Source organism: Symphodus melops, assembly GCF_947650265.1.
Source record: "Symphodus melops genome assembly, chromosome: 16".
NCBI classification, from domain to species: domain Eukaryota; kingdom Metazoa; phylum Chordata; class Actinopteri; order Labriformes; family Labridae; genus Symphodus; species Symphodus melops.
The window spans coordinates 5,955,271-6,493,395 of NC_136706.1; the positions used below are offsets into that span (position 1 = coordinate 5,955,271).

Sequence of the window (538,125 nt, forward strand, 5' to 3'; positions counted from 1 at the left end):
AGTACCACTTTAAATGTTCATATTTTATTTCTATCATCAAATGAGACTCGTGTGTGTCTTGTTAAATATATACAGTGGAGATGATTGTATTACTGAGCAGTCACAGAAACTGGAGACGTTTAAGTTCAGAGGTACAACAGCCTCGAAAGTTACTCGTTTTTTAATTTTATTTTAATAAATGATCTGGCTCCAGCACTTCTTCAGTCCTTGGAGAGAAAACAAGCCGTATTTTTTGAGGGGTTGACCAAAGATGTGAAGATGTAAGGCACTTTTTGACTTTTGCTTTCCATTTAAACATTCCTCTTTATAAAACTTGTATTATTTTATTCATGGTAATGTTATTTTCACTTCATGTAAATAAGTTCAATAAAACAGATTGTGCATTATGTGTGTTTTCTTTATCTTTAAGAAGTATTATCCAAATTAAAAGTATAGAAGATTCATGATATTCCTGACATTAGATTGTCAATTATTGGATGTTTCCATTTCGCCTGAACTAAGATCAGTTGATTTTCCAAGCCCAGCTCACTATTCTGATAAATGCAATACTTTTCTGCTCATTTAATCTAGTTTGCTGAGTGGTTCGTTTTAATTTCAGCAGGTTTCTATGACAAAATGTAGTTTTTTATCTCCCATTAGTCTTTGCCCATCAATTAAAACAAATGCAACAAGAGCAGTTATTTGAATTGACTATGACAATACCATTAACTACATTAGGCCTCCATGCAAAAGTCTTGTTTGTCAAAACTTTACAAATCAGTATAACACAGAATCTCAAAATAATTTGTCTTTTTCTCTGCACCTTTTTTTTGTCATAAATAACAATCAGGTGCTAATACACATTTACAGTAGCCAATATAAAGACTTATAGAAATTAAAATCAACTAATAAATATGGGAAATTATGATGGTTTCAGCGTGTTCCAATTAATCCTGATTTTATTTTCATAATTATTTGAAAAAAATAGGCTATGATCAGGACAAACACCATTTAGAAGTGTAAACCACCAGCTGGCGCTGTCCAACAAAATTTATATTTCATTCATTATGTTTTTTATGAAAAAAATGTTATAGCCAATGTTTACCAATCATAAACTTATAATTACAATAAAAAAAGATAAACAACGTTTAGCATAAAACGTTTAGCCCTCCCCCCCACCCCCAAACAGAAAATTAAAGGCCACTATAGGCCTTTTTCTTAAAATAATTATCTTCGAATATGCCTGGTGAAGTAACGCACTGAGTCTTTGAATAAACAACATTTCCGATTCCTCAGTTGGCACCTGAAGGCAGCACCACCAGGCCCACTGCCGCGGTCTCACTAGGGAGTTTTTCCGGGTCTGTTAAACTGATTCTGCGCCACACGTCGGCTCGGGACAGGTGTCCGTCCTAATGGTCTCCGCTATAGAGAGCATTTGTTTAATTTACCACCATTAAGAAAGAAGCACTATGACAGACGAGTGGAGCTACAGACTCTGCTGCAGCAGCCCGTCTCCAGCCTCCAACAATAAGGGCAAGTACAGCGAAGAGACACATCGTATCCTCTCATGATATCTTCTTTCCGGCGGCTTGGGGGAGGTTCTGTGTGTTCTTTACGAGGGCGTCGGCGTTTGAATGACTTTGTGTATGGTTTGCTGTTGCAGTTTTCTGATCTCACTGTATCGGACATAACCGCAACAACAATAACAAGAGCTGCAGCGACGTCCCAAGGAGGAGCATCCCCCCCCCCCCCCTGCTGTTTATTACAGGCCAGGACGACACACAAGCCTGGGACTCACTCGACACGGAGACGGACAAGAGCAAACATGTTCGAGGCGAGAGGAATCCCCTATGTGCTGCTAGACATAGTCTGCCTGGTTCTAGGTATGTCTTTAATTTCCACTGACTGCTGTGAGCTGTTTGTTAGTCCTGTTTGTATCGGTATAAGCCGATTTGTTACTTGATATATAATCCTGCTGTTCAGATATTTAACAGTGTGCCATCACGTGAAGGGAGAGGTGAATGTCCACGAGCCCCCCGAGAGTGAAGTTAACCATCTCTGACACACTTTTATTTGGACCTCTTGGTGCTAACACTCATCAAACAATGTGCCAAGTCTCATTTCCTTTTTTAAAGTTCTCCTGTAGTATTTTCTTCCTTATTACAACTGATAATAATGTCTCTGTCTCTTTTCAATGTTAATTAGCAGGCTACTACATTTCTCAATTATCCAGTTATCATGTAATAATGCACGGCGTGCTTTATAACAGTGATTGTATACTGAATTTAATGTTATTGACCCATTATAATCATTACAGAGCTGCCAATGTCCTATATTACTGTTTTTGCTTTATTTGCATCTTCTGGCATTGCACGAGTTTTAAAACAAGTGTAGGCGTCTTTATATTTAAATATTTGTACCGTTTTGCAGTGTTGAATGTTAAGGTTTTCAGTTTTGCGGAGACAATGACTGTGACTTTGGTGCTTTCCAAATATGAATGACTGACACTTCCACGATGACTCTTGGCATCTCTTCAAAGTCCGTGACAAGATGTACACATTTTCTTGTTCCTGTTACTGCTTGTTGCTGTTCAGGAGGCCCTCGAGACATGTTTTTAACATAGTCGTTCTCTGCCAGGAGGCACTTACAGGAGAACACTGTTAGAAGCAGCATGACTGCAGATCAGAGGCCTGATGCAAAGGCAAACTTCATTATTGTGCTAATGAAACAGACTATTAGATTATAAGCAGGCATCCTGTCTTGAGGTTATCTGAAACAGTGGTGCATGGCTGCATATGACCCGAAGTGCACATACATGAAATGATAGGCTCAGATTGATAATACAGAGACGTTACAGGGGCATCATAAAGTGCAGAAAGAATGGCTGTTCATCCCTGCTTCTTTAGTTGTATCACTTATATTTAGAGGCTTCTGGTCTTAAGAAAGGATGGAATGGAAATAGAAAAGACACAGTTCAGTTCGTGACACAGTTCAAGAGATGACAACAAGTTGAAATATAATTAGGCTGCTTGCTGAAGTTGTAAAGTGACTTGGGGCCTGTGTGTGTTTGTGTCCCGTCATTCTGGCATTTCCAGCTGTTGAAGTCAGTCAGCGTCGGATGGTACAGCTGATGGCAGCAGCAGCTGCAGATATGGCACACAGAACACGACCACGAGACAGAATGAACAAGTCGATTGAAAAGAAGATGTGGGGTGAAGGCTCGTGCGACGTCAAAGCTTTCAAACTCAAAAACACTCCATCTTTCTGCTCGGATGGAAGAGCATGTTTTTCTTTTTGTCCGCCTATACAAAGAGCTAAAACAACAAGAAGTGACAGCAGCATTACAGTCAGACTTTGAACTGTCAACTTGTGTTAAGATAATCTTTATGGTATTGTATCTGGAGGGAGTGGCTTCATCCATGTCACCTCTTACTCTGATGTGACTGTGAGTCAGGGCTGGAAGCCTCAGATATCCTCCCTGCTCAAAAATGTCTAAAAATAACATTAATGTTGCCACTGTTGATTTCCTTTTACGTCACGTTATGTAAAATGTTGGGCTTGGTAATGCACATTATCTGAAGCTCATGTCTAAGGATATGACTGGCTTTCATTTATATTTTTCATTGAGTGAGACCAACTTTGACAATGAGTTGATCTGCTAAATAACGTGTTCCACTGACTTCAAGTGTTGTCTCAAAACTGCTAAAAATGTTGACTGTAAATACAGAATACTGAGCTATGAAGGTCTTTTCTTTGCAATAGAGGAGAAATGAAAAGAAAAAAACACCAGCGTTGATCCTGAAACCAGCACTACATCATCAGAGACTCCTTATCCAAAGTCCCTCCTTATCTTGACCAAACAATTCAAACATCATTGTCGATTCTTTCTGTAGAAGCCAAACCGAGTTAGTTTTATCTTCATGAACAAGTTGATACCTCAAAAACACTAAAATTATAACGAAACTATCTGGAGAGATGAACAAAACTCTACAAGTTTTAAAACCAGGTGAAACTGTTCTTCTTCTGTTGTTGTCGTTTTGTTTATGTTTGATCCTGATTAGTCTAAAGAACGTATTTTTTAGCTTTTTATAACTAAAACAGCCTCACTTTGATTACAAATAAAAGTGGAGGGAAAACATGTAGTCTTTTAAACGCAGTGTGTGATCTAACACCCTGCTGTGGCTGACCAATCAGAGCCATTCAGCTCTGCAGGGGCTGCATGCCCTGCAGCCAAACGTCCCGGCACCTTTAGTGCGCACTCACACTACAGTTGTCCTGTATGGTGATTAAGCTGGATCGTCCCCCCTCCTCTTTCCCCCTGCTGGCCTGCGCTCACAACGACTGCTCCAGGACTAAACGGGCCTGAGCACGCTTACCTCTTGTCCATAACATCGTAAAAACAACACGTGTCTTTACTTTAGAAAAAAAAAGTAAAGTCTTTTTAGAAGTGAAGAACTGTCAGGAGAAAAACATAATGAACAGTGAATTCATCCGGTGAAAACTAAAAGACTTGTCTATGAAGTTGATTTGTTTTATTTTTTATAGTTGTAAAAAACAAAAAACAAAAAAACCTGATTTTAAAACTCAACAACTGCAACAGAAAATAGAGCCAGATTAAACTGTGTTATTCTCCTGTTGGAGATGATATCTTTAAGGTCATAAATTCATCAATAATCAGAAATCATGTTCAGCAGGAACTCATGATGGGGCTGAGTGTTTTGGATCAATACAGTGTTGATGTTGGTCTTTTTATTTGGGGAAATATTTATAAGCTTGAAAAATATCAAATAAAGCCAGACTTTTCCTTAAACATCTCCACAGGTGGAGGTCTTGTTTTCTGTCACAGAGATTTGATTGGGCACGTTTTCATATTTTAAAATCTGAAAGATGACAGATTGTAAGACCTTCAGTAGCACTTTCTTTGGACACTCTCTCTCTCTCTCTGCCATTGATTCTCTTTTAACCTTTTGACCCTTTTCCTCCTGATCTCTCCTTCCACAGGAGGTCTGCCTCTGGCGGCCTTTAACCTGGGTAAGATCCGCCCTTATCAGAGGGGCTTTTTCTGTAACGACGAAAGCATCAAGTACCCTTTCCACTCCAGCACAGTCACCTCCACAGTGCTCTACACTGTGGGCTTCACCCTACCCATTAGCTGCGTAAGTAGGAATCGATCCAGGCAGGTCCGGCAACATTAACCAGAGCTCTCCATGGCAACTTGATGACTTGTTTACAGCTGCAGGTTTAGCTAACAACACTCCGAGGTGTGCCCGAGCCTCAGCCTTGATATAATTGTTGGTTAACTGGCACACCTGGCAGCTATTATTATTATTATTATTTTTAGCTATACTTGTTTTTAATTTGCAATGACTAGTCAGCTGAAATGTCAGCTGGAAGGAAAGTACCAAAAAAAAAAATGCATAATGAAGTGTATGTTCAAAAAGCTTCACTTCCTGTTTGGTAATAGCTATTTAAATGAATCAATAGATGTTCTATAGCAGTGCTTCTCGATTTATCGACCATCAACTCCTTCATGAACAATGTCACCCAACTATCTGATAGTTTTCACTCAATCAGATTTGATATGATGAAAAAGTGTGCTACAACGCTTGATAGAACCAAGAAAGTGTACAAAACTCTCGTACTTCTTTGTGCTCCTGAAGCTCAGTCGGAGGCTTTTGCTCACCAACATCAGGTCTTACATACAGGTTGGTATCAACAGTTGAATTAAGGCCAAGGAAGATGTCCACTTAAAATGATATTATGATAATATTCTCATCAGTTTAGTTTTTTCACCTCTGCTGCTCATGAATGCAGCACATGTGCAGGCTGCGTCCGTCCGTTCCTTAAAATAGCTGGAATGCTCTCTTGGATCAGAGCAATTTTTGGGGGGAAATTGAAAGAGGCCGGAAAGTGCTTCTGCTGGTGTCTGTGTTTACTTATGTGTCCTCGGTCTCTTTTTTTTTTGCTTGGGTTGGTGTCGCTGGTTTATCTCTTTCAACTCTGTCCTTTATCTTTCATGCATCACACACTCAGCTTGGAACAGTTATTTTTTCCACCTCTAAAAGGAGATGAAAAATAAAGATGAAGTGTTACCGTGTCAGAGCAGGTAGTGTGAGACAATGTGTGTATCAGAAGTGTAATCACCACTGTTGACAGCTTCAGCATGCTGAGGGTTTGTCTGTGAGAAAATCCAACTGAAGGAACTGAAGCCAGTGTACAGTCACTGCTGTATGTGTCACACCTGAAGTGAGAGTCAAGAGGTTTCACCTTTCAGAAGGACTCAATAACCTGCATGCGAGTGTCATTTATGTGCACTTTTGCTTTTTTTTTCTTCGATTAACATCCACTCTTTATTAGCATTAACTGTCTTCTAACCATTAATATTTGCACTCCGTTTTTCCTTAAAGTTTGGTAAAGGTCGCCGCTGCCTCCATCGCTGCCATCAGAGGATGCAACATGGCCGCTGTCTCCTGTTTTGCACAGACAGGAACACAGTGTTGCATCATGGGTAGACATGATCTTGTAACCTGTATTTTTTGTCTTTTCTCTCTCACTGCTTTTCTGCCAGTTGGACTCCCCTTTATAATACTCACTACACTGCACAATCCTTACCGTCGAGGCTTTTTCTGTAATGATGATTCAATCAAGTACCCGTATAAAGAAGATACCATTTCCCCTCAGTTGTTAGGAGGTGTTATGATTCCAGTCACAATACTCACTGTAAGTGCACCTGTTTTGTTTGCTGCTAACTTTTATTTGTTCTACTTCTCCTATAAGACTTATTTACAAAGTGTTTATTATAAAACACTTCTCTTTTAATCCATGCTTACTTTCTTTTTCTGTATCAATGATGTCTCTCTGTTTGCTAAAGCTTTTGAGAGAAGTTAGCTCTCATCCAGTTTGTTAACAGCATGTTGTCAAGTCTGTATAGAAACTAAAAACTAAAATGGTTTATACAATACTGAAAGGTGACTTAAGGCAGACCTTTATTTTGAAATTTGCCTGCCCTAGTTTCGTCTCCAGGTGCTGCTGAGAGTTATTAGTAATACAGCAGATGTGAAACTGTCCACATGCAGCTCAGCAGCAAACTCGATCAGTTGAAAGCTGAGTGGTTTTAAAATCAGTGATAGCACTTAAAGAGTCCTGTGTAAGGATGTCCAAAGTTACGATACTTCAGTTCTTTACGATATTAAGTTTTTAAAACAATTCAACATATTTTTTCAATTTAAGCAGCGTGCAGGAGATTGCCTGAAATGTTTCTGGTAACTGTAAACTACAAATGATCTATGAACGGCAGCTTAGGACTTCTATTTTTGTTGCCATGGTATTGAAACAGGTATTGACGTTGCGTTCTACTCTATTATCATGTCCTTAAAGATTCTTCTAATGTGAGTCGTGACAACCCTGATCCAGTAGAAAACAGAATATCCTCTGAAGAAAATGACAGGTTGAGTTGTGACCAAGCAGCTCTTAAAGAAACACACACCTTTAAACAGAAGCGTTATCTCCTATTAAAATCTTTCAAAGATAACACATGCTTGTATCTATACCACAACAAAAAAACAGCAAGAGGAACGTACGAGTCATATTTCTGACGGGTCACAATTAGCATGAACACAGACATTCGCCTCAAAAGTATTACTAGTGTTCCTACATCAAACCATATTATAAATTCTTTTTTAGGTGGACATCATCCTGTGCCTATGATACCTTAAACATCATGTACTACCTCTGGAGGGTTTATGGGAAAGTATTTGAAAAAAAAAATCTATTATGTTCTTGTGAGCATTGGCTTAGTAGATCAAAACTACTCTCAATAACCGAGTAGATGTTAGCGTAGCATCAAGACTTAAACAAGTGGAAACAGTTAGCATGGAACAGTCTGGTAGACAAATCCCTCTAACATCATCTCTGAATCAAAGCAGTATAAGCTCTGAAGGAAATCAGACTTCCTCTGCTCTTTATGTACAAACATTCGTTAGCCTAGCTAAGAGGCTAGCACACCGAGTTGTTTCCCCCATGTTTCAGTCTTTATGCTAAGCTAGGATATCTAGCTGTCTTATTAGTAGTTGTTGGGCACAAAAATGAGAGTGGTATTGGTTTTCCAATCAAGGTCTTTAAAATGAAGCAGATAAGTGTTCATCCCTAAAAGCCTTAGAGTGAAATTAGTTAATTATGTTAACGCAGAAATTGAAGAATTATTTCAGGTTTTGATTGGGTGATATTTAACCAGTAACTTGTTTGTTTTTATATTTGAGTGTACAAACCTCTAACTCTCTGTCCTGTCCTTCTCCTCACAGATGGTCATTGGCGAGTGCCTTTTAGTTTACCTAAAGCGCATCAAATCCAAGTCCTCTTTCGGCAGTTATTTGTCCTCTGTTTACAAAGCCGTCGGTACCTTCCTGTTCGGGGCTGCAATGAGCCAGTCCCTGACAGACATAGCCAAGTATTCGATTGGCCGGCTCAGACCGCACTTCCTGGACGTGTGCAAACCTGATTGGAAAAAGATCAACTGTTCATCAGGGGCTTACATTGAAGACTTCACCTGCTCAGGAGACGCAACCATGGCCAACGAGGGCAGGTGGGTGGTAATGTTATAATTTGGACAAAGTGTGGAGTAAAAGCTCGATCACTTCTGGCTGTGAGATGGAACATTTTCTTTTTTACTGCTGAGATCTCGTTGCCAAAACTGATTGCAATTAATTTCAAAATACAAATAAAGGACTGGTCAAAGGTGTAAACGTCATCTGATGCTGCACATGATAAATAAAATAAAAAAATAATTGGTTGATGATTACAGATGTTTGGTGCTAAAAGTGGCTCTACATTTAATAACGGGGCTCTCTCAGTTCTGATTTGATCATTTAACACTTCAAGTGTGACAGGGAAAGGGTTCGAGTCCTGTGCTTTCATTAGTTTTGTGACATTCTCCCTGTGTGAGTATGACACTTAATGTGTCATGAGAGGACTTCTGAATGATTTTGTGAAGCAGTTAAAACACAAGCTCCAAGCTCAAGACATGTGGTGCAACATTTACGTTTGTATGAAGAGTCAGCACAGGGAGGACGTTAGCAGCACACGACAGCAGAGCTTTAGTAATACAGCAGGAATGTAAAGCTTGTTTTGATTAAGGTCTGAGTGCGTTATCGGCTCGCAGCAGAGGGAAGTATAGTGGGAGGAGAGGATATCCTCTTCTCACTCTGGTGTAGAGACATGCAGCAGGGAATAGCTGTAATTATAGAAGCTCGAGGCCTAAATAGTGACGTCAGCTGAGCCCATTTGATCACAGCTTTGTGTGCTATAAGGAGCTTCATATCAACTCTATTCAGCTGAAAAAAAGGTCAAATAGGTTTTCATTCTTTGAGGTTAGAGTCTCTGTATATGAGTCTAAAAGCTGGGTGTAAAGCCCCGCGCGCCCCCCGCCCCCCCATCCTCTGGTTTATCTACTGATAATCTACCAGGGTGGGTGTGGTGCATGGTTCTTGATACTTCCTGAAACCGAGCAACCACTCTGCATTCTGAAGCAGAATTATGAGGCAGACATACGATAAACTTCAACACAATCCCTTTTACGATGTCTTTCTAAAATCTTAACAAAATAAAAGTCTTCATTTTAGAAATATTGTTCATTGTATTCTGTTTAAGTTTCTCAACAGGAGGACTTTTCCCTTAATAATAGCTTGTTTTATACCTCATGTTCAATGACTGGATATGAAGGGAAGATATGAGAATAAAAATAAGATATGAATGAGGTCCCATGAAATCATTTGTCAGTAAACCCTGGTCCGGATTCTTTTCCTGATGCATGCACGCAGGCTTTTAAGATGAATATCAGGACTTCTTCCTGTGCAGCGTGCGTAGTCAGTGATGGAGTTAATGCGCTCAGACGGAGAGGAAAGGGCAGATGGAGGTGGCCTGAGCAGGATCGTCTTTCTGTAACATGATTCCTCCATGACTAAGTGAGTCCCTCTGTGAGAGAGGAGGAGGCCTACTGTCAGAGCAGGTTGTTAGCATCGAAGAGAGACGACCCTGATGTGGCGTCAGTCCACGAGAGTCAGATAAACTGTCCATCCATTTGATGTGTTTATGTTCAACCACACACAATTATTCAAGTGATCCCACAGAGCTGTTACTGTACTCCAGTTCAAACTGTAGGTGCTGAAATCATTAATGGTACTTAACTTAAATGACTTTAACTATTTTGAAAAAAAAGACCCAAATGTGGACTGTATATTTGTCCAAATGGAACTGAAAACTTCCTAGGTAATAGTTTGTTTACCATTGAAAAAAAGTTCATAATTATTATTCATCAAAAAACTATCAAACATGAGTCTCAAGAAAACATTATAACATGGAGACCTGAATCCTTGATACTCATTTGTAGAGGAAAACAACTCAGGTAAAAGGACATGAGAACACGTTTGACCAAGAAGAGGGACAGAAACTTCGTGATGTTTTTTTAATAAGTTGGTGACGCTTTGCAGGAGTTGTAGCATGTTTTCGTCTTCAGTGTGCCAGTCTGCTGTCCAACACACCTACGTCATGAGATGAAAATAAGGAGCAAGTTTGAGAGGCAAAATTTAAAAAAAACAAAAAAACAATGTTGACTCTTGCAAAAACCCCTGAGTTAAATAACCAGAAAAGTTAATAAAAAAAAGCTTTTCAATAAATGTTTTCAAAATCAAGAATTTGTTAGATAGATAACTAAAATATGAGCTTTGTGGTCACAGTGAGTCTTGGAGCAGGGATTTGAATGTGGACATGGGTCAGTGTCGTCTTAAATATTTGTGGGGAGGGAGTTTCAGAGGGAGAGGGGTGTGTGTGTGTGTGTATGTGTGTGTGTGTGTGTGTGTGCGTGTGTGTTCATGGTTACTGTTGTTGACATGGATCAGACAACAGTATTAAACACAGCTCTGTTATTATAAACAGGAAGTAACCATGGCAGGAGGTTATTTGTATCGGGGGATTCAGTTGACGAGATGACCTCATAGAATCTGAGAGTTTTGTTTGTTTGCTGCCTTTTCATTTCATCTCATTCTCACTCAAAGTGTTGAGCCATGCTTTGTCTTTCTGTTGCAGGCTTTCCTTCTACTCCGGACACTCGTCTTTCTCCATGTACTGCATGCTGTTTCTGGCTGTAAGTATTTTATCCAGGTTTATATCAATCTGGGTTTTATGGTATCATTGTTTAAAAAAAAAAAAACATATTGCAAAGAGGACAAGTTGTAAAATGATTCACCCTCGTCTCGTTTGAACCCACAGCATTTACAGTTTGAGTTTGTGCTTTAAGCCGTTAATTGGTTAATTTGTGAAGCTCTGCTTGTTAGCTAATTCTGTAACTCCTGGACAGCACATGCTTTAACAAACAGTGCTGGCTCCATCCTTTTATTTCATGGACAGATACACACACACACACACACACACACACACACCAACAAGCTGCAAAAGGGAAACAAACCAAAAATAAAAAAGAACAACGACTCGAGCTCAGCATTGAAAGAGATAAGAGTGGAGACAGCTAGTCCTATCTGTCTGTGGCTGCTTTTTGAATAAACAGACAGGAACTGAGTACGAGTCCTGTCGGTTACTCGGGCAAAATGTCTCCCGCTCTGAATAAAACATTACATACTTTTTTGCATGTTAGCTTAGCATAAAGGCATGAACACAAACAAATGCACAGAAATAAACATTTTGAAAGGTCAATAATCAATGTCTTTTATCTCAGAAGTTTGTACAAAACCCAAAGTGTGAAAAGAAAGCTTCTGGCATAAAAGAGAGTGTTCTTTGGACATAAGAATTCATGCTAAGCTATGTGAGTGATTTAGACCTTTCCATCTAACTGTAACAAAAAAAATGTAAAAGAGAAATGTAACTTTAATTACATGGGTATGATCTGTATCTCTGTTCTATATAGAGACTTGTTGATCAAAGCCCAGCCCTGATACACTTAATAGGCAGCTGATTCATTTCATACCAGCTGATAGAAATAGACCCAGGGACAAAGTCCTGGCACCAACAGAAAGCTCTCCACATGGAGGAAAAGAAACAGCTGCAAACATGGAAACCTTTGCCTAGAAAACACTGCCATTATAGAAAGCACTAAAGAAACATGAATCGTGACAAAGCAGCAGAGCTCGTTTGTCCTTAACTCTTAGAAATCATCGACACGCCCTGTTTATAGAATACAAACACAATGTTGTTTCATGACGCACGATAAACTTCAGCTGAGAAGTGGTGTGATATTAAAGTAGAGATTTTGTCACAGAGAATAAACAGCTCTTGTTGTACCGTACTGACGACTTCTTTCAGATTGTCTCAGTCACGTACACAAAGTGAAATGACTGTCTAAGGATCAAGTTAATTGCAGAGCTCTAAAAAAGCTGACGTTTGTTTTGTCTTGAATGTTTTCCGACAGGATAGATTTGTTTTCTGGTTTTGGTGGCGATGTAAATTCACTGAGTCATCTTCAGCTCAAACACAGGATAACCAAACCTATGTTGACACTCCCTCTGCGCGCTATGATCGCCTGTGTGGCAAATTTACATTTAGCATGACTCTAAACTTGCCCTGCCCTCTGCCCAGCTCTACCTGCAGGCTCGACTCCAAGTGGAATGGGCGAGGCTGCTCAGACCCACGGTACAGTTTTTCCTCATCGCTGCCACCGTTTACACCGGTTTGTCGAGGGTGTCAGATTATAAACATCACTGGAGTGACGTGCTGGTCGGACTCCTGCAGGGTGCCCTCATGGCGCTCCTGGTGGTAAGTGAAATACTACTTTTCTTTTAACATTTTGGAATCAGCCGAATCAGCAATTCATGATTTTCATGGGGCATCAAATCAAGGATTTTTATTCATTTCATTTTTATCTTATATGAAGTTGTTGGTTTCATTCTGACCTGAATCTGCAGTTTTTCTTCCTGTTTGAGGAGTTACCTGAGAAGACTAATGAGGCTTTGATATCTTACATTAAACAGGACTTGAACCACTAAATGGTTAGCTTAGCATGACAACAAAACTGAACAGGTGGATAATTAGTTATATTCATCCATGTTTGAAGCCAGGTAAAGAAAATTCATGAGTCTTAAAACCCTTTTTTCAGACAGGCGTAGAAGCTACAGACAGTTCCCAGCATGCCTTGTGTACAGTTTTTCTCTTTTCATTTTGCAGGTCTTCTTTGTGTCAGACTTCTTCAAGCCTCAAGCAGCCCCCCGTGAAGAAGCAGACATCCCACACACGACCCTGCAGGAGACTCCAACAAATGGAAACCACTTTGAGAGTCCAAACTGAGCCAAAGGAGGACCAAAGTCAGCTCTGTCCAAACGCACATCATGGATCCCAGCTCACGCAAATTTTCATACAGACACTTCCTGCATGGATTGATAGCATATTTAATTCTGACTTCAAAGACGCTTGTGGATGAATGTGCACACTAAAAGAGGACCCTCAGTCCTGTTAAGATTTTAAGACTTTTCATTTTTAGGAAACTTGCTTCGTCCACCAATTCTCCATCTGAAGGGAAAATGTTGAGAATGCCCATCAAAGACTTGTATATATGCTTTAAGAGACAGAGGAGGACGCAGGTTTGGGGCTGGAGATTCTGTGAGGACAGGAAGCAACAACTTATTCATGTATGCGTCTACTGAGCTGGTAGGAAGACTAACCTGCACGCACCCACTAAAGGGTCTGACCACTGCTGGGAGAGGGAGAGGGGAGGGTGGGAAACCTGTGATTGTAAACTCGCTTTGTGCTTTTTCCTGACCTGGAGCCAGTCTGCTCAGCACTTCTTATTCAGGGTGAGCTTTTAGGTCCAGCACCTCTAGAGACAGTGTCATAACTTTGCTGCCTTAAGGTCCAGTGTTAATTAAAAGGGCCAATTTAAGAGATCAACGTTAGCTTCTGAAGGCTAGGAAGTGCTCGAGGCTAAAGCTAATCGCTGACTCCAGGTCACCGCTGCTGACGCCTTTTTTCTCCGACCGTGTAACCTCTTCGTAGTCGAGAATGACGCTCCACTCTGATCATGTTTGAAGAGTCTTTTCTTGTCAGTCTAAGTCCTGTGTTGCCTTTGCTGGACTGCTACTGCTGCTGTCAGCTGTGTATGGAAGAACTAATATAGACATCGAGTGAACACAACATGTGCTTTTTTAATATCTGTATGTCAATACAAATCACCGTACAGACTTTTATTGAGAAAAAAACAAAAAACAAAAAAAACAACCTTACAAATATGTACAAATGTGTAAAAGAAAAAGGAAAAAAAGCCATTTTACTCATTACCATGAACTTAAATGAAGGAGAAGTGTTTAAAGCATGCTGTCTTAAATTAAAGTCGGCCCTGTTTTGTTTTACTTTGACTTTATTTCTGAATGATGTCTTGTGATGAACCATTCTACTTGTGTAAGCAGAAATAAAAAGCATGAATGACGCATTCACCTTCTTTATCTCACCAAGCTCGTCGGAAGTGGTTGTGATGACAGAACTGATCGACCTGGAAGACGAATAAATTATCTTTCAAACTAATTTAACCAACGTACAAAGACCGATCCTGATGGCGGACCAAAGGACGAGGAGGCGGGGCTTCGATGGACCATAACTAAAACGATGCAAATAAAACAACGTTCACCACGAGGTATCGAGTTCCCCTCGAGAGAAAGCTGGTACGTCTTCACAGGTAGAGACTGGCAGCAAAAACAATGTCTCTCTTGATCTTCGTTATTCCTGCAAAGAAAGAAGTGGAAACTTGATCAATGTTTAGTGAATCAAAAGGTGAAATCCAAACACATTTGTTTCAATTTTGTTTGCGATTTCAAACAACGTCATAACCAATCATGTTAAGTATCAGTGCAGCATGTGGTTGGGACCTGGAGTGGGTTTATGGTTTGCTTATACATCAGCATAAAGACTGTCAAAATCGTACTTTTATCGCCCTCTGTTGCTCCCATAGGAGACGCTGGGACGCTTCAGTTCGTCTACAATGATGTGGAATTTAAAACAATGAAATTATTTGAGCTCTAAATGCGTCATGCTGTTTGTTACCTTCAGCAAACTTGTTCTCCAGCTCAGTGTTTCCGATGGCCTTGGCTGCTGAACACATCTGTCTGAGCACCTCCTCCAGACGCCGCATGCAGCGGATGATGCTCCCTGCGAGCATTAAACAAAAAAACGTTTTCAGCTATAAAACAGAATGGAGATCAAAGTGAGCTTCTTAAGTTATTAATGTGGCTTTAGAACCTCAGCAGACATCCTTCACCACACACACTGCATTATAAACAAGTGTCTCATCAGGTACTGATGATGTGGAACCTGCAGACTGTGTTCAAGTGCTTCACTTACAGTTCATTGTTTGTGTGATTGTAGCCCAGTGAGACCGTCAGTCAGTACACATAAACACATACCGTCAGTGACTTATTCAGATTTTCTTCATCAGTGATGTCATCAAACTCTCCTCGACACTTTCAGGAAGTCGTGTAATATAAATCACCCGAGTTTTAACAATTCTCTTGTCGCTCTTTTCACACTTTTGATCTTCCACTCCCTCTTAAAGTTTCTCCACTCTGCACTGATCGTTCATAGTTCACCGCTGAGATCGTGAGTGGGAGGCGGAGATAAAGGCCGTGATGAGAGCTCATGGACTCTGGATCAAATCAAAAGACTTCAATAAATCAGTGAAGGAGCCTCTCACTTCTTCATTTAGAAAGAGTCTTTAGGTGAAAACAAAAAAAGCTGAATGTATCTGAAGTTATAAAGGAACAGATTTACATCGATCCATTTTTCACTGTCGTAGTTGGACGAGCTGAAGCGAGTTTAGATGAGTTTTAGAAGTAAAGAATCATTTAAAACTTTTCTCAATCAAAGCCTTAAACATAACTTCAATTTCCGAGAAATATTTGCAAAACAAAACAATGACAATCAGTGGTTTAAGAGAAGTAGTTTGTTCGTATGTTTGATGTATTTATGTGGAGAATAACGATCAGATTAATGGCAGACAGAGAGGAGACAGATCGAATATCCGTATCATCACATTTCACGTGTCTGATATCTGACAGACTGCAGATCAGGAAAGATGGTTGAACACTTTCCATCTCGCTCTGCCTGAACTGTAAGAACGGTCTCCATGACGACATGGAACTGCTCCTTCTTCATGATCAAAAGCACAGTTCTTACACTTCAGTTTAAAAGATTTATTTTGAAAACCTGACAACTGTTGCTGCTTCCTGTTTGTATGTGAAGCCTGCATTAAGTTCCAATTCATTTTTTTTAACTATTGTTAGCTTCGTGTGGCTTTAAGACAAAAACAATATTTGATTGAAGGAGCATCGATATTGTCACAGAGAAGAAGTGGATCTCTAACTGAAGTAGAATAAAGGAGAAGAAATCTAAATGTTTGGAGATATATCATCAAAAGGTACTTTGGAGGGTGAATCTCTGTTCAGGGTTTTTCTAGATATTCAGCCGGCACACTTTTTTTATTCAATGTAAATGTGAATATTCACCTTCGAAAACGTCCGTCATCTTGCAGATTTGAGCGAACGTGGCTCCGTTGGCCCAGGCGAACACCACATCCATCAGGTGAGGCTTGAACTGCTTTAGATAAGTCTCCTCGTCCACCTCCAGCTTGGCGTCTGCGGAAACTTTGGCTATTCTCTTGGCACACTCCTAAAAGCAACAGGAACAACAGGCCGCATTGACTTCACCTCCAGATTCAAACCGTACTTTGATTTTGTTTCACGTCGACTCACCTGCATCTGTCTCAGGGGAGCGGCCAGTTGTTCCGTCAGTTTGGGCATCTCGCTGGCCTGCAGAGGAAATGATGTTGAAAAACTACAAAAATTTTCTTACATGAGTCAGCTAAAGGCATGTTTAAAGAACAGATCTCATCTCAAACTGTCACATCATTCACTAAACAATGTTTTAACTCGGATTTTCTTGTCGCCTTTTAAAAACCTTGAAGATCCAACCTGGCCTGTTTTGAAATGTTATTAAAGATCATTAATGTCGGTGGTTCAGAAGACGCACCCAGGCTGGGGGGTTTATCATCATCCCAAGCTGAACTAGCAGCAGGTGAATTTAAATGACAGCACACACGCACATCCTGTCGTGGTGTACCATGTGTGTTAACAGCTGCTCGTGGATGCCCGTCTCTGACCGAGCGTTTGACTAAGACACTACAGAGAGGCAAAGGCAACGGGGAAGAACTGAGCTGAAGCTGAGCCAAAGTAAAGGTTGATTTAAACCAGCCGACGCTGGCTTGACTCATTGAGAGAACAGGCTTCATTAGGCAAGAAAAAACACACATCCCCCTCAGGTTTCTGTTTGGTTTGAAACGCAGGGGAAGAGTTGACGGATGAGGCCGGAGCGGAGATGTGTGGGAACGGCGCTGGGCTCTTTATCTCAAGTGTTCACGAGGGGGAAAGAGGCTTAAAACTGTGTGTTTGTGTGGGCCATGACGGTGTGTTTGTTCGCTCGTACGTTCTCCTGGAAGACGAAGCAGGACAGCAGGGCGGTGGCTTGTTCCGCCGTCAGGTCGTTGAACAGGCCGTTGAAAATCATCTCGGTCAGAAGGAGCTCGTCACCGCTGAGGACATTCACACACACAGTCAGAGGACATTAGGACAGAACTATCACAACACGTCTGTTTGTTCCTGGTTAAACTGTATAAAACATGCAGAAATGCATCATGGGTAAATTGACAAGGACAAAGCATTTTCAGACCCATGAGACAACACATAGAGTTAAATATTTGTTCAAATGTGCTTTTAATCAACTTCATTTTTTTCCCCACTCTTTTTGAGGAGGGTGAAACATCCCAGCATGCACTCTGTCCTGCCGCACCTGCTAATCTCACAGGCGACGCGTCCTTTCATCTCGATGACATCAGAGGGAGTGGCGAAGCCGAGGCGGCGAAGGACTCTCTTCCTGCACTTCAGCTTGTCCATCTGCAAAACCGTCCGAGCCTTCTTCAGCTCCCGCTTGGCTGTTCGAACATCTGCAGCGATCTAAACTCACACACACACACACACACACACACACACACACACACACACACACACACACACACACACACACACACACACACACACACACACACACACACACACACACACACACACACACACACACACACACACACACACACACACACACACACACACACACACACACACACACACACACACACACACACACACACACACACACACACACACACACACACACACACACACACACACACACACACACACACACACACACACACACACACACACACACACACACACACACACACACACACACACACACACACACACGCACGCACACGCACACACAAACAGCCATTGTTTTACCAATACGTAATTCAGGACTTTCGGCATTTTCTGGAAAACACCTTTAACTCATGGAGTGCGCAGTGCTAACCTCCAGCTGATCCATTTTTAAACACGGACATATTATTGAACACTTTATCTGAAAACAAACGCTCTTCAGCCTGCTCATCTGTCCTCAGTGATTTAACCTTCAGCCCGATCATTACAACACACCTCGGAGCCAGAGAAGCAAAAACATGCACACAAAGATTTCACAACTGAGGCGCAGAACTCAAAATACTCAAGTTAAATGTTGGACAAATTGAAGTCCAATTTGTCTGAACTCCTTAGGGAGGTGTGTGTGTGTGTGTGTGTGTGTGTGTGTGTGTGTGTGTGTGTGTGTGTGCGTGTGTGTGTGCGTGTGTGTGTGTGTGCGTGTGTTTAACTGTTCAGATGTTTGTTCAGACAAACTGTGAAGAAGAGGAAATGAAAGGGATCCAATCAAGAGAAAGTTTATCAGCCATGAGTGAGTTTCTCTAAGGTGTAAAATAAATGTGGGTGTGGTGTCAGCGCTGTAAAAGGTTGAACTGGAGGTCAGATTCAAGACTGGGAACAAGGATTAGCTGCAGAGGACTAGAACGGGATTAAGATGGAAGATGGTTAATCTCTCCTTCTGCTAATGAAACAGGAGGTTATCCTGAGGTCAGCGTTCATTTCACAACACACACACGAGAGCACGGAGGGATGGAAAGGTTCATGCAAATGGTCAGACGTGGTCGGCTTTAGATTTGAATAGATTTAAAGTAATTTCTTTTTCTTCATACAAATAACTTTCTTAAACAAAGAAAATGTGGACGAGACGTTTGTGCAAAAGGTAAAATGTTAGTTTCTCTAAAGGTAGAGCACAATCCAGAAAATGAGTCGCACTGGTTTTCGAAGACATGGTCTCTTTGGAAATGTTGTGTCTTTGTCGCCTTCCTGCAAACTCCACAGCGTGCAGTTTGTGTGCAGCAGTGTGGGACCGGCTGTTTTCTCCACGTTGGGTTCATGATCCTTCTATTAGCCCACTTTGGAGATAAAAACAGGTCCAGTAGGTGAACTAAAGGATGGTTCTCCTCCTCCTGTGGTTAAGTGTTGACAATTAGCACGTGTGCTAAAACACTCATCACACCTTTTTGTGCATGTTAAATAAGAATCCATCTATAATGCAGTTATTAGCTTACTTTGTTTTATGATCATGCATTTACTATTTGTAGAATATTTGGAGGCTTCCTGTGTGTTTGAGCTGGAAGGGGAAAGATGTTTGGCTCTTTTATCGCACGGGTTTAGCTGCTACCTCGCGATAAATTAAAAAAAAAAAAAAAAAAGCGGACAGACGGGAAGTTAAGTCCATGTGTGCTATATTTAAAAAACGCAGAGCTGGACATGTTACCGAAGCGAAAGAGAAATCCCGCTCGCTCTCTGTGATCTGATGTTGTTTGACCTATAACTTAGGGTGAGGCTCTTTTAACGTCCCTGCTTTCTTCCTGTGATTGTCTCGAGCAGAATCTACGGCCAAAGCCAACATGGCTGTCAAGAACTGACAAAGGAAGGTCACGATTTGTGACCGGACCGAATGTTAGCCAGTGTAAATAAGAAGGAAAGATATGGTGGTTCATTACTCAGCGGGCGCTAAACACAGATAGAATCTGTTTTGAAACAAGCAGCTTTCAAAAACAGAGTTTGACATTTGGCTGCCGTCTAACTGAAGAGACGCTGCAGTGATTCTCACCAGAGCTTTCTTCTCACAGAGAGAATACACAGACTCTAGGTTGGGGTCGCTGTGCAGGGGGTGCGAGTACATGCGGTGCTCGAAGGCCTCCACTTTCTGAATCACTTTCTTCAGGGCCGGGTCTTTGATGCCCATGTCGTCGATGGGGTCGAGCAGAGGAACGCCATCTGGGAAACGTTTCTGCACCTCCTGCAGACAAAATGTTCAGGGGGAGGGGGGGAAGACAGAGAGAGATACATCATTGGAAACAATTCACTCGTAGTTGTAGAGATTTCTGCTCAGTTCCATATGTTTCCATATAATGGTGACAAGATGGCTGCATGTTGTACCTGTATAGATTTAAGCATGAGCTGCCTGTTGTCAAAGGGCCTCAGGTCTTTGGGGATGTAAAGGCGAACTGAGCTGATGGAAGTAAGGAGGTGGAGCATGACGGGGACCACCTGCAGAGAAATAAACAAGAGTTATAGTGTGTGTGTGTGTGTGTGTGTGTGTGTGTGTGTGTGTGTGTGTGTGTGTGTGTGTGTGTGTGTGTGTGTGTGTGTGTGTGTGTGTGTGTGTTATAAGCTAAAAAGAACTGTGTTTTATTGCAGCCACCTGCATCTCTCCAGTCTCCCCCGGAGCTGCAGGTTTAGCCGCCTCTGTCGCGGCATCTTGCACACTCTCTTTACTGCAGTGGACCAAAACCTCCACCACGTAGAGCGGCTCCGACTCGGTGCTGGTCTACAAGAGGAGACGCACATTAAATGGCAGCAGAGTGCGAATGACGTCACACGCATGCGGCAGTGTGACACAACACTTACTTTGACGTTGGACTTCTTGCAGAAGTTTACAACAACTCCCCAGCCGAAGTCAGCGTCCTCATTTTTTACCTGCAGGAAGAAAAAAAACAGAATGAAAAGATGAAAAAAAAAAAAAAACTTTTGATAGATAATAAACAGTTTGTGTATAAAAGTCTACCTTGACAAGGCGCCCAGGCTGCAGGAACGGTAAGCAGTATTTGGGTTTATGGGTAAACTCTTGAATCTCTTTTCCCAGTTTGGCTAACTGCTGTCTGATTTTAAAGTAAGTGACCACGCCCTCCTCGTTGGGAATCTCAATGGAGTGATACTGCTCCTCGTACTTCTTGATTTCTGCAAAGGAAAATCCGCCCCGTCATTAAAGCGAACACTTGAACAGGAGATTTTTCTCTCGTTTTAAATCTTATTCCGCATTTCTTAAAAGCTTTTTTGCACAGTGAGCAACAAAGTTATCTTACAGCTTTTCATTCTTGAGAGTTGAGCCAAGGTTTGTATTTTTCTTACATTGTAATTGAGTCCACCTCTCAAAAACTGGATCTCGATGGTTTGCCTGTCTAAAGTCTGTATTTCCCCCATTCTTTTCCAAAATGACTAAAAACTGTCTTCAGTATTTGTTGGACTACATTTTAAAAATTAACTAACACTACCCTAACCAGCTAAATGTTGATTGTTTACTACAACTTCTTGTAGTTGGTCCAAGAGATAAGGAACCACCTTAACAAGTGACAGAGTTTGTCCAGACTGTCGACGAATCAGCTTTCACTTCTGTTGAATTTCTGCAGAACAGACCAAATGTCCAATCACCTCCAAGAAGATAAATGTGCTACTTTAATTCTTTCGTTTTGGATTTTTTTTTAATAAAGTACAATTCAGCCTCCTGGAAGCTTTCTCGTAAATCTGATCTATTATTATTTGCCACAGCACAAATCCTGCTCATCCTGCTTTGCTGTTCAAATCTGTAAAAGTGCTTACTCTCCACCACGCCAGGCAAAGCTCTGTAGTGTTGAAACTGGTAGAAGGATTTCTCCAGCATGTACTCTGGGTTGATCTCCTCCACTCGCAGCAGGTTGAGCACCATGTTGTAGGTCAGGTGGAAGGCACTGTTCAAAGGGTCAGCTGAGCCCTGCGCAGACAGATTCAAAACAAAACACCCATAAATAACGCTTCACTGCCAATAAGACACAGCTGTGGTTATGAGGTCTTTTGGTCATGTTGTAAGCATTTTGCCGTGATTGCCAAGAAAGCTGTGAAGGTTTAAATTAATGCTGCCTGAAGTCACTTCTCCCTAAATAAACACTGAGGAGGATTTTGCAATCACAACTCCACAACCACAGATATGTTGGGCGGCTTTCAGAGACTCCCTGTGAGTTAAATCCCACGACGGAGCCAACAAACACTTTTAAGTTAAAACGACCTTGCTGGAAAGCTACGCCGCTACATCATGATAGCACGAATAAATCAATCAAATCAAAGAAAACAAGACCACAAGACTCAGGCTTCATTGTGACTGTGTGTTATCGAGTTTTTAATGGAGAAATAAAAAAGAAATAAAAAATGGCCCGACGATCCTCAGGGAGGAAAACTTGAAAGTGACTTCAGATAATTTCCACTCAGCCGCTCCAACAAATTCTCAGTAAGACAGCAGGGAAATGAGTTTCATTGACGGGAGAGTGCGACTAATCTTCAGACATAAGTGCGTGTGGAAGGCGCTGAAGTGGCCTACGAAGTTGTGATGGAGACGAGCTGTTGAATTTGGAAGAGTGTCTTGAAGGGCTTTCACGCTCGCAGAAACCTCCTGAAAATGTCCCGACGTTACCCGGAGGAGCTCAACGTGTCAACGCAAACAGACTTCACCCGGAGTTTCTTTTGCCAGACACCAAGTTTTTTTCTTTTTTCCACAACAAGTCTTAGTGAGCTGATTCATCTCGAGCCAATGGGAGGAGGGGGGGTGACGTTTCTATACTGCGACTGCTGTACGGTGCATAGAGTGTCTGCATGTAGCCGCTACCAACTCTGTGCAGGTAATTAAAAGTTCCTTTGCATGTCACTCTTTTGTTGGTGTTGGGATTCTCTTGAACTAAACATTGCATTTATATAAAAGGCAAATGCTCATTATAGCTTTGTCAGTGGTTTTTTTTTTTTAATGTCACGTAAAAACCTCAGGAGACTCCGCCCCCTCCCGTCTGACGGGGATGGTCTCCTGCTGTGTAATGTGAATATGTGAAGCAGTGCTCCTGTCTCAGGATTGTACATGTGGAAGAAAAAAAAAAAAAACCAGCTTCGCTGTAACATTTACTGTACCTTCAGCAGCTGTTTGCCAATAGCAGGACTCATCTTCTCATCCACCATGAAGATAACGATGCCCCTGTCGTCCATTCCTCTCCTCCCAGCTCGCCCAGACATCTGGATGTACTCACCTGATGTGATCTGCAACACATAAAGAGACACGTGTGTTAATGAATGCTGAGCTTGTAGGACATATGAAATATGGAGTTTAAGAGAAGGGAGACATGCTTTGTGATGATCTACTTTACGTGTTCCAAGTATCTGCTTCAGTGACATTAAAGTCTACAGGATGACGGAGACGAAGCCGTTAAGTACAACTCTCCGAGGACGATTCTCTGAGCTGCACATGGCTCTGATAAAAACTCCACATACCTACTGGTCTTTGTGCAATAAAAGCGCTGAAAAGACGGATAAAAACATCCCCGTGTTGAAATGATGGGATCCTAATTGAAGGCATGCGAGGGGATCAGCTCTTGATTTGAAACACAGCGCAGTGCAGGAATGAGTCGTGTGTTGCTGCCTGCGTGGAGCTTTGGCATCGTCACCGGCACCAGATGTTCTTGATGAGCCTCTTGGAGGGCATTTTCCCCCTTCTCTCTCTCTCTCTCTCTTGGTGTAAGTGTGTAGTTCATGTGAAGGGTGCCTCCAAGTGACAGCAGCTCTGCACACAGACCCCCCCCCCCTCCCGAACAATACGTGGCTGTTTATGTGGCGATGTGAGCTACACCACTTGAAGACCTTATAAAGGCGTCAGAGTGACGCGCTGTGTGACAAACCCCACACTGCACACGGGGAGGGGGGGTGATGTTGTTTAGAGAGGTAGTGCAGTTTACAGAGAGTTTGACCATTTCATTGGCTGCTCCGTAGAGGCGCAATAACAAGGACATTATCCTCATCAAAGTCTGTAATTCTGCACTCAGGGATAAGTATCAGCTCTCCTGTCAAGGCAGAGAAAGTCATCCATTTGCTCATCCTGCACTTTTTCTGCGCTCATCTTTTTTTCTTTTCTCACGTTTGTCCGAAGCCAAACACGATGTACTTGTTAGGGTTTTGCATGCAGCATAAGATTAGGAGGAACACATTTCCTGAGAGAATTGTCTCCCTACATGATATCTTCACTGATTTATTAGATGAAGCTAATTAAGTGCATGTGTGTGTGTATGTGTATGTGTGTGTGTGTGTGTGTGTGTGTGTGTGTGTGTGCTCTCTTACAAAGCGGTGACTCTTGCCATCATATTTGCGTGCGCTGGTGAAGAGCACAGTGCGAGCCGGCATGTTGATGCCCATGGCGAACGTCTCTGTGGCAAACAGGGCCTGAAATCAGGATAAAAAAAACCTCTCAGACAAACTCAATGCAATCCAGTTTACAGAAAGAAAAAAAAACATGACTGTGGTTTATGATTCCAACTCAATAGTATGTAACAGTTTGTTTTGTAATTTGAGAGTTTTAGTTGTGGAAGTTTAAATGTGACTTGGGGGGGTCAAACCTTGAGCAGGCCCTCAGAGAAAAGAATCTCGATGGTCTCCTTCAGGATCGGCAGCAGACCTCCATGATGGATTCCTATCCCTCTCTTCAACAGCGGCAGCACGTGCTCCACCTGAGGAAGCATCAAGGGACAGATGACTTACACAAGACTGTTCACGTAGTAAGAGCAGCAGAGACACAGGAACAGACGGGGGGGGTGGGGGGGGGGGCAGCATTGGACCCTTGTAGTGGAAAGCTTCGGTGTACTTTGGCCGTGTTATTACTCGTGCTGTAGCGGTCTAACCACTAACAACTTTTACCTCCACGCGGCTGGTTTTCATCATGTGGCTCAGAACTCAGAGGGGTAGAATAACAGCAGCTCTGTGTTTGAACCCGTGTTGACATTATTGTGAGCAGCTATTTACGTGAGAGAAGTTTCACTGTCGCTTCGGATTGGATGATGTCCCTGAAGGAAACTGCTGAGATTTTACCAGGTGACAGCACAGGGTTCAAAAACAGAAACAATGTGGAGGATGAAATCAAAGTCGAGACAAACTGGGAGGAAACGGGAACTCTTGCTCACCTGAGGGAGCTTCTTGTCGTCGTCTGACAGACAGTCCACGGCGTTGTTGAACACTTCCTCCACCAGACGTTTCTCGTCATCTGGAACAAACAGAGAGCTTCTTTTAGCTCGCTTCACTTGGTCGGGTGAAGCGTCGCGTTTGAAAAACGTACTTCCTCGTGGCTCGTGTGGTCAGACTTTTGCTTGTAAGAAAACAAACCCCGAGGATTGAGCAATGCTGCGATAGTGATTTTTGAGCCACGCGTTTCATCTCTGTCGTGTGTAAACATGTGGAGGTTCGTGTTCACTTCTTCTAAACATTGACAAATACTCCTCAAGATAAGCTGACGGCTTTTTAAAGCCACAACTAGAGGATGTGGTTTGATAACCAACAAAAATCCCTGCATGGAAGGACATTTTACCAACTTGTATTATTGCGTTGGGTTATAAATTAATACACTGATTGTGACAACACTCGTGTCTTATTATTGTAACGTTCAAATGATAAGTGTTTGCTGTGGCGGGCTCTTTGTCCATGTGGACACTGAGTCCCTTCTTGGTATGTTCCTGTTTAGTCAGAATCTTATTTTCATGGTCTCTTGACATCAGTGTCAACGGGAACGTTTTGAATGGAACGAGGCGATGCCGCAGATGAACACAATGTGGAGAGGTGACAAGTCGTTTATTAAATCCCACTGTGGGAAAACTGCGCACGCAATCGAGCCGGAAGTCTTCAGACGAGTCCTGAGGTTTGGAGAATCGTAAAGCTCAAAACAAAACCTGCCGCTTGTTTCGGAGCTGTAACAACTGATGAACTAAACAACGTGTGGATTGATGCAGAAACGGTGTCTTGGTTTTTTTTGTTTTTTGTTTTATTTTTATTGACTTCCTGCATCAAGCCATGTTGCCTGTCTTCTTCTGTTATTTGGTCCGTTTTGCCTCCATGTTCAGCTCTTAGTAAACCTTTCATGTTTAATGTGACGAGAGCAGAAAACAGTTTGTGAGTTTGATCACAATAGTGTAAAGGTCTGTTGTCTCAATGGTTCCCTTCATTAACTGTCGTATCAGCAATAAGTGAGCCTTATTGGTCCACCTGTAGTTAATAAAGATTGCATCATTCTAAATTTGTTCGTTTATTGTTTGGCCTCTGATCATTATAAAAGGAGTCTAAAGTTCAGGATACCTCGGAAGCATCACTTTCCCCTCCAAACTTTATGTGAACTGAATTTTCTGACAGTGACAAAAACACTAAAATGATGCTGTACAGCCAAAAACAACAACACATGCTGCTTTCACAACAACACAAACGGGATCTGTGTCCGTTTAGAGTTGATTCTGAAAGTGCAGCTCGTCACCCGGTCAGTTGGTTTAAGATTCGGCAGCAGCAGGTCCCCTGACTTCAACCCTGCTCGGCATAGCACGCACGCTGCCAAGAAAGTATGCGTCAGAGGCAGAGAGGGGCGCCGACATTAAAAAACAGATTTACAAGAAAAAAAAAGAAAATGCATGAAAGAAAGAAAAAAGAGAGAAACCAGGAGCTACAGCAAGCGACTCCATTCTAACCCAGATCCACACCAAGTGAGGAAACTCTGCAGCACCAATAAGCAGCCGACAAACAACGTTACAACAATCAGAACGGGAGGTGATTGGAGTTTCTTGTTGTGCTGACGATTAAAAGCTGCATCCTTTTGTTTCTCTGTTCTCGGTCTTCTTGCGATTTTTTTGAACACAGTTTTTGTCTCGTCCGTCGTCTTCTCACCTCTTTCATTTCCTGTCTGAGAAAGCAAATAACGCCTCGACTGCCATGATCCCACCTGCTGATGCTCACGATGTTACTGCAATTTATTTTCCAGAGTAACGCCTCACGATTCATCTGTACATCCACAGTGGAGAGGATGTGCGTCTGAGACGTAGAAACACCTGAACTGTAGCTGTCACCAGTCAAATAGTATTTAATCAGAGTGTAGTTTTTCACCAGCAGGGGGCGCTATATGGACTGAAGGAAGTGTTATCAACCTCCAGAGTATCACGTGGTGATGAACAATGCTCAGTAACTTTTTCAGTTGAGCTTGATCTTTCTATCTTCCCTGATAAGTGCCTTCGAGGGATCAACAAAATAAATACTTATCTTTATCTACAGATAGAATTGATCGAAAATTCAAGATATCACATTTTTCTCTCCCCAATCTCAACATCGGCACCAAAACTCTCACATCGGTCGGCCCTAGAATATTCTCACTGATGAGCATTTTCCTCACAGTTTTATTCAATCTCAGTAAATCATTCGTGACAATCGGACATCTTCTGAGAAAGTCTGTTCAACAGAAACCTCATGAAACTGTCGGAAATGAGAAAGTACTTTTGGCTGAGTTTTTCCGTTCGTTAATGAAGGAATTGGCAGCGCTGTCAAAAGAAAGGCCTTCAGTGTTGGAAGAGCAGAGCATTAAAACAAACCTCATTTATGAGAATGTCACAATGCAGCAAAAACAAACCGAGAAGAGGGAGGAAAATGTTTCCCAAGTACGACTCCATGTTTTTTTGTTGGTTTTTTTTCACTGACAAAGCCTGAAGCAAGGTGGACACGAGCCAACCTCAATCTACTGCTGGACCGTCTCCCATCCTGCAGAGATTTGTCCCCGTGAAGCAACTTCACTCATTCATTGAAGCAAACAGCACGACCAGCTGCGCAGCAACAATAAACCTTTTTTTTTTTCTTCGTTGCACTCGCTATGAAAAGGGAGGATTTATTCGGCACAACTTGCCAACTATTTAACATTTCGGCGAGCGGTTTCGCTTGCTTAATTTTATACTCCCTCCTGAAATCTCTCAGTGTTTTTCTCAGAAATGTCTGTGTGTGGCATTTCACTGTGCAACACGATCGCCACACCGACACTATCTAACTTCAAAATGTGCGTTTTTGTTTCAGCTGCTGTTCGAGTGACTTTAGATCGAAAAGAAAAACGTACACAGTCCCGTCAGTTAGTTCAGGATGAACTCACATCACGGAACAGTCTGGAACTTTAGATCACAGAATGAAAGATGTTACAGCCCTAATTTTACAATTCGTTGATCAGACGCTTGTATGCAAAGTGATGAATGTCAGAGAGTCAGTGCAACACAAGCAAGGGGCGAGAGAGGAGGAAACAACGTCGGTGCGTGCACACAGGCAAAGCACTTTTATAAGAAGACATGTATTCTGTTCATGTATTGTTATTAAACTGACAGTCAGAGGACACCAACACGTCCTTTTAATATAAACACACATTTCAAGATGATTTCAGTCAAATCCACGAGGTGATTTCTTCCTTAAACACAAAACGATTATTATCTTTCTCAGTCTAATCTTCAAATCATGGCTCTTGGCTTCATGAAAAAAACAAAAACAAACGGAAAGGATAAAGTGACCTCGTGATTAAAAAAAGAACACACACACACCTTCAGGATCGAGGGCCGGACACCAGCACACAACCAGAGCGGTTTAATATACCTGCTAACTCTGAACACACACACGCACGTAGAACAAAATAACCCTCACCTCTGTTAAAGTCCAGTTTGGCCACCTGCAGAGCGTACGCCTCACACTCTTTCTTACTGAAGCTGAAAATGATGACGGGCTGGAAGTTCCTCTCCATGATCATCTTTACTATCTTAAACACACTGGAGGGCCCTGCAGGTATCACACACATATGAATAAACACAAACATGAACAATGGTGGCAATCACTGAGTTTATTGACACACGTCAACGCCTTACAAAAATAACCACACACCTTTAGTGCCTCCTTTGCGTCCTCTCGGGTCCCACTTTCCCCCTCCGCTGCTGCCCCCAGAATCCCCTGCGTCTCTCAGCACCTGCATGGCTGTATTGAAATTGTCTTCTCGGAAGTCTCCCTGAAGAAAGGACGAGATGATTTATAGACGACGGGTCTGATCCGACTTTGATTTAGACAAGGATGAATTTATTTAAAGGATTTATAAGCCAGCTCCTTTAAATAACTCAAGACCAGCGCAGTAAATGGAGACTTACGTTCTCATCAACTACTAGGTGGAGTCCATCGCCCCCTGCTGGAAAGATGTAGTGTTGCAGTGGAGTAGGACGGTAGTCTGTGTAAACGACATGGCAAGGCTGCAGCAGAGACAAGACAAACAAATATTTTACAATCATGTTCAAAAGTTCCTTTCATAAAGACAAACAAACTTCCTGTCTTCATTATATATTTAGCGGAAGAGACGGAGAAGCACGGTGATCCTTTCGATCCATGCCGACACTACCCACCTGCTTATGCAAGTGGACAATCCACTCAGCAAACTGTCTGGCGTTGGGGATGGTGGCTGAGAGGAAAACGTAATGCACGTTGTCAGGAAGAAGAATGATGGTCTCCTCCCACACCACGCCACGCTCTGGAGTACGCACAAAGCAAGTAGAATTTAAGATTAGATTAAATGCACACTATGGAGAGGAAATTCTGGAAATCTTAAATTAATATTTAAACAACTTGAGGGTTTTCTAAAGCAGAGCAAATGTCTCAAACCACGTTTAATAACACATACATACATATACACACACACACACACACACACGTTGTTATATTTATGCACACACCTGCATCTCTCATGTAATGGATCTCGTCAAAAACAACCCACGCCACTTCCCTCATGATTTCCGAGCCTCGGTACAGCATGCTCCTCAGGATCTGAGGGGGAGAAGCAATTCATCAAGTCAGACGAGGCACACAAACCACCTCCCAAAAGAAAAAAAAAAAAAAGTCCAGACTCCGTTTGGATATCTATTATTTTTCTTTCCTGTGTCTCACCTCAGTTGTCATGACGAGGCAGGAGGCAGTGGGGTTAATGGTGACATCGCCCGTCATCAGTCCCACATCCTGGAACTCCTCATACATCTCTCTGTACTTCTGGTTGGAGAGCGCCTTGATGGGGCTGGTGAAGATCACTCTCTGCTTCTCTCGGAGGGCTAGAGCAATGGCATACCTACAAGAAGAGGATGTCAACTAGTTTAAAACACAGATCTGAGAATAGTTTACAAAATACAAACATTTAATGCAAATATTTTAAGAAATACTTTGACAGGAAAATTCAGAGGGAAAAAAAGATGTGCTGTAGTTTGCATGTCATGGTAACCTTTCAGGACTTTAATGCTGATGGTAATAAATCCATTATGAACACAAGCATGTCCACAACCACAGTAAACAAATATTCCTATATATCTTGAATGGTTTGTGTCTCCACTCACTCAGCACAGACAGTCTTGCCAGCAGAGGTGTGTGCGGACACGAGCACAGACTCGTTGTTGTCGATGCATAAGATGGCCTCACGTTGAAATGGGTCAAGAACAAAGGGATATTCCTGCAAGACAAATCAAGGCAGAAGAAAATGTGAGGTGCTGTTCCCGTTCTCAGGAACCACCTCCACAACTCAAAACACAAAGTCACTTCTCATTCAGTAAAACAGAACACTGTAGGTGTGGAATAATGGAAGGTTTTATCTTCTAAGACAGCATACACCGATTCATACGAATTTAAGAAAATGTTACCTTAACAGTAGATTGAAAATGCTGGCTAATTCACTTCCCAACATAAAAACAGATAGTGTATTTGTACAACATTCTACATCGACAAACTGCATGTCTGTGCCAACAAGTGTTTGAACTCAAAACAGTAGTATACCTTGGCTGCCTTCCCCACTCGAGCTTTCAGTGGTTTGTAATCATCGCCAGCAGGAAGAGCGACCTGTGTGGAAAAAGACAGAATTGTAACGATCAAAGTTTGACAATTAAAGTCAGAAAGATAATAAGACTGTTGGCACACAAAAGGAAAACTATCTGCATCTCACGCTGTAGTGTTTGCTACAGGAAGATAAAAGGCTGTGTGATGTGTGAGACCAGGTTACAAACATCCCATGAGAAGAGCACCAGTAGAGATTAATTTAAAACAAAAACAAAAAAACAGCCTTGTGCAAAATGCTTAACTTACCTCATGTGAGCATCCTTCCACAGTCTCAACTTGCTCCACCTTCACTTGGGGCATAAACTCTGCAAGACTTTAGGCAAAACAAAATATCCATTATTCATAAAGCAACTTTTTTTTTAAAATAAGTTTGCAACATATCTGGGCAGCACTTCATAAAAATAAACAAAAACAACATAGCTGACCATTATATTTGTTTTCTAATATTTGTTGCACTGCTGTACAAACACATTGCATCCACTGTAGTGGTGGAGGAAGTATTGTGTCCCCACTTGAATACTGAATTTCAACCGGGATCAAAAAGAAAGATCTATCTATCTATCTATCTAATATAATTAGCACAACGTTAGTAAATCTGTAAGTAGCAAGTCACTACTAATTCTCTTCTAATGTGGTAGGTACATTAGTTTACATAAAATAGAAACAGAGTCTATAAGAACACCTGATCACCCTGCACAAGTCAACTCTTACTTCAGGTCATTAGCAGTGACCGCCTCATGTCGAGGTTTCTTCCCAAACACCACCTCCTCTCCCCCGTCACTGTCCGCCTCCCTCTTGACCCCTGCAGATGGACCAACATCCTTCTCATTGCCGTTTTTACCTACAGCTTTCCTGGAAATGAGCACACACACACACACACACACACACACACACACACACACACACACACACACACACACACACACACACACACACACACACACACACACACACACACACACACACACACACACACACACACACACACACACACACACACACACACACACACACACACACAGAGAGAGAGAGAGAGAGAGAGAAGTGGTTAGCATAGAGTGTACCGGTATCATTCAGAGAGCGCCGGTTTGCTAGCTAGCTCGACACCTTTCTGACGTCAATAAATTAAATGTTACACAGCTACAACAAACAAAACCACCTAAATTACTTTAAATAATATATGCCAGCAGGTATGTATTATATCAAACTTTTGCTAACTAGCTTGCTAACTAGCAAGTTGTTTCGTTTACTGGCACGAGCACACATGGATGTTACGTTCACGTAACCAGGGCAACAGCAGTTTGAGAATTGAAAACCCACCCAACTAAAACGTGCATAAAGCCACAACTTACCCTATATCTGGTGTTAATGACGCAGGTATCGTTTTAGTTGTGGTCGTTTGTTGTTCTTCGTCAAACACGCTGAACAACCCGTCACCGAAGGAGTCTGCCATGATTATTTAGGGGCTACAACTCCCACAATACAACACGAGGTTCGCTACGCCGTAATACTTCCGGTAAGGGTGCTCGCGTTGTCCAAAAAAGTGTGTGAACCTAGTCCGGTATGATCGCAAGCAGAAACACCAGCTGGCCCTATTTCCTACGCTGTGCACAGTACCATCACTAGTGAAGTGCTTTGCCGATGAAATTCACATAAGAGAGGAGCCACAGACGAGCAGATATCTGGTGACATTATGGGGGGGAAGAAGAAGAAATCAGCGGCGCAGACAGCAACCCCAGGAGCCCCGGCTGGTGCCTCTTCACCGGACACCAGCGTGGCGGAAGATCCGAAAAAACAGCCAGCCAGCAACAAACCGAGCAAACCAGCAAAAGAAAACAAGCCCAAAGGTTGTACGTTTTGATTGAATGATTAAGGAACTATTCAGACACATAACAATTACAGTGTGACGCTGTCTTTATAGGTATATAGGTGTCATATATTTGAATGGGTGAATGCCAAGAATCCTTGTCTTGAATATGGGTTTTCTTTAAGGATGTCACCTATCAAAACGAGTGGGCATATTTTACTGCAAACCCTGAATCAAGAGCCTCAAGCTTTATTTTATGTCACATATCAACTATGACACTGTCAAGTTCAACTCTTCTCTAGTTTGATTTCCTGACACTGTGAAGCTGAGTGTTTTCACCTTCAGATGTTCACACATCGGTGACGTCATACTAAACTCATCATACATTTGAAGACATCCCTCATCACATGAGATGAACATTAAATATTGCTTCCTAACTGACCCTTTTTTCCCCCTTCCTTCCCTTAGGTCCAAAGACGTACAGTCTAGCCAACACTTCGCAGGTTGACACAAGTGGAGTGTCAGACAAATCTATACTTAAAGTAAGTCTTTGCTTTAATAGCTTGTCTCACTACATGCCATGTAGTTGTTGCAGCTGTGAGCTGTTGTTGACTTGCCGCTTGCAACGTTTCATGCTGAAATAAACGTGATTTGACTTTGTCACACAGGTTGCTATCCAAGCTGACCTGGAGAAGAAGATCATCAAACTGATCAATGACTTCAGAGAGGAGAATGGAGACAAAGGGCCAATATCAGGCAGACTAACGAGCAAAAAGTTGCTGGTGAATACAAAATCGTCCCTGACTTTTCCATTAATAATACACATGAAACATGAGTTTCCATGACTCAAGGTTGCATTCAGATGACGGATGTCTTGTGCGTGCCTGCAGGATCTGTACACAGCTCTGCAGAGGTTCAACTTCAAGAGAGAACACATTGAAGAGGCGATGAAGAGTAGTGTGCTGTACGGAGGGGATCTCCACTCTGCTCTCGACTGGCTCTGCCTGAACCTCAAAGACGGTAACAAAAACATCAGCATGCATTCATACAGTGTGACATTCTCATAAAGCTCTCGAGGACACTGGACACTGTCAAAACTGTGACTCCTCAAATGTATTCCACGTGAAACAGAGGAGCTGCCTGAGGGTTTTAGCCAGCAGATGCAGGAGGAGAATCAGAAGAGCAGGCCCAAGTACCAGCCTCCGGCTCAACAGAAACCTGCAGCACAAAGCCCCATAGCACCCATCAACACCCGCAAAGAGACAACCAAGGTATGTGTGTTCATGTAAACGTCAGGTGGCGAGAGAGTTGTACATTTTTTGCACTCCATTAAACCTAGTAAGTGTGTTCTTTCTCAGACCACAGAAAAGGATGAAGCTGCCAGTATGAAGGACTGGATTTTAAGATATGCAGAGCAGAGCAGTGATGAAGAAGAGGAGGAGGTGGAAGAAGTGGGAGGGAGGAAGGCTGCACGCAATCCTGAATTGGATGAGAAGTTTGATCCAGTGAGTACGCCCACATTTGATGGAAACGGAGAGATTTTTACACACTGATAAAATGGATCCATAAGCAACATTCACTTCATTTCTTAAGTCTTATAATGACGTAGCGGTCGGCTCTTTCATTTTCTTTTCATGTAGAACGACAGGTATTTGATCCTTACTGCTCAGCTGTATGACAGCAAAGAAATGGCAGCTGCTTCAAAGACAAAAAGCGACAAGCAGGGCCAGAGGATGGCACAGGACAGAATCCGCATCATACAGCAAGGTAAGTGTTCTCTCACGACCAGATGTAGACATTCAGAAACTCATCAAGGCTCGATCTTTTTCATACAAATGTATTTTCTCATTGTAGAAATGAAGCAAATGGAGTCCCACCCCATGTTCAATCCAGCATTAAAAGTGGTAGACGTGCCGCAAAAGGAGAAAAAAACACCTCGTGTGAGTGAAGACAAAGAGGATCTGAGCTTCAGCCTGTTTGAACAAGCTGAGAAGGCGCCTCCTGCAGAGAAAGGTTCGTCTGACAGACATTATTCAGTCAGAGTTAAAGTCATTCATTCGAGTGTTTAAACCAAAACATGCTTTAAGTTATTTTCAAGATTTATTATAATAATGATGGTTTATTATAGTACCTTTTTAAGTAGTAATGCTACAATAGCACTGTCATACATGCTGTATATGTCATCCACTTGTGATGAAACGTAGCGGATTGCACATGTTTTTCTTATTTTCCCCTTTGCAGTTGTGAAAAAGAATGAACCAAAAGACATTCGTAACTTCGACTACACGGCTCGCAGCTGGACTGGAAAGTCACCCAAACAGTTTCTCATTGACTGGGTCCGAAAAAACCTGCCCAAGAGTCCAGCACCAACTTTTCACAAGGTCGCTGCTGGTAGATACTGGAGGAGCAAGTGAGTGTGTTTGTGTGTTTCTCTGCTCTTTTCTTTTTCTGTTTAAAAAGACTAACTGTAAATTCACATCCATGCTGCACACTCCAGGAGTCAGGGGTCCCTTTAATGTACTTTTACCAGATTTTTTTTTTTGTTGTTGTTGTTTTTTTACAACAACACTTAGCAACTTTAGCATTTAGCAGTTAAGAAAAAGCTTTAACCGGGCCTAAACTTTAAGCTATACTTTGACTTTCACAACCAGACACTCATCTGTTTTATTTTCCTGCACTTTGTGATTTAGATTCTGCAAAGGAAGATTATTATTATCATTTGTTTTTTTTCTTATTTTCTCCTTCATCCTCTTATTATTGTAATCATGATTTATATTTTTCTGTCATTGTTTTGCATTCTTCTGTCTCTCTTTATTCTTAAGATTTAAACCCTGTTGTAATGTTGACTTGTGATTATATTTCGGACATATTTGACGCCTCTGTGTCCATCAGGGTGCGAGTTCAGAGGCCAGATGATGTTCTTGAAGTCTGTCCAACAATCCTGACTGAGGACAGCATGCAGGCGCAACACCTAGCAGCCACTCTGGCCCTCTACACTCTGGTTAAAGGACAGGTAATAATACATGTGCTTTTCAGCTTGACTGCACATTTACATTCTCTGATAATTCTTTCACACATGTTTCTCCATTTTCACCTCTCAGTCGGTGCACCAGCTCCTCCCCCCCACCTACAGAGACGTGTGGCTCGAGTGGAGAGACAGCGAGCAGCAGCAGCAGGAAGAGAGCCGCACTGCCGCCAACAAACCCCGAGACCAGTTCATCTCCCGACTTCTGACCAGACTCAAACAGCAGCAGAACCAGAACCAAAGGCAGGGGTCCGGATCCACTGACCAGCAGGGGCAGGGCAGTGCCACGGATGAAGAGCCTGAAGAGTCCTGGGAAAACCTGGCTGGTCTTGACATGGGGGAAGGAGGAGATGAACTGGAAGACAAGAGTGAGAAAAGAGGAGGGAGGAGGGAAGGAGCACTTGAGGCCTCTAAAGAGCTCTTGAAGAAGCTGAAGAAGTCCTCGCTGGCTCAAAAACTGCAGGTAAATACACTTAAGTTCAGTCAAACCTAGCATGATAAAGATGATTTTTTTTATTAAAGATAAAAACTTCACCAAAGGAATTCAGTTTTTTTTTTTCCTTTTTAAGGCAGAGAGAGAAAAGCTTCCAGTCTTCCAACACCGGCTCCGGGTCCTGGAGGCTCTGCAGCGCCACCCTGTGGTGGTAGTGGCAGGTGAGACGGGCAGTGGGAAGAGCACTCAGATTCCTCAGTTCCTCCTGGAGGAGCTGTTACTAGGAGGCAAAGAGGCGAAACCGTGCAACATTGTTGTGACACAGCCACGCAGGATCTCTGCCATGAGCCTGGCCTGCAGAGTCAGCCAGGAGCTGGGCTGCGAGGACGGACCGGGATCGAAGGTGAAAGCACAGAGAATCTTTCAGTTTAATATGGATATGCTTTTCATTTCTGTATCAATGATCATGTAGGCTGAGATTATGTGTTAATCCTCATGTTTTGTGATTCAATCTTGTCTTCAGTCTTCGCCGTGTGGATACCAGATTCGTATGGAGAATCAGTCTGGGGAGTGGACCCGCCTGCTGTACTGTACAACTGGAGTTCTGCTTAGGAAACTACAGCATGACAGACACCTCAGCTCCTTCACACACATCATAGTAGATGAGGTACCTTCTCTGTTCTGCATCCAACACAGGAGCTGCAGATTCTAAATGTACTGAAACCCTGTGTGATTCATAATGTATGACGACAGATGTACCTTTTTTTATTTTTAGATCTAATAATCCACACACACTGTTTTTTAATCAATTGCTATCTTTGATATTTAACTTCCATCATCTTCCCTGACATTCGAACCTTCGTCTCGTTCAGGTCCATGAGCGCAGCGTGCAGTCAGACTTTCTGTTGACCATCCTAAAAGATGTTGTTATGAGGCGATCCGACCTGCAGCTGATCCTTATGAGCGCGACAGTCGACTGTGACAAGTTCTCCAACTACTTCAACCGCTGCCCCGTGATCAACATCCCTGGCCGGACTTTCCCAGTAGATGTAAGAGAATCTACTCGTAAAGCAAATCTCCAACTGAACTACATCCGTTTGGAATAAAAACCGAAAATGTTCATGACTGGGGCGAAGCAGGAGAATCAGCTGCTGTGGTTTTGATTTTAGGTGTCGCACTTAGAGGACATCGTGGAGGAGATTGGCTACGTCCTGGAAAAAGACTCGGAGTACAGCCAGAAAATTCTGGAAGATGAAGAGGAGGTCAGCGTGGCCTTCACACAAAAAGGTGGAAAGACATTACAGCACCAGGTAAGCTTAATTTTCTGCATTGTGAATATGTGGTGAGTTTGTTTTTTTTCACGTGTCTGTATGTAACACACTTCTTTTTTGCTCCAGGAGGTTATCGTGAGAGACTCTTCTTCAGGCTGGGACCTGGGTCCAGATCTGGACCACTTCAGCAGCAGAACTCGGCATGTGCTGCAGCACATGAACCCCAACAAGATCAACATGGACTTACTGGTGGACCTCATCCACTACCTAGGTAAAAAAAAAAAGAAAGACAACGATCTACAGTACGTTTAGGTCTCGTTGTGAGTGTGCATTACATTTCTACTTTTCTCTTTTTCCGACAGAGAAATCCCCACAATTTGTGAAATTGGAAGGAGCCGTCCTTGTGTTTCTCCCGGGTCTGGCCCACATTCAGCAGCTCTTTGACCTGCTCACTTCAGACAAGAGGTTCAAGGACAAAAACAGGTGACTTACACAAACACACGTAATTAAATGTAAGACAATGCATGCCCCCTGAAAACAGGACTTAATGGTGAGATGCAGAAACTTATCATTTGTTTTTGTTACTCGTCCTCTCTCAGGTACAGAATTGTTGCTCTCCACTCGACTCTGTCTTCGAAGGACCAGTCTGCTGCCTTTACAGTGCCACCTGCTGGGGTCAGAAAGGTACTTCACAGAAAGTGGTGTTCTATGCATAGAAAAATGAGAACAGAAAACAGTCATGGTTGATGATTCAATACATGGAACCATTTTAAAGCTGAATAAAATGATCTTATAATTCATCTATTTCTTTTGCCTGTGTCATGAAGCGAATAAGATTTTGATTACCTACTCAAAAAAAATGCGATCGGACAAATAATTGGTTTTGTATCGTTCAATCTCCTTTTAGATCGTCTTGTCGACCAACATTGCTGAGACAGGTGTGACTATTCCTGACGTTGTGTTCGTCATCGACACTGGAAAGACAAAAGAAAACAAGTAAGGGATCACAAATGTTCCCAGGAGTCTCTTGCATTTCATACTGTTGTTAATTTATCACCAAGTTCACTTAAAGATCTTGTTGGTGACGTAAGCCCTCAAATGTATTCAATTGTCTGAACAGAAATAGCACAACAGTGCTAAACGCTAACATCAGCATGCTTCATGCTAACTTGATTTTCGTGTTAAATTATTGATCTCGATCGGTGGGTTAAAATGACAACATTTTTTGGACAACCTGCACTTCCGACCTGATGGTGGCGCTACATAACACCTAACTATGTCTGAAAAAAATTATTCCATCCTCATGGTGGCGCTACAATAAGAGTGTGAGGGCGATCATGAACAACTCTAGCAAGTTTCACAGCCATCTATCCAGTAGTTGTTGATGTCATTAGTCAAGACGATTTATTGCTCATGTGCTGTTCAGGTACCACGAGAGCAGCCAGATGAGTTCTCTGGTGGAGACTTTTGTTTCCAAAGCCAGCGCCCTCCAGAGGCAGGGCAGAGCGGGACGAGTGAGAAACGGCTTCTGCTTCAGACTTTACCCAAAATACAGGTAAAGAGAGTATTGATAGGCATCTGAAGATTAAACAAACGAACGCATTATTTCTGGTTTGGTTCAATCTGATCTGTTCAGCTCGTGATTAACCTCGTGTCTTCAGGTTTAATGCTTTCATGGATTACTCCATCCCAGAGATACTGAGGGTCCCTCTGGAGGAACTCTGTCTTCATATTATGGTATTCAAACTAGACACACTCATGCAGAGTAAAGATTTACACGACAGCATTACTAAAGCCTCTGTTAAAGGTTTGATGCAGCCTCCCACCCTGATCATCTCCCCTCACCTCGTGTAGAAATGTCAGTATGGATCCCCAGAGGACTTCCTGAGCCGGGCTCTGGATCCTCCTCTGCCTCAGTCTGTCAGCAACGCCGTCAACCTGCTGAGGAAGATCGGAGCGTGTCACCCCAACGATCACACCCTCACTCCTCTGGGACACCACCTGGCCAGTCTACCTGTAAATGTGAAGATCGGCAAGATGCTCATCTATGGCGCCATCCTCGGCTGCCTGGAACCCATAGTGAGTCTCAACATTCTCAAAACAAACACTTTGACTGCAACTCTCAGAAACTGTGTGAGAATGTTTCCTGGGCTAATAGGTGCGTCACTTTCCATGAATATTAATAAGACATTTGTCACAGGCAACCATTGCTGCAGCCATCAATGAGAAGTCTCCTTTCTCCACGCCGATGAACAGGAAGGACGAAGCCAACCTGGCCAAAGCTGCTCTGGCTGTCGCAAACTCGGATCACCTGACGATATACAATGCATATCTAGGGTAAAGGCTTTCATCACAGATTTTGTTTTTTGATAAAGGTGCATATGTATAATTTTTTAGGAGCCCAAATCTGGATTTAAAATATTGCATTGGTCACAGGACCAACTCCGGTCCTGACAGTATTTTTTTTAATTTTTTTTTATTTTATTATTCCCTCTATTGATCCCTGACGAGAAATGAAGTGCTTTCTCTCTGGTGTACAGAGTTAGTGCGTGCCATTCTCCATTCTCTCCCCTCATATTTCCGATCTCTCCATCCAGCTGACCAATCAAATAAAGGCCTAAAAGACTGTCTTTAAAACTAATTATGATTCCTAATAGCCCAGTGTCTAATGCCCCTTTCTTTTCTTTCTTCCTGTTAGGTGGAAGAACTCACAAGTTGACAGAACAGAAATGTCCTACTGTAGGAAACACTTCCTCAACCGTACAGCTCTCATTACAATAGAGGTAACACGAGATTCTGCTTAAAAAAATGTTCTCTTCCACTGACCCTTTGTGTTTGACATGACAACAAACGCTCTTTTCTCCAGGATGTGAAGCACGAGCTGATGAGGATGATGGAGCAGGTGGGTTTCTGCTCATCTCGCTCCTCCTCCTCCTCTCGCTCCAAGCCACTGGCTTCCAAGTTGTCAAGGCCGCAGATCTCCGTGCTGAACGCAGTGCTGACGGCAGGGCTGTACGACAGCGTGGGCCGGGTCTTATGCACCCCCTCCGTGGACGTTCTGGAGCGTGTGGTCTGTACGGTGGAGACACCGCAGGGGAAAGCTCAGGTCCACCCCTCGTCAGTGAACCGCAACCTGCAGACCCACGGCTGGCTTCTGTACCAGGAGAAGGTAAGGGGGAAGAATCTGTGTTTACCTGCTTCTCTCTTCGTCACGTGTCCGGAAAAAAAAAAATGTTTTTTTCCTACAGGTGAAGTACACTAAGATCTACCTGCGGGACACCACCCTGATTCCTCCTTTTTCCTTGCTGCTGTTTGGAGGCGACATCGACATTCAGCACAGAGAGAGGCTCATCACACTCGACGGATGGATTCACTTTCAGGTTAGAAGCAACAGAAGTTGTGTTCTCGCAAGCTAAACTTTGTAGTCCCACCAGAGTAATTCGATGTTCTTTTCTAATTTGATCTATGTGGTTGACCCTCAAAGGCTCCCGTACGAATCGGCGTCATCTTCAAACAACTGAGACAGCTAATGGACACTTTGCTGAAAAAGAAGCTGGAGAACCCCAGGATGAATCTGGAAGGTAAACTGAAGCTTTGTAATCCAAAGAAAAAGAGTTTACTTCAGAGTAGAGCAGGCTGCATCAAATAAAAAATACAAAATTTGAAAATAGTTGTGCTTCAAATCTAGAATAATCTGGTTGAACAAATTGAAGGATCTTCATTTGCTGTCTACAGAGGACCAGTGTCCGGCTACCAGTGGATTCCAAATGTCAAATGAAAAGTGAAATTTAAATAAAGTAGTTATAATACCACAAATCTTCCATAAATTGTTAGTCATTATGACCAAAGGAAATGATTAACCCTTTACACTCATGTCTACATTGTCAAGCCTTAAGACCCATTGGTCTGTAGCTAACTGATGCAATACTTAAGTATTCCTTAATTACACTTAACATAAACAAGTCTGCATACATAAATCAAAAGGGAAAATAGTTAAACCTATTCTGTTTCCATCTGTTTTAGGTGAAAGGACCATCCAGCTGATCCTGGATCTGATCCAATCAGAGCACTGAGTGTGATATAGGATCTTTTTTTTTCCCTCACTCAATCCTCAGACCTCTGCGTCCTGTAGTCCTGAGGACTGAAGTGCTTCTTCTTCTCTTGCTCTGATTTGCAGGATGGACATCCTCAGCAGACTGAGGTGAACTGATCGTTATCAGGAACTCTTACTCACATCGAGGAGGACTGTATCATATGTAATGCTAAAAGTACATGCTGAAATCTGAGAGGCGAAAACACAAAGAGAAAACTATGCAGGTGAAAGTGAATAAAAGTGCATACATTTTTATCGTAACATGTCGTTGTGCTGTGGTTATTATAGTCACATCCATCGAGAAATGTTGCAAAGTTTTTCACACATGCACAAAACTAGACTCTTGTTTAAGGTTGAACCACAGTGTGAATTATCTGAACTATGTCCTGCCGGCCCCTTGAGTAGAATTATCCACGCAAAGTCACAGTAAATATTCCCTCATGATGTGTTCACACTTCCGAAAATATTTAGGAAAATAAATCGAGAGTGAGCAGGAGGGGGGGATGCCTCTTTCATCATAGCACCTGTGCATTCGGCTGGACAGAAGGTTCTTTTCCTCCCATTCAATAATTCTGTGAATACGTCCCTACACTTACATTTAACGTTAGCGTTAATACAAAGGGGAAAACATTCATGATGGTGTCAGACTGTTGCTTCGCAACCTCAGATATCCAATGTGCCCTTTTCACATCTCACATTCTGAGACTTCCTTTGTTCACACGATGGTTGACGTGTGAATAGACAAGAACTCAGGGATCTTACGGGCAGGCTGACCTGAAATCATGAAATGTTCAGGAGTTTAAGTATTATGTAGTAAGAAATCTGACCTGAAATCCACATTTAGTACGCCCTCTATAACTTCTCAAACGTCTGTGAGTTCTAGCAGATGCCAGATGAGGTCAAGTCTCCCATTAAAATGATTTTATGTTTGACATTTGGTCTGTTAGGAAGGATCAAAGAAATAAGAAGAGAACGAGAAAATAGAGAAACAGTCGATGTATTAGTACAAAACCAACACCAGGTCAGCTGCACAGTTAAATGTTGTTTAATCCCTCTTCCCTCCTGAAGTTTCAACATTTTCAGAAATGTCTACACATTATTATGCTCTTAACATAGATACAGCAAAATCAAAGTGCAATGTTTAACAGTAGTTCTAAAGTCCAAAAAAAAAAAAAAGCTATTTAATGACCTCAAGGTCGACCTCGAGCACAGAGTCGTTCTTACAACAGATAACAATGGCACATTTCAAAATGTACAACATGTTGCAGGGTGCACGGTCAATGACAACAAACACGACTTTCACAGAACGAGTTGTGCATCTTCTCATTAGACCACAACTTTCCTGTGAGCTGACACGATTCTCTCACATTTCAGAGGAAATGACAGCTTGTATGCAGACACAGCATTTTATGTTCAACATGTGGATTCAAGGTACAAAAAAAAAAAAGAGTTGCTTTATAAAGCATACACAACAGGAAATCCATTCAGAAGCACGGATGTAGAAGAATAGGCCTCACAGAATATAAATACAGATAGGTGGGTTATAAATCTGGATATGAAAAAAATAACTGTTTTAGATATCTTCAGTAATTAAAGATGAACCATGAAGTGTTGGTAGAGAAATGTCAAAGTTGAAGAAGTGTACAGATTCTGTGGTATATGTTCATAACTCTAAAGACAAACTGTCCTCAGAGGAAAATGTGCTCCCTGCATCACAGTTTGAAGATAAAATGCTCTGGGGAAGTTCTGGTGGGGGGTCCGCGACAGTGAGACCGTAACACTCCTGGTGGCTTTTTAGATCCAAACAGTGTTCCAGAGACATATTTGTTTCCTTTTGAATCAAGTGTGTGCATGTAGTTCAGAAACTAAAGAATACAATTGTTTGACTTCGCCAGCTTTCAAATGTCACTACCGAATCTATGAAAGTGCTCCTTTAACTTGTTAGAACTTTTATTTTCTTATTTGCCTTTTTCACAGAATGTCACTTACATTGAAATACTGAGCTCCAGTCCTGATTGCATCATGTTTTGATTTAAAAAAATAAAACACAAGAACCTTCCGTTTCTAAAACTATTCTGCTATTCTTGATGTTGGGGGGGGGGGGGGGGGGGGGGGGGGGGGGGGGAAGGAAACAGCCTCACATTAAATGAAGAAGGCAAGCAATAATGACACTCATTTCCATCTGGTATCTTTACAGGAAATCACAAATGAGGAAGTGATGAGACGTGTGTCCTTTATGTTTTTTTTTTGGTCTCTTTTAGGGCTGCTATGATCTCTGTACTGTCTGTTTGTTGCTTGTGATGTTTTAAACCCTGTTTGTGAAGCACTTTGTGGCCCCTGCCTGTGAAAAGTGCTATATAAATAAATTTTACTTACTTACTTACTTAAAACAAAGCTCAAACACTGCACAGGGACTACAATAACTCCACCAGCTGATGTGTGTGTGCGTGTGTGTGTGTGTGTTAGTACTGGATGACACTGTACCCTTCGTCCTGCACTGAGGAGTAGATATTATCTGAAATCAAAGGAAACGATTGATTTAATGGTTTATGAAAAGCAGAAGTGTGCATCAGTTATGGAGTTGATGATAAAAACCGCAAGCTCTGATCGCCACACTAACAACACTAAATATAAACACACACATAAGTAAAACACTAAAACACACCTCGATTGCTGTTTGCTGGATCAGGTAATGGCCCCCGCCTGCAATTCAAAGAACAAGAACACACCAACAGTGCAGCCAGTTAGAGGCAAAATATGTACCGAACACATGGCTGACAGTTTGAATGACAGGTGGATAAACAGGCAGGTGACTGCTTCTACTGGAGTCCCTCTCTTTTTTTTTTTTTACCTGATGATTGGTGGAGGCAATCGAGGCGGCGGAGCTCCGACTGGGGTTCTCTGACTGCTGTAGAAATTCTCATACATAACTGGAGCTGTTTAAACAGAAGACAAGATGCGTTCAAGTTATGTTGTGTGTGTGTGTTATAATGACCTTGCTCTGGTTGATAGTTAATGTTGTTAATGATTATCCCTGGATTCCTACTTGGTGGTTTGTCACCGGTCCGCCTGAGGTTTACAAAGTGTTCAATATCTTCCTGGACATCACACTGTTCCAGTGACTTCCTCACTTCCTCATACAGCTATGTACACACAAAGTTGAAAAAAAGTAAGAGAGTAAAATCAAGGTCAAAGTTTAATATAGCCATGTCTTTATAGGTATGCTGTTCTTAGTTAGCAGATGACTACAATCCTGAATGTTATCTTTGTTCACGTGAACAAGTACATCTCTACTCTTACATCGAGCAGAAACTGAGAAACACCATCCTTCATGGAAAGACTATCGCCCAGCTCATGAATGTACGCTCAACAGTTGGCTCGACTATCTGTTTTTGGTTTCCCCTGACTGCATCACAATCAGGTTTTCTTTTTCATGCTGAATACACACAAACACTATGTTAACCAGTGAGCAGCAAACTGTTTCCAAATGCTATATGAGAAGGTACAGTTAAAAAAAAAAAAAAACACCCACTGAGAGGTAAATAAGAACGGCATGTGAACAGAAAATAAGCTGAAAGGCAGAAATAGTCTACATAGAGCAGTCTTTAACTTTTAAACAATCTCGTACCAAACAAAGCAGGGACGGTCTTTAGTGTTCTGGCAAACCGCTACAACATGCCCACTTGTTAGTCAAAGGCGCCAACACCAAATTATGAAAATGCATGCAAAACTCCTATCGTGACTACAATCAAAACGCATGACTTATAAAAAAGACTAGCCCCTGTTCAGTTGTTACCCATAAGGAAATGAGCTAAGGAAGCCACAAATGTTCTTTGTATCAGGCTGTAAACCTGTTTATTAGTGCTGTAAAAAGTGGGCACTAGTTTCCCTGTACGTCCTTTGTTTATAGAAGAATACGGATTAAAGCAGCTTTATATTACTGCAGACGTAGGCCCTTACCTCATCACTGGACACACACTGCAGGGAAAGATGGTTGAGGTGAGTCCACACCGTGTTCCTAAGGAAGTTAATGCGCTCCATAGCCTGTTTTTCAAACAACTTTAGAGAAGGGGGGGGGAATTAGATGTGTGTTGGTTTGGAACTTTTAGAGCGTTAGGTGTCTGCTAAAGTCTTACCTCACAGGCCTTGATGTGTTCCTTCAACCAATCATCTCTGACCTTTCCCAGTGTCGTCACATTCTGGTGGTATAATCTGTCTAACAGTCGAGATAGATCAGTTTAAAAGAGTCGTAATTGATCATAAATCACACTGTGTGCTACTAACCAGGCCAGTCTCAGGCGCTACATAGTAGTTTTGTTCATAGCCACGCACACATCTCTATCAGACTCTACTCATGTACTGCTGCGGTCAAACTTTACATGTTTTAAAGGATGCTTATGCTCATGTCGTTAGTTTAGCTGGCCTTTGGTTTTAAATCAAAGTACTGGAAGATTTCAACTTCGATCAGATGATAGCACTTTGTTATTTTAGGTATCTTTTCTGTAAATGTGTGTGTTCTTTTAAATTGCAATTCATCTAACTGCTCTTAACCTTTTATCGGGCAAGTGTGAATGCAGACACAGTCCAGTTTAAGGCCACGGCTCAAAATGAAACAAACAGGGCAGGGCATTGTAAAGATGTATATGACAGGTTGTATTTTAGAAAAAAGTACCTGCTTCTTCTGCATTCAGTTTTGCTTGTTGAGCTTTTGAGAAGAGCTGAAAGATGATGAAGAAGAAAAGATTAGCACTAAATCAAGAAACGACAACTTAAAAGATCAGATTATTATTTCTAAACTGTTATCTCTGTGTATGTAAATTTAAGGTGATTACTAGTAACGCAATTCGAACACTGCCTTTTATTTGTCAAGAGAGGCCATAAAGCATATTGAAATCAACACTTCCGATACAGTGTTATTTTTAGGGGTAAAAGGTCTGGGGTTCAAATCCTCTGGAAGAAAGTGTTTTTTTGGACAAATGTCTGAAATGCAACTTTCGAGAACAACTGACAAATTTGTACTCAAGTATGGACAGAAATGAGCTCGTGACCTCTTTGCATAACCAAAGGTCGTGATCCATGCTTTTATTCAAACTATAAATCGTGCTCCTCTGTTCTTATTTCACCTTCTCTATCTGCTTTGTGTTGTTGGTGTTGGTGTTTCGGTTCACATTCTGATCTGCTTCTTCTTTATCTCGACACTTCTGCTCGTACGTCTTCTTTGTCTGAGGATAAAGTCAGGACAAAATTAATTCCCTTCAAATCCTTTGTACACAGCATGACACGCACTTCTTCTTTTATAAAAACATTATCATGCTACTAAATGTTGCCCTGTTGGTTTACTTCACAGACTGGCCAACTGAACTTCCCCCCACCAAAGAGGAAGAGCAGAGAAGGTATAAGCATGTTCACTGTTTTCACATCACAACTGAAACCCCTCTGACATGCTTCACTTTAGAATCTGTCGGATTGACTTAACTGAACTACTCCTGGTTTCCTCTAATCATAAGTCGAGCGTGACAACCATTTTAAAAACAGCTTGGCTAGCTTGTTTACTTCCGCACGTTTCCAAAGGCTAACCAGCTCAGCTTCCTGAAACTACTGATTATTCTATTAAGAGTCCATAATGATTAACTCTGAATGTCAGACCTGTTTTTACTTTGTACTCACGTCCATTGTCTTCTTGAACTGAGAGGACTTCTGTTTGTGGAAACCATCCATCTGCTGTTCAATCTGGAATCACATGCGTATGAGTATTTAGTCAGAAACCAAACACTTGTTCCAAAGAGGCTTCTACAGAGCAGCATCAAAGTGCTGACAACCTTCTTCCTGGCTTCTTTCTGCTTTTCTCTGAAGTCCTCCAGTTTCTTGGCCTCGTCCCTCATGCTCTGAGCGAGCTGAAGGTGTGACAGACTCACGTGTTCAGTCTCTGCAAGGGGTTAAAAACGTGGTTTATTGTCTGAGCTACACAGAAGAATAAACAGTTCAATGACAAGTCAACATTGCAGGCGCTTACGTAATTTGAAGACATCCAGGGATCTTTTTAATGTGCTAGAAAAGAAAAGAAATGAAGATTACAAACTCTCCGTTAGATGAGCACACTACTCAAACTTCAAAACATCCATGAGACCTTTATATTTCCACAACACCACATAAAGAGGATATGAAGGTTTGACAGTGACGTTTTTGACCACTAAGGAGCGATGTTCTTATAAGCGGGACGAGGCAGCGGTTAAGTGCAAACATTGTCTGCTGGCATGTAAGAATTTCAAACATTTTTAATGCACCAAACATTGTTGTTACAAGAGAAGTCAGGTTTCCCAGGGGTCATGCAGTCCACTTCAAACCTTCTTAATCCAACATAAAATCCCATATTTACCAGTTTAAACTTTGATTTTGTCTGGTAAAACCATAAAAAACATCACATAAAGATTAGTTGTGAGGCTGTAAACACTGAGGGTTTCAGTACCAATATAGACTAAACAAAAAAATCAAAAAAAAATCAAAAAGCAAGAGCAAGTCAAAAGTGTATTTTCTCAAGACGTATCTTCGTTTGAGTTTATGTGTGTGTATCTAAAGTGAGATTTGAATTGTTTTAACAAAGACTTTTTTTTCTTTTACTCTTTTAGTCAGGACATTCTTTTAATGAAATGTGTCATCTCAATGAGGATTCTCCTGGTTTGGTACATTTAAAAAATAAATGAATAAGAATCAATGGCCAAAAATTAAAAATACAATACCTATTATTAAAACTTTACATTTTTGATACTTTCAAAAGTAGTATCAAATATTGTTTGAATGTTACTGGAATCATCTCAAAGTGAATGATTTTGTTGATATCCATAAGAAAGTCACTACTCTTCTCTGTGCCCCTCCCCCGTTCGTCTTCCTTCCTCTTCCCAGATATTCAACCGCTTTTAACAGAAGCAGCAGCAGCGTGTGTAACCACGGACACAATGAGAACTCGTCTTGCTGATGCAGACACACTATGTCTACACTGGTACATAAAACCTGACGGACTACAAGATCAGCATGAAGCAACTGTAGAAAAGAGAATAATGCAATCTTTATTTCTGCTTTCAAACTGTTACACGTTTTCTGATGCTTGATGACGAGACTGTGGTTGTCGCTTGACCTCTCTTTTTGTGTTGCAGTCGTCATGTCACTTCTTTTTCTTTCTTTCTTTTTTTTTGGGGGGGGGGAGGGGGGCTTATTTCCTTTTTATTGGTTACTATAGTTTAAGAGAGACAGGAAATGTTAGGAGGGGAGAGTGGTGGATGACATGCAGTAAAGGGCCGAGGGTAGATTCGTACCCATGCTGCTGCTGCGACACAGACTTAAGGGGTTGAGGTCAAGGGCCCCATCAGGTCACTGTTGCAAAGACAGACTCTACGAAGAAAAAAGTCTCAGCACAGAGGTCACTTACTTCATCTCATTGTGTCCACACACCTTCTTAGACAAACCCAGGAGGTCTTTAGCGTACTTCTCTTCAATTGACGCCCTGCAGGAAACAAAAAGAGTCTGTGATGCAGAGATCATACAAAGGAAGCCTTTAGCTTCAATGCTGCAATTTCATTTACATATACGGACACGGGTTAGTCATCACTATCACTTTTAGAAATGTCATAAACTCTAAATAACAAAGACAGCGTTACATCTATTCAAACAGACTGCTGGTATGAACTGCCTGTGCGTGGATAAAGTATATGACATCACTGTCCTTTACAAAGCCACAGTAAAAAAAACATGAATACATAATGAGCAAGTGATAACTAAAATGTATGCAACAATAATATAGAACAGTAATAGAAAAAGACTTAATGTATAAAACTGGTTATTTGTCAAATATCAAACGGGTTCACACACTATGAGCGTTATAGAAGAGTTCATTCATGTCATGGATTTTCAATATCTACAACTTTTGGCATCACCCATACTGTACCAACATCATGATGAATGCCAACAAAGTAATCGTAGAAGCCATATTCGTACATACACTTTTATTGTCCAAACCCTTTGTGTTTTTGATTGATCTTATTGGTTGAGACTTCCCACTCCCATCTGCTCTGATTGGTGGAACCTTGAGCTCGTTTTTCATTTGTTTTTGTTTTTTTTTTGATAACTTTTTGTTTCGGTTTTAATAATTTCTCGTCTCTCTAATGAGTTGTTTATTGTTACAGCTGTTTTGTAATCTGTATGTCTTTCTGGTTGCAAAACAAATCAACCTACAGGTGCAAATAATACCCAGAACCTTAACCTGAACCTAACCCTGAACCTAAACCTGAACCTAAACCTGAACCTAAACCTGTCCTGATTGCTGAAAAATTCTGTACATTCATAAAAAAAATATATATAAAAAAACGTTCAAAGTTTAATGTGTTTAGAACTACATTACTGAATTTTTGAATGGATAATTGCACTATATATAAACTGCTAGCAGATGAGGGATGAGGAATGAGGGAATTTAAATAATTTCCCAAACTAATGACATCGAGTTGGGATTCTGGTCTGCACTGATCAACCATGAGCACTTATCCAGTAGCAAGAAGATCAGAAAAGCGTTTTAAACCCATTTACCATTTATCGATTATCAGTGAAGCTACATTGCCAGTAAAAATCTAGACACCATGTGCGTGGAACATGACAAGACACTGACGCCATTCTTGTTACACTGAACTCACTTTCTCTTCAATGCATTGTGTCTTTAGATTCAGGAAGTAAACAGGGCCATTACAGATACTCAGCTGACACTGTGCAGTTTAAAGAAAAAACACAACAAGGCTATAGTACAAGTATATGTGTGCTGCTTGCTGCATATTTATAAATCCATTTGAACACCACTGACCAAAAAAAATCTAGTAAATGCCTATATTCTTATTTTAATGGGTATAAATGCAGTAGCATGTCCAAAGCATTTACAATTCCTCCGTATTTCAATGATCTTTATATATTGTTTTTTTAGGGTTTTTTTTAACCACATGAAAAGTCGAGCATGAGTCCAGACTGTAGATTTGTAAATGTTGTTGCGATATTCTGGAATCTCTAACAAGAGGATACTTTCACTTGTGTTATCTCCTCATTCGCTAAGCAGAAATAAGGCTTCTTGTGTGTGTGCAGTGTTTCCTTAATGATGTAACATGGCAACAAACATTCCTTAAAGTTGCTTGAACAATTGTTCAACATGCTGTAAAAGCCTTTTCTCACTCAGGTGTTGCCTGACACAATTCCAGCTCAAATTTCAAATCTTCAAAGGATCAAAACGAACTTCAAACAAAGACCAAAAGTATCTGCAGTGTGAAGTAGGTCAATGTGCAAAACCCAGCAGCACGTTCTGTGAGCTGCTGCTGTCATGATTTGCTTTAGTATAGTTTCTTGTTTTAGTTCTCATTCTTCCCTGGGGTTGCTTGTTTCCCATGTGTTTCTTTATCTCTATGTTGTCTAGTTTAGCCTTTAGTGTGTCTCTAACATGACAGTTCAGAGCATCTATCGGCACAAAACCAGCCTGAACAATTCTGTCCGACTTTGTATTACCACACCGGCCATCTGCACAACTTTGTGTATTACTGAACAAACTTAACAAAGACACCAAATAAAAACTGAAGATCCTCTTTACACTTGTTTTACTAGAGATGTAGCGATTGGGGACAATCAGGGCCGTTTGTTTCATGACTTGTTTTGGTGTAAGACTCGCACAATGACACATTTTTTTCTCTGAAGTCTGAAAACAAGTCAGAGTTTGTTCAACAGGTGACTTCATCTGCCAGATAGAAATATTTTCTTCTGAAGTTGTTGACAGTTATTTGTATATATAAAATCATATTAAAGAATTAGCAACTTTACATTTTCAATTTCAAGTTTTAGTTCAAACACCACCTGGTCATATGTCTCAGTTTTATAATACTGCAACAGTGCACCTTTTATTAATATCTAACTTGAGGTTGTTTTATCATACTTTATTTTGTTATAATTGCACACTTGTGTTGGCAGTGTATATTTCAAGAGAGAGAGACAGACGGACGGACGGACGGACGGACGGACGGACGGACAGACAGACAGACAGACAGACAGACAGACAGACAGACAGACAGATAACTAATCTAATGAGGAAGGAGGAAATCAAAACATTTGTTTTTCTATTATAGAGTCTATCCAAATGAGGCTGCTACGGTACTGTCACACTGTCAGCATTTTCATTTCAATGAATTGCTGTAATTCTTCTATCATGCAACAATAGTGTGCAGTAATAAATGTACCAGAAGATTGCATTATAAAGGTAGAGCAACTCTTTCAGAACCGAATACAAGTCTATAAATGTATCTATAATTTATCTATATATGTTCTAATGAAGCTACAAATGCTAAACATATTGTACTTTAAAACGTTTTAAAAGAATTTCTTTGAGCCTTTAAAGTTGCTGAGAGTGTTTCCTGGCTTTCAGGACTGTCGGTACATATTTAGATACGACACATTTTAAGACGATTTCGTGAACGACTTCCTCCTGACATAGAAGCGTTGAACCCTTTTGCTTTCCTTAATTGCTCCACATCAACTGACATTCCACTCCTCTCCCTATGTGCAACGTCCTCGAATAATGACTCTACAAAGTCTCCATCACTTTTCTACATTTTCTGTCCTTATCTGACTTTTGATCCCTTACTTTGTCAGTCACTGAAAAAAAAACAAAAAAACAACGAACTGTCTTGGATAACACCTTTTCTAAATACTGCTGCACGAGTATAGTTCACTGTGATTGTGATCAAAACCAAGACAGCCACAGGAGCCTGGAACTGAACTTTAGCACCCTGTTTGTATCTCTAGCCGAAAGCTGTCTTTCTGCCTAGTTAATGTACGATAAAAACTAACTGACAATTACAAGCTGGTGTACAGTCTCGACGACCTGGACCAGATCAGAAGTTACACACATGTATGTTCAAATTCAAGATAAAACCCATAGTTGGTCCTTGGTATTACCTCGCTTTCATGAAATCCTCCACCTCTTTGCACGTCCTCTTGCCATCATTGAGATACTGAATGATCACATCATAGCCCCCGGTGCTGGTCAGGTCAGAGTTCTGTCAATAAGATGGACAACATTTGAATTGTGTATCTTCTATGGATTAAACATGTGACATATTTGGAGATACTCAGTTAGATTCAATGCTCTGTCAATGTAGAGCTCTTCTATGATACAAACTGCATCATTTTAGGACAGGCACCTCATAGACATACTAATTGTTACACCTCTACATAGCCTCCTAACTAACACCCAGTCCTTCACTGCAGGGTGAGCATGTTTGTGTTTGAACTCGTCCTAATCTGGATTCACACATAAATTGATCAAACTCTGCTCTACACTCAGACATAATCATAGCCTTTAACATTAGTATCGTAAACACACAGTAAATTGATGTTTTGCTCATAACTTCTCTACAATTAAGGTAAGCTGAGGAGAGTAATAGCATGTAATCAACCCAACTGTGTAGATGTTCAAATCAGTAGATGGGTGACTTTCTATCTCTTAAAATAGATATGAATGTATGACAAATCAGATTTGACTCTATTGGGAGTTAATTCATTCTATAAAAATAGTTGTGTTATGAATTAAAAACTACTGAAATTGGCTTACTTGAAATTTTTTGATTATCCCATATTATATGCTACTTTACAATACAAAACTTAATTCCGTTGGGGGTACTTTTACTTCACTTTTTTAGTTACTTATTATATAGTTTTTAGGCTAATTCTGATTTAATACCAAAAACGTATGATTAATTTATGACTACGATGCAGCAAACTGCAACTTTTACATCCCTGAACATGTCATTTAACTTACAACTAACTACAGTAAGTAGATTATATACCTGTTTTACTTTTACTATTTGTCGTGAGTATGATAATATGATAGTATAATGTAACCGAGGATCCTTTAACGCGGATATCCTTTATTATAGGCGAATGTGATATTAGCACTTTGAATAGTTTTACAACCCACAAAGACAGATGGAGCATAGTCAAAGAAAAGAAAGTGAAATGGAGATTTTGCAGAAAATATCATACATTAGATAGAATTTGCGACGCAGCATAACATTATTCTGCGATTAAGCGTTAACCTAATTTTTTAAAAATAAATCTAAAACCACACCAGTACACACTTACCCAGAAGAAATCCTTAAAATGAAGGTTTTTCATAGTTGTGTGAACAGGCTGAGGGACTGTGGTGTGTGCTCACAGGTCAGACAGCTGACTGACAGAGACAATTCAACTCTGCTTGATAAAAAGGACTGAGCACGTGGGGAGTTCACGTCAACCGTGCAGCTCACGTTCAGTTTGAGCGTGCTGCCCCCTAGTGGTCGATAGATGTATGCACATGGTTAAGAGCAACAGGCAGGTATTAGAGTTAAACTTGTTGGGAAACAGTCAGGAAAATTGATATCTCTTTTGAGCTAACGGCGCAAACACTACCATGAAGAAAAAGATGGATTGACAAAGTGACCAACAGCATGCTGCTGACTCACTGTTATTTATTTTATGTGTCAGGAGGACGCTGTTCCAGGTCTACCACTTTGTCTAAGGGGGTCGCCAAGATCAACACAAAACCAAAGTTCCTCACAAAAAAAGAGCCCCCCTTTTTTAACTTAATATATCAAGCAATTTGTAGTAACGATAATTTATGGAACAGATCTAATTACAAATTTTTAAAAAAAAAACGCTGGTAAAAAAATTAACAATTAGCAATTTCGCATGATTTACCTCAGGTTTCAGATTGATCGAGATATAATATCAATTTTGCCTTTGTATTAAAATGCAGAAAATGACATAATTCTTCCCATTTTATCCTGCAAAGGAGCCCTTGACTCCACTCTAATTTAGCCCCCCATAATTTTGTCTTGCATGACGCCCCTGGAGTTGAGTGTTATTCTCTGTGAAGTAATCAGTATTCAGATTACAGTATTCATTTATGAGAGGCAGGATGCCTTGACTACCACATTTAAAATGTACTCAATTCCATGCCCCGCATTAAAAATGTTCTTATGCATCTGTAGGCCTGTTAAACATCACAGAAATGTCTCATTTTAAAATACATATACATACATGAATAGGCTCCATCATTAATGGTATGTGCCTGTGAGGAAGGAAACAGTAAAGTTAACATAAATCCTTTAAATCATAAACAAGATTGTGGAAAAATGAAAAAGAATGTATTATTTTAACAAGAAAGCAGAACGTATCCATTGTGAATATTACATATATCATCAATAATGTGTTGATTTGTTTAGTAGGCCAGTTTGAAATCAGGACAACAACAACAACAAAATGTGGACACGCATCACTTTAATTTAACGTTACGTAATTTCCTCAATTCTGTAATTATATAATACTACATTATGTGTGTCAATGACTTGACATCATACAGTATGTCACAGTAATAATGAGGGAAGTGGGAAGAGTTGAATAGCAGGTTTCGACAGTCAGGTGATCGGGAATGATGGTTCATTGTAGGTCAGGTGAAGTAACAAGGTCTGAAATGACTGGAGAAAAATAAACAATGAGAAAAATGTAAGTTTTTTTATTTTGAACTAACCCCAATATTTATAGAGAAAGCTGTATGATTAATAACAAATTGGGAATATAATGTAATACCAAGAAGTTCCCATCACAAAAAAATCGCAGAAAAAAAACGGAGAAAAATGTATTCCAAATGTTACACAATTATACACCCAAAGACACATATTCATTCAAACCCAAGACAATGAGCTGGTGATTGAGACATTATCTTTAAAAGATAGAGTTTTAATTTTTCTTTCAGGAGGACGGGTCTCTAGAGTTCAGAATCATCGTTTTTTTTCCCAGAAAAAGGAAAATGCTGCAGTCAGCTTGCATCAGAATTCTTATGTTTCTTAGAGACAACTGTGGTTCACTCATGGCCTCAATCTGAGGTCAACAGTGTTGAAGAGAAAACACAAAAGTTTACTTTGTGAGTTTAAACACTTATGTCAAGAAACCTTATGATTTTCTCTGAAATGATCAGCCTGGCACAACTGAGGCAAATAGGTAATATTTACAGTTTATGATGCTACATTACAAAACAAAATTAGCATGCAAAGTAATCCAGAGAGACAGAGACACTGTTGAGGTAAATTATGCATGTTATGTTAATGTTATTTACAATTTCCCTCAAACATGTCTGCATTACTAACTGTGTCGCAATAGTGACGCAGGAGAATGTGCACAAATACACTGAATTCAAACGGTATTTATAAACATTTGGCCCTTCGATAGCGACGGGTGTGCATCAGAGGATTGTTTAAGACAGACAAACAGACAAACCGGTGAAACCAACACGTCTTACATGTAAAGTGTTGGAGACTATCAGAGTTAATGCTTAATAATTAGTATGTTCTTTCCCCCAAAGGCATGGAAACCTTTGTTGACCTGCTCCTCTTCCAAACATCGGAAAGAGGCATGAGGTCACATCCTCCTTTTATGTAAGATAATTTCACAACATCAGAAGAACAACAACACACAGATGTGTTGACAAACAGGTAAAGCACATGACTGAACTGCGCAGGTATACTGTAGCTCTGATAAGCCTGTTCAGAGTACAATTACAGTGAATAAGCCCTCTGCCTCTCAGTCTCTCTCTCTCTCCGTAGTGCGTCAGCATGTGGCAATAAAAGTCAAGCACAGAAGACTCACTGATTTATAACATCTGTTATCAGCGAAGAGGCCCCAGTTCTCTGCAGCCTTGTGACCTTTATTTGCAATTTAGATTAACTAGATTTTTCTTGAAATATTACATTTTGATAAATTTAATTCTTCAAGTGTACACCTCTTTCCACTCCAACATGGAATTTAAAGCTTCAGTTTAATCTCTACGTAAGATAGATTTTATATTAAAAACGCTGTTGTAATTGTATACAAACAGAGAGCAATAATAATGTATTTAGCTGTGAGTGTAGTTGGGGCCTGTTGCAACATTTTGTTAGTCTACGTGTTGTTAGAAGTTTAACTGAAGAGATATTTCCCCCTTTCAGCATTGCACATGGTTTCATTTAAGATTGTTGACGGCTGACGCACATTAAAACCCCAACTGACGTACTATCATACATTTTTTCTTCGTATTAAGGCGTTTTTTTACAGCTAATTGGATGCAGCGCAAGAGTCGCAGACAAATTTCCCCAAGAAGTCAAAGAGTGTAACATATCATATCATAACATACTGTGCTGAATTGATTTTTGTATGTTGCTATTATAATATAATGTGAAATATGTTGTATTATACCATTTCATGTTGTATGGTATCATGTCCTATCGTTTCCTATGAAATTGTGTTGTGTCCTATCAAATCACATCATGTCGTTTTGTGCTGTATTGTACCATTTCATGTTGTGTCGTATTGTATTCTATCATTTCCAGTTTTGTCATATTGCATCACATCATGTTGTATCATGTCATTTCGTATCATATGCTGTTGTATTGTATAATTTCCTGTTGTGTATCGTGACGTATTGTATGGTGTCATGAAAAGGAGTAAAAAAAACTAATGTTTTGTTATTGTCATACAAACGTATTATATTCAGTGTATTTGGTTGTTGCAAATTCATGAATACATTAATTTTCCTTCCTTTATCCCTTCTTACAATATTTAACAGCTGAACTGCTCCTCATATGTGTATCATGATAAGATCTTCACCTCGTCATCCTGCTTTCAATGTGTGTCCTAGTATATTATTTCTCTCTATTTTTGTTATAAAGTTACAATTATCAAATTACCTATAAAATCTAATCTAATGTATGACCCACTTACGTTATATTACTTCATAAATTAAAGGAAAGCAAAAGTTGGAGAAAAGTTCAGCCTCATTATCTTATCCTTTTGATTGGACTGTCAAAGTCTAGATCAGGGAATCATTGGTTTAGGAACTACTTGTCTTAAACTTTTCGGCATATGTTGAAATTGCACTGCATGAGCATTGATAAAGAAATATTGCAATACAACTCAGAAAACATATTTTTCTGAATAAGTAATTCAACCTTTGATGCTTTTGGCACATTTCCAGTTACACTTCAGTACATTAAACATCACTTTAAATTAAATACTTTTAACAGGATTATTTGGTACTTATAAATAGTCTGAATTTCCCTACAGTTCTTTTAGGTTTTAATAACTAGGTCATGCTTATGTTTTGGTATCCCTCTTCTTGTTAATATGTCATATAGTTCCTGTATTCAATTTCCTGTAATCCCCCAAACTTTTTGTAAGTGTGTCACTCTTCTCTGATGCACAATGAATCAGTTTTCTTACATCAAACAAACAGTCCAGACTGTGTCTTTCAGATCACCTGTCTGTTATTTTCTCTGAACTTCCTTGTGTCTGCAGATGGAAAGAGATAGCAGCAGGCAAGCTGAGACATGTTAGTGATGCATGTGCTGAGCACAATATTCAGACCCGGGCCCTTTTCTGGAAAACTTTGAATGAACCAAAAGGCTAAATATAAGTCTATTACAGCACTTTAATTCAGTTTCTGTTGGTTACGGTCACGGCCCTGCTGTGTCTGATGTAATTAGACACCGTGTTGCTTAAAGAAATGCCACTCTGATGACAAATAAACTCTGTCTACAAATGTTGTTCTTGAATTGCCTAAGGTTTTCCATACTGTATATCACATGTGATATAACATGTTTTTATACAAACACTTCCCTCTGATCACATGCCATGCTGGCTATTTAGCATTTTACGTGTTTATATAATCTTTAAAATGATGTTAGTGTTACATGGCCTACATTCAGAAAACAACCCAAATGTCCGAATATCTTATCACAATCGGTCCATTAGGACACAAAATCAGCCACTGATGCTTCTGTGAACTGTTGTTGTCTGTTCCAAGTCTTACACTGACACAAACAGTAAAACTTTATGGGATTATATAAGTGTGAGGTAAAAACTCCTCTCTACTCAGTGTGGTCTGTCATGCTTAAATGTTACTTCACATGACACACTGTAGTTGGGTTAGTGTTTGTTTGTAACTTCCTGCCAAGTTAATTGTGACCTAATTAAAAAAAATCTATATATTTTGAATGAAGAGAATCTGATATATTAGTTTGGAAATTTTCTTTTTGTATTTTTCAAAGCCATACCTGTAGGTTACAGGCAGGCTTTGTTTCGTAATTCCAGTGAACATGAGTGAATAATGCAGCAGATACAACAGAATGAGAAAAAATATATATGTGTCAGGGATTAAAACAATGATGTCAAAAATGCATGTCGAAGCAAAGACAAATCATGTCATACACATCTTTTAACAATGCTACAGGACCCAATCTGAGAGCAGACTGCAAGAAGCAGTTTAAGTCATCTCACAGATCCTTTTTTTTTTTTTTTTTTTACAGAATCCTGGACTAAATTACTGGGTCAAACGAGCTGTTTGAAATGTCAACTACCTGAGTTGAGTGAGGTCTGATCAAACACTTGATTTTAGACAAAATAACTATAATATAATGATTTTATATTTTCATGTATAGTTGGATATATGAGGCTCCATAAACCTAAAATGTAATGTCTTCACATGACCCCTTTTACTGTCCTTAAACTGCTCCTATTTGCATGTATAATTTCATTACAGTGCAAACACAAACTCTTTGGCACAAACAGTAATGGTGTGTATAGTTGTGTACAGCAATCCTACTTGTTGTGTTTTACCAATTGTAAAGTACGTAGGGTCACGTTTTACATAACGCACCTGATTAAAAGAGCCTGAAAACAATTCTGTGAACAGACGTCTACCTCAGTGTGGGAGGAACTTGGCTGTAGCCTTCGGGGATTCCTCAGTCATGAAGTTACGTCACACTGCAGTATTTAAGCTGGCACTGCTATCAATAGGTCAAACCTGTTGCCTCTTGTCAAACAACAACTACAGAGCTTTTACAGCGCCAAGGGGAGGAAAAGCTGAACCTTTAAATGTTTTTCTTGCTTTTGAGAAGCATTGTTGTCACAGAAATGGCTAGCCATGGTGAGTATTTAGGGACATTTTATTTTATCTGGCATGTTTTTGTACAAGCTTCCTAAATGTATACTTGTGTGATTACATGGATACTCAGTTTGTCTCTCTTTCGCCCACAGACTTTGCCGAAACTCTTGATACCTGTGCACATGAGCTACGTCGAATTGGAGACATACTAGACTGGAAATACAAGCTGCTGGAGATTCTAATCAAGAACTACAAGACTGTCACAAAAATCTAACAGGACTTGACAGTACTTGAAGAGGAATTTTGGCAAAACTGAATGGCAATGAGAGCCAAAGCAGAAGAGTCTTGGATACTGACTCATTACTGGCAAAATGTGCTGCTCTTAAGGTGGATGTATGCATGTGGAAACCCCTGGATGGACATGTTGGATGTGAACTGTCCATGGTCAGCTTATTTAAAGCTGCCAAGAAAGCCAGATGTGTGGGATGTTTTTGATCAACCAATTGGGACCCATTGGTGACAAAAGTGGAACATCTGAATGGAAGTCATGCTAAGAGGTGCTGACTGTCACATGTGCTCTATACATACTAATGTATTCACTGTATATACAGACATATGAATGTTATCCTCTCTGAATTAATGTATGTGAACTGAAGAACGGTAGAGTTAAGACTCTTTCTTTCTATCTTTGGAAGAATTTCACGAATGGTTAATAAATAACTGCAATTCTTTCAATCCAGTATCTGTTTCATAATTTTGGAAATATGTTAAAATCTTTTAACAGCTAAATCAGGGTAGCTTAAGACATAACCATGTTGACTGATGTTAAAATGTCATGGGTTAGCTTAGTTTAACGAAGCATAAAGCTAATACAGGGAAGCAAATGAAGTCATTTTTACACTTTTGTACAGATTAAACTACTGATGTTAGGATAATTGGGTTTGATTTAAGAGTTTAATGCTGAAAGCAGTTAGCAGGTTAGCTTAGCATAAAAGCTTGAAACAGGGACAAAGCAAGACCCTTTAAACCTCTGCAGAGATTAAACAGGTGGTTATACAGTTTAGTTAGAGCTTCTTCAACCTTTGAATAGAGCCAGCTGATTTAAGTCTTTGTGCTAGGCTAGGCTAAGCTAACGAGCTGCTTGCTCTATCTGCATTTTTACTTGAACCTGAACTTCAACTTTGTTGTCCCTGTAGGGAAGATTTGTCTTGCAGTCAGGTTATGACAAACACAAAGAAAAAGGAGACAATAAACGTGGTGTGAAAATACAAAGTAAACAACATGTGACAGTGGAAAACATTTGCTAAAATTAAACCTATATAGGCCTACTCCAGGAGTAAAATTGAAAAACTGATCATGAGCTGGCTCAATGACCATCATAAGATCCATGAGTTTAAACAGTTTGTTGGCTATTGTTCTCATTTCAGACCTCACCTTTGCAGAATCTAAAATCAAATGGTCTTTTACATTTTTAATACCAAGGATCAAAGGAGAACAACAAAAGTGTGCAGACATTAGAGTTGAGCCAAATTCAGGCAGGAAGGTGATCAAACAAATGAATAATCTGTCCATCAACAATTTCTTTTTTCACATGGCCATGCCAGTAATATAACTCATAAATTCACATTTTTGTGTTTAAAAGGAAGTTCAAGTGAAGGGTAAGAAAGGCTGTTGCAAGCTATGAATTATTTAATCAATAATTTAATCAACCTTGGTTATCATTTAAGGCTTCTTCGTTGTCATAGCACTGTTAAAATGAGGGTGTGCGGGACAAATTATCAGAGAGCTTTTCCTTCACTTTCAGACAAATACCAATATATTCTGACATTTAACAAATGTAATAGGTTCAAGTCAGTCAAAAAATGATCAGTTCTGATTCTCATCACATGCCCTGCTTACTTCCCAAAGTTCAAACTGTTATTTTTTTTATTGGTTGCCCATCTTTCCAACAAATATTTTCTTAAGTGCAGCCATCATAACTTTCAGATCCCAGAAGCAATGTACTTGTATTTGTGTTAATCTTAACTAAAAGATATACAGGACTAATCACCTGGGGGGGATTTTTATGATATTATATGGCATATGGGACTATTTAATGATTTCATTAGAAGAAAAAGAAAAAAAAAAAACACGATACAGATGCAGCAAATTCTGAAAATGATATACTAAATAAAAACAGGAGCAAAACAGTGCTAAATTCAGGCACTTAAAGGATCCTTACTTTATTTTGTGTGGTAATACAAAAGCATACAGAATTATAGAGGATAGAGAAGATCCCTTTCTTTAAATTCCTTTAGATCGTACACATAAAATGACTAATAATTACATACAAGCCTTTTCTCTGTAGCTACATCCACAAGTACCTGGCCCTCCACCAATAGCATGCATGGTGTTTCTCTGCTGTAAACATCTCAACACTTCTTCATTCCCATTGGTATTTTGTAGGCAGAAAATAGAGACAGAACTATAAGTATGCCATGAAACCATAGATAATGTAACTTCATACAAAGATCACACTCATCAGACCAGAAAGACAATTACAATCCTGATTTTATATCCAATAGATTGCATGGTGTAGAACAGTTTCAGTCTTTAACAGAGGATTAATCTGGGGCACAAGTAACCCTCCAATAGTCTGTGTAGATGGATCAATAAAACGTATGAGATTGGGATAAACATCTTGTTTTGACATGACACACAAAGGGTGACAAATATTGCAAAAGGTAAACTTAAGGCGCTAATTCACTCATTTTTCACAAAACGTTGTCTCCCTTGTCTCGAATGATTCATTTAGCTTTCATAAGGGTGAAATCTTCAACAAAAAAGTAGTTCCAAATGAAAACATTGACAGAAAGTGTATGGGTTAATCACAGAAACTCCAGGGAGCGATGTGGCTTCAGATATTTTTCTTTTACAGCTGATGAGCCTCGAAAAATAAAACATCTCTCTGACACAAAGCTAAATGAAATCCAAACCACCTGCAAGGCTACGATTAGTATTGTCTTTTTTAAATTTGGGTTACTAGACACTTTTCTGAACTGAAACTAGCACAAGTGGCTAACATTTCTCAGCTGATCTTAAGAAGAACCATCTTAACAGCGATCTAAATCAAAAAGTTTTTAACAGCTGCTGCTTTTCCTGTATCTTTCCATAAGAACTCAACCATAAAAATACAAGTAGACGCTTTTTTTAAATATATATCCAGAGGAATGATTTTAAGATAAAGCTCAATAGCTGTAGACAAAATAAATGAGGTCTTTTTTTTTCCTTAACCATGTATGCTAAATATGATCTACGACCTATCTACACGGCTACTGACTGTGCAAAATAGTTGATAAATGGCATCTACTCCAAGCATCGACAAGCAACATAAATACAAATGGAAGACTGGTCTTAGTCCATAAATAGCAGTGGACCCTTTGCAGAAAATAAATGTGACTTTTCTTTTTTTCAGACTAAAGGTTTATTGTCTTCATTTGGTGAAAGAGATAGAAAAGCCCAAATTACCCAGCAAACAAAGTTGTGCATTCTGTCTTTCCTCCTCAAAATGTCATGAGGAAAAAAGACAGACTCTAGCCACCATCAGGTAATCTATTCTTACAGTAACACCATGTTTGCAGTCCCAATACACATGGGAATGAAAAGGTGAAAGCAGAGTACAAAGAGGCATCGTTAGCAATGTGATTCGCTATCGTGTAACCTTGCATAAGCGTGAGAGGACAGTATGGAGACCAACATGGGGATCTGGCCTGATCTTGTAGTGATGAAGAGATGTTTCCTTATAGTTGAAGAGAAACTTGGCCCCAGTCAGAAATCTTCATATCCACCATGACTGCTGCTGAAACCAGCTTTGTTCTTATATGTTGTGCACAGTAACAGAAGACCATCTGTTTATATGTATACCGATGCCAGTGGCAGGTTTTTCCCCTTATGATAGATGTCAGTCTTTTTTCTTTTTCTTTTCTTTTCTTTTTTTTTTTTAAATCAAGAGATCGCTCCAACCAGCCGAATGTTACTTGGTGAAACCCACCACCGATCAGATTGCACTGGGTTAATATGGACTACCACCAAAATATGTCATCCAGAATAGATGTACAAACAGGCTCCCCATCCAAAAATAGATTGTCTCATTAGAGTGAAGTCTGCATCATTAAGTGAAGTCCTTCAACCGATTAAATAACACAGACCATAGCCAGATCTTTCAGTCCAATAAATGACATGTTTTCATTTAGTAAACGCAGCCACAACGGCCCACATAAGTTCGTTAGCGTTGGGCTTGGCGCTTTCCTTCTCAGGCTCCAGCTCCAGCAGAGTGTGGACTCTCTTCATACCCAGGTCGTACTGTTCGTCTTGGAGGGGGGCGAAGGCGTTCTCGAGTACGTCGGATGAGTGAGCCAGAAGAATCAGGGCCAGAATGCGTTTGTCCATGCGGTTGGGATCGTTGACCCATTTCTCCAAGACCGAGTCCTGGACTTTCTTGACGAGGCGCTAGTGAAATTCACATCAACAAATATGTTTTGTATACATTGAACATATCTTAAGAAGTAGAATAAAAACAACTTGCATCGGCAGATAATTAGTACAGCATCGCATTAAAAAAAAGCTTAGCTCCATTCTCAGATAAAATATCTTCTCATATCCTCTTCTGTGTTTGGCTGACTTAAGAGCCATTAACATGTAACTTAATACGATAATCGATGTTCTAAAGCTAGCAAGCTCTTTTTCTATCTGCCAAACTCATACTGATAATAAACGCTTACACCACTGAATATTTATTTGGAGGTTCATTCAACTAACTGAGCTGCAGAGAGATTTGCAGAATAATGTGGGGAAAGGTGTTTGACTGTTTTGATTTGATATTTTGTGATGTTTTCTGTATGATCAGCTCTGAGATGCAGATAAAGACTTTCAACACTATGGATGCTTCTTTGCTTATCTTGTCTTATTTATTTGCTACGTGCAATGTTTCGAGCTCGATTGAGCTCACCTGAAGAAGAGCCGAGAAGCCGCAGGAAACGTTGTGTTCAGTACACATAGCAAATAAATAAGCATCTGGCAGCCATATTGTTGCGAGTCTCTATCTGAATCTCGATAGTATTATTTCGACTCAGCACCGATCTAGTGATGTGAGTGACGGTTTGATTTTTTTGTGGATGTATGATAAGCTCCCCAGCTAAATAATTTTTAAAAAACTCTCTTGCAGCTCTATGCATCCACTGTGGAAGTAAGAAACTATAAACAATATTTTTACCTCATTTTGGAGTTTGTTAGCTGTAAACCTGTCCTGTCAGAATTTGTTGTCGCCATTACTGTGCAAGTCCAGGTCAAGCTCACAGACAGTTAAAGCTGAGGCTGTGACCCTCATTCTCAATGCTCATGTTTGAAAACTTTAGATAATATTATTGGTTATACAGAACTTTGTTTTAGGTACAGTAGGCTGAGCCGATTTTTTACTCTTACTTATAAAGCAGAAAATGTCCGCTCCTTACCTGTTTAATGGTACTGTTGGTGAGTGGATGTGTTGTCATGTCAAAGAGCAGGAAGTTTTGTTTCTCTGTGGTGAGGACGCCTTTCTCAACCAGGTTTTTCGCCAGACGTTCTCTTACATTTCTCAGCTGGTAATGTAGTTTCAGGGGATTCCAGGTCTCTCCTGAGGGCAACATGAGATCCTTTTTAGGCCATTATCCACACTAACCGAAACAAAGTCTTAATCCTTTTAATGTGTATCCAATCAAAAGTGTGTTGCCACTTACACCCATACAGTGTGACAGAATGACACAGGAATTTGTGCAGATTAGGTTATCAGATGTTGATCAAGAGTAAAGGCAAGACAGACTATCAAAAGGAAAATGTGTCACTTCCTAGTCCAACAGATCAAACAATGCATCGTTAAGTAAGCAAACTCTTAAGAGCTTATCTCACCACTCAGCAGCTCTATCCAGCTCTGCACAGTCTCTGGAGGCTGGGTTTCTTTTACATGCTTCAAGGCCTCATCCAGTAGCACATCTCCTGTCGGGGCATCCGACTTGCAGATCACCTGGGCAAACACAAATAGGGACATGTTTGAACATCAGCATGCGTCTAGCTTACACCTAATACACATCCTGTTTGCACAGGACTTACTACACATGCTATAAAGCAAAACGCTAAGGGTGAGAAAACCAGCCGTGTGACATGCTTTTTCTTACAGAGACAAGACTAAAGGGTGTCAAAGGTCTTGAATCATTTTAAAACCTTACCTTAAACATTTGGTACCTGGCTAACCAAGTTGATGAACCAATAGTCATATCACACATAAAATCTAAAAACTGGCAGGAAGTAGTTCTGAGGTATGAAACACATCATACAGTGTACATTTTTCAAGATTACAACTTAAAGCTTTGTCAACACATTGACGATGAAGTAACGTTCCACACTTGGGCACTCCGAACCTCTGAGGAACAAAAGGTAATTTGGTGTTGGATTAATAATAATCATAATAAATTAGTTTTATATAGCGCTTTTCCAAATACTCAAAGAGGCACAAATAAATTATGTATTTAAAAAAAAAACTCCAACTGAAAAAATTCATGCAAAATGACGTAATTAGAAGAACATTTTTAAGCTTGAATTTACCCAGATGGATAAATACTTATGATCCGTTTGTGTAACATGGTATAAGGTCACAACTCTTAGTTGCTGTTCACATCTAAAATTTGAATTGAATAATTTAATAGGGACAAATGGACAATGCTATTTTATATAGTTTCAATACAAAGCATGAAACTAATGTGTTGCATAGAGAGTAGCGTTTTTCGTAGTCTGTAGAGCTACTGCTACTTTCCAACTTGTGTCCTTAGTGTTCTTGGGTAAACAGACAGTCTATAGGTTGGGAGCCGCTTCAGGTCCCCTCACACCAAGTCTGGAAATTGGTCTGGTAGCTGGAGAAGTGCCACTTCCTGAGCACTGCAGATGCCCTTGAGCAAGGCACACAAGCCCAAAGAGTGCGAGGGGCGATTAATTCTCCATTAATGCATGTGCATCGTATGTTTCTGAATAAAGCATCAATTATTTTTGTTGTAATTATGTTTAACACTATATGAGGAGGCATTCAAATATATGTACAGGAGCATCACGCATGTAAACACAGCTTTTTCTGCATGTGAACACTGATCAGCACTCACCTTCCTAGATAGCAGGCTTTTTCTCCTCACACCACAGGCCTCCAGCTGCAGCCTCCCTCTGAGGGCCAGTTCGACCAGCATGCAGCCTCGAAGGCCGGAAGAAATACAGTCGTTCCAGAAAGACGTGTAGCCCTGAGGAGGAAGGAACAATCAAGGTGCAGCGTTTGTTAGCTTAGCTGACGTGTTGATATTCATGTTTTCAGACATGGCTGGAGTTGTGTCGCTGCCTTAAAAAAAAAAAAAAAAAAAAACTGCTCAGGTAACGAGACAGCTACGAGAGCCACGTAGAAAGTAAATACAATAATTAGCTTAACTTGGGATCATTGCTCGTTTGGCGATTTACAAACAACAACAAAATGCAGCTTATGTGTAATATGTTAGCACGGTGTTTTGGTGACATGTCTACAAACAACTAATAAGCGTAACCTTAACTTCAAATTATGCTTTCAGTAGCTGTTTAAACGGATAATGTCGATACTTTACTTCAGTTGGTAACACTAAACTTGACGTTTTCAAACACGGCTGTTGAAGCGACGTTAACATCTTAACAAATGTTGAATACACCGAGTAAGATTACAGATTTTAAAAAACAAAAACAGTCCTCACCTCTCGGTCCTTGAGGCCCAGCAGCAACACTTCCTCCATCAGTGTGAGCCTCGTTTCCTTCGAGTCCCCCTTGTCGTCGTCGTCATCCTCCCCGCGGCGCACCTCGTCTTCCTCCCCGTCGGACTCCCTCTCCTTGTCGGCGGCGGCGGCGCTGCGAATGGCCTCGGTCCTCCGCTGAACGAGGCCCGAGGATCTGTGCGTGATCCCGGACATGGCTGGTGTCGCGAAACGATCAAATGCTTGGAAGAGCGCCTACCTCGACCAGCCAGAGAGCTGCGCAGCATGCAACCTGGATTTCTAAAGGTGAGAAAAGTGAAATGGTTGACCCGATCGGATAAGAGAGACGGTCGTTTTTCCGTTAAACTCGGCTCAGGATTCCTGCTCCGACTCTACCCACTTCCTGATCCAACATGGTGGCAGTGACGTCGATTGTGGTTTGACCGGAACGTTGAACGCATCACGCCTGTTGCATTCAGGGTCATTAGAAATACATCAAAGTTCAACACACACACGAAGGCGTATGCTAAAATAAATTTGTTCAACTTAGACCTTTACCCATTTTTCAGATGGTTTAACAATTCATAGACCCATGAAATAATATGACTACTTTCAATAAAGCAAGATATTTACAAAATGGGAATACTGATCGATAAATAAAAAAACCCCTCTAAAATACAGTTGTTGAGCATGTTATAAACTAAGAATAAATAAATGAATATTTCACCAAAGCTACAAAAAAAGACCATTTTGCAGCTACCGAGGTGCCCATAAGCAAGAGCCTTTGATAACTACATCTATAAATGGGGTTCACGGGGCTTCTTCTTGCAATTCAACAATACCCCCCTTGTTGCCCTCCACCATGAATTTACTCTCCTTTGGACTTTTATAATGAATATCAACATCAGTCCTTTAGTGTTATACCACAGCCACTTTAATAAATTACAATGTAAAAGAATTAGTCAGATACATATTCAGAGACTAAAAGATATACATTATCACTAGTAGTTCTTATTCAGACAAACCATATTCTAAATACACAGTGTAATTGAGGTTGCTGGGCACAAGGTGGCAGACTGCATTCAGGAAACATGACTTATCTGATGATCCTTTTTCTCTCCTCTTCTGTATAGGAAAACAGACGCTCATTCGAAACATGAATGTAGTCTCCTTGTCATTTGTAGAGCATGTATTGCAACAACTGAAAGGTATTTTTTTTTTCCAGAGACAGACTTACATCAAATATTAGCTCTTTAATGCTGACATAACTTTACATTACAACTGCGTTAATTCTGACTTTGTCATATAACTAGATTTTACTGTCATCCGTATAGCTCAGGCATCTCTTTGCAGCTTCTTAATGTCACTTATTAAAGGAGCACTTTGTTACTGGCATACGTCCATTGTTGTTGATGATGATGTCCGAAATGTCCTCCACTTGACCTCACTCCACTTCCATCTCATTCACTGCAGTCCTCTCCTCATGTCAGTCAACTTGTTTTATCAGAAGGACTGCTCAGGACGCAAAGGATTCAGGGATTATTTAGTCTGTAGTTCCTGAAGGCTGAACAGTAGGAAGATCAACTATAACAGATGATGTGTGATCATATATTTCCATCAAAGCATTAGCTAAGCAAGCATTCTCTCAAACAACAATATGTCATGCCATTCCACACAATACTATAAACGCAATACTGCTCAAAAGAGCTACACGTTAGATACGACCTACACATTCCAGGAGTCATTTGACAGCCTGTCCTCACAGCTCAGTGTTGTTCATGATCCTGCTATTGAAGATATGTTTGAGTGTTGCTGCTGTGAGCACTGCTCCTGCACTCAATCTATGAAGAGGAGTCCCCCTACTGTACTCTGGAGACGTAGCCATCCTTGTATGGTCTGTTGCATCAGGGGAGCCGCCAGCTGTAAAACATTGACAGAGAAGAAATCTGTGAAGGGGCGCTCCAGTATTTCACCTGCTAGTAACAGAACAACAATGTTCAGAAAGTAACAAAAGTAAAAAGTATTGTGGATGGATGGATGGCTTGATAGATTTATGGGTGGATGACTGGCTACCATTTGGTTTCTTTAAGCTAATTTGAACATTACTTCACATTTTATTTCTTTCCAGAAGTATTTAAATACATTCTTTATTTATGATTAACTTTCAAATGTAACTGTCTATACGAAGCAGAAAAGACTAATATTCCCCTCTAAAATGAGGCAGCGTCGACATAGGAGCTTCAAATCAAATACTATATTGCTTATATTATTATATTATATTAAACCACTGTTGAGCAAAGACATGTATTACTTCTCCATTAACGCAGCATTTTATAATTAAATTAAGTCTTTATTTTCAGCACACAATCATCTCTTTTTTGTTCTTCCCTAATAAACTCGACCAAGAAAGTCAGAACACCTCACAAACCGCCTGCAAAGTTACAAACACGGTCTCTTCCACTGACGTTAAGGAGCCCATAAGTGTGGCCCTAAAAATTCCTTGAGGAGATGATTCCACAGACGGTCGGAAATATGCTCTGTGTAAACAACTATCTCTGCGACCATCACAGCCGAGAGATGGTTGTCCCACTCCCTGACCATCTAAGTAGAATACTTGCACACAGTCCAAGATGACAAGATGTATAAGCGTCAGAGCGTGTTGGGCCTGGAATAGTCAAATAAATCTCCTCATGCTACAGTCAGTGTACAGTGAGATGGACAGGGAGATTTCATTTTTCAATACTCATTTCATCAGACTAAACAACAAAATAAACATTTATAGATTCAAATGTAATGTCTATTAAATGCATAACAATAAGCAGAAATTAAAATCCCATCCATTAATATGTCCCAATTATTTTAAATGTAATAATTATACTGGATGTCAATGTTTCATGATGGATCGGCTCATTGTTTGTCGCCCCCACTGACACTATTAATAAACCTTAGGGTCCCTGTGAAGCCCAGCAGAGATCTATGGTTTCAAATGGTCCAAACTAAACATCTGTATTTTTCACTTTCTACATTTTTGCTCACTGATCCTGCAGCTCTGGTCCTGACAAGATGCCTAAATCACTCCCCAGAGCTTTGTATGAGGCCACACTCAGGCCCATATTGGAGCCATTTCCTGTCTCTGGAGTGGGCAAGGAGTTGACCCTCTGTGCCCCCGTCTATATAAATGCTCATGAACACACTCGCATACACACATGCGCACACTCTTTAAAAGACAACACCCCCACTGAGAGAACTATGAGAGTCACTTACCATTGCACTGCTGTAAGTGAAATACAGAATCGTTCAATTGGCTGCTACAGAACATGTCACTGGAGAATAATAGCTGAGAAAATATAATTATGTTTAATAGCTTGTGATATTCCAAAGCCCCAATGGATACCAGAAGGTTGAGAAAAAGCAGAATCTCAATTTTGGGATCACATGAAGATTGCTCGAAATATGAATATCCTATCAGTTTTCTTGCAGCTTGTTAGAATACTGAGAAATAAGATCGGCCAAACTCTATGTGAATAATTGGAGAATCAAAGGTCACATCTGCAAAATTTTCCTCAGCTGATATTATTTCTCAGTTTTAAATGAGTGTGAAACAGAAGCTTGGTGCAATTCATGCTGCAAATATGATAGCAGCACGCCCCAAGGACATGCCAGCTTGGAGGCCAGGTGGGCCTAATAAGGCTGTTCCTTACAGTTAAGAACAAAAATCACAAGGTGAACAAAAAAAGCCAATTGATGCCCATTTACACATCTGCGCCAACGCTGAACAATTACGGGAAGTGCTGTGACTTCGCCCTATTCACAGTGACATGAATAATAAACACAACAATGAGGCAATACATCGACAACATCATATAATGTGATAGAGCAAAGGGTGATTTTACTTGATTTCACTTCACAGCACAGACATGAATACACGTATTGAAAGTTTCCTATCTGGGACAAAGATCAGTCAATGGGCTGAGGAAGTTGTTTATCACGTGCGTTTGGCTGAATGAAGTCATTGTCTCAGAATCAGCCACAAACAGAAATCACAACACTGGAGAGATGAACTTGAACTTGCTGGAAAAATCTTGTTAAAATCTGTTATTATTGCTCTAAATGTGGCTTGATTCAATTGCAGTTTGATTGGCTACACTTTTTTAAAGTGGCTATAATCAATGTCAGTATCAAATGAAAGTAGGGGAATATGTTACCCTGGGATCTTAATGAACTGTACAGACATTTATCACTGCAATCCACAACCCTTTAAAGTGAGTACTAACTCATTGTTTGGCTGGCTGGCTTGCAACTTTTGGTTCAGTCTCTCTGCTTTTATTGTATTTAAGCCCTACAATGTACAGTTCTTTCTCATTGTTTCTCATTGTGTCCAAAATTACACACTACTTATGTTGTACATGTGGGATTTTCTATTTTGTAGCGCTGTCTGAATTATGAGTGAGAATGACTAAACCTAGTGGACTTGTAGTGTTAAAAGTAGTATGTGCTACACTACATGGTCACAAACAGAGCAGTATCAACATGCATTGAGTGCAAAGAAAATTATGGACAGAGAAGAGAAGCAGGCTCAGGGTGCAACTGCAGTGATGTCATTATACTGGAAGCGCCCAGATAGATTGCGAGTAAAGTCCACCAGTATTTTTTGTTGATGTGCTGCTGAGCTCACTCACTACAATAAAAGCCTCTTTATAGAGAATCGTATAGAGTTTCAGATACAGTGACCATAAAAATACCTGCTTAGCATCAAACGACTGACGTGCACAGATGGCGACTTGCTTGCAAACACGATGAAGCGTTAAGTAGCTACAGAGCCAGATTTTCACCCAGAGGTAGACAAAAAAAGAGCTGAAAGACAATGAACCTTGGACTTCATGGCCACCAGTTTGACACAAACATGTCTCCAATTGAATAAACTGCTGCCCCATATTACCTTCAACCTGATTATAAGACATTGTTGAATACAAAACTTGTTTCCGCTGCAAGCTAAAAATGGATGTGACACTTCCATGCCCTGTAGAAGAACCTTTATGGTGAATACTGGTTAGGCAATTTTTCCTTATTGTTACTCTTTTCTCTTAAAGGCCATGACTAAATGGAAGCATTTTAAGTATATTATGAGGATAGAACATCTACCGTAAAAAAGAATTTACCAGCATTTAGTACCCGTTTTTCAACTTTTTAAGGGCAAAGTAATTTCTTATTGATTTATAAGTAAGCTTTGTAAGTTGTTCCTCAGATATCAGTTATACATGCACCTGTCTGGCTCATCAAAAAAGACTGTGTTTGTAAGGCTAGATATGTGACCTTGGAGCCCTTCTTTTGTATGATAAGAAAACTAAACATCGTTCTGTAACCAACAAAATTAAAATGCTGTTTTTCTATTGAGCCTCCAGATTTCTTGTTTTTGGTTTTGATCCTCCCTTTCCTCTGTTCTCCCTGCTAGACTTCTACAGGAAGCCTTTAACAATGAGACCCCTCCAGAGGTTCTCAAACCCAGCTGTACAAAACACACATACACACAGAGACACACATTTGACCTTGTGTGTCATTTCACGTACACACAGAACTTCATTACACACGAGAGAAAGTCAACATGCAGCCGTCCATTAACATGAACATTAAATAAAACCTCCCTTTGTTAGTGTGATAGAAACTAAAGAGTTGACAGCAGACCAACATTGTTCAGTCCGGAGATTTCTGATTAGCGTGTAGAGACCCGGAACAGCTGATGAACCTGCAGCTGACCTTAGAGTGAACATGAAGTTTATTTTCTCAGGAGAAGTGATGAAGTACTCAAGACACCCCTGTCCAAGTCCAGGCAAAGGAGACACTGATGTTGATTTATGCAAGTACTGTTAATTTGAGGTACTTGAACTTTATTTTTGTGTTTCCAATTATCGCTACTTTATGCCTTTAATCCACCATACGTTTGTGGGAATAATATATTTTCTTACTCGATTAGCTTATTTGAAAGGTGTATCTACATTTCATATAATGGATTTCGCCTTCTCCAAGGTCATTTGCAGGTTTATTTTATCTACAGGTTGACACTGCAATAACAAAAAGTGTATTTTATGTAAACGCTATCAAGGGAAATGCATTTCCCCATAAAAAAAAGAATCTTTTGATTGTTTAAGTTTTGTTACCTCTGTACTCTCAAAAGACCTAAAATGCTGGACTTTTTACACATAATGAAATATTTTTTAACATTATGTTCTACATTTTAATTCTTTTAAAATGCTATATACTTATTGAAGCATTGAAAACAATGTAAAACTACCTCAAGTCAGGAAAATAACCACATTATACCTCGATTAGCCAATTCCAGCTAATAATTCTGACCAGATGACTCCGCTGTTCCCAATTTATGGTCAAAGGCCAACCACAAAACACGGCATTTGTGGTCGAAAAAGTCAAGTGAAAAGTGAACATGATGAGGAGGCACAGAGACCTTAAGGTCTTAATCATCGCGTGGTAACTGAAGGGGAGGCAGAGTGTGGACGGGTCAAACACACATGATATTCCCGCTGAGTAGCACAGCTTCTACATGAGGAGGTTTGACCCTCTGAGGACCTGAACTGGAGCTTGTGTGCCCTCTTAATTCATATTCACAGCAGGAGACATGTCACCAAAACTAAATCTGTCACAAATTAACTTCCTCACAGTTATGACAAGAGGATTCATAAACAAAAGGTGAAAGACCCCCCAGGCAAACTGTAACTTTTCTTCCAGCTGCATCGGAATCTCTTGTTCGTTGTTTTTCATCGCTGCATATGTTGAAGTGTGTTAGGAATATTTTTTTGATAGTGTTCAGGTTTACCACCTGTGGAGGCCAATTTAAAAACATTTCTTCCTTTTGCTTTCACTTGGATACACTGTCTGAGTTTCCAAAGAAAAATGTAATAAGAGCATGCCTTTTTACAATTTAAACAGTCGTCATATCAACAGAGAGACCATTACAGGGAAAAAACATGAACTGCTACGACTCTACTTAATATTTGTGAAGAATGTTTCTTTGTGATTAATTTTTGGTTGTCTCTGAAATATGAATAAACCATTTTTGGAAGGGAAGCAAATTCAGGCTGTGGAGGATCTTTGTAAAGCCATTGTCTATTACTTGAAAAGACAATGACTTAAGTCCAGTTTTTTAATACTGTAGTTCAGAAAACTGAACCATCCATAGCCTTTTCCTTTCGTGAACTTAACTTATGGAGTCAAGTTTGGCAGTCCATGCACACCCTATGTCAACCATCCTGACATGTCAGATGTCATGCCAAGAATTGACTGCCCTCTGAGCAGAATATGATATCCTCCAATCACAATGGCTGTGTGATATGCCAAGAATGTGATGTCACATGCTGCAAACAACTGTGCGTGTGTGTGCACATGTCTTAGCTACATTCTTATTGATGTACTCTGGAGGACGCCTGTTCATTGGGACAGAAGAGAAAGTCATTAATGCAGTCCATTCCTCAATGACTGATTCTCATGGTACCAAAGGTTGCATGCTGTAACTTTTAGAAACGAAAATTGGTTTTAAACTGCCTGCAGGGAGTGACTTGAGCTCAGTTTTGGCAATTCATTATTAAAACAATCCTTCTATACTGAGCAAAGTCCCAACCAATATCCTTTAAACTGACACAAGGGTCCGGGGACAAACTTTGACAGAAGTCACATTCCAGTCATTGTTGGGCGGCCACAGTCATACAACCGTTTTGTCACAGACGTAACGGCTTCCTCCAACTTTTGACTCTATTTCCACAACAATGTTGCTCGTTCCAGTAAGGGGATGCAGGACATATGAATAAATATCTTGAGCTTTGTGTGCTTCTACTCAAGTATAGCTGTGCTTCAAGCTTAATGCTAATTTTAGCATGCTATCATCATGACAATGAAGATATCGACAGACAGATGTGAAATATAGAATAATTTCACTGTTTCCCTCTTTGATTTTTGTCATGTCATACAACCATAAAAAAAACAACTTTGAGCTAAATGCTCATTTTAGCATGCTAACATGGAACAAGCCTTTGCTGAAGTTGTGTTTAGCTTGAAGCCATCAGACTGTAGCATCTTCAAAGATATGGCTGGTGGGAATGTATATTTTAAAAGTTTATGGAAAAAGAATTTAAAAAGTGTTTATAGAAAGCCACGAGGCGTCATCAGGGTACCATACATGTTTCCATCAAGTTCATGCCAATCCATCCATGTTGAGCCATTTCACAACTTCATGGGGAATAATCAGGGTATAATAAGGATATCCTCTGAAAACAGTGATTGCTGTTACAAAATAACTTGCCAGGCCATCCAGCAATTTTGAGATTTACTTCATTCCAATTTGAAGAAATAGGGGTCTGACTGATCGACAGAAAAAAAGCAGATTGAGTGCCCTGCAATGTTTCAAATAAACAGTTTTATATCTCAAGTCCGCTGGCTTTGCCTTCTACTCTTTTGCAGCGTAATGCAATGTCGCCATTGGCAGGCATTTGACAATGATTTAACTTTAATTCTTAAAACGAACATCTGCATGCAATAACATCTAACAACTCATGTTGATGATGTTGATCTCCAACACTCACTGTTCTGGCTTCTCAAATTGGACTATAAACAAAGGCAATACAAGTCTTGGCTGGAGAGAAAAGTTCGCCAGAACGTCTTACCACGGTCAGACTAAAGCTTCTATGCAAATTAGACAAACTATGCAAATATGTGTGCCAAATACATAATACTGCATGTCAAAGAATTTCAGGGTAATGCTTGAAGCATTAAAAAAGTGAAAGGAGAACAAGGATTCCCCACTGTTATAATAGAGGGCAGAAGTGTCTGGTGTGCCTGTGGGAGACAGAGAGGCAGTGACCATCCTGTAACCTACACTCTGACTTGGTGTTGACAAAGTCAAAGGGTCGAGACCCTCTGAAGAGTGAAGGGAAGATCCAGGTCCTGTCAGCAACATAGAGGAAGAGGGAGCACTAGTGAGGAGGAGTCTGAAGAGACGACTAATTGCTGCCCACATGTGTCAGCTTCTTGTCTTTTGCCTGCCTTGAGGGATTTAAGGATGTCTTTGAAGATAATGGGCTGATTTCTATGCACATGTTCCGGAGTAGACATATCACTGGCGTGAATTTGGGATTTGGCACAAAAGTACCTAGTTCAAATTTAAACTGGCATTTTTTATCTTTAAATCATTCGACTTCTGACATCTTGAAATAACACTTCACAAAGATATTTCATAGAAAGCTTTTGTATGGATAAATACGTGAGAAAAAACATTACCCATTTATTTGTAACAGTTAGCACAAAAGTACCCAAAAGTGACGATCGCAAAAAGTAGCTATTTAATTGTTCAGAAGACCTGCGCTGTGGTACAGTTTTTAGAATTTACAATTTAATGATTAGAGACAAGCCTCGCCTACACAGGAAATAAAACGCAGACACACTTATCACATTGGTTTCCATCTGCTTATTATTATGAGGCATTTCCTGTTTGTTGATGACTCCAAACACTTGTCATAGTCACATCAAGTCTCAAAGAACAACCATAAGAAAAGAAAGAGAACAGAGGAAAACGAGTGTGGGCCATATGAAAGTTAAACTCTAGATATTTCTATTTGCCTTCTTGTTCTGGTCAATGTTCGAGTTCAAAACAAAGTCAGAAGCTATTCTCATCAAACAGAAATCACTGAGGATGGATCTGCTTTCTCTCACGCTGAGCTGACAGACGATTTTCTTTTTTCCTGAAGTTCAACCCTGGTGGGATCGTTAAGTCACGCTGGCAGCCACCCATGCTGCTATCACATCAAAAGCAGCATAACCATGAGAAACAAGTCTTATCTTAAACATTTGCTGCCTTTGCTGTGACTATGAGGTGAAAAAACAGAGGCCAAATTCAGGATACACTATAGAGGCAACATGCCCTTACATAGCAATGATATGCTTTCTTTGTCCTGTAATAAATAATGTTACTGACTGAAGAGACAAATATAGAGAGCAGAGTTGACATCTGTACTCTCTGGTTGTCTAAACTGGTGATCAGAATCAGAACCAGCTTTATTGGCAAAACATGCAAGGGAGTTGTTATTTATAGGCTTCATTACACTAATAAATTGTAGGAAAAAAAGTAATTATAATTTGGTTCTTGAAGGTGTAAAAGTCAGTCTTATTATTTGTAGTCTGTGAAAACTGTTCTGAGCACAGTGGTTATTGAGAAGCTTTGCCAAGTCTGGGAAAATAACTCCTGAAGTTGTTATCAGGGTGATAACAGCTTTAGCCCAGAGAGTCGAGATTTATAGCAGAAAACTCAGTTACACACGGGCATTGAGGATCAGAAAGCACCTGGACATGCTAGGATGGTACGTTTAGCTTAATGTTTTTGCTGAAAATAGAAAATGTTATATATATATATTCTGTCAATATTTATGAGTTAAAAATAGTTTCAAATTTCCAGGTATACGATCAACAGACATTACCATACAAAGTACATGTTTATTGCTAGCAGTCATCCACCTTTACGCACAAGCACTATCCTCTTTGTATACATTACAGATTCCTGAGATGCTAACTGTTAAAAGCTTTCACTAGGGGAAGGGTTGTTGTTGAGCAAAGATAGTCTCCTGCTTAGCTTTTGACATGACTCAATGACTGACTCAGTCTGCAACAAATATTGTCTTTGACCAAAGCTAATTTCCTTCACTTAAAGGGATTTACTAGGCCTGGCATACACGGTGCGTCTTCATTACATCCACCACAAAAAGCAACTCAGAAAGGCTTCAATGATTGGAGAATACATAGATAATGTTCAAAAACAGCATTTGCTATATTGATAGACAATGCTCTGACTCATTACCCTGAAAGCCTTGTATGCTCCAAATGCTCTGTTTGTGTCTGGATACATATGAGATTTAAAGTGGACAGAAGAAGAAAAACGCATTAGGATAGACCACCATGATAAATAGAGGAATATAGTATGTCAGCATGATGGAGGAAACTGTGTAGAGGTAAAAGAAAAGAAAATATGAAAACACAGAGAGCCACTTGAACACTCTCTATACATTGTTCACACTAAGAAAAATAAACATGTGAGTGGGCTGGGGTGTGTCAGAGGATGAAGAATGGGGGGAGAGGGAGATAGGTGGGGTTGGGGTATGTTGTAGGGAGGAAGTACATGGAAACTAATCAGGGTCTTCCTGAGTCTCAGTCTGAGATATCTGCAGGGTTGAAGACAGGAAAGACTCCTGTAAACTGTCTCATTCACTGGGAGTTCCTGAGATCCCTGTCTACATATGCACGTCTTCCTGTTCGTTTAAAGTGTTTCACATGTCGTCTTTATGTTTGTGTAATGATATTATGTGGACGACTACAACAGGATATATTGTATGGTATTGTACAGTAAGTAGCGCTTTCTGCATGCTAGATGATAAAATGATCTTCATGTTTGTACTACCTTGTATATACACGCTCATAATATTTACACACTGAAATGGAGAAGCTTACTGTTGGCTTGTTTCTCAGTGATTGAAGAAATGGATACACATGCAGGTGTGTTTGTGTTTAAGTGTGTGGGTGCAGTGGACATACCCTGGCAACAACTGTTTCCATGTAACGAATATGGTAGAAAATTGCAGGGCAAAGAACTACGAGTATTTAAAAAAAAAAAAAAAAGTCAGAAAATTGAATTCTAACAAAGAAAACAAAAAGCGGACATCATACAAGACACTAGGTGTCACTGTGCTGTATGCACATGTATTTAAGGATCTAAAGGTTTTTTTTTCTTCTTCATTGGTTTCAAGCGTTTGTCACGGTTGTAGCCACAAGTGTTAAGACCAGTGGGTTTGATGATGATGACTGTAGCTAAAAAATCAGTTGAGGTAAACTGAATACTGTTGTTTTATACATGTTGTGAAAAGTTTCGTAAACATTCTTTAAGAAATCTTTAACAGCAAGTGTCCAACAAACAAATATAGTGTTAACAACCTGCAATGGAGTCAATAATATTACACTTTCAAAAGAGACTAATTCCTTCACCTCACTGGCTGAGATTGGTCGACCAAACACGGAATTTTGACACAGGAGAATATTGTTCATTTCCTTTTTCCGACCAATAATGTATTTTATCTTAAAAAACACTGTTAGTCCAAAACAAAACACAGAGGTTTAATATTTTTAGCGAGGATGCAAAAGGCCCGCTAACCCTATCATCAATCTAACCAAAATCATTATCTTTCCATAAACACTACCAAAATGTTTTGCACTAACCAAAACGAAACCACAATATCAAACAGATTTGTTGTGGATATGCACAGTATCTGTAGCAATGCTTGAAGGCACAGACAAGCAAAGTCGTCCAAAGTGTAGTACTCAGATCTAAAAACACATTCATGTATGCATGATTTATGGTGTTGCTTAATGTTACCTAATTATTTGTATTGTATTGTATTTGAGTTCCTATCCCAAAGCGGCACATACAGTGATGACATTACTACGAGCACACATCCAAACAATGGTGTTCTGCAAAAAAAAAGATGATGCAGAAAAGAATTCAAGCAGAAATGGAAATTAAGAAATATTGAAATAAACATTGGTCACAGCTAAAACAATTTAACTCATCAGCATTTTTTTTAGAATTAAGATCAAAGTAGTTGAAGAAATAATTGCATTCACAAACATCTGAAGGGTTCTCTTGGATGTATGGAACTTTTTTCTCTGGCTGACAGCATGTTGAAATTGAAGCTTTTGTAAAGTTCTTCTAAAATGTCAAATCACTGATAATGAATCTATGAATTTAGTGGAAAGACAGGACAGTGGATAGAGTCAGAAACTGGACAGAGAGTGACATGCAGTAAAGGAGCCACATGTGTTTCGCTCACGTCAAGAACCAGCCTCTGTACAGGGGACTCACAAACTAACCAGGGCACTGAAGCCCCTTGATAGCTATCTCAATAAATAAAAAAAACAACAGCTCGTGAAACATCTTAGTGCTCAGTTATGTGATGACTGCAAAGGGCAGTAGAAATACAGTCCAGGGTATCACTTTTAAGTGCAGGTAATGTGCTGTTTTTTTCATTGTTGCAAACGCTTACACCAGCCCTGACGGTATTCAGGGAGCTCTGGCCTCCCAGGACATTTTTTTGTGCCCACCCTTCCTCTAATAATCTCACAATAATCTTACTGGGATTTTTCACCAGCTGTGGGTCCATGGAATTGGCACCACTACTCCCACTTTTTGTAACTCCCTCTGTCTTAAAGCAATTTAAGTCACCAGGGGCTGAATTATTGGACCTGAATGGTTTGATTATCCAGCTACTGCTCAAAGAAAAGCAGCTAAACCAAACCTCCCCTCACACTTGCTGCTTTCATATGAAAAAAAATTCTCCTACAATAGTAATTGCCAAAAGTCTATTTTCATCCATGACTATACTAACACAGCCCTGATGCAATAAGGTCTTAAATATTACTACAAAACATCTCAGTTTACACTGGGTGATTAATAGTAACTTATGTGCATAATCAGCTGTTCTAAACTGAATATTGCACGATTTAACTATTTTGGTCTAATTGTTTAATGCCTGACAGACACTGGCATCATCGCTGCTGTTATTTTTACTGCTCAGATTTTCCCATGAACCGCCAGACCAAGCCCCCTCTAACATTGCACATAAGGTCCTGTGCATGAGTGAACTCCTTACAACGCTCCCTCCCGCCTTCCTCCTCCCTCTCATCCTCCCTCTTCCACCTCCCTGTTTCTGTCTGTCCCGCTCCGCTCAGCAGAGTCTGCTGCACGCAATGGAACAGATCTGAACTCGGGCGGTGTATAGTCACTTTGAAACGGGACCTTAGACAGCTATAACTGTGGATGCTGCTCTGAACAGGAAATGCCTTGTGGACTCTCGTTTGCCATTTAGCGATTGTACTTCTCTGGGGAGCTCTTGTTTATCCTAAAAGCTAACAGGGAACGAAACAAGTCTGAGGCTATACACAGGACATCCATCGCGCATCAGGATGCTGGGTATAAGGCAGCATTTCACTTTGACAGCAGTGGCCGTTGTTGGTGAGTAATAACTTATGAGAATTGTGTTTATTTGAGGTTATTTTACCATAAAAAAAAGGCATGACAGGCGAGCAAGCGGCCAATTTATACCGCGTCAAGGTCTCCAGCGCGTCTTTGCGCACACGCATGGCAGCAGTTTAGGACTAAATGCATCAATTAGGTGTGTCACTCACGTTGCCTGCACGCCCATTAAGTGGTGGTGGCACCAGTGTCCTTGTAAACTGTCCCTAAATATTTTCCGTCTCCCTATTGCCCAGATGTTATTTATTCTGACAGAGGGAAACCGTGGAGCTCTTAATTGTTTCTACTGCAGGAGCGTGGTTAGAAGCATGGCATTGCCTCTTAAAACAGACATATTACAGGCAGTTACATTTCTGTAACTATGACTTGACAGCTGTATGAGGCTCTAATTGGATCTTGTATGAGAGAGATTACACACCAGTTCCAAAGAAAACCTACAGTATAGTTATTGCTGCTTCTAAGGAAACATTTCTGCAGTGTTATGCTATCTAATTTTGTCATGTTTCTGTTGAAATCTTGGAAAAGCACGAGTCACATCCTGATTCAAAACAAACCATTGAGGGTTTTCATCTGTGATAATTCGATTTTAATTTTAAGAGGTTTAATGCGAAACGAATAGCGTCTTTTCACCAGCTATATAAAAGGCAGTAACATTTTATTTTAGTAATGGATATGTGTTAGTATTCTGCAGTCCCATTGGTGAGGCTCAGTTTTAGCTCCAAAGCAGCAGTGCTGAATTAACTTCTGAGTCATGAACAAGTAGTTCAAACATGGTGGGAAGTACCGGTACAGTTGGGTGAAAGAAACACAGGAGACCAAGCAAAAGAGCAGAGTAAACAGGGCAAGTCTCTCTAATTCTCAGATTTCTACGCTTACATGTGACGCAGGCTTGTGATGGTCATTAGAGAATTGAGTTAGAAATGGAGATCAACTTGTGTGTGTGTGTGTGTGTGTGTGTGTGTGTGTGTGTGTGTTTGTGTTACTTGCTGGGTCCAGCACACCCCAATTTTGATTCCTCCAATCAGATCTCTCCTCTCTTCTGCTGATTGTTTGTAAAGGACCTTAAACTAGTTTTGTCTCCTCCTGCAGACTCAGACCATGGCATGTAATGTAGCCTGAGTTGTTGCTGACTGTGACCTCAGCTGGGTTACACAGGGGTAGAAGCTATCTGTTTTGAGACCATACTGGGAGATCCCATGTTGTGCTTTGGGAGCCGGCCCTGTCCGCCTTGGAGGCCCACATGTGGTTATTGTAGTGGCAGCATTTAATCTGGCTAAATTCCTTACGGAGATGGTTCTACAGGTGGTTTGAGTTTGGTACTGCGGAGGAGAAGGGGCATCTGGCTTCAATCAGCATGTGTCGGACCATAGTGACCTAGTCTACTAAGGACTTGAACAGCATGAACACTTAGACTCACTTAAAGAGAACTTCAACTAATAATTACTTTCAGTGTTGGTCAACTAATTTGTGATTAATTGATTAATTGATTTCTTACATCGATCTACGATCTATAAAAAAACACTTAGTGTGTTGATCAGTCAAATATAGTTGAAGACAAGATGTTCACTCAATGAACTTCACTTATGAAGCAGGTTTATGAAGCCCTTTAACTGCCATATTGGAAATGCTGTCTCCAAACAACTTTCAGTCCTATAGTAACAGGCAAAGAGCTGGAGCTGAGGGAGGCCTTAAGACTCCTGACAAACAGCTGCAAGGCTCCCACCCATTAACCAGTCCAGCCTTGGCCCTTAATATTAATAATGCCTATCTTCCATAAAATCACAATAAATGAGTTGCACAAAGTCCTAAAATCAATATTGGTCTCATTCTCAAAAAAAAAAAAAAAAAAAAGAGCTTCAATAATGAAAGTAATATCCAACAAAATTACCACTGAATTGGATAGCCTTTGTTGATTATGTTTGGAAATATGGATTCCACAGTATTTGACTGAGGACTGGGATGCTTTTTCCCCCCTGCATTTTGTCACATCTGACATTTAGGAATTTGTCTTTTTTTCCCACTTTTTCATAAGCTGAAGCAGATGACCAAAGCAGATGGTTAATTTGCTAAAAGCGATGAGGTCAAGGGGTGTACGTCTTTAGACATTCAAGCTCGGAAGGAATTCATGAGCATGAGAACAGGACTTCTCCCTCATTAGTAATATCGCTTGTCTTTGTCTTACTCTACTATCTCAGCTATCTTTGATTTGAATTAGCTCACTCCCTGAGTCACCGCAATTAGCACTGATTGGATTTCAGCCCTCTCCGGGAAGAGACACAACAGTTTAAATGCGATGTTTAAGAAATAAAGTTTGATCAGATTAGCTTAGCATTTTTAATGTTGCAACTTTAGCCTTTTTTTAAATGACGTTCAACTAGACTCCTGCGGTTTATCCCCATAACATCACAATGAGTTTTCCTAACTGCTTAGCTTTGTCATATTAGCTCTATCTTTCCTAACAAGGGTGTGTGCTGCTGTTAGCTATATCGTATTCATCCAGAGATTACAGATAGCATGGCAGTAGACTTTTAAAGGCCTTTTCCCACATAACCTCCTGACAATATTGAGATATTGTGTTCATTGTCATGAACAACGTCATCAACCTTGCCTATTGTCGTACCTGCTGTGTTCAAACATTCGCTCATCTGGAATTTACGTGGAATTTTCTTCGGGAACATGCAGGAAAAGTCTGTGTCAGTGTGAGCTCACATGAGCAAACATCCTGTTTTTGTGCCAAAAAGTGCGGTGTCAGTGCTAAAATAGAGGAGGGGGATGTGTGGGGGCACCTTGACGAGAAATGAAAAACCTTCCAGGGAGTTTGACTGTTTAAAGGCTAAAAACAAATACCATCACTAGTACAACAGTTTGCGCTTACAGGCAGTAAATCTTGAAATTTTCAGCCTTCTCTTTCTAATGTATCAGGAAGTATGAGGTAAAAAGCTGAAAGTAACATTACATCAGCTTTGTGATGTAATGTGACCTTGCTAGTTCTGTGACATACTAAAAAGTATGTGTGAGTGCGTCTTCACATTTTTATCGAAGAACTAGGATTTTTTTTTTTTTTTTTTACCTCTGGGTTGACCTACATGTGAGAGACGTCACAGTGGGGCTGCTACACACTGCTATGTAGAGCAGAGCATTTTTGTGCCTTGTTCAAGGGCACCTTGGCAATACTCAGGAACCAGAATAACCTCTGTTCTTTTGTCTGCAATGAGACTTGAACCATCAACCTTCCGATTACCAGGTCCTTACTGACTGAGGTAGTTGTGGGAGTGTAAGAGAGTAAAAATGTATGGTGACTGTGAGGTGATGTGGATATTTAAATAATCAATTATAATTTTCAGAAACTAGAGTTGAGTCATTTTCTCTACAGTGTGGTCATGTTGTCCTTTAGAAATCAAGTGTTCACCTGCATTACAGCATCAAGACCAGTACTTTTACTTTTACTTTTATATAACTAGACAAACGTGTCATTTCTCTTTCTCTAAAAATCTTTCCATCACTTTATGTTCAGTAGTATTTCTGATGTGATGGAGCTGCACGTCTTCACACCTCTAACAAATGAGGACGTCTGTTCATGAACTCACACTTACCTCATAGTTAACATCTCAAGTCCTGACTGTGTGAAAGTCTGTGACTGTGATAAACTGAGGTTCAGAGTTTTCAGAGCTCTCTAACCTCACCTCTTTTACATGTCACATGATCAGATAAAGTGCTTGAAAAAAATAATTACAATGTCATTCTAAAACATTGTGCGTATTTGTATATCTAGAGAAGCAAGGTCCTTGTTCACAAATAAAAAGCCTTCGGCTCAATTTAGCCCCTAAACGCTCCAGTAAGTACAGACTGTAACACAAAGCGGTTACACAGAAATGTCTAACTGTGATCTCTCAGCTTAGATTAACATCCACAAATAGTTAATATAAGTGAATTAATTGAGAGCTGCAGTGGGCACAGTTCTCTGCATTCAAAAGTTTTGTTAAAACTTACACTTTAAGTGTGTCACCTTCAGGGAAGCCGAAATGCTGTCAACCACAATGTGATTGGTTTATCCAACAGTTTTCAAAGTCTTGACAGTTTCTGATTTAGTCTATATCGCTTACATGGATCTTGATGGTGAAAAACCCAAACTTGTAGAGTTTGAGTTAGAGCATTTGATGATATTGTCTTCTTGAATTGTGACACCACCACAGCACCCATTGTGCAGGAAATGAAACTGTGTGGTTGCCCAATAATTAGAAGCCTCTGTGTTAACATCCACTGGCACTTGCTTGTGGAAAACAAGCAGTAATGATTAAAGACAACATGGTTACATTCAGAGAAGTTTAAACTGGATTGAAAATGCATGTTATTGAAAGAAGAAAAAGGCTATTACTAACTAGTGGTTTGGTTGTACAGCTTTTGGCATAAACATTCCCATGGTCATATTTATGAAATATGAGCAAGAAGTTTCTGCATTTCTTATTTGATGGTAAACTAAATATATTTTGGTGTTCAATTGATTGTCAGACAAAAACATCTGCACTTAAGTGTTTCCTTTTTGGTTAAAGACATTGTTTATGGCAATTATAACTGTCAATTTATATCACAAAAGAGATGAATCATTGTATGAAATATATTGCTTGATGGTTGGTCCAACATTTAGAATCCAATCAAAAGATATAAATACGTTTAGCTAAATGTATGAGTAATTATGTACAGGACTTGTTCACAAAGAGAGAGTGAATTTTACTTGGGGAAAATCAACATTTCATTTTAAAATAGTAACTTGACGTTCAATGTGGGAAAAACTTTTACAAGGGCAGTATCACATGGAGCTCTGTCAGATGTGCAGCTCAGTTGCATGTAGAGGTGACTGATGCTCACCAGGCCGGATGTTTTTTTGTTCGGATGATACACAAAACAGAAGTGTCTATATTTCCGTAAAGAAGTGTGCAAGTCAAATGAAGATTCAAAGATTTGGACCCCAGCCTGTGAAACCACAAAGGCCACCCACATACTTGGTTTCATACTCTGCTGCTTCAAACCACTGCAGATGTGTAGCTGATTCTGCTGCCTCTGCAAAATGTGGCAACTATGGCATTCATGGTATCATTTCTAAATGGAAGTATGTTCAAGGTCACGTATAACTGTCATATTTGATATCAACAGCCATGACTTAAGAGCCACTAGTAACATTATCAGTGTGGTGTTCCTATTTTCTTAAAAAACACACAATTATTGTATGTATTTGAAACTCTGAACCCCTTGTCCACTAAATGCCCCAACTCCTAAAACTAGTAGAGATAAATGTCTGTATTTATTGATTGTACAATATGCTGGGAAAGTTAAAAAAATCAAGCCATTTTAACAAAGCTCTTTGTCTGCAGAAAGTTATCAGCGGAGTGTTGTAGTCAAGACCACACTAACCAAGAACAAGACATACCGCAGACCAAGACAATGTCTAACCTTAACCCAAACCCAAGACGTTTAGAGATCGAGGCTGAGTCAAGACCAAAGCAGGGAGAGACCGAGACAAGACCCAGACTATATATATCACTGAAATACTTATGTGTGGAAGGGGTGTCACTTACTTGGACTGTAAAGTGTTGTGGTCATAATGTGGGATAACAATGAAATGATTAACTAATTAGGAAAGGGTCATTTTCCTTCTTATCACAGTAATGACATGGAAAAGAAGCCTTTCAGTGGTGGTCATGTCCGCCCAGTCTGAGACCAAGATAAGACTGAGTAAAAGTGCTTTCGATTTCAAGTGAGACCTTCAAACTCTGTTCTCGAGACAAGTCTGGGGCCACAATACTAAGAGGAACCTGCCGAGAAAAAGCAGGAAAAGGGCTTTCAGAATAGACATGTCTGCTGGTCAGTCCACCAGTTTGGTTTGGGCAGAAATTATCTCTACAATGCTACTTTTATAACAATCAGATTTTCAAGAGGCGTTCTCAGCCTTTAGGCGATCAATTCCACTAACTTTATTTTCTCCAGATATTTTGTCTGCTATCCTTAATTTGACATGTCTGGTTTTACAAAAAAAAAGTCAATTGGAAGAATTTCCGTGAAAGTTTAAACAGTCGTGTACTCCCCAAAGGACTTCTACTTTCTTTGTTGATTTCATGTTTTTTTTTAATCTTTAGGAACACCATTTGTTTCCCATCTACAGTTTTCCATGCAGGTTGGATGAGTTGGTATGAATGACAGCCATTCGTGGGGCCCCCTCATGACAAATTGTAATAAGTTTGATGATCATCGGATTTTTGATGCCAACAGGAAATGCCAATAAAACTAACAACAAGTACTTTAGGTGTGGTGCTAAATATCTAACATTCGACTGCTAATTTACTTAATGGTGACCTATATGCCTTTATAGTATGCCTGCATGTTAGCGCTGTTCTTGTGGATGTTTGCATGCTGATAAAGGCATGTAGCTTAAAACTCCACTGCCTCTCACAAAACTTACTAATGTTTTGTTTGTACAGTTTGTTTATCGTTACAAACGTCTACAGTCAATAAAGACAAATATATGAATGACTGTCAGCAGCACACACTGGGGTTGGGCTTTACCACAGCACTGAGTCATCGCTGAATCATTGCGGGTCTGTCTGTGCCATAGCTGCAGACAGAGACAGCAAGAGAAAAATAAAGACACTCTAGGTTGCCAAGGTGATGCGTGTGCCAAACCCTCGCTCTTCTTTGAACGTGAAGTTCACAAGTCTTATGATTTGGGCAGTAACGTGGAACTTAACTTTTCCCGCTCTCGGTGATGAAAACAGAAGGAATATGTTGCTCTTTTTGGGTAATGAAGGGAGATGGTTAACTTCTCCTCGGCAATGAACTGACCAAAATTATCTCTGAAGTGTTTGAAAAGCCTAATCTTTCTATAAGTGGCCCCCTAAGCTTAAAAATAAACACTGAAGTTAGATATGTGACTAACTCAGGCAGAGTAATCCCGAAACGACACCCAACAACATACACACTTTGTTAAGAAACTGATATCTGTCATAAAGAGCCCCAAATAAACAGGACACCCGTGAAGGTGGGACATCACATGTTGTGTCAGCTTACACAGGTCTTAACCCCCAGAAGAGGTCAAACCCCACACAGACGCACACATTGAACACATAAAAGCATTCTGCACGTTTCAATTGTCACTACTTCTTTTCCTTTTGTGTGGTACAATTTCAAAAGCATGCTCTTAACCTCCTTAAGCCCTAAATGAAATGTTGCCATATAAATATTGAAGACATTCTTTCATTATTTTAAGAAGGGTAACATTGATAAATAAACCAGTTAGAAGTACATGTTTCCCTGAAATAAATCAAAGCACCGTTAGCGTAAAACATTAGCGCATACATTGTGTTGTACAAGTTCCACCACTTTTATCACACATGAGCTTTCAATTTTTCTACGTATGAAAAAAAAAAGATGATAACCTATTCATGAAAGTAAATATCTTTACTTTCACGCTACTGTTTAGTATATTGACAAGTTGTGTGACAATGTATGTTTTGTCATGTTACCTCTGGCACTGCACAGTTGGGGGGGCAAAGAGGAGGGAGGCCACAGGGCAGGCAGGGAGGCAAAGGGGAAAGTGCAAAAGCGGAGGATGTCGAGAGTAAAAGGCTGCTGGCAAGACAAGAAGGAGGTTAGATGTGGAGTATTTTCATAGCATTTGTCATGGGGCGAAAATGCATTATCTCAAGTTGGAGCAAAAACAAGGAGAAGAGTGAAAATGTAGAGATCAAAGTAAAAGAGGCAACCACTGCTTCTGTTTTTCAAACTAAGAAGAGTTTTAGTCACTGTTAATGAATGAAAGGCATGACAGGCTGTCATGCAGGTGATCCAAAGGTTTCATGAGTGTATCTGGTACATTTGACATTTAATTAAAACTTTAATAGAATGTGGCACTGGTTTACAATGATCGGAATACTATTTCCCCATGTGGATTCTGATGATTCAGACTTTTGCTAAATTGGTCTACTGAATGGGTTCCTTGTCTTTTCTCTTGGGGTTTTTTTTTTTTTTTTTTGGTTGAAAGTAAGTCAGAATAAAATGCTGACCAGAACTGAAAGGGTCCAATGCCTCCTTTTTCCCCCCTTCGTCCAGACCAAAAGAACTAAACTTCAGGAGTCAAAAACCACCCAATATGCAAGTGAACTACTTTGTAAAGTGAAAGGAAGAATTGTCATCACTGTAGTGTTTATAGGCTGATGATTTTTTTCAGCCATATTATAAACATAATTACCTAACTTTCATGACTGATACTGTTAAGTCAACCCTCAGTTTCCACATGTTTGTATTTAACTTTGCTCATTTCCGTTTTCTCAAACTTGGCGTTACTGTCTGTTCATTTCAGAAAAATGAACTCATTCAAACTTTGTCACATTAAAGACAGACGGGCAGAAAGACAGATAACTAACAGCTGTATTTTCCCAAATAGTGATATCTAGGTCAACTGTTTATGCTGCATTTGTCAAAATGATTAATGTAATATTTAATAAAGTGCTCAAAGCCTGTGGTTTGCACACACTTGAAGGTTAAAAAGGGCAGGTTAAGACAGCAATGACAGCAATTTACTTCATTATTCATAGTTCTTGAAACCATTCTACAATGCTTTCTGCAAATTGAAAACACCTTGTTTCTACTAAAACTGAAAAAAGTGTCAAATTTTGCCTGGTTAAATATCTGGGGGTTAAAATTCTTCGCAACTCAAGCATCGAACGAACTACAAGTGGACTATAGAAAAGCCTATAAACAACATGCAACCTTCTCTTTATTCACAAATGCTGCGTGCAAATACAGACTCAATGGCAATGTATGTATCGATTGGGCAATCCTATTAAACTGGCAGTAAATTGATGACACCTTAACAAATACATATACTGTAAGCAGACATGTGCAAAAAGTGGATAAAAGAAAGACTTGGCTGGAAGTCTTTCATGGAAAAACTTAGCTTATGGCTAGCTTAACTGGAAGCCCCACAAAATTGCTGTTGCTTCCAAAGGCTATATTGTCATCAGGAAATAGCCAATGGGTTCGAGTTTGGATTGTCTGCAAAGTGAATGTTTGACCTGGGGTTAAGAAGTGAAGACCAAACTCCGATCTTCATCTTAAAACTTTTTCATGATGAATATCCCCAGGTCATGCCACTTCCTGCTTGAATGCTGTACACTGTATTTTGAAGGAAAATAAGGTCAGTCCAGTGCATTGTAGTGTTAGCACAACTAGTGTTGGCTTTTTTTATGATGCGTTCTTGTTTTGGGTGTAGTTTGTCATACAGTTCAGTTTCCTTGTATTATATGATTTAGACCTGACTAGAGTCATTTCTTTGTTTATGCCAGTGTGTGCCAATAAAACACCCATCTGGCCTCAAGAAACACTTTAAAAAACACACTTGCACACACAAACACTTATACTCCTTTGGGGCTCCACTACCTGCTAAGTGATGATAGGCTTAGATCCTATGTACTTCTCCATGGGTGTGGGTGTGAGTTTGTGTGTTTGCTGCCAGAGTAATGCTGCATCTGTGCACCAGGCCTGCCCCCCTCCCTCCACTTCTCTTGTATCTCTCCCAGGCCAACAGCAGGCCAGAGCTATCCATCAAACTGGCATCATACAGGGAGCAGTCTGGAGCCTGGAGCAACATGTTCACATTAACCTCTCAGACAAGAGGCCAACACCAGCGGCCATGCTGGTCATGACACTCTTCTCCCCGAGAAAAGTTTCCTGGGTTTCCAAACGTTCCACTTTAATGTCAGTCAGACTTACCGGAAGAGACAGAGCTATAGATTGAAGCCTGTGTCATCAGAAAATCAATATTACATGACTCATGTTTGAAATTGCAGCAAAGTAATTGATCGTAAAATCCCTTCTTGTACGAAAACATTTATGAAAACATCCACAATACTTTTCTATTAGCCTGGTGTTTTGTATTGACCAAGTATATATTGGATGGTTTATTTATGTGGGATTACGGGGCATGCTAATATCTATTTAGTCAGATGAAACTGAATTTAAAAAAGTAGGAAAAGTGCCCTCAAAGCCAGTCAAATGTTATCCTCAACCTGCTGTTACCCTAAGCTGGATTTCTCTCTCTCTCTCTCTCTCTCTCTCTCTCTCTCTCTCTCTCTCTCTCTCTCTCTCTCTCTCTCTCTCTCTCTTTTGATCTAGAAAGTTGAGATAAAATATGTGCTATGCAGGTTAAATGCTAAATCATTTTAGTCTTTTGTGTATTTAAGATTTGTATTTATGCCAGTTTGTCTTACTCGTTTAAGAAATTCCTAGTGGGGTTGTTTCCACTATGTGGTGTTTTACTTTTCTGTGTTTGAGTAGCCTTGAAATAACAGCAAAGTAACAGAAATGAAGGAGGAGTTGTGACCTCACACATCTGTGTGTTTGACAGAGGGGGTTGGGGAGTGTAGTGTGATATCCACACAAATGTGGATATTTTTGTAGTATGTTTTTTTTTACATCTTCGTTTTGCTTTACAGCTGATTTTTCTCTGTTTTAACCCTAGATGATGATGTTTAGGCTTCAAAATCAAAGACCAGTGATATTTTGAATGTCAAAAACTTGAAATCCACAATACCGTATATGTCTTGATGTTGATGTATGCTTTATTCACAGTAGGATGTTAACACTCTGCCCAGTCTGCGATGTACTTCAAAGCACGTAATCATTTCTATGGTAGGCTTTCCTTTTGTTCATTTAGTAAATGATGTATAACAGCCCAGAACATACAATTACATTCATCTTATGATATGATCTACATTAAACAATAATTTCAGCCAAAGGGCTTAAGAAAGATAGCTTCGGCATTTCTGCTCTCCGTGTTTCTTTGGGAAACACATACAGTAAGGCCAATAACAAAGAGATTACACTTAAAAATATTCTTTATTTTTAAAGAGTTGTTTGGGAGTATTGTGTTCATAAACTGTGCTGCTGTTCATAAAAACAAGAAAAAAAACTCCATGTTCTGTTCAGCTCAACTGCAAGTCTCCTCTTCCTTGAAGTAAGAAATACTTTTAGACACTTTTAGACCTTTACCTGAAGTCTGAACAACCGTAAAAAAAAAAAAAAAAGTAAACAGAACATGAAATAGATGGATTAGCCTTTTTTTTACCCCCAGTTTAGTTAACAAAACCAAATAATCCTGTTCTGCTTACCTCAATATTATTACTGGGGTGCTGTGTATTTTACACTCTTGTGCTACTGGTCACTCAGTGTTCAACTGAACTTCTCTATTTCAACCCAATACTGCAAAAATAACTCACTTCATTACATTAGAGTTTGTAGTAAAGCAAACAGAACACCCTGGACCTCTTAGAAGTGTAGCTTTCTGGCACTAGTTAGCCTATATGTAAACACCTAGCCTGACAAATGAAAAACTAAACCTATAGATTATGAAAGATATCAAAAGAAAAAGAGCTACTGGTAGTTGTATTTTTAAAACTTCAGAGTCTACTAGTCCTAAAGCTTAAGCTATGTTAACATGTCCTAGAACTGTCTCCATAAACACATGATTATGGTATCAATCTTCACAGCTCCCAGTTGGAAAGACAGACTGCTTATGAAAAGTGATTCTTTCAAGATTGCCTTTATCATTATTAAAACAAGCAGTTAGCTTAAAACTACCACTAAGCTAATTCTCAAATTTATTCGACAAATTAATTGAATCGATCCACCTAAACAGCATGCTTTAGCTGAAAGCACTCCACCGTTCATGTATTTATCTTCCACTAGGCTAATTAAAATTTAAGTGACATAAGAAGTACGGATCGATGAATGTTCTGTTAAGTGGGAGTATGGCTAAGAGCCTCACTTGATTATTTGAAACACACACCAATTATTAGTCACACAAAGACTTTGTAAAACTATAATTAGAATATAAGAGTATGTTGTTTGCCACACACAGGATCTATTTTAATTACACAAAGGGTTATGATCAGGTAGTTGTCAGACATGTATACAGAAGTGACAATGTCCTTTTTCTGTGTTCATTGGATTCTCTTTTTTTAGCTCAGTTTCTCTCAAAGTGTCTATTTGCTTTCTCTGATTTTTCAAAATAAACCTGCAGTGATGTCTTAGGACTCTTTGATGAGCAGAGAAATGAAGTTTGAGTATTTTTCTCCCACTGTTAGCTTCATAGCATGAGGCATAGTATGATTATTATTGCATCTTGCTTATTGAATCTGGAGAAGGTCATTCTCTGACCCTTGGGGGTGTGTGTGTATTTTTAGTTCCTCCAGAGGTGTTTGATCTATTCCAGAAGCCCCCTCCTCCCAGCTGCTCCCTGTATGTTAAAACTGTTGTGATCAGCAGATATGACAGTCGTAGTACGTGTGTGTGGCTATGGTTAGGAGAGCGTCAACCACCCCTGCTGTATACAGAGGGGGTTTGGATGGGATGAAAGCTTTGACAACCGTCGGGGGGGATGATGTCATGCGTGGGTCTCAGCTTGTAGGCAGACATGTTTTCTGCACCAGTGAAAAAAGGCCAAACTCCAGAGGATACATCTGGAGGTTTCACGGAGAGGAATCTGACACCGTTGAGCCGTCATGTTCAATCAATGAATGAAAGGAAGCATGAGGAGAGGAGAGAGAGATGCTGGAATAGGCGATGCGAAAGACGAAGATGAATGGGGGGGAATGTAAAGGGATTGATGATGTTTCTGAGAGGGGGAGAATAAATTAGTGAATGGATGGAGCACAGGAAGCACATTGAATAGTGAGCATGTTTAAAGGAAATAGTTTCAGCAGTTGCATTTCATCAACTGTTTGATAGACAGCCAAAAAACTCCTGAACCTTCATTTGCATTTCCAAATAAAGACTGACTCCTCTGAAACCTTGACTTCCACTATTCTCTGATTGAAGAAGTCCTTCCAAATATGGTGATCCCCATCCACTGGTGGTTTTGGTCTGAACATTGTCTGTCTGACATTGACAATCTGCTACTGTTTGGTTTAGATTCCACCCCTTGGTACTCGGGGTCTGGATTTTTAGCATGGGAAGTGTTCTGGTTTCCATGTGTAGGACATTTGTAGCTGTGTTGACCAATAAAGCATCAGCAGGCTTTGGTGTAATCAGAAAAAAAACAGTCTGTGGACAATAAAAGCAGGAGGAAGGCAATCCAGGCTAAAGGCATAACTACGGTAATACAAAACATTGCTATTCGAGTAAAAACTGTTAAACATCAGATTCCCTGACCTGAAATTAATCTGGGATGATCAATCCAGACTTTATTCAACTAACAAACATTTTAAATGTTGTTTAAATTGGAAAATGAAGTCTTGACTGACACTATCACTAGAATTCTAAAGAATTTGGTCTCTTGTGTTCCTCTCTGCAAATAAAAATACAAACGCGCCTACATTCATGACCTCTGGTGTCTGCTGCACGCCCACATGCTGCACATTATTTTGCCAAGAAATAGGCAGGCACTGAGCAGACGGCCAAATAAGAAAATTAAGTCAATGGAGCTAAAACCTTTCAGCCTTTTTTAAGATCAGCTCGTGACTGACCATTCCTAAAGTAATTAGAGAGAGAAAATGAAAAAGAAGAAGAAGAAGAATATTGGAGCAAGAAAATTGACACAGATGAAGTTAAAAGTGCAGAGGGCGAAATGCAGTTTGTTGCAGTTTATAACTCTTCCCCGCCTGCGGTCATGTTAGCATATTACGCTCTTTCAAAAAGAAAGAAACCTTTCATTTGAAAGTTCAAACATCAGTAAACCAATTCTTTCTTTTTACTCCAACTGATGTTCATTAACATCTTTTTATGAACTACTACCCATGCTTTGTATAATATTCAAGAATTTGTTTTTACCATCTGTCTTGGATCAGCTTCACACATGCTACAACTTCTAAAGGTTGAGTTTCAGGTACTTGAGGACTTTGTTGCCCACAGGTGCTGATTTGTGTTAAGCTTTAAAGCCGATTATAGCTGGTTAAGTATGTTACAGATGAGCAGGTGCCAGTTGGGTGTGTTGTTACTTTTGCTGAACGAGGCTTTGAAGCCTACAGGTGCTGACTTGGGGTCATTTTTATAGCTGGTCTGATGTCTTACAGGCTAACAGGTGCTGATCTGTGCTGCTTTCTGGTCTGCCTGTATCAAACAGATCTGACTTTTGCTACTTGGTTTTGATGTCTCACAAAATGGTTAAATACAGAAATTGAGTCGTTTTGGTTTTGATAGCTTTAGCGCAGTGTTTTATTGCGGTTTAGTGTGGCTGACAGACTGCCAGGGTCAATCAGGTCCACATGGTGCTTTACCAAACACAGACTCAGTGGTTGGTCATTGCAGTCTCATGGTGGCTGGGATATTCAAGACAAATTAAATTAGACATTTCTGGAAAGCAAACATTTGATTTTTACTTGCGTGACAATTACAAATACACTGTTCTATCTGCAGTTCAACCGTTTTTGTTGAAACGAGAGCCATAGCCATAATTTCACTGCAGATGTTAGCATAGTAAGATGCTCAAAACTACAATGCTTAAATGCTGAAATATAGATTGATTGATCATGGTTTTTGACTTATTACACTAATATTTTAATTTGGATCAAAGTGGTGACTTTGAGCAACTGGCTAAAAACTGGTGTATACTCCCTCTGCTCCATATGTGCAATGAAGTACTATATGAACCCCTCTAGACAGTGATGGACAGATTTATATGCCAGTACCTCAGAGGCTCATGAGGCCGTTTCCATCCGCAAAGGATGAAGTCCAGTTATTGGTTTTCCAGGGCAGATGTTAGCCCAGCTCATGGAAATAGGCCCTTACATAACTCTCTGGTTTTGATTTGAGCAGAACAGAATCAGGAGACATCAAATAAAGCAAAAAGACATTTGTATACAAAAACCTGTGTCAGCTAACACAGCTCAGGCCGGCGTGACTCTGAAATGTACTTGAGCTCAGGCTGTGATAAATGGAAAAGGTCTGGTTGGCCCGGGGCCATCTTAAATCAGCTAAATTAGCTGTGTGAGTGTGTGTGTGTGTGTGAGTGTGTTTGTATGTGTACTTTTGGATTTAAGGGGATGTGTATAATCAGGTTAATAGGAACAGGAAATGGAGATTCTCTGAGAGATGGAGAGGGGTAACAGAGGAAGTAGAGAAATGAGCTAGGGAGAAACAGGGGAGATAATATTTCTTGGCTGGGATTCCACTGTATGACTCTGCAGGTCTGCTTCTCTCTCCCTCGCTGTTTCTCTGTGTATCTCTCTCTACCCGAGGGGAACGTAAAGACCTTAATCTTATGTGTGATCAACTTCTAAACACAGCAGAATGATGACTGGCAGCAGTATGTTTTCACAAGTCCTGTGTTTATAAGATTGCAGTGAGAGGGGCTGCTAACAGACCTAATTGGATGTAATTCATGCATCTCATCCACTCTGAGTGGTCCACACATATGTTCACTGATCCCTGTTTGTACTGTAACATTCACAAGAAACTACCCCACATGTTCAACAATGGACAAAGTTTGTGTGGTGATGGAGTCTGGACTGAGCCACCTAAATAATTACAGACTCTAAATTTTTCAAGTTGTCATTTATACAATTCAAGAGAGATATCATTTGGAGAATGTGCAAACATTGTACAGTATGTTGTGATACGTTACGGTACGGCTCTTTATTTCACAGAATGACACGTACGAATCGTTACATTATATGCCATGTTAAGTTACGCTAAGTTAAATACCATCAGGCTACTTCCTGTTTCTGTACAGTCCACTCTATCGTCCCCATAGGGAAATTTGTTTCTGACATGAGTGCTGCATATAAGCAATCTCCAGAGTACAAAGCCAAATAAATACACAGCAAGAAAGATTATAAAAACCAACACCAATAAACAGACAGACAGACAGACAGACAGACAGACAGACAGACAGACAGACAGACAGACAGACAGACAGACAGACAGACAGACAGATTCTTTGACACTCCAACAGTAGCGTGGCTATGAAGTAACATCACTTTGGCAATACAATCCAGACTCCATATGGTAGTTGTCTTTTGTGTTGGGTCAAAGCAGACATATCAGCTACAAAGCATGATCATGAAAGCACAAATAGCTGCTTTTTATTTGTCTCTCCATGTATGTGGTCTGTGTCTGCACGTTCTTTTTTTTTTTTAAATAACTGTTGGACTTTGACTCCTCTGCACTCCCTCACAAGTCAGGGAATTGAATAAATTATATGGGAAGAATTCCCTGCTTCAGTAGATATAAAGAGTGTCATTGTATTAGCAGCACAATGAGACATGGATGGATTTATATAGAGCCTCTGTGATATATACTCAGCTCAGTGACAGACAGGCGCAGACTGCGCACAGTGCAGAGAAGAAGTCATTGTCCTGCTGGTCAGACTGAACTCTGACCAAAGTGCTTCACAGTGATGTCTGAAATTCCTCCAGTGATCTCCAAAATCACTGTGTGTGTGTGTGTGTGTGTGTGTGTGTGTGTGTGTGTGTGTGTGTGTGTGTGTGTGTGTGTGTGTGTGTGTGTGCGCGTGTGCGTGTGCGTGTGCCTGTGTGTCTGATATAGGTCACACAGTTTATGTTGTATCTGCCTCTTCCATCTTTATATACAGTATATAAATAATTTTTGGTTTCATTAGAATCATAGAAATATTATGGGGATAATATTTTGATAACTTGCGTTCTGTGAAATTATATTTTGGATATTGTATTTATTTGTTTCAATGTGATAATCTTTTATTTCCTGTAGTTTCCTTTATACATGAGGTGGAGTATAACATTTCATCTGACAGTTATTATACAATATTATTCAGATTGATGAATAATATTTCACCTTGTTGACAGTATGTCAAAGATTATGTGATGTTACTGTAAAAGTTACCCATACATGATTATTTGTATTGTTAAAATGTCCCAAGAAATGATAGAAGAAATAATCATCAAAATGTCAATGTTTATTTGATTAAATTCTGGTTTTGTTTTGATATTTATCACAATTTATTGAAAATGTTTTTTAATGGAAACCTCCTGATTATTATTACACATTTTAAAAAGCCTGTTATTTCATGATTTGATTATTGAATAAAGTAATGCATCGGAGAAGTAAACAGTTCTGCATGACCTTTTCTTTCCCTCTGTCCCTGCAGTGCTGCTGGCCTGTGCGTTGTCCTTCAACGTGGACCAGAAAAATGGTTTGTCGTTCGACGGTCCTTTGGAGGACATGTTTGGTTACACTGTCCAGCAGTTTGAGAACAGCGAGGGGAAATGGTGAGTGCTGTTGTATGTATGGCTGTCCTTACAGTTACCGTCTTTCACCACCTCTTCTCCTCAGATGTTCTTTGAAATGACTTTTTCAGACATCTATCTTATGGTGGCAACTTAACATGATAACAGAATACAACTCCAGAGTCACTTTGCTCCAAGCAAAGCCCTGCATTCAGGTTCATGTTGCAAATTGTGAATATCTTTTGGTTTTCAGCTATTTCTTTAGTTTAAGTTTCTCCACCTTTGCACATCTGTGTACATGTGTGAATTTATGCTTGCGCATTTCTTATCTATTTAAGCATTTGCAAATTGTTTTGCAACAATAAGAGCTCCATAAAGTTGTCTAAAGAAGTATTAATTGCTTAAAAAAGGAGAGTCCCAATAAAGAACACTTCGATTGAACACACTCAAAAACCCAACCATTAGCTGTTGTTGGTTTAATTTAATTAAAATCCACAACATCAACAGGCAAGAAGCTCTAATTCACCTGTAAAACTGTGAAGGAGAGCACAGCAGCTGCTCCTGTAATGAGGATCTTTACAACTCATGCTGTTAACTGTAAACTGCCCACCAGAGTATCCGTACACCCAGCCAGTAAACACACTGAGCCCAAGCATCTGCGACTGTCTGGGAGCCGAATTGTAAAATCTTGTTAAAAGCTAGAAGTGCGGTTAATAGCATGTGTACCATAGTCTTTTTCTACATCTCTCCTTCAGTTTCTCCAGTTCTAATTTCATTTTCCTTCGACCTGTTGTGATAACACAGCTGATACCTTCTCACCCATCCGTACCTGGTGCAGTAATTCTCTTATCAAGCTCATATGAGATCAGTTACAATAACTCACTCAATGCTAATGAGTGGAGCCAGCTGTTACCCAACTTTTAAAATGTTCCCTGAAAACACTTCAGCTCTGTTACATCACCTAATAGCACGATTTTTTCTGAGTTCAGAGAAAGCCAACGAGATTGGAGTGATAAGAGCCAGATTAAAGAAGTTAAACCTGAGAAAAGACACGAGCAGAACAGAGCAGGAAGAGAACAGAGGAGGAACATCAGATATCAGAGGAATGAGAACAGATAAAAGAACTAAGACAGAACATAAAAATGTTGAAGGAGAGTGATGGAGGACTTTCAAGAAATTAAGGAGTATAATAAAATTATGATATGTAGCTCTGAGAATGAGAATACTTTGGGGGGGGGGGGGGGGATCAGGATATGGTGTAAAAAAGCAAGTTGCTCTAACGGAGCGGTGACTGATGAGTTACAGATGTCTCCTCCTGACCTCCGCCCTTTAGCTCCTCAGTGCACCTCAGCAGCGATGAAAGTTGGATGAAGTGCATGGAGAAAATGTGGTACCTTTGGCAGAGAGGGATCAGAAGTTAATCTTTTGCCTGCCCATACTTTTGACCTTGTCTTTCAAGACTGCTGACATACATATCGGAGAAATTGCTACTTGTTGTTGACATGGCTAACTACGCTGCACAAAATATCCCTCTATAAACAAATGTTTGCTGGTTACTTTAGAAATGATGAGATGTATTGATGTTACTTACACAATTGCTTGGATTCTGGAAAATGCAGTTTTTACCGCTGAGCTCAAATTCCACTTCCTGCCATTAAGCTCCTCCCCTTGTTCAATTTCTGTCCAGTTGGTGGCAGTAATGCACCTCAATGCTGTTTGCCAACCAAGTACTCTTGAACAAAGAAAACAATACAATAGGATATGATACAGTGCAGTACGATTCCCTACCATACCATACAATATAGTACCCATGATACAGAGATTCTGTTATAATTGATATTTAGCGAAACAATAACCATATATTACATGATAAACTGATTACTCCCACTCCCCTTTTTTAAATTCTTAATTAATTTGTAATTCTACACATGATGAAACCAAAAAACTATTTGATTTGCTAAAATTGATTTAAACACCATTTACCTGGTAATGGTGTTTAAAAGCATCGACTCCCCAATCAAATAAAGCCTGTCAGGGTGTTATAGCTTGGATGAGGAAATTTCCAATATGAATCAACTAATATAATATCTTGAGTTTACATTTTGGTGGTGATGCTAACAGTGAGGCTAAAACAAGCCAGAAACCATTTACATTAAAAAGCCTTTGTTAAATGCTTTAATCATCTCTAGTCAAATGTAGATCTATTAAAAGAACAATTTACTTAAAAGCATTATAAACCAATTAATAATGTAGTATGGTTTCCCACAGGCAGGAGAGTGTGGGCCGAGCAGAGAGTGTGTTGCTGTTGTTGTTCCACTCAGTGTCTCACTTCAGATGACCAGGGCCCATTAGAGCGCAGGAATGTTAATAAGCCCGAGTGTTTGCAGGAAGCAGATGACTGACTGTTTTTAGCTTCAGTGTACTGATGCAGTGACATGATGTTATTACTCACACACATGGATATGGATAGAGAGAGCACCGACTACAGAAACACACACACTGAAGTTCTGCAACATCTGCAACATGTTACTGTATGTAATAATAAGGAGATGATGATTGAGGTTTTTTTTTCATTGTGAGCTATTTCCTTGTTTACATTTTAACAATTGTTTAAAGGTGATAAAAAAGTAATACTGGCCACAGACTCACAAGCCTATTATAAAAAACCATAACAGATTTATTAACCAATCAGAACCTTCGGTTTATGTGTGGTTCAACTTCATTAGTATAATTTAGGCCAATTTAAATTGTCGGGGAATTTAACTTAGCTTCTTACTTGCCAATGATTAATGCTGTTTTGTGGTTGTTGGCAGAAATTATAACCGACTAATCCGGCCTGTTCTTTGTTAATTCAGGGTTCTGATTGGCTCGCCGCTGTCGGGCCAGCCAGCTAAAAGGACAGGAGATGTGTACAAGTGTCCTGTGGGGACCGGCGACAACAAATGTGTCAAACTGGATCTACCAAGTAAGAATAATGTGTTGTGTGTGAATTTTGTGTGAACCTTGTGTTTTCTGTCACTGTTACAATACTCATTTATTGCTTTTGGTGAAATCCATGTTTTTCCTGAAATAGTTGATTTTTTCTCTGATTTACATTATTATTATAGTAAATCTATTGGGTTTTAGATTGACTAACAAAAAAGACAATCAATGATGTGCTCTTTGTCTTCTTTGAGTGATTAAGAACAGTTCAGGACAAGTGAGAGACATTAAAGAGCAATACTATGTGGGGATATGATGGCAAACTTGTGTAATTGGGGAGTATGCGTGCGTTTTTGTGTTTGGGGCAGTGATTAGGCTTGATACATTAATAATAGAGAAAGTTCAAATGTAAGTTAATGCATAAAAAAATCATCTTCGCCAAATTATTATTGTTTTGTAATTGTGTCTTAGTTGCCTCCAGACCCTGAAGGGAAGAGACCGGCTAATAGGGTCACCTCCTGCCAACCTCTGATCCATCTTGAACAACTCTAAGACCTAATATTTGTTTTTAAATATTTATTTACATTTATCGTCTCTCATCTTTGTCTTCTTGATATGACTAGAATTTTTTTTACTAACTACACAAATCGTTTGTCAATATTACACCAGGATGAAAAAATCCATGGTGTAGCCCTCATACACACTCTTTTGTTGATGTTTCTGTGTGTTTAGTCCTCCTGTTTATCTGATAGGGCCTCTTAGGAAGGAAGTCAGCCCCATCTGAATGAAGAACAATACATAAACAAAGTTTTAATGTTTCATCCTTCCAATTATATCGTAATTAAAGTGATAAAAACAATTTAGCTCCCGGTCAGCATTGTGCTCAGCCTGTGTTGTGTTTTTCTGTGTTTCGACACATGACTATGAGAACCAGTGAAACCCACTCTCAGCTTAGGGATTTAGACCCTTCAACACAGCTGTTCACACCTCAGAATTACCAAGAAGCGGGAGTCATAGTTCGCCTGCTGTGGGTAAATTATTGCCTTTACAGTAAGTGCTGATAATTTTCAGACAGGGCTGGAAACGATACTCCCCCCTTTACCAGGGGAGAGTAATGTATTTGTTTTTATCTTGAATGAGTTCGACAGGCAAAAAGCTTAATCTCACAAACTGAAGTTTAGTCTGGAAAACATCCACTGGGAATCGATTGAAGCTGGCAGTTGGAGCCAGACCACTCAGCGAACAACCGGGAGTGGTTTACATGAAGATAACATTAAAGGGCTCGTTTTCAAATGTCAAAGTGAAGAAACTTCATGACTTAGTTTTTTTTTTAAATATTTTTTTAAATGATGGTTCTTGAGCCCCACAATAGGTCAAGGAACAACATTCAAGGATAGCCCACCAGTAAGAATTTGTTTTGATAGTTTCATGAAACAAAGTAGGCTATATTTGTTCACATAGCCTCTTTTTTCTGACAACCAGAATCAGAAGAATCATAATCAGGTATGCATATTGACATGAGGAATTTGGCTTAAAGTATGAAACGATATATTTCAAACCCAAAAAAACACATTTGATAACTAGCATTTCATGAAACAGCTAACATAATCATAAAAACATATCCTGGCTAACATTACAGTTAGCCTAAAAGTGTCTGAATGCGAACATTACGTTAAGTGTTGTGAAATACGATTTAACATTGTAAAATCAACTTATTTGATAGCTTCTTTAAATCAGATATTGTTAGCATTGAGCCACTCGTAGTTTGTTTTGCTAAAATTACGCTTAACTTGAAAGCGGCTTGATGCTAACATTTCCTTTTGGTGCTGTGAAGATGTGATAGGAAAGGCATAATAAACAACATAATTTGGTCAGAAAAATACATTGTAATTGATAAATCATGAGGGCAACCACGATACCCTCTTGCTTAACATTATTGTTTGCTAATTACAGGCATGGGAGTATGGTTAATGGGTCTGTCAGTCACATTAGTCCGATGCCTACAGATTTCTCTCTGCCCACTGACGGCACCCATCAGTCATACTGCCAGACATGTCTCCACTCTAGTTTCACACTGCTCAAGCCAAAGAAAGAATCTGCCAAACCATAATGAGTAAGATATGTTTGTGTGGTTATGTTGTAATTTTTAATCACTGTTCTGTCAAACCAGTTAAATTGGAAGGTGGTTATGCCACACTGGAAAGAGTCCCAAAAACCATGATTAGTGTTGATATCTGCAGAATAGACAAGTTTATGTTCTGTTTGGAAAACTGAATCAAAATGACAAACATAATATGTTTCTAACACATTATAATGATGTATATTTGAGCAGAATATCTATTTCATTTTTCAAAAGGTCATTTCAAACCAATACGTGTGATTTGTTCTGATAGTTATCGGTCGTTCACAGTTCACTGAGGACAAAGTGTTTATTATCCTCTGCAGCTCCTCAAAAATGTTCTCAGATCCACGTGAACACATCATGAGGCGTTAGATCTCAGTTCATCTCTCCTCATTTTGATAAGAAATGTTGACTTAAAAACCTACAGTATAAATAAAACAACAAGAAACACCACATATTAAGGTTTCTATGATTAGAGTCAATAAGTAGGTATTCTCCTTTTTTCTTCTAATAACATTTCTATGTGTTAATAAGAGTATAAAATTATTCTTCACATCAAAGACATACTTACTTCTGGATCAATACATTGTTAACATTTCTCATAATCAACTTTATTTTAAGCCTTTATTTAGAAATAGGACAGTGGGTAGAGTCGGAAATCAGGGTCAGAGAGAGTTGGAAACAGGTTGGATTCGAACCTGGGCCACCTGCTCAGTCTCTGTACCTCACTTTATATTGATTAACCAAGACTTTGTTGCTTTGTTGAGAAAGAAAGCAAGCTTTACTATGCTACACTATGCACTTCTCAATGATTTACTTGATGATTTTACTTTATTTACAGTTTTGTTAGCAGATACTATAATCAATACTTTCGATAAAAAGGCATATTCATGCATAATACTTTTGAAAGCTTCCCATTTTTATATTAGCCAGTTTACTTACAGGTTCGTTACAAAAAAACGTAATGTAAAATACTACAGAAAAGTTTTGCTTCTGTGTTTCCTCTTCTGAATGCATGGGCTATGAGGAAAAAGCAAAATGTTTTATTTAACCAGATGAGGAAGAGAATAAAACTGAAGTTATTAAATGTCATCACATCACAATCACTAACCACTGACAGTTCTGGTGCACGTCTGGTTGAAGGGGAGTGCCAGAGCCATAACTTGCTTTTAATGAGAATCAGAAATGGTTAAATTTCAATGTGCCCCCTCGAGGAAAGTAAAGAGCACAATTCAAAATTGAAATGACATGTGAATGAGTTTGTGAGAAATATGTGGGTCCCCTGGCAAGAAAAGTAGAGCAGATCCAAAACATTCCCGAAGTTGAAGCAACACATTGCTAATTTTAGCCACATGTTGTGATTGCTTAATGTTTTGTGTCCGCTCTGTCTTCCTCTCTGCAACTAGGATGTTCATCAACACAACATTTTGATGCTTTGTATGTTTTATTGATTGCCAAATGTACACAAATAGTAACAATCTGTTAAACTCAAGAAACCGTTCTGTAAGTTGTCATTAAATCTTTATGGGACAGAAGTAAGGAAGGAGGGAGAGGGGCTGTTGTCTTATGGGAAAATACAGACAAGGAATTTGTCCAGCTGTTCTTCCTCTGTGCTGCTCTCTTTGTTGTCTCACTCTATTTATTCATTCTTATTATCCTAAGAAAACACAACAATTCCCAACTTGAATGAAGTCAAGGAGAACATGACCATGGGAACCACACTGGTGACCAATCCCAATGGAGGATTTCTGGTAAGTGGGAAGTTGCTCTATATGAAAGTACTCTATATTTCCCATATCAAACACAAAAGGAGACATTTGCATACTTTTCTAAGAGGAACTGGGCATAAATATACTGTCACTAGACCTTTGCAGTGTGTGAAGAGTGGGCTTGACCCTCCATGTGTCCCACTGGAGTTCCATGTCCTGGGAATGTAACACGATACATTGTATCAACTGTATGAATGCAATGAAATGTATGAAAAAGATGGAGAAACCTATCAGGTTGTATGGCTATGAGCTCCTGTAAAATGTTGTTTTAACACCATTTTACATTAACGATCGTGTAAATCATCTTAGAAATAATAGACTTGATGATTGGCACAAGTACAGTTTGACCGTGAGGATAAATCTCGGAAAGCTGTTAATGTAACTGCACTTTCCTGTAGCCACAGTGATTACATTTTGTTTGTTCATTTCCCTTTTAAAAAACCCAGGCAGCTCAGTCGACGACTGAAAAGTAATATTCACCTTGTGAATTCAAACATTTTCTCTTCCGCTATTTTCATTGACTTTTGGATCTGTGGCAAGTTCCTTTTTTCTGTGATAAATTTATTGTTGTACCATTTGATGTTGAAAATAAACTTGGGTGTTGTTCATAATAGTGACTATTTTGTATCAGCTCTCTCTAAATGTAAGGAATGTAATGAGTTTGTGGAGCTTGCATAAAATACAAAGCTATACAACTGAAAGATTCAAACATGTTTTCCAGTTTTCCAGATATTATAGATAATTTGAAAGCCTTTCATCATTCCAAGCTGAATTTCCTAGATTCCCTCTCTCTCTCTCCCTTTTTTTCTGGAGAAGGATGGTCAGAAAGGATCTGCTGTGGCTTTCATTAATATCTGCTTTATCCCAGTTGGAGTAGTTCTTTCCTTTCAGTAGCTCTGAACCTCCTCTTACCCATGATGTCATTCTGGTGGAAAGCTAGTTGTAGCCTTTCTGTTTGCCTCTTTCTTTAGAAACTTGTACCAGTCTATTTACATGTGTTTGTTGTGTGCGTGTCTTGTCTCCTTAGGCCTGTGGTCCTCAGTATGGCTACATGTGCGGACAGCAGCAGTACATCTCCGGAGTCTGTGCGAATGTCAGCTCTTCCTTCCAGATCCTCAACTCTGTGGCTCCAGCGGTGCAAGGTACGCAGCCTGACAACACAAAACACAGGATGTGACGGCATCTACACAAATTGCCTGTCAGGATAAGAGATCATAATCTACTCCTCTCAGTAGAGCCACCCAAGATATTGACATCAAACACACCCTCCCTCAGTTAAGAAGGAGATTAGAGCATTCTTCTTAATGTAAACTTGTCTGCGACCCTCATTCCTCGCTGGCCCAGCCCAGCCCAGCCCTTCAGCTGTGTTGTATGCCCAAGTTAGGAGACAGTTTACTGGTCGCTCTGTTTCCCAGGACAGCCTAAAAAAAAGTAGAGTAAACAGACTGCAGTCATTATCTATTCAGCTTCGGTTCCTTTAGGATAACTTGCTCTGCCATTCATTAAACAAACAAAGAACACATCAGCATGTTAATTGTGCTACGATAATCTGTTAAAATTACATGGAAAATTAAATATCTCACTCTGTTAATGACTTCCAATTTTTTGTTTTTTACTTTAAAAGGACAGAAATTTAGTGTGTTTTCTTTTATAACTGTATGGATACAAGGACATGTCTATCATTTTGAGTAGCTTGGCTCATTACACTGCAGGTAACATTACCTAGCTTACGACTGCTCAGCTAATGGCAACTCCTCCTGCGGTCCTGTTTAGGCTAAAGAGTGTTGGAGAAACATAGATTTCTTTCTTTTTTTTATTTTTTTTTTTTTTACATGAAATAACTTTATTTGTGTTTTTCTTTCCAGTTGTAAAAATCTAAACAAGCAAAAAAAATGCTATAGGCTATCTTTTAGTGAAAGAAGTTGATTTTTTGGAGGCTTAAAATAACTCACCAGTATGCTTCACTGCATTTTAGGTTTAATCGGAAGCGTTTCGAATACTGGTATCAGTATCCAGAAAAACAGAACTATTTGATTAATTTAAAAGTAATTAGTTTTAAAGTAAATCAATAAGAGCTGACAGATTATAAGAAATTGTGCAGCCTATAGGTTTTTTTTGCAGTCAAGACGCATGCTTTAAGGTGTGAATTTACAAAATCAACAGTATAAGGGAAAACTCGGTCAACCTTCTCTTAAGACATGGACATCCAAATAAATATTTTAGAAAAAGCACTTTTCAGCATACCTGTAACTGCATGCAGGAAAATTAAATGTCAAACATATACCATGTTGTCATGCCTTACTTTGTTGCAGAGTGTGGGAAGGAGCTGGACATTGTGATTGTTCTGGATGGATCTAACAGTATCTTCCCCTGGCCTAGTATCACCGATTTTCTGCTTCGTTTCATCGAAAAAATTGAGATCGGGCCAAATCTCTCTCAGGTCAGTGGCATAAATGACTGTAAAGATTCTTTGTTTAAATTCTTTATACATGAAGTTTATTTCTTTCTAGAAATAACTAATAAACTAACATTCTATATTGGGTTATATAAGATTTGACTGAGAACAAGGATGAATGGTGTCATTCAGTGGCTGCCAACTGAATTGTTCATATCATTTTTATTTAATGCCATTGTGCCAGCCTGGAGAAATACTGTTAGATGTCTTTCTTAAAGCAACGTTTTATGAGGTGTATCCGTTTCAGTCTTTAAAGTAATTTTAGCCTTTGCCTTAGTGAGTTTTACCTTGAGTTTATTTCTGTCCACATGTCTTGGATCGCTCCTTCAGTTGGTGGTTAGTTTTTATTATGGTTACATCGATCTGGCGTGGTGCTTGTGGAGTTTTCCAGAGGGAAACACTGGAAAGTTTTCTTACAGTAGAGCCACGTGGTTGTAAAGTCACATCTTCCATGGCTGCTTTAGTCCTCTGCCTTCTGTATAAAGAACATTGTGTCACTTCAACCCCAACAAACCCAACCACATCCTCAGCAGACCGTCTAGGAGGAGACACAGAGAACAGAAGAACCTAATAGGAGAGAAAAGGAAAAATACATGTAATGTTGGATAACATTTACAAGACAAATGTGTGTTTGTGTGACTTCTAGGTAAGCATTGTGTCTTATGGTGAGAATGTGACTCACCGTGTCAACCTGAACCAGTTTGGAAACACTCCAGATCTGCTGGAATTTGTTCAACAACTTCCTCAGCAGACCGGCTTCAAGACCATGACCTTCCAGGCCATTGAAACAGCCAGGTAATTACATTGATTTCTTCTATTGTGTGACATGATCACCATCATGATGTGGCTCTCTCTTATTCAGAGTTTTGGGTCAAAATTCTGAGTAAGATGAATTAAGATGAATAATCATAGTACATTATTCATGCTAGTGTCATCAAAGTGAAGGAATAAGCTGGATTTAAGGCCAGGTTTTTATGACTGAATTTTTCTTGCTAACAGGACAGAGGCCTTCACGCCGGAGCGTGGTGCACGTCCTGGGGTAAAGAAAGTCATGGTGGTTGTGACTGACGGAGATGCACATGATTCTCATGAACTCGACAGGGTCATGAAAGACTGTGAGGATGATGGCATCGAGAGGTTTGGCATTGCTGTGAGTGCAAACTACAATTTGATTGTTTTTATAATTTTTTTAGGATATTGCTTCTTTTTTTTGCTTTGAGAGAAAGCTTATGTTTTTTTATTTAAAACTAATGCTAGCCACAAACAAATATGAACACATTATTCATGAAGATGTTTTTCTACTGTCCGTGGTGACTGTACTTTTTAGAAATATTAAATTAGTCATCCAGTAAATCCACTGGAGTTTGATATAGTAGTAACACAATTAAAAACTTCAGTGAAATTAAATCAATAGGATGTTTACTGAACAGCTGTTAAAAGAGTGATCATTTTCTCAGGTTTTGGGAGACTACAATCGTCAGAACAAGAGTTCACAAGAAGTGCAGAAGTTCATCAAACAGATTGAGTCCATCTCCAGTAAACCGCTGCAGGACCACTTCTTCAACGTGTCCGATGAGGTGGCACTGTTGACTATTGTGGATGCTCTGGGAAGCAGAATTTTCGCCTTGGAAGGTATCCCTGAAAGAACACTTTTATGCCTGCTGCAGTTTTAAAGTTTAACCTCACTAAATGCTCATAACGCAAAAGAAATAGTAGCTTATACACTTTCTACAGAGAGTTACATATGAAGATTGATGCCAACATATTGTCTGCCCTGTCAAAATAAAAGGGGGGTAAGGCCAATTGCCTGTTAACACATTTAGCAAAAACATGTTTATGTTATTGCCTTTTCTGTTGTTAAGACTCTTTTTAAATCCTCATGTCTGTGCTTGTAAAATAAACCTTGTGCAAGACCTGATTAGCTTAGTTGAGCATAATGGCAGGAAATGGGGAAACAGCTAGCTGGCAGCACAAACCATCTGTTAACTGGTTTTATTTGAACACCTCAGTTTGTTTTTGTACAGATAAGCAATAAGAAATGCTTTAAAGGGGTCGCCGGTGGCGCAGCGGCAGTGCGCGCAACCCCACGTATTGAGGCTCAGTCCTCGCGCGCGGGCGGCCCGGGTTCGCGTCCGGCCTGTGGCCCATCTCCCGCATGTCTCTCCCCACTCTCTCCCCCCTTTCCGACTCTATCCACCTTCCTCCCTCTTTCAATAAAGGCAAAAAGGCCCAAAACAAATCTTTAAAAAAAAAAAAAAAAAAAAATGCTTTAAAAAAAGAGCTTTAGAAGTGTTAGTAAATGTAGTTTAATACATTTAGACAAAGACATACTAACAGTTCCCCTGCTACTGCTTTATGCTATGCTAAGCTAACAAGCCGCTACAGTAGCTTCATATTTACTGTACACATTCATGTATGTTTTTTTTTTTTAATTGAACCAAAAGGTTAATTAAGGTCTATTTACCAAAAAGTCACACTATTTATTTATGTAAAGACAGAAAAGATGTGTAACTGGAATTGCGACATTTTCAATAACTTTGATTTTGTAGGCCTACTATTAATGTGTATACAAAAATATACAAATTAATCTTTACCTTTCTTAGCTACAACTGGAAATTTCACCTCTTCCTTTGAGATGGAGATGTCCCAAGCTGGATTTAGTGCACATTCAACCAAAGTAAGTATGGCTTATATTAAGTTATATAAACACATTGATATTGAGGACATCTCATTACTTCAAAGTAAAAGTTCTTGACTTACTGTTAAATCATTAAACCAGAAAAAGTTGAGATGAGTCTCTCATATCTTTAGATCACATCAAGCTTCACATGTCTGTAGGCATTTAGCTAAACAGAAATAGTTTATTCCTTGTACTCGAATGAAAATGTTTACTCTGCTAATAAACTCATCTAGACACAATTCTACAATTTTATCTGTGGTGCATCATCAACCCGTTGGTGATTCACCTCGGTCAGCAGACATTTTCAGACACAGACTCTCTCTGTCCCCTTGGCTGCAGACTTCAGACTGAGCGTGTCTAGTCTGATTGCATGAGAGTGTGCACAGACAGACAGATAGAGAGCCAAAGCCAAACAAGATGCAACAGACAGCGACGCACGTTGAATCAGATGCTTGTTCACTGGGGTAAAAACAACATTCTTGCTTTTGCCCCTTGTGTTCATTCATTAGGTATTTCCTATATCTATTTTAAAACAAACAGGCGCCCCTCTCTTCCTGCTCCTGAGTCACGTTTATCACCTCTTCCATCACTGTGTACACTGTCTCTAGGGCTGCAGTGGCTCATTCAACTTTATAAAACCAGACATAAATAAAGAAGACTTCTTTTTATTGTGGAGGGTCACAGTGGAAGGTTAAGAGCCTGTTGATGCACCTCATTGAGAGTAATTAGACTCAGACTGTCCTGTGACCCCTCCTGTTAGATAACTCTGTTTCCTCCCAGATCAAAAGAGAATGATATATCTATTTTTGTGTCTATATTTGTTGTGTTGTGAAACTGAAACTAACATTTCTCAGTTTTCTCTAAGTCAACAAAGAATTGAAAAATGTCACAATTGTTTTATAACTTGAAAGAGGTTTAAAATAAAGATATGCACATATTACTCTATTTTCACAACAAAGCCCATGAACTATTTACATTTTACTTTGATTGGTTTATGAAATTGATTTAGATTAGCTTTCAGTGTAAATGATTAATTGAAAAAATGTTTCAGTACTAATAGTACTATTTAAAATAAATACGTACATATACTTCAGCACTACACGTACAGTAAATTCAACCTACTGCTTTACTCAGTGTTTGCATTTTTCTGTTTTATACCTCGTCTCCACTTTACGTGAAAGGAAAAATGTTGGACCTTTTTACCTTTTTTTGAGAGCTCGATCAAGTTTTAAACACAAATTTATTTCCAACCTCTGAAATATATTGTCTACAGTTGAATCCAAACAAAAGGAAACACATTATTTAAAGTGATCTTCACTTGAAAAATCCAAAAAATCCAAACTGTTTGGATCAATGATGTGAATCACCAGTAAAAACCTTTAACAATATTAATAATTATGGGTCTTAAGTACATTTTGCTAATAATAACTTGAGTAAAAGAAACTTCTTCCAACACCATCACGAACTAATAATAAAGAAATGAATCGGGTAATATAACTAATCTTATCCAACATCCATGTTGTCACATGTAGGATGGAGTGTTGCTGGGAGCAGTGGGAGCGTATGACTGGAACGGGACAGTGGTGATGCAGACTGCTGATAAAACAATCGTCCCGGGGAACTTAGATTTCTACGACCCAGAGACTGAGGCGGGGTATGAAGGACTCGCTGGATACCTCGGTGAGTTGACTCCTCACATCTTAAAGTTCCCCACTCAGCCTTTTTTTTATTAATTAAGTGACGGGATCCTGTGTAGAGGATGGATGTAGTATATAGACAGGATGCATATTACAGTACATTTGAAGTGGATATACAGATCCTGGTCCCTTTTATACAGAGGTTTTCGGGAGATTTCTTTGAAGATATGGGGCAGCATTTACGTTGCTTTTGGACAATAAAACAAGAAAATTGTACGTCATTATTTTTATTTATTATTTATTTATTTATGTTGGCCAATAAATGTGCACTGAGGTATTTAACATCTGAAATACAGCTTTTTGAGCATTTTCTTTAAGTTTTCCACAGCTTTAATCGCTAATACAAAAATGCATGTGTTGGTGAGATTGGATTGGAAGGCAGATTTTATATTTACATTTACAACTTATCTGAGCCGAGTGTGTGTTTGTGTTAAATTAAAAGGGATCATTTTGATCTTTCAAGAGATTTATTGACATTCTACAGCTGCAGAATAAATATTGAGTCTCTTGGATGGAAGAGTAAGTCATGTACATGTCTGACTCTGACAGCAGATGCCTCTCTGTCTCTTTCCCTCTGTCACATAAATAATAAATGTAGCTTCTTCTCTCCGTCTTGCTGCCTTTTATGGCCTGTCGAGCAACCGCAGCATCTTAATATGAAGTTATTTAATCAACATGTCATAAGTAAGAGGACTGGTAGGTCCAGGCTTGCGTAACGTAAACTCAGCTGTTGGCACATGCTCGTACATAAAGGTCTTACTGCAGAGAAAGCCTATTTGTGTGTGTGTGTGTGTGTGTGTGTGTGTGTGTGTGTGTGTGTGTGTGTGTGTGTGCACACTTGTGCGTTTTCCTGTAGCAGTGTTTTATAGTTTCCTTGACACAGTGAGATGTAAACAAGAGCATTCAAAAATATCCTATGGAAAGTGTCAGAGTGTGTTTTTCTCATGGCATTGGTATGTGCATATATTGTGTGACACATTCCTGATTATGTTTTGCTTCTGTATGTATTGAATCCAGTATGTTTTCACTGCAGGCTACGATGTCCAGTCAGCCTCCACCCCTGATGGAGTGCTCTACATCTCAGGGGCACCTCGGTACAACCACACAGGCCGCGTTGTGATCTACCGTCTGAATAAAAACAACAATGTTGTCGTCTCACAGATACTGAAAGGAGAACAGGTGGGACTCTTTGGTTTGTGTTTTGGGAAGTTTACTTGCAACAGTCCCTTGTACTTGAGGATAGATCCTAGAACACTTAGCTTAGCTTCGTCAAGAGAAAGGCTTAGTATCTCTAAAATGACGTTGCTCAAAATGTGTTCATGGAGGTCAGAAGCAGATGAGTAAAAATGAATTGCTTACAGGATTAACAGTCATGTGATTTCTGGTTCCTCTGCGCAGATTGGGTCCTACTTCGGCAGTGTTCTGCAGACTGTTGATGTGGATGGAGACTCCTACACAGATCTCCTTTTGGTTGGCGCTCCAATGTTCATGGGCAAAGAAAGAGATGAGCAGGGTCAAGTCTACGTCTTCAAACTCAACCAGGTAAGGAAGACTGAAAATCATGTTGGTCTTTAAAAGAGACAGCCTTTAGAAGTTTTCTCACAGAAGTTCTCACACAAGTTGCAATCTCCTTTGTTTCTCTCTCTCTTTTTTTTTTTTGCATGCTTCTGCTCCAGGTCGGCCAGTTTGAACATGAGTTCACTTTGAAGCCTGTCAATCAGTCCTGTTGTACCGCCCGTTCAGCAAGCTGCTCGAATAAAAACGAGCCATGCGGCGCCCGGTTTGGTACAGCCATCGCAGCCGTAACAGATCTCAACCTTGACGGGTTCAATGATGTGGCCATCGGGGCACCCTTTGAGAACGACCACCGCGGGGCCGTCTACATCTACCACGGAGACAAGACGTCACTGAAAGAGAAATACGTACAGGTGAGCCAAGTTCTCGTGCCACCTTATTTGGGTCAATATGACTGGACCCAAGTAAAATGCTAATTCCTCCACATCTATTTCATTGTGCTCTTTTGGTTCTGTATTTTTTCTCCAGCGCATCGCTGCAGGAGGTGATGGAGAAAAGGTGAAATTCTTCGGTCAGTCCATACACGGAGTCATGGATCTTAATGGAGATGGCATCACGGATGTTACCATTGGAGGTCTGGGCGGTGCTTCACTATTCTGGTGAGACATGGACCACCCGACCTCCTAAAAATTCACTCATAAAGTATACTTTCTGATTCAACATCATAAGCAGCAGTGACCGTATCCTGCCGACATGATCCTACATGTCCCTGTCGCATTGTGTTTTGTCGGGTTTAGACAGCTGTTTAAGTCCCATTGGGCGTGTAGGCTTGAGACCAACAGCTTCCTAATGATCTTTCTGTTTAAACCTTTGGCTCTGTACCTCACTGTTGGATACCGGCCTACAGGCTTCAACCCACAAAGTTTCTAAACATCAGCCCACAGAATGATTTAACTTCCCAGGCAGGCCTTCTCCCACAGTTTCTACTGGCAGAGGCTCAGCTAAGCTGTGTGAAAACTCCAACTCCCAAGTGGCTTAAAGTTTAAACAGGATTTGGCAGCAGGCGGCTGTTCTTCCTGCAGAACTGGCTGTGTTTTAGAAAGCCCAACAGTTGACTAAAAGAAGTTAAGGCCAAGTTATGCGCTTTAGATGCATCCCATATTTTGTTCAAAACTCAAAGTCACATATTGCATAAATGTGCAACTGGCTTGTTTTTGTCTTTTTTTCACCAGGTCCAGAGATGTTGCAGAGCTCCATGCCAACATGACCTTTGACCCTGTTAAAATCAACCTGCAGCAGGTGCAGTATCAGTGCGACCCTGGACAACCCAAATCTGTGTGTGTGAAAACTGAGGTGTGTTTCATGTACAGCATCAAATCTGAGCAAGGCTCAACATCTGCTGCAGGTGAGCAAGTCCTCATCCAACATGAAGCTTTCCCCCCCCTGCCTGTAGTGTTGTTTATTTTAAACTACATGTTTTCTTATCTGATGTGTCAGAAATCCGTTATGATCTGACTGTGGATGCTCTGCGTGCAAAAGCTCGGGCTTCATTTATCAACACGGACGATAAAAGCGATCGAAGGATCACGAGGAGATTCACCATCAAAGACAGAGAGAGAAAATGTGTGCAAGAAACCTTCAAGATGTCGGCAAGTACTCTGATCTTTATGACATTCACATAGGGTTAGTTATGCTTTCTTACTTGTGACAATTCAACCCAAAAGTACATTTTTAACCACATATCCACAAGGCACAGTATCGAAATTATCTTTGAAATCTGTGACCTTCATTCATGAACGTCAGGACTTGTTGGGGGTGTAAACATTGTCTGGAGTCGGAGAGGAGACAGGACAAAGCTGTGAGCAGTGTTCTGCAGAGCAGGAACACATCGTTTCTAACATGAAACAGACCCGTTCTGATCAAAGCATGCCGAGTTCAGCCCAGTGCTGCTCGCTGTGATAAATTATCTGCAGACACTCTGAGATTTAGAGAGAAAAAGGAAAATGCATAAAGAGAATGAGAATGAATTAGGTGTTTGGTGAATTTGACAAAAATGACATTTGAGGACAAGGGATATTACTACAAGTGGCCAAACGAGCATGTAACAGGCTGTTCATCAAATGTAAAACATTAAAGCTACACTCTCTGCTTTAGCGAATGAAGAGGTTTCCCCCAGCGAAGTGACATTTAAAGACATGTGTACGATGATTCCCAGTTTACTACAGCATGCAGCAATGGATTTTTCTGATTAGCTGCCTCTGGGTGAGAGCTGAAGGGGAACTAATCAGTGAAAACAGCTGCTGTTGCTGTGCATGAATACCTGCTCTGTTCTAAATAATGCACCAGTTGGGGCAAAAACTTCCCATAAAAGGCCGGCGCAGAGGTTTTGAAAGGTCAGATACATTCATATGGGACACAGAACCCCCAACCCCCCCCCCCCCCCCCCCCCCCCAACTGTATTACCTGGCTACAAGGTGGACCAAGTATGAAGAAACCTGAACAGCAGCTGTATGAACTAAAAGCAGATGTGCAGAATTCTTAGTGTGTGCTGCAACAATGTAGTCTAGCATGTCTGCATTGTAGAATCATAATGCACTAAAGATGCAGCATGTGTTCCTCAACTCTTTCTATAGTTTAATCAACATTCGGCAAAGGTTCAAGAGAGACTTACATGTATGCCTTTCCACTCCCTTCTGTCAGTTTTAGTTTTTTTAGTTTCACTTACCAAAAGGCCTCGCAAACTCACACAGTTTTTTTTTTTTTTTTTTTCAATTATTGCTGATCTGACGATTTTAGCAAGTAAGCAGTTTGACTCCAGTGGGTGACGACAGTTCTCTGTTGTTCCACCAGTATACTTGTACTGTATCGATACGCAACGTGCAAAACGCTTTGGCAGTAGCTGTGTCCCAGTTCAGCCCTTGAAACCTGACTGCAACGGCAAGCAGTACAAACTTTACAGTCATTTCTCTGTGAGGTTATCATAGGATCATTTCGCTTTAGTGATAGATGTGATCATTTCTCAGAAGATCCTGATTGCTCAGAATGCGTTGCTTCCACAGCACGAATGATAAGACGCAAACAAAACAAGGCAATCAAAAATGGTCTGGCCACGCCCACATGTCCCTTAGCACTTTTAGAGTGTTGCTCGATTTTCCATCATTTTAATTATTCTCCGTCCTTTGTTCTCCACCCTCATCTTTTACTGTCGACCTGTTTTGTTTTTTGTTTTTTTTCCTGGACAGACCCGGCTGGACTTCCGAGACCCTCTCATGGTGTCTTTGCAGTTTGGACTCGCTGATGAAGACCAAGGCCCCGTCCTGGATGAAAACCTCCCCAGGTCCATCAATAAGACAGTGAGAAGACTTACTTCTATACGCCTTTAATAGTCTCTTTCAGCGCTTAACTGCCAAAAAACAATAATCAAACTGGGAAGATTTGAGGTTTTCTGGCTCCAGACCTGCTTCTGTTCCAGCACATTAGCATCTGCAACAGCTGACTGCCATCCTTCAGAGTTTCCTAAAAGGCTGCGTCCGTGTTTCAACACTGACAGAATTCCCACACTCCCTCATGCATAGTTGTTCTAACAAGAGGCTGTCCAGATAATTGTTTCAATGAGTGATGTGACCAGATAAAGAGGTGAAATGCGACATGAGAATTAATCTTCAACTCGTAACACAAAGAATGCAATAAAAGCCCGAGCGTGTGAAAACACACACATGACAAACAACGCCACCTCCTGCTACTTTCAAACCCAGGATCATACGTGATGTGTTTATGAGCGTCCACACGGGCGTGAGGAAGCGTTGTGACCACTTCTCCTGTTTTTGTTATTGAAAGGAAGAGAAGGACACACACACACACACACACACACACACACACACACACACACACAGAGAAAGAAAAGGGAAGTCATCGAGCGGAAGCTGCAGTTTTTCTTCTGACATTGTGCTGCACATGATATTCTAGTCTCTTTCTTGGGAGAGTTTATAAACACTGTCGATCTAAACGGTCCGGTGGGAGAGCCTTGAGAATGGGAACGAATACGACTATGACCCGAAGACACTCCAGGGGGGGAAAGGGAACGGAAATTAAGGTCGCCTGAAAGCACCCTTTAGAACTGCAAGTGGTAACAAACAAATAAACTGCAGCAGCATATTTAGATTCTCATTGCACTGATTATTTCTCTAAAGGGCCTTCAGTAGTTCAGAAAAATGACCTGAAATAGTTTCGACGTACCCTACAATATTCTGCTGAGAGCAACAGCGTCAGGCTTTCTATTCTCTCCACAAACAAGATTTAAAACAACTTTCTCCTTAACTGTTAAAATCTTTTAAATTCTTTAACATGTTTTTATCTTGAAAAAAATCTTTCAAAATCTCAAAAGTCTTTTTTTTTAAGATGTTAAACATTTTAATCTGTCATTTTAGATCTTAAAAGATCATTATCAGTCTTTTTCAAACATCGACTAACCAACTTTGGTGTCTTTCTTTGACATCCTTGCAAACTTTCTCCCAAATTCACGATTTCATTGATTGAACAGATTGAAGAAAGTTATTGGCCGATTTATCGATATTGGATTTTCTTCCCCCCTAATATTGGCCAGTCAGGGCCTACTGTGACGATGCTCCACACTACTTTAGTGGAGACGATGCAAGGCAGTCGATGAGGGCATGCACTGTACAAACTAGTTTGTATGCCCTTAATTGTGCTCCTCACAAAACTCACAAAAAGACATAAGGGTAATAAAAGAGAAATGTTCCCTCCTCAAATATTCATGGAGAAGTCAATCGAAGTTTGAATCCATTTTTATCTGGGGAGGAATTTCACTTCTCTCTTCCTCTCTTGCAGATTCCTTTAGTGGACTGTGGCAGTGATCAGAAGTGCATTGCTGACCTCTCTCTCAAAGCTGAGCCAAGTGTTAAAAGGTTAGTCGGCATTTACTCACATTTCACACACTTCAATAACTGTGTGGGCATATGTTGCATATTGTCGTAACACAGACTCTGTTGTAGCTGTTTTATTCCAAAGATGTTTATGGCGTTTTAGTTACTGTATGTTAGGTTCACACAAGCTGCAGCACTGAGCAGCAAAGCTTTCAAATGAATGTCTGACCCCTTGTGGGGGGAAAGTGTACGTGCATGTTAATCTAGCGTGCTGGCGCGTTCCCTTTTCTCCTGCAGGATGATGATCAAAACGATCAAAGACAGAGTTGAAGTGAACGTCAACGTTAGAAACAGCAAAGACAATGCGTACAACACTAAAGTGACCCTCAGCTTCTCACCAAACATTAATTATGTCAAAGTGGAGGTGAGACCTCGAGAACTCCTCTGTCTCTATCTTTGTATTCGGGATAGATAGAAGTGATGTGTGATGATATTTGTTTTATTTTGTTTTATCAGCCAGACATGACTTGCTCTTTGAATAACACCAAAGTGGAGTGTGCTGTTGGATACCCCTTTTTGGGGAGCAATGTAGAGGTGAGTTTCAGCATCTTCTACTTTGTACACTGTATTTGTTTCCTGTTATTAATGCTCAGTAAAGATGCAATTTCATGTTATATTCACAGGAACATTTTAAAGTCAAATTCGAGGTCAATCTCAAGCATGTTCAGGCAGTGATTCAGATCAATGTGACGGCGACAAGGTGAGTGAATATTAGCACAATCTTTTGTCTTTTTTTTTTTTTTACAGCTTAAAGCTGTTTTCCTCACTTTCTCATTATTTCCCACAGTGACAGTGAAGAGCTGGATTCGACTCTACATGACAACACAGTGCTAATCTCCATCCCTGTCAAGTATGAACCTGGACTCATTTTCTCAGTGTGAGTAGCTGAGGAGGGTACTTTTTCGACATTGCATCATAAAAGTTGATTCAATATTCAAACAACATCACTGTCATAGCAAGAAATTCAGACGCCGGCATTACCCAAATATCAACCTTACAGTAGACAGTTTGAGATTAGCCTATCATGTGCTAATACCAGCTACAATAGTCTGGTAACTTACAGTCAGTCTGTCTTCAGTTTGTTTTTCAGTTTCAAACTAGAAGTCTTCAGCCTTTACGAATGTTGAGTCGAGTGACACCATTTGAACTTCTCTGACTCTAAGATGTTTTCTTTCTAAAGCTACAAAAAACTTTCAAAATGACTCTCTGATTGAGATCTGTAAAATCTAATCTGTTTTTTTGTTTAACGCATCGTCTAGTCGGCCTGTGGATCATCACATTGTAGTCAAAGACGGGGAGCAGTACCCCACAAAAATCAATGAAACGGAGATGATTGGAGAGGAGGTCAACCTCAGCTACACGGTAACATTTTCTGACAGAAATCACGTGATGATTTATTAATACAGACATACAGTTTAAAGCTGTATGCACATAAGTTATGCTTGAAGTTTCACTCCCCATCTCAAATACTCTTCAGGTGCACAAGTCAGGCGAAATGGAAACTCCGCCCCTCTACCTGACAGTGATGTTTCCTCATCTATCGCCTCATCAGAACCACTTACTGTACCTAACAAACGTTCATGCCAGCCCACAGGTATGGTACACACACACACAAACACACATATACACACACACACACACACACACACACACACACACACACACAGACCCATCTGCATACCTTCTTCTCTCCCTCTCCAGTTGATATGCGATGCAGATAACTGGATCAACCCTTTGAGGATTCCCCCGGCTGTTATAAAACCTGACCCAAAGAAAGAAACCCTCGGTGTTTATATATTGGTAAGCAATGAGGGATATATTTGCATTGTTTCATGAATTTAATTTTTTTTTCTTTTTTAAATGTCACTTTAACAGAGTTATATGTATAGATACATACACTGGGGGTATTTAGACAGCATAGAAACTGTTATGTAAAAACAAAGACTAATGATACAATTGCATTTAGAATTGATTTTTTGTTCGCCTTATGCCACAACATAAATGACCTACAGTTCTGAATCAGCAGCTCAACACACAAAAAGTTTATTTTTAGCATTGTCATGTAAGATCAGCTTTTGTGTCATCAGTCATGAAAAATGTGTGCATGTTTTCTCCCATCTAACTCTGTGTGTGTGTGTGTGTGTGTGTGTGTGTGTGTGTGTGTGTGTGTGTGTGTGTGTGTGTGTGTTCATTTTCACTACAGAGCTGTGAAAGCCACTTTTGTGCATCATTTAGCTGCCTTATCCCCAAGGCTACATATGGACAGGTCAACGTCACCTTCCGAGTGTGGAAGCCTACATTCATCAAAGTAGGTTTTATTAGATTTTTCCATAGATGGGAATATATTGAAGAATTAAATAACTGGGAGGAAAATGGAAAACAAACAGAAAACAAAGTTGAAGTTGTTTCCTCTTACAGGGCGAGTTTTCCGGTCTGTATATGTTTGTGAACGCCACGTTAAGAGCCAGAGATGAAAGCCTGTTTGAACTAAGTAGCAGCGACAGGAGCAGAAGTGTAAGTCTGAAAGTTTGGGTGGTTTTATCGTCTTTTTTTTAATATAAAATGTGTCTGTGTATGTTTACATTCATCCCATGTCTTTGTTTGCTTATTAGGTGAAGATCCAGGTCACGAAGGAGGCTTCAGGAGGAATCCCTATATGGATCATCATCCTCAGCATTTTGATAGGACTGCTGATCTTAGCACTTGTCATCTTTGCCCTCTGGAAGGTAAAATGTCCTAATGCAGAGTATTTTAGATCTTTGAATACCTTGTCACCATTTATAATGGTTTTTTTCAATGAAGTACTTGGATTGAAAACGAAACGCAGATAAAGATAAAAAAAAAAAAAATACAGTAACCTGCTATAAAAAAACAACAAACACATAAAAAAAAAAAATCCAATTATAATATAACGTTTTTATCAGCTGGAATCAGGGGTGATGGTTTGTGGATTTATTTTACTTTTTGAATTAGTAATCTTCCTGTGTCAAACCTGGATGCTAAGGTCTGCTTTTCTTTTTGAGAGTGGTATCAATCTTTATGTTTTCAGGTGCTTGCAACAAATGTGAAACTATTGTTTCATTGTGGATTTACGTGTGTTTATCTTGTTTAGAACTATTGTAGAGTACAAGACAAACTTCACTTGAGGTACACAAAGTGTTAAGCACCACGTCCTAGTATCGCGTGATAACATTGACATTGTAACAGAAGTGCAAAATCCTGCAGTTCGTCGAATGTACGCTTGAGGCTGGCTCAAGGAACACCAGAAGTTGCATACACATGACTGGCAAAAAGAGCTGTTTTTACAGCATAAATAAACATGTTTACAGGCTGGTACATAAATATAAATATGTTATATGAATATATAAATATGAACATATGTTATTGTCATCCTTGGCACACACTGTACTGAATGACTTATTCTAAACAAGCTCTGTTTTGCTTTTGAAAATGATAAGTGTTACCCACAGTCATGTTAACTGTTTGGAGAGTTAGTTTTGTAACTAAGCGTTTTTGCTTCTATAGATGGGCTTCTTCAAGAGAAAATCCAGGGACTACTCGAAGGAGGACATGATGGACTAAAGTTTCAAGCAGCAAGCAGATCTCTGACCGACTGTTTCCACAGCTAACAGTTCGCACAACAGACAGCCGGACGAATGGAAGAACCGCCAAAAGTGCGACACTGACATCTTGGAAAGTACAGACACTGTTCACTGTTTCCAATAAAGGCTCGGGTCAAATAATGTTTGCAAATACTTTAAACCCTACACATTGTTCTGTGACTAGCATCAGGCTACAACACAGGGGCTTTAAAGGAGGTGTCAAAGAAAGAGAGACAGTCTCTCTTAATTGTACAAAATGTTACTTTATACAGAATTTTTGCAAATACTATTTGTTCTAGGAATGCTTCTTTCTTGCAGGTGTACAGTAGAAATAACATCAGTTCCCTCTGTTTAGGAAGATGAATAAACCGTTACTTAGCAGGCATCTGTTGGTAGAGTACAGCAGACCAAAAATCTTCAGAGCTACAACATCTGCACTCAAGCTTTAGAGGAAAGAAAAGAACTCAGGTTTTTCAGAGTATGGCCCAAGCAACCTCAAACACTTTCTTTGTCTTTACAGCAACCGTGTAAAATGTCCTAATCCCTCGTGCAACACACAACATGTGGACTTGAAATGTGTTGAAGCAGTCTGTTTGATAGCGTAGACTCTCGTTTTATGTGCTGATTAGTTTTACAGAACACTGAACCTTTTAGCATTTTATACCATTTTAGTTTTTGTTTTGGTGTTTTTGCTGAATTTTAACAATGTAACATGGGACATCCTGGCTCTCTTCATGTTGACTAAAGACACTGACCTGAGATGTATTTAAAGGTGCAGTCTGTATGCTTTTTTTCTCCACAGTTTCAAAATAATATAACAATCAACAAACAAACTTGGATGTTAAATGTTTATAATCAGGTCTGGTTAAAGAACGCTGCGCCCTCAAAATCCCAAACTTTGATTGTACTGTAAATATTAGTAAATGCTCAATAATGTAAAGCTTTAAAAAATGTACATAATTGTATTTTGCTATTTTCCTGTAATTTAAAAGATGTTGTCCACGGTTTGTTTTTGTGTGATCAATGGTTGCAGAAGATGATTTTGCTCAGGTGCTACGAGTATCATGAATGATGACATTAACATTAGATGCATAAAAAATATCTGGCCCATCTCACAATTTCATGTCTGATAAAAATATGTAAATGTTGTTATATTTTAAAGAGAGAATTGCAATTATACGTGAAGATAAGGGTTTGTATCCACTACTTTAGTTTGTTTTCATTGAAAGTTAACGTTTCAAACCTGATGAATGACTGCTTTCCATCTTTTACATGATTTAGATAAGATTTTCTGTAGAATATTTTGAATCAAATTGTTAATTAGGGTAAAGGAGGTACAACTTCTTCCATTGTAGAAAAGAGTGTCACCATTCACCAGCAGTTGCCATATACAGAATGATATATTGGTATGTGATTTGTTAGACAAGCTACAAAATGTAACACAAAAACGTAGCAAACTGAACTCTCTCAAAGCTCAATGTTAACACCTACAAGGAGATTCTTCTATGTTTCTGTCTCTATCTTGTTAAAGAAGTTGCACAGCGACACACTATGTTAAAAGAGATTATGTTGTATATTGAGGAGAGTGTGTCTCTGCCCCAAAAAGCTCAGAGACAAGAAGAGGCCACTTTTGATTCTTAGAAAAAACACCCCTTAGCTCTCGCTCTCCACTGTTGACAAGAAGCACATGTAATAGATTGTATGTACAGAATGTGTGTGTCTTTTAAGATTGGGCTACATCAGTCTTATGCACCAAGGTGGAGTCATGGGTCTCACTTTGCTCACCTAAGGTGGTCTTTGGATTTTACCATCTGCTGTTCCCTTTTGAGCATGGGTAAAAAGTACAAAGTGAGATATTTGAGCTCTATCCCAGCCTTCTACACTGCTGTGAAGTCTTCAATGTAATGCACTGGTTTGTCAGACTGTATGCGTCCACATCAGCACAGAGATTAATTGAATCCTAAGTACAAAAATAAAAACTTTTTACAAATGTTATGTTATTCTCCTTTTGTTTGTCACATCATTGAATATAAACAGATTTGCTAACCCTAGTTTTTTAGGGGGGTGGATGGGCGGATAGATGGATATGACATTTGCTTGTCAATGTGAATTTAAAACATTTTTAGAAACAGAATCAGCGTTAAGGAATTGAACTCCTGTCTATGGTTATACAAAGGTATAACATTAAATATCACAATAAACAGATGATAAGCAAAGACTAATCTGTAAAAGACTAAATAAGTGCAGTGGTATGGAGTGCAAAAAAGATGCATAAGTAAACGTAATAAGACATTTACATTGAAGGCGTGCAAAGATTAATAATTTAATCAAATAATGTGTTTTGAGAATATCTTTGAAACTTGGAAAGGATTTATGAATATTTAGACTCGTAATAATTGAGTAGACTACAGTTTTGTACTCATTTGAGTATTTTTAGGACATATGGAGTATTATTTGTTTGTTCAGCCGTAAACTCCTTTTATTTAATAATGCTATAATTAATTTTATTATTTGAATAATGACTGTGACACCACTTTAAAAAAAAAAAAAAACTCGATATAAGAGTATATTACTTATTGCTGTAGTCGAGAGTCCTGCGAGGCAAAAATTAGGGTACTAATTGCTCCCTAACCCCTTGAGGTGATTTCATGTAGGAGTGCGCCGCCTAGCGGTCACCCCGCGACACTCAGCGATAAGTGACACTCTGGGAGGGGAAGCAGAACAAACTGTAAGCTGCTGGCGGATCCATCTTGCTCGAAAAAGAAGCGAGGGTAGAAGCTTTCCCCCCCACTTTAGTGTCTTAAAAGACTGCGCTGTTCCCCATAAATCGCGGTGGGGAGCCCGAGGAGGGGCTGTGTCTCTGTTTGTAGGATGTCCCGACATGAGGGTGAGTTGATAAACAGCTCCACACAGCACCTATGTTTGCAGGCTACATTACCTGAGCGGCTAGCTTCTCAAGCTAAGCTCTGCTAAGTGCTTATTCGATTCAAGGGTGGGGGGTGGAGGGGTGCATGCAGCGTTTTTCGCGGCTTGTTTTTTTTTGGAGGGGGGTTGCCATCAAACATACATATTAATTGGCTGCTACTGATGTGTAATTTTATTCGCAATATCATCTTATTTGAGTCAAACGGTTGTAACTTTCGTGAAGCCCGTCTGCAATGATACGGCAACATTGCGGAGCTTAGCAGTTAGCCGTTGCTAGGTGCTGCGTTGCCTTTCGTTAGCTTGGCTAGCGAGAAGGCTAATGTATGCTAACATAAGGGAGTCGCTAGTGTCCGTTAATGTTGCTCATAGCGGTGACCACAACCGTATTATCAGAACAGTATAATATCCTCTAACACAGCTATTATAACCACCGACTATTACGGTCGGTTACTGGTTAGTTAGTAAAGAATCAGAAGCTTTAATGTAAGGGCCATTACTGTCCCGTCTGGTCATATAACCTCCTAATGTTGTTAGCGAATGCACTGTCATCAAGAAGAAGAAGGAGACAGAAAGTGTGTGAGGCCTTTCACCATTAAACCAGTCACCAAGTTTGATAGCTTTCAGGCTACTTAGCAAACAAGCCATGGGGGGTAAAGTTTCAATGCTAACCAGATGGGACTGTACATTTGGTTCATTTCAAGCCCTGATGAAGCAGGCCACACATAAGGTTATCTTGTTTAACTGCATGATAAAGTTGCTGTGATGTTAGTGTAAACGCATCTAAGTCGGATATTGCTAACATGAAGTTATTAGCTTTACATTTTTTAAAAGTAGGGTTACATAGGGTTTTGTGTTTAAGTCCCTTCTAGTTAAAGAATTCTTTGAGACTCGTTGTTTAAGTTAGTTGTATGTCCACACGAGGAAGGCACTAGTTTAATATTCTTCTCAGGTGATTCTCTTACCTGTGTGTTTACTGTCACCAACCTTTAATCAGCCCATAAGATAAGATAATACTTTATTGATCCCCAGTGGGGACATTCAGGCATTTCAGCAGCAATACAGAAATCAAAAAAGTGAAATGCCAAATAAAATAGTAACATAAATACAATCTGAAAAATAATAGAAGAAGCTGTATACAGCTATACATTATACATAATGGGGGGGGGGGGGGGTGAACTCAACAGGACAGTGAAGAAATGTGTAGTGTATGGCAGGTTAAAGTGACAGTGAGTCAACCAGAGCTGATAACTACGGTTAATTAAAGTCACATTTTGAGTAGATTTTCTCTCTGTGTTTGATGCTTTGTATTCTAAGACGTCAGATTACTCTGTGCAGAGGAATTCTCCTCCCATACTCGTTTGCCAAGGAAGGTGTTCTTTTCGCTTTTAAAAGGAGATGTCAGCAGGCAGGAGTTTTATTGTTTCTAATGATGAAATTGCTCATAGATTTAAAAAAAAAAAAAAATACTAAACAGTAAGCCTGAACAGTTCTTGCATAAATAGATCTCCCTGTAATGATGTAGTAAAAAGTAGAAAAGCAGAGAGTTACAGAAATATTTCGTATGATTGCTTCTTATAGGATTAGCATGTTAGGATGGAATACAAATAAAGTCTCTTTCTTGTGACTATTTTGCTTCATGTTGACTAGAAATAATATTATTTGAGAATGTTTACACAGGGCTGTAAAGAGCGAGCGCCTGTAATACTTTTCATATCTTCTGATTTTAGTAGCATACCTCTGAGTTGCCTCTTTGAGACCTTGCTTGTGAAATTGGCTGGAATGTCAGAGTTCTTCATTGTTGGCACTTGTGGGTTGGTGCCTCTCCAAAACGCATGCTCTTGTCCAGGAGACTGGCCGACAGAAAGACTTTGCAGAGAGCTCAGCAGATGCAGCCATAAGGAATCTGTAGCGTAAGGTCCACCTTTTTCACTCGACTGTCTCTCTTCTTGTTTTGTTTGCTCCCGCAGGTGTGAGCTGTGACGCGTGTTTAAAAGGGAACTTTCGAGGACGACGGTTCAAGTGTTTAATCTGCTACGACTACGACCTGTGCGCATCGTGCTACGAGAGCGGAGCCACGACAACGAGACACACGACAGAGCACCCCATGCAGTGTATATTAACCAGGGTAGACTATGGTGAGGACCCGCTCATAAACAAAGACCCAGTGTTGTGATGCATTTGGGTCATACATGAAGTAATCATGCCTGTGTCATATATGGATCTAATCAAATAGAGACGACCGTCCTTTCTGGATTCAGGAAAAATACACAGATAAAGCTTCTAACTAAAGTGATCATAACATTAAGATCCATGTTTTCAATGATGAGTGGTGTCAATCATTTAGTGATTTGGTTCTATGACAACGTTCTATGAGTTAATAACTTAAGCCCTTTCTGACGGTAACAAATACTGTTTATTTTTTTTTCCTTGCAGACTTGTATTATGGAGGAGACACTTTTTCAGTAGAGCAACCCCAGTCATTCACATGTCCTTACTGTGGCAAAATGGGCTACACGGAGACGTCCCTACAGGAGCACGTCACCTCAGAACATGCAGAGACTTCAACAGAGGTGGTGAGTGGACACGTTGAGGCGATGACGCCGCTGCGCACTGAAAAGCATTATTTTGTGTGACGTCGTGTGACACACTCGGATGACTTTTGCAAACACGTTGTCTGGAAAAAAAATGCTTCAAGACATGGCTTGCTTTAACAGATCACAACCCTAAAGTAATGGTTTAGTCATCATCAGCGTTTCAATAGTATCACTGTGTTAAAGCAGCTCCTGCAGACGTGTTTACACCTGACATCCAACCACTGATTTTATTTTAGAATCTTTAGAATTGCATTTCTTTGTTTCCTTGTCCGCCAGCATCTCTTCATTCAGACAGCTATTACTATTGAGTGCTGCACTTCACGCCGCTTAAATGACTTCCCAGGGTGTACACACAGATTTATAGATTACTTCGTTCTCACAGCAGGATTTTTTTACGAGCGTTGTCCACTGCTAAACTGAGAAAACAAGGCCGAGAGTCAGGCTGCTGCTGACACCTGCCTGCCCACAAGGCCGGCAGGTTAACTGCCAAACAATGGCAGCGTCACCAGCAGTGATTGAAGGGACTCAGCCTGAGCCGATTAGTGATATATCAACTCTTGGTGACTATCTACGCCAAGTGATACCAAGTCCTGGTTGTACAGGAAGAGGCTTTAATGCATAGGATTTGCCATTCTCTCTTACTATCTACCAACCAACAAAAACATTTCCTCCAGTAAACACAAATATTCATTTGAATAATTCCCAACTTCTGTTAATATGAACCGCCTTTATACAGTATGTGAATTCATAATGTTGAAATAAGGTCCGCCTCCTATTTTCAACTATATCTGTTGAAATGTTGATTTGTTCTTAAGAGGCACTTTTTGTATTTTTGCTTCGTTTGATGGGAAAAAGTTCTCATTCGACCTTTAAAACGGCTCATTAGTATCAGTAGTATTAATCCTTGATTCACTAAATTGTCATTTGACAGCTGAGAACAATCCCTCACAGTTTAGTTTAAGCAGGATGAAATGCTGCATCTGTTTCCTTTACTTGATTGATAAACATCGGGTCCATTAATGCGCGTTTGCAGCAGCAGGATGGAGAATGTCTGAGGACTCGAAATAAAGTACAGCAGCCGTTTTCATTGTAACCGTACATCAACATGTCAGCCAAGTTCAACAGTGTGGCTCATTCATGGGATTTGTTTTAGTATTTCTTTTAGACAACAATGGACCTCTATGGCAAAGAAGAATGAGACGTGTCAGGGAGGAGCTACACAGACACTACTTGTTAACGGCATCAGTTAGTTGTTGGTGAAGGAAAAACTAGAATTCTTGTCTCAGTCGATTGTTTAATCAAAGCTGACCTGTCCAGCTTACATGTCAGGTGTTGCTGGTTTTAAAAGGGTCTGATGAACCTCGGATGTTTTTATTTTTAATTTATTTATCTAGCATAGCTTCTTTCCAATGTGCCATTGTTACGATGCTGCAGAAGGTAAAATGCTATCATTGGTGTATCCATGTTCTTAAACACAAATCTCTCATTTCAGATCTGTCCAATATGTGCGGCCTTGCCAGGAGGCGACCCCAACCACGTCACAGACGACTTCACAGCTCACCTCACACTTGAACATAGAGCGCCAAGAGATTTAATATCCTTTCTTTGTCTACTCTTACTCCATGAACATGTGCCACTTGTTCATTTGTTTAACAAATATGTACAACACTTCACTGCATTCAGCCTTAACTGCGCCTGTTTACGATGAGTCCAGCAGTGTTCGACATGTACGCAGGATGTTCCATCCCGGTAGAGGGCTCGGCGGTCCTCGAGCACGGCGGACAAATATGCACTTTACTAGCGGCTCCACAGGAGGACTTTCATCCTCCTCATCACAGAGCTCCACCTACACCCCCAGTAACAGAGAAGCAATGGACCCCATTGCAGGTGAGACTCACGAGCAGACTGCTGTGCTCTGCAGATTGTATCACAGCAGCTCCGGAAAGTGCTGTTGCTCAAAACAAATTTTATACCCTACAAAATCTTTCATTATATGACAGCTAACCAATCCACAAATCAGTATTAACTTTAGGATACGTGTTGCCTTTCAATCACCCCCTATCCTCACATGCTCCACCTCTGCCCCGCTGGATCCGTTTGTGGAACTGATTGGGTTTGTGGAAAACTACAAGATCACGGGGGAATAATGAGAAAAAAAACGGACAAACATCACGTTGCTTTGTTTCTCTGGGGATGATTAGTTGTTTGTTCGGGGCCGTTTTTTGCGCTTTATTTTGAAATTGACTGGGCGCTCTATGCATTTCTTGCGTCTGACTTCCTGTTCATGTTGGGGTTTTTTTCCCTTCCACATTGACCCGTGCCTGCAGTGTGTTTAAAACGGTGCAAAGGTTTCGCTGGTGGCACGCTGCAGAAATGGACACAATGATTGACTGGAGTGGAAGCGAACTGCGATGTAGTGCGCGGCGTTGACGGACCGCAGTGTGTGGAAATTGGGGGCGACGCTCTGGTTGAATGTGTCTCTGATATTAGACTGTTTTAGCAGGCTCATAAACAGAAAAACAAAAACAGTAAATTACCATATCAAAAGGGCCCTCTGGGAAATATTTCTTTTTTCACATGACCAAAAAGTTTCATTTCAGTCGGATGAAAAAGTGTCAACCCACTGGGGCTTTTTTCCCCGCTAAATGCCAAAACACAAAAGCATACAAAGTTGTAAACAAAAAATCCTCAAACTGTTTTAAGTACATCACAACTTGCAGAAGTTTGGGATCTGGCGTTTATGTTAGTGATCGTCCTGACCACCGTAGTGTCGACTCTCTTTCTCCACCAGCAGAGCTCAAACAGCAGAGCCTCTTTTTGAAAAAATACAAAGCAGTATAAAGTGTAAACCAAACCAGACATGCCTAGTTGAAGGTTTGACTATCCTTCACATCTTCTTGAATGTATCTTTCTACTCGTTTGTCCTTTTGAAATCACCAGTTATTCATAAACAGCTGACAGCGAGTCCTGTTTTTTTTTGTCCTCTGCAGAGTTGTTGTCTCAGCTGTCAGGTGTGCGGCGTGCGGCGGGGGGCCAGATAAACTCATCGGGGCCTTCAGCCTCTCAACTCCAGCAGCTCCAGATGCAGCTGCAGTTGGAGCGCCAGCAGGCCCAGGCAGCACGACAGCAAGTGGAGACGGGTCGGCACGCCACGCGACGCAGCAACAACCCGGGCAACTCTGGCGCCACCATCCCTCCACCAAACACGGCAACCGCCAACACTGCCACTGTGGGTGAAAGCAACCCCTCGTCCTCGTCCCACAGCTCCCAGTTCCTATTAGCACGGTGAGTGTGGCCCTTGGTGAAAGTACTGGTGGTGATGTTGACTTGAAAATATTTGCATTTCTATCATCAATTAATCTTTATTATTTGTATAGTGTCAATTCATAACAAGTATTATCTCAATACACTTTTCAAAAAGCAGGTAGAAGACATCTTATTGCTATAATGCATTGTTTAAAGGGGACATATTATGAAAAATCTACTAATAGATAGATAGATAGATAGATAGATAGATAGATAGATACTTTATTGATCCCGAGGGAAATTCAAGGTTTTAAAACATTTATTTGGGTAACCTGAGTGAATATTGACCCACAAAATTTGAAATAAATCCATCCAGTCCTTTGTTTGTGGTCTGCATAAGTCTTAACACACAAGAGAAAAATGCTCCGTTTCAAATTTTCATTTGTCACATCACAAGTTGGATTCTGGGAAGAAAATCCCCTCCCCTCCCCTGGTATATCCGCCCATGGACTCCATCCCAGCCTAGAGCAAAACATTTGTGCCATTTTTATTGTGTTCTACAGAGGAGTGATGTTCTACTAATGCTCATTGCATTTAAAGAGACACACACCAAAACGGAGCTTTTGGTTCAAATATAACATGATTCATGTTATATTTGAACCAAAGCACAGCACAGATGTTTTATTTAGTGAACGGGGGACTGTTTGAAAAGGTGAAAAGGGGGGATGATATGTCCTCTTTAAGTTGATCTGCACTGGTGTTGTTTGATGGTTAATTCCTCCCACACCAAGTTTTCTGAGACAAACGTTCATACGGCAATCACCTTTAGTTGAATCAGTCTCATTCTAAAGTATAAGCTGAGCAGTTTTCTATAATGATGGTATTTTAAAACAAACCACACTTTAAGACCAAACCAACGTAGTTGTTAGTTCAGCTCTCAGTTCATCCCTTCTCGCAGCCTGAAGGCCAGAGGTTCAAGCTTGTTCACTCGAGCAGGAGATGTGGATAAACCCAGCAGATGGACTGACGTTATCCTAGTCACCATGTTTCTCAGAATAACTCTGACATGAGGAAGTCTATCAGCAGACTTGTCCTTTTGTGCCTTCACATATTTTCAGACGTGAGCTCATCTTTAGTTACTGAAATACGGTCTGGAAGCTGTTAGCCGAGCTAAAAGGAGAACTAAGGGGACAAAAAAAAGTACTTCTGGATAGTTGTTCCTCACTATTAACTGAAGTTGAAGTAATTAAAGGCTCATGTTCCCCGATGTTATTGTTGTGTTATTACTATGGCTGTGACGGTACATCGACATGATCAACATGAAGTAGTTTTAAATTCAGTGTTCATTGTTCCGCGCAGGTTAAACGAACCTAAGATGTCTGAAGCGGAGCGTCAGTTTCTAGAAGGAGAGCGCGCGGACCGCAGCCTGTTCGTGCAGGAGCTGCTCCTGTCCACGCTGATGCACGAGGAGAGTTCTTCCTCCGACGAGGAGGAGCGCCGAGACTTCGCCGACTTCGGAGCGATGGGCTGCGTGGAAATCATGCCTTTAGATGTTGCGCTGGAGAACCTCCAGCTCCGAGAGAGAAGCTCTACGGGGAAGGAGCCTCCGCCGCCTCCTCTTTGATGTCCGAGCATCAAGCAGACTGTGTCCTCTCTGCTGCAACTGTCAGTGATGGGCAGCAAACAGCAGCAGTCCTCCCTGGCCTCCTCCCTCTCCTCCCTCTATTTTCTGAGTTTGTTTTTGGTGATTGTAATTTCAGGCCTGTCACCATTTTTGTTACATTGTAAACAAAAATAAATGAGAGCAAGTGGGCTAAATGTGCGAGTGCGCTAAAGCAACTGAGTGAGCGAGCGAGAGAAGAGAAATCTATAAATATATATAAAATATATATGAAGTTGATAATCAATCCACATAACTTTTCTTTTCTTTATCAGGTTAATGTTACAGGCAGCTGTGGCACACCTTTGCTTCCTGTGACATGCAAACGGCTCTCCATATAAATACTCCACGTTCAAAAAGTCAAAGGGGGCCGAGGCTCCTCTCATGAAGCTGCTGTGTGTGTTCATGATTATTACTAAATAAAAAGTGCTTGGATGGGTGACCATTACTACTGCATGCAGTTATTTGCAGCGTGCATGACTTTTAATGACCTTGTCATTAAAACTTAAAAGAGAAAAAAAAAAATGATCCAAAGCTTTCAACTATTTTTAAAAATGGTTATTTCAAACATGTTCAAGTCTTGCAAAAATTGAGTTCCTCAGAAAAAGAAAAAAAACTGACGTGCAGAATTGAACTCTAACAATATACGTATGTTAGTTTTTCTTTAAGAGATGAGAGAAACAATTGGATTCAGCTGTAGCTTCTGAAGAAATGCTGCAGCGTGTGTTTGTGCGTGTGGGTGTGCGAGTGTGTGCGTCTCAGCTCCAGAATGCCTTTCATGCATCTGATAAAAACTAGGAAGAGAAGAAAAGAGTTTGCCTCTGGTTTCTTTTCCTCAATGTTAATGTTTAGTGATCAGCTGTTTAGGCAGCGTACTCTTCATAAATGATAGATAATCGCTCTACTACAGTTTGTCTGTTGGTGTTTAACACTCGTCTGTGGTGTCACACCACGTGCTTTAGATGGCTTGTTTGATTTTATTTTTGTTCTTTCTGGGTAACAGGAGCTTGAGACCTTCCATGCTGCGGTTTTGTTTTCCTCTGTTTGTTTTATGAGAAGGTTTTTTCTCTTTTTCTGCTAAGGTTAGCACTTTCTATTTATTCATGTTTTTTTTTCTTTCTGATTCTTTCGAGCCTTTAATCTGAATAATGCCACCTTCATGCCTATACTTTTACCCTCTATGTAAATTACAATGAGATGTATATGGAATTTGTGCGTTACCTTTCATAATGGTTCTAAGACATGGGCAAACACTTTTTTTTAAATCTGTACATTTAGAATACAATAAATATAAACTGCGCACAGCTTTTGATGAAACCAAGAGACCATCACACCTTTGCATCTCGTGTTGTTTGTGTTGAGCTGCAATGATTTCTTTTGGCCCCTGAACTTCAAATCTTTAAACTCCGTTAAGCATTTGGAAATTTAGTATTTTAACGCACTAAAATGTAGCTGTGAGTTGATATAAGGGCGATGTTTTGTCAACAACAACATACACCAGTGATAGGCAGCTTTAAAAAAACAATATGCCTCATAAATGAATATACTGCAACATGTCCCACACTGCCAGAACTAAAACTTCATTTGAGTTATGAGCGCTCTCATTAAGGTTTACAGAATGCTAACACACGTGGAGAAGAAAGTGAATGAGTTAAGCTGATAACTTTAATCCAGTTACCTAAAGATACTTAAATAACGCACATTTAAAATAAAAAGTATGAAAACGATGAACAAAGGGGGACAAAATCTCTCCTATCAATGAGCACTTCTCTCTTTCCATTTAGTATTTTTTGAGGACTGGATTGTCAACCGTGTTTGAGAAAAAAATCAATGGATCTTTTGTTTATTCTTCCTGCAGTAGACAGTAAAGCCCCTCTCAGAGGGCCTTAGGGGACCCCCGTCCCACCCACCCGCTACATAAGATGTGAGACCAATCAACATGATGGACTTCAGGCAACTGTCCCTGCGCCATGTGTTGAGTGTGAAAGTCCTACCACAAGCTGGGACACATTGAGGTAGGTTACACACTGTTGAAGATTGAAGAAAATGCCTTTTTCAGCCTCTTAAGTGTGTCTGTGTGGATTTATAACACCGTAGCGATACATTTTCATTTCAAGCACAATATCATTTTGCTTGAGAACAGTTCACACTCGGCTTGTCCTTGTGAGTGAGTGTGAGAGGTCATTTAGGGCAGCTGTCGGTGTCACTCCCCTGTAGTTATTGTTAGAAACAAATGGAGCCTGCGGGATACCTTTCATGACACATGTTGCTTCTTTTTTTTAAGAGCCCAACACCAAAAGCAATAACAGGGATTGAGTGGCACTCAAACTTTAGAAAAGAAAGAGTGTCCAAAAACTAACTAGCTATCAGGTCAATGAAGACGGATTCTCCTTAAAGGACTCATTAATTAGGGGGTTTATGATTTTTGTGCATTAATCTGAAGAAAGGATTTAGGCTTGTTGAGGTGGCACTATTTGGAGGTAATTTAATAAAGGCCATAACTCATGTCAACTTATAAATTCTGTATTCAATTGAATGACAGTCTAATCTTTAGAGAAGACTAATTATGATTGGATGAACATTGACAATAACATATGTACTTAAAGCCCCTGTGATGAGTTTTTAGCGGATTATAATAGAATCTGAGATTATTGCAGATGCCTTTTTCCGAGCTACAGAAACAAATGAAACCATTATGGGGTAGATGTCAGATGAAACAAATTGCAGCATGCTGAAGAAACAGCTTATGTTTACATTTTTCATAGAAAATATTCACAGTGAGTGATGTATTTCACTTCAGAAAAAGTTTTTTTTTTTTTCTCAATAAGCCACTATTCACAGGACAGGATTCCCAAAACATTATGACATACGCTTTGTCCACAGGGGGGCGCCAAAATCAACACAAACTAGAAGTTCCTCACAGGCGCTTCAGACTATTGTATGCAAAGCAAATTGCACCTGCAACGTGCATCTTTCTCAGCAAGGATTTGTGAGGGCACAGAACATATTGTAAGACATACCACCTTTATTAAATGCACAGTATCACAAGGAACATTTCCATTAATTGTGGATAAGCTACTCACATGATGCACAAAGCATTGAATTGATTGATAGAACTGGCTGATTAAAGCAGGATTGAATCTGCCAGAATAGCACGCACACACACGCACACACACACACACACACACACACACACACACACTCTTGCATACGGAGGTATGTGCACACACGCCATCCCACAAACTCACACTCTTGTCATTTTATTCCCACAGTAAGTAAAATTTGCTATCCGCACAGTAATGAAAACTGTAATCGTTTTTTTCTTTTCTTTGACCACATATGTACAAAAAAATCCTCGACCCGCCCACCCCTCCAGATAGATTACATTCAAGAAAGGTCCCGACCCTGCTAGATTACATTCAAAATAATATACTATTCATGATGCAAAGTCACAGTTATTCATCTGAAAGAGGATCAAAGTAGGCTACAGTCAGTCAGAGGTTTGAGTGGCGGTGGAATTGCCAAGAGGCGACCTTAGACCTCATCAGCTTGGAGAGATCCTGATGTTTTGAATCAGATCCAGAGTTTATGATCCTCCTGTGGACAGTCAACAACTCAAACAGCCTCTGTGTAAATCTCCCCATCACAGTGGAGAGGAAAAAAGAGATCTATTTTCTTCTTCTTCTTTTTTTTTTAAAACATTGTTCAAACGAAGTCCTCTTCAAATCCAAAGTTGCAAAAAAAGGATCGTTTTCTCACTGGTATTATGAACGAGCACAAAGAAATAATACAATGTAGCACAAATTAAATTGTATTTACATTTAGTATGTATTGCCAGTGGCCCATAACACTTCTTCAAGACATGTCACAAAGTTTTTGACATGATATCTGCTTCAAACAGATTATACTATTCAACATCGCCTACTATTGATATAGACACATTTCAGAACTGTACAGAATGAACAGCAATTTATATACAGCCGACGTGTAACTATTATACAGAACTAACTGTAAGAAAAAACACAAAGGGACATTTTTTGGACTCGCTTCAGTCATGGCCAAGGTGTGTTTGTCTTTGTTTTTAAGTGCAGGTGAGGTTGAGGCAAACAGCAGCTGCTCAGGTTGTGCATTTGGGGATTAAACAGCAGTTCCTGTGTCTTAAAAAACCTTTGTCCTATTGATGTATGTTTTATTGTGTACATTCTGAAAGGGTACAAAATGTTTAGAAATTGCTCCAGGAGATTGATTCATCAAGCAGCCACAATCAAACTGTTAATGCTATAATGTATTCCTTTTGGGCTAACACTAAAAACGTTTGTTTTTGACACATACAAACTCAGTGTGTTGATATACAGTAAGTGTCAACAAAGGGAAGTCTCGTTCTGAAATCTCCAAGTCAGGAATCAACATATTACATGGAGGGGATATTCAAATGAAATCTAAGTTAGCCTGCCAAAGCTGCAACCTCTAGTGATGATACATTTGACGAACGCAGAAGTGCAGAAACATGCAGTTCCTCAAGTGCCCACTTAAGGCTGACTGCATAAGACACTAGATACACTTTCTCCCCTGAAGAGTAAATTTCTTTATTGGTAAGAACTGTGCAGGACATGGCTTAGTTGACTTACAAGGGGGGGTATTTAAAAGGACTTTTAAAGTTCTCCCTAATCTCCAGATATTTGTTGCTAGTTTGATCCAAAGTTAGATTGAGCAAGCATTTCCTACATGGCCGGTTTTAAAACTCTTCTTCAAAAACAAATTGGTGACATCACTGAGACTATGATTATATTTTATACAGTCCATGGCTAAAACAAGCATTTCGTGGACTTCAGTGGCTTGCATGCAATTGCCCCAAAGTATTACATTACAGCCTCTACAGCTGAAGTTTGACAGTGAGTGGAAACAATCTACTAGAACAATTCTGAAATATCTTGAACCTACTTTAATTACACTCCTAAACATATAAAAAAGGGCTTGGATTAAGAAAAAAAAAACAAACAAACAGGAATTCCCCTTTAAATTACGCTACAAAGTACACTTAACATAAGTAATTGTCTTAGCAAAGTGCCTTACTGCTTTATGCATCCATGGAAATACATGACCGTGAATAAGGAATGGCTGCTGCTTTTGTTTATAAAACACGTTTTTGATCTCCACACTTTGCTTTAACTGATTTTCCCTTTTGAAACTCTTGGTAACAGGTATATCAAAGTTCATTTCAAATATGAACTAACAAGCAATCAGCCTGTACAAATGTGCTTTACAGATTCCAGAAATAACGAAGCTGTTTTTCAGTCACCACCCGGGGATCGCTCAGAGAGATGAAGCACTGTAAGTAACCATTATGTTATAAAGATGTAAACAAAACCACATTACCTACAGATATGGGCCACCGAACAACAACGATGAGTTAAATGGCATTGCTGGTGAATGAAAAGTAAAAAAAAATTAAAAATTAAAAAAAAAAAAACAATGAAACTGTGCTGATGTTTTTTTTTTTTTTTTGGGAGGATTATTCACAGCCCATCAAGTCCTCATTCTCTGTGCTTTAGATGCATCAAATGGAAAAATTTGAGAACTTAAAAAATGTTTCAACACCAATGACATTGAGTTATTAGTTCAAAACCGACACTTAGAAAAAGGAAACAAATTACAATATGATTTCAAAAACCAAATAAACAGCATAGAATATGTTTGCCCTTGTGTTTTACAACCTCAACATTGATTTCACATTAGGACGTCCTTCAGTGGACTAGAGTAGGTTATATATAACAAACACAGGCTTTATGTCATCTATACGGGCTTCACACAGTTTTTGTTAACATAACTGTATAATGATATATATGTAGGTTTGAAAATGAAAAAAAAAAGCGAACATCCACTAATCAAAACCAATAGCTTGGTATGACAACAAATTCAATATTTATACATTTTACAAATATTAAAATATTCTGAAATATAAAAGAAAAATTCTCAATGAATATCTTCCTGCAGATTCTTTTGCTCTGTGCTGAAAGAAGTGAAAGCTCTATCTACAAAGAGGTGTCAATACAAAGTCCGTTATGTAGACACATTTTTTTCCCTTTTTTGTTCCCAGCAAATATGAAAAAAAGGATTATTAATACCAAGAATGTACCAGGTAATAATGATGCTGCTAATCAGGTTTCATTTGTTTTTTTTTTCTGCCTCGAACATGTACGAGTGTTGATTGTTTGGATAACGTTACATAATCCTGTATGCATTTTGGTTTCCATTAATGAAACATGCCTTGTTTATGTCTGCAAATTAAGAAAATAAAATAAATCAAAGTAAAATCACAAAAAATTAAGGCTTTTTTCAATGTTATGAGGACAAGGACGATAGCATTTACAGGAACATTTACAGCCAGGTTCTGTACACACACACACACACACACACACAGGCACTCACAATCCCACAGCTTTTAACTTTCCTCTCCAGCCCAGACAATGCACACAAGAACTCATCCACACACAGTTGCACGCAGAGTACATACAGGAACACAGATGCATCAGCCCAGTATGTCCAGGTAGACTGGGGAGGCCTTTGCGAGGCTCTGCAGCATGCTGTGGATCTCCTTGATGTTGAGCCTCATGTAGGGCTCCCTCTGCCAGCAGCCCAGCATCAGGTCATACACCTCTTTAGGACAGGTGCGGGGCCGCTGCAGCACCCGCCCCTGTGTGATGCACTCGATCACCTGAAGGATACAGGGTGACAAAATACAGTTAGATGTAATAAAATATATTGTTCATAAATTGAACCACTGAATTTGTTCAGATAGACAAAGTAAAAAATAAAATTATTTACCTTCCCATTCCAGCCCCTCTTCTCTGTCTGTTTTTATTCAGATGTCTGCTTTTTCAATTATGGCATCATTTGTTATGACATGGGACCATTATCTAAACTTTGCTGCACTTTCATTGCATTCGAAAGGGGATGTTTTACTTTATGATCAAGCTCCTTGTATTTAAGCAAAAAATTACAAAAATATGAAAATATTTACTTACACATTATGAAAATGTGTATTTAATGTTAGATTATATAACAGTATAATTGAAATTAAAATAATTCCTATTGAAGCATCAGTTGCTTGGGAATTGTAGTTTTTACTACCTGCCAAACTAAAAAAAACCCAGAATACGACAAGTCCCACAGCTAAGATTGATATGTGATTAGTAAATTTTATTTTAATAATCAGTACAATATGAACAAAGTAAACAGAAGAGATCAGCATTTACAATTCAAGTAGCCTTTATACTCGAGCTTTGTTTGGGACTGACTTGAATTTGAATCCATTTTAAAAGGAAACATATTGACCTGATTCTTTTGATTTATTTGTTTGTTTTTATGATAAATATTAGTTACGCTGCAAAACACTAAATTAGTATAAAACTCTTTTTATTGGTAACAAACAAATGCATTAATTATAATTCACGTCTTCAAATCAATGTGCATTTGTGTTTGTGTATTTTCCTAAATTGATTTGGACCGATATTTGAAGTGGTCTGAGAGTTGCGTTGAGAGATCCAGCAATGTGACTGCGGCCTGAGTGAGACACTGACCTCATTGTTGGAGAGCTGGTACCAGGGCTGCTTTCCGTAGGTGAAAATCTCCCACAGCACCACCCCAAGACTCCACACATCACTCTCTGTGGTGAACCGCCGGTACATGATGCTCTCTGGAGGCATCCAGCGGATGGGCAGCATCGTGTGACCACCCACCTGCATAGAGAAAGAGAGAGAAAATAGAGGGAGAGATTCCATCACAAAACAACCTCACAAGACCTGCTGAGGAGATTAAAGCTGCTGAAGAGACTGGAAATGTTGCTTTTTGGGCTTTTATGCCTTTATAGATATTCATTGATAAAGGACAGTGGATATATTGGGAAACAGGGATGAGAGAGGAGGGAATTACATGCAATGGTAGCCATTCGTTTAGGGGTTGTGTGATGTAACTGTAACTGTAGACTGCTATCGGGCGCCCCACCATATATATTTTAAACAGAGATTTTTGTTTCCCAGAACATATTCTATTGGCTTTGTCGTTTCCCATGTGGATGATATTTATTGCAATATTGTGAAATCTCCAACAAATACTCAAGATCTCTACACAACCTCTCTCACAGAACGCTAGCAATTAGTGAGATTGATTTAAAAAAAATAGCATGTACAACTAATTTACTGACAAACTCTTGACATTCCCATAAACCTATAATCAGTTCTTTGTGCTAATTGGCAAGGTTAGTAAATTACAAGGCAAAACAAGGCATAAAACGTTCACGTTTATCATCAGCATGTTAGCTTTGTTCATGTGAGCTTGTTAGCATGCTGACAGTAGTGTTAAACAGAAACTAGGCTTAGCCTATAGAGCAGCTCACTGTAGACTCTTGGCTGTGTTGCTGTCCATGTTTATTAGCACCTACATTTGCCAAAACTGCTACATTGTTGACCAAACCACTCTCTCAAAAAAATGTCACGGACGACTGAACGTAACATTCACAGAGAGAATGAAATAACATTATTAGACTGAATAAAGAAGCTAACTGCCTTAAACTGGCCGCTGAGTGTTTCTTTCAGAGAGAAGTTAAGCTAGGTCACTCAGGATTTCCAGAAACAGCCAGTTATTGCCTTTTAACCTTTTATCCAATCACAGTCTTCCTGTCTTCTTCCATAAGTTATTTACCGTCTACTAAATACATTTCCCCCCTCTTCCAGTCAACGCTTTTATCCAATCATCATTACTGTACTTCAGGCCTCACCTCAGCTACATGAACTCACTAACACCATCATTCAATTATTATAAAACGTGCGATATATGAGCCAGTGTCGGGTTTTATACTAAATGTGGCATCCTGAAATGCTCAAACAATGAAACAGAGTACTGTGATGGACCCTGACAGCACTATTTTTCATAAAAGATCAGCAAAAGGAAAAGAAAGAATTGTTGAAACATGTAAACCGGCTTTCTTACAGCAGCAGAACTGTTTAATGTTTATTTACAATCAACAATGCCTCACAAATAAAGCTGTTATAGTTCTTGCTTTATTCCCTTCTAAAACTAATCAAAAGAAAGTGTGCATCATAGATGAGAAAGCCTTATACTTTCAGCTGTGCTCATGTTTCCTCTTTGTATTCGATAACATTTTTGATATGAGGAGATGGTGACAGGCTCTCTTTATATCGATCTTATCTGATGCAGACATGCATTTCAGACATACTGTTTATATTTCTGACTGCGCTTCAGACAGCAGAGAGTGCTGTTGAGTTCAAACTGGGATCTGGGACACAAACAATGAGCCAAAAAATACATCTATCCATTTCACAAATAACTGATGTTTTAAAGGGCGTGTATTGTCGGGAAAAAAATCATTGAGTTAAATCATAAACTGAAACTCCTTATTTTAATAAGACGCCATTCATGAAAGAAAGTATTAACTCCTTGCCAAAAGGAGAAGAAAATAACTCAATGCATTTCTGCACTGTTGGCCTTTTCTAAGATGGAAATAGTTATTTTATGCAGATTATAGAATTAGCATTTAAATGGTGTTAAAATAGATAAAACTCCCTTGGTTAAAACTGCAATTTCTGTAGCTACATAGTTATTTCAAGCCAAAACCGGAATAAAATTCTAATTACCGTACATATTTGAGACTGTGTCAAATATAGACTTGTGTGTGTGTGTGTGTGTGTGTGTGTGTGTGTGTGTGTGTGTGAGTGTGTTTGTGGCTGTGTACACCTATGTGTGTAAGAAACTGGGGGCAAGAGGAGGTAAGCAATAATCAAAAAGACTCACTCTGTAGTAGTCTGTGCTGTAAACGTCTCTGGACATGCCAAAGTCTCCTATCTTGACCAACAGGTTTTCCCCGACGAGGCAGTTCCTTGTTGCCAAGTCTCTGTGGACAAAGTGCTGGGAGGCCAGGTAGACCATGCCAGCAGCAATCTGTTGGGCAATGTGCAGCATCTGGGACTGGGTGAGCTCCACCAGGATACTGTGTTGACCGTCTGCCATTAGCACTGCATCAGGACCGTGAGACCTGCACACAGGAACATTTCATCAGAGCTTCAATCAATAGATCACCGATCAGAATATTTCATTCATGGAAATGGGGAACAACTAAATGTACCTGCTGATTGTGTTGGGCAATAGCACAGTGTTCTATCATTTTTTGCAGTGCAGTAAGTTTAATGAAAATGTAATGAATATATGTTTTAGAACCAAAACAAAGAAAACATTTCTGCAACTTCACTGACAATTTATTTTAATTCATTTGAATACAGAAATGTCTCCCCAGACATTGTTCTCAGATAAATTAGATTGAGATTTTATTTACTTACTTACTCTTTTCTGTTTTATACTAAGATACATGTTTTGGGCTCATCAAAAGACAACATAATATGATTTTTCCCCACATAATACGTTTTACATATAGACACACTACTACAATAAATAGATGTAGAATATCGGTGTCGTAGAATATTTCACTATCATCGAACGAACAGACTTTAGGGTGGTTGAATCTTACTCTACATGTGCAAATATTTGAGAAGTCAAAATAATCGTACCTTAGGAACTTGTTTAGGTCCCCATGTTTCATATATTCAAACACCATGATGAGTGGGTCGCTCTCCACGCAGACTCCATAGAAAGTGACAATGTGATCGTGTTGCAGGTTTGTGAGAAGCTCGGCCTCTCTGTAGAAGTCTGCTCGGCCGCTCTCGTTAGCCTCTTTAAGAGTCTGAAGAAAGACAAAAGGTAATGTAGCCACAGTGAGAGCCATTATCATTTAGCCTTTATTTAACCAGGAAAAGTCTCATTGAGTTTAAGAATCTCTTTTACAAGAGTGTCCTTGTCAAGACAGGCAGCTGCACAATTTACTGTGTTTCATACATAAAACACTTTACAACGACAGCAACATTCATCACAATTTGTCATAATTCCTCAACAACAAGAAATCAAAAAAGGGGCAATATGGGTTAATTAAAACATATAGTATACAGCCAGCTATGCCTGCCTCCAGATCAGTAAGATGACCTTTAAAAACAGCAACAATTATAATCATGTACATGTAGAGGTGCATTCTAAATGACAAGGGGGAACAGCTTCCTGGTCTGTACCTTGACTGCCACATGGAGCTTCTCCTGGTCTGGTACCAGGTTGTAGCACTCAGCCAGAAACACTTTCCCGAAGGCTCCCTCTCCCAGCTCCCGCTTCAGTACGATATTGTGTCTCTTGATGTGCTGGACAACTTTGATACACAGAAAGACAATTAAGTATCAAGGCCATGTGTGCATCTGGCTTTTTGTTGTTGCAAAATGGCAGAGGAGGGATTTTAAGATTTTCTGTAAATTACATTTAAAGCTCCTAGAGACTTTGCTACAACTAAAGAAATTGTTTATCATCAATCTGCTTGATTGGGAAATTCATGTCTATTAAACGACCTTAAAATGGTCTGAGATTTTTTTTTAATTTAATTAGCTGTAATTCACCACAAATTAAGAATTCTCAAATGTTACAAAAACTCAAGTGTGAGGGAAAAACATTCTGGTTGATCTGAGTTTAGACCTCCATAAATAACCTGTGTTTCTTAGCATGTACATTTAATGCTCAGTTTTCTCCAAGAACAGGAGTCACATCACAAAGCAGGAAAGATGCTGACAATAAATACGGCGTCCAGCGGTGACCCCTGCATGGATTTATCAGAAAAGCTCCAGGTTACATGTCATTCGTCGAGCGAAGCGGTAACTCACACGTGTCGGATTTCAGCATGCTGCCCGAGTTACGGAAGTATTGCGGGTTCTCGATGACAGGAATCTTTGTCATCCCGATGATCACTGCGTCTGGACCCATCTCCGAGGACGACGGGGTGTTGTTGCCATTGGAGACGTGATGAAGAGGGCTAGCGGAGTCATCATCATTACTGATGACCGAGGAGGAGCCTAGGGAGCAGCAGAGGAGAGGAGAGAGAAAGGAGACGGAGGGACGACACAGGGAAGAGGGAGGTCGAAGGGAAAGAAGAATTCTGTTTTTTTAATTACTGTAGCCATTCTATCAGGGATAGAGTTGAAGTGTGCTTTGGGTCAACAGTAACACTTTATTTAAAATATTTAAGCGGCCATAACAAATATATGATTGAAGAATTTACCTCTGATAAAATTAAGTATGTTTCATATAATTTCTAACAGGACTCCCCGAGAAAGAGTTTAAGCCTTGATAACATAATAAGCAAAGTCTTCATAATCTAAAATGATTTTAAACATACACGCCACGCTCTCTGCCGGCATGTGTTTGGTTGGTCTGGCAGCCAATAAGCAGTCAGGAATGACATCAGTTAAGTGTATGCATGTGAGTTCATAAGGCCTCATCTGACTGAAATGGCTCCCACTCTAAAATATTTCTCCTCTCTCTCTCCCATGCCTCCACCAGCTGGTTTTGTTTTGTTTGCACTTCACTTCTCTACACAACACTATTCATACATACATTGTATTCATGACTGATCTATCAGAAGTGCATAGTTATGATTTTTTTTTAAAGGTTGAGTCCCTAGCATGTCTACAAATCTCCGAATTATGAGAAAAATCAATCCTTTGCCTGCTCCACCTTTCAGAAAATGTGTGCTCAAACAGACCGTTTGAAGATTTTTTCTTCATGACATCACAAAGGGCATTAGCCCCTCCCACAGGTGGGTGACCCTCCCACAGCTAGGTGTTTGTTCTGTTCTCTCAGTCCACCTTTCAACTATAAACAATAGAGCATGGTGCAAGAAAGTCCAAGCCACTCAAGCTGTTCTAAAGGGGCGTGTTCGGGTATTTTGCATTTAAAGCTATAGACACAGGAACAGCCTGTGCTGAGCAGTTTTTTCTTAAAATGTTGCACAATACTTCACAGAAAATAATTCACCATCATTTACCTTTTAATCCAAACTTGGAGTTTCTTCCGTATTTCAGTATGATCACCATCAGAACGCAGCCGGTCAAGACAACACCTATGATTCCCATAACCACGTAAACCTGGATAATCAAAAACACATAGAACGGTGTTTGAAACATGCGACCTTCGAAAAAGTTCACCTCGAGTTAGAGTACAAGTCAAAAACCAAAACACTGTACATTTACAACAAAGGAATAAGGAGGATCACTTACTGCAACGCTGTCATCCATCGGAGGGAGTGGTGAGTCTGAAACAAAAAAATTTATTCTTCTCTCAACATGTAAAGAATTCATGTTTAAGTGCATACTAGTAGTTGGATGCAATTTGTATTTTTATTGATGCATGCAGTAGTTTGACATTACTTTAGAGATTCAGATGTCAATAGAAAATACTTATGGCCAATAAATAGTATAGCTAGCGGTATAAAGTCGTTTTAACCAGCTCAATTTTAACCAACTGAAAGCTAAAGTAAGTGATGTTGTTTATTGGAAAGTTTGACTACTATATGCTAAATTATTAAATTCCATTGTCTGGCTTCCTTCATATCAATATTTCTTTCATTTGCAATATAGCTTGACTTTATCATCCAGTAGATCTACTAGAGTCTGTGACTGCTCTCAATGATCCCATGACTGCTGTACATATCTTACTCTCTTACTTAACTTAGAGACTTTAACTTGAATGTATTCCTTTATATGCAGCTTATTTAAATCTCACAATCAGGTACTTAATATTTTTTTAATACACTTACAGAACAGTGATGAATACGAGGGTTGGGCTAACCCTAACCCTTTTTCTTGTGTTTCACATGTGATGATCTTTTGGAATCTTTTTTTGGAGCAACCTGGCACATGTATCTCCTTTGGGATTATTCTATTCTATTTCAACTTATCTTATGCTAGTGTTTTGTTTCAAAGGAAAAGTCCTGAGTAATCTCTGTGAGTTTAAACACCTACCAGTCGTGTCTGAGCAGGAGCGGGATGCATTCACAGGCCATAGGAGGAAAAAAAGGTTGTAAAATGTAATAATTCTGATAAAAACCTGTTTTATCAAGCATTTAGGCATAACAATTGTTATTTTAATAAAGCTAAGCTCATTACTTACAGTAATAGAAGTGGTCTTCTGCTTTAAAGGGGAAAAAAACATGGGCATGTTAGTATTTACTTCAAAATATATCTTTAGAAAAAAAACAAGACAATGAGAGCTTGATACCTGTATGGTCGATGTCAGGCGGGTTGATGAACTGCGCGGTCACCTTCTTCTCGTCGCGGCCATACTTATTCTTGGCCACGAGCCTGTACACCCCGTTGTGGATGTGGGTGGGGTTGACCAGCTGTAGGCAGCCATGGTACTCACTCTCGGTAAAGAGGTGGATCATGGTGCGGATGAAGTCCTGCTCGAGGAGGGCCTCATTCTCGTGGTACCACTGCAGGTCAGGCTTGGGGTTCCCAGTCACGCTGAAGGGGATGCACCAGTGGTGGTCTCGCTCGGGCGGCTGCAGCTCCTGGATGATGGGGGCAACTGACACGGAGGCAACAGGAGAGGAAGAGTAATAACGGGATGACAGGAAGTCAACACCAAAAAAAAGGCAGCCGGAAAAAGCTACACTCAAGGGGTAAGAGAGAAGGGCGTGTCCTGGGGTGTGTGTCCACACTTCTAAAGTTAGTTTAAGGTATTATTTAGGTTCAATGTTTCTATGAATGCTTTTTTTTTTAATTGAACAACAACACAAAAGGGGCAACATACAGTATATGCCAATCTTCTATACTCAATACTTGATGGATTAAAAAGAAAATGCATTTTCAAAAGCCTGCAACTAAAAAAAAAACAACAACTACCCACAGCAGAAATTTTTTTGAATCGAAATGCCACTAAAGTGACCCTCAGCCTGTTGTGGCACAGCCCAATAAATTAGTTTTAACCAAAGTCTGATAAAGACAGTCAATTTTGATCTACAAATTTACGATCAAAAGAAAGGCCCAAGCCACCCCAGGCCGCCCCCCCTGGACTCACCCCTGGTTAGAGAAGAGAAGCAGTTTGGGGCTGACGAGGAGGACAGACTGATCACAAAACATTTGATCACTGACTTTAGGAAACATGAAATGTGGTTGTAAACAAGCAGAGGAGTGAAGTGAGGCATGAGGAGCTTCACAGGAGGAAGAGTTATGGACAGGAAACATGGAGAGTCAATAAGATTTGCCAAGAGACAGTAATGATAACAAAGTAACAAGCCTTGCGCTTCCACTCGAGGAAAAGAAAAACAAAGTCGAGAGGACGGCGTTTTAAGCGATTATCAGAGGAAATAAACCGGGGGATGTAATTAGAAACATGTATCCTATATAGTTGTTCAACATTTACAGTCGACGATAAGAGAAAAGTAAGAGTTTCTTACAGAGAATATTGAGCTGCAGCGTAGCCTCGGTCAGACCAACCATGTTCTCGGCGCTGCATACGATCACCCTGCCATTATCATCAGAAGACAGGTCTGACAGAGTGATTCTGCTCTCCATATCCGACGACTCGATCTGTAAACAACATTATTATTTGCCTTTGTGTGTATGTGTGTGTGTGTGTGTGTGTGTGCAGTCTGTGAGAAGCTGGTCTTTATGTAACAAGTTAGCTACATGCAACATCCTGCTGACTACACAGTTTCATGCTGCTTTAAGCGTATCACTGTACCTTTACTTGGAGAAGAATTTTGGACTTTTAAATCCACTACACCACGCTAACTCAGAAAAATAAAACAAAATACAATCAATCATACGAGGGTGTATTTTGGGGCTTCATATGGCAGGACAGTGGACAGAGAGGGAAGTCAAGGAGAGAGTGATAAAACATATGCAGCAAAAGAAGCCACAGGTTGGATTCGAACCCAGGCTGCCGGCTTAGAAGTTCGTAACCTCTGTTCATGAGGCGAAAGAACTAACCACTCAGTAACCACCGGTGTCCCAGGAAGCAATTTTTTTTTATAGATTACATTAAATTTGATTGACTATTCAGAGAAAGGTAATCAGTGGTATATTCAGTAAAAAGAGCTCAATTTTACTTTGAAATCAAATAAAAGTGTTTAGGTGATATATACCATTCCGGGTAATGAATTATAGGTAATTCGTATGTATATTTGGATGTTTTTTCCCATTAGTACTTTTTCTTGAGAACATTAAAGAATAATCTTTTAATCGCCCTGACATATCGCATCTGTTTCCAAAACCATCTCACTGAATCGGAGCCTAATCGGAGCATGCATGCATACATGATTGTAAATTTACGTCTCAGAAAGTAAAAAAACCCAGCCTTGCTGAAAGATAAATCGCAGCTGGTAAACCATCTTAAAATGTCTGTCATTATCATCATCATCATCATCATCATCATCGTCGTTATCATCATCAATCATTTCAAAAACCATCATGAAACTACATCTTAAAACTACATCGGAACTCTGCAGATCGGTTGGAGTTTGGTAGTTTGTTCCACTAGCGAGGGGCGACAGAGGAGAGGAGTCTAGTTAGACACTTGTTGTGAAGGATGGATCTTATGGCTTTCATTGGCAGAGCGTAGTGGGTGGGAGGGAGTGTAGACCTGGATTATATAGATTAGGTAAAAAGGAGTTATTGTTGTCACTGTTTCATAAGCGAGCAGCAGAATTTTAATATTGATATGAGCAGGAACTGGGAGCCAGAGTAAGGAGATGAAAAATGGAGTCACATGTGCTCTTTTAGATAAGTTGAAGACCAATCATGCTGCTGTCAGGAGCAGGACCAGGAGCTGTGTAGCATGTTCTGACACTATAAGGCCTGATCTTTATGTTGTTGTACAGGGCAAATCGACCTGACTGGGCATTTAAGGTCACTTGAACCTTAAATGATAGCTGGACACCAATCGTCACACCCTCGTTCTGGGCACACTCTGAGGGCATGAGTTTGGTTGGACCAAGCTGGATGTTGATCTGTGGTTACATAGAGGGACTTGCTGGGATGTCAAGTAGCTCAGTCGTTGAAAGGGAGCAACAGTTAAAACCATGACAGCTCATTTTGACAACAGGATATGCCTACATTACAACAGGACGAGTAGCCTACCTTTAAATAAGAAAACAGGCTCAAGAACACAGTTTAGCATTGCCCAAGTCACAAAGGCATGTTCAAATATTTCCCAAATCATTTATTCCTCTTGTGTTAAATAAGTGACAGACACTGTTGACTCAGTAGCTTAAGACATTTTTAAACAAAAGGCATCACATTTTCAAAGATTACTTAGGATTTCCTGCTTTTGAAACGTAAACAGTTATAATATAACATTAATTCAGATTTGGGGAACCTGTACGAAAGGTCTAAACCGGACGATGTGTGGTGGACGGGCTCACCTCGTGCTGTGTAGAGAGCATGTCGAGGTTCCACAGGATCTCAGGGGGAGGCGAGCCTGAGGCGCTGCAAACAGCTTCCACGTTACTCCCCTGCATCAAATTCACGGTCCTCGGGGTGACCTCTACTCTGGGAATCTCTGCGAAACACGAGAAATCGGACGAAGTGAACATCTGAGCAGAACTGTACATCGATTTGTTTTTTCCTGTCTACAGGAAGCGATCCAAATCAAAATCAATTAAAACCATCAATATCTGAAGCAACGCTGTTGCTTATTATAACATGGTTTCACGTTACCACAGAAGGGTGGGTTGAGGGCGGCGAAGGCTTGTGTCACTCCTCTGTCGTCCGTGCATCTCAGATCTGGAGTGTCGCTTTCCTCTAGGAGCCGCAGTTTGATCCACAAGTTCTCACAAACACAGTCCAGAGGGTTTCCGTACAGGAGGAGCCTGCAAAATAAAAATAAAAATCACCAGAGAAAAATATATTTTTTTTGTCTTTGGTAGCAACAATCTTACATTTTTTTGTGCAAAACTTACGGTAAAGATGTGTTAAAGTTTTGAAATGTTCTCCACGAAAGCGTGGATAGGTTATTGTCTCTGAGATTTCTAAAAGCAAAAAGAGAAAAGACAATTTAAACGTTTATGAAAAACAGCCACTCATGAATGAAATAACTCGTAAGGGGGGTCTTAAAAAATGCATCTTACACATATTGGAGTCTTGTATTGTTGAAAAAAGCATCTGACGTTATAGATGACAACCTCGTATTCGTCACTGTTCTGTTGGAGGATAACGTGGACTAATCAGGTAATCTGCTACTTTAAAAAAAACACTGCGATTCCATGAAAAACACTCAAACATTGGTCACGATACTTACAGGTTTCTGAGGTTAATGTAGTGCCTCAGACTGTTGTCATCGATGTCAAACAGTCTGTTTTGATTTGCGATGTAGCTGTGAAGGAAATATGATGGACAAGTTAGGAAACACTTGCACAACATTCATTTCAAATTTCAAATTTCGAAGCCACTGATAGAACAGACTTGTTGAAAAACAAGTGTTTGAGACGCATTTTGTGTTTTCTATTCATCGGACATCAAACTATCAAGCTGCACTGGCCTTACCAGGCACCTCCAACAATTAGAAACATGTTCATTTGACAAAGGTTCCCAGCTCCTGAAATGTGGTGGGGTTTTTTTCTAATAAATTGGTAATGCCTGGAAAGGGTAGCTTGCTGGATTTTTTTCTTTCCAGAGAGTTTTATTCTAAAATATGAATCTATGCTCAACGTAACCTCGCACCATGACATGTAAACTCAGCATAACTTTGACATCAACTTCTGTCTCATCTAAAATATAGACGCTCATGTGAGAGCTATTGTGTTCTGTATGGTTGCTGATATTGACCATATTAAATGCATTTCTTAAGACACCTCAGAAAATCCTTTCAAATCGACCTGTTTTAAAGGCCATATAGATGCCACTACATTTAATTCACAACATATCTGAAAATGTATTACAGGTAGGAGATATTCAGCACTCAGGATATATATGAAATTATGAAACTCAGAGAAAACACATCAAAACTTGAAATATTTTGGCTGCTACATTACAATGTTTCCAAGGGATGAGCAGAATTTTAGTAAATCTTTGAAGTATACTTGTTGCTTTATCATTTCCAGATGTATCATAGAACGGCCAGTTTTCAATTGAAGAAAGATTATCTAAGATCAGTACAGTAAATTGCCTAAGTAAATACATCTCAGGAGAGATAGACTAATCCGATTGAGTTGTTGTCTGGTGTGTTTTATCCATTTAAAATGACTGAAAGATATTTGAAATGTTGAGGATGGGCACTTGTCTTAGTTTACATGTGGATTGTAGTTTTAGCAACACAAAGCTAGGAGTTAAAGCATCTTTAAGGGTGGACATAGTCAGTACTGCTGGAGTTATCCCTGAGGAACTAAAAAAAGATAATGGTTTTCTTATGTATAGGTGCATTTTTAGGAAGCTTACAGCCCAAAAGTCTTCATTGAAGTTGTCTGTTATTGTGATATTGTGTTTTTAATAGGAAGCCGCAGCAATGCTTGAATAAATTGCAAGATAATTCGGTTAAGATAAAAAAAACAAAAAACAGTACAACTACAATCCTGATGGGTATGTGACACCCAGCTACAGCCTGTCTGCCTCTGAAAACTCACCCACTAGTCTCCTTTCCATGCTCATGTGGGTGCCATGCAGTTGTATGTATACATTGTGCAGTGTTGTAGCAGGTATACACCGACACACACAAGCCTACACACTGACGCAGATACGTCTGCATACACAACTTTACCGTGCAGTGTGATTTCATTTGTAACCTGATTTTTTTTTATATAATTGTTTTTGTGTGTGTGTGAGAGACTCCACACCGACGCCCTGACGAGGAAGACGCCGAATTAACACCTTCGAGGCTGCGCACGGCCTCAACATTTTTACTCCATCCCCACTACACCTCTGGAGCTGTTTTTGTAAAGGAAACACCGACTAATCCAAATCAACCTGACGCTCACTCTCCCCACCATTACGCACACACACGCGCGCGCACAGTTAGTGGCACATACACAGACACACGCGCGCACAACCAGCTTCCATGATTCGGCGAAGCCAAAATCAGAATCAAATTGTACATTTGTGCGTTTGACATTTGGCGCACAACACGGATCTTTGCCAATGTAAAATCCGCACGCGGGAATAAAAAGAGGCCTGGCGTTATAGACAATTCTGTCAGCTACATGTTAGTATCACCTTTATTATTAGAATAATCCCAGCCATTGGGTATTATTGTGACACAATATCTTCTTGCATAGCATCCTAATAAGTTCCTACGCTGTCATTTTTTTCATACACTTACATCTCCGTGATGTTTTCCATGTCATCTAACGTGAGCACGGGGAAATCCTCGAGCCCCGGCACGGAATCAATACAAACAATCCTTGAGATGCTGCAAGTGCATGATGCGGGGCAAGCATCACTAAATCTCCACATCAGCCCCGTGAAAAAAAACAAAAACAATCCGAGACGAGCCATGCCATATTCCCCCGCGCTGGAGTCCATCGCAGGTCCACTGAAATCCAACCAAAACAGTCTCAATCTCAATGCTCAAATTGGATTATTGGTCAGATTTCCTCCCCTCTCTGAATGTAAATCTTGCCAAGTTAATCCGCAGAAGGAGGGGGGGAAAGACGGCAAGGAATGCGCAGAGCCCACGGTTTTAATATCAAGATGCCATGGACTGGCCTTCCCGTCTCCGCAGAGCTGCTATCACACTACTGCATATCGATGTCGTGAAGCAAAGGTGTCAAGTGCTTCGTCCTGCTGCTGCTGCTGTCTCCCTCCTCTTCCTCGGCCACAAACGCCCCTGCCTTGTACAAAAAAACCAGAAACAAATACAGGCTCTTCCAGATGTTTAAAGATCAAAAGCAAAGGGCCCACCACCACGAGCGGGTTCTCTCCTCAGTGTGGTGATGGGGAGGAAAATAAGAGAGAGCGCACAGTGGAGTAAAGGATGCGTGGTGATGCTGCTGCGTGTGTAGGGAGGAAGGCTACCTGCATGCGTCTATCGATTAAAGCCGAGGACGAGCGCATGTCCCCCTCACACAGCCAGCACTTAGATCAGGTTTATGAGCGACTTAGAGACATATCGATGACAAGTTGTATTTAAAGGACATTATTAAGAATCCTGCATGAAATCCTAAAACAATACTGCAGGTGTGTTAAGATTCACGATCTGCAAGTTGAGTCAAATGATGTTTGCGGCTAGAAAAAAACAACTGCATTTCAAACTCTTGTGTTGCAAGCATTGGGGTGATAGCATTTGGCGTTTTTTTCTTCCTCTCCATCCACACGAGCACTGTTGTTGTACGGCTGGCCATTAGGCCTATAGTGTGACGTACGGTTGACGCACAAGACCGGGTGCATCTATGAAAAATAATTACCTATACTATGTCTGTGAGCTTCAAATGGGTGGCAGTCCAATCACTGATCAGTGGAGGCTATAGGAGCAAAACAAAAACAAAAAAAAACAGCGGAAAAAGGAACATTTCAACATTTTTTAATTATTCTTCCTGTTGGAAAACATTTGATTATAAAATAACTAACTTATGCACACACACACACACACACACACACACACACACACACACGCACACACACACACACACACACACAGGTAACACTTGCAAAAATAAGTTTAAGTAGGCCTATAGAATCTGACCTGCACTTACATTTACCGTAATTGGGAATTTAATACAACATGTTGTTTTTGCCCCTTTATGCTTCATAACAAGAAAACAATGTCATAGTGCATTTTTTTAATCCTTATCCAGGAAATGTATTTCAACAAGGTGCACATTTCCTCAAAAGGGTCAAATAAATCCTGTTTACCAGCAGATTCCTAAATTTCAGCCATAATGAGAAGGCACACTCGGCTAGGACACATGATCTATGACACAGCCTGGATGGTTAGTGTCGCTATGGTGACTTGCTTTTTACAAATAGCGCTGACAATGTCAAGTGTCGCTATGGTTGCAGATGAAAATATGTACGCAGTCTTCTCTTTTTTATGAGAAACATCAAGAACTGAATTATATCTGTCTCCATGGTAACCACAGAGTATAGCAGAGGGAAGAGAGCTCTTTATTTTGATCCTCGACTATATCTGAAGGAGCATGACAACACTACGAGAAAACGGGGGTGTTTAAAATAGATGGTGTGTGGACATAATCCTGGATCCTGATTTATAACAAATGGGCGTAAAGGTAGTTGATACTTTTTTATTTTAGCATAAAAGTAAATCTAGTTGCCCTGGATGAAGAGGATGTACATCTTTCTGCATAACTGAGCTTGCATATAGTTTCCATAACACTGATAGGAATAATTACAGGTTTAGGCATCAGATCATATAAAATCTTCATAAATTGTGCTAATTCTTTCACAACATTTTGAAAATAATTGAAAATTTAATTTAAGACAGTTGCCAGTATATCAGATTTCATAATCATGTTGCATTTGCTTAAAGCCTACATGCTGTTCTCTTAGTTTGGAGGAGAAGTTGGAATAACAAAAAAAAAAGAAAAGTAGAAGTAATATAAGCTTTGGCTAAGCTAATAAGGAACTTAATATGACTATATAAAACTATAATATAGGACTATGAGCTCTTCCTCCTCTTTTACACTTAAACGTACATTTCTGCATCATCCAACTCAGTCACTCCAACACGATGCTCCCTCCTCCTCCTAAACCAGCTGGTGGCAGACTTGTCTTGAACCTTGCAAGCAGTGATGCAACTGAGGCTCAGCCCTATGATTTACATGCCCTACTATCTGCTGTCTCTTTGCCTATGGATTAGAACAAGTGTGCACAGTTAAACTCATTTTATCTGAGTGAATGTAATCAATAGTTCGTTCTAGAGGAGACAACTACAATCTGATGTATTTATTGCATTTAAAGCTGAGATCATGTACAGTGTTAGATGTTGTTCTCACTGATCAGCTATTTGATGATTTGGATAGTTGATTTCTTACATTTTCAGTCACCACATACACATTTTTTTAATCACTGACTTTCAGAATCACTGTTTCCATCATCATAAAGACAAGTATGAAAAATCAATTTCAACCTTTGCTACAGTGCATGGTCTTTTTGTGAAGAATCCACCCCTGAATTTCCTTCTTTACCTCCTTTGCTGTGAAGATAGATACTTTATTTCAGAAAAAGCACCAAAACTGCTTTGAAAACAGCAACATGTATAGATAGTTGTAAAAGTCAATGTTTTCATTCTGCAGAAATTCTGGAATTTCTTAATTAACAGCTATAATGTTTGTGGATAAATATACCGGCTGCTTATATGATAGGGGAAAATTCCTCCTTGATATCCTTAATATTAAAATAGATCATTGATGTGGAGCTGCAACTCAGGGTTACTTTTGTTGCAAATTGTTTTCTCAGAAAATTCAGTGTCATGACACTGCAAGTTTGAGGACTAACCATAGAGTCTATGGCATAGACTAAAAATAACCAACAAGTCTAGAAATACACGCTTATCCCCTCCAGGGAGGCTGATCAAAAAGGATAAAATACACATACTTAGATTTGGGTTACATAATTTGGTTTCGTTATTTTTTACTTGAAAATGTTCTTGAAACCATGACAATAAACTTACCTAAAAGTCAAACAGATGTATCCCCACTGCCCAATTCCGCTGTGGTTCGTGGTGGGCGTGTCGGTCGGAAGGGGCGGGGTCGTCGCCAAAGAGGAACAGCTACCTGCCAGCCTTTACTCGGGTTGCAAAAAACCCCAAGCATCTCAGAGAGCGTTTGATAAATTGTTCTGCGCGTCCCCTCCGAGTGCATAATTTGCGTTTAGTCTCAGCTCCGCCCGCCTGTGTTAACTCGGTACGTGTAAGAAACACACACAGTCTGAGATGTCGACGAATCATGCTCAACCTCAGTGTCTTCCTTACATGCTGAAGCCCTGTGCACGTTTCTGGGCGAGGGATCAGTAGACGACCGCAGTAAGCGCTGCTTTTCTGCAGGTTTGTTTTTCCAAAAACTCTCATTTCTGCATGATCCTGAAGTATAAACGTTGTATCATTTAGCCTGTTTGCCCTTATCCGTTTATATAATTACAATCCTACCGCTGACATTACGTGAACAGCTGTTTTTCCTCTTCGCTGTTTTCACGTTATTTTCTTGCATGTGAATATTTTACAGTCGCAACGTGTTCGGTGTGTCTGCTGGACACACCTCACAAACACCACACACTGTGTTAGTGACTTGCTTTGCACAGCTCAGTAATGTCAATTCAAGCTAGCTGATGTGTGGTTTGAGTCGAGCAGGCTGACAGGCCCGGTGACAAACACCTTTTCTTTTTAACGTGAGAGGATATGCGCAGTTTTCTTTCTACCTTGTTATCAGGTATCCGTTTTAGATTCAACGTGAGATTTATTCAGTGAACCAGGCGTCGTATCAACAATTTAAATGCGCAGTAATAGCTGTCTCTGTGAATGCTTATGTATGCGCACCTTCAGCATTATTGTGTTTTTTTTTCCTACAAAAAATAAGTAGAATCATCCATGGGCTAATACTCTCTAAAATGCATTAGACGTAAACATGTTTGCTACTTATTCCTTATTAACAAACATCTATATCTTTGCAAGACCTGAGCTCAGGGATGATGCTTGCAGAAGTCCAAACTGTTTTAGCAGTATGCAACTGGTTTTAGTGGGCGGTGCTGGATGTGTGTGGGTGGATGCATACAGGGGAGCTGCTGAAGACTGGTTACACACTAAGGAGTTTTAGTACATGCTGGACTCTGACTGTACTACCTGGATGCTGCTACAGGCAGTCTTTTACTGTGTGTGTGTTTTGTTTTTATTAGCTGCCACAATTAAAGGTGAAATGACAGAATTATTGCTGAACAGAAATCTCACATGCACTAGTCAACTGAGTATTTCTATCTTTCAGGGTGTTGGCTGGATTTTTTTTTGTTTTTATTAAGATGGCATATTCGATTTGTTTTCATCATTTTCTTCCATATTACAGCAGAATAATTGGTTAGATGTGATGTCAAGACAATGGTTGACAGATTAGCCAGTAGTAGATCACATTTTAAGGCTCAGCCATAATCCAAATGTAGTGTTTAATATTTGTGTCCGTGCATTTGTTAAATGAAGTGAGGCTGATTGTGCAACCCCCCCCCCCCCCCCCTTCTTCTTTTAGCAGATCCAGGGAGAGGAGCCTGTTTGCATTCCTCTGCAGGTGCAAAACAATGGAGGTGAAAATCGATCAAGAAGAAGACATCACATTCAGCAACACTGACACGAATGGTAACACATTATTAGAAATACAAATGGACCGCAATGTAAACTGCATGAATTTATGTATTTATTGTGAAATTAACAGTCTGCGCAGTGTACAGCCACGCCACAGTGTTACAGTGGGAATATATACCTGCTAATATTTCACTCAAGGGAAGACTAAAAGGGAAAAAAAAGGGATCATTTCTGGCTGGTTCGACGTAGCATGTGGACATGTCAGATGGTTGAGGGACTCTCGTGTCCAAGATACTGCTGTTCAGGGGGCCCGAGCAGATATGCCCTTATCTTAATCCAGGAAGGGTACATGGTGGTGCTGGTCTAATTCCAGGAAACATTTGGCTGCTGAACTAAATCAGCTACCACCACGTTTTTTTCTTTTTTTTAAATTATTATTATTAAATGTCTGTCCCTGTTTAACTCTGTCGTTGTTATGGTTTTAAATGATGATTTCATTCAAAATATTGGTGAGATAAAAAAAAAACTCACACAAAGTATATTTTAACAATCGTAAATCTGTGTGAAAATAAATACATCATGTAATCATTTTATGTGAGCAGGCTGCACAAACGTTTTGATATTTGTCGTCGAAGAACAGTTTCAATGGAATTCTGCAGGAAACGACTCACCTGTGACCTTTTCCTGCATTCATACCACGTGTTGGATTATTACATATTAAATGTCATTGTTAAACTGCAAAGGATGGAAGCCTTAACTTACTGTTTCAAAAAGAATTATTAACATATCATTTTTGATACTTACCGGTAATCATGATTAAAGGATGGCCGTGATATAGATTTATGCCCCAGTTGGAAGATGTTGAATTGTGCAGACTGGAGTAACAGGAGTCGTAAAGGGGCGTGTGTTGTAACTTATGGAAGCGTTGTACAGAGTTCTTGCCAGGCTCAGGTTTGACCTCAGGTGTCTTCCTCTCAGGTAAACGGCCAGCTGAAGACATGGACGAGGAACAGGCCTTCAAACGCTCTCGCAACACAGACGAGATGGTGGAGCTGCGTGTGCTGCTTCAGAGCAAAGTAAAAAAAACAAAAAAAAAACTTAACACCAAATGTGTTAATAACCAGACACAATTATCTCTAAGAAAAATCCTCTTTGTGCTACAGAATGCTGGTGCTGTTATCGGAAAGGGAGGAAAGAACATAAAAGCTCTTCGCACAGACGTAAGTAAACGGATTAAAATGCTGTTTCAAGTTCAGAAAGGACTGTTGTGATGTTTAACAGTAAGTAGATTATCACTCAGACGCTAAGATTTCTCGCCAGAAAGGTTTTGACATTAGAATGGAAATATACTGTACAGTACATCAAAGATCCTTTTTGTATAACAGATGAAGTTGTCTCATGTGGACAGATGAGGGAGAGCGTGCTAGGTGTGTTTGACTTTTCAGTTTCAGCCTGGTTCCAGTTTGACGTTGAAGTGACGACAGACTGGATTTAATCTCTTGTTTTTTCCAGCCGTGCTCCACGCTGTTTTGGTACCTCTGTTTGTCCAGGTCACACTTCTTGTTCTTCTCCACTCAGCAGAGTGTCATCCATTTCACTTTTCGGTCACAGTTTAGCGTGTATTCAATTAAAAATGTATTCCTTCTCCCCCTCTTCCCTTCTTTTGTACTTATGTTTTCTTTTTATTTTTGGCCACCTTCCTCCGTTCCCCATGTACTGGATCGACTTGCCTCTCCTGCGTTGGCCCAACCTCTACCCGCCCCTGAACGCCCGCCCGCCCCGCCCCGCTGCCCACCTGACACTCCCGGTTGGCCCCGCCCATAAACCGCGCCCCTCCTTAAATGGGCACCTAACTTGACATCTTGTGATTGAATGCCCCCGCCCAATGCCAACCTCCTCCACCACAACCACCACCACCAACACAACCACCACCACCTCCACCTCGGCCCATGCAGTACAATGCGAGTGTATCTGTCCCAGACAGCAGTGGCCCAGAGCGGTATGTCCCACCAGTTATTGCCCTACTGCCTGATTAGAACAGTGAAACTCATGTCTTTGATAACCTGCCTTCTGTTTCATTTGAACATTTTTTATACATCTATGACAGTGAACTCCCCCCCCCCCCCCTCCCCCCACTCCCCCACCCCCCACACACCCCCGTCCTCCATCTGTTAGAGACATGTTTTGTTCCCCTTGATTTTTATGTCCATTTAAAGCATCTCCATTGAGTCGGAGTTGTTGTCTCTTATAGTTTATTTTCACCGAGTACAACACCTGCACCTGACACTTTAGATCTGGATCAGGTACATGAAATCATGTTGGACATGTTAGATGCACGTTTTGCCTGTGTTTTTAAACACACTCCTTTCTTTACAGTTAGGTCCAGGTTTTTTTTTTTTGTTGGTTTTTTTTAACTAACCATCTGAGTGTTCTCGATGGAGATCTTTAGTTAGCTTAGTGAGTGGAGGCTCAGTTCACAGATAGCAAAGTCTCTTCAGGAGTGATAGTCCCCTGATTTTATACAGGAAACCATCATTGGATTATTAGGTTTTTTTTTTACAATTGAAGCTGCTTTCATGTAAGCATTCCTGAAACCTTCCAGACTCACTTCTTTAACATTTATCCCTCTCAGTGCAACGTTTACCACAGGGAGGGGTGGGGTGTGTCTCGCCATGATGTAAATGACAGTTTCATGCCTTAATGTCAATGCTACATGTAATTGGAGTTATTTACACTATCAACAAGATTTACTCACGTCTCCGGCTGCGGCGATCACACATCAGTTCACTTCGACTTCAAACTTTTATTTTTATCCGAGGCTTTTGGAAGGAGCTGCTTAAGTTACCTGATTTGGTTGCTTTTTGAGAACAGCAGATCTTTGTTTTGTCTTAGCTTCGAGAACATCAGACACTCAAGGTGTTGTTAACCTGCCGTAGACTTAGAATCCAGCTAGCAGCAGCTGCAGCTCAGCTCTTGCTGTCCTCACCTACATTCAGAGTCCAACAAAGAGTGTTGAAAAAAAAGAGATCTTTAACTTGAAACTGCTCGGTTCCATGTTTTTAAGTACGTTTAATCACCAAAACATGTTCACAGTGGAGTGTAGGAGACCTTCCTGGATGATTGCACTTATTGATAACTGATTATTTTAAGAATCCTTGAAGTGAGTCAATTCTGGGTCTTTGTCTGACTGGAATTAGAATCATCAACTTTAGTTAACTTGAAGGAGGTAGACATCTTTTTTTCCTCACTCTGTCCTCTTTGGCTCTGTTGGTCCATCTCCCTGCACCTTCCTCCTGCCTCTTCCTCCCCACACCGTTTTCAGCATCACTGTCCATGATGTCTGACAGAGCGCTGGCTCCCTCCTCAGTCTGCCACTCATTGATGTCGTCTCTTTATTTAATTGTGCTGCATCCCTTCTTTTGAATTTCTCTCAGGCCACATCCGATCAGAGCCGCCTGCTAAACCTTTCATAACTGTCCCCCCCCCCCCCCCCCCCCACCCAATCTCACCTCCGACCCCTCCACCTCCTGCTCCTGTCCTGTGCCACAAAGTAGTTGGTAACCACTCACATCCCCCCCCCCCCCCCCCCCCCGACACAACCCCTCTGCTCTGTTACTCCTCTCTCTTCTCGCCCCACCTCGTCTCCTCCTCCTCACCTCAGCCCCAAAGCGCTCCCCACCCCCTCCCCCTCCCCACCCCCTCCCTATCTTCCCTAAACCTCAGGTCACAATGGAAAGGTGTGCTGGAGGCCCGGTTGTTGTGTTTGAGTTTTCTTACGTCCCTCTTCCCCAGCTTGCTGGTGGTGGGATGGGAAGGTCTCTCTCTCTCTCTCTCTTTGTCACACCCCCTTCCCCAAGTCTGTGTGGCCCCGCCTCACGTTAATCTCAACCTTTAAAGCTGTCCATCCTCCAAAGACTCTCCCTTTAAAAAAAAAAGATGAAAAAAAGGACTTTAGACTGAGTGCATGCATGACTTTGTTGTTCAGAGAATTATAATCTGGAATTAGTAGAAGTTTTTTTTCCCCCCGTTTTCCGTAAAAAAATCTCGGGAAGTGTTTTCTGGACTTCTTCAAACATTTGTTAGCAGGTTTTTGCATTTTGGTTCAAATGATTGTCCGTGTTGTAATATCATGCTTCCTCTTTGCAAAAAAATGGTTTCCAACAGGATCCTGAGTGTGAACGCTAGCATTGACACAATTGGAGAGATTCTGCTGAAAATCATTCCAACGTTAGAGGAGGTAAGGCCCCGATGTTACATGAAACAGACGCGTACATTTACACTGGTAAACGTTTGATTCAAGTTTGGAAATATGGAGGTTGATGAAACCATGCTATCATATATTAGATGAAGTGTTCAACTCCAAAAAACTTCTCTGTTTAATCAACAATGAGACGGGCTCCAGGCTCTACTGGTCTTACTTCTGATGCTTTGTGTTTCTGTAGTACCAGCATTACAGTGGAATAGATTTTGACAGTGAGCTTCGTCTGCTGATCCATCAGAGTTTGGCAGGGGGCATCATTGGGGTCAAAGGCGCAAAGATAAAGGAGCTGAGAGAGGTAGGGAAGTCACTTCTTTTTTTCTTTTTTTTGTCCATCGGCTAACTCTGCTGCTAACACTAGAAAAAGACTGCCTGGATTTTGAGGTTTTAAGGTGTTCATGTTTTGATGCCGCAGAACACCCAGACTACCATCAAGCTGTTCCAGGAGTGCTGTCCTCACTCCACTGACAGAGTGGTGTTGGTGGGAGGAAAACCAGAGCGTGTCGTTGAATGTATCAAAGTTATCCTTGAGCTGGTGTCAGAGGTGAGTTTACCTCCTCAGTCTTGAGAACGTTTTTCCAGCTTTACTTCTGTCTGTAAATCTCCTCTGTTGTGTTCAACAGGCTCCCATCAAAGGTCGAACCCAGCCTTATGACCCTAATTTCTACGATGAGACGTACGATTACGGCGGTTTCACCATGTTATTCGAGGAGAGAGGCAGACGACCCATGGCGGGCTTCCCCATCCGCGTGCGAGGGGGCTTTGAGCGCATGCCCCCCGTCCGAGGCAACAGACCCATGCTTCCCTCCAGGAGGGACTACGACGACATCAGCCCGCGTCGTGGTCCTCCACCGCCACTGAGCAGGGGCGGGCGAGGAGGCAGCCGTGCACGTAACCTGCCTCTGCCCCCGCCACCGCCGCCAAGAGGAGGGTGAGGAGGGGTCCTAATTGCAGAGGATTTTTTTTTTTCACAACACCTTCAAACCTGTTATCTCTGATGTCTTTAGGGCATTCATAATATGCATTTATGACACCGTAAAAATCCAGTTTGTTTGACAAGTTCGGCCGTCCCGGGCTCTTTTTCCCTGGCATGGTGTGAAAAGTTGGGCTTCGGTACGGGACGGTTACTCACGCACAGAAGCTTTAGTCCTACAAGGGGGCGCCCTGGGCTTATATCTGACCTGCTCCTTTTCTGAACGGCCAAGAACTCTCTCTCTACCCAAATTCTAAATGGTCTGCCATCCTAAAAAAGAAAGGCATCAAAAGCCAAATAATAAACCTACAGTTTAGAAGTTAATCTGAAACAATCGACACAACAGCCAAAAAGGACCAAACCCCCATAACATTACAACGATGTTTTAAAATTTTTCAAAAAAAAAAAAAAAATCATAATTAATTTTAATAACCTAAACCAGAGCTCACGTGAAATCTATCTTTTCTCCCTGTCTGTCTTTGATTGCAGGGGCGACCGCTTCTCACACGGCAGCTATCACAGCAGCCTGGACGACAGACCGAGGTGAACGCGGGGCAGCAGCGTCACTAGATGAGTTCATTTCAAAAGCACAGCAGCAGATAAGGCTGAAAGTTATGTCAGGGCAGAATGTCTCCCAGCAGCTGAGGCCCCGGTCTGATCACAGGTGGTCAGTAGAGTGTTCACGTCTTTCAGCACTCAGAGCTGAGTGTGTGAATAGAGCAGACGTCTCTTGTTCTCTGCACAGTACAGGGGGGGGGGGACAACAGAAGCACAATGGAGTTTATGCTCCTAGTGTCAGGTTTATATAAGAAAAGATGGAAGAGCAACCGAAACACAAAGGTCAACATTTTGATTACAAAAATACACAAGATTGATGCACTGTATAGAAATGAGCCGCAGCTCGATAATAAAAGTGGACTTTGTAAAACTTAAAAAGTAGTGTTGCTTGTTTTGAGAGTTATTGCACTCAGAGATTTTGCACATCTATTCATGCACTATTATTGTTTCTGGTCATATTACTGTGAGGTAGTTAACTGTCAAGTAGGTGAGTATAGAAGCTATGTTAATACGTGTGTTTTTGCTCTGTAGTGACAGAAGAGGCAGAGGAGGAGACCGTTATGACAGCATGGTGAGTGTCGTCTGTGTACTGCTGCTGCATGTCTGGAGCTTCCTGCTCATGCATCCATGGTGTTTATTTATTTTTATTTTACAGGGACAATGCATATTTAAAAAAAACAAAACATTCCTGTAAATATACCAGAGTTAGCCAAAAAGCTAATGTTGTGGATTATTTGTCATGATTGGACTTCCTTGTGTCTGAGTGTACTACAAGCATGAAGACATGAACACTGTGCTGCTTTCTCACTGTGTACGCACACTGATCTAGGGCCTGTTGTTGCCTGGCAACAGTTGTCTCCTTGGTTACCACAGTGCAGCTGAGTACGTAGTCCAGAGTTCCACCCGGCTAGCAAATGAACTTGAGCTGAAACCAAAGCAAGTCCTGAACAGGTTCCCCTCAGGTCTGAGCTGCAAGGGAAAACAAAACGACTGAGAAGAGAAAAACCAATGAGTCATTCATTAATATTTAAGGAATAACGTGTTGTGCTAAAGAACAAAGGCCCAGACTTATTAACTCAATGCAAATGAATTTTCAGCCGTTGGAGCCTTAAAAGTTCTTAAATGAAAGTATGACCAGAAGATATGTTTCAGGAAAGGATTAGCTCATTGCTTTTCTTCTCCTCAAAAGTAGAATCTAAGAAGTGTTAAAATCAAAACATAGCTCTGTTTCACCGAGATGCCGGAAAGATTCCTCTGAGAGTTCCCACTATATTTCTAAATAGCTTCATGCAGTTGCTTCACCTTTGTCGGCTCAGTTTCATCCTACAAATCCTCACCTCCCCCCACGTCCGAAAGGTGCTCTATTGGATTGAGATCTAGTTACATGGGATGCCATTCTATTACTCTGAACTCAGGCGTGTTGGCTGAAGCAGCTTTTAAAGGAAGAGAGAGAGAGAGAGAGAGAGAGAGAGAGATTTCTGTTGGAAGTAGCCGTCAGAAGACATGGATGCATTTGAACAGACTGTAGCATGTTGATGATGCTAAATGTTTAGAGACTAAATGTATCACTTTAACTAATCGCCAGCTTGACCCATAGACACATTACAAGACTTACACAGAGATTCTTGTTTTGAAAACCAAATTCTGATCCTTGTAGTGTGAGCATGACAAAGCAGAAATGTATTTGGGTCAAACCAAAAAATCAGCTACTTTCATGGTCTCTAAAACACTAAACACTGGCATTATTCCTTTTTTTGAGTTTTACGAGATATAACAGAGACGGGAAATATGGGGAGGAGAGAGCAGGTTAGACGCATCAAAGGAGCAAGGTAGGGAGTTGAACCTGCGGCTGATTGGTCGAGGACTGTAAGCCTCTGTATGTTGCGTCTGCTCTACCAACACAGCTAAACAAGCTGCTAAAAGTGCGTTATGTAATGTTTCTTGGTCTGTTCCTTTTCTATTAAATGCACGATTTGAAACTAAACTCACACTGTTAGGATGTCCTCGGAGTTCTTCAGGTAGTGTTCTGTGGCCTGCAGGCCTCAGATCTCAAACCAATAATGTCCTTTTCAGGTCGAATGGAATGAGATATTTGAAGCATGAATGTCACTGAAGTATGTGCAGGGAATGCTTAACGCCGCGGAGTCAGCACAGACTCGCATCCTTGTGGAACATTTCCAGCATCATGCTGAATCCATGCCTCAGAAAAGGATCCAGTACCCACCAGGATGTTTGGGTTATGTGTTAGAGTAGTGTGTGGTCTGTTATCATGTCACTCATATCGTTTTTTTTTTTTTTTTCTTCAATCTGTCCTGACATTCAGAGTGGAGGCGGATATGGTGAGTGTTGATGTTTATTGAATCAAGCTCACATTTACAGTTTTGACTGTTTGATTGTAATTGTACATTTTATTCTTGTTTTACACTCTGTTATTGAGAGACGTGCTGCTCTCTCACACACAAACACACACACACACACACACACACACACACAATGCATACAAACACTGTACACCCTGCTACCTGAGGGAGCGCCTGAGCTGTTACGGGGTCCGATGGTTCAAGGGTACCTCAGCGGTGCTCAGGAAGCAGCCTGGCGCCTCTCCAGCTCCAGATTTGAGTCTGCACCGGGACTTGAACGTTCAGCCCTGAGGTTCCCAAACAAAGTCCCTACAGACTGCCACCCCACTTTAAGTCACTCCACTCAGCAATGATTTTCATTACTGCAGGCTTTGTTATTGGTTTTCAGGTCCAAGGTTAGATCCTACACTCATACAGTGTCCTTGTAATCAGGCACCCTTATACAAGCCGATGCAGTTCAACAGCTCTGCCACACAACGTCGTTCTCTGTCAAGGTCATTCTGTTCAGTTTCAGTTTAAATTGACGGAGAAGCTTGTTTAGAACTTCTTTTTTTTATTTTTTTAACTGCGGCCGTAGTTGGAGGTGATTTTGTTCTGGACTTCAAATGTTGTCCTCTCCAGTCACATTGCATAACATTGAAGAGCTGTTCTAAATGAAGTATATTCTCTAAATCACCTTATCAGGAAAAGAAAATGATCAATTTAATAGCAACGATAAATATTCACTCTACGCAGAGGGACTTTCTGGTTAATGTTTGGATTTCAGGGCTGAACTGTTGGATCATTATTGCACATTCACACACATTACAGTCTCGCCAAATCCTTTTGTTTGCCCTTTAAGTTGCTATAAAATCTGCGGACAGTGAATTCATATTTGCTCCAAGAAAACGTTTAAACGGTTCATTTGCAATAAGTGCTCAAAGCCATTTTGAAAAACAGAGTTCACACTTTATATTCTGTGACGTCAAACTTGTTTCTCTTCTTGGGGTGGAACTGGTTTTTTTTCCTATCTCACATTCTGCTCTTTTTGTCCTTGTGGTGTGTTTTCACTTTTCGCTCTCTTGCTTCCTTTCCAATGATTCTCTCAAAGACAACAATTCTTCCTGGGAGCACTTTCAGTCCGGTGAGTGGCAATAGATTGTAAGAGTCCAGTGTCTTGTTTCCTAACCTAAAGGGATTGTTTCATCTTGCTTGCTGCTTGTGTTACAGACAAACTCACCTTAAATGCTCCTTTTCACCTTTTGTTGTAGGCGGACGAGGTTCGTACAGTGATATTGGAGGCCCAGTCATCACAACCCAAGTCACCATCCCAAAAGATGTAAGTGTGCCACCAAATCTTGCAGAAAAGTCACAAAAGTGGTTAAATCTTTCAGAAAAAAAACATGTCAGAAGAAGAAATGTCACCCTCACATGGATGTCCAGTTGACCTGTGTGTGTGTTTGCGTGTGTTTGTTCTGCAGCTTGCTGGCTCCATCATCGGTAAGGGCGGCCAGAGGATCAAGCAGATCCGCCACGAGTCCGGTGCATCCATCAAGATTGATGAACCACTAGAGGGCTCTGAGGACCGCATCATCACCATCACAGGAACACAGGACCAGATCCAGAATGCCCAGTACCTGCTGCAGAACAGGCACGTGCTCCAGTGATTCCCTCCTCTCATTGTGCAGTGTTCTCCCCTCTTTCGCCTGCATGGACCTTTGGTTTTTTTTTAAATATATTTTCTTCTTAAATGTAAGTAAAGTCTCTCAGCCCATTTGTCTCACAGCAAGGTGAAACATTTGCAGACTTCATTTATAAAAGATGTAAATGATTTAATCAAATCATGATTTTGCTGTTTATGACAATAAATATTAGATGCAGCCCTAAAATACATTTATCTGCAAACATTCAGCCAGTCTCATGTTCAAATTGTGCTCATTATGCCAGAACATGCGTGTGTTTTTTCCTGTCCACCAGTATTTCATCTTTAAAAGCTTTTCACTGCACTCTTCCTCTCAGCCCCCATCACTAAATGGCTCAGCCCGTCTCAGCAGTCGTATTGCTTTTCGCAGACAATATTTATCCTCAGCCTTGACCTTGGCTTTTTTTTTTTTGTAAGATAACTCACAGTTGTGCTCCACATGAAAAATGTCTCCCAGCATTATCAGCTCCTGACCCATGTCATGGTCCTGTTGAAATAAGTACTCTTCATGTTTTGAAACGTCCCTTACCTTTCTATCTGTCTCTTATTTCAGTGTGAGGCAGTACTCTGGTCGCTTCTTCTGAGGACATGGAAGTAGTGGAGAAGATTGAAGCCATGCTGCCAAACTGTTTGCTCCTTCTAATCAGAGCCTACATTCCTCCGCTTTGGGTCCATGTGCCCCCTCCCCAACATATCAAAAAAAAAAAAAAAAAAAAAGTACATCTATAAAGAGCAATTTTCATTCTGAAGGAGTTTTTAAAGAAAGGTGTTAAGCTGCCAAAATTCGGAACGAGGATTCAACTTCCTGTTTCTGTGCTGGTGAACTTATTTTTGCGTACCGAGTTTACTCGTCGGTGTGATAACTTTTTGTGTCGTGAGCCCCGACCTTTATCTACAGTATTTCAGTACAGCATGCAGAATGTAATCGTTTTGTAAGGAACTCTGTGATTTTACCTTTTTAAAAAAAAAAAAAAAAAAAAAACAATTCTTGTAGTTAAAGCACACTCTTCAAGATAGAGCTCTGAAGGAACTCTGAAGATACCTGCTCTCTGAGTGGTTAAAGTATGGAACGTGCAAAAGGCTAAGCTTGCATTTTTTTTCTTGCTACTACAAGATAATTTAGCTTATTGTCTTGTGATAACTGCTTAGTTTACCTTGTTTAAAAAGAATAGAAGAATGGTTAATTTCTTGAGATTTTCTAATGAGAAACAGAGATTGTCATTTGGAGGAAGTTCTTTAACTGGATAAAGCTTTATTTAAAAGCAGGATATTGGGTGAATGCTTTTCATGTTGACGTATTCAGAATCAGCATATCTTCAAACAGCATTATGAGTTTGATTATCTAAAGATAAGCAGTTAATTATATCTATCTAATCAAAGTGTCTTTTTCTAGGTTAACAACGCATCACTGAAAAAACTATTGCTGCAATGTGTTGCTTCTTTATCGTTCAGTGAAAGGCGTGTTGTTGTTTTTTTATGATGACAGAGTAAACGTCTCCATAAAACAAAAGGGCCGTGTCCAGGATTTCTCAAAAGAAAAAAAACAAATCTTTTCTTGAGACCAAAAGTAAAAAATCCTCTGATTTTCTTAGGTCTGATTTATTTTACTAACAAGATACTTAACAGAGGATCAGACAGGTTTCTTTTAATTAACTTGTGACCTCAAGAAAAGAAAGTTGAGATAAAAAAAAAAATCACCAAATTACTTTAGTTATCTTGTGATCAGGAGTTGATCATTTCTTTATCTCTAAAATAAAAATGAAGACATTTTTTTTTATATGCGCTCATGGAGTCATTTATCTCATTTCAATACGTGAGTCAATATTCAATGACGTGTCTTCTTAAGGTGAAAGTCATTTTGTTGGAAAAACTAAACCATGTGATTTATGGCATAACAAAAATAAAATCGCAAGCCAGACTGTTCTCAGCTTTTGTATTAAATAACACATTTAAGTGATGTTAGCGTCTACTTGACAACCAACATCCCTTTTCAACTTTTTTTAATTTTTTTTTTGCAAGAAGGGCTTCAATGGAGTAGTTTGACATTTTGGGGCAATATGGAAAGGCCTTTGAAGGTCACTGCCACTCCTTTATTTTTGAAAGAGAGAAAAGGTGTAATCTTCTTGTTTGGTTAGGTAACCAACTCCTCACCAGAAATGTAATAAACCTATTTCCAAAAACAGTATTCTTTTGTTTTAAGTTTGAGTAAATGTGCCATTAGTAAGCTAAATTACAATGTGAGGGTGCTTTGTTTTTCATTGAAACACAAAGAGTTGTATAAAGTGTATGTGTATATTTAAATAGAAACAGTCATTTCATGAGTGCCCAGAATACATGAGAGAACATGTTCATCTTCTTTATTTGTAATGCTGTTTCATTTATTCTCTTTCACTCATTCTGGTGGACGAGCTGGAATGAAACTTTCTCATCAGATTTGTTGATTGACTAGACAGTTTGTAACATTTTCCTCTAGAAAAGGCTGTCATTTCAAGATGCAGCTTTGGGAGTCCATGAGTGAGATTTCCTCTCTGTTCATATTTGTATCTCAGTGTCTGATATCTGTACTTACCTGCAGGTGTTGACTAAATAAAGTCTTTGTTCTCAATGTGTATGCTCTACTTGATCTCTTCAAATGAACAACAACTTGTATGTCCAGTTGACGTTTTTTGGTTTCCAGTTCCAACGAACGTGAAATGTTTAAGCCTGTCGCTCCAAATGTCCCCATGCATCCGTAGTTTAACAGGCCAACACCGGAAATTTATTCCCATAATGTAATAGTGAAAGCCCACACGGTTTCCCATCAGAGCCCAGCTCTGAGTCACATGGTTCACTGCTGCCTTTCACCCAGGATACACAGACGGAGCAACACAACAGGACGCAGAGCAAGACAACACCAAGCTTCTCCTTCAAGCAAAGACTTAATTAGAAACTGGTGAAGAGCATTTATTTTGCGCCCGGCACTGACTTTTTGCACAGTTGTGTTGCAATTTGAAGCGCTATGAAGTAAAACTCCGCCATATTCGGCTCACCACGCCCGGAGCGGCGCTATCAGGGATTCAAAACTCGCTTTCAACCCTCTGAAAGTTGTTGCACAAACTTAATTTCCCCATTCACAAGAGGAGGAACAAGGTAGGCCTAATACAAAAGCCGACGGGGGTTCACGTCTTTACTTCCTTAAAAATGTACATTTGATAAACCTTGTTTCCAGAGAGTGCTGTGTTGGCGTACGCAGAGGGGGTTAATCCACGTTTATTGATTTAAGGATACTCGGGACTCTTTCTTCGTTCCTGTATAACCAACATTATGAATGTGTGTGCGTCTCTGAAGGGGAAGTGTTACCCAGGAGCAATGACGCTGAGCTCCGTGGGGGCTTGCTGCCTCAGCCCGGAGGCCAAAGAGGCTCGCAGGATCAACGATGAGATTGAGAGGCAGCTCCGCCGGGACAAGAGAGACTCCCGACGGGAATACAAGCTCCTACTGCTCGGTGAGGGCCGGAAAAAAAACCCACACTCTTTCTTTTGATTTCCCCCTTGTTGTCTTTTCTATTGTTTCCTGTCTTTCTTCTAAAGTCCAATGCTGTGAAAGACAGGCGAGTTATATCTTTTAAAGAGGGAAAGAAGCTGCAATCCTAATTGCCAAAGTAAGTTTTCATAACGCATAAAGGTGCGTCACAAATAATGAAAATCAAATCAGTGTCAAACTATGTAAAAAAAAATCACTTAAAACTAAAGACAGAAGGGTTTATGATTATTTGTAGCCTATGAAAATATGTATGCAAATATTCACACATTCTCACACACACACACACACATACTTTATTATATCAACATAAACATAAGCTACATTTATACAAACACGCCTACAAAAGATAGACTCATGTGTTAACAAATACAGACATTCATTATAGATCAAGTGCAAAGTTGTACTATAAAAGTAGTCATAATGTTAAAGTTCACTTTCAGAGTAAAACTCATTTTATATTTTTCAGTTCTGTTCACACATCAACATGTTAAAAGGATTATTCGCTGGGGTTTTTTGTTGTTGAGGATTAGCACATTGGAATACTAAGCTATATAATGTAGTATATAGATTTATAAGACAATCATTACTGTTTGTTTATATAACACCAACCTGTAAAGTGACCATAGATGTTAAGTCAACGTTGATGAGTTTTAAATATCAGATGTTTCTCTTTCTTATAGTGGAGAAGAATAAAAGTTAGTGAAGTACCTCTAGTGTGTAAATAAGTTCAGGTCATGTGCCAGCAGTAACTGTGAGTATCTGTCGTGTTGACATTTACTAAAGCGACTCATTAAATATCTTATGGAAGAATCCATATTTACTTTGGCCTTAAAGTGTGAGAGGATGTGTTGCTGGTGATACACAGTGACGTTCACAAAGCATGCAGCAAGAGGTACGGATGGCAAACGCAGTGATGCAACAGAATCCAAACACTCGTTACAAAATGCCATGAAATCAACATCCTGATTTAGTAAACTCATTTAATAATAATCAGCAGGATTTATATCAGGTATCTAATGGTACAATACCCATAATGCATAATCAAACATCAGTTTATAAAATAAAATCAATTATATACATCTTTCAATCAATAGTACAAGATCTATTCTTATCCTTTTACTTAGTAACATTACATAAACAACCTTTTAAAAGTATTAAACTACAGCTATAACTACAACATCTTAGTCAAGGCAAAGTAATCATTCTCCCTCAAATCTCCACAATAATATTAGATTATAAGTACTGATGCTTTGAATTTACTTAATCACTCACAAAATACATTTGGGGGTGAGATGATAAACGAAGAAACGAGGAAGGGAAATACGCCGCTCTGTTATACAAAGACTGCAGCTTCACATCTTTCCATTTCTGTGGCGTCGGTATTTTTTACCTCAGCCTGCCTCTGTCTTCCTGTCCTCTTCTCACAAACGTTCTCTCTCTTGTCCCTCGTGTGAGTGAGTGACTTTTGGGGAGGCCGTGCATGCAACTTGATCTGCACCCCCCCCCCCCAATATCTCTCTGCAGTAGCCTCGCTCTGTTTTTCTCTTTTCTCCCCTGTAACTTTAGGCAGCAGAAGTGGTCGTATTTGATGAGGATGCAGTAGTTTAAAGGTGTACTGCGGTTAGGTATGATAGGTCTTGAGAGTTAGCATGGCGAACCTGGGACGCCAGAGCCAGCTGTCAGCCTTGTCGAGGTGTAAGGGTCGTGACTTGAAGAAATACTAGTGAAGGGAGGGATTGGCGATGGCACACATCGAGCTCCTGTATACGGAGCCTGGATCTGTTGAAGTTGGCAAAGCTGTTTGGGTTATGGTGGCCACTGAGGGCCATGTGGTATGTTTGGTATGTTATCAGTAGGACAAACACATTGGTATGAGGTCGCAGTGTGTGCGTGTGTCTGTCTCTTAAATGACCTGATTTTAACTCAACAGATAAGATGTTAATCAGGAAATCATAGTTTCACAAAGTGCTGCTGACACATTAACAGGTCATATTCCAGTGATACTGTTAACATGATTAATATAATGTAATGTAACGTTTCTCTAATGAATACTTTTGATAGTTTAAAGGAAGGCTATGCAACATTTCATCCATCCATAGAGAAGAAATCGAGTATATGCTATGTAAATGTCTCTCTGAGTCATAACTCTCAACACTGAGTGAGAAGTGTGAGTCCCGCCAGCTGTACTGTTGTCAGAGCTGTGTTTACATCATGTCTATATGGACGGGACGGCCTTGCATATAAAGCCAAGTCAAGGACTAGAGAAAAGAAGAACAATCTACTCATCACTTATTTGGATGTCACGTGAGATTAAACTCACTCTGTGCCAGCGTGAAGCTATGAGTTACCAAAGTGTGCTAACATCAGCCTGCTAACAAGGCAAGACCACAGCCAATGGCAGCTCGAGGAAAAGAAAACCTTTGTCCGCCACTTGCTCTAAACGGCGCGTGGTGATGCGGCGCTCTCGTTGATAACTCCTTCGTGTGAACGCGAGTGGACGGGGGGTGTCGCTGCAGGAGAGAGGAGGAGTCGCCAAACAGCCGTTTGTTTTGGTTTCATGTCGGTGCTCAAGGGCGACAGCCACTGGATCAAAAAGTCACACACTCTTCCCACTATTTTCCAGTTAGAAACTTTACTACGGATAGCACCCTGCGGACTGAAACATTTCATACTCTTACACTGTTGTACTGCTTGTTTTAAGCACTCAGTGCATTAGAAGTGAATCACAGCTCCTTTCTACAGATAAATAGATTTTCAAATCCTTGATTGAATTGTTTGTCAAAGTACTCGCAGACTGTGCTGATGCGTTTGTGGTTGAATAGCCACATTAAATGTGCGTTTTTAGAGAGAGAGCGAAGCAATACACAATACAGCTCACCTATTGAAAATAGACACATTCTACCAGCGCGGGTTGGAAAATATTACTACATTATAACCAACTGTGTAAGAAAGATTGGGGTTATTTACTTAATGTGTTGCACCACAAAGTCAAACTACTCCAGATAAAATCTGTCAAACATGACTGTAAAGAAGGAATATCAGCTTCCTGTGCTTCGAGGATCCAAATAAACCCATGTGCAAAAATATTCCACACGGTTTTAAAGTATACATTTGTTATTAGTTTAGTTTTAGTTGATTAGTTAATTATTTCGTGGACAATCCCCTTTTACATTAAAAGGAGCAGCTTTAGCCTTTGCGGCTAATTTCCAGCTGTAGTCCCCGGCCAGTTATGAATCAGCAACCTGAAGTGCAGAATTAAAGAGTATTGACACATTAGAGGCTGTACATTTTTCTCCATAGTTTCATCAGTTACCTTGCATCATATGTTGCTAACAAATCGTATGTGCAGGGCTGTGTCATCTTTGGAGCTCACATTTGATTAGTGTAACTTGATACAGGGCGCATTAGTCATTGAAGGTGTAGCACAGTCACGTTGGTTGGGGTTATTGTGCTCTGAAGAAAAAATGAATGACTCATGCTAAATGTGTAACTGCCCTTTCAGGTTCAAAAGTCGGATGTGAAGCTTCAGCGCTCTCCAGTAAGGCCACATATGCTGTGAAGCATGTTTCCTTTAGATCGTTCAGAGTAGCGCTGTCAAGGCTTGAAATGTATATACTCTGTGTTTATTTACACACACACACAAAAAAAACATGTCGCCAACAAATGCTGGTGTTCTGACCTTGTCAGCTAAGCGGAAAACTCCTCAACTTCATGTGGTTGAGATCTTTAAAGGTACAGGCAGTCCCTGGTGAGTTGACAAAATAGTGTTTGTAAAACCTGTCTCGAAGAATAAACACAAGTCCCATCAGGCCCAGAAGAGGAAAAAATCCAGACCCGGGTCATAAAAGTAGTCCACGATTACATAATAGTGAGGAGCTCGTCACAAACACTACGACTGCACTTGTATCTTTTGTTTCTTTTGGAAAGAAAAGATACATTATGGTATACACAAATGTGCCAGGATTATTCTATTGTGTCTGTGTGTGTGTGTGTGTGTGTGTGTGTGTGTGTGTGTGTCTAGGAACTGGTGAAAGCGGGAAGAGCACTTTCATAAAGCAGATGAGGATCATCCACGGCCGCGGATACTCTGACGAGGACAAGAGAGGCTTCACCAGGCTGGTCTACCAGAACATCTTCACCGCCATGCAGGCCATGATCCAGGCCATGAACACGCTACAGATCCTCTACAAGAACGAAAGCAACAAGGTAGACTGTGACTGAGGCGTCTCTGTCCTTTCTTCTACTTCCTTACAGATTGAGAAATAGCATTAGCACACACTGTTTCAAAGGCGCATGAGCGATTGTTACTGTCTCAGACTGTGATACGACCTGGGGTGTGTGTGTTCATGGTGAAGCACTTCTGGTCATTTGCAACAGTGTTTAGTTTTGCAATCCTGCTGTCACAGAGCTAAGTCTATTTAGGGAAAGGTCACGTGATATACACGACAGGCATGTTAAGACAGGAACTACTGAGCCTCAGTCTGAAGACTAAAAATTCCCCTTTGCAGGAATCTGTCCCCGTCATACGGATGTGAAACTTTATTATTCACTGTAATTTGCTGGCAAACATAAATTAAAGGGCTTATTTTTACAAGTTCCAGATAAGGAAGAGATAGAAAGCTTGCTTCCTGAAATCACCTTCGAGCTGTGAACGTTGTCTAAGTGGCCGTCATGGACCACTGGCACCATTAACCAATCAGGACATGGGTTACTTTTTTTTCTTTCTCTGACTCTTAAGTGAGGTGATTAGCTTGCAGTATGACAAAAGTTGATCACTTATCTTGTAGATACAAGCACTTGAATGCAGAGTGCCTGTAGATCAAACAAGTTTCCGTTATTACTCTATTTTGTTGAATACTCACATCTGATTGGTTAGTTACTAGAAACAGGAAGTGATTAACATATTTTGTCATCAATTTTTTTCATCTCATCTCCAAAGAACTAGTAGCCGCTGTTTGACCCTGTTGGTGTTTCTTGGTACTTCTATAACTTCCAGTGTACATCATGTGTTGAAACTGGAGTGTAATGAAACATTACCATAACTGACCTGCTCCTGAATATTGTCATTTCAGCAATCCAAGATGGTACCACATTCAATAAACACCTGAATCATTACTCTTTCAAATGGCATCCTGTAGTTATAGTTATCATACATTGATCACTGTCTGTAATCGCCTTGACATTTCTCCTTCTTATCCTTAAAGGGCTAGCTCGCTTTACCCTGCTGAGCTGTACCTTCAGTCTTTAAGTAAGATTGCTGAATGTTTCTGTCAATAAAGGTTATATTTCTTATGGATTAATGGAGCTAACGTTAGCATAAGTCTGTAGCTACAGCTGATAAATAAAGGCCAACAATAGGTATAATTTCAAATTCAACTCAAGTTTAAAAAAAGGAATCCAGTATTTGTCTACTTCGGAAGTCAAGGAATCATTTTGTCAACGTTTATGAAAGGGAATCTTCAGTCATGTAAATGAACATTTGATGCTTGAGAAGAAAAACTTCCCAGGTTCAACAACGTTAATAAAGAGTGGGCGGGGCTTAGCAAGCAGGTTGTTATGGTACATGCTGAATATGTTTGCTGACTAACAGGTTTTAGGGAAAGCTTTTAGTGAATTGCTCTGATTGTGTGTTTTGATTTATCTCAGTAAGTGAGAGAGTTTAAAAACGGTTAATAAAAAAATAAAAACCTGGGCTGGCACAGCAGCCTCGACGGATCCCTTTCAATACTTGAGAGTGGGTGCATCATGAGAGTGCTGAAGCAGGAGCCATGAGATCGATTTTAAAAGATGCACCGAAACGCAAAGGCACTTGAGGGAATGGCTTCCCCCGGAAATGTCATAAGATGTATCTAAAAATACAACATTTCTCAGGTTGTTTTGAACACACATCCAGTTTATGGCTGCCGTTTTAGTCTGACAGAACACCATAAAAAAGAGGCAAAGGTTAATAACTTCTTCTATTATGTTTACAGATACCATAGATCAGATAGTGTTGGTTCCATTCGAGTTTAGGGTGGTGTAATAAACTGGTCCGACCTATTTAAAGTGTGTAAACAGCATTGAATAGCAGCTCCTGGATATTTGTATCAAGGCAGGGTCACTATCTACTTTTGTATTACTTCAGCAGGTTGAGATACCATCAGAACATCAAGAACTGATGCCCATCAAGTCACTCAGTTTTACAGTCTGCAAAAGCAATCCAACTGATTATTAATACATGAGCAGACTCATAATCAGAGCAGAGAATAATCGTTCACCTTGAAAGGCAGGGTGGGTCATTTGCTCCAGATACACTTTTTAAGATTTTGTTTGAAATTGTCTTTAGGTCCTGACAGAAATTAATAACTCATGTGCTCTGAAAAAGAAACAAAGAAAATCCATCATCTGTAGCTGTAAAAACATTGAACAATGTCTGCCATGAGGTACCAATTTGATGATCCAATCACGTTCATCAAATCACCCTCCATCAGTCTCCCTGCTTGTTCTCTACCTCATCCATGCACAAGTCCACACTCAAAGCATGAGCTGACGTCCAGCTTCTTGACCAATGGCGCTTGTTTATGTAAGTGAGGTTTGTGGCTTTTGAGGGAGCACTGGGTGCAGATGGATCACTGAGGGAATGCTACTTTCAAAATCATGCTAGTTTTCGAAAATGCCCAACCCTGCCATTAAATGATCATATAGAAGGTAAATCTTGTGTGCTGTTATTAAAGAATATTCTGGCTGAAAGATTCGCTTTGTGGAAGAGTGTCGGTATAAGCCAATATTGAGCAAGTGAACAGACGTGTCAGTCACATGTCAGTAACCGATGTGCCAGATCCTTATGCTGGCATCAATTGCTAATTTAGAGAACAGGTTTTTTTTATTGGGCAGGTGAAATTCCTTGCTGAACAAACTCCGATTTGTGTTCTTTGTCAAACATAAAAGAAAATGGTGGCATTGTGGGAGTCTGACATCAAAGTCATAAAACCTAGTGACGTCGTCCCGTCCCTTCTGTCTAACATCTGTAACGCTTCAGTGACAGAACACGTCATTGGGTCCATCTTAAATCTCCCTTTTTTTTATGCCTTTCTGAAAGAGTTGGAGTCAAAGACATTTATTTCAACGTTTTGTTCTGTTTGGCTGTTTTTCAGGCTAACGCCAGAATTGTCAGTGACATTCATGTGGAGAAAGTCACAAAGTTAACCAACCCTTATGTGGATGCCATCAAGAGCCTGTGGAGTGATCCGGGGATTCAGGAATGTTACAATCGGAAGAGGGAATACCAGCTCTCCGACTCGACCAAATAGTGAGTGTAAACAGAAACTCGTCTCACGTTGCCAAATAGTTTCCACTGTTTCATCTGCCTTTTGTCTGTTTAATGCACTCAGAAGGTTCAGGTTCAGTGAACATCCCATTTAAGGCTGTTGACGAATGGCTCAAAGCAAAGAAACAAAGCATTCGATCTTCACTACAAAATTAATAATTTTGAATTCGTATAATCAGAAACATTTGTATTTCCAGTATTTCTACATCTCTCTATCCTCCAGGGTTTTCTTTTCGTTTTCTGACCTCTGTGTCGTCCCTCCTTGTTGACAGCTACCTGAACAACTTGGACCGAATTGCCGAGCCTAATTATCTGCCAACTCAGCAGGATGTCCTGAGGGTCAGAGTGCCCACGACGGGTATTTTAGAGTACCCCTTTGACATGGAGACTGTGGTGTTCAGGTGAGTGTTTGATGATGCTGTTAGACTTTATGTTGTTGTAGTTTTACTGCAGCAGACATCATAAACAGTCCTGGAGCTCTTAGGAGTATTGGTGGCCAACACCGATAAAATCAGATATCAGAGACGGGTTTTTTTGTCAGTATGTAGACTTACTGTTTATCACACCATATTTTATGGTAATTCAAGACTTAAAGAGCTACAGGAACCTTTCCTTAAGTACCGAGAACCATTTTTAGTTCTTTGAAGATAAGTCACTGAACCTTTTTAGTTTATTGAAGAGAATTAACTGAAGCTTTTTTTAGTTCCTTAAAGAGAAGACTCTGAACCTTTTTTGTGTGATCATAGTTCTGGAGCATCATCTGTACTGACTAAAGAGGATAACCATGTGTTTAGTCCTCTTTAGTGTTATGCCCTTTTCTGTTTCTAATGATCATTTCTCTCGTTATATTGTTGTTGTTTTTTTTAATGCTTACACTTGTGTCTGTAGGATGGTGGATGTGGGTGGCCAGCGTTCAGAGAGGAGGAAGTGGATTCACTGTTTTGAAAAAGTCACCTCCATCATGTTTCTGGTGGCGCTCAGCGAGTACGATCAGGTCCTTGTTGAGTCTGAAAATGAGGTAAACGACAGGATGCTGCCTGCAAAATAATCTCGAACAATTAATCACTCGTTTCTTCCTGTATTTATGAGTCTGTGCATGGGAGAGAAATGGGCTTACTTGGGGATAAATGAAACAATGACAGGAGAGAACCAAAGGGACATTGCTTCTGTTTTCTAAGGCCAAACCTGTTAGGTGGAAATGATGACCTACATTTCTGTCCAGCCTAGCACTAGTCTGTGGTCGCTCTTTTTTTTTTTTCTTCTCTCTCTCTCTCTCTCTATGTGTTCACAATGATAAACCTCGACTTCCCCTTGCTGCAGTATGAGCCTTGCTTAACCTGCAGGGGGAGCTCTTGAGTCACTCTCTTCAGCAGCCAAAGTGCACCTCTCAGCAAGGATTACTTGATGAGATTACAGCCAATTGAATTTTTCTCAAACAGACATTCACTGCTGCTGTCAAATGCTATGTCTGAGTTCACAAGGCTGCTCATGCTAAGATGTTTGTGTGTTTTTTTCCAAGAACCGCATGGAGGAAAGCATGGCCTTGTTCCGTACAATCATCAACTACGAGTGGTTCAAATACTCCTCAGTCATATTGTTCCTGAACAAGATCGATTTGCTGGAAGAGAAAATCATGCACTCACATTTGGTCGACTACTTCCCGGAGTATGATGGTAAGAGGAAATGGATCTGGCATGCATCTCAGCTCTCTTCTGTTTAGGGTTGACAAGAAAATAAGAGAAGTTTAATTCAACTTCTGTCTCTTTGAAGACACAAGAAATCTTTGTACACACCAAAGGGAAACAAAATAATAAACCACAAATAACTCTACCTCAATCTTGAAGATAATAGATGCATAAGAAATGAATCAGAGCCTTTCTTTATTCATTAAACTCTGTGTTTCCTGCTAAAGCCCAGCACTGCTCCTGGTTGAAACTGTTCTTATCTCTGTGGTCTCCCACATTTTTTAAAACCAGTGAAGAGTTGGAAGTTGTCACAGGTGGAGCCAATGTTCTCTCTGAGTGTTTCTGTTACACTTTAAACAATACAATATTTTCTGTTGTGGCTCCAAGCACCCGTACCGTAAATCCTCGTATAAACCCACATCATATTTCAAGCGGTGGCTGGCTTGACTGGCGTTTTGCAAAAGATGACCCACCGGACTGCAGTCTCATTACCTTGTAAATGACAAGATCCGGTCTCAGAATATGAAAAAAAACAGGCCTTTTTTCGTTATTTGAAAAAGAACATGAAACAGAAAAACGCCTGACATTTTAATTTGAATATTTCAAACAAAATTTAAATAAGCACTCGTTTTTTGTTTTTTAATGACCAAAAGACACACTGACCACCCAGCTGCCACCTTTGTTAATGTTAGCAGTAAAAGCTCAATATGTGTAATGCTAACACGTGGCCTTCAAATAACAGACCCATGATGTCAAACAGATCCATAAATGTAGCTAAGTGTACCCATCACAAGCTACTGGCCATACTTGCACTATTCTGTTAACAACCACACTTGTATATTTCAACATGTTGTGTGTGGGGGTTGTATGTAATGGCCCAACACAGAATAGTCCAGGGTTTTGGATTGGTAGTTGGGATATTTAATGATATTCAAACAAAACTGAAAAAACTTAGGAGTGATTCTGTGTGTATCCCAAGTATAGCTACAGTAAATGCCTTCGACTGAACTAGTGCATCCCACAGATGTCTGCTTTTATTTAAACGGTAAAAAGCCACAATAAGTATTTTTATTGTTCCACACTGTCACTCTGTAAAATGTGGAAAAGCACAAAGGAGGGAATTCTCATCCAAAGCACTGTAAATCAAGTAAGGCTGTATCAAACGTGTGCTTTATTTCTTTTGAAACTATTTTTGAATTTGTGTGCGAAAGTCTCTGTTCTTCCATCAAAAGTCTCATCTAAATCTTCTGCAAGCATTTTATACTACAGCGCCGGGCTGCCTTATATATTTTTAAGCTTTTATGTGCCCACAAAAATCACTATACTGACTTTAATGTGCTGTTTATTTGCCCTCTTCCTGCCAGGTCCGCAGCAGGATGTGAAAGCAGGGCAAGATTTCATCTTAAATATGTTTGTGAGTCTCAATCCCAACGAGAAAAAAATCATCTACTCCCACTTCACCTGCGCCACAGACACGGACAACATTCGATTTGTCTTCTGCGCGGTGAAGGACCACATCTTGCAGGGCAACCTAGAAGATTACAACCTTGTTTAAGACGGCGGTTGTTGCTGCTGTAATTCAATCGTGTGTGTGTGTGTGTGTGTACAGCTGGCAGCCAGGAGAGCCCTGCAGTGATTCAGTTTGCCTCACACTGCCGCTGAACACTGAAATCCTAAACAGGAAATTGAGAAGCTACAGAGCTTGTCGCCAAATGACTTTACTACTGGTGTATTTCAAATTTTCCTGTTAGGCTCTTTGGAAATGGATGTCTCTGGCTATAATGAAGTGTGTCCTGACAATTAAAGTGCTGCCTTAGTGAGGAATCTATTATAGCGAGTGCTCGGAAATTTATGGAGCTCTTTGTGAACGTTTTGGAGCAGTAACAGTATAAATGCACATGGATGGAAGGAGAGGGGGTGAAAGTATTTCACTGGTGTTGAATGGCTCTGTAAACTTTAAATGTACGACGTCTCTTCTTGAGGGAATCTGTGGAGGTGAAAGTAGACTAACTGCAATGCAGCAGCTCAAATCATTGACGGGTTTTTTTTTTGTTTTTTTTTTCAAAGTTAAGACAGACTACCTAAATGTAGTTTGTGCCTTTAACTTATAAACCAGTCAAGATTAACACTAATGACATCGATTTTGATTTGCACACTGTACTCTTCTTTTCATTTGTACACAAAGCTACGTTCTCTGTGCTTGTACTTCTCTTAACTTGGGTATCATATTTCCATAACCTCATTCTAAGTCTATCCAGACTTTGTACACTGGTCCATGATGGCATTAATCATTGCATTATTCACTTTCACTGAGCACAACAGTAATGAATTGTTACGTAATTGAACACACATTTCAAAGGGAATCCTACTGTTTCTGCTACTTAAGCATTCCTTTTTACTTTGTAGAATAAATTGTTCTTCGATTCAGGGTCTGTTTTTGTATATATTTTTTTTTGGAATTGCTTTTGATCTTGAAGGATTATTTAATTCGGTGCGTGTTGTAAATATCACATGGTACAGAAAGAGTTTGTTCACCTTCCACTTGCATCGAGGTCAGTGATGAAAGGCTAACTGCTGAAGAGAGAAACTCGTGTGTTAAATAATCTCTGAGGTACTTAATGCATTCATGTTCTTAATTCACGCACTGTTAAAGGGAATGAAAAGCTAATGAGAGCACATCCATGGTACTAATGTTTACACAACCCCTCTCTCCTAATTACAGCCTAATATAAACTGTTTAATTTATACACTGTCACTGAGCTTTCTTTATGCAGCTTTAGTGTTTGAATGTTATTGTATTAATAAACAGACATTTTGCTGTTGGGTTGTTTTTTCTTGTCATTATTTGTGTTTAGGTATCCGCTCCTGTACGTTGTTTGTTCAGCATTTTATCTTCTTGGCTGCTCCTTCGGCTCATCTGGAGCCGTGTTGGACCTGAAATCCTCCTCTGTGATGCATCCATCTGGCTGCAGCCTGCAGCAGCACTTCTGTTAGAGGTCCATTTCTATTTAGTGTTGCACACAGGGATATATAGTGTGGCAAAGAAATGTTATTTTTGGAGGGGGACAGACACTGAAAGTAATGTGGCAGCAGCACACAGCAAAAGTAATGAGTGGAGATGAATACAGTGGTGAGGAGGCCGCTGGCAGATGATCTTCACTCCATCAATTTAGAGCTAAATCTCCAAATGGAAACATTTTTTTGGGGGGGGAAACGTGCACTAGTTTGAGGCCAATTTAGAATATTTAAACAAACAAACCTTTACTTGCAGGCCTACATTGTTCATGGACTTTGAATAACAATTTCATGATAACAATTTAGATTGATTTTCAGAAAAATACTTCTATTAAAAATGTTCAGTATAGTTTCCTACATTCATTATGACAAACTGTCCTTCATAAAATAAAATGCACTCAGAAGGTTTAGAAAGGAATAAATTATTCAAATGTAATAAGCATGGACTTTTACATCATAGTTTATTATTAGTAATACATTGAAACTGTTAACACAAACCTGTAACTATCTGGAAGTCACGTAATTGACTCTTTGGGGTTCCCCAGCTCTATGGAAGTGCCATTGGCATAGAGAATTAGTGCAGTGCCCCTTTGATCACTATTGTCTTCCTGCACTCTGCCTCATTGTAGGGAAAGAGGTTCAAATTCAGAGGCTGCACACATGAACTCACATAAACTTATTGTCTCAGAGCCTGCTTGTCTGCAAGCCTCCACTTGTACAGCAGGAATGTAAAATTGCACCTAAGCTGGACTGCTGCCAACCCACCTGTTCTGGGACAGGAGTAACTCGTTTGCATGTCCGAGAACAATCTGTAGCAACTCATTTCACTCATCTGTCAGCTGTGGTGTAGTAAATATAAAGCAGGTTGTAAACGCGTAGAAAAATGGCTGAGTGCTGCCTGTCTGCTGAAGAAGCTGAGAGATGGAGGATCCACAAAGAGATAGAGAGGCAGCTTAAACGTGATGAAGAAGATTCTAAAGTTGAGCTGAAGCTGCTGCTATTAGGTAAGTACTATTAGTTCAACAATTAGTTTATCAGCATGTTCACTTACAGCAACTGAAAATGTTTTGGAGAAAAAAAAACTTAAATCAAACCAACAAATCAACATTAAATATATTTTAACAAGAATGTATTAACTTAAGTTTTCAAAATTTAACATGGAAAGTCAATTGCAGTGTGTTGTCACATATTTCAAGGCCACAGTTTAGGCTTATGTTTTATACTGGAGGTTTATTTTTTTGGATGAAAGTGCTTCTGAATTTACTTAGTACGACCTTAATATATTTAGACATTTTCCTCATAACCAAGAGCGTAATACTAAAAATATGGATGTCTAACATTTTTTGGATAACTTTTCAATATTACACAAATGTATTTATTTTATCCAAAACTATGATTGTGAAACTTCTTTTAGTGCCAGAAAAAACAAAAAACAAAAAAAAAAACAGGTGTAACCACAAAGTCTTTAGGATGTATCCCCTGGAAACTATGATTGGCTACAACATGTCATTAATATAGCCATTAGATGTTGAAGCATTCTCTTCTGACTCCAGTTATTAACTCCCTGTTAAGTCTTTATAATGTATCCTACGGTTCCCAGGAGTGTTTTATGCAAAATGTTTTCACGTTGTTGAGATTTCGCTTAAAACCAAAATTATTAACCTCATGATAGCGCCAAAGCTAAAGTCAAGGTTATACAGATTCATCCTCTGGATGACAACATTGTCTTTACTGTATTCTATTTCACTCCTTCCAATAGTTGTTAAAAAAAAGTTCACACTAATCGAAAAAAAGGGAATCTTATTCTCGTGCTAATAGAAAACTCAGACAGACAGACAGACAGACAGACAGACAGACAGACAGACAGACAGACAGACAGACAGACAGACAGACAGACAGACAGACAGATAGATAGATAGATAGATAGATAGATAGATAGATAGATAGATGATAGGTCGATATTGAAGGTCCGAACACGTTTTGAATGCTATCCAACCAATCAGTGCATAGACTTTTAACAATAGCAAAAAAAGGCATCTTCAGTGAGTGGACCGTCATTTTTCAAAATGTTTTGGATATCTTTCGTTCTTAAACTGCAGAGAAAAAATGGACGGAGAAATGACTGTTCAATTAAGAAATATTATTCTGTCGGTATAAAGAATCAAAATTAAAGCACTCATAATGAATTTATGAAAACCTTAAAATTGAATAGCACTGTGCTGTGCTCTTTGAGTCAGCAGTTGTTGATCCTTTTGAAGTAGTAACTAGTTACTCTTTGCATTCCTCAAATATTTGATGACGCCCTGATGACCCAGTTCTATTGTAAATAGTACATGTTGTTCTTATTCAGTTAAACTAGACTGCATTTTAACGAGACTAAACAAGTATATTGAGGCTTTGTGTGCTGTTGCTTGTAAGACATTCGGGTATTGAAAAATAATGACTCATTGTAAATATACAATACAACAAAAAAAGGTGCAAAAAAGTCCTTAGGGGACAGGAAGCGGATCACTGTTTCAAAGATGGACACAAAACCTCTGTTTGGCCCAATATATAAATGTATATGTTCATATATCGATAGAGCTAAGGTTACATTAAAAAAAGGAACCCGGAAAAAAAATTCAATGAAACCTGTTTGCCTACAATTCATTTATGAATTATTTTTCATAATATTTCTGGCATTGCTTAGATGTTACCACAGTGCTCTCTTAGGTTTTGCAGAGTGTATAAAACACAATCATGTGATACGGAACGAGACTCTTGTGGCTAAGATAAAGAAAATGGGTTTACATGTGGATTTTTTAAAATCTAGCAATTGCATTTTGTTGTGCACCACACAGTATGGTATGGAGAGCTTTTGACTTCTTTGCATACCAGGCAGGAGTAAGTATAAATCAGGTGAAAGCATACTTCTAAGATATTCGGGTGTGTAAAAGTGCTGTAGAGTTTACAACACACTGACAGAGTCTCGAAGTAGGCATTATGGCAGGATGTACTATTTACTCATTAGAATTAACGATGGCAATTGAAATGATTATTACAGTTTCAAAATGTGTAGTAGGTCAGGAGAGACAGCAGGATGGGCTGCGTCTACCACCAGTTAGGGCCTACAGTACATTGATAACATGACATAGAAGCTGAAATGCTTTTTTTCAAGAAGCACTTTTTTTCAAGAAGCATTTCAGTGTCCAGGGACAGGCAAACACATTAACAGATTTGCTGTACTCATTCTGTTTGAATTCCCCACTGTATTTTTTTATAATAATTTATTATTATGATTGAATTTGTTTGATTGCAAGTCTTGCGACACATCGAAACAGCTTGTGGAGATACAGTCTAACCTGGCGTTGGTGAGCTCTCCCCCAAATTCCTTCCTGTTTTTCCCCTTCCTCTTTCATATGTGGGTACGATGGGCAGTGAGAGCTAGCACAAAGGGAGTGGATCAAGGCTAACTGTCTATCCTTCAAATGCAATGCTGTTTGGGTTGCGGTGGCAACTAAGGGCCATGTGGTAGGCTATGTAACATCAGTACAGCATAAGGGCATTATTAAGATGAGCTGTTTCTTCACTGAGTGCTTATACTTTTATAAGGGCACAGGTATCTTGTTTTGATTTCAAGTTTTTCTATTTCTCATGCATTGGTCTCATTCATTTGATTTCCCTAGGTATTGGTGAAAGTGGGAAGAGCACTTTCATCAAACAGATGAGGATCATCCATGGCAGTGGATACAGTGAAAATGACAAGAAGGTTTTCACTCGGCTGGTGTTTCAAAACATCTTCACGGCCATTCAAGCTCTGATCAATGGCATGGAAACTCTACAGATCCAATATGTTGATGAAAAGAACACTGTAAGATCCTGTTCAAATTTATAAAAGACTACACTAATGTCTTATGTAGAATTTGATCTAATTGACTCACTGCAAAGAGAGTAGAGTCATTGTCGCCCTTAATTTGCCACTTGGAAATGATTACAGCGTTTGACCTTCCCACCTGGAAAAGGTCAGAGTGAATATAGCAATATTACTCTGCTCTGAGCTACAATGTTAAAAAAAATCCTTTTGCAAACTACATTTACTCTATCTGTGTTTTGTTGGTGTCCAAAAAATCTGAATGAAGTACTGCTACTGCAGTTCTCACCTGGCTGATGGTCTATTAATAGGTCAGGCAAAGATTGAAAGTTTGTGTTAAAAAAAAGTCCTCTGTGTTTCAGAGCCATGCAAAGAAACTGAGCCAAGTACAGGCTGACCAGGTGTCCAAGATGGAAGCTTGGCAGGCAGATGCCATTAAGAGAGTGTGGAATGACCATGGTGTTCAAAGGTGCTACGACTGCAGGAGGGAATTCCAGTTATCTGACTCTGCCAAATAGTAAGTCTTTTATTTGTATTTCATCGCTTTGGATAAAGCTAAATGGTCTTTCAGGAAAACAAATAATGTGCTCTATTGTGCACTTGTAATTTAAATGAGAGATAACATATGTACAATCCCTGAATGACATTTAATTGTATCCAACCATGTTTTCATGTGAAGATATTAAACTTGTTGTATTGTTGTTCACTTTTTAGTTACCTGAGTGACTTGGACAGAATCACAGTCCCATTTTACATACCCACGCTGCAGGACATCTTGAGGGTCAGGGTCCCCACCACAGGCATCATAGAGTACCCTTTTAAACTTGAAAAATGTACTTTCAGGTAGGGTATTTTATTTTATCATGCCCCTGTAAAAGTGTTGGAAAAAAAATCCACAGAGCAATTTGGTTTTGGTGAACTATTTTAATGTAAAGGAGGAATGTGCAACATTTCGCACATTGACGCATCAGAAATCAAGTATGTCCTCTGTAAATGTCTCTCTGAGTCTTCTCTGATAGTCTCCGATAAATGCTGTTTTAGTCAAGGACTAGAGATAAGAAAAACAATCTACTCTCTCTAAGAGTTCTGGATAACGTCCTGTGTCAATTTACGTGCAATGTGAAGATACAAGCTAACTAAAGAGCGCTAACATTAGCCTGCTAACCCAACACAATGCAGGCCACAGGCAATTGCAGCCTGAGCTAAGGACAATTTTTTTTGATTTTAGCATTCATAAGCTAACAGTCAGCATTAAGTAAATAAACGTTTTCTCAAACCTCTGAACTTTGTGTTTTACTTCCATCATTGTTCATGTTTGTCTAGGATGGTGGATGTGGGTGGTCAGCGTTCAGAGAGGAGGAAATGGATCCACTGTTTCGAGGATGTCACCTCTATCATATTTTTGGCTGCCGTGAGCGAGTACGATCAAGTCCTCTCTGAGAGTCCGAAAGACGTAAGGTCAAATGCTTTGGATATTTTAAGGCCTTGATGTTAATTGTTCTCAACAGTTTTTTTCTTCTCCCAACTTTTTAAACAACTTTTATTTCTGTACGTTAGTCACCGGTTTAAAACTATTCTCACCTCATTCTTCAGAATCGGCTGATGGAGAGTCTCGCCTTGTTCAAGACCATCATCTCTCACCAGTGGTTTCAAGAGTCCTCCATCATCCTTTTCCTGAACAAGACTGACTTACTGGAGGAGAAAATCAAACAGTCTCATTTGGCAACCTACTTCCCAGCATTTAAGGGTAAAACATGCCACCTCATTTTGCTTTTCAAGAGTGCATTCACAACTGTGTTGAAAATTATTCCAATACAGTGCACCATACTTTGTCTTCGTTTTAAATTAAAGCTGTTAGCCCTCTGATTCTGACAACTTTTTTACTCCACAGGACCTCAGGGTGATGCCCAATCTGCGAAGAAATTCATCCATCAAATGTATAAGGAGAAGCACAGGGAGCACATTCAGGCCCTCTACACCCACTTCACCTGTGCCACAGACACAGAGAACATCAAGGTGGTGTTCAAAGCTGTCAAAAGCACAGTTTTTGCAAAACTTATTGAGGACATAAACCTTGCATAAGGAGGAGGTTCTATGACAAAGACAGTTTGAGAAAGGTGGTCAAACATGTTTGAACATTGTCACTGATTTTTTCGCTGCTGTTGATTTGAATGCATTTATTTAAAAGGAAAATTTCAATATAACATAGTTTCCATACAGAGCATGAAACTGATGCATAAAGAATATATAGCTATTACTGATTTCCAACTCGTGTCCCTAGTTGGGCCTTTGGGTAAACAAACAGAGTAAAAATGTACAACATTCGATCTCATAAATCAAAGATAAATTACATCATAAAGATTGCTGCTCATTCAATCAAAACCATCAAATAGAGAGGGTTGCTGGTGGTGCAGTGGTTAGCACGCGCGTCCCCATGTATGGAGGCTACAGTCCTCAACGCAGGTGGCCCAGGCTCAACTCTGGCCCGTGGCCTCCCTCCCCCACGTCACTCCCACCCTGCCTCTCCCTGATCTCTGTCTCTGTCTCCTATCTCTAAAAAAAACCAACCATCAAATAGTGGCGATCAGACAGCAGAGTCAGGCACATGTATCTTAGCACTTTAAAACTTTTACTGTGGAAACAAAGAAGACACATTACTTGAATTCCTTTACTGGTGGCAGACGATCTGATCATAGTATCAAACTGGTTTGACAAAGTCCTCATAAACAAAGAATGTTATCCACCTCACCTTACAACTCTGGAAGGATGGGAACAACTGAGCCTCAGTTCATATTTATGCAAAACAAATGTGTATGGGTTACAGCAACCATGGAGTCTATGTAATGTGTATGTTTTTTTCATGTATTTTAAAATGTAGATATCAATATATTATATGTGTTTCATATACATTATATACATGTTTCAGACAAAATGGATTCTACGTTTTTCCTTGTCTTTTGTCACATTTGATGTAACTTAAAAGTATTTTCTTTTGAAGAAACGTTGGTTTCTGTACAGCAATACAAGATTTATCTCATCGCTCTTTACAACACAGCTACATGGCACTGATTAACCAAAGTCTGTTTGCAGGTGTGGCCACACTGATAGGCAACCTTTGAAACAAACAGTGGTCAAAAAATATGCAAAGGTCTGTCAGGCTGTTCTCGGTGTTTCTGTGTAACTGTGGGGACTGCTTGGGGTAAGTGAAAAGAGTCATCCAGCGAGGTTAAACCTGTGTGGGGCCTGTTTCTACACAGAAGGAGAAGACAATCTAGATACTATTGATTTGATCTGCTTTGCGGCTGTAGTTTAATAGTATAAGGGTTGAAAAGTTCAGCTGTAGTGCAGAAAATAAAGGACACATCTGAAGTTGCTTTAGTGGCATGGTAAGCTTCCGATATTTGCTTTGGATCAGTTGTCATTTTCTTACCAGCATGTGGTGAACCAGTTTACCAATTTTATCAGCACATGTAGCTGACAATATTCTCCTTTACTGCTGTTTTTTACCCTGAGGGCTACAAGAAAATCATGTAGCTGCACAGCTCGGCTCACAAATCTACTATCAGGCATTAAGGTAGCAGTCCCACACTCCTTGTTGGTAGTAATAACACAAAACCACCTACACATACACACACAGTTTATCCCTTCTAGGTGACAGTAATAATAATATCACACAAACGCACCCCCCTTATAGCCTTATTCAGCTGCCTGAGGAAGCTGCTTTGCACAGAGCTGTTAGAGCAGGTGATCGCCCATATTTGGTAACAGCCCTGATCATGTGACCACAAAATGGTGGAAGCTGTGAGCTGTTTGTAAGCTGAGCATCTCCATCGAGAGGGCTGGAAGCAGGAAATAGGCAGAGATCCTGGAAGTACATCCATGATCTGAGACGACAACCAGCACAGAGAATCCCGAGCTCCAGCAGTGCGGTGAGTAGATCGATGCTTTTTTTATTCTGTGGAGATTAGAAGAAATGTAAGAGAGGGATATGATCTTGTTTTGTTCCCCCCCCCCTCACAGCCTGCAGACAGGAAGCGAGGAAGAGGGAGGGGTTGCTGTCATCAGCACTGGGTTGTGGATGTTGATGGAGAATGCACAAAAACAGCTGATGCTCATTCTGTTTTGATGTAGGAACATGTGTCATTCCTTATTCTTTTATTTGCGTGGATTTGTAAGTGTCTGTGGGCACTTGATGCTCATATTTCTGTGTATTTTTAAAATGACAGTCATCAAATCTGTGAAGGAATCATCTTTTTTTCGTTTACTACATTTTCCCCATTCTAGGCAGAGAGTGCAGACGTGGAACGAGGACGTTTCCTTTTTCATGCGAGTGAGCACACGTGACTCACTGTGAATTTGCATCTCTGCCCCAATCTGTGCTCAGGCAAGCGTGCACTCATTCGCTTTGAATCAGCACTAGAGAAGAAGGACGATGGGGAGGGGGAGCTTGTCATGATGTAACAAGCACACCCCCCCCTCCTCCTCTCTCCTCCCCCTTTCTCGCTCAACCAGCACTCAGCATCACCCCCCCTCTCCTCCAGTTTGAATGGAAGGATTACTCACAGAGGAAGGACGACCTTTAACCTCCAAATTGTTCTCATTTCTCTCATCCCTCCTCCTTTCCCCACCTTCTCTCTTTTTGTCTTCACTTCCTGTGTTTTTAGATTACTCAGGAATTACCTCTAAATATAGATATAGTGGATGTATTGATCTTTTGAAATCAATACATAATGCTGGTGTGCACATAGCTTTGTGGTTTTACAAATAAAGTTCATCCAATACTGGAATTTCAAGGTCCATGCTGATATTATCAGGATGTAAAACTCAGCTAATCAGACTCAGATATGTCAGCTGAATACAGTGCACTTTGAAAAACTGTGACCGAGATTGATACTAAATTGGACGATGAACTTGTCAGTGCTCTCCGCTGTACAAACATGAATAATGTTGCCGCTGCATTGAAAAGACTTCAGTCATACTTTGGCATCTTGTACACGTACACGTCTGATTTAGGTGTAACCTCAACTCACCTTAGAGGCGGGACAAACCGGAACAATGAGGAAATACAGGCTCTCCAGAGAAGAGAAGCCAGCAGATGAGTGTTACATTATCCTGTGAGGAACTCTTTCCAAAAAAAAAAACAAAAAAAAAAACAGAACAAGAACAAGAACTTTTTTTTTCGAACTAAAGGGTTCGCGTTAAAAAGTGGCCAACAAATGATGTGTTGATGAAAAGTGCTTGATGCTGTTCAAGACAACATTGCTGCCACAGAAGTGCAAAGACAAGAGGAAACAACCTTATTGACCAATCTGTTTTTGTCTTCATCCATTGTCATTAATGGAGAAGGTAAAAAGAGTGTTGTCTTAAATTACATCTGGAAAACTGCAATAAAAAAAAACCAAACATGTTATTATCATGCGCTGAAAATGTGACTTCAGTAAGTAAGTTTAGTAAGTTTTTGAATAAAAAGACATGTTACTGAAACATTGTCAAACGGCAAGGGATTCATCTAAAAAGAACGAGAAAAAAAAGGAAATCTGTGTGATGACAGCCCCGCCCTGTCCTCTGTGTGCAGGTCTAATCAACAAATGTAGTTCAGTTTAAGCAGGAAAAAGAGTTAACTGTTCATTGTTACCTGCTCTGCCTGAATCACCAGTTGTGATTTGACTGCTGTATGGGTGCGTCCATGAGGATTAACACTACATAGGAGGCAAATCCAAGCTAGAAAACTGCCTCAGCAGTGTTCTTACAGACATCAACTATACAACACTCACTATACAGTATAAAACCATAATTACTCTTTACCTGGTCCTCAGCAACGAGGGCTTTGACTGAGTGTTATTGGAATATTACTGGTGGCCTGTGGTGGACTTCCTATGCTCCATAAGGAGGGAAAGGCTAAGGGGTGCTGCACTCTTGAATTGCGATGCTGGAGAACTTAACGGTTTAAAATTTTGTCAAGAATTAAAAACCATCCAACTGATCCTCCTCAGATTGATTTAGTTGTTTACGATTTACAGACTATGTGCAGTGCATAAATCAAGATATTATCTGGGTTTGTCGTAGTAAAATGAGAGCCAATTTAAAAAATGTAATCTCCTCACAGGTCCTCCAGCGGATGGACCTGGCATCAGAGAGCAAAATGAACTCTGAGGGGGGCGAAGGCAGACCAGGTGAGCATGGGTCAACTGAAGCTCTGAGACTTCATCAGCTGTTCAAAGAAAGACGTTTTTGATTTGTTCTTTTCTTCTCAGTCCCTCCTACCTCTCTACCCCTGCAAGGAGGTGCCAGTCAAAGAAAAAAGCTATCAGCTCCTTGCATCAGCCTGTCACTGGACCAAAGCGAGGATGACTTGGGGGAGACGCCAGACGATCTCGACATTAATGTGGATGACCTCGACACGCCAGATGAAGGGGATTACCTGGACTACACCGACCATGAAATGGACTGGGAAGGTGGGCCATTGAGTGTGTCACAAATCATCATCACACTTTAGGACAATTTTTAAACACAGGACATTTCCCTGGAGGAAAAGCACTGTGTAAATAAAAAAAATTACCCAACTCCATTCACCCTCTTCCACTAGGGTACTGGCCTTGTGTATAATGGCTCTTTTTACAAGGTCATGGCCAACTGCAACACCGTAATGTAAAAACGTTGATAGTTTTTTGACAGTATTTGTTTTTTCTTTATAACAGACCCTAACACAGCCAATAGGAGTGGAACAAGTGAGCCTTATGATCCGATCCCAACATATAGCGCGGAAGAGGAACGTCAGGATGGCAAACTTTGGAGGACAGTCGTCATTGGAGAGCAGGAGCACCGCATCAACATGAAGATCATTGAGCCCTACATGAGAGTCATCTCCCATGGAGGTGACTATGTTGAATATTACTTGTGTTTACAAAAGCTTTGTCTAAAAAACCCAAATGACCTAAAGGTCATTATCCCTGGAGTATCATATCACAATCACCCACTGTTTTTGAGCTAGCTTTGCAGCTAACGAGGCCTCAGGTGTTGATGATGATGTCTCATTTTTCAAATGCCTCCTTTTATCTTGGAGGACAGAAAACAGAAATGAGGAAATAAAGCTGTTAGATGAAACCACAAATGGGTTTTTATATAATCCTCAAGCTGTCAGAGAGTAAACTTTTCACAAACTTAAAACAGTGGAATTTTGAAAATCTTGTTATTCCTGTATGTTTCTTGAAAGTGGATGTGCTCGCTAACACATCGCTCATTGATTCTTAACAGTATAATGCGTTGCTTTAAAAGGAAGCTGTTTTTTGAGGTTTAATCAAATGGCTTGAGTTTGATAATAATGTTTATGGTTACAAGTACGGTATATATTTGGTTGACGTCAAAACCAGACTTTGTATTACATCAAAACCTAATGATGAATTAATATCAAAAGCAGACACTAACTTGACATTTAAATAAGAAGGTAAATTATGTCTAAAAGAAACCATGGATAATAATCAAATACTGATATTGGAGTGACATCGTAACTTAACATTGAATTTTAAGTCTTTAAAGGATGGTGGTTCGTAGATTAGTTTGTTGGCCCTTTTTAAAGAAGGTCTTTGATTTGGTCTAAGTCAAACTATGTTGGTTTCACAGCTAGCAGGCCCCATCCCCCTCTGTAGAACCCTCCTAAGCCTAAATAAAATGGGCTGATCCTTCCATATAACCACTATAGGCGGAAAATGGAGCCCTTATTACAAGCAGAATATTTTCTTTGCATAGACTTTTGACTTAAGTGAAACCTAGCTTTCCAACGGAAACATAGATGTCTGTCACTGAAAAGCCAATATCACCATCTTCGTCATTTAGACAAAAGACCCTCCATCGAAGTGTCACCAAATCTGGTAATGAATGGGTTGGAATAAAAGGAAATTACATTATTCTGACTAGTTTGAGGAGACAGGGTAGAGAGAGACAAACGGACAAAAGACACCCAGATTGGCTGATACAACGAACAAAGAGGAGAAAAATAAGAGCAATCAAGTCGTGAAAACTATGCTAATAAAGGTCATGAATCAAGGTAAAGTGAACTCTTACTTATTTTGTTCTGTGTTTTTATCAAGGTTACTATGGTAACGGAGTGAATGCCATCATAGTGTTTGCTGCCTGTTTCCTGCCAGACAGTGACAGAGAGGAATACCATGAAATAATGGAGAATCTCTTCCTGTGAGTATTACAATGCATTGACTTCCAAACTTTAAAACAAATATTCTACTATTTTAATCATTATTTTCCCTTCACTGTAAGTCAGGAATTTATTCACTTATGCAACTGCAACTGCATCACTATAACATAGTGACATGAAAAGGAATTATAACACAGCCAGACTTGTTAGTATCTATGTTGGAATGACTCCACATATTCCTTGTGGTCCCAAACAAGACTGAGTATGGAGCCGGCCTAGCAGCTCCAAGAGGCTTTACAAAGGATAGAGTCCAGTCTTTCTTAGTTGCTTACAATTAGATCATTCACATTCAAGGTTTTTACAAGTATTTCAAACTTTTTCTGGGGGAACATTTTTATTGCTATCCCTTGCTAACTATTTAATAAAAGCATTTGACTTACTTATGGTCTGGGGTGCTGGTCTAATTAAATCAGTTGAGAAGGTTGTTCATAGGCAAAGCCCCTCATCGTGATGACCGGTTTGGCTGATGGCCTAAAACCATTTGGTACATGTCAGCCACACTTTCTCTCCCCCACATATTCTGTCTCTCTTCAGCTGTCCTATCTACTGAAGGAACTAAAATAATGTTACTTGTGGTATGAAGAGAAAGAAGCAATGACTTGATTTTGCATGTTTAGTCTTCTCTTCACACACCTGGAAAATTCAAATCAGCCCAAGTTAAAATGTAGTTCTATTTAGTAGGAAGCATGAGAAGAGCAGAAGTAAGATGGCGACCTCAGCTGCTAATTATCAGCATCAGTGTGAGCATGTTAGCATGCTAACATTTGCACATGCTTTTTGATTTCAAACAAAAATATCAAACAAAAATGGTGAATTTTTGATTAACACATAAAGATATTAACAAATGTTTTAAACCAGCTATATGACATATATATATTCACATATGGAAAACTCTCTGAGTAATGTGATAGATGTGATTGTCTAGTTTGTTTGTGAGATCAACCATGAAGATATCTTTATTGTTGTGCTGGCACAGTCGCATTTCATGCTTGGACATCCCACAGGCTGTTCTGTGAAAGATATTGAGTAAGCCGGCACATCTGAGAGTTTTGGATAGAAATGAAAGGAGGTACGCCAGGGTGTCTGCAGTTTCTGATGCCAAGTGGCTCGAGGTCTGAATCCTCGTGAAAAGGAGTTAACTTTAGCCGGTGGTTAACGACATGCATGCTTGATGTTAGTGGGAGAAGATCACCACAGTCACGAAACAGAGTGGATCTTCATTGTTGATTTCTGGAGAATGACATTGACTCAGGAGAAAAGGAGACTTATACTGAGCTCAAAGTCATTGAAGTTAGAGGAGTTATTGAGAAAAACCAGAAGGACTTTGTTAGCCAAGGATATTCATCTTTATTTTCAAAGCATCCGACAAAGTTCCCTGCTGTGCGAGAAGACGGAGCGAATTTGGGGTGTTGTGAAGAGAAAAGAAAAAGAGATACGTTTTTCTGGTGTAATTCAAAGTATTGGATTTCAGAATAGAAGTGTTTTGATTGAGCTGCTGAGGTGAATGCACAGGAAGAGGAAAAGAACAAGCAAAAAAGTTTTTCCATGAAGCAACATTCTCACCAGTTTCTTGTCACTAACATCAAATGATTGAGTTTTTTAAAAATACTGCAAGAATTTCAAATACAGAACAACACAGCATATCTCGATACGTTTCTGACTGTTATTGGCTGTCAGATTAAAGAAACATGGCTCTGCAATTCTTACTTGCCCATTTCACTATTTTAGAATCAGAGGACTTTTCTGGTTTTTTTCCATTGTCATTTAGAGTTAAGCAGATCTGACAATAAGTCTTTCAGTGTCCACTTAAGAGTTCACTTCATTGAAGTCTTTCACTGTCCATTTAGTTCTTGAAAGGTTTAGAGCCTACTATTGTAAATACATTACTGTCAAGATATTCTCCAAGTTTTTCTATAAAGTAGCCAGTGATTTTGTTTGGTTATTTTTTCCATTTGGTATAGGCAGCTGTGGCTCAGTTGGTAGTCGGTCGTCTCTCAACTGGAAAGTCGAGGGTTCGATCCCCAGCTCCTGCATCAACATGTGCAATGTGTCTTTGGACGAGACACTTTCCCCAGAATTGCTCCTACTGCGTCGTATGGGTTTGAATAGGACTAGTTACTTCTGCTGGTCACTAAAAGCAGCCACGGCAATTACAGTGTGAAAGAGTAAGTGTGACATGCAGTGTGAAAAAAAGACTAGAAAAGCGCTACACAAGCTCAAGTCCATTATGACTTACTGTATTCAGAATGAAAGTCCTTTTTGAACAGATGATAAAATAAAAAATCATTAAACTTTTGTCCATGTTTAAACGTTTAAACAACTATGGGATGAATTCTGATTATATTGTTGTACAGAAGTTGATGTTCACAGGAAAATGAATCCTAATGACTTCAGAGATATCTTCCTTTTGTTTTAGCATCTCTATGAGAGTGCCATTTTGGTTTTTGAAATGAAATGTCTGAACAATTATTGGCTAGACCCAAATACAAATTCTATCCAAGACAGTAGTCAAGGTCTTCATATTCAACTTTTGTGTATTGATGAACATTTTTTTGTGTTTTCTTACTTCAGATATGTGATCAGCACACTGGAGCTGATGGTGGCTGAGGACTACATGATCGTGTACTTGAATGGAGCCACACCTCACAGAAGAATGCCCGGCCTTGGCTGGCTGAAGAAATGCTATCAGATGATTGACAGAAGGTCTTTTTCCTCTTAATCAGTTCATATTTTGTGGTATCTTTAAAAAAAGTAATATCTCTCCTGAATGAAAAGTACAAATAAGACTAGCCAAGGACACAATCCCACCTAACATTTGACATTTTGCGTTGTCTCTAGGCTCCGGAAGAATTTGAAATCCTTCATTATTCTCCATCCGTCGTGGTTTATCAGGACCGTTCTAGCTATTACCAAGCCCTTCATCAGGTAAAAAACCCCCCTGAATATCTTTAAGGATTTTGGCTGTCCTTGGGTTTTTAAATGTTCATGCCCTTCATGCCAACTTTTGTTTTTGTTGTCCAACACTGCAATGTCTTTTCATTTTTGCACACAACTTACTCACTGAAGAGCACAATGTGTCAAGTGTAAATTACTAAATGCTAGCCTAAGATTTTAAACACAGAAAACATTATAGGCTACTTCTGAACATCACCACACTTGCCTTGTCTTTGTAACAATCTGAGCATGCTGTGTTAGCATTTAGTTTACTGCACTTCTGTTATGAAGTGCAGCCTCAGAAATGCTAGCATGGCTGTAAAATACTTTGAAAGAGAACAGACAATAATTTTGTTTCTCGGATGCCAAGCCAGTTACTTCCCAACATCTTCTTTATGTGCCTGTCATTGCACTGGTATTTGATTTTATGTGTGCATGTCCATGTTGCTCTTGTCACAGCGCCAAGTTCAGCAGTAAAATAAAGTATGTGACCAGTCTGGATGAGCTGCAGGAACTCATCCCCATGGAAAGCATCCAGATCCCAGAATGTATCATTAGGTGAGTCCCTCCAGGCCTCAAAACAATGCACCAACCCCAGCTCTACTAAGCATGAACTATCTCTTTACATATTCATCTTGTCGTTTGAACTCTCACCTTTAGACTTGACAAGCAACTGAAGGAAGCCGCAGAGAACTCAAAGTAAGTACCGACTCTCCTGCCTCTCCTCTCTTTACTTTCCTTTGCAGAGCCAGTTGCCCCTGCCTCAGTTTTATCCTTGGCTGGAGCACTCATTTATCAGATGGCTCACTTTCACATCACAGAGACTCTTCTGTTGGAAGAGGACCAATTGGATCTGACTAAGGCTGCAATTAAAGGACGGAGACTGAAAAAAAAAGTTGCTAAGATGCTAAATGCATTGTTTTATCTCATTTATCATTACTGTAAAATAAATGAGCCTGTCCTTATTTCACAGTGATTGATTACACTGTTAATAAATGCATGAACTGTAGAATCCATTATAATCTCTTGCTGACAAATTCGTCGTTCCCACTGCGGTCATTTTCCTTTAATTGAGACACAGCCCAAAGACGACGTGTGTTGAGTTATAAGTGGTAGAAATGCAGAAAATATTTCTTGATGGATAAGCAACCACTTAGAAAACGCATAGTGAAAATCTTGAGGAATTATGGGTCCAATATAAAAACGAAAAACATAAAGAGAAAATAAACATTTGCCATCTCTAGACAAAGGCTAATGTTAGCATCCAGCGAGCCTTTAGTTTAACCATTACATGGGAAGTTACTGAAAGGTAATGCAATCTTTTTATTGTGTGGTGGAAGATATGACCAGAAAGCAGTATTTATCAACCACAATATTGCTAGGAAGTAGTAAAAAGCTAACTTCAGCTGTTGTTTTATAGTAGCTAAAATCCAATGTGTTGTTTAGCAAAAGGAATGTTTGGTGCACTTTTCTTTTCCTATCTTACAACAATTTAGTTTTGAAAGGTTATAACAGCACTTCCTGTAATTTAGAAAAGTGACTGTCTGCAAACATTAGCATTTGTCTGACATTTGGTAACAGGTGATTAAAAAGTTGTTTTAGTTGAAATTTGGTCTAGTATATTTCCACTTTATTACTTTTGATAGACTGAGTGTCTGGAGCGAAAAGGTCTAAAAAAAAAAAAAAAAAAGGCAGCTGTGTGATTGTCAGTTGTGCATTGAATCACAAGTTATATGTCTTTAAATTCACCAAATAGCCTGTCATAAAAATGTAACATTTCACCCTGTCCCTCGTTTTCTACTTTAATTCAAGAATGAATAGTTTTCTGCTGGGACCGGAGCCAGCGGCAGCAGCAGCAGCAGCAGCAGCAGCGGGCAGAACAGAGTAAGTCCTCGCAGACATCTAAATTCACACACAGAAGAGTAATGGCCCGGTGTCAGCAGTCTGTCACCCGTACATAAACATACCCATCTTTAATGTCTCTGTTTTGTTCTGTTTGGTCTTCTTAGCAGGCAAAACACAGCCGGTGCCAGCAGCTCTTAAACCCAAGACTCCAAAATGGATGGGTCACCTCAATGTTCAAAAGTCACTGTTGTATTTTACGGGTGAAGTTTGAAGGCCTGTTCAGATGTAGCGTGTGTGTTTGTGTGTGTGTGTGTGTTTCAGGGGTTGCCAATAAGTCACTGGAGTTAAATATGAAATTTACAATCTTACACTCAGAGGTAGATCTCATTCTTTAAGGCTGCTGTAGCATCTTTACCTTAAACTTACAATCCAGAGAACTATACAGTCGTGTGATGCTTGGCAGCACGTCCAGGGTAGCATCACTGTTCACGGTAGGGTAGGAAATGCAATTACACACCAGACAGTGCACTGCGCAAAATCCATTTGTAGAGTCGATAGTGTTTGTAGTTGTGTGCATGAGAAGCAGTGAAGCAATAATATCATCCTTTACTGGTTACACGCTCTCAGTATTTCAGATAAATAAGCAACTTGTGTGTCAGCAACTTCCAATAAAAGCACAAGGTTTTTGCCAAAAAGAAAAAGGAAACCTTGTGCCATAAATGACCAAGTATTGCAGTTAGGCAATCACAACCTCTGTCTTAGTGAGTACTTGTTCTAAAGCTGAGAAATAATCTTACAAATAGAAATGTTTCACTTTATAGAGTCTATGAAACCAAGAAGTAACAGGTTAAATATCAAGTTATAAGTGCAATCTGAGAGCACGTCTTTAAGCTCTGCAAAGACAGTACGTGTGTGTGTTTACAGCCCGTCAAATACATGAGCATAATCTTCAGCTTCTCTTGGACCGTCATGATGAAACCTCAGAAGAACATCAAAAAGGGATATCTGTAAAGCACAATATCTTCAGTGTGTGTGAGTGAGCGTCTCGACACGCATGTGTGCATCAGTGCATGTCCTCTCATAGATAACAGGCTGTCCTCTCACACTCAAGTCTTCTTTCGTGTATAAAGGATGTTCAGACAACTGATGGATCACTGTCTAGTAATTTAATAAACATGGACTGAAGTCTGAGTTTTGTTTTCAGTCATTTCAATCATGTCAAATGAGCCAGTTTCACTCTGATTGCTGTGCTGCTAAATTAGAAATCATGAATCAGTCTTCTAGTGCTTTCTTTTTTTCAGACTTTATTTGAACAGAACACCTTTGAAAATGAAAAGTCAAAGTGAGGAAGACACATGGGAATGTAGGAACGCAAAAGAAATACAATGTTGAATCAACCTTACAATGCAAATCTGACAAAACAATTAAAAAGATGGATATGATTCATGACATTTTCAAAACTAGGTTATACTAATTCAAATTATTTGTATATATATATAAAGATAAATGCAGGGAGCCAACATACTTAAAAACAAGACTAGAAATGAACCTTAATATTTAAAAAAGCTCTCGAGATTATTTCACACTGAGCTGCACTTTTCATTTTGTGAATGGATAGCAGTTGTAAAATGCTACTCTGTATAAATAGCTTCTCGTGTCTCATTTCAACTCATATTCAGAGGAGGATATAATGGGTCTGTCCCTCCTGGGCAGGAGGACATGAAGGGCACAGGATAAAGATTTTTTAAAAATCTTCACCGGAACGCGTAGCTCTCATCATCGTACTCCAACTCATCCTCGTTGTCCTCTCCCAGCTGTCCGTACCGGAACTTTCTGTACACGGTGCCATCCTGACCCATGTAAACAATGTCCTCATCCTCGTCATCGTCATCATCATCCTTAGCCCCTGAGCGACGTTCGTTGATGTCAACCAGCTGAGCCTCTTGGAAGCGGCCTCCGGAGGAGCTGGCGCCACGGTTGCTGTGAGAAGTAGAAGAGGAAGAGCTGTAGCCGCCATGTCTGCTGCCTCCGTATCCCCCGCCGGAGCCCAGCTTCTCGTAGCCGCGGGGAGTGATGTCCGGGGGTGCTCTCTTGGAGCGGGAGTGTCTGATGAGGAACACTACGGCTACTAGTCCAAGCACCAACAGGATGCAGGCGAGGATGAAAAGGGCCAGGTTGCCTCGAGCCTCCTCTTCCTCCTCGTTTCTGAAGGCCAGGTTGGTGCTGAGGACACATTCGCCTTGAAATCCCACACAGACGGGGAGTCAAAAGACACATTTAATGTTGTCATATTTAATCTCTTCAAAATCACATCGGTATCAATTCAAAGTCTAAAATGTGAATCAAGATTCTCAAATGTTGTCTGGGAGGAAAGGTGACCCTGTCGCTTTTCAAAATCATACACTTTACCCAACAACAACTTTCACAGTTGTAATTTCAATTATTCACTTAATTCTGTCTGAGTTTTGTTTTCTAAAGTCCAGATCAGAGAAGAAAGGAGCAGATAAATAAAAAATGCTAACTGGAGTCACCTTCACTCATTACAATGCACTCTCAGTAATAAGCTTCGCAAGCTTCAGAAAGTCCTTTTCAGCCTTTGTTTTATCCCCCAGGGTTTTGCCTCCCAGGCTAAGGCTCTTATTATCCTAATGCCCGTTTGTTGGTGCCGTTTGCTTTTTTAGAGGAATATTTTGTTTATTTTGTTTGTCTAAACTAGATACCATTCTTCTCCAAACATAAAAGATAAAATCCTGGACCAATAACCGATAGAACACTGTTCACTTCACTACAGATTCGCACAAACGTTATAAATCCCACAGTGTCTGTTCTCTTAAGAACACTCAACTTGATTTAAAGCACCTAAGAGTTAATCTCTAAATTATTAAACATTCCCGATTTAATAAGCCACAGTTCAAATATGAAATTTAGGAATTATTTAATAAGTGTTCAAACTACATCAGGACTGTGTCAGTCAGCTCTGATTAACAGTCACCTTCAATTCCCCAACAGTACAGTAAAAAAAAAAAAAAACAGTGAGAAGAGTGCAGCGAAAACTAGGGGCCGACCGATGTGGGATTTTTGGAGCCGATATCAATATTAGGGCGAGAAATAAAGCCATACAGATACATTGGCCGATATCTTTCTACCTTAGTAACTGCGCATGTACAGTACGTGCATAACTGCTTGACACTGTGCAGAGTGATGATGCTTGTTGTTATCATATATCGCCCTCTGCTGGTGAAAGACAGCTGCCAGTGTAACACAATGAGACTCTAATGATGTGCTATTTGACTGGTGAATATCTGGCAATATCTGCGATAAAATGAGCCGATATGCTATGCACATATCAGCCAATATTATCGAAAGACCAATCAATCGGTCAGACTCTAATCCCTTCAGACAGGAATCTCTGTTTTAGAAAATGTAGCATTTTGTTCTTTGGAGGTTCATGACCAGCATGATGACAACACAGCACAGCTAATAATCTAATCTACATGTGGCGTCATCATCATTTGTTATCACATTCAATATGTCTGTAGCTTTGGGGCCGAAACTAGTCTCTGGGCTTTAGGAATAAAATTCACAGTATCTGAACATAATCAACTTCAGCTTAATTTCTTTTTTCAAACACCATCAACACAGAAATGTTAAAAAAAACAAAAACAAAAAAAAACTGTCAAGGCATTATGGTCATTTCTGACTTGTTGTTTTGCATCATTGGTGACTTCTTTTAAAGACTTGCTTATATATTTTCTTTTGAACTCTTTAGCTTATTTTATATTGAATCTTTTGCTTTCATTTTTTTTTTTAACTTTTATATCCCTTTTCTCTTATTTATTTTATTACTTTTCCTGCTTTGATATCTCCTTATTTCTTTTGTGTATTTTTGATGCTTTTATTTCTTCCTGCTTCACTTCACTGTCTTAGATGGCTCTTTGTTGCTTAACCTTTTTTTCTCTGTTTTTATCTCTGCTGCACTTTTTGTTCTTTTGGTCTAAATTCCTATTGAGTGTAGCTCATATTGCCTTGCTTTTGTTTCACACTGAGTATAGTCATTTTTTTCATAGACTGTAAATATTAATGGTCAAAGCCTGGGTGTCTGTACGCTGCTGCAGGGGGTTGATGGAGTCCCATCAATGGTGGCCACCATACTGAAAATGCTGTCCCACCCCTTAAAGTGTGTCATCAACGGCCCACAGCCTACCTCGAGTCTCAGTGCAGTTACAACAGTCCTGCTGCTGTGTCGAGGCCGCCTCCGCCTCCTCCTCCTCATGGCGGCAACACAGCAGACAGCGACCTCCAGCTTCTAAGATGGCCTGAGGAGGACACATGGTGCAGTTGGCTGAACCAGGACCCCGACACTCCAGACAGGAATTGTCACACTCTTCACACGCGTGGCCTGAACCCTGATGAGGGGTAGGAGAGAGGACATCACACACAGACACACAGCTACAGCATGAACTCTACATCAAAGCTTCAAAGAAAACTTTCATTACCAAAAGGGCTGAATATAACTAATGCACTGCCTTTCAGCTTAACCAATTAATATGCATCTACCTGCCAGACACTTTCCATCTGTAGCCTCACAGCATGAGCCAGGAGATTTATTTTGAATCATGACACAGTCATAATTTTCACTCTGCTGTTTGAAATTTCTCGTGGTGCAGTAATAAGTCAGCCTGAGTTGCATTATTTGACACCCGGGGCCAAAACATTAGTTAATGATTATTTTTGTGGAGCAAGGACAGGCTTAGGATTTTTTTTTTCCTCTAATGAAAAGTGAATATTTGTGAAATTAAAACTTGATTTAAATATTGAATGGTTACCTTTATAATAGGATACTGGCCTACATCGCACATGGATTCACACATGCCATCAGAGAGCAGAAATCCAGGGGAGCACGAGTCACAGGATCGAGAATCTTTTCCTGCAGATACAAGACAACTCAAAGGGTAAGTCTGGAAATCATCTGGTCTATTATTTCTGTTGATCGAAAAAAAACAACAACCAATAAATGTATTACATAAAGAGGTAGAGCTTGATCTTCAAGCCGATATAGACACTCATCAAAGACAAAACCATGCTTGGAGGGATTTAGATGGTTTTCATTATGGTTGCTTTTCAAAGTATAGATATTCACTTGTTTTAACAATGTGGCTCTCTGGGGTATTAGCATAGTTTTATTAGGGAAATGTAGATGTGAGGCCACTTAGATAAGGTCTATTGTTATTCCAGGTCATAAATGTACCATGCTGTCCAATCTTCAGCGGGTTTGTAAATGATTCCTCTTTAGATTTAATAATCCATCCAAAAGTATCCCACATCTGTCAGACGTCAGAAAAAGGGTTTTCTGTGTTTCCAAAGTTGGATATTGACCGTGTTCCAGTGTTTTCTACACTATACTGAACATTAGCACTTGGATTTATTTCATAACTCCGTCATGAAGCTGTAGAAATTAAATGGAAAGGAAACCAAGACTGAAAATGGTCCCAAACAAATACACATTTCTGCTTCAGTAATTTTTTTATATTCCAAGTTCTTTAAGGAAAATGATAAGCAACGTAAAATAAACAAAAGTATGTTCTTCGTCTTGAGTGAGAACCTCACACTTCTTGATTTCATTTACAAGAATTTATTGGCACAAACAAGACTGAGAAATATTGACAGACTTGTGGCGAAACTTTGGATTAAATAAAAGTTAAATAGTTCACATTATTCATTTCAGAATGGGTAACTAAATGCTTCTTTGTTGGGTTTGCAGTATTCTGCATGAACCTGCACTGCACAGTCTATAAGATGAATGCAGTCGATACGCGGCACAGTCCGAGCAGTTCAGCGCTTTCACATCTGCAGTCCGTGGAGACAACAGAAGCATCAATAGCTCATCACCTACAACGGTGTGTGTGTTTGTATGTGTGTGTGTGTGTATTCCCACAGAATCAAATTAGTGCTGAGTGGACGCTCCTACCTGAGCATGCTCTGCAGCTGGCGTGGCAGTGCTCGCAGGTCCTGTGCACGACGTCGTGGAAGTATCCCTGAGGGCACGAGGGGAGGCAACGGCCTTCTATCCGTAAGTAGATGAGACCCAGAGCGCAGCTCAGGCAGCTGTCCTCCCCGCCCCCAATACACTCACCACAGCTCGGGTCACACTTCTCACACATCCCAGAGTCCGCGTTTCCATAGTGACTGGTGGGAAAATTATGATGGATAAGATTCAATTAAAGAAGATGAGAGCTTTGTTTGTCCTCAAAGGAAATTCCTCTCCGCTGCCACTCAGTCACAAACAGCTGTAATCATCTCAAACTACAATGAAGGAGAGAAAACAGCCACAACAAAACACTCGAAGGCTCTACTGAGGACATGACACAAACTCTGGATAATAACGTCAAAGTGAGAATCTCTTTTTTTTTGTTTTCATGCTCCATTGCGGGTCTTAAAAATATTAAGGGTTGCAGGTCAACAATAAAAAAAAAAGTCTTTGTGTCCCTTGTTTGAATATTTTACTGCAAATCAATTTAACAGGACATTAATTTAACTCTCACTGCCTTCCCTTATAAAATCAAGTCTAATTAGCATTTTACAGGCTGCATGCGTGGCTATTTAAATCTCAGGCTAAATTAGCTTGATCTCCAAATTGCAGCCCTGTCCAGTTAACTAAAGGAAAGCAATGGTTTAGAGTCCACACTGACATTATGAGACTGAGCCCATCTTTTATTAATGATAACACTGTGTGACCACATTTAATGTGATAGATGAGCAGCACAGCTGGGCAGTGAGCAGGCTGAGCTACCTGTGCTGGCAGGTCTCCACGCACTCTTTGCCCTCTCTGAATAGGTGGAGTTTGCAGGCCAGGCACTCATAGCTATTTCCCCCAACACACATCCGACAGGAAGCGTGACATGGTTCACATTTCTGGCCCAGCTCGTCCTCATAGTAGCCGGTGGGGCATGCGTCCACACAGGTGCCATCTGTAGCGACAAACACACAGGAAGATCACACAAACAAACAAGTCACAGATGCTCGGAGAGTTTGGAGATATCACAAGGCCTGCAAACCCGACTCACTGAGCAGGAGATGTCTCTGGTTGCAGCTCAGGCAGTGAGTTTTGCCAGGACCTGAGCACCTGTGGCAATATTTGTGACACGGATGGCAGTCCCCATGCCGGTCTGCGTACTCGTGAGGTGAGCATTTGTTGGCTAACGGCACACAATGGCTGTGGCCCTCGAGTCTGTGGTCGTCTCTGCAGCTGGTGCAAGAGCCGGAGTGGGGACCGGAACAGGTGAGGCAGGAAGCGTCACATTCTAGAAAGAAAAAGTTCACTAAATCAAATTAAGGATGAGACACATAACAGGAGGAACAAAATCTATTAGTCTTGACTTTCTATTTGTCTGATAATTGCACCAAATCTCTGGAGCACACTTTCATAAATGCCAGAGAAGTTTGAAAGGGTTTTGACATATAGTCTTTCTTCTGTGAAGGTAAAGCTGAGCGAGAGGAGAAAATTAACTTATGCAAAACAACTGGGGAGGGGGCCTTCAGCCGGGACTCAGCCTCTGCACATGAAGTGCAAGCGTCTGCATGTATGTGAATAATTCATTCACTTGAATGTAGTCAGAAAATGAACGTGTTTGTTTTCCCCCCCATTGTGTCCTTTCTGTGTTTGTACAAACAACTTCTCTATCCTGTGTTGAGCTAAGATGAAAAATAAACAAATCCCCCACTGTCCATTTTGCAGTACACCACTCTTCTTCCTTTCATATATGTTACTGCTGGCAGCTCCTGTATGTAGCAATAAAAGTGGGCATCGCCTACAATGTTTTCTTGGGAGAAACACAGCACCCTTTGTGATTTTTGAATAACAGAAAAAAAAAAATGGAGCAGTGTGTTTTTCCTCCAGGGAACCATCTTTGGCATCACTGCTCTGTTTTTCAAGGTTTGACAGCTGCCTGTTAACCGTCTGAAAAGCGTTGCTATTTTAGTCAGAGCCAACGTCAGGAAACACGCTCAGGCAAAGGAGAGGAATATAACTGAGGAAAATCATTGAGGGCGTTCTACAGGACAAAAATGTTACATAAGAGAGGAGAAAACAAAGTTTGTGGAGAAGTGGCGGATCTTTTACTTTATTGTATCCAAAATGCAAGACTTCTGAAGGTACAATCAAAAAGAAATCATATAATATTATCAATATTTTTATTTTTTTTATTTTTTTGGTTTTGAGTTAGTTTGAATTTTTCTGCTCTTAATAAGCCTGGAATAGCAGAGCTGGGAACACTTACATAAATGAAGTGAAATGTTAATTGTGGGCATTAACTTCAGATGCTTTTATTGTGAAATGAGGCTTGATCTACTGTTCTTGAAGGAACTTCTGGAGAGCTCTTGGAGCGACCACTTCGGTGATATATATATTTTTATACAAAGTTTCTATTATTTGTTCATTTTCAGTTAAGACGTGCATTTTGACTTCTAGTCACCTCTGAAGAACTCTGGAGAAATATGTAAAAAAAGCAGATGTTTCTCTTGTTTTGAATGATAGAGGTTAACACAAATGTTTATAACTAACCAAATTAACTGACTAACGAGCAAAGTTAACAGCTTTGCTAATGGATGAAATTTAGATATTTTTAAAATAACTGTTCCTACCTTTACTTACAAGATGACACCTTTAAAACAGGCAGATAAGCTGTTGCATTTGTTGTCTGTTTTACCTCTACATTCTGCAGTTAAAGCGTCTCGGTAGGTGTGGGCGGGGCAAGTGGCCAGACACGCCCCATTGTACAGAGTCACCTCCGGGTCCACACACTCATCACAGTCGTTGCTGTTTGGGCCGTCACACAAAGCACAGTCGGAGTGGCAACGCAAACACTCCCCTCGCTCTTTGTCCTCGAAGAACCTCTCGGGACAGTCGAGCACACACAGGCCCTCGTGGAGAAAATGATACTCCTCGCAGCCTGAAGAAAGAAGAACAGCCTTTAGCACATGGTGGCCTGGCGTAAAAAACAAACAAACAAACAAAAAAAAACAGCACATCATAAAAAATAAAATTAAAAATGTTTTGTATTTTTTTGGGTTAGGATTGATGTTGTGTTTGTTCTAAGAAGAGTTGTTGGGTTTTGTGAATTTCGTTGTTTAATTGAAAAATAACATTTGTCGTCCAAATCTTTGATTTTTGAATCAGAATCAGCTTTTTGGCCAGCTATGTGCACACAAAGACTGTCTGACTGACAACTGACAACAGTGCAGTGGTGAGGAGTGTGTTTGATACTTTAATAAACTGGTTAATTTTCTGCAAAGTTGTTGAAGGTCACCAAAGAACTACAGTAACCAGTTCAAGGATGTATAAACAGATGCAGATGCAGATATTTGGTTTTATTTCATAGAACTGGAAAAGTCTGAGCAAGTAGATCAAGAATCTACTACAATGTGTTTATTGGCAGATTGTCAGTACAAATTTCATGACAATTAAATCAAATAATTGTTATGGTACACTGCAAAAACTCACATTTCAGCAAGTGAATGTCTTATTAGACTGTATGAAATGTGCAGTTTGTGTGTTTTGCGAAACAAATAAGTGAAATTAAATATTACAAGTAAAAAAATATCTCATTACACTTTCACCTGAGAAGTCCAGAAAACTCTCACTCTCTACATGTCAGCATTTATCCAGGAATCAGCTGATGGTCGTATCATACAAGAATTGGTAGCTTAACGTCGGTAATGTTATCATACTTTCTGCTTTACCTGTGCACTGTCCGAGCGAGTTGCACTCCTCACAGGCGGCGGGGCAGTGATTGCACTCCCCGTCCCGGACGGTGTGCGCTGGAGGACACTCGTCGACACACTGATGCTTGTGGAGGAGGAAGGGTTCTTCACAGCCGAGGCAGTGGGTGGCGTTCTTCTCACAGGACGCACAGCCTGCCGCACAGCTACGACAAACTTGGCCTGCAGGGTAACCCCTGAGAGACACACACGCACAGTTACAAGATGGTGCACATTGCAGTTAATATGCATGTGTACTTAATCCTTGCACTGATGCCTTAAGGTCTAGTCAAATAGCCTTAATTGAAAATGTTATCTCTTTTACACGACTTGTGATGTAATTAGATTCTTAACAACAAAACAAGTTTTCATTATATTATATATTTAGTTTGACTAGATATTTTTTTTTTTTACTTTGTGATAATAAAAAAAATCACATATGCTCCCACGGTTTTGTGAACTGCTGCGGGGGTAAACAAGAGGCCTGGCATTTGGCTCTGCTTCATTCTACAGAGGACAGCCGATAATTAATCCAGACAATCATGTTGCCCTTAAGTATTGTTACAAAAAAGCTGCTTAATACTTGATAGCAAAAAAAATAACAATAATACCCTAATCGCCATGTTATAAGCTATAATAGTTATAATGGTAATCTGGGGGCTAATGGAGCGTCAAAGATTGGAGCTTCGATGATATTTTGTCAATGTCAAAAATGCAACAATTTAATGCCACATAAACATCAGGTAGGACACTTAAAAGTGAGGGCCAGCAGATACATCTCTAAATAATTTATTTCAGGATAGCCAGAGTTCATACTAAATCACCTGACTGGATGATCAACAAATGTGATTTTAACATTTAATTCTCACATCACATTCAATTCTCACCGTACTTCTAAACTAATAATAATAATTTTCCATATAGACTTGGGGCAAACCCATGTACCAGTCGGAAAAAAAGAAGCTAAATATTCTTAAAAACAAAAACAAAAAAACCCCCAAAGTGTCAGGATTGACCTCTGACCTGGCACACTGCTGGACACACTGTCCATCCTGCAGAAATAGCTGAGCTTTCCGTGTGCTCTGACAGCGGCTGCAGTGTTGAGAGTCCACACACAGCATACAGCCTTCAGGGCATGCCTCACACACACCGCTCAGCCGACTGGCAAAGAACCCCCCTGGGCACTTTGACACACATGTTTGCTGTGTGGTCAGAAACTGCCCTGGAGGAGTAAGAAAGAGTCGACATTAACGCAGCAAAATGGCTGAATATGCTTTAGCGTAACCTAGAACATTTGAAACTGATTTTGCAGGTCTAACAGCAGAGAAACATGCTATCTTAATGTCTGACTGACCTTTTAGACATCTTGTACACTGGTTCGTCTCTCCTCCAGAGCAGGACTCACAGGTTGGGTGACAGTCCTCACACTCTCCATCATCTGGTAAAAATAACAGGAAGACATGCTTCTTATAACAACTAAACAACTAAAAAGTGCCTTTTCCTAATCCAGGACCTTTATAGTAGGGATAAATATACTGGCTGACAGACAACACAAAAATATTCTATGCTGGATATTCCTATAATATTTTAAAATTCAGGAATAAAACTATATTTTTTTAATGTCGCTAAAAGTCAAATATATAAATGCGGTTTTAAAAACTAGAAAGATGCTATATGAATAATTCATTGCTTATTTGTAGATGTTTTAAAATGCTAAGTTGTTATTTGTGCTGTGAAAATATTACATTTGAGTGCAGATGTTTGAGTCACGCTACCCGTTTCCTTCCACTTCCTGTCCTTTTTACTCAGCTGAGCTAATCGCCTCTTGGATGTAGCTTTATAATTAGCATGCAGACATGTTTTAAATCTACGCTCTGACTCAGATTATAAAAGCAAAAAAGTGTTTCCAAAAATGTCTGTAATTGTCCAACCGCTACAGCTAGGAGACAATAAGCTAAGCTACAGATAAACTCTAAAAAATGGAGTAAACTACTAGCCAGGCTAGGTTACATATTTTCACCATCTCTACCTAGAAATCCTCAATTGGTGTTTCTGATTTTCTTATGAATAAGATCAAATGTGCTTATAACTGTGCGTAAGTTGCGCTGGTAAGCTGGCAGGCACAACGTTTTTATGAACATACTCATCTCAACAGGAAAGTGTATTTTGTCTTTCAACTTCTTCCAAAACCAATTGAAAATAAGTACTTGTGCCCATCCTTTACAATCTAACTAATAAGGAAATAGTGACAAAGCCAAATTGTTACCTGCTACTTTTTTGCTCGTCCAAATTTCAAGACTTAAATTTCAGGTTTTCTAGTTTCTTTTATTTAAAGTTTAAGAACAACTTCTGTCTCTTCATTTCCTACTTTGTGTTAACCTTTGTACTTTTCTCTGGGTTATTTTAGTTCCTATAATTAAGATGTCTTGCCTCACACTAATTACCATATGTTGTCTCAAGGTCTATCCAGCTAATTCTTAGGGGGAACTAAATGTTCAGCATATACAATCAATTATTTCAAAGTCTGTATCTGGCTGACGTTCAGGAGTTCTGTCTGTTTTGAGTACTTAAGTTGGTACAGGGTTCAGGGACAGTGGCACACAGACCAATTACCCTGCAAGATTTCTTTTCCACCCCTGTGAAAGTGCCCAAATCCCTGATTCATTATGGGCCGACAGATGGATTAGTGGAATATTTAAGAATTAGCCTCACCGCTCCGAAAGGTCTTACTGGGACAGACCTCGTGTTCGGACACACACTCTCCGTTTTCCAGAGTCCTCCCCTCCTCACAAGACAGACAGTCACCGTCCTCCGGGCCACTGCATGTCACACAGTCCGAGTGACACTCCTCACAGTCATTGGTGTCTTCGTCGCCATAGAAACCATCAGGACAAACTGAAACACACTGCCCCTCTGGAAAGAAATAGAAAGTTTCCTCGTTATCTAATGACAATCTATATTTTATGGAACCCACTTAGCAATACCTTTTTCTTTATTTAGAGGGGAACTCCAGTGAATTAACACATTAAAGTCTAACAGCATTTGAGAGAAGGTTAGATAATGCTTGCACTGACTTAAGAAAAAACCTTATATGAAGAAAAGAAGTTTGCTCTTTTGAGGACAACAGCTTGAGGCTACAAACCCTTCTGCTAGTGAGGCAAACACTCTGACCTATGTGTCTGGATTCAAGTTTTATTGCGGCTCATACTGTATGAAGGCACCAGGCAACACTGAAAAACGTGTTTAGTAATTTTTCTGCTGCCTTAATTTTGATCAATTCAACTAAATTTCATAGAGTCATTTTGTATTTTTTTCCCCCCCATTCATCTGACAGCTGTAGTGAAGATTATTTGACTGCCCATGGGACCCCGGACATCCACAGGTGACTTAGGACTTGATCAAGATGTAACTTCTTAAAACACACTTTTATAAATCCTGTATTGTAGAAAAAAAGGAACTTCCTTGGTAGGGACTGTTTTGGGAACCACATTTTGTTTTGCTAGCCGGTGAACCTCTACCTTGACTTTTGTCACTCAGGAGGGCTAATATTTGTAACACAATGTCTGTGCTCATCTTATAAAACACACGAGCAGCGTATTATACTTCTAATGAACGAGCATGCACAGAAATTAAAATGAGCTTCACCTGCTGAAACATTGAAATGCTAGTCACACAATAAACATCAGTTCTAAAAAAAACTATAATATAGTATCTATATTAACACAGTACGCACCTAGCCTTTATACATTTGGATCAATGTTGATAACTCATGCAAGGTTTTCGTACTATGTTTGGATACTACACACTTGTGTTTTGGAGAAATCATTATTGCTTAAATCAACCTCATTTATCTGGAATATTTAGTTTTACTATGACTCAAGACTTTCATAATGAAATGTTTTTAAAACATTAGCACAGATGACTCAAAACATTAGCTCCAACTAAACAACTACAACAGTAAGCTGTCACACATTCATTTCTTTTCTTCTCATCAGTGCATTTTACTGTATGTGTATTTTGTGACATTTTCAATAAACGACTACAAATGCAGAATGAAGCAGTGTTAAACAGCAGAAGTAATACTTTCACTCAAATAAAGTATTTTAAAACTTATTCCAACACTCTAAGAACTCCCCCTGTCTTCTTGCCTTGACCAGGTGGGGCAGTTTTACCTGATAAGAAGAGGTCGGTCTCACACCAGTAGCACTCGTGTTCATCGCAGCTCACACAGTTTTCGTCACATGGAACACAGATCATCTCCTCTTCCACGCTGTACGTCTTGGCCGGGCAGTTTTTGTAGCAGCCGTCCTGAAAGCTGATAACAAAGGCTGCAGTCTATACCTACACTTTCCCCCCTCCCTCTCATGCACATAAATCCACTCTCACAGCAAAAAAAAAAAGGCCCTTTTCTTTCTGGCATGGCACTGAACTGAAAGGAAACAAGGTGTGATCACACATGGCGACAGCGCGGCACACAGCCTTACTTGTAAAAGCCCTCAGTGCAGGACAAGCAATGCCTGGGGTTATCTGTTGGAAGCAGACAAAAAGCTCAGCTCTCCTTTTTACTCACAGACTACCAGGAAAAACTGCTGGAAATGGTTGGAAACACACTGGGTGGAGGGCTCTGGCTGCTTGTAGAAGCTTTTATTTTCGCTTGCCCAGCTTTGACTTACACAGGACACACTTCTTGCAGCCCTCCTCACAGGCCATGCAGTCATCATAATCTGGATCCTCCACTTCCCCTTGAAAGAAAAAAATGAAAATAGACAGAAAAGAAGACAAAGAACAAGGTGAGAAAGCAGTGGACAGTTTTAAAAATGCTCATCAGGGTCATCCTGTCATATCAGAAATTAGAAGAATAAAAGCTCATAAATAACACTGTGACCTTGTTTACCTTCTCCACACTCCAGCTTGGCGCACACTCCATCAGAGACGTAGTAGGAGGGCTTACACTTGAGGCAGCGGTTGGGGCTCGTGCAGAGGCGACAGTGGTCCGAGCATGGCTCACAGCTCTTCTTCTTTGTATGGTAGAAGGCCTCCGGACAGGCGTCTACACAAAGGCCTTCATACAGGTAACGCTCCAACCTAAACTTATCTGGAGGAAAGAGCAGCGAATCTCAGTCTGAGGAATTGTGACACTGAACTTCAGCTCAACCTGCACTTGAACAGCTCTCTGACATTGGATGTCCTAGTTTTTCCTGGCCTGGTTGATCTGCATTTTCTGTTGTCAGTCTAAAGAGCACAGAGTAAAGCACACAATATGAAGCTTTTTAGATTAGCTGAAAAATAATAAACAATTTGGAACATCTTTTTTTTAATATTGGTTCAGTTTTCAAATATTCTGTTTTTGTGTTTAACATGCATCAACTGATCGTTTGTAAAGGGAAAAGGTCACCTGTATTGACTCGGCATTTTATCTGACCTTCACTCAGCATAGCAGCATCTCTCAGCTCATTTTTTTGTTTTTTCAATCTCCTGAATAAAGTAATATTGGCGCCTTTTTATGTTTTTTTTTTTTTAATCAGACTTTCTTTTTTGCAATGAGGCTTTTTTCATACAGAAAGGGGAATGTTTTTACCTAAATGGCATCATTAAAAATGAGTCATTACGTCAGCTGAAAGCCACACACAGAGTGAAGCAATAAAACAAAAAGTTTTGCTGAGACCAGGTGGTAACTGTGCTGCCTTAATTACAAAAGATCTCACACACAAACCCTCTTATCTCTATTTAAAGTCTGCGTGTACCACTTTGACATCACTGTTATTAATATTAACAGAAGTTAAATCAGTCTGACGCTTCATCAACATCTGTGAAGACGGTCTCGAGCCTTGAAACACGGGTGAGAGCTGTTTTTTGCCCTCACATGCTCCATTCAAAGAGGAAGCAATGTTTTAATCAGTGAAACCTATTTTAAAACACTTACGTCAAAATAAACCATGAAAAAGTTTCCCCTCCCCTCCTGGCTCAACATCGGTCTGAGAGCTCAGAGGTGCAGACGGTTTTCCTTCACATTCAGACGCCAAACAAGAGCAAACTCTACCTTTGTGTCTGCCACTGAATATCATAAAGGCAACATGCTTGGTGACTTGGACCTTGAGACGGAGTAGATGGTGGGAGCTATTGGAGCTGTAAGCGTATGCAATCCATTTTTCAGTGAATCAGGCCCTTAGTGTTTTAAAATGAAAAAACTACTTGTTTAACCACTATGGGTAACTAGAGTTGGAAATATTAAACATTTGATACAGTGAAGTTCAGCACCAACCGTAGTCAAGCTACGACATTTTAAAGTCACTGCGATGATTGTTTATCCTGTCTGGTGAGTTTTTTTCTCTCACTTTATTTCACCACTATCATATATGTAATACAATTTAAGTTCGTTTTTTAAAAGAGCGCGGAGAGCGTGAAGGACGTTGCTTCATCTTGTTTCCCAAGTAGCAAATGATGAACATGATCAAATAAATGTCCTTCACACTGACAGACAAACACAGTAAATAAACAGGCAAACACAGCGTCAAGCTCTCGTTAAGTCCTCACCAGTGTCACAGCTGGTACAGTTGGCTGGCCCCGCCTCCACACAGGTAGCACAGGTGTGGTCACACAGGTGACATTGGCCACCTGACAAGTATTTGCCCCTTTCACATTCCAGCAGGCAGCGGCCTTCATCTAAAGCCCTGCAGCCGACAACGACAACATCACAAACACCCGTTTTTCAGCTGCAGCTCCGCAAAACCAACACATATGAATGATTTCTATGCTAATGAGCCGAACTCGTTTACGTCCCAGCGTGGAGCATATGGCAGAGTTAAACAGATGACGCTGAGCATGTTGACACAGGGGGGAAGAGAGGAGGGAGAGGCCTGTGAATGGCTGGTTAAGCAGGCAGGCCATATGGGAATGCTATTTAGATGCATATACATCTATATACAAAGAGAGAGAATGTATGCATGTATGCATGCAGGTATATACTTTTATACATCACGGGAGGAAGGGGGGGGGGGTCTCAGTCCTCACTTCACCTTGATCTTAATTTGAGAATTTCAACATTTTAAAAGTAAAGAATATCCTGGCTTTAAGGACACACAGAGTTCATTTATATCCAACACTCCCACATCCAACCCAACTTTAAACTACATTCAAAGGTCTGTTTTCTTTTAACGCAGAGAGGTTTTTTAGGCGGCGACGTATTCATTTCAACCCCACCGACCTTGCATCTAAAAGGTCGACACCATCTCACCGTGAAGCAGCGCAGCTGATGCAGTCTTCCCTCCGTGGCCCTGTGCACTTTAGACACGTTGCATCACACGCATGGCACTCCCCGTCAGCGCCTTGGTACTCTCCTGATAGACACGCAGCAAGAACACGATGCTGACTGAGAAATAAATAACCATCTGAGGCGGAGAGGTGGGCTTAACGTCCATTGCCAAACATGACTCAGAATGTAGATAAGACATATCGCTTTCCAAATATATACATGAAAGAGCTCTTGTGCTCTCATTAAACACCAGCAGATGTTATTAACGCATCATTTTTAGCTCGCTTTAGCAAAATATTTTGTATCTGGTAAGTCAAATGATAAAAGGAGAAAGAACTAAATGTGTTAAAAATGAAATCTGTGTATCTGGCAGAAGTGAGCCAACATGTAATGGAGGAAGAGGATGGTTGACTGACCGTCTGTGCACTCAGTGTTAACAACACACACTCCCTCCTGCAGGCTGTGACCGCTGGAACAGCTGCTGCAGTTCCCCCGGCTCGGCCCCTCACAGGTGAGACAGCTGGCGTCACACCTGAGGAGGAGGGCACACAGACTGAGTGCACACGCTCACACATGCTGACCACAAATAACACATACACACAGGAAAAGAAAAAAAAAACAAAAAAAAAAAAGAAGAAAAAAAAACAACTACAAACACAAGCATGAAACGAAGCACAAACAGACACACGTACAGAAGGCAAACACCAGAATGTGGCCTGCTATCAGCAGATAAACAAACCACCCACACCTGAACACACACCAGTGAGCTCACCTCCTACATGTCCTGTGCCCATCAGCTATCTCTGGGTTCTGCTCGGTGGCGAAGAAGCCAGCGCTGCAGGCGGACACGCACCTCCACTCCTCCATCAGGTAGCCCTCTGCGCAACGGTCGCACGCTCTTACACCGGCACCTGAAAGGAGTATGGCTTTATGAGGACAAAGGACATTTAAAAAGTCCTGCTTCATGTCATGTTTTTAACGGTCACTTCAAGTTTTCATACATTTCATTGGCTCTCACCTGCACAGGTGGCGCAGGCCTTATGACATGGTTCGCATGTGCCTTCCTGTCTGTTGTGGTAAAATCCCACTGCGCAGCTCAGCTGGCACCGATTCCCCTGCAGACTGGAAAGAGGGTGGAGAGAGCATGTGGCACCATGACACAAACACACACACACACACATCCAATCACATGACACTGTCATTATGAGTCACTGCAAGCGCAAGTTTCCAACCCACAACACACCACCACAAGTACTTGTTGAACTGAGTCAGTGAACTTCGTACTCAACACTATGGTAAATGTTTCTATTTAAAATGCCGTCAGAAAGGGAAGTTAAACACACTTTCGTCAAGTTAAACATCTAATGCTAATATTGCTGTAGAGGACAGGAGCTCAAACAATCAGTATTCAGAGCGAGAATAGGAGCAATGTTTACCGAGCAGTTAATTCAAGCATCATCTGAGAGTTTGTTTCACCTTGTGTCTGGTTTGCATTCTGTGCAGATGCTGTACGAGGTGCACTTCAAGCAGTTTTCGCTGCACTTTCTGCACATATTTGCATCTGTGGGGAAATCAAACAATAAACAGTGAATACACATCAGAGCGATTAATCAATCTTACTCACACAGCCCTCAACTGCAGTTACATCAACTGACTATTCATTAGCAGACTCATGTGCAGCTGTTTTCAAACAGTGAGCCATGGATACCGAAAGGTTCAGTCACTGGCTTTGTTTGCTACAAATGCAAAGAGTGTGACGAAAACAATCCATAAAGAGAGAGTTGAATTTGTTGCCATGAAACTCCTGATGACTGATGAATTCCTGATTTTTCAACGTGATACGGATACTTCAAACAGCCAATCACTCTGCAGAAATAGCCACAACAGCCCAGGAAGACACCTCAGGTTTTTATTGTTTAATGGATTTACTGCACCAGAACTGTGTTAATCTACATGCAGACTTTTTTTTTGCCACACTGCCCAGCTCTTTGTTTAAGGCCTAAAAACTAACCGTGGTCCAAGTAGAAGTTGTCCCCACAGATGGCCGTGCAGATGTTGGTCCCCTCTGTCAGGTGATGCCCAGCCTGACAGGACGTGCACTGATCACTGCGACTCCCAGTGCAGCTCTCACAGGAGGAGAAGCACCTCTTACAACGCCTCCGGTCGCCCCAGAATCCCCTGGGACACTCAGACACGCACATCCTATTACACAGACACGGACCGCAGCACACAGAGGACACGAGGTGTTACTCTCTAAATGAGGGGGGAGTAGAGGACGTGACATTCCTGGTTCACTTTAACCTATTCTTTGTTTATTTTTTGCTGCAGATATGTCTCACATTTTAGCAACAAAAGAGCTGTGTTGTGGTTGATTTTAATATATGGACAAATACATGCCACATATCCTGAAGAAACCATTTCTACACACTGTACACGTCATTCTGGATGCTCTAGCTGTACTCCATGTAAACATGCTAACCTTGTGGTGTTCTTGAACTTTAGAAAAAAGTGTAAACACGTGACACACTGCTGCGGGCTGGGCCCCTCACAGCCGTCGTCACTGCATTCTGGGTCGCAGGGTCCTGTAAGGGCAAACACTCACATGGTCACTGCACCATCACAGAGAGTTTGTTCAGATTGATGATATCGCTGTTTATTTACACAAAAAGACTCCTCCTGAATTCACATCTGCTGTAAATCCGCATTAGAGTGCATTTAGCTGCCGTGTGAGAGGTCTAAGTTTGAAGAAGTGGCAGCTTAATACCAGCTGAGCTCATGACTCACCGCTGTATTCCTCAGTGAGGTCACTATCCATCGGCATCTCAGCCGATCTGGCTCGCTCACGATGCATGGGGTACGGATGCTCTGCGGTGCCATAAATCACCAGCGACCACTCCTTTAATGTCCCTTTGAAACATGAGAGAAACAGAAAGAGATCAGGATAAAAGGGCTGTCCCTGTGTTTTCCGAATGCCATTGATCAACTTAAATGTATGTTTCAGAACACTGAGCTGTTACAAAGAGGAAGGGCAGACCCAGTTGAGTGCTGCGTCTCTTCAGAGAGGGAGTATCCTGGACTTTTAGAGTCCACTCCCCGGCCGCCTGCTCCCCCCAGGAGTGAGTCGTCATGAACGCCCAGTTCTGAAATCCCTCAATGGAGTCATCAAGAGGTCTAAACAGAGACATAACCACACTGTGAGTCTGCTATGACTAATGTTAAAGCTAACTGTAACCAAAATGAGGGTTTATCAGAGGTGGAGGAAGTACTGAGATGTCTTTTTAAGAAACAGTTACAGCTCAAAGTTGGACAAATACACAAGTTCTGCCTTCAAAGTTTTCCTTGTGTAAAATCAGAGTGCTACTATCAGCACAATCTACTTGTTTGTACTTATTCCATTGGTAACTTCCAGTGTTATGAGCAGGAATCATTGTAAGTCCACTCTTTATCTTGTCCATTTGGAGGCAGCACATCAAGACGTAAACACAGTATTAATTCATTAACATTTTAGAAAGCTGAAACAATGATCATCACAGCAAACAAAATCTAGTTAACCCACACAAGAGATATACAGGTAGACATGTAGGCATTCATTTTAAGAAACCTGTCGGTCTATAACACAAATGTAATTTCAATTTTCGCTCAGATTTCTTCTTTATTTTGCTGTTCGGAAACTCTTATCTGCAGAAATATCAACAGTTCATGGTTAGACACTCAGCTGTGTTGACCAGCTACAAGCTAGCTGTTACCAGGAAGTACAAATCTATTAAGCTTAGCTCTTATCCTGAAAAAAATCATTTTGGTGTTGCTGAAAACAAAAATGATTACAGTAGCTATAATAAACAATAACAGTGAAATGCACAGAAATGCACCAAAGAAGAGTTTAATTAAAAAGACAGAACATTAAATTCAGTCTTTTACTTTACACAGATACATCTGTTGCTAAACAAACATTGATGAGCAGCTGTAAGGTAAACACTAAAAAACTTTTTAACTTTCTACTGATGAGAATTAAATTGCCGCATCGTCATAATTCAGAGTTTCTCTGGAAGCTAACTTGTGGTGTAATTTTATCATTGCAGAGTTAGCTGAAAGTTACACTGAGTTAAGCAGAAAGTCATTTTGCCAGAAAACTTGCCCAGATAGCACTTCCCTTATTCCCTGTGATTTTCTAGCACTGTTTGCCAAAATACAGTTATTCCCCAAACATCACAAAGAGCCAAACGGAAGAAAAAAAAATAACTCTGTTGGACAAAATTCTGTGCTCTGAATAAAAGTGATTACTGTATGCACAAAAAATGAGGGGGAACCATCGTGGGGATTTTAGTTTCCACACATTCAGTCTGTGATTTAACATGTCTCTTTAGTTACCTGTTAGCTAGCAGCTGTGACACGGTGCCAGAAGGTGAGGTGAGCGTAATGGAAAGGTCACCACGACGCCTGTGATTGATGGTAACACGGATGACAACATGCTCCACATAAATCACATGACGCTGGAGCTCGCCAGAGCAACCCGTAGTCTCATACACAGACTTCAGCACAGAGCCGGGATGGATTGTTCTGATATGAGAGAGAGAGAGAATAAAGAGATAGAAGTGAGCAGCAGAGATCAAAGATGGAAGCAGAAGAAAAGGAGAGAGTAACAAGGAAAGGAGCAGTGAAGAAAATGCCACCGATTAAACTGTGCGAGAATCAGCGTGAGAGAAATTCGGGTAAGGAGTGAGACAGAAATAGATAAAGTGTGATGAAAGGCGGAGGAATCAAGGGAAGCCCTGACTCAAAGTGCAGATATCTGGCGGTGCCGGTGGTGTGATACCTGCGTGACTGGGCGGGAGCCTCCTCCACACACTCGTGCTGCGAGGGGACTTGTTTCCAACGCTCGGCCTCCTTCACCATGCTCTCGGCGTCCAGCAAGCCAAAGCCATAGAAGTGGCTCACTGATATACACAAACACACACGTACACAGCGCATTAGCCGGGGCATAAAAGGCTGTGTAGCTTATAAAAGACATTGCACACTCCTGGGACTTTGTAGGCGTTTATTACTGTTCTGCTCCCAGTGTCTCATTAGTTCACATGCTCGCTGTTTGATAGTTTCCCTAAAAAGAGCTGAGAGAACATTTACCAAAATATGCTTATCAAGCTGAACTCATCTTCTTTATCATAACTTTTTGGAGTTGCATCAAAAGATACCATGTAATTATTCATTTTCTCCCCAAACTATTAGCCGGTAGTGAAATAAAAAAGCTGGCAAGAACTGACAATTGGCAGGAGTCCAATGGGAATACCTTTATATCCGGCTCCATTAACGTGCCAGTCAGGAGCAGCAAGATGATGAGCTTTTGATGTCCTGACAATAATGTGCTGCACATCCCTCCAGGTTAGCGAGGGGCTGCGAAAAGGTCAAACAGATAAAAAACATCATACTCTCATCTCCAGCTCGTATCCGTTAATGGTGCCTGCATGTATGGATTCAGTGCGTTGGAGAAACACTCACTTGGCCTCCAAGGTGAGAGCGATGACTCCTGCAGCCACGGAGGAAGAGAGAGAGGTCGCTGATTTAGCCCGGCTGCAGCTCTGATGTGGGCCCAACGTTACCTGGCAAGACCCCAGATGTGTATTAAGGAGTACTCAACTGTAGTGGCAGATCAATGAAGATACTGAACTCGTAGTGTATTTGAATAATTATACGATTTTTTTTACGTTTCAACACAGTCAGGTTATTTAATCAATACCTCGTTTCTCAACATGTATTCCACAAACACAAAATATCAGCCAAAAATATTGATTTCAATTTACAAAACGTCATATTTAATGATCTCAATTATCCGCTCTTATTTAGTGCGCAGTGAACCAGTTAGACTTCAGCGCTCCGTCTTTTCCACCATATTGTGTGTACACTGAGGAACTGACTTTTATCATTGATTTCTAAATCAAGATTTCTAATAAAAAACATCCAATTCCTTTAACAAGCTCCAAAAAGAAATAATCAAAAAAGCAAATTAAACATTTGTTACAAGTTGATCTGAAGTGAGATCACCAATCGAGATTGATAATTATTATAGTAATTAGAATCATGAATCAAGCTAAAAGATTTTGAACTGTAAGAAACGGCAGCATTTCACTGGCTACGCATGATCGTATTGTTGGCCTTTTGTCAGCTGTGTTACAAAAGAGATGGCGAAAAAAACAAAAGACCAGCAGAAAACCCCTCAGTAAGCCTGAGGCCAGAGGAGCAGCTCTCAGACTTCCCTGTGTTTGCTCTAATGAGCCACCCACTCTGCTCACCCGTGACTCCTGCAAATTACATAAAGAGAGAATCACTATTTCAGCCATATTCTACCCTGTGACTCCAAACCAGAGAATTAATTTAAGCTAAAATTCCATTCAAACTCATGAAGTGTATATAAGTGTAAATATAACATGCAGGTGTTACTTTTTCACTCAAACTGTTTTCAAAAAAGATTTTCACTTTCAGCGAATGTAATTATGTTCTGGATAATTACCGTGTTCCTTCCCTGCTATGTTGCCAAGCAAAAAACACAACTGCCGCCAATCAAACAACAAAAACACAACGTAGAAGTATACCTCCATAGGAGAATATCTCTGGTGACTTTGCTTATGATTTGGCCATATTGTCTATGTTGGCATGCTAAAGTAGGCCTCCTGAGTCTTTGAGGGTGTTTACAAAGGTTTCTACTATATAATCAGGGAAGCTGTAACCCTAGCTCCTGCAACAGCTTTAGTACAATGAATTTATTATAGGATCTAAAAAAACCCCAACTAAAACCCTATTATATAGCATCTAATCAAGCGGCAACCTGAACTATTTGAGGCCAATGCAAAAGTGTTTAAAACTGCAGTTCCTCAAATGTCCACAAGAGGCTGGCTCAAAACGCAAAAAAAAAAAAATCCCATAAGGCTCTATATTAAAACATTACTCATAAGCATTAACAACATGTTTACAGCCTGAAGCAAATAACACAGTTTCTATTTTATAGAAACCCTTAACTTTTATATTACCCTATTTCAAGTATGGCAATACTTAAAACTTGTGAATAATTAGGAGTGTTACTGTACCACTTTGTCTCTCTTGTAGATACTATGTCCGTGTTAACTGTTGGTCACTGCATAGGAGTCAGAATTGTTTTTGATGTTCCCCAAGAGGTGTTACGGTGGACAGTAGTGATAAGAAGAGGTTTTGGTGATGGCTCTCACTGGAGATCAACAAGTCTGATTAATAAAGCTGACCACAAATGGAATGTAATTGAAAACACAAGAGTAAACTAGCTTTTTTTACAAGCTAAAGAATTAGCCACAGGCCGTAGCTGTTAACCTTAAATCACATAAGGTTTGCAGAGGTGCAGATGGCCTCATGGTTAGGTCACTTCCCATGTACACTCTGGCAGCCTGGGTTATAATCCAACCTGTGGCTCTTTCTTCTGTATGTCAGTCTGAACTGTACACTATCCATTGTCCTATCAAACAACTAAAACATCCATCCAGCACCACCTTCTCTTTTAAATAGGGTGACTTTTGGCTCCAGAAACCGATATGGACGCAGCCAATAGCCAAACTCAAGGTTTCAAATACACACTTAAGAAATATGTGGGTGACGTCACAGTGACCATATTGACATAGTCTTTGCTCCATCTTGCCAATTTCATCTTTGTCTATGTCTCGTGACTTTACCAGTTAAAATTCTACCAAGTTCAAAGGGAGTACGTCTTGATTGACAGATGTCTCAGACCATCAAGCTCAACTCCAGACGTTTTTGCTTGCGTGCCCTCCACTGCAACCCGCTAGCATCCCCTTCATTTCTCAAACTGTGTGCTTTTTGGCTTTCAGCAGGAAAGATGTTATAATCATTCCCCGGAGTATAACCAAAGTTGCAGATGTTTTCATAAAAATGAAGTGATTTGCAGATTTGCAGTTAAAATAATTGTATTATCTAAAAGAGAGAATAAACATTTTTGCAAATACATCAGCAATGCACCAAGCACCTCAGAGAAAGGCTTATGTGTTTTGAGACTTGAAGGCAACAAAACTAATATCAAAACACGCAACCTAACTCTTTTATTTTATAATCTGTTTAGCTCTGCAGCAAAAAGCAAAGGGAGCTTCACCAACATTTTGACATTTTTCAGAGATGAAAGACCTGCCTACTTATTTGTAGGTTTTTATTTCTTTATTTTTCTTTGTGTATGTTTTCCTGTTTTTACTTTTTGCATTTGTAAAGCACCTCACAACAAATTGTTTTAATAGTGCTATATATAAAAAGACTTGCTTACTTAATTACTTACAGTAAAAAAAAGGTTTTATGTGACAATCTTGTCAACTTGTCTGTTTTAAAAAACAAACTCAAATTGCAAGAATTATATATTTGTTTGTTTTTTCTACAGATTTTACATTACTTTTTGATTCATATGCATAGATATATCATTGACTATAAGTAATATGGACATCCTTCAGCTCATCTCCAGGTACAAAAATTAAGCCACAAAGCCCAGGAACTAATATATTTAGATGGCGACTTCTATTGGAGCCAGGACATGCTTTAAACGGATCTGGCAAGTGGAGCCATGAAATCCATGTCCCGCCTCTTCCACTATAACCAGAGCTAAGATCAAACACATTGATAAAACGTCAAAGATCCCTCAGGTCGTTACAGTCCACAGACAAAAGGATTCTTGTGTCTGTTTTAAGCGGACCCTTAAAGTAATTGGAAATGTCACTCTTGTGTACAGTAGTTCTCCATTAAGTTTCTCTCACTGTTCCCCCTCTACTCTGCTATTTGGGTGAATTTTGAATAATATTTTTTCTTCATTTAATCTGGATAAACTTTTTTTTTTTTTTTTTTTAAAGAATGACATCAAAAGAATTAAAATGTAAAGCACGTAACTGCTTGTTTTCATCCATACTGCACAGACTCCCCTCAGGAAATAACAGCCTTTGTTTTACTTTAGGTAATGGAATATCTCTTATTTGTCTCACACTCTCGACTCACCATATCCTTCGTCTCTGCTCCACTGTAAGCTGTTGCCAGTATGGAGGAGCACCGCTCCAGGTAATCTGGCCGTCTTCCAAGGGGAGTGCTGCTGCTGATAGAGATGGTGTAGATGCTGCTGCTGTAGCCGTCACAGGAGCAGTGGTCACCTCTTCTGCCTCCGTTTCCTGAGGCCCAGACAAAGACAGAGCCCCTCCCTTGCCGGCCCTAAGATTAATTATGAAAGCAGACAGAGTTGATCAATTTATTTATGGTAATTATTTATAAAGGAGAAAAATACAAGCCTTTGAAATGAATAAACAGCTGCAGGTAAGACAGAGATAAGCAGCATCCCATGTGTCTTATTCTCTCACACAGAAACAATTTCTCTCACATTTTTTATGCCATTTTGTAGAGCAAGAAGAGTCAGAGGCCCAGGTCCTTCTAAAGTGGCCCCCCCGTCATGTGGCCCCCAGCTAGCTAAGTATATATCAATGTACTGTGGTCTGAAGCTTAAGGATTGGGCCTCCACAATGTCTGTCACATCTCCATCCAGCATGCGGATGCCTATAGTTTAGGGGGGGAAGAAGAGTGAAAAACAAAACAGGAATTTAAAATCCCTGAGATTTTGTCCTCCAGAAGTCTTTCTCTTCAGTTTCTTGTTGTCTCAAGGACTCACCGCCTATGCGTGCATGGAAAGACACTCCAACCGTGCACCAAGAGTTATTTGCAGCTGCCGCAACCGTCCCTGCACACTGTGTCCCATGGCTTTCAGAGAAAGGAGGAGAACATCAGAACGCGAGGTTAGATACATATTCATGAGGAGAAGACAGGCTATTTCCGTTACATCAAACCAGTGAAAAACAGAATTCAGACCGGATAATCTGCATATCCATACATGCATATAATTGCTGGAAAAAAAGAAAAGTATGCATTAATTAAAGTTAGGGAAATGGGAAAAAAACAGGTGCCACGGAGATAAACGAAGTACTCACTAGTTGAGTGCATTATTGGAATAATCAGGAGAAGGATCCTGATCGTGTCCATTCACATCATAGCTGGCAAAAGGATCCTGAAACAGATTGAAACAAGTAGCACATAGTTCAAAACAATCAAAAGGTGGTCATTTTCATTTTACATCAGGCTTACAGTGTGAAGTTAAATGCTTATAAAGGCAGGAATATTTTCTAAAGTATAATACAACACTATCAAATGCCACATATGGTTAACCTTAATATCAGTTTGGCTAATTAGATACCATCAGCAGAAGCTGGATTGTAAGCAAACACTGACAATTACTTAGGCAAGACATGTAATTATTTTATATAACGGTGCAACACTATCAAAAGTTATTGTAAGCAGCCATTTCCTAGCTAACAGTTTTATTAGATTAGAATCGTTGGCTAAATGCTAACAATAGTTTTTGTCTGGCTGAGGTTTACAAGTTATAAATTATTTTTATTTTTGGGCTTATATGTTGGGCGTTCAACTATTAGTTTAACAAGAAAAGATACAATAAGAACAATGATTACATTTCAATGGCCAAACTTTCATCCTGCAAACAGAGCATTTCAACAATATTAGCGTTTGAGCTTCCCACCCTCAGTCTGATGTCAGAGGGAAATGGCCGCTGTGTGAGTATGATGAATAAGACACCAGTAGCTATCTGTCTCTGTTTCATCAGACAAATCACAAAGAACATTATTCACCAGTCCACAAGACAGTTAAGTGAATCAGACGTTTAATGTCCATTCTAATACTCTTGGCCGGCCTTTCAGAACCTTTTGGCCCAAAAGCTCTGCCTGCAATATCTATCTCAGCACTGCGCTCTTACTCTAAGAGCTCTGCCAAATTGCTTATGATTAATGTCCCCTTCCAAAGAACAGCATCCCATCCCAGGGCACTTACATAATTTGGCTTCAGATCCGGATGCTCTCTCTCAATGCCATCATCTAGGACAGACACCACCACACCCTTCCCAGTGTACCCCCTCCTCCAGGCCCTTGCAATGTTCATATCAGACTGGCATCCTTTGGATTCATCACTGCAGTGCTGTGGAGCAAATTGTGGGACAACAAATTTAGCCTTATGGAATACTTAAAATAAGAATAATTATATTTTAGGGTCTATTTTAGGCTCTGTATTTCTGGGTTTATGTGTCTCAAAATGTAGCTTAGTACGGGCAAAAAAATCAGCTTACAATATACCACAGACTGTTCCACACTGAGTCATTGTGGTGTTGTGTCTGTGTGAGGCTGGATCCAAGATGATCAACAGGAAGGTGTTGGGTCTTAATGTCACCAGAATAGATGTCACTGACCATTGGTTTCCTTTTTTCTCTTCTGAGGACCATCTGCTGTTGGAGCCATTCCACCTTGAAAGGGGACATACAGAGTACTTGTAGGCTACAGATATAAAAGTGTAACACGTTAAGATTTAGGTAAAGATCTGACAGTATGCTTAGACTAACACTTAAGTACACATTTAATTTTTGAAATTTGAAAAATTGAAATTTGAAATTTGGTACAGACATTCATGGCCCCAGAGAGTAAATCCTCAAGACAACCTGCATGCTCCTCAACTCTTGGGAGTGGTGGGCAGCGGCACACAGCTCTCTTCAATGTTTGAATTTGGACTGCAGTACCGATTTTAAACACTAGTTGTCAGAGTCACATACAGTACAGTACTGTATTACTCCTTTCATTAAGTGTCATGACCATGTTAAATTGTCAGTTAAGCTGGGGAATCTGCTTTCTTTTACTTCACTCAATATTTGTAAAACAAGAGAGTGATTTACTTGAATTTGTGATTACTTATGTCACAATTGTGCAACCAGCTTCACGAGCACAGCGTGCATCTATTTAACAATGAAAACTTAAAGTGGAAACTTTACCATTTAGCAATTCTATGAGCAACATCTGCTCCATGAATTAATTTATAAAGGAGGTCTCAGACTCAATTTCTAGTCTGAAAAAGATTTGTCACTGATTGTTAAATGCATTATTCTGCAGTTAAATATATTGGTCAGGGTGGGGCAAAAAGTAATTTGAAAATGTGACTTCAGTCTGTTTGGCCTTGTTGAACCAGAAAGTTAGCCTGTGAAATGTAATAGCTTAAAATGACCCAGACAGCAAGTACTATGGGTCATTTTCATGTGCCAAACAGCTTCTACCAACTCATCAGATTCATTTTTCTGTCCTGTTTTTCAGGAGGCTTTGTTCCAACTGCAGAAGCCAGACTCTTGAGTAGACAGAGCTCCAAAACCTACAGGGAGGTGATCGGGCACTACTACCACTTGACACCTGATGTCCCTGACACCCATCCACATCCATCAGACTGTGCCATCACCAACCAAAACCACCACTTTCTACATTCACACAGCGCCTGCTGTGAGAAGTAACACTGGGCGCTTCTCTCTGACTTCTCTACAGCTTAAGGATTTGGGTGAGGCCATAATGTGAGGAGATCGGTCTGTATATGAGCCCAGTGTATGTACATGAATGTCAATGAGCTGCATTTGTGTCTGGGGCTAGAGAGGTGACATGATGCTGATGAATAATCCAGCAGTCTTCCACTTCTCCTCATATCCCATTACTATACCTTGGTCTCCTTGGCGATGCTAAGAGTCACCTCATTGTTGGACACAGCAGACCGTGCTGCTGTCTCATGGTGGCAAAATTTGTAGAAACTCGTCAGGTCTCCAATCTGTTGAAACGGACATCAAAACCTCTAAATTAATTTGTTTTCAGGTGTGTTGCTCATCCCGCTCGGTCTCTGTAATAAACAGCTGTTAAATTTTTAAACTGGCTTGGGTGTCTTTCATTAAGGCGGCTACCTTACACCCGTGATAGTTTTGCAGGCGATGGCAACCTGAGCCACAAGACTCCACACTGCTGCTCATGTGTGTGCATGTCTAAGCCCATGACGTAATCCTTTTTTTTTTATAAATGAGAAGAGGAACTCTGAGTGATTTACGTTTAATAAAACAAACCACAAGTGGACTTTTTTTTGTCACAACAATAAATTATGCTTCTAATTTAATCCTTGATGGCCTGGTGCTGACATTTTCTTTTGACCATAGCAAGATTTTCATGTTAAAAGGTAATTTTTCTTGTTCATAACATCGAGAAACATGGACTGGAGACCTGAAACTTCATTACAGCACTCTTCTCATGGGAGCACTGTTGCATTTTATTGTCCTGAGCTACATAACTTGGCCTGTTTTATTTATTTACTTTATTATTTATCGATATTTGCTTTTATTTGGTCATTCTGTGGGTGTATAGACATCTCTGATTGGTCAAATTGATTTCTTTTTTATACATTTCCATCTTGCACATGATTACTAGAGAATTATTTGCAGCCCTTATTAAATACGCAATTAAGTGTTGGATCTTGGTTCTGGGAGGTTTTACTGTTTGGATAATTAATATTATATGGTCTGTGTTAGAATAATGAAACGGAGGGAAAAGCTGAGAGAAGAAAATTAGATTTTTTGGCAGCTTTGTCTCATTTTTTCACCCAAGACCATTCAGACAGGATTGTAATGTAGATGAGCAGCTGCAGATTCCTATAATATAGATAGATAGATAGATAGATACTTTATTGATCCCGAGGGAAATTCAAGTATATATATATATATATATATATATATATATATATATATATATATATATATATAAACTTATATAATATATATAATATAAAAACTTCCCTAGGTCTGAACAGAACAGTAAAAATGTTAAACCAATCTGCTGGCTACCTTATTTTGCAGAGTGGCGTTATAGATCTATTGCAACGTCTATGGCCTTTTTAGAGTGCTGATACATCTACTGTCTGCAGGTAGAACAACTTTTTGACTGGCAACTATGATTGGGGTTTTCTTAAAAGCTAACATAATACTGCAAACAAAAGCATTACATAAAAAATAATTCCATTTATTTAAATCATGGATTTTGCAATATTGGGCTACTTTTGAATGAGTCTGGTGTCAAACGATCTGAGGCCTACCTGTCCAATAGTTACTAGATTTTGTCTGGAATTTTTGCCAGTAATTGTTCTGAATGTAACGTTGTTCAATGGGATGACTGCTGACACACAGGACACATGTGATTCTAAACTAGGAAACGTTTAGCCCCACAACAGATGGATCAAGACAAACTATCAAGCATGCGCGAAACGCAATCCTTTTAACAGTCACTTGACAAAAACCTACCTGTCCCATATTAGTAAATCCATGTTTCGCTGCTATTTTATTCACAGAGTCGTGGTCAGCTCTTATTTTAATCGCCCAGTCGTTGCTGTAAATTGTTGCGTGACAAAACTGAAGCTGAGTCCACATCCACAGCGCGTAAAAACGCACCATTACTGCACAGATAAAGACGCTTCTTTTTAATTGGATGGCTCCCAGGTGTTCCTTCAGTCTGATCTCCTGCGAGAAGTGTCTGTCATAGCGGAAAATTAGATGTTCTGCAGAAGCGGAAGCGTCTTTGGCGACTGAAGTTGTCAAGACTTGACTCTTCCACGGGGAACAAATCAGCTATCAGATTACTGCTTCAACATGGGAGCCAGAGATCACCTGTGGACGGCTCTGTGAAAGGATCCAAACTGTGGTTACAGCCTAAAATGCCCTCCTCCCCCTTTCAAACGTCTTCTCTGTAACGCAATTTCAATAAAAGACATCATCTTTCTTCATTATTATCTTCTCAGTTTGAAAAAGAGCAAAGTGGTGCAGAAATAGAAACCCAAGAAGAAAAAAAGGTGAAGAGACATTAAGTGGAATATATGGGCCTACTTTTAGGCTTCAGGCACTGGAGCTAAGCTGACCTTACACATATAAGGTAGCCTAAGCCTGCTACTTAAAAAAAAAAAAAAAAAAAAAAGGAACTTGTTTTGTGTTTGCTTGTTATGCAGCTTTGTTTGTTATTTAACTTACATTGATTCAAACTTAAAGATCGACTGTCCCAGTCTATGTGAGAAAATACTTTATTGTGAGTGAGCAAAACTGGCAAACCTCCTGCAAAACCCAGCTCCACCTCAGCGGGCCTCAGCCCGGGGTGAAACATCCATGCACTGATCTATAATCTTTCACTTGAACCTTTGCTTGCAGAGAAAAAAAATAATACTAGATTAGATTCATGTAAACTGTTTTGTTGATCATTCTGCAGCATTTTTATTGATTTGGAATAAATAACCCTGCTTGTTCTCATAAATTTAAATAGTTTTTTTGACTCGTCGATTTTAGGGTTCCTCTACCAAGAGGGATGAGTACACTGTTTGCATGATGGAGTCTGATTCATGGGAGTCAAGTCTTATCCAAAACCCAAAGAATGTTTAAAGCATTCAGGGAGTCAATAATGTTTGCCCAGAAGTGATACGTTTTAAATTCTGTTTTTGGCCAAATGCCTTCCCCCCCTGGCACCACAGCAGTCTCTGCATTTTGAAGGGATATCATCGCATTTAAAAAAAATACACTGTGTTAACTGGGTCAATCTGAGGCAAACCGAAAACAATCCTACATAGCGAATACAAGAGGACCATCAAAATATTCCTGTTTTTAATCTCACAGTTCCAGACAGATGGAAAAAAACTACAACCATATGAGTGGTGTTAAATTGTAGAACATGTATGTATTGAATCACAATGTACTGTAGATCTGAGTGTGGTTGACATTTGCTGTATATTCTGGTAATATTTTTTTAGAAATACAAAATACAGTTTTTAAAATGAACTCTTCAAATGTGCTTATTATTCTTTTAACACTGACTAGCTGAGATACTTCACTCAACTCTTCCCTCTGTACACTATGAGCAATAGACGGTTAGCTTAGCTTAGCACAAGAACTGGAAACTGGAATATAAACGTTCAGCACTCTGTTCAAAAGGTACAAAAAGAAATTCACCTACCAGCACCTGTAAAGCTCATTAATGAACACAGACATGGACCAGTATCTTCTGAGACTCTCGGCTGTTTGCAAACATGCTGTGTAAAGAATGGACAGTGAAATACATCACCTCAAGTGAAGCCAAAAGATTTAGAGCTCCTACTGCTCACTGGCTGCAACAAAAGCCATAGATTCACCCTCCTCAATGTTAACAGATGGGATATTGGTAAAACTTTTTATTTTCTTAAATCAACTTTAAATTTTGTATTCAAATCATCATCTGTTTTATTGTTTGTTTTTATTTTTCTGTAAGGTGGCCTTGAGTGTCATGAAAGGACCCTTCAATACAATTTATTATTATTGTCTTTTTTTTCCTGAGAAGTTTCTTGTTTACTTGATTTTTAGAACTGTATAAAAATGCCATAATTTACAATCTCTGTAAATGAATGTGGCATCAGCAGCGACATGTGCACTGGATGAGCAAAGTACAGCAGAAACAGCAAGGAAAAAAACTACGAAAAACTAACCACAAGAGTCAAAGATGGAAATTATGCTTTCAAGGGCATTCTTAAAAATCTTTTTTCCAGCAGGTTAAAAAAGTTAAATGTGATTTCATGGTTTTTCTTTTTCATTTTAAATTCATAAATTGGATGCTTTATGGACTATGTTCTTTTACCAAGGATGTCTCTGCTAATAATAATCAAAAGCAGTCCTTCTGAAAAAGGATCCAATTAAGAATTGGTACAAAACCAAAATATTTTTCAAAGAATATTTGTAAAACGTAGATTCAACATCTGTGTTGAGACCACGTTTTGGCAGTGACAACACCCTGAGATACTTAATGTTAAGATCTCCCCTTACTTTTGATAAATGCAATCCTTCCTTTCCATTGATGTGGTTCATAGTATACTTTATATACTTTGACTTTACTTTACCACATTAGTGTCCCCAAGCGCAACATGAGAGATAGCAATATAATATCCACCGACACTGATCTTCAGGGAGGGTAATTCCAATTAATGCCACAACATAAGTCATATAATTATGTCCCGTGAGACCTGTTATGTGTGTTGCAGGTAAATGAGGTTCATAATGTGATATATAATGCATGTTGTTCGAGGATCCCGTACTAATTAAGAGGGGTTGTTGGCAGCAGCCTCTTGTTGCTGATTTGATGCCTTGGGAAATAAAAGTCAAAAGCTGATTATTAAGGCAGCACTAGGTCTCATGTCAGACTCTCAAAACCGATAAAGCAGATTCAAATAATCATTGGAAGGTGTCATAAGATACCCATAGTTCAGATGGTTTTAGGAAAGATGATCTTCCTGCACACTGTAAGCGCATGTAAACATGCACATATATTTTACATAATCACATCATTATTATTATTATTACACAGTATTTAAAGTAATTACTAAATGATGCTTTCAGTTTTTTCTTAGAATTATCTGTAGCGGTTGACAAAGTGCAGAACACTTGAACTTTGTCATTTTGCTTTTCTTGTATATTTCTTTTCTTTTTCCTCTTGACATGCACCAATCCCACGACCACCTGACAAACGCATTCTCCCAATTTGGTTGTTGTTTTTTTGAAACTGCTAGATTGCTGTTCACTCTCTCTGCTTCGACTGCTTTGCCTCCGCTGCACCCGCCAACCCCACCTTCCCAACATCTAGCTCCAACAAGGGTGTTGTGTTTGTTTGTTTACAGTCGCTTCTTAAAGTCTCTGCTGAGGTAATATATAATATCTCTTCAAAGTGAGCTTTATGTGCTTTCAGGCAGATTAGGCTACATTGGATATAGGCTAGCTTCTCCACCCACTCAACCTTTCAATGGTTCTATACGTTTTTTAATGTCTTCACGTTTATTTAAACATTACGTGATGTCTCCAAAATATAAGTTATATCAGGTGATGTCAAACGTGTTTCATTACTATGCACTTCTGAGTTGTAACAATTATATCCAAGCATCAACTCTCACTGGCAATTTAATTCCATTTTCCAAAGATTGTAATATGAACCCTGATCTGAAAGAGAGAACTCTCTGGATCAGAAAAGAAAAAGCCTAAAAATGTCAAAAAAAACTCTTAATTAGAAGAATGAATGTTCAAACCCTCCACCAAAATCAAACTTCCAGGATGTTTTACTTATGCTGCATGTGTCATGATCACATACTAGGTCATGATGGTTTCCAAATAAGCAAAAGAAGAAAATGTTTCTCTGAGCTAATTGGTAACCCATCTGTCAGAAGATACTGTTAGTTAAAGTCATGTTCAGTATATACATTGTGTCCTTGGATTGTAAATGACAAAGAACAGGTTCATGATGCAATGTGAACTCAGAGTCTTTATCATCTACTTGACTATGGAGAAGAAAACAAACCAGCAGAACAAAACAAAGGGAACGCACCTCTCGGCGAAGCAGTCACAGGACTTTGAAGTTATCTAACATGTCTTCAGAGAGACTGACTTTGATGTTCAGAGGACTCTTCTCACACAGTGACACATTCCCCTGAAAATAATTGTCAAGCGTGTTCCTCCGTACATATACTGCCCCGCAGGCAGCACAGACATGAACTCTTGTTTGTTCTTTGTTCAGAAAGTCTTCTCACTATTTTATGAACTCTTATGGTTCTGTGTCATGAGTTCTGCTGCATGACATGCAGGGGTAAGGAAATTACATTTTGCAGTTCTGCATACTTTCATACAAAACATTTTTGCATCTGTTGACATTGACTGTGTTTAGTTTGTGGATTCTAGGGTGTCAAAAGACAGACAATAACTTTTCCTACAAAATAAAATGCAGATTTTTCTAAAAGTAATGCTGCTCGATAATCACTTAGATAGATAGATAGATAGATAGATAGATAGATAGATAGATAGATAGATAGATACTTTATTGATCCCGAGGGAAATTCAAGGCATCCAGTAGCAGTATACAGACAGGCAGGACACAAGACATTAGTTACAATACACACCCACTGTCCCCCCTCCCCTCTGTATACAAATCCCCCAAACAGATTTAGCAGCCCCTATGTGACTAAGAATAAACATAATTATATGTTAAACCTGTGCAGTTAGCATTAGCAGTTAGACTTAAAACTAATATAGCATAATGTACATAACCTGTGAGGAGAGAAAAACATGTGTTGGTTAAAAGAGACCTGTAAACAGTTAAAGAGCCTTAGAAACAAAGTGCTGACCTTTAGAAACTAGTTACATGTGCATGTACAGAGGTGTTTGAGCTTATGCCAGAGGTGTGAGTACAGTCGTTAAACAGTCAATGCAGGAATGTAAATTGGTTCACCAACTTAAAGGAGCAGTGATTTGCATTAAGTGTCCAAGACAATATGGTGAAACCAGGAGTGGTTAGGGTAATTATCGTTAAGTACCCAACTATTGAGGGGCAGATTAGCATTAAGTGTTGGGGACAATAGAGTGAAACTTGACCTAATTAGGGTGATCATGTCAACCCTTACAGATGTAGCATAACACAACAGTAGGATGAAACCAGACATGATTAGGGTGATTATCTTTAAAGTGACCAGTGCTCAGTAAAGTGACTATCAATATGCATTACAGTGTCCAACTGGGGGCTGACTCTGAGGTCAGCAGTGCAGGTGAGGAGTGAGAAAAAAGTGAAAAAAGATTCCAGGGATCACCGTGCGCTTCTTCCCTGCCGTGACAGTGAAGTGTTATACAGTCTTATTGCCAGGGGGACGAAAGAGTTCTTGAGTCTGTCCGTGGAGCACGACTGTGACAGCAGTCTTTCGCTGAACATGCCCCGCTGCCCGGTGAAGGTGCTGTGCAGAGGGTGGTGTGTGTTGTCCATGATGGAGAGCATTTTGTCCAGAGACCTCCTCTCTACCACTTATGGGTCATGTGTGTTGGTGACTGTGTCTGCAGAGACCCGGTGTCTGTATTTTGATGTTTTGCGTTGCTTTGGTTCACTCAGGACTTTTCTGGGCTTGGAAGCGTGTATGTATGTATTTCTTACATTCGATGACAGCGGGCAGGTGAGTGGATACAAATCAGCAATTGAACGCAAGAAGTGATTGACGCAGACGTAGCAGCAAAGAAGTGAAAATATCATCACAGTGAGGCGAAACACCAAGCCGATAAAGCCCATTCCAAACGACGGTACACCTTTACTTGGCTTTCACCGCAGAGTTGGCCGGCTTTCTGTTGGACGGGTACACTGGTGGTTAGCTTGTGCTCAGCTGCTAAATGATCAGCCTTTCTATTACAACTAATGTAAAAGTTCCATTCTCGGGCAGCATGCAGTGTAGCTACAACCTGCACCCTTAAGTCCTGTAGTGGGTGTGTGCTTCTGGTGGAGATGATCCCAGGAGGAGGCGCCCAGTTTGAAAACTGTATGGACATTTCTACTGACTCTTTAAAGGTGTGACAGCCTTAGTATTCAGAGCCCTGGATTTGTAGAAGTGAGACATGGATTAGGTGAGTGACTAGATTACAGTTCTTGTACATTTTTGTCACAATTTTGGTTTGTACTGTAGGACCAGTCTCTTTTTCCCTGGACATAATGTTTGGAAATGTCATTTTAAATGTACACATTTGTTCTTCCGTTTTTTTTTTTTTTTCGGCGTTCAATAAAGAAACAAAAATACTTGGTATGATTATCTTGCATCAGATCAGAGATGGAGCACACTGAACCACTACACTTTAATAAATTGTCTCTAAATGTAGAGTGTATTGAGATTTTGACAATTTCACACCATAATGACTTCTTGGAAGATTTTAAATCAAAAGGAAAAAAGAAAACTTTAAACTAAAAAAGAAAAACATGAGAGTAGGCAGACAGACAAACAAAAAGAAGGGGGGGGGCAGGGTCTGAACAATGATGGACTGATTTGAACAGAAAACAGGTGCATACACGGCGAGTGGAGGAATAGTCAGAGAACATCTGGTTAAGAGGCAAAGAAGGTGACCTTGAGAAGTGTGATTTTCACTGAAAGGAGGAACCATCTTGATCTTTTTAGCCAGAAGTTTCCCTGTTCAGACGAAAAAGAGCATTGGTTCTCAACAATTGGGTCCAGGGACCCCTATGTTGGGGTGCCTGCGATCTCAGGAGGGGTATGAGACTCTGTCTGCAACAAGGTTGTCAAAACTTACACATATTAAGTCAAATGGTGATGATACAAAGGTCTTCTGTTCAAGTGGGCATATTCTGATTTTATCAATGAAAACTATTCTTGTTTATGTTAACTTTTGAAAGCAATGTATAATTTTTTTCATGTAGAGCTGAGCTGAGCTTTTCTTAGATACAAAGAAAAAGGAAAAAAGGTTGGCAATCCCTGAGCTATAACAGAGACTCTTCAATCACACATGGTAATGACTTAAAGTTCACTCTGCTTAGCCGATACACTGGACAATGAGACCATAAAACTTATTCGGAAAGTTTTTATAAAAATCGATGAAAATCTGACTGAGGAGTGTTTGATGACATTTGGAGAATGTAAACTATATTAAGTGTGGGACCTTTGATTACCCAGAGCAAGCTATCTGCCAAATTAACAGGGATGCTTTTGTCAATTTTTGCACAATAATATTAGGAATTCAGACTGTAAATAACCTTGGGTTAAGCCAACACAAGAACTTCAAGAACTCTTCGTAATGAAAGAGAATAATTGAATCTTTTGTTCTGTCAATTGCAAGGTAAATTTAAATTCAGTGGTCATGATAAAAAGGAAACAGCCTGGATGGGATATGGGATGGGTTCTTGCATCGTTTGTGGCAAAAGTGTTGGCAGCCACACAAGGTCAACTGGCTGACCTTATTCAAATTAATTACAGCAGGGGGACAAAATTAGCACCTGCCACCTGCCAAATATGGTTACATTTTGGCTTTGGTGTTTAAAAATGTCAGCTCAACTGCCTGCATGGCAGACGTGTCTTTTTTTCTGTTTAAAGATAGTGTTTATAAGAAGCAACTTTAGAGCACAAACTGTCAGGGACGTGGGATGCATGTTAGATTTCATAACCCTATACAGTTAGGATCACAGATTCTTGGTTTGGAGTTCACTAGTGTTCAATTACAGACAAACAGATGGAGTCAGGGATAGGCTTTTTTCAGTGGTATGCCACAGTAGCAGTTGAGGAATATCTATATTTCAGGAAATAAAGTATGTGCATTTTTTTCAAGCAGAGCTAATATCTGTCTGAAAATGTCGTGGCTCAAGCTTCAAGACATCCAAATCATAGCTCCAAGCAGACAACCAGATGAATGCTGAATGACATGCATGTTCGTCCGTATGCAAGGTGCAGAATCCGGGAAGCATCTTTCAGCCTTTAGATGAACAAGGCGCTGTTTGAGTTTGTGCTCTGCCCTCATTGATGCCGCTCATAAATCATATCGAAATCTCATAGCAAAAATCGTTACAAGTGAAGGAATGATCACACAGAGAAAACTTCTTTGAGCTCAGCTCGTATGTTGATGCTCCTTCAAAGCCCTGAACGACACATATACTGGAAGTTCTTCAGAACATCCTCCAGTATCTCTGCTTCAGATTTGGCCCTTGTCAAATATCACCCCACTTTTAAAAAAAAAAAAATCAGTGTACTTTGAAGTTTTGCAAAGAGTCAAAGTGTCAAATTCTAATCAAAACTCATGCAGTTTATTGATAGATTACCCACACTGTATTTTTTCCCATCCTTACCCAGCCTGCCAAAAGATCTGCTCTAAAAGGAAACATTTTTCTTTCCATATATTCTGTTTTGATCTGGTGGGGAACTCTGGAGTCACAGGTTTACACTGTTTCTGTGTCCTTCTGAGCCCAGCCGCCACATATTTACATTTCATTGCCCATTTTTGCGTCAGTGACAGCTGTGGCAGGGGAGAATTTAGCTCATATTTTATTGAAGCAATCTGCAGCTATCGAGGTTGACTCAGAAACTTGGCAGGTCGTCGAGAAACGGGTACTTTTTAATTCATTATTTATCATGTCCCTATGACACACACACACACACACACACACACACACACACACACACACACACACACACACACAAGCTCGCACAGTGTTTCATTGCTACTAGTATACTGTGCGTGTGTCTTATTCCACATAACTATAGCGAGCCAAGCCAGAGGATTTGCCCAGGCATTGTGTCTTTGTGTGTGTGTGTGTGTGTGTGTGTGTGTTTGAGTGTGTGTGGGCACATGTGGGTGAATTTTTAATTTGAATCCCCTGGTCCACATTCCATCCATATTTTCCTTTTATTTGGTCACTAATGAGGCTCCTTTTTCAGTTCAAAGAAAAGAAAATGCTTTCAAGTATCACTGCAACTTTGGGGCTTGTTTATCAGCTGCATCATTATTAACTCATTGGGAAAAGACGCAGTTGATGTTGCATCATTTATTGCATTAGCCTTCAAATAATGCTATTTCGCTGCTGGACTCGTCTCCTGCACCTCTGTGCTTCTCGTACTGATTGACTGTGAAATGACCTCTTTAGTTGTAATGTGGTAAAGTGAAACATAATATCTGTGTAGCGGCCTAAGCTCAATGACTCATGCAGTATTAGCTTTGCTGCTTCCTCTCAGCATGCAGAAGCAGTTGTAGTTGTTTTCACATGCCCATTATGCATGCTTGTTGATGCCTCAAGACATGTTTTTTTTTTTTTTTTTTCATCTTCATTTTCAGCCCAGCTTCGACTGATGTTGCGCTGAATTGCGTGAGCCAACTTTGACCCCTTGATGTTCCTTTGAAGAGGCCCCCAGTATAGGCTTGCTCTCTCTCTGTCTCTGCAGGGCCAGGGTACCTTGCTACATAATGACCAGCCTGTACTGCAGCTTCTATCCCTGATGTGTCAGTGTGACACTGTTTTGCTTTCTATGTAATGATTTTCTCCCTCTTTTTTTTTTTTTTCTCGGGCCAGCATTCTTGATTTGCACTGCAGTATTGCTGACAAAATAGTTACCTACCTCAACCTAGTCTCCCCCCCTACACACACACACACACAGACACACACACACACACACACACACAAACACACACACACGCACACACATCTCCTCACACATTTCATTTCTCTTTATGGATTCAAAGCCAGTCTTCTCTGGCTCCTTTGTTCGCCACTCCAGGCTGGGCTCAGATCCTCTCTGCTCTCTGTAAACCCGCTCTGCTCTGTCATCAGGATTACAGGCTGTGCTGTAGCAGATTAATGACTGACAACTCTACACTCCTCTCAGCATTGCAAGGCACACACAGAGCTACCAGGAGGAAGCGTGTGCCTGGTTGTGAGGGAGAGAGGAACAACTGCGGGGGAGATAATTCATTGTGTTGGTCTGTGAACAATATGTTAGCTGTGAGGTTGTGAGACGGTGAGTGTGCGTAAATGTCTTGCTTCTTTTGAAGCTTTGGTACGTGCAGTGAAAGTGTTTAACAATCTAAACTTCAGGAGGGAAAGATAATTTCCCCATGATGTAAAAATAGATAAAACATAATTTTTCTTTCTTCTATGCCAGTATCTGGGTCAACAATTACAGAAACAATGTTTCTACATTTACTAATAAAACTTACATACAGTCTATTTAAGACTTTATAATCCAAAAATTACTTGGAATTCATTTGTCCTGACCAAAGAACAGGGCCTACAAGCTTGCAAGTAAGCATTGCATTTTCGCTAACCCACTTCATTTTCATGCTGCCCAGTGAGACAGAATTGATTGATTTTGCCACATGACTTCATAATGCAACAAGCTAGCGGTAACGAAAGCGTGAGTTACAGCGTTTCCCCCTCAAACCAGCGCTGGTGGTTACGTCTTGTGCACTTGCTTATTTTTCAGGGGCTTATGTTCTGTTTACAGAATAGTTCCCAAGTTTTACAGCCTACTGCAGTGGCTCTATGATTCTGAGTGTCATCAACACAACACAGAACTTCAGCTAACAAACAGGATAGCATTCGATGCTTGCTAACCTTTAAAGGTGTCCTCTCTGTTCAGCTGGACTTTAAAAATCTACCCTGATGTTCAACATTAAAAACTTCTATTTCACTGTTGTTATAGCAAAAGAACCCTTTTGTTTGTAATAGGGGTTTTCCCCTAATGCCATACTTATTTAATGCAGTACTCAATACAAAAAGAAGAATGGAAGATTTTTTAAACTCGCAATTTTAGATTTAGACCAAACAGGATTCATAAAACATCACCAAATTAAATGAATTAAATCGGATGCACTTTTCAAGTGATTCACCAGATAAAAGAGGATGAAACTGCAGCAGTCGTGCTGGCTTTAGATGAAGCTTTAGAAAAAGCTTTTGACTTCGTCAATTGGTCATTTCTGTATATGACTCTGCACACATTTGAATTTCATTATAACTTTATACAGACATTTCAAGCACTTTATAACAAACCCCGACAGCAAGAACAAAAATAAATGGCTCTCTTTCAACAGCCCTGCGATCAGCAGAGGTCTAGAGAGCTAAAATATTCTACTCAAGCAAAAGTAATCTTATTTTAATAGAATGTTACGTAAATACAGGTAAAAATACGACTTCAGAAATGTAGTCATGTAAAAGTACAAACGTAGCTCAAGTTTAAATATAGACGTAAAAAACATGTTGCCCCTGTGGGAACAATAAAGGGATTTCTTCTTTTTACAATAATTGTCTGTAATAAATATATTCTGTTTATATATATTCCTTAAATCAACTCATGTAAACCAAATGAACGTGTATTCCAGCTGAAAGTATAAAAAACATTTTGATAAAGGAGGTAGTTCAACATTTCACACATAAATGAAGCAGATATACAGTCTCTTTAAATACAATGTGTGAGAAGTGCCAAGTGCCCTGTTGTCGGCGTCGTGTTTACATGGACCATGCGAATAAAGTTATTTTAGTCAGACTAGAAAAAAGAACAATAGCATACTCACTGCTTATTCAGATATTACGCAATTGTGTTTAGATCACACTCATTCTGTGTCAATTTATGTTCATTGAAAAGTTAAGAGTTAACTCTAAGTTGTGCCAAACTTTCTGTCCAAGACAAACTTCCCCAAGGGGACAATAAAATGTATTCAATTCAGCAACTGAACTGTTAAAAACCAACAGGTGAAATGGCTTTAAATCTTTAGAATTGTATAAATATCTTGATTTTCCCCCCCCCCTTTAAACCATCAGAGGAAAAGAGGAATTCATGTAAGGTCGCCGCGACCTCTCGCATCATCCCTCCTGTCAGGCGTGTGGGAGGCAGTCGGGATTCGTGTGAGGTCACCGCATAAAAATAAGAGATGGAGGAACAAGGTCTACATAGGACTGATAGCAGTCTGTGCTTATAGGTGATACATTACCACAGCTGTGACTCCTTGATACCTCCAGAGAACTGACCACTCATCTATCTGTGGTGATTGCATTTTCAGAAAGTCACCAGGGACCATTGTGGGATGGAAGCTGTCGTCTGATCTACCAGTGATCTTGTGGTCCACTGCAGTGAGAGACACCAGTCAAGAGGTTCTTGATTTTAAATACAACTGATTTCCTCCTAATGAAAAATCAAATGCTGCCTATTTATCTTATTTATTTAAAACAGTATCATTATGGTTGTGTTAATGTGTTTAGGTCCTGTTCAAACAACAATGAATTTTGTTTGCTTTTGTTGCTTTTTGGCTGAAATCTTTTACACAACAACAGCTTTTTTTTTTTTTTTTTTGGCCAGAAAACACAACATTTTGAAAACTGGTCCCTTTTTAAACAGCACAATCCCCTTTGTTGTAAAACCACCTGGCAAGATGCATTTTCTCTGAAAACTGAGACTTATGGTCCCAGTCCATAGCCATGCACGGATAGGTGAACATCAACAATAATGGTAGACTCTCGAGTTCTGTTTGGACTGCACACTCTTTTGAATTTTCATTTCATTCGTTGATTTTTCTTTAACCCTATCTAGACTATTTACTTGCCTCTACCATGGCTATGAATTCTTTTATTTACCAAATGGGGTGTAGAACTTGACTAGAACCTAGCTAGTTTCCTCCTCTGCTGATGTGTTTTCTCATGTTAACATGTCCAGGCTCTTGTAGTTATGTGATGTAAGCCCAGCTAGAGAAAGAATGGTATACTTGTTGGATTCCATCCTTCTAGAGATACATTTCCCCTTAACAAAAAAAAACAAAAAAAAAAACAGCAGCTGTTTGAGGCAATTGTGGAACCTGGCAGAAGTTGTGCAAATTCCAACAAGCAGGCAAACAAACTGAGAGCTATCAGTTTCTGAAGTTTGGCATTAATTAGGTCATGATCCCGTACCACCTTGGAGCCTCATAGAAGCAACTTATGTGTGTCATGAATTACTGAGTAGCAATATTTGGGGCTTCTCTTGCAACCATCAAACAGCTGAGGCTAAATTTCCTGAGACTTTCCCTTGAGTGTCTAGGAAAGTAGGCTGCCTGAGCTGCCATCTGAAGACTTATAAATGTCCCTTCTTTTTATGTGTATGTGATATCTTAGATATCTATGTCACGTCTGTCTTTCTAGAACGCCACAATCACATATATGCACAAGGCTTGGGACTAATAAAATGGCTCCTGTGTTATTGGTATTGGGCAATTGGTCACAACAGTTGTTGGTCTTCAGTATGAATAGGTCAAAGGGATGTATTATTTTGTTCTATTTTTTACAAGTACCAATCCAAACAAAATGTTAGGGATGACTTTGAGACACATTCAGTCAAAACTATCAGCAAGGACACTGTTTGCGTCTCTGAAAGCCTTAGGTTCAAAGGAAACAAACTTCTGGACGTATTAAACAATTTAAAAGCTGCAATTATCCAAAGATCCTTAATAACTACAAATTTGTGTAGCGGAACTTTTTTGTTTTTCATTTCTGTTTCTGTCTGACCTGTTTACTGATAGGACAGAGAAGTAAGCCAGGAGTATCCAAGCAGCTAACTCCCTGAAGCAGCTGACTCCTTGATACCTGATATCAACCGTTTTTAATGTGTAAATCTAGCTGTTGTCTGGGTTATTGACTGTCTGAATGTTCTTTTTGCTGTTTTATAAATCTATATTTGTCAAATTTCCATTAAAGATGGATTCTATTTTATTCTCAATAAGAACTCAACCTTTAGGTTTGGATCACTTGGACTAACTCACTTATTAATAATAAACAATTTTGCAATAACTTTTCTTAAACCAGGTCACATCATTCCAAACAATCTATTATTGTAATGAATACAACCATCAGTTACAGGACATTGTTTTCTACAGAACGATTGCCTGATATTCATCTTCTTGGTTTATTATGCTGATTATATTCTTTATTCCATCCTTTGTAAGATTATCAATACAGGACTTCCACATTTATGTATGTTGTTGTGATCGTGACCATCGTAAGTTCAAGATTTATTCTCACTTCAGCTAAGTTTAGATCTCCTCCAACTACTCAAGTCGTTATGAAGCTCTTTAGTTTTAAATGCTACCGACAAAGTTACAACTTTACACTTGACTGTCTGCTTGTTTGTGCTCAGCAGGTAGTGTACAGTGGGTTTATATAACAGCTATTGAGGGATAAGACAATGCTTTGAGAGTAGTGAGAGTGGGGAAAAAAACAAATATTGAGCAAATCTCAGATGAGGGGTCATAACTTTCTGTAGGTTCATTACAACAAGCAACAACTATTTTATTGCCCCTTAGAGTTAGGCATCTGAATACTCTCAAGAATGACCTCAAGTATGTTGAACCCAGATAAAAACAAACACAAGCAGCTGTGGTAAAATACTTTTATAGAGCAGTAATCCATATCTGAAATATAGCATCCAAGCAGAATAGCCCTGACATGTACAGAGCTCAATTCACTCATCTCCATTTATATATGCATCTTATGTAAATATGTTCATTTGTGTTTGTGTGGGTGCTGTATGTGCATGTAGACATGTGTAATACTTTTTTTAAATTTTTTTTTATCAATTACAGTTTCATAAAAGTTTTAAATACAGGTCATGATTATTCTTTTTAAATGTCTCTGGATATAAAAGCTGGTGTTCTGACCCTCATTAGTCCATTAATGAAGATGAATACTTCCTCTCTGTCTTTTCTCTCTTTCCCTATAAACTTAATTCCTTTCATATTTCATAAATATTCTCCATCTCTCTTCTGTATTGCCTCTTGTACTGTGCCCCTTGCCCCCTTCCACTGGCTATATATTCTCTTTATATCTCCTAATTGCTTCCTAGCTGTGACTCATGTGTGGACTGAACTTTTGCTTTTATTTGACTTCAGCACTTTTACTTCCCTGCACAAGTATCAAACTTATAAGTGCTGAAGAGGCTGATTTTAAGAGCAGTAACAACATGTGTTCCCCCGTCAACCATTCCCATCAACTCCACCAACAACAGCTACAATCTTCACCTTTGTTACTCTCCTCCTACCTCACTTTTAGGTTTGCATTTTAATTCCCCACTTCACTCCACGCTTGTGTTTTTAATCACATCTCCATGGTTTTGTCTTTTTTAAAAGAAGGTTAAGCAGTGCATTAGAGTATCAAAGTGTCTTTTGCTCCATTTTGTAGTTCTCAGAGGAACCAGAAACATTTCTTCCTGTTCTTCTTGGTGGTGGCAGGGGGTCGCACTGGCTGAGGAGAGTCTTGTTGGTTGGGCGTAGGGGGCTGGGGAGTGGGGGGCTGTGGGATGCCCTCAGGAGGGTCGCCAACCTTCCATGTGCGGACCACCTGCCCCTCCTGCAGACGGAAGTCGTGCTCTACACTAGAAGGAGAGAGAGAGAGAGAGAGAGAGAGAGAGAGAGACAATGCAGGAAAGTGTAAGTTAATGTGTCGAATCTGCAGTTGGTCCTGGGGGAGGAAAACAATACTGAAATAAATACTTATTTCTCACTATTTTTTAAATGCTGAAAAGAACATTGGTTATCCTATAGAGTTTCACCTATAGCCCCATCCTTACAGTTTGACTCAGGGCTCGAGCTATTTGATCCATAAGTGGGCTATGTTTGGAAAAATGTTCAACAAAAACAGCTTTCCTTGCTGATCGTGATGTTGCACTAGGATAGAAAGAAAAAATAACGTTACTTATATACTCATCCAGAAGTTACAGAGGAGCATTATTTTGATTTGTGTTACTGGTCAACGAGAAGATAAAATTTCAATATTCATGCTCTGAGTCCTTTTAGAAAAATGTTGGCTTTTAACTGCTAAATGCTAAAATAGGTTTGAATGTGTTTCCTCTGACAGTTCTTATTTTACTGCTTGTCCTTAATAAAGTCTATTATTTGTATTGCACTATAGTATCTGATTTTGCAGAGCATCATCATTTCCGTATATATTCATTGTAATGCAACGGCTACAATTCTGGCATCAACTTTGTATTTTACTTAAAGCAATGCTCATTTCATGTGTATCAAATAAATAATTTACATAAAAATAATCAAATGAGAATAAAAAGGTTATGAACTAATATCTGGAATGTTTATTGTGCACTAAGCAGCTAAGATGCATTTGTTCTTTAGAAAACTGTGAATCTGCAGCCAAAGGAAAGGTGTTGGAACTGTGAAAGTGAACCTGAAATAGTCCAAGGCCAGACAGCTAAAAAAACTAAAACTTTCTATAAAGCTCCAAAAAAAAGCATAAATGAGCTGCAGATTCACTTAACTGTCTTTAAGTTTGTCACATTCCACCCATTCAATCTTAGCCACTTAAAAATAACAGACATACAGTTGAAGCTCAGTTCATGACACAAGAAAGACGTCCGCTAAAAAAGCATCAAAGAGAAGCAGTGGAGACTTCTGCATCTGCTACTTGGTTTTAGGAAGCTGTTGCTAAAGTGAATCATGAGCTGAAACGCTGAGTATCACAGAAATGTTGCCGCACCGGGAGGGATCCCAGGACTGCAGTTCACACACATCAAATGAAAAAGTCAGCAAGGTGCCTCATCAGTGACATGACAGCACGGCTTGAGGGCCTCACTGCCGAAATGAGACATGAACCTTCTTGCACCTCTGCAGCAGCTATCGGTAAGGGTAAGCAATAATAAATGTATGATTCTGCAATAAAGGAAAAAAAAGAAAAACAATATTTGCTTTTTTCAGCAGTTACATGTTGGGTAATCTTTCCCCCAGTAAACTGAATCACTTTTTTTCTTTTTTGTATTCTTCTCACTTTGCTGCTATTCTTGCTTATTATGCAGTGGCCTAGTTAGCTGGTGTTTCTCATCACAGCACAGAAGCTGGAAATAAAGAGGACTCCCTCGCTTGAGGAGACGAGGAAGCGAGGAGGTCTGAACTCAGCAGGAGCAGGGCCTGTTGTTTCACACTCATATCCATCTGGCTTCAAAACTCCCACTCCCACGGTCACTCAACCACTTCACTCAAAACAAATGAAACATCAAACTCCAGACGGGAGCACAGTGCAGGCAACAAGTGCGGACAGAGTAAACAGTTAAAAAGGGAGTGGGAACAAAGAGCAGTGGAGTGGATTTCTTCCCTCTGCAATATTTACAGCAGGTAGGGAAAAAAAGACACTGTATCTAAACCTCTATGTGGTGGCTGAGTCTGCTGACAGCTTAAAACAAAACTCAGAGACCTGTAAGACGAGGGGCAAGTCGGTAGCAAAGCAAGATAAGGGATCTGTCTCGGGGATAACAATACAATGTTATCGTAATAGTTTAGTCCTACCCTTTCTGGATTCTGATTGGTCGCTGAGGGAGAATTGACATGAATGGGAGGGATGTGTTCCTAAAGCTCGCGGCAACAAAAGAGTTGACGCTGAGATATAACGCTGAAAACGCTGGACTTGAAAAAAAGGGCACAAGGCCTGATTGTTATGGTAGCTACATTTGATTTTAATGTCATGATAGAGTTTTTGTGCCTGCTTTCTGCAGGTCCCTTTGGGTCATAGAGGCTGAGCACTGCTGTTGACCTGCTTGATTCTTATTTTAGCAATTATAACCGGAGATATACTTACTCTACTATATATGTGATCTTGTTATTTTTCTTGTTGCATGTATGTCTTCTGATCTGTCCGTTTGTCTCTCCTTCTTTCCCACATTTGGTATAACCAGTAAAGTGAGTCTGGTTCTGCTGCAGGTCTCTGCCTGTTAACAGGATGGGTTTTCCTTTCCACTTTGAGAAATTGCTTGCTTTTTGTGGATTCATTCTGAAGACTTGCTCACAAAGACAACGGGTTTGGACCATCTTCATTTGGAAAGTTTCATGAGAAAGCTTTTATGATAACTTGATGCTGATTATCAAAGCAAATATATTGCCTGACTTTCTTCCCTACTTCTTCTTCCACCTCTGCTCATAGCAAATGTGTTAATCCAAATTAATACATTGACATTTACTATATTTTCCAGATGACATCAAATTAAATCAAATATATTTATATTGTTTGATATTTAATGCTCGAATGGTAGTAGTGTAACAGAAAAATATTGCCTCGCAAAAACGAAGTTTGTCTGTCTGTCTCTGCCGTTCTACCTCCTTGAAATAAACAGAGTAAATAAAGTGTTCCATCCCCGTCCCAATCCACAGCCTTCCTGTTTGTGCCATCACACAGCTCAGTTCCCCAGTGACTCGAGCTTTGCGTCCGCCGTGTTCCCTCTTTGTGAAAATGAATAGCCTCAGTCCACAGCTCTGCGTGATGAAGGCAACATCGGCGCTATAGGGAGCTGTCCACCCTCAACCTTAATTATCTGCACGCTGAGCCCACAAACTGTGGCAGGCAGGAAGCTGTGAACCTAACACAGCTCTCTCTGCTTGTACTCCTCTGTCCTCATGCTCACATCGATGCCTTTTTTGGCAACAGGGAGCGCCCATCCTCAGGTGTGTTTTATAGACAATGCAGGCGATATAGTAAGTCAAAGGGTCAGAACTGTGATTTGTGCCGTATAGGTGTCTGAGATGGATTGTTGGAGAGGGGGATTGACCTGAGCCTGAGGACGGCCCTTTCAGACTCGTTCTAGTGTAACTGAAGTTGAAAGAAATGTGTTTTCGCAGTAGTTAAACAGTTATGGCTTTGTGTGCACATCATATTCTGTAAGATAAATCACATGGCCTTGGAAAACTTCCAAGATCCCCCTGCAGGTAAATAATGTGTTTTGCTGCGTGCTTTTTCACTTGGATGTTTTGACCTTCACTGTGCAGACTGAGGTGTGCACAGTTTCAGACATTCATTTATTCCCTCTCGACACATTCTTCTTAAACCAGTTTTAGGCACATATTTGACAAGCATCATTTTGAAGCATTACAACTGGAACGGAGGCCAATCATCGCGCAATGTGCAACTTATCAGCATAGAGTCGCATGCCGCTGTGACCAGTAACATAGACTGCGAATGCTGACATACAGTATAGCGAGGAGAAGACGACAGCACTTTAAGCTCGACTGATTTTATTGTCAACGCTCGACCACACTCGGCCTTTCTCAAGGCAAGTGCTATGCAAGTGTCAGATACATAAATACAACCCTGGTGGTAAACCACTGTGAGTGACATCATCAACAAGTTACAAGGGCACACATGAGTTCACAATCATGCTTGTCTGACTTCATTCATTACTCAGTATTATGTATAGCCCAGTTAACCATTTTCAAGACCCATCTGAACGTTATGTGAGAAATGTTAAACCCTCAAATGATCCTATGATACATCAGGAAAAGTATTGTACAACAAATGCTAATTCCCCCAGCAAGTTATACTATCATGCATTACAATGGGGAAAACACCATAACGACAGCACTGATTTAATTAAAAGCAGGGGGAAAAATGTTTTTTTCATTTTACAAATAAATCCACTTAAAAGTCCTTTAAATACAAATCCCTTGATAGTGCGTATGTGAACTATTTAGTGTAATACCTCTGTCTCTGAGGATTTAAAGATAAGTTTAGAAAATACGTCTATGGTACATTGGTTAACATTTATTGTTAACACTAAACCACACAAGATCATGGTTTACCTTTATGGCCATCAATAAAAACGTCAGATGTTTCAATTTAAACTTAAAGGTTTCAAAGAAATGGGCCGCATGCTGCATTAAATTTGCCATTCCAGAAGAAGTTTTGCACTTTTCATTGATAAAAGTTGGGCACTGGTAACCTAGTGGTCAGTGTGCCCGCACCATGAACAGAGGTTAAGTAAGTCCTCCAAGCAGGCGGCCCAGGCTCGGATCTGACTTTTGGCTCCTTTGGGTTTTGAAAAAATAAAGCCAATGCAGAAGTGCAAGTTCTTGCAATTCGTTGAATGTCTGTTTGAGGTTGGATCCAGGAGCCCTGGAAGTTACATACACACCAAAGACAAAAAAATCCAGTTTTAACATCATAAATTCATGTGTTTAGCGCCTGGTACAAAAAAAAGCTAAATGCAGTCTGATTAGTTATCATCATCATGGGCACAAACTGTACAGGGAATACATTTTCCAAAACGCCTCCATTATGAGGCTTAAAACCCGCCTCAGCTCCGGCTCTCAGGCTGTCTTTAAGTTGACTGAAAATTAGGCTGAAACAGCACTTCTAACTTGGCGGCAGCTGCCCATGAGCCTCCAGAGCCCCCTGCACTAACAGATGGGTGACGTCACTCAGGGCTTCACGTTATAATAATTAGATGTCCCTCCCTGATTTCTGATTCTAACTACTGTCTTATCTAAACAATAAAAGCATTAAAGCTCCCAAATAAACCTTTAAAGGAAAAAGGAGATAAAAATGTAGCCAAAGTGCCTCACGTAAAAACTTTCAGAAAATGTTGACATTACGGCAAACACAGAGAATGGATGTTTCAATTATAAAGGAGACATTTTGTTTTGAGAAGTTACACTATGAAATACAAATAATTAGCATATTCATTTAATGCATATCTTACAATGACGGGTATGAATGTGTGATCTGAAGGACATTTCAATTTTCTTTGGATGAAACAGATCAAACACAAAGTATTACACTTGGCAAAGTGTTGTGATATATATGAAAACAAGTCCAGATGGGATCGCACTTGTCTTTTTTGTATCTCATTATACATCCATGTCTCCATGTCTTTGTTTAAAAGAGTTTCATCAGGGGATCAAAGTGACTCCAAAGACAACCAAACATCAGCTTGAAAAGTTGATACATCCCGCTGTAAAGCGTGCATCAGTACACTATCTATTCCCACTGTGTGACCTTACTTTGTTCATGTTTTTCCATCCTTAGAGATTTACTCTTTAAATCTCTCTTTTTTTTTTTTAATCATTCAGTTTGGGAGAAAGCGACCTTGCCCAAGCACACCAACCCAGTGCTTCTCCTGAGGGGATTTTATCAGCAGATTTGTAGTTACAAAGGTTATTCAAGGTTACTCACGACCGTCGTTGAAAACAATTAGAGAATATTGACAACGGTATCTGAGATGTCTAGCAAATTAGCCCTTTGTTTCATTTACTGCAGTCAGATGAGCACACTCGCAGTACAGTGTGCTCGGTGTGCTGTAAAATAGGACATTAAGTGCCGTCAGATTGGATACAGGATAAAAAATTTGAAAAGCAAAGAGTGCTCTAAGACAGTGTGTTAAAATAATAAGAGAATAGAGGTTGAGCAAGGCTTTGTCTCTCTTTCAGCCCTCCATCTATAAAACATTCATACAACAGCAACAGCGGGAGATCATCATTTCTCCTCCATCTTCCCTCCCCTCCACTTTCAATGAGCGGTGGAGGAGAGACTACAGCAGAAATATAGCCGTGCAAAGGCAATCAACTCAAAATATCTTTGCAATTTTCTCCCCTATAGGCTGAACATCCCGAGAAAAAAATCTGAACATTTCATTTCAGCAGGAATTACAGGAGCAGACAATCTCTGCAGAGAGCGGTTTTCATCTCTGATGAGGATACCACACACATATGCACATCTGTGACAAACATACATTTCCACAAGTAAATAGGAATATAAGCTCAATGCCCCTAAATTCCCTCACAACATCTACACGTCCTTACAGACAACGACCTTTAACTACTAAAGAGAACAGGTTGTCCCCTGAGGTGTTACCCTCTCCTGGGACTGGGATTCAGAGATGCTCCCACCAGCTGTTCGGCTGTCACACAGTATCGAAAACTGTGGTTTGACTTAAAGGATCCCTCTTAAAAATCTGCACCAACACAACTTTGGACTGGCATTTGACATTTGTGTTTCCTTTAAAAATAATTTTGGGCGTTGTTCAGATGAATCCTTATTATATCACAGGCTTTAAGGTCAATTAACAACTGTAACCTCATGGAAATGGAAAGAACTGGTTCGGAGACAATTCCATTTCCAGCAGGCTAATGTGTTCACAGTAACCATAATTGTATATTACAGAAGATAGATATGTGTTACGATACTAACATGCTAACAACCACGGGGCTAGCACAATGTTTAGCAGGTAAAACGTGCATTATACCAACTTTTTACTACACCATATGGGAAATTTAGCAATAAACGAAGTGAGCACAATTGTGGGAAGTATTATTTTTCCCAAGATATTTTGGAAAAATGTTTGCCGATCAGATAAGATGGCTGAAGAGAGACAATTGGGGAAGACTGGGGGAACCCACAGTGGCTGTGACGAAGACTGCAGCCTCTGTACATGGCGTGCACAACCTAACTCCGAGGCCATCTGGCGCTCCATCTTGAGGAAGCCTTTGAAACCATTGGCTGTCATCTGATTGTGATAAAGTCAGTGGGGGTGGCAGCCAACTTTCTGGGGGGCTCTCGGTGTAGCCACTGATTAGCGTTGAGGACATCAGGCTGAGGCTTGGTTTTAGTTGCCATCCATGTAGCCACCCTGCTGGCATGGTTAAAAAACTTCCAATGAGACAATCACACCAAGTTTTTAGATGACATCTGATATCTAAAAATTAGTTAATTAAATTAGTATCCCAGGATGACAGGCTTAAAAAACAAATTTGAGCTACAGATAATTAAGTTGTGATGATGAGAAATTGTCTTACATCTAAAGATAATGAGATAATTAAGGTGTGATCTCAAGCTCGACTCGCAGTCAGCTTGTACTATTTTGTTTTCGTCAGCTTCACTTTATTGACAGCTGGTGGAGGCATCTGTTGCCTGACTTTGACTGACAGAAGGTCGGCACTGTCGAGTAACCACAGAGCAATTAGAGCAGTTTTTTAATTTTTATTTGTTTTGAGAAACAGGAAGAAATGAGTAATCTTACATTTCCACACCTCCATTCACCAAGCTTACACAGGCCTGGAGAAAATCCCATCAAGGAAATAAAAGCTTCACTAACAAGATGGTAGACTCAGGCAAGAAGTGATGGAAAACGATGTCTGCAAAAAAAAAAAAAAAAAGCCAGAGAGCGATGAGGCAAAGTATTATTTCAGTTTGTATGGCTGGGAGGAGACTGTGTGACAGAGCAAGAAAAGAAAGACACTGACGCTGTAAACATGACTAAGACCTCAGGGACACATCATCATATGATTTATGCTAGCCACGGAGGGGCCGACTATGCAATATAATTTATGCTAATCATAGGATGCTGAAAGCTTAAATGCACATCGCCTGCAGTCAGATCCCATTACATAAAAACATCTCTCAGTCCATGATGGAACAATATATGGTATTGAAACTATGCGCACTAGCTTATGGTACAAATATTTTCAAGGTCAATGCATTTGGCTTGAGAACTAAGTGCTGAAGTGCTTGGCATCCTTTCAAAGTAAACAAAGGAAAAACCTGTAGTGGATGAATTTAAATAAGCTAACCTTGTGCAGCTTTAATGTTACAGTCTCCTCCACCATCCATATCCTACTGCTTGCATCTTTCCATTGTTCGGTAATGAATGCCAAATATTTATACTTTCATAGCAATTACCCATGTCATTTTACTAATGTGACCTTATTAGCCACCTCTGGCACTTTCAGCGGTGCTTTGTTCTTCCAGAAAAACGACGGCACAGCTATTCCCAGCGCGAGATAGGGGGTAGACTTTCACCTTGTTTGTACTCCTTTTCATGTGCATGAATAAATAAAAACAATGTTTGCTTATTAAAGAGACCAGATGAAGAATCTGGCAGGTTTTAAGATCAGAAAAAAATCCCTGCGCATCAAGCACCTTCTTAAATATAGAGCAAGTGAGGTTAGGCTTGATTACAGAGGAGGCATGAGCGAAGGATGAGGAAGTAAAAGCAGATGTAAGGCCAGGAGCTTACAGTCCCATCAGAGTTAGTCTGTGTCATTTTTAGACCTGACCCTCTGATGTGGTGTAGCTCTCAGTGCTTTGTTTTCTCTGTGAAGCCCATTGTGTTCAGCGAATAAGCCGAACAAGGTGTATAAATGAGACAGGCTCACTTACAAGAAACCAGCATACAAGAGCGAGACTAGTACTGTAGTCCTCGTACCATATCTGCTCTGTGGAGGGAAGAAAGCTGTTTGCTGTGAATTCCCTGTCACTACTTCAGTTCTGCTTTACTACAGGATTCACATTGTGTTTCCTGGCTAGGATAATAATTATCATTAAAGGCCCAATGTCATTTTTAGGTGTAGTTGTTTTGCACAAGTGCCAGTCACTTGTAATGGTGTCAGTCAGCTGAGGAATTTTGAATAGGTCTGAACGAGCCCCCTTTAAATGACAGTGTGACAAAAATACTTCACTTATTTGACATTTTATTTATTTATTTGATCATTAAAAGGCAGGATTGGTCATTTTGTCCAGATATATTTTTTAAAGGTGTTTGTTAAGGTTGTCTTTAGGTTCTAAAAGACATTAATAACTCTCTGAAAAAGGAATGACAAAAATCTGTCATCTGTAGCAGTTGTAAGCCTGTAAAAACCTCAACTAATGTCTGCTGTGAGATACCAAGTTCATGAACCAATCACCCTGTCTCCCTGCTTGTTCTCTACTCCCTGCATGCGCTCAAGCTGAGGTCTGCTTCTTGACCAATGGCGCTTGTGAATGTAAGTGAGGGGCGTGGCTTTTGAAGGTGCACAGTGTTCTCAGTGTTTGTTTATAACAATTATAGAAAGAACTATTTCAATAATGGACAGAAAATCAACAACAACATTGTGTGGCCTTCTGCCTGCATGCAGACAGACAGAAGGTCAGCTTGATGGTTACTAATTACAGTGTGTGTGCAGACGGAGCACAGAGGGAATGCTTCTTTCAAAATCATGCTAGTAGCCAAAATCATTCCTTATTTTATGTAAGGATATGAGATATTAATTCTGGGACTATCGTGTGTGAAACTAATCAAAGACCATTTTACTTTACCCAGGTTTGAAAAGCAGTGCAGGAGTGCCTGCGAGCACATTGTTACTTTTCTCTGCAGCAGATACGTGTGGGACATGGTTTCTGTTGATGAGAGAGAGGGCTACATGTGAAAGACAGAGGCTTAGCTTTAATCAGGTAAGGGATGCATGTCCATCTTTCAATCATTGATCTCATCCACAGTGAGTGCCACTGCTACTGATTCGAAAGTAATGAGAACTGAAGAACAGACAAATCCACGTAGGAATGAAAGGAGCTGCTGTGCTGGCTGTTCGTCATACATGTAATCTATATTGTCTTAAACAACTGATTGTTTCTGTTGAGAATCATAACAGCGAGTGTAGTGTACTGCTCTCTCTCAATAAAAGTCAATGGAGCTCATCGACCAGCTATCTCCTATCCAGATATCAACACATCAAATAAAAAATGATCTGTCCAGATCATCTAAAAAAGCCAACATTTTCTTACAGAGAAGTCAAAGGGCAAGTGTTCTGAAATACTGATATATTGATTGTCACCATCCAAAGCAAAAAATAAACAGGATATAATAACTGTTGGGTAGTGAGAGCAGCAAGCTTTACTTACGCGTGTCATTTGATAAATAAATGGTTTGAAGCTAAACAAAAAGCCGCCTCAGTATCATAAAAGTAACATGGAAAGAGCCTGAGCAAATGTATAGAAAACAGAGTGTGGAGGTGGGAGCACTATTTTTAATCCTGAAATTACCAGGCCCAGCTAGAATTTTAATCCTGGCATCACATAGTTTGATGTATAATAATAGCTGGTAATAATAATGTAAAGTGCACTTTCAATAAGATAACAACCAAACACCTTTAATCACCATTTTGAAATCCCCCCCCCCCCCATAACCACTTTAAGTTTAAGCAAACACAGATCAGCTGGGTGCTTATAACTTAACAAAGACATGTATAGTTATTCTTGATAATAGGCATTAAAATTGACACTTGGAAGTAAATGGAACAACTTTAAGCAAATAGTCTCCAATTATGGAGTCATGGGCCCTGACGAGCAGCTCGGTTGACATTTGTGAGAATTCTCTTAACATTAAGCTGTAAATTACATGACCAGGTCTCATGTTTGTTTGATGAATATGATGCCAAATACAGCAGCATGTTGGTTTAGCTTTGCAAATGAAAAAACAAGTTATTAAAAAAAAAGAGCCAAATGTTTGGTCGACATGGATGTAAAATAGGACATTTCTACACTTGTATTGTTTTATTGATTAAAAATAATTTATTTAAAAACAACCCATGCTTGTTGATGTTAAATGATGTGGTAGGCAGGTTTTTAATACATTTAGGCTACACCATTGGCCAGCTAATAAATTGATGCGGACAGACTTATAGTTCATGTAACAGACATGAGAGTGATATTGATCTCAGAAAAAACACGAACCAGTAATTTTGCAGGATAAAAACTGCTGAAATCCACAAAAACCTTTGTGCAGCAGTGTGAAACTGTAGAGCTCGGAGAGGTTTCTAGCCCGCTGAGCAGGAAAGTCTGAGCTAGCATGGTTACCCTTCCTTATTATTCTAGGCTATGATCTGCTGAACATGTCACTGCAATTCAGTTGATGTGTATGACTGAGCATAAGCAGTTTTATGCCGTTAAACTCAAGTCAGTGTAGATTTGTGGCGATAATAGCTGAGTTCTGGCATTTTGGACATTGGACCAACATTTCTTGTTTTGCCTCCTGTGTCTGTTTTGGTCTAAATTTACTGCAACATATGTGATGTGGTGTGCTCACTAAGTCTGGGCTAACATTCAAACTAGGATTTTTCTTTTAACAACCTCCCATAATGTGTTTTTATCCAAAACTCGAGAACAAAAGTACTGCAGATTTAACCTGTTGCCCATTTTTGTTTTCCTCAAAAGTTACCCAGATATCACCCTGATAAATGGACTGTAGTAAGTCGGCTAAGGTGAATTAAAAAGAAAAATTTCATGGCTGGTTACACACAGCACACTGAGGTATTGAGTGATAGCTGCTGATGGATGAGTGGCTACAGGAGAGGGTGGCAGGTTGCCATCTTGAAAAACAAAAATAACAACGAGCAGTTAAGATCCATCCATCTTTATCTGTGTTGCACCCATTCATAAATATACACCAGCCTGAGCTCTGCACTCTAAAGCCCTGTCTGTGAGTCCATGAGGGCTTGAGATGATATAAAAATGAGTAATGGGACAACTATAATGACCTCGCCTGTGCCTGGAAACAAGACGTGCCATTAAACAAAAATAAGCCCACCTCTTGTATGTATTTGGATTTCTTTCATTACAGTGTTTATGTATTTTTTACAAACGATCACAAGTCAGTGAATTATCGTGAATATTAGTACTTGAAGAATATTTGACTAAAAAACAAACAAACATAGCTTCAAGATTATCTAACTACTCGTTGACACATTTGACAGATAATGTTGGAATTAATTTGATTGGATCGTTAGCTTTGACAAAGCTGTATTATTGGATGAAAAATTAGTGAAAGCCCTGAGTGCAGGATGACGCATCAGATATGAAATATTGGGGGGGGGGGGGGGGGGGAGTTATTGTAACGTAGCCCATGAACTCTGGGTAAGTCACAGAGAATGTCTGCATTTTTTGAAATGTACACATCAGAGCCCTCACGCTCTGGAAGAGTTCACAGTCCACTCACACTGACCAGGAATGTGCCAAAAAGAAGTGTGGACACCAAGGTTTTTGCCAATATCACACCAAGGATTTCTCATAGTTTACTCTGTGTGAAAGGGTTGTGTTTTTCGTTTCACCTAGCATTTGGTGGTGGGATGGAAAAGCATGAGTTTCTAGGGGTTATGATGATTTAATATCAGCGTAAGCGGTTTGTTTGTTTGTGTATAGATGAAGAAAATAAGGAGCAGATTAACATCATTTTAGTAATGTTTTTAAAGAAAGAATAAAGTATTTCAATAACATTGGAACTGCATTTAGTTATTCACTTATCCTTTGTTTGGTTTTTACGTTTTAGAGATGCATAAACGGAGAAAGATTATCAGAAACAGAAACCTAATAAACATCAAGGGTGTGACAAAATCGAATGACAGATTTGTTTGAGGAAATTCCTTTTGAGCATTTGCCCACTGTTATGCTGGAGCAAGGCAGATTTTTGGCAACCCTGAACAACGAAATCCTCCCAACGATCTATAAAGCATTACAGCGAATGATTTAAAAAACACTATTCATAGAAATAGTTACTGTTGCCAACACAATTAAAAGTCAGTTTCCATTAAAACAATTTTTAGAATATACTTGGTCAAAAATAGGATTCACATTCAAAATTTTTTAGCTCATACATCGATGACTTTTAATATTAACACGAGTGTGGTGCCAGAGCTTGAGGGAGCTAATTTTGCTGTGAGTGTGATTGTAGTGTCATTTGTATTTATATGACACATCATCCACATTGCGCAATGCTTCCCAGTTCCACATGCCACTCCTGATCTTCCTCTCTCCTCCCTGTTCCAAAGATGTGGCATATTGGTGATGGGCACCATCTGGCCCTCGCTGTTGGCACAAGTTTGGGCTCTGTGATTATTGCCAAACGGCGTGAACAAGGGTCCTCAATCTCCCTTCTTCTTTTCTTGTGTCTCTCGCAGTCCGTCTGTTTCACATACCCAGCACCTACATCTGTCATTTCTTCACACAAACAAACATGTAAGTGGATAGATACACACTGGTAGGGACAGTTTCACATCTTCCTTGAATAAGCTGAGACAAATGCGATTTTTCACGTGTATGCACAGCAACACAAACAAACAAACAAATGGAAGAAATAATACTTTTCAGTTCTGTTTTCTTGTTTCCTTACTGTGAAAATCTCTTTCCCTGCTGGCTCAACATTACCTCTGTGTAGTTCAATATGAATGAGAGTGATGCCTACAGTGTATTTTCTCCGTCTCCCCTGTGAGCTGCCTGTTGCTCTTTGGCTCAGCCCTGAAGTAAAGATGGATTACTGCAGAAGAACTGCCTGCCCTGCCCTTTACACATTTCACACACACACCAGTTCTCCATTATCAGCCTCATCCACGGGGAAGTAGTGCGCATGTGCACACGCACTCACGCACACACACAGGTCTGAAGGCTCTGACAGGGTTGTTAGCAAAAGGTCAGACTCAAGAATCTGACAAATCTTTCTTCAGAGAAACCAAAACCTCTCATATCCAGTTAAACTGAATCTACAGTACACCAGCTATTATTTTTGTTGTTCCATCTTTTTTTTCAATGGCATCTCAGTGTTCCCCTCTCTATCTGCTTTTATTCAAAGATCAATGTCCAGGTAGTAAAACTGTTGTGTTTGGATCAATTCCCTGTCAGATATGGACAACCTTAGCCATTTAAAATATCCGCAAGATGCAAAGCCAAACTCTGCAGTCAGAAGATGTTGCTGGTGTTGCTTAGCTGAAGGGACTTAACCTCAGGGCTCGATCGGTGCATTATTGATTGATTGGTAAGCCAGCTAGTTTCCGATTAGTGATTAGGACAGCTGCCTTTTTTTTCTCCTTAAAGCACACCCAACATTTCTCCCCCATGAAATCTGTTCATTTTCTTTCTGTTCTGCGTCTTCTTATGATACTTTACATAGACTAAGGTTATGAAGGCTTTTCTTGTCTTTTTATCACTACGTTTGCTTTATTGTCCTGTGTAGGGCAGGTCATTTAAAGAAATGGGAGCAAATGAAAGACAGTTTGAGTGAAACCTAAAGACACCTGGATTACACCGTGAAGAAATGTGTTTGCTTCGGAGCAAAACACTGATACATAATGCAGCAGTTATGTTATTTGACAGACACTCATACATGACAGTATGACTCGCTCCATAAAACTGAAATATCCGAAAAACTCATGTTTCCACTGACAAGACAGTTCAGAACTAGATATATATTGTGAAGTGCAAAAACATTCAATATTAGCTTCATATCTATGGAAACTGGGATGTGTGATTTGGTTTTTCAATGTTGCTTTCAAAATTCATATTGTGTCACTGCACAAAAAACCTTTTCCTTTCTGACATTGTTACATATCCTCTGCTCGGTTTCTTCTTTCTGACACTTTGACTTTGTTGCTTCTTCAAACAAAGATGCACTTTCCCGTTCCCCCTATCTCTTAAAGTCTATTTTTTTCCTGGGAATTCATTTTATATTCTATTCAGTCAGGTCTTTTCACTCCCTGTTATGATAATAGCAGAGGACTGTCAATGTTTAATGAACAGCTGGGGGCTGAATACAGGTTCAGAAATATCTTTGTGACCGTGAACATGAGAAGTTCATCCATAATTTGCTCACACATCACTGTGTGTTCAGAGAAGCTCAGCTAAATGTGCGCACACTGGGGCTCAGGTTTATTTTGGACAAGTTTCTGCTCATTTGCTCTCTCTATGTATAGTGCGGATTTTGGTTTCCCGGAATAAACTGTACAGAAACACCTCCGGTTCTGCTTCTTTCGACTGTGGAAAGCAAAGCAAAGCTGTAAGTCTCCGCCTGGGCAATCTTTCCCACTCACCTCCTCTCTGATGCTGCTCTCCTCTCACCCCTCTCCCCTGCTGTGAGTTTGCACCACTTCTCCTCATCCCCATTTAGGTGTGAAATGTATTTATATTCAATTCGCAGAAAAAAGGGGAAATGTAGGGAGAGAGGGGAGGAAGTGACACAAGCAATCTACTGGAAAAGGCGCCTCTTTCTGATGTCGGCAGAGCACCATGTTCCTCTGGATAAAAACCAGGACAATAAGAAGCTGTCAGCAGCTATGGGCCAGTGTTGGACGCGTGTGGAGAGTATTTCAATTGGACTGCTATGCTCCTTCTGGGCCACATGAGAAAGTGAATCAAAGCCAGTGAAAGGAAACGTGAGCCCAAGCTGAGAAGTAGCACTCTGGAGACTAAAGCACATTATAGAAGGCAGGAGGACATGAATGAGGCCTCCATGCACCACAGCCCACAGCGCCTAACACTGCATGACTGGCAACAAAGACACATACAGTACCCTATTCTTTCTGTCATCTCACCTAAAAAGGTTTTAATGGCCTGGCAACATCAATTATTAGAACTCACGATGTCCACCACTTTAAAACATTACCTGCTTTTGGTGCCTCAAGTCTCTGAAAGTAGTATGGGAGGCAGAAGCCTCCAAGACCCACCTACTATACCATGATGTCATTTTGGGTGCAAATAATTAATAATATGCTGCTATAGGCTTAGACTTGAGATCAGAGATTTGATGTATCAATCACCTGTCTTCCTCCTCCATTTCTATCTACAAATGTACATTCAATGATTGCCTGTCACAGACTATATATCTGTGTCCCAGTTTTTGTGCACCCATGTCTCGTTGGTTTCTGTGGATCTTTTTAGCAGATTGTCTGCTGCTTGGCCCTTCTGGCCATGGCAGACGGCGGTTCACCAATGATCTGTTTCTGTTTGAGGTTTCTGCCGCTTTCAAAAAAGTTTCTGCTGCCAAGTGCTTGGTCAGTCAGTCATACTAAAAACAGTCATGAGATACCTTTTATGGGAATGTTTTTCCAATAAAAAAAAAATACAATAAATGAGAGATTGACTTATTGAAAGATTTGTTCTTTAAGATAAGAATTCCATTAACTCTGCAGCACAAAAAATGGGTTTATGTTATTTCTCCACAAGCTAGTGGGGCTACATATTCCAGCCTGCTTAACAATCCAAGACATCCACTACTGTTCCATCATAGGGGACAAACGTGTCTGGCAGTCATCCTTCTACAGCACCGAGCCAAAGGAGCCATGTCTCCAGGTCTCTTTTAACACTATTATTACTTTTTAAAATCTTTTAAAGCCGCTGTGATGAATTTTTAATTCAGATGAATATTTCACTGCACACCAGGGTTAGGCAAAGAGAGAGGAAGAGGTACGAGTCATTGAGGGATACACGGCAAGAGAGAAAATAAAAAGTTGGAGCTATTGATATGCATGAAGAGTCATCCAAAATGTCCCTCCCCTGTGCCTGGACTCTCTTTTTCTCCACCAACTGACTCTCTAGTCTATCGCAATCGCAGGACAGCGTGCAAGTTTCCAGCCCTGTCATGCATTGTCGTGTCAGTGGAGATGTGCGTCAGGAAGCGCTGATTCATGATGGGTGTGTGGTGATGAGTTGTTACTGTAGGCGCTGTCACAAAATGTTCGTCTCAAAGCCCTCTTAATGGATCCGTCTGCAGACTTCGTCCTACGAGTCTCAGTCGAGTAATCCACCGCCCTACCACCACAATCACCACGCATGGCATGCATATGCATATCACAGATGTGAAGAGGCATTCATTGACAAACAGGAAACTTTAAAGAGGCAGCACAGGCTGTAAATGAGAGTGAGAACAATGCGAGTGTGAATCGAGGCCGCAATACAGATTGACTGGCATCCCCGGCAGGAAAGAGAGACTGCTTCCTCAGCAAGCTTCTTTTTTTTTCTCAATTATCTGCTGCTCAGTGAAGGCGATGACGGATTGTGTTTGGGAAAAAAAGAAACTCTTAGTGGACCCATAGTTTAGCTGAAAAACGTGCGGTCCAAAGAGTCATTAATCCATCTCCCATCAAGCTCCTCAAGTGAAGTGAAATGCGTGATCGAGCAATAGACAAAGCCGAAGCGAAGATAAAACACCACAGTGCAGATCTGATTAGGCTGCCGTCTTCCCACACTCCACAGGGATTAAGCACAAGGCCTCCTTGTTAGACCTTTTTACTTTTTACCATACATCCCGTTTGTCATTAGCAAAAAGAATCTCAACTTCACACAGTAATTAACTGTCTTACAGTCAAACAAGCACATCCCAGAATCAACATGCAGTTAACATACCACTGCTGTACATGCATCATGCATTTTTTTTTTTTTTTGTAGCGTCAAAGCCTTTAAAAGCTAAATTAAGCGCTCACATATGCATCCTGGTTGAGAAGAAAATGTTCACAATGTAAGATATTTTAGCCATTGTAGTATTTTGTCATATGTTCTTTTGTAGGAAACTGTTTTGGCCACCTGGGGGCAGCACTCAAAACGGACACCAGCTAGCATGAGACAGCTACATATCTCAATTCCCCTGGCAAGAAATTATCTTCTTTTTTTTAATTCCTCCTTGGTTGAACATAATCACCATGTTGGAGAGCTAATGGGCATGCATGAAATTTGGTCAAAAAAAAAAAAAAAAGATGATGAATTTAGCCAGATAGCTCCATAGCGCCCCCTGGAATTTTGAAATTTCAAACTTTCAGCCCCTTTGACATCTTTAATTGCCAATTTACAAATACAATTCAAACAATCACTCCTTTTAGCTCTGTTTTGGTGTCCATCAAGATCTTCAGGAAATATGTCTCTTATGTTTTGTCAGTCGACTGAGTTGGTTCTTCGTAAATGCAACTGTAGAATTGAGTAAATTAAACAGAAGTTTTCATAAAAAAATGTTTTTTACGAGTCGTTTACGAATGTAAACTACTTTTTACTTGTGTCTGTAGCTGCACCAGGTTTACCATGAAGTTATCCATCATTCCCAGAGGATATATACTCTATCAGTGTCTGACAATGGCCAACGGGTCCTTAAGTTGCCAAAGCAGGCTAAAAGTGTTGAACTAAGGGGAAACTATAATCTGATCAAAACATCTATGTGCTGTTGTAGTGATTTCTTTCACATATCAGAAACATCTATTTTCATAATAATATAATTGGTTATGTCAGCTTTGAAATAAAATTGTAATGTTATATCAACTCCATTCTCTTTTTTTCAATGGTTTTTTGCCCCCCATTTGGAAATCATTAACTTTTTTTCCGTTCCTGTTTAAGCTGTCAGCCAGATTGATAGCGTAGTAGTTTGCTGAGCTCTGCTTTCCTTTGAGGGCTAAGACTTCTTCAAGAGGCTTTTTTTTAATTGATGGAATCTGTCCTGACAGATATCATGGCTTTTCCATCACTCACCCCTTTCCAGGCTTCTCTTTGTGTGTATTCATTTTTTCCCCCTCCTTCAACACCTTTTTCTCTATTGCTGCCAATTTCTCATTTTAGACTCGGCTCAACTTGAGCCGCCAAGAAAAGAAAATCTCCTCCCTTTTCAAAGCGGGAAAATCCTCTTGTCGCACATGAAAGAAGCATGTCGCTCTGACAGGTCGATTGAGTGATAAGTGCTCGTCCAACCTTGAGAGGTAGACCGGAGAAGTAGAGCATAATATTAAGTGTTTTATTACAGTACAGCCACTTAAAGAAATAAACATGCAGTAATGATATAGTTAAATATTCCAAAACTGTCGCTTTCTGTCACAGTAATTTTAAATTTAAATGAGGATTCACTGTGTCTTCCTGAGCTGTAACCCTCACTGAAATATTAAGTCTTTCAAGATGAAGCCGTGATTACATTTCGAATGAATCATTTTCTTTATGGGCTTCTGCTCCCTCTCTTGTTATATTTCAAAACCTCAGATCTCTTCTCACAGATCTTTTTCTCTCTAATCCTCAACCGTCTTCCTTTTCCTCCTCAGCCACTGTCTCTCTTCTTCTCGATTGAAGAGGTTTGCATACACAGTTTAAATATTTTTACCGTTGGTGACTAGATTAAGATAATAGTTTGACGGGATCTTTCTGTGGTGTTCAGTAATTCGACCTCAGCAGTAATATCATTTGTTTCATGATGAGGTTCATGTTGGGGCTGTGTTTTAGCTGCAGGAGACACCTTATTAGTGCTACGCAGTGGTAAATAATAAATGAGTGAGTAGGTGAGTACGCACAATCAAATCACTGAAAGCAATCCGTCGACGGCACAACAACACAGGCGCACAAACATTTCACAGCTCCAGTCCACAATTAAAATGATTGATGATGAAAGTTGGCCTCTTAATTGATTCATGCTTTCTCAGATTTATGACACTGTTTGACAAACATTACCACTCAGAGGTGTTTACACAAAGGTTTTAATAATCAGAGTTCTACCTTAACCCATTTTTCAATTTGTGTCACGTTTGACACAAAACCTTCTGAGACCATCAACAAGATCAATAATTATCTTACAAAAATGCTGCTCCAACCTAGTGATTGTAACAGCCCAGAGTGGATTGTGTTATACTTGAATTTGATTCTTGTTATCACACTGGCTACTTGTATTTGTTGATTCACACAAGAAGGTCATTTTGCTCATATTGATCACATTGTATTCTTATTCTGTTGTAATGTCTGAATGAAAATATGTGTAGTTATTGTCCGCCAGCACCCCGTAATCATTTTTGTAGTTAATGGTTGAAAATATTATTCAAATGTGATTTTATTTTGCTAATTTAACTACAGATAAATATAAAAAATTCACAAAACCTATACATTCAAATACATTAAATCCAGACAAAATCTGTATTGTATAGCTGTAATGGGACGTATCTTGGTTTGGCGCCTGCCATGACAGAGCCGCTATAATGGCCCATAACCGATTTTTTTTGGAAGTAAAGGATTTGAGTGAAAAGAAATCACAATTACTATATGAGGAATTTGTACATAACTGAGGTTTATTATATATGTAACGTATTGGTTAGAATTAATAATTAAATATATTGATAAGATTTGTGTTTAAAAAGAGTCCCACTGCTATTATAGCCAGAACTATCATGAACTATACGAACTTAAATGATTTATAAAAGTTTTTTGTTTTTTTTATTCTATGCAAGGTTCTCAAAACGCCTTAATAAGAAAACATTTAATAAAAGCCAGCATGCATTTGAACAGGGAAGCACACTTCTCATTTTCCACCACACATTTTTTTAGACTATTAACCCTAATAGATTATTTTGCAATTTTAACAAATATGAGGAAGAGACAGGGATTTCAATTTCATAAGAATCCACATTTTTCATTTTGCCTTCCTTCACCCTCCTGTAATGTGTGAAATCCTGTTTGTTAATTAACTGATTTCAATTCAAATCTCAGAGCAAAATGATTTTCAGTAACTCTGAGAGTGTGTGTTTGTGTATGTGTGTAAGTGTGTGTGTGTGTACACGTGTATTTGACACTGAGTGCGTCTGTGTGTAAGTGTAGGTATTTGATAATCTTTGCATCTGTGTGTATTTGAGAAAGATGAGTGTAAAAAATTTGATTAGAGGAGGGTGGAAGGTGGAAACACGGTTGCACAACTTAAGTCTGTGTTTTTGTATGCATCATTAAATCTGTGAGAGTCTGCATGACAGTGTGTGTCATAAGTCTATACAAATCTCTCATAACTGCTGCTCATGCATCAAACCTGCAGCAGTGTTTGTGCACTACGTGGCCACACACATCGTGCTGCATCCGGCTGTGCTGTCAAACTGAGCAGAACGACAAATCCTACCAAGCCGTAAAACTTAACTCCCTCCCAAAAGTGATGTGATTCAAAATGACAGCATGATGCACATAACTGTGCACCAAGACACGCACTGCTCCCAGTGCTAACATGTAAAACAAATGACAAATATATAGATATTCACACATCCATACCTGTAGATGATGCAGGCGCAGTCTCTGCAGGTCCCACAGTTCTCAATGTCCTGTCCGGTTCTGTATAAATGTCTTCTGTGGAAAAGCATATAGATGACATATCAGGGGTAAAAGAGTGATTTTTATGTATGTGTGTGCTTGTGGGAGACATATTCAGCTTATGGTTGGACCAAATTTTCACATCCCTGCAAATAAAGCAATCTCTTCTCTGAAATCACCACTGATCATTTTTTAATGAACGATACCCCCTTCAAATGGGCTCCGGCGGTTACGTAAAACATGAGTCACTACATCACTCCAGGCATAAAATAATGCTTATGAGGTAAAAGTCAAGTCTGCATGCATTATATTTGGCCCTGTCACTGAATTCTTGTACAGGAACACACAAGATATAGCACCTCTGAGACAGGAGGCGATACATGTTCAAATGACTGGCGTTAGCATTAGCCTTAACAGTATGATTGGGATTATGCTGCTCAGATATCAGTCAAGCCTTTCCATGGATTTATAGACACACATCTACCCATGTCTATCTGTTCCAATTTTGGTGTGATAAGGCGGGAGAAATTACTAAGCAGCTTACAATGTAGGAAGCAGATTAATTAAAGACTTGACAAAAATGGTAAAGGATTTACTGAGAGGCATCTGAAACCACCAACATGATGACAGCCAATGCTGATTCTTATCTGTGCCTGCACATGCATGAGTGAAAAGAGCGGCTGCAAAATGGGTGAAAGCAGGCTCCTAAAGTGCTCCCTGTTGTCTGTCATGACATGAATTCTTCAGCATATCGAGAGTTGGGACTGAGTTACATGACTGACAAGAGACTTTTAAAAATGGCGACAGACGCTGGCCCTGCCTTCTGTCTCCAATGTCAATCTGGTGTTTCATTTTCAGATTTAGCCACTTTTGTTTCTATTGCCTTCTCATGCACCAAAATTGACTTTTTGTTCTGTCCACACAGCTTTGTTGCCAAAGTGTTTACAATTGGGATTTGCTATAAATAGGGGAGCTACATGATAACAAAGCTCAGACACAACAGCCATCTTTCTTTAATATTCACAACACATGATGCAGAAAGGTTATTACAGCTGCTGTGGATATTCCCCTTTGTGAAGAATAATGAGCCTAGGACAACCAACCTGTGTCGTTCATTCCAGAAGAAGAAAGAACAACTTTTAGTACAAAGGTAAATTCACGTTTTCATGTGTGGAGATTCTCTCTTAAGAACTTAAATGTTTATGAATAAAACAGTGGCCACTTACTCTAGACATTAACATTCACTTTAAGGTCTCTGCTTATCTACCTGTCTTGCTTGTGGCTCTGTTGTTGTTGTTTTTTTCAGAAACTGGTTTAACATTGAAACACAGGAAGGTTTATTTTAAATGTACATCCAGGATTGCAAGCCAATCATGTGCAAAACCATCCAGGAACACTTAACAATACTCTGAAACAGGACAGAACATCTCTGAAAACTCATCATGGCAGCTGTAAAGTGATCTTTTATTATTTTGCAAAAACAGAGGTAATCTTTTCAACTATTCAACTCCTTCACAGTAGTTTTACAGCTCTCTGCATAGACAAACTCACTTTGTCTATTGGCTGGCCTTCATTATACCGTTTACTGATAATCCTATACCAATACAGCATGCTTCCATGCAACTGAATATGTATTGTATTATGACTCCTCCAGGTCTTATTGGGCTTTAACCATAGTTGATTCATATAGATAGTGAAGTGGTTTGGCAAAACCTTACCTTTTCATTCTAAAACATGTATACTGTGGAAAAATAAAATATTTTCTCACCCGTCCCTTTCGGCTTCCTTCTTCTCAAGGTCTTGAATGACATCTAGCAAAACCTTAATGGTATTCTGGCTGGTCTCCAGGACCCCCTCCAGACTGTGGAGTTGGTTCTGCAGGCTACGAATATCATGTAGGGGTCCATTGGGACCTAAGAGCTTTTCTGTCACCCTTGCTGGGTCCAGTTTACACCTGGCCCCAGCCACCAACCCTCCCAGAATTTCCTGGACCTGTCTTAGTGTGTCAGCTTGGGTGGCAGTCAGGGGTCCAGCTGTAGGTCGCTCCCCAGAAGCAGAGCAGCGCCCAGCCCCAGAGCAACCCTGCTGGTTTGGAGGGAGAGGGTGTTGACTGTTGGGGGTGTGGGGCCGGGCATTGGCTCCTGAGCAGAGCATTTTATGTAGTGCCCCAAGCTGAGCCTGGGCTGAGCTGAGACAGCTGGGCTTAAAACAGGCCTTGGCAGGAGAGGAAGAGGAGGAGGAGGAGGACTGCTTCTCTGCCTTCATCACAGCAACTGGCGGAGTTTGAGCTCTGTGCTTCAAAGAGCTGGCTCTCTGACAGAGTTTGGGCGAGTCTGTACATTTTCTATCTTCCTTTTTCTCCTTATCCTCTTCTTTATCTTTCTTGCTAGCCTTGTTGTCTGCCCTGAGCATGGGTGTACGGATTGCAGGACCTGGTGTATCGTTTCCCTTTTTGCGTGGTGTGTAAGGTGGAGGTGGTGGAGGAGGAGGTGGAAGTCGAATGCCCCTCTTATCCTGAGCGTTAAAGGAGGCCTGAGAGGGGGGGGTGTATGGTGGCGCAGCACGAAATGTGGAGGAATACAGAGGAACAGCTTTAGTTGGTGTTGCACATTGTTGTGCAAGTGGAAGAGTGGACACATATGTTTTCACAAGAGGAGGCGGAGAAGTGCAAGATTTTAATTTAGGGACTGGGGAGGAGTAGGGGGTTATTCCTGTGTTGGCAGCAGACGTATTTTGCAAAGCTTTACATGGGATATTGCAGTGAGATACAGTCTGTATGAGTGTAGCATAAGTAGGTGCAGTAGAATTTAACTGAGGGGCATTGGGGCCGACTGGATGTGTGGAGGAATAATATGATATGGAGGTGCAAGACATAGCAGTTTGAGTTACAAATGTACTGGGTGTTGGGTTTAAAGAAGGTGTCATGTTGGTTGCATTGTTTGGTGGTTGATATGTCATGTTTGGGGCAGTTGTTTTATTACTGGCAGGGTCAAAGGCGGTCACATTGGGGGTTAGTGTTTGGGTTGGGTTCAAACAAATTTGGGGAGGTAATGATTCTACATTTGGTATCGGGGAGGTACAATTTGGGCTGGGATGTAGTGTTGCAGTTATAGAAGGAGTGGCACAGACCATAGCTGTGCTTGGGGTTGTTGGTGGTGACACAACAGTATAATAGGGAATTGGAGGTTGGATAACGGTGGTTGCAGGAGTCGAGCAAGGGATGGGTAAATCTATTAGTGGGGGAGGGGTGGTGCAAGCTGGCTTAGATGGAGAGGAGCAAATTGGCTTAACGCAATGTTCAGGGCTCTGTGTGGTTGCATTTGTATTTGGAGGGGAGGTAGAGTAAGGCACAGTAGTTATTTGGGTTGTGGGAGGGTCTTGAGTTGCTGTTGGGATTGCAGGAGTTTCAGATTGGTCTTGCATTGAGCAGGGCGATACTGTCAGAGGTGGGGAAGCACAGGGACTGCAAGTTTGTGTCTGGGTAGTGCAAGATTGATGAATTGGGGAAAGATGACAGGGTGAGTCAGTTTGTTTCTGAGTCGTGCACTGTTCAGTGTTTGGAGGTAGGGTTGAGCAAGAATCAGTGACTTGATTTTGAGTTGTTGTGCATTGTTTGTCATTCAGCAGTGAAGACTTTTGTTTACTCTCAGTCTGACTTTGAGTCAAGCAATACTTTGAATTAAGAGATGGGGAAGTGCTCTCAGTTTGAACTTGGGTGGTACAGAGTTTGGTATTTGAGGGTTTGGGGGATGGACCGGGGCTTTCAGTCTGAGTGAGGGTGGTGCAGAAGTTTACTTCCTTTCCAGGATCACTTGTTGTCCTATTCAGCCGCTTTCTTCGCCTAATTGCTGAAGGAGTGCTGCTTCCCTGGCGCTTGGGACCATCACGACAGGTCACAGTGGAACAGTGGCATGGCTCAGTGTTATGTAGGACTGACGGTGGACAGCTGTGCCTCGAATTTTTTACTAAACTGACAGCTGACTTCATATCTGTCCTGCAAGATTTAGACCGCCGTTCCACAACTATTCCATCCTCTGTAACAGAAGGACCATTCATATCCTTTGACCCTGGCAAAGACACATGGTTGTGCGTAAGGTACTCATCTTGAGAGTCATGTTCATCATCACCATCCACGCCCACTGAGTCCCCAAGACTGTGACTACGTCTGTGTGTGGAAGAGATTGACTGGTTTTTTGTCAGGCATGGGGAGGTCTGGATGGCTGTGCTGGTGCTCGTACTGGGCTTGCGTGTCATAGGCAAGGTTAGGGAGTTACTCTGAGGTGGTGCCCAGCATCGACGCGTAGGACCTGGTGTCAATGGATGAGGAGGAGCCCTGGCTAAGAAGGCTGCCACCACCTCTATGGTACTTGCCATATCCCCACGTACAGCTCCCACCACAGAAGTTTGGCCAGGTAGACTATCAGTCCTTGGCCCATCCCTGTCTGCCCATGGTGTCGGGGCCCTGCTGCTGTGTTTGCGAAGAGGATGCGGGCTGTCACAATCTGTGGCAACCCTCTGATGGCTATTGTTTTCTCCTGTTCCACTGTTGCCACTGCTGCTGCTGCCATCCTCCAGGTCTTTAAAGCGGACCTGGTGGGTGCGGTTGCGACGCCGCTTTAGGCGGCTTTCAATGTCTGGGGAGTCTCTATTAAGCAACACAGAACGCACAGTCATTGTCCCGGGCAACTTGTCTGCCAAAGTGCTCTTGCCGTTGGATTGGCCTGTGAGCACGTGGTTTGGCTCTTTGCTCACCATTGCTCTTGTTGCTCTTGCTCCCCCAACATCCACAGGCTCTGCAGGCAGTTTGATGTTGTAAAGGCTTAGTTGTGTCAGTGCATCAACAAAGACAGTGATCTCCTTTCACTAGATATCCATTATAAATCTTCAATTGCGTGACTGAGTCCCAGTTTCATCACAGGACATATGTTGCCGTTTCTTGTGTGCAGCTGCTCAGGTTTTTTCAAATTTAGACACCAAGGACTTCCTTGTAACTAAGACTGTCCTCAAGAAAGGTTGTGATACCAGATTCACAGTTCAAAGTGTAGTAGTATTAAGCACAGCCATTAAAAATTAAGAATAGATCATGGCAATAAATGCTTACCCAAAGAACTTTATGGTTCTCTTTTTACTCATACTTTCATAGAAAAATAAATATGTGCAGCATCAGATATTCTTTTAAACAACCATGTGAAAAATGTCCATAATGTCCATGTCTTTTACTTCTTATTCCATTTTCTCTTTAAATTTCCATGGAGAGAAACTCTTGTTGAGGCTGGAGATGTTTCCAACAAATACGCATGGAGGAAGGTCATACAGTCTGTCCATCCTTTCTGTGTCCATCACTTTGGCTCTTCTACTTGGTGGTCCGTCCCTCTACTCCTACTTTGTCCCCTGAGCATTCAGTATATTGGAAGGCCAAAGAATGGGACAGTCTTGCAAACTTACACATAATGGCCTATATGTTCCACCATTTTTTGTTGTTCCTTTCTCTTGGTTTAATCACTTTCTTCGTTTCTTTCGCTTATCAATGACTCACTCTCTCAAGGCTGAAGACAGCTTGAGCTCCTAAAGAGAGTAGGAAAAGAGAAAAAAGGAAAGCAGTAAGAGACTGTAATTTTTTCACATTATTGCATTTGGATTGAAACACAATGCGTTTTTTTCTCAAGGATAATGAAAAAGATATGTCATTTTAAAAAATGCATGACAGTGAGGTCACCAAAGAATGGGGGGGAAAAGATGTCAATTTTAAAAAAAGTGATGAAAGGATGTAGTTGGCAGAAGAGAAACAGTATATCATCAACGATGAAAATATAGTCACACATCACAAGTGAAAGAGATTGTAATTAAGGCTTTTTCATGTCAGCTGAATGTACTTGTATTTGATATTCCATTCCCCGATTCCTTTTGTTAATTTAATATATTGTGTATGTTTGCACAATTAAAAGTCGCAGCAGCAGTACTGGTGTGATTTAGTATTTTTTTACTGCCTATCGGGGCATAATATGACTGTGTCTTAAAGATTTTCTTTTTTTCTTCATGTATAACAGTCTTTGGCCCTTTTATCAGTCCTTGATAATCTGCCACAGTGACATTCTTTCTGATTCATCTGGTCACTGTGTGACAATCTGTCTGTCTCACTGTGTTTAGTAGTACATTCTCGTCAGTCTGATTCTGCTGCCTATTTTTGACGATCTATGGCCTTGATACATGTATATATTTATCACTTCCATTTTCTGTCTGGGCCACTGGCAGTCAAGCGTGGTGCTGGCGTTTGTCGTACACGATCTATGGATCTGTGCCTTGTTATCTCTTTGTGATTGCCCCTGACACTGACAGGCCCTTGCTAATTTTGTGCGCGAGTGTGACTGGCCGTTACTCCGTTCTCATCTCTGTTGTGGGAGGGATAATTAGTGACTCCTTCACAGCTCCCAGGTTATTTAGGGAGAGAGATACCCGAGGGGCTGCCACTTTTATTTATGTCCTCTGTTTTCCTCTCTTTCTTTCTCCGGCGCTGAAGAGGAGGATCTTTGTCACAACCACACCCCCGCTGTCAAGACCTTTAAAAACATGGTTATTAGCTTAAATTATGATTAAAGTTACACTAGACATGGGCCTCGAGGGGAAATATCAAGCAAGCATCCTTGGATATATAAATGGATTTAGAAACAAACCACAAGATTCCTATTCATGTTATTTTCTCATCACGGCAGCGTATACAGATGAGCTACTTAATTCATGCAGAAGACACAACCACTTTGGGTTAAAGTACTCTAGGAAGCCTGAATCCTGTACCATAGAGGCTTAAATAACAAAGACGATAATCTATTTATGAAATATTACAGGCCTTACAGCATTAATAGAGATGCTCTGACAAAATTGTTTGCCTTCCTGATTAACTTGAAAACAGCCTTTTAAAAAGCTGCGCCGATACTTTGGGGGTTTGTGTGCACAATTACAGAAAACATCTTTTTTATATCATCACATTGGTGCATCAAAAGCCAATATGATACTGGTATATAGAAATACTTCTACCTGTATACGACTTTTTTTCATGATTCTTCCTGGATTAAATCATATTTCCATCCCCAGTTTATTTCCTTAAATCCCATATGTACTCCATCTTTTTACCTATTCTTTATGAAAAGCACTTTACATTTAATATTCATCCCGATAGATCCTCCCAGAGTTGTAGCCAACCTTCGCAGGTCTACTATCCTTTCTACTCCAACAGGGATGTCATCCTCCTCTATTCTACCTTCTCTAGTTTGAATTTCCCCATTGTCACTCGTATGTCTCTTTCTCGCTTAAACAACACAATCTTTCCCTCTGCCTCATTCGGTCCCACACCACCACAGTTAGTCCCTCTCGATCTGCAAACTACCCCCGGGTCAAAATTTACACTGACACTTTAATGAATCCAGACCCTCTTAATACTTCATGGGCTCACTCCTGCCGCTGAGGCCAGCTCTTTTCCACATGTGACATTTTCATGTTGAGCTTTATTGGCAGACAAGAGATAAATCACCAGGCAGGAGGACGAAGGTGTGCAACGGCATAATGCCAGCAAGGGTCATAACTCTTTGCGGTTATTATTTAAGATTTACTACAGCCTTCTTGTGTGCTGCCTACCTCTCGGGGAAGGCTTTGCTGTGAATATCCTCTTTTCTGTGTGTGTGGTTTAATACCTATGCATATGTGTGCATGGGATGATAACGCTAAGGTCAAATCTGATCTCACTGTGCTGAGCCGTGCTGACTAGGAGAAAGATATCTGATGCAAATTTCAAAACAAAAGAGGCAGAGATTCTGTTTGCATGGATCTAATAATATTCAGTCTTTCAGGGATGCTAAGAATTGCATCCATGCCAATAACACACCTTTGGGGCTCACAGTGCTGAAGAGGTGGAAGGTGCTGTGGATTGAATTGTTATGTAAAGGCATGTCAGATCGGATTGTCTCGGCACGCTTGAATTTGTCAGACAGGACGGAGATGAAGAGGAGGCAGAGAGAGAGAGAGGAAGAGGAAGGAGAGGAGGTAGACACGCACGGTTATATTTAGAGATGCTATGAGACACATAACAAACCGAGAGGAGTAGGAATGTGAATAAGTAGGAGGAAGAGGATGGAGGTGGGGGGGCAACAGGGAGAAAAAGCAGGAGGGAACAACCCCTGGCAGCAAAGGAAATGTCATGGTTAGGGTTCAGTGAAGTGGTAAATCAGGAGCATCAGCGTGTCAGGGCATTTAAGGAGGAACTGGAGAGGAACTAAGAAAAGATATATGATCAGTTATTGGCCCTGAGAGCAAAAAAAGGTAGGTTAGGAGCTATACCTGTGCTCCGTCAGGGGAATTTACAACACAGTCACCTTACAGAATCAATGCAAAGTGCAAGAGAGTGTTTTGCAATTGAAAAAAAAAGATTTCTCCTTTTGAGGCGCCTGTAGAGAAATATTTTATAAGGTAACCGAAGCATTGCAAGCAACAATAAAGGAAGTTTCATTTTAATAAAGGTAATAAAATCGTCTGGCTGAAGCAAATATCACATGTAGCTCCATGAGGAAAAATTTGGGCTTAAATATTTGAACATAAACAGCATACAAATTGTCTGAAGGAAGTAAAGGCATAAGGGAAGTAAAGCAAGTTGTATTAAGAGGTTATAAAAAAAAAGATCCCTCATCTCTGACACGCGTAGCGGAAATAAAGTGTAACTGTCTAATGAAATTCTAAACCTGGTCCTGCTCAGCAAAATTAAATTACACAAACAAACGCAAATCAAATCATGATCCTTAATTCGTTATACATCCAAGGCAACACAATGAATTCAACCATTGTTATTCCTGACAGACTCTTGTGCAATAGCAGCAAGATGTAAATGCCTGTTTGTTTGTTTATGACTGTGAACTGGCATCCAATTTGGCCGGTTACAGTCAGCCGTCACAACGAGCCATATTTCACCGGGCACTGTCGCTGCAGCACAAATATCAAATAATCAGTATCTAGACACTGAACGCTTGGAAGCTTCCAGAATCTTTTTTACATTTTTTTTTTATCAAAACAAAGTAATGGTCTAACTGTTAAACAGCATGGCGGCAATGGGAGTGGCGGTGCCATAAGATGTATAGGACTAATAAAATCAATTAGCTCTTCTTTTTCTTTTTTTTTTACAAGGAAGTCAACTTATGCTGTTTGCAAGTGATAGCCATTATGATTAGTGGTCAGCCATTATTTTAGTTTTTCTCTAGCATTTGCAGCAAGCAAAGTTGCTTTTTCATGTTTTCAACTTAACACCTGATAACACATCTGTCCCTGCTTTCTGCTGCTGTAACTTTTTTATGAAACATTAGAAAGACAGCAACAGCGAGCACTAGCTGGTGATCACAGATCATAGAAAAGTCAGAATCTTTACCTTTGTAGTGTGTAGACACCAAAACAGAGCTAAAAGAAGGTTAAAGCTTTAATTTGTCCAACTGACAGACACTTAAGTTCAATCAAGTGATACTAATAGGTGCCTATTTACACAGTTAGTGTAAAAGGACAATGTTTGCTGGCAAGTTTGCCATAAAAGCTTAAAGGTCCCAATACTTTAAAGCTTTTTTCTGCTGTCCCCCAGTAACCAAAACATTATTGCAGGTTTAAAAATGTTCCAGGCAGTTAAATGTGATTGTTTTAGCTGAATGATTTATTTCTCTTATCATTAAATGTTGTAAAAGTGAGCAGCTTGGAAAACTGAACCAACATTGGTGCAGTCCAGTCAGACATCTACAAGGATCTTCCAAATCAACACATTTTTAACAGAACGTAACTTTTCCAGTTACGTCACGTCTGTGATGCTCAGGACTATTCTTTTGCAAGACAGATCTTTATCATTTAAACCTTGCTAAATGCTCTTATTCCTGTAGCTGTACAGCATGCACATATTTAAGGGTTAACATCCATTGCGATGTCACACAAACATACCCGAATGTCAGCTATCAGTGTCACTGGGCAGCTCGTTCCTAAAGAGGCCAATGCGGCCACCCTGCTTGTGCCAGTTTCCTTGAAGCATGACTGGATTATTTCTAACTTTCAGAGTTTGAGTGCCAGAAATGATTTGTTCCATCTGTCCTCTTTTGACCAAAATCCTCTGCCTAATATGAAATCCCTATATTTAGGCCAATGGATTGTGATAAGCATACTCTGCCAACTGTGAGCAAATTTGGGGATGTTTGAAAGAGAGCCAGAGTAAACATTGCTTTTCTTTTCTTGCACGCCTTCTGCAGCCTAATTGTCTGGTTTCTCTGGCTGGTTAGTTCTTTTATGCTCAATCTTTTGTGTCTCTCTATTTCACAGTGCTACAGGATTCAGAGAGGTTGAATAATCCAAAATGTCCCCGGGTTAAATATAAGAAGAAAAATAAAACAGGTGGCTTGACTGGCATGTTCAGTACACATTTGCAGACTACTTTAAGGTACATATAGAGCAGTGTCCCTTGGGGCGCCTCTCTGCTGGGCAGACGCACTACAACGTCCCTGTCCAAACTAATGTCCAAAGAGTACATCAGTGTTACCTATAAAGCCAGTCCGCTGTCAGTCCACGCAAACGCACAGCCAGCTGACAGACATTCTCAGCATAAAAGTAAAAGACTGCTAAAGTTTAACAGAAGTAGGCTACATTAACTGATGTTGGGTAAAAGGAAGTGGAGGAGACAGATTTATAAGCGATGCGAGAAAAAAGGATTAAATGGTAGATAGAAAAGAGGAAGCAGGGAGGTGGGGATAGCTGACCCCTTAAAAGACACGTTGATGAGATAAGATAAAAGGGAAATATACTGTAGCGAGGAGCAGAGGGAGTGAGAGAACGAGGGGAAAAGAGTCGAGCAACGGCGGGCAGGATTAACAGCGCAGCATTTCTTCACACAGCAAAAATGTGTGTGCGAATGTGCACCTGTGCCCATGTGCATGCATGTGGATTTAACGCCGTGCATGCATGCGTGACAGTGCATGTGAAATCACATTTGTATTACATGTGAATGAGATGATTACGATGACATAAGTTGACTGAGATAAGAGAAGTTGTGTTTTTACTGAAAAAAAAATCTAATTTTTTAACGTGTAATCGTCATGTTAAAGCCTGTGAGTTTTACTGAAATGCAGTTATAAAATAACCCACAATTCTTAAGATTGAAACGCTCATGCAGCAGGAACAGAATGCATTTAATCTTTCTGCGATACAGATCCATACAAATGGAATTCCCTCACTCAGTGCCGCCTCCTCCTTCTCAAACTTTCTGTGTACACTCTACCCCTCCCACACACACACACACACACACACACACACACACACAGATGCACACAGTCCAGATCATGACAAATATGCAATGAAAGCATGCTGCTCGAATCTGCAAAGCTACATCACCGACACACCAATCTAAGCTCCTCACTCTTTAAAGCTTCTCATAAAGCTGCACAATCTCGGAAAATAACTCCCACACCTGCGGTAAAGCAAATCCCAGCATCCAAATACACACACACACACACACATGCATGGCGCACACACAAGCACACGCATGCACGCACACGTACACACATACACACAAGTTGACCCCATTTCTGTCGATTTCACACTCACACAAACACACCGCCATTGTAAGAATAGTGCACACACGCTCACGCACACACAAAACAAACATCAGCCAAACACAAACAAAATGCATGCACGTGTGTGCAAACATGCAAGGACACACACTCTCTTTCTTTTCCTTTCACATTGAAGCAGAAATTAAAGAGACGAAACAAAACACCGAGCAAAACAGACACTTCACTGATGTTTTCAAATCTGTCCTCAGCTCAGATCTTTCTTACTTTGTTACTGTTTTGGTAATGCTGATAGGCAGGAGCCTGATGAAGAGATTGCTGTACTATCTTTCATCGGCAAACAAAACTGAGTCACACGTACCACATCTCCCCCTCTTCCCGTTTCCCCTCTGTGCTGTGTCTTCCTCCCACAAACGCTTGCTCCTCTTCTCCGCTATTCCTTCACGTCTCTTCAGCCCATTCTTCCATCCCTCTGGCGTTTATGTTTGCTTTTTTATTTCCACCTCTCTTGTCACTGCAGCTCTATACTGTTTCCTTTCCTCTTTTCAGAGTCCATCTGCTCCCTCCTCTGATTTTTTCTGGTTTTGTTTTTCCTCTTTGGTAGAGTGTTCCTCTAGCTCACCCTCCTCTTCTTCTGTAGATTCATGCCTTTCACGTGGGAACCTTTTTATCCATCTCTCAGCTGCTCGGAGCTCCACTGTGTGTGCCTACCTAGCTGTCTGAGCGTTTGGGTGGAAGTGAGCGGACAGGAGGGGGAGCAAGAAGACAAGAGTGAGCAAACAGGCAGTTATCCTCTCAGATGTTCCTCTCAGTTCTCCACGTCTCCTTCCGCTTCCATCTCTCCCCCTTTCTCGCTGCGTCTCTCCATCGTGACCCCCCTCTCAGTGTCGCCATGCAAGCCCCCTGTATCCTTGCAAGCAAAGGGAGGGAGGGGGATGGAGAGTAGGAGGCAGAGGGAGGAGGAGCTTAGAGAGTCGGTCTAATTAAAAAGCAGAGTATGTACAGCTGCAGAGGGCAAAGAGGGAGACAGAGAGAGGAGGAGAGGGGAGGAGAGAGGGGAGCAAAGTGATCCAGGGGGCGGAATACGGGGATGCAGTCAGTAGGGGGCGGAAATGAGGGGCATGAGGTGGAAAGGGGGGGGGGAGTGGGGGATTTGTTGGTAGTGTGAGGTGGGTAAAAGAAGGGAAAGAGCTGACAGGACACCCCGGTCAGCTGGAGAGGAATGCAGAAAGGTCATGCATACAGAGAGGGAGGAGGGGAGGAAGACGCAGAGAGAGAAAAGAGGGAGAAAGAGATGGGAACAGACAGGTAGAATTATTCTACAGATATCTCCCGTATGAGCTGGGGCAGAGCCGGGGAACCGTGACCAGCAGGATAATAGAGACACATGGACAATGGGCCTGTGAAGCAGGAGGCAGATCCACAGTCAGCGAAGGTTAAACCACTTCAGTGTTGTCAGGATGCTTTGAATTAACATGCGTAAGTGTTTGCTGTTGTGCATGCAAATATTAAAGGGCAAAACACCAATTCATATTAGATTACTTTTTTTTCTATGGTTCTATGGGGAGCACAGGTTTTTTTCCAAGCTGGTTGACTAGAACAAATTGATTTGTTTTCGTTTCTTTTACTGATACCTCGGCCCCATCATTACAGCTCTGGATGTAGCCACCTGAGGCTGCAGGAGTAGAAACCACTACATATAGCACAGATACTGAGATAAAGGCGACACCTAAATGCCTCTCGGGATGAGATATCTCATCTGATTTTATCAGCTCGGATCACTTATCTTGTCCCATCTCCTCGCTTCCGATCAGACTTACATTAACGTCCCAGTGAATTTTATTTTTCCATTTTTGTTCTGCTTTTACACTTTTAGAGCCCATTTCTGGGAATCCTCATTTGAATAGATTTCAAATACAATTTCATGGAAAGTGCACAATGTACTTCAATAGAATCTACAGTAATAGAAGATGAATGGACACGCCATCTGCTGCAATATCAAGACATAATAGGACATAATGAGATATGCATATGGAATACACAGAGTGTACGTATGAATATAAAGATAAGCCTTTTTGGTATAAAACAATCCAATACAGTACATGAAATAATTAGCATATATATTTCATACACACATTTAACATGCAAATGTATTATTTCTGCATTCCATTGATTATTTTTACATATCATGCCAGCCAGCTTGACACTTCATAATAAACTCTCCCTATAGCTTTTAATACAAAGTTGACTTAGCGGTTATGTTGCGTCAAAACTGCTGGAAAAGCAACCGTTTGATTTTCAATACAAACTTGAAAGGCAATGGTCTGACGTCAACGTTGTGTTCAGAACTTGTTTGCACGGCCTCCGTAAACTAGGATTACGTTTGTGTCTAGATATCATGGCCAGTAAAACATGGGCAGATTAATAGAAGCAAACAAGCTACACACATCACGAAGCTCACCTTTAAAGGGTTCTTTGAGAACTGACGCTTTCGAGCTAACGAGCTAAAGCGGATTTTGTGAGTTGCCATCCTTGACATGCATAAACCTACATGTGACTCAACACAGCTGAAACTCAGAATCTAATTAAGAGATACATTATATAGCACATTATCATAAAGCCCAGTCAACATAAACATATGCACAGTTACAATGGCTATACACAGAGAACCATAAATATGAATATGTCAGTAACTAACTAATGTGCCTACACAGAGCAAACTGTGATATCAGTGTGAATACATATATACCATGACATATAGCAATTATTATAAGATACGTTTTTGATTTTTCCACACATTTTCTTCTTTTTTCCCCTTGTTCTTGTGTTTGGATCCAGCTTCCAGTACAGATTTTTCAATGTAAAACATAAATCTATAACATGATGCTAATAATGAAATCAATATCTGCAACTTATCAAGGTACCTGAAGAAAAATTGGATTGGGATCTAAACCTGCCGCAGACATATGTACAGTGTAGCATCGGTCACAGTATTTGGTAATCAGGGTCATATGCTGCACTGAGAGCACTGTTTCATATGCTGGCAGCAACATAGACGTCTGTGAAAGCTGAAAGATGAGTGATGTTAAAATCAGAGCATGTTTGGGGCTGTAGGAGACTGTCCGCATGGCAAAGCAGCAGATGGAGCAGTGGAGGATAATGAAAAGAAGCAATGATTATGAGCCTTCCAAACAGACGGAGTTATTCAGCTACAGACGGAGGACCTTGAGTTAAACCACAAAGACTTTCCTGCTGGCAGTGCTTATAGGTGGTGTTTAGTTTACTGTCCATTATTTTTGACGACGTTTGAAGCTCTCCACCATCTCTGCTGTTCGGCGGGTGATTAAAGTGGAGTTGTTGGAGGGTTAGGACATCTTAGGGGATTTTAAAAGAAATTCTTTTTAGAAGTTTTAGAAATCTTCAGGCACAGACAGAAGCTGTCTGCGAACTGCTTTAGAAGATGAAACACAAACGAGGATGTTAATAGGCCACAATAGACAGATTCTGTTGTTTTGTTGCATCTTCTAGGCAAAATATAAAAGAATATTCTTCTGCACTGATATCATTTTTATTATGATGTATCTTACTAATATCACATTGCATTAACTGCAAATTGCAAAAACAAATATTGGTGATGATTTTAGTCATAATCCTCTAAAGGCAAAGAAGTGTCTGGACTAAAGGTAAATAAGCCCAACTGATTATCTAAAAAATGTAATGTTGCATATCTGAAAAAAGGGATTATTTTTCTGCTGAGGATGACTAGTAATAACTTCTGTGACTTTGGATTCAGCTCCATTATCAGGTCAAATTTTAGTTGTTGTGGTGTCTTGGGTTTTTAATCAACTGGGTCTGGCGAAGAGAAGAACATTAACCCAGATCTCAAATGTTACCAACCTGCTGAACTAATATACCAAGCATAATAACTGAAAGCCTACCTGAATAAACTAAGCAACCGAGTTAGTCCTGCAACCTGAAGCCATGTCATGTTGACATTCTTGTGTTGGCACCTAAAAGCATTTGTGTGTCTGAGGTGTGTGTGCTCAACAGGTGATTAGGTGTGGAATGGGCCACCTCTAAACACTTATTGTCTTTACCAGGTGAGACCTTATCAGCCTACATTTTTTAATGGCGCTCTACCAGTCAGATTTGAGACGTTAGCTTTAAGCAGTGTTTGACAAGTAAACCATGATGTATCAATTGCTCGAACCATTGAGGCAGTGTTTTTTGATAAACTGAAAGTTATCATCACAGTTTATCAAACACCTACACCTGGCCATTTGACTTTCAACGCACAAGATAATATCTGTTGGCTGTCATTCAGGCCCATGATTCAAGTTTTAACTTTATATTTAGAATATTGTTCTTATGTGGCGTTGTGTAATAAGTTTGTATTCATAATACCCTCCACATATTTGCTCTAAAGTGGAAATCATTATGCTAGAACAACAAACTCTATAGAAAATAACTTTTGTCTTGGAACCAATAAAATGTCCAAAAATGCCAAACGGATGGTATTTGACGACTTGGGAATGAACGTGTGGATGTTCACATATACTGGAGTACTGGAGACCGAATGGTTAGTCCTGTTGAGATCTCAGTGTGTGTGGGTGGGTGTGTGTGTGTTTGTGATGTAGCAAGTGCACATGCTCCTTGTCAGCCCGGTTTAAATCAGCTACACTTTGGCTGCCCCATTAAAAAAGTCTGGACATGCCACTGGCTGTGAACTCTTACTCCTGTTATCCATGCTAATCAAAAACATTTCAAACCAAACTGTCGTACTGATATTTTGAACATCTTTCCTCTCTGTGTCTCTCCCTGACTTTTTCTCCATCTTTGTTTTGTTCACATAAATCAGTTACCCTAAGGGTCAGCCCAGAAATTGCAATTATTGTATATCAAAATCATCCAAACCCCAGTGCATGCAGCTGATCAGATTGTTTTCGCCGAGCTCAGAGCCACCAAAGAACACTGGTACTTTCTCTGGCGCTCATTAATCAGACTCCGAGTCTGAACAGCTATAAAAAGTTGAATTTTAAGCAGAGCTTTAAACTACACTCAGATCAAGTCATCAATCACAGTCTCATACAACGTTGCAGCATATGGGGATACGCCTAATGGCGATATCTAACTGTGGCCATTACCTGAACAGGTTTTTATTATTTTCTGTATCAGTTTCAAACATGATGGATGAACGAGGAGGACAGTCATTTGCTGAACCTGACCTGAGTACAGCTGGCGTCTCCATCTTTGATCTGAAGCGGGCGCAGGACATTGTCAAAGACTTTTAAGTCCCTTTGATGGATGAGGGAACTTTTCCTGCTTTGTTTCTGGGCCGGTTAATGGCTTTCTGCATCTGTCCTCTTGTCTTGAAACAAGACGGGAGGTCAGAAAGGAAATGCTGCAACGACAACATAATAAATAGCAGAGACGATAGACTGGGTGAGTAGAGGTGTTTAAGCTGCACCAACAATTAAAAGCAGTATTCCTCATATTTGCTCTTTTAAGTTATTCCAAGAAACCGTTTTTAATAGTAATAAGCTGTTGAAGTCTAACAGACCAGGAGTTTCAATTTTTGATAATTATAGATGGAATATAGCTTTAGGACAAAATACTTTTAACTCTCTCCACCAGGTGGCGATGTTGTTCTTAATGTGTCAGTAGCAAACATTTTAATTAACCCTTCAAATAATTTCTGAGTAGAATTTTCTAGTGTGCGTGTGTGTGTGTGTGTGTGTGTGTGTGTGTGTGTGTGTGTGTGTGTGTGTGTGTGTGTGTGTGTGTAGGTTTGTGTGCGCATGTGTGTGTCTCCAAGAACGAAATCCAGCGGTCTGCGCGTCTTATAGGAACATCTCAGAAATAAATGAATCATTGGCTGCAGGGCTCATTGGACTCAAATACAAAGAGATATATCTGAAACTAATTCTTGATCTAATTCATTAAAATGAAAGGTTAAAATATACACATGTTCTCCTGCATTTATGTGTATATGTAATAAAAATAATGCAGATAAAGTGATTATTCAGAAACACTGAACAGCCTGATCGCTGATCTTTTTTATGTGATGTTTTTAAGGCAAACATCAAAGATACTCTCCTGCCAATGCAGTTAATCAAAGATGAAAAAGAAGTGCTTTGAAATAAATTCTCTGGATTTTGGAAAGAACTATAAGGTTAGATTATTTATCCTGAAATATAAAGGGTGCAAAAATGTACATTTTGGCTTAGAAGACACACCAAATGCTCATTTTAAAAAAAGGATATTTTAACATCATTGGACCAGAAAGTTAAAAAATTATTTTGTATTATGAATACATTTTTTGAGCTTTGAAAAATGTGATATTCATGATGATCAAATTGCTCATAATGTCTTATTTGGATGCAGAATTCTTTGTGAAGAAGACTTTGGAAAACAGCCTCAGAGAGTCAAGTGAATGATGAAACACTGGACAGAAAACGCGTCCGTGTTCTGAGTTAGAAAATCAAATATTTAGCTGTCAGTAAAGGTAATGTAGGAAGTTCAGAAACTGAAACACAAGATGCAAAGATAGAATATTACTCTAAGTCAATAAAAACATGTTTTATAATATTTATGCCTCTTACATACTTTGTATGTGTTAAATGTTTTCATCTTTACAGCCTTGTATATTTTAATCATCCGACTTTATTAAACAGAAAATGTTAACTGAAAATGTATTTTAGGTAATGTTAGTCTTCAAGTTAACTTAAGTATCATCCTAAACTGTCCAATGCGATGTGTATTTTGTTTTTATTCATACTTATATTTTCAGTTTGATGGTGTATACGAATGTAACATCTAAACTACATTAGAGGTGCCATCATTGATATTTAATATGAATGTGTCTGATAACAAGTACAAATAAATAACTTCATCAAAGAGCTGAACTCTGGCATGTCGCCAAGACTTGACCAGAATGTAAAGACTACTGTACACTGCCTCTAGTGGACAATTGGACAATAACCTCATCAGAATATTTGACAAAAACACTGCACATTATTATTATCATTATTGATACATTCTTAGAACGAAAGCTAGATAGAGAAAAGATCAATAAGACTTATCAGATGTGTTTGTAGAGCTAAATGATGGTACAAAAACATATTCATTAACATCAAGCAGTTGATCAACTAAAGCATGCTGTAAAAGCTTATAAGTGCCTCATTTTCTAATAAACATGTTTACGATGCTACAATTAAAACAGACTAGTCCCCTCGACACACAATCATACAAATAAGCCTTTCATTAAATGACACTTTCTTACATAACCATCTTAACTGTTTTTCATCACAGACATCTAAACACAAAGGTTACAGCTTGGTTATTAGGGCACACACGCATTCTGCCACCTCAGAGTACCTGGTTATCGTTGGGACTTTTCCCTGCTTAGCCCTGGCTCGTTTTGTTTACCTCTTGGCTCCTGACACGTGGGGAAGGGAGGGAGGAGAGGAGGCGAGGAGGGAGGGGGAGGAGAGGAGAGGAGGCGGATTAGCACAGCGTCAGTGCCCGTTGTCCCTTTTAGACCACAACAAACACCAGATTGATAGGGAGAAAAGCGCAGAGGGAAGAAACCCATTTGAACCTGCTTGTCCTCCGCGCTCAGTGTCAGCATCTCCCCCCCTCTCTCTCTCTCTCTTCATCCTTCACCCGGCGATCAGGCATGTCTCTGTCCGGCTCGCAGACACCAGAGGACGGACTCTATGGTGAGTGAGGGGATGGTGGGGCAAGGACAAGGCCGTTTGTTTATCTGCCTTTGCAGCAATGACGTAGAAGAAATTAGTGCACGTGTTCCTATCACAACAGCTAACACATAACATACAAGCTGCTCTATATGTGCACACAGTGTTATTTTTCTTTCGATCTCTGAATGCAGATGTAAACACAGTAGGTAAACAATGTAGGCAGAGAGTCCATTCATTAGCTCAGCAGCATACCTCCAGGTCTGATGTGCAGATATCTAACAGAGCAGACATAATGCCAACAGCATGTCAGGCTGGGAGCAGGTGTAAGAGAAACACAGGGAATGAATAAGGCAGTGCCAGTTTTATAATTGGCATTGTTGTTGCCACTGACACTGTCATTGTATAAACGGATTCCCTGACTCACCTGTTTGTATCTCTGTAAGCCAATTACGCTGCAGAGATTTCCTGACGCTTATAGCTCCACTGTGCTGGATGAACATTGTTTGGCACGTATAGGATGCTCGGTAAGAAGAACATGTGGAGCAATGTTATGGCAGGACACGATGGGACTGTACATAAAGTACAGGGGGTTTAAGCTCATGATGTCAAGAGGTTAGTATTTACAGCCTTGCTGATAGGCTACTGGTTTTTTAGGCTGCTGGTGCACATTTTGGAGTAAAAAAAACCAAAACCTTCAATCATAAACAATCCATATCTTTACAAATTGTTCAAAGATACTCTCTAAATAACCTGAGCACTGTTTGGGTTTTTGAGCTTTCTTATTAATCTTTCTCTATTAGGCTATAATCTGAGATATGAGGAGCAATTAAACAGCCAACGACTGGTCAGTCAGCTGACATATCTAACTAATGTATTGCTCTATCACCAGAGAATGTCATCAGTATTTGTTTGGCAAGCGCTGATATCAAGTTCCATATCACAATGAAAAAAATTCACAGCTCTGCAATGTTACCAACTCATACAGTTGCTCCTAGTTTTTGACTCCATTTTGATGGTTACCAAATGAGCAGGTATTTTCACTAGTTTCCATCAATCAGTAGAACAAACATTGTGTGTCATTACCTCTTCAGTCAGGTGCCATTGAGTGACTGAGAAAAGAAAAAGGGCTAACCTCAAGCAACAAAACACCTTGTGGAAAACACAACAGGAGTCTGCCCTTTTAGTTTATTTTGTGTATATTTTAAGGAACCGTCCAGTTATCTGCTCCCTTTTTTTTTGTCTTTACAGTTGAAGTTGCAAGCCACACGCATCGTGTTTTAGGCTGTTTCCATTGTACAAAACATCAGGATTTCAGTTCAATAAAATGTAAAATCCTTTTGCAAATTGTTAATTTTTTCAAAATGCTCTCACTGAAGTTCTTTATAATGCAAGTAAAAAATCTAATAATAATGTTTGCTGGTCATTGACTTTTACTTAGATTGTTGTCATCTTTGTTTGACCAGACGAAGATGACCTTTGTGGTTAATAAAGATAATGAAATGCCGTTTTTTTGGACCTAACTCATGCTGTAGCTATTGTTTTTTTTGTGGCACTGGATCTGGCATAGAAACATTTAGTCACCTCGAACCTGCTTTTTCAAAACAATGAGCCTACCCTGCCTTTAGCGGAAAAAAAGACACATCCACCCCCTCTACAATCCCTAAACAGACACTATTAGCAAATCAAAAATGATTCTGTCGCGCTGCAGCTCATTGAGTCTTTTAAGCATCCAGCGCTTGTCCACATTACATAAAGCTGATTTGGCAGTGGCACAGATGAATGTGTACAGAATTGCACCATAGACACTGATTTAGTGCTGCAGAATGGCGACAGATAGATAAATCAGGCAACAAGGCAGTTGTTATGTCATAACTCTGCTCTGTAGAAAAATAAATAGGGCAATGGCACAGTCCCCCCCCTACTCCAGCTCTGTGCCCGCTCATGTCTCCTCTGCTGCTGCTTGTGTGATTACAGTGTTGTAAAGTGACGATTAGAGCGATCACATCATACTTCGGTTGGCAGATGAGGTGTTGATATTTTGTAAAATGTATCACAGGAGTGAATACATGACGAGAGAAACAAGAAGAAAGAAGGGAGGGAGGAGGGTGAATGGCTAATCTCTAACAGAAATAAGATCTTATGTAAGCAAGCATGCTGTCAGGCCGAGTTATCCCTGCCCTACTGTTTGGCTACTGTGTGTGTGCATGCCAAACACACCAGAGTGCATGTGTGTATGTCAGTGTGTAAATCTCTTCCTGACCATGTACCCAGTGAACCTGCGTGTCCACTCATTTATGTGCTGTGTGTTTGTTACTCATTGATTGAGAGGCACAGACTCATTCATGTGTTTCAGTGTGTGTGTGTGTGTGTGTGCGTGCGTGTTCACTGCTAGCCGGATGTCCGTTCTCCATTCATTACCTCTTGGAATATCAAATGTTATGTTGCTTACGTCACCATATGTCGACAACAGCACACACGCACACATTCAGAGGGAAAGAACTGTTCTGATTTTTTGCAATTGGACAGGATTTATTGTGAGAGCTGAGTGAAACTCTCTCTCTTGTATGTGTGAAATCATTCTTGTTGTCCCTATTTTTGTGATAAATAACAGAACAGGATTAGTGGGTTTGTTTTTTTGTTTGTTTTTTTTCAGAAAAGTAACATGGTGGACAAATTAGCTACAAATAGGAACAAAGAAAACTTCAAGCCAGTCGGCATAATAACAAAAGTCCCAATTATTAAGATAATAGAAAAAAATGGAACAACAAAACTGTTTCTGTAAAAACTGAACCACGTTTAAAAACGGTTTGTAGTGCAATCAAATATGAGAGAAAAATACAGGTATAGATGTGTATAATTCAAAGCTTTTTTTTCTTTCAATTTGAAGCATTTAGTAGCATTTTTCAAATGAATATGATGTTCAAGATTTTCTATTGGTGATCAGTTAAGTGTTGAAAGGATTCAGTATTTCTCTGATCCCCTTTAATTAACACAAATTACAACCTTGACCATAAAAGTCAGACATTACAGCATTTTAACACCCACTGTAAGTATGACAAAGAAGAAAATTATCACTGTTTGAAAATGGCAAATTTCTAGTGACAGAGCTGCTAATGGGTAAAGTGTTGTTTTTTTTTAAACTAACAGAAAAGTGACTCGGTGTAAAGCTCAATATTAAGGCCACATAGTTCACTTTCCTCATCACATCTCTTTTCTGCTTATCTACATACAGTTTGTATATGAAGCCCTGCTGTTTTCTGCCTCCTTGCTGACTGCCTGAGCATCATCACAGACTCCATGTTTTGTTTGATCATCAGGCTCCTGGGTCGAGTTGGAGGAGCTGATAGCAGCTGTGAGCCGCAGGGAGAGTCTGACAGGGTCGCAGGAGAGCATCTCCTCCGCCCTGCAGGGGGAGCTGGAGAGGATCCTTCTGGAGGCACAACTTGAGTGTGAGAGGAGTAGGGACAGGTAGGGGTGCTGAGTTATGTTTTCTTTTTTTTATTGCTTTCTTTTGTATGGGCTTTTGGGGGGTCTTGAGCTGCACAGCAGGGTGTAAAAAAACATGCACAGTAATGAATCTCCTCCTGTGCAGAGTGCCATTTTCCTTGTTTTACAAAATATGTGTACCAATCTGTTTGTTTAAACAGAAATATATCTATTTTAATTGCAGTCCGTTCAAATCTTGACAGTAAACTCACTTTGTAAATGTGTCTTCCACAGTCCTCCACAAGCTGTGACTCCACAGTCAACTGGTTCCCCGAGAGCAACTAGTGAGCAGGACAGCGACTATGTCCCCATACAGGTATTTGATTTTTCAACAGGTGCTATTGAATATCTTTCGATAACATAATCTTAATTATGCTGGTAAAAGACCAGAGTGCAGGTTTATTGTCAGTTTATTTACTACATCAGCCTACTTTCCAGAGGCTTCTGTGTTAATGTCAGAGAAATGTCTGCCTGCAGAGACATGAAGCACACATGTAACAAACTACCTGTTCCACACAAATCAAAAAATATTACTGATATCACATTAATGATTTTTAACCAACGTATTTCATTAACTCAAGATTTTAAAAAAGACTTTGTATTTTAGAAATCATTTTTAATTCATTTAAAAAGAAACCCAGCGACCAACCTCTAGTCTTCAAGTGGTGTCTGAGACTTCCTCAAAAGATTTACAAGCCTAATGTTCAATGTATCAGTCACATCCATGAGCGTGATGTTGCACATGTTAACGTCACTGTGTCTCTCGCCCTGCGTTTTCCTCCCACATCAACTCTTCTTGCATTTTGCGTTTTGCTCTTGCATATCATGTCACCCCTTGTGCTCGTTGCAGGAGGAAGTTGAGCGGCGGGGAGATACTGACTGGGTGTGGGATTGGTCCAGTAGACCTGAAAATATGCCACCAAAGTAAGACCAGCTGCATGTCTTTAAAAGTGATTTATGTTTGAAGTGATGTTCAACTAAATTTCCCATGTTTCAGAGCATGTCTTATTACTTTCAAAGATGTGTAGTAGTTTTAAATAAACTATTTTTTGCCCAGAGCTAAAAAAGAAGATAGCTACCACCCCCTTCTCTTTACAAAAGTAATAATGCTAGAGGCTGAAGGCAATTAGCTTAGCATAAAGATTTAAACAAAGGGAAACAGATTATTGTGCACTAAATTAAGTAAACTTCTGGCTAAAAGCGCCTCTAAAAACGAATTTCACATTTAATTTATTTTGTTTAATCGGTTCATCACTAAACAGTGAGTCATGTTTTCATTGTGAAGTTGCCCAAACAACCAGAAGCAACATTGGCGTTTTTGTGTGATGAAAAAGTGACTACATGAGTTGCTCCAAAAACAAACGTTTTCAAATTTAACTAAAGAAACATTCTATGTTATTCTTTTGGCACCAGTTGAAAGGTAAAGCACACTTTAAAGTTTGAGTTTTTAAGTCTTTTCAGTTCGACTCTGACAGCAAGTTATAAATGCTGTCTTAAATTCAGTTTACGTATTCCCTCTTTGAGTGTTCAGAAACACATGAATCACCCTTGTTTTATTTACTCTCTACCACACTTGACATTTCATCTTTTGCTAAACAATAACTCAGTTTGACAGGTAGTAGCTCTTAATGGCCTCAGACCGTCATCACTACCTGTCTTATATTCTCATTCTTCTCTCTTGTGTTCTCATTATTTCTGTTTATCTTTTTATTCTTTCTTTCTTCTTTCCTATCTGTATGTCTTATCTCCTGCACTCGCTTTCCCCCCCTCTCTGTTTGTCTGCAGAGAGTTTGTGTTTCAGCACCCAAAGCAGCAGAGCTCCCTCAGCGTTAGGAAGACAGAGGTGATGAAGAGGGGCCTCTTCTCCTCTGATGTTCTCCTCTTACTCGGCCCCTCACTGCTGGCTTCACACCTGCTTACACTTGGAGTCGGGTGAGACACAGTCCTTTTTTCACCCATTCATGTTTAATGCATTGTACTGTCGTATCATTTCCTAGATGACCTTGGTTTGGCATCACCACCCAGCCATTCCTCCATGTTTGCCCAGAGATCACCCATCCCAAACAGACCAAGAACATAAAAGGGATGTCTGTAGAGCAGACAGGAAACATAGAAGCTTTATAGCAAGGTCAATTAGAACTCATTGTTTTAGTAAAATAGAGTCACTTTATGAATGACCTCATTACATGGGCCGAGCAGGAAAACTATTCCAGAGTCAGCCGGTAAAACAATACTTTGCTATTCAGTGGGCTGTATCCTGTAAGAAACGCCAGTCTGCTCTTCAGGTCTTATTAATTCACCACGACGCTTATATGGTACAGTGCAAAAATGTGCTGGATGTGCCACAGCTTCATTTCACAGGAACTCAATGGCTGACAAGAAGTAGTAAAATACTTAATAGTAAATGGGCTGCCAATGACCAAGACTTTTTTTAAAGTGCTGTACATGTAAAATCCTATACAATGCCCTTAGAGCAGTATTAGAAGATATACAGTAAAAGTGCCCTGAGAGTGGTGTTAGAAAGTGTGCTACAAAAAATTCCCTCAGAGCAGCCAATTCATGTTACATGTACTATAACCTGTATAGCCACACATGCACTGCAGTTCACCTTAGCTTTGGATGTAGCTTTCACTGTGGCATGATAGCTAGTTATGTTGATATGCTAACAATTGCTGATTACAATAAATTGGCATTGCTGACTTTTCTTTTTCTTTTTCAGGATCTACATAGGAAAACGATTGGCGGCTTCAACAACTAGTACGCTGTGACTTCTACTATGGCACAATGCACCCATTCAGGCCTGGTCTGACCAGTTAGGTCAGAGTCCGTCCTCTCCACAGCAATAATTTTCCTCCATACTTCTTCTCCGGGGCAATCTTAGGTCCCCGCCTATCTGTCCCTCTTTCTCTGTGTTCATCTGTCAGTCTGTGCTTGTTGTAGGGTCTGGGGAGCGGATGGACGCCGACCAATGAGTCAAACTGAGGTCACTTTCACTCTCCCGGAGAGTAACACTGATCTCAACCAGCCAAAGTGAAATCAAAGAGGAGAGATTGCTCAGATATGAGAGAAAGGGAAGAGAGAGAGTTTCACTCAGCTCTCACAATAAATCCTTTTAATAGGAGAAGATAAAAACGGTTCGTTGGGAACAGTGTGTTCGGCAAAATGAAGAAAATAATATGTGGTAGCCTTTTTGCCCCAACCTTTGAAAAAGCAAAATGTCTGTCATTTGTCAAAAGTAATGACCCTCTGTACGAATGAGCTGCTAAAAGTGGTACTCGGGGGGTTTTTGTTCTGCCTTGATGGAGAATCTAATGTAGAGTTTTAGTTGGCTGAGTGAATGTAGAAACGGCTCTGGTTGTGGTTTTTGTCCCATAAAGCGATTAAATATTTGACCTCCAACAAAGACAATCACGATCCCATTAAACTTCACCCCTGAAAAACTTAATATGCCTCTTGGGTCTTTTATTTTCAGCCAGCATTTGTCCTACACATGCTCATCTCGTTTAGTAAATTCAGGAGAAGTGAAACATTTCCAGCCAGCAAAGCACAAAGATTTGCTGGAGTAGGCTTGGACCTGTAACTTTCACTATTTTTTGTAAGTTGTATTTTTAGGCTTTGGGTTCAGGTTGCCTGGATATTATTTGTAGGTATTTGTATAAAACAACAAGGAAAGACAACCCAACTGCCTGCAAATGAACCAAAGCATCTGCTTAAAATGTAATCCCTTTTCCATCTGAGGTAAATCACTGAAAATCACTGCACTGATTTGTCTTGATAAGCACTAAAGTGTAGTTGATATGTGATTTATTTTTTTTAACCACACAATGACTCTTGCAGAAATGCTATGACATCACACCAGCTTGTTTCTTTCCATCGGCCTGTGTCATACCTTACCTCATACCGGTCTTTTCTCTTCTTTTAAACAAGCTACTCTGACCATTCAACAATTTGAGGTTTTATTGCTTTCCCGTAAACCTGAGAGCAGTTTCCTCTGAATATCTCATGAAAATAGCTGGCTTTGATTGTGAACGGGGAGACTGAGAAGCACAGTGATGGCTTTGCTGTGTTGCCTTGAATGTAAAAGCGCCCATTTGTTGTCCAACCTGACCAAGCCCAATGTGTTTATCAGCCATTAGCGGAGTGTTTGATGTGAGGGGTCCTGCTGAGCTCATTAAGCTACTTGTAGACGCACCGAGCTGACGATGCAACAACAAGAGCACAAAAGCACCTGGTTCCCATTCACAGACATACTCACCAAACACTCCCCCGTGCACACAAACAATATATGCCTAGTTACTAGTGCATGTTTTGGCATCACTTTAACACAACAAAGAACACAAGGAAATACTTTGTCAGGAATGATTACATGTGCTCACCAGATCATTATTAGGGAATTAATGTAATTTATCACCGTGGCTTACAAATCTTCTTTCAGCTCTAAATTTGATCTATTGTATAAACTGGATTAATGTAATGTTTTATGCAGTTTCAGATTTTTATTTTGCTGACATTAATTTTATGTCTTGACACAATACAGAAAGAAAACAAAGACCCTAAGAAGAAGCTAGACTTTGAATAGATTTTTTGGCCGCTACCTGTGACCATGGCAACTGTACACAAAGCGTAAAACTTGAGGTTTGTTTACTATAACCACACAAATACTTTTCCATCCAAAACAAAGCGAAAGGAACTGAATCCAGATAATCGGGATGTACTGTTTGCTTGTTTTAGAACTTATCCACTTGTTTCCCACACTGACTGTGTCGTTGTGTTCTCACATCACATTGCTTTGGTGAGAACATAACCAAGTGAAATTATCGGAAAAGATGTGAAAATAGACCAGCATGATCCTTTAAGCTTTGAATGTTAGCATGTGGATTGTCCCTGATTCAGCCTCCCCTAGAACCATTCATCCTCAGCTGGGGGCCAACAGGCAGTCACAGCTGCTACAGGCTGTTGTAAATCATCATGTTCTTACACGGTTATATCCCTTGTTTGTTGTAACCTCTGTGATTTTTCCTAGCAGGGGACTGTGTTAAGATCCGTTTACCCTGTAATGTCCTGTTAAATAAAAAAGGGACATTTAGTACAGTGAACAATCACCCTTTAAAGTCATGTGTGATCGTTGAATCACTGAAAATGAGTCTGAGAATTTCGTGTTGCGAAAAAAAAAAAAAATTCTCTCGTCATACTTTGTCTCCTGTATCTTTTGGGGGTGGAGGAGACAGAAGCTGAGACACAATGTGGAAGAAATCTGTTCATTTCCTGGGCTAAACTATAGAGATCAGACATCTGTCTCTCTGTGAAAAGCATTATCTTCCCGCTCCTATACTACAAGGCAGGAAATATAGAGTCCAGTTTCAAAGGATTTGAATGCAACAAAGAAATTCAGTTGAATTGGCACCAAATCTGTGTCTCAACATTCATACAAGGTCACTTATTCGAAGCCTCCATCTCAAGAAACTTCACTTTACCACATGTGGCTCACTTCCCCCTCATGAACCGCTTATTATAAGGAATTGTAGATTTTAATTCTACATAACTGAATGACGCACTCCCTCTCGAATATCAGACAAACCCACAGCTTACCAAACCAGCACACTCCTACGCAAGTTTTTCATCCTAGTCTGTGGGTTTTAATAGTTAGGCTCATGCACAATAAGTATATTCATCTTTTACATTTGAAATGTGGTTCAATAAGCACAGTTTGAAGAGAGAGGATGCCATGTCTTCTAAAGTGTGATCTGAAATTCTGATTAATTCCAGCCCGAAACACTGTCTGACAAAGTTATTCATATTTTTGTAACTCTCGGCCACCCTTTACAATATGACTTTGTAGAACAGATGACCCTGTGTGCTCTCCTACTATGCGCTGTTTCCCACCGTATGGCAGACCTTTCCAGCCCAGACACGCTTGCTCTCAATGTGCCAGAACTATGAAGGATTAATGAGAGCACCTGGAGTAAGACTCAATGGAGAACAATGGTGTGCTGTTCGCTCTGTAAACAAGCTGCTCAGTCGTGTAGGTGTATTTTGTCCTCACATCCTGAAGGAGTTCTTTTATGATGTTTTGTCATAAAGTAGTTTTTCTGAACATGATGAGAGGAGTAAAAATAGGTTTGTTTTCTTTTACTCAAAAGTGCATTCACTTACAACAGAGGAGAAAGAAAAAAAGTAAAGCGGCTTGTATGCTTCATTAGAACTGCTCGTCAGATAAACGAATAGTTTAGATTCCCACTCCAGCTAAACACACAGACCTTTCATACTCGGTCTTGCTGTGTCCAAAAGCTATTGCGGCTTTCCAAATCTGACAATCCAACATTAGCACCCACTTCACTGAAGGAACCTAGAGATTAAAATGTACATTTCTTTCTTTCTTTTCCCATGTTCTTTTAAGAACTATTTCCGTAGCTTTTGATATGAAAAACCATGGCTATCTCAACGCTATGGTGTTTGCAGCCCTTCCAAATTCAAGTCAACGCTCACAAAAGATATGAACATACAGTCTGAAAACAGGTCATACATAGTCCTTTCTCGTCTAACCTGTCCTCGAAGAGTCTATTGCCATGCTAGGAGGATGGATTTTGTCACATTAACGCTCAAAGTTAATGCTTTTACCAATAATTATTATTTGAGCATTTCAGCAAATGTGTTTTCTTAAAGGTCACATATTATAGTCCTATTTAAAAAGTTTAAATAAGTCTCTAAGCTCCGTAAAACATTTCTGTAAAGTTTCTAGCTCAAAATCCACTCTGAGCCTACATTTTATCATGCCTATTGAGCCCTTTATTCAGCCCTGCTTAGAACAGGCTGTTTCTGGGCCAATAGCTTTAAATGCAAGCAAGCTCCTCTGGAAGGTTTCGCTTTCTTGCACCATGGCCAATTGCGTTAAGGTAAAAAGGCAGACTCAAAGGGCAGAACAAACACCTATCTGTGGGAGTGTCACCCACCTGGGGGAGGGGTTACTGCCCGTTGTGGTATTATGAAGGGAAGACCTCCAAACAGCCTCTATGAGCACACATTTTTCTTAAAAGAGAAGCAGGCAAAATACAGAGGATGTACTTTGCTACTAATTGCGTGGTTAGTAGAAACATCTGTGTTGGAAAAATATGGTAAAGTGCATTTTGCATAATATCAGACCTTTGAAACAACTTCCCTGTTCCTCTGGTAACATCTTGAAGAGACGATGGCCAATAATACAAAACCATTTCTCCCAAAGGGCTGTTGGTGAAAAAATGTACCTGTGTATGTGGTTTAGGATGGGTCCAGAACACGTTGGTTACGTCCCAAATAGCAGCATGTACCATCAGGAATAAGTTGGTGACAATGGGTGATAGAGATATGAAGGGTAAAATGCTTTGAATCCCTACAAGACTAGAAAGGTGCAGTAGAAATGCATTGGTAGTGGTAATCCATTTACCATTGACCGCTGTTGTCACAATTTAAATCTTTGCCAAATACTGGCACAAGACCAAAAGTTACAGATCATCAAAGTTACCAAAATTCCTCCTTTGGGGAACACATGTCTGTAACATTATAGTAGTGAATCCATCCAAAGGTTCGCAACACTTTTACACAAAACCTCATTCTCATGCATCAGAAGGTCATTAGGGCTGATCCTCTGGGATACATTTCAAGGCAATCTAAAGTTATTGAACGATTTCATTCAGATGTAAAGAAGTGTTCTAACAATACAATCTCTAGAGCTGTGTAGCTTATGTGGCTAAAGAAGGAAAAGGCCCAAAGAATTGATGGAGGTAGAATTTGAGGTGTTAGTATGGGAGACAAATGGATCTGCGCCGTCGACTTGGTGTCAAGTATCTACAGAGAAAATTTACAGCTTTCCCCATCGAGAGTGTAGGAGTAGCTGAGACACGTACTGAGACAGAGTGTGTGAGCATGAACCTATCCAGCTGGTGTGAGAGACTGAAGGAGCAGCTGGATAGTCTGAGAGTGAACTCAGAGTTTACACATGGCAAAACCATCAAACGCAACTTCCATCAGCGGCTTTGTAGGGGCCGTCATGAAGTATAGGCTTGCAAAATACCGGGAAAATCAGTGAGACGCTGAAAACACATTGTTTTTGAAACATTATGTTCCTCGACTGAACTAAGGCGATTCTGAGAAGATCTTTGTGCACCTATCATCAATCTTTCAGCATGATAGCAATGTTTTTCCAAGTGTTCAGGTTTATGTTACAGTGTCATCACATTGATTGAAAGTAAACATAATAAATGTCTGGCCTAATAACAAGAGGTGAACCCCTCCCACACACACACACACACACACACACACACACACACTCAGCAACCTCATCCCAATGCCTTTAGCCTACTGATTTCTAACCTGCTTACGACTAAAGAGCATTGCCAACTTCAACATAGCCATGCATGTACATGTAAGCTCCAGGAATAGACAATGCTGATACGATCTAGTCTACCTTTAATGGCCCCCACATCTCAACTGTGAACGTAGATGGCAAGAGCAGCACACACTCTGATGTCCACCCTCCTCGATGCTAGCGCTTTTACCATCTGTGATACCTACCCACATAACTTGTTTGGGATCTTTCATTAAAAAAGGCACACACAAGCTATCAAACAAAAACACAACTAGTCCTTCTAAATTACAGACAAGGCAATAAGAGAATAGTCTGTGATAGATGTGAGAAAAAGGACAGGGAAGGCAGAGCCAGGGTGAGAGGCTTGTTTAGGCTACAGCTCACCCCCGCTATGTTAGGCTTTATTATAATAATAGATGTTACGCTGGGATGTGAAGCATAATAAACATTGTATTGTCTATGTTTCCTGCAATCTTCAGAAGTAAGATAGAATCTAGCTTTCAATCTCTACACAACACAGACTAATAGTTCAGACAAATAATGACTTTATACATCCTGTTTTCTTTCAAAACCTCAAGGCAAAACACTTAATTTCTACAATTGTAATGAGCAGTGTCTGATTTCTGAAAGAATTCTATTCCATCTCGCTCAGAATAATCTTTTGATGAATTTTGGATCTCTAATATTTGAGGTTTAAATTGAACTCATGACCTCCATACAGATTTTGATCTCAAAAAGAAAAAACTAAAAGATCCAACGTGACACACCAATTTGTCTCTGAATTTTTCAGTCTGAACGAGCTTCAGGATGTGGGTTTGTTTCATAAACCTCTACTTTAAGTTCAGAGTCACAGTCTGTCTAATTTCCAAAATTCAGGCAATTTAATGCTATAATTTGAGGTTTGGAGTTTGGCCCCTTCATGAGACAGAGTAGAGGATTTTGATAAATACTGCAGAGTTAATGAGGTGTTGGATGAGACCCCTTTTGCTGACTGGCTGCTGTTACATAACTTCATCAGGTGAGACAGTGCATAGCTTGTAGGACGTTGCATCCCATGGTGTAATGAGCACTTCAGCACACAGCGCAGGACTGAGGAGACTTATGGTCACCACCGGCTGTGGTTTACCATGTTGTAAAAGTCTGTGTTCATTCCTCGAACACAAGAAGACTGAAGCAAGTCGCTATGAAAGACGTTTTTGTGAAGAACTTTTATGTGGTGAATGTGATAATGTAATTCATTTGTCATAAAAAAAACTGTTTCCTCATACAGTCAATATTTAGAAATCTTTTTCGGTAGCACCAGAAAATGTCCCACTGAAGAGAAAAATTGTACTAGTGTATTCCATTAATATGTCCAGAAGACAAAAAGAGCCATGCATGAATATTATCAAAACATGTTTTCTCAAAATCACAAAATCATTTATATGCTATTTCGAAAAAATTGCGCATTGATTCTTTGATTAAACTAGGCCTAGTATGATTAGAAAAAGGTTGTTTTGCTTGTTACCTATTTTGTCTATTGGAAAGCAGGTTTGACGCATCCGCATGCAAAGATGGCATATGTATGTATTAGAGCCTGGGATATATTCCGTTGTGCTTTATTATTTTCACAACCCACAAAAAGTGGATAAACATATTTTGGGTCCGGTGAAACATGGGCATTTGTTTCAGGTCAGTGAATGTGTTTGAAACACAGAGCTGGTGGTGTGCTCAAGCTAACAAGTGCTCAAGGTAACAAATCATTTACTAGATGTGGTGGGACTTGTCGTGGTGTAACCTGGTAACTGCCCTGGATTTATAACAGAAAAACAGATGATGAACTGACATGTGACATTTAAAAAATATATATTACTCATGATTCTACTTTCTCCCTCTCTTTTTATTTTAGCTTGAGAAAGAAAAGTAAATCGAAATAATCCATCCTGTCGGTCAAAATATTTGTTGCTAAAATATCTGTACTGCTTGGATTACAGTTAAACATCTTCTGTCTTGCTGATTATCTACCACATGTTGTATCATTCACCTTTAATCACTACTGTTTTAGCCCATTTTTGTGTTGTTTCCTTTGTGGTTCAATGGTTTTAAAAAGAGGCTAATTGTCAGACCTCCCTGATGAGTACAAAAAGCCCTTCTCGTAATGCTTATTTGCATGAAACCACCGCTTCAGGTCATTGGTAACAGTACATTTTTGTTCTATTTGTGGTTACAGCAATGCTATAATCATTTGTGTCTGCTGGCAACTAAACGTGGAGAGAAGCAAAGTTACGAGTGAATATCAGAGTCTCTGGATACGGTCTCATTGGTATCACAATCAAAAATAGTCAGGGGATGGTGTCAGACACACTTGGGGTTTGGTTTTATCTCCCAGCCAGAGGCAGCCATCACTGTCTGACCTCATCAACCGCACCATGATGTGACTCAAGCCCAGATCCTGCAGCAGACTTTATGTGGTTTGTTGAGCTCTGTACCACAGCTGCGGACCATGAATGGAGGTCTGTGGAGGGTTTTTTTTGTAATCCAGAACCCATATGCATGTAAAGACTCATTCTGAAAAACCAATCAGAGGGAAGATAAAACTCTGGGTGTCCTGTTGGAGCCCTGATCACTACACAACAACAGACTTGAGCAGGGTTATACAGGCTAACCTGAGGTAGAAGTATGGAAACTGTGACTCATTTGCCTCGTCTTGTTGCCATAGATGCATGTTTATCCTTTTAAGTAAGACCATCAACTCAGAGCCACAGAGACTCTTCTTTTAATAAACTAACCAAGGATTCAAAGGTCTTTACTGCAGAATCAGTATTTTTGATTTCAATGGTGGTCATTCACTCACAGAATAAGGCTCAGTGTGCTTCAATAATGAGGCACAACGGGCAGAGAAAAAAGGAAAAACAAACATCATTAAGACCTGAGCCTTCCGTCTCATCTCCACCAAATGTGCCGAGTCGCCTGGTGCCAGACATGCTGACGACCTAGAGGCCGTTTGAGCTGGCATTCTGTCTGAAGCTCTACTTGACTTGTTAAGTTGCAAGCTCAGGAGCGCTCATTTCCTGAATTTGACCGGAGGGAGGGGGGGGAGAGTAAGGGCATTAGAAAAGGTGTCATACATTATCCCTGGAAGGAGAGTAAATAAAAAAAACACCCTGTTTTTCAGAGTACGTGTGGAAAAAAACCCCACCAAGTCTGCCTGCTGGAGGCCGGAAACACTTTTTTCTTTCAGAAATTCAAGTCAAGCTTGAAGGCATGAGTCGAAAATAATCAGGGTTTAAGTTGAGTTGAAACATGATTTTAAACATGGTTCAGACGCTGATTGTGTACTGTAAAGTTGTGTTGGAGCGTTTGGGAGTTAGTAGCAGCATAAAAGAGCCAATGCAAAGACTTCTCCCAGGTCACTCCTTCTCTGTATGGGGCCGTCTGAGGAAGGTTTTAAAAGCAGGTTCTGGCCCTCATGCTCCTCCCTTAGAAAGATTCCTGCAGTCCTCACATTCACAGTCTATGTTCACACACACACACTTAGACACAAGTGCACCGACAGCAGCTTCCCTTAGGTTTATCATGACAGCCTTGTCTAACTTTTAATTGAAAAAGAAAGGCAGGAACACGAACGCACCACTCACGGCAGGGGCTGACATACGGGAAACTGCCATTGTGTCACAGACTAACAAGTCACTGAGGTGAAAGTGCTGATCTGGGATCAGTTGGAAGGACAAAATGGGTCTTTGGACATCCTTTATTCTGGCCTTGCAGCTGCTATTAAAACTTTGCTTACACGTGGAAGCCCAGGCATTGGGTAAGTGTTACTTTGAGTGTTTTAATTAGCTCTTAATATGAATCATTTATATGTTATGGAACATTTAAAAAACTGTGTCTCATTGAGGTTGCAACAGCTGTGTTTGAAAAAAAAAATCGAGATGAAATTTTGAGGCACAAAAGAAAGAACGATGTCTTTGATTCTATTGGAATGGTGTATTTTTCTGACTATCTGGCTGTGATGTAATCCTCCGTTTTTATTATGTGTCAAAAAAGATTTAATGCCTCCACCACCGGGTATTTCAACACACCATGTATGAGTTCAATGCATAATGGATAAAGCAGAGACTGTGAAAGAGAATATCATATGCGAACCCAAAGAACACAGAGGATTAGACATGGTGTGTGATATTCACTGAGGTACGAGTAAAATGCTAAATATCCCCGCCAGTTGTAAAAGAGATGAGGCGGTTAAACCCGGGAAGACAAAGACAATTAATAAAGTTGACAAGTCGAGTCTAAAACCACAATCTCTCCCTCACCCTCCTTTTCAAATCTCTCCAGCCATATCTGCTTGATTACTCCAGCTCAGAGGGTTCAGCTTTCTGGCTCAAATGAATTTAAACAAAGTCTCAGCTGGGTCACACACATGGGAATAATCAGAGATGATCTGGGCCCAAGATTGAACTTCAAGTTACACAGATTCTCTTCTTTCTCTCTGACAGTCACACACACACAAACTTGTTCAAGGTTATACACAATCCGGAGCTGCAGAACACTTGCAGAAGTATTGATGTTTTCATTTTATCAGCATCTTACAGCCAGTGATGGATGGCATAGCATTCATGCACCCATTAATCCCTGCAATCTTTTGGCACTATACTCCTGATGTTATGTATAAAACAAGTCCAGATTAATGGGGTTCATCATCTATCATTTCTTTGCAAATGGCTCATTGTTTGCATGACTGTGTTGAAGGGGGGGAGACCAGTTTAAAGCTGCGGTAAGTAAGATTTTAGTAGCACAAAACAGCCATTAGACTTCTGCAATGGGTTATTGATCAACATTAATGTCTCAAGGATGACTTCCCCGGGAGTTGAGATTACTGGAATTTGAATTTCCCTTGGCAAAAAGTGGACTCCCGACACTTTAATCGATAGTTTTGTATTAACAATGTATCATAAATGTGAAAATGTGAAAGAAGTCATCTGTATTGACATTCCTAAAGAGAATTATTTCCTGAACCTGCATCTCGCCTCAGCTTTATGGAGTTTTATAGCAAGTGTTAAGTCATTCTTTAGCTATCAGAGTCTCAACCTTACTGTTTTGGTTATCTTTCAAAACTCCAGTTGCAATATTGTAAATGTGTGTGTGTCCTTTTATAACCTCAACAGCTGAGTATATGTAATATTCTGATTCTAATGTGGTCAAAGAAATGTAGCCTAAGTATATTTCTGTATACTGCCAACACTGCATTGACACACGAGTGTCCTTAAAACGGGCAGCACAGGTTCAAATCCAACATGTGGCTCCTTTCCTGCTTGTCATTCACAACTGATTTCCGACTGTATCTAGTGCCCTGTCTTTGAATAAAGGCATAAAAAAAGCCAACAAAAATAAATCTTGAGAAAAATTACCTCACACAGCAACAGTTGGCTAGCTTGCCTAGCTCTGCACTCTCTGCTAGCATCACAGTGTTGCTGTTTGAAATCAAAGCTACTATCGGTCTCAATTAAAAAAACTATGATGTTGAGGCTAAGAATAATGAAATTGTTGAATTATTTCAGAAAAAATCTGGAGTAATAAATTAAAGTGAGTGCATTAACTTGGATGGTGGAAGATACCCAATACAAGCTTAACACAGTAACTTGTTATAATATCAGGGAATCTCTAGCCTAGCTAAAAAAGTAAATAAGCACACTATTAAGAATGCTGAAATATAGTTTGCTCTCTGCTTTCCTTAGGCAGGTTACTCATGGTTATTGCAAAACTGTGCTTTCAGAGCTTTACGTTCATTACATGCTGATGTTGATGATGTTATTCCTCCATCATTACTGACGGCTGACTGGGCACCTCTAACCATAACACTGCAATACATCACAGCTTTCAACAAATGAGAAGAATGTGTTAGCAGTAAAACAAACACTGCTGTGACTTCTACTCTTTATAGCGATTTGAAACTGATGTATTTGTTTGCTGGTGTTAAGGAGAGGACAAGACATTGGATTACTTCATGGCTTTCAGTTGAACTAGTTTTATGAAGCTTGAAATTTGAGGTTAATCAAGGGGTGAAATGAGGCACTTTCTCAGGATCTCTGGTGTAAGACGACCCTTACCCCCTCTGAGCCCTCTGTCGAGAAGATTTATGAACAGCAGCAGGACTGTGTGCTTAAGTGCAAGTGTTCATCTTTGTGTGCGAGTGTGTGAAAGCATAAAGCATCTCTTGCTGTGTGTACATTTTTGAACTTTTGTCAAATTATTCGACCAAAATGTCTCATAAACATACAGTCTCTGTAAGACTCACCAAGAGATCGTGGCATTTTTGTCATCAGAGATTTTGATGACACAGTGGGAAAAAGCCTTTTCACTGGCTTAGTCATATTTAACTGCACACATTTTCAAATCCCCCATGTTATCCTAAAATACAACATGTGCCGGACAAAAAAGATGAGGGACCTGTCGCCAGAAGGGAGACATAAAAGTAAGGAAAGGGGGGGGGGGAGATCTCATCTGGGGATCAAGCTTCACAATCTTGGCTGACAACGGCCAATTTCTGCAAGCATTTGGGAGCAATTTTGCTCCCTCACGACAGTGGACCTCGCTGACTGCTTCCAGGCTACTTGTGCATTCATGATGTGAGCAGATGGCAGACTAGAGATTCCCTGCACATCCTCTCGAAGCCTTTCCAGCTCCCAAGTCACTTTATTAAAAAAGAGAATCTAACCACAAGTAGTGTACGGTGTCTCTCTGGCATATCACTCCCACTAAGCAGCCTGCCAGTAGTTATGTCTAAATTCTGCCTGCAAGAACAAAATGTGGGGGAATATTCAAGCATTATCATCTAAAGAGCTTCACGATGGCGCCTTCAAAAGAAATACAAAAGTATTCAATGTACATCTACTACGTTTGCTTCATTATCCACATTGTGGGGATTTTTTTTAAACAAAATCTCTCTGCCAAGTTTTGTGCTGCAAGAGCGACAAACACTGGGTCAACATTGTCATCTTGTACTTGTTAACTCAGCATGTGTTTACTTTGGGATTGAAGCACATGGCTCCAGGTTGTACATATCCAACTCTCACCATCCATTGCTCATTTGCTGTACAATTTCTCACTTTCCCAAATCTATCAACAGTCTATGATCTGCTCACCTCGCCCGATTGCCTGCCAGACCTGCTGCAGGGGGGTCTGGCAGAGCAAGGCGTGAACGAGGCTTTCATCCTCGCCTCCTTCAAGTTGCAGCCCAAGACCGGAACCACTGTGTTTGGTCTGTACAACCCCAGGGACAACAGCAAGTACTTTGAGTTCACCGTGATGGGGAAGCTGAACAGAGGTAGGAGAACATGAAAGAGACTCTGGTGCAGTTTAAAGCTGCCCTGATCAATATTTCTTTAATAACGTTTGATTAAAAGACTGGGCTTAAAAACGGGGTCAACAAGCATTAGCATCCAAAGAATTACCCCAAGTCTCTGCTGTTCCCCTTAATTAAATGGGAAATTTTTAGTGTCTTTTATCTCATTGTTTTTAATTTCACAGCCTTCAAATTTAAAGCCTTTATTCTCTCTCACCACTTTCATAAACTTTAACAACACGCAGCTGTTTAAAGCTTTCCAGCGACTTACGACTTACTTTTCAAATACCGTGAAGGCAAACACCTTTTAATTGAACACATAAACATCTCGACGTCTAACCCTCTCTATAATGGCTTCTGGGTTTTGCTTTCTTCTTTTATTAATCATTTCCAATCATTTTGTTTTAATTTCCTGTTTTGTGAGCCAGTCAACTCCTCTTAGTGTTAACTACCTAGTCAAATGAGTTCAACATGTTCTGAATTCTGCACACAGGCTTTATGGCTTTGTAATAAGGACAGGTTGCGGAAAAGCTGAGTCAATTTCCAGGGCTTTAAACACTGCATTTCATATGTTATCTTTATTGTATATAGTTGAATGTGTCCGGACATTACCATTTAGATTAAAGCCCCACTGCACTGAAGATTCGCCAGTTAGGCAGACTCTTAGTCTTATTGTAATTTAGATGAATAAACCTTTTACAGTAAACACTTCCTCTAAATCATCTCTCCTCTGTTGTCTTGCCTTTGCTACCATCTCTTTCTCCTTCCTTTCTCTGTCCTCTCAAAGCTGTGTTACGCTACCTGCGGAGTGACAAGAGGATGAGCTCAGTAACCTTTAACAACCTGGTGCTGGCAGACGGCCAACAGCACCGACTGTTGTTCCACCTGAAGGGGCTTCAGCAGCAAGGGCCGGGCGGGGTGGAGCTGCATCTGGACTGCAGGCTGGTGGAGACAGTCAGGGATCTCCCAGCTGCCTTCCAGGGTTTACCAGCAGGTTATGGTACTGTGGAGTTGAAGATCATGCAGGCCAGAGAGCAGGTAAACCAACTTCTGAAAGTCTATGTACAATCAACCAAACTCATGGCAAGATGACATTGTTCACTGTACTTTTAATATATGTTTTTTGCTGTATGCAAGAGACACAGTTGAATATTTTGCTATACAGCCGACAGCTACAGCTGTTCAAAGATGCTCCAGTGTCTCATTTTCAAAAGAGTCTAATTTGCAAAAGAATTAATCAAATTCTTAATGCATTCTTGTAATTATTTGTCCATTCTCTTCCCATGAGGCCTTTGGTTGAGTCAGTCAGCCAATCACAGACTATGTCCCGATTCTGATTTGAGGCTGTGTCAGCGTTCATCTCAAAAAAGTCAGTGATTTGTTTGTCATTGTCGTTGAGTGAGATCGTGATCCCTCGAGTCTTTCATCAAACTTCTCTTCTTGCACAGAACCCAAATTATGAGTAGAGCGTTGTAAACAATATACATTGATAAAGATCCTCCTTTGAACACAGGGTGTGTCCTTTTCACAGATATCAGGGTAATGTGGACTTTAAACTTGTGTAATGTTGTGCCTTTTGACAGCTTTGTGGCTTAATGAGGAATTCAGTATAGGGAATACTTCCCAATATGTTTTCTTTCAAGCCAGAGTATATACGTTGCCTTCTTTAAAAGGTGCACTCTGTAGATTTGGTAGTGAAATTGGTAAGTTGGGGAAGTGAAATTTTCTGAGCCAAATAAAGAAACTTTATTGAAAGAAACAAAATGACCCTGGAACACTGTTTGGAGCTAAACAGCTACCAGGAGAATTACGGTTTCACTGTTGCAGACCCCCCATCATAAGTTCTCACACAGTTTTTTATCTTCAAACAGTTTTCTGGGGACCAAATTTTCCTTGCCATAGTGCACCATTAAAGAATAAAAAGAATGAAAAGTTGGTATTTTTGCTCGCAACAACCCCCAAAACACCTTCAGGGATTAAATAATGAATGTTTGCTGTCTTAATAATGGATACGGACGTTTTCAACTAGCTTCGTCATCTATTTGTTTCCATTCTAACAGGAGAGTTTAGACGAGCTCAAGCTGGTGGTCGGGGACTCATTTGAGAATGTTGCTTCGATACAAGACTGCCATTTCCAACAAAGAGACTCCGTCCAGAGTCTGGGTAAGAGACCTTCCGTGGAAGTAAACACCCACAGAGATAGACAAATGTTTCCAAGGAAAACAATCCTGGAAGTGAGAAAACAACAGTTAGTGTTTGCCAAAGTGACCTGAGAGCAGGCTCAGAGAATCCCCCACCTCTGCTTCAGTCATACAAAATAATGGTTCCTTTCTCTTAGGGGTCAACACGAAGCAGCTGTCCAATCAAATGCTGGAGTTAACAAAGGTGATAAACGAGCTGAAAGACGTCCTCATTCAGCAGGTAACTCCCCCTAACGGTACCTCTGAGGCCACTTAATCCCTGTTCCTTCCCTTTCTAACCTCCCTGACAGCTTTCATGACTGCAAATAAACTTGTTCATGTTTGACTTCTTTCAGGTCAAAGAGACCTCCTTTCTCAGAAACACCATATCAGAGTGCCAGGCCTGCGGTGAGATCATGTCCATGAACAGTCACGCCATGCAACAGAAAATGTGGTGACTTATGGCGAGTTAATGAAAAAGAAAAATGTTTTATTTAGATGCCGTTTCTTCTGTTATTTCAAGGTCTGGGTGGCACTGAGGTGGTGAAACCAAGGTGTGCCCCAGGTGTGTGCTTCCGTGATGATATGTGTACAGAGACAACGGATGGTGTGGAGTGTGGGCCGTGTCCTGATGGGTACACTGGCGATGGTTTCAACTGTGATGATGTGGACGAGGTAAGGCTTGTCGTTTGTGTTGTGTGCATTTGTTATTCTTTACCTCTTTTTTAAAGATCCACATGAGTGGGGACGTTTTTTGTGCTATTCTAGGGCTCAAAGTTTGATGGTGACAAATATTGGTAGGCTTAAGCTGGCTTGGTTGGCTTTTATAGCTAAAACTGATTTATCATCATCTTGTACTCATTAGGCAAAGCAGCATGTTAATATTCTGGATTTGGATCCAAATGAAAAAGTTTAAACTAACAGCTTGTTAAATCCACCCGAGCCTCCTCCTGTGTAAACAGAGAGGATTGCCTCAAGGGGGTCCTTAAGCTGCAGCAGGCACCTTGCATGCATTTGGCTTACAAACATGTGGTAAAGAGGTGTGTCTCTTATTTTCTCTTTTAAAGCAGGATATAGATGTTGATCAAAACGAGTTTTGTTGTGGGTCCATCAGCCAACTATTGTCTATTCGTCAATATGAAGTTAAAAAGTCGATCTACACAATGTAATTGGAGGTTGCATAATGTGCAAATATGTTTACTCCCCATGAGATAAGTCTGGGCCTCAGGCTGTTTCTCTCTTGAGAAGAAAGTTTGTTATAATCCCATACAGAAATTCTGCCAGTGTGTAGTCAAACCAGTGAACTGGGACTGTCGCTCATATTGTATTTGAATACAGTTGACAGGAAATAAGATGCGGAAGAGAAGGAATAACGTGGAAATTCTTTCAGGCCAAGAATCACATTGACTGTGATCTTTATGTCATAATTTAAAAGTGGATGAAACAATATTCATATATTTTGTCAATGACTGATTGGCCAAGTCTAATGTCCTCTAAGGGCCAGTTCTGGACCAAGCTGCTGATTTAAATGGTGTGGTATTCAGTTTGTATCTTTAAGGACATTAAGAATACTGAATACAAATATATATTCAATAAATTTGTAATTAAGGACAGTTCGGGCTGTTTGAACCAGTTTTTTTTCAGCTTGGAATAGTGATTTTGAGTGATTTGAAGGAGTTCAATAAACTACAAGATTTCACAAGCCTTTTTTTTATTGAACATAAAATCTTGTGATGAAGAAATAATAAAGACTCAGCGGCTCGTTGGTACTTCACAGAATCTAAAAAACACAACAGGGTTTAAGAATGTGAGCTAAAAGCAGAGGTGAAGTTAAAATGGTTGATGAGGTCGTTATAATGACAGAAGTACAAAGATGTGTGTTTGAGCGTCTCTTCCCGTTCGCTGTGACCCCTCTTAACCACTAACCCCTTCAGCGTTTTCTCTTTTGCATGAGTAAAAATGTCATCAGGCCTGAAGAGCCTTAACAGAGACCATGTGCTCTTTTCTGCAGTGCCAGTTTAACCCCTGCTTCCCTGGAGTAAAGTGTGTAAACACTGCCCCGGGGTACCGCTGTGACGTCTGTCCGCTGGGCTACACTGGACTGGCAGTTGAAGGTGTCGGCATTTTGTTCGCCCAGACCAACAAACAGGTGAGTGGATTAAAAAAAACATTAAACAATCCCCGCTTTCAAAAGATGGTGAAATTTTTTAATTGATGAGAAAGATCTACATTATATTATGTAATAAGGGGCAAATTGTAGGAAAGTTATTTTTCCAGTAAGTTTACATTTGTATGAGATATAGGTAGTAAAAAATTATCCCTATACTTTTTTCTTACCTAGTGCAGTGTAACTTTCAATATCTTGTGCCATAAAAGGATCATAATAATAATGATATACAGTGGTCTGCAACAAGTGACATGTAAGATAATTATATAATGATACATCATGGGGTTTCATTATAGAGGAATGCCTCGAAAAAAAAAAGTGCAGGATTAATGTCTTTATCCTCCTCAGTTTGGTGTCAGTTTCATCTGGTCACGTTTGTTAGCCTTTTTTCTCCACTGTCTGAAGTTATCTCGCCATCGACTTCTGAATTAACTTCCGTTTACTTCATCTCCATTCATGTCTTCAGCACCATGTGAGGAATCATGAAGTAGTTGTGAAGTGGTTGTCAAATCTTGATAATAAACTCCAGCGATTCCATAACAACAACACAAGCCAGGAGGACAATGTATAAATATATTATGGAAATGTTGTGCCACCCCTATGTATAATGTAATATAACTTGTGCTCCACTGCAGCGTTTAAGTTCTGTAGCTGATAATGTAAGAGTGAGCTTCAGACCACTTTAAACCCAGCGGTTTTCCCCTCTAAAGAGTCACTAATAAAAACTGAGTCATGCCAATGCCAATCTATCCATCCATCCACCCATTTGTCTTTCTTTGAACATTTTAAAATAAATCATGTAAGAGGTCTGTCATGAGAAGGGAGTGTTGGACAGATTCACAAATGTTAAATAAGTCTGGCATTCCTGAGTGTATTTCAGATCATCAAAGCCTTTTTCTCAGTAGCTGTAGACACAGCGTGACATAACAGTAGGCTTTAGAAAATAGGTAGCTCGCTCCAACATCAGATTCATGCAGCTTGTATTTGAACTTAATACATGGATGTTTCGCCTATGAGTTAGAAGTCAAACACAGCCATCCAGCTCCTTTTATACTAATGTTTCACGTCAGGGAAAGCCATTGTGGTTGTATAACAAAATGCCTCAACAGCAATAAAATCCATTCAAGATTAGATAAACCCTTGTGATTTGTCAAACCCAAATCAGGTCTGAATAAAATCAGTTTGAAGAGGAGGGGAAGGAAATGGATGAGAAAATATCATGTTTGTTTTTAAAGGGCAATGTTTAGGAGCCCCATGTTAAGTCTTTGTTGTATATTTCAATTTAATCATGGTATTTAAGTGTCTTAGTGTCTAAGTGAAAGTTATCAGTAATAGATACATTGCATATAATGTGTAGTTGAGCCACAAATGCTTGGAATCTGTACTTTTATTATGACTAATAAGTCTTTTTTTTTTTTTCTACATAAAATATGTTTACATTGAAATTAACTAAGGAAACTTAAAATTATGAAGATCAAATATTTCATGTTTACATTTATCATGTTGCCAAATGCAGGTCTGTGACGACGTCGATGAATGCAAAGCACCCAACAACGGAGGCTGCACTGCAAACTCCATCTGTCACAACTCTGTGGTAAGACTGCAATTAAACCCGAAGAATTCTGAAAACTACAAAGGGCACGTGTAGGACAATTATTTTATTTATGTGGCTTACAAATCACTGCCCAAAGAAGAACCAGGTGTATTCATTCCTGCACAGGGCTCTTACAACTGCGGCAGCTGTAAGACAGGGTTCACAGGAGATCAGACAAAGGGCTGCAAGCCAGAGATCAGCTGTGGGAACAGCCTGACCAACCCGTGTGATATCAACGCACTGTGTGCTGTAGAGAGGGATGGATCCATCACTTGTCAGGTACTTTTTAAACTCACATTCATATATCTACAACCTGCATCAAAGAATCACCAAATAGTCAAAACTCTGTAAAGTTTCTAATATTCTGAAGAGTGACTTTTGTCTTGTCAGTGTGGAATCGGCTGGGCAGGTAACGGATACCTGTGTGGAAAAGATACTGACATTGATGGATACCCGGATGAGAAATTAAAGTGTAAAGATGCAAGCTGTAAAAAGGTAACAAACATGCACAATGTCTGCAAACACAACTCTGCTGTTACAACTCTGCTGTTTTTTTTACATCATTTAACGGCAGCATCTCTTCACAGGATAACTGCATCTTTGTTCCGAACTCTGGTCAAGAAGACGCCGACAGGGACGGTAAAGGAGACGCATGTGATGAAGACGCAGATGGTGATGGTATACTGAACGAGCAGGTTGGTGTAAATGTTTATATATGTTTTGCATTTCTTTATCATCATTTATGTTGCAACCAAAACATTTTTTAGAGCTTTATGAAGCTATTAAAAATGACATCAGAATTTCAAGCTGTAATTGTAATAGAAAAATAGATACTTTGTTAATCCCGAGGGAAATTCAACATCTCCTTTTGGAAAGTATTCATTCTTGATAAGCAGGGTTTTTTTTATTATTATTTATGCTCTCTATTGTAGTTTTGACAACAACAAAACAGAGGTAAACAAAAGGATGACAACATTTAACATGAAAGAATTATCAAGATTACTTCTAGATATTGGTAAAGTAGGCATAGTTTAAAGAAGCAATATGTAACTGTGACAGCATTTAAAATTGGTACTGCCATCCAAATTTAAATCATTTAAGAGACCTGTCTCTTCCCACCCCCTCACGTGTGCGTAGGTTTCCATGTTGTAGAAACAAAAGCTTCAGTGTTAGCAAGCTCTGCATCGGTCTTGAAACCTTTTTGCGCCAGTTCGTATTGGAGATAAAGTCGTATGTAGGCTGTTTCGGGTTAAATTGATAAAAAAAAAATTTGACCACTCGACCGAAGCAGTGCATATCCCAAATTTAACCTACAAGGAGGCCCAAAGGCTGGCGGTACAATCATTGTGAACATTAATCCCACTTAGCTAATTTACTTGAAACTCGTTTATGGTGTTAAATAAATTGCACCCAATTTGACTGTTCTCAGAGTGTTTTCCTTCAGTCTGGTCTAAATTGAAATTAGTGTTTAAGTGAATATGAAATAAGTATCTATGGAAGATCCCTCGTGACAACACTGAAGGCAGCTATTGCATCTGGAAATTCTCAAGATACACACCAGTATCTCTAAAACAACCCAATGTACTAGAGTACAACTCTGTTTTTTTAGCTGTACAAAAGAACATAGGTCATGAATATACACCAAATCTCAGTTTAAATAACAACTTGTTGGTTTAATTCACTGATTTTAATATGCAATAATAATTATTGAGCTTTTGATGTGCCGATTAGCTTAACTTTATTTTAGAACAAAGCAATGCTAAGTCCCCTCTTTTCAGACTTTGTTCTAAGCTACACTAACTGGCTGCTGGCTCCCGCTTCATATTTGCTCTTTAGACAGGAGGGTCATTGAACTTCTCATTCGACTCCCCTTCAAATGTTTAACTATCCCCTTGGAAAATCTATTTATCCTCAAAACAGTTCTCTCTATTGATTGTCATCTAATGGTTTAAGCGTTATGCTTGCAATGACACTTGCATAGATAACCCGGAAAAAGCTTGTTCTCAGGCACAAATACACTCAGAGATATTCATTGTGTGAATGAGGCTCTTTTTTGTTTTGTTCTCTGTGTGACTCAGGACAACTGCTGGTTGAAGCCCAACGTGGATCAGAGGAACAGTGACAAGGACAGCCACGGCGACGCCTGTGATAACTGTCGCATGGTGGAGAACCCTGACCAGAGAGACACCGACAGTGACGGCAAAGGGGACGCCTGCGATGACGACATGGATGGAGACGGTATGGGGAGAAATTACATCATTAACACTGACGTTAGTGCTTATATAACCAGCATCACTGAAGGCATTCAATGCTAAGATTTATTAGTCTTTTCTCTCTTACATTCATTGAATAACACATGAAAAACACTCATGCAGTCATAGTTTATAGTACATTACACATCTCTGTAATCATGTTGTAGCCATATATTACAGAGTAGTAATATGGAGGCTTTTAAGAGCCAGCTGAGGCATGAGTAACTGCACTGCAGAAAATAAAGAAATAAGTTGAGGCCGACAGCAGTCTGACCTCAGAGTGAACACAAGCTTTGATCATCCAGCAGCATGATTACACCTCAAAAAGCCCCACAGGAGAGAAGATAGCTTTTCCTTATCGCTGCCGCTTGACCTTTAAGCATTTGTGGTTGTGCTGCTGCTGCTGCTGCTGCTGCTGCTGCTGCTGCCTCCATGTGATGAATGGAAAAAAGCATGTGAACACAAACTGGTCATCACTGAATAGGAAGTACAACAGTGCAACCAAGTGGTGAATTCACAAATAACAGATCAGGTAATTATTCATTGGCTCAAAGTAAGGTCTTGATTTATTCAAGCTTGCCTCAAACACGCTTGAGTCAGTGTGAGTGGTTTTTCAAGAAAAAAAAAAAAAGTCATATTTCACTGCTGAAAGTGTCAGTCTGGGCCCTAAATAACACGAACAGTCTGCTCCTGCTGATTGGCGAGCAGGCCTCAAGAACTTTCTGGACAACTGCCAGAGAGTCAAAAACAGAGACCAGCTGGACCGGGATGGAGATGGAGTGGGAGACGCCTGTGATAGCTGCCCTGACATCCCCAACCCAAACCAGGTCAGTCCGAGCCAGAGAGACTGTGTTGAGAATTAATTTAGCACATTTCCTCAAGGACTGAGTACGTCAGTCTACAGTTGACCATGAAAAAATGTAATTTTTCCTTTGATTTTCGAAACATTTTAGTGAACTCTGTGCTGTCGTTTCAGTCCGATATTGACAATGACCTGGTCGGAGACTCTTGTGACACAAATCAAGACAGGTAAAAATGAGCCATTTTTTAACAATTACCTCAGACTACTGTGACTATGGCATTTATTCACGATGCGTAATCGTTTCACTTCCCCTGTAGTGATGGTGACGGTCACCAGGATACCAAGGATAACTGCCCACACGTAATCAATAGCTCCCAGTTGGACACAGACAAAGACGGAATGGGTGACGAGTGTGACGATGATGATGACAACGATGGGATCCCCGATACCCTGCCACCAGGACCAGACAACTGCAGACTTGTACCAAACGCAGACCAGACTGATGATAACAGTGAGTATTAGTGTCAGCTAAAAAAACATCAACAATGTTTAGATTTAATTTTTCTCTCTAAAAAACCAGTTCAGTGAGTTTAAATAAATTCATTATTTTATGTACCTGACCATATTCTCCCTGCATAGTTTCTGACTGACCTTTACACACAATCCAAAGCCAAGTGTGGCATGTAGTGCTACTTTCTACCACAGTAGAAATCATATTAATTGTTTTGTATTTATTTATTTAATTTTTTATCAGGAAAAAGGAACAGACCTTGCCTCCAAAAATTGTGATTATATACACGCACACAAAAGTTTATATATTTTTTTGGAGCTAAAAATAAACCAGAACATTTTGACCTTTCGGCTGTTGTAACATGTAGTGTCTATTTGACTTCCTTATTTCCTTCCTTTAAGTAATCCCACTGATAAGACAGATGCAGATCTACATGTCGCATTATTGTGGAATGGCAAAAACGTCAAACAAACATGGATTCAGATCAGAAACTCCAGTACAATCCATCAAAATGCAACAAACAGCTGTGTTCCTCAGTTAAAAGAGCCCCTTAAGAAAGGGTTTGTTTTTCTTTTACACTCTGGCAGCACACTTGGGATGATTTGTATTCAGACATTGCAGCTCTGCAGCTTCTCAAAAAGACACATCAATTTCCTTTGGAGGTTTGCCTTTATGACATTTTTGTTAAAGCCAGTTTCAAATCTCCAAGTTGTGACGAGGCAGAAAACACATTGCTTTAAAAAGAATGAAAGGAATGATCGCTTTGCATACTGATGCAACACACTTGTAGTAATGATATGAAACCCACTGCCTTAAAGGTTATCTTATTCTAAATCTGAAGTCTCTGTTGTGTTTCAGATGATGGAGTTGGAGATGTGTGCGAGTCTGACTTTGACCAGGACAAGGTGATTGACAGGATTGACAACTGTCCTGAGAATGCTGAGGTGACCTTGACTGACTTCAGGGCCTACCAGACAGTTGTGCTCGACCCTGAGGGAGACGCACAAATTGACCCCAACTGGGTTGTTTTGAACCAGGTACGAATATTCACCATATTGTCATGTTAAAGCAGTAATAGCCGACATAACAATGGATCAAGTGGCACCATAAATTGAGAAAATAATCATTTTCAGTGATAAAACTGATCGTCTGAATCTGTAGGCTTGACTTAATAGAGCTTTAAATTGAGTTTCTGCTCAATGTTTAGTTGCCATGACAGAACAACATCTGTTTGATGTGCTATTTTTATGTAATATCTATGTATGTGCTATTTTCAAATAAACGTTCTCAACTTAATTTAGCATCTACTTGAAAGCAGAAACAAGTAAAAAAAAAAAAAAGTTTTAATATTTAAAACAAATTCAGGCATCAAGGGGTTAACCTAAAAGCTCTACAACGATGAAATGTACAAAGTAGCTAAAGGCTCAAATATTTCCCTCAGGATTTGGTGGAGACCAAATACAGGGATTAAATAAGAACACACTTTCAACTTCATTTTGCCAGTTCATTTTAAAAATAATGCCAAAGTAAAAGTGATATTGCTCAAGATGTGTAAAGCCAATGTTTGCTAGCAGGCCAATAATGGTATCAAAACACTCCACATCTCATTAGCTGCTTTATATCTTTCTCAAACAGGGAATGGAAATTGTTCAGACCATGAATAGTGACCCAGGACTTGCTGTAGGTAAGTCATAAAACCCGGGTTAATTGTCAGCCACTACAAAAAGTTCCCCAAAAAGAGTCTGAACATAATATGCTAGTAAACATTTCACACTTCCTGTTGTCAGGTTACACTGCTTTCAGCGGCGTGGACTTCGAGGGCACATTTCACGTAAATACAGTCACGGATGACGACTATGCCGGTTTCATCTTTGGCTACCAGGACTCCTCATCCTTCTACGTGGTGATGTGGAAGCAGACTGAACAGACTTACTGGCAGGCGACACCGTTCAGAGCGGTGGCGGAGCCTGGCATCCAGCTTAAGGTGAAGAAATAAGTCATGTCATAAATACCCAGCAGCAGATGCCTACACATCCTATTTTTATTTTTTTTTTATCTGTTAACGTATTTCTATAATTCTGCCTTTCTGCTGTCCATCCGCTTTCACATCCTGCATCCCTCACTTCTCCCTGTCTGTGTTCATCAGGCTGTTAAGTCTAGATCAGGACCAGGGGAGCACTTGAGGAACTCTCTGTGGCACACAGGCGACACCAACGATCAGGTGCGTCTGCTGTGGAAAGACCCCAGAAATGTAGGCTGGAAGGACAAGGTGTCCTACAGATGGTACCTGCAGCACCGCCCACAGGTTGGATACATCAGGTACGACAAAACATTTAGATTGTTTTTACACTTGTCCCTGAAAGACATTTTGGGATCAAGACTTATTCACTTTCTACCATAGCTTAGCTCAAAGACTGGCAACAGCTGCCCACAGCTGGCAATGAAGGTAAAACCAATAACGTGAAAAACTAAAAATAATTTATCAGGCATCATGGTTAATATTATGTTTCCAGTCATTCCCTTAATCAGTTTTGTTGCCAAGTGAGCTAATTTTGACAGAGCTGCTAGTTGTTATATCCAATTTCCTCTCATTATGCTATGCTACACTAAATGGCTACCTGTACATTTTTAACTAAAATGAGTCTCAATCGCCTCATCTCAGTTTCTACTGTAACTAAGTAATAAGTGCTCTTTCCAAAATGTCACAAGTGGAACAAAAACATAGGTGACATTAATATTAAATCTTCCCTTCTTGTGTTTTGTTCAGGGCACGGTTTTACGAGGGAACTGAACTAGTGGCTGACTCTGGAGTGATAATTGACACCACCATGAGAGGAGGACGACTCGGTGTGTTCTGTTTCTCCCAAGAAAACATCATCTGGTCTAATTTGAAGTACCGCTGCAATGGTAAGAAAGGCTTTGATCTGAATCCCACTATCACAACTTCTAATCACACAAGCGGACATTTGGCTCATCTTATTGCTGTTTTAAATACACATTTAACTCTTCATGACTTATATCTGAAGAGTAAAAAAAAAAACTGACATTTGATCAATCACAATAACAAGATTTCAACAAGAATGACGTTTCCTCTTCCTTTTGTAGAATCTGATTCATCCAATCTTGTTTTTCTTCCACAGACACAATCCCAGAGGACTTCCAGGAGTTCAGTAATTAGGGCTCCGTCAGCTCAATCAAATGGAGACAAGATGATGACACCAGATCTGAAAAGAATGCTGTGTGTGGTTGCATAAGTGTATGCGTGTGAGTGTGAATGCCTGTTTGTGAGTCTGTTTATCTTTGTATTGATGTGTACAGATTCTGTGCATATATGACCACAATGTGTCTATTATAATGTCTGTGTCATTTCTCGAAACAACACGAAGAGCAACTGACACAAGTGATAACATAATACAACATGACATATGGTTAGTAATGGACTTGTAATGCTAATTTTGTGACTTTCATTCTGCAGAGTTTTATCACACAAGGCACCTACCTAGTCAAAGACTTTTTTTTTTCAGTAACCCAATTAAAAGCAAAAACTCCAACATATTGAGGATTTTTGCTTAATTCTTGCAAAATATTTTCACCGAGTTGTAAATAAACTGTATAGCAACGATAATTGCTCATTTGATGATACAAACTGGACTGAAAAAAAGCACTCCTCTCAGTCATGCATAACAGTCAAGACTGTCTCTATACATCCAGACAGTGTCAGTTTTAGACACTGGCGTTGAGCTCTGACCTCTCCGGACTTATTTTACCTCTGATTATTGTTGAAACAGTCAACTAAAATTCATACGAACTGATTCTATTAACAGACTGTTAATTTTTATGTCACCCAGAGGTGAAAGCGCTGATCACGCTTCAGTTTCAGCGCGACATCACTTCTGAATACAGCAGCCTGCCAGTCCAGCCCCACCACTTTGAGTTTTGACCCCCTGACAATGACTCTTAAGTTAATCATCTACAGTGTAGATGATTAACTTAAGAGTCATGGTATCCTTGTTTTTCCTTTCTCCATATTTTGTCCTTTAACTATTGATCGTTTCATATCAGTGTAGTCCTGAACCAGGTCAAAATAAAGGGCTTTACAATAAAGTGGAATTCATGATACAGATTATTTTTCCTCTCAAATGTTTACGTTCTGATGTGATCATTACATAATCCAGTGACTGCTTGAATACTCAAATATCCCTCCTTTGCTGAGAAATTGGCACATATTCCTTTCACTCATAGGCTGCCCTAGAGCAAAATGGTACTGTTCTGCCTGAGCAGGAAATATTTTCCTAATAAGCACATTCCTCTACCAGATTAGCTGAGATGAATACAGAGACGTTGGTCTTTGCTCTGGGCATGCTCCTCCGGAAATAAGACAATGAAGGGTGTTTTTTTTGGGGGGTGGGGGGGTTTAAGAAGCGGCTATGTGACATCACGTAGAGGGCTTCATACCTGGATGTTTGATAAAGTGCGCATGCCTTTTTTCACTTGAAAGAGTTCTCATTGATCCCCAACAAAGTGAGGTAAGACAAACAAAAACCCCTCTTCAATATTGATTCTGTAAGAAGTTGAAGGATGCACTTCTAAATGCAAAGACAGAAGGTTTACTACACCGAGAAGTGTTTTTGTATTAGTCAAACATATCATGATGTAACTGCTAGCCTCTATACTAACATTCTGTATCAGCTTATTAATGAATGAAACAGTCTAAAATGTTACAAAATCTTAGCTTTAACAAGTTCTTACAAATGTGTCCTTGCCTCTGCTTTTGTCTAAAGGAAAGGCGCTTAGTCATTCCTTGTACATTCAATCTGTTTTATATTTTTTATATATTTTAAGCCTTGAACCCAGTGTTTGCCTGGGTTTTGTAACGCTTGACTTGCACAGAGGCAGACAATTATCGTCAACAATGTGAGACTAACGAAACTCCCAGGGGCCTCCTTAAAATGCTCAAAGTAAACAAAACAACAATCGAATGATCCAGATTTTCTAAGCCATAACAACATGACTGTTTAAAGATAACAGCATACCGTTTTGAAGTAGCTCTAAACACATGCATAGTTAGATAACAGTTTATATAAGAGGTTATTTATTGTTCTTTATTTGTTCATACCTTCAATCCCCAAAAGTTTCTGCAGAGTTGAGTTCAGTCTCTTTTATTCCAGTTGATTGTTAAGAAGTATTGTAGCACAGAGGAAACAAGGCTAGCGACAGATCTGGGAGATCAAGAGGTGCAGTGTTCACTGAACAACATAAACACAGCCAGGCTTTCATGCAGAGAAACTGGGGCTGGGGATGTTGACGATAACAGTGGGACGCTCTTTGGGAAGTCTGCTTTGATCGCTGCTACAAAAAAATGTATAAAAATAAAGACAGAAATAGAAAATGATGAGGCAAACTGACGTTCGGGTTTGGATTTTAAGTTGCTCTCTGATGGAATTGTTTTCCCCTCAGGGAGCAAAGGGAATCAGGTTCACCAATTTTATTTGTGAGCATTGAGGCGACAACTTGTCTGTAATTTAAGAGTAGCGAGGGAAAACTGGAAAACAATATATCAGGGTCTAAAGAGTACACAGAAAAGTCAGTCTGTCTCTTCATACCTCCTCTCAATCAATCAATTCTAAAGCTCTTATTTACCATACAGCCCCAAGAAATTCTACCTCAGTCAAATATAGTTTATTTGAAATGTTATTTTACAAGTATGCAACAAAACAATGATGATCATGATTAAAATGAATAACAGTAGTTATATTAATTATGATCATTCAGAGCACTGTGTTAGATTTAGTTAGCATTTTGTAATTCACATTATGGGAGTAATCTGCTAACAAGTTACAGCATAGTTTACGTTTTAGTAAATAGTGTGAGAGGAATTTTACATAATTTAACTGGGGTTCAGACTTTCTGATTGATTAAGGAATAATACCCCTTGTGCCTTTGATTATAAATGTTTTAAAATGCACAACATTGAATAATTCTTTCCATTTTCTTCCAACAAGGACCTACTCTTACTTGATGTGGCACACTTGTACACAGAGAGGGACTAACAGGCGGAGCACTTCATAGACTATCAGTTGACATCGACATAACATGACTAAATTGCGCTAACAGCAGTCTGTTCATCTCTCAAATTCAGTATACATCTGTGTTGGTTTGTTTATACATTGTTGCGTCACTTTTGCTCATCTGGAAATAGGCTCCAGACACCCAAGCATATAAATTCAGCGTGACTGCATGGTACTGGACATCGCATTAAAGGCCCCTATGGTTCCCCAAAGCTTCCCAAAGAGCTGCTCCAAAACGCCACAGGATACGCAAGGCTGATGCCATGCATTTACATTACATGCATAGTCAAAAGTAATTTTAATTACTGTTAGTTTAATCAGGGCTTTACTCATCTATAACCATAAACAAGCCTACTTAAACAATACAGGTGTTTTTGTACATTAATAATATGACTAACCAAGGCAAAATGCAAATCAAAATAAAACATGAGAATGGGGGTTCCAAGTGTCCATAAACATGTTTGACATTATGGGTCGCACATTAACCCGACCAGCATTTTTGCTCACATGACGACCCAAGCCAAAGGTATGTAGAAATTATTCCACACTGACTTATTTAGTTGTCTGTTGACTACTCATATTTTGCTTAATTTGTTGACAACAACTGACCAATTCTGAAGACAGTATGGACAACAACAACCAGCCTTCACATGATGAAAGTCCAGTCCGCTCCTTTTGCTTCAGAGCTGTTGGGCTTTTTACTGGAGACATGAGACTCTTCAGAGAATGGGTGAAAAGTAAGGGGTTTTTTTTCATCTTCTTCTTAGTAACATGTCCATTGTAATTTAATTCATTCAAATGTATTAGTGATTTTGTAGATAATTCACTGTCAGTCTACAGTTAACATTGACAGCCTATCAAAATAAATTCCTTTTCTATATACTGCAGGACAGATTTTGATTATTCAACTGATGGACTGGATTTTCCGAGGGGTGGCCCAGGTCATGTTTGTGAACAACCCTCTCAGTGGGGTCCTCATCACATCCAGCCTTTTCCTGCAGAACCCCTGGTGGGCTCTGAATGGTCTGCTTGGCACCCTTATCTCCACTGTATCTGCAATGTTGCTTGGACAAAACAGGTCTGACAGCGTCTCCTTATACTTATTTGACTTCATCAAAGAAAATGAAAACATTTTCCTCCTACTACAAGCCATTATCGCTTCCACTTGTATTCCCTGGGGCTTCACTTTCTTTAGCTTTCCAACTGTGCAATTTTCAGTTTGCCTTTCTTATAATTGTGTTTTGCACTCATGTTGACTACATCTGTCACACTCGCATCAGGGAAGCCATATCAGCCGGTTTGCATGGCTACAATGGAACATTGGTCGGCATGCTGATGGCTGTTTTCTCCGCCAAAGAAAGCTGGTACTGGTGGCTGTTACTGCCAAATATGTTTATGTCCATGTTGTGGTGAGTGTTTGCATGATTTTCATCTAATTGATAAAATGACATTCACTTAGTAAGAGGCAAAATCAACAGCATGTAGCAATTCACACGTTAAATACCATTATTGCTCCATTTTGTTTGTCTTTACTTTTTATCAGAAAATGACAAACAAAAAAAGAATATTGTGCAGAGCGCAGAGCTCCAACTTTGGAGAAATCCAAAGGTTGAGTGGTATGCTAAATCAAGACTGGATGATGGATTCAGCAAAAAGTGAATACAAGTAAACAGTGGAGATATAGCTCCACCCTTCCCTTAATCTGGACAAGAATCAACCTGGGCAGGGTCTCAATGTCCACATGTAATGGTCTGCCACTCCGTCCAATCAGTATTACATTTCCTCTTCCTGTTTACAGCCCGGTGGTCTCCAGTGCTTTATCCTCAGTAGCCAGCAAATGGGACCTCCCAATATTCACCCTTCCCTTTAATATATTGGTGTGTCTACACATTGCAGCAACAGGAGCCAAACACCCCTTCTTCCCAGAGGTACAATGCAGCCCTGCTATACGCTTTAGTTTGTCGTATCAAATGAAGCTCACTTCACTGCAATTTCAGGTGGATTTCCAGCCAAATCACCTTCCTCATGACTCCATCCAAAGCCTCAATGTCTCTCAGGTAGAACAGGAATCTATTTGGAAATCTTAATCTAAATTATTTTGCCAGCTATATTGCTTCCTCCATAAATACAGTGCACACATTTTTTTAAACTTAAGTCAAATGAAGGCTTTCTATTTGCAGCTCTTTCTGTCAGTGCCAGTTGGTGTTGGCCAGGTGTACGGCTGCGACAGTCCTTGGACAGGAGGGCTCATCCTTCTAGCCCTGCTGCTTTCCTCACCAACTATCTGTTTCCATGCCATTTTGGGCTCAGCTGCTGGCATCCTGTCTGGTACAGAGACTCTCTCATTTGCATAGAGATGTGCATAATCTCTGCTGTGGCTTGAGTGACAATGTTGGCTCTTTAAATAGAACCATGGCATTGTTGTGAATCACCCATCTCAATTTTCTTTATTACATAGTGCTGTATAGCCAGCATATGTTCACCCCATTATTATTATTTTTTTCAAATTAGACATTTGTGCTTTTGTCTCCTTGTAAATCACAAATTCAAATCCTGAGCGCTTCTCTCATGTGTGATACAGGACTTGCTCTGGCAGCTCCCCATAAGGACATTTACTCAGGCTTGTGGGGATATAACAGTGCTCTATCCTGCATCGCCATTGGAGGTGTATTCTATGTCTTAACATGGCAAACCCATCTCCTCGCTGTAATTTGTGGTGAGATTTGCAAACATTATGAACACTATCCTGCTGTACTTGAAATATTTTTGTTTAAACTAAAAATATATATGTTTCTTCCAAGCTCTTTTCTGTGCATTCATGACAGCTGCGATCTCAAACCTGATGTCCATGGTATGTCAGAAACTTTTCTCCAGACTTAAACTCCAAAAACATCTTCTGAGCACCCAGATGTGCCTCATATCTTGTGTCACACTCTCCTCTCCTCTGACGTCCCCTTTCAGCTCGCATTACCGGCCTGCACGTGGCCTTTCTGCCTGTCAACTCTCATCTTCCTCCTCATTTCCTCTGAGATCCAAGCCATCTGCAGACTGCCTCTGTCTGTGGTCTCCTACCCTGAGGAAAATCGCCGCTACCAGAGACAATTAAAGGCCTCGGAGAAAACGCAGCACGGTCAGCCGAGCAGCAGCCAAAAAGAGGCTCAGCAGAGGGAGAGCAGAGGGTCAAATATCCACTTGGTGGGGCTGCAGTGAGTGAATCTATGTCTTGCCATAAAGCTGCTCCTAGTCCTTTGTGGCAGTGACATTTTTGGAAATTAAGGAATAATATGGGGATATACAATTATGCTGTTTCCTCTCTTATATAATCATTGTTATATAAAATGGCTGGTATTGCATAAAACAAATAGAAAATATTTTTTATGCAATATAGCTTGTCATACCAGCAGAGGGCAGCACTATCCAAGAAAAGATAGAGTCACTGTTGTATCATAGAAATCTATTAATACTGAGGAAAAAAATGGAGCATTTTTGAATGCAGGGATACGCTTATGTAAACTATCATTGTAAGCAATAATATAAATCATTGTGCATGTTGTCTTGTGATGTAACAGGACTAACTGGAGCTTTAGTGGTTACTGTGAGATTCAGCAGATTAGTTCATCAGTACAGACAATGAGCCTTAGAGGAGATTTCATAAAGTGCTCCCCAAGCAAAAACACCCACTTCTCTGCCAGGCAAAACCCATCAATGCCTTCTGTGCACAAATCTGTCCTATTGTTTCCTTGTTTAAATATCTCCATTTTTACTTCTTGCTGTGCCTCTTCCTCAGTTTGTAACCACACTTATTTGCCTCTTTCTTTATCAGTCTCAACTTTATTTGGGCAATTAATTTTTTCTTCAGCAAGAACATTCTGAACTCTGTGAAAAAAAAGCTACTTGGACATTAGCTGATAAAAAAGAAGAAAAAAAAGATAAACAACCCTGTCTGGGTCTGTCTGCATTTATATGAACATTTATAAAATAGTGTGTCATTATTGCCATCTGCCTGTCTGGTTATCTGGAGCACAGAGGCACAAGGCTGCAGTCTAGCCAGTGCTACACATAACAGTCACACTCCCAGACATGTGTGGGTGCTGCAGTACATCGGGGGAGAAGGTGCGAGACGAGGGTTGGGGAAGAATTTGAAAATGAGACAACTCGTTTTCTTGCCTGGTGATAAAATATGACTTGTTATGACAGATTTTTGAAGTGTAATGTTCTTTTTTGTCTTACAAATCAACCCCCAAAAATCCAAATCATTTTGACTTAATAGTCTAAAAGGCACAACAGATGAAATGCTCCTCAATTCTCTATTATTGTTTGCTCTTATCAAATCTAACCTGCAGGTAAAAGTGACCTTACACAGTGGGTTTATCTGTGGCCTTTTACGAAACATTGATTCATTCGTTGACCTTTGAAGGACAGGATGAGTGCTGGTAGTGGGACGGTGTGAGCTGAGGTTGTGTCACTTCCCCTGTGTCAGTGCCGTGTGCTCGCAGCAGTGCGATTCACCTTCCCAAGTCCATTACAGGAGGTGCCCACTGTTCCCACAAAACATAGCAGGGTAGAAAGAGGGATGGGGCTGAACCATTAAGGGACAAAGCCTTACCACACATTCACATAAACCTGCATGCATGCAGAAAAAAAAATACTATTTATCGACTTCTGTGTCTGTCAGTGAACAATAGCAAATCCTATGTTACAGTATTTGCAGGGGTATTTTATAACAGCTGACAAATGTGTTCCATATCAAGACGAAGAAGATACCAGCAGCACTAACAATGGTGAAAAGTGAACTGTAATCAGAATGATCCAATGGAGTACACGTTGATATAGGTCATTTATCATAACAAGAACAGAGAGTTGTAGATTTGACACAGTATCATTACATAAAAGGATATTGTTGGCATATCATTTCTGTTACATATTCCTAAATATGTTTGATCCATTTTGCATAAGTGTGACAAATTTTGGCCGACAGCATCAATGGGTTTTCAGAAAAGATCTAAGGCATTAGGCATACATATGTTCACAAAGGACCATGTTATGTAAGATTCCCTGACTGGTTTGTCAGAGAATCTTACATAACAAAGATAGTATGGAGCCTAATGTGTTGCAAATTCATGAATGCAAAGTGTTTATAGTGATGGAGTGACCTGGACACCTCCCTCCAACAATCACAGATGCATATCAAAGAGATGCATTTTAATTCAAATTATCAGACCAACAGACATATCCTCCACCTTTAACAGCACTGTGAAAGACAAGAACGTATATTTTATATAAGAAGCAACGCTTTCTCACTCTACATGCTTACGGCACTCATATAGACAGACAGTCAAATGAAACTCAGGCAAGCTTTAAGCTTCCCTTAAATTTCCTGGCGTTAATGGAGTGGTGAAAAAAGCTTCTTTGGGGATTTATTTTAGATTCTGCAGGGGAGGTTGCAAACAATGAAAAACAGCAGATAGATATATAACATAGTTATAGCTAATGTGCTCACTTTGCTACAACCTTATTTATCACACGTCAATGTTGAATTGCACATTTTTCTAATATTGTGCAAGCCTAAAGAAAATGTCCAAACATGATGGTAAATCAGATTGCATGCATACTCTTACTCTGCATACTGTTACACAGCTTTAGGTATCTGTATATTCGTTTACATGCTTTTAAAAGTACTACTTTATAAACCTGACCTATAGTGATCATACTTAGGTCTGCTTAATGTACATATAATGTGTCACAATTTTCTGTAACTCCTATTTGTACCACTCTGTTCAATGACAATAAAGTTGACCCTAAATGACGTTACTGGAGTTTGTTTCTGCATTTGTTAGAGAAATTGAAATGTACATTCTGCTTTCTAAACCTTAACGCAGGGTTTCACAAGATTGACTACATTCTGTTAATTATAATGATGTGGATTTGTTTAGTGTTTATTCATTTCATTTACAGCTTAAATAGATAGCTAAAGTTTAGAGATTGAAACTGCAGATATGTGTTACAGTTCCTACAGCACAAGAGGAACAAAATGTCAACGTTATGGCACTCGAGGAAAGGTCAGAGCATCTGTCTCCCAAACACTGCAGTAAATGCCATTCATCTGTATCTCAGGGTTTATATATGAACATTACAGGAACATCCAGAGCCAACTACATTTACCAGTTTATCACAGCCACATTAAAAGGAACTTCAAAATCAACAGCACAATTCATTAGAAATAATTCACCCCAATCTCCATCGTAAAAAAGGTACACTGTGAAATTGAAGCCAGAGAAAAAAAATCAGAAAACAGATTGTTCGCAACCAAACTAAGGGACATTTTGTCTCTCCTTCAGCTCCTATTATGAACTCTGTCAAAAACTTTACTTACTTGTGTCAGGTGAAGGTCACTGTCAGCAGCCTCCTCTTGCCTGTTCTCTAGATCTTTGAGCTGAAAAACACACATACAAAGTGGACTAGTGGTTTTTTTTGCATTGTAAAATTTGAGTTTTGATGATGTAAAAGTACTCGTTGGTAGTCATGCTAAGCTAATATTAACACAGGCCTCTCAGCCAGCTTGATGCTACTACAAGAGTGGCTATTTTGACATTAGCACATGCATGCGTGTGTGTGCGTGTATTACTTTAGAAGTCACAGGGTTGCCCTGTGAGAAACTCCATGTAACTTTAAATCAACAAGATGACAACTAAGATAAGGACTCAAAAAACAGTCGGCACCACTGCACCTTCTAAGGCAGCCTGTTGACGTTGCAGGCATGTGTTATGTTAGGGTGTTGATGGAGGAGGACCCAAGTGCAGAAAAAAATAAAGATTTATTTCAACAAAAAGCCAAAAGAACAAACTTACTTAAATAATAAATCCAAAATGTCTGAAAGAGCCACGAGGAGAAAAACAAAGTATTCCACGGGAGTAGGGCGACAACTGACAAGCAACAACAGCAAACTTCAAACTACAAAAGGCACAATACGAAACAATGAACGGACACAGAAGGTATGAAACACTGAGACGAAATAGACATGGGGTAATCAGACACAGGTGAGACTAATATGACAGGTGAGGACAATCAGGGTAATCAAGACAGGAGGGAGACACAGAGGGGCAGGAAACAAGACAAGACTGAAGACAAGAACTACAACTTGAAGGTTTCTGAATGAGCGCTGTTTTCCCACTCGACGTGTGTGCATTTTACATTCTGCATTCTTTGTGTGTATGATGCATGCGTGTGTATGAGGCAATGTGTGTTTGTGTATGATGCATGTGTATGTGTGCGTGTCTGTGATTTAATGTGAATGATGCAGTGTGTGCATATGATGAAGTGTGTGTGTATGTTTCTGTGATTGATACATGTGTTTATGATGCAGTGTGTGTTTGTGTATGATGCAGTGTGTATGTTTGTGTATGATGCATTGTGTATATGTTTGTGTATGATGCATGTGTTTATGATGCAGTGTGTGTTTGTGTATGATGCAGTGTGTATGTTTGTGTATGATGCATTGTGTATATGTTTGTGTATGATGCATGTGTTTATGATGCAGTGTGTGTTTGTGTGTATGATGCATTGTGTATGATGCATGTCTGTATGATGCACATGTAGGTGTATGTGTGTATGTGTGTGTGTATGATGCGTGTGTATGATGTTTGTGTTTGTATGATGTGTGTATATGTACGTTTGTGTGTGTAAGATGCATGTTTATGATGCGTGTGTGTGTGTGTTTGTATGATGCATTGGTGTGTGTGTGTATGATTCAGTGTGCGGTTTGAAAGGTTTTTTTTAACAAAGGGACTGTCACCATGGACATCGGGTCAGGATGCCATTTTCCAACAATGAGACAGGACAGCAACGCATCAAAGACACGTATACGGCCGAATGACGCTGTCCCATCAATTACGTAATTTAAGACGTCCCCTTTGATAAGTTCCATCCTCTTTGATACGTCAAAAAACATGTCAAACCAAGGTTATAAGGGGAGGTGGTTTCTGCCAGTAAAGTCACTTCATCACTATCTCATGAAGAAGTGAGTCAGTGCTCTGTGACCCTGGATCCTCAGGTCCTCGGTGGAGGCAGGAACACCACCCCTCCAGTGCCTGTAACACCGGAGACTAACTTGCGCTCTGGGGGATATAGGAGAGCCAGGTGTGGAGAGACGACACACAATTTGGAGAGCGGTGTGGTGATATTGGTTGTGTGTGCGTGTGTGTTTTTTTTATGATTATGATTTTGTTTCTTCATGCATGTTTAGATTGCTTGGTTTTGTTATTTTAGCTTGGACTGGGGATACTGGTAGTTATGTTTTTCGATTAATTCAGAAGTCCTACAGACTCCTAGGCCATCCTCAGAAGTCCTGACTCGTACACCACAGAGGCCCTGCTGACTCCTGCATCTTCGTCAGAGGTTCCAGTCTTGCGTCCTCATCAAAGACTGATGACGCTGACCTTATACTGAATAAATATTGCTGTTCCTAGAATAAGTCTTGAAATTGGTTTCTTTTGCCAATGAATGTTGACATTAGTTATGGGGACGAATCTTGTGAATAAGAATCAATGCATAAAAATAGATGTTCACAAGTTCAAGTAGCAATTCTCCTTATAAATAGTAGTCCTTAGCTGGGTAAAATAAAACAGCAGAAATAGAAGAGGCAATGAATAAGGTATCATCATTTAAACTTAGGCTACTTACAATGCATTTTACCATACTGCATTAAGCAGACCAAAAGGGAACTTTTCCTATGTGTTTCATTACATAAGCCTACAGCTTACAATTAATATTTGATTACCAAAAATGAATAAACACATTTTTTAGTCTTACAGCTTAAGAGGGCACAAAAAAAACAAAGATTTCACAGATTTTAGTTTCATATCTAAGCAAAAGAACGAACAACAACACAAAAACATTAAATGCAACAAGTAAGCCGTACACCTTCCCACCCCCTGACAGCTTGCTCCTTTAATTAGAGTTATCATCTCTGAGACTGACAGCTAACTTTGTCTGTGTTTCTGTGAGAGAGACACAGCTTGGATGTGTGAAAATCTTGTCCATACAGAGTCAGACTGTTCCCGTGGGCAGGAAGAATGAGCGCTGTGTAAGAGCCTGCTCTGATTCACCCTCTCCTGCTCAATCTGTGAATAGTATGTAAGAGCTGCGATCTGGCGCATGACGCTCCCGGCTCGCCATGTTTCAAACCAAATATGTCTGTTGTTTCCTGTAGGACGAAAGGAGAATCCACAGGAAACTCCATCCCTCATTGGTTGTACAAAGAAGCACAGCAGAGGAAGCGTTTCCATGTATGTGCTCCCTGTGACACTGGTTTCCGCACGGCTCCACTGCCAGCTACACAGTCCTTGCTGTGGAGGAATCTGGTACTATGATCTGGAAATAGATATAGTGACTATCTTTCAATGGGAGCAAAAGCAGCATTTGAATGGATGACTTGCTTAGGTTTTTTTTCTTTTTTTAAATGTGACCTTCGTGTGGTGATCATTTTTACATCCACAGGAATATGTGGGTTTGTTGGCTATTCCTAGATGTTTCATGAGCTCCAAACAAGCACTCATAAATGTGACCCTGTTACTTCCCTTTGATATCTTATGGGTGAGGAATTGCACTATTAGGTGGAGGAAGGGTTCAGAAAAGATGGAGGTTTCTCTTTCTGATACCAAAGATTATCGGATTATTTTGTCTATAATTATTTTGACTATTTAACCTTTCACTGTCTTCTCTTTTCCTGCCTGTTTCATTGTATATCTAGAAATAGAGCCGGGCTGTTGTATGCCTCCGCAAGCCAGTGAAGCTGCAGCTGCATTGCAGTAAATGAATGAATCAAAATGTGAAAAGAAAATGTTTCCTATGTATTGGTGATATTTCACACTCAGGAAGATAAGACTGACATGACCATCACCAACATCGTTTACAATTAGACTTGAGTTGAAGGGGACATTTGTTCCCATTGTTAAGGGGTGTTTCAGATCGTTTTTGTGCTCAGTGAAGTTGAAATCAGAGCATTGTAAGAAATATTGTCATTTTTTTATTTGATCAGATAAGATATATTGGGAAATTGAGTTGAAACATACAAGGTAAATGATTGGATTATGGCCAAAAACATCTTTTGGGAAATCATGGACCTTTGAAAGAAAATCAGATCCTTCAGTCCAAGTGGATGTTGAAGCCAAATTTAATGTTCCATTAAATTTTTATGACTCCTTATAAAGAAGTTGACTTATCCTCATGTTTTTGCACATATCTGAAAAATGTCACAGGGAATATGCACATCATCGTGTTTATAGAGCACAACAATGTAACAGGCAAAGTATGTTACATAACTGCTATTAGTGCAGTAATTTAAGATTAGAACAACAGCAGACAGGCTTTGATTATTCTTCATTACATGTGCAGTCATTTATCAGTAATGAGTCAAAAACAGAGATTATCTGATACATTCAGCTGAAAGGCAGATCATTAGTTCAGCGTTTTGCCCTTTTGTTTGATTAGGCTCTGGAGAAAGAGTTGAATCCCTTCCATTTTTAACTTGAAAACAGAGCTAATGATAAAGGGTAAGGGTCTTTATTTCTTCACAGTACACAAATAAATCTGTTATTACTTTGCTCCATGCTGTAATAGTTGTTGTACAGTCAGTGTTAGGAACTGAGAATTACTGTCAAAAATGTTTGATTCCTGTTCTGGCAGTCGGTATCCTTCGCTGAGCGCTTTTTAGGTGATATCACAAATCTTCACCAGAGAAAAAAAATCATTTAACACTTCCCTAACAACACATGAATTCTGTTTTAGCACATTCACTTACATAACTCAAGAGCAAGTTGCCCTCTCCTTCACACAGATGTTTGCTGTTGAATATTAAGTGGCTCATTTGCATTGCCTTGCAATTACCATCGGTGGCACAATGTAAAATTCCTATGCAGAGATGCAGGGGTGGATGCTTTTAAATGAACACCTGCACAGACTAATGGAGTTGAGAATCATTAAAATAAATACTGCATCTGCAAAGCCTGGTGGCCTTGGCTGTGAAAAATCCATTATCAGAACAATTTAGATCCAAGGTAATTTCAGCTTCAGGAGATAAACAGCGACACATTTAGAGTGCAGGTCAATGGCCGCTTAGTAGGTTAGAATTTGTCCTACTTTCTTTTTATAGTCTTTTCCATTTCAAAGATAACATTTTCTTCACAACCACTAGTTACTTTTCGAGAGAATGGGTTGATGTTTTATTCAGTGGTGAAAATAATAAATCAACTCAGGTAAAAACAAAAAAACACACAGAAAGCCCCTGAAGGAGGATTTTATCTGGAAATGAAACAGACACAAATAAATATTGATGCTTATGACCTCCAGAAGAACACAAGACAATCAGCGATCCTATATGTATATGTTTTAAATAATGATGAAACATACAGTATTGTGGCGGCTGTGTGGCTCAGTGGGTAGAGTCATTGTCTCTCAACTGGAAGATCGAGGGTTCGATCCACTGATCCTGCAAGCAACATGTCCGATGTGTCCTTGGGCAAGACACTTAACCCTGAATTGCTACCCCTGCTCTGTCAGGGTGTATGCAGTTCTTGCTCCTGTGGTCGAACGCTTGGTGCGTTAATTATCCCCACGGGGACAAATAGAGTTTAAAAAAAATAAATTGTTACGATATTATTCGGGGTGCCCAACCCTTTTAGTTGTGATTCCTTACAGGCAAAATGTTCCATACTAGACTTATAATGATTCATATTTCATTTCTTGTATTTGTAATATTTGTAGGCTGTTCGGCAAGAGTCTGTTTTCTGTTTGAGGTGTCTGCCTCTTAAATGTTGCTTAGTGCTGTGGGGTCTTTGTAATAATAATAACAAAGAGCAGGGTCCAATCCTGCTCTTTGTGTCTTGAGATAACATGTTGTTGTGCCTAAACAAACACATTTGATTTATAGACTGATTGATTAATTGATTGTTTGATTGGTTGAACAGTTACCAGGGATAGTTTGCACTAAAAGGAGGTTGAGCTTTAAAGATATGAAGTACATTACGACTGACGGGATGAAGAGAAAAAGGATATGCTGTCACCTTTGCTAATTCTATCTTTAGATGCATTCAACTGTACGACTGTGTTATGTACACAGTTATTTATCATTTAAGTCTTCATTGCTTCTTCACATCTCCCAGATTTCATTGGCACTTGGGTACCACTGTTGAATCACTGCTGAAAATAGCTCTCCTCAAGTGAACTTGTGAATACATTAAATAAAAAGAGGTCGTTCAAGTCCAGGCATCCTCTCGTCCACAGCAGAGATATTTAGCCATGTTTAAATGGACAGACAGTCACTTAAGGACATGGGCTCCATCACCTCTCAAGTGTCTGTCTGAGGTTGTCTGGGCAGCCAGCTGAATCTTTTTTTTTCCCCATGTCTGGTTGTTCTGTTCTGTTCTGTCTGTCTGTGAAGATAGAAAAAAAAACCGGTGTCGTGACTGTCTGCTTGGCTCTGCCTGGCTCTGCCTTCAAGAACTCCGGAAATCTGCCCCGAGATGGAGAAGAAGGATGCAACATCCGCGTGATCATAGCCGGAGCACCAATGGCCTCTCGCGGAGAAGAAGTGAGGGCACCGGTATCCCCTGCCGCGCGTGAGGAAATGGGCGGGCCCGGGGAAAGCTCTGTCACGCTGCGTGGGTGGGTGAGCGGATAGTAGAGGAGCTGCAGCGGCGGTATATAAGAGAGAGCCGAGGAGAGCTCAGGCAAGACGGACGAAGAGCCCGACGCAATAAAGCAAAGAGATTTCAGCACCAGCGCGACTGGACAGCGACACTCAGCCCATATCAAAACAACAAACTTGAACTTGAAGCAGCAAAAATGGTTCTCATCTGGACTCAATTCGGTGTGAAGCACAAAAATGTCAATGTCAAGTGCAAAGTGCGAGTTATGCACCGAGGTGACAGCTCGGGATCTTCTTCATCAGCGGTAAGTAAAAGTTTTATTTCATCTTTCAACCTGATGTATTCTTTTAAAAAAAATATGCAGCTCGAATAGTCAATGAAATGAGATTGAATTTATTTCCAGAAAAGGGTTTTATACAACTAAATACAAATACATGTTTGTTCTTTAATTAAACTGGCAGACTTGAAGTCGTACTTATTTCCGCAATTATTCATTATTGACTGATTTCTCCAGCCTTGTATTCATTCATATGCAAGAAACGAGTTCAGCCAATCGCTGCAGAGAATCTCAGTCCTTGGGGGACGTCTTTTTCCCCCCCTCTCACGATTCCCCGACACACCACTTCAGCCCCTCACGTTGTGCTCAGCATCAGCTTATAAAATGCAATGCATGAATTTGCAGCAGCACATAGTTGGGTGTTTTCCCATCGTGTCCCTGCTGGAGGGCTGAATTTGTGCATAATAATAGCTGAGCAGCAATGTGTGAAAAGGATGCCCAGCATATGAACCATGCATTAAATGTTCATGCTTAAGGGGATTTATTCATTTACATGATTGTAAGTTATTAAGTAAGTCATTTTGCAGCATTTTTCACTGATGATGTTTTTACAACTGGCTGATGTTAAACTGTCTGACATTTGAAACAAAAAAAAAAGATTTTGTTATGAAAGCACACATGAAAAGCAAACTGTTCTAATTCCTGATTGTTCTTTCCTCCAACAGGAAGGCACCCGGTCAGAGCAGGACACGCCCTGCCTGTCAATAAAGCCAACAGGCAAAGACTTCTACAAAGTCCTGGGCGTCTCCCCTGATTCCAACGAAGATGAGATCAAGAAGGCCTACAGGAAGATGGCCCTCAAGTTCCACCCCGACAAAAACAGTGACGCCGACGCAGAGGACAAGTTCAAAGAGATTGCAGAGGCCTATGAGATCCTCACTGACCCCAAGAAGAGAAGCATCTATGACCAGTTTGGAGAAGAAGGTGAGAAACTGTTCAGTTAAAGAAGTTAAACAGCTCAAATAGTTGCTGCCAGAAGGATAATTACTGCAAAGGCTGGTACATTAACTATTCATGTCTTCATCAAGGCAAAATAACGAATAACATGCAGAGGGAGGATCAAGACTTAAACACTTTCACTGCAATTAAATCAGCTATGTTTGGCATAAACAGCTGTGAGGCTGATGAATTATTCAGGGGGCAATGAAAGAGTTTTCCTCAAAACTCCTTACACTGATTTTAATTCCACTTTCTAGAAAGAGTGGAATAAAGCAGTTTTTAAAGATGTTGGCTTAACTTGTTTTGTTTCTCTTTGTCTTTAGGCCTTAAAAACAAGATGTCAATGTCAGGTCAAGGCAACGTTTTCCGCAATAACTTCCATGGTGACCCCCATGCCACCTTCTCCTCCTTCTTCCACGGCTCCGACCACTTCGACATCTTCTTCAGCCCAGATGGTGAAGGCGAGGATGAGCTCTTCAACCCATTCAGGCGCTTCACCTTCACTCATGTAGGCGGGTCCGCCGGCTGTGACGGTGGGCTAAGAAGAGGCCAGCGGCGGCTGCAGGGAAAAGAGGTGGTCCATGACCTGCTGGTGACCCTGGAGGAGGTGATGCAGGGCTGCACCAAGCATGTGAAGATCACCCGGCGCCGCCTCAACCCAGACGGGCGTAGCATGAGGTCTGAGGATAAGGTGCTGAATGTGGTGGTGAAGAAAGGCTGGAAGGCGGGGACCAAGATCACATTCCCCAGGGAGGGAGACGAGACGCCAAACAGCACCCCAGCAGATATCACCTTCATCCTCAGGGACGAGGAGCACACACAGTACAAGAGGGAGGGCTCCAACATCGTCTTCACCGCAAAGATCACCCTCAAAGAGGTGAGTTTGATTCATTGACATTAAGATTAAGGGTCAATTGGATTTAAGCCACAGAGCCTCAACAACATGAATGATTTATCTCGAAACATGGAGCAGCTCTATAAGTAGAAATACTATGTCATTTATCAGCTGCTAACACCTACACACACAAAGGCTTGAATCCATCCACCACTTCCAAGCCCTTACATAACTGCGGAATGATGCATTCTCTGTAATAAAAAGAAAGAAAGAAAGACATCAATACAACATAACCAGAAACTCCAAAGAAAGGCACATATCAGGGAGGGTTTCTATCTTTGAGTGCAGTCTTAGGACAGATTGCAGTCTTCAGTTTGGGGTATTGGAGCCCATAGTTTTCCATTGGTTGACAGACCCCCTCTAACAGAACAGCAGCAGCCTGCCAACACCTCGGTTACCTCATCAGCCCCTGCAGAGGGCGATGGAGCAGGAGCTAAATTTAGCCTCAGCTCCGACTGCCCCCACGAATCACACTTCACTCTCCCTCTCAACCACTATATGTGCTGCAGACTCCTCTGCCTTAACAAGACAGGCAGAGAGGCCGTGTTTTTTTGGCTCACTATGTCGCTGGCTCTCACTTCAACCAAACCCACACACAGATTAGCAGGGCAGCAGTCACAGAGGTTGGCATTTCAAAGAGCTCCTCCATCTTCCTGTGGCTCTTTTCAGTCATTGAAGCACTTAACTCCCACACACAAGCAGAAAATATGCCAACGATTATAACATCTGTAACACCGGTTTGTTACACAATACAGAAAAAGGGTTGTGCTTTTTTAAAGACAGACGCTCCATATTTAGCATTTATGTAACTTGACACCTGGCATATAATTGATTTTTTTGTATTGTTCCAAGTGTGCTCTTGCCCAGTCAGACCACTCAGGAGGCATTATGAAACCACTTCTAAATATAACACGTCTGCAGAACTAAATTTCTCCTCCTTTCTCTCCCCAGGCTCTCTGCGGCTGCACAGTTAACGTCCCAACAATCGACAACCGAATGATGCCTCTTCCATGCAGCGATGTGATCAAACCCGGTGCGGTACGGCGGCTCAGGGGCGAAGGTCTGCCCCTGCCAAAAAGCCCTTCCCAGCGGGGCGACTTGGTGGTGGAATTCCAAGTGCTCTTTCCTGACAGGATCCCACCACAGTCCCGTGAGATCATCAAGCACAGCCTAGGCCAGTGCTAACCCGCTTTAATGCAGCTTCACCAGGCGTGTAGGTTGTTATTAATTCACAAACAAAGCCTTGCCCAAGGTGCTAAAATCACAACCACTCACAACCTCTTATTGTGTTTGGATAAGGCAGGCAGCGCTTTAGTGAGTTGTAGTTTATAAAGGTGGTGGCTCTCTGCAGGCACGGTGCACAACTACTACGATGCCGAATGAGAGGAGAGAGGTCAGAACAATGAATGGGGTCTTTGGTATCTGAGGGCATCCATTGACTCTACAGCCTTTCACTTGAATGAAAAGCTTACAAGTACTGTTACACTTGCAACCCTATAGCAGGATATCAGTGTGCTATTCAAGTCTGTATAGACTTCCTTAAACCTGAACGGTATAAAAAAAAAAAATGTGAAAAAAAAATAATTTTATTATATATAGTTATATGGTGTTCATATGACTGATCTTTTGCATTGATTTATTACAATAGCAAAATGTACTTGTGTGCAAAGACCTACTTTGTGTACAAAATGCAAACAAATTGTCTCTAAGAGAGATTCATCTGTCAAATGTTCTATTGAATTATTTGAAATGTTTGTTTATACTCTGCAGCATTGATGTACTATGATTACTACCTGATAGAGACATGTTTGAAAGCATGGAAATAAAGAAAAAATGCCATTTAACTTTGGATCTTCACTGTTTATTTCAAGCAGAAACATTAATATTTTTCAAAAATAATAAATAAGTGGACTGAGAGTTAAACAAAGAAAACTCCCAGTTCACTTATGGGATGTCTAAAAAGGATCGGGCCAAGAAAGGAACCTTGTGGAACTCTTTGACTAACTTTGAAGTTTATATAGGATTCTTACATGTTAAGAATAAGTCCTATATAAACTTGACAAATGACAAACTGATTGTCATTTGATAAATAGGATATAAACCAGCTCAGTTGTGTTCCTTTCATGCTAGCTTAGTGCTGCGCTCTTTGTGCAAACCTTACAATTCGACCACAAAAGTTATTCACAAACTGTATAGGTGGAATACAAAAGTAAAGTCCTCAAATAAGTATGTAAGTAGTGTTTCACCAGCAAAGAAAGACAGACAACAAATAACTACATACAACTTTGTAGATGTACCACAAAACTCAAACTATATAAGTGGACTCACAAGTCATCTGGAAATACAAAAACCATATATATATGAACTATTGTCCTATACAAAGAATATTCAAAAGTCCTCCGCCAGCTATATTAGTGGAATACAAACGTTCATAAAACCGTATCGACGGACTAGAAATGAACTTGCAGACATTGGAGTTCACCAAAAACAAATCTAAATTCAGAGCATGAAATCATCACTGCAGACAGACGCAGTGATGCAGAATTCTGCCCACTTACTGCCATCTCGCGGTCATTGCATGCGGGGACTTTTTTTTTTACACGTAATGAGACGCACCTGTGGATCTGTAAAGGATGTGGCTGCCTTTCAAAGTCGTCTCACGTCAAGCCTTTGCTTCGCAAACACTGACAGCCTGCAATGATGACAACGAGCGTGTTAAAAGACGTCACACTCATCCGAAGACTGTTTACATTGGAGAAGCAGACTGGCATGTTGATTCTAGATGGGGGAGAAAATAGGCTACTGTCAAACACATAGGCCTAGTCCACATTGATTGACACAGCAGCCCACCTGTGCATTCAGACAACGCGGAATCTCAATTGAGATTCGCAATTCTCCAAAAAGCCTTTTTTTTATGTTGTCCATGGGATGAAATGTCGCAGATAAGTCAGTCAACAACAACAGATCTGCCTGAGGGTTACCCTGTGACAAACCTAACTTTAGTGGTCCTTTTGCTCATACCCTGTGTGGTCATTTTGCTGCTACTGAATTGCCTGTTTCTGGGCTACAAGTTTCTGATCCTGTCTAAGAAGAAGAGCAGATATATGCGAGAGGATGCAGAGGAGATGCTTTTACAGTCCACTCTGCAAAGAGCCAGAAGACTGTCCGATTCGGGTTTCCCCCCGCTGCACGACGGGAGGAGGGCGTATGTGTCTCAATCGGAGCCGGTCTTGCCACATCCTGTCACCTCTTCCCGGGCTTCTTCCAGGGAGAGGGCCAGCAGGGTGGACCACAGGATCCGGCTTCTGAGGCCAGACGGTGCCACCGGTTCAGGGTCCCTGAGGGCGCTGAGCACCATCCGAGCCACTTCCTCCGCATCTGGGTTCACCCCGAGACTGGACTTGGCCTCCGGATCACGGACTTGCAGTGTCAGTAAAGCGGGCTGGTCCAAAAGCGCTCCAGTGTTGCCGCAGTCCAGCGATTCAGAGGCTGAGACCAGAATGAACCTAGTTCCGCCAAACTCTCCAACGGTGAGTTATCATGTAACTCAAGTTACATGTGAAGTTTGTGCTAGATCATATCCACATAAATTACTCTGCAGGCTTACCAATGGATTGTAACAAAGACAAAACTTTCGGCCAGTGATATTACAAGAAAAGTCCTTGTAGCCTCCTTATACAACAGCATGGCTGGATGAACTTGCTTGGGGGTCCAAGGGCAAACTTGGTTCTGCTGGCCCCTGATACTATTCCTCAGCTGTTTGTAATGGGTTGAAAATAGCTCAACATTTCTGCTTCTACTGATTAAACCAGCTCTTGACCAGGAAACAACTGGTTGAAACTTGTAATTGTCATGCTCTACCATGTCACAAACCTTTACCTTCCTGGGGGGTCTTTGGAGGGCTTTGGTCCTGGGGCAGCGGTCCCAATTCTCACCTATTGAGCTGAATAGTTAACAGAAGTGAAAGTGTTGTATTTTTTACATGTAAAAGGAAGAATATGGTATTCAATCATGTCTTCACCTCCATATAAACAAAGGTGGTTCTCAAAATAGAAATATTGTACTTGAAGAGATATTAATACTTCAAATCATCTCGGCTTACGACACACTCTGTGATCTGTTGCAGAAGCTCTCCTCCCTGTTTTGGTCTCCAGAGACCATATGTCTGTCAGTGTGTTAAAAAAGCCTTTTTGAAGAGTACACTTATGTGTTTGATGCTAATCTGTCTGTTTCCATGTGTTGGCTGTCATTGCTTTTAATGTGTACTCAGCCTTTTTTTTTTTAAATAAATCGAGAAATCCTTGCTTTCTATATTGGCCTACACAGAATATTCAGTGAGTCACTGCCAAATTGTCAGATTTGACTTCAGAAGTAAGAACAAAAGAATGTCAACCTAAGTCTGTTTGAATATGAGGTCTTAATGCTTTCATTTGTTCGCTGCAGGAGACAACACATGGAGGTCATGTTCGCCGCAGCAGTACTTATGACAGGCTGACAGGTGTGAGCCCAGGTGTTGCGGTTCATGTGTTTGACAAAGTGGACATGGAGTCAGAGTTCATCAATGTGCCTTTAGAGACGTCCTGTCTGAACACATCTGCAGTGGGTCCTGGACTGGACAGCGATTTTGGTGCCAGTGCAGGTACGCTTCAGTCTGTATCAGCTGCTCTGTAATCAATGCGGTCATCATTAATGAATGATGTTACTGCCACAGCAAACCGGTGCAGTGATGGAGCTTGTACATCAGTGTTGTTCATTCACACAGATTAACGCCACTGAAGAGCTAGAAGGTAGTTCAGCCAGTTCATAGCTTTGATATCTGTATTTTATAGATAAATACATGACTGCTTCAAGTTCAGAATTAATAAAGCTTTACCTTGTATTTTAAATGTAAAAAAAAACAAACAAGCAACAGATTTAGTGTTAGTTTGTGGTTAACAATGTGAGTCCTAGACTTCAGTTTATTATAGTCACTAACAGCTCATGTGTACTCAATGTATAACTCCGGATTAGATGTATTTTAATGTTGAATGAGGCTACTAATTGTACACATGGAAACATGTCCACTGAAGTTTGGAGCTTCAGAATAATCAGAAATGCTGATCTAAGTGTTCATACAGGGAGTCAAAAAAATCAGAATCCGGTTTTATTGCAAAGTACATTTACACATACAACGAATTTGTCTTCGATGTTGTCTGTGACATAAATACATTTTTGCAGTAGTAATAAACCAGATTATTATTTTTTAGGATTGAATGAAATGTCTCAGGGGGATCTTTCTAAAAAGTCATCAGTTTTCTGCGGATTTCTTTCCAGGAGTGTCTCTACGGATTCTGTCTGCAGACAGCGACGGCCTGTCTAACGGGGTTCTGACTTCAGCCTTGGAGTGGGATTATTACGACCCTTGCTACGTCAAACAGAATCATCTACCCAAACACAAACACCACAGACCTGCGGTGCACACTAAACAGTACTGGGTGTGAGTCGTCGCAGCTGTCGCTAGTTTTAATGTTTATTTTATATCTTATTTATTCAATTTAAATAACTTGTTTTATTCTATTGGAAGTTAATTTATGACTTGATCACTTATTTATGATCACTGACTTGACACAAACTTTTGTTCTTATTAAGAAAACACTGGCTTTGTTAAACTAAGTTAAATATGTGCAATGAATCCTCACTTTAGTTATTGTGTTATATTTAATATTCACTTTATCACTCCTGTTAGTCACAGTTATACAAACAGGTTATGAGTCATTCCTTGATTTCATGAACACACATTCATTCATTTCATTCACGAGACTTCACTGATATTTTTTGAAAGGTTTTGAATCACGTTCAACAATAAAGACTTATTGAAAGTTTAAAAGTGCTTGTTCATACTAACTTCATCCACTTTTTTCAACGTATTTCAAAGTATTTGCATGGTTGAATATAAAGACGCCTCCAGAGCCTTAACGATTCAGCCATGCGCCATTCTTCACCAGCAGGGGGCTCTGTGTGGTCGGTGCCAGTTTTCTGAGTCTTTGCTGTAGACTTGTATAAAGGGACTGCAGTTACCCATGCTTTTTACACACAGTGGGATAATAAATACAAAACCAGCAGTAAGCACTACTACTTTGGGATGGTATATTTGAGATGCATTTGGCGCCATTGTTGTATACCCTTCAAAGACAGTATCTTGACGGCAGTCCACACATTTGTTTCATACTTTATTCTCTGTAAGGAGATATCTGTACATTAAAGACCAAGTGCCACTGAGTTCCTTTTACATTTCATAGAAAGTTTGACTGACGCTGCACTATGCAAACATGAAAACAACCGCACCAAAATAGATTTACTTTACTCAAAGCTGGAGAGGAAACCCAACACAATCTGCTTGAGCTTAGCATCCGACGCCTCTGAGATTTTGCCATCAGCCCTGTAATGAAGAAGAAGTTGTTGAAAGCACATACAAACAGAATATGAGTTACAATGCACAGTCTAACTGCTGCTGCTCAGAGGCTTTTTAGACTGGAGGTGGGACTGATCTGATCTTATGTGGGTATTAGGTCCGATATTGAAGTAATAGGGCTACATCACTGATCAGGTAATATGGTTTGGCACTTAAAACATGGTCAGCTCGCACAGTCTCACTTTGAAGACGTTCAGACTGGACAGTAAGAAATGTCCAATTATCGTCTCCATGACAACGTTGAGACAAGATGGAACTGCTCCTTTTATATGATTTAAATGTGTATGTCAAGCCAGCATAATGTAATGCTGGGTTTACTTTTAATAACATTAGTTATGATATAAAAACATCGGTAAATGTATCAGAATTGGATCGAGACTGAAAAAAAAGTGCGCTGGTGCGTCTCTATTTTAGACTCACCTAATGGCTTGCAGCAGGTCTTGGTGCTGGCTCAGGACGTGCTGCAGGAACGCCTTCTCGAACTTTGTGATCTTGCTTGGCTCCATTTTGTCCAGGTGGCCCCTCACACCAGCGTAAATAACTGTTACCTGTTCCTCAATGGCCATGGGACCTAAAGGATGAAGGTGTATATTCAAGCAATGCACAAGACAAGTGCAGAATGGATCCAGATTGAAAGAAGAATTCTAGACACTCACAGTACTGTCCCTGTTTAAGCAGCTCCGTTAGGCGAACGCCGCGGTTCAGCAGCTGCTGAGTAGCAGCGTCCAGATCTGAACCGAACTGAGCGAAGGCAGCCACCTCACGGTACTGAGCCAGCTCCAGCTTCATGGTACCAGCAACCTGGTGATGCACACGAGTCAAGAAGTCTCAATCAGGTACAGTCACTGTGATAAAAGAGGATGACGGGAGATTGTGTGGAAAGCTAACCTGCTTCATGGCCTTGGTCTGGGCAGCAGATCCGACACGTGACACAGACAGACCCACGTTGATGGCTGGACGGATACCTTTGTAGAAGAGCTCGGTCTCCAAGAAGATCTGTTTGAGAAAAGAGGACTTAGTGAGGAGCTTTCGGATGTCCATTTGAAAGATGGAGACCACCTTCTCACCTGTCCGTCTGTGATGGAGATAACGTTGGTAGGAATGTAGGCGGACACGTCTCCAGCCTGTGTCTCGATGACGGGAAGAGCTGTGAGGGAGCCGCCGCCGAAGTTGTCGTTCATCTTGGCAGCTCTCTCCAGCAGACGGGAATGCAAGTAGAAGACATCTCCTGGGTAAGCTTCACGGCCGGGAGGACGGCGGAGCAGCAGGGACATCTGACGGTAGGCGACAGCCTGTTTGGGGAGAACACACAATCTTTGGCTTGAACTGCAAACTTTAATGTCATTAAACAAATAACGCTGAAAACTTAGACTTGTGTTGGTTGGAACAGGTTTGAATACTTTCATAATTATAATCCTGTTTTTGTTTGTTTTTTAAGGCCAGTACCACAACAAACTCTGAATCAGAATGAGTTGCATGTTTTTCTCTTAAGATGCAGAAATTCACACTCATTTTGTTGGGAAACAACTGAATTCAGTGATTTTTCTACCTCTTTTTATTAGCCTAGTTCGTTTGTTTGGAAAGTGAGAAACCTCTGCAGATGGTTTGGCTCTCAAGAAATACTTTGTGAAAGATGAACTGCATCAAAAAAAACCAAGTTGAGCACCAAAAAAGTAGTCCATCAATAATGCAGCTTAAATGAGGGACGTTGTCGCCCTCACATTCGGCACAAGAATAACTAGCAGGTATAACTATTCATTGCTGTTGGCACGCTGTGCAGTCCCACTCTACTGCCTGGATGGTATCTGTTAGGAGCAACATAGGTAACCTGGAGCAAAGTGTAACCACATCTAGTACAGGTGTGTGGACCTGTATAATTGAATGGAGGGGGAAAAAAACAACAACAAAAAAAACATCCCTAGCGCCAAAACAGTATCATAATAGACAGGCTAAATGTAGTGTCGTTTCCTCCTGTCTAAGGACTTGTTAGAGTGAATCCCCTCCAACAATGAAAATGATTCAATAATGACCTGTTTGGAGAGATCGTCGTAGATGATAAGGGCATGCTTGCCGTTGTCTCTGAAGTACTCTCCCATGGAGCAGCCGGAGTACGGAGCCAGGTACTGCAGCGGCGCCGCGTCCGAGGCGGTGGCAGAGACCACGATGGTGTACTTCATGGCATCAGCGTCGGTCAGCCTCTTCACCAGCTGAGCCACGGTGGATCTCTTCTGGCCGATGGCGACATAGATGCAGTACAGCTTCTTCTTCTCATCAGTGCCTTCGTTGAAGCGCTTCTGGTTGATGATCGTGTCGATGGCGATGGCGGTTTTGCTGCATGACAAATCCAGAGACTTAAAAACCACGTCAAACACATCCTCCAGCTGATGATGACCTCAAGTTTAATTCATGAAAACATTTCCTGCATCACTTTTGACAGTTCCTTTCCATGGTTGACTTTTATTTTCAACAATTAGAATGTTTCAAACAACTACAACAACGCTTTCTAAAAAAACATGTCAAATATTGCTTGATGATATTCAATGCAGTTATCATGGTTTCATGCAGTGTGTATTATTCATCTAACCCCTTATCAGTTTTTGCACTCCAACTGCAGTAACAGCTTTTCAAAGGCACCAGGAATAACATCAAATGCAGCTGTGTTCAACCATTCCCTTTGAGCAGAGTCCTCTCACCCGGTCTGTCTGTCCCCGATGATCAGCTCTCGCTGCCCACGACCAATGGGGACCAAGCTATCCACGGCTTTGATGCCCGTCTGCATCGGCTCCCTCACAGAGATGCGGGGGATGATGCCAGGGGCCTTCAGACCCACGCGCCTGCGGATCTGGGAGCCAAGAGGGCCCTGTGAAAGATGGGGGGGGGGGGGGGGGGGACAAAACAGCAGTTCCATTAAGCATTTGGCAAGAAAGATGATGAATTAAAAAAAAGCAAAAACATGAGAATGTAAAACCCTCTACACGTTACATTGCTATCAATACACCAAGGACAACTCTATGAAATAAGTAGTTCAATTACATGATAGCCAAGACTGTTCAATAGTTGGCCTGTAGGCGACTCTTAAAAAGTCAACACTTCAAAAGTCTTAAATCACCAGATTAGATTTGTGAATTGCTTCTGCCTCAGGAGCTTTTACTCCTGACTTTACTTTTCAATTATTTAATGCCATAACATTGTTTCTCATCCATTTTTTACCGACTGATAGTAAATATCAGGGTGTTTTTTTAGTAAAACACTTTGTATTGCTATCACATACCTTTCCATCGATAGCGTTTCCCAGAGCATCGACTACCCGGCCCAGAAGTTCTTCACCAACGGGAACGTCCACGATGGCGCCGGTTCTCTTGACAATGTCGCCTTCCTTGATCAGCTTGTCGTTACCGAAGACCACGACACCGACATTGTCAGGCTCCAAGTTCAGAGACATGCCCTGGGGGAGAGAAAAAGGAAGCAAGGATGACGAGCATTTCCACCTCAGGTTTACAAAATACTCCCAACACAGTCGTCACATGTATGCTTAAAACACTGAAGACAGAATGAGCCTTCTGTACTCTATCCTTTTAGAAACCAAATTCAAAATAAAATAAGCAGACACCTTTATTCTTCTCGCAAAGACTTTAAAACAATACAGTAAATTAATTTCAGTAGACACTGAGTTGCAATGTATGTCTATGTCCTGCTCTAATAAACTCGTTTTCTACTTCATATGGGGAGATGCCTAAAAAATACCAGATACTATTCAGAACTTCTTCCAATGGAAAACTAAAAAATAACAGTTACAAGAAACTTGAGCAAGGTCAAGAAGAGCACCAAGCTGTAGAAATGAGTCATCCGACTAACCTTCAGGCCAGAGGAGAACTCCACCATCTCCTCTGCTTGGACGTTCCTCAGACCATACACTCTGGCAATACCATCGCCAATCGACAGCACACGACCGGTCTCCTCCAGGTCTGCAGTAGTGTCTGCTCCCATGATCTTTTCCTCCAGGATAGACGACACCTCGGCTGTGCCTTTAACGCATTCGATTGGTTGATGAATAAAATTTCACTAAACTGGAAACCGTGCATGATGACTTAATCAGTTCACCACACACATACCTGTTTTCTGCAGCCATGGCCGGGCGGTGTGAAGGTTCTTGGCTCCTACACAAGCTGCTGCGACATTCTTTGATACCTTTAAGACAACGAGAACATTTACAAAAGCTGTTTTTTAAGCACTCTGAAATACTTAATGAATGACGTGTTTATTCAACGGTTTGGTCAATGAGGTGATCGTTTTTAGTTTGTGGCAGTGTTGATTTCTCTTTGTTATGTGGGAGAGTTTTTTTTTTTCTCATTATAAATATTACTCCATAATAATGCACAGAAGATTTAAGTGCATACAATGGCAAGTAATGTCCTACTTGGATGCTATATTAAAGATGCAAACTCAGACCATCTCCGTTGTAATGTTGATACAAGACATTTCTCCATAAATTATCATCTAAAAACTATATTTAATTGTCAAAATAAAGGGTAGTTCATAGTCTGCAGACAGTCCTTGACAGAAACCGTTTATTTTTAGTCTGTTTATTATTTTTCTAGTTTCACCATTTATACATGAACGTGATTGTGCATATAGAGCTAAAGGTAACGTGAACTGGGAGAAATCTGACCTCCAATGTCAATTACCATCGTCATTCTTAACTTAGCCATAGCCTGCATGAACAACACAATAAAGAGTTCAGGGCTTCATTTCGCCGTACAGACACCCTTAGTAATGTCTGAAATAGTGGGTGGGAGGTTTGTTCCTGTCTGTCAGCTGAGCTGTGAATGTTATCAGAGGAAAGTAGCCATGTGAAGGGCCCCGTGTCCTCCGGTGCACGCGCACAGCACCGCCATGGTTTTGTCATTTGAATGAGGAAGAACTTTTTAGTAAAAAGTCAACAAAAAGCGTGAAATTACGAAAAACAAAAAGCTTACAAATCCAGCCCGACGAGGCAGACTCCGGGCAAGAGCCGCAGCAACGCGAACTGACAGCATGTCGGTGTCCTGGTGAGTGTGTCCGGCTGCAGAGTACAGAAAGGGAAGGATGGCGGACACAGCAACGATAGGTAGAAAGGTCACAGTGACCCGGAAGTTCTACAAAATAAACGTCTTTTATTTTTCATCTTTTTTCGAAGTCATAATAATTCGTAATGATTGTTTTGAACACAATTATGCTGACATGCTATATATTTCATTGTGCTCATTAATTGTGACACTTTCAAAAAAATACATTGCGGAATGACACTGTAGTAAATATCCCAGGACACAAAGAAGAACCGTTTTTTAGTGCCAAGTACATTTACACATAAAAGGAATTTGTCGTGGTGTATGGGTGCAAAAACAGTATAGTAAAAAAATAAATAATAAACATTTACCAATGTATAAAATATAAAACAATTTCAAATATGAAGAATGATTGAAAAACAAAATATTGAATATCAAGAGGTGTTCATAAAATCTTTTCCAAAGATCAGAATTTAAGAAAATATATATATATATATATATATATATATATATATATATATATATATATATATGGTAACATGTATCATCATGCTGTAGTATTTAAGTGAGACCTAGAGGCGCTAGATCATTAAGAATAGACCGGAAATGACGCATGTAGCTTTGTGAAAGACGGACGGCTGATGGAGACATTTTAAAATAAACAGCTAGCTGCTAACGGCTAACAGGGCTCGCGAAGGTACGAGCACACTGCGCCAAAACAATTTTAAAAGGAGTGAAGTACATTTGTCAGTACAGTGTTGATGCATCGTAACTCAGTAAGACTGCACATTTTTTGACGATGTCGAAAAGTCTGACGGTGGGAACAGAAAAATATAACTAACGCCGTGGTAAGTTGAAAGTAACGCAGGGTGCTAATGCTAAATGTGCTATCGTTGTAACAGAAGAAGCTGCTCGCTAGCTTCTGTCTGACATTTATCCTGCTTGTTACGCCTCTGGGTGGCTAGATACCGCTTCCATTTTTAGGATCTTGTGAAGCAGCTGCTCTGCAACCTGCACATTGTGCATGACTTGTCGTCTTCTCGCCAAGTTGTGGGGAGTGTGAGGTTATGACCGGGGTTAGCGCTACTACGCAGCTAAAAGTAGAGTCTGAGTACGAGCCCCAGGTAGCTAAAGTTACAACCAACTTCAGTGTTTAGACCAAGAAGAAAAGCTCTGTAGTATCAACACTCATTTTCCTGTTCCCGAGGAGGTTCAATTGACTTTAATGAAATATTTTCAGGCTGCATGATCCGTCAAAGATTCAATAAAAGTAACCTTTATTGCTCCTAGAAGCAAGCTAACGTTAATATAGCAATATAAATTATAGTAATTGTTGGTCTTATTATTGCAAAAAAACTCTATGATAATAATGTTGTTTTAGTGTGAATAGTCAGTTGTTTATTAATGCTCTTACCCAGAACAAAAAGCATTAAATAGGATCGAGTCCGTGTTTTTTGTGCAAAGTCAAGGAGGGAAGTGTTTGCAGAAATTGGTAAAAGATCTGTGCTTAACTCAAATCTAGACTATTAAGAGAATGATAATTATGATTGTTTAGGACTATATTTGATCATATTTACAGAAAGCCATTGTAACTGCCTTATATTTGATACAAACTCACATTGCATTTTAAGTTCACGTCTCAGTTGAAGAAATCCAGAAAACAGAAAAAAAATTGAAATGAATCCTAATGTATGAAATTGATTTGTGAAATATAGACAATATGCCCCATGTGTTAAATGGTCTCTTTCACACACTGTCCAATGTAATACTGTACATTGATAGTAGTGATTTGTCTTTCTTTCAGGTAAGCTCTTGTCCAGGCACATTGGTCCATGTTTGTTGGACCTTTGGGCTCTGGGCTCAACTCGCATGAAGATGGCTGATTCAGAAAAGGCAGAGGAATTTGTTGATGCCGAGTGCTCACTAGAGTGCCTTGATGAAGCGCAATCAGCCACGGCTTCTGTTCAGGGAGAGCAGGACGAGCACCTGAAAACAGAGACCACAACCAGTACCAGCTCACCGCCAAGGGAAAAGGAGGGAGACAGCCCCTTGAACACAGAGGGTGAGCAGAGTCTCCTCTCCATGCCATGTCTGATGAAGGAACTACGCAGAGACTCGCCAGAGTCCCAGAATGCCTCCACAGGGAGTGACAAGCCTGTATCTCATCATATCTATGAGAGTGACTCCTCAAATCCCTGCATGCTATCCCCCTCATCCAGTGGCCACCTAGCTGACTCAGACACACTCTCCTCAGGGGAAGAAGGTGCCGCTCCTCCTGCAGGAGAAGCAGAGGGCAACATGGAGACGTCAAACGATCCAGGGCAGGCATCAGGAAAGCAAGCCTCTGCCACGTCGACAGGGGGCAGGAAGTCCCGGCGGTCACGCTCGGAGAGTGAAATGCCTCCAAATGCAATGGCCGCGAAGAAAAACCGCTGCCAGCCCACCACAGCTGCAGCGGGAGGTCAGGAAAAACAAACCAACGGCAAGCTGGGAAAAGTGAAAGGTCACCGGAGCCAGAAACACAAGGAGCGGATGCGTTTGCTGAGGCAAAAACGAGAAGCGGCGGCGCGGAAGAAGTATAACCTGCTGCAGGACAGCAGTACAAGTGACAGCGAGCTCACATGTGACTCCAGCACCAGCTCCTCCGAGGATGACGACGAGGACACTTCAGGAGGCAGCAAGACAATCAAGACAGATATTTCAGGTAACATCCAATGTTTTCTTACACATGCTTTCAGAACAGGATCAATACTGTTGTCCAGGGTTACAGTAAAAACAACTTGGTTATCCCATGTTAAAGCCCTGTATTCAAAAATAGAAAAAAAAACATTTAGGCTGTCTGTGTATGACAATCAAAATGACTTTTTATTTAAAAATGGCTTTTCTTTAAATTTAAAAGCAATTAGAAAAAGTCCTTCTTTGTGTTTGTGTTATCAGTGACTTTTTGTGTTTCTTTTTTTTCTCACTCATCTGTCCTCATTCACCCTGTCTCTAGATTTTTTTTTAACTCTTCATTTTAGAGGAGTCTGTATCCGGTCACTTGTAGTCGAACAATATTTGATGTGTTAGAACCTTATCCCATTCTGTCTGCATGCTGTGGAACTCTAGTGGACATTCTTCAACTCATTGAACTATAAATACACCGAGTTCATGGTCATTTAGCCTGAATTCTGTTTTCTTGGTTCAACAAAGTGAGCCACTTATATCCTCTGACATTTTATTTCTCTAAATAGACAACGGGGTGTGCTGGCGGAAGCCGCACTCATTAAGTGTATTCCGCTTTTCTTTCTCCGCCTGCAGCTTTTGAATCTCTTATCTATCGTGAGCTTCACTCTGCCCACACAAGAGGTGAGGAAGGTTTCGGAAAAGTTAACACCAGTGGTTGTATTTTCTGTTATGAGTTACGCAGCACCCTTTTGAGGAATCTGATAGCTCTGTGTCATCGACTAGAACCGGATTGTTGCATTCAGCTTTGACCAAAGATAGCTGCAGACTAAATTCTGGCACATGGTGTCTCCACAGAAGAATAAACATAAATAGTCTTGTTGGCACAGCGGTTCGTTTTTTTTTTTTTTTTTGTTTTGTTTGCTTTTTTGTCTTTTCCCAACTAAGTTAATCTTGTCTTTCCTGATCTTTTGTGTGAGTTGAGTTCTCCAAAAGTTTTGAGTAGCAATCAGTAACTAAAAGACGGGATCTCTACTTCTACTGTTTGATTAATTAATTCAGAATTCTTACCTGACCTCTTCACTGTGGTTGAATATCAGGAACAGAAGTTGCATCGGTTCTGGTAGGCAGTGTTAATGAAGGTGTTTCTGTTTGTGTTCAGTAAGTTTGTTTTGAGAGAGCTTCTTGTTTTTCTAACATTTTTTATTTTATGTTTTGTTCAGGTGCACTAAAAACGGTCTTATACAAGGTGCATTCTTTTTGGCTTAAACTTAAACCACTGCATATTTTGCAGCGTACAGAGTAAGACATATCTGTGGCCCTTTATCATAGTTTTTTATTTTTTATTTTGCTGCATATGGATGCATTCACCTCCCTGAGCCTCAGGTTACGCCTTTTCCTAACCACAATCACTCCACACAAACATCCAGTTCTCTTCTTTAGGGCTCTGTACCACATGAAATGTTTTCAACCATTTTTACATCGTGCACACAGATATGAGTACTACAGCTGCATGATGTAGTCCATCAGCATGTAAACAGTCGATCTGCACGTAACCAAAAACAAACTCATTTTCTCTTTGAATACAAAAGTCCAACCCCGAAGCATGAACGTGCTACTGTATTTTCTTATGGCTTGGCCTCAATGTCTTTAAAGCTGGCTTCAGACGTGCATCGGAGAGATCCAGAGTGGGCGCCCAGATTCATGGGCTGCTGGAGAGCGGCACGTGGGACAGGAACGGCATCGGCAGTGTCCTGGAGGAGGCCATGACGCGCTTTGCTGTGATGCAGCGCCAGACTGAGGAGCGCTTCCGCATCTGGATGGAAAAGCTCGCACACCTCGACTCGGACGACTCCTCCAAACGTTCAAGTGACGCCCACGAGGGTCAGCAGCAGGGTGGACGCCCGTCCCCGCCCAGTTCCTATTTGCCGTCATCGGAGTCTGCAGAGACTATGGCTGCCTACATGCTGGCACGAGAGAACAACACTCTCGCCCCGACTCCCACAAACAACAACATTCTACCTGAAGTGACCACTCCGAATGGAAATCTAGGTGTTCCAGACCCCGCTCTCCTGAATGTTTAGATCACACCTCTACACCATTCCTCGCTGTTTTGGACTTTAATCTTACCAAGTGTAGAACTAGTTGTAGAGATCATGGAAAAGGGTATTCTAGATAAATGTTGTGAGGTCACTAAGCAAACGCAGCCTAACCAGCAGCTGGGCCGGCGCTGCTCGTTTGAAGCGGACTCGCTGCAGACTTGAGACTTGGTGCATCTGCTGACACTGAATCACTGTGAGACTCTCTGAATAATTCAACTCACCTGTTTGATTTCTGCTCACTCTGAGGCACGGACACAGGCCACATTTCTCTAGACTCTCGAGTCAGGGCTGAGTTACTCTACCGCTTACAGTATGGCTTGTTTGTTTTTTTGTTTTATTGAGCAGCTGTGCACACATCCACACGTGTACAAACGAGAAGCTGATAACGTCATTTACATAGACTGCATAACAGCACCTGGCAGCCATCGCAGCAGTGATAAAGTGGGGTGCTGCTGCTTAATAGCATGTGCCTTGTCATTCTGACGTCATGCTGGGAATGATAAATAGAGCGTCATAGTATTCCTCGTACTATTTCTTAAAAAAAAAAAAAAAAAAAAATTAGGTGTCACTATCCACATAGCCCTTCATTTTCCTGAACTGTTTGCACTTTGCTTAAAAGTGGTTCAGGGCTTAAAACATGTTGGCAAACTTTATTTTGGTGGCATAGCTTTACTAACATTTTAAATATAGATTTGTCTATAAATGTAAAGACAAAAAGCTTACCACTAAATGTCTCGGTTTGAAAATATTTAGATGTTTTTTTGTTTTTTTTATGTTCGCCTTTCTGTTACATTTGCTGCTATCGCTGCGTTTGTGCAGTAATAAGAAACTAGTGAGGGACGAGTGACTCCTAAAGGTTATTTGTAGTAGCGTGTAGATTATGGGTTTCAGATCAGGCGTGGGTTACTGTGTCGAGGCTACAGTCTCCAGAGCCTCCAGTTTGTACTCGTATAATATTGGTTAATACTTTGTTTCGTTACCACTATATTCACTGATCTGCCAGCTTGGCCTGTGTCTGCAGCCTGACTTTAAACCCCCCCCCCCCCCCCCCCCCCCCCCCAGGCGTCGAACTAACAAAAAACACGGCAGTGATAACGGCTGCGCTATGGTGCATGGCAATGTTTACTGACTTCCTAAACCTGACTGATCTGAGCGATCACGTGGCCTTCTCTGCTTCAGACGGTCTTTGAGGTGGAAACACTCCTCAATCCCTTCCTCAAACTTACTCTTACTGATGTGGATAGCTAGTCTCACTACACCGCTAACAACATCCAGACATAATGAAGGATTCCTCGGCCTCATATTGTTTCTGATATGGAATTCCGTAATATATTTCATATCATGTAAGGATGTTGGGGGGGGAAAAAACCCCAAGTGTTACATTTTCAGTGTGTGTATATGTAGCCCTCTGACTGTCAGTTTTACACAACTGAAGGCTGGAAGTTCCCCCACCCGTTTGCATGTGATTTATATTAGTATATAGAATGTACAAGGCCAAATTAGTTTCATCAGCAGCATGTGTGCAAGGTGTATCTTTGCTTATGCTCATACATGGTGACTGACCGGACATTTGATCTGTTTAATTGCCTTTTTCGGCCTTCTGTCTTGTTTCAAGTTGTTATGATAATTTGTTGTTTTTGTTTGAATCTGCGTTATTGCCAGGGCTGCCCCCGAAAAGTCGATGACTAGAATCTTAAGTCAAGAGGACTTAGGTTGACTCTTGATTTGGATCACTGAATCACTGTGCCATGTTTCACTGAATAGAAATAAACAGCACAACAGGCTGTACATTTTGCAAAGTTGTTCAAGGTCTTAAAAGTTATAAAGGATCTAAACACACCAGGTAGTTTAAAAAAAAAAAATAAAAAAAAAAGTGTAAATACTGAATTAAGAACTTTCACTCTACAACTCCAAGCCGAGCTGCCTGCAAACGTATTCAAAGATTCTTCCAGTGGTCGTCGTTCACAAGAGCCAAAACATCTGGAGAGGTGTCCTCCTCTCTTAAAGAAACAGAAATCACATCGATATCGTTAAAACTTTTCAAGATTGTCTCAGTCATGGACGCACTTCAAACTCTGAAAAGGTAGTCTGCTGGAATATGCATCTTACAGGTCAAGCTCGTGTTTCATCTCGGCTTATACACAAGGTTCGTGCTTCACAAAAAAAAGTCAAACTTTTTTTTTTGAACAGCCAAATCAGAGTTGACTGACCCACATCAGAGTGGGGTACAGCCCTAACTCTTACTTTAGTCACTGGCCGACTGGCACCGGTGGAGATGCGACGTGCAGAAATGCCTTGCAGGTGACGAACGCCTTCTTTCATCTTTGCCATTAAACTTTAAATGGATTTACTTTTGAATCGACTGTTCTGTCGACATGTTAAAGTGAGCCCTCACAATCACACACTGTGCATTAGAAATAACACTAAGGACAGTCAATTGTTTACCAAAGAGCTATCCTGGTTTACACGAGTCCTCTCTAATACATGGCCTTTAAATCAGTGTCTCTGGTAACCCCCGGTAACCTTCCTATTCCAGCCCATCCAGCTATTCATGGGCAGCGTTCTGTTACAACACATGCTGTCCAGACCAACCCTCTCGCTCGCTCTCTCTCACCCACACCCAAAGACACGTCTGGGTAGCAGTGTGTCTCTCCCAGGGACTCCTTTTACAGGGTAGAAGAAAGATACATGTTCAGCTCTTCCACTTCTTCTATTGTTTTTTTTTTTTTTTTTTTTTGCCTTTTTCATTATCTGACATTTATTTCACAGATTAAGATCATTTTGAAGTGTTTTGTAATGATTGTATTCTAGTGTAGTTTTTATGTGAATGGCTGTTATTTTAAAAGCAATAAATGGAGAAAAAAAACAAACAAACTGCTGCTCAAGGTTTATTGATACAAAGACTCTTTAATAGCAGAACAGACTCAGTAGATAAGCATCCTAAATGTTTCTTCAACTGTTCATGTTGCACTGCTGAATGGACGAGCCAAAATGTTGGATAATATTTGGGGAAATAGGGTTCATCTAGAAGCTGCAGCTAGCGCGGCGGCTATGGATTCAAACAGTCCTACTCCTCCCAGGCATGATTTGAATAATAAAGTGTTTTCTTTGTTTCCTGCAGACGGGCCTCCAGTAGTGGGTCACTATGATATTTCAGACACTGATTCTAACCAGGAGAGTATGAGTGTGGAGACAGTCCGGCCCACGGTGATAAAGCATGAGCTTAAAACACACAGAGGCCAGGATATGGCAGCTCACTCTGGGTGTATAAGAGCTCTGAGCTCTATCTCAGGTCAGTTACCAACCCGGTAAATCCAAACTGATAATTTCCTCTCAGTGACGACAGAACACTTAGAGGCATTGGTGTCACCAGTTATCAACGTGCTATGTGGGGAGACGGTTGAATAGTCTCAGCAAGACGCCTTTTCTGAAGTTGTACTGCTGTCTTCCTTGATGCTATAAACAACAAATTGACCTTTCTGACTGACTAGCTTGCAGTGTCAGAACTCGAATTGAAAGTCCACAATGTTATGTTTTGTCCAACGTGTCCCTCCCCTGCCATGTCTGCTAGGCTAACTGTCAGATTCATCATTGTGTTTTCTTCTCTTCCATGTCAAAGCAGCTGCAGTCTTTTATTTGTCAGCGAGGCCTGAAGCTCTCTCTACTGGTCTGTGTGCCTCTCACAATGTGTGACTGTTCCTCTTTGATTTGTTTCAGGCCACGTGGAGGCAGAGCTGTCGCACAAGGAAAGTTCCGTGCACAACAAGGGCCAGATTAACATCGCTTCCTCTGACAGTGAAGTGGAAATAGTCGGCGTGCAGGAGAAAGCACGGTAAACGCGTTGTGGAGGGGGGGACTTTAAAATTGGAACTTCTGTTGAAAGTGAAATGTCTCCTCCGGTTTAACCAATACTGTCTGCCTTTCTTTTTTTTCTTTTTTTTTTTTTATGAATTTGTCTCCAAAATATAGATGTGCTCATCCATGCGGAGGTGTCATTAAGAGTCTGTCCACGTGGAAAGACAACTCAGTGGAGCAGTTAAACAGCACAAATCAAGCCCAACTCTGGACTACTGTTTCCCCTCAGCCTAACTGGGTGTCTCCTCCTGAAGTGGTGGACCTCACACTGGACGAGGATGCAGGACACAAATACCTACTTTAAACAAGTTGTACACTGAAGACTCCTTGTTTCTTCCTCTCGGCCCTCCTCATCCCTCTTGCCTTGCCTCCATGTTACAACTGAAATCCTTCCTGTTGCCGCAGCCTCGCCTGTAATCGCTCATGGACTCCTGCTCCGGGGCTCTGATATTTCTTTTTTTTTTTTTTTTTTAAATACATACCTTTAAACAATCATGTGTACCAGAGCCACTTTACTGACATGATTACCTGATCTTTGATTTAGTTTGAATTGAATGGCACATCACTTCAAGTGCAGGTGGACAAGTATGTAACAGTGATTTATCTGTTAATGATAGCAATATTTTTCATTTAATACCTCATTTACCCCTTAAAAATGGATGTGAGCGGGCATTTTTTCTTCTGTGTTGCACGCTCTATAGTGAAAACTTCAAGTTGCTGCTTACTGCTTTGACTCCAAAAGGCATATTTTCAGACTTGGTGTTGAATTGTTTTCACCTGCATTTGATACAAAAGGGCAGCTGGTACAACGTTGTGTTGTACAGGAGACAGTAGATTGATTACAAAGATTGCTTTGTACACATCTATGGTCAATTTTAGTTTCAGAAGTCTCACCACTGGTTTCACACTTGGGTCACTCGGTTTAAAGATTTGCTCTTCTATGCTGGTCTCCGCATGGTTACAGCCTGTGATCCGTTTCATCAGGGAAGTCTTCGGTTCATCTTAAAGAAATAGTTTGACAATATGGGAAAAGAGCTCATTTGTTTTCATTGTCAAGAATTTGGACAAGACACTTTTCATACCAATTCCATATCTCTCAATTCAATAAAAGGCCCATATAGCAGATGTTTAGCAGGCTAGAAATTGAGGGGGACAGCTAGCCATGTTCTATTCAAAAGAATTCGAAGTGTACCCACAATAATTTTCTGTTTTCTGGGAGGGTTATTTGCTAGAAGTTTTCCTGGTTGTGAAAACAAACCGCTGGTTTAACCAAAACTCTGATGGGAACACACTACAAAAGAAGAGTCATTTTCACGACTGCACTTCTGTATCTGAACAGTGATGTTGGCAATAGGTTTCAATCCAGTTACTTTAACACTTCTTTATATGTTGCAAGCAACAGAGTCTGTGAGTGTCCCGAGGGTCGTAGTTACCGGTGAATGTATGACTGGGTGCACTAATTGTTTGCATGCTTATCCTGAGTGGATGCAAACAACTTTAATCCTCTGGGGACCCTTTAAAAAAACAACAACAGAGAAAAGGTAAGGTATCCACTGAATTCTGCAAAGCAAGATGGCCTGAATGCCTTGAAATGTGCACTACTTTCTTTTAGAATCTTATAAAGCGTATTCTTTTACCTTGCAGGGCAGTGTGTTTTGCTATCTCAACAGTCAATATTTTAATAATAGATTTGAATTTAGCACACTGAAAAGGAGTAACCATGGGGTGGCATTTGTGTCCCGATGTGGGGAAGTTTTAGAAGAAGCTTTTTACTGTATGAACTGTTCTTTCCCCTGATCCTCAGGGCCTGTTTCCTCTTCTCTTCACTGTGCTCTTATTTCTTTATTCATACAGCACTGCAGTCAGTGATCTAACTTAAAACTGTTTTGAAATGAAACACTTCTTTAATTTCATATGAAATAACCAACTTCTGCAGGATACTTGACAATTGTAAAGTCCAATAATTTCACTTCTGCTGGTCCCAGAAGGGAAAGGAATACATGTAATCTAAGGAACTAAACCAAAGCCTAAATTGATTTTTTTTTTTATTATTATTTTTTTAATTTTCTTTCCCAATTTGAACAAACTTCTTAATTTATTCTAAACATTTTCTCAGTCAGTCCACAACTTTTCATTTGGAATTCAGTCTTTTTGTTGCATGAGGGAACAAGAAACTCATGATACCGCTTCTTTCTTTAGTTTCGCTTTGGCCAGTCTTCTCCACTTCATTCAGCTACCACTGTGATGTCTTTTACCAGACCACTCCTGCTTGCAAAACCCATTTCCTTTTTTTTTTTTTATTGTTTTGTAAAACTCATGTCCTTGGTGATAGAGTGATAGAAAACTTGGGCAGTGATGCTCAACTATGGTTGCACATAGCATGTCTGGTCATGTTTTTAACCTCATGTCCCATTTTACCCTCATCACCTGTAATTTCGCCTCGCTCTTCCGTTCTTTTGTTTGTTTTATTCAACTGTCAGTATTTTAAATTTGCAAAAAAAAAGTTTATTTTGTTGCTTCTGCAAGTCCTTGACTTCCTTGAAATTATGTCTGTAGAACAAAAAAAAAAGAAACTATTTTAAAACTAAATAAATAGAGCGTTATTTAATGATCCTTGTGTCCTTTATTTCTTATTCCATTTATGTATTGTTCAAGCAGGCTGAGTGCTATGGTTTGGGCTTTTTCAGGTTGTCACACTTTTAGAATAGAGGCAAACGTGTATCGATGCTGATATGGAAACCAACTGAGAAAGATTTTGAGCTACAATGAAATGGGACATTTTCTTCTATGAATTTGCACCCAATATAAACCTGCAACTGACTCAGAAGCTGCTTATTACTAGATGCTCTGCGGTGCTGAGAATAATGCTAGCTATAGAGGTGGAGCACTTTCCCTGTGAATTTTGTGGTCACACCATTTTTTTTTCTTTTTCTACATATGTTCTGAAAATACATTTTTATATTCAGCACCAATTGAAAAATTGTGTGATGGAATTAATATCTGTGATGGGCTCGACTCTGCCCAATAATATCTGCCTATTGCTCAGTCTCTAATGAAGACGAGGAAGAGGAAAATGACTACAGATGTTTTTTCATCATTGAAGTCCAATCAATTTTATTTATTTTTTTTCAGTTTATCTGTTTCTGAGGTGTGGGGAGTAAAGATGCAGACATTTCTATATTTTTTTTATCTGTTCAGATGTCAGAACAGTGATTTGTAAACATTGCCACTTAAATTGTTCTTTAGTAGTTCTTTGTCTACTAAATAGATGATAATAATGAGCACACTGATGTGTGTTTCTGTAGTCTAAAGTCTTCTCCATTATAAAATACTCTTCTGTGGAAGAATGAGAATAATCCCCATCATACACACAAAACATAATGAGAAGTTGTATTGTTTTCTTTTTGTCTGATAGTCAAACAGTCTAGACAACTGCCCGGCTGTGAACAATACAATTTCACCCTCGCCTACTAAAGTGACATGTGGGGTTAAAGGTCACACTGCGTCACCTGCCGCTAGGGGGACATATGGAGTTCACATGAAGAGGACAATGAGGGTGTGGAGCAATTCAGTCTGCGGGGCCCTTCTCTTAAAAACCAAAGCCCTTCAGCTAGCTCTTTTCACCCTTGGGGCAGAACATCAGCTGTATGCTAATTTGTGTACGGGGCAGCGGAGCCTCACAGAGCAGCAAGTGTGCTGGCTCACTCTCAAAAGCTGGAAATAAGTATCCTTCCTCTTGCAGATGTCTTTTTAGTCTGAATGATGCAGCTTTGGATTCTGTTTTTGTAAACGTAACTGCTCCAAAGTTTAGTCCAACTAATGACAGCTCACTCATTAATGGCTACTGCAGGCATTCATGGAAGGGGATTTTTATTTACAGCAAAAGCAATGGGAAAAAAAGCAGAATGTTCTCTGGTTTAAGCATTTAAAATGTGAGGATTTGCTGTTTACTTCACATCCTTAGGTTTCAGATTTTTGCCATACAAAACTTGGGATTTACAAGTGCTGATTTAATAAACGCTGTCTGTAGTATAGAGTTAAAGATCATAAGTCTGCTGTTTATGAGGTAAGTGAACTAATTTGACCTCCACTGACAGTAAAGCAGTTTGAAAAGGCTCTTTGTGTCACACCACAGGCTTAAAGCATTACATGGTGGGAATTGGACGACTAGGACATATGGGACTCAGAGTTTTGTGACCCCCTCAGCTCCCCCATGTCCATCTGTTCTATCACCCTTTAGGCTTAACACTAAAGGCAAAAGCGGTTTTGAGGACACAGACCATATTTGGCATATTTCCTGTCCAGGAAAACTTAGCAAAATATGAAGAAAATGTTGTTCAAAGAACTATGCCACAAACAGGTTAAAACATATCTCAATGATCTGTATTTGGACATAATACAATTTTTTAACTGAATTTTTAAGAAAGAGTCATTGGAAGCTGAGTCAATAAGTGAAGAAGAATACAAATAATTGTGGGTATGTCACCTTATTCATCATAAATATTTAACCAATTCGACCCCTCAGCTTTGGTCAAGTACTAAAAAATAAGTATATCGTGTAAACTGTGTCATGGATGGGAAATTAAAAAAAAAAAAGTGAGAATAATAAAGCTGAATCTACATTTGATTTTTCCTCAAGGTAAAGTTTTGTTGTTTGGGATGTTTGACAAAAAGTGTTTAAATGGGATTAAAGTAGCCCATCTTCTCTAAACTAGTGAATCCAGTCATGGAGGGGGGCGGGCTGTCCAAAACACAGACGCACCCGCCCCCTCGCTCATCCTATTGGTTGAGCAGGGTGCCAAAGCCGGAGGTCCTGATCAAAGCGTCCAGTGATTGGCTGCTCGGCTCTGAGTGTGAAGGCTGCGCAGCCTGTCTGTTTGAATGTGCTGGGGGACTGGAGGGGATCATTTCCATGGACCATCTGTCTCGCTGGCTACCCACACAACAAAGAAGGACCCAGGATGGTGTTGGTACACGTTGGATATCTGGTTCTCCCAGTCTTCGGCTCAGTTAGAAATAGAGGTATGGCTAGCTGTATTTATTTCTTTGTTCTAACTCTAACACAATCCTCGGCGTCGCTTCTTTTTTTAAATGTCCTCAAATTATGTAAACAGAGCTGACACCTGCTAGCAAAAAACACAAGACAGCAATAATCGCAGCAGTCCACTGTAGATAACATAATCAGTCTTACTAGCTTGTAGCGTCGCGCCAATTTAGCTTTAACCCAAACCCGCTCCAATGCTGTTACTGCTACATTTAACATTTAAGAAAAAAACACCGTACAGATTTATGTTGGGGCCTTTTAACGGCACCAAAACGAATTGCAGCTGTCAAATGGCAGCCCCCTCTTTTCTTTTTATCCTCAGCTGTGTGTCTTAGCGGATCGCGAGGGTCTGCTTAATCTGTCGCGCGGTGTTTACGTGCGTTAACTGCCGTTTTGTGCAGTCACACTGCTAACCAACGTAACCTAGGTAACAAGCTGAAAAGGCGACGTTTACTGACTCATATTTAGCTTAGAAAATAACAGTAACACAATTATTTGCCTTGCTTTGTTTTCCTCCCATAAATTTTGCCAAGCAACCGGGCAGCTGTATCTGATTAAAGCTGCCAAACATAACGAGGGCTGTCGGTCCCTTTGTGTGCAACTTATATCGTTTTTTTTGTTGTCGTCCTTCGCTCATGTTTTACCTTGGTATTTATAAGTGTCAATCACTGCTTCCCTCTGTACAAATATAAATATACCCAGTGTAGCCTACGTACCGCTAGCAGTTACAAACGAGTTTTAAAATGGTGGTATTCTGCCGTTAGCCTAAAATAAACGCCACCAAACCTTAAAATTGCACCACCTTTTGCTGAAGTCTGAGGCAGCGTTTAAAGCTGAAAAATCCCCAACTTGCTGCAATTGACAAAAAAAAAATCCTCATACATTGCAGCAGGCTATCTGTGTTGATTATGTAATAATAATAGTAGTGGTAATAATTTTCACTGTTAAAAAACTACATGCAGTAGCACCAATGATTTCATTGTGCTTTTATTTGTGTTCTTTTTTCCTGTTCCATAGTATCGAGGCTGGCTCTACATTCCGCATTTCTCAGACCTTTGTCCCCCTCCATTGTGTAGCTAACGATCATCTGCTGCTGTCTGCCGTAGCCTCTGCCTGTTCTCTGCATCTAGCTGTATTGTGAACCCCTTCTTCCTCATTTCCTCTTTCCATCTGAAGACGACATTGGCATTAAAAACCGAGTTCCCACTCATACCGTATCCTTCTGTGTAACAGACTAAAGAATAACACCTTCTGTAGCATAAAACACTCTGTCTTTATTTAAACTGTCATGTTGCTCTTCAGTGAATAACCCATTGTAGCATTAGACTTTACTACAGACTGTCATTGTGATTCTCCCATTCAGTGTGGATAGACTACATTCTGCTGTAAATTTCTGTAAAGTGGATACATTTTGATTCCTCCCCCCTCTCCTCCATGCGATTACAGCCAGGCTTAATCGAACTCCTCAAATATTTGCCTCCATCCCCTATTTGCAAAGGTGCATTGTACCGGCATAAGCAGTTGTATGATCACCTTCTCTAAACTATCTTAACCAATAATTCAACGATTGGCGAACACTTGCAGTGCTAAAATCACAGTAACTTGTGTGAAGCTATGTCTTCCTTTGAATGGTCCACTGCACCTGTTCAAGTGGAGTTCAAACAGCTGCTCATAATCCTATCCATAATGTGAAAGCATTTGTTCCAGATATAGCTTAATTGAAAAATGGGCGAGTCTCTGGTTTAACTCATCTTGGCATTAAAAAAAAAAAAAAAAAGTACCTGCCATGAACAGCCCCCCTCTCAAGTCTTTCCTCAGACACCTCCAGAATGCTATCCATTTTACAGGGATGTGTATATCCTGCACTGCTGTAGAACTCCTTTTAGAATGAAAATGTCTTTTTTTTTTTTATTCTTTGGTTGTGGTTTTTTCTACCTTATGTTCTTGTATTAGATCCTAATGCATGGTCATTTTATACTTTTGTTTTTCCACATTGAACAGCAGATTCCAATGTAAACTTTGTGTAGAGTTGTCCCTGCTATACTGAACTGTGCTGTAAGCATACACATCTACTCATTGGATGCTGCTTCTGTTCTGTTAACCCTACAGAGAGCATGGTCGGGCCTTGCCTTTGGTATTTATTTGCATGGTATTATTATTATAATTCTGGTTATATAGGAGATATTACTCTTATTATTACTATTATCACACAGTGCCACACATACTAATATTTTCCAATAAAGACTGTAGTTTTCTTTCTAACCTTCAGTGTGCTTTTTGCTGATTTCCATGTGTTCCTCCTCCTCCTTCCTCCACACTGTGCTGTCACTGAGACGGTCCCCTCACTCTTTTTATGTGCTCTCATTTCTCAGCAGTCTTTGACAGAGTCTCCTGAACTTGTTGCTCGGCTTATGACTAGGGGCAAACTCAATTTCTATACATTATTTAAGGAGGACTGAAATATTTCTAAAACACGCCGGCATTGAAAACGGAATTCCCTCCTAATCCAGTCAAAAGACACGCCTCCCTCACAATCACTCGATGATGTTCATTGGTGTTCCATCAAATCAAACAACACTGGGTCCAATCGTTAGTGTCATCTGTCATGGTAACTGTTCTTTTGTCTCGATATCAAAGTAAATGGAAACATGCTATGGTGCATTTTCTGTTAAAAACTGTTTACCTTTAAACCAACCACAAATGATTTAACAAATACGTCTAATAGAGTTACTTAAACAAAGTCAAACTAACAAAAATCCAGTAATATGTTTGACAACTTTTTTTGCTGCACAATCCTGAAAGGTTTAGTACGGTCAGTGACACTAACTGGTACGGCAAATTGTTGCCTAATGGTTTGGTATATCGGCATTTTCTTCTTGGATGTATTGACTGCTCTGTATGTCGTCATTACAAAGACAGAAACAGTCTATCCTTACTACATATAAATTAACCAGTCCTTGGAAAGAAATGTACGGTAACATTTTGGGGTAAGCATGTTGTTTGTCTTTTTGCTGAGAGTTTGATGAGAAGATCAATACCACTCTTTTGTCTCTACCCTTAACGTGAAGCCTTTTCCATTAGCTGTTATCCCAGTATAGAATAAAGTCTGGCAACATGGAGAACGTGCTTGTCTGGCTCTGTCTAATACAGCCACATGTATGCTATATATATATCAGCTCTAAAGTTAACTTGTTTACAATAAACATGTCATTTGTTTAATCTGAACAGATAGCCATGTATGGAAAAGTCAGTTTGCAGATTCTTGTTTTGTTCTGGTGTATTTCATGAAGTTAACTCTCAGAGAAAGTCTTTTGTAAAACAAGCAGTAGTCATTCCAAACGTCTTTGTAGAATAAACAAATGGTAGACAATGTGTTCATGACCGAGCTTTAGACGTGCTGTGTGTCAATGTTGGTACCTTCAAATTAGGATCTTCTCCCCCTCATTTCAAGGGTTTTCGCCACACTTAACCAGCTGCTGACTTTAGGCTGATGAAGATATCTGCTGTATTGATCTCCTAATCAAACTCTCCGCCTCAACGTCACACTGTCCTTTCAGAGTCTCTTAATATGTCCCGTAATACGAAATCAATTCAGTTCGATTTGCAAAAGGCAGTGATCACATCAGTGGAGTGTTTCAATTGTGTCTGTGTAATGTTGGTAACTATTATCCTCTAGTCTTTTTCCTCAGTAATAAACCAAACAGACCTTGACTCATTTATACAAATAAACCACTGAATCACAGAAAGAAGCGGCTCGCAGCTTTACTGAAAAGAATTCCTTTAGTCAACCATTTGTGCCTTTTGTAGTTTCAGACAAAAGATGAAGTAAACCCAGTTTAGCTCATGTCACATTACAGCCACAAACTAGTCAATGCAGGTGGCTGGAAATGTTCTCGAAATATAGGCTTGACATTGATTTTATGAATATAGTTATACTGAATGTTTATTTGTCTAATTCAAAAAAACGTTATTTGTCAAAGGCACAGAGCAGTAAATAATAACAGTGCAGCTATACTAACATTTAACCAAAGATATAGTGTCAACAAAATGTAAGTACAAAATAAAATACAGAAAAGAAGGTGTAAGTGGACAGTAATCGGATTAAGATGTATAAGCAGTAGTGAACAGATGTAAACAGAACTATAGTGCAGTAAGTGTGAAATAAATATATACATGTGCAAGTCGGCAGATACTAAATAATAAAGTGATAGTGGTATGTGGCAGATAATAGAACAACAGACTAAATACGTACTGGAGCTATATATTAAAAAATAAGAATACTGAAAGAGTTGCTGTCGTGCTATGATGGATAAGATATAAGAACTGATAAACAGACTATAAGGTAGTGCTACAATATAAGCCTAGTAAAAGCATTAAAGTGCAGGCGTAAGGAAAAGAAACCAAACAAAAAGGAGGTAGAGAAGAAGGAGTATTTTCCCAAATAAACGTTCTAATCATATGCAAACCCCACACAAACGATGATGGTGCTTCTGTTGAAAGTACAAAATTGCAACTGATCAAATCCTGCATACAGGTTCTGTTGATGTTTTCTGAGTTTTAAGCTGCAGTTATTAAATATAAAGTTAGGAAAGTAAAGAGATTTATTGTCTGTGACTTCTTGCTCAAGTTCCAGCTACTTGAGCCTAACATCTGTTCACAATGTCTGAAATAGACACAAGTTATTTATGTGCAGACGTAAGGTGTGTCAAAGACATGGACGTGTGTACGCATATTTCTCCACTTCCACTTCCACCACCAGCAACAGCAACAGGCTTTTAAAAAAACTCAGTAGCCATAATGCTTTTGAGATTTTACAGTAGCTGCACTTGCTTATACCTCAGTATTTCAGGTGTTTTGTCTTCCTTTCAACACAGACTTTGTCCTTATTTAACCCATTTTTAATTAAAGATTAGTGAGAAGTGTGCAAGCACTCTGCAGATTTTAATTCCATCGCTTGTTTCACTCTTTGGTCCCTCACTGTGAGAGTGAATGTGCTAAAATGTGAAATCAGCAGGTGAGGTGGGTTTTTTTAACTGTCATACACATGATGGAAGACCATCACACTAGGCAAAAGACAGGATTATGTTAGAGAGGAGATGCAATTGTAAAGCTGCAGCGATGGCAGGGGGGAGGAGTGGAAGAGAGAGAAAGGTTCGATGTCAGACTGCTGCAGTCGCGGCTGGGCAGGGCTTACAGGCTGTCACTCACAGGGACGCCATGCCGCAGCCACACCGTGGGGGAGGGGCTGCCTGTGCAGCAGCTCAGGGGTGAAGAGAGGTGGATGAAGAGAGTGCATGTCTGTGTGTGTGTATGTGCATGGATGAATGGGTGGGGGTCTGTTCTGCACCAATCAGGCATTTTATATCTGTGAGTCAAAGCTGAAGCCGAGATGAAACAATAACACAATCAGGACTGTTACTGCCAGCAGCACTGCAGTATGTCAAATATTAATGTCAGCGGTTCGAGCTGTGAAAGAGCCCAGAGACAAATAATTTGATATTTACTTAAAGCTTCACACCGAGTCCAGACTTACCAGGTCACAGGGTTTACACAAATTGATGCACAGCCTTTACCAATCCAAACCAACAGTCTGCCATTTCTGCTCTAATTCCTCAGACACGTTGTCTCAGATGGTTCACTGGCTTCCCATGTCCCAAGGCTAATGTGACAAAGCAAATAACAAATATATCCAAGAGTAAGAGAATGTATACAATTTTATTATCTTTCTGCGTTGTGGGGGAAAACACCATGTAAACATTGTTAAAGCAGTCATCTCTAATATAACCATATCTAGCAACCGCTTCGCCAAGTTAAGCTTAGCATAAAGGCTAATCAGGTTCTGAAATATGTTACCTCAAATTAATCTTCTGAAACAAAGGTGTCAAGTCAACTTTTTAACTCTATTATTTACAATTTAGACTAAACTTGTGATTTTGTTTCTGGGGGGAAAACTGCGTAGAAGATTTCTTGGCTAGTACAACACTTTTGAAGACCTCTCTGCTAAGTAGTGAAGACTAAAACAAGAAATGATTAGTTTGACATTTAGATAGATAAAACAAATGTTACCTGAAGTTCATCTTTGAGGTGGTTGTTGCTCGGTTCTGCTGTTGTACATAACCAAGCTAGCCCCTGTTAGCAGTAGGCATATCTTTGTTAATAATAATGCATTTATTTAAAGTCGCCTTTCAAAACGCTCAAGGTCACCTTACAAAGCTAAGCTAAGCTAACCAGCTGCTTCAATACATAAAAAGTTGCACCAATCTTTTATGTGCACTGAGAGACAAACATTTTCCTAAAATGTTGAATTATTCCTCAAAATAAATGAACTGTGTTGTGTGTTGTGACTCATGTACTTTTGAATAATTCTCCTTTCTGTTTCTAAACCTGCCTGAGTCACCTTAAAACAGCTAACACAAGATGATACAATTAGGTCTTCCACGATAAGCGCATTCAGAGTGACAGTAAGATCCCAATGTGGCAACTGGCGTGCCACTTTATGTGTCACATGCTGTTAATTCAGTGACCTGCCAGTAATCCAGCACCCTTTACACTGTTAAGTGGAATATATACCATGTGCTGTGCTGGCCAATGGTATGCCACAAGGGGACCAGTGACATGTACTCCTCTAACTGTCAAATCTGTCCCACCTTCCACCACCATGATGAATATAAACAATTACATTTCTTGCTCTATGACATACACAATTACTGCCATATTATACACTTTGTGTCTGTATCTATATCTATATTTATCGATAGACAAAGTAAGTGCAACAAAGTAATACAAGGGTTACACTAACAAATAATAATACAAATAGTAATACAAAGAAAGTTTGTTATCTCCATGACAACAGTCATTTCAATAACATATCATTGCCAGGTTGTAGCTCAAAGCTTATGTCAGCTAACAAGGCTAACCTAGCCACCACAGCCAGTCTGAGTAGTCCATAAGAGATATCAAACAAACTGTCCTTACACACTGTATGAAAAACACAGAAGAAACAGATTTCTCTCATAACAGTTATATCTTGTACTTGTGTTGTCTATAAAGACAAAAAGTGTCAACATGTATGAAAGCAAGTGTACATGTCCTCGAGCAAGACCAGGGGTATTAATTAAAATGACCATTATTACGTCCAGAGGGGGGGGGGGGGGGGGGGTAATAGCGTGACAATTGAGTGGCCGTGTCGCTGGCTTCTTATGGCATGCCATCGGCAACTGAACATGGCACTCAACTAATGGCATATATGCCACTAAACCACGTACGCTCTGGACTAATGGCTATCACTGAACTACCAGCAGTTGCCAGGGATCTCCAAGTGGAATGGCAGTTGCCTTATTGTGATTTGGCACTGCTGCACACATGCAGTTCCAAGGCCATTCAAAGGCACAATGGTCAGGTATTTTATTATTCTCTCTGTGTCCTTTTAAAGAAAAGCTAGAAAGCTGTAATGAGAAGCTGGAATAGGAACTGTTCGTCCTTACTTCACCCTCCCCTCAGTATTCCTTTTCTCTCAGCTTGGAGTAATTCCTATTGATTGTTTGGTGCAATTCAATACTGAGGTGATTCAGTGGGGCTAGCACATCTCATGTCTCCTGCACTTCTATTACAAAAAGGGAATGGTAAGGGGAGAATGGCGGGGGCTGACACTCCTTTGAGCCCACCTTAGTTCCTTTTGGTGGGTTTTAATGAGAAAACTACGGTTGAAAATGCATTTCCTGACAAAATCAGACATCCTATAAAGCACATTTGACAAGCTGTGTACCTCAGACAACAATTTGTGGTGTAGATCAACTTGGAAAAACTCCAAAATGTTAGCGAAGATAAATCCTTTCGGTAGTGGCAGTGGGTGCAATCTGTGTGTGGGTTTAGACAGAGCTCCACAGGGGTCTCAATGTCTGCGTCCTCCATCTGCTGTTGTGTCTGTCTTGTCTTGTCTCTTCCTGTGTCGGGTCTCTTCTATTTTCATGTTCTCTCTGTGTGAATGATCTTTGAATTTATTTGTGTGTGTTTTGTGTACTTGAGAAAGTCAGAGAGTACTTGTTTTTGCAATTATGTGTGTGAAAATGTCCTCATCACTGGTTTGTATTGGTTTCAATGTGGTGTCTGATTGAATGCAACTGATAACAAGCTTTCTCAGGCTCAATCTCTCTCTCTCTATTCATTCCCCATAGGAGCACACTTCACCAGGCATCAGCACAGCCATGCTACCTCCTGCCGACACTTTCACCTGGGCGCTGCACAGGCACCCATCTCAGCAGAGTTCCCCTTGGGAAATGCCAGCCAGCCGCCTCAGACCGGCCTGGCCAACCACCTGCCTCCGGCGCACCACCCGCCGCCTCCCCTCACTGCCCTGCCTGCAGCTCCTCAGTTCCAGGATGTGCCAGGGCCTCCATTCCTACCTCAGGCCTTACACCAGCAATACCTCATCCAGCAGCAGCTTATCGAAGCGCAGCATCGCAGGATCCTTCCTCACTCCAGGTAGAACCGCTACCTGCACACAAATACAGATACACACAAAGAGAGGCAGTAAAAAGGGGTTACTTTTAAACATGGGTTGATAAAGCAATACATGTCAATACAAGTAAAACTTCTCTTTCACTTGAAAAATGTGAGCTCAAGTTCTGCTGGTTCTCTGTAAGCAGATTTATCCTCAATTAAAGCTGTTTGTTTTTTCAAAATTCAAAAACCTTTTAAAAGACTAGAAACCATTTATTCAGCTATAACATCGTTCCCCTTTTCTATACCAATCTAAGGAAGCCCTAAGGGGACATACATCCATATATTTTATTTAACTCTGTTTTCCTCTTGAAAACAAGATCATTTCAGTCGTGTTCTCAAAAACTTGAATTATTTATCTTGTTATCTTGTAATAAAAAACGCTGTTTTTCCTCTGATAAAATTGATTTCAACTCGTCACCATAGAAAAAACAGCTTATCTCAGGATATCATAACAAGACAACAAGGAAATTATTCATTCTCACCAGAAAATTGTACTGTAACACTTTTATTTATTTATGTTTATTTACTGGTTCAAACTGTCTCGAATCCACAGATTGAATACTCATACACTTCTTTGTTAATTAAATACTTTGGGGATTTTAGTTTTAATATTGGTAGGTATCATAGCACATTATTGTTTCTTTAACCTACTGTATGTGCTCCTAGTCTTAGCTAAGTTTTATGTAAAAGACCCGAATGATCTCAATTTGATGTTCCTGGCTGAGTTAAGGTTTAATAAACATTTCTCTGTCTTTTCTTTCCTAGAAGGACCCAGGAGCGCATCCCTCTGAACCCTCACAGACTGCGTTCAGGCTACGACTATTCCCCGCCCCTTCATGTTCCTCAGCCAATGACACAGCAGCAGCGGTACCTGGCCGAAGGCACAGACTGGTAAGTCCCTGTCGGAGATTAACCAGAGTCCCGCGGAGTCGAGAAATGATCCCATCCTTTCATCACTGTGCCCATCTGTCTGTCCGTCACCTTTCCGAGCATGGGTGACAGTGATGATTTAGTTGCCTGTCTTTCTGCCTGCAGGGATCTCAGCGTCGATGCTGGCCTTCCCCACCATCAGTACCAGCTCCAGCAGCTCCCGCAGCACTATCAGCATTACCTGGCCTCTCCTCGGATGCATCACTTCCCCAGGAACACATCGTCTGCACAAGTGGTATGTTTGACACCCTGCTATTCAAATCATATTATTACTTTTGCTTTTTTCAATTGCTATCTTGTCCTAAACATTTTTCCTCTACTGATATGATAAACCTTTGCCTTTACTTTAAATAACATTTAACTGATTTAACTTTGCAGACCTACAACATTAACAGTTATAAAAGCCTCAGAATTGTGGCAGCAGTATAACTGACATTCCTCTTCCTTATAATTTGATCCATACCCTCTTTATATCCATAAACCTTTATAATGTCATGGCAACAGCTGTATGGAAACCACAATTTGTCAAAATCTTGTAACAACAAGTCCAAGAACAATGTTTTTGTGCCTTAACCTCACCAATCTAACCAATGTAAGACTCTTTCACATTGTTTGGTTTTACTTTGGCACCATTAATACTTGGCTATGTCAAGGCACAAACACTATTTGGAAGGGTTAACAAGTACGGCTAAAAGTAGTTTTACAAATGTTGGAGTACAATCTACACAGTAGCCCACAGTATGGTTGGGGATTTGGGTGTGTTATGGTAACAGCAGCTGCTAACCTCTCAGGCAGAGAGGAGGAGTGGGCTACAGAGGTCCGGTTACCTCACTTCTTGCAATTTTGTTCCATTTTCTTTGTGCTTTTTGCTGCTTTGCAGCTATTTGTGTCACTTTCAGTTTTCATGCATTGAAGAAAAACCATGCTTGACTGCAGGGTTATTACTGCTGTAATAAAAGACGCCTTCTTTATTGCTAGGTTGTGCATGAAATCAGAAACTACCCATACCCCCAGCTGCACCTGTTGGCACTGCAAAGTCTGAATCCTTCAAGGCACGCCACCGCTGTGCGAGAAAGTTATGAGGTAAATCTATCTTTAAATAAACTTCACACACTTTCCACCCACCCAGTGTCAGAGAACTTGAACCTCTTTCTGTACTGCCTTGTTCTCTAGGCACGTATATCCAGTTTTCAAGCACTTTGGAGACATCCTGTATTCGTTTGTTTGAAGTTTCATCTTCAAATGTAATCTTTATTTTAGGCCCTTTTGGTAGATGATCAGTGTTATATAGGTTGTATAACACAATGGGTCTTCCTTCAGGAGCTGTTGCAGTTGGAGGACCGGCTTGGAAGTGTCAGTAGAGGAGCTGTTCAGACGACCATAGAGCGGTTTACTTTTCCTCACAAATACAAGAAGGTAGGGAATAATAAAACACAGACATTTACTAATGGTTTACTCCCACTGAGCTTTATTTTTGTGACCGTGCCTTTTGTCTCTGTGTAATCTGACCTGCTAACAGAGAAAGCCCCTCCATCTGAAAATTGGAGAGGAGGAGGAGACAGATGTGGATGAGAAGTGTACCATCTGCTTGTCTATGCTGGAGGACGGAGAGGACGTCAGGTCAGAAAGATGCACAACCTCAGATTCCTACTTTTTCATCAAAAACACCACTTCTCTTTAAACGAGATTGAAAAAGCTGAAAAAAAAAAAGTTGGACATTTTGAGTAGTTGGCAGATGCTTTCTGGTAGACAGTTAGTGATATATTCCTTCTATCTAGTCATCCACAATTGTTGCATGTTTTATTTGAGGGATGTCAAAGAACTGATAATTTGTAAATTTGCTTCCAACACCGTAACCCTTCTGCTGCTAATTTTAATGTCAGCAAATGCCAAATATTTCCTAAATCATTAGCTAACAAGCAAATCCTCCCTGTTCCTCACATTAGACATAAACTGTCACTACATATCATAACTAGTGCCACTTTAATCTTAATGACTCGGTGTGAAACAGCTGAGACAGCAATACATAAGTCAATTAGTGGAGGAATTTCATACTGTCTGACAGAGCGAGTCTGTTTCCAGTCTGTATGCTAAGCTAAGATAACCAGCAGCTGGGAATAACTTGTTTTTTAAAGGAGAAACTGGAGGTTGGAATCTATTTTCTGCTTTCTGACTCTCTTGTCAGAAAACACCCTGGAGAATGTGCTACTACACATGCATTCAAAAGCAGGTTGGGGGGTGAGATTTGGGTGATAAGAGCAGTGCCCAGAGACGAGTCTCAGTTTACAGCAGATGGAGTCTCAGCTGTCTGGACGGCTTGGAGGATTGATGACTCAACAGAAGTCGTCTCTACATGCCTGAATGAACAAAATTAACTCCCTGCTGGTTTCAGATGTTCCCTGCGAGCACATAACTGTATCCTCTTGGTTAGATTCATGCTCGCCTCTGTGAATCAACACTGACCCGCAGCTCTGTGCTTCTCTGTCCTCCAGGAGACTACCCTGCATGCACCTCTTCCATCAGGGCTGCGTCGACCAATGGCTGGCCACAAGCAGGAAGTGTCCAATCTGTCGAGTTGACATCGAAACACAGCTGAACCCCGACAGCTGATGAGATTCAACCCCACCCCCTCACCCTACCTCCTCCCTGTCAATCACACTCATGTGGTTCCTGCTTTCTTCCACCTCCTTCCTCCTCCCCCTCCCCTCGTTGGGGGCTTTTGCCAAATGTCTCCAGACATCCTGTGACATCACCACCCCACGTCTTCTGACTCACGCTTTAACTGAGCCAAGCCAGGACAGCCAACTGCAAGAGAAGCCGCAAAGGACTCTCTTTATAATGAAGCACATCCTTCTGGAGGCAAAAGACACACACACAAACACACACATATACTCATGTACACAGGGTTTACTTGTAGCTTGCTGGTTGTAAGTGGGGTGTTGTTGCTGTTGTGGTGTCGTACTGTAGGTAGCCACGGGCTGTGTAGCATGTCCTCAAAGCCATGACTTTATGTCCTGAGAGTGGAAAACGCATAACCCCACACTGAGCTGGCTACTTTCTCTCTTTCTCAATATTTAAATATATATCTACAAATATATATTTCTCTTTTAAAACACTTCAATCAAAGTGAATATTCTGCCACACAAGAAAAACTAAATGCTCTGATGCCATGTTTACCTAAAGATCATTTGTGGTCGTAGTAGAGTAGCAGTAACCAACAAGTGATAATCTGGTGCGCTGTTGCTGCACTAGCTAGCTAAGTGTTTTAATTCTATCATGCAGCTTTGACCTTTTGCAATATATTTACCTTGGGTTGGTGTTGTGTGAGTAGGTCTCTTTCACCGCTGTGGAAGCCAAGCCAAGTGATTGAGTTGTCATATGTGTGTTTTTAAAACTTCAAAGTAGGTAGAAGTGTTTTTACCAAAATGCATTTTGTCTCAGTGTAGCTTGAGCCTCAAGCAGGTTTATGTGTGTGTCTGTGTGTGTGTGCTCAGCCCTGCTGTGTGTGTGTGTGTGTGTGTGTGTGTGTGTGTGTGTGTGTGTGTGTGTGTGTGTGTGTGTGTGTGTGTGTGTGTGTGTGTGTGCGACTTCAGGAATGTGTTAAAATGTGTGTATGTTCGGAAATTTGAATGTGTGTGTGCTACACCTAAAACTTGTGGTAGGTTAACAGCAAGGCCACTGGAGTGCTTATACAACACAAAGCCAAAAAAAAAAAAAAGGATTAAAAAAGGAAACCAATGTGCGCTGCAGAGGAAGGTGGGAGGAACATTTAGCTGCCCTTTTACCTGCATCTCCATCTGGCATTGGGCCAGAACTGTTTGCGCTGAAAAAAATGCATGTTTCACTGTTGACTTGGGTGGCTGCTTTGGTAGAGTTTTTGCGAAACAGTACACAGATGGCTTTGCATGACTTAGTTAATCTGAGCTGTGACTATCTTCTTAACACAAACAAAAAAAATGAGCACGGTGTCGGCGGCTGCTCCACTGACTTGTAGCGTGTGTTCATCCAGTCCCCTTTGGTGGCAGCCCTGGAATCCTCTTTTTGATGTTTACCTTAATGCCTAAAGAACAAGCACATGTGACAATAGTTATATAGGAACAAAAGGTTTTTTGGTATTGCATTCGGTTTATATTTAGGTCTAGATTCATGCAGTGTTTTCAGCAGAGAGAGGAGCTTACGTATTGATCTTGTGTATTTGTGTGACAGACCTCCCCTCGTGGTTGCTATGCTGGTTGCTATGCTGTATTGCTAGAACATTTAGAACGTGGTGAGACAGAGGCAGCCTCCCTCTCGCAGTGCACACAGACATGAGACGGCACATTAAGGGGGGAAGGAAAATCGGGCTGTTAAAGCCCACCGTCTTACTCGCTACTAAAGCTGTGGAGCCCCCAAAAGTTCTGCTCAGGGACAACAGCAAATTAGAAAGTACCACATCAAATAATGTTCATTAAAAACTCCAAAGTCCCTGTACTTGCTGCCCCTGGGATTTTATAAAGACCCTGATCCCTCTTCCTGAAGCACAACTCTCAGCCCTTGGAAAAAGTTCCTGCAGTGACGAGTATCCCTTCTAGTGGGTTTACGGCTACTTTCGATAAAACAAAAAGCTTCCCAGAGCCCATTGTTGTCTCTGACCTCTACAGACATCTAAAGACTATAAAGATCAGGCAAATTTGTCCTGTGAGAAAGATACTTAAAAATGCTGCAAGACTTAAATGTTCAGCGCTTTCAAGTCCCTTTCAGAGACTCTCACCCCCTACAGGGACCTTTGACCCTGGTCCCTTTAGTTTTTATTCAATGCACGTGTTCTGAATAGCACTTGAAAAAAGTTCCTGCAGTGGAATGACAGTATTATATTTGACCAGTTTTCCCTTCGTTCCCTCGAGTTTCTGACGACCTTTGAGGATTAAGCAAATTAGTCGGACGAGGTGAGAAACAGAGGTATGCTTCATGCGAGTACTTCAGAATGAAACTATAACTCACAACTGTTCTGTGCTACAACACTCACCTCAAAGTACTAGTACCTTCAGAAAGCATTACCCCCGAGAGGGACATTTTGGAGAGAAGAATGATGTTCTTGTAGCCCAAAAGGTCCTGTAAATTTAGTCCATGGGATATTATGTTGACCCTTATCCCTGTTGAGAAAACACTACTTAGGGTTCTACTTACTGGGGGAAGTTCTTGAGGTGGAAATTTTCTCCTGTTTAAAGACAGTGAAACTAAAGGATTGAGCCTGAGAGGTCCATTTGGCAAGGATTAGCTCTCCCTGTCTTGTGCACTGCCAGTGTTGATACTGCCTCCTTGTAGTGGGGTCATCTTTGATGGCGTTTTCATAGTTTACACAGGGTGTTGTCAGTTGAAATGCCTTAAGTATTTAACAATCATAATTTATTACTAACTGTAGATATTGTGGGTATGTATTTAATTTTATATAGTTTTCTTTGCGGGTTGGGTGACTGAATCATAATTTATTTATTTAGAAATAACAAAAAAAACTTATGAAAAAAACAATTACCTCATTTTTGCATTGTTTTAAATGGGAATGCTTTGCATGCAGTTGTACTTTTTGGAACACTAAAGTTAAAGACGCCCTGCTGTTTGATCTCGACAAGCTGGCTGTGCGATGTCTACTGTCAAAGTCTGAGCAACTGAGCCCGCTCTCTCTCTCTCTCTTACTCTCTCTCTCTTTTTCTCTTTCTCTCTCCGCCTGTCTCTCTATCTCTCCCATGTGGTGCTGTGAATCTTGGTTACATTCCATTCAATGCAATTTCTCAGATCCCCCATGCTGTGATGTAGTGGACAAACTGCAATGAAGTGATTTTCTTTAGTTTGTGTTTTTTTTTTTTTTTTTTTGCACTCACTTGTTTAACAATGGGAACCCTCTCACTGGCAAAACATTAGTTTAGATAATTTTAATATTATCACTAAACACTGTTTTTTTTTATTTTGTATGCTCTGCTTCTCACAATGCACTATGGGTCTTAACGATCATCAGTGAAGCATGTTCCTTCATTTGAACTCTAGTCTGTCTTTGATTTTTGTCTCCCTTGTGTTTCTCTTTGTCTTTTGTTCGACTTAAACATAACAAGTGCCTCGCTTTACATGTTAGTAGATGTTTCCTTATTTCTGCAACCATTCAAAACAATCAGTCCATGAAGCCACCATGCCTTATTGGTTGCGTAATTAATTATGAAGAAGGAGCTAAGGCAACATCTGACAGGTGTGTACAAAAGCCATTCTACATGAAATTCAAGCAAAATAGCTACTGGTTTGTTGTGCTTAAAAACATTCACATCAAGTGGAGAAAAAAAAGAGGCATGTTTCCGTGTGGGCTTTACAAACACCACATCAATTCTACTTTGGTTCATTTTTTTTCTTTACTGTTTATCTTCTTGCTACTCTTGTTTTTTATTCTACCGTCCATCTGTCCTCTCAGAACCGGTCCTGTTTCCTTTCACAGTCTAAAAGGAAGGCAAGGATTTAAAAGCACAACCTTTTCTAAAAATGCATGTTTTCTCAGGTTTCAATATAGTCTCAATGGTTTCATAGTATACGGTGAAAATATATACAAAGAATATAACAGGAAAAAAAAAATTACAAATTTTGTTGCTGTTTGAAACTGAAAAACAGAGCTGAAGAGAAAATATCCCAAAAAGTGCCAGTGAAAGGGCTGCCGCCATCCTTGTATGAAAATCTGCTGTTTTAGCTGTGACTGCGCAATGTTTTTCAATATAGGATATTTTATCTGAAAATAGAACTATTTATCATTAATATTAAAGCAATAGCGCATTAATGTGATGAGTGTGTTGATCAAGAAATGGATGAGCATATTATGCGTAAATGTTAGATTCACATGTGGTGGAATTTTGTACTTTATTTATTATTACTAATAATAATGATAATGATTTCAAGAGTTGCATTGCTGAACCCAAACTGTTTTGATTTTATTTTAACTTTATTTCATGGCTTGTATATTATCCTTTTGTATGTGCTCTTTTGTAATAAATTGGATAAAATGGATATGTACATGTAGTGCCTTTAATTCTAATATGTTGTGGGGCAAGGAAAAAAGGGGTTCCAACTTGACCTCTGACGATCAAGACTTGGTTAGAAGGTAAAATGGAAAAATACTCGTGCAGCCATCTCTATTATTCACTTTCACATCAGGTAAAAACACTCTTGAGATATTATGCAACAAACCCCAAACTGCTCAGGTAAGGAAACACTAAAAGCCAATGAAAAAATGATTTTCATTCTTACATGCCTTTCATGGCTCTAAACATTTTTAAAACTTCACTTTAAAGGAGCAGTAACTTCTTTTTGGCCACTTGAGGGCAGCAGAGAAAGTTGCGTTCTCAAAATTGTTTCTGTAGGCAGCTGTAAGCTTGTAAAAACTGAAATCCGCCTCTGGACTAATGGCACGAGTGCATGTAAGTGAGGGGAGGGGGTGAGTGAATACGGAGAACAGAGGGGATGCTACTTTCAAAATCATGCTAGCCCTACATTTAACTTTGTTACTTTTTAAAGCACAGAACATCATAAGTATTCATTCAAGGTCGTTTTCTGTTTTTAAGAAATGACATGCATGTTGCTAACTTTGGCAGTCTGCCAGTCAGTTTGGCACAAAAAGCTGTTTGCTGGAAACTGATTCACTAAAGCGTCAAAAGTCAACCAAAATAAAAAGAGGCCAATATTCAACTTCGAGCTACCATGAACCACAAAGCTAGCAGCTCAATCACTTTGAATTAATGACCCATTCCACACTGAAAAAGTATTTCAACAGACCTTTTGTGATCCAGCATCTTTAAAATAAAGATCTGCTAATATGAAAGTTGTTTGGATAGACGAATCAAAAAAGTTTCAAAGCTGTAGTTCTGAGTATCCCAAAAGAGTTTAATCTTTTATAAAATCTCCATTATGACAAAGCAACTGAGCAAACCGTCCCTGACATATGAAACTTAAAAAGAATGGCACATTCAGCTCCCTGTTCGAAGGCGATATTGTCACAGTATGTCTTTACAGGTATTTTTAAATATTAATCTAAAATATCATAAAAATTCCTATGATTGTAAAAATATGTCTCAGCTCCTGAGATATAAAACAGAACAGAATCTCTTTGGTTACTACTATAAAGCATGAGCTGAGATCTCTCTGCAGTGGTCGTTTTTATAAGTAATACTCCTACTAATATTTCGGGTAAAAGACCCGGACGATCTGCCCGTCTGCCCTGTTAGTGTCCAGCCATTTCCCACAGAGAAAGATGGTGGTGACACCATTGGCCGTATTGGTGACTTCCACACGATCCAGGAGCCAGCCGGGGTTCAGACCAGAGTTGTCGTGCTCCACGCGAACTTTCTGCAGCTCTCCCATATCCAACATTTCCAAAACGAAACGGTCCGTCTGCTCGCGTTCGAAAAGGTTACGAAACTTCTGCCGCAGTTGCCGACAGCCTGAGTCTCCGTTGGTGCCGTAGATAGTGATGAAAACATTGGCATCCGTACCTGCTCCCTTCTCATCGCCTGTGATGATGATGATCTCATACTTGACGGGCACGAGGCTCCGAGCTTTACTGGCAAAGCTCTCAATGGCCTTCGTGCACTCAAAGGTCAAGAAATCGTCCCTCTTTGGTGAGAGGGGGATGGAGGCATTGCAACTGAAGATGTACCTGGTGAGGTGATAAATACAGAATTGAAACAGAACATCTTGTTACTAACAAATAATCAGAAATGAAAAATGATTTGTGACTTCCTCACATTTACACTGACCATTTCCCATAATATCAAACTCAGGGTGCAAAGGTCAAATTATGTAATAATGTCATACTTTTGTGTTTCACGCATCAAATCATATACAAGTAACTCATTTAACCCCTTCCTAGTTTATCAGGAAATGAAATAAAAAATAAAATTTTTGTGAGATACTGCTCTGTTTTAAAAGTTGAAACAACATTTTATAACTTATTAAGTAAAAACAGTTACGGTATGTTGAGTCCCAACAGTTAATGTTAGCATTAACCCAATTGCTTGGTAACATGACAGAAAGTCATTTAATGATTTTCTATCAGTCATTTTTAAAGATTTATTTTGGACATTTTTAGCCTTTATTATTAGAGGGAGGACAGAGAATAGGGTCGGAAGCTAGGCAGAGGGAGTGGGGGAAGACATGCGGGAAGGTAGATACAGATCCTTGAGCCGTACAGATGTCTTACTTGTTTCCCAGTTCCCTTTCAGTCACAACGACCTCCTCCACATACCAGAAAAACTCCCCCTTAACTTTCTTTCCATCCTTGGGTGTGTGGCCCAGGCAGATACCAACAATGTCACCCAAGTTCTTGGATGAAAACTCAAACCGGTCGACGTTTCCCCTGAAAAAAAAAAAAAAAAAAAAAAGAGAGAGAAAAATAAGCATGTTAGAGCGAGGAACTGAACTCTTACATTTGGCCACATGCTTTGAATTCATGTCAGTGCCGATTTGTTTAATGTCAGAATGAATTTTCTACTGGATGGTGTAATGTCATAATAGTGGATTGCACCATTGCACTGAGCTCAAGTGCTTGCCGCTGGCAGGATTATGATAATAAGTGTAAAGGTAGAGTAAGAGGAGAGAGGCAGCACATTTCTTAAAGCTTCTTCATGCATACAAGTTGCAGCTCATTGAGTTAATCTCACATACAAGCACCCACCGTAAGAACCTTTTCTTCTTTGAGGAGTTCTCCATTACAAATTCCTTTGATCGGCCCTTCTTCCCCTCAAGTACAATCCAGGCGTTTTCTTTGGTTTCAGCTTCAGCAGTGTCTCCGGTTTTGGTACAAATTTCATACTCTTTTAGAGAGAGAACACAGGCAGACACAGTCAATTGTCTCGGGTGTCTTCATGTAGACCTCACACGTCTAAGCACAAAAATGTGAGACTATTTATAATCGAAAACCTATTTTTGATGAGATAACGGTGCATGAACGGTGCATGAATTTTCATTCAGCAAAGCTCTCTGACTGAGCCGATTATTGTTGCTCCTTGAATGATGGGAAAAGGTCGATCATTGTCTGACTTATTTATCAGATCTATTTCATTTTGTTTTGGCTGCACTGCTGAGGGACGCACCAGTTTCTCTTCTGTTTATTTTCAGCGTGTGTTTTTTGCTGCAGAGACCAGCAGTCCTAAACCACTGTTCCTATATCAGCCTGGACAGAAATCTCAACAGTAATAAGTGATGTTTCATGATCTGCCTTACTCGTCTTTTCGTTGAGGTCCAAGTAGTCGTTGTTAGCACAGGCCAGTTCTCTCATTATCTGTCCATCATCGTCATTCTTGGCAAGCCAGCGATCACAGGGGAAACGGAATGTTTTGTCCATGATCTCATCCTTTACATCGATATAATCCAGGTGCCACCCTGGAGCAGGACCTGGGTGTAATGGAATCAAAAACAAACAAAGTAAAAACATCCCAGTTACGACAACCTTGCGAGGTTTGTTTCTTTTTGCATCTTCTGAGATGAAACTGAGGAATGTGATCTGGGAGCATAATCTTCAGTTTAACCAACCACTCGGATTCAACTTGACTGAAATGTCAGAGTCCTACAGTTCCTTGTTCTGTAGCTCTGTATCTCCATAGTGACACGGTAAAGAAGTGTTGACAGTGTGCACATTTAATTCAGCCAGCACGCAGTATGTGGCCATGGCTGACCTGAGTTGTCGTGCCAGACTCGTACTTTCGAGAGTTCTCCCAGGCTTAGGATATCCGCGAAGCGAAATGTGTCGACCTGCTTGCGCTCAAACTTGTTGGACTTGCTGCACTCTTTCAACGCCAGCGTCCCTGTGTCTCCGTTCTCTCCAAAAACAATGATCCACACGTTGGCATCAGTTCCTGCCGCTAAGGAGAGAAGAAAATGAGCAAATGATAAAAAATAAGGACAGCTTCTCCCCTTGATTTTCTCATTAACAAAAACGTACTTTAGCCACAGACTGTATGTAAGAACTGAACATAGACACTGTTACATTAAGCGTTACTGAAGACTGCTGTGTTGAAGCCTGAAGTCTGATGTTTTTCTACTTGTTGTTTGGAGTAAAAAATGGCCGTAGGTTGTCTGTTAATATGAATTGTTCACCATCTCCACGTTGGTAACGGCTTTTCAGTCACAGCAGACTACAACCCTAAATCACACACTAAAAAGTTTGTTTGTTTGTTGTTGGTTTTTTTTACACTTTTTTTGCAGTGAAGTTGCCCCCTGCTGGTGAATAAAAATAAAGCATGTCTAGGAACTCTCCGCAGTGGCTTCACTTTTCAACCAGAGAGGCTACAGCTTACAGTACAGTTGTGTTCTCATTCATTTCTAAAAATACGTTTGATATTATTCTGACCGAAAGAATAAAATTCATAAAAATGTCAAAAGTTTTCTGTGAACTGTAATGGAGTGTGATGAACAGAAATGCATGCTTTGATGTAAATCTAAACTGAATATTAAGCATTGGAGGAATGTATTAAATAATTTGTTAGATTAATACTGAGATTGCAAAACCCTGAGGTCACTCTTCAGCTAACAATTAACAACATTATGCAAGAGAGTAAAAGGAACATAGGGGAAAATGCGTTCTCTGACTCAGGCATCAGCTCTTTGATTCCTCCTCTACTCTTTCGATGCAGTGAGTTAGACACTAGGAGAACGTGTAACAAGCAGTGAGCAAAAACCCCTCTCAGACTGCAGGAGGTTTTCTGTGGCCTACTTTTACACAAGTCTGCACACTGAGCGAGCACGAGCTAAAATGCATTAGCAACATTAAAGTAACTCCAAGAATTCTTCAGGAGTATGTTTCGTGTCACGTACCTCCAAATATGCACATATGTATACCTACATGTCATTCAAAGGTGTGTCGCACTACATGTCATTCCCTCCATGATATCCCAGAGGAGACCATTACCTTTACGCAGTGTCATGTAATGTCAGCATGAGTGTGTGTGTGTGTGTGTGTGTGTGTGTGTGTCTATCAGACAGGCTCATTATTCCTTTCAGGGCCTCAGTTGTGCTACATGGCTACGTCTTAGCTTCCAGTAACGGCCAAGGGCAGATAGAGCACTCCTTTGAAGTCAGCTCAGACTGCTTGCTATGCGATCGTATTGATCAGCAGTGCTGCTGAGCTGCACAAAAATTCAACATGAAGAAAAGAGGGAGCCAAGCTGCGAGGAGGCTTTCTGAGAGGGGGCTTTCTTTCGTTAGCATGTGGAGCCGAACATAAATTATTTCACTTTTCACTTCACCTGGAAACGTAAACATCGACACAGGCAGAGGTCAAAGGAGGACAACTACAGTATGTAACATTTACATCCAGCTTAGCATGGAGCGTTTCATAGCGATTGAAACAGATGATACATGTTAAGATGTTTTAGTCTATTTGGAAGAGTGTACAGTCAAATCCTCCATAAAAAAGCAAAAAGGAATCATCCAGTAAAGAAACACCTTGAATTTTGTTTTTAAACTGAACATTTTCTTCGTTTTTTCAAGCCTTACACGCAGAACAAGAGGTCGCAGGTCAAAAGCTCAGGATAGTAAAGTATGTCTGAAAAAATGATTATAGACTCAAACATGTTTTACAAATTCGACATTTCCAATGAATGGAATGGAATGCAGAAAATAACCAGGCACTCATGTTTGTGAAGGGAAATCACATTTTTAATCGCACTAAGTAAGAAAATAAATATCTTTTATGGGCCGCAGTCAGCAGCCATCCTTGCAGAAGACTTACCTGCACAATCGCTGGTCTTGACCTGGATGATGTATGTGGTGAGCTCCACCATCACCTCCTCGTCCACCACAGCAGCCATCTCGCAGATCATGGTTCTCTTGGGTCCTCGGGTCCTGGAGAGCCACTCCTCGTAGGTGAACACGGACACCTCCTCTGTGGTCAGGTTACGCATGATCACCTGGAAGCACAGAGCTTTCTCTTCACGTGTCATGTCACCTCTATCCTATATGTTATTAGTATTGTTAACTTTCACTGCAAAGAGTAATATTCATCTGAGAGTGAGATACAAAGTATGAGAACAGAAATCTGTGAATGAACACTTTTTGTTAAGGTTGATATGATGTATTCGAAGTAACAAAACAAAGATCCTTTTCTTCCATTATTACAGAAAAAAATGCATTTAAAAGGGACAAATTACGTGTCGTGCTCTTACTGTTATAATATCATCTGTGTGTTTATTCAATGTTGTACAGTGGTTATGTAATGTAGATCTTACTGCTTCTCAACCGGTCTAGCCCAAGAACCGCCTCCAACTCCTTCTCAAAAACGAACGACGCAAAGTCCTGATATCGATCAACCAATCAGAATCATCTTATGACAAATTGTACATTTTGGACCTCAGAGGGTACAAAACAAGTGACAGGACAAAGTAACTGATTGAAGAGAGCTTCACAGACTTTTTGACGCCATTTTTTCCAGGCACACGGTCCCAATATTTTGTATCTTAACAGACGTCTTCTACGCAGGGATTACAGATGTAAATAAGCATATTGCTAATTCTGGTACAGCTAATTGGCTGTACAAAATCAAACTAAATGAATGCATCAGATTTGAATGAGAACGTGTACAGCTGATGATCATTAGAGGAAAGACAAGGAAGTCACCTGAGTCAGACATATATCTTCATTATATGTCAATCCATCTTAAATTTATGGAGATATTTCCTTCTGAATTAAGTGTTGTATCATAAGTTTGTTTGTCACGTCTTGTCACATTAGACTCACTAATGTCATTCGTACACAAACTCTTACTCTTCCCAAGTGTCAGATCATTAGTCCCAGGAGACGTTTCATCACTGGTCAAAAACTAGTTGCAGGCTGCCCACACTCGTATTAGCTCTCCACTCTGCATATTTATTGGGGCTGATTATGAAGCTGGCGGTCTTCCCGGTGCACTGTTGTGTCCATTTCAACACAGAGACCCAGCAATCCATAAAGGCAGCACATCTGCTTGTGATGCTGAACACACCAGGCTCTGTGCAGGGTCAAATCAAGGAGATGTTCGCAGTCGCCGAGTCCCAGGCACGAACGGACAAGGCAGGGTATTGTTCCTGACTGCTCTGCTGCTCTGCAGGCATGGTGCCTTTAGCGGGGAGGACATTTGCATAGGAAATGTGTTCTGATTCATCAGAGCGTCAGAGGTTGTCATGAGACATCAGACTGAATTTGGAAGGGAGCAGTGATTTTGTCCTCACAGGTTAAGCAGCAGAGAAAATATACTGAACATGTAGAAAGGTACTTGATTATTTTTGCCTGACAACGCAAACATCTTGCACAAACTCGCACTTTAAAAAATTGCTAGTTAAATACATCCTTGCTAGACTGAATACAGAGGTAGGTGGGGCTCATTAGCCTGTGTTTCAATATGTGTGTCTCTGATACAAGCATCAACAGTAGAATGATGATGAGAAAAGTGGGTCAATATGCTCACTCCAGGAACTCTGGGCCCTGCTGTGAATGTGTGTGCGTATGTCTGTGTCTTTGTCTGCGGGTGGGAGGATGGATGAATCATTGACCGTTCTCCTGCAGGCATGGATAGATCTGTTTGTGTGTGTGTCTGTGTGCGTGACATAATAGACTGAACGAACCTGTGACCTATAGCATACAAAGCCATGGTAAAAACACAAACCTGTGACTGCTTTGTGTTATTGATTTTGGAAGAAGCGACGAGGTGTTGTTCTCCTTTTTATTCTCCTGTTTTTTGTTTGTTCTGAAAAAGTGAGGAAGGAGTCTACAAAGCATTTGCTTTGTTATATGTACAGTATTCTTTGACTTTAACACCTCACATAGCATGTCTGTCTGATTTGGATTTAGGTCAATAAATAGAGTTTTCAACGGTTTAGCATTCTGTCCTAAAAACTGTTAGAGTCTTGATGGACAGTTTCAAGAACTAGAAGTTTAGAAGCAATAGCCACATGCAGAAATTATGAGATGCTTGAAGGGTCTTCAGAACCATCAGATATTTCTTCTTTTTATTATAAATGAATAGATTTTGTCTATATAGCCAGTGGCGCCATCTCTACAGAGACACTGGCTGTAATTTTGAAATCGGTGGAGTTTTCTTTTAAAGGTGTGCTGACCTGATCCAAGAACCAGTCAGGTCGGCTGCCGGAACCATCAATACGAAGCCTCATTTTCTTCAATGGGGCGATGTCGTCGATCTCCATGTTGAAAGTGTCCTCCTGACCCCGCTCAAACCTGATATCCACCGATCAAACAGCCCAGAGTTGTACACAGTCTGCAGAGTTATTGAATCATGTGTTTCATGTGATATTGTTTTTTGATTAGAGTGCTCTGTCACCTGTCCTCGTTCTTTCGCAGCAGCATCTCCTCCGTGCTGCCGTTGGCTCCAAACACAGACATGAAGATCAGGGTGTCTGTTCCTGCATGTTGCACGTCTCCTGTTACCACGGTCACCTCGTAGATAATCTGCAGAGCAACAGAGTATTAGACATGTTACTTCCAATGACCTCACCATTTCTAGCAAGATTTAAAACCCTCTAACCATCAATCAAAGTCAGATGCTGTTTATACATTTAATTTAATCTGCAGACAAAAACATATAGGACACAACTATGTCTGCTCTCACTGGATTATGAAATATCTTGAAGTATAATAGTCCTATTTGACATATTATTTAATATTACACTAGGCATTTCATTGAGGAGCCACAATGATTAAAATGACTGAAGTGACGTGTAATAGAAAGGCTTTATACACTGATCATCAAGCCAACATATTTAATATTGTACTTTTAATCATAGTGTATTTTATGGCACATGCATGTTATTTGTGTAACTCAGTATCATCATCATGGGAGGTGAACTAAAAAGGGTTCTCCGTATAATATAAATGAAAAATATCCATACTTAAATCTTGTATTGAAATCAGGAGATTTACCAGATTTTGAGACTTAAGGATTTGGGAAATAGGGTTGAATACCATTTCATAATTCAGAGAGGAGAAAGTTACAGAAATCCGTTTTGGTTTGTTTTTTGCTTTTCATGTTAATTGGTTTCTTTATGATGGTGTGATATAAATGGACTCATTGTTATATGTCTGTCAAATAATTTGATTTAGCTGTGGTGAGCGCTCTCCGCTGTCTGTGCTTTGTACCCGTTGTCTTACGTTAACATACCTGTTGGGAGATTGAAATGTTCTCTGCATCCAGCACGTTAAACATTCTCGCAGTCAAACCGTCTCCTCGATCTTTGGCAAGCCAGCACTTGCAAGTAAAGATGTATTTGACCCCTTTGGTTGGCACAGCAACAGACAGCTCATCAACCAGCCAGCAGCTCTCAGGAGTGGCACCGTCATGGCCGAGCTGCAGGTGGGAAGAGAAACAATCACATCCAGCAATGTGGGCGTATTTTTTCTTCGTGTGTTCATGTGTGTGTGGGCGCTTGAGAGTGCTCAGTCTTCACTGAAACTCCCCCCTCCCTCACCTCGACCTTTTTGATCTCCCCCACGTCTGAACCCTGGGTCTCGAAGCTCTCCAGAGAGCCGGCCTCAAAGCCCTTTCTCCCATCCGGCAGGTCCAGCCACAGTCTCTCTGTCTGGGTTTGATTGGCCCCGATAATGATCACATAAGCCCTGCTGGTGGTGCTCGCATCGCGCTCCAGTCCAGTACAGATGGTCATGTGATAGGGTATGACTGTACGGAAAGGAAACAGCACTCATTCATTCACGAGAGCAGCGAGAGGTTATGCAGAAATGTTTGAGATAAAATATTTATGATGAAAATTCACAAAGCGGAGCATGAAACAGGCGTGCGGTGCTGAGGAGTTTTCATGTTCTTACTCGGGAGCTCGATTTCTTCTTCCTTCTTCTTTTTGCTCTTTTTGTTCATGTTGCTGTCGACACTTTTCACTGTCAGTGCTGAGTTCTTCTTACCGTTGAGGCCTTCTCGAACTCCTTCATAACCCTGAGAATAGACAAACAGAGACATGGCATAGTGCACTTTTCCCCCTCATCTTCTTCTCTTGTGTTGTGTTTCACGCAGACTTTGTGCAATAAGGGTAATGAACAATGGATGTGGTTTGTTTCTCTCATTGGATTGGGCTTCTGTTTAATCCAAACTAATTTCCTTAGGGGGTCAACAAAGTGTATCATACCAGAGATTAGCCTAGCGTTTCTATCGTATCTTATTTTATACTAAACATTGACAGAAATAGGAAATCTACTTTTTAAGAAAACACTGTGCAATGATAGTCTTTGTTATTTATAACTATGGCAGGCATTTTTTTTAAAACTATGTTCTTTTGTCGTCAGCCTCCTTAACATACAGTAACTGCTTTTACACTAACTAAATAAATGTATACTTTATAGACCAGCTGCACGTCATGGAAACATATGTGGACTAGTTGACGATGGTCTGCATTAAAATAAGACATTTATAGAGATATTTGATGTTTAATGCTTGTCCTCCTCTGTATACCATGAAATGCTATTTGCTAAGTGAATTACTATGAGATATAATTTTAAGAGATAACGATCTATGATACTATTGCCAAAATACATGTGAATGCTTCCTTTTTTTTATATTGTCCACTTTTGTTCGTTCTTTGTTAGTTTGTTTGTTTTTTAGTTTTATCTGCTTTGAAATTTGTACATTATTTATACATGTGTGGTCTTTGTTAAACATGGAAAAGCACAATAAAAAAGTATAATTACAAAAAAAAACAGTCACTTTAACATGGCCGCTCCATCTGTTTTGCTTTACCTGTTTTTGTCCCTTTTTCTTTAAATAGTTGTTACTGATTTAACTGTTTTATAATTCACTGTGCTTTGTTTACTAATTGAACTATTAATTATCACCCTCTTGTCATTGCCTTTAATCTCACACTTAAACTTCTCTTCATTCTTCATATTTAATTCCCACTTGTTTCATGCAGCACCACAGCCCTCGAGGAACAAAATTCGGTTCACTGTGTTCTTTGTACTCTGATACGGCATACTTAACTTAAAATAGAACACACACATCTCTTTGGTTTTAAACAAGCAGGTAACTGTTTGTTTGCCACGTATGTGATCACATTGAATAAATGTAACCCTGTTCTTACATCAGTGCAAAACATAGTTCAATTACTACTAAAAAAATACAGTAAAAAAACCCAAAACAAAACAGATTTACAAGAATGAACAAAGTATACAAGCGGGTGAAATCATTATCTTGCTGACTTGCTGTGCAGTAGATTTATGTGCTGAGGATTTGAGGTATTGATTTCCTTGATTTTCTGCTTGAGGTGTGTGGCAAATTATTTTGTCCTCCTCAGAGCTTTAAGATATCCCATCCGAATAACTCACACAGAGATGTTCTGATTAAAAACGTTCTCAGCGACAATGTGTCCATTAAAATGTACCAGTGATCTGAAAACATGTGGACATTTGGGCGAGTGTTCTCTGTGTCCTTCATCGCGCAAATGTCTCTCACCTTACCTTGACATAGAAGACTCTGCAAATGCGCCGGTCCTCCCTCTTCCTGGACAGCCAGCGTTCACATAAGAAGAGAAAGACCTCCTCTGTGTCCACGTCGAACACCTCGACCTGGTCCAGGTACCAGTCTGCACTCATCATGCTGTTATCATGGCGGATTTTTATTTTGAAAACCTGTCCGAGGTCTACTGCCTCGATGGTGAACTTATCCACCTGTGGGGATCAAACATAAACATTGTTGACAGGGTTACATGTTTTATGTCTTTTGTTCTTTTTTGTATCATCTTGTTTTCAGAAAATCTGTGAAATGTTTAAGTTCTTACAGATCCACGCTCAAACTTGTTGCTGTTCGTCTCTGATTTGCTGAGTTTCCTCTCCCCGGTGTCCCCTAGGTCCCCGTAAATCGTGAGGAAGACATTGGCGTCGGTTCCAGCTCCACATACATCACCTGTCGTCACTGACACATTGTATGTGTGAGCTGTTGAAGGGATGATCACAGAAAGACAAAAAGATATTGGCTGAATAAAGAACTTCCAGAAAGTTGTTTGTTTTCCGCTATTTCATGCCAATGTCATAACAGAAACTCATTTGGGGATTGTGTCTAAATCCCAAATAAATGCTAAGAAACTGAAAAGCAGACAGAACATATTAGCTGCACAACAGTCCTTATTTTATATCTTTATGTTTGCAGTTGATTGTATTGAATGTCAGCATGTGTTTACATACTCTCCAGGGCATCTTCCACCTCGACTTCAGTGACTTTCAGGCTTCCGTCTCGAGAAAGTTTCTCAGTGATGATGTCGGATGGCACCAGCTCTCTCACCGTTTCTCCATCATCCTCTGATTTGGCAAGCCAGCATTCACAGGGGAAGATGACGGTCTCTGAACCCTACAGAGCGAGAGAGAGAGAGAGACTAGTATTTCATTTGTTTGCTGTTGCTTAAGAAGAGGTTCAGTTCAGTCTTCTCTTGTTTCAGTGTGTGAGATATAAACTCACCACATCTATACGTAAAGAGAATATCTCCACCTACTGACCAAATGCAGTGCTTGCTTGTCACCAGCTGATGAGAGCACACAATGTTAAATCCTCTACTTTCACTTTTTAAAACCTAAATTGTTTATCACATCCATGATCTATCCTGCTTGGAGCCAATCTCAGGTGTTAATGGACGAGAAGAGGGGTTACACAGCCAATCACAGAGCTGACAAATAAAGTGTAAGGAACTATTTACACACTTTATAGTATGTATGTAAACTTAAAAACATTTTTAATCCAGATATTGTTCCTGCTAAATTAAAGGATTTTAATACTTCTTCCGCTTCTGTCTTTAGTACCTTTCCCTTCCTTAGCAGACGTCTTATTTCCACTCGGTCCAGATGCCAGCCTGGGTTCACGCCGCGGTTATCGTGGCCGATACGGATCTTCTCGATGACGTCCCCCACGTCTTCCAGCTGCACAAAGTAAACGTAGTAAACGTGTTTCAGAAACATACTAACAGAGTGGGTTGAAATGCAACAATTCTATTCCTGACTTGTGTTTTTGTACCTCAACAATAAACATGTCCTCAGCTCCTCTCTCAAAGTACATCAGCCGCTCTCTTTTGTTGACGCACAGAGACTTCTGCTGGCTGCAAACTGCATCTCGCCCATACAGGACGATGAAGACGTCAGCATCCGTGCCGGCTCCGAACACGTCACTCGTGAAGACTTTAATCTCATAGGGAACAACTTCAAAACGCAAACAAACAACATTCAGCGCATCATATGCCTTACATTTTTTGCAAGTGTGATGTAGAGATGATAGAATTTGATTTACATGGCGTGTAAAGCTCTGTCTGAAGAGGATTAGGAAAAAGGTCCCTGACGATGGCCCCGTCATCCTCCCCTTTGTCCAACCAGCGACCGCAGGGAAAACGCAGCTTCTGTCCAAGAGACGGAGCATCCACCTCCACCCAGTCAAGGAACCAGCCTGCCGATCCACCTCCTATACATCAACACACATTATTTTGATCGCACAAATTGTTCCGCTGGACTATTTTTGTATTTTTCTCTGCTCAGGCGCGATTCTGCTCTTCTGTACCACGGTTGTCGTGTCCAACGCGCAGCTTCTTCAGTGGTCCGATGTCCACAGCTTCCACGGTGAACTCGTCGATCATCCCCTGCTCAAACTTATTCTTATGAGTCTTTGAAGCCTTCAGGTTTATTAATCCTGCAGAAACACACATCGCAGATTGTTTACAGTATCCACAAACGTATTCACAGGAATATAAATGTTTTGAGCTGGAGTGCAGTTTAACCTGTGTCGTCCTTGGTGCCGTACAGGATCATAAACACATTCGCATCAGTCCCTGCGTACTTCTTATCACCAGTTTTTATCCTCATCGTGTATGTTGTTGACATCGCTGGAATACAAAGAAATCCGACAAAATTAAACATCTTGTTTTTTGTTCTTTTAATTAATAATCCAACGGGAGCTTCATGTTGAATTTGTATCACTTCTTGTCTCTTCAGAGCACGGCAGCTGTAGTGTTTCTATCACCTTTCTGTTCCAGACCAAGTGTAGCTTCAGAGTCTTCCTCGTCGTCGTCCCCTTTCTTCATGAAGGCCTCGTCCACAGGAACCAGCTCCCTGGCAAGCTGTCCATCATCCTCATCAACGGCCAGCCAGCGTTTACAAGGGAAAAAGTATCTACAACAGAATATTTATCTATGTATATTACATCTGTTTTAGCCTCTGTTTAAGTGTGTTGAATGATCCCGGTGTCCAAAAATACTTTGGTAAACTTTTTTATTTAAATTTACATTTATTCTACAGCACCACAGAGAAAATGTTTCTGAACCTTAGTACCATTTCACACCACAAGAGGGAGTTCTATAGACATTTTATATGTATATATTGTATCTACTATGAAGGACTATTTACAGCTGTAACATTTTTGTTTGTTTGTAAATTTCTCAACAGAGTTGAATCTTTCTTATATGCAAAATAAATGATTGATTAAATCTTTTTTTAAGTTAGAATCTGTTATATAATTAAAATTATTCGTGTGTAGATTTACTTTGGTGTCTTAAATTACATGTAAGTGCATATCTCTCTCTGAAATCATGACTCACGTGGTGTCATCTTTGTTGTCTACAATTTCCACCCTGTCAAGAAACCAGCCGGCACCGGCCAGGCTGTTGTCGTGTCTGATCCTCAGTTTCTTTAAGACACCAAGGTCAACCGCTGAGATGTTGAATATATCCTCCTGCCAATCCAAAAGAACAAACACAGGTGACAAAAGATGTCGAGTGACGCTGCAGGTCCGAGGTCAGCAGTCCATGAAAACCTTTTTACTTATTTATTTGATCTTTGTTTAACCTGCAAGGCTCTTTAGATACAACAGAGGATTATTTAGGAAACAGCATCACTGATAACAATTGAGAAAGGACTCAGCATATCAAACAGATGCATTAGTAACAGTAATTCTTATTTTTAATGCTCGATGATTTCGAGAAAAAAAATACAAAAAAAATCTGTTTGATCATATTTTAAACCCAGAACTGCTGCAAGAGAAAGAGAGGGATCATTAAGTTTACAGAGCTGAACTATTGGCATTGCATATGTGCAGTTTAGACAAGGTGCAGGTGATTGCTTGTAATGTTTCAAATCAAGAGGTTACCCAATTTTATGTGGCCAGATCTTCTATTTCTCTTGCTATTGCCCAAATGTTTCCAAAACTGTTTGTGCACACACAGAGCTCCCTGATTCAGTTTAGTCACCTGCCTTTGGGGAAAACTGAAATGATTTGAAGAAAATGAATTTGTCCCAAAACATGATGCAAAGAAAGGATAGCTGATGTTACTTTCAGGTAATGTGCAAAAATATAAAAGAAAAAGAGCAAGAAAGAGTGAGATGTCTATTTCTCAAAAGGTTTCTTTCGTAAATGTTCTTATTATTGCAACTTACATGCAAGCTTGCACATGTAGGACCAACAGAAACAAAGCTTACCTTGCCTTTCTCAAATTTGTTCAGGTTGTTTGACTTCCTGAGCCGGCGTTCTCCTGTGTCACCAGTCTCACCGTAGATGTTAATGTAGACGTTGGCATCAGTGCCTGCCCCCCACATTGTCCCAGTGAAAACATAGATCTCATATGAGTTCACTGGGAATAAAAATAAAGGACACAGTTGGACAGTGACATAAACATGGCAGCTTATTACATTTGCTTAATTACAATTGCTCTTGAATTTCCCTCGGGATCAATAAAGTATGTATCTAAACATCTATTAAACATTACATCAAATTAAAACAAAACATCCGGTAAATAATTGAATTCCTGCTCGACTTACTCTCTAGGTCTTCATTCTCCTCACTCAGAAGCTCCACCACAATCTCCCCGTCCTCCTCATCCCTTGCCAGCCAGCGATTACAGGGAAAAGTAAAAGTCTCCACCACTTCCTGCAGCTTCTCAACTATCTCCACTTCCTCCTCCTCTTCCTTCTTCTTCTTTTTCTTGTCCTTTTTCTTGTCTTTCTTGGTGTCCTCCTTCTCCTTCTTCACCTCCACCTGCACCATGGCCATTTTCACTCGTTTGATGTCGACAGTCTCCAGGAACCAGCCGTCTCCGATGCCCTTCCCGTCATGGAAGATACGTATCTTGTAGACCTTACCGACATCTTGAGCCTCAATCTGGGTTGTAGGTATAAAACATCTGTCAAAACAGGAACTTAAACCTCCAATATGAATTGACGTATCATAACTAAGGCTTTATTTGAACCTTGAAGATCTCGGTGGTGCCACGTTCAAAATTGTTGGAGCGACTTTTGAGAGTGAGAACTTCAGTTTTGCCTTCCTCTCCATAGATCTGACAGTAGATATTTGCATTGGTGCCCCCCGAGCGCATGTCACCCGTGACGACTGTTACTTCATAGTTGATTACTGTTAAAAAGGTGGCATCAAAGTATTAACATAGCAAGAAAGATGAGGGAGAGCAGAGCAATGTTCAGCATGGGACTTTTTATGAGCTTGTTTACTCCTGGTATTAAAATGTTTCCTGGGCATTTACCATAACTGTGCTGCTATAGCCAATAGTGTACCTTTCTCATTTAATAACATCATTACAATAACGTAAATTTAAAGGACTCCTTGCTTGTTACTTTACATGAAATAGTCAACAACTTGGCAGCAAGGAAACTAATTCTTACAATCCCAGGAAGCATTCATCCATGTGTGATCGGATCCCTCAGGATTCATGTTAAAACCAGGAGTAAACAGGGCCTAAGTTGTTGTTCCTTACATTGTTCAATCTCCAAGACCTCGCTGGGATAGATCTCAACTTCCACTTTCCCGTCAGCTTCGTCTTTGCAGAGCCAGCGGTGGCTCGGGAACATGTACTGCGTCCCATGAACCGGAACAGATATCTGCACGCTGTCCAGAAACCACCCAGCTCGCAAGCCCTCATTAGTGTGACCAATCAGGAGACGGTTGATCTGTTAGCACAAAAGGAGACACAAGATTTAAAAAGTAGAATTACACAATATCTGAAACATAAACTCTATTTTGTGTGACGTGTCAGAAGAACTTGCCCGTCCGATATCAAAGGTGTCTATGGTAAAGATGTCAGTGCGAGCCGTCTCAAAGTAGTTCCTGAGGTCGTTGTCTGAAACTGCCAGTATCATCTTGTCAGTGTCTCCCTTCTCCCCATACAGCTTGACAAACACCCTGGAGTCAGAGCTCGCCCCATTTACACTGCCAGTCTTGATTGCGATGTGGTAGCTGACATCTTGGGAGGAAAGTAATAAGAAGAGTTATGTAATTTATAGAAGCATTAACGAGACATGCTCTCGTTGTTTAGTTGGCTTAACATATGGGTTGTATAATATTTTATGCGCTCACTAAATAGACGCAGCCCCTCTCCAGCTGGAACTAACTCTCGGACGATCTGTCCATCATCCTCATTACGATCCAACCACCTGAAAAAAAACAACAACAAACAAACACAAATGGCACGAACCAGATTGAATGCAGCTCAATGCATGGGTAACAATTACACAGTTTGTTCATTTATAGCATGGACCCTTCCAGAGCTCCTCTGAAACATACAAAATAATTCACAATCACACTTGATGGTTTACATTTTGTAAGTGTTGCATGAGTTCTGATTTTGAATAAAGATATAACAGAACATAAGCAGTAAAAGCAACACAAAATACTCAACTTACTAATTGTTCTGCACTGCGAACAAAGACAGGCAGACAGACAGACAGACAGACAGGAAGAGTCCCTTTCCAGACGTAACAAAACACCCCAGCCTTGTGGTTTGGCTCCAATTACTGCCAGAGCTGGCTGAACATTGCACACTTAGTGCCGATTTGTTGAGGCAAATCCATCCATCACCTGCCTAACTGCTTAAACACACCCAACTGAACTTTGTCCAGCTGCCTGATGTTTTGGTGAGTCAGAGAGAGTAGAATAAATCACCATTATTTAACTGCAAAACGTTCTTATTTAACTTAATTTTCCTCTTGCCAAGACTGAAAGTGGGGAGATACATCCAGCCTAACCTTGTGCAAAGTTTTACAGTATCTGAATCCCAGGATTCCCCCACAAAACATGTGATACATTCAATTTACACAGATCTTAAGGTGACTGAAAATGGATTTACTTTAGACAGAATCAGGCAGGATATTTACCTCAACTAAATATGTTTATGTCTCCCAGTTGTACTGTCCTATTTAGCATAAATAAACGATAGCTCTCAAAGAACACAAGCTGTGATGAAACAATTTCTTAATAATTACATATCTGAAAATGCTTTACTTGCCTGTCACAGGGGAATTCTACGGCCACACTCTCCGGCTGACCATCCTCTCTCACCATCACCTTATCAAGGAACCAACCACAGCCTCCGCCGCGGCCATCATGGCCAACACGCACTCTGCGCACCTGGCCCAGGGACACGGCTTCAATGATAAACTCGTCGTGCTGAAGGGAAAAAAAATCCACAATCAAAAAAATCAAATGAACTCCATTGGCCTGCAGTGCATTTTCCAGATATTAATGTATGTTCTTTGAAGAGGCTCACATTGCCCTTTTCAAATTTGTTGACATTGTTTTTGCTCATGATCATGAGTCTCTCCCCCGTGTCACCAAGGTCACCGATGATGTTGAGGAAGACGCTCGCGTCAGTGCCACTGCCGCTGACATTGCCGGTGCAGATTGTTGCACGATACTTTATCACTGGAAAAGAAAAGTGGTTCATGGATGTGTAGATACTTCTTAATGTCAACACAGACTTGAGCGCTGAACTTGATCCAGGTTAAAAAAAAGAAAAAAAAGAAGCATGTTTGCATTAAGTATCATCTGAGAGGAGGTGTGTTTTTCTTTGTTTCTTACAGGGCAGCGGCTCATCGATGACCGTGCTGGTAGCTGGAAGCTCTCTGACAATCTCATTGTCGTCTTCATTGATGTCGAGCCAACGGCCACACTGGAAAGAATATTTCTCCCCCGTCAGGGTTTTGAGTAACGTCAACTGAAATCAATAACATTGTAGTTTACGACATACCATCTGTATCTCTGAATTATGTATACCTTCAAACACTTATATTCAATACAATTACAGGGAGAAAGATTTTGTTTCTCAAACCCTGTGCAAAAGGACATTCTACATGTGTGACTGACGGAGGCCCTTTCTGGTGTGATTTTCAAGACACATGACTGATTTTGAAGATGGGCCAAATCACAGCTCAATCACACGTTGCCGCACAGTGTAGAGAGGAACTCAATCAGCTGCTCTCGACCAGTCAGATATCATTTCTGGCGTGATTAAAATTGTGATTGCATGACTGCATACTTTTGCACAGTGGCAACATAGACATGAATCAATCAATCTAATAAGAGCGTATTTCCAGATTGCGCCTGCACAAAAAGGCAGACGACGTCTGAAAGCAGCCTAGCGACAGCAGGCATGCCTGTTTGAAAGGCCTTCCCCTCCTATCACAAAAGATATGAACAAGAGGAACGCTGGCAGGAAATAGCTACAGACCTCAAGCAACTTGAGCACCGTATGTTTGGTTGCTAGTCACCTTGTATTTGGTGGTGATAAAAAGTATTTTTGTGTGTGAGAGGGAGAGTGTTTATATATTTGAGCTGTGCATAAGAGAAAACTAAAAATACAGTTGACAGCCCTCAGATCGTGTTTGGTAATCATGACAGAGGCAGTGTGAGCACTCAATAGTGAGCTTTGGTTGTATATCATAAACAACTCACTTATACAGTTTGAGATGACTTTCCCCCCCCCCCATGACATTTATACAATCCCACAGTGGATGCCTGGCGTTAGTGCAAAGAAAAGACATAATACTGCAGACCTGAGAGCTCACATTGATAGATCTGACAGAGAAAGCAATGGTCTCACTTTCGCTAAATGCCAGCCAGAGAATGGGTGCCTCTTCTCGTGCCAGATGCGCACTTTCAGCAGTTTTCCAATGTCAGGCAATTCAATCTACAGTGAAACCAAAAATTGTAAAATAAAAACTGAGTGAGAAAACTTCACAGGTGAAGAAGCTGTAGTCAGTTTTTTAAAAAAAGGCCAGGCTTACCATGAATTTATCAAGTTGGGCCTGTTCAAAACTATCCGAGTTGTTTTCCAGCTTGATCTCATCAGACTTTCCCTTCTCTCCATAGATCTGCAGAAACACCTGAGCATCAGTCCCTGCACCTTTAATGTCTGAGGTCCAAATCCACAGGGACCATGGGTACTCTGGAGAGGAAGAGGAGAAGATTTGAAATTAAAGAAGTCTTGTTTTAATCAGGGACAAACAAAAGCAGGTATATAATTCAATAAATTACAACTAAAATAAAACAACTGATTTCTTCTGTTGAGTTGGGATCTGTAATTAGATTGACTTGCTTTTCAGTTTTTTCTGCCGGAGGGAGACCATCTCATACAGCTCCCTCTCAATAAGTCCATCTCCTTCATCCTCGTCCAGCCACATCCCGCACGGAAATGTCTGCTCAATTCCCGTGAACGGACAATAAATGACCACCTAGAAGAGGAATGAGTTCAAGGAGTGTGAAACCTGTTTTGAGAATCCCTTTTGTAACCATTAAACATATGAGGAGTACCTTCTCACAATACCATCCAGCACCCACAGCACCGTTGTCGTGGCCGATGGTGACTCTACTGAGCGGGCTGATCAGTTCACAAATCTCTACGTTGAAAATGTCGATGAGGCCACGCTCAAAAGCACCGCCCTCCAGGAAGACTTTGCCACTGTTCTTTAAGCCTTTAAAGCCGTGCATGACCATGTGGATCTTAGAGTTGGTACCGGCACCCCTCACATCTCCAGTCATCACTTGTACATTGTAAACAATGCCTGATAGATAAAGGAGAATACGCTGAGAAAAGCTATTCCGAAAATTAGCTCTAAAGGATAATCACCTCAAAATTCAAACTGTTTTTGTTTTTAGTTTTCGAGATAAAAGCAACTGGTCAGTGGACCTGAGCGTCTGTGATAAAAGATCAGCATCTACAATTTGTTTGAAAGGAACATTTTGCTTTCAATTTTCTTAGATTATGTTTCCTAACACAGAAAACTCAAATACCTCTCACCCATTGGTTGTAGAGATCCAACCAGCACATCTCTCTGTATTTTACCATCAGCTTCATCCATCGCAAACCAGTGATTTACTGGAAACTCATACACTTCTTTATTCCCCATGTCATCAACAACCACCTACAGAAAAACATCACGATTCATGGTCAGCGATTTTATTAACGTGTGCACATCTGTACCGATCACGCACACACGAGCAGATTTCTTGTGCCTTATCTAGAAACCATCCTGCTGATGAGCCTCTGTTGTTGTGGCCGATGGTGATTTTCTTCAGTCGTCCCAGGTTTGGAGCTTCTATCGTGAATTTGTCCTCTGAGCCGCGTTCAAAGTTGTCTTTGTCACTGTCCAGCCGTCTCTCTCCTTTAATTAGAAATAAAAGTAGTTAGAATGAAAATCAAACCCACGGAAATCACAGTGGCATCATCACTGCTAACATTACAGTACAAACAATTTGCCATGATGGTGCTGCCTGAGCTCTTATATCAGCATTACAGTAGCTGTAACTGCACTATTGTCTTAATTAGTCGTTGCTTATTTTGTGTTTATTGTCGTAGGTATTTAAAGGTACATGTTTGTCTTTAGCCTTTACAGTATTAGAGACAGGAGAGTGGACACCGTCAGATATCAGAAGAGGGAGTTAAGAATGACCTGGAGGAAAGGAGCGACAGGTCAAACTCAAACACCGTGGCTGAGACGACCACAGCCTCCGGAGGGTGGTCTGCACTAACCCCCCTTTATTGTTCATATTTAATATAATACTTTTGTATATAGAAGAGCACATTTCACCGAAGTCAAATTTATTTTGCCCGTCAATAAAGCTGATTCTGATTCTACAAGAACAATAAATATTCAATCATTATTTACCAGATGTAAAGTGGTGATAAATTAAATATTAGCCATATGTGTCTATCATTCAAAAGAGTGGTCCATGAGTAGATGCTGGAAATAAGATTATGTCTCATTATGTCTAACTAACTATGTCTCATGGTATTTCATTGATTGATTTTGTCATTTACCAAGAGAAAATACAAAACAGTTTCTTCCTCCATTTGAACAAATGTTTTCTATTACTGTTTTGGTTTATAAATCTGAAAATATAACCAATAAATGTCTACCCAGGGTCTGGAAAAATTAAACGTAGACATACAGCAACATTTAAAAGACGTTTTCAGTTATTACATTTGAAAATATGAAAATAAATAGTTGAGTTGCTGCCTTACCTGTATCACCGTTCTCTCCAAAAATATTGAGGAAGACATCGGCATCAGTTCCGCTTCCCTTCATGTCAGCAGTGAACACACTCACTATGTATTTATTTGCTGCACAACACAAATAAAAAGATTATGATTAATCGTTGTAATCGTTGCTAACAGTGCTGTACGTGCTGTTTTTGCAAACCATTTTCTGCTTTTACAAGTCATGCTGATGTTCAATCACAGAGTTGAATTTTTCTATATTTACACTGAGACAGGTTCTATTCAAAATATTCCAAACAGTGTATGTGTTGTGGTAACTTCAATGTTGCTAAGACTGCCCACGTGTGTTTATGTGAGCCCTGGCTTCACCGCGCTCTGCCTGATTGACTGCAGGTATCTGAGATGTCAGATCACATTACAACACATGTGGTGGTTCAACTGCGGATTACACTCAGATACAATTCAATTACAACCTAACACAGTCAGATATCAGACACCTTTGTGTACAGTTGGTTAGACATTAGGTGATACCATTCTTAGTTTCCTTGTTCTTGTTTTATATCGGCTTTTAGACATTGAAAATTGAGCCTTTGGATTATTTGTTCTTCGAGATATTTGGACTTTCAATTGACTGCTGTGTGTTAGTTTTCTTTGCTCGCCCTTGTGTCTGCTCAGTGTTGTGTGCGTTTTCCAGAGTAGCCTACATTTTGGGACGTCCATGGGGTTCATGCTTCCCAGCAGGTCCCTTACAAACAGATTGTCGGCCTCCTCCCGACTCAGCCAGTTACTGCAAGCGAAATAGAAGCGCAGATGTGGCCGGTTCATGTCTGTCACCACGACCCTGTCCAAGAACCAGCTGGCGTTCATCCCTGTGTTGTCATGCTCGATCCTGGGGAGTCAAACATCAGAGTGTGATGTGAATTCATTCTGCAGATAATCACAAATGAGCTTGAATCAACACTTGGAACAATGCTTCTGACAAAGGTTACTGTTTTCAATTACTACCAATCAAATGAATAAAAAGGATAGAAATGGAAAATGGAAAAAAGTAAAAAAAAAAAAAAAAAAAAAAGTGACAAGAAAAGGGAAAAGGTAGGATTTAAACAACAGACTTCCTGAGATACTTCCTAAGAAGGGTGAACATCTTGAGGGGCATTTTACAACACTACCACCAAGTCAGTAATAGGTACTATGCAGATATCCCTGTCTAATGTCAGCAGCAAGTTCCTTAAGACTTCCAGAGCTTCTACTGAGCCGGGTGTCTTGTGTTTTGTCAGGCTGTATAAAATAAGTTTGTTTACACACTTTTTTTCATGTCATACATGTTTTCATTTATTTTCTTGACCCAATTAACTTGGAATAATTTTAACAGAAACTGCACAATATTTGGTGTAAAAAATATATATTGTTCTTTTCCTGAGTCACAGTGCAGCATCTCCACCTCTGCACTCATTGACTTTTAAATGCGCCCTGCTGCATTATTCCACCAATCATGTCTGGTGGCTTTGATGTCACTCAGCCTCCCTTTGGAGTAAGACACAAGCAACACACGACAACAGATGGGGCTTAACCCTTTGTCACTGGGGGAAATCTTTTGATGGCTAGCAGCACAGCTGTAAAAAGAGTGAGAAATGTTTCATTGTGATCCTTTATGTAAGCTGCTCTTATCCTGCGAGGGGTATTATTTAACCCTTTACAGGGCACTCATTGAAATACTTTGAAATTTGTGTTATTCAGGGACATAACAGAACTTTATTTCTGTTAAAACATTTTCAAACATTGTAAGTGTAATAAACATTGACAAAGTTACCATATTTGGGTCAAATGCCACAATAGCAGTATCAGTGACTTAGGGTGTTCTCTTCTGATTGGCTGAGTGAGGGTCACATGCTTCTTGACCTTACTGAGGTGCAGAAGGCTGGCCATATGTAATGTTTGTGGAAATTACCAAAAATAATCATTTTCCCTATAAAAGGTTAGCACAACCAGGATGTTCTGGGTGATTTCTGGGTCTCTGCTGCAGTAATTTAAACCTCAAAGTTTCATTAAAGTACAGTACCTCAGCTTCTTCAGAGGGCCAACATTGTGTGTTTTGACACGGAAAACATCTGTCTTATTCTTCTCGAATGCAGTTCGACTTCTGTGAAATAAAACAAACAAGGACAATGTCAGAATTTGTGAGAAAGATAAATTGTGTGTGTTTATGATAGATAAAACTAAAAATGATAGATAATGATGTTCTTTTCAGTTGTGAAAGATAACAGGGGTTCGAGAAAAGACTAAACTGAACTGTGGAACAGCAAATTACATCTGTTGAATTAATCCGGCTTAGGGTGCCCTGGTGGTCTCATGGTGGTGGTATAATCTGAAACCTTCTAATGCCCAGCCACTTCGACGCCTCCTCCTCCTCATGCACTTCTACCCCTCACAGAGACAAACGAGGCGCCTGTGTGCACAGAGTTGCCCTTCTGCCAACCACAGCGAATCAGACACCTTTTTTTTTTTTTTCATGAGCAGAGAATGCCTTCCTTTGTCTCTGACCCACATCTCCATCTGTTCTCCTCGCCCCAACAATGCTCAACCCACAGACAATGCCAAGGCTCTTATAACTAAGGTGCATGGTGTCAAAAAAAAACTGCCAATAAATGAAATACTCCCTAACACTCATAATACATGGCCTTGTACTGTTTCCTGTTTGTAAGATTACCTGTGGGACAATGACGTGGGGGGAAAAATGTAAATGAAAAAAGCAAACCCAATGCAAACTTAGAAATTCATGCAATTCAAATTTACATTAATTGCAATGAATTTCATAAGAGTTGCATTTTCCATCTGCCTTAGCAGACGTAGCAGTTATCCCTTACCTGTATCATGTTTTAAATATTCTTCAGTGTTTACACAATACAGGCAGGACCTAATTTATATCGGAGTAAGGTGAAACTCCTGCCTACGCTTCATGTTTATTATATATGCAAAAGTAGGTCATCAACAGTCATGTATAGTGTTTCCTTGGCATAGCAATGTTACAGCCACACAGCATGAAGACACTGAATACATGGCATGTTGATGCTCATTGAATTGAATAACCGAGACCACCACTAGGTGTGTGTGACGAGGTCCAGCGTGGCTCACAATAAGATAGTATATCCTATACGCTGCAGCGGTTACCCTATCTGTCAATCAATGTGTGCAGGGATAAAGGGAGCCTGCTGCTGATAAGATCCCCTGAGAGTCATCCGATCATCCTCAGAAATGACATGGTGGTTTTCTTTCATTTAGCTGTGAATGTAAAAGAAGACCGGCCATGCCACATAGTTCCTCCTTACTCCAGATATTCTGTGTCCGACATTTAATGTGACTGTATAGAGGAGAGATTCCAGCTTCACATTCAAACCAGTGTTTCAACCATCCGGCCCTTTTTCTCAGTAAACTGTCAGTAAGTTTAAGGTTGAGATGGTTTTCACTTTTAGGGAATTTATTCCTCAGGTCAATGTTGAGCAGGAATGTTCCTCCATACAGTGTAATGTGCAAAGTACAACCCAACACAAGGACAGAATTGTATCCATCCTTCCTGTATACTGATTGGAAAATACCTCTTTGCTGTGCTGAAAGATCAGAGAGGAATAAAGAAGATTAAAAGTTAACAGCTGACGAATTACTTGTTAACAAATGATGTACACGTTGTAAACTCGCTAACTTCCAAAATGACACAAAATTGCCTGAAATAATTGTAAAACAAGTCAAGAGTGGAATGAGTCACTGAGGCCTCAACATGAGTTAAAGACAACAACGTCGACATAAACCCTTTCAAACCTACTTGCTTGCCAGATGGATTTTAGGTGTGACGCCAAAGTCTCCAAAAAGGGTAACAAACACATTAGCATCTGTCCCGGCTCCTTTCACATCACCAGTGACAGTGACCACCTCGTACACTGAAAGAGGGGAGAGTGGAGATTAGAAAGAGAGTGATGGAGAAACATTTACGCTGCTCTTTCTATATTCCAATAAAAAGGTTCAACATGAAAGAATAAGAGATATTTTATATTAAAATGGTCTTAACAATTGTGGCAACCCCCAAGGCTTGGTGGCAGGGCCTATTTATTTTTAATGTATGTGCTCTTCCATTGCTCTATTTTTCCAAAACGTAACCTCCAGTATCAATTCTATGCTGAAGACATCATTTTATCTATCACTTTCACCCAGCTGTGTGTTTTTTTCTGAATAATGTTAAAACTGAATCCTCATGTTTGGCCACACTTGCTCTGTGAAGAACTTGAGGAATGCAGTTGGGTCCATATTCTTTCTACTCTTGATTTAAGATCAAATTCAAAAACTTATGTCTGAAACATTCTGCTGGTTCGTCATGGTTTACTTTAACTTTGTTGTTGTTTTATGAATTACTTTCTTCTCTCTTTTATTGCTTTTTTCAGATTTAACATTATGGTTGCCATATATATGTATCATCTTTGGTTATTGCATTTAGTGTCATAGCGTTTTATTGGAACAGCTTTTAATCATGTGTACCAAGGCAGTTTCTTAATTGCATTTCTTAACTCTGAAGCACGTTGGGTCAACGCAGGTTTTTGAATGTGCTATTCTGAAGGTAAAGCCTTGAATTCAAGGGCAATTATAAAGTCATATCCTCATACAGTGCCCAATAATCTATAAACATCAGGTAGCATCATGTTTCCTTCCATGCATGTTTGCCAGGCAATTCAATGCAGCAAATCAGCAGCGAATCCATGTCTGGTGTAATACATAAGCCAAGAATCTCTCTCAAGTTTCACAAATGTGTCTCCTCGTCTGACCACTGAGTTGATGGGAAGGTAAACAGGATGAAAACTGAGCAGTCTACCTAAGCCTGTGTCATTTAAGGTGCCAGTGTGAGGAGGGGAGGAGAAAAGTAGACACACTGTTTGTGTTTTTTAGCCACTCTGGCAGCTAAGCAATATGGAAGTGTTTATGTACACTGCATTGGTCTTGACATAAATGTCTCATAACAGTTTGAAAGATTGGTATCAAACTTGGTAAAGAACATCATGTGTTGAAAGGAGGAGGGGCTCAGACTCAGAGCTGAAGGCATAGTTTAAGATTAAAATAAAAGGTAGAAAACAAATGATTGACTTCTGGAATTGTTGAGTATTTATTTATTTGTTTAACTCCTACTGACTCACAGGCCTTTTTCACACATGCACTCATCATCTAATTTGTAATTCACAATAATCCCAATTCAAATATTCTCAGTTTTTTTAGGAGAAGTTTGTCAGTCAAATCTGTAAAACATCCTGTGTTTGAGTTACAGTGACAGCATTAAATGTTAAGCGGTAGATTAGTCAGTGACTGGCTATTGCCTTTGACACAATAGCTTGATATATGCAGAGGTAACTCTATAGACCTGATGCAACGTGGTGTGTAAATGTAAACTGTTCTCTCCTTTCAGTACGTAATAGGTAAGGTCAACTAGAACGTATAGAGCATTCTGAGACTGAGGATAACAGTGGGGGATACGGTTGTGTCCTCCCTGAACAGGGGTAGACTCAGGTTTGCAGGTTTCTATGTAACAGATAGCCTACTGGATGTATGTTATAAAGCATTTTTGTGGACTGTAAGCTGCACTTGTCAATCAAGAAATGCATAAAGGAAGTTAGAGTATAGGAAATCCTCAAATAAAGGAAATGTTGAAGACAAACAGATGGATTACAAAAAAACATTCAGTAAAGGAAGTACAAGATAGAGACCTGATAAAGAGCAATTTGACCAAACTCAATCCTCCTGGGGACATGGATACCTAATTAACAGTAAGAAGAGCTATTAGAAGCAGATTAAAGAGAAAGAGAGACACCTGATAAAATCAAACAGACAGTAGCCTGGTAAAACTGAGCCTTGATAATCTCCCTTGAAGACATTTGGAGCAAATGAGGTAAGAACGCAAGTAAACACCCATGCCTCACTGCCATTGATGCTACATAATAATACAAACTGCCGTTTTCAAAGTCCTTGATGGAAAGCTAAGAGCACATTTACTTTGATCATTTATTTTATGTTAGTAATTGCACAGCTGTGAAAATGCTGGTAAACAGCTAAATGTCACATTTTCAGCACTGTTTGTCAACATAAAAAGGGAAGGGAAAAACAAGATTTTGAAGGTCATTAAGACAGTTTATGCATTGATCATTGATGAAAAAAAAAACATTTTAAATCCAAAACTATGAATACCTCTTTTAGGGGAAATCACTCCTAATTTGTTTTTCCAGAAAATACCTTGTTCACCGAAACTTGGGTTTGCAACAAAAGAGATGTTTGGCTTTTAACTTGAAATAGAGCTCATTCTGTACTCCTTTGTGATTAGCTTTCTTTGGGAAACTCTACAGTTTTGTGTCTGTTACATCATGCGTACATATTACATGAGGAACTAGTCTGACTTTCTGTTCTAACGTCTGCTCCTTCCTACGAGTAAAACGTACACCTAAGTAGCTGGTGCCCAGGGTAAAGGTTTAAGTTGGTCCTAACTGGAGTGCTGGTGGCCTAGTGGTTGTTTTATGCCCACCATGGTGGGGAATTTCTCAAAGCTGACAGCCCCGGTTTGTATCCAACCTGTAGCTTCTGTCCTTGTTTCTTCCTGTCCTATCTCTCAAAAATAAAAGTAAAATAGAAATGTTAAGTTGGTCCCAACTTTAAGCTCTAAATCAGACCTAGCGTTGCACTCAGGCATTAGCCTAAAGCTGTTGTAATGGGCTCTAGGAGAACTCTAGTGTAGCCTGAGAAACAAAGTATCATTGTAGCCCAAACCTTGATCCTAACCTAAACAAAGTTTAGGTTTTAGTGTCTAAACCAGACTGTGGCTTGTCTGTGACTGTATTCAGTCATCCAGGTCATGGCACTACTGAGTTTAATCCAAAAGCCAACTGGACTTCCTTCCAAGATACTTCTTCATCTTGGCATTTGTAAGAGTGGTCTATTTAACTCATACCTTGACAACAACCTATTATCTGCCAAGACTGTTAACGCTAGTACACAAGAAAGGCTTACCATGTCAGCAAATGTTGTTAGTTCTACAAATGTAGTGTCGCCATCTAGCATCCTTTTTAAGTTAATATTTTCATGAATTGCAGTTTTAACTTGATTTCCAAAAATCAGTGATGCAGAAAAAAAAGAAGTTTAGAAAACGTTTATTTTAGTCATCTAGGTAGAAAACATTCACCACTTAGCCTTCATTTAAATTGTTGTTTAAATGTTTTTTTCAATCCCAGAAATCACAACCCTGAAGACATCAACTTACTTCTTCTCTTAATCCTGCAGGATCTCTCTCCCCTGGTTTAACATACCCTGATCTGTATTGAAAAGATGACTGACTCATAAAATCCCTTCTGGCTCTTGGCATTACATCTTTCCCAGGTGGTTCTCCCAGCCCCTGTCTGGGCCGGCACCCAGCACCTGTCTGTCCCGGAGCTTCTGTTTGGCTCCGTTCATGTAGAACATAACTGAGCTTTCACCAAAGAACAATCACAAAGGGCTTCCATCCAGGGTGCTAAGCATTAAGCTCAAGGGTAATGGAGGATACCTGATTTTTCAGTTGGGAAAATCCAATAAGTGTGCAAATGAAGTATGTGATGCAACTTCAACTTACCTAAAATACTACTCCATGTTGAAACCTTACCTTTTTTTTTGAAGTACTCATCCTCATATCCATCAGACGAGTCAGTGTGATACCCAAGCAGCTCATTCTGGTAGATCACAGCATAGTCCACCTGCTTATTTTTGGATTTTTTCCCTTTTTTCTTTTTGTCTTCGTCACTTTCCGCCGATCCCTTCTTTGCCTTCTTCTTCTTTTTTTTCTTGGAGTCCTCTTCCTCTTCCTGCTCCTCAATCAATGGCTCCTCGTCATCGTCATTGTGCGACTTCTTTTTCTTCTTGCCATCTTTCGACTTCTTATCCTTGGATCCCATCTCCTCTTCTCCCGCTGGATTATCTGTGGAGGACTTTTTCTTCTTTTTCTTCTTCTCCTCCTTTGCTCCTTCAGTCACTTCCTCTTTGAGCTTCTCTGAGTTCTCCTTTTTGTAATTGGTCTCGGGGTCATTGTTGTTCTGCTCACATTCCTGAGCTTCATTTTCAATCACAGCAACACCTTCAGCATCACCATCTTGTTTCTTTTTCTTCTTTTTCTCTTTAACTTTGTCACCCTCTTTTTTCTTTTTCTCTTTCTCTTCCTCTAGGGCCTCCTGATTGTCAGAGTCGTCTCCGATCTTGTGTTTCTTCCGACTCTTCTCTCCTTTTGAGCTGTCCCCATGGGTCACACCTTTGCTCCTCTCCTTTAACTTTGGCTCTGTTTCTTCTACTTCGTCATCAACTTCTTCGGTTTCTTCTAAAGCTGTGGATTTTTTCTGTTTCGACGGCATCTTTTATTCATCCACTTCCCTGGCCTTTAGTTTCGTAAGTGCTGCCTTGAGTTTCTAATAGTGTAAGACAATTCATTTGACCCTTGGCTTCAGGGAGGATCTGGGATGTTGAGGTGCAGAGACACCGAGGTGTGTGCAGCTGCAGGTTTGCAGACTCAGGACATGCAGATGCACTGATGGCTGCCTGAATGTCTCCTTCCTGGGCAACATATATGGCAATACAACCAAACAACCCACACAACTCATGCAACATTACTGTCATCTCAGCACTCACGTGACCCATAGGAGAAAGCCCTGTGAAAAAGGAGACTTACACAGAGAACTTATCCTCTCTGCCACGGCACCCTCCATTATTCATGGTGTCAGGATCGCTTTACGTGCCGGGGGCGTCTCGCTTTTACCTGCAGTCACACACATGCAGACAGGTAGACACGCCAAAACACATAAATAAACACATACACAATCTCACCCTTACATTTCCTCTTTGGTTGTCCTAATATAACTTGAGTGTAGCTTTGTGTTTAAAGCACATTTCCTCAACGAAAGAATGTCATGAATGCCAACAGATTGACTGCAACCATAGATTTATAATAGATGAGATCCATGCAGCAATGATTTATTTCTTTCATGGCAACTTTCAGCCAGCCTCTTGTTGATTGTCCAATTAACTCTACAGAAGAGGCTTGTCCAGCAGATGGTCAACTTAGCTTCACATAAAGGCAGGAAATTTGTCCTATGTATCAAAATCATTTATATGGCTATATAGATTGAATTTTTATCTACTAATGCATTTACTCTTACCAGCACTGCCAGTGTAAGTTTCTGTAAGAGATAAAATCTCCCCAAATTAAATTCTAACCAGAGCACAATAAGAAAAGGCTAATCTGTTGACACACAACAGCAATACAAACAATTCATTGCCCACTACAAAGTAAGCCATTGAATCAAAACTTCTGTTTATTGGATATTTTGTTAAAGTGTTGAAAAATAGAAAGTTAAATGTTAACCCATATAAAACATGTTGAGCTGTTTACCAAGCATAGTGTTAAATATGAAATGTATTTTTGTAGCAATATTTTAAAAATTTAGAAGTAGAATTAATAAAATAGACGTGCATTTTTCCTCTCTGCTAATTTATGTTTCAGTTCATTCACACTGGTGAACATATCTTCACTTGACTATAAGCCAAATCATCCCATTAGCCTTATTGCTGACACCTGACACCTGATGTGGATATCGAGATGAAGGACAGAGTTTGGTCATATTGATCTTTCAACATTAGATTACCCAGCTCTTAGATGAAAGCAGTGAGTCAGACCTCATATGACCCAGTGCAAAGAGGAACCAACCCCTAACATTCAAGACTAGATAGTACAGTAAAACATGTTGTCTTTTAAATTACACATGAAGGAGGTTCTGATGTTAATGGACTTCATACATTACCTAGTTTTCCAGTTTCTTGCATCTTTATACCCAGCTGAATATATCATAACATTAAACCCTATGGCTCTGACTTAACCTATCCAATCTTTCATCGGAGTCATATCATAGTTTAGTAGTTATGCACAGCCATATCACTCAGTAGTGTATTTTATATTCCGGTGTGATCACATTTTAAATGTAAAATGCATTTTGGGAATTCTAATATTTCAAGCATTCATTTATTTATTTATTTTAACTAATACATTCGATTCTATATAATTTATATTCAAACTAACAAAATGTATCTCAAATCACAGTTAGCTTATTTTGCCATGTGTGTTAACAGTGTATCTCTAACTTTTAGCTTATTATTTAAACTGATTGTCCATAAGCATTTCTGATATTATATTTATGCACCAGTTTCCAATAATTCATGTATCTGTTTTTACTGTTTAACAGTTAAAGCTTACCTTATCTGGCACCAATTTCTCCTTTAGGCTAAATTAGTCAGGCATCAACCTTTACTATCAGCTTTTCCCCCCAGCTAACCATTAAACCCATTTGATAAATAGAGTGGGCTAAGTCCTTTTTATAGATAATTTTCGTAGCTTTTTTATTAACGTTACTTTTCATTTTTTTAGAACTGTTTAGATTACCTTAAAAAGTTTATTTAAACGTTTTTAATATCAAAATCTTCTCCACAAACGCAAATGTTAGGCTACCTTTAGCATTGTAACGTTCACCTTTAGCTAATTGCTACAACATGGTAATGACAATTATTTTATGTGAATAATTTTTTTTCTTCAGTAAATTATCCTAAGTATAGTCCTAATTGTTTTTCAGTTAATTGTCCTAAGTAGCCTTCATCATCAAAGGCATAAACTAGTAGCAATAATATTATGATAATTGATATATTGTATTATTTCTCACTATATTATATTCACCTATCTTCTGCTAGTGTGCATGTCCACAGGGTAAATTTCATAGCCCTAACCTAAACAGGTGCTGCGTTACTTGATATAATCGGCCATATTCCCAACCGTCTCCTCTGAGTCAGTCAGAGAGAGGACACTGACACCGGCCGCTGCTTAATAATTGAGGTGTTGACAGTAGCTTTGCTTAATGAGCTAATTGCAGGGAACAAACCAGAGGTTAACTGGTCTAAAATAAGGCAGCTGAATTAGTATCGTGTGTCCTCTGTGGCGCTCATGTGATGGTCAGCACAAAATCAGTGATAATGCATCTCATTCCTTTTTGTGGGAAATACATTATTTATAAATGTATGAACAAGCTCAGGCACTGCAGAATGCTTCTGTGGCTTCTCAGTTATAAACACCAAAAATAATATGACTAAACATTTCAGTGAGAAAATCTAAACAAGTTTATTTACAAAGACATAAAGAATGATCAAGTCAGTTAAGAAGCATTGTGTTATATATTACCTCCATTCAGTCCACAGACTTTTCCCCTTCATAGTCCGTTTTAAACTCACTTGTGTCTGTACAACTATTAAGTGGTCAAGCCAAAATACATTTGGTATTTAAAATTGTTGAACTTATATCCATTGTTCATTGACAAACAGCAAGTTTAAGAAAAGAAATGGGGAACATTTTATGAGCAATGATGTTCTTGAAATACTGAGGAAATAACAGATGGGCAGGGGAACATGAGGACGAGAGTGACAAAAAGTAATGTCCTACTTTATAGTCTTTTTTGCAATGTGCAACAAATTAAAAACTAAAAAACACACACAGCTTTCCAGTGCATGAATGCAAACTAAAAAATTCACAGTTCAAAGAGGGAGGTGAAACAATTCAGTATAAATTGTTATAACACTTCAAAATAGGGCTGCAACCATTCTTCATTCTTGCATCTTTAATCATGCATCCAATACAAAATGTACCTCAATGCAGTCATCTTTCTATGAAAAAGTCAGTTAATGTATCTCCAAAAGCACTGTGAACTTCTGTGGAGGCTTAAGTGTAAACATATTTCAGTGATCATTGAAGCAGGCACACACAAAGCCAAGTATAGAGTAAAGTCATGCAGAGCATTACATGTTTATGAATGGACTTTACAGTACGACTTCACTAATCCAGTAGAATATAGGCTGAGAACCGCACATAAATTCCTAATCCTTACAGTCTTAAATGTCCTTTGATTCAAGAGACAAACTAAGATTTAGTTTATAACATAATGTATTGTAGGTCAGCAAAACATATGGGTGTTTTGCATATCATGTAGAGGGGATTGTTATCTCGTAAGGCAGCATGGTTTAAGACATGAATGACAACGAACGTCTGGGTCGCATTGCTGTACAACTTGGGCGGCCTAGAAAGGGAAAGATTTCGCCGAGATGCCCAAATTGTAAAACGTTTTTTCTGGCCTTTGTCAAAATCCTGTCTTATCTCTTTTTACTAGAAACATTGGAGGGGCTTTTTTTTCTTTAAAGGAAAAAGAAGAGGGCCAATAAAAACAGGCCATTTCAACAGTATTTTAAAATATTCGCCAAGTGAATCTGGTGAATAAGAAATAGATTACAAAAGTAGACAACTGGATGTTACATTTTTTTCTTAATGTTTTACAGAAACATTAAAAGCTGCCACACCCACAGAGTGTCCAAGATACAGAGAGAAGGGGAATGAGGGGGTCACAAAGTCACCCAGTGCGGCCCATTTCAGCGTAATTATCTGTGCAACGTTGAGTAGAAAACAACACCTCTGTACAGCTGAGCCACTAGAAAACTTCACAGAAACAACGTCACAATGAAGACCACTGTTTACATTAAAAACAAGCATCTTGTGGGGATATGGAGATAAAAAAGAAGGATTTGATTGGCTAAATGAAAAACTTACAAGTTCAAATTGAAAAAAAGAAGTTACGTTGGCCACAAAAGCAGGCAACCTTCAATATGTCATTAAATTAGTAAGAACAAGGACGTGTACGCCAACTTCCTTTTTTAAGACAAAGCAAATACAATACTCTCTCATTGGCTGGAAACAGAAAACAGGACAGGTATAACAGATTTAAAACAAACAAACTAAGATGTATAATGTTGAGTATTTGTTTGAAAAAACGGAGGAGTGGGGGATCATGTGCATTGCCCTGTGTGAACATGGACGATCCCACGAGTATGCATGTGAATGAAGTTAAAAATTTCATGAGGCATCGCATGGAACCCCGGCCTTGGCTTGACGTTGTCATAGTAATGATGAGTGATGAAGATGCCAGAGGGGTTCATGGGAAATGCCCAGAAGCCATAGAGGTGGACCTCCTCGCACATCTCCAAGGCGGCGGTCACGAGCATCAGACCGCTGCTGAGACGTTTGGCCCGGACGCCCTGCACGGCCCAGAAACGCTGCACGTTGAGCAGGTACTGCGGGTGGAAGAAGAACACCCCTCTCTGGGAGTCAAAATCGTCCAGCATGTACTTGACTCTGAAAGATACATCTGTGTTGCGGGTGTTGTAGAAGGCAGGAAGCACCACTGAAGAGTTCTCATAATTCTGAAGAACATCGTAAAACGGTCGCCGCCATTTCTCCAGCTTCTGAAATCTGCAGAGGAAACAAAATATGAGATTACAAGAGAAGAAAACAAAGACCGAACAGAAGATTGTTAGATATTATTTATCACTCCGATACTTATTTACAGTACCTCTCAGTAATAATGCTCGGATTAATCGTCACCAGATCTGTTTTAGTACCAACATCAGCTGTGTACTTCTCATTGATGGGTGGTATGTTGCACCTGCAAAAAGAAATGCACTATAAAGTTCTGTTTAAACTTATTTAATATGATTTGTTAGGTAGCTGGAGAGATTGTTTAGGGCTGTGCAAAGGTTTTCACCAGGAGTTGGTTATCACAGAAACTTATAGAGTTATGTTCTGTTTCTTATTGGATTACACTCACAAAAGCATTAAGTTGGTTTTCTCACATTGCATACTTGTGAAGTTAGCTTTGCTAGCTACAGCTCACAAAATTTGATGGCAACATTTTTTTTTTGTTTGCCACAAACAGCGGGCTAAAAATAACCCTGCTTTCATCAACATATTAATCTGCAATCAAGGGAATTTTTAAGATTAGATTTTTCAGCAAATGTGCAAAAAAACTGAAACCTTGGGGGTTTGTGGCAACAGTCAATAAAGGAGCAAGCTTAGCGAAGACCAATTCAGTGCAATGCTATGGGTGGGAACTATATGTCGTGATACATATTCATATGGTTATACAATAATCTTTTGGTGATGTTATTTTTATTTAAAGACTTGAAACGATATGTCAGGATTTGTTCTTGTTTTGTCTTTTATTTCAGTGTTTCGATTTCGTTGTTGCTTATTTCCCTTGTGTGTATTTTTATTGTATTATTTCCAAATTTAATCTTTGGTGTTTCTTGTTTCATTTTGTAGTTTTTGCCCGTGTATCAACTTTACTTTTTTCTTCCTCTGTTGGTCTGTGTTCCCTCCACTATGATTGCCCTAATTACTTTCACCTGTGTCTATTTGCCCCTTGTATTTAGTCTCTGGTTTTCTTTCCTTCTGTGCCCATGGGCCTGTGTCGATGGTTCTGTCTTGGTTTTCCTTGTGTCCTTGGACTTTTGATGGACTTCGTTTTTGAACTTGAAAAAGTAAGCTTTTGTTTAATAAAGGGTTTTTGTATTAGATCTGCAATTGGGTCCACATCCAATTTTTACATATTATATATACGTCAATAATTCGAAATCTTTCCCCGTTAGAAGATGGGTAATTGAACAATCCCAAAATAATTGTGCTATCATTGTGTAGCCCTCAAACAACAGACACTGAAGGATTATAACCTGGGTACCTAAACACAAAATCAGCTGAGTCAATTTCCTTTCCGCATTTGCTGTTCTTGATGATGCCGCCATTTCCAATAACAGCACATTTCTTGTACTGTGATTTGGAATATGGCATATCCTGAAGAAAAATAGAACAAAAACATTTTAACCTCAGACTGACCGCATCAAAGGCTGCTAAATCAAGTAGATCTTACATCTTGGTTTAGAAGAATAGCCAGTGTTGGAAAACAAGTCAAATACTTCTATTTGTGCACTGAACTCACATCTGGGAACATCTTGAAGACCTCTGTGGTGATGGGGAGGATACCACTGGTGTCAACCTCGTACCTCAGCTTGGTCCCTGCAGGAGTGTTCCTCTTAGTGGTGAACAGAAAGGAGGGAGCGTTACAGCAGCGAGACAGGGACATCCTTAAGGAGGACAATAAGAAAAGAACAGAATATATTTGTAAAATACTTCACATAACAATCAAGACAGAAACTAAACTCCTGAGTTATGTTCACATCTGCCATTCCTTCTCACTTTTCAAACTTGTGTTTCGCAATCCTTCTCATCTTAATAAAAACCAACAGAAAAATAATGACACAGCAATCCAAATAACTTTTTCATAAACATGCCTTTCATAATTAGATGAAGGTCGCAAAATATATAGAATTGACATCAAAGACAACATTTATTCACACCTAATAAAGAAAACGCTCTATGTAAAAATTGAGTCATTTTGTTTGCGAATATTGTTATTCAAATGCAAGTAATGCAAGTAGCCTATAGAATTTGAAATATTACAAAGTGATTTTACATTTGTGGTATAAAAGACTGCCTGCCTCATACCATAATAAACAAACTGTCAACAACTATCAGGCAAGAGGAAAATACAAGAGATCCCTCATTCTCAACCATATTTTATGGCTGAGTTTCAAGAGAAAGTCATACAAAAAATGTCAAAACTCCCGTGAGGAACTTTTGGCTTGTATCAATGTTAGCATCCCCTGTGGACAAAGCAGTACCTCTTATCCCTTGACTGATTTGTGCCAGATATGGAAGAAGTGCATTTACAAACAAAATCCTAATCCTAATCCTAATCCTGATTTCTTTTAACGGCCAAATGGATCTCTTATTGAAAATCAGGGGAAAAGGCTGTTTATGCAACATGCTGTTAATCACTTCATCTCTAATCATGGTTTTGTTGGCATTTTATAGGTCAGAAAGAGGCATCACTATTAATATCAGTTTGTTTTATAACCAGATAAAATATCCTCACAGTTTAAATAGAGTTTAAAGTTATAATTTGCCACCTATCAAACAGTAATACAGCAGATATCAAATATATTCTAACTAGATATATCGGTGAGTAACACCTTTCTAAAACAAACTCCATTTTGGCTTGCTATTTTCGGCTCTGTGTTCACACAGGAACAGGACAGCCCTTCCTTCAGCTTGCTTGTGTTTCTTTCACGTGAACCCCTACCTGTCTAAAAAATTAGCCCTGCTACCACATGGGGAAAGAGAGACGCCCATGCCCGCTCATGGACGCTGCCGGTTGAGGCATATTGGTGGAGTTTTGTTGCAAGACAATCTACAGACTTTCGAAGTTAAAGATAACACTTTTTGGGGGTATAAAATACTTTATAAAAATAAGAATGGAATCAACTTTGAGCTGCTAATCTGAATGGAGATAAGTCATAGAAACAGCTCACTCAGTCATAACACTGTGGGGTTGAGGAGGGGAAGCAGTGGGTTAACAGGACTGCTGTGTTTTGGTGCGACATCTACTGGACATCTAATCTGAAAGTTGCATAGTATGCCTTCAGGCTATGTCTTTTAAGGCGTGACAAAACTACTACACTTGCATATATTGCTCTAACAGCATTTTGTTGTACTTGTACAATGACAATAAAGATATATTATCTCATCTTAGTTTTTTAAATCAGAAGAGTGATGAAGTCATGAGATTTAAAAGGCATTCTGATTGACATTGTTCTCTGATGAGACAGAGTAATACTTACTTGAAGTTACTGGTCTCCTCCTTGTTCTGCTCCCACCTACACACCTGCAGGTTTCGCCATCTCTCAAACAGATCTGATGTTTTCACCCTGGCAGACAGGCAGAGAGACTTGTGGAATAAGGGAGGATACCCATGGCCATGTATTTTCCGATTAAAGTTTCTACAAGGGTAGTAAATTGAAGAGACATTGTAAAGACGACTCAAAAAGAAAAGCAAGGGGTCAGAAAATTGCAGGGATTATGACTCTCTTCTGGTTCTACTGATTCCACTAGATGTGGACCCTTGTAATAAAAAGACAGCGGCTTCATTGAGCATGTCTGTAAATAGCTGTCCTTGAACTGACATCTCCTTTGAGATTATTGGGAGATGTGATTTGCTCTGGGAGGCAGGGTGGCACCATTACATTGACTATCAGGCAGCGTGTCATGGGCCGCTCTCTGCTTCAGACTCAGAAGAGGCTCTTGGCTCTCAATTAAGCGAACAAAATCAGTCGACATTAAAGATCGTACAGCCTGAGGGACAAGCATAAAAAGGTCAGTGGACAATGTTCACATTCATAAACAGGAAATGTGCCTCTAAAACTGCCAATAGCACAACTGGCTGACTGAGGAGTGCCCTGAATCTGTCAGCTGGTGTACAGCATGATGTAAAACTGCTTAATTTTATGGGGCAGCAGCTTAAGTGCCAATAAAGAAAGGGAGAACAATACTGGTTTTAAAGAAACTGTCATTTTGACAAGATTAAGGCTTTCTTTATCTTTTCTTCGGTTGTTGCAGATTTGAAGTTTAAATCTCACTTATTACATTTGTCTCTGCCATTTGATCACCTCATGATTTTTGAAAAATAGAAGGAAACAATTTGAACTGCTTGAAAGCAATCAAATCCATCCTCATTCCCTGCATCAATTCAAGTCAATCTCTTGCTGTTAAAGCACAAAGGCTTTTCATCCTTTTAGCTGGCTGCTCTTAAGTAATAAAGACCAGATTCCTTTAGGAAGAAAAGACTGACTATCTTGATAGGAAATGTGTTACCTTGTTAGCTCTAAAGAACAGTATAATGTCTGCGATAAAAAGTATGTTCTTTATTTTCATAACATTATGTTATGAAAAGTGTACAACATTGGAGTACAAGTTCCCAATGGGACAATAAAGTGTATTGAATTGCATGTTTTGTGTCGTGGCTCTTGTCATGAAACAGAATCGTCTCCTGCCAATGTCACTCTATATTCAAATTGTTTTGCCTACAAGGTTGAAATTATTATAAAATTGGTGACTGTTCATCAGGTCAATATTTAGAATTTTTCTTTTCTTCTTGACCAAATTCCAAATTATTAACATCAAGGATCCGTAATTAGTCATCAGTAATTTAGCATGCTAACTTGCTAAAGTAAAATGGTGATCATGATGATCAAATCCAACGGAAAAAATATCTTTCTTTAAATCAGGTTTGAATGTCATTGTGAGCATTTAAGCATGTATTTGGATAAACATGTGGTGCTGTGTCAGAGCTAAACTAACATGCAATGAAGAAACAGGCTATTGTCTGATCCTAAAACATAAATCTGGGGATAAATTGTCTCTCTTCTTACCTGATAAGTACTTGAAGGTTACCTTACTTGAAGGGGGAAATGTGCTATTCCACAAAAGGTGTTGACAACAAGGGTTAGCTTCATTCTTATGAACACTCACATTGTCAGGACTTTGACGTCCATAATCTCCTGTCTGAGCTCCCTACATGCTGTTGAGTTGTATCGAAAGGAGCCATCATAGCTTTCAAGATACCTGGAGAGACACACATAGTCATCCTCTGCCTAAACATCAACACATAGAAGAGAATTCACAACATTCACGAGACACAGTAAAGATATTTTAAAAAAACAACAACCCTATTCTCAAGAGTGTGTAAAAGAAAACATTTTAGATTTACTCTTAAATGTCTACAATAGGACTTTATGAAATATTATAAAGCACTGTGTGATGACAGATGACAGAAGTGATGGACTGATTCAAGGCGTCACAAACAGGTTAGTAACAAACTGTTTACTGGACACTTGCACCAGATTCTGTTGCATCTTAGTCTAAACCAATGTCATACTCTTACTAAAAACAGAATGCCTCTCATATTTTTACTTATGTAACTTAAATTGATGGAAATGTGTGTATATGCCTATATTCTAGTATTCTGTTGTCTGCGTGGGAATAGTGTATATGTGCTGTGTCTGGCTTCTTTTATTATACAATAAGCTTGCTGAAGACGAGTAGTGGATATAGCAGTATGTGGTTTGTGCTTTTGTGTGAGAAGTACTATATTTTTTTACGTTTCTATAACTTACTTCATACAAATTGTACTGGATGTCAGTTGAACTCGCTGCAATAACATGCACTTTAAAGAATAATGTCATTATTCAATGTTTAATACATTGTGTGCATAAACACATACACAGATGTTCATGCAAACAGGTAACCACATTATGGAGACAATAACCAATAAGACTCTGAAATTGAATATTTCAAATTGTAGTTCATTTAGTTTTATTGAAAACACTTTTTTAAATGGCAACATTAACCAAAAGCACACAAAAATAATGTCTGACTGATTTTTGGAGGATTGGACGAAATGTTTCTGTAAGAAAGGGTTGGTAAGATTCATACTGTTTAAAAATGTATATCAAGGTGTGGATAAGTTGCCATTTATTGATGGGATTTTGCTCATCAAGATGCCTTATTTCTTGCAGAAAAACATTGTATTTGCATGCAATCAGCTGGCATTCTGGATTAATGTGTGTGAGGGTTTATGTTTGGGAATGCTCTGTGGGTGGTTAAGAATGGATTTTTTTTACAAGGTGCTGAAATCATGTAGGGCATGGATACTTTCTGCATGTTTTTTTCTTCATGCCTGCACTTTAATGACTCATTTCTTAATTAGATGGACATTCATACAAACTATATGTAACCTTACTTTCTAATTGAGTGTTACACTTTAATCAGACGTTTGCAAAATTCAAACAGTATTCTGGATTGATTTATGATTTTCATAGGATCAGAGCAAAGATTACCAAATAAATATCTGATTAAAATGTGAAATTACAAATTCTTAATGCATAGAGGAAGTTTATGTAGTTCAATATAATGACTAAAAAAAGTTTCAATGTGTAACTTGTAACGACCTTTGGATTGATTTTTTTTTTTTATCTTGCATGCAAACACAACATTGTTTCAATATGCTGTTTCTCTTTTGGCATGAGCTAATAAGCAGGCTGGACAAAGTTTTCAGCCAAATGATTTTGTCTAATTGTCAATAGTCTCACACCCAAGGGGCTTCTCTCTTTTAGCCCAGATCTATAACTTTCCTTTTAGGTTTGGGCACAGGGCCTAGAACTGCCAGAACCATCTCTCCTGGGCTGCATTTAAATAATTATGTAATAAATAAATATAGCAAGTTAACACCTCTCTTAACTTCTATTAAATCTACAATATCCACAGTAGCCATTGCATAAACAAATACCCCTTATTAGTTGCATCTAAGTCTTGGAAAGCACTTAATGTCATAATGATTTTTTAAAAATGTATATGTTTGATGATTAAGGGAATGTGAAATGATTAAATGTAGTTATAGCAATGTGTTTTTTGACATGTGTTTTTTTTGGTCACATCAGATATCAAATAGACATCAGACAATGTGACGTTTGGAATGATGGATAATATTTCAACACATTACCTGTGGCTGTTGAAAACAAGAAATCATGGTAATAAAAGAACACAATGAACAATACGATGAAGGGATGCTTTAAAGGAACAAGATGCTGGGATGAAACTGTACAAATAAGGAACAATGATACTGGTTTTCTACATCCACCTGATGATGCAGTGTATTTCTGAAAATTTGAATAATATAGCTGACACTTCAAACAGGGATTGTCATGCTTGTTTTAGCTAAGATGATGAAACCTTTGCAAGTGTTCTCTGTTCAGTTCCAAAAGCAAGACAGTAAATCAAGATGAATTTCATCTCGTAGGGCAGGTTAGGTTAACGGTACGCCGCTGGTTCAAAACCAATACAGGGAAAGAGGGACTAATGAGAATTTGTAAGGGGCACGTTCCTGTGTTGTTGAAGAAATGTACAGTTAAGAAGAAAGGGGGGTATATCCAGGTCGCAGAGAGAGACAATGCAGATGTGAGAAGGGGAGATAGGGGGGAACAGAGAGAAGTGTCCACACTATGTACATGGCATACACACAGAGCTGTGCAGAACACATGAAACACAGATTGCGAAGGACAAGGCATTTGGAAATGGGGTGCTGGATGGGACACAGAAGTACGAGGGGAAGCCAGTACATCAGCAGAGGACCGTGGTTTCTATACCAGCTTCTGGAGGGCGGGAGGAGGGGGATGTAGGGTGTCAGGGGTCTGGGGTCAAGGTGAACGGGATCAGACAACATGCAAGAGCAAATCTGAAAGTGCAACCACCACTGAAAAAATATGAGAGTTTATACCTTTCAAAACTAATGAAAAAAACAAAGAGGCATTCCTGGGTTTCTGTGAGAAATACTTTTAAAAAATGCCTTCAAACTGGCCTACCTTTGAGAGCGTGTTTTTTTCTTCTTAATATCGGCTACGCAGGGTGTGACTATTATGGAGATCTGTGAATCTGGCTGAAAATTCTGACGGAAACATCTGTCAACATGCAGACAGGTTAAGTTAGATTTTAAAATGTGAGAGGCAGTCAGTCCTGTGACACTACTAACCCCTGCTAACTTTATTTTAAAAATCAGCAGATTTCAAAGTAAGTAAAGTACAAAAGTGTTGCAGCTTGTGTTCTCTGAGCTATCAGGTGGGTAAATCAGCGGCCCAGTCCACACATGCAGGACTGGGTCGTCACTATAATGGATTTTAAACTTATTTGGTCTTTCATTCTCTTATCTCTCTTTCTTTCTCCCTTTCTTTCTCTCTCTCTCTCTCTCTCTCTCTCTCTCTCTTTCTCTCTCTCTCTCTCTCTCTCTCTCTCTCTCTCTCTCTCTCTCTTCTCACACTCTCTTTTGTCAGAGGTGTTATGCAGCAAAAGTACCTTTTCCTTCCATTTCTGGCAGGCTTCACAGCTCCATCATCCGAGAAATTAACGGGACCGGTCCAATTTCCTGTCTCGTCCCCTTTGAGTCGGCTAAACTGTTGCGCACTAGTAAGAAAATAAGTCAGTTTATTTGGGATTTATTGTCCTTATTGTGCAAATGTCAAACACACATAAAACCACACACACACACACACACAAAAGCCTAACTTGCACATACACACATGCTGTATTAAGTTGGAGCATCTTTGTGGCTAAGAAAAAACAAGTCACCAAAAATGGCAAGAATGAGTTTCCTGTTGACGAGATCATGTTTTGAATGGTTCATTTATGCTCTTTTTGGCCTGATGCCACACTCCAGAGCATGATTCACACCTTCACACTGTAAGATTGCCCTGTAGGAGTGTTAGACTTGTAGTTCAATATAATAAAGTCTCAGTGATTTAAGGGAGGAACAGTCGTCGCCAATGTTGTTGTTAGAGTCAATTTACTTCAAGAGAAAATGTGAAAATGAAATTGCCACAATTGTATATTCCAATAAAGTTTCTGTAAAAAGTGGTTTTTACACAGTAGGTTTGCTTGTCAAGTTTAGAACTATTTTTCTGTGGAGCTTTGACAACTAACAGAAAAGTTAGTTCTGTAATGGCAGATTATAGTTATATTGACTAATAATTTGTAGCAGAAATTTGAATCTGTCTTATTAAAAGTTGTCATGGGTGTTTTTTCTGATACAGAGATATTATTACTTATATTATTCTCTGCTTCAAATATTCCTATGCTATTCCAAGAGGAGGCATTTAGGTGCAAGTCGTTCATCACTCTCACGACATGGCAATAGATGTTGTGCATCCTAATTTTGTAAGAGAAGGGAAAATGTACGATCAACTCCTAGTAATACATTTTTTACAGGCCGGATTCTACATATGGTCAACAAATTATAAGAAAAATCCAAAACCAGACAGCCTTTTTCCAAAGTCCAATGTTACTTATGTATGTACTCATCATTGAAAGCAGGAGTTTAATCATCCTTCTTATCAATAGACCTTTTGAATGTCAGACATCCAAATAGCAAAGGTTGTACAACTCCTGTTTGACTGATTATTATGCAAGTATCCCTGGGTGACTCATTTCCCTGAGTGCTCTGTGGGTGTTGAGCTAAATTCAGCAGGCAAACTAAGTCCAAAGAGCCTCTCTGGGTGCATTATGTGTTGGAGCATTCATCATCAGGGGACTCATGTGTCAATACTGATCTGCAGGCACATTTGGCTTCTCTGAGTGCTACTTCAACATCTCAGCAACACTCTGCAAGCTGCTGCTGAACAGAACAACCCTCGATAAATGAGAGATGTAAAAGAGGACAGCTGCTACTTTTCACAGAAAAGCTAATCAAACCAGCACATTTTAGAACGTTGTAATCATGACTGAAACAATAGGCCCACTAGTTTTACTTCCATTATACATTGTGGGTTGGCTAATATCCCATATAATTTTTTTACCACAAATATTTTTCCCAAAGCTGTAGCTACCAATCAAACTCTAATCAATCTCATGCGACTACTTCTGACTCCAGAGCCTTCAATCTGTGGAGCCCATTTATCTCCATAAACTCAATAGAGAGTGTAATTCAGACAGTAATCTAAGCATTAGTACAGACACAGCAGCCACAAAGTTTCTCTCTAGCTCTTATGCGCTCTGATTCTGCCCTTGAGCATTGTTAATGGGACTTGGAAGCAGGAAAGACAGGACTATTTTATTATTGATATTTGGTTTTTACTGGGGGTGGCATTGACTCAAATGTACATTTAAATGCCATGGGGTATTTCCTGTAAACACCAAGGCCTTCTTAACAGTAGAAGGTTCTTTGATTCACAGACATGTACAAAAACATTTTTTATCTCCTCTTGATCTTATTCTTGTTCTTGATTACTTTCTGCAGTGGCTTTTACCAGGAAATAACTCCTGCACTTAGTAGTCTAAGTTGTTTGACTTATACATGATTAATGATGTGCAATGATCGCTATATACACCCAAACATCTCAGCCAGGTAAACAAACACAATGAAAACAGAGTCAGGGTTGGACCCAAATGTATAATGCATCAAAAAGATGCAGATATGGAATTATTAGATATTTCTTGGATTGTCATAATTATTGGGTTGTTGATAGATTGGAGTATTCCCAGTAAACCTTACACTTCTGATAACATTATAGTCAATAATGTATTCATCAAGCAAACATCCTCAGCATTTCTCGTGAAGATCATCCAAACTTTTAAATACTTTTTATTATGTACATCTACAGATTAGAATAAAAGGGAAATTGATTAATCATGTTATAAACTAAGTTTATTTGTGTATGTTTTCTAATGTTTTCTAACCTATGTATTGATGTCTCACATTTTATTGCTTTAACTGTAGGATTTCCTTTTTATTAAAAGTCTTGCAGAACGTTATCCTTTGTCTAAATAGGTGAATTTAGTTTACGTCTTTTTATTCCTCACACTTTGCATCATGGGCTGGGTTTGTATAAAAGGTGATATAATATTACATTAGAGCTGAGTTGAATTCCTTTTTGGTTTTGGACTGTTTGTCAGACAAACTCGCACTTCAAAACTGACATCAGAGATAATTCTCATGTGCAGCCAAATGCAAAGTTGCAAGTCTTCTCATTTTTGCATGGTTATTAGCCAACCCACTCCCGCTTGGGGCCTTTGATGCTACTCTTTCCAGCCAAGAATATTTTTAGACATCCCTTATCAAGTCAAAGAGAGTTGAAAGTTAATAGCCTATGTCTTCCTTCAGAAGTGTGTCAATTTAAAAAGCGTTCCTGTCATTTTAAACATCGTCCTCTGCAATTTCACCTTAATGTGATTTAAAGCAATCAGGGAAGTGATTTTTCTGACATTAAAATTTGTCGTCACAGAAACTCAATGGACAGATTTATCAAGTACAACAATGTGCAACATGGTTGATTCGACTTTACGTCTGCATTTGTACATTTACAGGAGAGCTCTTTTCACTTTTTCTCGATAGGGTTTACACAAACATAAAACAAGCTGGCTTAAGAGATTGGTTGTTTTTTCCCTACGCTTTCTAAGCATCTAAATGCCTCCTCTGCTGCCGTTCTAGCCAAGACACCCAAGGTGTTTTTCAGAGACAGAAGTGCATGAAAAATCCTTCTGCCAACATTTTCTCAGGATTTAGTGTTGGAAAGTGGCTGGGTGTGGTCGAACCCATATAGACAACAGCTCCTGCTTGTTTTTGCTGGGGAGACATCATAGGATGACGTCATCTCTCTCCTTCTGCCACACACGCTCACAAACACAGTCACTTATCAGTCTCACTCTCCAATCTCTCTCTCTTTCTCCCCCACTTGCACTGAGGTGTGTGCAAACAGACTGTAGCAAAATGGCCACCGCTGAGCCCACTGATTTCTGTTTCTGCAGCTTGTTCCCCCTTCTCTCTCTCCTAAGCTGAGAGCAAAATGAGGGCACAGGCAAGAGATAGGTGTGTGCGTGTGCGTGTGCGTGTGCGTGTGCGTGCGTGAATGTGCCGGTGTTTGAATTCATGCATCTCTGCCGCAGAGGTCAGGATGCCATGAATCCACATTGAGTTTTTATTCAGATCAGCCCAGCAGGGTATCAGAGGGAGGGGTTAGCTGTGTGCAGAATGCAGCACATGTATGTTTGCTTTGAGGTAAGCATATATGTGCTATGTGTAAAATATCTGGAGGTGGGGGTAAAATTTTCAGGTCATTCCTTTTCTTTTTGAAGGATTTGTGAGATTCTTTCAACCACCTAAAGATCAAACACTCCGGCTTCTCAGCATCTGCTCGTCTCACACTGAAATTTGTCTCAGATTGTTCTTAATGGAGGGGGATCAGCGATTTAGATAAAAGGGTCTTTGAGGGGTTAACATGATTTTCAAGACTTCCATATGAGGGAGATAAATCTTGTTGCAGAGGCATTATAAAACAAGGCTCTGCAGAGGCTGAGTACACCGAGTGCAGCCTGCTGATATGATTTATTTAACAGGGACCAGTAAGAAATACACATCATCTGTAGCCTGTTTCTCTCTGTAACCATCATCATCATCAGCTCTGCCAGCGTTCAGCTGCATTCTGCTAATCTGATGCCTCTGTAAGATGTAGGCTAGGACCAGTTCAGAAGGCTGAAAATTAAAAAAGAAAGATCTCTGGGAAAAGAAAGGGAAAAAAACAGTACCATACACAGCTGGAATACTGTGTATGGTATGAATGTGATGCTGCATATTCTAAGAAAATATCAAAAAAAATAAATCCAATGGAAACAGTTTCTATGCCACTGGAAAAAAGATGGATGGTTAATTGCTTTTGTTCTTTCCCAGCCATTAAATCTGGTTTCCCCTCCATGCATCCCGAACATAGGCTACTGTAGTTAAACCAGACTATTCAGAATCTATTTTCTACACACTCAGTCTATATTTGGATGCAAAAAGCCTCGTATAAATGCTATTAAACATGTCTTGTTTTTGTCCTTACAATGTGTAAAAATCTAACACAGGACCTGATTGCCCTTTTATCGATTAGGACCCAACAAAAAAAAGCAAGCTTACCTCTTAATGTAGTTTTTCCCATATAGTATCTGCTGCAATAGAGTGACAAGTCCAAATGCGCAAATAAATATAAAACAAAGAGATCTATTGCCGAGTATGTCTTTGCCCGACGATGGGTCGGCGTATCCCATTTTTCTTCGCAGCATCCAGGGTTGACGGTGACACCCGGTTAGGTGTCTCTCTCCGCTGCATTCAGGACCAGGAGCGCCGCTGGCTTATTGTACCCGCTGGACAGCACATTGTCCATCACCTTCTCTAGGCTATTTGACTGCCCTCATACAGCAGCATCGAGATGTTGGGTGATACGCATCGCGTACTCTGACCTTAAATGCAAACCATTAGTGTCCAGTTCCCGCTTTCACAATTCCTTGGCCGTTATTTTGAAAGCGGACGTCTTGAATTCTATATTTCTATGAAAATATCGGGTGATCTTATCGTTGCATGCAAGCAATGCAGTTTATCCAAAATACGCGCCCAGATGGATATGTGTCTGTAAATAATCCCGAAATGTTCCCCAAATCAGATTTAACAAAGGCTGGACGATGTTAAACGCAATTTGGTTTCTTTTTCGGATAAGTCTACAAGGCTACGAGCTGCGACAAATGAAAGAAAAAAAACACACACACACATCCTCCATGCTTCATCACAAATCTGCGTGACTGAAATGCAGGAGGAGGAGGAGGAGGAGGGTGCGTCTTTTCTCAGCCAGGCAGTCGGGCGCGCGCCTCGTTTCATTCAGATAGATGCTCCTTACTCAGCCAAAACCCCAAGGTCATAGGCTCCTTTACGGGAATGCACCTGCGCACTAGACCTATATGTTCAAAAACAATGCAAAACAATCGTTTTCACCAGCCCCTCTTATAGGGCGGGGGTTATTGAGAGTCTTCATTGCATAATTGGAACACTGCACTGAAATTATTTTGATCTGATGCTGTTTATCTTGCAGGATCACAACAGATTAAACACACCGCATTGGTTTACCACGGGGGATTGTGGTGACAAATGTTGGATTACTAAAAAGTAGTTTACGATTTCTGACATCAACAAAAGATTAATATTACCGTATTGTTCTTGGTATTGAATTGAAAAGCATGTAAATGGACAACACAAGCACACGCAATTTTTCTGCAACAAATTTAATGTAGGCTTTGGCTAAAAGCCCACAAAAAGGATAACAACCAAAAACTATTGAAATCTGGATTAAAACCACTTCCAAAAAAAATGTGGCTACAATAGCTGACTGAATTACTGGGGTGGGCACTCTGTCTTTTTCAGGGGGGCTTAAGAGTACATTAGGTTAATTTCAAACCTTGACTATGACATTTTGCAAAGGGAATTGCTTATGTCACATAAGCACATCTGCAGAACCAATTCTTCAGAAAAGTCAGTGGATTTGTTTAAGGCTTACACTGACAATTGTATCAGTGCTGTCGATTTTTGTTTAGTTTGATCGCTGTCTGATGAAATCATCAAAGTCTATCTGATGAAGACTGGGTTTGCATTAGTGTCGATTAACTCCTTTAAAAGCAGCAGAAGAGAAGGTGGATGTGGAAATGAGAACATGATGAATAATAGTCGGGTCATAGTGGTGTCAGACTCTTAGTCATTTATGAAAAATGGGAATAAATCTGCACCCTTGAAGAATCATTTTCTGGAATCACATAACGGCTTAGATTGTCCATATAATGTTGGCAGTATCAATTCATCCATGAAACATCTGTGGGTCAAATTTAACAGAAAGAATGAATTCAGTAAAATATGTGCTTTCAGCAAAAGACTGCTTAATTTTCCTCCCCCTGCAAACGGAGCAAAGACGCCTGCCCAGACATATGTCTCTACAGCCAAGTCTTCAGGCCCTCCCAGCCCAGATTGATTATATATTCCCTCCAGCATGTTCTGGGGCTGCCTTAAGGGCATGTCCCAGTTGGACAAGCATAAGGAAGCCTGCAAGAGAGTTAAATCACTATACCCTCAAGACAAGGAAGCATCAGGAGGTCCAAAAAGAGGAGTGAGTCCAGGCACTCAGAGGAAGCCAATTTATACATTGTGGTCTCTTGCTTATGTGACATTGAGTTTATAATCATGGTCTTGGAAAACATGCAAGGCAATATTTAACTACTAGGCACTTGATTAAAAAAAGGGGAGCTTTTGGATAGAGCACCCCGACTTTCTGTTTACTGTATTTTTTTCAAATCCTACCAAGTTTACTTTACAAAAGAAACACTGCATTATAATCAAATCATGTATTGATGGGAGTTTCCAAAAATTAATGATAACTGAGCCATCTTGCAACACTGAGCTTATTTCATGAAATGCAGTAAAATCCAACAAAAAGCCTACTCCTGCTATGTTCTCAAAATACACATGATAAAAGCAAGATATGTATTACAATTTAAATTGGATTAAAAATAATTGTGCAAAGACAGAAGAACAACAAATCAATTTAATTGAAATCCTGTGCTCAGATTCTCCTCCCTGTACCCTGTCAGCAGGGGACAGCAACGCCATTCACCACCAGTGTCACAGTCACTTAATCACCAGAGTCAATAGAATGTATTCTGATTCTGAAAGAAGATAATTTGACCCATGTCTAAATTATTTAGTTCTCACATTGAACGTTATAGGTTACAATTGACCTTGTCTTCTCAAAGTAGGCTATATTTACTCCGTGTTGTAGAACAACAATATACTTGTTCGTTGAAATATATTAATATATTGTCAAATGGTTTGGGGTTTGTTTGTTTTTTAAGATAGACATACAATGTCCCCTCTCCTTGCATTCAATTTCAATTTTCTACTAAATCCTTCAAGCAAAAAAAAAAAAAAAAACAGCATGGGGAGAGAATTTTGTGGTACACAGGAAGCAACACGGATGTAATTTTATGCCGCGCAAGCCTCCCTTCCGGTCTCTTTTCCCTTAGCCACCGGACGAAAATGGTAAGCTGCAACGCCGGTGGAGAGAAATCTATCAACATCTGTACAATGTGATGTTCATCTGACGAATAATGTCGGTGTCCCGCTCCTAAATAAGCACATTTACCTTTTGGGTGAAACATTTTTCAGACGAAGCGTCATTTTGATAAAGTTATCGTCGGTTCATGTGTATCCATCTAGCTTTTATTTGCTAACGCTAGCATTAGTGATCTGTGTGTACAGACTGGAAAATCCAGCATAACGTTAAATTAACTGTGAATATCACCATGTTTGATCTTCATGTGTGCCTAGATGAGTAACTTTTCTGACGTAAAATTATTTTAAATGTTTGTAAATGACTTAAAGCCCCGTTAGAGCACCGACCGCGCTTCTCTTTAACTTTACAGTCAGTACTTGTGTATATCATAAAGATTAATAAACGCCTTTTTTAGGCCAAAGATATTATTACCAGCAGAATCCCCCGTTTGAAGTCGTCTGTAAACCTTTGAGGCAGTCTTTACATTATTGTATCTCTAATCTCAGTCTTGTCTGTGATGTTCTAAACACAAATGTCTGAACAGATGATTTACTATGATTTTATTTTCTGTGCTGAGACAAGACTCAATGTGTAAAACATTAGAACCTTATTGGAGCACTTTGGTTGTTTTCTAATCCCCTTCTCTCTCTCTCTCACTCAGACGAAGGGAACATCATCTTTCGGTAAGCGCCGGAACAAGACGCACACCCTGTGCCGTCGTTGTGGGTCCAAGGCCTACCATCTGCAGAAATCCTCCTGCGGCAAGTGTGGCTACCCTGAGAAGCGCAAGAGAAAGTGTAAGTCTGTCTTTGTGTAAGACCAGCTACTTTCCTCTGACATGCACTAAAATGCAGGAGTGTGCTGTTGACTTGTAAAGAGAAGTTTTCTAGGAGCAGTGTTTGTGTCCTTCAATGTTGTTGAGATGCCTTAAAGCGGTATGTTGTTGTAGAAGTCTGTTGTCTTTACTCTTCATGAGGATTTGTAGACTGAAGTATCGATGAGCTATACATGTCTCCCCTCTTCAGTGCAGTTATCAGGAGGTATATTTAGATGCAGCTGCTGGTGTAGACAGTATCATGATTGTCCAAATAAATGGTTCTTTTTGGGGTTTTTTGTACTTCAGACAACTGGAGCGCTAAGGCCAAGAGGAGGAACACCACTGGCACTGGCCGTCTGAGACACCTGAAGGTCGTCTACCGCAGGTTCAGGTAAGAGCTGCTCTCTGAGCTTTGTTGTTGTTGTTTTTCAAGCTCTGGTGGACTTAATGTACATCAGTCTGTTTGATTCTGAGACTTTGTGAAACATATGTAACTCAAATCTAACAATTGATTCAAATGAGCTTAAAGCTTGATGACAAGATACACGCGCTGATTTTTAAATAAACTGTTTAGACGCATGAACTCGAACTACAAGCAAATAGTGATGACATTTTGTTCAAGGGATTGTATGAATGCTTGGTACGTCGTTTTAGCAGCCAAGAGTTAATTGTCCTGAAGTTACAAGATTAAACGCAAAGTTTACTCACATGGCATATGGCTATAAACTGTTTGAAATGAACATATACAGAAAGCACATTTTAACTGCTATCAATAAAATGCTTTAAAAACATTAAACGCTCAGCTGAAACGTCTTTACTGAGATGATAAACACCAGACTGAAAAGTAAATATCTTCGGTTGAGAGAGCTACACAGCTTCAGTTTCTTGCTCCCTCACTTTTAAGTGTAACCGGAGTTTTTGCTCCTTTCTCATCCGGTCTGTGGTCCTGTTGTAATACTTGTCAATGTTGCTTACCAGTGATGTTGAAAAATAAATGTCTGAACATATGAATTCAGTATGATATCAGTTTATTCTCTGAGGTAAGCAGCATTGTAAAACAAGAGGATCAGTGACCGTAAAAATGAACTCTCGGGAGTGCCTGTGAGCCCAGACACCTTCTCGTCGAGGTGAAGCGTTCACAGGTGTGTCGCCTTAAAGTGGACGGTGATCGAACTCACTATAACCTAATCACTCAGCGGCCTCAACAACCTTAAAGATTTTACAATCACAACTATCATCTTGATCTGCAATCAACAACAAAAACTTGAGTTCTGTAATCAGCTCAAAAACTGAAGACTGTTCCAAAGTGCACGCTACTTGGTCTTCACAGAGATTGTTGGTAATGCTGACGTACAAAGATTTGTGGTCTGCTGCGCCTCTGCTATGTTCCCATTGTGTAGACTTCAGTTTAGGTTGTTTGTGCAATACTAAGCATTCAGGTATTTGACTTTACCTCGCTGCTCAGATACTTCAGTGGAGCTGTGCCATCATTGTTTGTTACATGTTGGGTCCCTGCTTGAAAAGGTTGCATCTGTAAAGCTGAATGAAAAAAGGAACCGTCTAACTTGATGAATTATTTTTTGTATTTTAATTAAGCATGCCGTAGGTCGCTGGTTTAAGTTGGCTGGTGACCAATGAAAGGCTACAGTTCTCATCCCATGGAGTTGAAACGCACCCCCAACCTCACTGGCCTTCTTTGTCTTAATTTTGTTTCTTAGTCCGTGTAGGAGAAATATTCATTGTTCAGATTAATAATGAGCCGACATCAGCTGCTGGAATTAAAGTTCTGAAACTAACCGGACGTGTTTACTGCAATTGATGATGAATTGTGACTATTAAAGTTGAGATTTAATAAAGTATACTTTATGGATTTAAATGGTAAGCAGACTTGATCCTTAGTAATCTCACCTTTTGTGCCGTCTTTTTTTTGTTTGTACAGAAATGGTTTCCGGGAAGGCACCACCCCTAAACCCAGACGTGCTGCAGTGGCCGCCTCCAGCTCATCTTAAATGCATTTTTCTGGTTCAATAAACGTGATGTGAAACGGGACTCTCTGTCTTTGTCTCCTTTTATATTAAAGCCTTTTTGTCTGCCCAGTGAAACACAGGGGTCATTATGTTTTGTAAGACTGTATTCCTGCTTTCTCCCCATCTCAAAATGACTTTCACATGTTTATTGGAAATAAACTTAAAATAAATGATTATTTCAGAAAAGGAAACTGCTGCTGCTGTATTTATGTGAAAGGCTTAGTAATTCTATCAACTGCACCTTAAGTTTAAGAAATGGGTCTGACCTTTTTCCACACACTACATCAGAAGCACAACATGAATAAATGTATTGAAGTATTCCTTTTTTAATTGGGATGTTATATCTCTAAACTGTATGGTTCTGTGATCAGTTGTAAATATTTCAATTAAGTTTTTCAGCATTTCCACCAAGCGGATTAATTTAAAATTAAGGAAGCTGAAGTATATAAATGTACTACTCAAAGTCAGGGATATTGTGAGATCCACAGTGGGTTTCATAAAAGTGATTTTTGGGATAGGGAGGTAATCGTATCGGGGTGATTAAAAACACTTCTCAGTGTACAGTGCGCCCTATTGGGGCCAATACCAAAAATACAACCATTTTCAGTGTTTAAAAAACTGGTGTAAGGAAGTCATTCCCAGTAAATTAAGCAGCCATGAAAAAGCGTCACCTAACAGACGAGCAGCGCCACCTGGCCGTAGCGCTCCTTCAGGTGCTTCTCATTATTTAATAGTAATATCAAAGGGAGCTATTATTAAATTGAGATTCTGATCAAATAGAAGTGCTGGTAAATAATATCCCTAGAGTAGTGTAATCAATGTCATAATCTGTACTGTGAACGGTCCAAAGTAATTTTTGCAGTAAGACTGGCAATGAACTGTTTCTCCAACATGTGTGTACTGAACCAAGATGTTGTTATCCTAGAGGTCTGGATTAACTTCTACTGGAACCTCGCATTCCAACCTAGCGTGCAGCTTTAGTCACGTTTCTGCAGCCATGTCCAAACATCCTCAACTACAACAACAAAGAGTAAATATTTAGATGGGGCCAAACAATAGTGGAACTAAGATGACTGGAGTGAGTTCAGCTTACTAAGCAGAGTCAAAAGGTTGAACTTAATGGTTTAAAGCTGGAGAAAGTTGTGTCATTGTTTGGAAACTGGGGAATTGTGGACAGTCTAACACATTTTGTCACGAGAGTCAGCGGATTCATGTCTGGAAGAGTACATGGAAACTTCTGAACTATCCATTTACTGGTTCATAGGTTACACATGCATCACAGAACATAAACAGTAGAAAGGCAGCATCAATAAATCTTAACAGGAGGGAATATTAACGTCAGAGGGTTTCAGGGAGCTGTTCTCGAAGTCGTAGTACCTGTCTCTACAAGAGTCAACCAATGAAATCGCTTTGTCAGTTGTTGGATCTGGCACATATCACAGTTATCTGGAGAGGGAGAGTGGTTTCATTCACAGATAAGCAGGAGTAGGATTTTACATCAGCTGGATTTCTCAACATTGTTTTTGGCGCTGCCACAGGGTTTCTCCTTTGTGGGGCCAAAACTCTGTCCAATTCATTCACACTGAAGGTGCGCGCTACCACATTTTAATTACAGCTCATTTGTCTGTTTGAGGAAAGGTTGCTGTGGAAAGGTTCCCCTTGAAGATTCCTTGGAAATAGATTCATTATTTGGAAACAGAAACCTTGACAGACACACACACACACACACACACACACACACACACACATTCATTTTTACAGGTTGTTTTCTACAATAAACAGAAAAAAAAGTGTATTTAGATTTTCCCTATTTGTCCTATTTCCCAAAACCTATCTAGCTTACATAAACCCAAAATGAGCATCACTATGTTTAAAAATATCTTTATAGAAATAAAAAAAAAACATGTACAGCTACCTAAACCTTTCTTATTATGTGATGTGTCCTGTATTAGTGTTTTTTGTTGTTGGAACGGTGTGTCTCCCTTGAAAGAGAAATCTGTGATCACAATGGGACTAACCTGGATAAATAAAGGTTATTATTTTTGTATAGTACACATGTACACAACAACAACAAGAGATAGATCAGAGCTACCGAGCCGTCCACAGAGATGCCCGAAAATCAACACAAACTGAAGGTCTTCACTGTAGCTTTCATCAGAAAGGACGCTTTATTTTTTTAAAGATATCCAAATAATTCTCTTGAGATGTTCAGATATTGAAACACATTATTGGTCTGGCTGCTTTTTGCTTCAACACATACAGGTAATGTTACCACATCACATCTCACACATTTACTGAGAGTATGTAGTGTATTTTACATGCAACACAATGTAATATAAATACGTATGTGAAGTGTAAGTATGCTGCTGAAACATGTGAGCTGTTGGTGGGACAAATGGTGTTCTTAAAGTTAGAGATTGGTTTAACATCAGAGACAATGAAGGGGTCTATTTGGGTTTCATTCCTTAAGACTGTGAAAGATAAACAATTTGGTATTGAAATGAGAACAGACCCTTAGGATACATGAGGGGAGATAAGACACCCCATGGTGTTTTGTAACCTTTGTAGTCATATGTCCTGAGGAACCACAGGTGGTGCAGGACTGTAGGAGAGGCACACCTGAATAATCAAAGCCTAAATGAAGTCGTAAATATTCTGATGTTGCTTTGACCAATACTGTATACATACTAGGGTCTTTTCTTTGTTCAGGAGGGATCACAATTGGCTGGTGACTCTCCCAGGTAACATGGCTAACCTGGATTGATGCTGTTTCTTGTCTTTGTAAATAAATGTCTTATATTACAAGCAAGTCAGTGTCCTACACATCATCGTCAAAGAAGGAGGACTTGAGAAACTACAAGTACAACAACAAAATTCTAGGATGAGAGTTCATAGCATCCATTACATCCATAAAGTTTTGACAGACCTCCTTTACTTTGACCTTTTGACCTTTGCTGGGGCTGTTTTCCAACACAGTAAACTCACTTTGAGTGATACACGCAAGTGAAGTGAAAAAATAACAAAAACTCAAAAACCCTGCTCAGCTTTGGTTCAAATGTTCTCACATTTTTGACACATGTTCAGTATATAAATGTACATATTTTACATTAATAAAATAATGTACCCAATACTAGAGATTTCCTTACCATTTTTTTTCTCATGACCAGTCATGTCCATTCAACTTACAGAAGCGCATTGCATTCACCAAAGGAAAAACACAGACACATTATAATCACCAGATCAATTCTACAGAGACAGAGAACATATACTTGCTTAAATAAACAAGTGAAAACATGCCACTCCTTGTACACATTCTTGTAATTATGGGATCTTTTCTCATAATTACGAGATAACGGTCTTGTTTTTTTTTCTTTGGTGAATGCAATGCGCTTCCGTAAGTTTGAGCACAGCCTCATAAGAAAAATAAAAACTCTGCAGAGTTTTGTTTGAGCATTTTCCGCCCTTGTTTCCTTTACAGTTAGGCTAGTTGTCCTTGGGTCTCTTTTTTTCGTTCATTAATTTTAAAGACTTGAAATGATTAAAATTAACAAAATAATGATGTTAAATCACTACAACCCCCTTGACTAGAAGCAGTGTTTTTGGCGTTAGTAAAGTAAAGTAAAGGCGTGTCTGTGTCTGACGATAACACGAACAATGACTTTGTTCCATGATCCAGAAAGCTATGCCAGCTAGACAGTGACACAGCAAGCACAATACCAGGACCCTGAAACTTAAACCGTCATTAATCGCACATTATTCACACCTTCCCTATTGAATTGTACTTTGTTTGCTATGAACAACAAAAACAAGGACAAACGATTATCACTTCCCAAACCATGGCCCTTTCAAAACCTTCCTAAAATGTCAAACATTTGCCTAGTGTGAGAGGGCACCAGCAGGGGGCGACAAAGATCTGAAAGACAGGCGCAGTGCTGAAGCCTCTGTCTCACTGTTTCTCCCTACTTTATCTGCAGGTGAAGTCGCAGTGCGACGGAGCTGCAGCACTCACACTGAGGAGTCAACTTGTTGGACCGCTGCTCTGACACTCTCACTCACTCTCTGTCTGTGTGTGGCCAGCTGGGTCTGCTCCTCACAACTCTGACTAAGACCGGAGTCTGGATGTTTACACTCTTCTTACAGTTTTATGAGTTTGGAATGCACATTTCCTGAACTGAGGCTGCTGTAATGAGATGTGAGTATGTCGGATTGCTGTCTATAGTGTCTACTTTATGTTTAAACCTCCTCATTTGCTACATACATTCATATGAAACTGTTTAATTTCTTTAAGCCTCTGTCCTTGGATCAGTTTGGGCTCTTCTCTTGCTGTTGCGGGAGCCTGCATGTCGGGGAGATGAGGTGTCCTCCAGCACAGGTTAGTGAGGGTTCATTGGGTTTTGATTAGTTATTTAATTGTTTGGATTTTAATCTAATTACCTTTTAGTCTGGGCACTTGATGCTTTAATATCAGGTACATGCAGGAAACACATTTTCAGGGGAGTAGGGGATGTGCGTGCATGCATGTTTTCTTTATCGCTGGGATTTCATCAGGTCTTCCTTTTAAACAAGTTAAGCTGCCAAAAGCTTCTAGACATTCCCTTAATAGTGAAAACAAAGACAGGCCCCTGCAGGCCTCCTGCCAGTACAATAACATGACTTCATCAGCAGGAGGCTCTTATAAACAACTAAAATGTTTTACACCTGGTTTTTCTTGTCTAGTTGATAAAAATCAGGAACACCCAGTATTCTCAAAACTGGATTCTGTCCTTCTAGCAATGAAGCCCCCCAACAGACTTTTCCTGCATGACCTGTGGCCAGACATGTAGCTTGACCTGCAAGACCACAAGCCCCTCCCCTCACACCTTTTATGTACACAATATACCATCTGGCCTTCAGTCTGATGCTATCAGCTTGCATATATGTGGAAAAAAGGCTGCCTTTTTCTTTTCTATGATATTTTCCTTTTTTTTTCTTTTCATAAATAGAGTCATAGTAATGTATAACACAAACATAAAACACCTTAATAGCTTTAATGGAGGTCTAATGCTACCATAAAAAAACATTATCATAGTTCCAGATGGGGTGGGTTGTCACGTTTTTTGACGTCTAAATTGCTCATCGTTTGATTAAAAATAAAAAATAAAAATCTTTCTTTTACTTTTTTTTTTTTTAATATAAAATTATTAATAATCATGTGTACTTAAACATGTTGACACAGCTTGCATCATCACATGATTGGTAAGCAACAATGTTAAATGGGGTAGTTGCCCCCAGTAAAATATCTGTTTGCTGGGGGCAGTTTAAACGTATACGGAATAAATGTGCGCAATGATTAACATATTTGTTTGAAAACGGCTACTGAGAGGAAGCTTTTATAGTGTAACATATAATAGCTCGATCACTTTGATTCAGATGGGGTTTTTTTCAACAATATTTAACAGCAGTTTATTATGAATAATGCATCAAATGAAATATTATCTGGGCAGTGAGATGAAGAACATCATCTGACAGCCTGACAAAGGTTTTATGATGGTAACACCATGTGACTGAGTGTAGACCTAAATCAAAGCTTTCTCTTTTAACAAGAGCTTGATAATGAAATGCCACACGTAGAAACTTCTGTGACAAACACGGCACCAACATGAGAAATTACTCTGACTCATGACATTTACTAAATCTTGTCCCACCACCATGTTCTTGTGCCATATAAATTAGCCTGCTAGATATGAGCTTGACAAAAAGCCATTGTATTAGGGTCGAAACAGTGCCATCTAGTTTGGCTCTATCAAGCACTGTGACAACCGACACCAGTTCACACAAACACAATCATTCCTGATGAACATGTTTTCTGATCATTCTTACAGTTAAAGCCAACAGGCAAAATTCCAGGATGGTTTTTTTTTATGTGTAACTGAGTCACAGGATGTCTTTTTTCCTTAAAGTATCGTCTTAATTTAAGTGATTTATTTGGAGGACAATTCCTCCCTATCAGCTTGATTTGAACTTAAACTGACCTGTTTCGTTAGATATTTCACATGTCGTTTATATAGCTTTACCAGATGTATTGAGTGTTGATGCTAGGAGACGGAGCAGGATAGGGCCTGCGTGGGCAGGGAGCGGCATGTTTTACATGTTCTCTCTCTCTGTAGAATTGCATTTAGTCAGAGCCTCAGAGGAGATTACCTTTAACGTGGACGTGTTGGAGTACAGTAAACGTTGCTCATGCGGCTCCCTGAACTTTCCTATGATATTATCAACTTAAAGTGTGAATCACTTTGGTTAAGTTTCGTCACCTGAAACTAGTTTGCATGACCATAGCTTGTTGTATCTTGTCGGGGCACTGACTAACATCCCCCTTCCCTCTGCCTCTCACTTTTACTGTGTGTCACAGAACAAAGGCCTTTTCATGCGGCTCACTCGATTAGCCAACATTTGTAGTTTTTTCTTTTTCCTACACGTTGATTTATGAAGGTACACAGTCTTCATATTTCAGACTTTGTCAGATCGAGTTGTAAGTTATGAAAAAAAAAGGTATTGTGCCACAAGAAATGTTTTCCACTAACCTGAGGCCTGACATAGTGTTGTGGTCTGTGAGTCAGCATGTAGTCTATTTCATAGAACTGACAGTCTCCTGTGAGGACTGTTGAGGAAAGCATATGAAAGGAAAAGGCTATGCAAGTTTAGGGGAGGAAGCTCAGCGAGGATGGAAAGTTGGGAGTGCAGGGACAGAGTTTGTGAATGATCGTAAAGGATGACGCAGCTAAAGCCAGTCACTGGAAATTAGGTTGTGGGAGCCAGAAGGAGACATGTGGTATGGTAGATTGTATCAGCATTGTGAATACCGGGAACTTTCCTCAACGGAGCCTGGTTCTGTTGAAGGACCACAGGTTAGCTTATGTTACTCATCAGAAGGGCATAGGGGCATAATTGGGAAAAGGGACATTCTCCTGAGCCCTTATCCTTTAATGGTCTGTCTTTTATAAGTTTCTGTTCCCTTAAGTCCCAAATACTTTTAGTAATACTTGTTAAAATTCCTGTTTAACATATTTAGAAACATGTTATTTAAATGGCTTTTAAATCTAAAACTACAACCAGCATACGTCCTGAATCTTGTGCTGGGAGCAGGAATGTAATAACACACCATGAATGTTATTGGCAGATGTTTTTTTTGTTAGTTTTTTTTTTTAATAGAAGTTGATCCTGAGTGGTTAAACAGAGACTTCAGGGATGGCTGAGAGAGAGATGCTTTTTTGGTGATCCAATCTTTTGCTTACGCAGATGTATTCATGTGGGATATTCCATAAGTCAATTTCAAACATTCCAAGTGAACATCGTATCCTCTTTACTTTCATTCAATGCATCTATAGGATCTGTCCACTTGAGATTATGTGATAGTATGTTCCTCCAGTCTCTCATATGAGTTCTTCTTCTTGTTTTCCACAGTGAACCCATGCTGTTATTTCCCCTGCCAGCACTGGGGTGTGTGTGTAAGATACGATGAGGACAAGTACGAGTGTGACTGTACTCGCACCGGCTTCTACGGAGAAAACTGCACCGTCCGTGAGTCCAGTTGTCTCGTGTGACCACTTGTCATTTCCTCCCTTAGGATTGAGCACTTTAAGAATTTCAAATATTCTGTTATTGCTTTTTAGTAGAAGCGTAAGGTTTAGATTGATAAGGTGACCGTTTCATTTTGTTAGTCTCAGGAAGTATTGCTACAAAGCAGTTGGCTTACAGAGTTTAGATTTCTTGTCTAGACCCAAATATTTGGAAAAGTTGCAGAACCGGGAGCAAATGCCAGAAAGAGGCCAGGTGGTTCAGATCTGCTTCTGCTGATCTGTTTGCTGAGCCACCTACAATCTCTGCTCCTCTGCCTGCTTCTCACTAACTGGGAACATTCACACACTGTGGTGCATAATTAAATGTGATGTGTTTGGCTGACAGCTATGCGGTTACATCACGCTCGACGGGCATTAAACAATAAAGCCTTGCTAAGTTTGTGTGTGGAGATAAATAATGATGAAGTTGGTGGAGATGGAAGGAAAGGTCAGGCAGGAGGTAGAATTACCACACACGTAGCTTATTTAACAAAAAGATAACTTTATGGGTGTTTTACGAGTTCAAAATGCTGAAAACAAGAATCCAAACATACCTCACCTACAACAACACTTCCAATTTTTTTTCCCTGAATCAAATAAGTTTTTCAGTTGGTGAGGGTTACTTTTTTATATAGCATCCATATGTTTTTTGTATGCCATCAGTAAACCAATTAATAGATATCTTAAATACATTTTTGTTTAAGGAGTTAATAGTATCTTAAAGCTAATTGTTTAGCCCTCTGGCAACCAGCTTTGCTGTTTTTGGCTGAATCCCACTGATGTCATTGTGTCATTTGAGGTCACAGCTGACAGCATTTTTTAAAGTAAAAGATTGCTCAAGAAACCTACTGTCAACGCCCTTTTCAGCACAAAACAGTTTACAGACATAGTCTACTATAGGCTTCTATATGGTGAATGCAGTGGAATGTTTAGCAGCTACAAAGCTAGATATTTCCCTTAGGGTTGGCAAAGACCAAAATCAGAGCTAGAATAGATTTGATTTCAGAACCCAGCATGGCTTCTAATGTGTGCATATGTTGCTTATTAAGTACTATAGTGTAAATTAACAACTGCTGCTAACAAAACACAGTATCACTAGTGATCATATGTTGATTCTGTGCACACAATGACACTCCACCTTGCTCAGCATCAATTTGTTGAACAACAATTGAAAGATGAATTTGACCAAAAATAAATGAAATTTCCTTGAAACCGTTGAATTTTTGATTTCTGGGGCAAGTTCCTTCCTTTTCCTGGTTAGTAATCCGGCCTTGCCCAGATCAGGCTGAACTCCATTTCATCAATCGCTGAACAATTCTGAGAAGTGGGTGGTGATATAATCTCTGTGTTTTCCAGAGTGACTTTCCACTCTGAATTCCTTGCTGCCTTCTTCCAGTAACACACTCTTTTTTTCTTTTTTCTTTTTGCTATGATTGGTTTAACTGCAGCGGAGTTTTGGACCAGAGTACGGCAGTTCTTGAAGCCCAGCCCAGATGTGGTTCATTACATACTGACCCATTTCCACTGGTTCTGGGACATCATCAACTACACCTTCCTGCGGGATGTTCTCATGCGGCTGGTCCTAACAGGTCCAGATTCTGTCAATCTTCTTCTTTCTTTCTTTTTTTTTTAACAGATACAATCTGTGTTTGAAATTCAATGAATCTAATAACTTTTTCCTTTTTATTGAACAGTTAGATCCAACTTGATACCCAACCCTCCAACTTTTAACTCAAAATACAACTACCTCAACTGGGAATCCTACTCTAATCTGAGCTACTACACTCGAATTCTTCCGCCTGTGCCAGTGGACTGTCCCACACCTTTGGGAGTCAAAGGTTAGCCAAAGTAAAAACTCCATGTGTCGATATGTTTCTGTTATCAGTTGGTCAACTTCAGATTCACATTCAGTATGCGGTATAAGTCGAATCTTTCACCCCAGTAATGTGCATGCAAATGTTGTGACCTTGAATGGTTTAGATGTGCAGTGCATTGTGTTCACTGTGTCAGCACTGTTTTAACAGACACTCTCTCTCAGTATTATGACTAGAGGTGTGGTGTATCTCTGTTTTCCCCTTTGCTGCGTTTGACGCTGTTCTGTTTCTGTTCAGGCAAGGCGGGGCTGCCTGACCCTGAGCTGCTGGTTGAGAGGTTGCTCAAGAGAAGAACTTTTAGACCTGACCCCCAGCGCTCCAACCTCATGTTCGCCTTCTTTGCTCAGCATTTCACCCATCAGTTCTTCAAGACCTACAATCGAATGGGTCTTGGTTTCACGAAGGCTCTTTCGCACGGGGTATAAAGCTTTAAATAAACTATGGAGTCAAATTTATCCTAGAAACAGAACAAAATACTGGTGACTAGACTACATTGTTAAGTTCCCTAACTGATAGCTAAGCCATACCAATATTTATATCCTCTCACCTCTTTTTTTTTAATCTGTTCTGTTGTGGTACATACAGGTGGACGCAGGACATGTTTATGGAGACAACCTAGAACGTCAGCTCCAGCTCCGGCTTCACAAAGACGGAAAACTCAAGTACCAGGTGAAAGAATCAAAACTATGCAAGAGAAAGCATTCATGTGCGTAGATAATTAACTCCAAATTCCCAACGCGATTTTTGAAAGATTTATCTCCAAGGACAGAATAAATCAGAGTTTTTTTGATAGAGACCTCAACAAAAACAAGCCAAATCTCTTGTTTAAGTAATTCGACTATTTTTTCTTCATATCAGAGAAAGATTTGACAAATGTTAAAGATGTAATTTTACTTTTTAGGGTCTTGCTGTCGGACTATAGAGAACACAGTGAAAACTCTGGGACAGATTAATCTTGTATTATGTTGTAATTAATAATCATTTGTTATCGCTTTTACCATCAGTTAATTGATGGCGAGATGTACCCTCCCTCTGTAATTGATGCACCCGTCAGGATGAGCTACCCACCTACAATTCCTCCTGAGAAGCAGATTGCTATTGGTCAGGAAGTGTTTGGACTCCTTCCTGGTTTGGGAATGTACGCTACACTGTGGCTGAGGGAACATAACCGCGTCTGTGACATCTTGAAGGTGGAGCATCCCACTTGGGATGATGAACAGCTTTTCCAGACCACACGCCTCATCATCATTGGTGAGCTGGACACTGTTCAGAAGAAATATTTCAAATATATTAGAAATAACCTCATTTGTTTGTGAGTAAAGTAAAAGTAAGACAAAAACATGAATAAAGCCGTCATGTATGTAGCATGTATAAAGTTAAGGCTAGGAGTTGATTAGCTGGGCTTAGCACAAAGACTGGAACAAGGGGGAACCGCTTGCTTGGCTCTTTCCAAGTGTAGAAAAATCACAAGACCAGCAACTCAGAAACTCAGTAATGTTATCATTTCGATTCCTGTTCGTAAAAGTCAGAACTTTAACGTTTACCTGACTGGCCATTGGATTTGGCTTTGAATTGATTTGAATTTGAAGCATCAAAAACCCCAAAGACCCTGCTTTTTCCATTTACAGCATCATTTTATATGGACTGTTTTCACCCAAAAAAGGGGTGGGGCCACAAGTTAAGGGCAAAGTGCGTGGGTTAGCTCCCACATTCAATACTTTTCCCATTGCATTGTAGGATATTAGTCCACTAAATGAGGTATATTCATTCCAACTCATATTACAGACTGTAATGGGGGATTTCAGACACAGTCATGGTAATCAAGCTAGCTGCTTCCCTGGTTAACAATTAGATGAAAAGCAGACCGAAACTGTCTTCGCTGTAGTTTTACACTAAACAGACACAAGAGTGGTATCAGTCTTTTCATCAACACCTAGCAACAAAGCAGATGGTTGGGTATTGGTTTGTTTCTAATACTAACAGAGTGTGTGCAGTCACACTCCCTCATACTGTAATGGCTGGTGATTCTATATGAGTTGACTTTGGTTTGAACATGTTCAGCTGTGAGTCAGCACAGGGTGGGTGGTTTGATTTTAATGACTTTGTCCTCCATCTTTGTGTCTCTGCATGTTCCCCTCAGGTGAGACAATAAAAATAGTTATAGAGGAGTATGTGCAGCACCTCAGCGGATACCTGCTGGACCTGAAGTTCGATCCCACTCTGCTGTTTAACTCCCAGTTCCAGTATGGAAATCGTATCGCTCTGGAATTCAGCCAGCTGTACCACTGGCATCCCTTGATGCCTGACAGCTTCTTAATAAATGGAGATGAAGTGACATACCCACAGTTTCTCTTCAACACTTCTGTCCTTACACACTATGGTATCGAGAAGCTGGTGGATTCCTTCTCTCGCCAGGCTGCTGGACAGGTAACAAACGTCAAAATGTAGCATTATAAATCAGCTCAATAAAGGGGACAGAATCTAAATTCATGCTGGCGCTTAATCCCTGAAAAAACGTTTTTTTTTGGCATTCACGTTTAGTCTTCCTGTTTTGCATCCTGCAAGTGTTTGGCCTGGTTCTATGTAAATAACTGTTATCTGACTTCTGTATTCAGGTTTTCGTACATGTTTTGTACCCAACATTTAACTATTTCACGTACAGTATGTAATAGCCATTTTAGGTCTGGATTTGTATTTCAAACTGTCTAATTAAACAAAATATCAAACGGTTTTTACAACAACCAATCACATTTTACTTTCAATAATTTCCTTTGTCCTGCAGATTGGAGGTGGACATAACATTAATGCAGTGTTGACCAAAGTGGCTGTGGGTGCCATAAAGGAGTCCCGCCTGCTCCGCATGCAGCCCTTCAACGAGTACAGGAAGCGCTTTAACCTTAAGCCGTACACATCATTCAAACAATTCACTGGTAAGCAAAACAGTTTTGTGTACAGAATACACAGACCAACCTTTAAATCATGTGATCTGTGACTTTTACAAGCCCATGAGAGCAGCTGGACATTCTTGGAATAAATGACATCTGTTTTGTCTGTTCTATGTTCTATGTTCCTGTTGCTTTTTAGAGCATGTGTGACTGTGCCTATCCTTTCAGTAGAAGTTTAGATAAAAAAGAAAACTCTTTCCTAGTGCAGGTCCAAACATTGCCTACTCTTTATGATTTTACCTTTGGTTACTATGGACATTAGTACATAATTCAGTGGCAATGCATACATAGACTATGTCAACCTTAAAGTTGCACAATTCTGTATTTAAGATATTTTTACTGACTAAATTAAATTTGCAGATAACGAGGAGATTGCCCGTGAACTTGAAGAGTTCTACGGAGACATAGATGCTCTTGAATTTTATCCTGGTCTGTTGCTGGAGACACGACTGGGGTCAACATTTGGAGAGAGCATGGTGGAGATGGGTGCCCCTTTCTCTCTCAAAGGCCTCCTGGGAAACCCCATATGTTCTCCTGAATACTGGAAGCCCAGCACCTTTGGAGGTAAAGTGGGGTTCGACATACTGAACTCGGCCACACTGAAGAAACTGGTATGTCAAAACACCAGGACGTGTCCTTATGTGGCGTTTAGCTTACCAACAGAGGATCAATCACAGAAAGAAAGGGAGGACACTAAAGTAAGAACTGATGAGCTATGACCTTTAACAGACACTTAAGGTTACGGTTGTGATCCCCTTATGAATGTTAAAGAGGCTGCAGCTAAACCAAGACATGTTGAAGATGGTCGCATGGAGAACATACAACAAGTTTGTGTGAACAGCACTGGAGGATCTGGAAAATAAAAACCAACAGTAACACACAACTACTGTTTAACAACTTGTGTCTGTGTATATTCATGCTGTCTAGTAAATAATGGATGCTTTGTCTTTAGATTTTTTCAAAGGAATGATTACATGAACTATTCTTGGAAATAAGACATGTAGACAATGTAGATTGTAGTCAACTCTTTTAAAATGAAAGGAATTAAAACTTTTTTTTTGACAATTCATTGTTTTGTACTTCTCATGATTTGGCATTCCCTCGTTTTTCTGAATTCAGTGTTTCTTTTGACCTGATACTGAATGCATGTGGTATAATATAGACTAAGTAAGAAATACATCAAACTGAAGCACAGTTACTTTGTAGGGGAAAGTGTTTAACCAAAATTCACATTTAGAAAGCTCTTTCCTTCTGAGTTTTTTAGGGTTAGGGTTAGTTGTAGTAGTTAACTGTTGTACTGTAATGGGGGTTTTGGTCACATTTCATAGTTATACTGCCCTCTAGTTGAGAAAGTAGGAACTGCATGATAAAGCGTTTCCAGTACATCAGTGGGATGAACCACGTTGCCTTAAAGTGTTCTCAGTAAAAATCTAAATCTACAGAAGATCGCTTCAGACTACTTTATGATCCCATCCCGTATCGTGCTTTTAAGTGCTTATTGGGCGTAATGACGCCTAAATTGGTAAGTATAAAATAAAATCTTAACATTTTGACCTATAACTACGTGTGACTGTCGTACAGGTAAGATATTTGGGTCTAAACTTAATAGTGACTTCCAAATGTTTCGGACAGTATTTTAACTATCAAAGTTAGAATTAAAGTTAAAATAGAGTATATAATCTGTTATCGCCATAACATATCAAAAGTCATCGATTATTTTAATAACTTTGAGACGGTCCTCCTGACTCCCTGTCAGCTAGTATCTCAAAATTACGAGGTTTTTGTGACCCATGAAAGCACCGTAAGTCCTATGGCTCGCGGTAGCGAAACTAGCGGATTAGCTAAAGAAGGAAACGTCCGGAGTCATCGGGAGATTGTTCCTAAAATCAAGGTAAGACCGAGAGACACGTGTTACGAAGAAAAATAATTGTGATTTCAGTGTGTAATTAAGAAAATAGTGGGCCCGTGTAAGCTTAAAACTGTTTGGCGAATATTTACGAGTTTTCTCTGGAAGATAAACGAGCTCGGTTTGGGCTAATGCTAACTTAGCTCATGTTTATGAAGCTGGCAGGTTTCAGCACGAGACCTACTTTATAAATAGTCTAATTGGATTGCGTTTATCCTCTCTCTTTCACTGTCACGAGAAAACTACAGCTACTGCAAAATGTATTATCTAACTGGCTGTCAGATCGTCGGAGGATCTTGACAGTCATGGTGTTTACAGGCCTTTAAAACTACTGTTCATCATCACTGTATACAGATAATGTTTCTCTAGATCCTAAATACAGAATAGGAGATGTACACAATAGCAAGGCATTGTTTTATCTTCCTGGCACTGTTTACTATGACTTTGTTTGTATTTAAAGCTGACTTATTCCAGTCTACTTCCTTGTCTCTCCATCTGTGCTCATGTGTTGGTTTTTCATACGGCTGGATGCTTCATCACAAACCTCTGACCTTCTCTTTTGTTTGTTGACACACTTTTCTAAGTCATGTATGGTGTAGATGTTCTATTTTTGACATAAGCTCCTTTGTATCCGACCTATGACATCTGGGGTGCCTTTCAGTCTGGATCATAATGCTCCATTTAACAACGGATTATTATTTTTTTTCAAAAAGGTTTTATAATATTTATGAGGAGTTACAGATAAGGCAAATAGTAGTATTCTTTCTGTTAACTGCAATTCATCAGCAAAGTTGTAATCAACTTAAAATACGAGGTTGGTGTGCTTTATTTTATAGTCAGTCACTCTGTAAGAAGAAGAATCTCTCTAAATGTTGCTGTTTTTATGTTTACCTCTGGATCAGTTCTGTTTTGCCTAACCCTTCATGGATCTCAGTTTTGTGTTTCATCAAAGTATTGTTCTTGATGGGTTACTTTGGTGTTCTTATCATTGACATTTGCTCCTCTCAGGCAAGCCGCTGACATGACGACTCTGGATGACAAGATTTTGGGGGAGAAGCTGCAGTACTACTACAGCAGCAGTGAGGATGAGGGCAGTGAAAACGAGGATGAGGAAGGGGAGCGCAAGACCATCAGGGACGCTGACGTCAACGAGCCTGAGATAGATTACAGCGCAGATGGAAGCGCTGTCAACACAGGTACTGATAGAAGAAATGATCTTTGTTGAAGACCACAGTGCACCCGTTTGTACACTTATGCAGAGAAGGTAACGAGAAGACGAGTCCTTATGAAACCATCTGTTTCCCTCAGGGCCAAAGGGCGTTATTAATGACTGGAGGAAGTACAAGCAGCTGGAGGTGGAGCAGAAACAGGAGCAGAAGAAAGAGATGGAAAGACTAATCAAGAAGCTGTCGATGACCTGCCGCTCTGACCTCGACCTGGAGAAGGACAAAGAGAAACAGAAAGAACTGCAGGACAAAATCCAAGGCAAAGTAAGCAGGATGGAAAACATATTACACTCTCTGTACATGTGAGGAACTTCTTCTTCCTCACACCATCCTAACACGCGCATGTGTGGCTGACTAACACAGTGGCACACTTGCTAATTGAACACTTGCTGTGGGAAAAGGCTAAAAACAGACACGATGTTTAATAAAGACAATCTGATTAACAAAGTAGAATACTGTCGCCTTGGTCCTATTTTAATACGCAGTCAAAGTGTGAATGAGGTCCACTTGATTTCACTCAGCCTTAATGCATCACACTAATAACACATTTCTTATAATCACACCCTAAAGTCCAGATCAATGAAATAGATAAATACTTCATTGATCCCGAGGGAAATTCAAGAACACGGATGATGATCTCAGATTGTAAAAGAAGACCAATTTTTAGAGCGAAATTTAGATTTCATGTGCATCACACGCTGTGCTCCATTGATTTGTTACATGCCTTGGAGCAGTAACTTCCTTCTAAGGACAACACGACCTGTCCTGGTCAGACAATAATTCAGCCTAAAAACTTGTCCAAAGAAAGAAGAAGAAGGAAAGGAAAAAAAGAGAAGAACATTTCCACAGAAGTTTAGTTGTCGATTAAATTTCACACTGCAAACATTAAATTGTGAGCTATCTTGTAACCTAAACCTCAAAAATATCTAAAATGAACTGGTGTTTTTGTCTCTCTCTCTCTCTGCCTCCCTCCCTCACAGATGACCATGCAGGAGTACAACATGCTGCAGGAAGATCAGGGTGACGAAGACTTCCTGCAGCATTACCGTATGCAGCGCATCGAAGAGATGCGACGCCAGCTGTGCCGTGGCAAACGCTTTGCCCAGGTCTACGAGCTGAGCAGCGGAGAAGACTTCCTGGAGGCTTTGGACAAGGAGGACAAAAGCACACTGGTCGTGATCCACATCTACGAGCCGGAGGTGGCCGGCTGCGAGGCCATGAGGGGAAGCCTCATGTGTCTGGCTCAGGAATACCCGCTGGTCAAGTTCTGCAGCGTTCGCAGCTCGGCCATCAGCACCAGCACGCTGTTCAGAGACAGCGCTCTGCCCGCCCTGCTGGTTTACAAAGGAGGGGACTTGATTGGTAACTTTGTGCGGGTCACGGACCAGCTCGGGGAGGATTTCTTTGCTGTGGACCTGGAGGCCCTGCTGCAGGAGTACGGTCTGCTGCCAGATAAAGCCCCCATGGTCCAGAAGACCATTCGCAATGGAGCTATCGTGCAGAACACTGTCAGCGACGAGGACTCAGACCTCGACATAGACTAAAGCCATTACATCCTGAATGCTGTATATGCTTGGATAATTTGTGTACACAGTCTGCATGGACTATAGATCACCTTCATGTATGTGGATCGCTTTAAAGATACTGCTGACACGCGACAACGTAAACGCACAGTCAGCATATTGAATATGCAAATGAATGATCATGATATCAGTCCATAGTAGATTTGAGTTCTATTTAATCAGAATAGTCGAGCTGTTGTGAAAATCAAGGACCCGTTGTCATGCCCTGGTAGAATGATGTCGATGTTAGCTTACATGTTTTATGTTTGAAACTTCTTGAACTTATTTATTCATGGTGTGAAAACACATTCCTCTTTTGTGTCATTGTGCATCTTTACTGTATCAAATGTGTTCTGCTTTGTAGGATTAAAAATGTTTCACTTTTAACTGACTTAAAGCAAGTTTTTAACTTTTCTATGTGCTGTAACATTTCAGATACTGAAAAATAAACGCTTGGACTCACTGTTGTGTTTTCTATCGATCAGAGTTTAAAAGATGAAAGCTTGAAGTTGCACCACTCAATGTCTTTCACTGAACGCTGGGTGTTATGACGGAGAAACTCCAAAGGAGCAACAAGCAGCAAAATACTGATAAGTATCATCTTGCTCCCTCAGCTGCACAGAAAACGTCAACACAAACTAAAGATCAAATCGTTTCCAGTAGAATTTTCAGGAGGGAAAAGATCAGGCGGGCCTCATGGTGAACAGAATTTACAATCTAAATGAAGTGAAAGAAGTTGGAATGAGATCAACACAAAGATGAGGCAGAGTTGATTATCGCTCCGCTCTTTGCAGCAGGACAAGAACGACACTTTCCATTGGTGCTGAAGTTGCTCTGCGTGTGCTGTTAATATGGAAACCGAACACATCAACAAGCTTCTTGAGATTAACAATTGTTCATGTGTGTTTCATTATGAACTTTTCATTCAACTGGTCATAGTTTGGACAACAGAATTTGATTAAACCTCTATTTTACACACGTTTTATTTCACATATTTTCTACATATTTACAGCTCACAGCTTCAAGACTTGGTAAATGTTACACAAAAGCGTAAGTGGTCGTGCTCATGTTTATATTAAACATGTAAATGTATAGAAGCCAGAGTTACACATTTCACAATGTAACCAAATGTGGTTATTTCATTAGTTTCCTTTTTCATTACTACCATAGTAACAAAATTGGTTCCTGAGTATACGTATTCACGAGTAACTTTCTTTTGTGGCCACCTGGCCACATGAAGCATGCTCTGACTTCATCAGGTTTAGACTCCTCAGTGCTGCACGTCTGCATCCACAGGCTCTATTCCAGTTCACTAAACTCCCCAGATGTGATTAGCACTGCACAAATTGCAGATAGGTCAACTCATCCAATCCTGTCCACTCAATATTCACTCCGAACAGGAAGAGCCCGGGCTGCAGCTGAACTCTGCAACCACATCAAACCCCACTACACCACGACTCTGAATGACAAAGTGCAGTTTGCGACAGCAGCTAAAGATCTCTGCAGCTCTTCACCAGGCTAATGTATCCTACAGACAGCCGATGAGCAGCAGCAGGGTGAGGCAGGGTAACATCAGCAGCAGCTTGGCTGTCTCATCATGGAGGGGAGCAGCTGAGCCGTGCAGGTCGTATTCACAGAAAGCATGCTCCAAAAGGAGATGAGTTTCTGCACTGATGCCTGCAACAACAACAAAAAAAGAAAGAAAATCATATCGTCAATTCATGTCATGCGATTATTATTTAACCCCCTTGCTGTGTGTGCAACACATTTGAACAAAGCTAAAAGGCGTCTTTGCAGCAAACTGGATTGATCAAACCGTTGATTATCCCTCTGGTATTTCTGCAGCCTACTTCCTCAACGAATCAATGCTAGCGGATGCAATGTTGCTGTTGTGTCACAAACTTGCAATCCAATGAATTTGCTTTCTGACCTCGAAGATCAAAACAAGTTGTAGTCCCGTTGGCAGAATACTCACCATGTTGTGACCACTCTTCCCACAAATGCTGAATGTCTTCATCATGATGCTCTCGATGTTCATGATGATCCTGGTCTGAAGTAAACACACAGATCAACCATGTCAAGATCACCATCCTTTGAAACCTACAATTTATTACACATTATAATATAGAACATTATATTTTATTGTGTTTTAAAACTGCACTTTCACTTTGTATTTACATTCTTCTATATCTTTATTTACGAGTCCAGATCTATCTATATTTTATACACAATTATACTTTCATACCATACGGTTCTATGAGATGTTAAAACAGATTATCTTCTTATACTTCACTTCTACATAATCATTTGTCAATAATATAAAAGGAAATTGCCAAGGTACAGAAATACAAATTGACTGCAAATATCTTGATAAGAATAAATATATAAAGAGTAAGGTCCTTTATCTGCTTTTTGTGTCTTGAGATAACACTTGTTATGAATTGATGCAATACAAATAAAGATTGATTTATCTTCTTTGTGATAGTTAGTCAGGACATGTAAAAGTAAAATCTGTGTCTTAAACTCACTATCTTATCCCCCAGTGGACAAGGATCAGTTACTCTGTTAATCAGTTTACTTTTACTAAGTGTTGATGTTTCCATCAGTGTGGTTTACTTTTGATGTACTGTATTAGTTCATGGGATAATATTCATACCTCCGGGAGATATTCCGATTTTCACTTTAGGGGTAACATTTCCATGTATGTGAAGGCAGATTGAGATCAAACAACAAAAAAAGAAGATACCACATGATCACATGACTGACTGAAGGCAGCACTAAAAGGATTAAGAGAAAAGACACTAACAGGAAATGAGAGGTAGGGACAGCAATGAAAACAGCTGTTGTGACCTCAGGGCTCGGACATTGAAAAACCAGATGTTTCATAACACTAATCTGCTTTATATCAGTCATCCCACACTGCAGCGAGGGAAGAAAATATACATCCTGCTTCTGGAGATTCAATTCTGTGCAAACAGACAGTAATGTCCTGGTGTGCTTTTTCATTTGAATTCAAAGGTTTATCCACAAACACAAAGCAACTTGTGATGTGAAACTCAACGTAGCATCACATTAAAGCAGTGCTGACAGAATACTGTGCAATTCATAAACAAGAGAATAAGAGTCAATGATATTTTTCAATGTCATGAGTGTCATTATACAGGATATTTCCATTTGATCTATCTATTTCAACTGTCAATTATTTTATGTAGAAAAAAAGAAGTGTTATTGAATCTAGATGATTCAAACCACAGAGTAACTGTTTTTAATGCTGAACTCATGTATCCTGATATTTTGGACCTTCACATTTCAGAACTGGTCATTTTTAGCTTTAGCTAACTTTTAAATGTTTTGTATTGACTCATATTTGTATTTATAAAAGAGGTAAAGAGGACTGTGGAGTACCATTGGAGTGATGCAATAGCATCCGTTTGAGTTCCCTGAGGGCCTGGGTGAGGTTCTCCAGCTGGTCATGAAGGTGGATGTTCTCCTCTATCAGAGCATGGATTGTATCCTGGAGTTCAAAGCTTCTGCTCTGCAGCACCAGCAGCACCAGGGGCGCAAAGAAAAGTCCCCTCATAGTCAATCAGCAAACAGTCTCGATCACATCCTCACATAGTAGGCAATGATTCCTCTCATAGGTAAACGTCCCGATCCTGTGTGCTACCCTGCAGAAATGATTGCTGCAGAATACGTTATCAGCTTAAAGTCAAGGGGAGGTGACAATAGTGTATTTCTTTCCAAAGCCACGAGTGGAAAGCTGCCAGTGGGCTGTTTTAAAATCCATCCGATGTTTCCACATCAGTGGACACTGGATGAAGCAACACAGACCCAGTTTGCTCTGGGGAACCTTGTTATAACTAAAAGCATATTTTTTAAACAGAAAAATCTAGAATTTTAAGGATTCAGGATTTATGTTGAACAAACAAAAAAAAACGGAAGAATATTTGGATTTAATTTTTTTTTTCTTATTTGGTGCAAAGATAGGAGAAAACAAAAACACTTCCTCCTGGTGTAAAACATTTTGTAGAACATTTCCTAAGAGTGATACACAGCAGGCACATCAGAATAGAAACCAAGCGTTTCCAAATGCTGCAGCATCAAAATACCTCCTGGGCCTGAAGGAGTTTAAGGGCAGAAACAAAATAAATCCAAGCGTTGCTTTTAAGCTTCCTGAATTATTTTCTACATTTCAGTTTTACTTTCATACTTCCACTCCAGAGTTTGGTTGATCCTGAAATCTTTAAACCAAAAGCACAGCCAGCGTCATTGCAAATAGGTCAAACTAAGAGCACATTTAGTGACCCATTTCTTCCAACAGCCGACCACTTTCAGACTGTGGGATTTTCAATACCCGTCTGACAAACTACTGCGTCATTAAATAAAATGTACGTGTAATTCTGTCAGTTTAATTAGCCATATAACTAAACCAGAACTTTTCATCTTTCCTGTGAGGGAATTGAGGCTGGAAGAAAGTCTCTGCTTGTATACCTCATTTCCCCAACTGTAACACAATATAAAAAAAACCCTTACATTTCATTTATTACCTCCAGTTCATCATTCATTGCTCAAATTGAGGCTGATTTTAAACTGTGAATATCTGTTCACAATCTGCACACATTAAAAAAAATGACTGACAATCAACGCTTGCAACAAACTGGTTTAAATGAAGGATTTCTGTCAGACGACTAAAACCTTTACATGCGACCCACGGGAGAGTTACGACTCAGGAGAATGTGCCACTTTTTTTTTTCCAAACAAGAAGCTTTTATTTTCGTATCATGTGTATCAATTTATGCGGTCTTGGCGGCCCTGGTGCGCTTCTTTTTGACCACAACAGGCTTCTGGCTCTTCAGAATGGCGCTGGCACGACGCAGGGCAGCCTGGGGGAAAAAAAGAAAAAAAGAAAACAAGTTAGGACTCAAAATGATTGTCTTGAAAGCTGTGAAATACAAACTACAAATAAAACACTGCCATGTGCTATTGTTTGCGCTGTATGATGTCAGACGGAGCTCACCATGCGCAGGTCCTTCCTGTACTTGTTCTTGCCGATGATGTGCCTCAGGCTGTTGAGTGTGGCGCGAGAGTTCTTGTTGATGGTGATCTTCTCGAAGGAGGAGGCAGGTTTGTTCTGACCTGTGGAACAACAACAAACATTCTAATCCGACAGTAGCTTGAACGATTTGAAAAGAACCTGACACTGCAATAAATCTTTCCATAGCCATCTGAAGTGCAGAGCTCATCAGCACCAGGACTAGCAGACATTATTATTCTATCCTTACAGTTCTGTGCACGATCACAAAAAATCTAAGTGATCAGGACAAAGGTCAACCTCTGACATCAAGACAATTTCTACACTTTATGAAAATCAGAGCACAGGGAACTCTACGTAACTCTCACTGGAGGTACTTCAACCATGAATAATAAAAAAAGCATAAAAAAATGTTATTCATAGATTGTTTTTTCTTTGGATAGTGTTTTGACCATTAATTAATCCAAAGTTCTTTTGTAAATAACTTCTCAACACCACCGTAATTCAAAAGAATTCACACATCACAAACTTCAGAATTTGCACACAACAGTAGAAGTAGTAGTTTGACACAGGAAATAACTAATTACCTGCACGCTTTTTCAGCACAACAACAACTCCCTTGCCATCAGCCGCCGGCTGCACACCTACAGTCTTCTTGTGCACCAAACCATTGAAGCGGAAAGAGTTCCTGGACTTCAGGTTGTTGGGCTCCTGTCAAAGAAAAGACACTGACTTTATAAACCTACACAAGTAATAGAAATTAGGATCCTGTTTATTTTGCATCGAGTCCATTGACGTTAGATCTTGGTAGGCAAGAGGAGCCATTATAAGTACTGCTACAGTTAATTAGAAATAAAATGTGTATTTTTGCAGTATGAATGTAGAAAACAGTGCAGAATGAGTCAGTCAATCTGCAGCAGCAAGACATTAAAATGACCTATTATAAATATTGAATGTTTTACAAAATCTTTCAGTGGCAGTTTCAGGTTTATTTACATTACATATTTTTATGATGTAGTACATTCAATAATCCTTTTTTAAGAGTTTGTATACTACTGTTTTACTGAACCCTTCTCCTTGTACACTGTTTTTATTCAAATCTATTCTAGATTGTATTATTCTGTACATTAAAATCACTTTTTATTGTTTACATTATATTCTATTTGACCCTATATATTTGTATTACTAAATTCAGTGTTTATTGTTATTGCATGGACTTGGGGAACAGTTATTACATTTCACTCATCTATATGATGATGTGACAAACAAAACATCTTGAATCTTTTACGGCTGAGCACATTTAACTTCATGTATTATACACACTCAAATGCTACTTCAACCAGTCAATAGGCTTTAAGTTGTCCTAAATAAAAGGACTGGCTCACATTAAGACCAGTAGAGTACTCACAGTACTGTAGGTCTGTCCGTTCCTCTTGATGAGGAAGCTGGAGTTGTTCCTGATGACCATCCACTGCAAATGGGACGACATGATGAACCTGGAACCAAAACACAGCCAAGTATTACTGACAGAAAGTACCAGGCTGAGTAAAGGCAGCCATGAAGTCACAGACACATTTTTCGACTGGCAGGAGTCACAAACGTCTAATTTCGACAAACCTCATGTTATGTTTTTAATTCAGTCAGCCTGAGAGGAACAAATAATCATATATATATATATATATATATATATACACATGTATATATATATCCTTAACAAACAGGTAAAACACAGGTGTTGTCACAATGCTAAAGTTAGCTCTTCGGCTATGCTGCAGCATGAGGCCTAGCTTGGTCAACGTGCTCACAAATGTATCTCTCAATTTGAACAATATTCAGTGACTTTAAATGTCACATATGTACTCATAATAATCAACACAGCAACAGTGTCTTACTTTTGGCGACCTAACACGAGTATAAAGAAGAAAAAAATACAATTTAAAGACCGGCTAAAAACTGCCGAAGCGACCACGTTACCTTTTAGCGGAGGAAAAGGAAAGGAGAGGGCGGAAACCGCTTTACGGAGCCTCCGTCACAGATCACTCCGCCCTCATAACGACTTTTGTATTTAAAGAGGAAACTTTTTAGCTTTCGTTTTGACACCATAAACGCCAACAAGACTCGTTTAAATTATTTCAAATGTAGTTTCATTGATCACGGCTCTCTATATATTGTGTTGAATATTATTTTTGAAGAACTACTTAACGGTAAGGCAGAGCGGAAGAACATGTTGACGCCGCTGTCTGCACGAGAGTGACGTGATCAATGCGCGCCTCGTGTTTACAGGCAGCCGTCAAAAAAAATAAATGTAGGTGTTTATTTAAATTTAACATGAGTGCTTGTGGGGGACAAGCACGGAGTCTATAAGACAATCAGTGTACCGAAAACCTTATTCTTTAAGGACTTATTTAATTATTTATAATTATGCATTTTGTACATTATTATGTGAACTCTGCTAAAATCTCATCAGGTTCAAGTCATTTATAAAACTGTCGACCATGCAGTTAAAGTGTCGTAACAACGTTCATGTACATTGAGAAGTCAAAATGGAAGAAAAAGAAGATCTGGAGACACTTGGTGAACAACTGTATTCTCTGATTTACCCCAAACACAAAGAAAATGCTGGAAAACTCACAGGTGAGGTGATCTTTTATAAAAGAAAATAGTAATTTTGTAAAATTGTAAAATCCCACGGAAAGCTTTAAATATCTCAGTCTGTGCTGCAGGTATGTTGCTGGAGCTGCCTCGTCCTGTCTTGAGTCTGATGCTGCAGGATGAATCCACGCTGACAGAGGCGCTGGAGAAAGCTCTCAGAGCCCTGCAGCTTGCACATGACTCAAGGTACAGCAAGGGTTTCCACACCTGACTTATAACCCTGATTCTACCAAATACCCTGATTGTAAAGCACTTATGGATTGTGGTAGATTACTCCTCATTTATTAAACGGTAGCACACAGTTCAGAAAAGTGAGGTAGTATGTTGAGAAGTCCAGCCCAGTGTTATTGGAAAACTAGTTGATGTTTGTGTATGTGTAAATGGAAAAACTACAGAATACGTCAGAATTCAGAACTCTTAAAGATTGTGAGTATGTCTGCACCTCTTTGCAGCAACATCACATGTAAAGATGAGGATGATGTATCCGTGTCCTCGGACTCTTTGGGGGAGCAGCTGTTTGAGCTGGTCGATGTTTACAAAACGGGCCACTCACAGAAAATCACAGGTAAGTAACCTCCAAACACTCCTAATTATGAAGCAGTCAAATAAATACTGTATGTTCTATATAAATCTGTGTATAAAATGTATGGCACTACTGATGGCGAGTTTGTGTCCTTTTCAAGAGCATGTGCTGTTAACAGTTGTTTGCCAAGTTCAAATTCATTTCTTACTAATGTGCATTTCTTTCTATTGGTTAAATACTGTTTATTGACAGCTTTAAAAGGACACAAGTCACCAAAAAGGATAATAATCATAATAATATTAAATCCCACCATGTTGCAATCCTCTGACACCACAGTAAGCTTGAGATTTAAGGTCATGGATGCAATTGCTTCTTATATTTGAAGGATTTCATGAATTTAGCAGAAACGTTTCTGCCCCCCTCTTGTTATTTGTTTAATTACTTTGATGATCTCTTAACCTTTCCCCGAAGACCATCGTCAGATCACAATTTTAAACTGGGAAATACTGTAACTTACAACCTAGCAGACTGCAAAATAAATTACATTCCCACAATTGTAACCTGTTCTTTTTCGCAATGGTTGTTTTTTTTTTTTTTTTTTGCTTATAATCATTTTAGCATTGAGCTCAGAGCATTGCTGTGCAAAGTCCAGTCACATACTGCTCCCAGCATGGCTGTGGATTATTGTTAAAAAACCTCAAAAAACAGTTATCTGCAAATAAGTTTTATGAACCTAACTAAACTGGTGTGACTCATTACATGTACTTTTCTGTTGATCATCAGGAATGCTTTTGGAGCAGCATAAAGAGGCTGTATTGAACCTACTCTCAGATCCAAAGCTGCTGGAGGAGCATGTGAACTCTGCCCTGAAAATCCTTCAGGAGTAAGTGTTTGTAAAAGATACCTTTGTTTGCACACATAGGGAGTCGTTCTCCATGTGCATCTACCTTACAGGTCACTTGTAATTCAAATACATAAAGGAACAAATGTACCCATTACCAAAATGACATTCCTGCTTCTTCCCTTTAGGCAGAATGTGGAGGAGACAGACATAAGTGACTTGTCCGACACCGATGACACAGAAAAGTTAGGAGAGAAGCTCTTCTCACTGGTGGAAGAGCTGGATCCTCTACATGCAAATGATATTACAGGTGTCTATTTGGGAATTTTCTGCAAATGTCTTCCATCTTTCCCACTCTATGGTCTTGGCTTTTAAGATGTAGTTAAGGACTTTATGTATATACAGCTCATATGTATAATGTAGATTATATAGTGGTTCTAATCTATGCATTTATGCAGGTATGCTTCTGGAGATGGACCCAGCTGCTCTCCAACAGCTGCTCAGTGACAACACGATGCTAAGGGTTGCTGTTCAGAAAGCTCAAGCAGCACTGGACACGTAGGACATGGACTGTCTCTGCTTGCTCAGAATGACTTTTTACACAGAGACTAACATATTAATACATTCATTTGCTGAATTAAATAAAATTGCTGGTGAAGGTTGACACATCATTCCAGGACAGCTGTTGTGTAACAAGCTGCATTTGTTTTATACTGACTGCCTTCAGTCTACTTTTAAATTGACATCCTGTAAATGTACAAGAGTCAACCATCTCAAAGGAACTCGTCTATACTGTCTAATGAAAACATGTATTCAGCTGTTTTTCTGCTCATCAGATTAATTAATGCTTGTTGAAAATGTTTTTTTTTTTTCTTTCTGTGAAATGAGTTGCCAACAGTGTTCTCACATCCTTTAAATTGTGTTTTTGTACAGTACTTACCATGATGGATACTTTATTGATCCAGAGGGAAATTCAAGTGATGTTGAAATATATTTGCTAACAGAAAATATACAAGATAATATATAAACTATGATCACTTCATATTTAAGCCAGACTGAATACATTTGTCCAGACATTCATGTTCCTCCCAAGAGGAGACTCTGATTCTTTAACATGACTCATCCAACACTTCGGCTCTAACCTGCAAACTTTATCCATGTCTGATTTTTAATTCACGATTACAAAACACATGACTTACTCTATAATGAATAAAACCAATAGACATCTCTTTCAAAGTGCTACAGAGCGCAAAAAATAACTTTATTACCATTTAGTTTTCACGGTTGATGTATTTCTGTCAAGAACTTTACAGAGTGCATTCTTACACATTAGGGGGAAACAATTTGTCCTCTGAAACAAAAGGGGACCTTGTAAAATCTTTACCTTCTGTCAACAAAATGACTAAATGATGAACATTTGGGATGACAAGTGATAGACTTAAAAAAAATCAGTAAATTAGAATGGCATGGAAGTTTTAAGTGTACAATTAGATCTCATCTCACAATTTAGATCATTTCGTCAGCAGAAGCAAAACGATAATATGAATCAATCTGGTGGATCATAAATGCATTTCTTCAAAGCTAATCAGAAAAGTTAGTTGTTCCACACACACACTTTTATACCTACAGCTCATAAATACAATCAATCTGATATACACATATTTGGATAGATTTATTTTAGTGACATTTAAAACGCAGTTTTAATCCCAATTCTTGCCGTTCTGAAAACCACCTCGTTGTCTCACTGATTCCATCACATTTTTCATTGGAGAGTTGAAGCTTTACTTGGACGAAAGACCCTGCTGCATTCTTGAAGTCAAGAAATATCGATGGGCAGGCAGGACATAAAGACATGAAATAAATATCTGAAAATCAGGGTTATTGAGCCAGTATAAGTATCTTACCTGCGTCAATCAACACACCTCTCTTTAATGGAGGGCGCCTGAAGAAAAGCAACAAAACAAACACAGCAGACAATGCACATTGACACGATTCATTCTCACACTAAATTCTATCTTGGTCAGAGTCCTTCCATCTGAAGTCGACAGAAGAACTCTGAAGAGCTCAAATGAAATTAAAAAGACTCCGCTCTCCACTATCCCTCACACGTACAACCAATCAAACGTTTACATTTGGATTTGAGACGCACAGAGACACCTAAAACAGGACCTGCGATGAGCATTCTGACAACTGTGTCACTGAGGGGAAGCTGGACAGCCTTGAGGAGCAACATATTTATTGTTTACTAAATTATGCCTTCAGCGATGTACAGTTTTATGTATGAATGCAAACCTTCAAATGTGTGTTAAAAGTCATACTACTGTCTGGTTTCTGTATGTATGTATGCAGGAGAAAGCCCTTTGAGAAAACGCTGTTCACCAGAGACAAACTACTGAACCAAAGAAACAGATGAAAGAGTGATGAAGCTCTTTGACGATTCAACATGATGGAGACTGTGATTATGTTCTTCTTAGGTACAGGCAGAAAAGAAAGGTCCTTTAGACAGATTGCAGTTTGTCCATGTGCTTCATTTACTTCCAGGTAGGATATCACTCTATTTAACAAGTCTGTTTACACAATCTGCAAGATGGTGTTTACTTCAACACTGGGTACTGGCGCTGGCCGCCCAGTCGACTAGAGCGGTGTGCACCTCCTGATGGTGCACCAGTCTAGGAAGAAAGAAATAATATTGATAATAAGTATGAGCTTTGTGAAGGGACAAACAAGAGAGGAAGAAATATTTGATCAGTCTTCACCTGTGCAAACTGTGCAGGGTTATAAAAAGTGACGCCTCCAGTGGGTGCAGCTACCTGGGCAGGATGATTCTGAAACGAACAAACAGAGTCACAACAAGCATGTGCAGCGGTTTTGTCCACATACTTGTATGGCAGGAGATCGGGAGGAATGGACTGTAAATGAGAAAAAAAAAAAAAAAGTCAAGGAGAATTGGAAACATGATGGCAAAGAGGAGTTGGATCCACTGTGAGGCAGCGTTACAAACCACTGTTGCACATATTTCAGTTATCATGCAAGCTATTTGACGTGTTAATAGAGCGGTGTGTCCCCATGACAACAAACAAAGGGGGGGAGGGGGGGGGAGTTCCTGTCGCTGTCTACAGCACTTTGAATCATTGCTCAAAGTTAACAAGTGTCCTTTAAATCAAGTAGATAGGTTCACTGCTGTTTACAGACATGCTAGCAGCGCAGTGGGGCCGCACACCTGTGCTTTAAGGTCGATGCTAACACCATCATGCTAACATGTAGAGTGTTGGGAGTCTGGTCCGACAGACCAAAATCACAATCCACATTCATGCTGCTAGCATGCTGATAAAGAATCACTTACAGTAGGTGAAAGATGTTCTGGCTTTGATTGTAACAGACTGTATTGTATTGTTAGTAATGCTGGAGACAGCAGGCAGGTGCGCAGGCAGACGTTGTGGGTTTGATGGGCGGTAAAGCAGCTCGGGTGCAAAATTGTCAAGCATTCTACGGGTTAAGAGTGGATCTAAGTGAGTGGCAGGTGAGAGGTGAGAGTGGACCATTTGAGGCTCTGCTAAAAAAAAAAAAAAAAAAAGGTACCTGGTTTAAATGCTGACTCACTTCACGTGATAAAGAACTCATTGAGCTAGAACGTGAGAGCTAAAGAGAGCAGGAGGGAAATAAACAGAAGACGACAAAGAAACAGAAACCACAAACCCAGATTAATAAACTCTCATGCATTTGATTAGATCTCTTTCCCAAAACAGCAATTAAAAAAAAAAAAACAGCTAAAGGAAATTATGATAACTGAAAAAAAGACAGACAGTATTAGATTATAACAGCAAAAGGAAAAGAGGTTTTACATTTTATTCAGTGTCCACATTGAGAATGATTAGGCACAAATATTTTAGGTTGGGATGCATGCATTTTAACGGCATGACACTCAAAAGCCTCCTCCGTTATTTTTTATTTGAATAAAGAAGTGAACTGCACGCACTGGCTGTTAGGATGTTGAGCTTCATGATTCAGTGATGGATTGATGGTATTAAGGCGGCAGACAGGAGTAGTGGGTCTTACCTCTCCAGACTGCGAGCCCTCAGGCACAGAAGGACCTTCTGGAGCAGGTGGTAACAACGTCGGGTTGAACATCTGAAGGGACGCAGAAAAGAGAGTGGATAAGTGGAGCTTTAGTTTTAAACGTTCTGTTGACTCGCTGAACTACAGCAAATCTACCTCGAACATCTTTTTAGTGCCAAACATTTTCCAGCATTTTTAAGATTTTCTTTTTCTTTTTAGGAAAGCTCTTCAGTTTCACTTCCTGCCATGTAGTCTGCTTGGTTGTGAAAATAATCCGAGACACTACCTGCAGTACACTTCACTTCATTTGTTTTCTGCCTATCTTACAGACGCAGAAAAAAACAATTATATCAAATTGGATAAGAAGAAAAACTTTGGATGCATATGCGTACGAGCATAGAAATATGAAGAATAGAATATACTCTGTAGCACGATGCTACGGTCGCTCTGCACGGGCAGATCATCAACTCATTCTCCTTGACGGCCCCCAGTTTAAGGCACTACTTGAAGAAGAAAGACATTTTCTATCTTGCAGAGATTGGAGTTACAGATTGATACCACTGTCACATCCGTTTAATAATACACCAATTAAGATCTACAGATACCTGTGGAGCAGCGCTGCTGTTTGGTGAGTTCTGCTCGTGGTTTCCTCCTTCACTGCCCTCTAAAGGCTGCTGATCGTCAGGAGCTACGTCACAGATTAATAGTTCAAATATTCTGTTACTTCTACATTAAATCCATTTTTTAATTCCAACAGAAAACAATTGATTCTCACTGTTTCATTAAAAAGATAATTAAAGTGAATTTCCCAATCATCCTTTCACTGATTCTCACCTGAACTAGGCACAAATAGGTTTGCAGGCATGGGCATCGGTGCCAAAGGAGCAAAGATATCTGCCGGAGCAGGGGCTAATCCAGCTGGTTTTGCTGTTTTACTGGGGTTTAGAACATCCACATATCTACTCCTTGTGCCTAAAAAAAACATAAGTAAAGAGAGAATATGCTTCAATATGGACAGAGTAATCTGTTAGAAGGCATTGTTTCCTTGATCCCTAAATGATAAAGTGTTCCCCCCTCATCTCACCTGCCCTCCTGGAAAACATGTTTACAGGAGGCCCACCACCTGGGGGTCCTGCAGGGCCTCCAGGGGGGGCAGCAGGCATCTGAGGCATCATGGGGAAACCAGACGGAGGTGGTGGAGGAGGTTTGCTCTACGAGAATACGACACAAACTTTAACATTGGTTTTTCCTTTGACTGGGCATAATGTCAAGTGTCGTGTTTTACAGACCTCCTCCTCAGGCTCGTTTATGTCCACCCATCTCTGCTTCTGTTCATCCCAAACAATCTGAAAACAAGAACACGACTCATCAGTACGGATCACATGTAGAACACAACACTGACCTTTGTGGAAACATTAACTCATATTGGGAAATGTTCAAACAAGACCTCCACATGTAACAGTTCCAACTTACAGATTTGTTTTTGTCGTCTGGTAAGTGAGCCTCATTCTTCCCCTTCCCATAGATCCACCTTATCAAACCACCAAGACCACTCTGTGGAAACAAAATGACACTGGTCACTTGTGTCCGCTGTAGGATTATTACTGAAGAACTGAATACTGAGGCGGGGATGTAAACCTTTTTCGGGGAGTCCTTCCTCGCCTGTTGAACTTCTTTGCGAGGCTGTTCGGGGATCGAAGGTGGAGGTGGGGAGGCCTGCTTGAACGAGTTGCTCCGCTCTCTTCCTCCAGAGTGATTGGAGGATACAGAGTTGTTGCGAGAGCGCCGTCCTGAAGCCTGGAGATCATGAAACGCCGGTCAGAAGTTTGAACACTTCTTGTGCATACACTTGTTTCCTTAATATAGGCCTGTTTTGGGGTATTCTTGGGACAGACTGCTCTTTGATAATGAGACCAAATTCCTAACTTGCTCGTGTAGGACGCTTACTGATCAAACCGTTTTTCATGCAAACGGTTCTATTTTATAGGTTTAAAGACACAAAAAATAAGTTACTGAGGAAGTCTTTTAAACGTTGACACCATCAATGTAGATGGAGGGCCAAAGAGGTGCTCTTTTTTTTTCCTGCTGCACAGCTGTTTGCAGGATGCATGGAGAGAAAACTGAGGTCTAAACAAGGTTTAGCCATGTAGATACAGGTGCATTGTTATCGACATGTTTTGATGAAGTCCTCTTATGGGGGACTTTAAGCTTAAAATGTGAACACTATGAAGCTGGTTTGACAGTAATGTCCACTGTGATCTGAAATGACTGTACACGGCAACATATTTCATGAATTACACATTACATCACTGTCAAGGAGGACTTATCCAAATGAAGAATCCTTTTCAGACTTCACATGACTTTTTTTTTTTTTTTCTCATTCATTTTGTGACATGCAAAAAAAAAAAAAAAAAAAAGGAAAAGCAACCCACCATATGCATAGAAGACTGTGAGGTGGTCCTTGATCGCCTTCCTGGACCCTGCAGCACCGGAAAAAAAAAAGGAAAAAAAAGAAGACTCATTTAGAAAGTGTCCTTTACATTTAAGTAAAGAGAAAAGGTTGAATGATGTATATTTTATTATCAGACAGTCAGATACTGACCATGTGAGCCATTTGGTCATAGAAGTCATCCTGAGGTGTGAGAGAGCTTCTTGGTGGGGAGGATGATATTTGTTGACTCACGTGCATCTCTGTCGGGGATCGGGGGAGATGCTCTACATGTGGCATGTGCCCAGGAGAGGGGGGCATGTGCGGGGGCATCTGGAGTGTCGGAGGGTTCATCTGTACGGGTGAATGCTGCACCTGGGGGGGCATGTGCGGTGACATCTGACCCATCTGAGAAGGTGTGGGAGCAGGCTGTTGATGGGCGCCTGGATACATATCTATCTGCTCCGGCTGGGGCTGAAAAGGAGGAGGGGCAAAGCTGGGGTCCTGGGGAGGGTATCCTGAGACAGGGAAGTGGCCTGGTTGTCCAGTGGGGGGTACTGGGTAGAACTGGGGAACTTCATTGGGTGGTAGAGGCTGATTGGGCACCATTCCGTCTTGGAGGATGGAGGTGTGGGCTGGGGCTGCAGAAAGTTTAGAGGAGATGAGATTTGATATTGATTTGGTATTTTGATCTGACTCAAAGCAAAGAGAAGGGATAAAAATTGAAAAAAAAAAAAAAAAAAAAAAAAAAAAAAAAAAAAAAAAGAACAACCACACTTTGATACACACCTGGAGGCATCAGCTGTACTCCCTGTGGTGTAGCTCCAGGAAGTAATGAGCTCATTAATGGGTTGTCAGGGGCGTGGCCATCTATTTCCACAGGCATGTTGTACGGTTCAGGTGGACTGTGCTGGTCCAAATCAGAGCTGGGGCTGCTGCATTCAAACTGCGTAGGAGTTGATCTATCTGTATTGTACAAAATGGCCCCGGTCTAAAATACCAAAGACAAGCAGGACACGCGTGTTACATGGGAACAACAACAGAGATGATCACAAACTCACAGCAGTGAGTGGAAACAGTATAAACATCCATAAAATATGATGTCATGAAGCACAGGTGGAACAGAGACGATAGTCCTCTACGCAGGCGGCCCAGGTATGGATGCAGTTATGTCAATTTATTTCAAGTAACACACTAGAAATGCTCAAATCCCCCCCAAAACAAAAAAAAACAACACCACTAAAAGATAATTACAAACGTGTGTGATGTCAATAAAGAAGTTTAACATTCTGGCGTGGTCACAATCTTACTTTGAATATGATTTGGCACGGTCATTTTACACAAAAAACTACAGACACCTTTCTCCTCACCTTGATCTGTCCATCAAGCTTTCTTAGGTGAATCAGCCACTCAGGCTCGTTGAACAGCTCCTGCTCAGGTTTCTCCTTCAGTTGAGGATCAAAGAATCTCAGCTTTTCAGACATCTGAAAAAAAAAAAAAAAAAAAACGTTTTTTTTTTTTTACGATCCAATAAAGGGTACATCTCCATATACTTAGAGGATAAAGGAGTATGACTAGTTTATATACCTGTATGATTTGGCTTATGAAAACTGGAGAGTAGTAGGAGGGCTGCATGAGGACGTTTCTAGAGATGACTTCACAGTAGTGGAAGGCCTGAGCACTGAGGCCTGCTTCAGCCAAACGGCATGCATAGATCAATTTAAACACCTAAAAAGAAAAAAAGAGAAACATGATCTGTTACGTAGGTCCTTAGTTAGTGGGGATTTAAACACCTTGTAGTTATTCATTTGGTTTTTCAACACCTCCAAAAGTTTATCTACTTAGCTGTCGACTAAACGCTACAAACATCTACCTGGAAATTGGGCAATGAGCACGGCAGGGAGCCCAGAGATTGGGCGTACTCGTAAGCTTCAGTCCTTTGGATTGCTTCATTGGTTGCAAATTGGTAAAAGGGCATACTGCAATGAATAGAAAGAAACGTTATTTTTGGTTGCGTTTTTCATGCGAACAGTATTGTAGGATTAAAGGATGTGTGTTTGCCTGCCTCGGTCTCTTACCTGTGGTTGGAGCCAATCAGAACCATCTTGGTGCTTTTCTTGGTGAAAACTCCCAGACCAACTTGGGCCATCAAGTAGCAGAAGTGCGCAGCATCGATCAGCCCCTTGGAAGCTGCAACATCACAAAATGAATTTAAGTGAGGTAACATTTTGCTGAAGTGTAAAGTGTTTCCTTTTTTGTTAGTTCAGTGCAGGGAGTCAGCCTTTTAGATGCATTCCTACCGAGAGTGTCGCCCATGGTGGTGATCGTGCGAGTGTCCAGGTCCAGGGTGTGCGTGAGGTTTGACAGCACCATGGCCAGGTGAGGGCGCCAGTCACCCCACTTCTCCTCTCCGCAGCACTACATTCGGCAAAAATAATGTCAACTCGCATGGAAACACACTACCCTTTATACCTCCTGGGTATACCATCGTGTAAAAATAAAGAGTGGCTAAGAGAGAGAAAAGAGGAGAAATCCTTACAGTGGCTGATGCAGGCATCCTTCCTGACATCAGCTGGTACACCGTCTGAAGAGGGTCATTGATGGGCAAACTGTTAGCAAACCTAAAAAAAACAAAGACAAAAAAAATTGCAATGGAAAACCTTAAAAAAATTTTTTTTTTTAAAAATCACAAAAGTTTATGAGTCACAGCTGTTTACCTTGTCATGACCCGAGCATGCGTCCTGTTGTCCATTTTACTGGCCAACAGCAGGGCATGTCCCCAGAGACCTCCTTTCATGGCTGCTTCTAGTGCATCCTGTTACAAAGATTAAGTGGAAGTCATTTCAGATTTCATTAGATCCTGGTTTAATTGCTAGTTTACGTTCAAAGAGGGCGTTTCTTTACCTTCTTGCGACCAAACAGAAGCAGCTCCCTGAAACGTTCGGTTTCCTTGCCAACGTTCTCTGGCACGGTCAAGAAGGTGTCAGATAGGAGGGACAGCGGTCTGGAACCCGGTTCTTCCTCAGCTCGTTCCAACGGCTCATTGTTGAAATCAATTAAGTTAGCCTCATTGGGACTTTTACCCGGCAGCCAGACAGAGCGATGCTCCTTCAGCAGGAGGTCGGCGATGTCTGTGCCGACCACAGTCTTTAGAAAGCAGACAGACAAAAGAGACTTCTGTTTCAGACACACACAAACAGTCATATTCAGACATATATGCCCAAACGTGACTGTTCTGTCTTACCCCGTTCTGTCTACAGAGCAGTATGATGAAGTCCCAGAGAAGGAGGGCAGAGTCCTTGTCCAGAAGATCACTATCACGTGAGCACTCCAGCGCCTTGTTCTGGGAGAATTTGATCACATCCACCTTATGGGTCTCCTCTCTAAAGGACAGAATGCAAGATGAGAGACAGGAGCTCAACCCAAATCTAACCATCACCTGTTCACTAATAACAAGGCAAAAGAATCCAACACAAAACGGTTATTAGGTTAAAGGTTAGATTAGACAATAACTATGATTTTGCTGATTTTAAATGGCGGATTTGGAGCAAGCGTATGCAGGGCAAGATTTCAGACATCAGTAGGAATCAGAGGGTCTGATGACAGAGAGGGAGAGAGGAGAAGAATACTGAAAAGCTTTGGCCTTTAAAGGTTAGCAACTCAACGCTAAAGTGGAAAAAGGGCAGATACACTTACTTTACAAGAGGTCCAGGGAAGGCTCGCAGTTCTACCTGGTCTGGTGTGTCCTGCAGCATGGTCTGCAAATACAAACATGCTTATTTTTACAGCATTTAGTTGTGTGATTGCTGAACTGCGTGCAAGTTTAAAAAGAGAAAATAACCTTTTTGGCACAATTGTCACATTCCCTTAGGAGCAAAAAGAAGTATTTAAGGAGCTACATTTTTCTCTCTCAGTTCACATACTTTTTAAAAATATATATATTTTTTAGGAAGTTTCAGGGTTGTCAGTGGGGCTTTCTCCCTCTCTTTGTTTCAGTAATGGTTTCATATCATTGAGTGATACACGGTGCATTCTCTTCTTTGGTCAGTATCTCTTCTCAAAGGCAGATCATGCCACTTACACAGGCCTGATCAGCAAAGGAAGTATACATCTACAAAATATACGAAGTGCAAAGATGTTGCAGCAGGAAATGTTGAGCATAAATCACGTAACTTCCTGCATTGTGGTGAACTGTTATGTACCATTTTCTTCTGCAACATCATTTTGTGCTCATGAATTACTCTTAAACTTTTTCTGCGTCTCTTGAAAGGATACTTCAATCTACATATCTCCTTATGACTGATTTATTGATTGGATTTATGCAACTTACAACCAGTGGAATTGTAGCTCTCTTTCAGAAACATCTTAGTACTGTAGCATTTCTATGTGAAGCCATATAAAAAGGTATTTACAGTTAAAAAAAAAAAAAAAAAGGGAAAATGTAGTCGGGACATGTTCAAAATTGCATTATCTATAATATACTGATAGATGTACCTATCCATCCAGATTAACTACAAACATATTGGGGAACGCCTGAATTGCATAGTGCAACAGGCTGGTGGTTTGAGGTTTCAGTTTTCTGTTATGTAGAAGCTGAAACACTGCTGATTATTTATTATGTATGACATGACGCCTTTCTGGCCCTTCATGAACTCAGTCATAATAATCCTACAGTCAGGTGTAGACATACAACTCAGTCCATTAAAAATTTACCTCCATGTTGTGGATGTCAACAAGTGCAGGCTGCCCAGCTGAAGGGAGATTAGGTAGAACTTGGACTAAATGACCACCAGGTCCAAAGCGGGCACATCGATGGGGTATGGAGAACTTCTCTGGTGTCACAGGACGGGGGGGAGCTGAAGGGGAAAAAAATAATCCATCAGACAAAAAAAAAAAAGCCACAGATGAATGAACCAACGTCTCATATCTTTAGGGTGGAGTTGGTTGTTACGTTGCTCTGGGGCGATCCAGGTGCTTTCTGTGGGGTACTCAGAGGGGTAGAGGTACTGGCTGTAGTTCTGGGAAGCATCAGTCTGGTTCGGGTACTGTCCGTAGGAGTAGTCTGCAGCCAGAGTGGATGCTGTTGTGTCATATACAGCGGACAAGTCAGGCTGGCTTCTATATACCTGGCTCTGCAGGGAGGGAAGAAAAACATCATTATTGAATAATAACGACAAAATAAAAAGCACAAAAAAGACACAGCAGCCACACACTGCAAGTTCCAACCATCTACAAGAAACAAAAAGTTTTATCTGTAAAAACATTTCAGGTCAGTTTTACCCAGTATCTTTAAACTATTCTACTGGTAATAGAATAGATCATTCTGGAAGGTTAATTCATTCACATTGAGTGTTGAATGTTTTCTACTAGAGAGACCTTATGGGGGGGGGGGGGTTATCGATCGTCCCCCTTTACCATTACTATTACGGAATGTTAAGATTGAAGCAGCTGACAACGAGGAGCCGTCATGAGGGAGCCTAAAAGCTAAAAGCAAATGATGTGAATCTTAAAGCACTGATCAACAACATGTACAACAACAGCATCCCTTTAAGTAATAGTTACACTGTACATGGCTTATATGTAATAAAAGAGTCATATGACTCTGATGTGCGTGGATACAAATACAGGCGGCTGTTTCCAGTCTTAGATAAACCAACAAGAATACAGGCAAGGAAATGAAAAATCACACAGAACCAATGAAAGAAAGGGTCTCTTCTGATTGGTGGAAATGAACACCTTTAAAATAAGCCATTGGAGGACGAGGAGCTTATTAGAGGGAAGAGTCGCATACTGAAACCCACGCCTTTCTTTCCACCTCCTCCCTGATGTTTAGACACATCTCCAGCTAAGGATGTGAAAAAAGGATATAGACCAATATTTGGATTCACAGTAAGTAAGCATACAGCTAGTGTAAACACAAAGAGCACAAGCCGGCATTATACAGTGTCCTGTACAGTACTGCAAGGCATCACAATATAAAGAGACTCTTAACCCCTGCAGTGTGATACGTAAGAGTCTTGACAACACACAAGCCTACACTGTATGATACAAAGACTTCCAAGAAGCCTTTAATCACAGGACTTCCAACTATGTCCAATCAGAAGAAAACAGACTTCAACAACACAAATTTTCAGAACACTCAAAATGAAGCGGAAACAGTTGTTTTGTTCTTCTTCAGAGCTCGTCCATTAAGTATGACAAAAGATGCTTTGTAAGCAAACTGATGCAGAGTTTTCTAAAAACCAGTAAAGAAACATGACCATATGAACCGGAAACATCAGAGAAAAGCTTCACAAGCAAGTAAAAAAAAAAAAAAAAAAAGAGTCAAGACCTGAGATGACAATCTCGCCAAGATAGTAAGATGGGTGTTTAATGTCTTTGGAAAAGCCCCCCTTTGAGCGAACAAGGGAGTGGAGTGGGAGCCCAGAGGACGCATTTGTGGCTGTAAAAGTAGGTTTGACTTTACAGCACACACTTTTATGTTGTGTTGTATGAAGACAAACGTATAAATGGATAGGTGCAGTAAAATAGAACTAAAGAGAAGCTTTTGACTGTCGGGTATTGAGCTCAGAAACAAGGTTTACAGTTTACCTTTGAAAAAAAAAAAAACCTGCCCACTCACCTGTTGTGAGCGGGAGCTGAAGCTGCTCTGTCTGCTGTGGTTACTGTGGGAGCTGTGCACGCTGTGTGTCGACTGCTCGCTGTGGACGCTGCGTCGGTCGAAATCGTCCCCGTACATTTCACCGCGACGACGGTAATCGTCGTCAAAGCTTGCATCATAACCAGGATAGTATCGCCACTGATCCTCATAGCCCTCTTTCCTGTGAGAGGTCATTTTTTTTGTATATCAAAACAGAAAAATGTTTTTCATTAGGAACTGAGGAAGAAAGAAAAAAACTATCAACGAGCTTTAAACTTCTGTTTACATTTCATTTTCCATCAAACAGAAACTTCCCATCATAACAGCACAAACACTTTCAACACTATCTTATTCCTCATACAACCACATGCACTGATGTCATCGCCTCAAATGATCTACTTCTGCAATTGAGAGTGCGTAAATAGTTCTCCCAGCATACCGGGGAGGATACATCTGTTGATTGTAGTAGTCTCTGCCTCTGTAGCTGTTATCGTAATTCGCCCAGTAGGCCTGGTCGTAATACCCTCGGTACCGCGGGTCATACTGTCCGTAGTTGTAGCCTTGACACAGAAAACATGGAGAAGAAAAATAACTTAATTGTTTCCAAACCACTTTGAAACACAGGACAGATGGGTTCAGTAAAGTAGTTTAAAACAAGTTTTAAGAACATCAGGGGTTTCAACAGCACATACCTGCGTAATCATAGTGCTTGTTGTAATCTGCATAATAATCACCGTAGGCACTTTGGTTTGCTCTCTGGTAATCTTCAGGATAGCCTTGCCTAAAGGAGCCGGTAAACAGAAGAGTGAGGTTTGAAGGCCGATTTCAAGAACTACACAAGTCATTTTTTGCAAACAAGATGGAGAAATACAAACAGCCAGTATACATGACTGACCTCGATGAAGGCCTGTCAGAGTACTGGCTGGCTCTGGAGTTGGGTCGGTCTGGTTGAGGCTCCCTGTACTGATAGTTTGGATCACGATAAGCTTGGCTCTGCGCCTCATATCTACCATACCAAGGATCGGCTCTGTTCCTGTATTGACCATCCTGAGATAAAAGCATGAGAAATAACTGATCAAACGTGTACATTTCATAGTAGTACTTAGACACCATGGTCACCAAAATTAGTGATAATATTAATTTCCCACATACTTGATAATACTGCTGGGCTCTCGGATCCCCAGGGGGAGGTGGGTACTGGCCAGGAGGATATGGTGCTCTGCCGTCCGGGTATTCTCCATAATTACCATAATAGCCACCGTACATCTGTCCTGGCCCTGGAGGAGGGGGTCCATAACCCTGCTGACTGCCTGCAGCTGAAGGCGGTCGAGGCGGCTCCGCACTAGTAGGCTGAGGAGCTCCTGGAGGTACTGGACCTAGAGGCCCAGGAGGGTTGGCGGCGGCAGCAGGAGGAGGCATATTCCCTGATGGCGGAGCAGCCCCGTCGGCAGGGCCCTGTGCCGGAGTTTGATACTGGCCATGGGAGGGCGGTGCCCCGCTAACTGGAACAGCGGGAGCATCATTGTGCGTCTGCAGAGCAACCTGAGAATCTGATCTTTTAGGCGGTTCTGCTGGTGGCGACTGGGTGCTTGCAGCTACTTGGGGGGCTGCTGGTGGTACCTGTGGGGTGGAAGAAGAGGCCTGGGTCTGGACAGGGACATTCCCTTTCACTCTTACCCCTTGCTGAGCATCTTTGGTGACCTGTAGGTAAAATCCATTACTAGACTGTGGAGACTCATGTAGAGAGGAGGGGTGGCCAGTGGCTTGGTTTTGGGCTTGTGATTGGTGCATAGAAAAATCAAGCAGTTCATAATTTGACGGCTGATTATGATTAGAGACAGTAGCAGTCACAAGAGAAGCTGGTGGATTAATTTGGAGAGCAGCTTGGCTCTCCCCACCCACTGATTGGCCCCTGGAAAGAGGAGGGCGGACCGGCGGAGACTGTGGTGGAGCTGCGAGGTCTGACAGAGGCTCTTCCGTGTTGTCTCTAGTCAGATTGAGCGGGCCCGTGTTAGAGGCTGAAGCGCTAAAGTTTACTGGTCCAGGGAAAAACAGTGGATTCTGATTAGAGGTTAATGAAGGCGGTTGGGAGGTACTGGCACCGTGTCCCTGTGTGAGTGATCTTGCAGGTGGGGTAGTTTCCCTAAGGCTACTTTGACTGGCGGTTTGCGCAGGGGTACTGGGGGGAATCACGCTGTAATTGGACACAGGCGGGGCAATCAACACAGGCTGGCGGAGCGAGTCACAAACAAGGAGAGACGCATAGCCAAGATTGCCTTGAGAGTCAGTTGGCTCGGCCTCACTCACCTTCGGCGGGTTCTCTAGGTTCTCCGAGTGTTGCTGTGGCGTTGCTTGGACTCTCTGCGAGGGCTGCAAGTCCAGCGGGCCATCCTCCGGAGGTTGGATGACCTCTGCACTTGGCTCACGTAAAGGGGCGAGAACTGTCGGGGCAGCGGGAGCCAAGAGGATGTTAGCGCCCAAGCTGGCAGGATCATTTTGAGCCCAGAGAGTAGTAGCAGGGCTTTCACAGGGCCGAGTCATCCCAAAAGCACGGGATGAAGGTCTGGACTGAGCAAGGACCACTGGGTGTGTATGAGGTGCACAGCCTGCAGCCACAGCAGGCAGTGGGTGCCCAGTACTATAAATATTTTCCATATTATCCGGCGGCTGCTCCAGGTTTCCAGGTGTAGAATCTGAACCCCCTTCAGCTACCATTTTAGCTTTGTCGACTTCAGGAGGACGCACCCCAACCCCATGCGAGCGCACAGGCTCAAAAGAGCTGTTAGCACTAGCCTGAAAGATACCAGTTGGTTTGGGAGGGCTTGGTGTTGGATGCCACATCTGCTCCAGGGAGCTCTGTCTGGCCCCCATATCTCCAGCTGGAGAAGAGTCAATCTGCTCAAAGTAGCCTCCAGTGGCAGCAGACAGGTGAGCTTCATCGGTGAGACGTGGACTTTCCTGCTGAATAAAGGTACCCACTACTCCCTGATGCCGCCGACTGCTGGTTCCACTCCCATGGCTCATGTTGCTGTAGTTGGACGACACGCTGGCAGATCTCATTGGTCTTGGAACAGAATCTGGAGTCTCCAGGTTGGGCCCAGTTTCAAACTGGTCCGCCCCTTGGGCTGCAGTAACAGCAGGGCTCGCTGGGGTGTCACTGGGTAACACTTCCAGGTTTGGGACACACTCCAAATTCTCCACATGGTCATATTGGGACTCAGGAGGCTTCTGGGTTGCATGATTTCCATAATTCAAGGTTGGCAGTTGCGACTGATCTTGCAGAGAAGGTCCGTGGTAATCCAAGGGAACATCTGCATGGCCACTGTAGGCTTGTGGGTTACTGTGCTGCTGAAAGGAACCAGGAACACCATTCATTGCCTTATTTCTCTCTCCAGCAAGTGTTTCTTCATTTTCTACATCATTGTCTTTGAAGAACATTGAGAGTGCCCCAGACTCCTGAGGGTATTGGAGGGGGGCAGGTGCAGAATTAGACACGGGCCCAGCATTCGATGCATGTAGAGATCCAGCGGATTCAGGTCGTGGCTGAGCATGTCCAAGGCTAGTCCCCATTTGGTGGTAGCCTGGGTCCTGCGGTGGTTGGTTGAACCACGAGTCATGGGGGGCAGAACTCTGACTGAAGTAACTCTGAGTTTGGAAGTGTGAATTATGCTGTTGGGAGGCATTGGGGTCAGGCCATTGAGAACTAGGGGCCTTTACAGGATTCTGGGGAGGAGGAGCCTGGGTCTGGGGGTGTCCAGGTTGTGTTGGCGGGGTGGGGGCATTGTGATGTGGTGACGGGGTATGTGAGGGGTACATCTGGGACAGTGAAGGTAAATTAAAATGTTGTTGTGGGGGATCACTAGTAGGCTGGAAATAGTTCTGAACCGATGGAGGGCGACTCCCATGATCAGGGGCCCACTGGGAAGATGAGGTGGTAGCAGGCACTGGCTGGAAGGGCACAGGCTGAGGAGGCTGTCCTATAAAGTCCTGATTAAAAGGTGCTGGATGCGTTACTGAGGCTGAGGCCCCAGGTGAAGGCTCCGTCCCCATGGATGGTGTCTGTTCTCTTGAATTAAAATAGCTCTGTTCACCGTGTGAGGGTGCGTATCCCACATGACTGGGTGCTGAGAAAACACCCGGAGATGACGTACTGTGAGGGTTGAACAGGGTCACCCCTGGAAGTGAGGATGGTGGAGGACCAGAGAAAGCAGCTGAGGCATTCTCCAGAGTCTGTGGCTGTGAAGGCAGCCCAGAGCCTGGATACATGGTGTTAGGCGGGGCTTGCATTGGTGGAGGGTTGCTGTTGGGTATTGTCGGGAGTCCACCTGCAGCCACAGGGGGAGGAGCTCTGACAAAAGCAAAAGGGTCTGTCATGGGTTGAGATGGAGGTGGCATTGTGGCTGCTGCCGCCGGATGCTTATGAGGCCTGGTCCTACGAAACATATTAGGCCCTGAAGGAGGTGGAGGGCCAGAGGCTCCTGGAGGTCCCGTCCGAGGAGGGGGCTGCATGGCTGCTGAGCAAGCAGGTCCAAGGACCACGTCACTCTAGTGGATGTCACCGAAGAGACTGAAGTCAGGCGAAGCTGAATAAAGAAAAGAAAAGAGGGAGTGGTTAGAAAAAAGCTAAACATGCCTCTGATGGTCTTCACCACACCTTTATTTGTGATAGACTATGATCCTATCTTACCAAATGTTACAACGTGGCAATTTCTACACAAGCTCTAAGAGTAGCACAAAATAGTTAATAACGTATTACATTGAGAAGAGCGCAAAACACACATCAAGCAATCCGAATAAAGTTACACTTTTAAATGTATTCAAACAACCAGTTAAGAAAATATGCACAGCCACCGGCAGCCCATATTATCTCTTTTATTTTAAGAGTTAGATCTCAAACTAATAAAACATGTCAAACATAGAAAGAAACTACAAAGCATAAGTGAAAAGTGTTACTTTTCATACATATTTTTTTCTATTTTATTACTGGAATTATTATAATTCTTAAGAAAGATGTGATAAGTGCTAAATAGCCAAACCCATGACAAGGTGTTTTCAGAGAGCGGACGTCACTGAAGTAAAGTGAAGTTTAAAGAAATGTAATAAGGGTAAAGCATAGTGCCTGTCTAATGAGCTATCTACTTAGTTTTTCAAGGGACGAGAACAGTTCATCTTTTTTGATGAAAATGGAAAGTGATCATATGACTAAAGCTCCCTAAACAAGGACAAACTGGTGTAATTGACAAGAAAAAAAAACAGGAGTAAAACTTAAACAGAGGATGTGCACCTCCTTTAAAACTGTAGCTGCTAGTGTTGGTTAAAAGCAAAATATGCTACAAAGAAGCTTAATGACTATGAGCTGATGAGAGATTACTAGATCCATCAGCTGCAAAGTTAAGGCACAAACACTGTGCATGTCGGGTGAGAGTCCAGACGAGGTACAACGAACTAACACTCAGCAACTTGAAATCGAAGCGAGAGAGAGAGATCAATAAAGTAGTCTTGTTAGCCAGGTCAGCCCTTAAAACTCATTAATGCGATCCCGGATCTTCCTGGCGCCCAGGTTTAATACACCAGGACCCGTCGCAACCCCGAATGCTAACGTTAGCACTGCTGAAGGCAGTCAACAAACTCAACGACTAATCTTTTTATGTTTTTACATATTACGCTACCGATTACGACTATTAATCAGTATCCCACACATGCTAAGATATAATCGATGGCACATTTATGTTCTGACACTGCATAAAAAATAAAAAACCGTCAAATATAAAGCTGCCGACGAGGAAAGGTCCAGAGTACCTTGTTGTCCAGCTAACGGTAAAGCAGCATTAACCTACATGTCATTAGCACATAACAACTCTAATATTCAAAGATATTTTGATTTGCCTGAAACCATGACAATCTAAATAGCTCCCAAAAATAAATTTGATCGATATCTACATTGTCATGGTCAAACACAGAGCACTGGCAGGTCTTTGAAACAGGTTCACTGCCTGGTCAGTTAGCATTAGCATCCGTGCTATGGGTTAGCACTTCTGGCGAGCTAACCTCTGCTAACTACTACAGAGGTAACAGTTTCATACCCACCAAAGACGTCACGTGGAGACTTTCTGGGTAAAACATTAATAAACTTTGAACATATTTACTCTTCCCCCCCCCCCGTGTTGGTAACGTGTAAAGATGTAAATAAATTCTTACAAATCAGCAGTGCAGTGAGTCTGACACACCGCCACCATCTTCAGTGAACACATCCTACTAGGCTACGTGTACAAGCAGCGTCACGGGCCAAACAACCTTTACGTCATCACGGGGGCGGGGCTTACTAAAGGTCATTTCTGTGTTTATATCATATTTTGTGCATCTGGGAAAACCTTAAAAATTGATTAAGATAAATAAATGCAACAGTAAAATAATTAAAACGACTTAATTGCAAATCTTCGTGACAGCAGTTGACCTTTGGAGACACTAAATGCTCTTCGAGGATGGACATGTTTGTGTTAAGACCATAGACTGTAAAAATAAGACAATCATATGTTGTGGCCATGTTTTATTCTAGACCTCTCTTTTGACATATTCGCCGGCCTTCAAAAGTTAAAAAGAAAAAAATAACAGAGGGAAAATATTAGCGGTAAAGTACTAACGACACAAGTGCCTAAATAAATGTATTTCAATAAGACATACCTTCAAATCACTGACACAGCTTCCTCATATCCCAGTTCAAAAGATAAGGTAGTGAATTGCAGTATATTCTTAAATATAAAGTTATCTATATTTATGCACAAAAACTGTAAATATAATGTGCATAAACATAGACTTTTATAAATAATGTAAAATAAAAGGATACAACAACATCCATACAAATATGAGAAGTCCACAAATCACATGATCTTACTCTTAAAAGTCAACATTGATCTCTATCAATCATTCAATCTTAATTTGTATATATAATATACATAAACATGTACAAAAAATAATAGATTACGCTACTTATGTAATGAATTGTTGTCTCAAAGATGAGAGCCAAGATAAGAAACAACTTTTCAAAGGTTGCAGGCAATAAAGACATGATATTCTGCCACCACTAGGGGGCACTGTAATTCCATCCGCAGCTTACCTACAATTACACTTAAAGCCATGATAATCAAGATAATAAAACACGTTTTTTTTTTCCATGCTCTGTGTTTAGCTGTTGGATTCATTGTGGATCAGTAACACTGGACTTTTGAATAATTGTGACATGTTTAAGCAAGTTCACAGTTAACATAAAGTTGCATTGAGGATTATAAATGAGAAAGGTCAGAATGACTTGCACATTTCTTAAGTGGAACATTTTGTAAACAACTTATTTTGACAAAAACAATGAAACAGCAGTGACTTTTTACCACAACCCATATAAAGATTTGCATACTCTGAAAAAAACCTCATGCAACCATTAGTCTCTCAGCATGGGTAACTCATATGACATGAACAGCTCTAAAATACATTAATCATTGGCTTCCCTGTTTTGAAGGACAAAGAAAATTTCAGAGTGAGAAATTGTGGTCAAATAGGAGAAACCACACACTTTTACTGAATGATTGAAACACTTACAATACACGCACATGTACGTCTTGTTTACACACCTCCTGTGCCTCTCCTTCTGCTCAGACTTGTCAACCGAAACCTACCCTCCCACCAGACTGTATGTGGAGACTGCGGGCTGTGGGGCAGGTTGAAACAGACCTTCACATCTACACCTAAAACCCCTGGCTTGTCCTCAAAGCAGGAGAGATATATTGAGTAATTCTGAGCTCTGTGTGTGTGTGAAGCGTTGAAGCTGCTGAAACAACTTGCTGAAACAACTTGTCAGAATGTAGTGCAGAGATTCTGATTGTAGAACCAGCAGGTTATGATTTATTACCAATGTAAAAGATCAGTCAACAGTTTTTTCTTTGTTTTGTTCCATTTTACAATGTCAAAGATGATGTTACCTTCTCTTGAGATATAAATAATATATATTAATATGAAACATACATATCAATTGTAACAATGCTACATGTGTGAAGAAAGATTTATTTCCAGAAGTCTTTCTGCGCCCTCTGCCTGTACTTATTTAATTTTTTTCTGCTGTTCTGAGTGTCTTGGTTTTCATAATTTTTTCATACATCACTTTAAAAAGCAATGAGTTACGATGAAATAAGTGGTTGAATACACTTAAACATAATGTTAAACAGATTTAGAGTCATTTTCATTGAGGTCAGAGGTGAAGTGCAGCCACAAAACTCAGGATGTTGTGCTGTGGCTGAAGTTGAACTTTATGATGCAGTAGAGTAGAGGATGTACACAGTATATCAGACCCACCCACCACAGTTAACAACACTCATACTTTCAAACCACAAAACTTACCGAATGTGCATATTTGACATGCAGTCTTCGCCAGGCAACAGACCAAAGATCGAGACAGTTTAAATAGCCATATATATTTAACCATATATCTAAAGCTGGCAAATTCTTAAAGGGGCCATTCTCATAATCATGTTTTATAATATGAAAATGACTGTGCCTCCTTTTAAAACCATTTTGCACAAAGACCCTATAACACTGTTATGTAGCTAATGAAGACATCAGTGTCTGACATCACTTCCTGAATGTAAACGGTGAACGTGACTCTCACAGTGTTTGTCCTCAGAGACTTCATCTACCCTCTCATTAAGGCTACGTTTACAAGGAAAGCCAGCAGAGTGGTTCATGTTTGGTTAACCACTGTCTAAACTCGAGATAAGCCCCTAAATATCAACCTGAGCCTTGTGGTTTGAAATGGTCCAGGGTCACTGAACAAAGCTCCAGAGAGAGTTCATCCCTGCTGAGGCATGTGTATACTGGTAATCAGTGGGCAAGTTTGGCAGGTGTGTGATGACTGAGATAGGAACACTGGAGTATTTTTTTTTTGCACATTTCACAAAAGGATAACAAATATTTCGGTGTAAAATCCCACATTCCTTGTCTTCAGATATCTCTTTCTTTCACACGCATAAAGTCGTGGTTAATAGCATGATAGAAAAGATTGTACTGACAGGTGTGGGCCTGGTTTGACACAACAGGATGCAAAGATTAACATGAGGCCAAAACACCTACTATCAGAGAATCTTCATATCCTTTCATAGTGAACCATAGTTTATATGAGAAATGTACCGCCACCTTAGGTCCATATAGTCCCATGCATTATATTAAACACTTTAGTCTCTATAAACACTCCTCAGATTGCAAATTTTTTTTAACTCCTGTACATGTCCCAAAATTATAAAATGAACATGCATGCTATCTGTATATCTGTGTATTATTTTTAAGCATTTACTAATAAATACTTTAAATCCTGAGCGAACCCAAGTAAAGCTAATTGTTACATCTTCATAATCTTGGTAAATTAAATTTGCAATTTGTATTATATTTAGTACATGTGTAGTTCATCCTCTCGTTAACTACCCCCCTTTGAGTGTTTAGGGTTTAGGGTGGCCGAGCCCAGCTGTTATCGAGTGAGAGGCAGGGTACAGCCTGGAGAGTTTGTCCATTCAATCACAAAGCTGACATTTAGAGACAAACCTTCGATCATATTAAAGATCCAATTTTAACAAGGAGAAATGTTTTAATCGATATCAAAAATGTAACTCTGGAGAGTAAAATAGTGTCCTGTACCAATAGACATCCAGAAGAAAAATTGAAACATCTACAATCAAATTGTCTAACTTTCTAATCAAAATTGTGATTGTGTATATACAATTGAATTTACTTAGTCATCATGCCAAATTTAGATAAACGACACTCATTAAGTGTATTTTGATTATTCCAAATTAAACTTGCTGCTCATATGGGACCTTTGACTTGGAATTATGGCTTAAACCAGCAGCATGCTTTTGATCATGTCATCAGACATCTAGCCCATGGCAGGCATAAAAAAAATTACTATAGGAATCATAAATCTTCTTGTAAAAAAACACTCACAGAAACTTTTAAGTATATTGCACTTGAATGAGGAAATGCAAACTTTCATAAAACAAGTATTTCTGTGATTGTCACTGTGATGTTTCATCAGGACAACTTTTGATGTAATCATATTTTGTCTTAACTCAACTAATGGTGATTTTAACCCTCAAAGCATCAATGATTCTCTTTTCAATAAAGGTTGACAATTATATGATTCATAATGCCATAATAATCAAATGACCCGCGAAGAGACAATCAGATATCTTGCTTTCAAGCTCTTGAAAAGGTTTCCAGGTGAGGGCGTTGTTGTTCAGGTGATCTATCATAAGATTATTGGGAATTTAGCCAACTTGCTATGAGACACACGTGAAAATCAAAATGTTTTTTCACATTGTAGCTTTTACTTTTCATCTCAAAGGTGACAACAAAAACTGTCTTTTTTTATTCTGTATGTCAAGGTCCATCTGTGCTTGTATTTGTCAGTTTGTGGTGAGAATTTGGCACTGAGGGGTACATTAAAGGACAGATTGGAAAGCAATTATTAGATCACTGTAACAGCCCTATATCACATTTTACCATCAGTGCTTGATGGATGCAATTAGGGCTGATGCAAAATTTGTTCTAATTTGGTTTCCATTCTGATTAAACTGAGAGTTGTGAGAAGAGATTGTGGGGGTAAGCTATGTTTTTTCAAGTTAAAGATGGATTGTTTTACAAGTAACAGAGGGAGAGAATGGGGGCTGAGAATAGGGAGAGTAAATGTCACATCTGTTCCTGCCACTCCCTTGCCTGTCTGAGTACATGCTAGCCTGCAAAAGCTCTTACAGTATAGCAAGAGGCTTTGCTTAGTGCACTTCATTTATCAATTTCCAAGGGAAAAGAGGAATGAATTTTATTTTGAAGTGGGGAAGATGGATACTCAGCAGGGTTTAAATCCTGCTCTAGCCATCACCAAGTTGTGAGATGAAATAAATTCTGCATGGTTAGTATTTGGGGATATAAAAATGTCTGTCATCAGCATGTGGTGTGTTCTGTCCATGTAAATGCATCCAATGAAAGTATCTCCTGAATCTGGTGCTTCCTGTCTGCGACTTGTGGTCTGCATAGCGCTCACTTTGCCAAAGAGGGTTTTAAGTTTCTCTCACTGTCTTGTCTTGTGTTGGCCCCCCAGAATGGCGACCACCACACTTTAATAAGCCATTTCACAGGGGTCAATTCTCCTTTCTCCACGGCGTCAGCTGGGTTCACCCCTACCTCACCCAGACTCCCCCATTGGCATGTGTTCAGCCCGGCGTTGTTTACTGGACAGAGCATTTAGAGGGGTTAGCGTTTCACCATGGCAGCTGTTGGCACCATGTGCCTGTCTTCGGGCGGCTGGCCGACGGCACGCAGGCCACAATTTCACACACCCTCCAGCATCCCCCTGAGGACCCTGCCCTCCCTCCTTTCGCCCCCTCGCATGGCCTTGGTTGAAACCAGTAGCCTTGATCGGATATCATATACCAGTTTAATGTGAAGACAAGGTTCTGGCTTTAATTGATTGCACCCGGATGTTGCTCAGAGACTGTAGTCCAAGAAGTTCAAGCTTGAAGATTTAAATTTAGTGTCAACAAGAAGCATCTTCTTACTGTGTGTACAGTGTAAATCTGACTTGTTTACAGTCTTCATTCATCTTAGCATGACAGCTACTACCATGTCTATTATTTATAGGATTAACTGCTCTTGGCACTACATTTCCCATGTCACCTCTCTCATTGATTGGCCTGACTACTGTAACACCATGGCAAGTTAAGGAAAAACCCAAAGTAAAAGATCTGCACATGGCGCCCCCTGCTTTTAGCCGTGCTAGCCCCAGAGGGTGTTTCCTGTTTACTTTGTTGATCCCCTGAGGATTCGGAGAATGACTTTTTCGGCTGGTGACAAAAGCATTTTTTTGTTATTGACATGTCTATGAACTATTCCATAATTTTCTTTTAATTTGGCCCTGTTATTTATCATTCCTTGACAAATTGACCTCATGACATAAATGATCCCCTCGACTTTTGCTGTGTTGATAAGCAAATGCTAGCACGCTAGCATCCTAAATTTGGAGGTGTTACCATTTAGCTCCGAGCACCAGCTGCTACACTCTGACATTAAACCTGCCAACTCTATAACCATGATAATATCAATTTATCTAACTAACACTTTTATCAGTGTTTTTTATTTATATTGTATAATAACAAATGACTAGTGCTTTTTTTCTCAGATGTATTTTGAGGCTTTTTGTGCCTTTAATGGAGAGATAGGACAGAGATGGAAATCAGGGAAAGAGACATGCGGAAAAGGAGGCACAGACTGGATTCAAACCTGGGCTGCCCACACTGAAGACTATAGCCTCCATTCATGGGGAAACACGCACCATCCAATAACCACTGCTCCACCAACACCCCCAACGAGTGCTTTTTAAAAACCCATAGACATTCATGTTTTATAAGAAAAAGCTGACTGTAAGAAAATGACAAAGTGAGTGGAGAAGGAAGAGAAGGACATCACATGTAATTCTGTACATAAGATTGCTATTAAGCTAATAAACCAGTCAGCAGTTTTGGGCCAACGCGTTGTCTCCTTTCTATGGAATCTAAGGTGATGTTCTGGAGACACACACAAACACTAACCTACTTGAGGACATATTCTTAGATCCTCACATGTTAATGTCTGTATATCTTTGAGCTTCTCCATCACAAGTTTATCTTATTGACAGATGGTTGTTTCTGGAAAGACAGGGGATATTGTGAATGTCAGTAATATCATCTCCCCCTTACCCCAGAGAGTTGAACAAGTTGGTGAGAGTGTTGTAGAGAAGCAAGGTCAGGGTGACAGTTGTCAGACCACCATCCATACCATTTGGATGGAAAGTGATACCTCAGACAGCTGAGGCTGCTTCTGTCACTCTCGGGGTTAATTTGGAGCGTCTAAACATTCACTTTGCCCAGGACAGATTTGTAATGAACGTGAAACTTGGGGGTGAATGTAAATCTCAGCAGCATCTGTGTCTCCTTACTTCTGCCCCCTTTTCTATCCCACACACACTGAACTCCAGTCATCATCAAGACAGATTCTTGAGGTTGTCTTGTAACCACAGAGTCATGTGGCACCCATAACTCTCTCAATCATATTCATAGTGGTGATGTATGTCACCATCCCGCATACATCGCAACCCACACACTCTCCCCTGGGGTTGACCCATAATGGGATACCACTGGTGGATGTTTTCCTCCTTCGCAAAGTTATGTAGCATATCAGGCGGTCCCTAAAATAAACAGCCTGGCATTTGATTCAGCACGCTTTGCATCAAAATGTTCCTATCTCAGAATAAGAGCTATCAAGTTCCATGCACGACTCCAGAGCCTGTGTGGAGCCATGGAGAGGAATAAATTGATAGGAATTTGATAATTAGTGATGCTACACAATATGGTGTGTACATTGTAAGCACCGTTGAGGATGCTGTTAAGGTTGTCTTTGTGATAAGTAAGGTCAAATTTTGCAACTCAACTGAACACTGTTCACTGTTCAGTCGAACGAACAGCTGTAAACTTGCCTCATCAGACACCAACCCCATTGCAGAGTTTAGAGACATTAAAAATAATAAAGAAAGAATCAATCTTTTAACTGATGGTCTTTTTTGATTTTTTTATTAAATATTTCAATCAGTTCCATAAACTTTTTTTAGACTGCCATATATTTGCACCAACTGGTCAAAGACAATATTCTGCATTTTGCACACAAAAAAGGACAATATTTTTAATTCTGTTATTTTCTTGTTTGCAGCCTGTCACAATTATTATCTAAAAACATATTGTCGCTATTCCAGATTTAGTCTTGTGATTTAAATGTTTTCTGAGGGAGAGATAAGGTACTGCACTATTTACTATTTAATAGTACTATTTATTATTGTCACCTTTCTTGTGTTAGAAGAAAACCAACATTTGGTCTAGACGTGTTAAACTGCACTAAAATCACTTTGAAGTCAAGACCAATATAAAGTCTAGCTATTTGTTTGCACAAGTTTTAAGTATTTCCTGCTTTTATGTCTATCTTGTAAAAACATATAAACCAATGTTTGCAAAAAACACACTTAATAAAGTTAACGCAAGCAATAGGGTCAGTCTCTGAACCCCGCTTGTCTTGGGAGCCACAAGCAGGAAGAATAACAGTGATGGTGTTGGTGTGTGTGGGGGGGGGGGGTTCTTCTCCTTAAGTCTTTCTCTCTTCTCGCCTCTTGTTTACATTCCTAACCCCCTAACCAGAGCTCCATCGCCTAATCTCATCAGTAAATTCTCCGGCTGAACAAATATCTCCTCTCATGGTGAATATTCTCACCCTTTGTCTTCATACACACACACACACACACACACACACACACACACACACACACACACACGCACACACACGCACGCACACACACACACACACACACACACACACACACACACACACAGACCTTCATAAAGTTTCTTAAAGTTCCCCATTCTGCAAAGAAGTAGCTGCACGTCAGCAGGAAACCAATGTGGAGGTCATATTTGACCTCATTTTAATTTTCACTTTTATTTAAATCGTCTACCTCTTGTTCCATTCTATCCCATCTCCCTATTTTTCTTCACTAAACTGCACAAGTCAAAACAAATTATGAAGCAAACTCCAGGATCAGCATTGTTGTGATTGATTCTGGGGGTGGTGAGTTCTGCAGGATTATGAGTACTTTATTTCCTTGTTGTAGAAGAGAGAGAGATCTTGAGGCGGGAAGTCTGGGTGGACAGACAGACAGACATGGTAGGTAATATGTTGCTGAAGACCAAATCACAAGCCTCCAACTGTGCGCCCCTGACCTGTTTGTGCAGCTATTATGGATCGGATCAGTGGGTCTGTAAAGACCAAATGCTGCACTGCTTATGTTCTTGTTCAATAACAGGGAATGTTCCCTGCTAAAGGCTTTGAACGTCTGGTTAGTGGGGCGGTAAATCTAATTTATGATCTTTTTCGGGATTGTCTCATACAGTTTATTTGTGTTTTGGTGTGTGTGTGTGTGTGTGTGTGTGTGTTTTTGGTGTGTGTGTGCTTGTGTGCGTGTGATCCTGTTCCTCCAGTTGTCCTTTTTGTCACAAGGTTGTGAATCAGAGCCCATTTCCTGCACCATTCTCACTCCAAGCTATAGAGATGGGGGAGGAACCAACAGTGTTGTTTTCTTGTGTGTATGTGTGTGTCATTATGCATGGCTGTTGTGTGTAAGACAACATGGAGCTTTCAACGCCCCATTGTCTTAGCAACTATAGGCTACTGACATGCAAAAACATTCATGTAACTAGTGTAAGATTTCCAGATAGTATAAAGGAATCAAGAAAATAATGACTCCTCGAACGTCTACGATCTTTGTTTAGATAAGCGCTAAAAACAAACCAAATATATCAGGTAAGTAAGCAGAAAAATTTTCAATCTTTAAATTGTATAAACATTTAAAGGGACCTACATTCAATTCATATGAAAGTTCACAGGTCCAAAGAAAATTGCTACTACTGCACTAAAGCCTTTTAAAGATGGAGCCAGCCATATCAGATATACCGGTACTACCTCAAAGGATCTCACTTGAGTCGTTGTTAGTTTGATTTCAATGGTTAAGACTGTAAGTATTGAAATGAGTTAAAAATAAATGTCCTATAGGCCTACTGGATGTCTGCAGCATGTTCCTCATCTCTGTTAAGGCTTCAGGCTATACATAAACTACTACTAGTTATAAGACAGCAGCTACATTCAAAAGATGGCCCCAAGAAGCATGACTCATGGCCACTAGCTTAATGCAGACACTAGCTTACAGCTACGAGCATATTACAGCTGCCTCTACAAAGCTACATAGTAGCTTAACAAATCTGCTAGTTCGTTAATAATGTCTCCACTGGCTAAAAACTGGCTAGTAGCATAATACAGCCTTTATTTGCTTAAGACGGCTCATACTTGCCTGAAACAAAGCATAATAACTCTGACCTTATGTCCTGTCTATGGGGATTAGATGTTTTTAAGTGCTTGATCTGTGAAACTCCTTTCTCATCAATTTGTGTCTGGACATGTTTAACATCAGCATGAAGTTAATGCTTGTGTGAGGCTTGTCTAAAATGAATGTGACGGCCATCAGAGGAAGTGATAATTGGGACACCTGAGCGCCTCTGTTCTCTGATCCACAGCCGTTTACTCAGGAGACAAAACAAACGCAGGCTCCACATCAAAAGGGGGGTCAATGCTGCTCTTGATAAAGTGATGGTCTTTCCAATCACTTATCTTCAAATAATCAACAGAGGCGTTGTTTTCCAACAAACAACAGCCAATTCAGTCCGAGCCCTTCAGTAAATAATGGGTCATCAGATTGGCAGACAAAGACGTGAAGTACTCAGATTTAGCACAAAGCATTTCTTCACTCACCTGCAGAGAAGGCCTTATTTTTATGTAGTAAGTTCATTGTTTTATCTCTAAAATATTTGCAAAATAAAAAAGTAAACACAAATTATCCATGCATAATTAACACAGCAAGGGAAGTATATTTATAAAGCATTTTGTGGCAAGGCAATTCAAAGTGCTTCTCATAAGACATCAAAAGCATCATGACCAAGGGAAAAAGAGACTTGTAAGATTAAGTGTGTATAAAAAATGAAATATGACATTAAGTGATATTATTGAATAATGGAAAACATCTGGAGAGTTTTTTAGGAATTGACATTAAAAGACTATTTAGACATATTTTCAAAACAATAACATGTGCAAGCGGGGGCTTGTGCTATCCAGCATTAGTTACACAAAGGGTCGTCAACAGAGCCCTGTTTACACATGCACAAAACTCGAGAAAATGTCCTGGTCAACTGCATGTGAGTAAGAAAGTGCTGAATTTTCAACCTGAGTTAATCAGGATATTGTCTTGCCAGCCTCCTATATTTTCTGTAAGAAGTTAGGGTGAGCGGATGAATCCATAACGTGGCATTGACATAAAAAGAATCCCCTAGCCATCTCAGTGAACATAAGAGTAAGTAAACTGTATATGTTCAACACTGCTAGCAGGAAATCCTATTTTCTGGCACTAAAACTCTGTACAAGGACTGCTTTGTCAAGCTATGATGTCTGTGTCATAGTCCTGTCCACAGACTTAGTTGCAGCTGTTTGGGTGGGAACCAAGAAAAAGACCTCCAGCTTTGGTCAGACTGTGAGGTCTGATAGTTGGATGACATCATGTCCTTGTCAACCAGAGCTCCTTTTTTTATCATGACCAATGACCTTGCTCCATTCAGCACCCACAGAGGGAAGGAAGAGAGTCCGAGTTTAAGGAACAACAATCTGCGCCTGGTCAGACTCTGAGCGACCCGGGTTCATACTACACTTGAATTTTAATCTCAAAGAAATCACTCTGTTTTCTTGCACTTTGTGTCAACCTCTTCGGGTTTGGTTTCTATATTAAGCTTTGATGGAGTTTGTTTTCTGAGCTTTGGGTCATCCCCTCTCAAACCTTGTGAATCCATTTCAGAGCATTTTCTCATGGCCCGAAATGTTTCCCCCTTAAGACAAATAAGTTCCTCAAGTTGGAGAAAGTCTCACAAGCAAAAACAGAGTTTCTGATTTCAGCAAAGATAAAAGACAGCACGCTTTGCCAGCACTCCTGACAATTCAGCACTTTCTGATTTTAAAGAGCCAACCACGCCTTACTATGACTGGAGATGAGCGTGTGCCTGACAGATCTGACTTTTCTCACGGTGGGTCAGGTGTTTTCGTACTATCACGCTACATGCCCGTGCACATCCTTTTTTATTTCATACATTCAACACCTTCTCTCAACACGTTTCTGTTATGCAATCCATTTGTAGCTGATTGCTTACACTCCCTCACTTTCCCCCTCTGTTCTACCGGTGTTTCCCACACTTCATGCACCTCCAGAGACCGAGCCCCTTTTGGCGTCACTCCATTTGGCAGTCACACCAACAGAAGGACCAGCATGTGCGTGGGCTTCATAATAAAATAATCTTTGCCCTCGGGTGCTGAAACTCTGCAGTTACTCCCTGACAGTTTCAGTCGCCCCAAGAAAAAGAGAAAAGGAATAATAGATATCTGACACAGACATGCACACTGTATGTCTGTGCAATACGTGATGTTGCAATATCTCTGGTAATGTCAAGGCATGCTATGCTTGTGGAAAGGCTTCATCCAAAAGAGCACAGACTGTCATGCATTTTAGAGATTCTGCTGAACAAGTTATAATGTGATGTGACTGTAAAAGGAACACTGTGTCGTTATTTCACAAAATTAGATTTTATGTTCTGAAAACAGAAATCAAATTTAAATCAATGACATTTCACGCAGACGTGAGAAAAGTTGGACGCATATCAGAGGCCAAAATGGGAAGATTCTGGACCAAAAACAACTGAACATCTGCCAGATAAAATAATGTTTTCTTCTTCAAACCATAACTTTTAACAAGTACAAGAACGTGTTGTGCAGCTCAAAGCATGTTGTTGTTACTATTTCATTTTAAATATGCTGCATTGATGATGCCAATACATCAAGAACCATCTAAATGTTTTAGCTTGTGGGATCTGAACTGAGACTTTATTCACATAACTAATGGAAATTCATCATAATTAATCAGTTGTTTTGATGTTTTGGATGGACAGAGATGATGAATGTGGTCTAATAGGTCCCAATAGAAGAAAGTAGACGTGTAGACTTTTAAATACGCAGCTCATTCCATTATTAATAAAATTAAATTAAGAGTATAACCCCAGATTTAAAGTGCTTCAGATGAATTATTAGCTAAATGAATTTAAAAGGAAACATAAAGTTGAAGTGCTCTGACAGGGTAATAATGGCACTGTGCGATGTATAACATGAGGGCATTTCTTATTACTATAGGTAAAGCTTTCTGCTTTTGTGCCAAAGAGGTTTTGTTTTATATATTATTTATATAAGGAACCTAAATCAATAAAAGTAGCCAAAATCGCCGTAGAGAAAGTAAAAAAAAAAAAATCCGAATTTTAAATAACTGTAATTAGAGTCCCTTTAACTTTATATCACGTGAAAGTGGTATGAATGAAGTAGGTGGACTGTGTCTCCAGCGAGAAAAAAAGAGTCAGCTTTTTATTTGGCCCTAAAGGGGGGGGGGGGGGGGGGGCGGGCAACGGGGGAGTGGGAGGAACCTGAAGAGTTGCCTGCACATTTCATTGAGAACTCGGAAAGCAGCAGGTTAACATCTATGAACTGAGCGCTCTTGATCACTTTTGCTATCTTTCTGCTGGATTTACAACTTTTCTTTGCCGAGGATATTTATTTATATATATATATATTTTTTTTTAGACAACATCTGGAGTATACCAAACTGCGGATCTATGCGCACCCTACGTGGGAGTCAACGACGTTTGTGAAGCTGAACAGGAGGAATGTATCGTTTCTTTGTGAAACTAACATTTCTGATTCCTGCGATCGTCATCTCACAAGGTAAAGAAAGAAAATGCTTCTTAGACGTGTGTTGCAGAGAATGAGAGATGAACGCTGCAGAGCATGACTGAGGAGCAAATTAACTGGAACAATTGAAAGCAGACCTTAAAGACGTAACTGAATATTCAATAATTCAAATGTTTGTTATTGGGCGATTTTTTCAACTTGTTATGTATAAAAATAGAACTTAGGCATAACAGCCTTTTCATCTTAGTAACCCTTTCAATAACTTTTTGTGAGTTATTAAGGAGAGTTTCTTGGTCGTGGGAATTACTTCACTACAAGTGCAGGAGCCAAGCTCTGTGGTGCGTTTGGCTGCTGACTTCTCAAGTGCACGCTTGTTAAAGTGAGGCTATTCTACACGAGTTAACTGTTTAATGTGTCCACACTATTGTAATGTAATATATTCTGTACTTTATAATACAACGATTACATATTAGAAAGGTCTTACGTGGACGAAAACGCATGGTTTTAAAAGTTTGGCAATTTTCTCTAAGAGTCATATTTTTGGGCCTGAATAAAGTTTCATTCTAATAGTTCTGAGAACCGGTTTTAGAGGGATAATTGAAGCTGCTGTGTGTGATGGTGCAGGGGGACGCTGGGGTGTGTGGGGGGGGCACCTTTTGTCTGCATGTGTGGGAGAGTGTTGTGAGTGAGGGGGGGTCGAGGAGGCGCTGTACCCGTCTGCCGGTAAACAATGCCCGAGGAGAGTGTTTTATGGCTCGTGCTGGACTCTGATTTCTTTTGTTCCGCATCTGAGCCCCGCAGCTGCTGCGCTTTCCCCGCAAAAGCGTGCCCCCCCCTCCTCCAAATAAAAGCCACGCAACACGCGCTCTAATGCCTTGACCGATGTCCACAACAGGCTTCCTTCCCAACCAATATCCCCAACGGATGACTGTGTAACAAATCAATTAAAGATCAGCTTGAGCACGTGTGTGTCCACATAAAAAAAAGGAAAAAAGAAATTCCTGTGAATAAAGATGAATTAAATAATTTCACTTATGAATAATTCCCTGATTTGAGCTAATCCCTTTATTAATCCCAACAGCTAGTTGAACAGTACAGATGGTTGATATATGCCCTGCATTCTGACGTCATGTTTTGCAATGTTTTTAATAAACATTTTTGTACTCAACAGGTCTAAAATGCTCCCTACCCACTGAATCATGCCTGAATGGAGGATGGTGTGAAGCCACCTCCAATGGAAACGGAGAATGCAAGTAAGTAATCAAAAAAAACAACAACAACCCAACATCAGCAAGATGTGATGCAGCAGATGTTGCTCTGTAGACCATCACTGAGCATTGGTGCTTCCTCCCTCATTTGTGTGTACCCCATGTTTAGGCATGTTTTTGAATTTGAGCAGCCTTTGAAGTGCAGTGTAGTGTAATTTCTGGTACTTGAAAGTGCTTTTTGGTTAAATAAGAAAAGGGGCCACATATTCCTCCTTTCATTCCAGCTTTTGAGCGGGCCCCTGTACCCAGCAACCAGGGGCCTAGAGGTTTTTCTTTTTTTAATCTGCACTGGTGTGTGCAACAGTACCCCGTCAGGAGCAGCATTTCTCTGCAGTATACTGCACACTTTCCCCAGAAAAGAAAAGAGTGAAGAAATAAAAAAAACATAGTTCCAAGAGCTGTAGTTGGACAAAGCCGCTTCATTCACACATGCACGCGCACACACACACACATCAATAGGCCCCGTTAATGAATGCAAGACCCCAAGCAAAGTGAGAGGACGCGTCCAGTCCTAAATCTTGTTTTTCTGCCTTTTCATGGACGACAGCTGGGGCTCGCCTGCCGCCCGTCACCCATTGTCCTGCAGTCAGAATAATGCTGTGTGACTAATCTGAGTGGGGCTCCCCATCATGCCACAGCCACCCCAAACACCACAACACACACCAAACCCCTGCCATAACCCCACCTCCCCCTTCTTCAACCCCCTCCCCATCTCCAAAAGGCTTGTCTCCTGCTTTCTGAATGGTTACATCCCCCCTCTACCTCCAACCCCAGCCTCACCCGCTTATGATCTCCATTAGAAGCCAGATGGCTGTGAAATGTAATTGGATTGGATGTCAAGAGAGTGAGATTAATTGGAATAAAGTGCAGAAATTTGAAGGCAAACAAGTGGGAACAGACAGGGAGGCAGATTGTGGGCAGTTTGTTTGGGATGGACTCATGTTAATGGTTTGTGGGTGAGAAACCTAATATGGTAACATATTTCCATTTAAGCTAACCTGCATTTAGGTTAATTATCATACTAATTCACCTTTAATCTTCTTGTGCAAGAAGACAAATGGTAAGGTGAAATTTGGATCCTTTTGGAAGTAAGGAAGGACAAACATTTTTCAAACTTTTGAGCACTCTATCATCTATCTGTAAAGGGAATCAGGGGTGGCCTGGTTTACCCTGAAGGCATCTTGGTCATGGCAGGCGCTTCCCTGGTCTGTAGAGAACAAGGGGGAGCTAATCAAGAGCCCATGCTGCTAGCCCGAGGCTCACCAATTCACAATATCTAATCTGCACACTCCACACACACACACAGACCCCCACACGTGTGCACACACTGAAACTCTCCCTCCACCCTCCTCTTCCTCCTCCACAAAGCTGTTATTGTGGTCCCCGTCTCTGCTAGGTCCAATCAAATACACACAGGATGAGAGCATCACTTTACCCACCAGTGCTCTCTTTCGCTTCCTCCCTGCCTTTCCTGCCATTAATCATTCATTCCTGCCAAACTCGGCAGCCATCAGTCAAGAGAGCAGTGGAAGATTTATCACAAGTCATTAGAGGTCAGACTATAGCAGAGGAGGAGGGGTTTTAAATCACCTTTTGTTATTTGGGGCAAACTTTTCAATTTGGGAATTTATTTTGACATAGGTGGAAAGTCACACAAAATTAAATATGGGGGGGGGCACATTTAATTTCCCAACCTCAATATATGTGGCATATGTGGTAATTAAAGATACCAGTGAGTCATGTTGTGCATTGCTTACACATTGTTCTGTGTGGCAGTGTGTAAGCATAAGGTGACACAGATTTCAGTGGTACGGTACATTTAAATCCTCTTTTAGAACTGTTCCCACGAGTGTGAGAACAGAGAGTGAAATCACATGTTGGCATAGAGAACAGGGTTAGGCTTGGTGTAAACTGTGGTAATCAGATGTCTTATGGATGGGTTTAGTGGGATTAAATCCATGTTGAAACAAAACTGATATCCCTTAGCCCCTTCCTGCAAGAAAGAATGTTTTCTGTCCTTCATGGTTCTAAAATTAGTCACCCTTAATTAAAAAAAAATATTTTCAGTCGGCCTATGGATCAATCTTGGAAAGAAGAACCAGGAGTCATCAAGATGAAGTAAAGATGTAACAAAAAATAAGCAGCATACAGCCACTGCTATCTTTGGTTTGTTTGGTTGGCGAAAATAAGTTAGTTGTGTATTTGACTTGTTTTTTAGGTGTGTTTAATGGTTTTATGTTAACAATTATTTTGGGACTTTGACATTTGCATAAAAAAGCAAGCAATTCCCAAAAATGTAGCTTGGAAGTGCAAAGGTTGTATGTCGTTATCTTGTCTAATGTGAGTCTCTTGTGCCTTTGAGGGTTACTATGTTTACTTTCTTTAAATCATATTTCTCCACAGATGAATTCATAAAAGGAGAATGCCTAAGTCTGGGGGAAATCTGAGTGTCTAGACAGTAGAGGTGTACTTCACTTTGTGGTAATGGTAGTGATGACTCGGAAACAAAAACTAGCTGCTGTTTTGGGGAAGCACGTCGGTATAAGCGAAGTAAGAGGTTATCTGAAGGCCGGGGCCTTCCTGTTTCCCATGGTGCTGTTGTCGTCTTGTTCTGAAGGCAGCTTAAAAATGTGTCGGGGCACAGCATTGCGTGAGTCAAATTTAGTTTCCATTTGTGACACAGTTATGAGGGCACACAGAGGTTGAAAGGTTGTTGCCCTCAATCCTGCCGTTGCATGACTGAGTGCCTGTAGATGCTTGTTTGCTGAAATAGACACTGTTTTGGTCTGAGGTGAATGTTAATAATAAACCCAGAAAACATCTCAACTGTCTCGTTACATGCTTGTAATGCTGCAAGACGTCTGACAGAAATAGACTCGAGGCAGAAAGTTGACTGAAAGTCTGCTGTGGTTGGTGAAGGCAGGCCTTGCACAGAGATGTTTGGAGTTGCATATTGATGATAAAATGTCGGCCGTCTAGAGCACCACTAAAAAGATGTTCCACTCTCTCTTGAGGAATGCTGCTCTTCATTTGTCCTCCTATAGGATTACCAAGCAGGTCTCTGTTAAGGCTTAGCTTCGTGTGGGCTTATAACGAATCAGGAGCACCGCTGGGTCAAGTGTGCCTGCTGGTGTTGGGCTTTTATTGGGGTTTAAGTTGTAAGGCTGCCACTCCCTTGGTTGGGCCCATTCCCAGGATGCCAGGGCCCCTTCAATAGAGCAATGAATGAAGATGGTGTGAGACAACACTTTCAGTTTTCTGTCTCAAAAACAACCACAAGAGGCTACCGTAGATAGAAAACGTTAACATGTCTACATTTATTTCCATACATCTTGACAGGGGCCTCTCTGTGGACTTGGGATTCATCAGGATCAGTAGAGTCTGGAGATCCTCAAAGCGGGTCAATCAAAGCTGTGCTGTCAGTGTGAAGAGATAAGAGGCTATTTGGCTCGAGTGGGTGCTGAAAGTTCACAGGCCCAAGCAAAGGCTGTCAAATGTAGAATTTTCCAGCAGTCCAATGTTGCATCAAACATGTGACAGTGGAGTAAATGGGTTGGATGTTTCCTTATCTGTTTTTTAATGACATGCTTGACAGGAAAAGTTATCAGTTTAGTTATGTCTCATCTCCAATGTCAGCTTCAAACCAAGAATGTGGTGGGTACATACTAACCTGATTCACAGACAGAAGAAGTAGCTTAGCATGTGTTGTCAGTGATAACGTTTGTGAGACTGGCACCTGTAGGTTGGGTAAAAAATACAGCCACCAAAAGTAATCAGTAACCTGTAGAGAAAGGTGTTTTACCCACTCACTCTGTTAAAAGTTGGGTGGCAGTGTCTGTTGACTGGCATTTTGTGTGTGTGATAGAGATTTTGTTGTCATTAGTCAAGCAGGTGCTCCTTCCTTGTCTGACCCTCATAAATCCTTTCCCCCTTGGACCTTTTAGTGAGCTAGACAGAGTCACAATCATTTTGAACTCCTTTCTGTGAGGCCTGGAACTATAGCGGGTTTTTTTTCTTATATAAAACTCAATCAATAATGTATTTTTTCATAAAGCCCAACACTATTACACAAGTGAGCAAGCACTTGGCAGCAGTGTCACAGAAAAGCTTTCGTCTAACAGGCAGAAATTTCCACAAGAACCAGACTGATTTTCGGAGGGCCATATGCTGTCACTGGCTTTGTTGTGAAATTGGGACTGAACATTTTCAGTCCAAATAAAAAGAATTGAGAGACAGATTAAAAGAATAATAAGAAATCATTAAGTGGCTTAACAACATCATTTCTTCTAAGGTTATTGTTTTACTGTTTTATCAAGCCTTTGTGTTCTGGTAAAGTGACCATCATTCACATGGTGGGAGTACAGAGCCTAACACAAAGCACATTTCTCATTTCCTCCATCAGAGCATCACTGTTCTGTTTTTGGTGTTACTAACAGATGTGTACGCCAGAGGTCAGACCTCAGCTAATGATTACACACATTCAAAGGAGTATCAGCTCACAAGACAACATAAATGGATGGGAAAGGACTAATGGACAAATGGTCACTTATAAGAGAAAAAGGAGGAGAGACTGTTAAGTGGTATTAGACATAATTGAGATGGTGGTGTTTGTTTGTTTGACTCGGGTATAAAAGTGTGGAATAAACGTAGAGGGTGTTAAAGTCATACACGCATGATTACTGTACGCCCGTGTCAGCCATTTACATAACTTTCCACAGCAGTGGCATTTCCAGAGCACAGTGTGATTGGCTTTGTGTCGCAACATAAAGTCATCCCTGAAATGGCAGATGGTAGATCAGGCCCAGCGGGGGAGAGAAGGCAAAGAGGCCGTCCCACAGTCACAAAAGTGTTTGGGGTCAGAGATCAGGGAAGCATCTGCTCCGGCCTGAGGGGACATTGCAGCGCCGGGAGAGACCTGTTGCCGTGGTGTGTGCTGCTTGGCTTTTCAGCATGTGGGTGGATCTTTATCTTCGAGTGGGCTGACTTCAGGACAAAGAGGATCTATTACAGTTAGTAAAGGTGGAATTACACACACATGGGTGCACACACCACTACATCTGTTTCATTATACCTCAGAAAATAGTGTGTGGATTTGAGGCCGAATCAGTTCATCAGCTAGGTGATTATTCTGTTTCTTAATCGTAAAGTGAAAAAGGAAGCAGGGAAACTTCAAAGACAACCCAAATGCATTTACAATCTTCTACCAATTGCGACTGTCTGGGCCCCATGTGGAGCACAGGAGACTGTTAAAAACTCCCTGATTGGTCTCACCTAACTAAGTCAACATGGGAGATTTCAGCAGTCCCATGTGACATAAGGGGAAGACTGTTAAAAGCAAATTGCAGTGAGCTGTAAAAAGCCCTCATGGAAGAGAAACCAGAAAAGGGAGCAAAGAAAAGCTGAATGTGACCTATGATAGAAAACAAAGCAGACGAGGGGGAAGGAAAAGTCCTAAAATAGAAAATTAAAAGAGGAACAGGTAAGGAAGAGAGGAATTAAACATGGATTTTGTGGTCGGTGAAGTGGGGGTGAAGAGACAGAAGTTGCAACAGCTGACTTCACATGGGTTCTTTATGTCCCTGGAGGAGAGGTTTGGCTTGCCGGCACCCCCATCTGACAAGGGGACAGAGGGGAGGGAGTGAGGAGGAGGGATAAGGAGGGTGGAGAAGGAGGAGTCCTGTCCAACAGCTGCCTTCATTAACATGCGCACCTGCTCCCTGTGGAGATCTCAGAGGCCAACAGATGCCGTCCATTGCACATAAACACTCACGCGCTTGCACGAGTATGTACACACACTCTCACAACCCCAAATTCAAAGATAAACACTTCTGGGTGAATTTGTATTCTCAGCACATTTTCTGTGCATTTTAGATTTAATCTCAGTAAATTCTGTTCTGTTGTTTTTTTTTGTGGTAAACTGGTAAATACCAAACATTTTAAGGAAAGAGAGGCCAGTCCTCAAACTCTATTTACCCAGACATATCAAGCTATGTGACTGTAGCAGCATCTATGCTTAGTGTGGATAGGAGTGAAGCAAACACCGGCTTATGGCCAGAATACAGAGCTTCATAGAGGACATCCAGAGTCGGCACAGTCCCCTTGATCTCCAGGGTCACTGAGGATGAGTGTGGACAGCGTTGGGGCTAAAGGTAGATGGGAATGGGCTGTTACTGCTAGACTTTTCTGTTGTCCCGGCAGAGTGTGTTTTCAAGGTTTTGAGGGAGTCTAATCCAGAGAGACACACTAGAACAACATGCCGTCCCCAGTGGGACTTGCCTGGGCGGGAAACTTTAACCCTCCCCTCCTCCCAACCTCCCCTTATCCCCCCCTTTTGTTCTGCTAATTGTTCCCATGAATCAGACAGAAAAAAAGATCCTAATTTTCTAATCATTCCTGCTTCTCTGTCTACTCACAGGTGTCCCACTGACTATGTTGGAAACCGGTGCCAGTATCCAAGTCCCTGCAGCCCTTCACCCTGCAGAAATGGTGGCGAATGCCGAGCTATTTCCCATGGCAACACATTTGATTTTAAGTGTGTGTGCCGCCTGGGTTTTACCGACCGGCTATGCCTGACCCCCAACAACCATGCCTGCATGAGCTCCCCCTGTCGCAATGGGGGAACATGTGATCTCCTTACCCTCACTACATACCAGTGCCGCTGCCCACCTGGTTGGTCAGGTATGAAGATCAACATTTAATTATTCGAATAATAACTTCTTAACTTTTCTTTTCCTCAATCCAACAAAAACAATTTTGGTTAATGACTCTTTCTTTCACGTTTTGTTTTCAAGGTAAAACTTGCCAGCTCGCCAACCCATGCGCCTCCAATCCCTGCGCAAATGGCGGTCAGTGCTCAGCCTTTGATTCCACCTACATTTGCACCTGCCCTTCCGCTTTCCACGGTCAAACCTGCAAGCAGGACGTCAACGAGTGCGCCCGAACTCCGACCCCTTGCCTAAACGGTGGTGTGTGTGTGAACGAGGTAGGCTCTTACCACTGTCGCTGCCCACAAGAGTACACAGGCCAGCACTGCGAGAACACCTACCTGCCGTGCAGCCCCTCACCTTGCCAGAACGGAGGAACCTGTGTGCAGAAAGGAGACACCACCTATGATTGCAGCTGCCTTCCAGGTAACACATATACATATACAGTATAACTTAGTTGGACATGACATAATTAATACAGCACCATGATTACAAACATGCCATCATAGGTCTTCAACAAGAGTTGCATATGGCCATTGCAACAATGGAGAAAACACTTGTTTTCCAATTACATCAGCTGACCTAAAAACCAGTCTGTTGTCGTAGTAAACTCTGACTGTGTGGAATGAGTGATCTCTGGATACCTCCACCTCCCATCAGCCCCTGCCAGCCTCAACGGGCAGGATGCAGACGTTTCCTTCTGATAATAGTAGTAGCACTCCAACAATACTAAAGATACGCACATACACCCAAATGTATAGATACACACCCTATTCATGAGGTCACACACATACACAACAGACTTTTTTTGTGTGGTAGGCATCTCTGTTGTATTGGCACTCACACCTGTTGTGTAAAGCTGTGCTTAATCTGTTTGTTGATTCTCAGCAGTTGTGAAACAGTGTGTTTATATTTTGCTGTAATATCTTGTTGTCATTTGAGCTTCAGCTGCTTTTTTCGTCTGCTTGCTTTTCAACTAAAAGAGAAAGCTGTTTAGATGTGCAGATAATGAGGCACATTTTGCTTTTGTGTGTTAAAATTTAACCCATGCCATGTGTGTCTCTTGCGGGTGTCTGTGCTGGAATGTGGCTAGATTGCCAAGCTTCACGGGCACCTACAGAGCTCTGGGTTGATAGTTAATCTGACTATTCTAGCTGTAAAACACCCACTCATGCCTTTGATGTTTAAGGAGGTGGCAAGTTGGCCTGTCATCCGCAGGGCATTAAATCAATCTGACACGAGGATGTAGCAATCTTATCTTTTCCTTAAGAGCAGAAATTGATAACAAGAGGAAGAAGGTTATGATTGTTAACTAAAATTAAATGTTGCTTAATCTTTCTTGTGCTCTTTATTACGCCTCACCTCATCTCATTTTGTTATGTTGTCTCCCTTTTTCTTCAGGCTTCACAGGTCCACATTGTGAGCATAACATCGATGACTGTCCAGGCCACAACTGTCAGAACGGTGGCGTTTGTGTGGACGGTGTAAACACCTACAACTGCCAGTGCCCACCTCATTTCACAGGTGACCTTAAGCAAAGAGAAATGCCAAACTACTTATTTAGTTTAACTTTCAAATCAAATCAGAAAAAAAGTATACAGAAACCAAAGATGAACTCCTCCTAACGGTTTCCATTTTAAATACGTTCAGGTCAGTACTGCACTGAAAATGTGGACGAGTGTGAGTTGATGCCCAACGCCTGCCAAAACGGAGGGACGTGCCATGACACTCACGGCAGCTATCACTGTGTCTGTGTCAATGGATGGACGGGAGACGACTGCAGCGAGAACATTGATGATTGTGCCAGTGCTGCTTGCTACCAAGGTGCTACCTGCCATGACCGTGTTGCCTCCTTCTTCTGCGAGTGTCCCCATGGGCGCACAGGTATGACCAGCTCCAGCTCCACCAGCTAACCAGTACTTAACAGCGTTATAAATTATTAAATGCATAATATGTCCTTTATGTGGTGCTCACAGGTCTGCTGTGCCACCTTGATGATGCCTGCATCAGCAATCCATGCCAAAAGGGCTCCAATTGTGACACTAACCCAGTCAATGGTAAAGCCATCTGCACCTGCCCACCGGGTTACACTGGGTCGGCCTGCAACCTGGACATTGACGAGTGTGCCCTCGGTGAGTTCTGAAAACAACAGCGTCATGCTTCTGTAATTCTATTATGCCTTGTGATCAAATACTACAACAACCTTTCCTCTAAATTTGTAGGTGCCAACCCATGTGAACATGGTGGTCGCTGCCTTAACACCAAAGGCTCTTTCAAGTGCAAGTGTCTTCAAGGATATGAGGGACCTCGTTGTGAGATGGATGTCAATGAATGCATGTCGAATCCTTGCCATAATGATGCCACATGTCTTGACCAGATTGGGGGGTTCCACTGCATCTGTATGCCAGGTAAGTGTATTTGGTTGATACTGCAAGGTTGTGATTCTTCCAGATTTAATTAAGGAAATGAAATGGAAAATGTTGCAAACAGAAAGTCAAACAAATAACTGATAATGATAAAGCTATAGGAATTCTGCGTGGCTAAAATAGTGCTGAAACACAAAGACTAACAAAGTCCTTATTTTTGCAAACGTATTCGAATGAATGTTTTTAATTTGTGTGAAAATTTGGAAAGAAAACTAAAATATATTTAATAATTGCTACACAATGAAAAGCACAATTTTGTGCACAATAATTGGGAAATATTGGTAGTTGGGGTGGGGGATTTTTTCCCTACTTTTTAGCGTCCCATGCAAATAGGATTCCTGAATATTGCACAGAGAAAGAAAGGGGGAAGCTAAATGCATCTGAAGTTTTAGATCTTTTTTAAACTGTTGACTGTGATGAGAAAATAAACCTGACTCTGTGTCTTTGGAATTTCAGGATACGAAGGTGTGTTCTGTCACATCAACACAGACGAGTGTGCCAGCCAGCCTTGTCTCAACAATGGAAAGTGTGTTGACAAGATCAACTCCTTTCACTGCGAGTGCCCTAAAGGTGAGAAAATAATAGGAGGATGTGAAAGATGATTGAGTTAATGGAGTGAAAGAAAAAAATTATTGATTCTCTCTTTTGCCTCTTTTAACCCATTTTTGTTCACAGTGTTGGAAGCAGCCTAGGAGCTGTAAAAGAGTTGATCATTAACATAACTGTCAACAAGTAGAGCATGCCAAATATGGCTCACAGATTGAATGTAAATGATTTACTACTTCTAATAGTGTCACTGAAGTTGAGGGGTGAAGAGGGCAGGGTGGATCAGGTCGCGGGAACATTAGCATATTTGGCGGGCATGAGAGTTTGAGTTAGAGCTTAGCGCCAAAATTAGGGGGCAGGGATTGGTTTATAGCCGGTAAGCTGGAGACTATTGTGTTGTGGTTTGAAAGAAAGATTTCACTGCACAGTGAGAGCTGAGGAAGGGGGGCTGAAGTGTTATGGAATGGTTCGTTAGGACCTTTAGTGTCCTGCAGACCTTCTTCAGATGCAAATTAAGCCATCTTTCCTCCATTATCGCTTTATGCAGGTGGTAGATTCACAGAGTATAACTAGCTAAAATGTTTTTTGTTTTTTTTTACAATGCATTTGCAGGTTTCTCAGGGAATCTATGTCAGGTTGACATTGATGAGTGTGCCAGCACCCCATGCAAGAATGGAGCAAAGTGCACAGATGGTCCAAACAAGTACACCTGTGAATGTGCTGAAGGTAAATCACACAATCTAATCATATTTGAAACTTTTATCCCTTTTTTTGTTTTTTATTTCTGACAAAAATTGCCATCATGCCGTCATATTTACTTGGCTTTGGTTTTTGTCCAGGTTACACAGGTCAGCACTGTGAGACTGACATCAATGAGTGCTACTCCGACCCCTGCCACTATGGCACCTGTAAGGATGGCTTGGCTTCCTTTACTTGCTATTGTCGCCCTGGCTACACTGGCCGCCTGTGTGAGACCAACATCAATGAGTGTCTAAGCCAACCCTGCAAGAATGGTGGTACTTGTCAGGACAGGGAGAACACATATATTTGTGCCTGCCCGAAAGGAACTGCAGGTAAGACTTTGGCAAAACCCATAGATTTTTTCTCTATTTTTTCTAATTACATTTTGAGATTGTACTCCTATGGATTGCTGACTTTTGTTTCTAATTTACAGGTTTCAACTGTGAGGTTAACCTGGACGACTGTAAGAGCAAACCCTGCGATTACGGGCGGTGCATCGACAAAATCAACGGCTATGAGTGTGCATGCGAGCCGGGCTACACAGGTGAGCACTGGGTGGAGTTTACAGGTGCAGAGGGACGGTCCCCTGAGCTTTTGGAGGGGCGGGTAGGACAGGTGGCTGGCGGGTCCACTCCTGCAGAACAATGGTGTCGGATTGCCTGTGTGCTAAGAGGGGATGCGTGGGTAGAGAAAAGGAACACAGTCCCCAACCTGATACACACACAAAAACACACAAAGCACTAACTTTGTTAGCTATTTCAAAAGGCTGTGACGTTGAGCCTGTACGAGTCTGTAAGGTGATACTTTAAAAGGACAAGAGCTTGACCTTTAATCACATAGTGGATGTTTATAAGCGTCTCACAGTGTGTTAAATCCCATAAATCTCTTCACTGATTTTTTTAAATCCACCTGTAACCCAGTAGAATATAAAACTTTTTTTTTTTTTAAAACGTCTAACCCAAACAAGTGTACCACTCTTGTCTTCAACCCTTTCATGGACCCAACTGAGCCGGTTCTGACCGGTAGTGGCTGTGTGTCTATGCAAGAAAAGGGGGCAGGGAAGGACAAGTGTGTGTGTGCAGGCTTCCGTGCATCCCTCCTCCTCTTCCTCCCCTCCATCTTTTTGTGCTGATGGGGTGAGTGTGGAGGGCATGGCGGGACTGAGACACACAGGGACAGAGGACTATTGTAACTGAAGATCAGGCAGTTGGGCCCTCCCCTCCTGATTGATGAAGAGTAGAGGAGGAGGGGGCTGGGTAGGGGATCAGAAGGGGGTTTAATTGTTACTCGACTGTGTGTGAAAATGGTCTGGCCTTCTGTCCCTGTAAACAGCCCCTGGATGGGGGGTAGTGTGTGTGCGTGAGTCTGTGTGAATAGGGAGAGTAGCTCCAGCCATCAGTCCCTCTCCTGGCAGCACCTCCCCCCCTCTCAGATCCAGCAGAAACCCTCCTTCTGCCTATTCAACATGGTCCCTTTCAATCAATAGAGGAGAAGCAAAGGGGACTCTAGGGGCCACCAGGCTAGGCACACACTGAGGCTGCTACGGCTTCTGCCTGTTGAATGTTCAGGGAGTCCTTGCTGTTGGCTCTACCTATTGTCCAAAAGCCGTGCACAGCAGCTCAGCTAACAGCTTGAAAAGGCTCAGGGAATACCACACTAGAGAACAAAGTGACCAGCTGTGGGGCTTTCAAAATGGCCAGTGATGTTATTTTTCAATTCACATCGTTCAATCAAGAAATATGCTACAGGGGGTGCCCTGGTAGTTCACTTGTTTGGTTTTGATTCCAGCCCAGGCCCTTTGTTACAAGTCACCCCCCCTGTCTGTGGCTAAACTTTTTTTTTCTCTCTTCTTCTTTCATTATCAAATAAAGTTATGATAGTCAAAAACTACTGTTAAAAAAATCAAATACTCTGGATCCTCCTTAAACCAAATATCTTCTTCTTTTAGGAGCAATGTGTAACATTAACATCGATGAGTGTGCCATCAACCCCTGTCACAATGGGGGTACATGCATCGATGGCATCAACAGCTTCACCTGCCTGTGTCCAGAGGGATACAATGACGCCACCTGTCTGTCTCAGGTGGATGAGTGTGGAAGTAACCCCTGTATCCACGGGCGATGCCAGGACCTCATCAATGGGTGAGCACAGATTGAGCTTATGAGGAGCATGACTAGAGTACATATAAAATAAATAGAGCTGCATCGGAAACTTTTTTTTTGGTTTTGTTTGCGATTTAGCTACAAATGTACGTGTGACTCTGGCTGGAGTGGCCCAAACTGTGACATCAACAACAATGAGTGTGAGTCCAATCCGTGCATGAATGGGGGAACCTGCAAGGACATGACCAGTGGATACCATTGCACATGCAGAGTTGGCTTTACTGGTAAGTTAAAATCTCTTTTTTGTGGTGCTCACTAGTGAGTGATTGTGAGCCTTGTCAGCCTGTATCTAACCACAGTGTGTTCTCTAATCCCGCCACTGTAGGACCTAACTGTCAAACTAACATCAATGAGTGTGCCTCCAACCCCTGCCTCAACCAGGGCACCTGCATCGATGATGTGGCCGGATACAAGTGCAACTGTTTGCTGCCCTACACTGGTACGACATGTTACTGATAATTTCATTTGAAGGATCAGACTACTTGCTGGTTTGCTTGATCTTGGTGGCTGCTAACTCAGTTGTTTGCATATATGTTCTGAAAATGTAAAGATATTCTTCCACAATCCACACAGATGGCTTATCCTGTCCTGTTTTTTGTTGTTTAAGAAAAGATCAACCAGTGGCACATAAAAGGGTTGCCTGTTCTTGGTATTTCTATACGGAGAGATTAGCCCGTCTGCTTTGGAATAACAGTACACTACGTGTGTGTGTGTATGTGCATGTTTTGGAATAACATGCCTCAAAAGGCGTGTATAGGCAGGAGAACTGGAGCCGGCTGCAAGCCCAGTTCCAACTTCCTGTTTCCTGTCTGTGATCAAACAATAGCAGGAAACAGGGAGGCCTTTCCTGTTTGGCTCAGTCGTCATGGAAATGGATAAGGAAATTGAATGGAAACTGGGATTTATGTCACTATTGAATTTTAAACTTTTGCAAGGGTCTGAAAACCTAAATGGTGTTTTGTTGTTTTGTGTTAAAGTCTGTAGCAGTTGCTTCATATTACTAGTGTAATGCAAACAGTGGTTGTACTCTTCTGCCACCAGGTGAAAATTGTGAGACCCTACTGGCACCCTGCAGCCCCAGACCCTGTAAAAATGGTGGCGTATGTAAGGAGGCAGAAGACTACCAAAGCTTTTCCTGCATCTGCCCTGAAGGGTGGCAAGGTATGAATTCATTGATCACTCCTATTGTCCCCTGTGCAATGCATACTGATCTGTAAATAAATATACAATGCATCCACTTGTAATTGTGATTAACTATCTTATACTTCTCCTAAAGGTCAAACATGTGAAATCGATATCAACGAATGTGTGAAGAGTCCATGCCGCAATGGGGCTATTTGTCATAATACCATGGGTGGCTACCAGTGCAAGTGCCAGCCAGGTTACACTGGCCAAAAGTGTGAGACAGACACTGACGACTGCAAACCAAGTAAGGCATAGATTTGATGCAAGTTCTGAAATTGTCTATCTTTATAAATGCTGAATAAACTTTAATTTAACTTCCTCTTTTCTGTGTTTCAGATCCCTGCAGTAACGGTGGTTTGTGCCGCGATGGAGTCAACACGTTCACATGTACATGTCTGCCTGGTTTTCGTGGGGGCAGATGCGAGCAGGACATAAATGAGTGTGAGAGTAACCCCTGCAGGAATGGTGCCAACTGTACTGACTGTGTCAACAGCTACACCTGCACCTGCCCAACTGGCTTCAGTGGAATCAACTGTGAAATCAACACCAACGACTGCACTGACAGGTAGTTCACGTTCTCAAAAAACTGTCTGAACTAATAAAAGATAATTGACCAAAAGCACGAGTTATGATTTTATAACACAATTCTTTTCCTGTGATTCTTCAGCTCTTGCTTCAACGGGGGGACTTGCATGGACGGAATCAATGCGTTCACCTGCCTGTGTTTACCTGGATTCACTGGCAGCTACTGCCAATATGATATCAATGAGTGTGACTCCAAACCATGCCTCAATGGAGGATCTTGTCTTGACAGTTATGGGACATACAAATGCACCTGTCCTCATGGTTACACTGGAATCAATTGTCAGGTAAAATAAAATAATCATTTTTTTCATACTGATTGTACTTGATCTGTGTTGTTTTCATGCTTTCTGCCCCATATGTGTAGTTGTACTCAAGTGTTTTCTGTTTCCCTGTTAGAATCTTGTGCGCTGGTGTGATTCATCCCCCTGTAAAAATGGAGGCACATGCTGGCAGCAGGGAGCCTCTTACACATGCCAGTGTCAGACTGGATGGACTGGCCTTTATTGTGACATCCCCAGTGTGTCTTGTGAAGTTGCAGCAAAACGTCAAGGTATAACCCGCCTGTCACTTTATTCTCATCCGCATAATGGAGCGTTATTATTTAAATTAGGCTTAAAATGACATTTTGTAATTTTATTAATTCTGTATTTCCCTCCTTGTCAATTTCAGGGGTGGAGGTGGCTCACCTGTGCAGGAACTCAGGCCAATGTCTAGATGCTGGAAACACACATTACTGCCGCTGCCAGGCTGGCTACACTGGGAGTTACTGCCAGGAACAAGTGGATGAGTGTTCACCAAATCCTTGCCAGAATGGAGCTGTCTGTACTGATTATCTGGGAGGCTACAGTTGTGAGGTAGGTTATTCCAACAGATTTAATCTCTTGATATGATGAATGATGATCTGATTGATGAGACTTGCTGACAAAAATGTATTTGAAAAATGTCATACAACTCTTATATATTTTTCTTTTTACTTGAAAAGTGTGTCCCTGGATACCATGGTGTGAACTGCTCCAAAGAGATCAACGAATGTCAGTCACAGCCATGTCAAAATGGAGGCACTTGCATTGACCTCATCAACACATACAAGTGCTCCTGCCCCAGAGGAACACAAGGTACATCCCTGCAAAGTGTTTTTACATTCACACCTGCAATGAAACACAAGCTTGGTAATAACATGGCTTCTTAACTTGTTAGGCGTCCACTGTGAGATCAATTTGGATGACTGCACCCCTTCCACTGACCCACTGACCAATGAGCCAAAGTGCTTCAACAACGGCCGTTGTGTGGACCGCATAGGAGGATACCAGTGTGTGTGCCCAGCAGGATATGTAGGCGAGCGCTGTGAAGGTGATGTTAATGAGTGTCTGTCAGACCCCTGTGACCCAAGAGGGTCATACAACTGCATTCAGCTCACCAACAGCTACCGTTGTGAATGTCGCACTGGATATACAGGTACTAATGGGCATCAAGCAGCACATAAAAATTTACAGCAGTATGACTCCTTGAAGTGTCTTTATGGTGTACAAATGCTGACAAGTGGATGTGGCCTCTGTCTACCAGGTCAGCGTTGTGACAAAGTGTTTGATGGCTGCAAAGGAAGACCCTGCAGGAATGGAGGAACATGTGCTGTTGCCAGCAATACACCTCATGGTTTCATCTGCAAATGTCCACCTGTGAGTAAAGCTTGGTTGTTTACAAATGTTTTTACAATTGCTTTTTTTTAATATGTATAGTACAATTATCTTAACCTCTGTCATTTTTTGTCCTTCCAGGGCTTCACTGGTTCTTCTTGCGAATATGACTCTCGCTCCTGTGGGAGTCTGAATTGCAGGAACGGAGGCACATGTGTCTCAGGCCACCTTGGCCCACGCTGTTTGTGTCCAGCAACATTCACTGGGCCTGAGTGCCAGACCCCCACTGACAGCCTCTGCATCTCAAACCCCTGCTACAATGGTGGAACATGCCAGATCACCCCAGAAGTTCCATTTTTCCAATGTAGCTGCCCCAGCAATTTCAATGGCCTGCTTTGCCATATCCTGGACTATTCCTTTGTGGGAGGTTTTGGCCGGGACATCACCCCACCTCCGAAAGTTGAAGTGAGCTGCGAGATTCCTCAATGTGACGAATGGGCAGGAAACCACATCTGTGACTCACTCTGCAACAACCATGCCTGTGGATGGGATGGAGGAGACTGCTCACTTAATTTTGACGATCCGTGGCAAAACTGCTCTGCAGCTTTGCAGTGTTGGCGCTACTTCAACGATGGGAAGTGTGACGGCCAGTGCAACAGTCCTGGATGTCTTTATGATGGTTTTGATTGTCAGGGGCAGGAAGGACAATGCAAGTAAGTATACAAACAGAGAAAGAGAATTTTGGGGGCTTCTTGGAGAATTGCAAATAACAGTACTAACCAAATGTCCTTCCTTTCTTTTAGCCCACTCTATGACCAGTACTGCAAGGACCACTATGCAGACGGTCACTGTGATCAAGGCTGCAACAATGCAGAATGCGAATGGGACGGTCTGGACTGTGCCAATAATATGCCAGAGAAGCTGGCAGATGGTCACTTAGTTCTGGTGGTCCATATTCCCCCGGAACCTCTTAAAAATCGTTCTTCAACCTTCCTCAGAGAGCTCAGCAGTGTTCTTCACACAAATGTAGTCTTCCGCCGTGATGCCAAAGGAGAACCAATGATCTTCCCATACTATGGCAATGAACAGGACCTTGTGAAACATAACGTGCTGAAACGCTCTGCAGATGGCTGGCCTGAGTGGGCTTCTGTTCCAGCCAATGTTTTGGGCCAAATGAAGGAGAGTGTGTCTGCCATAGTCACCCCTCGGAAGCGCAGGGAACTAGATCCCTTGCAAATCAAAGGGTAAGCGCTAGTGTATCCCTTTGAGGAGAATTTATCCATACACACATACATTATGTAAAGCATAAAAAGTCAATACTAGGAATAAATAAATGTACCAAATGTTAATATAACTCTCCATTTCCTCTCAGATCTATTGTGTATCTAGAGATTGACAACCGTCAGTGCTACCAGCAGTCAAGTGAATGTTTCCAGAGTGCCACTGATGTCGCTGCGTTCCTTGGAGCACTGGCTTCAAGTGGGAATCTAAATGTCCCCTACATTGAAGCTGTCACCAGTGCGTAACTTACCACAACCCTTAAATACAATACATACTTCTAAAATACAGTGTTTTCAGTGTGTTAAAAAATGATCGCCAAGTTAATATCCTGAGTAACACATGATTTTTTACTATCTCTAAGGTGTGAGACCTGCCAACTCTGGTCCAGAGCTCTACCCCATGTACGTTGTCTTCCTTGGTTTGGCTGCGTTGGGTTTTGTCTGCCTTGGAGTTCTGGTGTCCCGCAAAAGGCGTCGAGAGCACGGCCAGCTGTGGTTCCCTGAAGGATTCAAAGTGACAGAACCCAGCAAAAAGAAACGCAGAGAGCCGTTAGGAGAGGATTCTGTTGGACTTAAGTACGTGACTTGGCTACTATGTAGAACTGCAGATGGGTATTTTCTCATCCTTGTCTGTCAGTAGCACATATGAACATGATTTTTAACCTGCTTGCTCTTTCTAACAGGCCCATGAAGAACTCTGACATCAACCTTATGGATGATAATCAAAATGAATGGGATGATGAGGATCCAGACTGTAGGCGCTTTAGGGTAAGACAGATAACTAATATGAGTCAAAAAAACTTTGATTTGTTTTATTAATGTCTTCTTAGCTGCTTTGGGTGTAGTTCTGATTCTGACCTTGAGATGCTTTCTGTTTTTTAGTTTGAGGAGCAGGCTATGTTGGATTTAAGTGACCATACCGACCACAGAAAATGGACACAGCAGCATCTGGATGCAGCTGATTTGCGTATCGCTTCCATCGCTCCCACCCCTCCTCAGGGAGAGATCGAGAATGACTGCATGGATGTCAATGTCAGAGGACCAGGTTTGTACTTTGAGCTACAGAATCTACAGACATACTGTATTGATCTTCTTTCTTAATGACGACCTAATAAGATTTAGTTTTTAATCTGTAACAAATGACAGAGACATGCCTGAGCTTATTCAATAATCTCACATTCTTTTTCAGATGGTTTCACACCCCTGATGATTGCTTCCTGTAGCGGGGGAGGCCTTGAGACTGGTAATAGCGAAGAGGAAGAGGATCCCTCTGCAGAAATCATCTCTGATTTCATATACCAGGGTGCCAACCTTCACAATCAGACTGACCGCACAGGGGAGACTGCCCTCCACCTAGCCGCCCGGTATGCACGCTCTGATGCTGCCAAACGCCTGCTGGAATCCAGCGCTGATGCCAACGTTCAGGACAACATGGGCCGCACTCCACTTCATGCTGCCGTGGCTGCAGATGCACAGGGAGTGTTCCAGGTAAATGCTTCTTCTGCAGGAGTATCCCAAGTTTTCTTGGCTTCGATTTTTCGGAAAAAGTTTGTCCTGCAGCTTAAAAGCACGTAACTAAACAAGTGTTTGTCCTTTCAGATTTTAATCCGAAACCGCGCCACTGATCTTGATGCCCGAATGCACGACGGAACGACACCACTGATACTGGCAGCTCGACTGGCGGTTGATGGCATGGTGGAAGAGCTTATCAACTGCCATGCTAATGCTAATGCCACCGATGATTCTGGTACCTAATGTTGACATCATCTCTCACATTCCATAAAGATCCCTCGGTTGTTGATCTGATAATCAACCCTCTCCTTCTTCACTATCTACAGGTAAATCTGCTCTTCACTGGGCTGCAGCTGTAAACAATGTGGAGGCTGCTGTGGTGCTGCTGAAAAACGGTGCCAACAAAGACATGCAAGACAACAAGGTATGTTAAAAGATTACAATGGAGGTGTTTTATGAGTGTTAAGGCCACTGGAAACCTAACCTAACCTTCTAACTTTGTAGTATAAGGAGTAATGTAACTTTCTCTGATTTTCAAAACTATTGCACTTCACTGATGTTTAATTATACTCAACTTTGATAGAATATAATATATAACTTTTTCAAACTTAAATTCTACTGAAATGAAGACCTTTACATTTAAATATGTATGTATGTATCATAGTGTAATAATCTTTTTTTTTTTTTTTGGCTTTTAGGAAGAGACACCGCTCTTCCTTGCAGCTCGGGAAGGCAGCTTCGAAACAGCCAAAGTTCTTCTGGAGCACCTTGCCAATCGTGAGATCACTGACCATCTTGACCAGCTGCCTAGAGATATTGCCCAGGAGCGCATGCACCATGACATTGTCCACCTTCTAGATGAGTACAACATTGTCAGAAGTCCTGGGCTTCACAGCGCTCCTTTAAGCAACCCCAGCCTCTCCCCGCCTCTTTGCTCCCCTAACGATTACCTTAGCAACCTCAAACCCACCCTCTCCAACAAGAAGGTTCGCAAACTCAGCTCTGGCAAAGGAGGGAAGGATGGAGGCAAAGATAATAGAATGAAGAAGAAGAAGTCCCTGGATGGGAAGGGTAACTTGCTGGACACATCAGCCGTCCTCTCTCCGGTTGATTCCCTTGAGTCACCTCATGGCTACCTGTCTGATGTGGCCTCTCCTCCCATGACATCACCCTTTCAGCAGTCACCACCCATGTCCTTAAATCACCTACAAGGCAATGGAGACTCCCATTTGGGTCAGTTGAGCATGGGTAAAGATATGGGCTGTATGTCTTTTGACCATAACCCACCTCGTCTCTCCCACCTGCCTGTGTCCAGCCCCGGCAGTCAGAACACATCATCTATAGGTGGAAGTAGAGGAGGCCAGTGTGAGTGGGTCTCCAGGATGCACCCAGGAGTAGGCCAGCAAGGTGGCTTCACTCAAGCACCGCAAATAACCCACAACATGATGGGTCCTCTGCATGGCGTCAGCACTGCCACTCTGTCTCAGATCATGGGGTACCAGAACATGCAGACCAGCCATCTCAGTCCATCTGCACATATGATGCAACGGCAGCTCCAACACCAGAATTCCAACTCCGCCACAGTCGGACAGTCCCTCAACCAGAGCTTCCCCAACATTGAGCTGAATGGCACCGACATGCAGCAAAACAACGCTCGCTCAATGTCAATCCACACTGTAATGCCCCAGGAGACACAGATCCTCGGCACCCAGTTCCTCACCCCTCCCTCCCAGCACAGCTATTCTGGCCCCATGGACAACACACCCAATCACCAGCTACAGGTGCCTGACCACCCATTTCTAACCCCCTCCCCAGGCTCCCCGGACCAGTGGTCCAGCTCGTCCCCACATTCCAACATGTCTGACTGGTCTGAAGGTATCTCCAGCCCGCCTACAAGTATCCATTCACAGATGAATCTGATCCCAGATCAGTTTAAATAGAGACTTTTAAAATTGACAGAACTCTTTAGTGGAAAAATGATATGAAAAACAAAACATACAGAAAGAGAGTGACAAACCTTTCTCAAAACTGAACATGCTCCTTTTTTATTATCAGTTTTTATACTAACGACAAGAACAGTTTTAGTAATTTTGTATTTATTTATGTGCTTTTTTGACCTGAAATATAAAGAAGATGCTTTTATATTTATGCTTTTTAAAGGTATTTTGTTCTGTTATGTGTGAGAACCCTAGAAACTGTTTTAAAGGAGTATGTATCAGTAAAAAAAAGACTCCTTGATGTGTACACTGGCTATTTATTTGTGTCTTGTGTTGCTTTATTCACTGGATTTATTTTAATCTTTTGATGCATCAACCTTCTTAAATGTTATTTTTTTGGGATATGCATTGAGTTATGTTTGTACAGTTTTTTTTTCAGCTTTTATAGATTATTTTAAATTGTTAAGTATTAATTATATTTTAAGTTTTTTCAGTGAGGTTTTGTTACTTAACTACATTTCACTAAGTCTTATCACTGAGTCTCTGTAGATGATGATCAAATATATATTTAAAGTTTCACCTTTCATGTTGTTGCTTGCTACACTATCCTCTCTTTGCAGAACTATACAGAGGGCTGAGTTAGCTTATATTGGAGATTTGGGACCTTAAACACGGAACAAATATCCCTAATTGGTTGAGAGATGATTTTCAAAAAAGAGTGGAAAATGAATCTTAATCAACTGGAGCCTATTTTTCATTCAATTTATGGTCTTGGCTGGTGCTGAGTAATTGATTTGTGATCAGTTATGAAACAGGAATGTTTCTGTCTTTCATATTGTATCTTTAATCAGTGAGTGTGGTTACCATGTTTAACCCTTTTAAGTGTTAAATCACAGACCTGTTGTAGAAAGTTGTTACATTTGCCACAGTTAAAAATAGTGCCAGTGTGATTATTGTTTTTCCTACGAAAAGCGGTGTATTTGTGAGATTTGTTTTATAAAAAAGATTGCTCTCAAGGTGGAGAAAATTGTTTGTGAATGAAATGGGGACCTTTGTGTGTATGTGTGTGTGTTAAATGACATCAACTGCACTTTGTAAAGGAGTGTAGTAAAAGGTGTCTAAATGTCATGTTTTATAAACTAATTCTGAGACAAGAGGTTTTTAAGAAAAGATGTAATTCAAAATCAATGGTCATGCAAAGTTGTAGTTTGCAAAAAAGTATTTCCTGATTAAAAATGTATTGTAAAAATTGTCTTGATTCAATAAAAGCTGCTGTTAAGCTTAAAATTAATTACTGTTGTATTTGTATTTCTGGATTATTTTGTAACCGACAGTAAAACATTGTTTTTAGCGTCATAAATTGTAAATATTAAGCGCAGCATACACCCACAAGTTGTCATTAATATTACAGTATAAAAAAAACTCTCCTTTGTCAACCAAATGAAATTGTTGAGTTATATGATTTGCACTTTCTTTATGTCTTGTGACCAGACGATAGCTGCTGAATTCAAAAGCAGAAAAAGTAACATGAAGTGCTCGTCAACTAAAAACTGGCTAATTCTATTGAATTGGATTAATTAAAAGTTATCTTAATTTATAAACATAACAATTATATTTAATGCAACCAAAATAATAAGATACTATCTTAAACATGTTTGTTTGAAAGTTACTTAAATGCCACAAAATCAAGGACGCATTTATATTTAATACATTTTATCAGATATATTAAGTTAAATGTACAGGGCTACAGAATCATTTATTAGTGTACCTGGTCATATTGCTGTTGGTTATGTTTAACGTGATGTTTGCGTGCTGCGTGAATACAGTATAGGATTATTAAAATATGCATACTGGCTGATAATAATTGTGCCTCCCCATGCATATCATATGCCTCCCCCTAAAACTAAGGTCTGGCGACGAATCTGACCCATAGTAAGGACATAAAAGTAAAGTCATGCATATGGCGCCCTCTAGCAGCCACAATGAGGTAGCACCATATCAGGTAAACGGGCACTATTGCTAAAATCCTTGCCGTTTATTCCTGGACATATTTGAATTGATAAATATTTGGATTTGTCCTTACAAATAATAGCCATTGTATAAGCAACATGCTGTTTATGTTGTACTGTGCCTACAAATATTGCCAAAAACCTTAGTCTCATTATGGTATTATTGCACAGAAAAAAAGCTATCTATCTACCTGTCTGTCTGTCTATCTGTCTGTCTGTCTGTCCACAGTGCTGACCTACATCGCCCCCTGGACGTGAAAAGTTGTACTGCAGCCGAGGTGCGTCCCCATAGAGACAGGCTCACCGCTACAACAGGGCACCGTTACACCAGTTCAGTCGTCTCACAGAGGCGATGTCAGCCTCGATATGAAACAGAAGGCATTTGGAATTTAACAATTTCCTCGAAAACAGACCTCCGGATGATTGCCAAACAGATTTTATTTTATTATTGGATTAACCACCATCAGCCGCCAGCCGCAGCAGCTTTATCCTGAGAGGCCGGACCGGAGATTTGTGTCGCTGGGCAGGGAGGAGTCCTCTGTTATTCTACTGGTAGCTGAAGCACAGCCAGCATGTGGGCTTTATAACAACACATCCCCCTCAAAGCTGTGAAGAGGAACAAATGCAGTATTAGAGGTAAAGGATTTGTTTGTTTTTCTGTGCGTGCGCGCAGTTAGGCTAGCTAATAGCTAACGTTAAAGCTGTTAACTTGATGTTGCTAGGTTACTGTTAGGTCATTCAATGGTCAACCCAAATCCAACCTCGACTGGACATCGCTAGAAAATAGCAGCAGCAGCTAATGCGAAAAGATGCTACCAGTTTCCTTGTTTTGATAAAATACAGTTAGGCTCTATTTCATGTCCAGAGTTGCTTATTTCCTTTCACTACTATCCTAACACATTGTCAGCTAGAACAAGAAGAAATGCAAATGTTTGACAGGGATTTAAACGGGCAACCGAATGGCAATAATTGACTGATCAGAGCCTTGCAATATCACAATGTTCAGCAAGGTGAGTCTTATACATGTGTAGTATTTTTTTTTTCTTTTCATGTATTCATCACCAGAGCAGGTGCTGTCTCAGAGCCAGGCCTTGCTGGTTGTTAGTCTTCATCTCGATGATGTAATGCAGGCTGCTGTGAATATAACTCTGTACACAGGATGGATGTGGAGGTGAGTGCTGGCAGGGACAGCACCAGGAGAGCAGCAGCAGCATCAGCAGCAGCAGATGATGCAGGAGGAGGAGGGAGCATGGAGGCTCAGGTCCTACCGCTGGAGCTCTACGATTCTGCAAGAGCCAAAATAGAAGCAAATCTCCGCTGGCTGTTTGCTAAAGCTTATGGTATAGGTAAGGCTGTTTTCCTTTTGGTTTTATATGGTAATGATGTATGTACTTTGGAGCAATCAGCTCATGTGTACCCTATTCTTGAAATATCTTTTTTTTCCTCATAAAATTACAGCCGCTGTGCATGTTTCTGCCTATACTTCCAGTCTAGTCTTTTAATGCAAACCCTGTTCATTGATTGACTCACCCACCTTTATAAAGTAAGACAACCGTTAACTTAACCACAGCATTTCAAACATATATGTATAAATAACTTTGTTTAGCCTTGCTAGTTTATTCCAGTACTTTCATTAGCAAAAAGACAAAGTAAGTTTGCAATTTATACAAAAACAGCATCTGATGCTGTCAACATCACTGACTTGTACTGTACAAAAAAAGAGTTTAAAATCCTTTGTGTATGTTGGTTTTTTAACACTGGCCAGTGTTTACTCCAGAGATAAAAGGCAGTGAGCATATAATGCAACCATTAACCCAATAATGGTTCTTTTGTTTATTCTAAAAGCTAAAATAATGAATGAATTCATGACTAGTTGATCAATTGAAAAGTAATATTTAAGAGGCGTTTTGGTATAACAAAACTGGATACACTAAACATCTGACCAGGGTTTAACTGGTAAGTGTTTTTCCGAGGCTTTTCCTTATGCATCTCCTTTCAAGGTTAATTAAGTTAGTAGATGACTGCTCTCATGAAAGTCACTCAGATTTAATATCAGACATAATGCAGTTTTTCTCTTGGAAGATTTTAAAAAGGTGTTTCTACTGTCATTTGTTTTAAAGTGAGTTGCCCCATTAAACTGAATAAAATACTGCAGAAATCTTTTCCACAACTCAGGTTAAGTAAGGTGACAAGAACTTCTCTTCATTGTCATTTCTACCATGAAGTACACAGGGAGATTACATTTTGTTCCATTAGGGTCGTGGTGCTACAGGTAGAAATAAAATCTTTGCAATGGTTGAGGTCTTTCTGTTCTTGAGTCGAGACTCAGGCCGACATTTCGTGATCAGCCAGCCTTCTTTTTACACAGGTCACTAGCCATGACAGTTCTGACTAGACATGCTGAAACATTCAAAATGATGGCCGCGCCTTATCGGCTGGCTGCAAGTAAATGTCTGGAAATGATTCCTCCATGGATGTGGGTTTTTGTGTCAACCAATGATTGCTCTCGGGGGGGGGGGAATGTGAGCAAGAGGTCAGCTGTGCCGTCACAAGTCCATGTGATTTTATTATCAGTTTGACAATGAGGCAATTTGAACGAGACACAGAGGCGGTCATTCAGTCAAGGAAAAGTCTTTGTCATCATTTCAGGTTTATGGGTACTGTAGCTTTAGTGTTTCCTACCATGCAGAGCTGTCTTCTGTGTTGCAGTGGATGACTCAGGAAACTCAATCTGAGAGGAGAACAAAACTATAAGATTCAAAGCCTGCAGTAAGGTAAACATCAGCTGGTCATCAAAGATGGCGTACTAAGTTCTATTCAAAATATAGAAACACTCATCAGAGACGCACCTAAGTTTTGAAAGTGTAGATAAAGGTTTCTCAAATTGAAAAAATCTTACACCCGCGATATGTTTTAATTTTACATTTATCTCCCAGCAGCTGGAGAATTGTTGTTCTCAGAGATAATGTTGTTCATGGGTTTTCCAGTGCACAGATCAAAAGCCCAATTTCAACAGCAAACCATGACCTTTTATCGCCCGTCAAGCTCCGTGCTTTCATTAATCTGATTGGCTCCTCCTAACGTCAGGGTGCCAGGGACTCTGAGGAGCTCTTTGCACCAAGAGACTGAATTCATACTACGCTGTGTTAACTTTGAAATTGAATTTAAAAGAAATTTAACAAGTTCATACTGAATAATGTTAAAACATGGTGGGTAATGATTTACCTAAGTTAAGACTTGAAGTCATAACAGTTCTTTTTGAAGTGCTGTAATAGCATTTTATCTTGTGAGAAGTTTTGATTGTTTTGATCTACCACCGGTGAAAATCGAAAGCTATTTAGTTTGTCACCCCAATCCTCACAACTAAGTTGCAATAGTTGTTTTCACACATGCACAAAACTCCTCAACATTTCCCCCTATTTTCCAGCTGAGCATATGTGAATGCAAATTGCTGAATTTTTCAGACAATTTTTTTTCCTGACAGCCTCTAACTGAAATCTCGGCGTGAGCTGATAGCAGGTAATAATGAAAGAAATGTGCAGGAGTGGGCGATCAAGTTTTGTCCCACAGCCAATGTGCACGTACTGACACAGCTTGTTATTTTCTGCTCAACAGTATGTTCTTTTCTGCCATTTTAGTTGATACTGTGAGTGTGGCCAATATAACGCATAACTTTGACATATGACAAAAGAAAGAAGTCATTATAGCTTCAGAATATTTTCTTTCTCTGAATATCAACAAACTCAGCTCCAGTAGCTCTTCTTATTAAATATCTTTTTATATCTTCCTATTATCTTATCATACAGCCTGAAGTAACGTCTAGAAATCACACTTCTGACATTTAAAATCCGAATACCTTCCTATAAATCACTTATTGATGTGAGATGAAGTTGAGGCAGGGGATCACTGTAGACATGTTGAAATGACTTGGCAGCCCTCAGTTTAAAAAACAAAACAAAACAAGGGCTTTATAATTCTACTGACAATCTTTTTGTGAATGATTCTCTTTATGAGATCAGTATCGATAAAACACAGATCTAATGGAGTAGATTCTTGCTTCCCAGTCAGACATGTTACTTTTGAAAAAGTCCTGTGTTCATGTTTTGGTCTCTAGATGAACTCCCTCTGATCAGTTACTGCTATTGTGATCATTACAGATATCGATATGGAAATAAGGTTTAGGCAGGAATTAAACATTTTGTCAACATGTTATGACCTCATCAATGCAAACATTTTAGGTTCTCGTTCTTGGCAACCTATTTCTAGATTTGAAACTTCAAATCTGCATCATGCTACGCTTACGTTAAATGTAAACAGCTTCTGTAAACAATCAAAAAAAAAAACGTATTAGGAGTGAATCCGTTTCTAATACTTTAAGATACAGTGCTGTTGTTTGTCTGTGATACTATCCGGGGTCACACTAACCTGGGGACAGAAACTGATGAGGACAAAAGTTCCAAATCACTGTTATTAGACAAGCTCAGGGAGGCAGGCAGGATGGTGTTGTTGGTGGCTGCTGGTGTGAGAGTCAGGACAGTCACATGTTTAAGTGTTTAATGGGATTGGACCTGAGAGCTTGAGTCGTTGTCCAACATGGACAGTTTTGTTTGGACAGTTTTATTAACCTTTAATTTATTTGAGGTGAAAAGGTCTGTGGAAAATACTTTTGAAATGTGTTGTTTAAAGAAAGCAGAGAATAATGGATTTGAGATATAATAGACACTTTAAGTTAATTTCCATAACTAGACCCTTCTTATATTGTTTTTTTTTAATGTACTTACATCATCAGAAATGTTTACAGCAATACTAAAAACACAGAGATCGGCCTTATTTAAATAACTGTGACTGTAACATTAGCTAACTTTCTTTGTGGATAACTCTTTAATCAAACAACTCAACTTAAAGAAGCATGACTAATTGGGAAAAGTGAAAACTTTCATGATCCCACGTGTCTTTGACACTCGAAGCGAGTTTAAACAAACCCAAGGTTTGGTTGAAGGAAGCTGGCTCAACCAATCCTGGAGTTGCTGTTAGAGATATCAGGTATCACAGGCTAGTTAAACTTTCGCTGTCTGTTTCAGAATGGTGGGCGGGCACGCTCACACCAAAGGGGGCGTTGAGCGCTTTATTTGATGCTTCTGCCACACAAAAAGGAATGATTGCCCTCTGTGTGGCTCTGTCAGACTGAAGCATGCAATCAATACTGCGCACACTTTATCAGGGATGCAGAGGCCCCAAACAGTGCATGTTTATCAATTATAACACATTATGCAATGCAAAGTTCCCTTTGCAAATGATTATGAGAATCTATATTACTTAAGTTTTTTCTGATGTGTGTATATATATGTATATATATATAATGTATTATAGTAAGTGGCTGGGGCTAAAAACAAGCCCATCTCAATAACAGATTTCAGGAACTATACATCAAACTTTTTTCACAGCAGCACTCACAGATTTGCTTCAAACACCAACTAACATTTATTCTGCTGGTCATGCACGGCTTAAAGGCTGTTTCCCCCACAAATTGTCCTCTAAAGGAGTCTCCATTAAGCCTTCTTATTGCAGAGCATGGTTGTGGCTTTCCCCTGCAGAGCCCAGACTCTGACAGCTCTGCCCCGACTGTCAGCAAGATCTCTGCTGATCAATCTGACCTTCGTTCTGAGAGAATAGTAAGAAAGGCTTCCTCTGCCCCACCTCCGCTTGATTTACCCACCACACACACAGAGACACAAAGACACACACACCAGGGTGGGCTTTAATGCGTGGATCAGATGGATGATAAATATGTTAGCAGAATTAGCATTAGCATAGGATTAAAGAGCAGCTCTTTCTTCACACACACCTCCTGATATGAGAGGCCGATCCAAAAAACAGGCTCTAGTGAGGCAATGGGAGAGCAACCCAGCCCCCACCTCCGGCCATGCTGGCATCCCCCATCACAGTCTCCACAGCAACCAGGGAGGATTGGAGGGGGGGGGAGGGCTTCTTGGACAGCTGAGGCTGAGGAAGCGGCAGTTTAAAGGGATGTGTGCTGGAGGAAGAGACATAAAAGATTTGTTTTGCCGGGAAAGAAATACAAATGAGGGTGATAAAAAAGAGAGACCTGGAAGCATGGAAGAGGAACATTTTGTCACAAGATCTACATGATCCCATGTCCATATGGCAGCACCGCACAGCAGCACAGAGTGAGATACAGGAGGCCCACTCTGCCAAGCAAGCAGTCTGCTGCAAAAACAATCCCAGCTAAGGTTTTCACATTGTGCTCAGCTGTTGTCGGAGCCAACAGTGTGTGAGTGTTTTCCACTAATGGATGTCTCAGTCAGCTTGCTGCTAATGTGAAATAAAGGGGAGAAACTGCTCTGTTAAGTGTCTGATTATTGATGCATCCTCATTGTCTTCATGTTGTTGTGTTTTAAACCTACTGCTTTTTTTGTTATACAGGGTCTGGATCATTATCATTTGAGTCATTGCTAATGGGCAGTTTTTCACAACCACGTACTATGTCTGGGTGTTTCTCTAAGCTTTGTTGACTGAAGTTGAGGGTCCCTTCTATCTCCATGTATTTAGACGGTTGAATGTGAACATTATTGACTGTTGTGTTCACTGCAAAAAAGACAAATGCTCTCTTGAAGGAAGTATCAACTTTCAAACTTATTCTGACCCAAATGTGCATTCTTTACAAAATCCGGGACCCCAGTTTCTGTGTTTCTGTGTTGTGTTCTTTGTCCCAATTATATGCACACACACAACTGTACATGTTTCTATCTCAGCCAGAGGAAAAAAGGCCTCCATGTGTATTTCTGCCTGAATCTGCCCAGAAAGCAGTGGAAGCTAAATTACGTGAGTGTTTCAGGTGCTAACGCTGGATTAACAGCTCCAAAGCAGATAAAAATAGCCGCCTATTGCCATGAGCAGGTAAACACGGAGCTGGCTGGTACAACACCATCAGCTTAGGCATCACCACTAATTCCCGTTAGCTCATTGGCTTAAAGTCTTTGGTTCACCTCTTGGCCAGTAGGGACGCTACCTGGCAGGTTGTTTTAACGTTGACGTTACCTTTGTGTTTTATTCTTTCCCTGGATTTTTCTTAGACGGTCTAATACCTTGAGAGTTTGCGTCCTGGGAGCGCGTCTGTTATGTAACATGGTGAGGCGTCAGTGTTCACGTGTGTGTGTGTGTGTTCAGAAGGAGTGAACGCAGGGTCTGATGTGTCACAACCTTTTTATTTAAAACGTAATTATTCATTTATTCTTCCAATGAAATGAACGTCGATTACAACATCAGTCAACATCAATTTGCAGGCCATAACCAAAGTCGTCCGATTCACAGACGATCTTTATACAGTATATCGTCATCTGTTTGTTATTCAGAGACAGTGACAGGGAGATAAATGACTTAGAACGAGTGGGGTAAACCACTAAGCACTTTATTTGTTCCATTTTGACCATTTTGTTTCGTACTGTCCTTTCACAGTCTCTCCAAGAACGTTCCATCATTTTAATCTCGTTAATGATCTATGATGTGCCACAACTTTTAGAAAGAAAAAAGAAAAAAAAACAGTCTTCCAGTCCGGAACTTAATTGAATCATGAAACGTGTACTTGTTTCAGATCACATACCTGCCGACCTGAGGGACCCCTTCTACACCGACCAGTATGAGCAAGAACACATCAAGCCCCCCATCATCCGCAAGCTGCTGTCTGCAGATCTCTACTGCCGGGTGTGTGGGCTCATCCTTCAAGCTGAGCAGGCCGCCTCGCTCCAAGGTCACCAGTCTGTCATCCAGGCTCTGTCCAGGAAAGGCATCTATGTCCTGCAGGCAGACAACACACCTGTCTCTCACCTGGACCTCAGCTCGGCTCCCATCAAGATGGTAGGCGGTCTAAACTTATGTCTAGGTATAGAGGGACGTCAACACACAACTTTTGCCATCACAAGAAAATCAAATGAAGCAGCATTTTGTATCTTGCTTTATTTCTAAGGGATTATTTATTTTGTATTCTGTGCATTACCAGTGTGCAGAAAGATTATGAAGCATCTGCATCTTAAAGTATATATATACCTGCCATGACCCAAACTTTATGCTGGAAGAGTAAATGACTCGTTTGGGAACATAGTGGCTCATTTACCCGCTAAAGAGCCAGACATATCTCCCAGGAGTTGGAGGAGATCAAATCAGAGCTAAAGAATTGTCAATATATTGAACTAGATTCATCAGGTGATCAGCCATACAACTCGCAGTAAACGTTAACGTTTCTCCTGATGTCTAAAACTCTTTGCTAGCACAACAACGTTTGTATTGTGATTTCATTTTTACACCATGCTCTAAGGCTTCCCCGAGGGGCTAACAGCAACCCACCAATGGACCTCATAAAGGACAAAAAACACCTTAAGAAAGTAAAAAAAAAAAAAAATGGATTTCAATGAAAAACAAAAGAAACTAAATAATTGAAAATAGTCAACAAAGGACTAAAGCAACAATACAACTGATAAATTCCTTGTCTGAGAGGCAACACCCAGCAGTCCCCACTCCAAAAGCCTCCCTTTCTGAGTTCTGCTCAGAAGAGGAGAAGGGACAATACAGGGAAACATACAGGAACAATATGCAGATGTTTGGTTTGTTCCATTGCCCTCAAATGGACATAAAACTTCCTTTTTTCAGAATTATTCGAAAATGAGTCAAGAAATGTTCACTCTTATGTAAATCAGGAGGCATCTGCAGTTGTAAACTGGCAGCCCACACAGTGACTCGGCTTTCCACAGCCAAATATGAGCCAAGAGTTTCTGAATAAATAATGCACCAGTAGATGTGAGTGCTTAGCAGATTTTCAAAGTGTGTAGATGAAATATTAATGAAACAAAATGAACCAAAAAATGAGCTCGCTCTCCTTTTTTTTTTTTTTTTAATGTGAACTCCCTCTGCTGGGGTTCTTAGTCATACTGGTTACAGGTGTGAAAGCTCAAAAGGCAACAGGCTGGTTAGAAAGCAGCCGTTTCTGCTGTGTCATGTCTTAATATGCAAGTGACCTTTGTTTATGGCTACAGATTCATACACAGCTGTAGTTGTTTATCCAGTCATATCTATGCATTTGTAATTGAAGACGTTCATATGCAAGCAAAAGCTTGTCAGCTTCCTCAATATCCCCAATCTTTTGTACAAATAACAATTATCCATTGTAAATCATAGAGTAATGAAAACAAGTAATTGTCCGGCATGTGCTTTAAGGAAACTGCTGTTAGAAGTATGAATGTTGCCCTCTGGAAGGACTGCCTTGTTTCCATGGTAACACAGAGATGGAGCACGTTTTATGGTTGCAATATCTGTTGGTCTCTTCTATTTAAAAAAAGACACAAAAGGTGTCCAACTATGAATTACGCAACATAACTAGATCCGTGTTTCTAATACAATGCGATACATTTTGCTTTTGTTGCTCAAAGAAATCTTAAATTCTGTGTCCCTCCAGAGCTCCCACATCCACCTCATTGACGCCCTAATGATGGCTTATATAGTGGAAATGATCAGTATAGAGAAGGTTGTGTCCAGTGTCAAGCGTTTTTCCAACTTCAGTGCCTCCAAGGAGCTGCCTTTTGACCTGGAAGATGCAATGATCTTTTGGATCAATAAGGTAAAAAACAAAACAAAAAAAACACTTGTGTTTCTGATCTGCATTGATTTATTTATTTATTTATTTATTTTCTATGATGACCTGAAATATTGTTTTGTGGCTCTGCAGGTGAACATAAAGATGAGGGAGATCCTAGAAAAAGAGTTAAAAATGAAGCAACATCTGCTGGATTCACCCAGTCACCAGAAGGTAACACACACACACACACACACACGGTCACACACACGGTCACACACACACACACACACACACACACACACACACACACACACACACACACTCTCTCTCTCTCTCTCTCTCTGCTTTACTCACTCTTTGTCTCATGTGGATCTTGCTTTAGTGTCCCCTTGGATAGAGTTTGAACACATGCATCTTTCCCTCATTGCGTCTATTAACTCTTAGATGTGAAGGCTGAGTCATTGGATCCTGCTTGGACTGTGATCTGATGAGCAGCACACATCGTTAATATAGATTCTGACAAAACTCACATTTCCAGAGGATATCATTATTTCAAAATCTCACATGTTTGGTGCTTTGAGGGATTTAGTTAGAAAATGTAGTTTTACCATCAATCAATTTTTATTTGTATAGCATCAATTTACAACACATGTTATCTCAAGACACTTTACAAAAAGCAGCTAAAATGCCTTAGTCCTTGTTATTTAATATTACAAAAGAGCGAGTAAAAGACTTTACTGATTGTTATGTTATATTAGGGGGGGGGGCACAGCAACAGGCCGCCATTAAACGCTGTGGCTTCATACTGAGCATTGTGTTGTAATCTGTAATCTGTATTTGTATTTACACCAAATAGCAACAGTTTAAAGTACTCCAAACTACAACGGTAATTATAGTTCATTTTTTCAGTCTACCCATATACATGTATGTGCAGACAGTCAGAACTGCATTACTTTGATAGTGGCAACAACAACAACAAACAAACAAGTTCACTATGAGGCTGCTGTTATGAAGAGAATATTTTTCCATCCTGTCTGTTCGGATTGATGGATGTTTATAAACTATGGAGCCCAGACCTTGATATTGATATCCTCGAGGACTGTCAGTGAAGCTGAATCTGTCCCTCTGTTCATTCTGTCTGTGTGTTTATATTTGACTGAGTAATGACTCAACTCCCCTACACCCTCTGGGGGAAGTACCCTTCACAGATAGAAAACATTTGCACTATCCTGACTCACACTTGTCTTTGAAGGAACACAGTTAAAAGACACGTGTAAGCAAAGTGTCTGATTGGTCCTCTAGATGGTAATAGGGTTAAGAATATAAACATACACAAAGAGCCTCTTCTCTTTCCCTTATTGGCATGTTCCGTTGAAGCTAGAAACTCTTGACTCCTTGTGCCTAATCCTGTCTTAAAATCAGATCTGTATCCATGGTAACAGGGGATGAGATTTGATAACCTGACACTGTTTATGACCCCTGAACTGTCTGCTGCTCTTCCTGTTTGTGTCTCTCCCCAACTTTTCCTCCCCTCTCTGCCTCTTGGATACTAGTCTCCCTCCAAATGGTATTGGAAGCTTGTACCTGTAAGTGCAACCTCTAGCAATCCGCTGTGCGAGTGTATGTATGTCTGTGTGGTGTGTGTGTAACAGCAAATGAGTGTAGCTAATACAAGAGGATACAGTGATGTATTCAGTGAAGACAACACAGTGCCCCCTGGTGGCAAAAGAACGTTTTGCCTGTTCTATTTATTTTTCTTTTCACGTAATCCTTCATCAGTTCCTTCTACTTTTAGCCGAGTTTTCACCGACCATCCCAAAAACCATCCACACAGCAATGCATGTTTTTACTTTTTTGTTGTATCAAAGTGCTTAAAGTCCTCTTATACGTTCAACGCCTCATTTCTTTATTTCCTCCCACCAGTCATTTCATTTCTCTCTTCCCTCACCAGCCTGATATATTGCATGCCCTCTCCCACTGCTTATTGGAGCCTGTGGAGTTCTCTTACATGGTAATATGCTAATCATTTCACTTCCTCTTGACTTCATCCTTAGCTTTTTTTTCTTTTTTTTTTCTCAACATTGTTAATCTAAAGCACCTACTATAACTCAAAGTAGAAAACATCCCTGCTTGGCAAATTAAAGATCTTGAAGTTCTTTTCAAGACCTTTTCAAGATATTCAACCAGTCTACTTACCTTTGGGTCAAGCTTTAAATTTACCATTACTTGGATGACTGAAAACCTACACAGACCTCCCTGCATGGCCTTATGACTTAACGATCTGCTCTTAAAAACTTTCTTTATACCAGATGATTATCTTAATTCATCAGATTATTAAAAGTATTGGATGTATAGTAAATATACTTCATCGAGTACATGTCTATAAGAGACAGGTTGTGTTTGAGAAGTGAGCCAGTGACTGTCTTTTGATGAGATACATTTGTGTAATTTGTCTTAAGTGTGTTCTATCTCTTGCTGTGTAGGTCCGCTACCGTAGAGATCACCTGTCAGGTCGGACTCTCCAACACTTCCCTCTGTTGGACGACCTGCTGAAGGATGTGTGTGACGGCACGGCTTTGCTTGCTGTGATTCACTTCTACTGTCCAGAACTTATTCGACTAGAAGGTACGTCAGCGCTGGACTTACAGACCCACTGAAAACAGACAGAAACATTGCTTAAAGATTGGCTTTAATTATTCTTTTTGACTGTAAGATGACTAGAAAGATTTCACTGTCATGCCTGGTTGATCAATCTGAAGCTAAAGCTACCCATAAGACGTTGAGCAGAGGGAGCAGCTGGCCTGGATAAGGTACATAGATCACCTTGCTGGCACTTGTAAAAAGATTCCTTAATCAGACATTTTATTTTATAACACCTCTCAAATATATTCTGACTTATCACCTGCTGACCCGAGCCTCATATTGTATCTACAAATGTGTGAGTTGTATCATCTAACTCATGTTTAAATATGCCGTGATCTAAATGGTAACTAACAGATTACAGCGTTGACTGTTATTGTCCTCTGTGTGCAGATATCTGTCTGAAAGAGGTTCCCTCCATAACCGACAGTGTGTACAACATCCAGCTACTAAAGGAGTTTTCGAATGAATACCTGAACAAATGCTTCTACCTGAAGCCCGAGGACATGCTGTATTCTCCACCAGTACTGAAGGTCAGAGAGCAGAGACACAACCTTTGAAAACACCCCACCTTCATTTCATGGCTTCCTTTTGACCTTGAACCTGACCATTGTGTGTCGCAGAATAACGTGATGGTCTTCATAGCTGAACTCTTCTGGTGGTTTGAAAGCGTGAAGCCAGACTTTGTGCAGCCCAGGGACCTGCATGAAATCAGAGATGGTAAAACATTTGAGTGAATTGCTCCTTTAAACGATGCTGTATAACGTTATATGATCTCTTCAGATGATTAATCTCCATTTATACCATTTTTATAGTGAGATTGCTGCTGCAGCCGAAGAGTTCCCGGCCCCATGTTCCCATCTCCAATGTCACCAAGCATAGTTTTATGACATCGTCAAACTCTGCTGATGTATTGACCACGCCCCCAAGCCCGGACCTCAGGTAATTTCCTGATTTGTGTTTCCCTGTAACAGCGCGTGGAGATAACTTTACTTTCATGATAGAGGATCACTGATGAATAAAGTGTAGTGTCTTTTAATCCATTGGAGTTTGAAGTCTTTGACCTTGTTCTTTCAGTTGATTTGTAAATAAATACTGTACATATTTTAGCAATTGTATTCTTGTTACGTACAACCTACTATAGAATACAGCAGCTATGGGAATCATACTGTATATTCCTCCTACTGAAATACCAGTAACGTTTAAATGCAATCATGTACTTTGGTCATTTTCCAACTTTCTTTTTAACCAAGTATTAATTGGACTTATCATCCATTTATTTATTTTTCACTTCAAAAATTGCACCACCAGTTATTTTAAATTCAGACATGCCTTATTAGCTTTTCTATACAAGTGATTTTTAAAAACCAAACTTCTCTGTTTTCCCTTTACAGCACCAAGTCCAACTCGTTAAGTCCTTCTCACTCATTACTGCCACTGAGACAGAGAAAACAGAAAGCGGCGGATGAGAGCGCTTCAGGTAATCTGATCAGACTTTAGTGCCTCTAGAAAAAAAAACAAAGGTCTTAAATAGAATAAAAGAGGAAGAACATTACGATCTCAGAGTAATTTAAGTTGAGTTGTTTTGTTCTTGAATTTTCCACATTAAAAAGCCTTTTTTTGACAAAAAAGAGTGTGTACACTTCAAGTTTTGATTATTAAAGGTATGAACAATTGTTGATGTGTGTTTTAAAGTATGTAACGTATCCTCTTTGTACAGAGCTCAGAAGGAGGTCCAGCTTTATCACGCATTCAGATGTGCAACATCAGGGCTCTATACTGGCCTGGCCAGAGAGAAGACAGAGGTAAACAGGGTGATAAAAACCCATTAATGTACTGGCATGCAGAAATGTGGCATTATCTGCATCATCTTATCTTGTTTCCATCCAGGCCTTTGTCCCAGCCCTACGCTCTGCATTACCCACTAGAGGATGACACAGACAGTATCAGCCTCGCTCGCTCCATCAGCAAAGACAGCTTGGCCTCCAATATTATGAGCATCACTCCGAAACATATGCTGGGCCCTGTTCCTCATCATAGACTGAGTGGTCAAAGCCTGCTCAGTCACATGCGAATAGAGGATGAGGAGGAGGAAATAGAAGAGGAGGAACTGGTGGCTGTAATTCATCCTTCCGCGTTTCCTCGACATCGAGTTGGAAGTGATTTCGAGCAGGATGAGCTCGAAATCCCAAGTGCAACAACTACCTCGAGAGTTTCTAAAACGGATAGATCCATGGGTTCCTTCACCCTAGACCACCAGGCAGGCGGCTACTTTCTGGAGCCTTTGATGCCTGCTGTGCCCAAGCCAGCCAAAGAAAAGAGCATCTGTCTGAACAAGGAGGAGGAGAGCGGGGAGAGTCGCTGCAGAGGCGCAGCATCTGCTAAGAAAGCATCCACAAACATTCCGAGGCCGTCACAGAGGAAAAGTCCTGCCGCAGAGTCAAACAGAAGCCCCTTTACGCCCATACATGCTGAAGAGTCAGGCTCGAGATCTCTCAAGCCGCCCACAGACGGATCGATAGGCATCTCTCAGCAGCCCCAAGGCTTCTTTCTTCATTTATCAGGGGAGCCAGAGCCTCACTCCACCGAGGTCGGGCTTGACTCTGATTCTGACATCGCAGACCTTGAGGAAGACGATGACGAGGAAGACCACATGGAGCTGACCAAAGAGACTGTGCAGAGAATAAAGGGACGATACTTACAGGATGGAGACTTGTGCAACTTTGGAGAGGTTGAGAGTGAGTCGACCAAACTGAGAGAAGACTCGAAGGTAAGCGAGCGGGACGATAAGGAGGACTACAGTGGACGCTCGAGTCCCTGCCTCAGCACCATATCCTGGGCGAGTAGCTGCAGTGCATCAGGCAGCACCAGTGTCAAGATGACTAGCTTTGCAGAGAGAAAGCTTCTCAAACTTGGCCTGCGCGATGGATTCTCCAGTACCAGCAGCTCTCAGAAGACCACACCGGATGGCTCTGATGCCCCCTGCCCTCCCTGGCTGAAAAGCGACTGTGCCACTGGTTGGCTTGGGAAGGAGCCCAGTTCTGTATTGGAGAAGAGTTTGGGGGCGAGTCCTCCGGTAGTGCCTTCAGCGCTGCTGCAGCTTCACATGCAGCTCGAAGAGCAAAGACGCGCCATCGAGTACCAGAAGAAGAAGATGGAGACCCTGTCAGCACGGCAGAGACTAAAACTGGGGAAAGCGGCATTCTTGAACATTGTGAAGAAGGGTGGAGGGAAGAGCGACACCCTCCCACTTCCCCTCAAACATTCCCAATCAACAGAACTACCCGACAGGAGCAGAGTAAAGACCATGACGTGCAAGGACGACTCCTGTCTTGACGCTCTGAAGTTCCAGACAAAGGCTGGTCAACTCGAGGGAGGACATTCAAACAAAAAGTCAAACATTCTGTCCCCCGATAACGCAGCTGAACCTGACCTGAACGAGTGCTCCCACTCCATCGATCTACTCAATGAAGCTATTAACTCAATCCAGCAGCAAATGATGCAGCTCTCTTTACAGCAAGACATGCTGATGAAGCATGTGGTGTCGCCTTCAGAAAATGTGGAATCAGGTACAAGCACAACTCCCAACGCAACACAATCCAGCTCTTCTTCTTCCGAGTCGAGATCCTTCGCTGTACACTTTGTGGATATTGGTGGCAGCAGCTCTGCCCCTGCTCGCCGCCCACCCAAGCTCAGCTCCAGCCAACGCAGCAAAACCTTGGAGCAAAAACTAAGCCGAGAAAACAGCAAAAAGGCCTCCGACACGTCTCACGCTCCTTTTCCCAGGGAAGACTCAAGTGGAGAGCAGAATACTGAGAGTACTGTTGAGTGCTCCAAGTTAGAAAGGTGTATTCAGAGAAAAGCCACCTTCAGAATCAATGATGACTCCAACAAACGCAGCAACGCAGAACGAACTGGGCCTCCCTCAGACAAAACTCAATCCCAAGACCCACAAGTTATGAAAAGTACATCAATGTCTCTGTCACAGGCTGCAGAACAAGATGAGATGAATGTTTCCAACTCAGGGAAGGAAGCTGTGGGAGGAGACGAGAGCTCCAAGATAAAAGGCCAGCTGATTGAAGTCGACCTGTCAGAACTTAAGGAGCCGCTGGAGGATGGTAGTGGGGATGTGGAAGACTGCACGGCAGAGGACGAACAGAAGAATGTACTTGGCTTCTTCTTTAAGGTAAAATTCTGGATTTCCGTAGTGCATGTGTGCTTTTGGGTGCAAGTTGTATGGAAGTCCTGAGAGGCACAAAAGCAGTATCGGTGAACGGTTTCTAAAGCCATCCTTTAGTTGTCAAAAAAGAAAAAAATATTTGCCAGCATTATACAGTTTCATTTTATTTTGGTTTAACGCTTAGATTTTTTTTATTGGATTGGACAGTGGCAAAAGTAGGAAACCAGGGGCAGAGAATGACCTGTAGTGAAAGAGCCCAAGACCAGACTTAAACCTAAGTTTGGTGGACTATAGCCTCAGTACATGCGGGGCAACCTACCTGAGAGAAAAGTCATTGAAATCACACATTTTTGATCATGAAAGCAGGTTTCTAAAATGGTTATTTATTGTCAATGAATGCAAGACAACTTGTTAAGACATGGTACACAGGAGTATGGGCCAGGGCTTTAGAGTGTGAAGCTATTAAAAACAATGCTTTCAGCTCATTTCACAATATATTGAAATGATGTATGTCAGCCTCTTGTGGATGAAATGGGTATTACAAGAACAAAAGATACTTCGCTCCTAGAAAATCATCACTTTTTTAAATATATTTTTTCTTTATCTGTTTTACAAATTTAGGGTTCTAACCCTAACCCAAATATTAAGGGATTTCTAATATTTATGGCACACTCTGGTACCCGCAATTGCTTTTTTAATTACGATTACCCTTTATGTCTCAGGATGAGGAGAAGGCAGAGGATGAAATGGCGAAACGACGCGCAGCCTTCCTCCTAAAGCAGCAACGTAAAGCAGAAGGAGCAAGATTACGCAAACAACTGCAAGAGGCTGAGAGCGAGCTCAAACGTGACGAGGCCAGGTGCGTTTTTAATTTCTCACTCTTGTAAATGCAAGGACTAAGTCTACAAGGATTTATTTTTAGTGGTGTATTTTTCCTCATGTACTCAAATACTCCATCCCCTTTCTTCAAGGCGGAAGGCAGAAGAGGATCGTGTACGTAAGGAGGAGGAGAAGGTGAGACGAGAGCTTATTAAACAGGAATACCTGAGGAGGAAGCAGGAAGAGTTGATGGAAGAACAGGGTCTGGCCAAGCCCCGCCCACGGACTAAATCCCGCAGGAACCGGCCTAAATCACTGCACCGTGAAGGGTCCAACAGCCTCTCTAAAGGATCCACCGCATGTAAGAAACCTTGGATACTTAGACAGCGTATATGTTTTTGTCTAGTAGAGTAGTTTGTTTGTCTGCATGCTGTTGTGCCATCTGATTGTTGTGATTGTTGTTCACTTCATCATCACGCTCTCAGTGTTTGCATGTGTCCTGCAGGTAATTCTTTGAAGGTGTCCATGTTGAACAAAGGGAAAGGCTCAGCATCAGCAGGCTGCAGGGGAGGTGAACGTTCTAACCTGCTCTGCATGATGTGATACCAATGATACATGGCCCTTTAAAAAAGCTCACGCAAACTCTTGGGAGGTCAGCTCTATTTAGAAGACTTCAAGAGTGACTGATTCTGACTTAACAGTCAATCAATCTTTATTGATGTAGTTCATAAAGAATGTGAGCTCAAGACTCTACAGCAGAGCATGTTGAAGACCGTAATTAATGTTGTAATATCTACAGAGAAGCTACCCATCATGAGCACAAAGCAACATTTTGTAAAGTTACAATTGCTGGCAAGAAAAAACCTCGAACAGAACCAATAATATTTACAATCTATGAACAGAACCGGACTCTTGATGAACAGACATCTGCCAAAACTGTGTTGGGCTTGAAAAGTGGGATAGAAGGAGAAGGAGAAGCAGGAAGAATGACAGGGACAAACAGAGCAGCAACAACAACAACGAGAAAGATAGATTTATAGCTGCCAAGTATAATAGACGCATCAGTCTAATATTAACGTTGGATTGAATGAAATGATTGTAAACTGTTTGTAGTATTTGCAACATGATGAGGAAACTGAGGCTGACTTCTTATGTCTCTATCATTTTCAGCTGACCTGAGTCGCAGTCATCGAGGATCGACGCTTTCTTTGGCGACTGAGGGGGACAGTGTCATCTCTGGAGGGGCGGACTCCCACAGGTGTGATTCAGAAGAAGAAAAGAAGGATCTATTCCTGTTTGAGTTTCTGTTTGATTGACCTTGAAGTGTGTCTTTCAGGGCTGGATCTGTTTGCTCAATGGAGTCATTTCCCATGTTGAGCAGAGCGTCCAGCAGGAACATGGAGAGGGACTGGGAGAATGGTTCTATAACCTCCTCTATCACTTCAATGGAGTACAATGGTGAGCAGAAATTCAAAAGACGTTTTAATACAACCATAATTACATTTCTAGCCAAGACTCAAAGTATAAGACCTAAAAGAACTGGCCTAATATTTCTAGAGTTAGATGAAAAAAAAATCATACAACTGGCATAACTCGCAAATATGGAGATGAAGCTGATTAATTTGTAGAATATGAAAGACCAAATATCAGCAATTTGAAGTTTGTTTTCATAATGGGAAATGCAGGTCAAGAAATGCATCTTGGGTTTTTTTCGACTTTGAGATTGTGGTCAACAAGTCGGAAACTAGGAAACACTTTGCCCATCCTTGGATTCATTCCTGCTAAAGCTTAACCAATCAACATGTGGTCCAGTTAGCATTTATCTTATGAGACTTTTGCTGATGTTTTGTTCATAAAAAGGTCCAAAACTCTTCAAGGAGCCGAGCTCCAAGTCCAACAAGCCCATCATCATCAATGCCATCGCTCACTGCTGTCTGGCTGGAAAGGTTAATGAGGCCCAGAAGAACGCTATTCTGGAGGTTAGTGTAATCATTTGAAAATATTTGATAGTGATAATTTGTTGTGGCTATGCAGAAGCTATGCATGTTTAGTTATCAGTGAATTATTAACCACTCTTGGTGAAGTATATTCAATTTTTCCACATATTTTGTCTTACCAACTTCCACTTTCTTACCTGTTTGACTGATCACAGGAACTGGAAAAGTGCGAGTCCAACCACCTGATCATCCTCTTCAGAGACGGTGGTTGCCAGTTTCGCGGAATTTACTCTTACTCACCAGACACAGAGGAGATCATCAAGTTCACAGGCACAGGGCCGCGCAATATAAGCCCGAAGATGGTGGAAAAGCTCTATAAATACAGTTCAGACAGAAAGCAGTTCACGGTCATCCCCGCCAAGTCAGTGTCTGTCAGTGTGGACGCCCTGACCATCCACAATCACCTGTGGCAGGTCAAGAGACCAGGGAGTGCACGCAGGAAGTGAGGAAGAGGAGAAAATCTATTTTTATTTTCTGTTTTATCAATTTAAGTTGGGCAGGACCCAATGATGAGACAATTTACATGTGGTCATTGAATTGATATGACAAGGTGGGATTTCCTGTTCTCATGGATGAAAATGTTTGTGTGGCCGAAAATGAAACATCTGCCTACTGGATACTTTTTGATTTTATTCTGTTATGTATATTTTTTTTTTTTTCTTTTTCTTTTTTTTTTGTGACACTTTTATGCTTCACTTACTTTCTACATTTTAGGCAATTTTCACCATACTTACATTATGGCAATGTTCCTCTAGTGTGCTGATATGTTCATGGTTTCCAGTCATATAGTTGTAGGAATTTGTTAAATCGCTAAAATATTACAAACTGGAGATTAATTCAAACCTGACAACTGTAGTGAAAAACCTGTAGGCACATCAGGCCCTTTATGGTAAACCAACAATTTTCATAAACCATGAGGTACTTTCAGTTAAATAACAAAAACATTTCCCTTACAGTGTTAGTTAGTTAGTAAAAACAGCTAACACTACCGCAAAAATGATTATTACTCATACTCATAGCTTACGTTTACTGCTAGTTAGCAAGTTAACATAGCTGACATTCCTATAGCTAATGTACCAAGTTAACATCATTGCAGCTGAAATAACTGTTTGCTTAGAGTTACACCTTTTCTTTTGTATCTTGTTGTTCTGTTTAACAATTACTAGCTAGGAATGCTAAAGTTAGTGGTTGTAAAACAGAAGCTTAAGATTTTTTTAATATGCTTGATCTTTAGTATGGCCCAAGGTCCAAACACATTTTGACCATGCATTGTGTTAAAAGTTGCTGATAAATCTGAAAGCAATTGATAACCATTTGTGTTTATATGTTACGAGTACCACACTTTAACAGCATTTGAGCTTTCCATCCTTGGCCGAAAGTCAACATGTGAACACAGTGAAATTATGGCGGGCTGGTTTTTATGTAGCAGTGAGGAGAAGGACAAGTCAAATAGCACTGAATCTACTTATAGTAGCAGGCACACAACAGATATCAAGTGCAACTACAGACAGGCAGTGGTGAAAATTCACTGAATGTCTTGTAAAGCCATTTGTGCTTGGAAAAAAAAACCTTCTGCTGTGATTCATGCAAGGCTCAGCTTCCAGAGCCCCGAGTATTTACCAGTGAACGCCACTGGTCAGTGCTTTTATAAAGAGGGAGCTTTGCTAAAACTTTTTTTAGTGTGAGAATGGAGTTAATGTCAGTGAGTGGTAATGTTGCATCATGTTTTCTATTTTAGTGTGTTTCAGAACGCGTGAGTGTTTTGTGTTGGGGAAAAGGGGGACGATTATTGCACTGCTTGTGCATTCTGCTCTGAATGTTTTCTCGCTTCTTTGATTATGCTTTCAGTCTTCTGTCATGCAAACAGAACAATGGAGCAAAGCAACTAAATAGATTTAGTTATCTTTTGGGAGCTGCTGTTACAGTGAAAGACAAATTATGTTTTTAAAGCGGACGAAATATTACCAGTATTTTTTCCAAATGGGAAGCGCATTTGAAGCTTATTGCATTTTGCCTACAGTGGTTTGTGATAATATATTACCTTCATACTATATTCCACCTCACATATGAGCTTCCAGAGATCCTGGACAGGCTCATAGTGCTGAACCAAAATGAACTGAGCTGCCACTGAGCTGTTTTCTGCTCATTAGCTGCTCACTTATTCTAATGAGACGTTCGATGTTAATGTAACTTCTGGCACTCAACACTATGATTTCCCTGTAATGAGTAACAGTCAGCAGCTGGTGTCATGTTCAGAAGGGGGAAGAACTGCACAATACTTGATATTTATTTGCTGCATTTTGTACATTTTTCAGCAGTATTTTTTGTACATCACGTACTAGTTATGTTTACTGATAAGCAGGCACTATTTTGAGGTGTTTTCTGTTACAGGCTTCTGGCGATGTTATGAGTCTTATTTCAATGTGTTATATTTATGTTAATTTATTTGGGAGAGCTATAATAAAATGAAACTAGGTTCTTTTCTGATGAAATGTGTGATTACTGAACTTACTTAAGTTGTATTCTTACGTGTACATATTTGGGTATTCAGTTTGTGCTGCACACGATTATTACCCTTATCCGTATTGAAGAAAATCTGTCGGATTTATGAATTCAAATTTTAAACACTGAATTTTTTTTGAATTTTGAAAGCCATTGAATTTCTATCAATGAGTTTTTTTTGCCTATGATTTTTTTTCAATAATAAAAAAATTCAATTTAAAAAAAAATTCCATGTCTAAAAAAAATCAGTGTAAAACAATTCCACGTGTTAAAAAATTAAATGTAAAAATATTTGACGTCCCAAAAAAATTCAACATCTCAAAAAATTAAGTGTCAAAAAATTCAGTCAACATCCGGGTATCTAAAGAGGAGCAATCAATCCCTGCATCAAATCATCGAACGTCCAGCTAATCAAGTTACGCTCCATTGGTCATGTGTCGCCAAAATGCCGGCTCAGAACAGCAAACACAGGTTTGTAAAACCTAAAGTAAGTGCTTCTGGCCAAGAATCAGTCCAGCAGAAATCTGAAATATGTTTAATACAAGAAAATGTGCAAAAGACACAGAGTGAGCACATCTCTCTAAAAGGTCTTTATAGCTGAAAAAATGGTTTTGGCCACATGGGGGAAGAAGAAACAAGTTTGTTCGCAACACTGTCAAATGTTTCCCCTTATATCATGAGAAGTCAGAACAGAAACAAGATACATTTGCTTCAGTAGTAGTAGTTCACTTGTTTTTGCTCTATATTTTAATTTCTTCCAACACCAAACTGAAATTTACCAATTAAGCTGCTTAATGCTCGAGCTGTTTGGTGCCAAACAGGAAGTGAGGAGTGGGTTTTAAGAGCTTTTTACTGAAAGGATGCGGCCCCCATAATAACATTATGAGAAAATATTAAGTAATTTAGACAGCTCACTACAAATGTCAGGAAGGTCCAAAGAAGAATTTTTAACACAATGACATTTTATTGCCATAACTCATCCTCGATGTCCACAAATAGTCCTGCAAATAACCTCCAATGAAGACATTCATTGTTTAATACTCACAGGGTTTCGCTATTGATTTAAAACGCGAGAAAGTAAGATTAACAGCTACTTTTCTCTTAGTTTTGAGCCTTTATTTTAGCCTAAACTAAGCAACGCCATCCAAGCTTTAGCCTCAAGTGTAGCTTACAGAAACAAGTGGTATCCGTGTCACTCTTGTTAAATAATCTCTTCACATTTCAGAAATATTTAACTGCCAGTCTCCTTTGAATTTCCTTATCCGACACTTATATCTTGACACAATACCACAAAAGACAGTTTAACAACTCAGTGAAGTTGCTCATTGCTCTAATGTGCAAATTTACAAAATTGAACTTGTGTACAAATATTTTGAACATTTAAATATGTAAGAAGTCATAGAGAAAGTCAGAAGTCCCTGTGCAGGATGTAGCGTTTTAGAA

General features: G+C 40.4%; 34 protein-coding genes and 2 long non-coding RNA genes across 55 annotated transcripts in view; 23 read left to right on the forward strand and 13 right to left on the reverse strand.

The window, feature by feature from the left end:
- The window catches only part of csgalnact1a (chondroitin sulfate N-acetylgalactosaminyltransferase 1a), a 32,172-nt gene extending 31,789 nt beyond the window's left edge, over window positions 1–383 (forward strand). The window contains 1 exon segment of the mRNA XM_079363840.1: window positions 1–383. This exon segment is cut by the window's left edge and continues 2,315 nt beyond it. The gene's annotated coding sequence lies outside the window, so the exon portion shown is untranslated.
- Window positions 384–1,258: 875 nt separating this feature from the next.
- plpp1a (phospholipid phosphatase 1a) lies at window positions 1,259–14,404 on the forward strand. 3 transcript variants are annotated; one of them, XM_079364678.1, is made up of 7 exons: window positions 1,259–1,512; window positions 1,643–1,862; window positions 4,981–5,135; window positions 8,280–8,560; window positions 11,059–11,116; window positions 12,562–12,738; window positions 13,147–14,404. In XM_079364678.1, exons 2-7 carry the CDS (start codon window positions 1,805–1,807, stop codon window positions 13,264–13,266), a joined length of 849 nt encoding a protein of 282 aa, XP_079220804.1. In that variant the 5' UTR covers window positions 1,259–1,512; window positions 1,643–1,804; the 3' UTR covers window positions 13,267–14,404. The 3 variants fall into 3 exon arrangements, with proteins under 3 accessions (XP_079220804.1, XP_079220802.1, XP_079220803.1); XM_079364676.1 differs by lacking the exon at window positions 1,259–1,512 and having other exon boundaries at window positions 1,519–1,862; XM_079364677.1 differs by lacking the exons at window positions 1,259–1,512; window positions 4,981–5,135 and adding an exon at window positions 6,548–6,699 and having other exon boundaries at window positions 1,519–1,862.
- Window positions 14,101–32,451, reverse strand: mtrex (Mtr4 exosome RNA helicase). 2 transcript variants are annotated; one of them, XM_079364674.1, is made up of 27 exons: window positions 32,255–32,451; window positions 31,614–31,754; window positions 31,149–31,215; window positions 30,843–30,905; window positions 30,410–30,522; window positions 29,973–30,147; window positions 29,762–29,852; window positions 29,435–29,559; window positions 29,186–29,284; window positions 28,929–29,049; window positions 28,695–28,826; window positions 25,181–25,260; window positions 24,620–24,730; window positions 24,345–24,446; window positions 23,148–23,273; window positions 21,819–21,969; window positions 21,007–21,179; window positions 20,850–20,918; window positions 20,644–20,769; window positions 20,379–20,489; window positions 20,050–20,238; window positions 17,809–17,972; window positions 17,446–17,551; window positions 16,716–16,772; window positions 16,470–16,632; window positions 15,013–15,117; window positions 14,101–14,694 (listed from the first exon to the last, which is right to left on the reverse strand). In XM_079364674.1, the coding sequence occupies exons 1-27, from the start codon at window positions 32,353–32,355 to the stop codon at window positions 14,642–14,644; spliced, it is 3,114 nt and encodes a 1,037-aa protein (XP_079220800.1). In that variant the 5' UTR covers window positions 32,356–32,451; the 3' UTR covers window positions 14,101–14,641. The 2 variants fall into 2 exon arrangements, with proteins under 2 accessions (XP_079220800.1, XP_079220801.1); XM_079364675.1 differs by lacking the exon at window positions 32,255–32,451 and adding an exon at window positions 32,071–32,175.
- A 143-nt stretch (window positions 32,452–32,594) lies between these two features.
- Window positions 32,595–41,792, forward strand: dhx29 (DEAH (Asp-Glu-Ala-His) box polypeptide 29). The gene is made up of 28 exons (XM_079364673.1): window positions 32,595–32,749; window positions 33,178–33,251; window positions 33,378–33,491; window positions 33,600–33,729; window positions 33,841–33,980; window positions 34,068–34,214; window positions 34,350–34,476; window positions 34,564–34,722; window positions 34,951–35,119; window positions 35,602–35,722; window positions 35,811–36,197; window positions 36,304–36,570; window positions 36,691–36,834; window positions 37,040–37,216; window positions 37,337–37,477; window positions 37,565–37,709; window positions 37,801–37,921; window positions 38,038–38,122; window positions 38,346–38,434; window positions 38,865–38,993; window positions 39,100–39,175; window positions 39,293–39,517; window positions 39,639–39,775; window positions 40,137–40,221; window positions 40,305–40,607; window positions 40,687–40,818; window positions 40,923–41,019; window positions 41,462–41,792. The coding sequence occupies exons 1-28, from the start codon at window positions 32,596–32,598 to the stop codon at window positions 41,509–41,511; spliced, it is 4,125 nt and encodes a 1,374-aa protein (XP_079220799.1). The 5' UTR covers window position 32,595; the 3' UTR covers window positions 41,512–41,792.
- Window positions 41,793–43,642: 1,850 nt separating this feature from the next.
- On the reverse strand, window positions 43,643–53,801 carry pstpip2 (proline-serine-threonine phosphatase interacting protein 2). The gene is made up of 15 exons (XM_079364679.1): window positions 53,685–53,801; window positions 52,500–52,600; window positions 48,955–49,029; window positions 47,545–47,579; window positions 47,351–47,457; window positions 47,199–47,261; window positions 46,655–46,753; window positions 46,204–46,249; window positions 45,668–45,747; window positions 45,492–45,590; window positions 44,578–44,674; window positions 44,383–44,467; window positions 44,197–44,234; window positions 43,908–44,046; window positions 43,643–43,763 (listed from the first exon to the last, which is right to left on the reverse strand). The coding sequence occupies exons 1-14, from the start codon at window positions 53,715–53,717 to the stop codon at window positions 43,994–43,996; spliced, it is 1,011 nt and encodes a 336-aa protein (XP_079220805.1). The 5' UTR covers window positions 53,718–53,801; the 3' UTR covers window positions 43,643–43,763; window positions 43,908–43,993.
- A 5,446-nt stretch (window positions 53,802–59,247) lies between these two features.
- On the forward strand, window positions 59,248–60,236 carry LOC306836498. The gene is made up of 2 exons (XR_013780786.1): window positions 59,248–59,538; window positions 59,649–60,236. It is a non-coding gene; the product is annotated as an uncharacterized lncRNA (long non-coding RNA).
- A 1,453-nt stretch (window positions 60,237–61,689) lies between these two features.
- Window positions 61,690–67,704, reverse strand: LOC306836499 (Golgi phosphoprotein 3-like). Its single transcript, XM_079363615.1, has 5 exons — window positions 67,266–67,704; window positions 66,660–66,791; window positions 65,419–65,533; window positions 64,986–65,146; window positions 61,690–63,984 (listed from the first exon to the last, which is right to left on the reverse strand). The coding sequence occupies exons 1-5, from the start codon at window positions 67,476–67,478 to the stop codon at window positions 63,721–63,723; spliced, it is 885 nt and encodes a 294-aa protein (XP_079219741.1). The 5' UTR covers window positions 67,479–67,704; the 3' UTR covers window positions 61,690–63,720.
- Window positions 67,705–80,980: 13,276 nt separating this feature from the next.
- On the forward strand, window positions 80,981–124,228 carry itga1 (integrin, alpha 1). The gene is made up of 30 exons (XM_079364498.1): window positions 80,981–81,315; window positions 98,450–98,570; window positions 101,384–101,493; window positions 105,235–105,323; window positions 106,369–106,483; window positions 107,654–107,781; window positions 108,443–108,591; window positions 108,796–108,946; window positions 109,254–109,428; window positions 110,400–110,473; window positions 112,009–112,156; window positions 113,207–113,352; window positions 113,572–113,715; window positions 113,850–114,101; window positions 114,217–114,347; window positions 114,921–115,093; window positions 115,186–115,337; window positions 116,931–117,041; window positions 118,537–118,613; window positions 118,869–118,995; window positions 119,088–119,165; window positions 119,255–119,331; window positions 119,419–119,508; window positions 119,891–119,993; window positions 120,109–120,225; window positions 120,333–120,431; window positions 120,835–120,939; window positions 121,050–121,145; window positions 121,244–121,357; window positions 122,157–124,228. Exons 1-30 carry the CDS (start codon window positions 81,267–81,269, stop codon window positions 122,211–122,213), a joined length of 3,558 nt encoding a protein of 1,185 aa, XP_079220624.1. The 5' UTR covers window positions 80,981–81,266; the 3' UTR covers window positions 122,214–124,228.
- A 683-nt stretch (window positions 124,229–124,911) lies between these two features.
- kcmf1 (potassium channel modulatory factor 1) lies at window positions 124,912–133,106 on the forward strand. The gene is made up of 7 exons (XM_079364358.1): window positions 124,912–125,120; window positions 127,126–127,293; window positions 127,592–127,731; window positions 129,245–129,346; window positions 129,456–129,639; window positions 130,743–131,037; window positions 132,358–133,106. The coding sequence occupies exons 1-7, from the start codon at window positions 125,105–125,107 to the stop codon at window positions 132,620–132,622; spliced, it is 1,170 nt and encodes a 389-aa protein (XP_079220484.1). The 5' UTR covers window positions 124,912–125,104; the 3' UTR covers window positions 132,623–133,106.
- Window positions 133,107–138,899: 5,793 nt separating this feature from the next.
- On the reverse strand, window positions 138,900–153,847 carry LOC306837048 (BDNF/NT-3 growth factors receptor-like). The gene is given in 17 exon segments (XM_079364505.1): window positions 138,900–139,373; window positions 140,239–140,397; window positions 142,469–142,709; window positions 143,239–143,411; window positions 143,791–143,921; window positions 144,424–144,612; window positions 145,584–145,683; window positions 145,816–145,868; window positions 145,871–145,873; window positions 146,816–147,124; window positions 147,996–148,128; window positions 149,964–150,100; window positions 150,259–150,410; window positions 150,501–150,569; window positions 150,669–150,740; window positions 150,839–150,913; window positions 152,852–153,847. Coding segments are annotated over 17 exon segments (2,385 nt in total). The 5' UTR covers window positions 153,055–153,847; the 3' UTR covers window positions 138,900–139,187.
- Window positions 153,848–156,389: 2,542 nt separating this feature from the next.
- hnrpkl (heterogeneous nuclear ribonucleoprotein K, like) lies at window positions 156,390–170,210 on the forward strand. 3 transcript variants are annotated; one of them, XM_079364500.1, is made up of 16 exons: window positions 156,391–156,532; window positions 157,722–157,825; window positions 158,750–158,847; window positions 158,935–158,991; window positions 159,727–159,770; window positions 161,936–162,008; window positions 162,214–162,327; window positions 162,445–162,573; window positions 162,653–162,960; window positions 163,492–163,545; window positions 164,092–164,131; window positions 165,884–165,899; window positions 167,011–167,043; window positions 167,171–167,238; window positions 167,381–167,550; window positions 168,155–170,210. In XM_079364500.1, exons 2-16 carry the CDS (start codon window positions 157,768–157,770, stop codon window positions 168,183–168,185), a joined length of 1,293 nt encoding a protein of 430 aa, XP_079220626.1. In that variant the 5' UTR covers window positions 156,391–156,532; window positions 157,722–157,767; the 3' UTR covers window positions 168,186–170,210. The 3 variants fall into 3 exon arrangements, with proteins under 3 accessions (XP_079220627.1, XP_079220626.1, XP_079220625.1); XM_079364499.1 differs by having other exon boundaries at window positions 156,392–156,532; window positions 157,719–157,825; XM_079364501.1 differs by lacking the exon at window positions 167,011–167,043 and having other exon boundaries at window positions 156,390–156,532; window positions 157,719–157,825.
- Window positions 170,211–170,411: 201 nt separating this feature from the next.
- Window positions 170,412–182,937, forward strand: LOC306837045 (guanine nucleotide-binding protein G(q) subunit alpha-like). The gene is made up of 8 exons (XM_079364502.1): window positions 170,412–170,730; window positions 170,929–171,085; window positions 175,145–175,329; window positions 178,257–178,411; window positions 178,702–178,830; window positions 179,318–179,447; window positions 179,949–180,102; window positions 181,479–182,937. The coding sequence occupies exons 2-8, from the start codon at window positions 170,950–170,952 to the stop codon at window positions 181,667–181,669; spliced, it is 1,080 nt and encodes a 359-aa protein (XP_079220628.1). The 5' UTR covers window positions 170,412–170,730; window positions 170,929–170,949; the 3' UTR covers window positions 181,670–182,937.
- Window positions 182,938–184,012: 1,075 nt separating this feature from the next.
- On the forward strand, window positions 184,013–189,463 carry LOC306837046 (guanine nucleotide-binding protein subunit alpha-14-like; the record flags this gene model as incomplete). Its single annotated transcript, XM_079364503.1, has 7 exons — window positions 184,013–184,133; window positions 186,795–186,979; window positions 187,342–187,496; window positions 187,694–187,822; window positions 188,303–188,432; window positions 188,573–188,726; window positions 188,871–189,463. The coding sequence occupies 7 exons, from the start codon at window positions 184,013–184,015 to the stop codon at window positions 189,059–189,061; spliced, it is 1,065 nt and encodes a 354-aa protein (XP_079220629.1). The 3' UTR covers window positions 189,062–189,463.
- A 1,268-nt stretch (window positions 189,464–190,731) lies between these two features.
- On the forward strand, window positions 190,732–201,158 carry prune2 (prune homolog 2 with BCH domain). Its single transcript, XM_079364504.1, has 11 exons — window positions 190,732–190,908; window positions 193,086–193,152; window positions 193,234–193,434; window positions 193,678–193,854; window positions 195,067–195,169; window positions 197,760–197,891; window positions 198,027–198,113; window positions 198,582–198,680; window positions 198,783–198,821; window positions 199,935–200,006; window positions 200,132–201,158. The coding sequence occupies exons 2-11, from the start codon at window positions 193,098–193,100 to the stop codon at window positions 200,163–200,165; spliced, it is 999 nt and encodes a 332-aa protein (XP_079220630.1). The 5' UTR covers window positions 190,732–190,908; window positions 193,086–193,097; the 3' UTR covers window positions 200,166–201,158.
- An 88-nt stretch (window positions 201,159–201,246) lies between these two features.
- On the reverse strand, window positions 201,247–231,558 carry pcsk5a (proprotein convertase subtilisin/kexin type 5a). Of its 2 annotated transcripts, none has more exons than XM_079364434.1 (37): window positions 231,173–231,558; window positions 229,558–229,662; window positions 228,158–228,331; window positions 227,866–228,009; window positions 226,953–227,029; window positions 226,637–226,725; window positions 226,352–226,524; window positions 225,979–226,185; window positions 222,469–222,569; window positions 222,260–222,363; window positions 221,789–221,909; window positions 221,344–221,532; window positions 220,010–220,146; window positions 219,760–219,882; window positions 219,455–219,557; window positions 218,987–219,177; window positions 218,452–218,536; window positions 217,994–218,097; window positions 217,748–217,886; window positions 217,392–217,507; window positions 216,958–217,060; window positions 216,258–216,394; window positions 214,618–214,818; window positions 214,397–214,465; window positions 214,208–214,250; window positions 213,896–214,038; window positions 212,436–212,636; window positions 211,078–211,161; window positions 210,747–210,945; window positions 209,706–209,920; window positions 208,673–208,915; window positions 207,032–207,268; window positions 206,758–206,935; window positions 205,936–206,153; window positions 204,794–204,894; window positions 204,172–204,373; window positions 201,247–202,206 (listed from the first exon to the last, which is right to left on the reverse strand). In XM_079364434.1, exons 1-37 carry the CDS (start codon window positions 231,320–231,322, stop codon window positions 201,722–201,724), a joined length of 5,691 nt encoding a protein of 1,896 aa, XP_079220560.1. In that variant the 5' UTR covers window positions 231,323–231,558; the 3' UTR covers window positions 201,247–201,721. The 2 variants fall into 2 exon arrangements, 1 of the variants encoding a protein (XP_079220560.1); XR_013780848.1 differs by lacking the exon at window positions 201,247–202,206 and having other exon boundaries at window positions 204,285–204,373; window positions 205,936–206,002; window positions 206,101–206,153.
- Window positions 231,559–245,554: 13,996 nt separating this feature from the next.
- LOC306836655 (uncharacterized protein) lies at window positions 245,555–328,532 on the reverse strand. Of its 3 annotated transcripts, none has more exons than XM_079363843.1 (5): window positions 328,380–328,532; window positions 327,905–327,964; window positions 269,308–273,104; window positions 267,501–267,572; window positions 245,555–246,549 (listed from the first exon to the last, which is right to left on the reverse strand). In XM_079363843.1, exons 3-5 carry the CDS (start codon window positions 272,292–272,294, stop codon window positions 246,360–246,362), a joined length of 3,249 nt encoding a protein of 1,082 aa, XP_079219969.1. In that variant the 5' UTR covers window positions 272,295–273,104; window positions 327,905–327,964; window positions 328,380–328,532; the 3' UTR covers window positions 245,555–246,359. The 3 variants fall into 3 exon arrangements, with proteins under 3 accessions (XP_079219969.1, XP_079219967.1, XP_079219968.1); XM_079363841.1 differs by having other exon boundaries at window positions 267,501–267,575; XM_079363842.1 differs by lacking the exons at window positions 327,905–327,964; window positions 328,380–328,532 and adding an exon at window positions 279,471–280,119 and having other exon boundaries at window positions 267,501–267,575.
- On the forward strand, window positions 286,582–293,740 carry LOC306837142 (BCL2/adenovirus E1B 19 kDa protein-interacting protein 3). The gene is made up of 6 exons (XM_079364680.1): window positions 286,582–286,830; window positions 290,127–290,277; window positions 290,530–290,611; window positions 291,146–291,219; window positions 292,081–292,227; window positions 293,015–293,740. Exons 1-6 carry the CDS (start codon window positions 286,788–286,790, stop codon window positions 293,061–293,063), a joined length of 546 nt encoding a protein of 181 aa, XP_079220806.1. The 5' UTR covers window positions 286,582–286,787; the 3' UTR covers window positions 293,064–293,740.
- On the forward strand, window positions 302,116–318,899 carry thbs4b (thrombospondin 4b). The gene is made up of 22 exons (XM_079365293.1): window positions 302,116–302,426; window positions 305,742–305,939; window positions 306,745–306,995; window positions 308,018–308,120; window positions 308,296–308,378; window positions 308,494–308,545; window positions 308,661–308,812; window positions 310,149–310,286; window positions 311,821–311,898; window positions 312,025–312,177; window positions 312,289–312,393; window positions 312,486–312,593; window positions 313,977–314,136; window positions 314,859–314,977; window positions 315,127–315,179; window positions 315,270–315,463; window positions 316,322–316,500; window positions 317,099–317,147; window positions 317,251–317,447; window positions 317,610–317,782; window positions 318,231–318,370; window positions 318,604–318,899. The coding sequence occupies exons 1-22, from the start codon at window positions 302,348–302,350 to the stop codon at window positions 318,639–318,641; spliced, it is 2,802 nt and encodes a 933-aa protein (XP_079221419.1). The 5' UTR covers window positions 302,116–302,347; the 3' UTR covers window positions 318,642–318,899.
- LOC306836500 (urea transporter 1-like) lies at window positions 319,972–327,338 on the forward strand. The gene is made up of 10 exons (XM_079363616.1): window positions 319,972–319,989; window positions 322,156–322,268; window positions 322,420–322,609; window positions 322,812–322,940; window positions 323,330–323,459; window positions 323,529–323,588; window positions 323,712–323,859; window positions 324,113–324,247; window positions 324,333–324,382; window positions 324,493–327,338. Exons 2-10 carry the CDS (start codon window positions 322,157–322,159, stop codon window positions 324,739–324,741), a joined length of 1,203 nt encoding a protein of 400 aa, XP_079219742.1. The 5' UTR covers window positions 319,972–319,989; window position 322,156; the 3' UTR covers window positions 324,742–327,338.
- Window positions 328,533–334,236: 5,704 nt separating the features above from the next.
- Window positions 334,237–338,205, forward strand: LOC306836822 (dnaJ homolog subfamily B member 5). The gene is made up of 4 exons (XM_079364133.1): window positions 334,237–334,479; window positions 335,178–335,436; window positions 335,775–336,328; window positions 337,298–338,205. The coding sequence occupies exons 1-4, from the start codon at window positions 334,372–334,374 to the stop codon at window positions 337,529–337,531; spliced, it is 1,155 nt and encodes a 384-aa protein (XP_079220259.1). The 5' UTR covers window positions 334,237–334,371; the 3' UTR covers window positions 337,532–338,205.
- Window positions 338,206–338,904: 699 nt separating this feature from the next.
- On the forward strand, window positions 338,905–342,212 carry hwa (huluwa). Its single transcript, XM_079364436.1, has 3 exons — window positions 338,905–339,876; window positions 340,790–340,985; window positions 341,660–342,212. The coding sequence occupies exons 1-3, from the start codon at window positions 339,280–339,282 to the stop codon at window positions 341,824–341,826; spliced, it is 960 nt and encodes a 319-aa protein (XP_079220562.1). The 5' UTR covers window positions 338,905–339,279; the 3' UTR covers window positions 341,827–342,212.
- A 326-nt stretch (window positions 342,213–342,538) lies between these two features.
- atp5fa1 (ATP synthase F1 subunit alpha) lies at window positions 342,539–347,918 on the reverse strand. The gene is made up of 11 exons (XM_079364435.1): window positions 347,774–347,918; window positions 346,910–346,985; window positions 346,653–346,822; window positions 346,069–346,242; window positions 345,491–345,657; window positions 344,828–345,128; window positions 343,865–344,089; window positions 343,686–343,793; window positions 343,454–343,598; window positions 343,218–343,368; window positions 342,539–342,764 (listed from the first exon to the last, which is right to left on the reverse strand). Exons 1-11 carry the CDS (start codon window positions 347,831–347,833, stop codon window positions 342,686–342,688), a joined length of 1,656 nt encoding a protein of 551 aa, XP_079220561.1. The 5' UTR covers window positions 347,834–347,918; the 3' UTR covers window positions 342,539–342,685.
- A 510-nt stretch (window positions 347,919–348,428) lies between these two features.
- Window positions 348,429–359,074, forward strand: ark2n (arkadia (rnf111) N-terminal like PKA signaling regulator 2n). Of its 3 annotated transcripts, XM_079364681.1 has the most exons (5): window positions 348,429–348,690; window positions 349,647–350,546; window positions 355,730–355,900; window positions 356,326–356,440; window positions 356,578–359,074. In XM_079364681.1, exons 2-5 carry the CDS (start codon window positions 349,712–349,714, stop codon window positions 356,765–356,767), a joined length of 1,311 nt encoding a protein of 436 aa, XP_079220807.1. In that variant the 5' UTR covers window positions 348,429–348,690; window positions 349,647–349,711; the 3' UTR covers window positions 356,768–359,074. The 3 variants fall into 3 exon arrangements, with proteins under 3 accessions (XP_079220807.1, XP_079220809.1, XP_079220808.1); XM_079364683.1 differs by lacking the exon at window positions 355,730–355,900; XM_079364682.1 differs by lacking the exons at window positions 355,730–355,900; window positions 356,326–356,440; window positions 356,578–359,074 and adding an exon at window positions 352,163–354,484.
- A 527-nt stretch (window positions 359,075–359,601) lies between these two features.
- On the forward strand, window positions 359,602–377,956 carry ark2ca (arkadia (RNF111) C-terminal like ring finger ubiquitin ligase 2Ca). Of its 3 annotated transcripts, none has more exons than XM_079364297.1 (9): window positions 359,602–361,485; window positions 369,682–369,988; window positions 370,775–370,900; window positions 371,045–371,174; window positions 371,918–372,022; window positions 372,260–372,355; window positions 372,459–372,559; window positions 373,432–374,464; window positions 374,533–377,956. In XM_079364297.1, exons 1-8 carry the CDS (start codon window positions 361,425–361,427, stop codon window positions 373,547–373,549), a joined length of 1,044 nt encoding a protein of 347 aa, XP_079220423.1. In that variant the 5' UTR covers window positions 359,602–361,424; the 3' UTR covers window positions 373,550–374,464; window positions 374,533–377,956. The 3 variants fall into 3 exon arrangements, with proteins under 3 accessions (XP_079220423.1, XP_079220421.1, XP_079220422.1); XM_079364295.1 differs by lacking the exon at window positions 359,602–361,485 and adding an exon at window positions 362,592–364,115; XM_079364296.1 differs by lacking the exon at window positions 359,602–361,485 and adding an exon at window positions 362,592–364,115 and having other exon boundaries at window positions 372,263–372,355.
- Window positions 377,957–378,808: 852 nt separating this feature from the next.
- Window positions 378,809–410,929, reverse strand: loxhd1a (lipoxygenase homology PLAT domains 1a). Its single transcript, XM_079364805.1, has 42 exons — window positions 410,468–410,929; window positions 407,837–408,976; window positions 403,997–404,111; window positions 402,239–402,319; window positions 400,884–401,068; window positions 400,204–400,302; window positions 399,195–399,343; window positions 398,980–399,103; window positions 398,493–398,743; window positions 398,278–398,413; window positions 397,967–398,127; window positions 397,783–397,869; window positions 396,762–396,897; window positions 396,451–396,605; window positions 396,190–396,350; window positions 395,262–395,338; window positions 394,952–395,148; window positions 394,663–394,855; window positions 394,144–394,304; window positions 393,716–394,055; window positions 393,377–393,528; window positions 392,500–392,633; window positions 391,926–392,074; window positions 391,684–391,788; window positions 391,467–391,595; window positions 391,203–391,370; window positions 390,933–391,114; window positions 390,722–390,838; window positions 390,113–390,275; window positions 389,710–389,864; window positions 389,390–389,599; window positions 387,752–387,875; window positions 387,397–387,605; window positions 387,090–387,275; window positions 386,253–386,380; window positions 386,032–386,149; window positions 383,673–383,850; window positions 381,619–381,804; window positions 381,167–381,337; window positions 380,619–380,757; window positions 380,145–380,300; window positions 378,809–379,601 (listed from the first exon to the last, which is right to left on the reverse strand). The coding sequence occupies exons 2-42, from the start codon at window positions 408,573–408,575 to the stop codon at window positions 379,121–379,123; spliced, it is 7,287 nt and encodes a 2,428-aa protein (XP_079220931.1). The 5' UTR covers window positions 408,576–408,976; window positions 410,468–410,929; the 3' UTR covers window positions 378,809–379,120.
- Window positions 410,930–411,360: 431 nt separating this feature from the next.
- On the reverse strand, window positions 411,361–427,254 carry st8sia5 (ST8 alpha-N-acetyl-neuraminide alpha-2,8-sialyltransferase 5). Of its 4 annotated transcripts, none has more exons than XM_079364801.1 (9): window positions 426,468–427,254; window positions 421,877–421,984; window positions 421,390–421,485; window positions 418,502–418,594; window positions 416,815–416,973; window positions 415,074–415,218; window positions 414,816–414,928; window positions 413,652–413,744; window positions 411,361–413,551 (listed from the first exon to the last, which is right to left on the reverse strand). In XM_079364801.1, exons 1-9 carry the CDS (start codon window positions 426,611–426,613, stop codon window positions 413,089–413,091), a joined length of 1,416 nt encoding a protein of 471 aa, XP_079220927.1. In that variant the 5' UTR covers window positions 426,614–427,254; the 3' UTR covers window positions 411,361–413,088. The 4 variants fall into 4 exon arrangements, with proteins under 4 accessions (XP_079220927.1, XP_079220928.1, XP_079220929.1 ...); XM_079364802.1 differs by having other exon boundaries at window positions 416,815–416,901; window positions 426,468–427,251; XM_079364803.1 differs by lacking the exon at window positions 421,390–421,485 and having other exon boundaries at window positions 426,468–427,251.
- Window positions 427,255–429,318: 2,064 nt separating this feature from the next.
- rpl37 (ribosomal protein L37) lies at window positions 429,319–432,283 on the forward strand. Its single transcript, XM_079364902.1, has 4 exons — window positions 429,319–429,404; window positions 430,079–430,214; window positions 430,541–430,625; window positions 432,174–432,283. The coding sequence occupies exons 1-4, from the start codon at window positions 429,402–429,404 to the stop codon at window positions 432,241–432,243; spliced, it is 294 nt and encodes a 97-aa protein (XP_079221028.1). The 5' UTR covers window positions 429,319–429,401; the 3' UTR covers window positions 432,244–432,283.
- Window positions 432,284–436,231: 3,948 nt separating this feature from the next.
- On the forward strand, window positions 436,232–445,742 carry LOC306836729 (prostaglandin G/H synthase 1-like). Its single transcript, XM_079363971.1, has 11 exons — window positions 436,232–436,453; window positions 436,550–436,633; window positions 439,702–439,818; window positions 441,305–441,445; window positions 441,551–441,694; window positions 441,968–442,149; window positions 442,316–442,399; window positions 442,735–442,981; window positions 443,871–444,157; window positions 444,513–444,660; window positions 445,036–445,742. The coding sequence occupies exons 1-11, from the start codon at window positions 436,447–436,449 to the stop codon at window positions 445,392–445,394; spliced, it is 1,800 nt and encodes a 599-aa protein (XP_079220097.1). The 5' UTR covers window positions 436,232–436,446; the 3' UTR covers window positions 445,395–445,742.
- A 717-nt stretch (window positions 445,743–446,459) lies between these two features.
- On the forward strand, window positions 446,460–449,832 carry pdcl (phosducin-like). The gene is made up of 4 exons (XM_079364218.1): window positions 446,460–446,566; window positions 447,590–447,777; window positions 447,890–448,071; window positions 448,788–449,832. Exons 2-4 carry the CDS (start codon window positions 447,603–447,605, stop codon window positions 449,349–449,351), a joined length of 921 nt encoding a protein of 306 aa, XP_079220344.1. The 5' UTR covers window positions 446,460–446,566; window positions 447,590–447,602; the 3' UTR covers window positions 449,352–449,832.
- Window positions 449,628–453,082, reverse strand: LOC306836877 (uncharacterized protein). The gene is made up of 3 exons (XM_079364219.1): window positions 452,775–453,082; window positions 451,345–451,419; window positions 449,628–451,046 (listed from the first exon to the last, which is right to left on the reverse strand). The coding sequence occupies exons 1-3, from the start codon at window positions 452,947–452,949 to the stop codon at window positions 450,898–450,900; spliced, it is 399 nt and encodes a 132-aa protein (XP_079220345.1). The 5' UTR covers window positions 452,950–453,082; the 3' UTR covers window positions 449,628–450,897.
- A 1,030-nt stretch (window positions 453,083–454,112) lies between these two features.
- Window positions 454,113–456,463, reverse strand: rpl28 (ribosomal protein L28). 2 transcript variants are annotated; one of them, XM_079364442.1, is made up of 5 exons: window positions 456,376–456,463; window positions 455,810–455,897; window positions 454,989–455,112; window positions 454,387–454,505; window positions 454,113–454,252 (listed from the first exon to the last, which is right to left on the reverse strand). In XM_079364442.1, exons 2-5 carry the CDS (start codon window positions 455,888–455,890, stop codon window positions 454,163–454,165), a joined length of 414 nt encoding a protein of 137 aa, XP_079220568.1. In that variant the 5' UTR covers window positions 455,891–455,897; window positions 456,376–456,463; the 3' UTR covers window positions 454,113–454,162. The 2 variants fall into 2 exon arrangements, with proteins under 2 accessions (XP_079220568.1, XP_079220567.1); XM_079364441.1 differs by having other exon boundaries at window positions 456,294–456,376.
- A 110-nt stretch (window positions 456,464–456,573) lies between these two features.
- Window positions 456,574–459,445, forward strand: LOC306837011 (uncharacterized protein). Its single transcript, XM_079364440.1, has 6 exons — window positions 456,574–457,035; window positions 457,125–457,239; window positions 457,506–457,618; window positions 458,360–458,459; window positions 458,606–458,727; window positions 458,876–459,445. The coding sequence occupies exons 1-6, from the start codon at window positions 456,945–456,947 to the stop codon at window positions 458,977–458,979; spliced, it is 645 nt and encodes a 214-aa protein (XP_079220566.1). The 5' UTR covers window positions 456,574–456,944; the 3' UTR covers window positions 458,980–459,445.
- A 201-nt stretch (window positions 459,446–459,646) lies between these two features.
- On the reverse strand, window positions 459,647–477,842 carry sec16a (SEC16 homolog A, endoplasmic reticulum export factor). Of its 4 annotated transcripts, none has more exons than XR_013780849.1 (31): window positions 477,740–477,842; window positions 472,694–476,124; window positions 472,437–472,588; window positions 472,234–472,322; window positions 471,981–472,101; window positions 471,524–471,722; window positions 469,853–470,033; window positions 469,615–469,757; window positions 468,598–468,659; window positions 468,146–468,284; window positions 467,806–468,048; window positions 467,619–467,716; window positions 467,441–467,522; window positions 467,202–467,319; window positions 466,980–467,091; window positions 466,775–466,880; window positions 466,489–466,629; window positions 466,272–466,385; window positions 465,691–465,892; window positions 465,076–465,542; window positions 464,906–464,953; window positions 463,947–464,270; window positions 463,763–463,819; window positions 463,558–463,684; window positions 463,308–463,445; window positions 463,079–463,161; window positions 462,474–462,545; window positions 461,997–462,056; window positions 461,174–461,242; window positions 460,322–461,086; window positions 459,647–460,226 (listed from the first exon to the last, which is right to left on the reverse strand). XR_013780849.1 is itself a non-coding variant. In XM_079364438.1 (31 exons), the coding sequence occupies exons 2-31, from the start codon at window positions 476,048–476,050 to the stop codon at window positions 461,012–461,014; spliced, it is 7,095 nt and encodes a 2,364-aa protein (XP_079220564.1). In that variant the 5' UTR covers window positions 476,051–476,124; window positions 477,740–477,842; the 3' UTR covers window positions 459,647–461,011. The 4 variants fall into 4 exon arrangements, 3 of the variants coding, with proteins under 3 accessions (XP_079220564.1, XP_079220565.1, XP_079220563.1); XM_079364438.1 differs by having other exon boundaries at window positions 459,647–461,086; window positions 463,947–464,027; window positions 464,112–464,270; XM_079364439.1 differs by lacking the exon at window positions 461,997–462,056 and having other exon boundaries at window positions 459,647–461,086; window positions 463,947–464,027; window positions 464,112–464,270.
- Window positions 477,843–490,741: 12,899 nt separating this feature from the next.
- Window positions 490,742–514,240, forward strand: notch1a (notch receptor 1a). Its single transcript, XM_079364134.1, has 34 exons — window positions 490,742–491,002; window positions 492,141–492,222; window positions 498,653–498,915; window positions 499,029–499,367; window positions 500,343–500,465; window positions 500,592–500,825; window positions 500,918–501,073; window positions 501,164–501,349; window positions 501,824–501,937; window positions 502,526–502,639; window positions 502,753–502,986; window positions 503,088–503,198; window positions 504,603–504,795; window positions 504,895–505,040; window positions 505,142–505,255; window positions 505,858–505,977; window positions 506,093–506,245; window positions 506,338–506,566; window positions 506,669–506,870; window positions 506,983–507,136; window positions 507,256–507,440; window positions 507,569–507,701; window positions 507,784–508,041; window positions 508,150–508,262; window positions 508,362–508,933; window positions 509,024–509,464; window positions 509,593–509,738; window positions 509,863–510,076; window positions 510,184–510,268; window positions 510,383–510,545; window positions 510,690–510,988; window positions 511,100–511,247; window positions 511,339–511,436; window positions 511,711–514,240. Exons 1-34 carry the CDS (start codon window positions 490,945–490,947, stop codon window positions 512,950–512,952), a joined length of 7,422 nt encoding a protein of 2,473 aa, XP_079220260.1. The 5' UTR covers window positions 490,742–490,944; the 3' UTR covers window positions 512,953–514,240.
- LOC306836824 lies at window positions 494,481–499,327 on the reverse strand. Its single transcript, XR_013780817.1, has 3 exons — window positions 499,283–499,327; window positions 495,553–495,653; window positions 494,481–495,445 (listed from the first exon to the last, which is right to left on the reverse strand). It is a non-coding gene; the product is annotated as an uncharacterized lncRNA (long non-coding RNA).
- Window positions 514,241–515,185: 945 nt separating the features above from the next.
- On the forward strand, window positions 515,186–535,630 carry camsap1a (calmodulin regulated spectrin-associated protein 1a). The gene is made up of 20 exons (XM_079364359.1): window positions 515,186–515,594; window positions 516,117–516,304; window positions 522,571–522,833; window positions 524,425–524,586; window positions 524,695–524,775; window positions 526,496–526,555; window positions 527,028–527,169; window positions 527,578–527,717; window positions 527,808–527,904; window positions 528,000–528,126; window positions 528,579–528,664; window positions 528,905–528,989; window positions 529,075–531,370; window positions 532,087–532,223; window positions 532,336–532,544; window positions 532,689–532,754; window positions 533,354–533,441; window positions 533,520–533,641; window positions 534,044–534,162; window positions 534,336–535,630. The coding sequence occupies exons 2-20, from the start codon at window positions 516,118–516,120 to the stop codon at window positions 534,624–534,626; spliced, it is 4,758 nt and encodes a 1,585-aa protein (XP_079220485.1). The 5' UTR covers window positions 515,186–515,594; window position 516,117; the 3' UTR covers window positions 534,627–535,630.
- The last annotated feature ends 2,495 nt before the right edge of the window (window positions 535,631–538,125 follow it).

Bases quoted from the DNA above. Each gene is read 5' to 3' on its own strand.
- pcsk5a (XM_079364434.1), bottom strand. From the start codon at position 231,322: ATGGTGCGTTTTTACGCGCTGTGGATGTGGACTCAGCTTCAGTTTTGT. The intron at 228,332-229,557 runs GTATAGTAATGG...TCCCCTTTCAAG, and splicing joins GCATCGCCAAGGAGACCAAG to GTGGAATGGCTCCAACAGCA. The intron at 208,916-209,705 runs GTAAAGCAGAAA...TTCTTTCTTCAG, and splicing joins CTCGCTCGGACAGTGCACAG to GCTGCGAGGAGTATCATTTT.
- st8sia5 (XM_079364801.1), bottom strand. From the start codon at position 426,613: ATGCTGCGAAGAAAAATGGGATACGCCGACCCATCGTCGGGCAAAGAC. The intron at 421,486-421,876 runs GTACTTTTGCTG...GCATGTTGACAG, and splicing joins GCCAGAAATGGAAGGAAAAG to ATGTTTCCGTCAGAATTTTC. The intron at 418,595-421,389 runs GTAGGCCAGTTT...GTGTCTCTCCAG, and splicing joins AAAAAAACACGCTCTCAAAG to GTATCTTGAAAGCTATGATG.
- ark2ca (XM_079364295.1), top strand. From the start codon at position 364,049: ATGATGTTCATTGGTGTTCCATCAAATCAAACAACACTGGGTCCAATC. The intron at 369,989-370,774 runs GTAGAACCGCTA...TTTCTTTCCTAG, and splicing joins AGGATCCTTCCTCACTCCAG to AAGGACCCAGGAGCGCATCC. The intron at 372,560-373,431 runs GTCAGAAAGATG...TCTGTCCTCCAG, and splicing joins GAGGACGGAGAGGACGTCAG to GAGACTACCCTGCATGCACC.
- LOC306837142 (XM_079364680.1), top strand. From the start codon at position 286,788: ATGTCTCTGTCCGGCTCGCAGACACCAGAGGACGGACTCTATG. The intron at 290,612-291,145 runs GTATTTGATTTT...TGCTCGTTGCAG, and splicing joins GCGACTATGTCCCCATACAG to GAGGAAGTTGAGCGGCGGGG. The intron at 292,228-293,014 runs GTGAGACACAGT...TTTCTTTTTCAG, and splicing joins CTGCTTACACTTGGAGTCGG to GATCTACATAGGAAAACGAT.
- atp5fa1 (XM_079364435.1), bottom strand. From the start codon at position 347,833: ATGCTGTCAGTTCGCGTTGCTGCGGCTCTTGCCCGGAGTCTGCCTCGT. The intron at 343,794-343,864 runs GTGAGAAGGTGG...TTTCTCAAACAG, and splicing joins TCTCCATCACAGACGGACAG to ATCTTCTTGGAGACCGAGCT. The intron at 343,599-343,685 runs GTTAGCTTTCCA...GTGCATCACCAG, and splicing joins AGACCAAGGCCATGAAGCAG to GTTGCTGGTACCATGAAGCT.
- ark2n (XM_079364681.1), top strand. From the start codon at position 349,712: ATGAAGATGGCTGATTCAGAAAAGGCAGAGGAATTTGTTGATGCCGAG. The intron at 350,547-355,729 runs GTAACATCCAAT...TGTTTCCTGCAG, and splicing joins AATCAAGACAGATATTTCAG to ACGGGCCTCCAGTAGTGGGT. The intron at 356,441-356,577 runs GTAAACGCGTTG...TCCAAAATATAG, and splicing joins GGCGTGCAGGAGAAAGCACG to ATGTGCTCATCCATGCGGAG.
- LOC306837011 (XM_079364440.1), top strand. From the start codon at position 456,945: ATGGAAGAAAAAGAAGATCTGGAGACACTTGGTGAACAACTGTATTCT. The intron at 457,036-457,124 runs GTGAGGTGATCT...TCTGTGCTGCAG, and splicing joins AAATGCTGGAAAACTCACAG to GTATGTTGCTGGAGCTGCCT. The intron at 458,728-458,875 runs GTGTCTATTTGG...GCATTTATGCAG, and splicing joins ACATGCAAATGATATTACAG to GTATGCTTCTGGAGATGGAC.
- hnrpkl (XM_079364500.1), top strand. From the start codon at position 157,768: ATGGAGGTGAAAATCGATCAAGAAGAAGACATCACATTCAGCAACACT. The intron at 162,574-162,652 runs GTGAGTTTACCT...TGTGTTCAACAG, and splicing joins TCCTTGAGCTGGTGTCAGAG to GCTCCCATCAAAGGTCGAAC. The intron at 162,961-163,491 runs GTGAGGAGGGGT...CTTTGATTGCAG, and splicing joins CCACCGCCGCCAAGAGGAGG to GGGCGACCGCTTCTCACACG.
- LOC306836822 (XM_079364133.1), top strand. From the start codon at position 334,372: ATGGTTCTCATCTGGACTCAATTCGGTGTGAAGCACAAAAATGTCAAT. The intron at 334,480-335,177 runs GTAAGTAAAAGT...TTCCTCCAACAG, and splicing joins CGGGATCTTCTTCATCAGCG to GAAGGCACCCGGTCAGAGCA. The intron at 336,329-337,297 runs GTGAGTTTGATT...TTCTCTCCCCAG, and splicing joins CAAAGATCACCCTCAAAGAG to GCTCTCTGCGGCTGCACAGT.
- pstpip2 (XM_079364679.1), bottom strand. From the start codon at position 53,717: ATGAAAAACCTTCATTTTAAGGATTTCTTCTGG. The intron at 46,754-47,198 runs GTGAGTACAAAG...CTTTATCCTCAG, and splicing joins AGTTCAAGAAGACAATGGAC to ACAAAGAAGACGTACGAGCA. The intron at 46,250-46,654 runs GTGAAATAAGAA...ATCATCTTTCAG, and splicing joins ACACAAAGCAGATAGAGAAG to CTCTTCTCAAAAGCTCAACA.
- plpp1a (XM_079364676.1), top strand. From the start codon at position 1,547: ATGATATCTTCTTTCCGGCGGCTTGGGGGAGGTTCTGTGTGTTCTTTA. The intron at 1,863-4,980 runs GTATGTCTTTAA...CTCCTTCCACAG, and splicing joins CATAGTCTGCCTGGTTCTAG to GAGGTCTGCCTCTGGCGGCC. The intron at 12,739-13,146 runs GTAAGTGAAATA...TTCATTTTGCAG, and splicing joins CCCTCATGGCGCTCCTGGTG to GTCTTCTTTGTGTCAGACTT.
- kcmf1 (XM_079364358.1), top strand. The intron at 127,294-127,591 runs GTGAGGACCCGC...TTTTCCTTGCAG, and splicing joins ATTAACCAGGGTAGACTATG to ACTTGTATTATGGAGGAGAC. The intron at 129,347-129,455 runs ATATCCTTTCTT...GCGCCTGTTTAC, and splicing joins ATAGAGCGCCAAGAGATTTA to GATGAGTCCAGCAGTGTTCG.
- LOC306836729 (XM_079363971.1), top strand. The intron at 442,400-442,734 runs GTGAAAGAATCA...TTTTACCATCAG, and splicing joins ACGGAAAACTCAAGTACCAG to TTAATTGATGGCGAGATGTA. The intron at 444,158-444,512 runs GTAACAAACGTC...TTTGTCCTGCAG, and splicing joins CTCGCCAGGCTGCTGGACAG to ATTGGAGGTGGACATAACAT.
- rpl28 (XM_079364442.1), bottom strand. From the start codon at position 455,890: ATGTCGTCCCATTTGCAGTGGATGGTCATCAGGAACAACTCCAGCTTC. The intron at 455,113-455,809 runs GTGAGTACTCTA...TTTCTTTGACAG, and splicing joins ACGGACAGACCTACAGTACT to GAGCCCAACAACCTGAAGTC. The intron at 454,506-454,988 runs GTAATTAGTTAT...GTTGTTCCACAG, and splicing joins TGTGCTGAAAAAGCGTGCAG to GTCAGAACAAACCTGCCTCC.
- hwa (XM_079364436.1), top strand. From the start codon at position 339,280: ATGTCGCAGATAAGTCAGTCAACAACAACAGATCTGCCTGAGGGTTAC. The intron at 339,877-340,789 runs GTGAGTTATCAT...TGTTCGCTGCAG, and splicing joins TTCCGCCAAACTCTCCAACG to GAGACAACACATGGAGGTCA. The intron at 340,986-341,659 runs GTACGCTTCAGT...ATTTCTTTCCAG, and splicing joins CGATTTTGGTGCCAGTGCAG to GAGTGTCTCTACGGATTCTG.
- notch1a (XM_079364134.1), top strand. From the start codon at position 490,945: ATGTATCGTTTCTTTGTGAAACTAACATTTCTGATTCCTGCGATCGTC. The intron at 500,466-500,591 runs GTGACCTTAAGC...AAATACGTTCAG, and splicing joins GTGCCCACCTCATTTCACAG to GTCAGTACTGCACTGAAAAT. The intron at 510,077-510,183 runs GTACGTGACTTG...TCTTTCTAACAG, and splicing joins GAGGATTCTGTTGGACTTAA to GCCCATGAAGAACTCTGACA.
- loxhd1a (XM_079364805.1), bottom strand. From the start codon at position 408,575: ATGCCGTCGAAACAGAAAAAATCCACAGCTTTAGAAGAAACCGAAGAA. The intron at 387,276-387,396 runs GTGAGGGAGGGG...TCCCACCTGCAG, and splicing joins GGGAGATCAAAAAGGTCGAG to CTCGGCCATGACGGTGCCAC. The intron at 383,851-386,031 runs GTCAGCACACCT...CTGTGCTTCCAG, and splicing joins CTGACTGGTTCTTGGATCAG to GTGATCATGCGTAACCTGAC.
- prune2 (XM_079364504.1), top strand. From the start codon at position 193,098: ATGGACCTGGCATCAGAGAGCAAAATGAACTCTGAGGGGGGCGAAGGC. The intron at 197,892-198,026 runs GTCTTTTTCCTC...CGTTGTCTCTAG, and splicing joins TATCAGATGATTGACAGAAG to GCTCCGGAAGAATTTGAAAT. The intron at 200,007-200,131 runs GTAAGTCCTCGC...TGGTCTTCTTAG, and splicing joins GCAGCAGCGGGCAGAACAGA to CAGGCAAAACACAGCCGGTG.
- dhx29 (XM_079364673.1), top strand. From the start codon at position 32,596: ATGGGGGGGAAGAAGAAGAAATCAGCGGCGCAGACAGCAACCCCAGGA. The intron at 37,710-37,800 runs GTAAAAAAAAAA...TTTTTCCGACAG, and splicing joins GGACCTCATCCACTACCTAG to AGAAATCCCCACAATTTGTG. The intron at 38,435-38,864 runs GTAAGGGATCAC...TGTGCTGTTCAG, and splicing joins GGAAAGACAAAAGAAAACAA to GTACCACGAGAGCAGCCAGA.
- camsap1a (XM_079364359.1), top strand. From the start codon at position 516,118: ATGGATGTGGAGGTGAGTGCTGGCAGGGACAGCACCAGGAGAGCAGCA. The intron at 532,545-532,688 runs GTAAGAAACCTT...TGTGTCCTGCAG, and splicing joins CTCTAAAGGATCCACCGCAT to GTAATTCTTTGAAGGTGTCC. The intron at 533,442-533,519 runs GTGTGATTCAGA...TGTGTCTTTCAG, and splicing joins GGAGGGGCGGACTCCCACAG to GGCTGGATCTGTTTGCTCAA.
- LOC306836499 (XM_079363615.1), bottom strand. From the start codon at position 67,478: ATGTCCGGGATCACGCACAGATCCTCGGGCCTCGTTCAGCGGAGGACC. The intron at 65,534-66,659 runs GTGAGTGCTGAT...GTGTTTGCCCAG, and splicing joins AAAGCCTGCTATCTAGGAAG to GTGATCTGCAAGTCGGATGC. The intron at 63,985-64,985 runs GTAAGGAGCGGA...GAATTTCACTAG, and splicing joins CCAACAGTACCATTAAACAG to CGCCTCGTCAAGAAAGTCCA.
- pdcl (XM_079364218.1), top strand. From the start codon at position 447,603: ATGACGACTCTGGATGACAAGATTTTGGGGGAGAAGCTGCAGTACTAC. The intron at 447,778-447,889 runs GTACTGATAGAA...TGTTTCCCTCAG, and splicing joins TGGAAGCGCTGTCAACACAG to GGCCAAAGGGCGTTATTAAT. The intron at 448,072-448,787 runs GTAAGCAGGATG...CCTCCCTCACAG, and splicing joins AGGACAAAATCCAAGGCAAA to ATGACCATGCAGGAGTACAA.
- LOC306837045 (XM_079364502.1), top strand. From the start codon at position 170,950: ATGACGCTGAGCTCCGTGGGGGCTTGCTGCCTCAGCCCGGAGGCCAAA. The intron at 171,086-175,144 runs GTGAGGGCCGGA...GTGTGTGTCTAG, and splicing joins ATACAAGCTCCTACTGCTCG to GAACTGGTGAAAGCGGGAAG. The intron at 178,412-178,701 runs GTGAGTGTAAAC...CCTTGTTGACAG, and splicing joins CTCTCCGACTCGACCAAATA to CTACCTGAACAACTTGGACC.
- rpl37 (XM_079364902.1), top strand. The intron at 430,215-430,540 runs GTAAGTCTGTCT...TTTGTACTTCAG, and splicing joins TGAGAAGCGCAAGAGAAAGT to ACAACTGGAGCGCTAAGGCC. The intron at 430,626-432,173 runs GTAAGAGCTGCT...TTGTTTGTACAG, and splicing joins GTCGTCTACCGCAGGTTCAG to AAATGGTTTCCGGGAAGGCA.
- mtrex (XM_079364674.1), bottom strand. From the start codon at position 32,355: ATGGCAGACTCCTTCGGTGACGGGTTGTTCAGCGTGTTTGACGAAGAA. The intron at 28,827-28,928 runs GTGTGTGGTTAT...TGATACCTGCAG, and splicing joins ACGCAAAGGAGGCACTAAAG to GGCCCTCCAGTGTGTTTAAG. The intron at 20,919-21,006 runs GTAGACTTTTAT...TTCTTCCTGCAG, and splicing joins AGCCTGGGCGCCTTGTCAAG to GTAAAAAATGAGGACGCTGA.
- itga1 (XM_079364498.1), top strand. From the start codon at position 81,267: ATGCTGGGTATAAGGCAGCATTTCACTTTGACAGCAGTGGCCGTTGTT. The intron at 109,429-110,399 runs GTATCCCTGAAA...TACCTTTCTTAG, and splicing joins CAGAATTTTCGCCTTGGAAG to CTACAACTGGAAATTTCACC. The intron at 120,940-121,049 runs GTAGGTTTTATT...TTCCTCTTACAG, and splicing joins GGAAGCCTACATTCATCAAA to GGCGAGTTTTCCGGTCTGTA.
- sec16a (XM_079364437.1), bottom strand. From the start codon at position 476,050: ATGCAGCCCCCTCCTCGGACGGGACCTCCAGGAGCCTCTGGCCCTCCA. The intron at 465,893-466,271 runs GTGAGGAGAAAG...TTGGTATTTTAG, and splicing joins AGCTTGATGGACAGATCAAG to ACCGGGGCCATTTTGTACAA. The intron at 462,546-463,078 runs GTATCTGTAGAT...GCGTCCCTTCAG, and splicing joins ACAGCAGCGCTGCTCCACAG to ATGTTCAACCCGACGTTGTT.
- LOC306836655 (XM_079363841.1), bottom strand. From the start codon at position 272,294: ATGGTGAGCAAAGAGCCAAACCACGTGCTCACAGGCCAATCCAACGGC. The intron at 267,576-269,307 runs GTGAGAAAATAT...GCTTTTCCACAG, and splicing joins AAGGAAGCCGAAAGGGACGG to AAGACATTTATACAGAACCG. The intron at 246,550-267,500 runs GTATGGATGTGT...CTCTCCTTCTAG, and splicing joins TGCGCCTGCATCATCTACAG to TGTAGAGCACGACTTCCGTC.
- LOC306836500 (XM_079363616.1), top strand. From the start codon at position 322,157: ATGGACAACAACAACCAGCCTTCACATGATGAAAGTCCAGTCCGCTCC. The intron at 322,610-322,811 runs GTCTGACAGCGT...CACTCGCATCAG, and splicing joins ATGTTGCTTGGACAAAACAG to GGAAGCCATATCAGCCGGTT. The intron at 322,941-323,329 runs GTGAGTGTTTGC...TCCTGTTTACAG, and splicing joins ATGTTTATGTCCATGTTGTG to CCCGGTGGTCTCCAGTGCTT.
- thbs4b (XM_079365293.1), top strand. From the start codon at position 302,348: ATGGGTCTTTGGACATCCTTTATTCTGGCCTTGCAGCTGCTATTAAAA. The intron at 306,996-308,017 runs GTAAACCAACTT...CCATTCTAACAG, and splicing joins TCATGCAGGCCAGAGAGCAG to GAGAGTTTAGACGAGCTCAA. The intron at 317,148-317,250 runs GTAAGTCATAAA...TCCTGTTGTCAG, and splicing joins TGACCCAGGACTTGCTGTAG to GTTACACTGCTTTCAGCGGC.
- LOC306836877 (XM_079364219.1), bottom strand. From the start codon at position 452,949: ATGAGGGGACTTTTCTTTGCGCCCCTGGTGCTGCTGGTGCTGCAGAGC. The intron at 451,420-452,774 runs GTACTCCACAGT...TGTTTACTTCAG, and splicing joins GCTATTGCATCACTCCAATG to ACCAGGATCATCATGAACAT. The intron at 451,047-451,344 runs GTGAGTATTCTG...TTGTTGTTGCAG, and splicing joins GGAAGAGTGGTCACAACATG to GCATCAGTGCAGAAACTCAT.